At 41.0% G+C, this 576,716-nt stretch overlaps 7 protein-coding genes, 2 non-coding genes and 5 pseudogenes across 23 annotated transcripts; 6 read left to right on the plus strand and 8 right to left on the minus strand.

Moving 5' to 3' along the window:
• Window positions 1-343: 343 nt before the first annotated feature.
• On the minus strand, window positions 344-32,421 carry TMPRSS7 (transmembrane serine protease 7). Of its 2 annotated transcripts, XM_037056294.1 has the most exons (16): window positions 32,291-32,421; window positions 29,882-29,949; window positions 28,409-28,602; window positions 27,455-27,493; window positions 26,434-26,662; window positions 25,021-25,151; window positions 23,147-23,259; window positions 19,577-19,683; window positions 13,074-13,210; window positions 10,731-10,838; window positions 8,529-8,639; window positions 7,800-7,916; window positions 6,737-6,908; window positions 4,243-4,511; window positions 2,503-2,639; window positions 344-587 (listed from the first exon to the last, which is right to left on the minus strand). In XM_037056294.1, exons 1-16 carry the CDS (start codon window positions 32,381-32,383, stop codon window positions 417-419), a joined length of 2,196 nt encoding a protein of 731 aa, XP_036912189.1. In that variant the 5' UTR covers window positions 32,384-32,421; the 3' UTR covers window positions 344-416. The 2 variants fall into 2 exon arrangements, with proteins under 2 accessions (XP_036912189.1, XP_036912198.1); XM_037056303.1 differs by lacking the exon at window positions 27,455-27,493 and having other exon boundaries at window positions 28,409-28,599; window positions 32,291-32,415.
• Window positions 32,422-60,956: 28,535 nt separating this feature from the next.
• On the minus strand, window positions 60,957-74,328 carry TAGLN3 (transgelin 3). The gene is made up of 4 exons (XM_037055329.1): window positions 73,805-74,328; window positions 72,465-72,639; window positions 62,758-62,860; window positions 60,957-61,386 (listed from the first exon to the last, which is right to left on the minus strand). Exons 1-4 carry the CDS (start codon window positions 73,982-73,984, stop codon window positions 61,245-61,247), a joined length of 600 nt encoding a protein of 199 aa, XP_036911224.1. The 5' UTR covers window positions 73,985-74,328; the 3' UTR covers window positions 60,957-61,244.
• A 5,460-nt stretch (window positions 74,329-79,788) lies between these two features.
• ABHD10 (abhydrolase domain containing 10, depalmitoylase) lies at window positions 79,789-93,587 on the minus strand. 2 transcript variants are annotated; one of them, XM_037055343.1, is made up of 5 exons: window positions 93,407-93,587; window positions 90,935-91,118; window positions 85,852-85,963; window positions 85,324-85,461; window positions 79,789-81,805 (listed from the first exon to the last, which is right to left on the minus strand). In XM_037055343.1, exons 1-5 carry the CDS (start codon window positions 93,546-93,548, stop codon window positions 81,461-81,463), a joined length of 921 nt encoding a protein of 306 aa, XP_036911238.1. In that variant the 5' UTR covers window positions 93,549-93,587; the 3' UTR covers window positions 79,789-81,460. The 2 variants fall into 2 exon arrangements, with proteins under 2 accessions (XP_036911238.1, XP_036911244.1); XM_037055349.1 differs by lacking the exon at window positions 90,935-91,118 and adding an exon at window positions 91,323-91,350.
• Window positions 90,386-90,552, minus strand: LOC118994359 (U1 spliceosomal RNA). Its single transcript, XR_005068028.1, has one exon. It is a non-coding gene; the product is annotated as a U1 spliceosomal RNA (small nuclear RNA).
• A 2,657-nt stretch (window positions 93,588-96,244) lies between the features above and the next one.
• On the minus strand, window positions 96,245-337,780 carry PHLDB2 (pleckstrin homology like domain family B member 2). 11 transcript variants are annotated; one of them, XM_037055361.1, is made up of 21 exons: window positions 337,529-337,780; window positions 299,971-300,155; window positions 218,541-218,655; window positions 188,798-190,128; window positions 168,249-168,632; window positions 162,932-163,075; window positions 161,570-161,707; window positions 150,593-150,721; window positions 142,794-142,949; window positions 141,815-141,925; window positions 139,161-139,250; window positions 134,854-134,997; window positions 134,086-134,271; window positions 132,216-132,356; window positions 130,940-131,039; window positions 122,994-123,201; window positions 105,749-105,839; window positions 104,693-104,839; window positions 102,288-102,507; window positions 98,685-98,770; window positions 96,245-98,085 (listed from the first exon to the last, which is right to left on the minus strand). In XM_037055361.1, exons 3-21 carry the CDS (start codon window positions 218,605-218,607, stop codon window positions 97,945-97,947), a joined length of 4,014 nt encoding a protein of 1,337 aa, XP_036911256.1. In that variant the 5' UTR covers window positions 218,608-218,655; window positions 299,971-300,155; window positions 337,529-337,780; the 3' UTR covers window positions 96,245-97,944. The 11 variants fall into 11 exon arrangements, with proteins under 11 accessions (XP_036911256.1, XP_036911319.1, XP_036911275.1 ...); XM_037055424.1 differs by having other exon boundaries at window positions 168,471-168,632; window positions 337,529-337,779; XM_037055380.1 differs by lacking the exon at window positions 218,541-218,655.
• LOC118993846 (uncharacterized protein KIAA1143 homolog) lies at window positions 136,031-136,676 on the plus strand (annotated as a pseudogene).
• Window positions 212,433-212,621, plus strand: LOC118994420 (U2 spliceosomal RNA). The gene has a single exon (XR_005068043.1). It is a non-coding gene; the product is annotated as a U2 spliceosomal RNA (small nuclear RNA).
• Window positions 337,781-345,522: 7,742 nt separating the features above from the next.
• PLCXD2 (phosphatidylinositol specific phospholipase C X domain containing 2) lies at window positions 345,523-389,343 on the minus strand. Its single transcript, XM_037055463.1, has 4 exons — window positions 388,612-389,343; window positions 358,609-359,069; window positions 353,280-353,521; window positions 345,523-347,293 (listed from the first exon to the last, which is right to left on the minus strand). Exons 1-4 carry the CDS (start codon window positions 388,772-388,774, stop codon window positions 347,134-347,136), a joined length of 1,026 nt encoding a protein of 341 aa, XP_036911358.1. The 5' UTR covers window positions 388,775-389,343; the 3' UTR covers window positions 345,523-347,133.
• Window positions 359,247-360,084, plus strand: LOC118993856 (40S ribosomal protein S25-like; annotated as a pseudogene).
• A 25,344-nt stretch (window positions 389,344-414,687) lies between the features above and the next one.
• Window positions 414,688-500,811, minus strand: CD96 (CD96 molecule). 3 transcript variants are annotated; one of them, XM_037055483.1, is made up of 14 exons: window positions 500,592-500,810; window positions 498,337-498,684; window positions 482,131-482,255; window positions 476,695-476,902; window positions 473,428-473,474; window positions 462,568-462,658; window positions 459,305-459,493; window positions 453,020-453,112; window positions 433,410-433,481; window positions 432,807-432,878; window positions 421,857-421,919; window positions 420,924-421,010; window positions 417,484-417,607; window positions 414,688-415,476 (listed from the first exon to the last, which is right to left on the minus strand). In XM_037055483.1, exons 1-14 carry the CDS (start codon window positions 500,650-500,652, stop codon window positions 415,368-415,370), a joined length of 1,689 nt encoding a protein of 562 aa, XP_036911378.1. In that variant the 5' UTR covers window positions 500,653-500,810; the 3' UTR covers window positions 414,688-415,367. The 3 variants fall into 3 exon arrangements, with proteins under 3 accessions (XP_036911378.1, XP_036911372.1, XP_036911388.1); XM_037055477.1 differs by having other exon boundaries at window positions 421,857-421,922; window positions 500,592-500,809; XM_037055493.1 differs by lacking the exon at window positions 433,410-433,481 and having other exon boundaries at window positions 421,857-421,922; window positions 500,592-500,811.
• Window positions 423,789-427,527, minus strand: LOC118993860 (cytosolic 5'-nucleotidase 3A-like; annotated as a pseudogene).
• On the plus strand, window positions 431,692-431,762 carry LOC118994508 (uncharacterized; annotated as a pseudogene).
• On the plus strand, window positions 431,907-431,977 carry LOC118994502 (uncharacterized; annotated as a pseudogene).
• Window positions 466,938-467,880, plus strand: ZBED2 (zinc finger BED-type containing 2). The gene has a single exon (XM_037055504.1). It carries the CDS (start codon window positions 467,224-467,226, stop codon window positions 467,878-467,880), a length of 657 nt encoding a protein of 218 aa, XP_036911399.1. The 5' UTR covers window positions 466,938-467,223.
• Window positions 500,812-576,716: the final 75,905 nt, after the last annotated feature.

Consider the following 576,716-nt stretch of genomic DNA (forward strand, 5'->3'; position numbering starts at 1 on the left):
TTCATTAGAACACTGAAGATCAGGCATGTTATTTTCAAAAATTTGTTATTTCAATAAATCAGATTCATCTAAAATCTTATAAGTAACCATACCTTGAGGAAGAACATAAAGAATGAATATCTTACCATCTCACCCATTTCTGATCTTATTTTAGAGGCCTAGTGCATAACATTACCTGATATTGCTTCCATTTCTGAATCAATGGCCTTTAATACTTGAGAACAAATACAGTTATATCCTTAAGCCAATGCTTTAGGGAATAAAACACATCACTCTGCTTTCCAATAAATGTCAAAGCTATGCAATCTGAAGTTTGCTGAAGAAAAAAAGTGGGTGTCTCATTTTATTTATAATTACTGCCATGTTCTCAAAATAATTCACCACATAAATTACAGCCACAAATCCCCCTTGTACTGTTACAAAAGAGAAGGGACATATTTCTGGATCCAGGGAACAAAGTGCGACACCCTCGTGTAAACGCCAGGGAAGTTGGGTCTTCCGCATCCATGTCCCCAGCTGACAATGCCAGTCAGAATCCATTTCCCGTCACTTTTTCTTTGACAAGATAAGGGTCCGCCCGAATCTCCCTACACAAAAAGATAAGTATGAAGTATATTTGCCATTAATTTTGTCATCAATCTATGTAGTGGGTTGTGTTCAAAACTTCCATTCTGACAGGTTTTTGCTTGACTCATTACTGTGCAGTTTGGGCAAGCGTCAAGAAATAATGTGCAAAAAGAAAGAAAGAAAGAAATAATTTGAAATTTATTTTAGAATTCTTCTTTTTATAATCTAAATGCTGTATTCATCATAAGAAACTTAATTCTTTAGGCCAAGAGTAGCATTAGGCTATTCTTGCAAGGGAAAAGCTCTTACATATGCCCCCAAATTAATAAACCCCAATAGTAATAATAATGATAACTAGGTAACATTTAATGTGAGCTATGTGCTAAGCACTGTGTTGGGTCATTTAATCTTCACAGTAACCTTATGAGGCGTGGTTACCTTGGAAGGTTGGCCTCTACCTGTAGTCCATGCAACCTCAGGAGTTGGCACAGGGTCCCATGGAAGACAGCAGAGATGACCTTGTGCACTTAGCCGGGTCCAGTGAAGGATCCCTAAGGATCACTGCCACAGATGTCACAGGTGTATCACCCTCACTTGAGAGTCCCTTCTGATATCTCGACTCCACAAAGCAAAAGTGGAAGTCACTCAAAGAACAGAGTAATTCTTCTGTTGATAACCGAGCTTAGCTTTACTGGTATTTGTGAAGGAGACATTTTTGTGTATTTAAATTCATTAGAACACTGAAGATCAGGCATGTTGTTTTCACAAACTTGTTATTTCAATAAATCAGATTTGCCTAAAACCTTCATCAATTAAATTATCATATCTAGATTTTTATTTTCTCATTTTGGAAAATAAAAAACACTATAGTGTACTCAGAGGCAAAGATTTAAAAAAAAAAGCATTTGAAATTCACACTTATATCCTACCCCCACAATTGTAAACCTGATTTAGGTAAATTCTGACTAGTAGAGAAACTGGACTCTTTTTATTTCAACTGTTGCCAGCTCTACTGAAACTAATTTAACCCGTAGCCCCTGGTGGCTAGGTGAAAAAGTACTTCAATTCACTAAGCTGAGTGAAGCACCCAGGACATAGTGTCTTAGCATTAGAGAAACAAGCGTTCAAATATCCTAGGTCAGACATTTACTGAGCACTCAACTAGCTGTGTGAACTGGGGTAATTTATTTACCCTCTCTAGGTCTCGGTTTCCTCTTTTGTGAAATGAGGATAGAAGACTAATTTGAATTAATCTACATAAGGGACCTAGCACAGTGCTTGAGACAAAATGGGAGTTCAGAAGATAGAAATCTTTATTATGTGAAGGTGAGTCTCTATGCCATGATGTCTAGGGTTATGGAAAGATGTCAGAGCACCTCCCACTGTCTTCCTCATTCTATGAATCACTCGCTCGCTTTTTGTGAATCATTTAGCTATCTGCATAGAGTGGAATCTGAAGCTCAGAGCATTGTCCCCCCAAAAGTGACCTCCAGCTTTACCACTGTCAGGAGATGACAGGGGCAATGAGTGTCCTTTGTCACCTCTCTCAGTCCTCTTTCCTTTCCCTCAACCTATGTCAAAGGAGTCAGTGAATAAAACCTTGTTATTTCACAAAATAAATGGTAGCAACCCTCATACATTCATGTGTGTGTTGCTCTGTTCTTTAGTTTTGGGTTTTAAGAAAATCATAGCAGAATGATAAATGCTACCTTCATTCTCTAAATGTTGGGGGAAAATACACAAGGACTAGAAAACTAAGTTTTCTAGGCCAAAGTATGGAATCCCCTTTCTGTGATCTTAGACAATTGGATTAGAATTAACATCTGAATTTAGCAAAGCACCAACTAAGGTATTTCCAAGTGCTGTGCAGATCAATTGCGAAAGCATTTATGGAAAGTATAACATGTCAGGCAAGGGCACAGTAGGAGGACTTACTTTGCAAGCATCTCTCTTGCCTGACATGACGCCCGCGCAGAGCATCCGCGAAGTGATGATCCCATAGGTGGAAACGCAGATGGTTTGGTCAATGAGCTCGACCTCTGCTTGCTGCAAAACAGGGGAGCCCTTATTGTCTGCAAAACATATTGGAAGCAGAAATTATGGAAATGGCTATACTTATTCAGGGTCTTATGAAACAATTTACTCATATTATCTTCTTTCATCCTCAATAACAACTGTTTAGATAAATTCTATTCTGATCCCTATTTTCCTAATGAAGCCATGGAGGCTGGGGAGGCTAAAGGATTTGTCCAGTGGCACTCAGCGAGCAAGTTACAGAGCAGGATTCAAACCCAAGGCCTGACTCGATCACCTGAGCTTCTGTGCCATTCTCCTTCACCATGTCTTCTGCATTCAGTAGGACTGTGAATCAGCAACAGTTATTACCAATACTTATTCATCAAATAGAGCGGCATAACTGGTATGTGGGGGTGTCCTGGAAGCCATAAACACATAGCACTTTGGATAGAGCCCTTTCACTTGCTTGTTAACCTATGTGGCTGAGGGGCCTCAGAAAAATACACACATACACTCATGCTTGTACAGCAAGCTGGTTGAGTAGACTCTTCCCTCCTGCGACGTGTGATAATGTAATTAAAGTCCTGATAGGTTACAAATAGTCAAGCAGTTAGCCGATTTCCCCCATGAGTCTACTGAGACCTCACCAAGCCCAAACTGGTGGTGAAGATCATAACTTCAATAACTAGGTAAAGGCAGTGAGCCTGTGAGAAGCTGCCCACAGTGAGTCTTCAGTTCATTACTCGGGATGATTTTTCTGCAATGGACTTGTAATTCCAGTGTGGTCCTGGGAGGAGGAGGTTGGTGCAGCTTCCACTCACTCCCCCGCCACCTGGGTTCTCTGCCCACTCTGAGATGGCTGGGAGGTCAAGAGAAAGTATTAGCACTAACTCTTAGGGAGATATTCACCAAGTTCGGGGTTTTTCTCTTCACCCTATATTTAGAAGCAGCTATGAGTCCTAGACCATGGAAAACCTTGGCAGGGCAGGTGCAGGGCTACCTTAACAGAGACTCAGACTCTTGTCTGACTTGACTTAACGAAAAAGATGCCTCTTTTGGCTGGAGGGAATTTAGAAAGCCACCCCCTCTCAGTAGACCAATTCTAGGCTGATGGAACCCCAGGCTCGAATGCACAGCCTGGAAAGCAAAGGGTGGGCTGGATTTCGGCCCCCACTCTCAGCACCGTGGTTAGTTTTCCTATGCAAGACATACTTGTACAGTTCTCCAGACAGCTGTCTGTGAGTTGACACACTAAGGTGTGTGTGTGTGTGTGTATGTGTATTTTCCCCTCCTTTATGAAAATGAGCCCCTTGTTCGGGTGAAAAGGAAACCTAAAAATAGGAAAGAATTTCCTGCTCTTTTACGTTGGAAAACCCAGCAAATGCCTCCGAGTTTAAAAGGCAATCTATTCAGTCCTGCCTTGCTCATAGATCTCCACCTGTGAGCCTTATGAGGTGGGTTCTGCTTCTTTGGGGGGTAAAGGCAAAGCATCATAAAACAGAACTAATAACACCATCCCCCAGGCTACCACTCAGAGTTGTTAGAAGACTCCAATGAGACCATGGATGGAAACCCTGTCTATGAACGCCAAAGCACTACATCAGCGAGAGTCATTATTATCTGGAGAGGAAGAGCATGGCCCTTCAACCCCACACACACCTGCTTCGTGCCTTCGCCCCCAGCCGGTTACCCAGCACTTTTCCCCACTGCGTACTTTCTGGCCCGCGGGAGGGATGCATATTGGCTGAATGAGCTGCTTCAGAGTCTCAGGCCAGGCGATGCTGAGCTGTAGCAAGGCAATATCATAGTCAAAGGTCTGGCTGTTATAGTACTCGTGGACCACAATTCTTCTCACTGGGGAGACGAACTTGGCATTCCCCTGCACATACATCCCAAGGTGAGCGGTCCAAGGCGTGGGGTCTGACAGCCTGGTAGAGAAGGAACGAGGCATGAGGTCAGTGGCTTCATGAACCACAGGGTGAAAACAGCTCTCGCAGAGAGATGAGGAAAAGGAGGCCTGACTCTCAGTCCCTCCCTGTCGTGGTCACTTGCTCTGTCCGTGTGCATGGCAAGAACCACTTCTCTGAGCCTCCCCTGTCTCCACAGTAAAGCCAGAGACTAAGTCAGGTATAGTAAGGGCGGTGAATGATAGCTATGTACCAGGAAATTCCCTCAGTGACATCCTAAGGGAATATTTTAGATTTCCTCGCCACTGGTATTTCACAAACCACACACAGGCCAAGACTGTTAGTGCCTAGAACTAATGTTAGGGTCTTCCTATTGATGCCGGTGGCAGTACTGGTATTTGATGGAGACAGCCAGGCCCAGTAAGATAGTGGTCTGAGATGCCTTCTGCCAAATTCAAATGATAGGACTACCATGATAGATTAGAAATCAATGTGCTATAAATAGGAATTTAACGAAAGTCTTTTTTGTAAACTGTCGGAAGCTTGGAAGATCACGGGCCTAACTGTTTAGGCATGACCATTCCCGGGGGCCACACTCCCTGTTAGTCCTTCCATAACTCTACCCTGACCCCCATGGCCGTGGGGGTCACCAGGGATCTTGTAGTCCCCCTGCGAGGTTTCCATCTGCACCAGCGCAGCAGTCTCACTCTGGTGGGGTGAAGAGAGGGTGGAAAAAAAGGACAGAACCTAAAGAGTGTGGCCCCTAATTTGCTTAGCTGACATCTCATCCGTGGTCCTGAGGACCCGGAAGGGTAGGTTAACATGTTACTTGGAGCACTTTCATAGCATGAGAGGCTACCGGTCAAACAAAAGTCACATCAGCCAATACCGAGAATCCTGTCCTTTCCAGCAGAAGCAAATACTCTATTGTATAACTTTGTCGAAACCTTCCATCCACTTAAAAATCTTTTGAATAATAAATTAATGAGGGTTTTCTATCTAAGATACAGTAGGTTCCAAATAACTTTCTATTCTAAGTGAATCATTTTCTCAGCTTTCCTTGCCCCCTGAGCTTGAAGAGCCTCTGCCCCATAATAGTCCCACTGGCAGAGGCAGGCTGAGCCCTTCCAACGCCAGTCTCAGTGGCCCCTTCCATAATGCCCCTCCGGGATACTGTGATTTATGATAAGAAATATTTGTTTGGTCTTCATCTTTCCTACGTGATGAGAGGTACCAAGGTGTTTTTGTTATGTTAATGAGGTAATTTGGGGATTCCCGTTGCCGGGTTGCCAGGAGAACCAACCACTGGAAACCTTCAGTCCTACCCACCTGACCTCTGGAAGGGGAGAGGGGCTGGAGCTTGAATCAATTGCTAGTGGCCGATGATTTAATCAACCACATATATGATGAAATCTCCATAAAAACCCAAAAGGACAGGGTTCACAGAGCTTCCTGGTTAGTGAGCATGTCGAGATGTGGGGAGTGGCACTCTCAAAGAGGGCACAAAGTGTTTTTGTCCTATCCCCATACTTTGCTCCATGAATCCCTTCCATGGGGCTGTCCCTGAGTTATACCATTTTACAATAAGCTGGTAATCCAGTAGTAAACGTTTCTCTGAGTTTTGTGAGACACTCTAGCAAATAAATAGAATCCAAGGAGGAGGTGGTTTGAACTTCCACCAATCACTGGTGGTTGAGAAGTGAAGATGACAACCTGGACTTGAACTGGCATCTGAAATGGGGGGGGGGGACAGTCTTGTAGGGCTGAGCCTTTAGGCTGTGGGAATGGCATTATCTAGGCAGGGAGTGTCAGAACGGAGTTGAATTTAGGGCACCCAGACTGTGTGGGAGAATTGCTTGGTGGAAACTCCCATCAGCGCCTTGGGAATCGGGTGCAGGACTGCTACCTCCCTGCTCTACAAAGGGACCCCCACACTCCAGCCATCCCCATTCTGCTCCACACACTCCCACAGGTCGGCTCCTTCTGACTTGAAAGCCCTATCCTGTTTTCTCAGTTTAGTAAAAGTCTACTCACTCTTGATGTCCCTTTGTGTTGTTTAATACACATCAATAATTCATAGAAGAAATGTTTGGCATACAGTTGGTCCCCCCCCAAAAAAAACCCACAAACTATCAATTGGATTAAGTGAATGCCACCAACAGGAAGCTTCTTCCCACAACGTGAAGGCAGATGTATCCTGTGTGGTCAGAGTGCGCCACTTTAAAGTACAGACTGAGATGCCCTACCTGTTACCATGGAAACAGTGGGCCGCAGAGAGAAGCCACTCCCTGGAGATGACGGAGGCTCCACAGTAGGCAGATCCAATGAAGTGGAGGCTGACTTGCCACGGCCACCCGCCCTCCAGGGTGTCAGTACCCCCGATGATGCGGTGGAAGGCAGAAGAACTCCTGCTGCAGGCTTTAGGAGAGGAAGGGTCACATGAGATTTAAAGGCAGACTTGGAGCAAAAATATAATTAAGTAGGGTTTAGTGCCGAGTTTGTAACTGATTCACTCTGTAAGCAATTTGAAATCTGCTCATCTAGATGGGAGGTGATATATGGGTCTTTTGGAAACCAGCACCAGCTCCCTCTGCCTGAAAGCAGGCTGGGGCAGCGCGTTTCTGGGCGATAAGGTGAGGGCGGGAGGAGACCTGTCAGCAACCGCTGCACTGATTGGAACGGCAGCCGTGGGTTTAGGTTATTAGGTAAAAAGGCAAAGATTAGTTCCAAATGCAACAGCACTGAGAGTGTCTTTGAAGTTGTGCTGATTTGAGAAAAGCATTTGGGAAAGAATTTGTAAGTCCAAAACTAATGAAAACCTATGCAGAAAAACTGGTTACCAGAGCAATTCCAGTGTAAATAGGATTGATAAGGATGCAGAGTGACCTCAGCGCCACATTAGAGGCCACACAAGTAACAATGACACGTGGCAGGTGGCAGTTCTCAAACCACAGCTATAACAGAAACCAGCAACCAGCACTTACATTTGACCTCACATAGCACAGTTCACAGAACCGCCCACTGTGTGCCTGCACGCATTTCTTTTCTCATAGTTTTTTATTGCCTTGATTAGATTTGGGACAAAAGGAAGTTCTCATTATAAACACCTGGTACATTAATGCTTGTTTTCAAAAAAGAAGGTGGAATCTACTCTAGTGTTTCTATTCTAAGGAATGATTTCAGATTCCATTCACCAATATTCTTCTCCAGGCCTAAGGCAACCTCTGCCGGGGGAATCACACCAAGGAGGGAAAGCAAATGAAAACCTGAAGAGGGAATAGAAATCAGAAGGAATGCACCGCGACTCACTGCAGCCTTCTTCATCGCTTCCATCTGGACAATCCACAGTCCCATCGCATTTTGCATTTTGTTTCCTAAAGCATATATCATTGCCACACTTAAAAGTTCTGTTGTTGCATGGAATGCCTAAAAATGAGCAAAAGAAGACAGGGTTTTTCCTAGCCAAAACGAGATTTGAGTCAATGACACTGAACTCTGCAAAGGATGGCTTGGGCCCAGCGTTAGACCATGACCTCACTGCTGTTATCTTGTTTTCCAAAAAAAATTTTGAGCAAAAATCATCTCTGTACTCATTCCTTTTATACCATTAGTGAGAAAAAATGGACAGACTGTGGACTAAAGTACATTTGTTCACAACCCTGGCAGCATGTGTTTCTGCAGGGACTGGAAAATATACCGTGTCCCATTACAGTTTCTAGCAACTTCCTCTATACCAGGCCTCAGGGTCCTTGAGCCTTGAGCAGCATTAGAAGCAAGTAAGCAGTGAAAATCTTCCAGTATTCACACACACACACACACACACACACACACACACACACTCCACCCCCGCTAGTGACCGACTGTCCCATTCTGTGCACGACTGAGAGAATTCCCAGGCTATGGGATTTTTAGTCCTAAAACAGAATATCCTGGAAAAAAAGAGACAAGTTGATCCTCCTAATACAACAGAGGTATTTTGATTGGGATTTAAGACAATTTTGTAGGAAGAACAGCCGCGGGCAGAGGACCGTTCCTCACTCTGAGTGCAGTTCTGCTCGTCCCGGCCATCCTCACAGTCTCTGAAGCCGTCGCACACCTGAGGGCTGTGCTGCCTGGAGGAGCTGGTATTGCAGGCGGGCTTGAGGGCCGCTGGAATGAGAACAGACAGACTGCGCATGAGCCTGAGACTGGGCGGGGCTCTCGGAGGACGAGCAGCGCCCCTCTAAGGGTGCACAGGGTGAGGATGTCAAATAAAATGAAGTCCGTTTTCCTCCAAACTGACACATTCATGGAGAAAAGTAAATGCTTGCACTTTGGTGTAATTTCTAGCACTTTGAGTTTGCTGGACCCCATTTTTTTGCTTTTTTTGTCAATATGTTAAACCCTGGGGGGGCGGGGTATCTAATTACAATTAAGCGCATCATAAGACTTTATTTAAAAATAAAAACTATAAGCTGTTACTTAGATTGGAATTATCTACCTTCCTAAACAAAGTGGGAGTGTCCTGAGACTGTAGATTTTGCCTTACTCTTCTCTGCACCTCAAGCCTTTGACCAAATAGTAGGTGCTCATTAAAGGTTTGTTGAATGAATTGTAAAGGTGGAATCTGAGAGGACCACAGGCCTGCAGTCTATATATAAGGAAAACTCTCTTTAAAATGATTTTACCATGAGAGAGTCATATTCTGAATTAGGAAACACCCATGTAAGTGTATTTTTCAATACACTTACAATTTTTCAAACTTATTTTCAAAAATTACCTTTATATCAGTGTTAGGCACAGTATATTAGCAGGCACTTTTAAAAGGTATGATTTCTTAGACATTTCTGGTTTTGTGAAAGTTAGCATTTTTGTTACCTGCTTCCCTTTTTCCAGGGGCATCTCTGTGAGGGGCGGGGAGAGGACATTGCTGCCCTAAAAACGGCTCACCCAGCCTCTGGGAGCCCCTGGCTGACTCCTGGGGATAACCCTCAGATGGCATGCTGAGGAGCAGTGAGCACCAGAACACAGCCCTTACTAGAAAGTGGCAATAACTGCTCTCATTTGGCACAAGGAATAATAATTATGTAAAAACAAACAAACGAACAAAAGCAACCTCAATTACTATAATAGTCAGTATTTGCTCTCTTAATAAATAGAAGACCCCACAGATTGAAAAGGGTTTTATTCTGTTTTTGTCAATTTAAAAAAAAGGTATAGCGTCAAAGGTTATTTTTCATGAATATATATTTTCACAATTATTTTAACCACAGTATTTCTCCAAGAACATAAAAAAGAGTAAATAACCACACCACCACAATTAGCTGAGTCAAACTCTGATGGTTGGGAGAAAGTGTTACCAACAGTGTCACAGGACCCTGTGAACTGTCATCCCCACTTGGCTCCCTGAAACAGGACACAGGCTCAGAAACGAAGCACAGACAGTCATGAAAAGCCAACGTGAATTTTCTGCCCAAACTAGGAGTAGCCAATACCCCACCCTTGACTCATCACCAGTGTGATGTTGATGTGAACTCTACAGATAGAAAATATAATAACTCTTTTATTCACAACGCCTGTGCCCCCTAAATGAGCATGCTGAAAGAGTTTACTTCTCTGCAGACAGAGATTCTCTCTAGAGGAAAAAACTGTGCTTTAAAATAGGATTGTTGTGGAAAATAAGTAAATAAATAACATGGGATTGCTGTATTTAAGCTTGTGTTTAACTAAATCACTGGCCACAGACCATCACTCACTGTGGCTATGTTAGCACCTTCGCCCTCACCATGACCTCACATGGTGCAGGGTAGATCTACCCTCCCCTGACTAAGGCCTTAGCTATCTGACTTGCTTTAACTGATGGAATATGGCCCAAGGGATGGTGTGCCAATTCCACGTCCACAATGTAAGAGGAACCATGTGATTTTGTTGCATCTTCCTTTGCTTTTGGCACTGCCCTGACTAGCCCCCTAGGTCAAAGAAGAAAAGAGCCATGAGGAGCAAACTTGTCCCTAACCTGGGAAGAACCGAAGCCAGGAGGACCCACTGCTTAAAGCACAGCCACCCAATGAGTCCACCCAGACCAGTCACATCTCAGAAGACCCACGGAGGCAGGACCCAGAGCAGATGATTGCTGTAAACCACTGTGTCTGGGGTGGTCTGTGCACAGCTGCAAGGACCCAGGAGACGCACCAGGAGCAACGGTGGCCCCGGAAAGTTATTTACTGGTAAGCAAGTTGTGGTAGAAGCTTGATAACCCACCACAGAACAGCTCATCACTTTCATCAAAGCAGTCATTTACTCCATCACACCGCTGGGCCTGAGGGACACACAGGCCGGAGGAGCATCGGAAAGATCCAACCGGGCAAGCTGCAGAAAAGAAAAAACAGCAAATCCTGTGTGGGTCCCCAGAAGCCAGCAGACCACGTTAATAAAGAAATACAGAGGGTTCAGTGCTTAAGGGCTTGACAGTGTAGCCGTAGTAATTACATAATTTCTCCATCAAATCTAGGTTATAGGTGGTAACTGAAAAACACACGAACTTCAAAAAGCAAGATTTGGGAGAGCGAAGAAAGCAAACAAATTTGCCAGAGACTCTGAGTCAATGCTGCAGCCAGGTCACACGTACAGCCAAACTTCTGCTGCCTCCATCATTGACACAGCTCTGCGCCTTATCACAGACTCAAAGAAAGGGCGAGCCGTGAGGTGCCCTAGAGAGGCCCGCACCCTTAGTGTGCAATCTTCAGACACCCCAGGGAATTATAAACGGGCTCTGGTGTCTGAATCCTCCATGATCGGATGCATTATTCTGAGGAGTCTGTGTCTTTCATTTTATTTTCAAGTAATCTCTGTCTCAAAATATATGAGTAACCACAGATCTTAGAAATTTGGACCTAGAAAGTATTTGGTGACTGGCCTTAAAACTCAGGACTCCTGCCTCCAACCCAGTCCATCTTTTTTTTTTTTTTTCACTTCAATAGGCCTACAAGTTAAAGATTTCACCCCTGGCCCTGAATTGTGAAGACCGGCTTATAGCTTCATATAATAGAAATGACAAATCCTTCCTCCCTGCTATGGTCTGAATATCCGTGCCCCTTCCCCAGATTCACACGCCGAAGTCCTAATGGCGGCTGTGATAGTATTAGGAGGTGGGGTCTGTGAGAGGTGATTAGGTCCTGAGGGTGGGCCCTCTCCTGAGTGGTATCGATGCTCCCACAGACGAGGCCCCACAGAGCTCCTGGCGCCTTCCACCATGAGAGGGTGCAAGAAGACGTCAGCAACGCCGAAGAGGACCCTCACCTGACCATGCTGGCACCGTGATCTCAGACTGGCGGCCTCAGAAACTATGAGAAATAAATGTCTGTTCTTTACGAGCTGCCCATTCTGTGATATTTTCTCATAGCAGCCTGAATAGACTAAGACACTGCATGTGTGCAAAGGAGTCTGGGAGAGTGCGTGGTCAGGTCGCCACTATCTCAATGGCACTCAGTGGAAAGGATGAGTTCCTGCAAATTAATCGTGGCTTAAAGAAAAAAAAAAAACAATGAAAGTAACATGGCTTCCTATGTACCTGTGTCTTTGCTGGAAATGCCAATATTCTTATATTCAGAAGTATACAATTCTAAGTCCAGAAGCGGGTATATTGGGGATTAGTGAAAAAAAAAGGTGTGATCTAGAGGAGCTTTCTGTCAGGTTTTATCCTCATGGAGTTCTATGTGGTTAACCCTGACCTTTCCCCCATTTAAAACACATCAAGAATTTCCTGAGCAAGTCAGTATAGAATCCCTTCGGTGCTAATGACTTGCCTCAAATTTTGCTTTTTTCTACTGACTGCTTCCCGGACCTTGTTGCAGCCATTCTCAGCGTGAAGTTTGACACCCTGAGGACTGATAGCTGGGCTCTCCTTGACCAACCAGCTCTCCCTACATAGCATAGGCCAAAATGACTCATAACTGTTGCTCTCTGATCCCTCAAATGAGTTGGTGTACACATGTTTACCAAGAGCTATGGATGGCAAAAACAAATGAAGAAATGGGCTTGTTCTATATCTTAGGAGTAATGTGAGATGTTATTTTTAATTAAAAATAATTTTTATCCTCACCAGAGGAGATTTTTAAATTATTTTTAGAGAGAGAGGATGGGAGAGAGAGAAATATGGATATAAGAGAGAAACATCAATCGGTTGCCTCCTGTAAGCGCCCCAGCTGGGGATCAAACCCCCAACCTAGGCACATGCCCTAACAGAGACTCAAACCTGCAACCCTTTGGTTACAGGACAATGCTCTGAACAACTGAGCCACACCGGCCATAGGGTGAGGTCTTATTTTTCAAATATTTTTATAAAGCAATAATACACAGTTATATTATTTCTTTATAAATTATAGCAGTAATAAATATGCAACTTTGTGCATTATTTTATTATATATTTATTTTATAGTATACATGTAGTCGTGTAGTGTGCTTTATAGAAATAAAAACATAATAAAAAGCAGCAGAAATAAAGCAGCTCTCATTCCTTTAAATTCTCCAAGTTTAGAGTTAAGAGGTATTAGCCTCCTTTTACCGACTTATTATGATTTTTTAAGGCGCTGACCCCAGGCTTACGTTGACTGATGTTGTAACTGCCATATTCCACCAGGAGCGGCTTGTCGGAAAGCCTGGAACTGCACTGCAGCTGAATGTGAACCAGGGGGCTGGGCACACGGAAAACCGTCTGGTGACCCATGTAGGCACCACAGTACCTGGGGAGAGCGGAGCACACAGGAGACAAAAGACACCTGCAGTGAGGATCTTTCGACTGCACTTCTGTTGACAATGAACTCACTAACGACTTGGTCATCTGGGTTCCATAAGCATTTCTTTCTTCCTTTTAAAAAAGTCTCACCTGCCCCAGAGGACATTTTTTTCCCCATTGCTTTTAGAGAGAGAGGGAGTGAAAGAAGAAGGCAGAGAGGAACATCAGCAGGTGGCCTCCAGTACACACCCAGACCATGAATCAGACCCACAACCTAGGTACGGACCCTGGATCAGAAATCAAACCTGCAACCCTTTTGTTAGGGACCGGAGCTCCTACCAACTGAGCCACGCCAGACAGGACATAAGCATTTCTTATGGAAGAACTGATGGTTGTCATTCTAAACTAAATGACTGTGTTTGAGTAATGTCTGCCCCTTAGATGTTCTCCTCTGCGAAGTGAAACAGGAGCACCGACTGTTACCTCCCCCTTTGCTCTCCTCACCGACACAAATCGGAAGAAACACGGGTTTCATGCTCCTGGTCCCCAGTCTTTTTTCTGTGTAAGTCACTCTGTAATATTGCTTGCTTCTGCCTAGTTTTGCCTACAAACCTCTCCACAGAGCAGAGAGGAATACATGAGCTCAAGCTAAAAATATACAAAGAATCCCAGCAACACTTAAAGCAAAAGACAACAATATTATTTCAAACTAAACTGGGATTGGATGCACACTTCAGAGATTGGCCTTGGCAGAATTTCCAAGTAGTAATGTCTGTCTGCAGTATTTCTCTATCTCAGTTTTTCTTACTTGTCTTCAACTGATAGAAAATTACTCTTGTTCAGTGCCTTTTGACCCAGCAATTCCACTATTAGGAGTATATCCTAAGAACCCTGAAACACCAATCCAAAAGAACCTATTCACCCCGATGTTCATAGCAGCACAGTTTACGATAGCCAAGAGTTGGACGCAACCTCGATGCCCATCAGTAAATGACTGGATCAAAAAGCTATGGTACATTTACACAATGGAATTCTATGCTACAGAAAGGAAGAAGAAACTACTACCCTTTGCAACATCATGGATGGAACTGGAAGGCATTATGTTGAGCGAAATAAGCCAGGCAGTGAAAGACAAATACCATATGATATCACCTTTAACAGGAATCTAAACAAAACAAACAAGCAAGCAAAATATGACCAATGACACTCAAATATGGAACAGGCTGACAGGGCCCAGAGGGGAAAGGGGAGAGAATCATAGGGGAAAAGGGGATGGACTCACATGAACAAGTATAAAGGACACATGGACAATAACTAAGGGTGGGGGGCGGAGGTGGGAGGGAGGTGGGGAGCCCTGGGGGAGGCAGGGCTGGGAATATAAGACAGAAAACTGTACTTGAACAAGAATTAAATAAAAATAAAAATTAAAAAAAAGAAAATTACTCTTGTTCAAAATGCTTATTATATGAGCACTGTGGTTAGTGAAACATGAAGTCTTACTACACAGGGGCTCATGGTAAGTTGGGCCTCTGCCTGTGTTGGTAAGGCTCTTCTCAGGGTGAAATCTGCAGGGTCTCAGAAGGAAACAGGAGACTCAAGGCTGAGGAGGCATCTTCCACTGGCATCTGTGACTGTCAGTCCTTCCGAGTCCTCATAGCACTTGGGAATCAATTATGTTCCGGGATCAGACATTGGCATTCAGTGGGAGGAGCAAACAGGTATGTCAACATTTGAAGCAGAAAAGCATTCGTGTATATTTAAGAAAGCACCTTTTGCAATTGGCTGAGGTTAGGACTTGTGGACTAATAAACCAGCTCCTGGTGAGGCAGGAGACGGCATAGAAAGAACTCTGAGACTGCAGTGCTGTTCTTGGCCAGCAGGAAACGCCTTTTACCAATTAGGTAGATTAAACAGTAAACCGAGGCAGGGAGGAGGAAAAGAGGCCTGTGTCAAATGCTAACTCAGCAGTCCTGAGCCTGGTCTGATAATATTGCTAGGTGTTCCAACGTCACAAGAAACACTGTGTTAGCAAGAAAGAAGGGAAGTCCTTGAAATGCTGTGTAGCATTTCCACTATCTGGGAAAGCAAGCCTTAAACCTGTGCTTCCATCCCAAGGCCTGGAATGCAGGAGAGGGTCTATGGTGCTCAAAGATACCCATAAAACAACTTTGGTTGATTACCTACCTCTGGTCACTATCTGTTTTATGAGGTTAGGCTCTTCCTGATGCTTACAGAAAGGGCCCATAAATAACTGTGACAGACCTAGGGAGGCCTGGGAGGAATGGAAAGTCACCAGGTGGGAAACTGTACTGTGGGGCACTGCCTGCCTGGGAAACTGCCTGCTGACCCTGCCCAGGACAAACAGATAGGTCTGGGGTTGGCCTATCCGGCATAACAGGATGAGGCTTTAACTTGAGCCTGGCAAGATGTATCAAGAACAATGGTCAGAAGAAATGGCACCCAGCCGCCCGCTCTAGCCAATCAGACTCTGACATCCCAACCAGTTACCCTTTGCGGGGTTTTGTGCTTAAAAACCCTGCCCTAAGAACAACCGAGTGGGTCCCAACCGCCCTTGGTTGGCTCCCCAGCCTCCTTAGGTTGGCTCCACTTTCCCTCTTATTCCTCTAATAAACCCTGCTCCTTAGCTTGCTGCATATGCCTGGTTTCTTGAACGACTCCAACCTAACACTTTTGGAAAGCGCCCTAATTTTAATTAACTGCCTCCTCTCATGTATTTGTTTTACAAGATGAACACATGGGGTCTGGAGCAAGATAAGGATTCGGGCTAACAGACCCCCACACATACCTAAGTTTGGGTAGTCACATTCCCCCAGGAAAGCTGGCACCGCATTTACCCCTTAATTTACCCCTATGTAACTTTTTTTCTCCTATCCCACCAACTATATAAGTCCTCAGAACAAAGGACTCACTCTCTCTCTTGGGGGCTCGGGGTGATCTTGACGCCCTTGGCTCCCTGGCCACTGGGCCTCTGGCCAGCTGGCCTCAGGCTGCGTGGAGGCTTGCCACCCTGCTCTTCCGCTGCTCTTACGTTTGCCGCCCTGCTTCGCCCTGAAACTTTGTCTTTCACTCCTTGCTCTACCCAGTCCCGTTCTCCTCCATGGGAACCAGTCACTAATAAACGGATTACACGCAAATAGACTTGCCGGTCTGTAACTCTTTGCATACGTCAGCAAGAAGAACCAGGTCTCTCCCGTCCACACTGGGAAAAGAGGAAGAGATAACAGCTGCAGTGGCCGCTGACCAAGTGGAAGCCAGTGACTGAGAGGAACCTTAAAGCCATGTGAAGCTTCTGAGGCCAGAGCCCACCCTAATTGGTCATCTTGGGATCAGACTACAAACTTATACGTGGAAACTGAGGAACAACGTAAATGAACAAACAAAATGGAAACAGACTCATAGACACAGAGAACAGACTGACGGTTGCTGGAGGGGAGAGTGGTTGAGAGACTGGGTGAAAAGGGTGAAGGGACTGAGAAGTACAGGTTGGTAGTTGGACGTAAAGTACAGCATAGGAAGTAAGTCAATAATATTGTCATAATGATAATATGGTTCCATTTGGGCACTGGGAATATCAGGGGGAACACTTTGTAAAGTATGTGACTGTCTAACCAATATGGTGTACATCGGAAACTAATACAATATAATATTGAGTGTCAACTGTAATTGAAAAATTAATTTTTTAGAAAAGAGTACAAACTGTGTCCTAAAAACACTAGGATTGTAATCTGTGTTTTATAGTGACTTTATTCATGTCTCTATGAACATGTACTAGAGTTTTCTTGCAAAGAAGAGCCTCCCCTGAGTGTTCAGGGAGAGTCAGAGGGAAGGGGACCTTTGAACCCACGCTCAAGCTGAAGTTTGGAGAGGAGCATTCTGTCATGGAGTGTGTCGTTGACTAGTGGAACAAAAGTTTTTAAAAAGTGAAGGATTGGAGTAGTTCAGCAAGATTTTGTTTACACGTACAGGCATGTAACAGGTAAGAAAATTGAAATGTAAAGAGGTGAAGTAATTTGTTGAAATTCAAATAGCAAGCAAGTAGAAGAAGCAGGATTTGGACGCAACTCTGCCCGACACTAAACCCTAGCACGTTCTGGCACACCAACAGCCTTCCCCTCAGGAGCTTTGTTTTGGGAGGAAGGCCTTCCATTTTTTCAGGTTTCACAGCTGCATTCAAGCTGCCCTGAGCACACACACCCTATCCTTCTGCTCTTCAGCTCACAATCACTGGGCTTTCTGGTGTCGGCATTTCTCCTCCTCCAACCCAACACTCTCAGGCTAAACTTGTCAGCAAGGTGTCAGAAAATAGTTCAATCAGAGTCTTTCCTTTTGGGGTGAAAAGGACTAATAATGAGAAGGGCTGGTATCCCAAGGGTTCAACTAGTATCAAAAGAATCTGATGCAATTTCAGGCAGCCCATAAGACAAAGTGAAGAGCCGGCCCTCCAGGGAAAGTATTTAGAGCAGAAAGTTGTCCTGGTAGTGTTTGGAAGGAACCTCTGCTCCTACATTAGCAGCAACATCATCTGGGTCAGGCCAAGCTTACCTCTGGGTAAGGCCTTTCATTGCATTCCACAGATACGGAAATCAGGTGTGGTGGGGACTGCTACTTGGTGGGGACAGGGTGGTATTTCATTGTCAAAATAGCTCTATCTTAGGCATATGGCTTTACAAAAGACTTCCAAAAATTGGTTTTAGAGATCTCTATCTAATTAGAACACCAAAATGCAGTATTCTTAAAGCCTTGGGACACATGCTATATAGTATTTATCTATGCAATGTCATTTCCAAAGCAATCTTCTGAATTAGTGTAGGGGAACTCACTGTGATGCAAGATGTAGTTGGACTCCAAGCAGCAAAAGTGCCTGGGAAACTCTCTGTAGCTTCAGGCTTGGCTGAGAACCCAGGAAAACCAGTGCTGCCCAGAGATAAATGTCATGCCCCCAGGAAGGAGGTTAATGAATATACGGAGTGTGACAACCACCTGATGTTATCGGTTAGCTTAGGAAGGCATTGTTCTTTCTGGTGGACTACGTTGGGACCCACCATATGGTTTTACCACTCACCCCCTACAAAAAGGGACTGTCCTGGGAGGGGTGTGGCTTCTTCCCACCGGCCACCCCTGGGAGCAGCCGCTTTGCTCCAGTGTATGCAAGTTTCTCCTATTAAAGTCCTTACAGATTTGAATAAGCCTACCTGTCAGTTCTTTGGAATTGATCCTGAATTTAGTCTTTCGGGGCTTTCTCCCAACAAACATAGTAATAGGTAATTTTTTTTTGCTGTGCAATAGGCATTATTTCATTGAATGTTTACCAAAAAATGCACATTATTAACTAGAAATTATTTTCTCATTTTGCATACTGAAGATCAAAGAGGTTAACTAATGCGTCCTAGTTAATGCAGCTACTAAATGGGAGGGCTGGAATTTGAACCCAGGCCTTCTGCTTCTGATAACATAGACCTTTGATTCAAAGATACTCCCAAAGGAGTACAAGGCACATCTTCATAATGGATCCAAGAATGCCTTCACATCAGATGGAATCTATTCCAGTGAGACTGGACCAATGACTATTTAGCAAGTAATCTAAGAGTCCAAAGAAAATGAAAGGTGGTTGTTCAGGTTGTTCAAGAAAATCCTTTGGAAAGGAAAGGTTCTATTCATGGAACAACAATGAACAAAGAATTAGTAGACAAATCCCTTAGGCTAACTTCACAAGCAGACAAATCCCTTAGGCTAACTTTGGATTCTCATCTCAAAGTAAACAGAGAAGCTATTCTGTTGCCAACACAGGGCATCCTATACATATATTTTAAATATAAAACCCATTATAACTTTAGAAGCAAATGAACAATAACAAGAACTAAAGGACAAACTAGGGTTGAGAAAGAGGACCTACTCTGTTGGTTCAGAAAAGCCAGACATCTAGATTTCTATCAGCTTCTCTCTGATCAGCCTCAACCCATGCCTCAGCCTCAGGATACAACTCGGCCCAGGGGGCATCTCCAACTGAACGGAACTGCTTTATGTTTCTACCTTTTATCCCACCAGGGCTCCTACTTGCTATTTTCCTCCATGGTTTGAGACTCTATCTGCAAACTACTTCTGTGAGATGTAGTGTGCACACCCACAGCCCAGCAGCACAGAGCAAGGACTTGGGAGCCATGAAACTGGGTTTGAGTCCTGCCTTAATCACCTGTGACCTGAGTGGCCTTGAGCAAGTTATTTAACGCCTGTATTTCTCAGTTTCCCCACCTGTAAATAGTAAAGTGTAAACTTTTAGGGGACAGGAGACTCAAAGCTTTGAACCCCTGCGCAAGACCTTTCATCAGATTCCTCAGATATGGAAACCACTCACATGTGCTCATTAATTTCCCACCATCCGTGGTCACAGCCTTTCACGCTCTTCTTGGTGATTGAATAGTTATGGAATTTCAGCGCTATGCCAAGAGTTGATAGGGGAGTCTGTGAAAAGCAAAATAAGGAGGAAAAATCAATTGAAGGACATGTTTTAGGCTAAGATTTTCTTACTCTGAACCTGTTCCCTCCGCTTGCTGCTTTTTATTTCATGCCCTGTGGCTTGTGGTGCGGCAGACCACTTCCCCTGAGCAAACCCAAGAGGGAAGTGGACAGCCCGGTGCTTGGGGAGCAACTATTAGGCCCCAGTCTTTTTGTTTGTTTGTTTTTCTGTTGTTAATTTATTTAATTATTGTTCAAGTACAGTTTTCTGTCTTTTACTCCCATCCCAGCAGCCCCCTCCCCGTGTGCTCCCTTGCTCCCCACCTTCCTCCCATTTCCACCCCCCTTAGTTGTCCATGTGTTGTCCATGTGTCCTTTATTTTTAAGATTTCATTCATTTATCTTTAGAGGGGAAGGGAAGGAGAGAGGGAGAGGAACATCAATGTATGGTGGCCTCTTACGCGTCCCCTGCTGGGAACTAGCCTACAACCCACGCATGTGCCCTGACTGGGAATCAAACCGAGTTTGCAGGCCAGCACTCAATTCACTGAGCTACACCAGCCAGGACCCATGTGTCCTTTATACTAGTTCCTGTAAAGGCCCCAGTTTGCGGTAAGTGACATTAGATCATTTCTAAGTTTCACTTTCCTCCTATTAAATAAGCTTAACTTTGAAAACACCCACTTGTTAATGAGTATACACATTTTCCTCCTTCGATGGGAATGAGGTAGTTTATTCAAAGCACTATTCAGGTTCTTCAGACAAAGAGAAATGAATCAGCAGCCTTTTCGCAGGAAACCTGGTTATTTGTAAGGACGGTTGCTGAGTCACCCCCACGCCTTCTCAGAGAGAGCGCTCAGAGGGAGCTGCTGCAGGCACGTGTACGGGTGAGGCCGCGCGCGGGCACACACTCCCGGGTCTATTTATGAGCGCCATATGACGTGTACACACTTTATGTCTGATACGCAACCACTTTAGTTTTCATTTTCATTTGGAACCAAGAATTATTTGAGACTTCCTGTATTTCCGGAGAGTGGGATTTTGGGTCACCCATTTCAAGTTCTCTAGTACAACTGTAATTAGATAAAAGATTGTTTATCGCTTGTACTGCTTTACACTTTTTTAATTTATTAAGAATTGTTGTGATCGAATTTATGAATGCTCTAAGGTCATTTTAAAAAGAAGGTAATTTCTGTGTGTGCCATACCCTCATTATCTGGATGGTTTAATACCATTCCTAACCTTATTGTCTCCCACTATCCCAGTCTTGCACCAAAAGGAAGGAATTAAAACTCTTATTTCGGCATCGTTTATTTTATTTCTCTCTGTATGTTTTACAGGTTTTGACTTCGCAGTTCTAATGCCACGTCTGTCCTTTGCTGCCTAAACAGTCGCCGTAATTACGTCTTCACTGTGGACTGCCCCCTCCGCCGCTACGGAGGCCCTGCCGTTTCTGCCTCAAGGCTGTTGTAGCCCTGACGTCAGCACCACAACCCAAGCAGGGAACACAACCCTGCTTTCTTTTTGCTGGCATTTGCCTGGTATGATATTGCTCATTCATTTATTTTCAGCTTTATTAAGTAATTTCTTTTCATTTTTGTCTTTTGAAAACAACATACTGTACAGTTAAGTTTGTACAGTACAAACTTAATACTTTGCAATTCAATCCTAGTCTCTTTTTTGTCGTTATTGAGATATATTGACATAAACATTCTATGAGTTTCAGGTGTACAGTGCAATGATTTGGTATTTGTATATACTGCAAAATGCTGACCACAGTAAGTCTAGTTAAATCCATCACCATACAGTTAAAAAATTCTTATTCTGATAAGAACTTTTAAGATATTCTGTCTTGGCAACTTGTCAATATACAGTACAGTATTATTAACAATAGTTAAAAACATTAACTATAATGTTATTAACTATAGTCACCATGCTGTACATCACATCTCTATGGGCTATGTACTTTAAAATTTGAAGTTTGTACATTTTGACCACCTCCTTTCATTTTGCCCAATCTCCACCCTTAGCAACCAGCAATCTCTTTTCTGTCAGTTCAGTTTTCTCCTTTTAGATTCTCCAAATAAGGACATCATAAGGCATTTGTCTCTCTCTTTCCCTTTCCCTTTCCCAAGTCCTCCTTTCACCTTCTCTTTCCCTCACTCTCCCTCCAAACTTCAGACTTGATAGTCACTGAGGCCCTGAGATTCTGCTGCCTTGAGCCCTTAAGACTCTGGCAGAGAGCAAGAGTCCCATACCTTTATGTTTTAATTATTTTGTAAATGTTTGAGATAATGATAAAAAAATTTAAGGATGCATGCCATCAGGACACTGTCACTAAGGACAGATTTAGGCCTATTAAATGATAAGATTAATAAATATTATTAAAAACATGTAACTGACTTGTACAAATCACATGCAGCCAGGACGCCTCTGCCTCAGGGCCTTTGCTTAGCTGTTCCCTTTGCCTGCAACACTCTTATCCTGGGTGTGCACAAGGTTAGTTCCCTGTCATCTTTCAGATTTCTGTTCAAAGGTTCCCTGACCATCTTATTTAAGACAACAAATTCTTAACTTCCCACCGTTCATACACCCCACCACTCACTCAGCCACAGAGCCCCTTCCCTACTTCCATGTTCTCCACAGCACTGTACCACCATGTAACATACTACATATGTTGCAGGTGCATGTTTGTTGCCTATCTTACTGAGTGGTGAACTCCATGAGAACAGAGCTTGGGTACGTGTGTCTGATCTTAGAGTTCCCAGTGTCCAGAGCACTGCCCGGCATGCAGTTGGTGTTCAGTAATGACATGTTGAGGGCATGCAAGCTGTATACTGCTTGCTGCTTACATTTAACCGCTATGTCACGTGACAATCGTTTTAGCTGTATCCACTGAGAGAGCAAAGGTGGCATCTTGCCCTGTCTCCCTACACATGATACTACAGTTGGAGAAACAAATCTAGTTTACATGCTAAGATTAAAGAAAAAAATGCAGGAATACCGTGTCTAGTACCAGAGGTAGATGTGTATATTTCATATAAATTTGCATCCTGGTTTGCTTATGCAACTGAAATATATATTGCCTAATCCAATTTATTGTTCCTATATTATTCCTATTATAATGCTGATGATGAAGTAATTAAAAACTAATAAATGAGATCTGTGATAATAAAATAATGAAGTCTTTAATTCCGTAATAATGTCTTTGCATTTTTAATACAAACAAACAAAATAATAAATTAGAAAAACAAGACTCAGGCTGCAAAAGGCAGTTTATTTATTAGAAGGTTAAAATTGTAAAAATGTTCATGTTCTAGATAATATACTTTGAAATGTTTAAGTGTTGTAGAATTAACTAATACTTTTTTGTAATAAATTTAAAAATAAAGGCAATTAAATTAAAAAATAAATTGCTACTGAAATAGGACAATAATATTTTTGCAAGAAAGCAGTTGAACTAGGCTACCTGAAATCTCCAGGTGCACTTGCATTTCGGAGGATAGTAGCTGGGGTAATACGGACTCGAAATTTTCCCTTCGAAGCCAATGGTTTCTTTGACCAACACCGTGTTTTCACACTCTGAAAAAAATCCGGTAATGCACAATGATTTGCAGTTGAGAGATTATGGGAAATACACTGCTTCTATTTCTTTAACTACAAATGCACAGTTTCTTAATCAATAGGCTTATATATATTTTGGAATTTGAACTATTTTTTAAAAAATAGTACTATACATATGTATAGCCACAGAATATGTTCATATTCTGTATTTGTTTTCAAATAATATATTTTGGCTACAGATTACAGGGTGCTATTACTTTCTAAAAAAGGTAGTTTAAATATACTTTTAAAAGCTTCTGAGCTTATTTTGTTCAAATAAGTGTATACTTGTTGAAATATACCCAGTTTCTTTGACATGTAGATCTGTCTAAATGAGACAATCTAAAGAACTATTCTTACTGTTATGGTGATTCTCCTGCTAGAAGGTAAGCCCCTTGAGAGTACTGATTCATGTCTGTTTTGTTTAATGCCATTTCCCTAACACCAAGAGTCATTCTTGGTATATAATAGATGCTCAGTAAATATTCACTGAGTGAACAGACAAAGTCCATTACAATATTTCTGAGATAATCACAGTTTTAACTTGGGGAGTTGGAAATAATTTTCAACCCAACAATATCTCAAATCTATAGTCTAATTTTGTTCAACAGATCCATTTTACATTTGGTTCTGTAATAATTTGAAGCAGAAAAACTATCAAATAAGTCAATGCCCTAAAATGTAAATGAAACTATAGCTATCAGTATTAAGCCAAACCCCTTCCCTCTTCACATAAGTCCATTGCTTATCTCCCATGCTGATCCCTTGGCTTTATTGATGCTCATAATAAGTTACCAAAACATGACTTGCAACATCCGATCAGTTGCAACAAATATTACAAAGAGACTAGAGTTTCTTTTTGTTTTGCATTACTTCACTAACCCAAGTCAAAAAGAGAAGAATCGGGTGGGGAGGGATCATTTTTGCTGACCGTTACCTAGTAAAACCCATGAAATCCTCGAGGTGTTTGATTCACAGTACTTTCTAGGATGGCATTCGCAGGCATGACTATAAATTAAACGTCAAAAAAGACAGCCTAGTGTAGTAGTCACTGAGCTACTTGCCTATAAGCGTAGGCTGAGACCCGGCAAACCACTTCCTTTCTTTACTACTTGGTTTCCTGGTAGGCTCTGCCACCAGGGGGTGCCATCTTATTCCCAGAAGTGTCACCCCAGTGACTTTTCTTCACACTCCCAGATACACTTCATTCCTGTGCAGTCGGAGCCTTTAGCAGTTGTTCCAACGTCCACATTATTGTCCAAATATAATACCAGCCTCAACTGTCTGGCACCCCCTCCTTAGAGGTCTGGGTCAAAGGTCCAATGACCCCCAGCTCTGAACTCAGAGACACCAGCACCAGCTGAGCAGCGACCCTTCCTCAGCTTCACTCCACAGACCCCTCCTCCAAGCTCTAAACTGTACTCGTTCTGACCGATTTCCTCTGTTCCCCCAGACCTACGGGTGGGAGTTGCTTCCTACGTGTGTTACAGCCATGCCAGCTTATGGTTTTGTTTGTTTGCCTTTTGAGTTATCTGGTTAAGACCTTTGTACTGAGTGAACAGTTCTTTACACGAGATTTTTCTCTGTTAGAGTAACTAATATGAGCTCTCTCCTGAATGGACCCTGAGTCAGAGTCCCTGACCTACACAACCAGTGATGGGACGCAGCCTGGGGAGAGAGCACACAGGAATGCCACGGATTTCTGAGGGAGACCTTGTGTTGCTGTTGGGGAGGACTTACTTTGTTCTGGGATGACCTCGAAATATGCCCGGATTCCCGATAGCCTCTGTATCTGGGGAGACTTAAATGTCACCAACATGAGATTATTTGTAGAAACGAATGACATTAATGTTCTTGTGGGCTCACAAATTCTGAAACCAGATAACAAACCAAGAGTACATGAATAATAGGAGTGGACCTCTGTCCATTGCTAATTCCCACACATTTTCTGGGCCATCCACACAGCTCTTGGTCACCACTACCAGCCAGGCCATCCTCAGCTAGTGGCTACAGGGCACAGCAGATGGACAGGAGTTGGTACAAGCACAGAAAACCACCAGAGAATTCTCTGGGATGGCCGTCCCTGGGCCCTCCCTCAGAACAGACAAGGTGGAAAGGCAGAGTACTTAACGGCTAAGGGAAACCGGGTTCCCAACTCAGCTCCATCACTTAACTAACTGCTTGAAAAACTCTGGGCAATCAAGGATCTAAGCCTTCATGAATGCCAGTTTCCTTGCTATACAATGGAAGTGAGGATAATGGCATAGTGCTCACAGCATTGTGGTGAGGATTGACGGAGATAATAACTAAATGTGTCCAGAAGGGCGAAACGAAATCCGTCACGATGACTGAGCAGTGGAAGCCAGTGACAAGCTTACAGCTCAATGCACATCTTTGGATGCTGGACGAATTTTTAACATGCACTTCATCCCCCAAATATAAATAAATACAGACACTGAAAACACTGTTGCATACCGATGTAAACACTATTAAGAATAAGAGAATTCATGCCCATTTTTAGCCCAGTGACTAACAAGCAATAAATTCTTACTAAAGCCCAACTGCCATTCGATGAACAAAATATTAGCACCCATAAATCAAAATAAAAATATTAGCATATGTGTATGTACATATAAGTGTATATATATAAATGAGAAGATTTATGCAAGACTATAACAGATACATGTTCTGGATTACGGGTTTGTGAAATAGTTGATATTGTCTTCTCAGACTTCACTTTCACAATGAACATTGTGTTACTCTATAATAAGAAAAAACATTTAATTGTTTCATTAATGTTATCTAATCACCACAGACTATTTATCCTTACCCTTACTGAAACAGTATACTTCATTGTGATTGCAGTAAAAGCAAAATTAAAGGAAAAATCTGTTAGGTTTCAGAAATATTGGCTGAAGGTCCTGTTACACTGATTTTGATTCTCGTGTGCCACAAAAGGACAGAAAACGCTGTGTCCAATAGGCTAATACAGAGGGCATTACATGGGGCATAGGTCATGGGTCAGTGACCAACCTCATGCGTACACACAAAAATGGCTCACAAAGAAACCAAGGAAAACCCAGGTAATACAAAAGAGAGACATTGTTAAAGAAAAAAATCTTTTCCTCCACAACCAGAGTGCCTGCATAATACCTATACAAGATGGTGCTCCGGATTGGCAAGAGGGAGTCGTAAATGGTCAAGGCATCGGTGATGCAGTTGTCAGCTTCAATCTGGACGGACTCTATGGACAGACGAATCAGATAGCCCACGATGGCCACCAGCTTGAAGTGGCACATAAGCCTCCCTGAGGTTGCAGAAATCTCCAGAGGGTATCGAAGAGACAGGTGATCTGCATACAAGTACTGAGAGCAGCCTTTGTCTGTGGAGACAGCACTTTTGTTTTGTTTTAGGAATGACAGACATCATTATAGAAGAGTAAAGAGCAAAAGAAGTCATGAGGAGGGCATCTGCTGTCTTTGCCAGCCTGGAGTCCACTCCCCTCTCTCCTGATCACCGCACCTAGACTTTACTTTGAGAAACTATCCCTATCATGTCTATATGGTTTAGTTGGGGTTAAACTCACCCCTAGGTGCAGAGGAGAGCACATGACTCAGACTGGCCAATCAGAGTCAAAGGAGCTAGTTCAGGAGTGGGCATGTCAGCCAACCCAAGACAATGAGACATAGTCCCAGCACCTCTGCAGGAACTATTGAGAAATATACTCAAATGTGGTTATTTTTTTCCATCATGTTTACTAAACTGATAAATTATAGTTTGGATCTGCAGGTGGCCATTTATCAACTTATTCCTATTCTATTTGATGCGCATTAATTTATGCCACCACATTGGAAGATTTCACACTTGGTGAAACCTCAACAATGGAGAGAGAGTAGAGATGCAGCATCCTAATGATATTTTATCTTAAAACCTGGCCCAACCATACCCAACGTCTCCCCACCCCAGGCGTGCCCAGGTTTACGAGTCGATCAAGCTTCTTTGATGCTTAAACCAGTTTGAGTATATTTCTCTCATTGGCAACTTGAAGAGAGCACTAACAAATATCATCACTTGAAAAGGAAAACTAATAGCTCCCAAAGACACTGATTTGGAGGCAGTGGGTGGGGGAGAGTGGGGGAGGGTGGAGGAGGGAAGAAACCACATGACAGTTTACCAGATCCTATGGTTGAAGAATAATCTGACCGAAGCCCCGCTGCATTGAAAAAACACATAGAAAAAAGACCGTCGTTCTCAACTTTTCATTTGTTAAAATTTTGCCTAGAAAACAAATATTTTCAGTCCTTTAAAATCAATCCAACATATCTGGTATTTTCTAAATTAATCCAGTGAGAATAGGGTAGGTTGCTTAGGAATTTAGAGATCAAATAGAACAGGTATAAGTTGATAGTTTTTGAAGTTGAGTAAAAGGGATATCAGAGTTCATTATACTATTTTTTCCTTTTTTATGCTTAAAATTATCCATAGTAACAAATTGTAAACATTTTTAATGTAAAAAGGAAATGAAACAAATATGATAATAGTCATATTAATTAGTCATATATCTGAAATTGTATATGTGGTACAGAATTTTCGTTCATTCAACAACTACATATTAGCTACCTACTATATGCCTAGCATACACAAAATTGAAATCAAAGGATAAAGCCACTTAAATTTGGGGTTGTACAATAAGCAATTATACTGTCAAGACAAATGGTGACATTTGCATTTGACAAGGCAATGGGGCAAGTCATTTGGAACACTGGGCAATGCTACACAGAATAGGTTCAGTTCTGTCTGGATGAAGAAAGAGGCAAGATAAGCCTCAGAAAAACTGTCCTTCCACAGGACTTGTTCCCTGGAACCTTAGTTTGAATAAGCCAAATTAAATATGGGGGGTATGCTCTCACAAGTTCAAATATATATATATATATATCCCCCAACTCTACTGTTCAATCAGTGTACGTAACATTTAGCAACTTCGTCTACCAACACAGCTGCACATCTTCAACTCGTCCTGTCGCACTGGGACTGTGGAAGAGAATGCTCTGTTTCAGCAGTGACTACACTAACGACGCTGTCGGGAGAGCTGCTGGAAGGAATGTGAGGAGAATTACCCAACAATCACCATTTAGCACCACAGAGTCCATGTCCACGGCCAGACCCTGCAAGCTTCCCACCGAGGTCCGATTTATGATGCTCGTCTGGATGGAGTCCTTCAGGATGGCAGCCACGCAGTCCTCACAGAAGATATGGCCCTTGGCATGTGGCATGACAAACACGATCCAAAAGTGTACAAGGAGGCCACCTTTGTTGTTACTGCTGTGGTGAAAAGAGAGGTGTTCAGGGGCACCTCCTAGGAAGTGGACATCTGTAGGCAGCCTGTGACCCCCCCACCCGACATCTCACTGGCGAAGGCCAGTGAGCACACCTTTCAGCTACACATAACTTCTTCTTTAGGAAGTCGTCGACTCCTGTTACGGAGACTGGAGATGGGACACACCACTGTGCATGTGTTCTTATGTGGGGCTCAGAGCTAGAACCATTAGTGAATAGTTGCATCTCCATGACTATCAATCAGTACTAACTGCCATTACAATTTCTGAAACGCCCTGGTGGGCGTCCACACACAGTGCCAAATCTGCTTTATCCCATTTAATTTTACGAGAAAGGGCCTATTATTATGCCAGTTACAGATGAGAAGATTAAGGCTGACTGTAACAAGACCAGGCCAGCAACCCACCCCGTCCTGGTTTCAGTCCGACCCTGGGGCAGAGACTCCTAACTGCATAAGGATTGTCATGGCTTATGGAAAAGAAAACACCAGGGAGTGTTCTTTAGTAAATAACTTGGGGAATATACAAGTGAAGGAAAGTAAACAAATTACTTTATTCTAAGATTTTCATGCCGAAGTGGATTGTGACTCCCTGCAGACATACAGGGGTGCGGGAAGGTGGGGTACAATCCAGGGCTTATGATTTTTCCTAAAAATCACTTGACCATTATTGGATCCTTTTTTTTCTCAAAAGATCTCTAGTGATCAGTTGGGGTTTTTTAAAGAATTTTTTTATCTTCACCTGAGGACATACTTATTGATTTTTAGAGAGGAGGAGGAAGGGAGAAAGAGGGAGAGAAACATAGATGTAAGAGAGAAACATCGATTGGTTGCCTCCCATACGCATAGGTGCCCCAACCAGGGACCAAACCTGCAATCTACGCGGGTGCCCTGACTGAAATCAAACCTACAGCCTTTTGATTTATGGGATGATGCTCCAACCAGCTGAGCCACACCAGTCAGGGCTCTGGCGATCAGTTTTTTTACTGAATGCATTTTGAGAAATACTGGTCTTTGTTTTCTTTTTGCCCTCGTCCAATACAGCAGCCAGGTTAGCAGTCATTTTGCCCAGCTATGGAGTCAGGCGGGCTTTTGTAGATAAAAACTCAACATGACAGCACAGTCAGGAACTGAGTCGCTATTGTGCTAAAAGGGTGTTAACCCACAACTGCCCCCAAGAAGTGACTGGAGAGTGGTCCTTCTGCACCTTTGACAGGAATTACCAGCAGTGAGGGTCGAGATCCCAAAGCAAGGGACACACCTTACCTGACATCTGCAACGACAGACTGCTTGTAAAATTTGGAGAAGGCAGATGTTGTATAAACCAGATTTACCTAAAACAGAAAAACGCAGGTGTCTGATATCTTCCAGACGTAGCTCTCCTCGCAGTACCTAGCATGACCTGGGTCCAAGCTCTGATTCGCTATCAGCGAGGAAAACAAGCCTCAGACTAAAGGTCTCTGACTCCAAACCCAGACATTATCCCTTGAATTCAAATAAGTTTTTACTTCCTATACCAGTCTTGGTTACTTTGCTTTCACTCTGCTTTCTCTAAAGAATAATTTGTTACCTTTATTCATTTATTTCTGTTTTTATACACCCTAATCAAGCCTAACTTCTGTATTCTGCCTACTCAAAAGTTCATTTTCTCCACCGTTAATAAATCAAACTGCTTTAAGCACATTTTCAAAGTCACCAATAAAAACTTTTTTGACCCAATAAAAACTTTCTATCAGTAAATGGTGTTGAAAAATTATGTTCTTAAGGGCACATTCCTACATTAGCCACTAGGGGGCGAATGGTGCCCCCAACGGGACTACCAACCCCTTCCCAAATCACCAGTCTCTGGGGAAACACTCAACCTTTTAAAACTCCGTCATTGGATCTCAAAAGAGAGCTATTTCAATCAATTTACCTTCTTTGTCCTTGCTTACCATTTCTAAAAGCAAACTGACTCATCTGTCAAATCTTCCCTTGGATCCCCCTTTCTACGCAGCAGCAAAAAATCACCCACCTAAATGGTCCAGGAGGGGGAAATACAACCTTAGACATAATATAGCCCAGTGGAAAAACTGAGCTGTGGAGTTTTAATTCACTGTGCAACACAGAACACATTATCTATATCTGCTGGGTCTCCGTTGTGTTTTGCTCCCCCATCCCCTTTTTCTTTTCTTTTTTTTAATCTATAAAGTGGGGATGAACTAGGTGGGGAAATGATGGTGGGAGGGAGGTACAGGGCAGAGGGGAATAAAGGGGGGACAACCGTAATAGCACAATCAATAATATATATATATAGAAATGCCTACCTCTTGGGGATCATTTGAGGAATAATGGATGCGTATTAAAGGTAAAGGGTTTAGCAACACACCCAGGATGTAGAAAGCCCTCGATAAACAAGAGGCGCCGTGTCCACTTCCGGCTGCGCTTGCTCTCTCTCTCTCAGCCCTTCCTCCCTCTGCGCTGCAGTGTTCCTGCCGCGCGGGAGTGAGTCCCCACAGTGTGGCCGCCCTCGCCATTGGCTCGCACACACAACTTGGCAGGAACTGTCTAGCTGGTGACATGTATCAAGATCAATGAATCGATATTTTTTCTATTTGACCAGTAATCATTTTAGAAAATTAGCTAAGGAAGTAATTAGAGGTACACACGATTTATACCCCAATTTTGCTATAGCATTATTGATAGTAGCAAAAATTGGAAACAACTTAAGTACCCAATAAAAAGGGGGTTTTCTAAATTTGTAGCTTTGAAAATTCATTTTTTAAAACATTTTTACTTGCATAGAAATATGCAAACTAATAGTGAGAGTTAAAGCCCAGATTATAGAACTGAATATCTACTAAAATTTGAATATTACTCTACCCCCTATATGTTTGTGGTCCAGAATAAAACGGGGCTCTATCTTCGGTGATGTTAAAGATTTTAATGTTCTTCTGATGCTTTTATGGGTTTTACTCCTCACACGTTTTTTATTTATGATCATTAAATTGACATTTTTACTTACTTATTCTACACCTCTTTTATGTTTTTAGATTTTTTTAATTCTCACCCAAGGATTTTTCATCACTTTTAGAGAGAGAGGAAGGGGGAGAGAGAAACATTAAAGAAGCACTGGTCCATTGCCTCCCATACACGCCTGGACCAGGGATCAAACCCAGAACCCAGGTGTGTGCCCTGACCAGGCATGGAACCCCAAACATTTCAGTTACCTGGCGATGCTCCAACTGGGCCACACCAGCCAGAGTGACTTTCAACTAAATGTTTATGATATATATGTACCAGTTCTTTAATGAGAAAGTTTTTGTTTAAGTGAAGAGATGCCAGTGCATCAAGGTTGAAATGAATGGGTACTGATCACAGAATCAATCAGCACACTTGTAAAGTCAGTACTAAAAGGCATTTTAAAGATGACCTGATTCAATCCCTTTATTTCACGATGAGAAAAACTGAAACTGAAGCTCCAAGAGCTATTTCTTTCTACTTCCAGCAGAAAGAAAGAAAGAAATAAGCAATTCTATCAAATAAGCAATTCTATCGTATAGCCAACGCGAGCAAAATCCCACGATTCCCTGACTGCCCCCTTCACCCACCCTCCACACTGTGACAGTGACCCTTCCCCCTCCCCGCCCTCTGGCCCCACCCTGCCCAGTCTCTCTCCAAACGCCATCACCTCACCACTTGTTGTACAGTGCGTGCCACGGATAGAAATTCCCTGGACTCCTTCTCTCGGTATTCGGGAAGAAACTCAATGTTGGTGATGCGAAACATCCCAGCAAAGTAAAAAGCATCTTTACTTTCTGTCTTGCCTGTAAGACAGGAGGAAAGGCAGGTAGGTGGTATTCCCGTATGTGAGGAACTGAGGCATTGTCTGATCTATGTCATTCTCCGATTCCTAAAATGGTTTTATTTTAGGCAACTATTATTTTACTGGTTCACAGTATGCAGAGTTCTAAATGTAGTTAATAACATCTCTTCCATCATTGATAAATCACCATATCCCTTAGCATACTCTATTCTCTCTTTCAGCTTGTGAAAAATACTTAAGAATGAGATTAGAAAAGATGAAAAGGTAAAAGATCTATCTCTTAGACTATATACATGTATAGAATCATTCAGGGGCCAAAAAGAATGTATACAATTTTTTTGGAGCCCAAGTCTGTGGGAGGTAAGGAGGTAAGAAATGTCTGCTGTCAGGCTCTGAGGTGAACTGAGCACAGTACCAGAAGAGGGAAGGTCCCCGGTGGACTTCCACGGGGCCCCCAGCTGCTCATCCTCTCTCTGACTTGTGTGGCCGAGGCACAGGGTGCTGGGCCAGTCCTCAGATCCCTGCAGTGCAGGGAGAATTCATCCTTTTGATGATCCACAATGTGTGGTCCTCAGCCCAGTGTCAGGTCGCTTTTGCTCAACTGTTTTGCCTAGTGAAGGTCATGGCCACAGCCTTGGGTATCAGGCCAGCCCCCAAACATGCAAAGACACTACTGCACCTGAGTTACCTTCAGACACTGCTGATGTTGAGAATAGCTTGGGGAAATGAAGGCTCTCCTTTCTGACTTTTTTGTTGTTGTTGTTGTTACCCAGGCCTTTCTGCAATGTGGCTCCATCCCCCCAGCCCTCACAGCAGGAGTGATTTCCTTCCTGTGGCCCCTGCCCCACTGTATCATACTTTCTGTTTGGATGTCTGTCCTTCTAGAGGAATGGAGCCTTATTTTTGTCTCTCAACCTCTGACACAGAGCAGCCAGTGCCTGATTTAGCTTTGAAGCTCAATAAATGTTTGGGAGAAGGAAGTAAGAGAATAAGGGGGATGGAGGAAGAGCGCACAGAAATGCTAAATAAATGATGCTAAATTAAAAAGATGGTGCAGAGATTTCCGGCCAAGATGGAGACATAGGTAGACACACTGTGTCTCCTCATACAACCGAAATAAGGACAACAAAAATTTAGAAACAAAAGACAACCAGTACTGAGTTGTTTTTAGTACACACAACTCAGTTGTGTACTAAATTGTACACAATTTAATGTACAATTGTGTACACTAAATTTAACTGTGTGGAAGTCCAACAACCAAGGAGTTAAAGTAGACACATTCATCCAGACTGGTAGGAGGGACGGAGAAGGGTCTCGGCAAAGCGGTGGCTGGCGGACCCACAAAGTGGCAGATTGTGAAGCGGCGCTAGCGCACAGGGCAGCTGGCAGACCCGGCAGTCCCACATTCAGGCACAGATAAACCAGGCAAAACTGGGGAGCGAGACAGACCACACAATGCAGGGTCCCAGCACGAGGAATAAAGCCTCAAAACACCGATTGAAAACACCGGTGGGGGTTGAGGCCCTGGGAGAGACTCCCAGCCTCACAGTAGGGTTCATTGGAGAGACTCACAGGCTCCTAGAATGTACACAAGCCCACCCACCGGTAATCAGCACCAGAAGGGCCCAGTTTGCTTGGGAGAAGCAGTGGAAGTGACTGAAAACTGGCAGAGAGTGGAGCAAGCGCCATTGTTCCCTCTCAGGTCCCTGCCCCACATACAGCTTCACGACCCAGTGACTGGGTTGCCCCGCCCTGGTGAATACCTAGGGCTCTGCCCCTCGCTATGTAACAGGAGGGTAAAGAAAATAAAATGGCCCAAATGAAAGAACAGATCAACACTCCAGAAAAAATACAACTGAGCGACGAAGAGATAGCCAACCTATCAAATATATAGTTCAAAACACTGGTAATCAGGATGCTCACAGAATTGGTTGAATTTGGTCACAAATTAGATGAAAAAATGAAGGCTATGCTAAGTGAAATAAAGGAAAATGCACAGGGAACCAATAGTGATGAGAAGGAAACTGGGACCCAAATCAATGGAGTGGACCAGAAGGAAGAAAGAAACATCCAATCAGAAAAGAATTAAGAAACAAGAATTCAGAAAAATGAGGAGAAGCTTAGGAACCTCCAGAACATCTTTAAACATTCCAACATCCTAATTATAGGGGTACCAGAAGGGGAAGAGAAAGAGCGAGTGGAAGACTTATTTAAACAAATAATAAAGGAGAACTTTCCCAGTCTGGAAAAGGAAATAGACTTCCAGGAAGTCCAGGAAGCTCAGAGAGTCCCAAAGAAGTTGGACCCAAGAAGGAACACACCCAGGAACATCATAATTACATTCCAAGATTAAAATGAAGGAGAGAATCCTAGAAGCAGCAAGGGATAAGGAGACAGTTACCTACAAAGGAGGTCCCATAAGACTGTCAGCTGATTTCTCAAAAGAGACCTTACAGGCAAGAAGGGGCTGGAAAGAAGTATTCCAAGTCATGAAAGGCAAGGATCTACATCCAAGATTACTCTATCCAGCAAACCTATCATTTACAATGGAAGGGCAGATAAAGTGCTTCCCAGACAGAGTCAAGTTAAAGGAGTTCATCATGACCAAGCCCTTATTATAGGAAATGTTAAAGGGACTTATCTAAGAAAAAGAAGATAAAAAAACATGTACAGTAAAATGACAGCAAACTCACAATTATTAACAACCACACCTAAAACAAAAACAAAAACAAACTAATCAAATAAGTAGAACAGGAACAGAACCACAGAAATGGAGATCACATGGAGGGTTAGCAACAGAGGAGTGGGAGGAGGGGAGAGAGGGGGAAAAGGTACAGAGAATAAGTAGCATAGACGGTAGGTAGAAAACAGACAGGGAGAGGGCAAGAATAGTATGGGAAATGTAGAAGCTAAAGAACTTATATGTATGCCACATGGACATGAACTAAATAGAGGATGGGAATGTGGGTGGGAGGGGGCGCACAGGGTGGAGGGGAGTGAAGGGGGAAAATGGGACAACTGTAATAGCATAATCAATAAAATATATTTTAAGGTTTTATTTATTTCTTTTTAGAGAGAAGGGGTGGGGGGAGAGAGAGGGAGAGAAATATCAATGTGTGGTTGCTTCTTGCATGCCCCCTACTGGGGATGTGGTGCACAGCCCAGGTATGTGCCCTAGACTGGGAATGGAACCAGGACCCTTTGGTTCACAGGCCCGCCCTCAATCCACTTAGCTATGTCAGCCAGGGCAATAATAAAATATATATTTTTTAAAAAGATGGTGCAGGACTATTATGCTAAGTAAAATAACTATAAGGAAAAAGAACAAGGACCATATGATTCCACTCACAAGTGAGATATAAAACAAAAAGCAACAAATGGATAAACAAACAAACTCATAAACACAGACAACAAACAGTATGGTTGTTACCAGTGGAGAGGGGGATGGGGGAAGGATGCAAAGGGTGAAAGGGCCAAATATATGGTGATAGAAGGAGACTAGTCTTGGGTGGTGCACACAATGAAGTGTGGAGATGATAGATCATAAAATTTTACCTCTGAAACTTATGTAGTATTATTAATAAATGTTACCCCAATAAACTTAATTTTTTAAAAAGAGGGAATAAACTGTGTGAGTGACAAGAAGCAGTCTCCCTTGTACAACCCATTCAGGGTCCCATTAGTTGCAGGCAATGCAGGGAAGAGAGGAGGGGCACAGGGCCAGGGGCAAGAGGCCTCAGCTTCTGTCCTAGATTTGTTCTTTCAAGTTAAGTGGCTTTGGATGGATCACCTTGCCTCATGAAGCCTCTCACATAAAACGAAGGTTGATTTTACCAGGGAAGGGCTTCTTTGACTTTCTCCAAACTCTTTAAACTTTGAATGAGAGCTATGACTTCAATCTGGAAGCTCACACATCCTTCTGATGTCAGTAAGGACTCAAGAGGAAGCGTAACGACAATGTGAGGGAGATCGGTTTGGCCTTGAACTGATTATGTTTTACCTGACTCTTTAGCTCAGCGCAACACGCTGGATGCTGCTTGGTCTCCCCGATGAGCTGTCTACCTCATTTCTCAAGGCTGCCCCCAAGCCCAGACTTCGTGTATCAGAACTGACCTCTGCTGTTTTTTGAACAGTTCTTACTTGTCCATACCAGTTTCCCTTTGCTCATCCTGGTTTGTCATCCTGAAATGCTCTTCTCTGATGTTAGCACAGCCAACAAACTACTTCTACACAATGCTCTTCCAAAATTCTAGGGCAGTAATGCAATGGTACCCACTGAAGCCAAAAGAGAACTGATGGGAAGTAAGTTGGTTTGTTCTGGGTTGGGGTTATGTATCTTCGTGTTCGTGCCCATTGGCTTGACTTTCCCCACTAGTCTATAAGGACAGAGATTCTTCCTGTCTACCACTCAGCCTCCAAGCCCATCACAGGGCCCAGCTCACAGTGGGTACTCCAAGATATGTCAGATGAATTTTCAGAAGCCAGTTCCTGAAGCCTTCTCCGGACTCTATCCCTGGGCATGTTGGGTGCTTCTTTTTTGCAATTATAAAGTGATTGCTTATGTGAACCAACCAAATGGGAAAACATATTTGCCAATGATACCTCAGACAAGGGTTTGATCTCCAAAATATATAAAGAACTCCCACAACTCCACTCTAAAAAAGAAGACAAACAGCCCAATTAAAAATGGGCAAAGGACTTGAACAGACACTTCTCCAAGGAGGACATACAGAGGATCCAGACACATGAAAATATGCTCAATATCACTAGCTATCAGAGAGGTGCAAATTAAAACCACAATGAGATACCACTTCACACCGGTCAGAATGACCATCATAAACAAAGCAACAAACTACAAATGTTGGAGAGGATGTGGAGAAAAGGGAACCCTAGTGCACTCTTAGTGGAATTGCAGACTGATTACAGCCACTATGAAAAATAGTATGGAATTTCCTCAGAAAACTAAAATGGAACTACTTTATGACTCAGCAATTCCACTGCTAGGATTATATCCTAAGAACCCTGAAACATCAATCCAAAAGAACCTATGCGCCCCAATGTTCATTGCAACACAATCTGTGATAGCCAGGTGCTGGAAGCAACCTCAGTGTCCATCAGTAAATGAATGGATCAAGAAACAATGGTACATTTACACAATGGAGTAACAGAAAGAAACAACAAAAGAAAGAAGTTTCTTTCTGTTTCTACGCAACAGAAAGAAAGAAGGAGCTCCTACCCTTTGTGACAGCATGGATGGAACTGGAGAGCATTATACTAAGTGAAATAAACCAGGAGATGAGAGACAAATACCATATGATCTCACCTTTAACTGAAAATGAATCAACAAAACAAAGAAGCAAGCAAAATATCACCAGGGACATTGAAAATAAGAGCAAACAGGCAGTAATCAGAGGGGAGATGAGAGGGGATAATGGGGGGAGGGGGAAAGGTTTTTAGGAACAACTTTAAAGGACACATGGACAAAACCAACTGGGGGTGGGATCAGAGGAGGGAGGTGGTGATGGCTGAGGTGGGGGGAAAGGTGAGGGGAAAAGGCAGACAACCATAGTTGAACAACAATAAAGTTTAAAAAAAGTGATTGCTTAAACAAAAAAGGAAACAAACAAAAATAAACTCACACTCCCTTCCAGCACTGAACTGTGAGTTTTCTTGAAAGTAGAGAATCTATCTGTGAGCCTCCTACAGGTAGAAGGTGCCTGAAGATGCTTTTTGAAGGCCTTGGTATGCCTGATGTCTTGTGTTGTGCCACACAAATTATAGGTAACTTGAACTGCTCAAGACAATATTCATTCATTCTTTGCCTATAAATCTTACCTTCCAACCAATCTCATAAGAAACATATTAAAATGTACACAGTGGGAGGTCTAGCATGAGTCAGCAAAGGCTATGCTTGCTGAGCTGCATGGGTGTGTTATGACTCATGTCCAATCAATCAGATTGACAAAAAATAAATAAATAAATAAAACAAAATAACAGAGGAGAGAAAGGTACAAGAGTACAGTGAAGCTCAGAAAGCTAGAATATAAGGTTGCCTAGAAACAGGCAGTGGGTGGAATGAGGAAAGGAAACAGCTTAGCATTCCATTCATTTTTAAAGCTAAAAATGGATTACATTGCTGAACTAGTCAGTATTTGCTTCTGAGCACACTCCTTGGCAGTTCTCATCCTATCACCCATCTCTGCTCCTCTTGCTTACCTGTGGGAGGAAAGCAGTAGTCGGAAAAGAAGCAATGAGAGAGAGAATTCTGGTTTCTTCCTGCCTAAAACCTCAAGAGTTTCAGAAATGGCTATTAGTCTGAGAAATGAGGAAATCCTACCAGAGACACCTAGGGGCAGACTGGGTCTGCCTTTCTCCTGCCGAACTCACAGAGTGAGCCCTGACCCCAGGGCAGCGACGGTTTTTACTCACTGATGTAGAGCCACAGAAGGGTCCAGGCAATGACTGCTAGGATGGACAAAAATACCGTGAAGAGGATGATTTTATTTTGGACATTCCAAAAGCGAGCTTTCTTCGGGGGCGGCCTCTTGAGTTTGGCTTTGTTGATGGGTTTTCTCGGTGGTCGTCTCCCGGGTCTCACTGGCCGCCCCAGCCTCATTGGTCTCCCTGGCAACTTCCCTGGGGCACTGACCACCTCGACTGAGATGTTGGATATCTTCAAGGAAAAGAAAGATGTATTAGCAATTAGTAGTCTAGAGGTTAAATGGAATCGCTCAGTATAGGGAATCTTGGGGCTAAAAGGCCTAAATATGTCAGGCAAATTGTTTCCGTAAGTGTAATGAATTGACCTGTATTGAATCACGCAATTAAGATCAGGAAAAAAGAAAGACATTATATGAACTCTGGTGAAATGGTTCCCAGGCCCTCTCTCAACTCCCCAGTTCGGCTAAATAGATGCTGGATGATTGGCCTAAATTTCACAGAGCAGAGACCGAAGGACCTGAGGTCAGGAGGTCAGGGTTTTCTGTTGGGCCAGTTCCTGTGTACACAGCTGTGGGGACGTGCATGTGTTGAAAATGTTTGTATTACATAGCTTTTCTCCCACAACCAACTTCTTCTGGGCTGAAACAGGATTGAAAATAAGAATATAAGTTCCTCAGAGAAATGAATTGATTTCCCAGTCATGGCTTCAGGAGGAAGCCGTGGGAGGATCAGAGTGTGAAGGAAAGGAGGGCGCTGCAGGGTGTGTGGCGTCCAGTTCGAAGCCCTCAGGTCCCCAGTGCCTCGCATGTTTGCACTTATAAGCCAGCCACTGCACTGAACCTTCTCAATCACAAATAAAAGAATCATTAAAAAATAAAGAATAAAATAGAGGGTTCAGAGAGAATTATTGGTTTTACAGTATTCGTGTGCAACGTGTCATATGCAAGAGGAAAAAATACATTATTTAGCTGTTTCCCTTCCCCCCTTTTTTTCCTCCTCTGCCCTCTGCCATTTGATCCTGTGAATTCTTTAATAATGTAGGGGAGAATTTAGCTTCTTTGAAGGAGAGATTTATACATGTCAGGGTAACTAAACTCCAGTGATGAAATGACTTTTAACCACACATTCTCTTAAAGGCAACAACTTTGAACACCAGTTCCAAACAATAATCTCTCTTTTGAGCTCTTTTAAGAGTTCTCTGTCTCTCTCTCTGTTGCTCTCTCTTACTCTTCCCTTCAAAGTACATGTCTTTTGGTCTTTAATCCTACCAATTAATGGGATAATATGTGGCCAAGCACATTCTGAATTATTCATGGCTCCCTCATTCTTTTTTTGCCAAACACCCTTGTCAACCCCTGGAGTGAAATGCAGCTTATATCCCTCCTGGTGAACTTGAGCCAGACCAGACCTCATTTAACGTGATGTCCGGCAGGAGAGAGGAGGACATTTCCAAAGAGAAAAACATCCACGGTAGAATGAATTGATTATGGTGTCAAGCTATTTTCAAATATTGCCCCAAAGAAGTAAAAATAAGACACCCCCCAAACAAAAATGTTAGTACACGTAGAACCGACAAGGCCAAGGTTGGGTTTTTAAGTGCAGGAACACATTATAGGCAGTCTCAGTTAGCACTGATTAAATTTTAAAGTGGAATTTGTGTAGAGATCAGTACAATTTCCCTGGAGTTTCAGAAAAACAGCTGCGAATCTATTGCCAAGTACAGCACTTCAAAACAAGCCCACATTTGTAAACTCCGTTAAGTACCGTAGAGGATAAAGTATTTCATTATCAGTTCCTTTGTTTTTACAAAGTAACATTGTCTCATTTTACTAACAGGGTCAACTATGAGTGGCACTCAAGTAGCAGAGAAAGCTTCCCACACAGCACTTACATGCACATCTGCAGGTTTGGACGGAACATCGTCGTTTTCTTTGTCCATCGTTAGCTGTTCCACATGGGACCCTCCAGAGGTGTCTCAAAGCCAGTGTTCACCCCCTTACATTCGCTCTCGAGAAGAATTGTTCTCCGCATTCAAGCTAGCTTTAAGAGGAAAGGAATCAATTTACCTCCACCGGGTCCAGTTCAGAAACTGAAGCTGCCTCCTTGCTGTGTAGTGAATGTTAAAGGGACCTAGCAGGCAGTTTGCACCCAAAACTAAAGGTTTCTTAATGTAACTCTAGTTGGGGTCAGGCCTCCCCAAGCTGAGCCTTGGGGCAAGGTTGTCGCACATGGATATAGTCCAACAACCCCCGAACATTTACAAGTCATTTAAATTTTTGCAGCCTCTTATAAAGACTATTAAGAGACCTGTAACCCTCAGCTCTGCTTCCCATTGCCCTTTCTCCAGAAGCTTCACTCTCCAATTCAGGTCTCCACTCTTTAACCACCTTCTCTGGAAATCCAGATCCAAGAGCTTTTGGGTTTTGTGGGGTTTTTTTAAGATGTATTTATTTATTTATCTTTAGAGGGGAAGGGAAGAAGCGAGGGAGAGAAATATCAATGTATGGTGCCTCTCGGGTGTCCCCTGCTGGGAACTGGCCTGCAACCGAGGCATGTGCCCTGACTGGGAATCGAACAGTGGTTGTTTGGTTCACAGGCCCGTGCTCAATCCACTGAGCTACACCAGCCAGGGGTTTTTGTTTCTTTATTTTTCCTCCCCTATCCTTTTGAGATTCTCAATAAACCCAAGGCCCTCCCTGATAAAAATGGTCTGTTCACACCTCTCCCATTCTTCTCTACATCAACCTAAATTAGGTTCAGGCTGGAGAGTGGAGGGAAATGGTGAGGGGCACAGTCAGAATTTTTCTTAAGAGGCAGGAGACGGGAGGAAAAAGCTAGGAATTGCTCACATTTGTCCTTGCAACCAGAACATGTTTCGCTGTGGGCTCTAGGCATCAATGGAAAACTAATTGATCACCCTTTGAAAGGGAAACAATGCTCTGCTAATGCAGACACAAACTTCATTATCATCCAAGGCCAGGTCCTAAGAAAACAAATGGAAAACTGCCTGTTGAAAGTGGTGACAGATTAGTGAGTAAAGACAGAATGACAACAAAAAATTATGTCCCATTGTACGAATTTGCTTCTTGGCTTTTATTATTTACTAAAAGTACTGACAAAATAATTAATAATGCTTTAGGCTTTGTAAATATAAGATGGAGATATTTAAAAATGAACCCCATACTCTGGTTTCTCTCCAGATCGTATAAATCTTTGGCCTTTTACAAAAATGAACCCTCTTTATTTGCCCATCTTTTCGGTATTCCTTTCCTTATTTCTAAAAGTGCTTGTTTTACCGATGTAAGTTAACTGTGTGCCCTAGGCAGTGTGGAGAGCAGGACCAGTAAAATGGCCTTGGTTCAGTCAAGATAGCACAAAGTGCATGAAACAAAGTGGAGTCACTCGTGTCAACCAGGATGGCTGCCTGTCAGCAATGACACTTTGGTTCAAGAGGGAAGCTGCCTGCTTCAGAGCAGACAGACCAGGCAAGGAGACACATTTAAGATATTTGTCTTCCCATGTGGTCAGAACAGCCGGGTCTGCAGGGCGGGACCACTCTTAAATAGGCTCCTGGGAAAATTCCACACTTGGCATCGGGGGTGCCAAGACACTGATCGAAAAGACCCAGAAGGGTGGGGTGCACCACTTTCAAGGTATAACTGAGGCGGGCTCCAGAGCACTGCTGAGACGGCCGAGCTCCACTCACCAGAGGGCTGCTCCACGCCACATTGGTCTCCCTTGGCAACGACCGCCAGAAGCTCTGCCCAGCTTGACTGAGGACTTCGTCTCCCCTGCTGCGCGCCCCTCCCCGCCCCTCCCCCCCCCCTCCGCCTCCCAAGGTGCTTCCTGGCAAAATGCTGACGACTCCCTTACCCTCCGTGCTGTCTCCCAGGCCTGCAGACTGAGACTCTGGGACTCGGGTTTGTTATCCCCATTGATTACTCTGTGTGTGTGTGTGTGTGTGTTTTATTCCTCTCAGACTGTTAGAGTGTGAGTAGGACATTAATGTACGCTGATGTTCTCCTTGCAGTGACCCCGCACTCAGTAAAAGCTGAGTGAAGAGCGTTGTTACCGTGTGTGGCTTTCGACCACTCCTAAGTGCTGGGCTGCTCAGCAGGCAGCTAGCAGAGCAGTTGCCCGGCTGACTTATGGGAAAGACTGTATCACAAACAGGTGCTCATGACATTTGTCAGGGTCATTGGCAGAACATGAACTTATGCTCCTGACAAGTGGCCACTGACAAAGACTCTCTCCTTAGGAATCAAACAGTAGGCTCCCTTGAGCCCTCTTTTTAACTAGACTTCACTCTTGGGTTCAGAGAGAATCTCCACCTTGAAATGTGATCAAGTTCTTCATCCCTCAACTTGATATATAAATCCTTGGCCTGTCTTTAGCAAGAAACCCCCTACCCTGATGTCTCCTCTTAGTAATTTTCTGTTCACTGGCCCCTCACTCTGCTCATTGGCCATAAATCAACAGCTATCTTTACTGTGTTTGAAATGGAGCTCAGTTCTCTTTCCCGTATAGCAATAGGAGTAAAGTCCATCTGCACTGTCTTTCTCTAGGGTCTAGCCCTGTTTTTCTTTGGTACCACCAAGAATAGGAAGTAGCAGCAAATGCTAAGAGGCTGCACTCTATGTACAGAATTTGAAAGCAATCATAAAACACACTAGAGGCTTTTTTAAATTATCACCATTTTCTAATAAGTTGAAATAATGTCAGTGATAAAATACTCCTCTCTGAAAAAAAATCTGGTATAGGTTTATATATATATTTCCAGAAAGTATCCAGCCATGTACTATGAATAAAATAAACATTTACTGAAGGAGATACAAGGCACAAGAAACATTGTACACAGGACAATGACGCCTCAGTCCCCTTCAAAGTAAGCACCTTGGGACCTCGCACAGTTCTCCCAGCATCTTTTCTACTGTTCAAAACACTCTTTAAAATTCTTTTTTGAAATTACCATCAGCTGCCCTCTTGTATTTTCCTAAATCTCATCAACAGCCTAAAACCCCTTCTCCTTCAAAAGTGATTTTAGTTTCGGAAAAAGCCAGAAGTTGCAGGGCGCCAAAGCTGGAGTTGAATCACCTGGGTGATTTGATGTTTCACCAAAGAACTCGTGGAAATAAAGAACAAGCTGGCAGTAACCAGAGGGGAGGGAGAGGGGGATAATGGGAGAAAGAAGGAGAAGGCTTGCGAAGGAACACATATAATGAACCCATGGACAAAGAGAATGGGGGAGGGAGGATTGAACGTGGTAAGTGGGGATGGGTAGGGCAGGGCAGAGTAATGGGGGAAATGGGAACAACTGTAATTGAACAACAACAAAAAGAAAAGAACTCCGTGTGAAATGAGATGCCTGGGCAGGTACACAGTTGTGATGAGGCTGTCAATCACCAATTGCCCATAGCAGCAGCCATTTTCGTTGTATCACATCTCTCAACTGTCAAAGAACATCGAGGCAGTACTCCTTATTAATTGTTTGGTGTGGAGGGCCATACTCGTGATGTACAACACCTTACCAATAAAAAAATAGTTAACATTGTCTTGATGCTGCTGCGATTTTGGTGTGCCTTCTTCGGAAGTGGAGAACTAGGCAACTTCCATTGGGGCAACTGGGCCTTCATTTCCAGATCGTAGCCTTAGACCCACAATTCACCTCCAGTTATGACCGTCTTGAGGAAATCTGGTTCATGGGTAGCGGTTTGAATCAAGTCGTTAGCAACTGCACCACAATGTTCCTTCTATTCTGGTAGAAGAAGCTCTGGAACGAATTTTGTCATGACACCTTTCATGCCAAGATCCTGTGTCAAAATCTCAGGCACAGTTGTTTTTGGAATCCCCCCATCGGCTTCTAGTTCTCTTCCTGCCAGTTGCTGATCTTTGTTGGTTGCAGCCCATGTACGTTCAACATTCTCAGGCGTTCTGCTGGTTGCAGGCCCTCCAGAACCTGGATCACGTTCAGCAGATTCTCAACCACCTCTGTGGCATCTGTGCCACACTTTTATTTGCGCTGCACTGATTTCATTGTCTCCAAAAGGCTTCTGAATCATCCAAATAGTTTCCAAGGAGGAATCTTCCAGCTTAAAGCAAAACTGGATGCAGATTCATCGCTCTCCTTGCTCAGCCATTTTGAATGCTATGGCCACACAGGACACATGCCCAGTCAATCAACAGCATCTACTGCCCCTGCTGACTGACTAGCACGGTGAAGTCATCATTGTTCATGCGTGTAACCACCAGTCCACTCTCCTTGACTGCCAGGTTACATCGGTGTCAAAACAAAAAACCACGTTCTTATTATATTAACATAGCCAGATAGTTTCTGGACAGAACTTATTTGGATGCTTCAAATGAACGCATTTTTATTATTCACCTTTTATTAAGTAATGAATGTCATATAGAAGTCAATTATACAGAACATGAAATGCAAGGAATGATATCTTCATATATAATATTCTGCATGCAATATCTATTCTGTTAATTTATTTTTACCAATGTAGTTGTACCTACAAAATTGAGTAAATTGTTTACTTTTTTCTAGCCATTATCATTTATTTCATTTCATTTCATTTTATTTATCATTTATTTAATTATTACTGAAAATGTCTTCATTGTTCAGTGAGAGACACGGGTTATTAAAAATGATTGATGCTTGCTGGACGAATATATGACCAAGCAAGTGTAGCAAATGTTAGTGGTAGAATTTAGGTGTAGGTATATACATTTACACTATAGAGTTTGTTTAACTGCATTTGAGGTTTTTCTTGATAAAATGTTGGAGAGTGTGGAGTCATCATCCCCGGGAGTCAAATACTCCAGGTGAGCCACTAGATTTGACGGGCAATAGCAAAGAAAGCTGAGGCACAAGATGAAGCCATGGTAAGGGAGCTTGCACCTGTCTCCTTGTTGCTTTCTCTTGCATGAAAGCTCTGGTGCACAGCCCCTAGAGTCCCAGAATAAATGACCAAAGACATCACAATGGTCTGATGTAGGTTGGTGCTTCCCATCAAAAACAGCCTGAATGACAGCGAAGAGGTTTTTATCGCTTTTTCAGGGACAAAGGCCCCCATGCTGAGGGGACTGGGGCAGGTGTCTCCCTGCTGGCCATCTGGGCAGACAGAGTGCAGTGACCTGGACCGAGGAAGAAATACTCTCCATTGAATTCAAGCAGTGGTCACTGAGCGTACGTAACTCATCCAGTAGAATCCATTCAACACACAAAAACGTTCTAAATATTTCAACCTTCTACCCCGAAGGCAAGCCCAGTGCGCCCTTGGGACAGATGGCCTGGAGGTGGGACCAAGTCATCCATCTAACCTGAGCAAGGTTGTGAGCCCCTGACACAGATGGCACTCAGCAGCAGGGGTGACACATCCATCCTTGTTTAGCCAGAAGAGAGGCCAGCTCTCCCATAACCGATAAAGTTCATTTCTGCTGCCTAGGACCCACTTTTCTCTATTATGATAAATGGCCACGTGCAAAGGTGCCGTATGACCACCAGTCACCACTGTGCTCTCTGCAGAGGGGGCGTGAATCCTGAGGAATCACAAGCTTTCACAGGAGCCTGAGAAGCCGGCTGGCCATATCACCCTCAGAGTCCTGGAATAAAATGATGAGACAGTGATTGTGGCCTCCCTTCTCCTGCTGACTCACAGGGCACATCATCCTAACCCCCCGTAGCATCCCATCCCATGGATCTTTTCCAAAAAATGAAATGATGGTAAGACATCTTAGCGAACCCTTAGGTGGGCACTAATGTAATATCTCCTTAACTGGTTTCCCCTTTCTGGGCTCATTCCTCACCTGTGCATATCCCTGCTAGCCAAGTCTTTGTAAAACAACCCTAATGTCACCTCCGTTGTTGACAATTGCTGCCCAGTGTCCCTCCTTGACACTCAAGTCTTTCTCAGTGTGACACCAGGCTACCTCCCTTGTGTCCTCCTGCCAGGTCAACCAAATTTGCTCTTCCCAAGTGTGCCTTTTCTATCTTATTCATCCATTTATTCGCCCCTGCATCTGTTTGCTCAACATTCATTGCTTGCCTGCTATGCAACAGATGCCAAATATTCTAAAAATGAGTTAAACAAAGGAGTACCTTTAAAAAACTCTCAGTCAAGGGAGCCATCATGCAAACTACTGATTACAGTGTTACATAAGAAATGCTATCAAAGAGGTGTCAACAAAACACCGTAGAGACACAGAGGAGGCTGGCAGTAGCTGCCCTCTGCTCTGGATCTTGGACCCCGTGCAAGGTACATTATTTCAGCCCTCGAACTTTCCGCACCTCACTTGTAGCTGTCCTGCCAGCTTTTCCATGCCGTCCGCAGCACCCTCTTCTTTTCCTTAGCTTAAGTTTTATTTTATATACCGGTATATAAGAACTAAGTAATGCCATAATAATTCATTAAACACTACTTTGTAGTGTCTCTCATGGAGTGTTGGTTATTTCACTTTGTCATATGTACAACCTACCTCTAAAAGTCTTGAAGGCAAGGTCCTTGTTTAACCTACTGCCTATAATAGCCTCGAGGGGCCAGGGGCTACAGCCCCTTCAGGTGCTGGTTGCATCTGTGGTGGCTTCAGCTTACCTACAAGCTAGTAAGCTAGTCTGGTCCCTAACAGGGATGGTGGTGGAAGACACAAGACTCATATCTCAGCAAACAGCATTTGCACTGCTTCCCCTCTTCCATTAAGTCCCACAGGGGTGACACAATGTCGTTTAGATGAATGGAGTTTAGGTCGCAGCTGAGAAATGCTGACGGTGGGGCATCTACCATTTTTATAGCAAGCTGTAAGTAAGCCTGCCCACTGACTGACACATTCACTTGTCCTTCAGGTTGCTGCCTGAAAACACACCCCGAGAAACAGCCGAGATAGAGCCGTCCGGACATTGCATTCTTAGCACACACAGCACATCATTTCCTGGGGCCACCATGACAAAGTACCAGAACCTGTGGGGTTTAAAATAAGAGAAATGTATTCTCTCTCAGTTCTGGAGGCTAGTAGGCCAAGTCTGAAACATGTAAGGGAGGAATCCTGCCTTGCATCTCCCCAGCTTCTGGCGGTAGCTGGTGCTCTTTGGAGCTCCTTGGCTTTCAGCTACAACGTTTCGGTCTTACTGTCGTCAGTCGTCACATGAGTTCCTCCACTCGTGTGTGTCTGTGTCTCTTCTCCTTGGAACACCAGCCAGATTGGATTAAGGCCCCACCTGCTCTGGTATGACCTCATCTTAGCCAATTATATCTTCAATGACCCTATTCCCAAATAAGGTCATATTCTGAGGTAGTGGGAGTTAAAACTTGAACATGTTATTTTGGGAGACATCATTAAGCTTACAACACCTGGAAAAGTCTGTAAGACTGTAGTAGTGGGAGAGGCTGTTAGAGAATGTTCTCTTTCAGCAGAGTAAACCTGCTCCTAACAGCATCCCCCAGATTCTGTAGCCTGGTCACAGTCTGGGGCAGCTGCAGGTGGCACTCGAGCCACACTGTCTAGAGGTTGTTCTGAAACCACACTGTACACTCGAATGACTCTTTTCCCCTCCATGGGGACACCAGGGGCCAGCTGATCCCCCCCCTTCTGCATTACATAGGTACACAGGGAGCAAGAGGGTGAAAGCTCATGTTTCTTTTTTTTCTGGTCCAGTGAGTTCACTAAAAAGACCTTTCTCTTTTTAGGTACCTGGTACAAGACTTCTCCATTCAGTATAAATGTGCAGTCAAGCTCACGGGCACTTGGGTGAACTAGTTCAGAAGTCATTCTACAGCATCCCCAGCCAGGCAAACCCTGGAGGACCCAGGTCCACCCGGGCTGGTAAACAGTGCTCCCTCAGAACACTGTCAACATATTGAGCTTTCAGAGCATCTGGCTCACAGTGGGAGCTGAGTCGGCTCGCCGTTTGGTGAGGAAATGAATCTGCGGCACTAAAAAGTGTTGACTTTGGAAGTTATTCAAAGGTCACTAGATAACAAAAATGCTTTAAAATTTAAAAATTAGATTAATCAGATAAAAGGGGTAGGGTTGAGCAAATAACTGAATAGTGAAGAATGAGAACAATAACGATAGAATGAAATGGAAGAGACAAATCAATTGAACTTGGCACGTGGAGGCATGAAAAATAAGCAGAGTCCTGACGGGTGTGGCTCCGTTGGTTAGGTGTCATCCTGTAAAGTGAAAGGTCATTGTTTTGGTCCCCAGTCAGGGAAGATGCCTGGGTGGCGTGTATGAGAGGCAACCAAGCGATGTCTCTCTCATGCATCGATATTCCCCTCTCTTCCTCTCTCCTTTCCCCTCTCACTAAAAAATAGGTTAATGCATATGTTATTTATGTACAAAAAATTTAAAAAGCAGAAATAAAAGTAAGAGGAGGAGAAAACAAAGGGACAGCAGCAATGATGTCATTTCAAATGCGTATCCCACTGCTGAAGTGGTCCCGGTGAGCATCTCACTCCCCACGCGGCCCAGTCCTGCCCTGCTCTGCAAAGTTAGCATCCCACCAGTTTCATCTCTGCCATGCCACTCCGTGCTCTAAGCTGCATCGGGCCTTTGCTCCCCACAGGCCACACGCACATTCTGGAATCTGACATAAATACTGTTCACCTATTTGCTCATATCCTAACTCAGTCCCAGTTAGAGGTCCCAACGGCCCTGGTGTAATTTACAAAGAGCAAAGGAGAGCTGCTTCAGTAAGCATTCTGGTCATTTCTGCCAAAAGTCAGACACTTGGGAGCATGGCTAAAATCCAAATAAAAGCATCAGTGGTGTGGTAAAGCAAAAATCCTACCCTTCCCCAACCCCTCAGCACCCGTACTTCAGAAGAAAAAACTACTTCAGAATTAAATTAGACCCTTTCTCCTTGGAGTGTTTTGGCTCTCCAACATGTTCTCCCCTAATTGAGGAAAGCTACATGGTGTTGAAACAGGGTTTTGTTTTCCTTCTTTTTTTTTCAATTGCAAGCTAACTGTAGGTTCAGGTTTTGTTCCAGCCAATGCATACAATGTCTGTATGATTTCTATGGCATCAGCTACCAAACTATTTTTTATTCATTTCCACCAGCATCTCTATTTGGTCAAGGCTGCCCTAAAACTGTAGGACATCTGAATTGGGTGTTTATTTACCAGGGGTCCTGGCTGGCACACTGTTCCTGATCTCACTTGAGAATTGTAAACTACGTCTGGAAATGCCCTGGGGCCTCAGGTCAGGATGAGGGGCCTCCGGCAGAACCTCACTGCCTTTCCCAGCAGGCTCCCAGCATCTGACTTGCTGGGGGTATTTGCTGCCCTCTTCTCACGCTCTCGTCAAGCATAAAGGGCATTTGAGTGGATGTCTCTGCTGAGTTATCTATCACTCAGCACATTAACGTGCTCCAATGGACCAGAAAAAGAGTTTTATCTGAAATGGTATTTTTTTACTTCTTTCACAAGTTGGATGTCATTAGAAGTCCTTGATAGCCCCAGCTAAAAGTTACCCACAGCGGTCAAATTCTCTTTGTCAGGATTTAGGCTCTTCAGCCTCACTGATAAAATGGCATAGTGCCTTATAGCAAGCCAGCACAGGACAGAATCTGTCCCCTGGGCCAGTATCAGAATGTGAGGGCCATAGTTCTCCACAGTAATCCAGAGCCATGAGTCAGGACTACACAAGTGCGGTGGGGCAGGGGCCTGGGGGCCATGGGGGTGGCGGGTCGGGTCTGAGTTCTGACTTTCCTCAGCATAAGATTGCATCAGCAGAGGGAGTCTGCTCCTTGCAAAAATCCTGGGGGCAGCAGGAAACCTGACATATAGCAGGTGCTCAGTGTATCTTGGCTAATGTCCTAATCAAATACCAATAATAACATCTACCAATTACTGTGAATTAATGAGTACAACACTGCTAAAAGTCCTAGCTTCTCCATCCTTATTTCTTTTACCACAAATGGGAGTATTACAAACTGGTTCACTTCTCAAAATTAAGTTTTATGCCCAAGGAGAATGTCTTATTGATTTTATCTTAATCCCAGGCTTAGTTAAACAGAAAGAAAGAAAGAAAGAAAGAAAGAAAGAAAGAAAGAAAGAAAGAGATAGAGAGATAGAGAGAGAGAGAAAGAAAGAAAGAAAGAAAGAAAGAAAGAAAGAAAGAAAGAAAGATTGATTTTGTTTGTTTGGGAAAACATTCCAAGCCAAAAAAAATTTATGCAACACTGACATAATTTTGCAGGAATAATTCTGATCAGGAATTATAGGTAAAACAAGGTACCTTAAGTATTGTTTACTTACAAACACATAGTTACTTATGGCCTTCATAGCTCCGGACTCAGGAAGGAATAAGCACATCTTTGGAGCTGGGTCTGGGCATCATTCCTGTCTGTGCTGAGTTATAGACAGCTCTTCCCTCAGAGCTCCTGCCGGGGAAGGATTAAGTGCTTGCTCCGTGCAGGAAACACATCTTCCCCTGAGTGTCCCCAGAGCCCATCACTGTGTCTAGGATCTAGAAGGCAGTGTTGTATAATGGAATTCATAAAGCTTCAGAATCATAACATTCAGAGTTCAAGTTCTAGTTTCCCCTCTCACTGACTGCACAAGCTTGGCAATTCTTTTGACGTCTCTAATCCTTACTTCCCTTATCTGAAAAACTTTGCAAATACTTACTTAGCAGGATTGTTATATGCATTAGATGAGATGTTTTATATGTAGCCCCTGATGCTTAATAGGTGCTTAATAAATATCTTGCAAGTGAAATCCTCTTAGGTCATCATTTTTCCCTTCAATCGTTCTGAAGCAAGATTTCTTTCAGGCAGCCTCTCATTTTGCAGTCTATGTAAGCCAAGCTCACCCCATCTTAAGACTGATAAAATATTCTCCCAAAGAATTATTCATCCAAGAATGTGGAACCAGAATGGATCTTTAACTTTATTCAATAGAAGGCTATCCAATGTGTTTCATTAAAATAAAGGCCAGTAGGGCAGTATTCCCCCTACACTCACTGGAACCATAGAGAAATTTATCCTTGACCTTCAAAATAGCTTTACATTTTTAGCTCAAGACTATAAAAGTCAACATATTTATTTGGAGAATATATAATAGACTCTGGGGTGAGGACACATAAGGGGACTAAATGGTAATAAAAATACAATAAAGATTATTTTTTTTTAAAAAAGAATATATAATAGGCTCATAGCCATATCAGATTTAGCTGAGTGGCAAATTAACTAACCACATTTTGCTGTAGCTGTTTTGTCTACGACATTCAAGTTGAATTCTGGAAACAACAGCTCGTGTTTCGGCCCCATATTTTTCAGTGTCATTTTTACCAGTTGACACTGTTGCCCACCCTGCATGCTACAGAGTTACTAACAAGCATGAACAGTTTATGGATTTACTATGCTCCTTGGCAGAGGCGAGAAATTCAGAGATTTGGGGCAAGAACACAGCAACCGTGAAATTCTTTTGCAGCTGCCTGGGAGGAACACCAAGTTCCACGGACATCCTAGAGCAGATGGCGTCCTTCAAAATATTGACAAACTTACTTTTAAACTGATGAGAGTGTAGAGAACTGGCCATGCTTACCCTTTGCAGGTGAGACTGTAGACTGGTGTGGAGGATGGTAGTTTGAGACTGCTAGTCAAAAGTGGACATTTGGCCTCCAGGAACTTATCCTAAGAAAATTATTGTGAAGGTATAGCTATAAGAATATTTTAGAGAATTCTAAAATTCAGCAGTAAAGAATTAATTAAATAAAATGTGACACATCCATTCAATGGATTTTTAGTAAAAAGAAAAAAGAACATTTATTCCATCTTTTTCATGTAGAAGAGCTTTCCGTGTAGAAAAGACAAGTTCTTCTTTCTTTCTTTTTTTTTTTTTTTTAAAGATTTTATTTATTTATTTATCTTTAGAGGGGAAGGAGAGAGGGAGAGAAACATCAATGTATGGTTGCCTTTTTGTGCGTCCCCTGCTGGGAGTTGGCCCGCAGGGAACTGGACTACAACCCAGGCATGTGCCCTGACTGGGAATCGAACCTCGATCCTCTGGTTCGCAGGCCCGTGCTCAATCCACTGAGCTACACCAGCCAGGGCACAAGTTCTTCTTTCTACTTTGTCAGGAAACCCCCGTGAGTCACTTCCTCCTGTGATAGAATATCTGCTCATCTCCTTCCTCCCTCCCTCCCTCCCTCCCTCCCTCCCTTCCTTCCTTCCTTCCTTCCCTGCTCCTCTCCCCATTTCTATGAAGCTTCACTGGCTTCAGTGGTGGACAGGTGGCAAAGAGAAACTAATTTACTGCCAAGCAATAATATAGATGTAGACTTTCAAAAAATATTGTGCAGATTATGTGCGCCTTTTCATATTCTACAATCATATGCACTATTGTGAGCAGTGGTTGTCCTGGATGATTGGGTTAGAAAGTGCCTTGCATGCTCTTAGAATTGCCTGACTATTATACAAAGTTTTATCAAGGGGGTGGGGATCTATTTTGAGATATAAAAAGGAAAAACCATCATGCTGGCCCAATGCACAAATACCTTGAAGCTAAAATGATAGTCAATAAATTAAGTATGCTAAACCTAATAATCCACGCTATTAATAAAGCAGTAGCTAGATAATAAAATAGGCTCCCTGTGTGCTTCGAGGAGCATTGCCTCAGGCACTCAGCTGTTGTGGATCGGGTCACAACTCCTCCTTGCCATAACAGGCAATTTCGACTTAGTCGTGTAGTACAGAAAGTATAAATGTTAAAACAGATTCATTTATTTTTCTATTGTTTGTTCGGTGCCCACCCAGCGAAGGGCTGTTGTGGTGTGAAAATTCGCATTTCTGCAATTTACAGCAGGTCAGGACCCCATGGAGGAACACCAAGCACCAGAGGCCGAGGAGAACGCTGCCGAGGGCCCCCTGCTGGCAGCGTCCCTGAGGAGACTCGGGGTTTGCACAGTGACGATACAGCGATTATTCTCGCTCTGTCACTTCTGCTTATGATTAAAAAGAATACATAGCATGCTAAGTAGATCTATGATTTAAGAGAGGAAAACGTTGCTCTTTTTGCTTAAAAAATGGACTTTCCGTTGGATCTAATTAAACCATTGGATTATTTTAGGGACCCGAAGTAGGTAGAGAAATTACCGAGGACAAGCACCTGCCATTTGAAGGGGTTCTTAATGCTTAGGAGCAGAGAATTCTGTATTCCTAGGGGGTAATGGTGGCCTTAAGCTCCTCCATTATCTGCACAAGCGAGGACATCACCAAGGCCATGTGAAAGATGGCCTTAACTCTACATTATTCAAGAAGCCGACCATGGCCTATTCAAATGAGGAAATGTCGCCTGCAAAATGTGCAAAGGCACAAAGCACACAAAGCAACTTGCAGGAGTGAGGTGCACTCTGCCCCCAACAGTACTACCAAAATTTAGAATTTTATCTTCGTGCTTTATAGTTAGCATCACAGCAAAAAGATGTACAGTCAACAAGGTCATTTCAGTTTCAGTGACTGGTGAGGTTGGCCGTTTTGTGAATTTGACGTCGTGGAGATTACATTGACTATCAACAATAGTGCTGCCGTCTGCGATATCACTAGAACTTTCTGTAAATGATAACGAAAATGGCAGCAACCTGGAAAAAAAGACATTGTAAAAAAGTGAGCTTTGTGTGTCCATCTACCAGCTTCAGTCGCAGCTGTACGTGGGAGGATTGGTAGGAAAGTAGAGCGCTCTGGCCTGCTCTACCTGGAGTCACATTTTCTTAAACCATCTCTCTGGCTTTGACTTATTAGGGAATCAAAAAACGGGACATGCACTCACACTGCAGCCCAGGACCGCCCTGCCCAGGTCATGAGCCATCAGCCAATCTTTTTGCTCCTATGGTCTACAGGAGCCTTCGCCTCGGCTCCTGGGTTGAGGCAGCGCATGTGCGGAGCTGAGATCCGGTGTCTCGATCCCGAGGTGGACCTGCAGTCGTCCCGTGGAATACTTTGTGTCTTTGATCCCAAGGTGAGCTCTAACTAAGCTGACTGAATTTGGCCTTTTAAAAGGGAACTTGAAAAGCAAACAAATTTCAGCACTTTTTAAAAAATCCTGCTCCCTGGAGGTCCAAGCTGGAATAAGACTTCCAGGCATGGGAGCCATGGGTGTCTCTCCCATCCCTAGGGTCTTTGCTCAAGTCCACCCAGGAAGTATCTGTCTTAAAATCCAAGCCCCTTCTTCACTGTTTTAACTCCACAGGGTTCAGACAGGTGGGGTTCAGGGCTCCTATGATGGCACAAAGCAGAGGTTTCTAAGTTCAGTCTTCTCTAGCAAACATTCCCTCACCATCCTAGGCTAGAGAACTCTTCCTTCGGAGGGTCCAGTGAGCACGGCTCTCATTTGGCCCCCTAAACTTCAGCAAGCAACTAATGATACAAGGAACTATAGATTATCAAAATACTAAAAATGAAACTGCCTTATTACCCAGTGATTCCACTTCTGGGAATATATCCAAAGAAACCTGAAACACCGATTCAAAAGAAGTTACTCACCTCTACGTTCATAGTAGTGCTGTTTACAATAGTCGAGTACTGGGAACAGCCCAAGTGCCCATCAGTAGATGAGTGGATTAACAAACTGTGGTACATTTACACAGTGGAATACTACGCAGCTGAAAGAAAGAAGTCGTACCTTTTACGACATCATGGATGGAACTGGAGACTATTATGCTAAGTGAGATAAGCCAGTCCATGAAAGATAAGTACCACATGATCTCACTTATAAGAAAAGTCTAATGAGCAAAATGAACCCACGAGCAAAATAGAAGCAGAGGCATGGAAACATGGAAGAGACTGGCGGCTGCCAGAGGGGAGGGAAGGGGGAATAGCGGAAAGAAGGGGAAGGAAAGAATTAGTCAAAGAATATATATGAATGACCCACGGACATGGGTGTCAGTGTGGGCACTGACTGTGTGAGTGGTGGGGTGGGGCAGAGGAAGGTAGAGGGGGAAAATTGGGACAACTATAATAGAATAGATAACAATTAAAAAACGAATTCACTCTTGGGAAGGTTATCCTTTAATATAAGGGGAATTAGTGCCACTGTCCTTTTCTGTTTGCTCTACAACACCCAGATTATTGCCACTATATTACCCGAAGGAGGGAGGATGCCTCTCAGGCTAACCGAGTTTGACTCTGACCTTGTAGAACATAGTAGCCTACAGGAAACCCCTGGGAATCTTCGTGCTTGATCGTCCGCACAATTCATATAAAAGCTCAGCCCAGCACTGTCCAGGACGGAGAAAGGTTTGCGAATTTCAGATGTCTTGGTATAGGTGCCCCTAAGTTGAGTCGGGCGCTGGGTTACGGAAAATGGGCTTCTGGTGTTCTGTGCCAGTGATACAGCCATCTCTGGGGCGGGGAGGGTGGCATGTGAGTCTCTTGAAGCCAGGACTCCCCCACTTTCCCACCGCCCCTCTGACTGTAATTCGGTTCGTCCGCCTAGAGCAGGGAGTAAGCATGCTCTCTGTGTAGACATTCCTGGTACTCTCAGACCTCAGGCTGCTGTTCTACGTTAAAAAATAGTGAGTGGCACTCTGGTTTAAAAAACAAAGTAATTCGCTAAATTAATGAGTCATATCACCTTTGATCTCCAGGATTAGAAATAAAATGCAGGGCTCGGACTTGGTGGCTTTAGAAGAGGAAAAAGCAAGCAACGAAGGAATGGAGCGTGGGTTTGAGTTTCACTCCAGGCCAGTTCTGTGAGGGAGTGGGGCCCCAACGAGCCCGTCCAGGGTGTAAAAGAAAAGAGAAAGAAAGAATTCATTCTTTCTCAAAAGAATTCTCTCAAACAGAGAAAATGGATCATTCTAACAGATACTTAAAGAATACTGTTGGAGTCACATTTTATTTTATAGAATCTTTTGCATTTACAGTCCCAAGTGAAATTGCTCTGTCATTTTCTTTTTTTATTCTTTTTGGGCTTCGAATCAATGTGAAATTGGCCTCATGAAGTGAGTTGTCTTTTCCTAACAATTTCTTAAATTTATCACTATCTCTATATTTTAGCCAAACAGGACATTTTCCTTAGCACATTCTCACCTACCTTTTTTCTCTGTCTCCTCCACTCGTGCTGAACACACAATATTGGTATCGTCTAAAATTTTAGTTTTGAATTGTCAGAGATACAATTTTTATTTCTTATTTTTTAGTCCATATTTATTTAAACAAGAATAAAATTCACTTATCCACATTTCCCATATCAAATAGCACATTTCTAGTAATATATCTTTCATACTGGAATACTAATTGTTTTTAAAAGGTCATTAATATTTTTGCTTTCAGTCTTTAAAAATTAGCTATCTATATAGAAAATTATGTGTTCAATTTTTTTCTTGAATACCTTGAAAACAGTACTTTATAGACCCAGAGTTACTGTTGAGAAGTTCCATGTCAATGTAATTCTTTTTTCTTATATGTAATGCGCTTTTACTCTTTAAAAGCTTTGAGGGTTTTTTACTCATCTTCAGTAGTCATACATTTCACTATAATGTTTTCCATTGAAGGCTATTATTATTATTATTAGTAGTAGTGGTGGTAGAAACTTGTCTTTTAAAACTTAGCTCATGTCTTTTTTTTAACTCTGGAAAATACTCAAAGTTATTTCTTCAATTTTTTCTCTCCCATACATTGATTTTTTAATTTCCTTTTGAGATTCCAATTATATGGTTTTTGACCCATATCACCTAACATTTATTATGTATTTACCACATATCTGTGCCTATCTTATTTGAGGGGTGGGGAACAATGTCTTTTTAAAAAGTAAATTTTATTTTTATGTATTATAAGCATTTTAAATGCAAAATGTAGTATTCTTTTTTTAAATCTTGCCCCCCCCAAAATGTAGTATTCTTAAAGAATGCACCGAAATATAAGATATACATTTTATAAAATATTATAAAAGAAAATAGCCTAATCCACAATTCAGTTATAAAAAACACGTGCTATTCTCCTTCTACTAAATCTGTTGTTTAAACAATAGCAACACAGCCCTGGCTGGCATAACTCAGTGGATTGAGTGTGGGCCTGTGAACCAAACAACCATGGTTCGATTCCCAGTCAGGGCACATGCCTGGGTTGCAGGCCAGTTCCCAGCAGGGGACACAGGAGAGGCAACCATACATTGCTCTCCCTTTCTCCTTCTCTTCCCTTCTAAAGATAAATAAGTAAAATCTTTAAAAAAAAGACTTTAGTAATGCTAGTGAGCCTTGTGTTTGGGGGGTGGGGTGGGCTGGGATAAAGTAAAAAACAGAAAACTGTACTTGAACAATAATTTAATTTAAAAAAAGAATTAATTCAGCAGGCTTGAACTGCTCAAATCCTGCACAATCCAAAAAAAATTTAAAATAAATAAATAAAGAATAGCATCATACTAAATGCCACCTAATTGATTTGGAGGGGGTTTCTTCACTTGAACTTTCAGATTTAAATTAACACTGGTTGGTCCTCTCTTGCTTTTCTTTGTGTTGATGACCTTGAAGGCGCTTTACAGAAAGCTCTGCTTGTTGTTTGTTCTCCATCCAGGCTGCATCTCCGACTCAGGGGTGAGGGATTCTCCTTGCCCTCTCCCAGAGGCTGTTCGTTCTTTCTCCCATCTTTTCTAGTGTATTACTGACTGTCTTTGGAGTCTTTCTCCTCCCCACCACTGGAACCTAAGAATAGATATTTTCTCATGCCCAATGTGGGTACATTTGCACAAGGTAGAAATTCCACAAGGGTGGTAAAGAGGAACCATAAAAAAAGGAAAGAGCCGTTTCACTCCACGGTAAGCATTGGGTGTGCCTGTCTTTTTCGCAGAGTGCCTTGTCTTAACATTCCGATGTATTAGTTTGTTTTTCTGACCCATTCTTCTATCAATCTTTATTTTATTTATTTTAATGTTCCATATCTCCAATTGATTTTTTATTCATAATGGATTATCACTTTATGTTTCCAATATTTCCCTTATTATTTTTAGTATATTAGACTAAATTGAAATAATTCTTCTGGCCCATGAATTCTGCTCCATCTGGGAAGAGGGGTTCAGTGTGTCTTTTGATGACAGAATTTACTACACATCTCAGGGGTTGTGTAGTAAATTCTAGTTGCTGCCTGTGGACTCGTTTCCCTGAGGTTATCTGCTACCTCCGCTGCAAAGGCAAAGTTAGGAAAAGTGGAAAAAAATCTCAGGCTACAGGTTGGATCACTTCTGATGAGTTTTGGGAGCTGGAAATACAGGGTCCAGCAGAACTAACACCTGCTTGAGTGTCCTTGGTAGGATAATAATAATAAGGGTGAAATAATTCAGTTTTAATTTGAACATTTCACCTAATACGTCATATAGTGTACTTGAGTGTGACATTGTTATGTTACAGAATTACATGCTTATGTTTCATAATGAAATAGGGGTGTTATTTGTGCTAGACCCTGTATATGGAAGCAGGTAGTCTTTTGAATTACAAACTGAGCTATCTCATTCTCCGTTTCCTCCTATCTCAATTCTGACCATTCTGCCCTAGGAGCTCACATTTTTCAATAGCCTCATCTCCAGGCTGTAGTCATCCGATGGGACTGGAGGGCCGGGAGCCTGAGGAGGTGAGTGGAACATGTTGGAAGGAGGAAATGCCCAGGGGCTGGCAAGTTTACCACTGTTTTTATTACCTGCTGCTAACTCCAGCTGGGCTCTAGCACTGCCCTGCATTTGGCACGCTACTTCCTTGTAGTTCTGTGCTGACTTTGCTGTATTTCTGCTTCTCACGGTCTCTGGCATAGCAAAAGTGGAGCCTGGGCAATGTGGCAAACGGAACAGGCATAACCTGAAAGCTCTTTCCCAAACCTATCACCCCTCTGATAGAGGTTATTTCCCATGTTCCCCAACCCCCAATCCCAAACAGAGACCTAACCACCTTCCACCTCTCTCCAGGAACTTCCTCCCACGTCTATTTCCCATCAATCTCCCTCTTTTGCTTTTGAGGCAACTCCAAAGTAAGGTTTGAGGAAGGCATTCAGCAGCCACATCCCTGCGACATCTTTCCTGGAACAGTGGTTGTCAGAAGTCATCAGAGCTCTGAGAGGACACTTCAGGCCCCTTAGGTGACTCACAGGCTAATTTCCTTTAGCATAATCTTTTTCTTGTGTTTTTTTAAGTCCCTTAAAAATCTTCTGCTGAGTTTTAACGTGTAAAATAGGTGAGATCAGCGATGCCTTGACTGACACAGGACTGGGACCTGGGCAGCCTGGCCTTGCCTGCCCTGTGAATCCTATGGAAGTCTCCATGGAAACTTAGAGGTACACAGAACAGTCTGAAAAAACGACCACCCAAGCAGTGTGTGTGCCAGCATCTGCAGTTTCATTTATTTTACCTTCTCTTACTTATTAAGACTCCATTGTATGGATAAAAGACCTTCTTTTCTTATTTAAATGCATCGTTTCTTTCCCTCCACCTTTTTACTTTATATAGCAAGAATGAGATGAACTGGTGGTCCCCAGGCTTATGTGCCTTTGTGATTTTTCTGTGGAGGAGAAAGTCTTTAAAATGTATCCCATCCTTGCTAGATCTCAGTCTTAGGTAGAAGTTGAGGGGGCTAGACCCTGTAAACAATGGTGAGCAAGCAATCCACATTGCCTATCACTCCTGACTGACGAAGACCCTGTGTAAATGTCAAAATCGGACCCATGGTCTGCCCTGTAGGGAGAAGATTATTGCTAGAGGAGTGAAAACTGATCATTCCTTCAACCATTCATCACCCATCCATTCGATAAAACCAACCATCCTTCAGACACTTCCTGGGCATCTACAGAGAGTGCCTTAAGGACCAGGGCTTTGCTTGCTCCTTCCTGTGGGCCCTGTGAAGTCTAGTAAGCACAAGGTAGGTTCCCCCAAAACAGGTAGGTGTCAAAGACCTTATTCTTGAACTTGTGGCAGCTGTCAGAACAGGCACAACTATTTCTAAACTTTCTCGTACAATTGCAGAGATAAACCTTACAAGCTTGTAAGGGCTTCCTCAAAGCGAACCTGTATTTTCACAGCTAACAGCTTCATTCCATCTTGCTGGCCCTCTGAATGAAATAGAAATCAGCCCTGCCTGCAGAGCCTCTGAGACAAAGAATGAACTTTACACTTTAAGACACAAGACCAATCTGTTTATTCGGTGTGTTCTGTAAGTGGAGGAGGGAAATTGTCGGCAAATAAATAAATAAATAATCGGACGAACGGAGACGTTAGGGCCGAGAAGGAGCCGAGGGAGGGGAAGCGGAGTCTTTGCATAGTTCTAAATGAACACAAGGTGGCAGCGGTAGGCAACGCGGATTCTCAGCAGTAATGCAGCACTGGCAAACACCAGGGATGGGGAGGCTTTGAGAAAGGTCAGAAGGTGACTAACTATCTCTTTGTCTTAGAGACCGTGGTCTTACAAGATCTGTCTGGGCATCCCGTACCCGGTCATGCCCGCCTGGGAGGCGCCCTTGTTGCTGCCCATCTGCAAGCCGATCACGTTCTGTCCCTGGCGAAGCTGCTCCTCTGAAAATCCTCTTCGATTCTGCTGGGCTTTCCTGGGCAGAGAGAGTAAGATAGAATAATGTCATTCTGACAGTGTGGAAACCCTGCCCAAGATATGCAGTTATACAGGCGTTAGTGTGTGTATGTGGGGCAGGGTCGGGGGGAGGGGAGTGGGTCACCAGATAGGACAGCAGACCCTATCCTACCCTAGTGGCTGGGAATGAACTAGGCCCTACTCTGAACTGTGGCCTTACCCTGAGTCCTGGTTCTACCCTGAGCAGGGTCCCGATCCCCGAGCAATCCCTACCACGATGCATGAGCTCCTACTCCTTAGAAGTCTGGATGGTTTTCTAGACTTTCCAGCAAAGGTCAGTAGCTGCCTCTCCAGGGACTTCACGCTCAGCTTTCCTGTCTCACTCTCTCTCTCAGCTACTTCAAACTCTCATGAAAATTAAAATCAGCTCTTATTACAAAGCATGTCATTAATCCCATTCCACCCTTCCCTGTAAAGGCCAAGGGTTCATGTTCCATTTTAGAGCTGAAGGACCTAGGAGTTATAAAGGGGAAATTTCTTACTCGAGACAGGAAATCAGCAAACTTCAGTAAAGAACCAGATAGTACATAATGTTAGTTGGGGGGGTCATAGAGACCATGGTACATCATTAATAAAGTTAGGACTAAAACTGGGATTTCAACTGGTCGGCATCCAGGAGGTTTTCAGACCAGGTTCTTCTAAAAGATGCAGATTTGCACATTTCTATAACTGCCAAGGAGAAGAGGGGGTTGGTAAACGAAGAGTCAGTTATCTGGTAAAACATGCTCTTTTCTCTTCATTCCCCACTGAATTACTGGGTTGAGTTTAAGCTCCCATGCTAACCCCAACCGCCCAAAAAACAACAACACAAATCTTAGGAAAAGGCCTTTCACTGACATGAGCATGTGATTTACTAGCCAGACCAGGCCACTTCTGAGAGTGAAAGAAAGTGCTGCTAATAAATAGTCCATGACAACAAGCATTAACCACTGTCTCAGGCAACTAGGACATGTTTTCCCTCCATTATGTGGATAGATAGGTAGATAGACAGAGAGACAGACCGACAGACTGACTAAGGGCTACTTGGGTTATAATAAAACCATGTTCAGATCCAGCCACCTCGGGGAAGAGCAGTTCAGTCTCAGGAGAAACAGCCTGGGCAGAGCTGAAGGATCGAAGTTTCTGGCAGCAAAGGCCTGACCACTTTGCCCTGGGTGGGGTGTGGGTGTCAGCATCGGTCTGACCTTGCTCTGGGGGACCCAGCTGTGGGGCCAGCAGTGCTCGTCCGAGGGATTCTGTGTGGAAATAGCCCCCGGGAGCTACAAGGCTTCCGATGCTGCCTTTTGGTCAAGTCATGGTCTGCTCCGGCAGGGCTGAAGAGGGACTTTACCTGTGAAACCAGGACGGCTCTCCCCGGTAGCAGCCGTCATCCTTGGTGACCGCAACGCTGCCTAGAGCCACCAGGGTCCTCTGCACAGCCGCCATGTCCTTCCCTGGAGATCAGCGGAGAGATTAAAGGGAAACATGAGTCAGGGCCACGGAATCTGGAAAGATGGGGCTGGCCCTCCGGAAGGAAGTTCTGATGGGAGGCTGCAGGCCATCACACTCAGGGGAGAGGGCTATCAGATATTTCTCAAAGTGGCCTGAAGACAACCACAGCCAAATGTCTCAGAAAGGAGCAAAGCGTCACCTGGCTCATCTTTTTCTCTATGGGCCAGGCCAGAGACGCCCAGTTTCTAATCCGCTCAGAGTCGCCGCGTGAATAAAACCTTCCAAACGCCCAGCAGCTCAGATCTAGGTTGGTCCCTGCCCCCAGCAGAGGCCCTGGGCTCGGTGGGTTCTGCAGGTTGTAGTAAGAAGTCCTGTGGCGAGGCTGGCACCGGGCACTGCAGACAAGGATTTTGCTCAGGATGGGAAAGAGAAAAGGAGACTGGAAAGAAACTGGTTGGATGGATTAGCGGCACCAAACCCCAGGTGGCTTCTCTCTTTCATTTTATCTGGGTTAAAAGGGTCTCAAGTCACCCATGTGCATCAAATTGAGTATTCACATGGCTATTTGGGCTGGAGGCCCGGCAAATGAAGAAAACAAATCAACACAGAAAGCACTCAATGTGACACAAATGATAGGCCCTTTATTTTCTGCTGCTTGAAGGAGTTAATGGAGACAATAAATAACTGGCGGGCATGCGTGCATGAGGTGGGGTGGGGGGCAGAGAGAGGTGTGCTTATGGGAGGAGAAGCACTGTTAAGCTGAGGAGCCCAGTCACCCCTCAACCCATGGAGAAGGCAATTGGACCCTCCAGGTCAGTCAGCCTGCTTCTCTCGTCTTCTCTCCATTCCTCCCTTCCAGTTGACTGACACATCCTGGCTAAGGAAGATGCTATTGTGTGATTAGCCCTGCAGTTAAGAACTAGATCCAAGGTCAACTCAAGCCAAGTATGGAGCACGAAAGCTAAAGGTACGGCCTAAGAGAGGAAGGCAGCATCGGCCTGGTGGGGCGGGGGCTGGGAAAGTCAAAGGTAAATATTAAGATGCACTTTGTAGACTGAGTGATCTATGGATGGCCTCCCCAGACCAGCTGCTGCAGCTCGGTCACTGGGAAATACAGAATTATGGGGGAAAGGCAGATGAAAAGTGAGAATAGAGTATAACTCTAATAAAACAAGCAATTAGGGCTCACAGAGGAAGTCTGGTTCAGGATGTCCATTTATTCAAAAATGAGAGAGACAGCAGATCCTTTCTTCCCTCGCCTCTCTCCTCCACCCCATTAACCACAGGGTGATTTCCTGGACCCTGAGGCCCTGTGGGACGGGTAAATGGATACAGGGATAAAAGGCCCTCCTTCGAGAGACCCCCAGACTCGAGGGACAGGTGGGGTGGTGGAGAATGCACAATCGGGGCAGCAGATGGGAGGGGGAGGGCACGAGGAATCCTGAGAATTGAGACAGAAGAGACAGAGGTGATTATTAGAATGATTCGTCTCTACTGAAGATGAAAAACCTTTCTGTCATTGTCATTGGATAACAGAATACTTGAATACTTTTAAAAAAACGGAACTGTAGTGATGATCTCCTGAAGGATCGCTCTGGGAAGAGAGAGAGAGAGGGTTTGCTCCTAAGTTGTGAGTCGTTAAAGAGAACCGGGCAAAATGATTAAGCACCGGGAGGCTTAGGAAGGTTAAGGTATATCACTCATCTCCGCCCTAGATAAGGAGCACACCAGAGAGGTTTCTGATGGTCGGAAAGAGTGGGTCTGGTATGTCCAGGTTCTGGGAGTTTATGGAGCCTGACAGCCTAGCAACTCAGCCAGACACTCCCCTGGAGCCATGGTGCAGAAGCAAGTTCTGGGAACCATAGACCTAGCCTCCTTCCCAAGGAGCTGGCTGATGTATCTACTGCGTGAACCCATAAAGGATGGATGGAACGAAGTTATGGGCAAATGGGAGATCCAGGAACCTAGAACTATAAATATTACCCACCCTCATCCCAGAGAAAAGGAAGCAATTTCACGGCCGGGGCAAAAGGAGTTAGGGAAGGAGGCACCAGACAGGAGCAACGTGGAAAGGTTTCCCTTAAGACAGTTCCCATGTCAAGGGCTTTGATATAGAGCATAGTCCAGACACTTTATTACACGTGGCACAGACCCCACAGAACTGATGTTATTCCTTCTGATGTGGGGATAGAAAACCCGATTCAGTCTTGCCCAGAGACACCCAACAAGTGAGCCAGGGCCTGGCTCTAGCTCTGATGTCTGAAAACAAAGCCCACAAAGTCCACCTACACAGGTGCCCATCGCAGGCTGGCTGAGGCCCAGTGTTGGGGGAAGATCTGAAGGGAGGGCAGTGACTGCTTCAGGGCCAGGCCAGAGGGAACGCCGGCAGCAGGAGACTGGGCCACAGTCTCGGGCCCCATGAGATCAACGGCACCAGCCCCAAATGGTTAAGTCTTTGAGTGTTTTTGTCTGAAATATTTTCTCCAGGTCTCAACTCAAATAGGATTAAAGCAAGAAAAAGCAGTTGGAGCCTAAACTCCCCCATCCACGTGCAGCTCAAGTCCATGATTGTCAAGACTCTAAATAACATAATGAACAGAAATCTGCATCTGTACCTAGTTCACGTCTAACTTTTCTTGCCACCTTCAGTCAGTTTTCTAACAGACGCCCCTGTGAAGAACTCCAGCACTCTTGGGCGGACAGAGTGGCAAGACGGCCTCTGTCCAGCCTCCCTTCTCCTGCCAGTTCAGAAGCCCAGGTCAAGTGCATTGGTGGAAAAGGGCCATTGGTGGAGGCCATTTCCCCGCAAATGAGGGTCACAAATCTAAGTGACTAGTGGAGCAGGGAGGCGAAGGAACATCGGCGAAGTGTGCAGGGTAGAGGCAACCAGAGCTGATCCTCTGAGTCACCACCAAACGTACCATCTGCCTAGAGCAAAGCCTGCTTCTGGGCAGGGTTTTCAGAGCTTCTTGGATCGTCTATGGGATGGCACAGGGATCTCTTTAAAAATGGGAGATTGAGGCCGTTCCCCGGAGAGACTCATTTGACAGGCCTGGGGTGGGGCCTGAGGGTTTATATTTTGAATAAGTTCTGTCAGGCAAGTTTGAGAAATACGGGTTTCACCTGATGGCTTGCAAACTAGACCGATCATCAGAATTACCTGAAATCTTAAAAATTCAGCTTCCGGGACAATCTCCTGGGATGATTCGGATGCAGCCAGATGGGAGAGAAAAGCGCTGCTCCAATTCGTTGGTTTTCAGTTTCTTAAAAAATCAAAATGTCTGGCATGTGGTAACTGCTAAACAATATTTGTTAAGCAAGAACTCTTCCCTTCAGAGATATCTTCTGCAAAGTCAAGTAATAAAATCAATACTTAGAAGGGCTCTGGTCCAAGCAGTGAGCCAGCTCAGAGGCCTGGCAGTGTGGAATCTCTTTGCTCCCTAAAAGCTACTCCTAGATTCTTTGGCAAGACAGCTTGAAAACCACTGATCAAGGCTATTCTTCCAAGAAAAAAAAAAAGAGAATAGTCCTTAAAAAAAAAGCACCAACAAGGTGCTGGGAATTTTCTAGATGCTCAAGAGCAAAAATGAGACCAAGTCCTAGTGTTGATGTAAAAATGAGACCTGGCCAGGCATGGCTTGGTTGGCTGGAGTGTGGTTCCGTAAAGCAAAAGGTCACAGGTTTGATTCCCAGTCAGGGCACATGCCTGGGTTGAAGGTTTTATCCCTGGCCAAGGCATGTTCAAAAGGCAAAGAACTGATGTTTCTTTCCTTCCCTTCTCTCTCTAAAACCAGTAAGCATGTCCTTGGGTGAGGATAAATAAATAAATAAGATTTTAAAAGTACCTGAAACATGGATATTTTTTCCAAAATAAAATCATAGAGACCCCTGGCCATAAGAAGGGAAGTGACACAGGAGAGTGGAGAAGCCAAAGGCACACTAATAGCCTGGAGTCTTAATCAGGCTGCCTGGAATCTCCCAGCCCCTATCACAGGGGAGGCTGATATCAGAACTTGATGTTTCAGAGGCAATATACGGCAGCAGAGTAGCTGACCTCTCTCACCTGCAGACCTTTTCAGAGAGTCTCAGGTAGCAACAGACACTTTTACTTTGCAATAGAGTGCCCCATCCCTGCATTATCAGAAAGCAATGTTTCGCCCAAAGCAATGTTTCACCCGGTCCTACACGCCAAACGACTGAGGGGTCGTTGCTCAGTCGTTGCTCAGTCCCTGGGCAGGGACCCCACTGCAGGGGTCCCTGGCCCCACTCAGGGGTCCTCAATGCCTGTACAGCGTGAGGTCTATGGCCCTAAAGATACTAGAAGAAAGATTTTGTTCTCTTAAATTTTAAAAATACTTTCATGGCAGCTTATGCATGTCTTTGAAGAGAAAAAATAAACAGATCAGTGAAAAAGGAGGGGGAAACACCTGAGAGACATCACATTGGTGGGGACAGTCAGGCGGACACCCTGCTTCAATTCTACAAATCAGTCTCACAGTCCAACCCTGCTTCAGAGCTTCCTCCATATTATATCCGTTTTGACTCCTCCTTGCTGCTATTGGATTACTGGCTTTTTCATCTTTCTGGGACTCACAGAGAAAGCAATCCGTGGATGAGGGAACCATTTCTTATTTCCCTGAGCTATAACTTAGACAGAGCCCCCGATTTGCCATTGAAAGAACAGGAAACGTTGCTTTAGTCCGTGTCAGAGCGTAGGTTCGGCTTGCCCTGTGGGTTTTACAAGCTTTCATTGCTTGTCTGCCTGGAGAATTCTCTAGGACAGTGGTTGTCAGAGTGGGGTTTTCAGACAGCAGAAACAGCACCGCCTATGAATTGGTGAGAAGTGCAGATTCCTAGGCCCTGCCACACAGGTAATAGCTCAGAAACTCTGGGGCTTAGGCCCAGCAATCTGTGTTTCTACAAGGTGATCCGATGCACACTGGAGTGTGAGAACCCATGCTGGAGGGCAACCCAGCCAGACACAGTTGCGAGCAGCACGTGGAATAAGTGCTATGAAGGCTTTTTGGCTAGAAAAGGAAGCTTCAAACAGGAGGTGTCTGCGATGTCTCAAGTCACTACTGCTACCTCACAGTATCCCAAAATATCTCTCAGACTCTGGGTGAAGCATCTCTTTGCTTTGCTGTTGAGGAACAACACGTGCAGTGACACCTCCCCGGAGAATGTACTTGGACCTTCCAGGCACTCCGCCGGGATGTGAATCCACACCTCCTCCCCGACACCCAGTCATCGGGAGCGGGGGACAGGGAGGCGCGATGAAACCACTCGGCCAGGATCATCGTCAGTGGAATCACCAAGAAGAGAGGTGAGATTTGCCTGACTTCTGAGTCTTGCCCGCTGTGACACTCCAGAAGGCCACACGTGTCGTGCTCGTCCCAGAGTTACACGAAGAAACCCAAAAAGTTAGTTGCTGGTGGACTTACAGTAGGGGAAATAAGCCAGAATTTATTAGGTACCTCTTAGGCACTTTACACATTTAAATCTTATAAGAACCCTCTAAAGGAGGTGCTAGACCCATTTACAGAGAAGGGAGCTCTGAGAGGCTCAGTAGCTTCAACCAGGGCACACAGTAGGTACAGCTAAAGAAGAGTCTTCCTGGCTCCCAAACCCAGGCTCTTTCCACTGCGCCAAGATCTTCTGGGTCTGGAACTGGGGGGAGACAGCAAGGGGGCGATGACCGGGAGGTGGGAAAACGGTCAGTAAGGTAACCTGTAACCGCTCCGGAATGGCAGATGGAGGGGGGCAAAGGTCATGCAGGCAACCCTACCAGCTTCTGTGCGAAGCGTTAATGAAATCCATTTGTCATCAGACAGAATGGGCGCCTTTCCAGCCTTGCTCTTGTACTCTTGTTTTGCAGTTGTCTCAAAACAAAGGCCAGGCTAATTACAGCGGCAATGTTTACATTTATTATACTCTATTACTGCCAGACACTATGCTAAGCACTTCTCCTGCTTTATCTCACTCACTGCCCACATCGACCCCGTGAAAGAGATACGATTACTCCCATCTCACAGCTGAGAAAATGGAATCATAGAGAAGTTAACCGATGTGTGGTAGGACAGAGGTTTGAACCACACATTCTAATTCCTCGCGCAAGTGTCTGCAATCGACTGCATTCCAGGATGAGCGTTCTTTGGGGCTGTCTGACCAGCACACTCACTAGCTCGCATGTGTTCTCTCTCTTTTGCCCACACACACACACACACACACACACCGCCTTTTCTTGCTCCTACCTTTCTCTCCTTCCTCCTTCGCCTCCAAAGGTACTCGCATCTAACCTCCAGTTTGCTCTCTTCTGAGCCACGGACACCTGAGACAGCTCTACCCCGGCCCCAGCCCTGCCCTTTCTGGTGCCCCCAGAGCAAATCTGAAAGTTACCAGTCAGGCATTCACCTTCTCTCGTCCCAGAGGGACTTGCCCAGTCTGCTCACGTTGCTCTGAGTGCCTCAACTGCTTCCGCATCACCAGCTTCCTCCTTGCTCCCAGAGGAACTTGAGTAATCTCGTCTGTAATGCCCCTGTGTTGGGCTGTTTTCTGGACCATTCAGGCCTGGGCTCCTTTTTTGAAGCCCTGAACTTTTCATGCTGGTTGTCCCCATTCCATCCCAACACTTCACGTTGCATCTAAAAGGGTTTGGGGGACAGTAGGTACATCTGGCACCTCTCCCTGTCTAGATAACTGAAGCCTTAAAAGGAAGGCATTTGGCAAGCCTGGGCTCCTGCAGCTTTATGTGTCTGCGACACAGTGGCAGTGGAGCCACTGGGCAGCCGCGGGCAAGCAGAGCCCTCCTTGGACAGATGCCGGGCAGGAGGGAAAGCTGCCTGCGGAGAAGGAAGAGAAGTACTCGGGCAAGGAAAGCTGGGCCTGCAGGAGCCGGAGCCCCAGCTGCAAGCACAGAGTCAGGAGTGACTGTGAGTAAACCGGAAGCCACCGTCAGGGTGCAGAACTGTGGGAAGTAGGTGGCACCAAGATAAGCAAATGGCTAGTCCACTAGCTCTGTATACAAACACGTACACGCTCCTGCACACAGACCACACACTAGCCGGGCCTTGCAGCCTCTCCCGGATGCCAGCATACTCATTCCCAAACTCCGGAGGACAACCAGTTCTTGCAGAAGGGAACCAGCCTCAGTTGCTCAGTCCCTATGATGTACTGTGGGTCTCACCACTGGGCTTGCTAAGACCACCGCCCCCTACCCCCGCGTTCTCTGCTGAAAGCAACCCACCTTCCCACTTCTCACTCCACGGCATAGCAATCGGCCTGGCCTGCACTTCAGACAGTGATCCTGGGAGATGTCAAGTGTCCCCTCTGACACCTGGAATGATCTCCCTAAACTTCAGTCCTCAGTTGCCCCTCCATGGAGAGGGAATCCAGGCCCTGGGGCCTCTAGAGAACCTCTGGACACTCCCAAGCATCTGCTTGCCTGTGGCCACAGCTGTCCCTACCTAACGCATGGCTTACCCGCGGCAGATAAGCCATAGCACCCTTGGAGCGGTTTCCGCCCTTAGTTCCTTTAAGCCCCTATTCTTCTGCCCTGTGGGTGAGACCCCTCAGCATCTGCCTTGTTTATTTTTTCTAGGAGCATTAACCTGTCCTGGAGTTCACCTGTCCACTGTCCTATCTCGTGCCCCTCAACCTCCCTCTTCCCTGTGGGGGCACCAAACACACGGGGCTGGGCAGGCGCTGTGGCCCTCCACCTGCTCTGTTTATCGGGGACACAGAGCAGGTATCCCTCCACACTCGCTGTCGATACCTCCCAGGTTTTCTTTGGAAAACGGGCAAAGGTGAGCAAAACATCCTCAGTCATTGAAAGACAGAAAAGCACGATGGGGATCCACACCTCCCACACGCCTCCCAGGCTCTTCATCCTCTTGCACTTCCTGCGGTAGGGGGCGCTCGTGAGGCCCCTTCCATTTACACAAATCCCGTGATTGATGCAGGGGCTGCAGCCTTTTGTCCCACGAATCCCTGACTCATCCTCCTCCTCTTCCCCTCACCAGTCACGTCATGAATCAACAGTGTGCTCAGAGTATAGGTGAAGGCAGCAGCTTCCTGGCCAAAGTGTGCCAAGGCAGACTAGTTAAGGCGTTGCTGTTTGGCGTCGGAGAAGCTGGGTTTGAATCCTGCCTGGTTCTGCTATTGACTAGCCAGCCATTGGAGGTACACATGGAATCATGGGCAAAAGCTTCCATTTTGTCTTGGAAAAGGGCAAATTGATAACATTTCATGGAACTGTAGGAGAAGTGACCGGCAACATGCAGTAAAGCACTTGAACCCTGCCCAGCACACAGAAAAATATCAGTAAGCAGTAGCTATCTTTACTAGCTGAGGACAATCAGCGTAATTTTGATCTGCAATGAAAAGTCTCAACTGTGATATTCCACGGTGATTCGGAGGCAAGTGCCCATGAATTCAGTGACCTGGATAGATGAGTTTCTAAGGAATGGCAAACACAAGGAAAACTGATGGGCATCTCTGTGAGGGGGACAGGAAATGCCAGCTCTCTGCCTGACACAAAGTGGGGTGGAGGATTAGGAACGCAATTGTTTCTTTATAAATTGTTTGGCAGGATGGTCCTCTGTTAGAAATCTATTTCACCCGTCATCTGAATGTCCCTTAAAGTCTCACTGCCTATTGCTCATGGGAAAGTTGGCCCCATTCTCACTGTCAGCAGGACCATTTGCATCACTGCCCTGAGTATCCTATTGGTTGGGCCACTGATGATGGCCAGTGACAATGAGCTTGAGAAAGCAGAGTCAACGTGGAAGCTCTGCTTGGACTGGCCCGCACCTCCCTGGGCATGGGCAGGTGCAGTGTGAGCTGTCAGGGGTGTGCACCTCCATCTGGGCTCAGGGACACAGTAAGGACTGTGATCACAGGTCCCAAAGTCTCTGGCAGTGTCCCATTCATGTCATTTCTCCTAGTAATGGTGGGTTGTTAACTGTGTCCAGAAATGTGATTTGATTTTTATGCCTCTTAAGATTTCTCCATCACGTCCTTTTGCAAATGTAAAAGAAGAAATCATCTGTCATACTCTCTGAGAAAATACATATCTGGAAGGTGTCGTCACCGAGCTCTCGGATAATAGTTCAATAAATGGCTGAGGTGCTATTTATTTCTCAGACTGAATGACAAAATGGCACCAGGTGGCTTTATCCAGGAGCCCCACTGCTAGTGAGTCAGAAACACCGCCCCCACCCCCACCCCTGTCTTTCAGTCGCTGTCATTTGTTCAGAAGGAGTGAGAGGTGGGAGAGATGGCAGGAATGAAAGGCAGCTGCATAAGCATTCTAGCTTCCTCTCTGTTGACTCCTTAGTTCACTGAGCTTCCTGCTGTGTCCTGGGCTGGGCATTCCCTTGGAGGAGGAGACACCTTTCAACAGAGCATCATAAAGGGGCAGCTAACGGCACCCCGGGGTGACAGCTCGTAACCACTGCCCCGCCCCAACACACACACATGCACACGCACACACACACGCACAATATGAACTCACTGGCCCAGGGAAGAATGTCATGAGCAGGTTTCACAAACAGATAGGCAAAGGGAGGGGAAGGGGAAAACAATCCCCAAAGGAACAGGGCTGTTTACCTTCCCATAAATCCACTGTCTGAAAAATGTCAGTGGTCCTGACACCATAGGTCTCCGCAGCTTTCAGGAACTGGGAGATTTGCTCCATCTGCTTAAAAGCCATCTTGGACTCTGAGATCTTGGGAATGGGCTCTTGTCCAGGCGGGTATAGACTGTTTATCAGCTTGCACAGGACCTAAAGGGAGAAAAGAAGGGACACCATCAGTTTTCCCTTCATATTTACCTGTCACTAATGCAAAGTGAATTCTAGCCCCCACAGGACACAGCTGCCGGGTTTGGGCAAAGCAAGTCTCAGGCCCAGGAAGGCATGGGCTCTGGACTGGGTGGCCAGGCTCCCACACCAAACCCCAAAGACCCAGGCAATCTTATTCCCGGGGCCACTGCTGACCTCAGGGAGTCCAGGAGCCCAGGAATCCCCTTCCGTCCTTTCTCCTCCCCTCCTTTTTCTGGGTGAGGGTGAGAATGTTTACAGACAGGGAATGATGTGTGGGGATGGGGCCACGAGTCCAGACTTCAGTGCAGGGATGAGGTACTGGTGGTGCCTGGGGTGGTCAGATGATCCAGTCTCATATTATTTCCTCTATCAAAAGGCAGATCTGAGTCAGGCGTCAGTAATTCATCCCATATGTGGGAATGATGTGCGCACCAACGGCACTGGGCACTGTCCTCCCAGGTACCTATAACCCAAGGGCTCGGCACCCCAGCAGAAGCCTGGGAAAACAGTTATGTAACTAACAACAGTCAATCGCTCCCTGCAGGAAAAAGCTGGGCTTGTCTGAATCAGCGGAGCCCGTGCTCCCCAATTCCCCAAACACACAGGAGCATCTGATGAGGAAAGCAGTTATCAAATAAGGATTCCCTTCAGTTTCTGGAGAACGCGTTTCTGGAGAACGCGTCCATTCAACAGACAGACACGGAGCACTCCCAGGGAGCTTGGCTCTGGGAAGGAAAAGTGGTTAGTCCCGGCCCCCCTTGCTTTGTTTTACTGTGTAACCAACCCATTCCCCTGAGAAAAGAATGGCTCCAGATGCGCTGATGCACCAAAAAGCCTGAAGAGATCTCAAGGAAATACGTATCTCTATTCTCACTGGGAAGAGCAAAAGGGCTGAGGGTTTGCCAGTAACTCAGAAGGAAGCTGCGATGTTGGATGGGTGGAGAATCCTCTGAGCTAGCTAGGGAATTGTGCGGGGAGCTCAGATCTTCCAACCCCGGAGAAACAGAGGCTTTTCCTTTCCCTCCCCAGGGGACACACGGTGGGCAGCAGCAGCTCCTCTGGCGGGCTCATCTGAAAAGAGAAGGCCCTGGGGGTTTTCCCTGCCCACCGATTCCCCAGTCCTTACCGTCCCATCCATTAACCACTGCTGAAAATGGGCCCGGCCGGGAGGCGGGTGCTCTATGTCTTCAGCGCACTGCAGGATGATCCAGTCCACCAGCTTGTTCTCCAGGTCAGCGTCATACTTCTGCTCAATCTTCTCCTGCACCTCTCGGCTTAAGCCGTAGCTCGGGCCCCTGTTAGCCATCTCTGCAAGAGAAGCGAGGACTCGCGCGGCATCCACACAATAGCAGCCAGGACTCCCAGCGCACGGGGCTAGGATGTGGCTGGGCCGCCTGGCCCAGCAGCAGCAAAGCGGGCAGAAAGCCGGGCGTGGTTTAAATCAAGGAGCCAATGAAGCCACTGGGGTTTCACCTACAAACAGAAAAGAACAGCGCAGCCACGCACCAGTGACTCTAGAATAAAGCCCCTGCGGGTCTGGGGGGTGAGGGTGGGGAGTGTCTGAAATCCGCCTCTTAGTCCCGCCTATCCACCAGATGAGATGATGCACAAGGACTCACAATCACAAAGGAGGTTTCACCCGGGGGAAGCAAGGGGGCTGGGTGGTCGTTGCTTACCCCCTCTAGCAGCACTTTGCAAAGGCAGGAACCCTGAGATGCAAAAGAGCCGGCAATTAACAGGCAGAGGGGAAGGCTGCCTTGACGTTCAGCCGCTGATGCTGCATGGCGTTTGAAAGAATAGTGCACTGATTCGATTTTCTCCTGGCTCAGGAGGGTCACACCAGGGTCGTTGCTAAGAGCCCTCCAAAAAGCCAACCCTCTCACGTGTCAGTCAAGCCTGCCGCCTCCCTCCCACTGAGAGCTCCTTTCTCAGCTGCACAATTCTCTCCCCTCCTCTGGGGGAGGCAGCGCACGTTGCACAGGGCCTGGGGCCTGGGGCTTGGGGCCTGGGAGAGGGTCCACTCAGTCAGCTGTCCATCTGTCAGGAGTTGCCAAGCCACTCCCCATCCCTGCCCTGAGGGAACAGCTGTCTGGCAGGACAGGACAGGAGGAACTGAGAGCTGCAACCATTAACTTCTCCTGCTGCCAGCCAGATTTCATTTAGAAACTTCCATCCTGGTGGGAAACTCATGCCTCAGTTTGACTTATTCAAGGACTGTGGCTTTTTAATGATGTTTTTAATAGAAAGACAGTGAGAGGATGTTTCATAAATTTAAAAAGAGCTCAGTATGTTAAGAACTCTTGGAATAAAAGATTTGGATACAGTGTAAAGATTTCATTTATTTCAGTTAAGGAACAGTAAAGGGCAGCTGATATACTATCAGTGGTGACTGAGTATTTGATATTAGTAAACAAGACCTCAGGAGAAATCAGATTTATGTTGGCCTGAAGTTTTTATAACAAAGGGTTTGGCTGTTTGTCTTCTTACACGGAGGGTGAGGATTGAGTCTCACTGGCTTTGTCTGTCTCTGGGTACTACTGACCACGAGAGAAACCCTAAAAACCTGTTCTCTGGTTCATTCAGCAAATAGTTTTTGCAGACTAAACTGCGTGTCAAGGACTGTGCTCCAGAGGAACAAAGCATAATTCTTGCCTCTGAAACAATTGATCAATTGTTTCAAAAAAGCAATTCTAGAACATGGCATGGAGATCTTTGTTTCTGTGGGAAATTGATAAGACGCTATGCGGGAAATGACTCCTCAAATAATACAAGTATTAAGAAAAATCCACTGCGACCTGGGGCCTGGACTAGTGAAAATATGATTACTTAGCCCATATGTGGGCCTGAAAAAAGACTTAGTGGTTAATAGTCAAAGGCCTAGGAGAGAGGACTCTCAAATAAGAAGGGCTGTGGGAACAGCCAGCTTAGAAAACCTCTCAGAAGGCCTGACTCGTGCATGTCTGGGTGCCGCATGGAACCCTCAGCTGAAGAAGCTCTATAGACAACAGAGCTGTCTCCAGAGACTTGGAGCTCAGAGAAAGGGCAGGACAGTTGTCAGCAGACTCTTAAAAGTCACTCAGTTGCATCATGGGTGGCAGCAACAAGGTCAATTCCAACCCAAGGCTAAGGAAAGGGAGGCCCAGAGAGAAGGCATGTCACTTTCTCTGTGGCTGGACTTGCTCTAAGGTAGAAGTTGGCTTCTTAATAAAGAAAGGAACAATTTTAAAAGATGTGCATTTGCTCTCTCCTTACATATTTTTTCACACTGTGCTTTGCAGATCTTTTGTACCCAAAGATTTCTTCCCAATGTAAACAAAATAACTGGGTGCTTTAAGTGAGCGCTTGAGCTCAAAGTTCTGGAGGGGGTACAGTGGCAAAGAAGGGGGCAGTCTTTGCCAGTAAGGAATAGGTTAGAGGTGTTCGCAAATCCACAGAAAGTCTTTGAAGAACAAAGTGTGATCCGTCCCCTGGAGGAGTGACCGTGGAAACTGGCTCAGCCCTGTATTTACTGAGCGCCCACTAGCAGTATCATTTTTCAGCAATGTTTTTAAGGGCCTACCTAGCTGAGGGTTGTTGTTGTTTGTTTGTTTGTTAATGAATAAGACATGGCAACATGGTTTAGTAACAAAGTTAAACTTGTAAACAATAAATGCCAGGCAGGTATCGTGCTAAAACTATGCACAAGGTACAAAGGTACAATGATACCTCGAGGAAGGTGGTAGGGGGCTAGGGAAAAGGTGTATAAATGAGATGACTCTAAGTCTTAAAAGATGAGCATGTGGGCCATGTTAATGGACCAAAGTATTTGCCAGGTGGATGGATGAGGTAAGAGGGATAGGAAATGTTTGTGGCAAAGGCAGCTTGTTTAGGGAGAAAGTGTTCTAATATCAACAAAGCATAGGGTTACAGAGAAGACACACAGTAAGAAAACTAGGCCAGAACGGCAGGCAGCTTCCAGGTCACAAATTGGTGTGGTCGCAAGTGCCCATGGTTACATTGTCAGCAATTTTCAGGGCCAGTTGTTACATTCAGCCATTATAAGTAATTAAATTATGGAAACTTATACTTAAATAAATTATGTTACAAACCAAAGTAAAAAACTCAAAACAGACCACTTTCTAATTTATTTTGCTACATTTTAATATTACCTATGTTTTTTAGGATATTTATGTTTATTGTCTGTATATAGTTATTGAAGAAAGAATGTCCAGCCTATGAAAAAGTCTCATAAGAGTTCATTAATCCCAACTGACAAAAATTACCAGGAGGCAAAATCTCAGCAGATTGAGAAACAGGTCTGGAGAATGGCAGTTTTGCAGCTTATTTGGTACATTACAATCAGAGGAGAAAACAGGCAGGATTCCACGAAACCCACTGGTGGTAGATTAGGAGGGTGGGAGAAAGCAAAGCAGGAAAACCTGGGTCTGGACATGAGTATAACTCTGATATTTCAGAGGTATGTCATCCTAGATGCACAAAGACAATACACAATGTCAAAGGTAAAGGTGGACCTTCATCAAGGAAGCTACAGGCGTAGGACACGACTATCCCGCAAGCCCCACTTTTAGTTAAAAATGTTTGTGTTCAGACCACCCTGTCTCTGAGGTTGTGAGGCCTGTCAGGCAGGCTTCCCAAGCTTGTTAGATTTAGTCCACGTGATGTATATCCTATGTAGCGACATGCTGCTGGCCACTTCTTCCCAGTCTCCTTGTGTTTCGTGACGCCACAGTGGTAGCTGGAAGAGTATGTATGCCTTGCACGTTGGTTGTTAAACTCTGTGAATCAGGGTTCCCTCCTTCCCTGGAAATCCAGACTTATGTATCATGGAAAAGATTTTATTCCTGGTAGGGAAAGAGAACTGTGAGTTCTGATTTGGGTGAAGGAAAGGAAGAAGGTCAGATGACTCACAAGTGTGACTTGTATACAAGGGTAATGGTGATACCATTTATTGTACAGGGACTCATGGTGAGGGAGGTGCATTAAGGGGGAAGAATAGCAAAGTTTGTGCCGACTGCATTTGGGAGGCCCAGCATTCATCCCAGTTCATTAGGCAATGGTTTTATGTATTTGGAACTCAGGAGAAAAGTCTGGGATGGAGGAATGTACTTGAATCATCTGCATGCAGGTAGCTCTTAAAACCCAGAACATGAGTATGTTCACTTGACATGCGTAGTAAATACCACAGTCAGAATGGAAAGGAAATATTGATATTACATGGTGGGTAAGGAGGAAAAGCCAGCAAAATGGGTTGACGTAGCATAGTCAGAGAATCCTGGGGGTAAGCAACGCCAAAGCCTCTGCAGAGGGAGGCTGGCATATAACCTGAGCATCTTGAAGTAATAAGTTCTATCAGAAAGGCATGAACAGAGTGCTTGCTTTTTATGAGAGAGCACAGAGGACTCACCAATGAACCTTTCTGGAAAGAGAGAGGAAGAGGAAGGCAGGAAAGGCTTCACTGAGCAGCTGATATTTGAGCTTCTTTTTAGTAAAAAGAAAGTGTATCTGTCAGCAAAACCCTGGAAGCCCAAGGAAAGAGAGAGCCCGAAGGGGAGAGTCATTTCCACTGCAGACACATTTGGTTAAAAAACACTGCCTGCCTTTTTCTAGGTATATTCTCTAAATATAGCCCATTGTCACAGGTTTTCATCAAACTGAGTTGTGCACACAATTATGTTCTAAACTAAGAAGTTACTGTAGATTTGTATCTCAAGGGGATCTTAAAAATGTTTATCCAAATTCCATCTATGTTCCTCCAGAAAATAAGTCCTTTAGTTTTTTTTCTTTTGTAAACAGTCCTGAATTTAACGGACAGTTGACATGACCCTTTTGGGCACTGCCCTGGAAATGGTTATGTGGTGGGTAACGTTCCCCTTGCTATCTCCATCCTTCATAAAACTTGGCCTTCCCTAAAGCCCCTTTCAGCCTCTTCTCCACACAGGCCTTTCCATTGGCTCCTCAGACAACGGCATAGTTTAGATTTGTCTGGAAATGCCTCTGAGCTCAGCAGATGCAGCAAAAGCAAGTACAGTATATTATGGGGCCTTAGCCTTTTTTCCACTGGCACTTGCCTGATCCCTTTCCATTGCACATACGGAGACTGTTTAGAGGGGCTGTGTCGCTTTTAAAGGAGTTCCACAGGGTAAGGCACTCAGAGGCTGCTGGCTGTTCCGCCTTCTCCATGTCACTGAACATGGGGGACTGAGTGGTTTTAGCAAAACAAACAAAAAGCTTTGGGGCAGAATGAAGAACACTGAAGTAATTAATAATGCACTAGAATACACTAAATCTGATTCAAATTCATGTGGAATTTGTGATGCTACCGTCTACAAAGCTAAATGTTAAAACAACCTTTTCTCTCTCTTTAGAGAGTGAAGATTGTCCCCTCCCCCCTCTCTCACCATTGAACATTTGAAAGGATACCACTCAACACTACAATTTGGGGTCATGAGGTTAAGGTCCAATCCAGGTCAACTTTAGAAGCCCAGTGTACTTTGCCTTCACTTTTCTTTCTAAACCCCGATGGCTTGTGTTCATCACTTTTGCACTAGACTGTGCTATCTGTGCATAGTAGAAACAAAAAGGCAGTGACTCCTGTGTGTCATTGTGTTGTGCTTAGTTAATTCTTACGTTTTATTAGGCAGGTTTATGTTGCCATTTTACAGATGAGGGAACCTCAGGAAGGGTAAATGCATTGCTGTCGCAGGGCTAGTAAGTGGTGAGCCAAGCCTTAAACATAAGCGTTATGCTATACTCCCGCTGCAGATATACTAGGAATCTGAGTTCATATTGACTACACTTTATTACAGCTATATTTAACCCTAGAAAACGCTCATGGACGAGCACCCTTCCCCTCTAATCATTGCAACCCTCAGGCCTAGCAATGGCTGGGGAGAGAAGACCCTGAAATAGCCTCCTCACCATCCACCACCAAGTCCTGCAGCACCAGGAACTGTGGCACACACACAGTTCATGTATTTTTATCTGTAATTTATTTGGTATAAAGGAGGCCATAGTTTTATTGCCTTGTGGGCATTAACCTGTTTCGTACCTGTGTCAGGCATCCCCAAGATCACCCCCAGGCTTGATTTTCAGGACTCACAGAGCGCAGTCGTACTCATAGCTGTAATTTATTACAGTGAAAGGATACAAAGCAAAGTCCACCCAGGGAAAAGGAACTGGGGCAAAATCCAGAAAACCCAGGCACAAGTTCTGAAGAATTCTCTCCCAGTGGAGTCACCCAGGCTGAGCTGAACCCCCGCAGTGTTGAGACAGCGTGTGGGAAAGGCTGTCCACCCGGGAAACTTGTTCGGACTCAGGGCGTTTTCCTCGGGAGCCGGTCACTCAGGCAGCCTCTGCCTGGCACCTACCAAAATTCCAGACTCCCAGAAGGAAAGCAGGTGTTCAGCACAAACCACATTGTTTACACAGACAATCTGCACAGTGAGCCACTTTTATCAGTCCTGGGAACCCTCCTAAAATTCAAGTTCCTGGATGCCAGCCAAGGGCCAATCTTGTAAGCATGTCTCCAAGAATAAGTGGTCAGGCTTTGTTAACTCTTTGGCACAAAAAGTTTTTTCCCAACACTATTTTTCAGTGCTGTCAACTTAAGCGTTACTTTGACAGACATAACCCAAGCAAGCTAAATAAAGTCCAGGCAAACTTAAAAGCTAAAAAAACACCAACTCAATAATACCAAGACTGTCTACTGCACAGTTATTTTAAAAAGAAAAACCTTTATATTTCCTATATTCTTACTATATTTGCGCTTCTAAAAGTCCTCTAATTTAGATGGCTACCATTTGGCTATTTAAACTTAAGGCACATATTAACAAAAAAGAAATGTTTCTGCAGGTAGGCAAATAATATATAAAGATGAAATCCCCCCATTTCAATACACACAAGACAAAACTGAGAACATATCCCCTTTATAGCACTGTAGTTTTGAGCCTTTATACAAAAAAACTCCTTAGTTTTAAGCTCAAATATAACATGCAAAATATATAAAGTACTATCTTTATTTTTCAAGCTTTATTATGCTTTAAACATTTCCTTAATCACTTCAGATTTTCCCATATTTTGTGAACTGCATTTTACAATAAGAAATCTCCACATACAATGATACCAAACAAAATACAAAAATTTTAAGCTTTATTAATAATTCTAAAGAGGAAAGAACACAATTAAAAGCCGGCAGTTAACTAAAGCACTAGAAGTTAAACATCTCTTGAATAAAAAAATAGGAAACATATTAATGGAAAAAAGCAATCAGAGAAGGAAGAGGAGGGTGTTCCAAGTCTCCAGCAGCTGGTACAGCCTTTGTGGCTGCAGGTTCCACGTTCCTGGACTTAACTAACCACAGGTCAAAAATAAAAGAAAAAAGGATCCAGAATGTTGATCCTTAAACAATACTGCATAACAACTATTTACACAGCATTTACATTGTATTAGGTATTATAAATAATCCAGAGATGATTTAAAGCATACAGGAGCATGTGTGTGGGTTATACGCACATACTATTTTCTACAACAGACGTGAGCATCTTCGCACCCTGGTATCCGAGAGCTGGGGGTGTCCTGGAACCAATCCCTGGAACATTCAGAAGGATAACTGTATTTTCTTCACAATTTGTACCACTTATGTGCAGACATCATTAAATAAAACCTCATGTGATATTTACAAAATAGTGGTAAGTGGAAAAAACCTAAGTGTCAAGGCCTTCCATGTGTTATCCCTCTCTCAATTTCTGGGTCCATTGGTTTACACAGAACTAACGATATGATTCTAGTTAACTACAGTTGAAAGCTTGTCAATTAAGTCATCAATAGTGTACACAAGAAGTTGAAGGTCCGCCTTTTCCTTCATGCAGTGATCACTGTGTTTTCGAAGGATGACGTCTACATCTGTGCTGACTACTCGGTCAGCAACCTGAATGGACGTATGCCAAGGCACAACGTCGTCCTCCATGCCGTGCAGCAATCGCACAGGGCAGTTCACAGGAATGGGGCTATGTAAAAGGCAGTGGTGCTCAGCTTCTTTAATGAAACTGTACTGAATATGATAAGCTCCCTCTTGACTGTATTTTGAAGGCATGCTCCAGATGCCTTTCGTCTCTATTTCCTTTTTTACCTATTGGGAAAAAGTAGAAAAATGAAAGTATTTATTAAACATTAAGACATGCAATAATATTAAACCATCTAAGAATTTAAAGAGTAAAATAAATACAATAAATATACATGTATGTATTTAGGCATTTTAATGTATTTTTTAATTCCAAAAAGATTTGATTCAGTGAAATTGAATGGCTGCAATCAACTGATTTCAGTAAAAAAGCCATACATCTGAAAGCTATACTTTGAAATATCTGTCTCAAATGATTTGAAATTAATGAAATTTAAAAAAACTATAAAATGTATGAATCTAAAAGCAGAAATGATAATAGGGTATCTTCAAAGTACTTGTGATTACTCCTGAACTTTCAATTTCAGTAATTAGAATTTTGTGTCAGTAGTTATTTGATAAAGTGGAAATTATGCTAATTACTGAGACACAACAACAGTTGCACTTTAAGTATCCTTGCCCACATAGCTATTACCCCTCAATTAATATTGCCCCTCAATTAATACTGTTTGTATGAAGAACAAACTTTACAGAACGTTATATATCCTGAATTTTTTTTAAAAAGTTCCCGCTGGGAACTAGCCTACAACCCAGGCTCAGCCCTGGCTGGTGTAACTTAGTGGATTGAGTGTGGGCCTGCAAACCAGAAGATTGCGGTTCGATTCCCAGCCAGGGCACATGCCTGGGTTGTAGGCTAGTTCCCAGCGGGGGACGCATGAGAGGCAACCATACATTGATATTTCTCTCCCTCTCTCCTTCCCTTTCCCTCTAAAGATAAATAAACAAAATCTTTTTAAAAGGGGGGCTCAAAAATAGCAAAGGCAGGATTAATCAAAGAAAATGTACAATATGCATAAATTCTACTCCAAGGAGAAACTATCACGGTAATGTGGTTGAGAAGCTTGGATTCCAAACAGCTGTCTGACGCCCTCTGGTGTCCAATGAAGGAGACAATGATTAGAGGTAGTTAAGAGGCAAGTTGAGCTCCTACACAATGAGAAGTGCTGGTGTTAACATCCCTCTTCTGCTCCCTGGACACTGTTAGGCTAGCTGTTTGGGTGGAGAAGAAAGGACGGTGGTCCCTGCGTCCCTGCTCTTCCCTTACACATGCTTTTAAGTTAACAAGGTCCCACATGTTTCCATTAACAACTGGTCTAATTCAGGATTAGCAAAGATACTCTCTGATTTTCAGAATATAAATCTTCTCAGTCACTCAGGCAGTAGCTACTATATCCCCTCTTTGGGCGTGGTGAACACATGCCTGTAAATACAAATGTACATCTACAGATCTTGTTATCTGCCAATAACCAAAAGAAAACAAAACCTTAAATCCATTACAATCTGCCATATTTGTGAAATAATTTCTTACCATGAGAAGCACTATATTAGTAAGTTAGAGTAGGGGTCCCCAGCCTCCAGGCTGTGGACCTCCACATGTCCATGGCCTGTTAGGAACCAGGGCACACGGCAGGAGGAGAGCTTGGATGTGTGAGCTTGAATCCCTGTACCGGGCCCCCATCCAGTCTCTGGAAAAATTATGTTCCACAAAACCAGTCCCCAGTGCCAAAAAGGTTGGGGACCACTGAATTAAAGGATGGAGTCAAGAGGTCCAAGGTTTATACACAAAAAGGCACAATGGTAGGAAAATTTAGCAGCATCAAGGTACTGAGCAACTATGAGAAACCACCAAGAAAGTTGGGGGCGGAGGGTGGGGTGTGGAGAAGGTAAGTCCAAGGAAAACCAGCCTCACAATTTCAGCCTTGATAGGAAATCGTAACAAACCTGGATGTGCAGACAATGAATACCATTTCTTAAGGAGCTGGGAAGAACAGTGTAAGCCAAGAATTAACATAGAGCAGATAATACATGGCACTGGCTTTAAAGCAGAATTTGAGACCAAAGTTAATGACATTCTATGACTCAACACTTTTTTTTTCTTCTTTTTTTACTTTTCTCTTCCCGCTCCTTTACTCTCTAGAACAGTGGTTCTCAAACTTCACCTGAGGGACTTGTTCAAATAGCTTGCTGGGCCACCTCCCAGTCTCTGATTTAGTAGATCTGTGTGAAGCTCGATAGGGCTTTTGCTTTTTATTGAATTAAATTTAATGTGGTGATATTGATCAATGCTTTATATAAGTTTCAAGTATACAACTCTGTAATACATCACCTGTATATTGTGCTGTATGCTCATCACTCAAAGTCTAGCCTCCTTCTGTCACCATATATTCCTCCCCCTTTACTCTCTTCATTGTCCCTCCCCTTGTTCTTTTGGTAACCACCATACTGTTGTTTGTGCCTGAGCTTAACTTTGTTGCTTTCTGTTTTATACCCTACATATGAGTGAAGTCGCATGGTACCCCTATAGTCACTGTTCACTGCAGCATTATTCACAGGAGCCAAGACATGGGAACAACCAAGTGTCCTTCAAGGGATGAATGTACAAAGATGTGGCATTCATATGCAATGGAACACTGCTCAGCCGTAAGGAAAGATAAAATCCTGCCATTTGCAATATGAATGAACTTTCAGAATATCATGGTAAGTGAAATATTAATAAATTCAAACAAAAAAGGACAAGAATCATTAAGAATCTGCCTTTTTAACAACTGCAGATGCTGCTGCTGCCGGCCTGGGCACCATGCTTTGTAAGTCCCTGCTCTAAACTGCTTTCCTTCCCTTACTTTTCTCCGCCACAGGCCTGCCAGGATCTTAGTTCCACAGTTAAAACTGAGATCCCTAAGAAGAGATGCCCAAGGAAAACTCAATGATTGCAATAAATAAATAAATAAATAAATAAATAACACAAAAATAAACAGCTATTACTCACTACTTCTTTATCCTTGCAGGCAACTGAAGTGCTTAAACATATATCCAATAAGAAAGTAAAATAAATTAATTACCTTCTCAGTCATTTCAGAAACATCATTTCTACCATAATTTGCTGAAGACCATGCTAATAATATAAACCATTTTTTAAAGGTGAGAATTTGGAGTAAAAAAAGAATGTCAACCAAGTGTCTAAGCCAGAAACAGCCTATCTCAGCCCCTGTGAGAGGATCCTGACAGATCGACAGTGCGCACTTGGAGAGCTCTGCTGAGAGGATCGGAGGCTAAGAACAGTTTCACAATCGAGAAGTCGAGTTTAATATGGTCATAAGAATAGGTACTATTTCCCACTTGCCTTAAAATAAGAAGAGGTATAAGAAGAGATCATGATGTATGATCCAAAAAAGTAAATGTGATTAATAAAGCAAATGTTGCTCAAAAAAAAGAAAAGAAACATAAAGTGTTATTTCATTGATATGGCTCAAATATTTGCCAGAATGAGTTGAAGGGACTGAAGAAAATGAAACCTTACACAAGAGACCAAATAGTAAAGAAAGCGAAGAAATTTTACATAAAAAAGCAGCTAAGACAAAAGACAGGTCAATGTAAGTCAAAGGAAAGATGACACATGAGCACATACTTAAGGAAAGAAGAAGCAGGAGAAGGGTGGGAGGTATACACCGAGGTTGTCTGTGACTCACCTCAACAGGGAGCTGATTAAACTTTGTCACCAGGCCATCTACAGCTGCGGCTATCCCAATAAGAGCCACAACCTTTTGTGGCCGTGCGATTGCAGCATGAAGCATAAGCCACCCACCGAGGCTAGATCCAACTAGTATCTAAAAATAAAAATATGTATAGTTTTAAGGAGGAATTTCTTCCCCGCCCTGTAAGTAGAGTGAGTAATTTCCTAGTATGTATGCACTTTTTTCTTTTATACCCTTTGGCTCCCAGACTTTTAATATTTGGCACAAAGTAGAATTAAAAATATGTTTACTTCTTGTTAAAGTATTCGGTCTATAATAAAGAATTATAAAATTAAAATAAAATTTGTAAAATAAGTAAAATGATACTTGCATTTTATGATAAAGTGAAAATGACAGAAAATGTTAAATCAAATTATCAAAATTGGTTGTTGAACATTTAAATGAATTTTCATAACTAGAGAAGAGCAAAAATATCATGAGGTTATCATGAACAATTACATCATATTTAACAAAAATAGTCACCTGTGGTCCTTCAGCTAATTCATCAATTATAGAAAGAACATCTTTTCTCCATCTTCCCACTGTACATTCTTGTAAGTTACCATCTGAATTCCCAACTCCTGAGTAATCAAACCTGAAAAACGGGAAAACACAAATCTGTATCTGGGTATCTATGTGTTTGCTTCTCTGATTGTTAAGGAATATAGCACATATATCACTATACAATAGTATATATTTCAGCAAATCCTACTGGTATAACCATCAAATACCTCCTAGAGCCACCCACTTTCTGATCTCCACTGCGGCAGCCTGGTCCATGTCACTATCCTCTCCTGACCAGACTAAGATTTTCCCTTTCCAATTGTCACAGGTTATTCCCCATATTGTAGTCAGTGATCCTTTGAAGGCAAAAATCATGTCTTACACAAACCATCCAAAGGCTTTCTATAATCTTTAAATAAAACCTAGAGTCCTTAACATAGTCTGGCCCCTGACATTGACTTTCTGATCACCTTCCTCACTGCTCTCTCTCCCTCCCAACCACATTCTCACTTTCCTCCTTGAGTTCATGGGAAACACCACCCATATTCCCGCATGGGAGTTTTACATCAGCCTTTCTCTCCACATGGAATATTCTACCTCCAAATATTCACTCGGACCGCTCTCTCACTTGATTCAGGTCTTTGTTCCATCCTTAGAGAAGTCTTCTCTGATCATGCAATCTAAAATTGTGCTTCTTTCATCATTCTCTATTTCCTTATCCGCTTTATTTCCTTCACAGAAAATAGTGCTACCTGACATTATATATGACCTTTGCTTATTCATTTGTGATGTCTCCCACACAAGTGTGGAAACTCCATATGAGCACAGGCTCTGTTTCGTTCACCACTGCTTTCCCAGTGGCTAGATCAGCACATTGCACTGGTAAATGCTTACTCCCTATCTACTGAATTAGTGGGTGGGAAAGAGATCAGAATCAAATTAATCACCAGTCCCTCTACTTAGTTTGCTTCTCCTTCCAACTTCCTAGTTTCAGGCTTCAAGTCTGCCTGATCTGTGAATTTCACCTCTCCTCAAGGTCTCAAGTCAATAAATCATGAAGTATCAACAATGCCACTCCTGTAGATTTCCATAAACCCTAGTCATACTGAACTACTCCCAATTCCTGAACGCACCCATTCATAACTTTGAGCCTTTGCCCCACTGCCTGGAAGACGTTCCTTCCCACCAAACTCCTAGTCATATCACCTCCTTGGAGGAACTTTCTTTGACATATATGCCATATATACCCTGTTTAGTACCAGTCACTTCCTTTTGTGTGTACTCAATTAACTTTTCATACTGTGTGCTGTAATCGAGTTTTACACCTGTCTCTCCCTGACCAGAATGTCAGCTTGAGCGGCAGACTGTTATACTCAAGCTTGTTTTTCCAGGATACAGAACACTGTCTGCCCTGGACCATTCTCTCTCACTCTCCTTTTCCCCTCACATTCACTCCTTTCTCCGCAATTTGGTGAACCAGTATCTTGGAGCAGGTCTTTGTCATCTTAAACCAGCCCATCACAGCAGCCTTCTAACTGTGCCTCTGTAACTATTTTCACTCTTTAAATAAATCCATTCTGTAACTGTCACATTTTTCCTAAAAGATGGTCATCAATATGGCATTAACTTCAATGGTTCCCAGTAACACACAGCATAGAAATTTAGTACTTCAGTATGTTTTTGACCATCACAGTCTAGTCATTGCAGACTGACCTATATCATTTCATCAAAGGGAACTACTGCTTTAAACAAATTGATCAACTTTCTGTTCCTAAAACAGGCTCCATGTTTTCTGTCTCTGCTTCATTCGTCATACTATTTCCTTCATCTGAATTATCTTCTCCTGTAACTTTCACTACTATATCCTCTCTCAGAGCTTAATACAATGAAACTTCTGTTGCTGAGAAGGCTGCCCAAATTGAAAAACAAATCTCCAACCAATGAAACTTACAAAGAATTCATTTTTATCAGTCACATTAAATTATTACATCCTGCTTTTCTGTGCATATGTGTGTCTCATCATTCCTCTGAAGTTTAAGATCTTGGATGAAAAAATAAAAACACCATCTTACTTGTCTTTGCATTCTCCAGAGTGGTTAGGTATGTAAACTTCATACACCGAGTATTAGTATTCATTTATAAATGAATAGGAATGGAAGGTAAAAGTAAAAAAAAATTACTTTATTCAAATTTAAAGCTTTCACATTTTTCTTATTCTTAAAATCTGAAGAAAACTAATAAAATCCTTGTATGTTTAGTATACACATAAGAGTATATATGTGATATACAGTGTATACTTATTTATTTATAGGTGATGGAGGAATAAAAAGAAATTTAAAAAAATTTTAGGTATATAGTGAAATGATTTTAGATTCTTGGGAAATAGCGTAGCAAAATGACTACTGAAGTCTAAATCTCAGTCCAGTGTACGTGGGAGACAGGCACGGGAGAAAAAGAGGAGAAAGGCACTAACTAGTCCTCCTTTCCCCTCCTTGAAAGATGTTCAGATATTTCTCCTTGCACCTTTCACAGTTCCCTCTAAATATACGATGAAGATGAAAAATGTGCAAAAGGCCCTTCATAAAGGAAAGTATAACCACTGAATAAGACTAGCAGGTTACAAGAGCACCAACCAAAAGACAAAGACAATTCAAACACATTTAACAGTTTTAGGACGTTTAAACAGAGTAACCAGTCTGTTCTAGCAGCCTCAATACTCTAGGACATATTCCCTAACCTAGAATTAAATAGTTTGTTAGAAATAATGACAACAGAATACTAGCCCTAAAATGGTATGTTCCACTCCTTAGTGCTGACTCACTTTCCCTTATGCAAGGTGACAATTGGATATTAAGAAAACGTTTTCATACAGCCATATGTACTACTTGTTGCATAATACCTAAAATTAACCATTTCCTTATTCAAGATATAAATTTTATAGCCAAAAATCACAACAAAAGTAAACTGGGAAACTAGAATATAAATAGAAGATAAAATCTCTCATAATAGGTCATATGCAATCAATAGTTAATAGTGATTAGGTTGTAAGTTTTGATAAAAGCAAAAAAAACCAACTTGATCAAATAAAAAATTTATAGTGAAGGGCTGTATTTTATAAAGGTTTATAAAGCTATACATATGCTGTATTTTAACACTGTACCACTTAATAGTCAATATACATTATAATTTCATCATGACTATTTAATATACCTTTAAAGAGACAATGTATTTCACATGTATCCAAAGTGCAGAAAACCCATGTATGTCTTACAGGGAGACAGGCACTGATTATGGCTCTCACGGCCTCAATTTAAATTTAAGAACTGGCAAAAAGGTGATTTCTTGATTCAAACTCTTTTAGGGACAAAAAGGGAGAATGATGGTAATATTTCTTTTATCATGCGTTACTCAGGCTACTCCTTCGTAGACAGCACTTCCTTCTTGCCCCAATCCTAACTGCTCTTCAGGGTTCTTTCAAAAAGACTTCTTCATCCACTCCAATCTCGCTTTCTTCCCCTCACCTGATACAATTAAGTGTACTGCTCGTTTGCCACTACCACACTGATAATTTTGCCAAGCTTCTTGTCTATATTTTATCCTGTTTCCTCATCCCAATAAAAAAGTCCTTTAAGGGCATGACCATGCTTTATATTTGAGGTGCTAGAAAGTCTACTTGCAAAAGATACACCAGCCTGCCGAATCGCCGTTGAGCCAGAACAGATGTTCTGAGAGTTCTGAGCATGGGAACAAAGCAATTCAGGTAATCTGATAAAAAGGAATGAAACTAAATCCATATAATTGACATAATCTCTGCTAACATAGTAAACAGATTAAGTCTGCAAGTTTTTTGTGTTCATTATTTTATTTCTAAAATCTCTACTTTCTATTGAGCAAATGTTAGTGGAACTACTCTTTTAGGCTGTTAGTGTTGGAAAAGAATTGAGAAATTACCTTAATCCAACCTCCTCTTTTTTTCATGATGAGAACAGGCCCAGTGTTTACAAACTGATTCATCCTGCCATAGTTATTACTAGAACTGATTCCAGAACCCAAGTTTCTTGAATTCTAGGCCAGCGCTCCTTCTATTAAACCATACTATCCTTGCAAATTAGGCACTAAATGATTGTTACAGGTAAACAAACCTAATAACAACAATATAAACACGTTATTTTACTAATTGTTAGCATATTATGAATTGTGAAATCAAGTTTTAGGTAACCAACACATACCCCTATTTATGTTTATACATATTCAGAGTACAGGTGTGAGGAGAAAGAGAACTCAGAAGGAATGTGAATTATACAATACTAATTTTACAATGCAGGTCCTCCAATGTTTTGTTCATAGCTGTTTCATTATAACACTGATGAGATGTCATAGGAATTTAACTTTTGTTTGTATCAATTAGTCTATGGTGAAACTGGTTTGATTATATGTCAATTTACTTCAAGTCGCAGAACTTATCGATGATGTAAGGACTTACTGTACTTTGAAATACATATATTATTTTTTCCAGGGGAGAGTGTGAACGCAGTACCCCACTACCACAAATTATATACAGTCGAGTTTCCCACACTTGGGGAAATCAGAGGAGTCAGCACATCTGGAGTGCAATGCATAAGCCTCACCCTGGGAAAACCACCTTCGTGATCACGGTATCTCCTCTGCCAGGTTAAGTATAAAATACATATATTATTTAATACATATTTTTAAAACGTAATAAACAGTAGTCAAATAGAAGTTGTTAAGTCCCTAATGGAAAACCTCAATATAATTACAAGAGATTACAAGAAAGCCAACTAGTAGATTGGTTTGTCATCATATTATTGTATATAAAGATCTTAGCACTTCCTGCCAGCATCTGAGTGTGGCACAAAGACATATAAAAAAGGTCTTTTAAAGGCTGCATTGACAAGCATCCTAAGTCACAAGGAAGCTTACAGACCGTTAAAACCAATTAGTCTGTGAAAATGCTGGCATTTGCTTCAATTGGTTAGAGCAGAAGTAATTCTCTGCTGCCATGCTAAATGGTAATATTTTCTCTGTAATGTGTTATTCCTACCTTATATAGGCGTGACCTAGAGATTTGCAAAACTCCTCAATCGCCAATGCCTTTGTACCATTCATATTAGAAATATAGCCAGGGATGAAGATAATTCCTGGACTTTTGCCTTTTAGTCTCTTATAAGCCAGGTTTGGAAGATCTGGTCGACTAAGGAAAGAGATTGATGTCTTTTGTCTGCAAGCTAAACAAAGTACATAAAACATAAACCATAGTTTGCAAATACAGCTTTTGTAAAACTATATTTGTATATATTTTCAATCTTAACTTTCTTATTGAACTGATGTCGAATACTATTTCAACTTAACATAAAAAATAAATAACAGACTTAAGAGTATTAAAGTCAAGAGTCTGTGCATATCCTTTAACATCATTTTAAAATCAGTACCTTTTTTGAGCAAGGTCCATTCTTGATGCTTCCAAAATACACGGTGAGGTGGAAATTTCAAGGCAACAAGACAGAGAGTCATCAAAAATGTTTTCCTATTGCTGCTATGGCATCTGTCCGAAACAGTATCAATCAACATTTAGACTCACTTACACTAACCTAGCACTCTGGTGGAATTTTTGTCTTTTTAAATTTTTTAAATGTTTACATCCTCTACTTTCTGGTGGGGAGAGGGAAAAACAAGCTTGGTAGGCCCTTGGGGGAAATACTTCCAAAGGGGAAGGTGCTTTGCCCCCTTTATTATTGACTCCCTCTCCACCCACTAAATGAGTCATAGCCAATCATAATTCTCTATCAGGTGAGGTGCATTCAATGAGCAGTTTCTTTACAAGTAGCCTCAAAAAATGTATCATAGTATTACTTTTGGAAAAAGATTTCTAAAACTCTGCAGTTACTGTATTTTATTTGTTGGTCAGGGTTTCTGTGATTGGTACACACAGATGTTAATGTAATTTAAGTCCAACAGCACAAATGGTAAACCTTACAAGGTTACACCATTTCGTTGTTTTTAAGTTCTTTCCCTATTATAAAGTCAATACTTTATCTTCAAAAAGTGTGGAAAGCTATTTTTAAAATAACAAGAAGTCTTACATAAATCTACCTCCTTCCTGCAAAGAAACAGAGTTTGTGCATTTCCTTAGTCTTTTTCTGGACCAACAAAACCTATTATTTCATATTATATGAAACCCCCCTCCACTTTATTGGGGCAACAAAAACTTCCCAGTCTCTTCTATGTGAGTTGATAAAGTTTACCTCATTCTGGATTTAAGAAGTAGATTTTAAAAAAATTAAATTTGAGACCTTAAGGCTATTCCTTTTATGCATAGTGAAATATTCCAAATTTAAAACTTTTAATGAAAAACAGGGCTAGTAGCCAATTATGTTGGTTGGCAGATTATAAAAGGAAAAATCTTCATTTCCCATTTCCTTAGCTCAGCACTCAAAAATCCTTCCTATCCTCTTAATACTACTCCCCAACACAAGAACGTCTCCGTGAGACCATGATAATTTATTCCACCTTGGTAAATTGTGAGTGCACAGGTGAACATCGTATCTACAAATGCTCTTTGCACAATAAAGATGAGCTCAAAGCCTGGTGCCTAAGTGCTCAACGACTAAATAAATGGAAGAGTTGTTATACTCTTAAATAAAATGACATACTATACTCCATTAGAGACACATATATCACTTCTTTTGGTTGTGCACAATTAAATGTAAGTTAAACTGATTATACACATTTAAATTTTTTTAACTCAAAACAAAGAGCATCTGCAACAATTCCCAATCCAAGCAATCACGCATCTGAGTGGCCAAGTTGTGAACACAACACCGACAACTAAAAAGGCATAATTTACAAAGACAGACTATATATATATATATATATATGGGAGGGTGTGACTGGAGATGGGGTAGGAATGGGGAGGAACCAACCACAAGATAAAGAAAATATTCAAGGGCTCTGATTTTTGGTTTAAGTTCCAGTTTCCTTTGCCAAACAATGATTATAGTTTTCACTGAGCGGGAGCATCGAGAAGACAAAACTAGAAATCAGGCTTGATCTTTATACACTTTTACAAATGAAATGTTCAAATTGTAAATCGCCTCAAGTCAAAGGAGGGCAGGTCTAACTTAGCACTTCACAGAATTACAATTTGGAATCCCCCCCCCCCCTTAAAACCTGCAGAGAAAAGAAACAAAAGACAACTAATAATGAAACGCATTGCATGCACATGTTACTTTTCTCTACTTTGCACTTAGTGCAGAGAAAGCAGGCAGAGAGCAGTATCTTTAAACTAAAGAGCGTAGAGGGCTAGGAAGGGTAGGGGCTGTCCAGGGTGCCCCCGGGCCGCCCCGGAGCTCTCTTCCCAGCCTTCACCAGAAGGATCGCAGACGCCTACAGCTAGGGTGCCGAGAATGGTGGGAAGAACATTTTTAAACAGGGCGCCAAAACTGCACAGAACAAGAACTGACGAAAGTGGGATGTTCGAAAGAACTCGTTCTACTCCCGCCTTTCGGGCACTAACCTGGGAGCCTCCGTGGCACCCTGTCCGACCTCCGCGCTAGTACAGCGCTGAGGCCTCGGTGGAAGCCGAAGGAGACGGCCGTCAAGCCCCACCTCTTACACAGATCCCGAGTACCCGTAGCCACCATTCCAACTCCAGCCATCTTCCCAGCGGCCCCTGCGCCCTGCACCGCCCAACCTAGACGCCGCAGGGCGCACAGGAACCGGAGCTGCGCATGCGCCGCCGGCTGGACCAAGGTGTTTGCCGAAGAGCGCTCGGTGGACTCGCGTCACCGAGAAGTGCGCCAGGGCAGAGCGTCGTCGCTCCCGTCAGACTTTCCCCCTTAGGCTTTTGGTGCTCGTATAGTTTTTGCAGGTTAGAGTTGTGAATGCGCGAGTGCTCTCTCGGTAGGCTACTTATTCAAGGAGAAGATAGTGCAGGGCTGGAAGCCCTGCGGAGAGGAACGTATTCAAGATTCCTAGGTTGAAAACCTTCGCATCAACTCCAGGATATCAGGCAGTGGAAGCATAAAATGCCAAGTTGGCTGCAGTGCAGGCCACTCTCATTTTTAGCCTGTGCCGAAAATGCTTCCAAGACATGATCTTAAACCTACTCGTATAAATAGCAAGAATAGAATGAAATAGTCATCGCTTCCTTGCCCCTTTTAAATTAGTTTTTCTAGCTCTTCGTCTGCCTGGCTACTGAATTATTCATGGTAAATGCAAAAATAAGCCCCAGTAGATTAAAAAATGCCAAAGAAAGAATAAAATCTAGAGGATTAAATACATTTAGGAGGATATTTTATAGTCTTGGGATAAAAGGAATTTAAGATTTGAAACCCCAAATCATCAAGAATAAAAATATTAGACTATATACAGATTTAAACATTCTGAATGGAAAAGGTATCTCCAATAAGTATAGAGAAATTCATTTTACAGCACAGCAGAGCATTAATACTTCCATTTAGTCTGCTTTTAGAAATGAAAAAATAGGTAATTCCAATAAAATTGGTCAATAGCAAGGAATAGGCAGTTCATATGCATAGACATGGTGTTCAATGTCACTAACTGAAAAAATGTTAAATATATAACAAGCCATTTCCTCCCACCCATTAGATTGGTAAAGTTAAAAACTGCAACTATTGCCCTGGCTGGTGTAGCTCAGTGGATTGAGTGTGGGCCTGTGAAGCAAAGGGTCACTGGTTCCATGGCCAAGTCAGGGCACATGTCTGGGTTGCTGGCCGGTTCCCCAGAAAGGGGGGTGAGAGGCAATGACACATTGATGTTTCTCTCCCGGTCTCCCTTCCTCTAAAAATATATAAATAAAATCTTTTTTTAAAAAAATAGCAACTATTGCCAAGAATGCTGGGAAATTGGCACTTATCTATGGTTGCTAGGACTGTAACTCGCTAAACTCTTGTCAACTAACCTCACTACATCTTTACAATTTAAAATATGCATCACTTTTAATGCCCTTGATCCAGTGGTCCCATTTTGTCACTATGTTTTAGAAAACAACATTAACACATAGGGTGCCTATTATCACTACAGCACCATTTTTTGAGCAGCAAACTAAAGAAAAAATGGAATGGTCAATAATAAAAAATGGTTTACTAAATTGTACAAGAGTTTCTGAATTCCAGCTCTGACAGCCTTCAATGTAATTCAGGAAGGTCTGAAGCAAGGTCAACAAGCAAGGACTTATCTAGTTTTTTACTGCTTAGAAGTTGTTGTGGTTAGTATGGTACTTTGAGTAAAGCCACATTTACTGTCTTGATCATAAATATTGGATAAGGGGTTGGGCTTAGAGTCAAAGGCCAAGGCTAATATAAATGAGCCTGTCTTTGGAGTCCTGAGAACCTGTCCTATTGGAACATACTGGAAAAGTTAGATAAATAAAAACTGAATGGGTATATTTCTTAAGAGGTGTAAAACCAGAAACAGCAAGCACAGCCACTTTATTTCAAGACACACTTTGAAAGTTGCTGAGTTATTTCGATAGTTTTCCACCAGGCATGTTGCAGCTGCTGAAGGGACTAAATCAATATGGTGATGCCCAATGCATGCCACTTCATCCTTTTTATCGGAATGGTAAATACTAATCCTCAAGGTTTTTTGATAATTGCAAACATTTTCAATCATTCCTGTACCTATTTTCTTTATTTTTGCACGTATTAAAACACTACACACAAAAAGCACGAAACCTGCCCTGGCCAGGTAACTCAGTGGGCTAGGGCATCATCCTAATAAGCCAAGGTTTCAGGTTCACTCCGGGTCAGGGCACACACAGGATTTAACCATGAATGAATAAATAAATGAGACAGAAAACCGATGTGCCTATCTCTCTTTCTCTAAAATCAATAAAAAATATTAAAATTAAAAGGCTGGGAAACCCATTGATTATTGCCTCTTGTGTCAGTCTAACAAATCAGAAAAAAATTGTGACTACTGTCAAATGAAGACACTTTTACTGACCGAGGGGCTTGAAGTAGGCAAACTTGTTTCCACTCACCTGCTGTATACGTTGTCTTCACTGGCGTGGGGTGGTGGGGAGGCATGTTGTTGAGGGGCAGTTTCTCTCTCTGAAATCTGCTGCTTTAGCTCAGGGAGACAAATGAGGTCCCCACAGAGTAAAGGCCTAGAGCTTTACTTCACACCTGCATGATTTATTCCTTGTCAGAAGAACAAGTAAACACCGTCCTTGTAATCCTCAGTCCTAACTGCAAACTACAAGCCATATTGTTAGCACACACAATCCTTTATATAAATTCTACAATGGCCTTTGGTTGATGAATCCACCCCCTCATGCCCCATCATGTTACCAATCAGTTACGTCCTAATGAGAGATGAGTTTATTTTCAAATGTGAAATCTGGTCAACATTTTAATCCAAACTCAACATATTTTAACACACATATTTCAAAGGTTTACTACATCATGCAAGATATCAAATTAATTAGAATATGTTTACAATCCTATGGCAAAAGTACAGTACAGAAAAGTTATATTTTTACATCAACCGAGAAAATTTTAGCAGTGGCATTTCACTCTTTTAGATCATTACAGAATTTAACGGTGATGTCTGAAAAAACATAATAAAAATGTCTTCTGCAATCCTGATTTTGTCCTCCAATGTTCAAGTAGAATCATGTGTCATCCAGTTGCAAAATCTTATGACTGGCAATGTGTATGCACGCACATAAAGCAGACTGCAAGTGTAAAAAAATTGTACCCAGTCAGGCCTGACAAACATTTTATAGACACTTCCAATGTAACCATTTTACCTTGTACTAGTAAGTAATGTCATTATTTTCTACTTCTATTCATTTGCCAAGTTTGAGGAAAGTATACATTCATACTTACAAACACATAACATAACAAACCATGATAAATGGCACTTAAAAAACCATTATGAAAAAGACTTGCCTGAAGTCATTTAATTCAACAAAAATTAATTTAACTCTAAAAAACAAAGGCTAATTATAAGGAAATATATAACAAAATAGTACATTACAGAGAACATTGTTGAACTTCATTTGACTTTTTTACAAAACCACAGCACTTCTGTAAATAAGTATTTCAATTGGTCTGTTCTTTGGTTAAAAAAAAAAAACAGCTCTGATTTCATAGTTACATCACACGAGGCTGCAGTTAACAGGCGCGCTCCACAAGAAAGAAAGATCAGACAATCTCAGGAAACTGGCTAGTGGTTATCTTTACTCTCGGCAGTGGGAATGGAGAACTCTTCAGGAAAATAAGCACCTAACACTGAGTACTCCGTTTTATAAACTGCCCAGCGTGACAGAGTATCTGTCTAAAGCTGCTTCGTTCTAAACCACACAACTTCTAGTTCTTTCTCCTTTTACAAAAAGTGGTTTGCTGTACACGGAGAGGAACTTGCACTGGTAAGCTAGTGGTGACTCTTCCATGTCAACTTCCTGGGCACTTGATGTCATCGAAGTGTCATTTTAAAGTCTACAGTAACACTAGTGAAGCTCATCCCTTGAAACTACTACCATGAAACAGAAGTCACATCAAGTCTTTGGTTTTGGTGTAATACTTTAAAAATTAGGGCAAAAGCTCCTCCTACAATATATTCTTCTCCAAGCCCTTGTTTGCTTATATTTATAAAATAATCTTCAGCAAAATGTTCCTAGTTTTAAAAAGCCAGTTGACTACAATAATGTCAGCGCCAATGATTTGGGTGCTAAAATAATTTCATATTTCCAAATATATATATTTTGTAAACTGTTTAGTTCGCCAAAATCAACAATGAATAAAAATAGTTTATTAAAAATGCTCTTATAAGTGATGTTATTTACCAAAATAGTGTTTTCTTTCTCAGAGGTGCTTCAATTCTTTTGCTATTTTTGACCAAGTCTTGCATTAAAACCTCTTATTTCTCATTCACAAATGACTTCCTGTGAATACAAAAGGAGTTCTGAGTATACACAGTTAAAGGGATGGGTCTGTTGGGTCTTTCCCTCTGGGATAAATTATGGCTTCATTCTTGTAAGAGGTTATTGCAGGACGCCCTGAAGGGGACTGTTGCTTCAGCGTACTACAACAGGAAGTGCGTGTAACCTTCTGCCCCAGTCACTATAACATCCATCCAGATCCGCATGGCTTCCGGCGATGGGGCGACCATGTAGTAGATTCTGTCATGTGTCTTGACACTAAAGGTGAGTAATGGATTTGGGCTCTAAAATTCAAAACAGGAAAAAAAATGTAACACAAGCATTTTAAAATTGTAACACGAAATAACACAAGTCCTATATCAGGGCTTCTTCCTCTTTAAAAGTTCCGATTTATGCAACTCTACACGGGCATTACTGTTGCTCTAGTATAACCCATACCCAGTCCTCAAACTGACCATATTTCTAACCTTTTTGCAGAAGAAATTTCACAGAGAGCTCACCAATCCCCTTAGCAGCTGCTTTGTAAAGCTCTACGAGTATACCTAGTTGATTGTGGGTGCTTGTTAATAAATAATAACTATTATTCTTAGCCTTATTAAGATCCTTCCTCATACGCAGGCAGTATCTTCTAAGAATCCTAGCAAAGACTCATTTGGTGGGGTCTCTCCCAAACCAGGATGTCCAAAATATTTCCTCATTTTACCATGACTTTTTTCCACAAAAAGATCAGCTATATTAATTACTTATATGTTGACTTTTCCAGTGTCATTCAGTCGTAAATGTCCGTTACGTCAGAATAACAAATATAAATTGCTTCATGTCAAAAGAATTTTCCCAACTTCATTATGCATTCAAATTGTAGGAATCTGAAGACCACGTTTACCTTATTAGCATTCTTGAGGTGATCATAGTACACTTCTTCAATGGCTTGAAAGTATATTACTCCTTTTAATTTAGTTTCGTGCTTGTCTGTAAGGATAGATGAGTGTTAAATACTTTATCACCACCAATGGACAGGAAAAATTATAATTCCTTATAATCATTATTAAAACATTTATCTAGTATATAATGATTTAAGTTTAAGTTTAATTGAGATATTTAGGTTAGTGCCTTAGCCTGACTCTCTATTGGGAAAAGGGGAAAAAAAGATAAAGTTATCAACCCAAATTGAAGGGACGAAGTGACTTTGCCCAAGGCTATCCAGCAAATTAGCAGTCAAATAATAACCCGGAACTTCTGACTGTTAGGTTAACACATAAAGTATATACACCATTATTACTCTGTATTCTCCAAGATGTTCAAATGGAAATATTAATAGGCAGGGAAGGGCTGTAATGAAGAGTGTAAGAACTGTGTTTTTCGACTTATAGTTTAAACGAATATTCTATTTATATATGTTTTCTATCAATTTCCAGTCCACCATACTGATTTACTTTCCTGTTCCCAACAGAGCTTCACGTCAATCATGCCCTTTCAAAGCAGCATTCTCAAACCGTTTCAAAGGTTCCATCAGATCTGCCACAAACACCAAGCAAAACATTAAAAAAAAAACCCCAATAACCAAACCACCAACCAAATAAATCACATCAGGTCTGTGCTCTAGTAAGCTCCTGAAATATTGTATAATTTAAATTCCTCAAGAATCGTAATACATGTGAGCATACTGAAACCTGTTTAAAGCATGGATGGGGGCACAGAGAAAGACTCCGTCATACCACGTCTGTGGAAGCGCAGATACAAAAGCCTCTTTGGGAAGGCAATGTGATCAATCAAACACAGTTAAAAATGACAAAAATCCTCTTGCTTAGCAATTCTTCTAAAACTTATCTGCATAAAAGCTCCTCCTACACATGCACACGGGTTTGCATTTGTTACAGCAGAAGGCTGCAGAAGAGCTGCTTGAACTGATTCCATCATAACACAGGCACAAAGTGGGATCTGCCAGTCCCTGCATAGACCACTGTGAAACACTGTTATGTGAAAAATCTGAAATGTGAAGAGTGAGTAATTTGGTCCCAACTGTATTAAAGAAGAAGAACACATGTACATACTGAAATGTATATGCAAACAAACAGAGGAAATCTAAAAGGATATATCAGGTACAACAGTGGGAAAATGTTAGAACTTTTGTGCTGGGAAAGAGGCAATTTCTTTATAGAGACATTGGTTGAATTTTTTAAATTTATTTATTTACTAGTGAAAGTCCCCCCTTTTTTCCCCAACAACAGTAAAAAGCTAGTCTGAAAAACAGCAGCCCTAAGAAGTTCAGCAGAAAATAAAGTTGTCTAATTGCATTTAACCCGTGTGTCTCTCACACATTTGCTAGAAAGAATGCTGCAATATTCATGGGATACAATGAACTTTGTTTTCTGAAAACAGACACAAAACAACATCCTGAGGTAAAAGTAAATCTTGTCAGCATTTAAAACAAGCAGAAAACTGGGGACCGAAACTGGTTTCTAAGGCACTTCATATATGAGAAAAGACTCTGAAAAATAAAGGCCTCACAAGGACACTGTGAATTAAGAGAATCAATAACGTTATTGTAAGTTGAAGAAGTAATGCTATTCATTCTGTTTCAATAGCATTATGTTATCAATTTACATCTATATTTTCTGTGCCTCAGTGTTTTAGAGACATTTCTAAAGTTACCCAGTTAATATGTAGGAGGCCATGTACAGAGCCCGGGGTCAAGGTCAACAGAGAGACCTAAGACTAGCTTTCAGCACTCTCGTTCACAGGTCCTTCACACATACCACAGTCATCTACCTCACTGACAAGCTGAAGGGGCATGGTGAATATGGGATCAAGTCCAGCCTGAACTGCAATCTGTATGACATCCCGAGGACTGATCTATTCTTGAACTTGGTGTTGTTTTTGGAAAGAGTGGGGGTGGACGTGGCTGGAGCAAACGAAGCCGATGATGGTTGTGAACAGCCAAATGGCTAGTGTTTGCCAAACTAGGTCTCACCAGTTAGCTATATAATATGAAATACACATTAAAAAGCTGAATTAAATATTATTTTGTCTGTTTTATGCACTAGAATTCTGAGTAATCTTTCATACACCAAAAAGGTTTTGGTAACTTAGAAAATGTTGAAGACCAGTTACTAAGAAGTTTAAATCTCAAAAACTCACTTATATGGGTCAGAAGGAAGGAGTCTTTAATATGGGTCCATTAAAAAGAACAAAATAAGGATTCCAGAGAAGAGAAGAATAAAACTGTTTAGTCTTAAGTTATTTCAAAACTTTACTTTCAGAAAATTCTGGGCGAAATTACCTGTGGAGACTAGCACACAGCAAAGTTTCATTTATGTATTTTGCAGGCACTAAATTGGTATTTCTTATTTAAAAGGCATTTTTTCTATTGTACAAACTAAAGATAGTATCTCTGAATTCTTATAAAACCCAAGGTCAGAAAGCCCTCGAGAAGCCGAGCAGGGGGCCTGTAGGGGTTAGGCCATTCGCTTCAGTTACCACCAGCCCCCGAGGTAACTGGAACCCCACCCATCCGCTCCTAACGGGAGGGGGGGGGGGCATGGGTTGTACTCCCACCCTCTACTTACCCCAGTTCTGGGGCTCCATGGCCAGCGTTTCATTTCTCTCACACATTGCTTGGCTTCTCACACCTCTCTTCATAAGTATATCCTCGCCTCACATTATAGATTAAATGACCGGACTGTTCTTTTTTACTTATCACATAGATATGCTTTTTAACAATTCCTGATATTCAGCATTCCTTATAAATGCTGACACAGTCACCCCAAAGCAGAGTCTCCTCATAACCTCTGGGCTGACACCACCCTTCTCCAGCTGCTGAAAAGAAGGCGGAACTATGCTTGTGGTAATAATGGACATGTTTCATATGTGATCGAGAGTAAGTAAGAGGGTTATTGATAAGTATATCAGTTACACCGATATTCCTGTGTTTATGGAAGACTAGGTAAAGGTATTTCTCACAATCCATCAAGCGCCCAAAGATATTTCAGTCACTTAATGCTTATTCACTAGTTCACTGACTAGCTGTTCTCTCTGTGCTTAAAAGACCATTTCAGTTTATAAACTACAGTTGAATGACTGTCAGCTAAGGCTGCCTAATTGTGTGTTACTTAAATAGGGCATATGACAATAAATAAAGAATAAAGAAATAAATAAGTACCTTTTTTTCCTGGCCTTATGGTTTTAAAAGACAGTATTTGGGTCTCAAAAATATATTCCATTTAACATTTACTTGGGCTTGAGCTTATTTCAGAACTAGAATAGACTAGTTCACACTTTTTATATAATTTAACTTTTATTATTTCTAAGAGGAAATTCATATAATGTGGACCATATAATCTGAACATAATATACATTTACAAAATTAATATCATCATTATTTCTATTACTTACCAATCTCCCTATTTATAGCAAATTATACTATCTATTCTCTTTGATGGAGGGCTCCTAATTTGAATACATCACTTAGATGTCTCTCATCACTCACCTGCATAATAAGAGAATGTACGCTTGTTCCGATCAAAAACAAACCAGCGTTTCTTCCAAGTTTTAATTTTCCCTCCCATTTTGATGAGAAACCCTCGGCAGGTCTTCTCCGTGATGGACACGTGGTAGCAGGTGTCAATGCTGTGGCCCGCAGTCTCCACGTGGCTCCTCAAATCAAAGTCCTCCTTCCGGACAGGCAGATAGCGTGTCAAAGGTCGAGACTGGAAAAAGGCAAACCCATGGCATCTGTAACTAATTATGCTTTCGTTTTGGGTCACAGATATGTAGAAGCAGGAGGAAAAATACCTGAAAAGCTTAAGTGTTAAAATGCCTGTGTGGTTGTGAGCCTTTAAGATAAACATTGTCAGAGCCCTGGCTGGTGTAGCTCAGTGGATTGAGCACGGGCCTGCGAACCACATGATCATGGTTTGATTCCCAGTCAGGGCACATGCCTGGGTTGCAGGCCAGTTCCCAGCGGGGGACTCACGAGAGGCAACCATACATTGATACTTCTCTCCTTCTCTCCTTCCCTTCCCCTCTAAAGATAAATAAATAAAATCTTTAAAAAAAAGATAAACATTGTCAGGTGGGGTCTAAATGGTGATGGCATTTAAAGAAAGATGCTACAGTATTGGGGGTGGGGGGTGGATACACCCAGGCCAATGGATTCTATTTCTTGGAATGGACAGATGAGAAAATAGAATTAGCTTAGCTTTCAAAAAGGTACATAGTACTTAAAAACAGTGAAATGCAGCATGAAGTTACCTGGGCTGCTTTCTGCAATAAGGACTCCTCCACTCACAAGTTCCCAGGGGTTCTCCCCACCACAACCTTACCATAGTTCTTAAATAGCCCCAGACATGATTGATGGGACAATCTTTAGTAAGTGCAAACGTGACAAAATCTCCCAAAGCTGCACAAATCAGCTTCCATATACTCTCTAATACACAGGTGACAAACATAAGGCCCGCAGGCTGAATCCGGCCCTCCACCTTGTTTTATCTGGCCCCACACCTTGTTTTTACCTGGCGGTAGTGCCAAACTCTTGCTTAACTTTTAAGTAGTAGTTATATTTACACAGACCTAAAATTACATTGGGCCCTCTGAAGGCAACTGTGAGGCTGATGCGGCCCCCAGTAAAAATGAGTTTGACACCCCTGCTCTAAAAGAAACGGAAGGCAGAGCTGTATGTTTTGCAAAGCAAGGCCAAAATAAGGTAAGAAGTGGAATCAAAACACGGTCCAGGACCAGACACTGAAGAAAGGAACCTAGATTCTTTTATTTTATTTTATCGCGGCTAGAATGGAGATTCGTCTAATCTAGGAAACACAGATTACTACGGGTAATGTTTCTAAAATAATGTTTCATTTTATGCTGTTAAATTATTCAACCTCTTTACCCTGGGGAAACTGACCTCATCATATACTCGGAGGCAAAACATGTAATTAGGATTAAAACAGAATGGTGCTTTTTGGTTTGGCTTCAGATACCTTCACAGTGAGTCAAAATTTGGCAGAGGTTTGGCATAATAAGAGAAAATGAACACGTTTTACTTTGTAGCTTCCCCGTCAATAATTTGCCTTTGACTCTGACTGTAGACAGATGTCACAGGCTTATGACACATCAAAGCCTGAAAGAAAGTCTCTCACTGCTGCACTGCCAACTGCCAGCACCTGCAAAGAACTAGGGAAACAGTACCTTTTACCTTTGCATTTAGTAATCTTTGGTAAAACTAATTTGAACTTAAATTACATGGACTTAAAATTTTATTTGAGTTTCTCAGAAAACATAGATTATGTAAGCAGCTCTAGTGACAGAAACTCAAACTCCCTGATGACCAAGACAGGAAGTTGAATAGAATGGGTGGTTTTCCCAAGTTCTGCTCAAGTTCAGTAATCTGGTGCACACCTGTGTGGACTGGTGTAGCACAGGGGACACATGTGACAGTACAGTGGTTAGAGGGAAAAAACAACAGCAAACAAATACTAACACCACCACCAAGAAACAGGGCTGGTAAAACTGTCTGGTTCTGGAAAGCCCATTTGCAAATCATGGCTTAATAGAACCTGTTCTCTTCACCAACCAAAGGATGCTGAATTTGGTTTTAGGAGCAAAGCCAGCTGCCTCTCTCAAACCTGCTCAAAACACATTCTCCTTTTAAATACATTCCAAAAAATAGGTACAAGAAAAAGTGTCTTTCCCAGTAAATGTTCCATGCATGTACATAGAAAAGTGTCATCTGAATTTTTTTTTTTTGGCCTACTAACGCATATCTTTCCCTTAGCCATTACATGTCAAGAACTTAGTAATTTGTGGAAAGCATCTGGACACAGTATTTCCAGCCTCTACAACAGAACAGCCACTAGGGGGCAACATACTCTTATCTATCCAGATTGACCCACCAACCTGTGCCCTCTGTTTCTCCCTTATTTTCACTTCCTTTTCAATTAACTTCTGCCGCTGGCTAGTTTCCTCCTGCAATCGCTTTTCCAGGAGTTCTCGGCGTCGTTTCTCTTCTTCCAGAGCTCGTTTTTTGGCTTCCATTTCCCGTTCCTAAATATCATTAGACAATAAATTTTAAGACAGAGTGGTTGTGCTTAAATGACTCCAATTATATCATCAAAAAAGAAATTCTTGCTAGAAATTTGGCCATATAAGCTAGTCCCTTACGGTATAAAACTTCGACTAAAATGCCTGCAATCACCCCTCACGTAGCTTTCAAAATCATGCTACGCAGAAGAGCAACCACTAACTTGAGTTAACAATAGAGTGTACGTGGAAATCCATCTTGTGATTGCATTCAGTCATTTCATGTTGATAACCACAACAGCCTCATTTTAAATAAAAATCCCCACAAATGGTCAGCCAACCATTTAGCCTTTCTTTCAACTGCTGTCTTCCAACTGAAGGTCATGCGTGGGTCCTTCCAATTCCTGTTGTTGCTCTGCAGCTTCCTGGCCGCAGGTCACTGCGGAAGCACACGGGGAAGTCACAAGAGGAAAGGAGGTGCCCTCAGGGCAGGATGCAAAGGCATTCTGGGGGATTCCTAAGGAAGCCCAGATTTTGGCTTGAAATACAGTCTCAATAATAAGGGATTTTTAATGTTACAATAGCATAGTTAATGCAAGCTGGCAAGGAACAAGAATGCACACAGACGTGACCTTCATTCTCATTCTTTGGCAGGCAAACAAACTAGCCATCAAAGGGAAACATAATACAAAGCATCTATTTCCATCTATATCAACACTATATATTCTGTTAAATTATGAAAAAATGTAGTGTAGTAAAAAGCCTTAGAAATCATCTAACACCCTTAGTTTTCAGATTAAGAAAATGAGGCCAAGAAAGGCTGAATGACTACTCCACGGTCATACCGCCTTGTGCGGCCCAATGACAGCTTCCTGATGTCAAGTGCAGGGCACACTGAGCCACCTCATCACTGACCTCTGGCATGAAACCTACCCTGGATTCAAGCAGCCGTGTCTTCTCTGCGTGGGCCTGCTTCAAAAGCCTCTCCATTTCTTCTATTCTGGCAATATTTGAAGTGCTGGCACTGAATAAAACACAAAAAGCCTTTCAAGAATATTGTTTCAGATTGAGGTCTCTTCAAACACACGCACGCATGAGCATCCAGATTCACGAAAATGTATAACAAAATCCAGTACAATTTAAAGGACTAAGAGAGTCACTAGCCTGAAAAGACAAGTCAGTCCAACTCTGAAAACTGTGGGTGATACCGACTTACCTCAGTGTAGGAGGCAAAACATAGGCAAGCGAAATAACACCAAAGTAAAGTGCTTTCCTCATAAATAAAACCAAAACTAAATTTCACAAAGAGTGTTCTCAAAAACGTTTCCAGTGAAGTCTAAGAATGAGGGCCTATGGGAGCTGAATGAGGGCCTCCCGTTAGCTGAATCATTCAGGGATGACAGACCAACACGAATATCACCGAAGTTTTATTAGGTAGACAACACCTAAGGTTTGAAGTCACTTTATCTGGTTTGAGAATGTGTCCTTAGCTGCTTTTTGGTTGTGCGTTCACATACGTGGGCATTTTACTTCTAAAATGATAATGCCAACTTAAAAACGACTTCTCTTATAGGTGCAATGGGAGGGTGGAGGCCAGTTTTGTCAATAAATGCACACTCACCAATACCAAAGAGCAAACTGCACAAAGGGATCCAAGAGCTTCAAAAGAAATGCATCTTGGGAAACATATCACACAAATGAGTAGAGGAAAAAAAGAAAGAGCAATTGAATGCTGCAAGAACAGTTAGGGATAACTAAACAAGAAACAGAAGAACTTGGAAATCTTTAACTTAAACAAAAATTTATATTTTTCACTTGCTTACCTTTTATTTGCCTAGTTTGGAAAAGAGAGACCGTAACCTAGGTCAGAACATTTACTCTGATGTTCCAGCCATGGAGAACCAGTTGTTTTATGCACATTCACTTGTGTAATCATTTACGCGTCTCCTTTTCTAGGCTGTCTTGAGAACAGAAAAACCTTCATACCTCCATCCCCCAGAGCATACAGCACGGCACCAGTAGGAACTTGTGTTTGTAAGGCATTCCAATAAAAATAAATACACATAAAATGCATAATTATTAATATGATCTCCCAAAATCACATTTCGGATAATCTCAAACCTAGGTTGTCTTGAAGAGATAAATGACCACAGCAACATAGGACATATGGTTTATCTTCAACTCAGTACTGTGAACACAAATGTTTTTGGCAGCTTTATTCATATTTGCCAAAAATTGGAAGCAACCAAGATGTACTTCAATAATAAATGAATAAATGAACTGTGGTTCATCCAGATGATGGAATATTATTCAGTACTAAAAATTAGCTAGCAAGGAATGAAAAGACATGGAAAAACCTTAAATACATATTACTAAGTGAAACAAGCAAATCTGGAAAGACTAAAGACTATGTGGTGGGGGGTGGGACAGGATTTTTAGGGGAGTGAAAATATTCTGTATGTTACTATAATGAATACATGTCCTTGTACATTTGCCTAAATCCACTGAATGCACAACACGAAGAGTGAACCTTAGTGGAAACTATGGACTTTGGGTGATAATGGTGTGTCAGTGTAGGTTCCTTGTTAGCAAAGGTGCCACTCTGGTGGGGGGGTGAGGGCAATGGGGGAGCACAGTGCATGTGTGGGGCAGGGGGTAAGTGGGAATTCTGTACCTTCCTCTCAGATTTGCTGTGAACCTAAAACTGATCCAATTGTGTTTTAAATCTTTAAAAAACAAGTATCAGTACTGCCATCCCCAGTACAAAATGCATCTATCAAGGAGAGAGGCCTTAAGGATGCTGGAGCCTTACGAACTTAATAATTAGGCTGTCCATCACAGGGTTACCTTAGGCCAGTCTTTAGCCAGGTGTTTTCTCCTGAGAAAGAGAAGAACATGGCAATTTCTTTTCCTTATTTCCATGAGCTGTTGAGGGAGGTACAAATGGGTAAGTTCTGTTCTTTTCAGCCGGCAAAACTTTTTAAAAAAATGATTAATGTCTGTGCAGAAATTAATGTTCCCCTTTGTTGCGAATACCCAACTTCAAGAACTGGAAAGGGACAAACTTCATTGACTCAATGGCGAAGGCCTGACAAACATGCAGGCCATGTCATGGCACAAACTTATGTTCAGGTTCCACAGATTGTCAACCCTTCTCATCCCATGGGACGCGTGCACGAACCACCACATTTCTGTGGCACACCAAAAAATAAATGTATTACCAATCTGACAAAAAAAGTATAATTTTGATTTATTCACACCAGACAGCTCTTGTTGTGTTGGCTGCTGTCATTTTTTTTTTTTTTTTTGGAGAATCTAAGGGAAAAGAAGTCAGTGCCCCTGACTATATAGTCAGGAACTGCATATTTAAAAATTTTTGTGGCACAACAGTTGACAATTGCTGTTTCATTGTGTTGCCTGTGATATATATGTACAACTAATTTGGAAATGCATAATCTGAGTTTCACTAAGTCTCAGGTTTTAAGAACTCACCCATTAAAGGCAAAAGACACTCACCCATAGTCTGACCCTTATCTGTCCCTTAATTCCTTCTACAACATTCCCATTTTTCACCTAGCTTGTGTCCTGAACACTGTTAGCGGAAACTCAATGTGTCCACTCCTTCGCTGTTTGCAAAGCATTGTTAGAATGTTGATTCTTACATTGAGTCAAAATCTACCCTGCACTTCCACTCACTGGCATAAGCATAACTCTGAAGCCACATGAAACCGATCCAGATGAACTGGTTACAAATAACTTGGTCGGAAACAAATATTTTCAGGCCATGGTTTTTCATATATTTGTAATTTGGGCACATCCTAGACGTTAAATTTTCAAACATTTATCCAACTTTAAATATTTCTGTTCATTTTAAAAGAAATTTGCAGGGTATTTTCTATTATTTTATAATATTTCTAAGTAATGTTCTGCCTATTATATTCAATTTATTTATTTGGCAATGTTTTCACAGATGTCTTAATTTTTGCTCCAAATGAACTGAATTTGCTGAAAACAGTTGATAGAAAGTTCATGGCAATATTAATCACTGCATGTCTTCATCAGTTTTAGGTACATAAAGATAAATGTGTGTACACATGTGTCTCTGTGTATGTGCACATGTATATGTACATATATACATGTATATATGTGTACATACATATATACTGTATACACTCTAAAAGGTACTTAGTTATGTTATTTTAAAAAATAATTTTTATCCATAGACACTTATTCTCCATAGCCACACTCCTGCTATTGTTGAGTTTTAATATTTCCTTCGCATTTAAGCCTCTTTTATCCAGCAAAATCTTGATGCTTTCTGATATTATGTTGCCACCACTTGATAAGAGAGTCACCTAAAAAAAGAGTCGGGAGGCTACTGAGGAGGTGGGGCCTGTACACATCTGCCTCGGTTCTCAAAGCTGCTATTCAGTTGCTAGTATGTTGTTGCACTCAGGTCAAGCCTAAGTCATAACCATTCTGGAACTACTGTGGAATGGACACCTACGGACTTTTCTTCCTCCTCAAAATTTCTGACTCCCTTATTTGCATATGGGAACTACCCAATCCCCGCACTTAGCCAGATTCCTTCATTTGCAGGGAGGACTGAAATGGGAACCACACTTGTAAATTTAACCCCTACAAAGCCCTGCTTTTCTTTGTTCTCTTTGGAGCTCATTTAAGTTGCTGCCTGAACTCGTGCCCCCCTCAGGTGTGCACCTTCGTTTGATAAGTACTTTCTCTTTTTGACTGCAGCCGGAATCTCTTCTCTAGTTAACACTATCCAGGGGAGAAAGCCGAAGATAAACCTGAACCCCAAATGAAGGGATTAGAAACATTTAAAATTCTGTTTAAAATGTGTTTTAAAACCAAGTTCACCCACGGATTGAGTTCAGGCCCACTCACTTCTCCCTCCTTCCACACAGTGCTGGGTGGTGTGCAAGCTCTCACGAGCGACCAGCTTCCTCAACGTTTTCTCAACACATGAGCACAGGGTCAGGACTAGAAACTTAACAATGGCAATAGCAGTAATAGTGTCATTGTAGGTGCTATTTAAAATACTACATTCTATATGCAAACTCAGTAATTTCAGCAGAATAGAGGTTTTGTGCAGAACAGACTCTGCTCCTGTTTTTTAAGACCCAAGACTTGTTTTCTTAACTCTATGTTGGTTTACAGGGTAGGTAATAATGCTGAAAAGGCAAAAACATTGTCTGACTCAAGTAACTTTGTAGTAGACACAAAAATGATGTCTCAACAAAAACTGAAGGACAAATGCACCCACAACTCTGAGTAATTCTACAATATAATTCTACAAATCCCTTTTTCTGACATAATATACCACAAGACTAAGTTTGTCACTAGAATTTCAGCATGGAATTACCTCTTTAAAATATGTATAGTTTCAGGATATCTTAATATATAATTACTTAAAAATCTTAAAAAGAGAAAAAATTAATCCTTTATTTCTTTCTACCGATCTCCCCAAAGTTCCCATTAAGAATGTGCTGTCATTAGGATTAAAGATGGCAGAAGAGTAAGTAGAAGCTGCGCTAACCTCCTCCCAGGACCCAACTGGAATTACAACTAAATTGTAGAGAAAGCATCCTGAATAAACCAATTGAACACTAGCTGGAGAGAAGCCTTCTAACCACAGACAGGCAGGAAAAACCACTTCACCAAAACTAGACTGGTAGGGAGGGTGAAGGAGATGTGAAGGAATGGTGGGGGTCCCACTGGAGTTGCCAAAGTTCCAGAGGGACACTTCAGCAGCTGAGGGGTTCCACCTGAGAAGTGTGGGGTCTAAACCCCAAGCTGGGCTCCGCAGCAGACAGCACCAGAGCTGGGAAAAGAACCCACATAACATCCAGCTGTGAAAAGCAGAGCGGTTTCTGTCCACCAAGTAGATATGGCTATGGATGCAGAGAGCCTCTCAAAGGGCTAACACACAAAAATTCCTCTTGCAGCCACTTACCTTAGGCTCCAGCAGACAGAGCACAGACACATAAGGAAAGTCTGGGGCTTGTGGCTCAGGGGAGAGAATTGAAAAAACAGCCACCAGGATCCCTGTGCTGAGTCATCCCCCCATACTGCAGAAGCCATCTCTCTCAGGCAGAGCACTCCCTCCAAGTGGCATCAGCCTGAAGGGAAGCTATAGCCCCACCAGGAGGAATTACTCTGCCCAACTCTGTGGAGCTCAAGCTGGGATGCTGAGGAGTATACTTGAAGGTTATTTCAATGATTAAATTTAACAATTAGGGTGGATCTCTAGGAGACATTAGGTGACATTCCCCTGGGCCTGGTGCTGGTAAAAGATGCCTTAGTGGACAGCCTGGTTCTTTCTACACATACCCAGGACAAACAGAGGGAGCCACAAGCTGTGGATCACTGATAGCTCCAAACAGGCTGACCAGGGCCAGGCACAAGCAGTGACTGATACAGGACTGCACCAGAGTCTTGCAGGTCTACCCAATACAGAGAAACAAACACAAAGAGGCAGCCAAAATGGGAAGACAGAGAAACAGACTCCAAATGAAAGAACAAGAGAATCCTCCAGAAGAACAACTAAATGAAAGGGAGGCAAGTGATTTATCTGATAGAGAGCTTAGAGTAATCATTATAAGGATACTCAACATCATGAAAAAAGGCACAGAAACCATAAAAAAGGATGAGTCAGAAATAAAGAACATGATATCTGAAATAAATAATACACTGAAAAGAATAAGCAGTAGGTTAGATGAAACAGAGGACTGAATCAGAGATTTGGAAGACAAGGTAGCAAAAATCACCCAAGTAGAGCATCAAAAAAAAAAAAAGGAATTAAAAAGAATGAGAAATGTTTAAGAAACATTTTGGACAACATGGAGTGTAACAATAGCTGCAGAATGGGAATATCAGAGAGAGAAGAGAGTAAGCAATGTACCAAGAACCTATTTGAAGAAATAATGACCAAAAACTTTCTTAGTCTGGTAAAAGAAAAAGACACACAAGTCCAACAAGCACAGAGAGTCACTAACAAGATGGACCCCAAGAGGCCTACACCAAGACACATCATAATTAAAATGGCAAAGCTTAAAGACAAGGAGAAAATCCTAAAAGCCACAAGAGAAAAGCAGGTAGTTACCTTCAATTAGACAGTCATCTGATTTTTCAATAGAAACATTTTAAGCCAGATAGGATTAGCATGACATATTCAAGGTGATGAATACCAAAGACCTATAAGCAAAACTACTTTACCCAGCAAGGAAAGCATTTAAAATTGAAGAAGAGATAAAGAGCTTCCTAGATAAGGAAAAAGCTAAAGGACGCTATTAACACCAAACTAATACTGCAACAAATATTAAAGTGAGAAGGAGAAGAAGAAGGAGGAAGAGAAATAAGAAGAAAAAGAAGAACAAAAACAAGAACAAGAAGAAACAAAGAAGAAGAAGAAGAAGAAGAAGAAGAAGAAGAAGAAGAAGAAGGAGAAGAAGAAGGAGAAGGATAAGGATAAGATGAAAGGGGAGAGGAGGAAGAGGGGAAGAAGAAAAAGAAAAACAGAGGACAACAATATACAAATAAAATGGCAATAAATACATACCTGTCAATAATCACCTTAAATGTAAATGGCTTAATTCTCCAATCGAAACACATAGGGTAACTAAATGGATGAGAAACAAAACATATATATACACATATGTGTGTGTGTGTGTCTGTGTGTGTGTGTGTGTTTATTGGTCTATTGGCCTCCAATAGGCCAAAAGACCCATCTCTGGTCAAAAGATACACACAGATTAAAAGGGATGGAAAATATATTTCACGTAAATGAAAAGGGAAGAAAAGTTGGGGTAGCAGTACTTGTATCCAACAAAATAGACTTTAAAACTAGGGTTATAAGTGCTGGAAACAGCCTAAGTGTCCATCATTAAAGAGTGGAACAAAAAACTATGGTACATTTAAACAACAGAATACTACACAGCAGAAGGAAAGAAAAACTTCTACCCTTTGCGACAGCATAGATGGAACTGGAAAGTATTATGCTAAGTGAAATAAGCCAGGCAGTAAAAGACAAATACCATATGATCTCACCTATAAGTGGAACCTAATCAACAAAACAAACAAGCAAGCAAAATATAATCAGAGACATGGAACTAAAGAACAAACTGAAGTGACCAGAGTGGGGAGAAGAGATAATGGGGGAAGGAGGGGAAAGGGTCAAGTCAAGGAACATGTATAAAAGACCCATGGATGGGGGGTATTGAATGTGGGGGTAGGCAGGGCAGGGGAGAGTAATGGGGAAAAAGGGGGGATAACTGTAATTGAACAACAATAAAAATATTAGAAAAAACCTCAGGGCTATATAGTAAGAGACAAAGAAAGGCACTATATAATGATAAAGGGAACAATCCAACAAGAGGATATAACCCTAGTAAACATTAAAATACGCTATATAGGAGCTCCTAAATATGCAAAGCAAATCTTGATGGACATAAAGGGAAGATTCACAGAAATACAGTCATAATTGGGGATTTTAACACCTTATTGTCTTGTATGGATAGGTTTTCCAGACAGAAAACTCAACAAGGAATCAATAACCCTAAACAACATAATAGATAAAATAAATTTAATTCATATCTTCAGAGTGTTTCACCCTAAAGCAGCAGAATATACATACATTTCAAGTACACATGGAATGTTTTCTAGGACAGACCACATGTTATGACACAAAACAAGTCTCAATAAATTTAAGAAAACTGAAATCATATCAAGCATCCTCTCTGACCATAATGCTATTAAACTAGAAATCAATCACAAGGACTCTGAAAAATGTGAAAAGAAATAGAAGCTAAATAACATGTTATTAAACAATGAATGAGTTAACAATGAGATCAAGGAAGAAATAAAAAAATACCTTGAAACAAATGAAAATGAGGACACAATAATCCAAAATGTGTGGGACACTGGGGAAAAAAAATCCTAACAGAATATTATAGCATTACAGGCTTAATAAACAAGAAAAAGCTCAAATCAACAATATAACTTCACACTTAAAGGAACTGGGAAAAGAACAACAAACAAAGCTCAAAGTAAGTAGAAGGAATAAAATAATAAAGATCAGAGCAGAAATAAATGACAGTCTATAAAAATGATATGAAAGATCAATGAATTCCCTGGCTGGCATAGCTCAGTGGATTGAGCACAGGCCTGAGAACCACACGATCGAGGTTCGATCCCCAGTCAGGGCACATGCCTGGGTTGCAGACCAGTTCCCAGTAGGGGACACATGAGAGGCAACCACACATTGATGTTTCTCTCCTTCTCTCTCCCTCCCTTCCCCTCTAAAGATAAATAAATTAAAAAATCTTAAAAAAAAGATCAATGAATCCAAAAACTGATTCTTTTAAAAGATAAACAAGATTGACAAACTTTTAACCTCATTCATCATGAAAAAAAAAACCAAATAAATAAAATAAGAAATGAAGGAGGAGAAATAACAACTGACACCAAAGAAATACAAAGGATTGTAAGAAAATATTATGAGCAACTACATGCCAACCCATTGGACAACCTGGACATAATAGATACACTCCTAGAAACATACAATTTTTTTTAATCTAATCAAGAAGAATCAGAGAATCTAAATAGACAGACCACAACTACTGAAATAGAAGTGGTAGTCAAAATACTCCCAACAAACAAAAGCCCTGGACCAGAATGGCTTCACAGTTAAGTTTTACCAAACATTCTGGGAAGAACTAACACCTCTCCTTCTAAAACAATTTATTTTTAAGTATATTTTATCGATTATGCTATTAAAGTTTCCCTTTTTTTCTCCCTTTTATTCCCCCTCTATCCTACATACCCGCCCCCTCCAGCATTCCCCCCTAAGTTCAGGTCCATGGATTGTACATATAAATTTTTTGGCTTTTCTATTTCATATATTATTCTAACCTGCCCCTTTTCTATTTTATGTCTACCAATTATGTTTCTTATTCCCTGTACTTCCCCCCCATTTCCCCCTCCCCACTGATAATCCTACATGGATCTCCATTTCTGTGATTCTGTTCCTGTTCTAGTTTTTTGCTTAGTCTTTGCTTTTCTGCTTTAGGTTCAGCTGTTGATAGTTATGAGTTTGTTGTCATTTTACTGTTAATAGTTTTTGATCTATTTCTCAGATAAATTGCTTTAACATTTCAAATAATAAGGGCTTAGCATTCCTTTAACTTTACTTTATTTGGGAAGCACTTTGTGTGCCCGTCCATTCTAAATGATAGCTTTGCTGGAGAAAGTAATCTTGGGTGTAGATCCTGGCCTTTCATAACTTCAAATACTTCTTTCTACCCCCTTCTTTCCTGAAGGTTTCTTTTGAGAAATCAGCTGATAGTCTTATAGGTACTCCTTTGTAGGTAACTGTCTCCCTTCCTCTTGCTGCTTTTAAGATTCTCTCCTTATCTTTAACCCTGGGTAACTTGATTAAGATGTGCCTTGGTGTGTGCTTACTTGGGTCCAATTTTTGGGGGACTCCCTGGGCTTCCTGGATTTCCTGCAAGTTTATTTCATTTGCCACATTGGGGAAGTTTTTTTCATTATTTGTTCAAATAAATTTTTGATTCCTTATTGTTGTTGTTATTCTGGCATCCCTATGATTCAGATGTTGGAATGCTTAAAGTTGTCCCAGAGGTTCCTAAGCCTCTCCTCATTTTTCTGAATACTTGTTTATTCATTCTGTTTTGGTTGGATGTTTATTTCTTCATTTTATTCTAAATGGTTGATTTGAGTCCCAGTTTCCTTCCCTTCATTGTTGGTTCCCTGTATATTTTGCTTTATTTCACCTTGTGTAGCCTTCATTTCTTCCTTCATTTTGCAACTGAGCTCAATCAATTCTGTGAGCATCCTGATTAGCAGTGTTTTGAACTCTGCATCTGATAGGTTGTCTATCTCCTTGTTGCTTAGCTCTTTTCCTAGAGTTTTGAACTGTTCTTTCATTTGGGCCACATTTCTTTGTCTCGGGGCACCAGTCTGGATGAATATTTCTTTAACTCCCTGGTTGTCAGAGTTCCATGAAGTTTTCTATTCTAGCAGTTCTGGCTGTTTATTGTTTTTAAATTGGTTATTATCCTCCTCTTGGTTGTGCATGGAAGCGAAGTATTTCTGCTTATGCCTCCATCTTGGCTGGAATTTCTCCTAAGACAATTTCTAAACATTCACGTGGTGGTAAAGCTCCCAAGCTCTTTCATGAGACCAGCATTATCCTAATTCCAAAACCAGATAAAGATACTATAAACAAAGAAAATTACAGGCCAATATCCCTGATGAACATATATGTGAAAATCTTGAAAAAAATTAACAAACCAAATACAGCAATGCAAGAAAAAGATCATACACCATGACCAAGTGGGATTTATTCCAGGAATGCAAGGTTGGTATAAGATTCACAAATCAATAAATGTGATTCACTACATTAAAAAAATGAAGGATTAAAACTACATGATCATATTTATAGGTGCAGAAAAAGCACTGGATAAAATCTAGCACCCATTCATGATAAAAACTCAGGAAACTGAGAACAGAAGGAACCTACGTAAACATAATAAAGTCCATATAAAACAAACCCACTGCCAGCATCATACTTAATAGGCAAAAACTAAAAGCTTTCCCCTTAAGATTGGGAACAAGGCAGGGTTTTCTGCTTTAACCTCTCTTATTCAACATAATACTGGAAACCCTTGCCACAGAAATACAAGAAGAAGAAGAAATAAAAGGCATCCAAATGGGAAAGAAAGAAGTAAAACTGTCTTTATTTGCATGTGACATGATGTTATACATAGAGAACCCCTAAGATTCTACCAAGAAACTACTACAGATGATAAATAAATTCAGCAAAGTAGAAGAATACAAAATTAATATCCAAAATCAGCTGCATTTTTATATGCCAATAATTAACTAAATTAAATGGATATTATGAAAACAATCCCACTCACAAATGCTTCAAAAAGAATAAAATGCTTAGGAATAAACCTAAAAAAGATATAAAAGACTGTGCTTGGGAAATTATAAGACACTGAAGAAAGAAACTGAGGAAGATACAAATAAGTGGGAGCACACACCCTGTTCATGGTTAGGAAGAATTAACATCATTAAAATGTCCACACTACCCAAAGCAATGGGTAGTATGGGCAATTGAGTATAGATTCAATGTAATTTCTCTGAAGGTTCCAATGATGTATTTCATAGAACTAAAACAAATACTTCAAAAATTTATATGGAACCAAAAATGGTCCCATATGGCAACAGTAATACTGAGAAACAAGCACAATGTTGGAGGAATCACACTAGCTGATATCAAACTATACTGTATGGCCATAGTAATCAAAACAGCATGCTACTGCATAAAAACAGACAATTAGATCAATGCAATAGTATAAAGAACCCAGAAGGCCCTGGCTGGCATAGCTCAGTGGATTGAGCACAAGCCTGCGAACCAGACGATCGCGGTTCGATTCCCAGTCAGGGCACATGCCTGGGTTGCAGGCCGGTTCCTTGCAGGCTAACTACCAGCAGGGGATGCACAAAAGGGAACCAAGCATTGATGTTTCTCTCCCTCTCTCCTTCCCCTCTAAAAATAAATAAATAAATAAAAATCTTTTAAAAAAAAGAACCCAGAAATAAACCCATACTTTTATAGTCAATTAACATTTGACAGAGGAAGGAAACACATACAATGGGCTAAAGACAGTTTATTCAATAAATGCTGTTGGGAAAACTAGACAGACATAGGCAGACACGTGCAGAACAATGAAACTATACTACCTTTTTATACCACACACAAGAATAAATTCAAAATGAATTAAAGACTTAAATGTTAGAGCTTAAACCATAAAATCCTAGAAGAAAACATAGGCAGCAAAATTTTGGACACTGCTTATAGTAATATTTTATCAGATATATCTCCCCAAGCAAGGGAAACAAAAAAAATAAAATAAAACAAATGCGACTACATCAAACTAAAAAGTTTTTGCACAGCAAAGAAAATCATCAACAAAATAAAAAGACAACCCACAGAATGGGAGACCATATTCACCAGTACATCTGATAAGGGATTAGTGTCAAAAATTTAGAAAGTACTTAGAAAACTCAACACACAAAAAATAAACAAACCTATTAAAAAATGGGCAAAGGACCTGAACAGAGACTTCTCCAAAGAGGACATACAGATGGCCAGTAGACATATGAAAAGATGCTCAATGTCACTAATCATTAGAGAAATGAAATTAAAACCACAATGAGATACTACGTAACACTAGCCAGAATGACTATCATCAATAAATCAACAAACAGCAAGGATGTGGAGAAAGGGAAACCCTTTTGCACTGTTCTTGGGAATGTAGACTGGTGCAGCCACTGTGGAAAGCAGTATGGAGATACCTCATTAAATTAAAAATGGATCTGCCTCTTGACCCAATGATACCACTTTTGGGAATACATCTGAAGAAACCCAAAACATGAATTCAAAAGAACATAAGCACCTATGTTCATGAGGAGGAAGGTATAAGGAAGCTAAATGGTGATGGAAAAAAATACAATAAAAAATAATAATAATGTGCTGTCCAAATGAACATTCCAAACATTAGTTCCTATTAGTCTACTTATCTGATGTTTACCATTTATTTTCCATCACAATTATGGATGTAAGTTTATTTTAGGATAGCATGAAATTTTTAAAATGTACATGGTGGCACAGAGGAGAAATGTTTATTTTCCTCTTTTCCTTTTTTTATACTAGACCACTAACAGGCATCTTTTTCACTTTGGCTTCAAGTTTTTGACCTTAGGATCTGAGAGCAAAATTAAATAAACGCTGTTAGTCATTTCTGACTGTGGTGATTGGTTACCCACAATTGCTAGCACCACCAGGTCAGCTCTGCAAGGGTAAAGCCAGCCCCGTCTGCTATGGCGGCACCCGTTGCTGAGCAGGCACAGTGGCCATTTTACTCCTCTGAGCTTGTCCCCAGGACTGGAAATCACTGAAAAGCAAGAACCTAAGGTGACTAACCGCACCCTACAGCCACAGGCAGAAGATAACATTGGAACAAACTGCAGCCTTCTATTATGATGCCCCCAACAGCCTGGGGCCTCACAACAGCAACCCCCCACCCCCACCCTTTTATAATCCAATCACAATTCAATAAATGCTCAAAGACCCCACCCCTCAATGTTGGTGTATCTCTCCACATCATGCCCCTCTCCTTTCTTGGAGAGTGAATAAAGTCTTTACTCTCTACACTTTATTCTCTGTGAATTCTTTCACAGCCCACATCGCTGACCATCTTAACAAGTTCTGTGTGAAATAACTGGAAAATGACTGTGGCCATAAATAACTATCACACCTGCCAAGAATGATTATCCCAATAATGCTGCTTTCTAAACGTAGCATGTTCAGTGGAAACATTCTCATTTTCTACCCTCAGACACCATTCTAAGAAAAAGCAACCGAATGAGCAAATAAAAATAAATTAAATTGTTGCTGGTCGCTGTGATTAAGTGTTCAAATCTGAACTTCTAATGCTTGGTAAATATAATCAAAGTGGTCCCTTTCTAGGTCATTTCCAGTACTCACTGCTGCACTGTTTTTGTTTACCACCATTAAATATGAGAGATGGAGTGTGAGGAGTGAGAATTTGGGAAGATGCACATGAATTTCTAACTTTGGAGGGGGAAAAGAAGTGGGGAGCAAGAAACAAAAGAAAAGCCATTAAGATAGGAAAAACATTAGAGTGTATTTATTTGTTAAAGGTGGCTCAAAAACTGCCCTGGCTGGTGTAGCTCCGTGGATTGAGCGTGGGCCTTTGAACCAAAGGATGGCGGTTCGATTCCCAGTCAGGGCACATGCCTGGGTTGTGGGCCAGTTCCCAGCAGGGGACGCACGAGAGACAGCCATGCATTGATATTTCTCTCCCTCGCTCCTTCCTTTCCCCATTTAAAGACAAAGAAATAAAATCTTAAAAAAAAAGATGGCTCAAAAATAAAAAGGAATTAAAAAGGTCAAGCTATCAAGAGTTCACCACAGGAATATTGTTATAACATATTCACCATTATTAGGAAAGACGGGAGAGTAGTTTGATGTTTCCAAAATAAGAACTAAGTACAAAGTGCCAAAGAAATGTGGGAGGTCCCTCTGAGATGACTACGCTGGAAAACTAAATTGCTGCATTTTGCAGTCTCTCTGTTAGCATCCAACTTTTATTCCCCCATCATCATTATGTAACAGTTGCTGAGTTTCTGACTTTTGTTTGTGTCCTGTTATTCAAAAACACCACACCAAATTGGTCAGTTTACATTGGACACTGATCATTTATGAATAACTGCTCAAAGTTCTAGTATTTCTGTCCCGAGAACCTTAGCTCCAGGCTGGCGTGGCCCCAGCAGCCTCGGCGGGACAGCAGGCGCCCCCTGAGCACCTGGTGGGCAACAGATGGTTGGGCGCCCAACTGTTCCACACGCCCAGGTGTCTTCCCCAATCGGTCATGTTACATTTTTTATTCGCGAGATGCTGCATCTTCTAATATTGAATAAAGTGAAATACTAACCCTTCTAACATTGACTAATAATGGCAGCAAAAATAGCATCTTTATTCGTTATTATTATTATTATATAATTCCCTCCTTAAATTTTGGTCATTTCCATGTGACAAGCAAAACTACAGGTGTATGGTTGCTTTTGTGGTTTTTCCAGGAACTCCTGATGGAATATATCCAGTAATATTAATACCACCCATTAATGCCAGAATTAAAATACACTGTACTGTACTTAGCACAGAATGTAGTGTCTATCCTTTTTTTCTTCCCCTCCTCCCAGATTTCCTGGCTCTAATGTCTGGTTACACTGGAGTCTCTCATATTCTTTTCATTAATGAAATACTAACTAAAACTAACCCAAAAGCTAAGTATAACTTGCTAACGTTACTTTCCTTCTGCCTCTGTCACTCTTTTTAATTTAATTTTTTTTGCAGGGTGGGGGGAGAATTATTGAAACCTTTGTAAGAAAAGAAGTTATATTTAGATAATAGAAATTTTCTATCAAAATATTTAAAAATCCAACATCCCTTTATTTTTTAAAAATAATCCCTCCATTTAGGTGGGAGATCTGCATTGAGTAGTACAGGTATTCCTGTTTCTAGCCGGAGACCTCATTCCAACATAGGGAAATTTGATGGCAATTAATGTCCAACCAGACATTTTCTTTTGAGACATACAAGTGGCCAACTGACATTGAATGAATATTGGATATTTTAGAGGGTTTAAAATTAAAATGCTTCTCAGCCAATTAAATAATTCAAACTGATAAATATCAAAATTAAAAATCCATTCATTTTACTATATCCTGAGGCACTTATTTATTTATTTTAAACCTCAGAACTTAAAAAAAATATTTATTTATTTTTAGACAGAGGTGGTGGGAGCAAGAAAAAGAGGGAGAGAAACATCAATGTATGGTTGCCTCTTGCACACCCACAATGGGGACCTGGCCCACAACCCTGGCATGTGCTGTGACTGGGAATCGAACCAGTGACCCTTTGGTTCCCAGGCTGGCACTCAATCCACTGAGCCACACCAGCCAGGGCAAGTCAACACTTATTGAATACCTTCTCTCTGCCAATATCTCTACTGGGTGTGGAAATTGAAAGATGATTAGACATCTCGCTTGACATTGAGAAATTCACAAATTAATTACTGAAGAAAACAACTTATACTGTAATGAGATCAGTGATATAATGGTAAAAAAATTATCTAGTGCAATGAAAACACAGAAGAGAAAGCCATGAAGGAAAAAGTTTTCATGAGTTTACAACTTAAGTTCGAACTTGAAGGATGAGGAGAATTTCTCCAGGTTTAGATGGGATGGGGCAACGGGAATGGAGTAGATATTCTGCAATGCCAGGCAAGATCTGTGCTCAGTAAGTACAGGCTGAATGAACAAACACATGAAAGCATGAACCAATTATAGACAGTGATGTTCTGGCAAACCAGTTCTCTGGAGAAAAACAAAAACCCGATGTATGGCAATTGTTGATTTATGGGTAATAATATACTCTCACCATGGCCAGTCTCACTCTACTGACATGACATCGCTGACCACAGAGTTAGGAGAGAAAGTGCACATTGCACACGTGCCAGCCAGTGTGAGCCGACTCCAGCCCTCCACTGACTGTGCAGCAGTCTGTGTGTGTCTGCGGAATGAAGGAGTCTATAAATGAATGAATAAACAAACTATACAATTCCAGGACAAGGACCAATATGGTCAAAGGCATGAAAACCTGAGAAGCCTTCACCTTGCCAATTAAGAAGTTCTGCGAGAGGTACCAGGAGGAGAGAATGACCGGGGAGTTTGGCTGAATCTAGACCGCCACATTCTGGGGTCTGACTTTATTCAAATGTCATCACAGCTTTTGAAGAGAAGCGGGTACCACAACTAGATTTATGTTTTAGATGTGCGTTTAGCCATAATTCCATAAACATCTTTGCTTGTGTTAAAGTATGAAAACAAATGTCAATGGTTAAATGCTTACAAAAATTTTAATATGCAGAACAGCTGCAGCCTCCCTTTTAATAAAATACAAGAGTAAGAAATCCTTCAAAGTTCTTACTCTGTTGTTGGAAATTTTTAAAAAAATTATTTTATTTATTTTTAGAAAGGAGCAGGGGAGTGAGAGAAGCATTGATGTGAGAGGGAAACATTGATCGGTTGCTTCTCAGGGACTGAACCCACAACCCAGACATGGACCTTGTGCCCTGAACAAGAATCGAACCCATGACCTTTCACTTTGCAGGTGACACCCAGCCAACTGAGCCACACTAGTCAGGGCAGAAGTTATTTTTCATTTAATCAAAATTGATCCTAATGAAGCTGGGAGTCAACTGACAGAAGCAAAATGATTTTGAAGCACAGCATACATGCACACTCTAATGCAATAGAGAAGAAAGGTGAATTATATGACGCCTGACTGACTAAGTCACACAGGGTACAAAGAAATTATTTTAAAGGCCACCATCACACCCAGTCTTCTTCTGCATTACAAACTCTATGTCACAGAAATTTGGGCTTTTACATATAATATACATTACCAAAACGGATGTCCTTACTTTTTGAAACCAGCAGGTACTTCTCAAAACCAGAAGCCTTCCCTACAAATAAATCTTACCTAGAAATATTGTCAGGTGAGCAAGCAGAGATGCTGGTCTCCATGCTATCAGAGCTGTCTAGGCTCAGATTATCGAAGGCCTGGTCCTTGTAGCCGTGATCTGGGTAGTGGAAACTGTTCAAGTAGACATTTGATTCCGATGCTGTGCGGTTGTAAAATTCGGAAGATTTCTGCCTTTGTCCTTCACTCATCTGTTGGTGATTATACCCTAAGGAAAGAGCCATAAATATGTTACTGTGCCTCATTTTTCAGTGTTAGATTTTATAAGACTCAAACCAGCAACCCAAAACATCTGCCTATGAAACTTGGCCCCTGGTCTAGTTTGTTTCGAAGCCAAGAAGATCAAAGACACAGCATCATGCTTGGTGCAAGCAGGAATTTCAAAGTGCTCTCGAGAGTGATCTTCTTTTGCCAGCAGATCACTTGACACTTTCCTGTGCCAGGCCCACATCTCTGCACAACTCAGAGCGGTACAGCAGCACACACAGAGACGAAAGAAACCCAAAACAGAAACACAACTGCAGGCCCTAATTCCTCCCAAAATCACTGGGTTCAAGTCAAGGCAAAAGGCCTCCTAGGGATAAGCAACACCGGGGTCTCCGGGCAGCCACCTCCTCAATGATATTCCTGTTTCAGGGATCCTGGATCAGGCCGAAAGGAGCAAATGGATCACCTCGGGGTAGAATTTGAGGAACTTGTCACTCACTCATCATCACTAACACTTGTGATCCGGGTAAGAGCCAAACTGCACATTTTTCTCATTCTTTTTTTTTTTCAATTTCCTTGTCTGCCAAATACTTATTTAAAACATCCAAAGTCAATCATTCTTTCAATGACCGTACTCTTAGTTACCGTATACACAGTAAGTCCCAACATCATTGGCAGGTTCTTGGAACTGTGGTGAAACGAGCATAAGAAAACCAGTTTTTACCAAAGGCTAATTGATGCAAACGAGTTGAATTTCTACGGCATCTCACCAATGTCATAACAACGCGCCACTACCTGAGGACCTGCTCATACAGCTGTCTTCTTTTTCCACGTAACTGTCAGCTCTCTGCTAGGTGATGATATCAACTGCATGACAATGTAGGAACTGTTAAAATACAATGGCAGCAAAAGTGCCATCACTAAGGGGTGTTTCTCTTACCCTGGTACTCGGTCTGCTGCACATTAGGTCAGTGGTTGTTGCTAAGGCTTTCTCTCTGGTAGCTGATTTTGGGCATCGTGAGTCAAGCTATTTTTTCCCTTTCAGTTCTTTGTGTTTCATATACTCAGGAAGCAGGGGGCATACTGATAAACAAATTATTCACTTCATTTCAAAGATTTGCTCTAGCCAGTACTGCAGTTTGCATCATCTCTTTCTCCCTGAGTAAACTGACTGTCAGACCAACGAAAAGTTTACAATTGGGCCATTTGCATTTTGCTTCTTTTCTTGTGCTCTGCCCATCTTTCAATGAGGCTTTTAACTGGCCATGAAATGGCCAAAAAGCAGGCAAGGCGGGGAGAGAAGGTGAGTGATTCCAGACAGCTTCCTTTGCTGTGAATTAAACATTTCCGATTCAAACCAGAAGCCACATCCATGACACAAAGCATCACACACCCAAAGTTACTGTGAAGTGATTTTAGTTCTATGAGCAGTTTTCATGCACTAGTGTTTGAAGCAGTTTTAGCTCAGTGAAAATATGTTAGTTCAGATTAAGGCATTCTTGGGGAAAGTACGATTCCTTAATATAAAGTGTAATTATAAATACCAACACAGACACACACATATGTAAAAGCTATATAACACTTAGCTAAGGGAAGATGCTCACCAGGAGACATTAAGCAGATTATCATTAATTGCAGTGATCAATGCATAAAGCACTAAATGAAGCCAGTATAGTCATATGCGTGGATCATGTGCCTTTATTAAGGAAAACAAAGGCAAAATAATTCTTTATTCAATTATTTACCTTTGATATTTGAACTTTTGGAATTACTGACTGCTCCTTTTAAATTATTTCCCATTGTTCATAATGGAAAGGAGGGGGACAAAAAGCCCACCAGAAATTATTCGAAAGGTCATAAATGTTATCTTGCCTTATGCTTTCAAAACAGGTTTATTAGCAAAGAAAACTTCCACATTGTCACCAACTGCATGAATGGCATTTCTCTGTGTTAGTATAAAAACCAAATCCCGAAAAGACAACCATGTCATGTAAAACATACAGGCGTCATCTGCTCAGCAATGACATGGGCCCTGCCACAACCTCCCCTTTGTCTTCAGTTTTCCATAATGGGGAAAAGTCACCCCCTACAAGGCAATTGATGCTTCCTTAGAAAAGCAGGAAAGAAGGTAAGTCTATTTCTTCTTAAAACAATGCATGCCGTGCTCCTCAGATCTTCCAGGATTTCCTCCCCCTCACCTCTAAGTATCACAGAATAAGAAAATGAACTTACCACCTTCAGGTGAGCAGACAGTAAATTAAAATGACTCAAAATGCTCAAATGCAGGCATGAGAAAGAGCTGTGTGACCAGTGTGCTGTACTAAGGAGTGTGCACACAGATGCCCCATAGCCCCTCACTATCTGTTGCCGTTTGGCTGTATGTCTCAGAGACTCTTCCATCATTTCAGTGGTAAAATAAGCCTTATGCTTTTATGGCACCTTAAATGAACAAGCCTGCTGCTAATAAGCAAACATTTCACAATGCAGGATTTTTATTTCCTATGGATCCAATGTGATATGGAAATGTTCTACCTTATGGAGCTTCGCATTTCTCCCAACTGGCAACACTTTACTTTACCTGAGTACAATGAACTCAACTGTCACCTGGCTTAACCTCCTCTCTCCTGAACAATCCCCCCCAAAACAAGCTGTCCCTACAGTTAGTTACAAATAAGGGCATGGAGCTCTCCTCTGGAATTGTACAAGTGGGATTCCAAAGGGCTGGGCTTGGGGATCCAGCCCCTGGCCTGGCCATTCAAAAGTCTAGGTGTTTTTGATGGAGGGCACAGCACAGGAGAGCAGAAGAAGGAGGGTACCTGGTAGGAGGCCCAAGGAGAAGCTCTGAAGCAGTGAAGGAGCACAGAACAGGTGTGCTTTATCAAGGCACACCTGTGCTGTCCATCACAGAATCCCCATTTATTTAGAATATGGAGGTCATGAAATGAAGAGTTGCTTGATGAATTCATTTCTCATCTACAAATGGCAAACGAATTAGTGGCTAAATAAGAAAGTGGGAGGCATTTACTGTTGGGGTGGGATAAAGTCAGTGGATTGGGAAAAATGAAATTTTCCCAGCCTTAGAGATTGCTTGTGTTGCTTTTAAGTTATGCAGCAAGAATAACATTCAGCAACTGAAAAGTACAATAACAAGGGCCTTGTACATGCTTCAAATCCTCCCTATCCAGACAGAAACAGCTCATTGAAAGGGTATCTTATAAGGTTTATACAGGGAGACCTGATAACACCTGAGGCTAGTTCCTAAGCACAACACATACAAGGAACCCAAACAAACCAAGTCTCTTCGCTGCCCAAGAAGAGCTAGTATTTTGCACGTGCCAGGTCCACTTACTGTTATTCTCTTCAACGCCAGTCTCTGTGAATTCTGGCTAACAGGACCTGAGAAGTGCTGTGTGAGGTGGCCTTTGTGAGATACGCATCTTCCAAATGTGTGGCATACACTGTAAACTACTATCTAGACCTTAGTATAGAAAATGAAATGACTTAAAAGTATAAGCTGGGCTTAAGAGGATAAAATCAGTCAGCATCTCTCGCAATTCAACCTTTCATAGCTCACCTGCTGGGAAATTCATTCTTCCTAACCGTGTTCCACAGCCGGAAGGTGAAGGACAGGACAAGTCAGAAGTGAAGAGAATCACAGGAAATGGGAAGAGACAAGATCAAAAAGAATGATCAGGGGGACGGGAAAAATATACGGTCCCAACATGCAGTCATTGGCATTGTTAGTAATGATAGATACCAGGCTGACAAGGCAAGATGTACACATTTTTAGATTAAATCTGAGTTTATAGAGAAGAATTCCAGAAGTTAAAAAAATGAGCTTATGATACATGCACACAGTCAAAAAAGATTTGTTAAGGGAAAAAAATCTTTCACACACATTGGTCAACCAGAAAACAGGGAGAAGAAAAACAAGATTACATCTATAAAACAGTTCTTTTTTTTTCATGCAGACAATAACAAACTGTTTTTAAGAGCTAAGGTTTGTAAAATACCATTCAATTATTTGAAGCAGCATCCATCAAATTTTATAACAGTTCTCTAACAGCTTACATCTTTACCAGCTAGCTGCAGTAATAACATTTTATTTTTTCAGGCCAGGCATTTCAACTGTTCTTCACTCTCCATCCAGTCTTTCATATATATAGTTTTCAATGGCATGATTAAGTAGGAACCTTTTAAGTCCTCCCATCCTCCCATGTAGCCTGCTTTCTTGTACCTGGCTTTTTATAAAGGAGTAACTTCCTGTTTTACACTTGCCCTATTTACACCACAAGGCCCACTCTTTTCTTTATCTAGATTCTGAGTCTTACAACACAATGCTTCCCAAGCATTCAGGTTTCCTGCATGGTCTGACCTCGTCATAAAAAAAAGCAAAACAAAGAGGGTCAGGCAGCTGCCTGTGAATGAACAGCACAGCAGCTGCACTCAGTAAACGTGCAACATTGTTTCTCCATTGCGTAAAAGGAATATAATCACTACACTAAAAGTCTGCCATTGTACAGCTTTAAAGCTGATCATTTCTTAAAGATGCCTTAACAATGACCTTTCACTACTTGCTGGAAACAAAGACACCACACAAGGAGGTTGTCATACCTTTCTTGGACTTTCCTGCATTAAACGGAAGACAAAAGGACAAAGATTTCATTCATTCTAAAGCTTTCAAAGCAACAGTTCAAAGTTGTACAAAAACCAATAACCATTACAACTTTAAGAGCTCAGTTCCTGGGCTCTGTTTTCAACTCCACTCTCTGGGATCCTCTGCGCGATTCACGTTGTCGATTCCACGAAAGCAATGCCGACTGAAGGAAAGCTTATACTTACACCATGGTCCTTGACGTGTCCATTATGAATAAGCAGCAAAAAAATAGTTCATTTAAGTTAATTGTGTAAGTCAACAAAAATGGTATGATTATTAAATTTGAGTTAATGAACATGTATATGCTCGATCCATTTTTTTTTGAAACCATGGAATTTTACTTGTGCTTGCTGTTTTAATGAAGGCAACAGGTGAAACAATTCTAAATGAAATTATGACTCAACCCTCTGGGTCATACATGGTGGGCCACCAGTAGGGGCCAATTACACGGTCTGCGGCGGCCCTAAGAACTGCAGCCCCAACCCCTCCCCCTCTGGGTGGGGGGGCCCAGGGAGGCAGGCTGGCCTCACAAGACACATCACATCCAGTTGGACACACATGGCAGTTCTCTACTCCTTCAGAAGCTGTCTCTCCAGCACCACAGAAACTCTTTAAGGAACACCACTTTAGAGCTGCCGCCTTCTCAGGCACACAGAAGGCCTACCAAGGGAGAACCAGAGCAAAATGATCCAAGACAACAGATTTTACAGAGGGCACATCCCTAATGTGATCTCAGAGGATCAGCTCGGTGTGTGCATCTAGCATGCGAATTCCCGTTCTTTGAGGGGAAAACAGATTAAACTATAAAACTACAGATCAAACATCCGTTCAATTTTACCATATTCTCACAAGAGTCATCTTACACAATGATATTAACAGCTCTTGATTTTCACAAATCTACCCAGTTAGTATAAAGGTCTATTTTTTCTTACTCTCTAGTTTAAGAAAATATTTTCAACATCAAGTATGGTACTGGGGTCAGTCCACGCTTTGATGTCTTCTGCCAGTGGGAAAAACACATTTAAAAAGAAGTCTATAAATATTGCAGAAAAATGCTTCAATAAAAAATAGACTTGACCCACAAATGAACAGTGATAAATGACAGCCAAAATATACTCATTTATGTTTATTATTTATAAGACATAAGATCTATTTTAGCTCATTAAGAAATTATGGTAAAGAAAATGAGAGAGAAGTTCAATCAAATGTATTTAAATGTTAACATAAACATACCACACATCACCAACCTCTCTTATAACTACTATAGTTTCTGTTAACTCTTTTTTGCCTCTAGTAACTCTTAAATCACTTCTAATAAACACTGAAAACCTCATTCAAGTGATATATGTATATATAGAAAAGTTACATACATATATACGTACCTATAAATACACATGAGAATTTATATATATACATTAGGGTTTTTTCCTGGTAGAAGAATCAGTGATTATCCCGACACCGTCGGCAGAGAGGCCGACCAATCAGTACTGAATGGCAGCCTCCTCGGAGGGAAGGCTTTCCGTCCCACTAGTGCACAAACGCATCCGAGGGCCGAATGCCCGTCACTCTGCCCGCCTCCGCGTTTACATCCTAGCATGCCTCCATCCCTGCATTTCCCGCACTGTATTAAAATCACCTGTATGTGTCTTTCTCCCTCACTAGACTAGAAGCATTTCAAAGGAAAGGGTCACACCATAATGTGCATCCCTGGTCTCTGGCACCACACCTGTTCAGAAGTGAGGGCCAATACAAGTTGTTGACCTAAACAATGTGTTAACACAATAAATCTATATTTTCAACAAGAATCTCACAGTGGGAACTGCATTGCAGTGCTTTCTTCTAGCCCCACAAAGACTATTTGAGAACCTCATTACAAATGCATGCAATGCACTTTTACAAAGAAATGAAATATGCTGAGAATCAAAATCCACCTGAAACCTAACCACCACAAAGAATAAAGGTTCAAACTACACTAAAAGTCCCCAGGGCTTTCAGTCCTGGGCCATTAGTGCTCTATCTACTGTGTCAGCCCAATGAATCGGTAGCACGTAGGTGCTCACACAATGGCACCTGCCCAGTGGCATCANCTGCCCGCCTCCGCGTTTACATTCTAGCATGCCTCCATCCCTGCATTTACCGCATTGTATTAAAATCACCTGTATGTGTCTTTCTCCTTTACTAGACTAGAAGCATTTTAAAGGAAAGGGTCACACCATAATGTGCATCCCTGGTCTCTGGCACCACACCTGTTCAGAAGTGAGGGCCAATATAAGTTGTTGACCTAAACAATATGTTAACACAATAAATCTATATTTTCAACAAGAATCTCACAGTGGGAACTGCATTGCAGTGCTTTCTTCTAGCCCCACAAAGACTATTTGAGAACCTCATTACAAATGCATGCAATGCACTTTTATAAAGAAATGAAATATGCTGAGAATCAAAATCCACCTGAAACCCAACCACCACAAAGAATAAAGGTTCAAACTACACTAAAAGTCCCCAGGGCTTTCAGTCCTGGGCCATTAGTGCTCTATCTACTGTGTCAGTCCAATGAATCGGTAGCACGTAGGTGCTCACACAATGGCACCTGCCCAGTGGCATCAACACAGCGGCACAGCCACCAGCTGGGTGAGTGACTTGGGATCTTAGCGGTCATTCTTTTCTTTTTTCTATCAAGTGCAGAAGTTAGTACTTCTCTAGAGGCCTTTCTGGTTTGAGAATACTATTAAACTTATGCACACGAGTCATCTGCATATATAGGAAAAGTTACCTTTGTTCCACTTTAACAATATATGTATATGCACAGGGTAGGGGCAACAACAGGTTTACAGTTGTTCATATGGGAAATAATAATTACTAAATAATAATACAAGGATGAACTCTGTGTTTTGCGTGCTCAGAACCACAAACCTATGTTTGTCCCAACCAGTACACCCCTCTCACAAAGGGGACATGCTAAAACTGAGGACCTTGCTTGATGCCCTTTCCAACGAGCCTCAACCTTGTTCTCCTTCCCTCTGTCTCTGAAAAATTCTAAGGCTTAACCAAAGACGTCACACTTGCTTTTTAAGCTACCTACCTCTCAGCATCCTCCGAGACTCCGAGTCTTTGGTCACGGTCGCCAGCGAGGGAGGGAGCACGCTGCCACAGCTGTTGCTCTGTCCCAGGGGCACGTGGGCCTGTGAGAATGGGGGGCGGGGCAGAAACACTTTAAGTGACCTGAAGCTCAAACGGTCTTTCAGGACACAACAACATCCCTGATTCCGCAGCTCTTATCTAAGTGCAGGGGGAAGGGGAGGGAGGTCTTCCATCCCGTTTATGGACGCTCCACGGTAAAGGACAGTCACTGTTCCTCCCAAGGAGCTCCACGGAAGTCTCCACCTCACAGAGATTCTGCCAGCAGCAGCAATTCCAAAAGATGAAGAAAACACCTGTCTCCAAAACCCCCTTTGAAAACAACTCAAAGCTCTTCATGCATAAGGAGCAGAGGGCAGATGCAGGGCAGAATACATGCACAGCATGCACCAGAACATAGAAGACCTACCCTGTACCAAGCACACCAATTCCCATCCACCCCCAGCTATCTAGTAGCCTGAATGCTGGAGAAGACTATGAACTCCCCTAGTGGTTTCGGCATTCTCTTTAATAGCAAAATCCTTTATGTAAAATATACTTGGAACACCAATTTAGAAAATGGATTAACGTCACTCTGATAAAGGTCAAAGGGAGGGCCCCAAAGCCTGTCCCCCTCAGAACCTCCTTCTCACGTGCCTTCCTCCTCTTCCTGCAATGACCCCTCAGGCATGTCAGCAGAACATGAATGAGGTTTCAGGCGTCGGACCACATGGGTTCACATTCCAGCTTCGTGGCTGACCAGCTGAGGGCATTTGGCTAGTCACTTAGCTTCTTTATACCTCAGTTTATCCATATGTACGGCAGGGAGAACAATTAGTACTGAATAGTGTTGCTGGTTTTTAAAATGAGACAATCCACATAAAGTGCTTAGCCCAGTGTCAGGTTCGGAAATGGTGCTATTACTCCTGTAATCTAGAGCTTATATCTTCCGATTTCCAGACCTGGGACGCAGCCATGGGAGTCTGCCACATGAATGCCACCTGCCACTTGTGTGGTGATGGTAAAAAATTACCCCGGACCAGGTTCTTGGTCCCAGAGTGTACAATTCCAAATGTCTTCTGAATAAGAAAGAAAATGCAATTTTAGTCATAATGTCTGCCCAACAAGCAAACTCAAGGGTTTATTATCTAGCATTTTCTTTAAAGACCTTTGCACATCAATGAACACAATGACAAGAAGACTCCCTGAACGTGGAGCCCGTGGTTCTCCCCATGTCCTACCTTTGGGGCGGTGCTTCTCCCCAGAGTAGCATTGCTGAAATGTGGGGATACAGAAGGTGTGGTTTTCTTTCGAGGCAAAGTGTCACTCAGATAGAGTCCTTCTTTTTGCTGTTTTTTCCTCTCTTCCAGACTTCTAAAGTGCTTTAAATGCAAATGTAAAGCATTTGACTAATTGAAACAGGTCACAGAGGAAATTAAGAAGTATGCATTCACAAAGAAGTTTGGGAACTTCAACAGATTTTTTCCTTTAAATTCAACTTATGCTTGTGTTCTCTGAGAGACTTGGGCTAGCTCGCAGTTGGTAAGATACATGGGCACTGGGAGAATGTATTACTAAGCCCAGAAACAAAAGAAAATGATCTACCTTTCACTCCCATAATGAGTGCCTGCTGCCTTGGGGCCTCAGGACAACTTACAAATTATTATGATGGTCGCCACGTGGATGGCGGAACAGCCAGTAGACAAATCAAGTAAGCAGTGTCTCCCCTTGTATGGTCTGGACAGTGCTGTGTGGTGGCACAGAGCCCAGTGTGAGGAGGACAGGAAAAGGGAGGAGGATGAAGGTGAAGAGAAAGAGCGAGTAAACAGGGGAATTATTTCAACGTTGGAAGCATGTTTCAGACACATAAACACACTCCAAATGGACATAACGTTTGCACATAAGGCATTCTTCTAGGCTCCTCTTTTATTTTAAAAAGATCTTGGCCAAGAAGCCCCCATAGTCATTCTGAACATCAAAAAGTCCTCCTGTTGACTATTTCTTTTTTTTCAGACTCCCAAGGCAAAATTTTTGCCAACTCAAAATTTATGCAAATGTTTCTTGGCCTCTCAAAAGAAAAAATGCCTTCCATAGTAAAGTTATTTCCTAACTCAAGTTTCTTTAAGTTTGGTTATTTCCATACTAAGGTAGGGCTTTTGAAATAGGTAAAAATTAACGCAAATTTGAGTTACCAAAGTTTTTATTATCCTTCACACATGCCAATCGTGGAAAACATCTGCATTTTGACTTTAACATTATCGACTTATATTAGCTAATATTTATTAACCTGAAAATAGTGGGTATATATAGTCCTTTAACAAAAGGTAAGAGTTGTAAAGGCACCTTCAGAAGCATAAGGGCTGGGCATAGCACAGCAAGAGCTGCCTACTCTGGGGACTACTGTCTCCAGCTCCTTAGGATCTTCTGGAGCCAAATTCACATAGGGATTGAATGATCATTGAGAGGATGCTCAAAACAGATTTTTTTGAATACCCAAGCATGAATATGCACTAACTGTAGTAAAAGGAGGGCAACATCAAGAATAATAAACCATTTTTAAAAAACCTGGTCAGTATAAACTGCTGTTCTAGGGACTGAAAGCATGACTTTCGGGGTGACCATGGACAAGCTACCTGCACTGAGCCTCAGTTCCCTAAATGGCAACGTGGAGTGAAGTTCACTTCACAGGATTGTCAGAAGGCAGGAGATTTTATCTGTAAAATGTTGAGCAAATTTTGACACATGGCAAGGGAAGGATGTCTATTATCATGATTTAAATAATGTGTAAAAAATTTGTGTTGACACAAATTTTTATACCATGGATTTTGTGGCAGTAATTATTACTATCTTGAAAAATATCTGAGATAAGTTGTAGTATTTTGATGGAATGGAAACTGAAGTACAAGCATGTAAAACTAGCTCAAACATATCAAGTTAGGAGCAGACAGCTAAGCTCTCACACTTTCTATCACCCCCAGTACCCTTAGAACCTGCTAAGTGTCCTTTAACGAGGAAATCAGCAAAGGAGGATGCATCTTGCCTTTTTTAAAGAACTTCTTTGGAAAAGCTGAAGAAAAGATCCCCAGACTCAGAACATCAGTTGCTAATTACCTGTTGCTCCTGCTGTGGCTGCCTTCTGTGTTTCTTAGCTGGTAGAGGAGGAGGAGTGTCATTTAAAGGGAAAGGATGGACAGATGGAGTCGAGGCTTCAGGCCAAGGGGCTGATGGAGGTTGAGTGACAGGATGAGGAGAAAGGGTAGAAGGAAACATAAATCCGGGACAGACAGGTGATCTTTGCTTTATAGGAAAAAGAAAAAGTATACAGGTGTCCATATAAAATGAAAGGATAATGACAAAGAAATGAAATCAATAATCTGATTTTTCTCTTTTCTTCTATTTTAATCAAGAAATCACAAATGACGGGCTGTCTCTTTCCACTCAGCATCTTGTTAAAACCCCAACCTACAAGCAACTTAGATCAGTAGAAGGTATTTTCATTTACTATTACTTGCCCTTTTCCAGCTATTTTAAAAAGGTCCATACTGCAAAACATAATAGGAAAAAAAATCAAACCGGAAAGGTGACTCAATCCAACAATTTCAGAAAGACTTGATTTTTAAGAAAACTATCATGTAGAGTACTTAGACGTAGAGTTTATTTTTTTAACTTATTTCAGTAGTCCACTCTGTACCATGTATTTCATGGTTTCTAGGACTAGAATTGGGAGAGCAGCGCCCCCAATTTTTCAAACGCAACATCACTTTGACCCTCTGATCAACCAGACAATATATTTGTAACAAATGGCCTCATTTCCGGTTACCCGGGGTTAATTCCCGACATGAAGAAAGCAGTGGATGATGGAATGTCATGCCAACACACCTCTTTATTTTGTGGCTGGCTCACCAGGACAGCGGTGGCAGGCCCAGCGGCAGCAGCAGCAGCGTCAGCAGGGAACTGAGTGGAAGGGGATAGATTCGTGGAATTGCCACATGGCTCATTAATTTCATTTACACTGATATAGCCCTGAAAGGAGGAATTTAGAAGTCAAACACAAAGGAAGCAAAAGCTGAGGCATGCGAGAGTATTAATGCTCTAATAAAATGGAGTTAGCGTAGAGCGGCAGGGCCAGATATCTGTGGTACGATCAAGTGTTTCATCAGGCAACCATCAGCAATCAAAATGGGTTTACAGTGCCTAGTCATTAAAAATGGTATTCGAAACATTAAAAATAATTTTTTCCTGGTGAAATCAAGAAGACTATATCAGAAATAACCTAACACCTTCAATTTTAAAATATCGAGAAGTATCAGCATTCATTCTGTTGACTGAACGAGGTTGTCACTACACAGCATTAAAATAATCAAAATAATCACACACACAAATCTGAGACATAAAATTGACAATGTAATCACTCTTTCTCTAATTCAAGAGCCTTTTCCACAAATCTCTCTTTTTAGATTTTTTGTTTTTCTGCTTCCCAACATTTTAATTAAAGTGTGAGTGAAAGGGGCTGAGGACAATTGGTCTTGGCTCTAAGATATTTATAAAGCAGTAATTTATTTGTAATGGAATCCAGCTTTTAGGCATCTGAATTAAATGAGAATAAAAACGACAGTGTCCTCCAATGAGCTTTCCGGAGCGAGACAAATGAAGGCACACACACACACACACACACACACACACCCTCCCCCCCCTCCCTAAAGTGGAGCTGAAACTTGAGGGTGCTCCAATTCAGGGCAGCTTCCCCAATGCCCAACGCTAACTCCGGGAGAGAGAATTTCCAGTTACTTTAAATTCGATGATTCAGTTTTGGGTTCAGCATAGAGAAAATATCCATGAATCAAAATGCATCATCTTCAAAACTCCTGAATTTATGTTTGAGGAAATGGCATTTGTAAATTTTCATGAAAAGCAATTGTACAAACCAATGATTTTACCACATCAATAAAACAGCATGAAAAAAGAATAAAGAGTATAAAATAATATCTCTTTCAAAAGCAAAACTGTTAAATTTAACAAGTAGGGTCTTCCATTAGCCCATCAATCCTTCCTAAAAATGGCTCTGAGAAAGGCAAGATGTCATTATGCTGATGAGACAAAAATTCCAGGCTGGAAAGTAAGGCTTTTACTTAGAATAATTTATAATTATGACAAAGTGGAGAAAGCTGGAATTGATTGTTTATAAATTGGAGGTACCAGAGTGCAACGAGGAGCAAACAGAACCAGGTGTCTTAAGTGCGGCCAGCCCAGCCGGCATTGCTGGCCCGCTTCAAGGAATGGGTCGGCTACAGAGAGAGGCCCACCATGGAGACCAAGAGAATCCAGCCTCGGCTCCCAGACACAGATGGTGGTGACCACAGTGACAAAGAAGATGAACAGCCTCACGTGGTGGTTTTAAAAAGGGGAGACCTGTCAGCTCAGGAAGTCATGAAAATGAAAGCAGAAATAAAGGCCACCAAAGCAGTTGAAGAACGAGCTTCAGTTGATGGAAGAATCATGCATTAAAACCAGTCAAGTGTTCCCCAGATGAAAGATACTCAGGTTCAACAGCAGGCTCAAAAGAGAAAAACACAAATGAAGATGAAATAAATAAGCAGAACTCAGTTAAAAAGAACTCACCAAAGCAAATAAAAAATGGTAGCCTCCCCTGTTTTGATAGTGAAGATGACAATAAGTGTAAACATTTTGGACTTAGTCTTTAGGAGCATATGGGTTGTTTTTAAAAATAATATTATTTTCTTATAAAGGTAATACAAGTGCATTAAATGCAGCCCTGGCTGGTGTAGCTCAGTGGATTGAGTATGGGCCTGTGAACCAAAGGATCTTGGTTCGATTCCCAGTCAGGGCACATGCCTGGGTTGCAGGCCAGTTCCCAGCAGGGGACACACGAGAGGCAACCATACATTGATATTTCTCTCCCTCTCTCCTTCCCTTCCCCTCTAAAGATAAATAAAAATCTTTAAAAATTTTTTTAAAAAATTTAGAAAATGCAAAGAATATTTAAGAAGATAAAAACTGTCTATCAATACTCCTTTGACTTGAAATGCTAACTCTGTAGACATTAACTAGTACAGTATAATACTTTGTTAATTCCCATCTGGGGTGTATATATATACAAAGAATGCAATGGATACTATGTAAAGATTTATAAGATTAAATTGAAGAAAGGGAGCAAACAACTGGGTTATCAAACTTCATTTCTTCTTTGATAACAACAAATCAGAATGAAGAGTAGCAACTCTGGGTGATTCTTTTACTCAGTTGATTGTAGAATGTTTCAAAATCAAGATTTCATTCCTTATATGAGTCACAGACCATACAACCCAATTAATTACTGCAAAAATGTATGCTGTTTATCAAAAGTGGCACTTGTTTAAAAGAGGTAGAAATTTATCACTCCTTAAAAAAACAAAGAAAGAAAAAATAAGAGAGAGAGAGAGAGAGTCAGAAAGAAAGAAATACAGAAAGGAAGAGAGACAATCAAACATCTTGTGAGCCAAGGCAGTTTGGCCCATGAAAGAGAACACACAGAGACTCAACAAACAGGAGAGCCATGGACACGCAAAAATAATCAAAAAGCCAAATGGCCTTTTCACACCAGGAAGTCTGCAGAGAAAAAGAAGAACTCATTAATTGAAATTTAGTAGAAGAATTTTATTCTTCTACTAAACCCTGATGCCTGTTTAACTCATTTAGATGCCATAAGCCCCTCAAACTCAATGCGTCCAGAGTCAAACGCTCTTAAACCAATTCTTACCCCAGTGCCCCCAGTCTCAGGGAAAGGTATTCACTATCCACCTCATTATCTGAGCCAGGATAATGGCATCACCCCTGACGCCTGTAATTTACTTCATCTCCACCCATTCTATCAACAAGAACTGTCAACTCTGGTTCCAAGATATAGCTTCACCCTTGCGAATCCTCTCCGTCTCCATGCCACTGCTCGGATGCCAGCCACCAGCAGCTCTAGCCAACACTATTGCAGTCACTGCCACACTGGTTTCCTGGCAACTCCTCCTCCTTTTCATAATCCCAGTAGAGCTGCCCAGAGTGATCTTTAACAAATGGACCTCAAATAACGTCACCTCCAAGCTTAAACCCACTCCAGGGCTTCACATCCACATAAAGTAAACCATGTGTCTCGAACATGACTCAAAGCCAGACCTCTGCCCACCTGACTGACATTATCTTATCCCGCTACACTGCATTCACTGCCACCTGTGGTCCACAGAATCCGCCAGTTCCGTTTTCTCAGTAATGGGAGATAAACCATTAAACCTAATGTTCTGATAAAGCTTTTATAGAAATATTTCACAAAATGCCTCTGAGGTACACAGTAGCACAGTTACTATGTGATGAACACTGACTTTACATGCCTACACGCACAAAAAAATTATTTCTGTGTAGGAATCTTTAACTCTGATGTTTTTTCAAAGCAGTTTATAAATAAAGGGGTTGTTATTATACCAATTTTTATGCAGAACAAGTTTTTCTTTAGCTTTTTGAAAAAAATAAATATAAAGGAAATATTTCCCAGTCAAGGTCATAGTCTTCCAAATTTGTTAAAATAGTCTACCATTGTAGTATAGCTCTAGAAAAAGATACTAGGGAGAGAGGGGTGACGGTGGCTGGGGGAAAATGCATGTTTGGGATAAAGAGTGTGTATAGCTTAATGTCAATAGGATTTCCCAATGTAGATGGGAAAATAGAAGAAATGACATTGTGAGAAAAGAAAGAAACCAGACTACCTTCTCAAATGTAAAGGGACATATTAATGTTTTAGAAGATGTAGAAGAAACGGTGAAACTGGGTGAAAGTAAAGTAAAACAAAGGTGAAACTGGGAAAAGAAAATGCAGGGAGAAAAGAGACTCACTGAGAATTGAAGACTAATCTTGGTATGGGTCCTAAATTCCTTGAAACTCCAAGTGAACCCACCATATCACTGTAAAGCAAAGTACACACCACACACACACACGCACACACACAGGGCCTTCACATTAGACACAAAGATAATCCTTTAATCCCCAAAGCCTAAATAATGACAGGCAGGAGAGCCATCCACACAAGGAGTGCTTTCCAGAGTAATTTAGGTTAATGTTTTGTCTAGTCAGCTAATCGTGTAAAACTGAGGCACATCTGTTGATGTCTGAGGTGGTCTGAGCAGACATGTACAATCACAACTTACCTCTTTCAGCACATTTGCATTGACAGGAAACCCTTTCCCCCCAGAGAGGCTGGAGTATTTCTTTTCCAAATTACAAAGATTTTCCTTTTCCTGAAGGAACACAAAATCCATTAAATTTAGTCAACTTTGGATTTCCCTGATGACTAACGATGTTGAATACTTTTTCATGTGACTTAATAACTCCTTATATATATATTTTGTGAAATGTTTGTATTCAAATCTTTTGCCTGCTTTTATAAATATTTATTGAATGTTTATATAATATTACTGAGTCATAGACATTTTTAATTATTCTGGATAAAAGCTGTTTGTCATTTCCTTTAAAAAATGTTTCCCTACCCCAAGGCTGTGAAGGAGGACCCGCACTCCTATAATTTCTTCTGGAAACTTCCTCACTTCAATTGTTAAGTTTAGGTCTATGATTTCTCTCAAGTTAGCTTACATATATGGTGTGAGAATGGATGGTGTTAAGGTTCTGCTCTTTTCTTGCTTGCCCAGCTGATCAAGTTGACCATTAGTTGGAGAGACTTTTCTCTCTCCACTAGACTGACAGTCTTGGAGCCTTTGTCAAAAATTAATAGACAGTGTATGTGCAGGCTACTTATAGACTCCCTGTGTGCTTCCATCGATCTCTATGTCTAACACCCTTTGCATTTTCGTACACAGATAATTCTCATTTTCTGTGTACTTAACATTCTATTATGTTGCCATGAACCCTGAATTAGTGAACATTGACCCTTGTTCCTAGAGGAATGACAGCATTGGGTGTCTGCGAGCTTCTGGTCATATTTTCAGCAACTGATTAGTCAGTACATAACTTTATGTGTGTCTCTGTTTAAAGATAGCTTATTCTAATATATATTGTAGACTCATTAACTTGGAACCCACAGCCAGCAGCACAACAACTGATGTCTGAACGAAGCCTACCTAACACACGTATTTTCTCCATGAAGGACATCATAGCCTTTTTGTACTTAGGAACGTTAGATAGATCTTTAGCATCATGCTTGCAAGCCATTCCCCATGGCAAAAACACCACCAAAAACCCACAAAACTGTGAAAGCATGGCACTAAATAGTCCACCAAAAGGACACTTGTTTATAGTATGAGAGCTGAGCAAGAAGGCAGAAGGTTGCCTTGCTCAACCTCAGCAAGGAATGTGCTTGTCCAGTGACTCAAAATTTTCCCTGCTCTGTGCATGTCCATGAATGACTGAGTGACAGCTTTTACTTTGGGGGTTACAAATAAATTTTAGTGAGGCAGTAAATTCACGAATACAGATTCCACAATTGCTGAGGAGCAGCTAGGTTTTAGCAACAACCTGTCAGTCTCAACAGAATGTCTGTTGGGATTTTTATTGAGATTGAGATGCATCTATAGATCAATTAGAGAAAATTAAAATCTTAATACTTATGGACCACAGTTTTTACAATAGAATTACATTTTATATATTTTAATAGGAAAACGGTATTTCTGTGACGGTGCTTACCCATTTTAAAAAAATTTATTCCTAAGAAACTTTTTTCTTTTTGCTAAAATTTCAGAAACTGCTTAAATACTACACAGTACACTACATAATTCAATCTGTACCTCTGACTACCATGTGGAAGGGTAACATGGTGGTGGGGAGGCTAATGGCACTAAAGCAGGGTTCTTTCCTGGAGCAAGAGACGGGAGTGGAGAACTCGGCTCCATTCACAGGTTTGTAGGTACCACAGGAGCGAGAGGAGAGGAGCTGCTGTTGATCGGTGTGGGCTACAGAGGCACCTTGACTGAACTCCTAATTCTATATAAAAGACCAATTTTTCTCTCTTCTCACACCAAAAATTGATAAAATGGGAAGACTCCTGTTATACTTCTTCTCGGGGGGATCATGGTACAGCCTCATACTTTAATGCATCATTGTGGATTTGTATTTTTTTTTCTGCACACCAGTCTGAGTCCAACTCATATTATGATCTCAAGTGTCACGTTCGTAGGCCTGGCCTGCATGCAAGGCTCTGTCGGGAGACTAGTCCCACCACCTTTAACTTTGGTGCCTTATTCCTGAAAGTAGACCACGGCCATTTCAGGAGATTCCTGCGGTTTGGGCAGAGGAATTCCTTTCCATGTATGTAGTTGCTTTAGGTGCTAGGATGTGAAGACGGTCTCTTTGTGAGAATGACCTTGCCACCCACATGCGGGTGTCTACCTCACTGATTAAATTAAACCAAATCCAAGGTGGCATTTGCTAGGAAGACCTCCACAGAAGGAATTGGAGTTCAAAACACCAGAGCAGCTGAGTCAAAATGTTTGACAGCCATAAAAGCAGAACATGTTCTACTTATTTTAAAAAATATGATTTCTTTAAAAATCATAAAATCAGAAAACAGATTTTGATACTGTGAAAACAGATTTTCACAGTATCAGGATTTTGATACTGTGAAAAAAACAGAAAGAAACTATCATTGCTTATTTTCTGAATTATAGTTAGTCATTCTCAGAACATCAGTACCTATTAATGTGGAGGATTAAATAAAAACATATATTAAAAAGTCTTCTTTAAATTATAATCTACTGTGCACTGTTAAAAGGTACTTGATTTGAACAAAATGACTTTCCCCAAATTAAAACCTGTGTTTTATTGCAGCCAGCTCTGAAAAGGAAATACTTACTCTTTGCAGCATCATTATTAAATTATTCTTTTCTTTCACAAAGTGGTCTTGTTCTCTCTGAGCCTGCTGGACAATGTGATTGGCTTGTTTTTTCAACGCAGAAATTTTTTCCTGTAGGAAAAAAAGATAATCATAGAAAAGATACATGTAAGATAGTTAAAGGTTTGCCAGTCTGTTCTGGAAGCGGGAGAAAAGGTGTTCACAGCTGGAACAACAGTGAACATGTCTTCACTGCTGGCTGGCAGTGATTACCACTCAGAGACAGTTTCTTTGACCTGCCAAGCTCATGGATTTTCCTTACCCAAGGCCAACACAGTTCAAGTGATTTAAAACCTATTTTTAGAACCCAGAAGTCAACAGGAAATCTTGTTTTAGTCTTTAAATGAATTTTTGACATCGTCTGGGGAGACGCCTCATTGGAAAAACAAGAGAATTTTCTTATTTAAACTGAGAGCTTAAGAAGACACCTTCTCCATCTTTCTTTCCCTCAGTTTTATGGGATTAGGTCCAGAGCACTGGGGTGTGATTCTAAATTCTGGGCTGGGCAGAGACAGCAGTGTGCATGGCATTCCACGGGGCTCTTTCTAAGGGTGACACGCTGTCAGCCAGCTTCGAGAACTATTGAGCAACGGGCAGAGACAATTTCCAAACAGAATTTGGTCATACATTTATTCTGTATTTAGTGACGATGATTGCAAAAGGAAGTAATTTAGAAAAAATATCTAAATTTCTCGTTTTTCACTGCCTTGGTTTTGACATAAAAGAAAAAATTAGATGACTGTGACATGTATATTTATCTAGTTTGAAGCATTTAAGGCATTTGGCATATAAATGGCAAGCTCCATAATTGTCACATGTGATATGTAATTAAATATACGAAAATATTCAGATGTAAAGATGGGTACATTGACAAAGATTATTGTCACATGGTGAGGGGCATATTATGATTTTTGCATTGAATGACGCCTGGCAAAAATACCTTTCTAGTAACAATGTTCCGTTGATATTCAGCCACTTCACGCAAGAGCTGTTGGGTCAGGTTCTCCTTTTCCTCGTCTAGACGGCTCTCGTGCTCAAGCTGCTGGAACTCCAGGTCCTCAAAGTGTTTGCTCTCAACATCCAACAGGTCAGCATCCTTTGGAGAAAAGCAAATGAAAACACGACATACCAGAATGGCTGCGGCCTTTCTAATGTGGACAAGAATTATTAAAAGCAAATACTCCAAAATGCTTTTTGAATTACAACATTGAACAGGGTAAGAATATGGTGATCAACTCCTTTGGAATTAACCTCCAGTGCAGGGATTGTTATTTGAATTGAAAGGGACTGGAGTGCAGGAGGTGGGGGACGCATTTGTTTCACCATTGATCTCAGACTGCTCTGTGGATATGAAAATTCTTGTTTTAAAGTCTACTAGGTGACTTTAAAATGGATCACAAAGCATACAAAGAATTCAGTAAATAACCTAAACATTATCTGCAGACCAAAGGTGGGACATAGTCTTTCGAGAAAATTATTATTTTCCCACAAATTTTCAAATAAAATGAGAGTTTAGTATAAAAGCTGTTGACTGTAAGAAAGAAGTTGGCATTCATAACAGATCAGAGGTGCCTTGGAGGGAAAGATGTGCCCCAAGGGCAAGCAACACGATCCACTAAGATGTGAAAATATTAGAGCTTCTTTACATTTCATTTTAGTTTTCTCTTTCTTCCATAACTTATTCTTTATTGATCATTATATTACAGTTGTCCCAATTTTTCACCCTTCGTCCCCCTTCACGAAGAACACACTTCCTCTGGCAATCCCCCTCCTTTGTTCATGGCCATGAGTCATGCAAACAAGTTCTTTGGCTTTTCTATTTCTTATACTTGCTCTTAACACCCCCCTGCCTAGTCTGTAACTACCAGTTTGTATTGCTTTATCCCTTCACCTTTTCCCCCATTCTCCCAGAGCTCCCCTCCAATGCGTGACCATCCCAATGTTCTCCATACGTATGATTCTATTTCTGTTCCACTTGTTTGCTTAGTTTGTTTTTAAATTCAGTTGTTGATAACTGTGTATTTACTGTCATTTTAGTTTTCATTTGCTTTAGTTAATAGTTTTGATCTTTTTCTTAAATAAGTTCCTTTAACATTTCATATAATAATGGTATGGCGATGATGAATTCCTTTAGCTTTACCTTTTCTTGGGAAGCACGTTATCTACGCTTACATTCTAAATGATAGCTTTGCTGGGTAGAGTGATGTATAGGTTGTAGGTCTTGCTTTTCATCACTTTGAATACTTCTTGCCAGTCCTTTCTAGCCTGCAAAGTTTCTTTTGAGAAATCAACTTACAGTCTTATGGGCACTCCTTTTTAGGTAACTCTCTGCTTTCTCTTACAGCTTTAAAGATTCTCTTTATCTTTAACCTTTGGCATTTTCATTATGATGTGTCTTAGTGTAGATCTCTTTACATACATCTTGTTTGAGCCTCTCTGTGCTTCCTGGACTTGGATGTTTATTTCCTTCACCAAATTAGGGAAGTTTTCTTTATTTTTTTTTCAAATAGGTTTCCAATTTCTTGCTCTTTCTCATCTTTGCTGGTACCCCTATGATGCAAATGTTGGAATATTTGAAGTTGTACCAGGGAATTCTTATCCTCAAGTTTTGGGGTTCTTTTTTCTTCTTGCTGTGCTAAATGGATGTCTTTTTCTTCCTGATGTTTCAAATCATTGATTTAATTCTTGGCTTCATCCACTCTACTGTTGATTCCTGTACATTTTCCTTATTTCAATTAGTGTAACCTTCATTTGTGCCCACGTCTTTTTTATGCTGTTGAAGTACCCACTGAGTTCCCTGAGCATCCTTATAACCAGTGTTTCTAAGGATGAACACTGAACTCCGCATCAGATAAGATTGCTTATCTCCATTTTGTTTAGTTCTTTTTCTGGAGTTTTGATCTCTTCTTTTATTTGGTCCATATTTTTTGTTTCCTTATTTTGACAACCTCACTGTGGGTTTTTTTCTATATATTAGGCGGGGTTTCTTTGACTCCGTGCCTTGGTAGCATAGCCTATTGTAGCAGGTTTCCTGTAGGGTCCAGTGGCTTGGCTTCCTCTATCCCCCAAGATGGGTGTGCCCTCCATATGGGCTGAGGACTGCCTCCTCTTGTAGATGAGTCTTGATTGCTCTCAACAGGTCAATGGGAGGGATTGACCCAGGCCAGAGAGCTGGTAGGACTTTCTGTGACCCCTGTATAGCCCTACTGTGGCTTATGGAGGTGGTTGGGTGGTGCTTTGCCATGGTTTATAACTGTCCACTGGGTGTGCAGGCTCTGGGGTTTCCTGGGTGGTGCAGGAAACCCCAGAGCCTTGGAGCTGACCAAGGTCAGCCTCCACCTGTGTTCTGTCATGGGTTCCTTGGCATGAGCTATAAAATGATCTACAGATAGCTGCTGCTAATGCTGGGCCTGGGGCCACTCAGAGAGAGGTAGGGGGGCTGCGCTCAGCTATTGCGTGTTTGAGCAGATTAAGGAAGGCCTGAAGCCTGTGCCTAGCCCAGCGCTTCCTATGGAAAAGCCACTGTTACCAGCTCAGGTGTGCCCATAAGTTGGATGGGACAGACCCTTATGTAACAGTCAGGGCAGGGCTTACCGTGTGAGCCAGGTTGACGGGGATTCAGATATGGTGCTGCCACACTGTAGCTGTGTGGTGGGGAGGGCTCAGAAAAGGTTTAGCAGCCACTGTCTGCAGTTCCATGTGGCAGGAAGCTGTCCCCCAGCTCTTGCCCTGATGCCAGATGATTCACTTCCTCCTGCTATGCCACCATTCCCTTTCAAGGTGCCTCCCCAGTGCTGGAGCTCAGAGGGAGTCAGTCTGAGTAAGTCCACATGTGGTGTGAGGCCCTTTAAGAGGAGCCACCTGCGAGTCCTGTAGTTTCTTCCACTGACCCACCCCCTACAGATTTTTATAGCCAGAAGTTATGGGGAGTTATCTTCCTGGCACTAGAATCCTGGGTTGGGTGGTCTGATGTGGGTCTGGGACCGCTCACTCCTGAGGTATCCCTCTGTTTTATATCCATCACATGTGGGGTTGGGACCAGACTGTTCTGTGTCTCCATGTCTCTGACCCTTTGTCACTTCTACACATCTGGATGAATGTGGTTTGTTTAATTCCTCAGTTGTCAGACTTTCATATAGCTTAATTTTCTGATGGTTCCAAGTGATATTTCTTCTGTAGTTTAGCTATAATTTTGCTGTGGTTGTGTGAGGAGGTAGGTGAGCAACATTTACCTACACCTCCATTTTTCCCAGAAGTCTTCTTCCATAATTTCTAAACAAATGTATTGCAATGGACATCTGTAGAATAGTACATGTACATTATTTAAAATAAATATACATTTTTGAGTATGCATTAATATATATGCTCTATATAATACATATAGAGATGCGTGCTTGCATAATTTTATTGAAGGTAAATGTAATAGAAATATTTGGAGACTGGGGTTCTTAAACCAGGTTTCTGTAAATCCCTTAAAATTGATTAAAAACCTTTTTAGTGGAAAGAACAGAACAACAGTTTTCATCAAGCACAAAGAGTGACTCAAAATATTACATATCACTACTTTGTGGATAATGCTAGGGCAGTTAAGAAAGATTAAAATCATAAAAATCAGATGGTCTAGAACAGGCATTCTCCAATGTATGAAATGTTTCAGGAAAAGGATGATCTGTGCAAAGCTGGTTCATGTTGTGTGAATTATTCTCCAATCTGCTTTATTAAAAAAACACCTGCCCTCTTACTTTTGGAAACTTTGACAGAGCTCTAATTGTGGTATACATAGATTTTTAAAAAATATATAATTTATAAATAAGCTGTGGCCAAAAGGAAGAGCTAGCTGAACTACATGGCTTGCAATTCTACATGAGTAGAAGAGGCAGGACATATATTTTCAATCAAAACATCAAGCAGATTTAGAAAAATAAACATATGATAAATTAGATCTGTATCAGCATTTAGCTCCATTCACCTGGTTTTTATGTAAGTGATGAAAAATTAAAATTTTTAATCAAATAGAATGTATTTGTCGTATGAAATGAATGTTATTCTGGGAATGACTCATGGAAGAGATATTAGCAACCATTTAACCATGTAGTTAAAACCAACACTATAGCAACGAGGTTATTACATCAACACAGACCATGCGTTCTCAAAGCTTGAGAGCAGGAAAAACAATTTGAAAAATTTATCATTTAAAACTTTTTTACATTTTAATTGGCCAAACAAAATGTGGTTTTGATTTCAAGTTATTGTCTGACATTTCAAATTTCTCAGACATTTATTTCATGCTTACAATTTCTAAAAAAACTAAAAAATTCAGACCAAATCTAGTCCCTACCAAAGGAGTTAAGAGATAACTCAAGTATTATCTCTCAAAAACAAAATACCTGCAGTCTTGAAGCAGTGTTAGATGATATATTTATTCCTACAGGCATGTACACTCATTTTTAAGCTCTCGCCATTAAGCTTGGTTTGTGTCTCGAAGTTATTGAGATAAATTGAATAAACTCCCTTTTTTAGTTTATAAAAAATCTACATTCAAAGTGATAGATGGCTCATAATACATACACTACACTAGTCAGCCCCCCACTCCACATCTGGTTAACATGCAACATGTTATTTTAACCACATGAAGGTCACAGAGTCACTTATTTGTAATAAATGTTTAAGCTACTGCATGAAAATAATAGCACACTAGGAAGGAAATTTGAAAACTAAAGCTAAACTCAATACTCGGATTCCACAAGTGTAATCAACTGATCAAGTTATCTAAACTATTGAATTGTATGTACGTAAACTTAAACTGTGAAAGAAAAACAACTTGGGGGAGACTTTGGAAAGATATTAGATAATAAGAATTCAGGAGATGGAATTTGGGGGCCGGAGGTTTCACTGAGCACAGAGTAATATATGCAGGTAGCTCAAAGTCAAGTGTATGATAAGCAGAATGAAAATTTGAGCCCCACGTCATTACTAAAGGAACATTACAAACCTCTATCAGCTGGCAAGCTTAAAGACCAGGTGTGAAAAGCTATAAAACAGCTCAGTAAAGAAAATTTAATGCAAATTCCTTTTTTCTTTCCCATAACTTTTTTGAGAATTTATATAGCAGAGTTTACACGCAAATCTTGATGTTTCTATGCTTACAGAAATAAGAGAACAGATGTGTAATGCCAGGAGGAATCAGAGCACTGATCTAACAGCTCCAGACCAACTCTGAAAACACATTTTAATGGGCCTCGGGGTTTGTTAACATCCTCCATCTTGTGCTACAGTCAAACGCTTCAACCGCACACTTTTGCAGTTTGGGAAGATGATGGTACAAGGGTCCATTCAGTAGAAATTCCTCATTTTATATATGAGGATGTTGAGGCCCACGGAGGCTGAATGAGTTGTGTGAGATTAAATTATAAGCTGATTGTATCGTCAGTGAGAACAAAGGTTTCCTAATCATAGATATCACTGAATAATTTTTTTTAAATCAAGAGACTGAAATCAACCAGAAAGCTGAGTAAAAATATCAAAAGCACAAGAAGAATGTTTTTGCCAGGTGTTGCCTGCATTTAATAGTGGAGCTTATCCTGGCAAATGAGGGACTCATTTAACTTCAGCTTTCCTTTCCATGCTACTCCTACCCCAGAGAACAATTTGATGAAACAACATGAGATGTAAACTGTATTGTGACTCTTAAAGCAATGATTTAGAGGTAGAAGCCCAGTCATTAACCCACAGTGCTGACACACCAAGTCATTTTACAATTTCACCTTAAGTGTCTGAGACAATCTACAGTTTAGGAAAACAATGTTCTCCCTACCCCTTTATTTTGTGTAACTTGCCTCATAATAAAGTTTGTTGTAGTAAAACCAACTTCACTGAATCGAGTTAAAATAAATGCCTTGGGGAAACTTTGTAGCAAAGTGGTATTCTGAAGTGTCTTAATCTGAGGGGAAATAAGTTGTGATAACATAGGAAGTTCCTAGTATGAATGGGATTCCAATGAAATAAGTGAACTTTTTACCGATTAAACCAAGGGATTGGAGAAGAGTTACTCTGGTCATCATTCCTGAAAAATAAAATTAGTAGACTTCATAATATCAAGTGAACAGAAGCTACCACAAGGCAGTTTCTGTCTCCTAAGAAAAGGGGTTTTATGCTGAGAAGATTACCCTTGGAGAGGAAGAGATAGAAGTCTTTGCCTTCAGTTAGTGGAACAGACTGTCTGCATCATTTTCTTTCCTCCTTTATAGTCAAATCCTTAGAACATATACAAATTTATGAGTCATATCTTCTAGAAGCTAGATAAAGCAAACAGCAATTACATCGGCCTGAGTTCAGGTTATTAACAGAACCTACCGATTTTTACTTGAAGCAATGTTTATAAAGAATACAAAAATTGACTGCGTAACTAAAGAAAGGAAAGAAAACATATACCTATGCTGCTGACTCAAAATAAAGGATTGCAACTGTGTAAAACTTTAGTAATCAGGAGAGCGAATGACATTAAACAACTATAAATGCCAGTTTCCCAATCTCTTTTGTGAACTGGCATAAACACAAACGAATGAGAAACTAAAATAATTTTACAAACACTATTCTTTTCCTAGTCATTTTGCCACAAGATTTTCAGAGAACAGTGACACTGAGGAATGAGAAGTTTCCTCTTCCCACAGCAAATGTAGCTTTGGTCGTCTTTATTAAGATGCTCTCAACCTCTGTAATATATTGAAAAGTTTTAACTAATTTTTCATAACCTACTGATACTCAAGGCATCAAATATTTTTGTATTAAAGGTCATCTGAAACACTTTCACGGGTGGGCTATCTTAACTTATTTTTCCACTTGGCACAAACATAATGACATGAGTGAAACTAGCCTTCTTTCCTACCCATGTGGAATCATAAACGGTCAGTCACTCAGGACCAACTACTATTATGTGACTCCTTTAAAAGTCTAAGAGTGTCTCCCAGGGTCACAATTTATTTGGGCTGCTATTCAGAGGAGGCAGAGCTGTTGTCTATGAAACCATGAGTGGCCTCGCCAGGAACTGTGAAACCACCCATGTAGGAAGTCTTAGTTTCAGAACGTGTGCATGTTAGACACTGCCAGCATCAGGATCAGCAAACAACCTGACAAAGTTCAACCAGAAGGTCTTCACTGCTCTAAGCTCTTAAAAGTCGTGAACATCCTATGAGAAGATGTTGAGGGCATTGGCACTGCCCTGCATCTTGGATGTCTGACTGTTGTGTTTGCACTAGTAAGTTCAATGTCACTAAGAAGCAGAAAGAAAAAGAAACACAATACAATACAATAAGCAGGGGTGGGGAACAAATCAGAGAATAGGACAGTTTTTGGACAAGAGTATAACATCAAGCTAAAAAGAAAACATTCAAGGGCAAACAGTACTCACGATGCAGCAGAGAGTGGGGCGAAGATGTCAGCTGATGGAATGCTACAGTCTTGGTGACTGTTACATGTCAGGGATCGCTCTCTGATTACAAAGGATGACTCCAGAAATGTTTTTGCATTTATCAGTGAGGAGAGAGATTCTAACAAGGAATTCTTTAACTGATTAGCATGAAATAATACACACTGTCAGCATGCATATTCTATTTACAAAGTATCTAATGATCAGAACTTAAGCAAATTTATGGTATGTGAAGAAGGAAGTCAGAGGTAAGTGGAATTTAATTGAAAAAAAAAAGCAAAAAAACAACTGACACATTCCTGTTTGCTACTGACCCTCTTCAGTTGTTGCTGTAACTGTTCTCTCATGGACTCAGGACAATTGTCCAGCTGCGTCTTCTGCTCGGAGTAAAGCTCCTGAAGCCTCTCTAGTTTTTCCCTTTCAGCATCAAGCTTTACCTTCTCCTGAAGTTCAGAAATCAGAAAATAGAAGAATAGAAATTACCTTCATACCTAAGCAGACATTAGTGCACATTTCCCGGGGACCACACAAACAAGTATACACAAACACTCGATATCCTATGAACATAGAAACATAGGTTAGTGACTAGGATAAGGGGTGTAAATGGAAGCGAAGACAAGGGACCGAGTTTCTGTATTCTCAAAACACAACCTACTTCCTTGAGCACTGGCGTTGACCTCCACCCCGCCTTCCTTCCTTCCCTATTTCCTGCCACTGTGTTTCAAAAGCCAGGGAAGCAATGGTAGTTGGTTGATGGTCAACCAAGAACAAAAGAAATGCCAACCACATCCCTATGGTGGCCCTGCAGAGTCACTGGGCAGAGAACCAGATAATGAAAAGCAGACATGTGCCTCAAGTACCGTGGCAGTCCCATTTGCTCAAGGCATTTGTCAGGCAAGCTTGGGAAATTACTGAAATTTTGTTCCCATGTCGGAGGCACATTAAGCGCTTGAGCTGATACCCTGGTCATCTGAAACATTCTAGCTATCTGGTAAACTTCAGAGCTTCAGCAATTAGAGAATCTGATTCCAAGGAGAGAATCTAAATCAGAGGCTGAGTGAGATAGTAAAAACACAAGACTGAGCAAGCAGCAAGAGGAGGGTATATCAGGCAGCTCAGAGACACCGAAGTGCAACTTGTACTGCAGAGATAAGAACTCCCCTACAATGACTGACTTAAAAAGTAATTGAAACCTCGGCTGTGAATAAAGAGGAGAGGAAAACACCCAGGAGTCAGAGAATAGAAGCAAAAGTAGAAGGTAACACTGAATTCCTCCTAAGTCACACACTCCAAAGTGACCCTAGACATTTTCTGGAGTGTAAGGCAAATACTGCAATACAGTGATTATGAGGCCTTACAATGCCACCTTGTCAATAGAGATACAAAACTTCTATGTGTTTAGTGCTGGTCTTCCCAGTCTGTGTTCCCTTTATGATACTCTGAACCCCTGAAGTAAATTTGAGACCTGATTCTCTGCTTGCATATCCCTCTGAGACTAAACGGAAGCACTCTACAAAGCGTTACCACAACTGCACTCTCAGTAAGCAAATCACCACACCCTTGCTTTCCTTACTGCATTCTATGTGAATCAGCAGAAAGAAAACTGGCTTCTAAGTCTATCACAGAAGGATATATTTTGTTTGAGGATGAAGCTCTGAAATAGCTGTACAAAATTATACTTACTATAACTTCTTTATCCACATGGCCATGGTTTCCTGTGTAAACATATAGTCAGATTCTTTATAAAAGATGTTATGGTTTAGGTCTGAAACTACACGACAGTAATGCCTATAGCAGTTCACTTGAGTCTCCATTTTTGGCTTAAATTTTAAAATTTCAAGGGCATTTTAGGAATGTATATTTTGATTTAGAAATGTATTCTTTTCCCAAAATGATTAGACCCAGAAGTCATAAAACTGAGAACCCTACTTCATCTATCAACCTCAAAATGAATCTACAACTTAAGCCTTAGCAGACTATAAAGACAGTACCCCTGTCTTCAATGGTAAGTTTGCCCATTGGGCACATCGGCTGTGCAGGAATTGGACAAAGCAATGTCATTGTTGGCAGAAAAAAGGAGTCTCAAGTGTTAATTCATAGTAAAACTGAACATACTCGTATAGCACCAGTTAGATTTAGTCTTTACTTTCAGAATTAATAATGTTTCCCCTTAATAAAACCAGCAGTACAGAATGCCTTGTCTTCTGGCTGAGAAAATGCGTTTCCCCTGTGTGTGGATCAAAGACGGCCCTATTTACAAAGCAAGAGAATTTTATCCCCAAAAGAGTTCTAGTTCTAAATACTGTATCACCAGATTTTGCAGCAAATCTAATTCCAAACAGAAAGTTAAGCGAATAAGAAAAAAACATTCATTCCATTAAATACCATAGGTTCAAAGCCCTAAAATTTAAAGTTTTATCTTGTAGAAAACACTGATGCAATATTTGACAATATGAAAAGACACTGGCCTAAAACACAGGTCTCAGTCCGAAGAAATAATCAAACCATTGCTCTGATCCTCCCATTTTTAAATATTGTTAATAATCATCACACATAAACAACTAAGAAAAAAATACCTTATGTTTGCATAGTGCCTTCCTCCTGAGGTGTTCAAAACCTTTTGCAATTCTATACAAGGGGGCCATTAGAAGAACTATGCAGGCAGGCACCATCAGGACGTCTGCAGCTTCTCTGAGACTTATCAGTAAGGCTGTGATCACCACCCAAGTCTCGGAGCAAAAGCTCTCTGGGGCCAAAGCTCAGGCAAAGGAAGTCAAGGGGAAGGATGCAAGAAGGACTGGTGGCAGGTGGGCCTGGCCATAAATCACAGAGGCCCACAGAGGTGACGCTACTCCTGCGAGAGCCAGGAGCACACCAATTCTGAGCCAGAAGGAAATGAATATTCCTGTCTTCTATTTACTGCCCAGGAAGTTTTCAAAGGAAGGTTAGCTCTGGACAAGCAGTTAATTAGGGCTGAAAGTACCCCCTTCTACAGTGAAGGTAAAACAGATGGACAAATCAGATGGCATTCCAGGGTTCAGGGGTTCCTCCTTTCACAGGGACAATATTAAAACTGGGTGTTATTCTCTTCCCCCAGATTTAAAGTGGTAAACAGATTCACCTATTCTAACTAGTCCAGGCACAGTGCTATTTTCANAGGTTAGCTCTGGACAAGCAGTTAATTAGGGCTGAAAGTACCCCCTTCTACAGTGAAGGTAAAACAGATGGACAAATCAGATGGCATTCTAGGGTTCAGGGGTTCCTCCTTTCACAGGGACAATATTAAAACTGGGTGTTATTCTCTTCCCCCAGATTTAAAGTGGTAAACAGATTCACCTATTCTAACTAGTCCAGGCACAGTGCTATTTTCAAACACCAAAGTGTGAAAGATACAGTATTTTTTAAAGACTCCTAAATCTATATTCAGGAAATAAATAAAGGTAAATTGTCAATATTTTAACAAATTTAACTTTGTTGAAAAAAATTTAGATTTCAAGAAATTGGAAACCTGAGGAAAACCCAGATGTACAGGGGACACTTCTAACACCAGGAACAGAATGAGACTTTCCAGCGATAGCGGCTTCCATGCTCCGACTGACTTGTCCTCTCCTGATGTACTGGCAAAGCCGGGGTAGGGCCCAAATTCATTGCCAGATTCTGCCTATTTTGGACATTTAAGACTAAGGTGTATTTACAGCCAAAGGTAAATTATTCACAGGCAAATGAAAGTAGAAATCAGTACAGAATATTGGGCTTATATTTGTTCACTCATGGGCTCAATAAATATTTATAAGGGACTGGAGGTAGAGGAAAGAGGGAAGCTGATCAGTTTCCTCATGAAGTACAGGCTATTTAGCTTTGTGGTTCTTAGCCCTGACTGCTTGTTAGAATAATTTTGGTGAGCTTTTAAATATACTCTTTCCAGGCCTCCACTTAGGGAGAAAGGCTAAGGAATGAGTATTTTAAACATCTCCCCACCTTTTCTAATTTGCAGCCAGGCTGAGACCCACTGATTCACCCACCCAGGGTGGTGTGGGAAGCAAAGGCAATCAATTCCAATTTGATTTTTCTAATGAAGACACCAGGTTCTACCACGGGATCCACCAGACATTGTTCTTAAAGCATTTGGCCTTAGCACCTTTGCTTCACAGTATAAAAGGCCTCTGTTACAGATAACACCCCAGTTGTTTTTGTCCAAAATTTTGACATCCAGTTCAAACACCTCAAGTAAACTAAATAAAAAGTAAACTGTGAGAGATTCCAGGATCAAATATACATTCAGAGAGAAATGATGCATTTCAACTTCAGATGCAAAATGATCGTCTTCTAATAGACAAATGGTCAAGGTATTTATAAATTTACCATAAATAACCTGAACTTGTACACAAGAGTCGCCTATTATCTTGAATGAACATAATAATAAAAGGTTCATTTTGCTGTATCTGTGGTTAGAAGACAGTAACACAAGTTTTCTCTCTTTAAGTTGTATTGGTGAACTGCAATTTAATTCACCGGCTCTATTTGAATTCCAATACCACACAGGAATTCTTGAATATCAGTGAAAAAAATCATTTTACCATATCTAAGAGCACAATACTTGTTAAGCAGCCGGTTCAAGGTTACCCTGAAAAGATGCTACTTTATTAGCTTGTCTGACTGCTAGATAAAATAGAGGATACCCAGTTAAATCTTAATTTCAGGTGAACAGCAAATTATCTTTCAATGTACCTATGTCCCAAATAATGCATGGGACATAATTACACACAAAAAATCCTTATTATTACTTTTTAACAGTTCAGAGGTCTTTTATTTTCTTACACTGCTCATGCCGGGAATTCACAGGGAAAGGGCCCCAGCAGCTCAGGCTCCTTTCCATTGGTTCTCACACTGTGGGCTGCTCTGGGCAGCGCAGGCTGGAGCTCCAGCCGACTCAGGTACTGTTCTCTTTGGCTTCCTCCTGTTTCTGATCACTTCCTTCCCATGTTTTAGGAAGCTATCTCGGCTCTTAGAGTGCTTAGTATATTAAAAGGATGCCCACCACATGCTGGGTGACACTGTAGACCCTTCCGGTTCTGCCACACGAACATGGGAGGGGCATTCCTTCTTGGACACCACCCACTACCTTGACGTCCACAATATCACCTTGTAGGTTCGCACGCATGTGGCCAAAGGCGCAACTCTGTTTTCTAAAAGGCACAGAGCACATACCACAGGTGCCTCTCCTCTTTCTCTTTGAGTTTGTCATTTTGGCAAATTACTGGGAGATGGCAGATATGGCCAAAAGGAAAAAAAATTATTTTCTGTTTATCTGAAATTCAAATTTAACTGAGCATGCTACACACACACACAAACACACACACACACATACATACACACACCCACGCATATATATGGAAAGGGAAAAATCTGGCAACCTTATTAACTTGAAAAGGTTTTCTTGAAAATTAAGATTCATCTTTTAACTTCCAAACTGTTCAGCACAGAATCCAGCAATGCTGGGTAATCAGGCCATGTTTCATAAAACACTGGCTCAGGTTTTGAATTGATACAATGATGAGTTACAATCCATAGTCCCTAAGCCAACCAAAACCCTCTTCGTACCAGAGAATCCCTTTCCTTCCACTTCCTAAATGCTGTGGGGGTGTTTACAAGGCAGGCATCCTCCTAAATTCATGGGTTAGGCAACTGTTTTAAGCCTCAAATTCCTAAGGCCACATGCATTCCAGATTTCAGAATACTCTGAATTTTTGAGGGGTAACACAGTACACACAACATATTATATGAAGAAGTACCCTTTCCCCAAACACATTACTACTTCTATAGCTACTTAAAAATATTCACACCACATGTGACTATTAGCCAAAGTCAGATTTTGCAACCATCTAAACTGGGGTGCCAGCCTTACAAAAGGTTGTTTTCTTCTCCACCAAACGTTTCAGATTTTGGAATGGCGGAGGAAATAAACGTGTGTCGACAAACAGTGATTGTCGAGAACCCATTCCCTGCCTGCTGTAAGGAGGCACATCCCTGTATTTCTCTTTAGGACTTTTTCTCTTTGGCTTTGACATTTTAATTACATAATGAATGGGTGTTTAGTGTAGAAAGGTTGGAAAATCAAAACCCTAAGATTTATGTAATCAAACAACTACCAGAAAAAAAAATACCCTAATCTGGAATCCTGTTGATTTAATCCCCAAATCCTATGATATATTTCTACTTCCTCTAACCAGGGAGCTACCTTTGAAATGTAAGACAGAGGTACGGGAGGGGCTGGGTCCCTCTGAACACGGACTGTGACTTGGCCAACGCTGTGAACTCAAGAGGCATTAACACTTTGCTGAGGAATTCTGGGCCTGGCTCACTGTCATCCCCTGGCTCTGAAGGAAGGATGGGGAGGAAGTAACAGGTACTTTGGCAAGGAAATAATAGGGGATAAAATCTAACCATTTAAAATATGGTGATATACGCTTACTGTAGAACAATTCATCCAATAACTTAAAATTTCACTCAGGAACATGTTGTATGTCATAGAATGATGAAAAGTGTGCAGCTCAAGATGACTATAAAATACCATAACTTATCTGAGTGAGGACCATTAAAAATGCAGAAGATGAGGGAAGTGGAAGGAAGGGAGGCCGTTCCACACCAGGCCTTCTCCCAAACTAAGCTTTACAGCCCTGGTAGCTTCCCCACTCTCCGCCACCCAGCCCAGGAAACCGAAGCCGTCTACTGGGCAGAAGTGAACAATCCTCTCTCCTTTCACTCACCCCAGGACACGGTGGCCTCTCTGCTTACTCCTTCATCAAGTAAACATCTCCTCTGGGGAGATTTTTGAATCAGATACTTATATCAGTTCGGGGGTTATCCATACGCATAGAGACTCTATTGGTGATGGGACAGCTGTCTGAGAACACACAGGCCAGGCCTGGGCTCAGGGTGACATGGAAACAGCTTACTGGTGTCCGTGGCAGTGAAGGGTCCGTCCAGGGAGCCACTGCGACAATGTTCAATAAATACATAATACATTGTCTATAGTTTATGTTGTATATATAACTATGCCTATAGTTTATATTTTATGTGCTAACATAGAATAAATAATAATCATCTCTAATATATATTAACTTACGCTAAATATATCAAATTGAATGATAGTTCCCAACTCAGTTAAAGGAAACAACACTAAAGACTGGTCTTCAGAGCCAAGGAACGACGTCAATGATTTCACACCAGGATTTGAACTCTGAGGTGTTACCAAACCTTCTTCCTATGGAGGCCCTGCCTCCAAACAAACTAGAGCTGGGCCTACAGGATGTGCTATCGGCATCTGAATCAGAACTTGCCCAACAGGGATATCTTTTCAGGTGTTGGTTTTCTCATTCCCCAGTTTATATCTGACAGCAGCAACAGGTGTTTGGAAAAGGAAACGAGAGTCCCAAAGAGCAAAGGCTACTTCCTCCTTCTGTCTTACGCTCTGGCTCTACTGGCAGCGTGTTACGAGCTCACTGGCATGTGCAGTTGAGCAGACCGGCCCAGCTGTCCAGACACTTGGCTGCTTAGCGGTTGGGCAGGTGTTTGGCTCAGTGTTTGTGGTAAGGCCCAGCCTAGACTTGTTGTTAGCAGGAGATCCGCGCTCAGTTCTCAAAGAATACCGGGTGGTATGCTGGCACCCACGGCAAGCTCAGAAAACAGTGGATAATGCTACCTCCCTCTATTTCACAGGCTACAGAAGGATATAAATATCTAACACGCCTAGAGAAAATGTAAATTATCATATATGATTCATAAAAGGACTAAAAGAACAATAGGGAAAACATAATGTGAACTAGAAAGGTTTGGAAGGACTTTTCGGAAAAACGAATGCTGACCCTGAGGCCTGAACGGTAGAAAACAATGGGCTGGGACTACGAGGAAGGGCATTCCAGGCAGAGCAAACCGACCCACAAGGGGGCCTTCAGTGGCGGAGGGGCGGGAGAACAGATCTTTGAACAAATGGATAGAACAGAATACCACCATGAGAGAGGTGTGAGGAAGGGGGAGTATGTAAAATATAGAAGCATCATATTTATATAAAATACAGTTTTATGTAAATCTGGAACATGAGCCAGAGTGATGTGATCTGATTTACATCTTTTAAACAAAATCACGCTGGCTGCTGTGAGAAGAATGGCCTGAAAGGAAGCAGCTGGAAATGGGACCAAAGATGATACTATGAAGATCAGAAGAAAGTACTGTTGGTGGAAATGAGAGAAGCTGAAGTAACGGAGAAACGTTTTCACAGTCAACTGGCCGTGGAGTGATGAAGAAAGAAGTGTCGAGGATCTAGGGGGACACGGTGCCATCTCCCGGACTGGGAAACCTGGAGGAAGAGCAGGACTGGAAGGGGCAGGATGTGGAAGGCAAGGGGAAGGATAAGAGGGAGAGGGCAGTGATGGGGCGTTTGGTTGGCAATACCTGTGAACTATCTGAGCAGAGATGTCAGGTAGACCACAGGATATGAGTCAGAGTTCAGGAAGGGCGGTAGGCTAAAGACTAACATGAGACAGTCACCAGTATTGGGAAGCACGGCCATAAAAGAATGTGAGGGTACAAGAAGAAAGGGTTCAGAGCAGAGACAAACACTCTTAATAACTGGTTAGATAGAGATGGAGGAACAAGCAAAGAGGACTGAGGCAGAGAACTTAGAAAAACAGGTAAGAGAGAAAAAAGGAAAACCAGAGGAGTGTGGTATGTGGAGGCAAAGGGGTGCAGGGCGGGGGAGGTGCTGAGGGAAAGCTGTCCCCTGTCTCAAATGCTCCTCAGGAATCTAACCATGAGAGGACTGAGAAGCACCCACACGCTGGGAAACACCCGGGTCTCTAGCAGTTGTAACAGGAACAAATCCGACGTATGGGAGCCCAGCCAACTGGAATGAGGGGAACGGTTAAGTGGGAGCGGAGAAGGGGAACACACAGAGTGCTAAGAAAACTGAAAAGTTTAGCTATGATGAAGAGAAGTGAAATAAGGGAGCAGCTGGTAGAAAGTTTGTTTTTCAGTAATGACCTTTTAAAATAATAACGACGGCATCCTGACAGTAAAGATCCAGTAAAGAGGAAGAAGGTGGGGGAAGAGGGACAAAGAACTGAAGATGGCGAGATAGCGAATGGCGAGAGGCCCAGGGCATGTCCACAGGCCTTGGTCTTTGAGGGGAAAAGAGAAGCTTCCTTAGCTCTGAAAAGATAGGATGCTTCTAACTTCTCAGTGAAGTGGGCAGTGAGAGCATCTCAAAGCTGGTGGGAGGAACAGGGACCAAGGGTTTGAACAAAGCGAAGGTATAAAATCGCCATGCCATAAAATGGTAGAATGAGTTTATTTGAGAAACGCAGTCACACCACCAAGCAACGCTTGAGTCTCTATTTGAGTCCGGTTGTCAAGAATGTGCAGTAACATCATCTGGCCCAGTCAGTCTCCACTTCTCTCAACCTCCTTGGCATCTCTCACCCAAAGCCAGTTTCTGCCATTCTTCACATCACGTGATGACAGAAAATAATCCCATCATCCAAGACCAACTCATCCCCTCACAGCTGCATGAGCTGATCCTATACTTCAGGCCCCCGGTGTCTCCTCTTCTACGCATAGCCTCTCTCCAGCCACCAAAACAATCACAGAAAGGATGGAGATGCCCTTCTTGCTCGTTCCTGCCCATCTTCCTAGTATTCCACATTACTTTAGGTCTGGAGCACATAACACAACCCTCCCTGGGAAGTGGGATTCAGCGTTGACTTGACCTGCTTCACTTTTGTGTAGAATCTGATGCTAAGGACAGCCAAATAGAACTTGTCAGCCATGCCATGTGTGAGGTATACAAAGATAAATAATCACATAAATGGAGAAGGCAGAAAGGTTCCCTGGGGACATGGTACCCGTTCCTACGTCCCACAAGTTCTCTGGAATGACATAAACCATAAAATGCTAGTAATCCCAAAACAAAGACATCTGATGCCTCCCACGAAAGTTTCTTGCTGTCTCAGTACAGAACCTTTGAAAAGCCTAACCTTCCCATACTGCAGAACGAGACAATCCATGCTTTGACTTGGTTTTGAGCTGTTAAAGAAAAATATACCTATTACCCAAATGGGCTCTTTGTTAATTCAAAGTCTGGGGCTAGACAGAACATACATAAAATTTAATATGAAAAAGCTGTGCAGTTTAATCTTGACAAGCAGGAAGCCAAGATATTGATGTGTAGCTTTTAATCTGACTTCAATTTCTGACAATATCTTTTTGAGCTCATTTTCTGGCACCAAGATCAAATGCCCTTATTTATTGGTCTCAAACAAAGAAGGACCTATAAAAAGGAAGCCACATTCAGCAGAAATCCTTCCACATATTACCAGTAGAACTTACTCAAACTGAACGTTGTTTTTCTTTTTCTCTACTTAGTGGAGAACATGGAGAGCAAGAAAAATGTGTTAAAGTTCACTTTGCGTTTTCTTCCCCAAACTGGAATTTTAATTTTTGGTGAAGGTTTACTTCAGCTGTAACTAATTCAGAATGTGAGAAGAGAGTAATCAAAATACTTCCCAGAGAAAATAAACAAAAACAGACAAACAGAAAACACAACTACCACCTCAGATTTTAAAAACTACAAGTAATTTTTCATACTTTCCCTAGTAGATATCAGCTACCTTTCAGGTCACGGCCTCAAATGCATAAACAAGACATCTTCCAAGATGAGAGTCAACTGTGTTTCAGAGACAGAGTTTACTGGGCAGAGTGGGAGGATCTCGGGAAAACGGCAATGGGTTTTCCAAAGAGCGGTGCACTTGCATTGAAGACCGTGGCAAGACAAGGCAGGTGAGATGAACGTCTCTCACTCATCTTTTTTAACAAACAGAAAAAAATGAAAAGAAATGATGCAACCATATCCGCATATGCTTAAGCCATTTCTCCAGGGCCCCATTGGTAGAGAAGTCCGGTAAGCTAAAGTTAATTCTTTCCAAAAAAACACAGTAGAATTAGAAGAGCAGAAAGGCTGATGAAAAACAGTTGACTCATCTCAAGTAGAAAAAGCTGCCACGAATATCAGCTTGGAATTACACAGGCTGTACTCTCTCAGCGTCAACTACTCAGTACCTGACAGTTCTTAGTTGGTGACGACTTACCTCCTCTTGAGATTTTCCTCTAGTGCCACCATCTCCAGGGGCAGGACACCGAAATCCAAAACCATGGCAGTTCATACAACATTTAGATCCAACGAAATGGGACCACCCTTTTGCCCATAACAATTGCGTTCAAACAGAATTTTCTTTTACCTTGGTCTTTTCACCAACAATGTTCTTTTCCAGTTCTGCTATCTTCCGGTTTAGATGGTCCAAAATCTCCTTCTCTTTCATCAGTTCGGTTGTTTCAGATTTCTGCTCTCCATCCAGAAGAGCACATTCCATATCCAACTGAGGACATAAAACAAAGCCCAGAGGTGTTTCGCGTTCAGGTCAGTTCTTCGCTACTTACTTTACAGGTCCATTTTTAACAGCTACAGATTTCAGAAAGTAACTACTGAATCAGCCAGACTGTGGGGCCTACAGAGCATTTCAGAGAGCCAGTGTGAGGCTCAGGAGTCCTACAGAAAAGAAAGCTGGAGAGTCTAGAATATAAGAGAACTAGTTATTTAATTTTTCTATGATGATTCCCTTTCTGCTTATTTCTCAAGAATATTTTGCCTATTTGCTTAGACTGAGGCTCAAGCATGAACCATCTGGGGAACCACCACGTCTTTCTTTGTTTGTCCCTAGAGCATGGGAAGTAAAAATTACACTCAGCCCAGCATGCAAGCACTGCATTCCTTAGCGACGCCAGCAGGAGGGGCTTGCAGGGTTTCTGCACAAGCTGACAGATGAGCAGCCCCCTGTCACATATGGTGCTGTCTGCATCATCTGTGAGTACAGACATGCAGATCCTGCCCGGGCAGAATTATTTGCTTTTTGTCATTCCATGGAGGTAATGTAAAAGTTGCCCCTCCCTTCAGTTATGGTGATTAATTCGGTGCCCAGAATTATAGTCTGTCTGTGTCTGTCTCCTCCCTGGTTTGCAAACCTCCAGAAAGCTAGGTCTATGTTCAATTCATATGTAAATCCATTATAGTACCAACATGACATCCAATTCATAGTAAGCAGGCTCAGAAAATATTTGTTGGATTTCTACCTGGACACCTAAATTCACGTTACCTCAGCTCAGATTTCTTAGCAAGTCAGAAAGCATATACGGCAAGTCCTTGCTTAACATCACCAATAGGTTCTTAGAATTGTGGTGAAATGATGTTTAATGAAACCCAGTTTACCACAGGCTAGTTGATATAAGCAAAAGTTCCTACGGTATCTCATTAACATTAGAATGAAATGAAGTTGAACAAAATGTTATTTGACAACCTGCTGTACTAGTTACAACAAAGTCAGTTTATACATAAAGTACATGAGAATGGCTGAATATGTCTCTCTCTTCTTATTAAAAAAAGGAAAATGAGAGGTAAAAAGAAGGCAGTTTATCCTACATATGTACCCACTGAACAAACAATGTATTCTGTTTCCAGTGCCTAGGCCCTAATGGGCAGCAATATTTTTAAGCTAAAAAACAAAACAAAACAGGGAGATGGTAAAAAGTGAACTTGTGGTTTATACCTCTCGGGAAGATTCATCCATCTGGTCATTTATATCTTTGATTTTTTGTTCAAGTTCCTCGAGGTTGTTCAGGATTGCTATCCGGGCCTCTTCCATGGCAGCCAACTCCTGAATCCTCTGTTCCTCATTTACACCCTCTGGTGTCTGTAGTTAATCAAGGCAGAAAAGAGATACTCACTCTTCAATCCCGGAATTTCCCAATTTACAAACCAGCCCCAGGTCTAATGTTTCCATCTCCAGGCTTATTTGGATTCTAGAAGCATCCTTGACGGTTTAGTAGGGACACTGCGTTTCCCTACAGAAACACTCAGCTCATAGTATACAACTTAAATTTATGAATTCACATCTTTTTCAAGCTGAAATGACTAAGACCTTATATGGATGAGGAAACTGTGGTCCACAGAGATTGCAGTGACTTCTCTAAGGGTACACACACAGCCGGGCACAGCAGAGATGCAGAATCCAGACGAGACTGGGACATAGTCCTCAGGTATCTCTTGGGCATGCCTGGCCTTTCACTGCAAACTCCACATCCCTCCCATCTCCAGGTCAGTACACCTGCAACAGTCTCCAGAATCTCCACCACACTATCGCGCTAAGGTTATCCGCATATGGGCTTTCACGATTATTGACTTTCTTTCCAACACAAGGTGGGGAAAGGCAAGAACACATCACACCTGGCCCAGGCTCACGGAAATGTTCCACAAAGTTAATAATCAGGACAAAACAGGCTTAATTCCTTCTGTGACCCCCTCTCCAAATGATTTAAAACTAGACTCAATATTAAGTCAATTCACGTTTCACTTTTTGTGTTAGCACACTACTTATAACCTATAGGACTTTCTTCCTACATGATGTTTAAGGCATTAACTAGGCCAGTGGCCTTTAGTGACATGACACAGGACATTGGCCATCATTCATAAAATGATTTCATGAAAAATTGAGTTCCTTAGTGAGAAATGAGAAAGTCAAGAAAGAAATTAAGTGAAAGAGGGCATATTTTTACTTCTGGACAGTTATGACAGATGCCCAGGGTAAAAAAGGAATACTGATCACACACACAGCCAAAATACAAAAGCTTGTTATTTTAAGAAGAGAATATGGTGAATTGCAAATAGCCTCTTCTTTCAAGAATTTCAGGTTAATTATCTTGTACATCACCAGGTAGACACCAGTCTTTCTGTATGTCAAGGAATGCTGGTACTTTCAAGTTGTATTCCTCTTTAAAAAAAAAAAACAAAAAACTTTTTTTTTTGTATCAGTAAAGTCAATGGTTCCACAATTTCATAATTAGAAATTAAAAGCAGCAGCTCAGATAAGTAAATTATTGAAGATAATTCACTAATCATTAAAAGAAATATTCAAATGAATCAGAGAAACCATTCAAATGTATTGTACCTCACTAAGTTCACTTACTTTAACAATCCTGAAAATAGCTTTAAGAAGACAGGCATCGTGTTGCATTCTTTATTCTTTACCTACTGAAGGAGACTACATGACTCAGAAGTCACAAGTATCTCAGGTTGATTAGAACAAGGGTATGTAGACCTTGCAAACTTGGACATTTGGCTTCATACTTGCCACCTAAAATCTGTACCTTATTGACTAATAAAACATCCGTGACCTTTTGATCACAATGAAGCTCATTGTCCTAATACTAAGGTGCCTGCTTTGGGGCCCGAGGAATGCCTGTGACAGTGACTGACATTCCGAAATCACCGACGAGTAATCCTAGCAGGAAAGCCTCAAGAAGGCCAGTATCCTGTTGGGTCAATGATTCATATTAGATTTCAACTTCCAACATGTTTTAAAAATATCTCTCCCACAGGTGGAAGGCATGTGGTAAGAGCAAACAAAAACTGAACAACCTGAAAAGCTATAAAAATAGGTAATAGCAGTGATTAAAAATATCTATATAACTCAAAGTTTCAAGAAAATTTATCACAATAGGTATACTTCATAAAAAACTTGAGAGGTTGTTTATAGGAATAAATGTCATCTAGGAAATGACTGGTTTTTAGTGTTATTTATAAAAAACAATGTCTCCAAAACAGTATTCTAAAAGTCTGGTTTGTAATACGATGCGGTGAGGATATTGGTATCTCATTTATATCCAAATTAAGAAAATCAATAGAGAGCCATGGTGTGGTGTCCACTGAGTATCTTCAGTTTTACGGTGAAAGAGAAAGCTTTCAATTTAATCCCTCTGGGATTTTAAAAAATTGTACTGGATAGGATTCCACTGAGAGTGACATGTTTTAATAAGCTATTACACATGGCTATGCACCCCAAATATGCCATTTGGAGGTAACTTGATACACACAGAGAAAGGGGAGAGAGAGGAGGAATGGGCACTCTGCATCAGCCCCCTTTTTTGTAGACCTCTTCTTAGAAACCTCTGCAGCCAGCAGAGGCTTCAAGTGTGAGGGCCGTCCACTGTCAGAACAATGATTGCTCAGAAGAATGAAAAATTCTCGTAACAAAGAAAAAAATTTTTAGTAACTAGATGAGGTGATGAACATTTATAAAATGTACTGTGGTCATCCTTTTGCAACATATATAAGTGAGGTCATTTGCTGCACACCTTAAACTTAAGTGGTGTGGTGCGTTAATTATATCTCAATAAAAGTGCAAAAGAAATGGAGAAGAGTGAGCTACTCCTAACTTTCACCTCAGGTGGTGGTAGCTATGTTGACAAAAGCAAATGAAAGGTAGCATATTTGGAAGGTCATCTGTATCTTGAAGTATTCCGTAAAGCAAGTTCCAGAATGGTAGATCTATAGTCTCCTAAATATCATTAAAATCTTTGTTTGATCAAAATCAGATTAGAATGTTTTTCACATTCCTCTCTTCACTGAACCTTAGCCTGATGACTAATAACTGCTGTACTTTGTTAATAATTCAGTGAGCAGATTACTCAAAGAGGAAGGGCATCTAAAACTAATGGCCAGGGCTTTTTAAAAAGATTCTTCTACCTCCTGGCTTGAGGTAATATATGTCTGTCTTCAAAGAGTAATAAGCAAGCCCAGGATGGGTGGTTCAGGTGGTTGGGGCATTGTCTCATACACTATGGGGTTGTGGGTTCAATTCCCAAAAGGCAACATTAGCGTGTGTTAATAGGAAAATACATCCCCTGGCTCCCACGACTGTCTCACTTGCACTCTGTTAAACGGCTGTGTGGCAAGCAGAGGGGCTCCTGATGTTTCCTGTCTCTCAAGGAGGCAGTCTTCCTTCTCTTGCATAGGGATGCTGCACCAAGCTGCAGAGGCCTGCTACTCTACAAAAGCCTATTTGAGCAGTGAAAAACATCTGTCATGATCTGCTCATTTCCATACCAGCAGCTTTCTTGTCATAGCCCTCTTCAGGAGGAAACCTGTCTTCAAAAAGACAGTCCTTGGAGAGAGCACACAGCTTACCACCATGACAAAACTAGCAGCTGTCCATGAAGGAAGAAATGTGAAAGGATTTAAGATAAAAAGGGGGCAAAGGATTTCTGAGAAACCCAACATCTGATTGTCAAATGCTGGCTCATTTACTCTGCCTGAATACCGACAACTCGATTTTCCTCCCAGACCCTAGTTTCTAACACTTGCATCGTTTTGGCAGTAGAGACAGCTGTTCTCTGCAGAGTTCCCCTGCACTGAGATAACTCCACTGAGTAAGGCAAATGTGGTCATTAGAAGAAAGAAGGGATGAACAGTCCAGAGTGTCAATGGTCTTGGTGTATGCAACTGGAGAACTCAAGGTGGGTAAGGACTTCTGACCAGGAACATTCAAACTTTTTTAACGAGAAAAATCATGTTGCAGCCAATCAAACAAAAATAAAAACAAACACATGAACTTTCCTGAACAGTACTCCATGTGATAAATTACTTTCGGAATTCAGCGTGCCTTTCTCTTAAACAATCAGTGTGTATTCTTCTCTTATAACAAAAATACAACTGATGTATCTGTTTATTTTTGGTTCTTGGGCCATGACCACCAAGAATCTCAGAGTTGCACTTAATGGTCAGAGTTACTTAAATACATTAATTAATTAGTCTTATTTATCTTTAAATAAATAAGTTCTTGTGATTATGGTATTGGCTTTTCCAGGATCTGCTTTTCCTTGTTATTTACTATTTTGGTGTTCTAATTTTATTGCAATAAAATATTTATCTTTTAATATCTTTTATTATAAGCATTCTTAAATCTTTTCTCAAAAACAGGTAAGGAAAAATTTTTTTTTAATCTTACAGGGAAAAAAATTTTAACCTGTGTGGAAAAAAAAACACCGAAAGATTTTCTTTGAACTCCATTTTAAAAATCCTTAAACTTGGGAGATATTTTTAAGTCAGCAACAACCAGAAGACTAAATAATAATTATGATAACATACTAAACTTTTTTACTTCAAAAAATGTCACAAAGAAAGTCAAAAGTCAAAGTTACTACTCATAACAGAAGACTAATTTCACTACCATAAGTAGTTATAACTCAATAAAAACAAGACATTTTCAAAAAATGGATGAAGACCATGAATAATTGTGTCAAAATACAAATTAACAACTAAAATATGAAAAGATGCCTACTTTCATGTGTATTAAAACAAGCTAATTAAAACCCCTATTAACTAAGCAAATTGAAAGTTTTCGAAACTTCACAGCCTTAGCAAGTGTATGAAGAATAAGATGTTCTCATGAAATAAACTTTAGTGAAAGTGTAACTCTTTTGACAGTATAATTTAGAAGTATTCATTCAAATAAATAATATACACTCTATAATAATAATTCCACTCTTAGTGAGTTATTCTACAGATAATATTTGCATATATCCTAGAATACTTACTGTGTGTAGATTTTATTAACCAAAAACTGGGAACAACTTAAATAGTTATTTCAAAACAGAACACTAGTTGGCCATTGAAATGACTGAGGTAAAGCTGTGTATACTAATGTGCAAAGATGCTCAGGACATTTAGGGAAGGAAAGAATGAAGACCATTATGCGTGTGTCCATGCCTATGATTTGGCTGTATATCACAGAAATATTAGGAAAGCATGTAAAATACTTTAACTGTGTTTATCTCTTAGGAGACAACTAAGAAAGGACAAAATGAAGAGAAAACTTTCTTTCTATTTTCTCAAACTGCTACATTTTTTTGCAGTGCAAATTTATTACTTTATAGTAAACACTACACCTTGCTGATTACCTCTTCAATGGAAGCTTCACTGAAACCATTTTGGAAAGCAAGCATCATAAAGTGTCTACAGTCTCTAGGCCAATGCTGATGCATTATCCTAGGCCCTCAATCCCAGTCTTTGTGCTCTGCCTCCTTTACCTTTGGTAGGATACTTAAGTAAGTGGATTCGTTGGAAGCTTTCAGAAAAGCAGAGGGGGGCAGTGGGGGAGTCCCGGTGAGGTCCCTGAGCAGCTCCTCGTTCACGGCGCTCCTGGGGGAAAGGAAGCTGGCACTGCTCTGACTGAGGCTCCCGAAGGCTGCCAAGTCTACGTCATGGCCAGAGCCTTTCTGGTGGCACCTGTATCTGACATCGGGGCTCACCAGGGCTTCTTCAAACACAGACTCCTCATCGGAGAGCTGCAGCTTCTCAAGCTCCTTGTTGATTTTCTGTACGTCCGCCACGGTGGTGCCAGTGGACAAGCAACTGTCAGGCTTTGAGTATTCAGCACAAAGGCTGAGGATGGTCTCCAGACGCTGTCTCTCCTAGAACACAAGGGGAGGGGAGGTTGGTGAGAACAGAGACAACTCCAAATAGAAAGACTGAAGAGGCCAGGACCACTGGTGATTTCATCCCACACATAACCCCACAGTGTCTAATGGATGCATTTAAGGATCCAGATGACACATGGGCTAATAATGTCTGATTTCCCCCCCAAACTCACTTCTGGGCTGCCCTCTTTATCTGTATATCCCAGTGCTGATCCTAGCACGGAGCAGCACTCAGTAAGACTTTTCTTGCTTTATCAATTCTCTAAACACTTGTAAGGTTTTTTTTTTTAATCTCCATTTTTTAAGCTCTTCACTCCTGCTTCTCTCCCTGTATCTATCTACCTTCAACCTAACTCTTCCATTACTGTGGATTTAACATTTGCCCTTAAAAACAATTCTCTAACTTCTCATAGCATTATCGTTCTCCTGTTAGACATACAAAAAGAAAAATGTGACTTGAAGAATTTTTTAATTTAAAAGGCATTAAGTAGGTCTTCATTTATTTTCTTGAAATGCTCCAAAATTTTCAAAACTTTTCAATGTCTTTTCACCATGTACAGGTATTTTCCACCAATTTCTCACATAATTCAAATGATAAGGTTTAAAGTGTTGCATACAAATGAAGAAAATTGTACATCATCACAGAAAGACATCAGTGTGTTTCCCATTCTGAGATTATCAAACCTTTGATTTATTTATCTGGAAAATAAGGTGCTAATTCATTTGTTTTAAAAATAATATATAGGCCAGTAACGTCTATAATGGTAGCACTAACTGCCACTCACCAAACTCCCCATGCAAAACAAACAGATAAATATGATTCCTGACTCTAAGTAAATTTACTGTATATTTGTGAACAACAGGATATAACTGATGAAATGCTTATCAGAAGCCTAGATAATACTGTTTGGGTTGGGGAATCTCAACATCTTTACCTTAATTCTAATGCCTAAGTGGAAAGAAGAAAATAAAATAACAAAAGCCATCTATTATGATTTCATCTACCACACTTATAAGAGAATTCAAAAGCCTTCTTAAAAAAAAAGCATTTTCCAAACTGGCTATCAGTAACAAAATAGAAAAATTTTAAACAGCCCTGGGCTTCTGTTTTCCATTTCTAATTGCAGCAAATCTGCAGAGATAAAATTCTGAAGGCAGTTCACTTTTGAATAGTCAAAGGAGTATCAAATGGAAAAGTCAAATAAGCATAGACCAACATAAGTTCCGGTTGCCATTAGATATACTCATTAAATGATGAGATAGAAGTCATTTAAATTGTACCCAACTTTCATCTGTCCTCTAAGGCACTCCTTCAACCGCGCCCCGACAAACACAACAGCTCCACAAAAGGACGGCTGGACCGGTTGCTATAAGCCCCCACCTCCCTCTCGCTGTCTGAACTCCTGGGCTCCAGCTGCAGCTCCGTCCTCATGGCCTCTTCCCACCGCAGGCACTCAGAGCCACGCGGCCTCATCCCAGGCACTGAGGCACCCTGTTCATCCAGGAGCCCTGGTGCTTATGTATCTCCACAGCTGCCACCAGTTGCCAAGCCCGACCCACCTCAGCTTTATGGGGAGGGACTGAAGGAAGGGGTGGACTCAGCATTCATGGTCTTATTTTAAACTTCTCCAACAATCCAGAAAAGTCCACACAGGAATGTGCACAAACAACCTGCAAGGGCACGTATGTGGAAGGGGACAGGAACGAGATGTTATATTTTACACCCTTTCTCAGCAGCATCAGCATTAAAGGCTGATCTCCAAAGACAAGTGTTCTTTCTACCCTGTAGGTAAATTAAGTTGAAGCATCTACACGCAGTCGTTAGAGGTCATGGTGTGTATACATTAGTCTGGACATTAATTCCATTTGGGATTTTCTCAAAGTTGTCAATCTCCATTTACCAGGGGTCCAAAGAAGTGTGGTCTTCAAAAGCATAAAACGTACTTCTGCCCAGCCTGTAACACACAGCAAAATTCCTCGCACATCTACTTCCCAAAATAGTTTCTTTTGCTGCCAATGCTATTGCTTAATTCCAGAGGGAATAAATGATCCCAGCCTTAAGATGAATTCTATTTCAGAGAGTGAAACGCAGCATTCAAAGGCTTGTGCACAGGAAGTTTGGTATCCTGGTATGTGCTTCTCTCTATTCTTATCACCCCATTCACAAGCCAAACTGTCCAGGGTTGAATCTCTCTCTCTTTCACACACACACACACACACACACACAGAGCCCTGCTGCCCACGAGTCTGTAAGAAATCCAGGCCATGCTGAGACACACAAGCCCCATGAAAGCAGCAGCAAAGAAAAATGGTGAAAAGTGCATCAGGAAAAAGTCTTCAAGACATTTCAGAAAGCACTATAAGAAGCCTTTTAAGGAAAACCCTGAGCAGAATTTACCCTCAGACAATAATTCTCCCTTAGGCCTTCTTCACTGCAGAAGTTCCCATTCATCTCACCAATATTCTCAGCTCTGCATGACCTAAAACCAGAGCAACCACGCCAGACCAGGAAACTGGGAAACAAACAGGACACTAGTGATAATTATGCTGGAACATCAAGTGCAACTGGGATTGAAAAACTTTGGCGTTTCACCTGGCAATGTGCTGAGCTGGGAGGCTACCCTCCTGGAGATCTGTAATTCCCACCACCTCTCCAAACCAGCATTCTACTGTGCATCCTCCCGAAGAGCCACCGGAAGCGAACCTAGCCATCCAACGGTCCGAAGCACGGCTGCTAAGGGTTGAGAAAGTAGGTCACGGGGAGTCAAATTATTTCAAACACACTTTAACTTTTTCCCTCTCCATTTTCTCTTTCCTCCATCACTGCGCACCACGTATATCCAAGCAAGCTTTGAAAAGAACACAAGATCTTACGAAATACAGCTTCAGAAAATGGTGGGCAATTCTTGCCCTCGGGTTTAAAAAAAAGTGGTGGGCTGAGTGTACATCTTATGAGCTCAGAGCTTTCTTTCCTGTTCAGAGGCATGTGTCTGGCTTTGCCTCTCTACAGTACACAGCCTTCATCCAACTCCCCAAACCACCGAGTTTCCTTGTACACAATTACAGCCAGTCTAGGCCATAGCACTGTACATATAATGCAGAAGTAAATCATGCAGAAGACCAATTGTTGATACTTATGCACAGGTGAAATCTTTTTAAAAATCCTCCCCTCGTAATTAACTATATTGTGTCATTTCTTACATAAAACACAGGGTCGCTCTTTAATGGTTAGATACAATTTAGCTGAAAGGGAAAAATATAAAAATTGTTTTTTTATAACATTAAGAGGACTATTGTAACTGATAAGAATGACTTTACTTCTCTCTACTGTTAACCCTGGAGATTCAGTATCTCCATAATCTTCAATTTAACAAAGATATTTTTTTAAGTAATTTGATGCCCCATGTGCTAGGGATACAAAGATGAAAAAAGACAGCATTTCTACCCTCAAAACTTTAACAGAAGGCACAAATGAGTAATGACTTAAACAAAACAGTGATAACAAAGGTTTACAGAAAATGTATGGGTTCACGTATGAGGAAATACACAAAAATTACCGAACCAATTTGGGTTGAGTCCTGAAGAAAAAATGAATCCCTGTGGCCCGTCGAACAGTAGGGTGGCCAGGGCATTTCTGTGAAGGAACATCAGCAAACACACAGGCTCATGGAATAGCACCATGTCGCCCAGTGACCAGCAACTACATACATGTCCAGAGAGATGGGGTTCTTCATAGGAAAAGAAATGAGGTACCTGAAGAGAAACAGGCCAACTTCCTTCCTATTTGTATCAGGACTTAAGTGATCCCAATAGCCCCACACAAACTTCTGGAATAAATTCGTAGGGTATACCAGCGCGAGTCAGAGACTGGTCTGAAAGTGGATGGCAAATGAGAAGAGCTGGGCTGACAGCAAGTAAGCAAAATTCCCAGGATTCCATGAACGCATTCTCGAGTTTTAAATTAAGTAGCTAAAGGCCTTTTATACGAATCTGCTTGTTTTAAGAGATAAATCCCTTGGGATAGTTACTGGGGCTCCTAAGATCAGTTCTCTTCCTAGGCACAGTATAACAGTTCTTCTCTTCCCTGCCCCCAAATTAGATGTGACTGTCAAACTTTCACTGGCCAATGAAATGTGAGAAGCAATGTGTGTGGCTTCTGCCTGAACAGTGGTGCCTGACTCATTACATGCCTGTCTTTGCCATGGCAGAGTGACCAGAGTGACAGAGTGCTGTGTCCACCTGCCTGTACCCTGAGTCAGGAAATGTGGAGTGCAAGCGTCATTCAACCCATGTTGGCCATGGGGTGTGAGGGAGACATAGGCATATGTTGCTTTAAGCCTCTGAGGTGAACGGTCTTTTTTTTAACATTTTATTTATTTATCCTTAGAGGGGAAGGGAAGGAGAGAGGGAGAGAAATATCAATGTATGGTTGCCTCCCATGCATTCCCTGCTGGGAACTGGCCTGCAACCCAGGAAAGTGCCCTGACTGGGAATCGAACCGCGATCTTTTTGTTTGCAGGCCCACGCTCAATCCACTGAGCTACACTGGCCAGTCTTGTCTTCTTTTTAACCCCACAAAAGTCCATTATACCTGACAAGTCTTTCCTAATTTCAGGCAGGTAACTGCCCAAAACTTAGAGATGAGGGACTTGGGGATTCTCCTAAAGGAAGCTGAGTTATTTGCTATGTAATAAAGTACTTGGCTTCACCCAAAGAGTGGTCTGGCCCTTGCTGTTGGCTTCGGGAAGGTAATCTATGTCATACCCAATGACAGATTTTTGTTTAGGGCAAAGTCGGCTGCACCTGATAATCTCAGGGTAGAGGCTGGAGGCTGTCCAGAAAGACCAACCAGGTGAGTCAGTGTAGAAGACTTGCTTCACGTGGTCTCAGTAATCCTGGAGATGGACACTAACCCCATGGCCAATCCGTCCATCATGTTTACCTGATGAAGCCCCAGTAAAGGCTTTGGACAGTAACGCTCAAGAAAGCTTCCTTGGCTGACAGTAATTCAGTGCATTGTCGCACACCTGTGTGGGCAGAGTTATGAGCTGACTCCACAGGGAGAGGCAGGTGGCAGCTTCACGGGGAACCTCCCGATTCCGCCTCACACGGTTTTTTCCTTTGGCTGATCCGTATCTGTAGCCTTCCCTTGTAACAAACAATAATTGTGACTATAACCTCTTTCAGAGGGTTCTGTAAGTCTTTCTAGCAAATTATTAAGTCTGAAGGAGGTTTTTTGGCAACTCCCTGAACTTGCAGTTGGTGTCACAGGAAGGTGGTCATGTGTGGAGACAGTGACCTTTTAATTGCCTTCACACTTGCCTAAATAGTGCCTTGATATTTTTTTTTTACAATTTTTGAACAAATGACCTAACTAACGAATTGTATATATAAGTAAAGAGTTTTTATGGTTTGGTTTTACTAAGTATCTTCATGCAAGTCAGCTTAATATCTAAGAATAATTTATTTTATAGTCTGTCCGGGAAGTCCATGTTCCAGCTTATTGTCAGAAAGCACTTTATTCTCCCACCTTTTATTTAAATAGATGTGCGTGTGTGCCTCATTAGAAAGACTGAGCTGAAAAGAGGCCCGATGGACACATGAAAGAGTAATGGTTTTGTATGATTCTACCTGTTCCGGAAGTGACTGCAGGTTATTTGGAAATGTACTAAAAATATGTCAGCTACTGATCGCTACACATTTGTTATGTGCAGATTACTACTAGGGTATGGCATCATACAGCCACTCTCCACCCACAGTGATGGAAAACTATGTACCGAAGGAGAGTAAGACATGTACAAGTAACTAAGACGGCACTTTCCCTCCAGTGATTTTTCCCACTCCTAGAATACACTCGATGCACCGATGTATGCGAACACACTGCCTAAGGAGATCAAGGCCAACCTGCTTCAACCCCCTGAGGTTTCCTCCCGTATCTGTCTCTATCTGGTCCTCCTGCTTCATCGTTTCATAGTGGTTCAGAGCATGAACTCTGGAGCCAGACTGCCTGCGTGTGTTTTGTGTGTGTGTGTTTGCTTATTTGACATTTTTATTACATATCAAGTTATCCTTCGAGCAAATTATAGAGAATGATTTTAATGATTCTAGAATTAAAAATAGGATTCAGTCTGATGACTGGGATTCTAGACTTCGTGCTTTTGTTTGGCCATTTAGATGATATGGTATAAACTGATTTTATAATACTCTTTTAGTATGAGATTGTGTTTGCCTTTTTAAAATTTTATTTTATTTTTCCTGGTTCTGTTGCTACTTGTGTGGCCCTGGGCAAGTCATTCAGCTTCTACATGTCTTAGTGCCTCATGTAAAAAACAGGGTTACTGAGGTGTCTAGCTTATACGGTGGCTGAAAGGATCAAAATACACAATGAATGTAACATATGGCTGACACTTAGAATGGTGTCTGAGACAAAGTAAACACAATACATTATCTAGCAGAGTCCCTCAGGCTAAACCTTCTGCCTGTGACATTGCACCCATATGCCCTCGCGCTGTTTTTGTGGGATGCCCCAATTATCCATTCTCCTACACTTTTATTTCTTCACTATTGACTGCTGCCCCTCTGTCTGAAAGTGTCCTCGACTCCCCTAAAAATAATGAATGCATTGTCTGTATCGGATTACTCAGTACATCTACTCTTCTACTTCCTTCCTTTCCTTCACACACCCACCACCTCCACACCCCCAATCACAAAGAAGTTGCTAATGCTTAAACCTCACTCCCCATCACTCCCAGCTGTTTGCAGTCTGGAACTGTGTGTCTTGCTGGTGTGCAGATGAGAAACCCTGTAAGAGATGGGGCACCTCCCATTTTTTTCAGGAAAATTAGGAGTAAAGTGACCAGAAATAGAATAAGCGCTTTGTAATAAATAGATCAGAACTTTTTATGAAGGAAGCTCAGTGCTACTCTTGGAACTCTCCTCCCTACAGATTGAAAAAACACTAGCTATAAAGAAAAGAAATTCATGTGATCACTATAATCATAATTTCTACTTGGTGTCTGAGGAGACGATTTCAGACACTGTTCATCTTAAATGAACAGTACTTCAGAAGAGCAATCTATAAGGTGTCTGAGCCCCTTCTGTTAAAACTAATGAGGCTCTTGTTCCTCACAAGTAAAGAAACAGGACAGGCTCTTCTGGTCAAGATGCAGAGTAGGCAGGCATGGCTTACCTCCTTGTACAACCACATCAAGATTACAACCAAATACAAATGAACCATCACTCAGAACCATCAGAAATCTAGTTGAATGGAAGTCCAACAAATACGGAATGAAAGAAACCACATCCATCCAGACTGGTAGGAGGGGTGGAGACAGGGAATGGGCTGGTCCCGCATCCATGTGTGGTTGGTAAAAATTAGGGAGGGATATCTCAAGAAGAGGAGTCCCAGCTCCAATCCAGGCTCCCAGCCCAGGGATCCAGAGCCAGGAAGATAACTCCCCACAACTTCTGGCTGTTAAAACCACTGGGGATTGACTTGGTAGAAGAAACTTCTAGAATCCCAAGCAGTTCCTCTTAAAGAACCAACACAAAAATGTATTCAGACTTACTCCTTCTGAGCTCCAGCACTGGAGTAACAGCTTGAAAAGCATCAGTGACTGACAAGGAGGAATTAAAGTGTCTGGCTTCAAGGCAAACAGACCATTGTCCCCTCACAGAGCCACAGAGCCAGCAGGCAGGTACCATATCCGAGACTTATCAGCTTAGCTAACACTGTGTGCCCCACCCTGGAGATCCCCAGAGACTCCGTCCCACCCAATTTACAGGCCCAACCAAGCTGCTTTTCCACATGAATGGCTGGTCTTGGCTCATGCTTCACAACTTACTGAATTTTCCCAAGCAGCAACAGCTGGCCTCAGTGGGTCTTCAGCCCTTGCACTCCTTGCTAAGTGGCCCCAGGCCCAGCACAAGTAGCAGCCATCTCAGATTGCTTTATAGCTCAGAAAGGGTGCCCCAAGCAAAACACAGGTGGGGGCTGACCCTGGTCTGTACCACCTGGGAAACCTCAGAATCTGCACACCCAGTGGGCAGCTACAGACCATGTTGGAGCACCACCTCTGTACCCCTGCACAGCTGATCCTCCACAGTGGGCCAAGGTTAGTATCAGTGGTCATAGTCAGTCCTTACAGCCGACTGACCTGGGTAAATCCCTCCCAATAACCTGCCAACAGCAACCAAGGCTCAACTACAAGAGGAGGGTGTACTCAGCCCACATAAAAGGCGCACCCTGAGTACCTAGCTAGGGGATAGGGGAGGCTGTGCCACTGGACCATACAGGAAACCTACTACCTTAGGCCACAATACCAACACAGGGAGTCATAGCAGCTCTACCTAATATATAAAAAGAAACAAGGAGGCTGCCAAAATGTGGAGACCAAGAAACATGGCCCAAATTTTTTTTAAAAAGATCAAAATTCTGGAAAAAGAACTAAATAAAATGGATATAAGCAATCTATCAGATGCAGATTCAAAACACTGGTTATAAGGATGTTCAAGGAACTTGAGTAGTGAGGACCCCAACAGCATAAAACAGATAATCAGAAACAAAGGATATACTAATTGAAATAAAGAACAAATTACAGGGAAATAACAGTAGAGTGGATGAAGCCAAGAATCAAATCAATGATTTCGAACATGAAGGACCAAAAAACAACCAATCAGAACAAGAAGAAAACAGAATCCCAAAAAATCTAGGATAGTGCAAGCCACTATAGGACAACTTCAAATGTTCCAACATTCGCATCATAGGGGTACCAGAAGGAGAAGAGAAAGAAGAGGAAATTCGAAATCTACTTAAAAAATAATTAATGAAAACTGCCCAAATTTGGTGAAGGAAATAGACATGCAAGTCCAGGAAGCACAGAGTGCCAAATGAGATGGGTACAATGAGACCCACTCCAACACACATCATAATGAAAATGCCAAAGGTTAAAGACAAAGAGAATCTTAAAAGCAGTACGAGAAAAGTGGAGAGTTACCAACAAAGGCGTTCCCATAAGACTGTCAGCTGATTTCTCAAAAGAAACTTTGCAGGAGAGAAGGGGTTGACAAGAAATTTTCAAAGTCATGAAGAGCAGGGACCAAGATTTATCTGCCCAGCAAAACTATCATTTAGAATCAAAGTGCAGGACGGCGCCGTGGCTTAGTTGGTTAAAGGGCCTGTCTAGTAGAATCAAAGTGCAGATAAAGAGCTTCCCAGACAAGAGAAAACAAAAGGAGTTCATAATCATCAAGCCATTATTATATGAAATGTTAGAGACTCACCATATTTTGCTGGGTATAATGCACAAATTTTTGCCCAAATTTTTGAGAGAAAAATAAGAATATGCATTATACATGGGTATAATGATTACATACCATGGGTATAATATTCCCATGTGTAATGCACACAAAAATATGGGTGCACATTCTACATGGCAAAACACACTATTTAAGAAAAAGATCAAAACTATGAACAATAAAATGGCAATAAGTATATATCTATCAACAATTGAATCTGAAAAACAAAGGAAACAAGAAGAAGTGAAACAGAATCACAGATACAGGGAACATTTTGATGGTTGCCACATGGGAACGGGGTACGCAGGAATGGGTGAAGAGGTGAGGGGATTAAGAAGCACAAACAGGTAGTTACAGAACAGCCAGGGGGATGTAAAGTACAGCACAGGACATGGAGTAGCCAAAGAACCTATACGCATGACCCATGGACATGAGCAAGAAGGTGTGGGGATGGCCTGAGGAAGTGGGGGATGCCGGGTGCAGAGGGACAAGGGGGAAAATTCAGACTACTCTAATAGCATAATCAACAAAATACAATACAAATAAATAAATAAAATAGAGAAATGGGAGAAATGTCCAACAGTACTGTCATTTGTTGACATTTTCACCTTGGCTTACGTTTCAAAGAATCCTTTTGTTTGTTTCCCCTGAACAGCCAGTTTTTAAAACACAATCCATTTATATAACTTTAGAATATTATCTAATATTTTACTTTGTTAAGGAAAAACCGATGCATAAGAGGTACCAAGACCTTAAGCTAAATCGTCCACATTTAAAAAATAAATCTATCCTAAAAAGTATAAGGAACTCTTCACACATAAAGAGGCTGGTCATATAAAAAAGTAGGACGGTCTATCTGTATTTTAAAAAAGATGTGCAATGTAACTATTTTTGAGAGATTATTGCATGGGTAATATTATGTGTTAAAATTTAAACAGCATGCTGCAGTACTTTATGTATAGAAACTCAGAATAAGCAATAACATGCCTTCCTTCTATATTTGAGATACTAGGAAAGTAACATTTTCCTTTCTCCTAGGACAAGTTTGTGGTATGATAGAAAAGACAGACTTTCAAAGTTCCAGCTCTGTTACTCTACAATGAAAATGATTAATAATTGTCTGAGAATCTTGTTCCTTTTTTTCTACTTAGCATTTTTTCGAAATTGTCTTTTCTTGAAATCTAAATTACAACCCCAGATCTGGGGCATGGTTTTAGCAATTTTGAGTAAGACACATCAATTTTTCCAAACCCAAATTCTTCAACAGACCATGTCCCCACAGAAAGGTTTGCCCTGCAGCCACTTAGAAGTCACAGAGCAAAATCCTTGAATGCTTTGAATTTGGGAATACTAATCTCACTGACCTCTGCTTCTGAGAAGAAACACTAAGTACAACTAAGAGCCCTGGACATTTTATAATGTATAAGACAAACATAAAAGGCTCTGAAACGTGGAGAAAAGGCAGCAAGCAAATAAGCTAGGAAGTAGGTCCCAAGGAAAAAACACAGAACCAAGCTTCTTGGGATTTCCTTTTAGCATACATCCCAGACTTGGACCCAGGCAACACCATGCAACACCCTGCGTCAATCTGCAGAGAATTATGCAGAGTGAATAAAGCCAAACTCAAAAGGTTACGTAGTATAACATTATATTCTAGTCTTGAAATGAAGAACTGATGAATGATGCCAGGGGTGAAGGAGATGAGGGTAGGAAGAAAGGGGGAGTGAGTGGCTATGAAAGGGCAACAGGATAAACTCCTGTGGTGTTAGAAGTCTTCTGTTATCTCTCCCATATTAAGTTCAACGTCCCGGCTGTGAAATGACACTGTAACTTGCAATATGTTACTACAGGAGGAAACTGGGTGTAGGGTATACAAATTTTCCACGTTATTTCTCATAAGTGTACGTAAATCTACAGTTTCCTCAAAATAAAGAGATGAACATTTTTAAGTGCCTTCTAATAGGTCTTAACCTGCAATTTGAGACAGCTGAATCAAAATTTTTCTGTTGAAAAAAATGATGTGTTTGTATTATTGTATAATACTTGTTTTGGACTTGAAAAAAAAGCTCAAACTTTTAAAAACATTCTTCATAGCAAATAGTCCCATAAATTTTTCTAGAACCGGGGAAGAAAAATTCTCATGGTCAGAATTAGCCAGCACAGTTATAAACTTATTATGTGATGAGAAATTTTTAAAAGGTAGATCATAAATGGCTTTTAATTTAGAGATACTAAGTAATCTGACAACAAACATGGGAATCACTTTTCCCTGAAAGTATCAACAGTCCTCCCTCACTGCTCCACTTATATGTACCTGTTGGCATAGTTACACTACAATTTGAATGCTCATCTAGTTTGTACAATTTTCTATGAATTTTATTAATGTCCTTTATTTCTTATGTAATGATGAGTCTTCATAAATATTGATTTATCATTTCTAAAAATAACGAGGCTTTTCCAATAGCCCATATGGTGGCATACAGGGCCGCCTTTTAGTCTAAATTACCTTTTATATTTCAGTATTTAGCCCCAGAATGCTACAGCACACTGAGATTCACAGTACAGGTCCCTCCATTCTGAGCAGGAATTTTTAAATGTGTGGCACCATCAAGAGGCAACAGCTTATACTGCTACTGTAACAAGAACCTAGGGTTTGCCTTCAAATGCAGAAGCACCTGCTTTTAATAATAACTGTCACAGACCACATGTAACACAGAATTACTCTAAGACTAGCTCCATGTTTCCCCAATGTGGAGTTACTAGATTATTGCTGAACACTACTTTTTACTTTTTCAGCCCCCTCTTGGCCCTATAATTGAAGAAGAAGAATAATGCGATAACTGTTCTTATTCTAGGTTAACTGGGGACTGTTGACAATCCTAATTTGCTAACGATTAGCTGTTTCAATATTTACTGAGCATCTACACCTACGCCAGCAATTTGCTTTTTAAAAGATAACGTCTTTACTCTCTAGTGACTCAAGGTGATCCGACAACAGAAAACAGTCCTTTTTATATTACCACTAGTTACAGACTTACTTGTATTTTATTAGAAGTGAAAGAAGTCGGCTTAGAGAATGGGTAACTTGTTTAGGCGGTAAATAGCATCGCCATTCAATCCTGTGCTGTCCGCTATATTTTAACTAATTTCACTTGTTTTCTCATTTTCTTAACATAAGAAAAATTTTAATTACGTGGTTCACCTTTATGGCTCACATTGTATTTCTGAGCTAGACTCTATAAACCTTACAAACAAGGCATAAAAGTGAAAGCAGACAGGGATTGGCAAGGAACTGGCTGTCTGCTTTAAATATCAAAGCTAAGTAAACCAAGGCTCCACAGAACCACGTCAGACTATGCTAAATCTGAAGACTAAATCAATTAATGTAATAATGCACATTCTGACTCGGCACATAGGAAGAAATTTGTGATTTCTTACTCTCCCTTTAGAATGTTGGAGCCACCAGGTTTATTTGGTTAGAAAAACCGACCTTCACCCCATTTGCAGTTGAGCTCACTTCCCACTCGTGCAATCATTTTTTAAAAATTAAAACTACAGTCAGGATGTAGCAAGGGGAAGGGCCACATCAGGAAGGAGATGCCTTTCAAGGCAGATTACAGGACAAAATAGTTTTCAATACTGAAGCTTGCCATCACATTCCAAACACATTCTTCTTAAAAAAATTAATACTATGGCTAAGGAACAATAGTCATTCTCTTAACATTATCCATTCTGCACCACCAAGAAATGATGTCAAATTTACAAAATAAAAATGCGTGAACGGCTTAATTTCTTTTGGGGGGGTAGAAGCCACTGAAGTGGACACAGGGAGAAGCAGGGGGACGAGCAACACACAAGCTGCAGGTGGCGGCGTGACTTTGACCTGGCAATCCTCACTCTGCTGGGGTTTGCTCGCAGTTTCTCCTAGTTCTAAACCCTGTTTCCTCTCAGGTCTTTAAAACAGTATCTGCTACCTGCGTGGTATCACCATAAAATTAGAGCACATATATATCTATATTATAGAATTCCATAATTCCTTAAATATGCTCAATTATACTTTTAGTTACTTTTAGATACATTAGAGGTCTATGGTCTACTCAAAAGTATGCAAGCCTTGGTTTTCATTTGACCCTAGAGAGCACCAATTTTTACAAAGAATGCTACAAAATTTCCAAAATAAAAAAATAACTCATTTTCACCTTAATTGAAAATTGGGAGTAAATTTCTCCATTCCTAGGAGTAAAAAGAATGCATTATGCTGAGACATTTGTACTTTTGTTCAGAGCTTCACTGTTACCTGGAACAAAGTGCATACACTTTGTTTCAACTTAAGGTTCGAATGTCTGGGAATGAGGGGTACACAGCCTATACAGCACAGAGTGAAGAAAGCCTCAATGAATGCCATAAATAGGTGTCAAAAACATCCATTTACTGTGCTCACAAACTAACATGTATGCATTTCTTCCCATCACTCCTGTCATCTGACTAGGGGGTTGGATGGGCGTCGATGGGCAACACAGACACAGTCCCAGACTCTTACAATTTAAAATCCTTTAGTTACAAACTGCTTCCACAGGAGCTGTTGCAAAATACCTTCCAAACAGTGGAGAATCTTTGATCCAGACATTTCACCTATTCAAATAATAACTACCATGGGAACATTAATATATGCCTTGAAAGAAAGCCAACCTTTATCTTCAATATGCATGTAAAAAGTTAGAAAGCTGTCTTCCATGATGCCTGATGAGAGCTGGCATCATATCACATGTTTGAGAAACGAACGCCAAGTTTGGCCCGACATAGTTCTAAATGGCGACAATGTTGTTTATCAGGGCACCGCAGATGACTGTCGTCAACCAGAAAGTAAATACTGGACTGCTACAAAGCAATTTGTGGGAGCGCATTGGTTCTCCACAGAAGCACAGATGCTTTTGGTAATGGAACCAAATGAATACTCTTAACAGCAGCAGGGTTTGCTTTAACATTGTTTTCCCCTTGCCTTTCTAAAATGACTTCAACTGCCCTCAACCATAAGAAGAGTAAGATGGCGATCGCTACCTCTCTATCACTGGGAGGGTATCAAATGAGGTATCGGGTATCAAATGAAATGAACAAGAGTATTTTGGCTACTTTGTAAAGATTTCTGTAGCCTCTGGAACATCCGTGTGTCAAACAATCAGCATTACCCCTACACGGAAAACAGCTCAGAACCGGGAAGTTTAAAGGCCCGCCGACCAACCCTAATGATGTCATGAGGTCTATGAACTGAAGGGCACACACTTCATGCACACACGACCCTCTCAAGACCTCACTTACACCTAGTAACTGTTAGTTTTGGAACATTTTAAAACAAGGCTTGATATCTGATTTCCAAAATCATAAAAAAAGAGAAGAGGCTGGCACAATGACAAAACCAAGGTTTGGCAGCTAAGAGCAAGAAAGAAGGAAGAAAATTTATTTTAAAAAACTAAACAGTTTTTTTTAGTTCAACTAGCACAGCAGTTGGAAGCTATTTAATGTAGACTCCAAGAAAATTATTTTGCCTCATTAATAGGTCCTTGGAGATTCATAATTAGGGTTCAGCCTTTAAGACTCAATATAATTACCTTGAGTTTTCAAATAAAGATTGAACAAGTAAAAAGAAAAACAGATGAAACACTGCTATAATTAAAGCTAAGCTAAAAAACACCACAGAAATTATGCTTTGTGAACCATCTTTATGCCTGCTTGGTGTCCTCATTAATGAATTCAATAAATCTTTGGCATCTCTTCATTCTGTATTTGTGTAAGAGTTGTGTGTTTTTTTTTTTTTAAATCGGGCTCTGACAATTTGGAGGTCCCAGTGAAATGTCCAAATGGACTGCATCACACATGAAGCATGTATCTCACGGGCTGGAAGCCCAGGCAGAGCTTTTCTTGGCTCCGGGAGCAAATCCCAAGTGGCACTAGAACTTCACCTTCACGGACTCGGTATTCTCTGAAGGTTTTGTTTTCCTACCCTATGCTCTTGTTTTTGTTTCTGAATCCCGGCCAAGTTCGATCCGGGTTTTGGTCTGCACACAGCCAATCGTTACAACCCCTCTTGGTGGCAGCAGTGACTGGGAAGCGGGTTTTACGGTCCGACCACTTGGTGGTCTGTCTGGTAGACCTGGAATCTACTCTTGCCCAGGTGAAAGCTGACTGGACATTTGTTAGCTCTTGGTTTTAATTTGTTGGTTGTCTTTACTACTTGTGAGTTCAAATCAGGACAGCATTTGGTGCCCAGCGAATAAGCCACTGGTCTGTTGAGATCTGGAAGAGTGAGATTTCGTGTTCCAGTGTTTACTCTTCACCTGCAGCTAAAGCAGCAGAACTCACACTATAAGTTCTGTGTCCATCTGTGTCTCTGTGCCCGAGGGGGGAGATCACAGTGTCGGGGGGGTTGGGAGATATTTTCCTACGTCCTAAGATAATAACAAATTAAAATAAAGGACCTCTGCTTCTGATTAATTTATAGAGACTAATAGCATTTAAATAAATCTAACATTTCCCAAGTTCTAGAAAACAAAATGATTCTAATAATTTTACTGTGTTCCTCTTTTAGAAAACGACCTTTCTCGTCCTAGCTTCCTGACTTTATGAGCATTTTCCCCTAGAAAATAAGTTTACATGATCAAAGTGAATATTTATATAAGTCAGACTGATTTGATAATTCTTATTTTCAAAACAGCTATATATCTTTGCCTTATCTCATCAGTGTATATAGTATAATACAAGTATAATTTCATTTTAAACAGGTTAGATTTGGTTTATCATAGATTAATTTATCTGGGTGTCTTAAAGGTCATGTATTAGTTTACTGGAGAGATAAGCTAAGATTACTTCCATATGATGCTTAAGATTATGAAAAATATAAAACTTGTACTCAACTAAATAAAATTATAATCATAACCAACCTTTTTATATCAATAGTAATTATGTTCTATGATGCAACAGCTTAAACACAATTTCTAGTCTCTTTAAGTACCTCTGTCTTAAAGTGTCTGGTTGTCCCAATATGTGAAAGAAAACCATGAAGAACAAAAGTTGATGAAGATTTAAAAAGTATAGGTTTGCAGAAATGGAGCTTTATTTGACTTGTTTTATAATACCTGCAAAGAGTTACGTCTATAAAGACACAACAAAATGTTAAAATTTTGGCAAAGTTTATAAAGCTTTGGTAATTATTTATGAACTAATTATTTCTTAAAAAAATGACACGCACCACAAGGGCCCAATTAATGCAAAACTAAAACGCAGTTATCTCTATGGAAATGACACACTGATCTTGGAGAAATCAGCCTATGCTTACAAAAGGCAGTAAAAGTGTATTTTTTGTGTGTAATCTTCCCAGAAATGCAAACTTTCAGAATCTCACAAGGGTAACTTTGGTGTGTGCATTATGCTAACTGGGATGTATCCGTGCATATTTAAAATGACAAAAAAGTTTCTCATTTCTAGATGACTTAAGATTTCTTGTTTTTTTTATAAAATAACTTACTGCCACTTAATTATGAGGTAACCAAACTGCACAGACAACTGGTTAAGATTTGATTCTGCCTTCCCAAGATCAAACCTTAAATTTAGAAAAAAAAATTTCCCCAGATACCTTTCATATCTGAATTATCTTTAAATTTTCCCAGAGGACCCTTGGGCAGTCACAAAGATTTATTCCTTAATCTAACCCCCCAAAATGCCAGAGATAATTAGGTTTGCTTGCTATGCCCCTTATTTACAAATAGGTCAACATTGTCAGGAATTGCATAGGAAGACTGCTCAAATCAAATGAGATGGTCAACCTTTCCCAGGCTAATTTCGTACAGGTAAAATGCTGTTATACATGCCCTGGCTGGGTGGCTCGGTTGGTTGGACTTTAGTCCAGGACACCAAGAGGTTGCAGGTTCCATCCTGGTCAGGGCACATACCTAGGTTGCAGGTTCGATCACTGATTGGGCTGCATACGGGAGGCAACTGATCAATGTTTCTCTCTATATTGATGTTTCCTCTTTCTCTTTCTCACTCCCCACTCCTCTCTCTCTAAAATCAATAAGCATAGTCTTGGGTGAGGACTTAAAAATATAATACAAATAAGCTCAGAGATCACATACTTATAGAAAGATCTTGGATATTTGCCAATGTCCTCATCCTCTGGTTTTTACCCTCAGGGGAAACACTGACTAAAAAAGATCAACATCTTATGCCCTGATAGAAGATTTTTAACTCTCCTTCTTGCTGATATTTGTTAAATCTGCCAAGGATGAACCATGGCCACGTATTCTAAACCTCACCAGTAGTCTCTGCTGTTCTCTCATGCTTCCCTAAAGGCTCTGCTTAAGCTATAGACTAAAATGCTCCTCAAACAAAGACAGTCTCAGAGCCTCATGGATAGAACTTTATCAGGTACTCTTCATTCTTAATAGTTCAAAGAACAGACTTACAGGTAGAAGCTCTTGAGCTTCTAGTAAAGACAAGTAAAGGATGAGACAGTTTCAGTAACAGAAACAGCTAAATCAGATTTTCAGGGCTTCTCTTAGTCCAGAAATAGAGGCTTTCACATAATTAAATTAATGCCCCAAGATGCAGAGGAATAAGAATTAACTACACAGAACCAGTGGAACTGACATAGGAAATCTAATTTCTAAATGTAAATATGTGTTTTGGAAAATTATGGGTATTATTTTCAATGTTCTGTTTTCTGATGGGAAAACCCTTGAGCACTCATTTCGATCTACCTCTAACCTTCAATTTAGTTGACTATGATTTTGCAAACTAAATGAAACATTCTTTTAATGGTAGCTGGTCCTTCTTGTTCCCTCAGATTTCAGGGAGAAATATTTTCCCTAAAACACTGTACTTTTTAATGGCAGTAACATTCCTTGCAGAGGCTCAAGAATAATCTGTCCTCGGTTTTACTGGGATGTAATCAGACAAACACACCACGCAGCAGAGGCCAACCCTAGAGTGTCATCCTTAAAAATAGCCTCATTTCATCAGCCATGACAAGCCCATTATTAAGGAAAATAACTGGAACCAGTACCCATAATGCTCTTCCAAGAAGCTGCATTAAGACCTATAGGCAGCTGACAAGACACCAGCTCTAGGGGCAGTAAGGAAAGTCACTTCTCCACTGCGAGGAACCTTAGCAGATGTGGGGACACCAGAGGAAAGAGAAATTCACCAACACTTATAAATGCTAAAGGTGAAACCCAGCTGCAAGGAATTTTGGGATTGGTTTCATAGCCCTGGAATAAAAGTGTAAAGAAGAGCATTTAAGGAAGATTTCTGGAGTGATGGACACCACTGAAATGCTCTCCTAGGTTCTTTAATAAATGATTAGATAGAGAAGTTAATTCTCTGGCTTCATAAATAATAGTTGTTCAGCACAGTATAGAGCTAGGTTTGCTGTCCATATACAATATGGCTTTCATATGTTAATCAAAACTTCCCTCTGATTGAGCAAAAAGGAAAAGGGCTCCTGGGCATGGACAACAGCGTGGTGACTGCTTGGGGGAGGGGGGTGTAAGGGGACTCAATGGTAATGGAAAAATACAATGATGATTACATTTAAAAAACTCTTCTAGACTTATGCCAATGACTCAAGCCCAAATCCAATGCCTTTTGTGACCATGAAAAATCTCTGGAGATTATGATAACGAAGGAAACTGTATATCTGAGCATCATCTAACAGACCCACCCAAGGAATGGCTCTCTAAGGAGATACACGCATTTGTTTTTATTCACTATCACATACTAAGATATTTGGAAATTCTATAAGAACAGACATTAACATATCACATCTAAGTAATGCAAATGGTTCTTTTGCTAAAATGTGAAACAAATGTTTCCTGTATAGATGCCAATAGTTTTTGTTCACTATAATTAATCCAAAGGTTACAACTGAACTGCCCTGTAGGGCATTATAACTAGTCTGATATATGATTCCAAAATCTTATTCCAGCATATTTTCTTTTAGTAACTAAAATATTTTTGATACTTCTATACCTTTGTAAACCAGTTCTACCATCCTGCCTCTTCCCTCATTAAAGAGATACGTAATTCATCATTAATGAATCAAAATAACCTCTGACAGCTATTCACCCTATAAATAATAAAAAAAAAACCCTTTATGTTTTAAAGAAAAGAGAGCAAAAAGATGTAGTAGTTTCTCTCCATCCATTATGAAACTCTCAAGGAATGTTCCTTCCTTTACCATTATTTTCAGTATTTTCCACAACAAGAGTAAATCCATTGGACTCAGAGAAAGCGAGTCAAACAATTTGAGTGTGTGCAGTTGGGAGTCACCGTGGGTACTGAGAGCCACGGCTGCAGGGCGCCAGAGGCACGTGTGGGGTGTACAGTGCAGAAAAGAGGTTGGGCACCATGTAGGCAAACTTTCCCTTTTCCAGACACCTTCCTACAGAGTCCTGCCTAGATCTCGATGCACTGTAGTGTCACCAACCATTTCTATCACACCGTGTACACGCAAGTGTGATGATATGCATAATATAGGCTGGCGTTTCCTCACAGCCTTTAAAGAAGAAGTTCGTAAGACCTAAGAAATTCAGTAAAATTCACAACTACCTTTGTTAGGTTTCTCAAGAATTTATGCCTGCGAGAATTCTAAAGAGCAACTTAACGTAACTTAGGGCAAATGTAGCCTATCTACCAAATATCCACAGGTAACTAAAAACAGTGATCTGGGAAGAGGAGAGACAGCAGTGAAATTCTAGGAAGGGACAGCAGTGGCTGGTGCCCAAGGAAATTCTACGTGCCCACATAAATCCTTGGAGTTTGTCTCCCAAGAATCTGTTCAAGGAAACAGTGAGGTCAAGTAGGCTGATTACCAATCGCTCCATCTCCTGCTCCCTGAGTCTCTCCTCCCTTTGCCGCCGGTGATAATCCATCAGGTCGTCGCGTCCTGAAATGGAACTAATGCTGCTTTTCCGTTCCCGAAGGACGGGCTGGGGAGTTCCTGAGGCCTGTCTGAGGCTCTCCATTTCTGCATCATCCAGCTCCACAGATCCACAAGAGAAGTTCCTCCTGGCCGTAAACACTCTGTCCGGCTCTATGGGAGGAAATGAGTGGCTTGAGCTGGTTCCCGAGTAGGAAGCCTTATCAAGGTCATCAGAGGTACCGGAGGAAGTGGAGGCCAGAAGCATCTTCCGAGCCATGCGCGGACTGCCAGGGACACTGAGTGTGGAACTTACATAAGGACTGCCCTCGGACACAGAGGTTTTGTAGGGTAAAGCCCCTGAGCTCAAAGAAGAAAAATTCAGGTAATTGTCATTGTCTATTACGCTACGAGGTAGATCTTTTTCCCCCAATTTTGTCCGTTTGGAATTGCCCAGAGAGTTTCTTGGGGGCAAACTGAGAGGCTTCAGCTGGCTCTCCGCGGCCTTGTGCAACCTGGGGAGCGATCGGCTGTAGGCTCCCATGTGACTCAGGCTGCTGCCCGAATACTTCCTAGTTCTTGAACTGACGTTTTCAGGCTCCCTGTGTCTGGTCGACTTGGGCGGAAGCACCAGGTAGTCCTGGATGCTCATTTTTCTGGCTTGCTTTGGACTTGAAGGCATGCTCGCTGCCCCTGATCTGCTGATGGGGGAGGGGCCCGTGTCACCGGGGGAGCTTCCATTCCACATGGCCAGAAGCGAGCCGGACGCCTTTCGGCTTTCCGGGCCCCCGAGAAAGTACACATTGTCGTGTGATTTATTCCTTGAGCTATGTTTGGAATAGGGAGGCTTCTCGGATAGCCTCAAGGACCTCTCACTGTCCCGGCCAGAGTAATGATCGAAGTCCGCTTTCCCACGGGCATAGCCGCCGAGGGAGGGCGAAGGGCTGCGTAAAGGAGCGGGAGGCTTCACGGCGATGTTTTTGTCACTTCCATCACAAGAGAATGGCTTGCTTCCCTGGATTTTGGCCAAGGAGGGGCTACTTCTGACACTGGTTCCCAAAGGGGAAGGGCTTCTCTTCGCAGGCACAGGCTGTGAGAGGGTTAAATAGGAACCAGAATAGTCTCCGTTGGCTTTAAATCTCAGGCTGGAAGAATATTTCTTTGAGCTCAGGCTCTCCATCCTGTTTTGGGAATCGTTCTCCAGGGAATTTGACGCAAAGCTTGCCTCTAAACTGCCATGCTGTTGTTGCACGTGGCTATGCTCGGCCATAATGTTGCTGGAATCTGTAAAGGAAAAAAAGGGAAAGTTTGACTTAAAGGAGATTTAGAAAGACCCAGCACTGGTCAGTCCACATCGGAACAAACAGCCTTGCAGCCCGCCTTAATGTCATCAGCAAACGCGGTCTCTTTTGATAATGAACCTGAGGAAAGTGTACTGCAAAACGAGGGACCAGGAAGGCCACGGATGTGGAATATTTTTGTTCAAAAGAAAAAATAATTCAAGAGAACACCAGTGATATTCGAGAGGAACAAATCCCTAACCATGGGTGAGAGGTTGGGCTGGCACATAAAAAAAGAACATTTCCCCATAGTGTCCTAGTCCTGGGCGGACCACCCGCTTCCTGAGCACCTCGCAAACACCCATGCGATGGGCCTTCCTTTAGACGTCTCTGCTAGAACCATCAACTGCGCAAAAGCCAAGTCCTGAGGAAACAAAGTTCACACTCTGGCAGAGAAGGAACATGTTATGTGAGGCTCTGACCAAAAACATCAAGGTTAGAAGAGGGCTCTTTAAGAAAGGTTGCAACGAACCTTCTCCACAAAAAAGACTCCTTACAGCTCCTGCAACCACCAGGCAAAGGTGGGTAATAGAGAAAAGAGTGTTCCCCAAATTACTGCCCTATCAGCGATAGGGTGGATTGGGGTCTTTTAAACCTGAAACTGACATATCCTTCGAGTTCCTGGGTACCCCAAGTGCATGCACCACGCTCATCCTTGATTCTAACTCCCTTCTCTCTCAGAAGCACCTTCTCCATCTTTTGCACCTGTTCGAACCCACCCATTCCTCAAGACTCAGATTAGGATTCTATCTTCCACGATTACAATTTCTCTGAAAATGTATGCATCCATACAAATATTTTTGGGCTCTAGCTTGAACAACATTAACTGAAGAAACTAAAGGTTTACTCTAGTCTATGAAACTATATTTGAATTACAAAGTATCACTGCAAATGAGGAGGCTTAGGAGTCTCACTGAGAAAAAGATTTCCTTTAGATCATCATCAGAGTGAAAGCAGACATTCCCATGGAACTCAGGCACGGTGAGGACGCTCCTCCGACTCCTCAAGCCCCTCAGACACTAGTTATCACATCTCTGGTCTCCACCTAAACAGTGTCCCTTATGGCTGGTAATCAATTTCAGAATGTGCTTGTTTCTGTAGCCTGGCCACAAGATGAAGGAAGAGGGTAATGTCTCACAGTTCTCTCTTATCTCCACCCTCACCTGGCTCCCCCTGTCCCATAGGTGAGACACTCAAAAGCCAAGGTTTCAATTTCAATCACAGCCTTTCCCACTCCCTCCCAGGCCCAGATCAAGGAACTTCGTCTTGCCTGCTCAGACTCATAGACTTCGCAGGCAAATTCAGGACAGCCTAATAAGGAACTGCTTTTTGTCCACAGAGTGGGACTAAGAAGCAGCCTGGCTGCTTAAATCCTGGCAACAGATGCAGTATTATATACAGCACCCTATAAAGCTGCAGCTTCCCCCCAACAAGCTCCGCCTTGGGTTCCTTATCTCCCAACCGAAAGCCCTGCCCCAATGGATAAAAGCATAATTATCTTTTGAAATGTCCTCAAAAAAGGAATTCTCCTTTAGAATTGCCTCCCACTTCAAATTCCAGCTGTAATCTGGCCCTGCACTGGGCTCTCGCCAGGCCTTTCATTCCTCAGGAGCAGCACCATCTCTGCCCCAGAGACAAACGCCCCTCTCCTGTCCACTACTCCCGTTCAGACCTAGAGAGCAAGAGCCGCCTCCTGTGAGACTTGTCTCACCACCGCCCCCTGGACGGAAACCTAAATGACCTCTAGGCTCGGTCCCTTCTACTCCCAACTATCTTCATCTCTGGTGGGTTTGCAGTCCCAGCAAACTTTGGCCAATTCCCTGAAGCTACATATCTTTGAACGGAGGAAACAAGAAAATAGGTGGTGCATAATGAGGATATTACAGCCTTATTTATTAGGAGGGAGTTCAGGAATTCCCTCCTTCAGTAACTCTTCTATCCTCTATCATGTCCTTCCTCATTTCATTTATCAACAAATCCTATCCACACTGTCCTTAAGACATATTCTCATCGGATCCTTTCTTACCATTTGCACTGCTGCCTCCCTACACAGGCCAGTATCTTCTACTGCCTTGTCTACATGCCTCTTCTCCTACAACAGGAATAACCATGGACTGGAAGCATGCCAAAAAGGTAGCAGTGGTTTTATCTAGGTGGTGATTTTTAATTCACCTTTCTCCTAGCAGTTTCTATTTTCCACAGTTTAAACAATGCATTTGGGTTACTTTAACAATCAGAAAAAATAATCTGCTTATTGTAAAATAGGAAAATACAACCTACAGCCATACTTCACTTTCAGGTTAATTAGACGTATTTTACCTAAGCTCCTAACCAATTTTTGAGCCAAGTATTAGCTCTTCCAAAAAAAGTTTATTTTAAAGAACTTTTGACTAGACTAACTTAATATGCAAATATTTGAAGACTTTGACAAATCTTCTGAACTCTTCTAAATGGCTCAGACAAAAACGTTAATTATTACAATTTATCCTTTTTATATTTTACACATCTGAAAAACCACAAAATCAAATACAACACCATTCCCAATAGGAATAGTATAAACACAGTGTTTATTTTTAAGTCTCCAGATGTTCGCTGAACATTCCTTAGACAATAATATTGGTATCCTCATTTTTAAAAAATGTACTTACCAGGGTATTTTATGATTTCATATCATTCTGCTTATTGTATAGAAAAAAATTAATCTCAACAGGTAGTTTTAGGCACTTCATCAAGTAGGTGTTTAGTACCTACCACATATCAGATACTGGTATGCAGGCATGAACGTTGCCCACTAATATCCCTGCTCTCCTCCTTCCAGAAGCACAGCCGTGTTGCTCTTCCTCAGCCCCATGCATTAGATGTGGCTGTGTCCCTTGCTTTGAGCAATCAAATATGAAAGTGACATGTCGGTTCCAAGCTGAACTGTCAAGAACTGGAGCATGAGTCGCCATTTCCACCCTCCTGCACACATCCACGTCTGTGAAGGCTTGCTGAGGCCACACTCTCCAAGGAGGACGGGGCCCTTGCCAACCCTCGATTGCTGTAAGCCCCAGAGACTTGGGAGTCCTTAGTGAGAAGGTGTTAATCCTCATTAAGTGCCTGCACACACCAGGCCGTGAGCCAGGCACTGGAAAGGATGTGGTCAAAGATGCCCTGTTCTGCCTTTACAGTCCAAAGGGGAAGACACGCGTCTGAACAAATGCTCTAACAGTGTGGTCCACACATACCTCAGTGGAGGACTGAACTGACAAACTAGTGAAGAGGCATGAAGGGAGGCTAACCCTGTCAGAGTGGTAGTCTGGGGGAAAGAAATGACAATGAACTTAAGTCCTACTGAAAGAACAGGAGTCTGATGGCTATTATCCAATGGTAGCATAAAGCCACGTCCACACTTGAAATGTTACGGTTTTAAGGCTACAAACTAAATCCCAAGCACATTTCAGGCCAAATTACTGGTGCATCCAGCAAATCTCCTGTCTCTGATGAAAAACTCTGTAGCAAAAAAAAGTCAGTTATTCTCCATATCACGCTCCTTAAAAATCAAAGATGTAACTCTCTTGGGATAAACTGTATTTAATAATCATGTATTTCCCTCCCATAGTTACCCCTTCCCCTCCTCTGCCACTGCATAAGACCTGCTGTCCGGGCTTCAAGGCAGACACCTGCCCTCAGAGTGACTCAAATCGGACAGCATCCTCCAACAATTTAGAATATTTTAGACAAGGATACAAAAGGAAACCCATAAGGAAGGTGTTAGAATAAACAAAAAGAGAATTGAGGCCAGTGGGGAAGACTTTGGTTTTAAGGTAATGTATAAAAAATGAGAAACAGAACTAAGATAGAAAAGTTATTCCCACAATGTACAGACACAGCAATCCAGAAAGCAAGGCAGAGCAGATGTTACTAAATGGAAGTCAAAGCTAAGCAGAAGCCCAAACTTTGTGTGTTAAATTTTTACCCTCACAGGACAGAGTTGAAGGGTTTCACACCTCATGTCCAAACGGATACTTGAAAGTTTAATTTTTGACTCAGAAATATAAGGTACTGATGTCATTTTGGGTAAAATGCATTAATATATTTCAACCTGTTTGCCGTTGCTAATGATACTTAATCAACCTAAATGAAATATTACCCAACTATTCCCTTTTTATCGGGGCCAATAAACTGCAGAGTACCTCACTACCCTGCAGGAGGCAACCCTTGGTTCGCCCTCCACCTCACAAACAGTCTTATAAAAATAGAAATTAATTACTAAAGAAGTTTTGTTGGCCAGTCAAAATATAATACCAAAATATTCAAAATGACATTGGCTGGAAGATCTGGTCTGTATCCTCCAGGGAGAGAGTAGCGGGACATTTGCAAACAATAAGCCACATCTGAGAAGCAGCCCCGCAAACACTGCTCCACCACACATGTTTGTAGGAAAAAGTTACAGATGATTTGGATGGAAGGACATTCCAGAAAATATTTAAAGGCATAGTCACGTTTGACACCCCAGGTTTTCAGTTCAACCTTATGGGGTCTGTTAAAGCTATATAAAAATTTATACATTTAAAGACTCATCATTAAGTACACATGTGGCACTCATTCCTTTTCCTATAGTTTAGTTGACCCGCCATAGCTGAGTGCTTATGTGTACTCATCTTGGCCTGCCATCTCTCACTCCCATAAATCAGCGCAACTCGGAAGGTGGACAATCTGCCACACAGGTGGCATTTCTGACCCAAGGAGTGACAAGAATGGCTGTTGATACCTCTCTCCATCCCCATTTCTGGAGTACTCTTTTTGTTGCCTGTGAGACCACCTGAGTAGAGGTCTAGAAATGGGGAGAGGATAAGAGAATATAGAACAGTCTGGACTGAAAGGGGGTTCTATGGAAACGAACCCCACAGGGTGATCTGATCATAAATTCCTAGCTGGGCAGGTCATGGTGCATGGTCATGCTCACGCTCCAAGCATGTAATCTCTTTAGTAAAAGGTTCATCTTTGCCTTAAGCAAGCCCTGTCCAATGCTCCTATGCATTTAGGTTAACACACTTTTGAAATGCAAACTGCCATTCTAGGAAGCATTGTTGTTGTTTTTTCAGTATGCTGAGGTCTTGTTTCCCAGCAAATCCTGTTTGGCTCAAGTAACTTTTTATAAATATTCTCTACAAGTTTGGACATTCTTATGTGTGAAACAGTAACCAGTAACCTGCCCTGAATGAGGGTGAAGGTGTGGACAAGAAGAGAGGCAGGAGGGTAGAGAACATGATGGAAGAGTTTGGGTTTAACTCTCCAGCGAGGAGGGAGCGCTGCAGACAGACACCAGCCATCAGAGACTGCAGTGGGCGGTTAGGAAGCGAAGGAAGAAGCGAGGTGGAGGGTGAGAAGAACACCACAGGTGTTGCCCAAGTGACAAACAAGAGCCACCCACCCCGCCGTGCAGGGGAGGTCTGTGTTCACATGTGTAAGAGAGGAGGCGAGGAGGACTCCCAGGTTTCTACACTCTTGTGTTTATTTTGGGTTCCACGTATATTTTATGTAAACAAAGAAGTCTCCGGGAAATTATAAAACCACTGCATCATGTTACTGTGGAAGCATAACAGTCCCATGGGCTGCAATGGCTGCACATGCATAGCCACGGAAAGGGCCTGGAGAAGGCATCTGGTGCCCACGTGAGAGAAAAGACAACACTGGGGAGTCTAAACAGGAAAGAAGCTGAAGTGCTGAAACGTTTGGACTTACTTTCCAAGCCATAAATTTAATCCCCTCAGACCTCTCGTTATTCTGTCACCTGAAACGCACATTACCTCCTGGTCAACTAGAACGTGGCAGGAATCAAGAAGAGACCTCAGTGAGACACCACAGACAGTCCACTACTTTTTTCCTAGAGAAGAAAAAGATCACTTGATAACTTAATCTCAAGGATCATGTTCAAAAGTGTCTTGGTAGATTCCTTTCTCTTTGGCTCAATTCTGGCATTCTTTTTTAAATATATAGTCCTCCAGCTCTGTTTGTATCAAATAACATCTCAGTGAAGCTGATCCCCTTCAAACTGTGTTGCCAACAGTGAAGTTACCGCACTGTGAGTGCTACAGCGGTAGTGATGTGGTCTCAAGGCTGTGAGACCATGCCCAGGAGCCAAGTTTTAAAAAAATTAAAGAAGTGTTTGCTGTGTTGTGTTGTGTTGTGCTGTGCTGTGTTGTGTTGTGTTGTGTTGCGCTGGAGGCGAGAGACTTAGTCTGGCCTATATAAATGCAGTTTTCCAGGTAATTTATACTAGGACAGTTTGGAGAGTCCTGAATCACACAAGTTACTTGTCATTTTACGTCACAGTGCACAGACACTTCTCAGATCACCTAAAAGAGCAGGAATTAATGAAAGGAAAACTGCAAAAACAAGTGATTGGAAAATGGAAATCATTTTATATTTCTGGGGGAAAGCAGGGATATAGATGAGAAGTAAGTTCAGGAAAAAGTAACCTCAAACAAAAAATCAGGAAGCATTAGGTTAAAAATGTTTTATAACAAAGTTTGCTTCTCCACCTTTGTCCTACACAAAGGGCCCCGGGAGCCGAGGTGCTGGCTCTGGGGGAGTATTTGTCACAGACAGTGACTGCTGCCTGCTGTTCAAAGCTCTCCCAGAACACTGGTGGTCCACAGGCTGGTCTCTTTCAGCACCGATGTTTATGCTCAGCGATGTTATAAATAAAGCACGTACTGATGACATGTAATTGAATTCAGAAACCAGCTTAGAACAGCTCCTCTGAAGCAGTGTCATTCTTTACATAAACGCGGCAGGTATTCCTGTGGAGACCAACGGCAACAGATGGGGGCTGAAAGAAAGCTTTTAGAGGACTAAAAGGTAATAACCAAAAAGTCTATTTCAGCCCCTCACTTCAAACTTAAGCATGGAGAGCGACTAACCTAAAGAAACCTCCCTCTTTTCTCACTAATCCCCACACGAAAACATGGTGAAGAAGGGGGCGAATTGGAAACTCCAGGAAGAACCACTTGCTTCTCTAGCAATGTTCTCATTTCAGAAACCCAAACGCAGCCTATTTTCCCTACCCTGCATTATCCAGGCACCACCGGGAGTGAAACCCCGTCCTTCCAACTGTCCCTTTGCAAACTTACTTTCCTTCTTCACAAATATTTCCTTTTACCACTAAATCCTTCTCAGCCTCCCCCATCTCTGCAAACAAGCCTCACCCCTCCACAAAGCCCCACACCCACTGGCAAACACTACCTCCCCACAGATGTTTCCAGATCCTCTCTCCTTCCTTTCACATATCACCTCCCCACAGTTTCTGCAAGCATCCCTACACCGGCATCTTCCATCATCCCCATGTTCCTCTCCACAGAACTTCATCCTCTCCCACTCACTCATCGGCAATTCCTAAACTCTGTTCCTTTAACGCTTCCTCCACACTCAAGATTTTATATCCCAGGGCAGGGAAAAAAAAGCTGTTAGTCAGTATAGTACTCTTACTATTCTTTTTGCAACTAAACATAGCTGCAAATTAAATCCACTCCTTTCCCTTTGTACCAACTTCTTTCTCATTTAAAGACCTGCCCATTTGAACAAAATACTTATTATCCACTAGAGACTCATAGGTAGGTTGATTATCTCCAAGGAAGCCATTTTCATGTCTCAAAAAGCAGTTCTACAGAAATGATGTATTTTAATAGCAGGATAATAAGTTGTTCTATGCTTGTAGGTTGAGCCTATTACAACAGGAGGCTGCAAATCTTACTGTGTGTAGTAGACATACACACACACTGCCCACACGCCCACAGCAATCTAAAACACACACAGGCTTTTTGCGACTGCCAGAGACAGCTCTTCAGGACCTAGGCAATGTGAGGCATCCTCAGAGCTCGCCAGGATTGTCCAGTGATGACGCACAGCAGAGCAGGGATGGAGTGGGGACATGGGGACCACAATAACCATAAAATGAGTCTCAGGAGACTGGATTACACAAGTTTCTTCATTTTCTTTGGTGTTTGCTTTTGAACCTCTGCTTTATTACATTCTGAAAACATGTAAAAGAAGAGGTAAGGCAAACCATTAAGAAAGGCACAGTATCCGATGATGCTACCAGGATGACAGGAGCACAAAAGGAAGCAGTGAGTGACGGGGAATAAGGAGAACATTAATGCAGAGGGAAGAAGTGAGGGAAAAAAGGGAAAAAAAAGTTTCAGTTTGTTCCTATCACAATAAAGGAGTCCAACCACACACTACCATGCTCTTCTTTCATCTCTACCTGTACTGAAGTCTAAGCTTTGTCAAAAAGAAAAATCATTCCAGGTGGTATTCAAAGGTTCCTAAAAGTAATCATAACCAACAGTAATATTTCAAATGAGGATCTTTTTTTCAGTTTTATAATTTACTTTAAAAATGAATTAACATTCCTTGAACTTTGTACATTTTTATATTTTGTGACCTTTTATAATTTTTTTTATTTTTCAATTACAGTTGACATTCAACACTATTTTATATTAGTTTCTGGTGTACAGAAACTAATATCAAATGAGGATCTTTACCTCCAGTTATCAGAGGCTACTATTAAATAAGTCTAGACGGTTTCATATTAAGAATTCTTAAGAATCTTAGAGAACTCTCAGTGAAGAGGGTAAAACATCAACTACAGGGATTTTTGAAAGTTCTGCTTGTCCCTTGAATACATCATGTTTGTATAAACTTTAAAGTATTCTTTGCAGGGATGACCAACCTGTGGCCCACGGGCCACAAGCAGGCCATCATGGTTGTGAATTCGGCCCAACACAAAATTGTAAATGTACTTAAAACACCATGAGATTTTTTTGTTATTACGTGTCACACGCATCTAATGCATGGCCGAAGACAACTTTTCTTCTTCCAGTGTGGCCCACAGACTCCAAAAGGCTGGACAGCCCTGCTATACCCTCCAAAAAATGTGGGTGCATGCTTCCTGTACTAACGCTCTTTAGTCAGTGAGCAAGACTGGGGAGGGAGGGCAGAAAGCAGGAGCAACTCAAAAAACATCTGGGTCATTCAAATTCCCTTCCCACTTGCAAAATTCCTGCCACTCACCTAAATAATTAAGACAAGACTTTTACCGATTAGAGTCACATTTGTGTTTCTATGATCATTAAAGCAGCTAGTAATACTTCAAGAGTAGACGGTATTAATTCAATAAGTATTTACATATACATTATAAATTAAGTTCAACACAATGAAATGGTTGGAAAATTCTCAAATTAAGTATGCTGTCTACTATAACATAAAATACAAGGGACAGAAAAATGGATTAAACAACTTCACAAAGATGCTTGGAATCTACACTCTGGACAAGTCTATAGAAAAATGTCTCCACCAGCAAATGACAGGAAAAACATCAAAAACAAGGGGAAAAAGGGACTGTTCTAGATTAAAAGAGACTCTGAAGATGTACCAATTAAATGCAATATATAGGCCTTGTTTGGATCCTGTTTTGGACAATCCACTGATTTCAAAAAATGTATGAGATGATCAGATAATCTATGCACTAACTAGAAAATAGATGTCATTGTTGATGACTGGTTTTTAAGGTGTGATAATGATATAGTTTTATTTTTTTTAAATCATAATCTCTTAGATTTACACTGTAAATTACTTACAAATGAAATCCTATGGTGTTTGGAATTTTCTGGATAACAATCCATGTTTTGGGGAGAAGTAAAACAAGATAATTGTTGAAGCTGAATGATGGGCAAATTGGATTTCACTGTATCATTCTTTTAACTTCTGTGTATGTTGAAAGTATTCCCTAATAAAATACTTAAAAGTAAACGGTGTATGCATTCTGAAAATCAAAATGAATAAAAAGACATGGAAACTGGCTTAAAAATTATAGCAGCTCACTTGACGAAGGACGGGGTCTTATCAGTGACTCCTTGCTGATTTTTTTTTAAGTATGAAACACTGACCCTCTTGAATTAAGTTCCAAAAAACTGATTATTTTTTAAGTACCTGGGAGAAATTTGAAAGAAATGCATAGTCCAGATTACAAGTATCAAGCCATTCATTATATTTAGGACACTTAAAAGGAAGTGCTAGGTGAGTAACTAAATTTCACCACGTACATGTGCCCAAATAAAAACCATCTCTTCAGAAAGTTAACATGTAAAACAGTATTCACAAAAACCACCAAACCTGCCATATCTTGAAGAATGTCAGCCTCAAAAAGCATTAAAACATATGCACACTTCTTACAAATTTGTGTTAAGACAGAGACTGACATATTTTTTAGATTCCTAAATTATGTTAGTGCTTCTCTCAAAGTGGGAAAATTCTATAGGGTGGAAATTACAGACCCCTATCTTCAGGGTTCTTTACACAATCCTAAAACAACTGTAGTTCAAGATAAAGATTTCTAAAATGTTCCCAAATAAACCTAACGTTTCCAGACATTTCTTATTCCTCATTACTGGTACACTTCATCCCCGGGTGAAGGTGATTCTGAGAGCAGACCAGGAAGACACCCTCTATTACGGGATCACCACTGCAAGGCTGAAGCCCATGGAGTGGCGAGTCCTGAAGTAACTGCACTGGAGGTCTTAGTATCTGTGCACCCGGCACTTCAGATTCACTTCTGAAGCAGAGGAGTCCTCCCGGAAAAAGCAACCTTCAAGCTCAAAGTCAATTGCAAGAAAGAAAAGAACTGAGCCCTGGGTCACATGGGAATAGAGATGTTCTCTCCTGACCCTGAGGCCACCACCACCGGCTTGAATTGGAAGCTGAGTCTGTGGGAGCAAATTCTCTTTCCACCTCCTGTCCCCATGTCACACTACTGATCAAAATACACTCTCAAGAGTCACCTTTTATTAAGGGAACATTCCCCGAACCCAAACAGGCTGCATTCCCCATTCCCTCACCCAATCTTTGTGAACTGGAAATAGGGCACGAGTGGGCTCAGGAGCAATGAAACAAACACCATCTGGCCATGTCTTCAGGGTCATGCCCTTCCCCTTCAACTCAAAAACTAACTGAATGGATTTCAAAAATACTATAAAGTAAACAAACAAAAAAACCCCAAAACAATAAGGATACTATCTCTCCATTACTTAATAGTTGGATATGCAAGGTGGGTGTTACAAGACACTTAATTTTTTCTTTTCCTGCCACCTACCTTTGAACTATTTATTTTGCTTAGGAAAAAAAGGGGAAGGGCTTGAACCAGCAGAGATCAATAAACAACTGACTAAATTAAATTTAATCGATGCTTTGTCTTTTTATGTCCGGTCTGAAGACCTAAGACAGGAAATGGTTATATCGGGATGTTATTTTTATTGTAATGGACATTCTAGCACAAAGGACACTGGACAGGCTGCCTGGAACATGAGTCGGGTGACCCATCCTGGTCCTGGTTCTGCCAAAATGACCAACAGACACTAAAGCAGGAGCTGTCACCTCACCCGTCTTCACCTTGTTTTAGCAGAAGTTGGCACGTATTTTAAAAGGTAAGAATGAACTAGATGTTCCTTCTGCGCCAACTTTCTAGACTCCCATCCATACTGGTTAAACAACAGAGAGTGCCAGTTACACAAGGCAGGAAATGGAAATGACCGCAGCACAGAAACATGTTTTAGTGATAAGGCGGCAGCTCCCTAACTGGGAAAAGATTTCACAGTTGACGCGGTTGCCCGTGGCACTCCAAGGGCATGGTAAATTGTTTCAGCATATCAGAGTGGGAAAAGGCCTGGTCAGGGTTATGATAATGCAACACAGCACGGGCATTTGACTGAGCAGGATGTATGAGAAATATTTTGCCTGGATCCCCATGGCTTGCGATTTCCTTAATAAATCTTAAGCTGTTTTGAAACCTACTTCTGCCATGACGTAAGCAGTGTGGCAGCCAGACATCATTTTCTAGTCCCCTCCGAGTACCTGCTTGCTCTGAAGCGTTATTCAGGCTGAGCGGGAGCGGGTCAACAGGACACGGGAGCTGGCTTTCCTTCGCTTTTACCTGCCCTCGTCTGGGCAATACAGTGGTCAAGAAACATATCTAGGAAAAATCTTGTAACCTTTAGCTTTGTTGCTATTCCAGATGCTAATAATTCCATAAGCACACTGCCATCTAGAGAAGTCGTGTGCAACGTGCCAATAAAATATTCTGAGATAACTCCAATTTCTAACGAACTCTAGAGTTAGCACAGTCTTAGGAAAAAGGCCGACATTGCTTGAAGTTAACAATATTACATATTAACACAAAGAAACTTCTTTTCCCCCTTAATTTGTAAAGAAAGGGGAAGCAGTTCCTATGGTAAATCAACCTTCACACACTAAACCAAAAAATTATCTCTTGTAAAAACCTCTCAAAAACTTCTCCATATAACTTAGCCTGTTACTCTCTAGCTTATTTATCTGTTTCTCTGTATACAAGTATGTCCAACCCCTAGTTTCCCCCCTGCCCCTCAACAGAGTTTTATAGTTGGGTTTCTCTTACTGACCACCAGCTACGATCTCTAACAATCTTGCCTTGAAAGCACATAATGCACAAAGGTGTTTATGAGCACCTAAGAAATACCCCTAAAAATCATGAAAACAACTGTGTGCAAATTAACCCCAGAAGATTGGAATTCCTTGGTGACAGGGACACACTCTGTCTGACTTAGAAATATTTATTTTTTTAAAGATTTTATTTATTTATCTTTAGAGAGGAAGGAAAGGAGAGAGGGAGAGAAATATCAATGTGTGGTTGCTCCTTGTGCGTCCCCTGCTGGGAACCGGCCTGCAACCCAGACATGTGCCCTGACTGGGAATGGAACCTCACTCCCTTGGTTCGCAGGCCCATGCTCAATCCACTGAGCTACACCAGCCAGGGACAAATATTTATTTTTAAGGGATTTGAAAATCTCAGCTCTTTTTTATTTTATTCACTTTCATAAACGTCACATTCATCAAATGCCAATAAATATTTTCATCCAACAATTTTTTCCTTTAAAAATCAACTCATGTCTTCTATCATTTGGGGAAAAAAAGGTAACAAGACCTCTTTAAAGAGTCACCACTTGATAATCATTTCTAAATATACCGCTGTGCACTTGGCTTTGAGGTGCACCCACTGGCTAGTTGTCAAAACGATAAGAACCTACCTCAGCACAGTTCAGAGCTATGACCTCTTCCAAGAAAGGCATACTAAAAAATTCTCCCATATTGCTGGAACCTCCCAGACCTGAGGATTCTAACGACTGTGGCGGGACCACTTAGCACGCTGAACTGAAATCCACAACCACAGGCCCCGTGGTTCCCTGCAGTCCTGTAAACAGGGGGGGCACACATGTTCGCAAGTCCTTAGGCCGCGTGTGCGTGCACAGCGCAACTTTTCTGATCATCAGAAACTCGTGATGATCAGAGTTTCTGATCATCATAAACAGAGCCATGCACAGTTACTGTGCTTTTTAAACTATCCTAAGAAATTAAGGAAAACTTTATAGAACCGCCACTTTCTTCCCCGTGCAGCCAATGGAAGGAACGGTGCTATGGCGGGGTAAGACCAAGTGCAGCGGAACCGCAGCCAGAAGAGCGGGCCTGCAGGTGCTGCCCTCTGCAGCCAGCTGCGGGGATCGTGGGCAAAGCATTCCAACGAGAGAACTGGTGAGGTTCCTTTTACCCCAAGAATTGTTTTGTCCTACTTACCCAAAGAATAGCTGAGCTTGAACCGTCTTCAGATTCCTGACCCAAGTTCTGTGCATCCACACTTATCCTAGATATCCACTCAGCCACTTATAAATTTCCCCTACAATGGCCCCAATGCACATTACTTTCTCCGAAAGAAAAATGTTTATTTTACTTTTATATTGTGATCTACTTGCAATACTATTCTGTATTAGTTTCAGGTGTACAGCATAGTGGCTACACAATCACATACTTTACGAAGTGCTCCCCCACCCCCACCCTGATATTTCAAGCACCCACATCAGGTGTCTTTTTAAACTCCACACTCCGGAGGCCCTTCTCATTCCCCCTTCTGTCTAAGACAGCCCTGTCCATTCACACACTCTACTCTTAGCCCACAAGGCAGGGAGGGACAGAAAATCTACAATGTCCTGCTTTGTACCTGGATTCAAAAGCAGCATCTGCCACGTCTGTGGCACCATCTGTCGCCCCCTTTGCCACGGGAAGGATGGTGCAGGCATCAGATGTGGAGTGTCACAGGTCACACAGCGGAACTGTCCCCTTCCTGGGGCTGACAGACCCACAGCCACAACAGCTAATACCACTCTTCCCTTCCCAGAGCGTTTCTTTCCTCACGGAGAACGGTACCTCTAAACTCTCACCAAGGGCCAGGGCCAGTTTTTTTTCAAACCACATCTACCTGAATATCATTTTCTAAATTCTCTAACCCTGGGCTCTGCCTACGATGATGTCTACCACTAACTCACTTGAGATCTACGAGTCATTAATCTCTGAGCAACTCAGCCATTACACCTACAAAATGAAGAAGTGGAACTCAGTGAGCTCTGGAGCTCTTGTGTAGTAACACTCCAAAATTCTGTTATTTTAAGTGCATTAAAAGACCTCAGTGAACACAAGAGGTCCCTTCAACTCTATGGTATATTAATAAGCCTCTTAATGCCGAGGGCAAAAGAAATCTGCTGCAGACAAAAATGCTCTATGACATGATCTCTTTGTTGAGCAGGGACACAATTGGTTTCTTGGGGAATCCCAATTAGATTAAAATCCCTAATCTTGTTAACAAAGGCCCGTGAGGTAATACTCCAGTGAAGAGTCGGGGCTGGATAATTCTGTGTGTTCTGTGCACTGTAGGACAGTACACAGCCTCTGAGGCCTTGTCCTACTAGAAGCCAGTTGTCAGGTGCGGCTGTTCCCTACCCCCCTGTTGGGAGAACCAAAAATGTCTCCAGATATTGGCCAATACCCTGGGTGGGGGGCGGTGAAATCATTCCCCCTCTCCATTGAGAACTGCTATAATGTATACCAGGGCTTTATTAAAATAAAGCACATCACTTAGTTTTTTATTGTTGTTTGTTTGTTTCAAGTGGGTGACATTTACACAGTTAATAAGTAAAGTACAGCAAGACCTAACAGTCATCAGATTTATAAAGCTTGTGCATTCCTCTTGGAAGATGTACAAAACCACAGTCTTCCCAAGTCATTCAGAGCACAGCCTCTCTGCAAATAACTCAGAATTAACACCCAAACTTGTAACTTCAACTGCTCTTTTATTTGAAGTATTTAAAAGGAATCACGATTTTCACAGTAACTTCTCTAGTGCACTCCAGAATCAACCCTTGCTTACAGACCTCAAAACAGGGCTTTGAAGAAAATAACGAGTACCAGTGGTTGGTTTAATTACTTGGCTTTTTTCCTTCTCTCTCTCTCTCTCTCTCCCCCTCTCCCTCTCTCTCTCCCTCTCTCTCTCTCAAAAGCCGGCAACTAAAATGATTGCTAAAGAGTTCCAGCTTTGTCTGGACTCCTTAAGACAGGAGTCAGCAAGCTCTTAGCCCCTTCTCCGGGAGTATCTTCTCTTCCCCCACTTCAAACAGGCACCCAAGAGACACCCCCTACAGCCTGTCCACAGCCAAAAGAGCAGCAGCTGCCAGCTGCCTGAAAGACTGAAGCCTGCAAATTGAATGAAATGACGGCTACTCTTAACCAAACATCTCATTTTTCCATTTGTGAGAAAGGCTAGGATGTGCAAACCTCTGGGTCCCGGGAGGTGAAGGCTACGCCAGTTAACCAAGAGCAAAAACTCAACCCTCCTTTGCTGTTAAAGGAAACTCCAGTCATAAATGTTTTTGGAGACTTCAGAGTTTCTTAATTGCATGTTTAAGTTTCTGATTAAATATGTAAGGCAAAAAAACCCCCAATTTTTAAAAAATAACTAAGCCTAGGAAAAGAGAATCATGAACAGACACAACTGTTACTTTTCAAAGAACCTTAGCTCTTTATTCAAACATTTACACAATCGAGGGGAACAGTATCAGTGATGCAGCCATTCTGTTAAAATTGTGGGCAATTCCAAAGGTTTATTTATCCCGAATTCAACTGCTCTGTTGCTATCCTACCAGAAACCAAGAATTCAAGTGCTCTCCGGGCAAAACTTTAACCCTTTAAAACTGTGACCTTAATTTAGACCTCCCCAGCTGAATCCAGATGTCTGGATCTCAGAGAAATATCTCAAACGCCTACGTTAAGGTAAACAAAGTAAGAAGTCCTATAGTTGAAAATAAGTATCTTTACCTTATCCACTCATACAAGGAAGGGAAATTAGCTAACAAATATTTACACTAAAAGGACTCCGCGTTTTTCTGCCTCGACTCCTGGTTCCACTTCCAGCTGCGTCTGGCTAACACTAGCTGTGCGTTGTAGAACTCTAGAGAGCTAATTCGGAGCTGCAGGGACTTCTAGGGATGAGGGCAGGGCCAGCCGCGAGGATCCCAGTCTCAGGGAAGTCTACCAACTTAAAAGGCTACGGGCGCAGCTCTCTCTCTCTCTCTAGAGGCGAAAGGTGGATGGGGGAGGCGCGGAAAGTAAGTTCGACTTCCGAAACTCTTTCAAACGGGAAACCCCAGCCCAGGAAGGGACAGCTTGTCAGTCTTTTAATTTCCTGGCAGTGGCCGGAGTTAGCCAGGTCGTGGGCGCTTTAATAAATGACGACTGCTAGAGTTAAGTTATTAAATGTACCAGCCAACCTTTAAAGCAGCGCGTCCGCGTGCCGAGCGCGGGTGAAACGGGTTCAAAAATTCCCCATCGCGTCCAGCCGCTATCTTTAGGAGTGTGAAGATAGCCCTCCCATAAACTTTCGGGGGCATCCAAGGCCAAATCAGAATCGGAGGCTTTGCGCGGCTCGAACTCGTGAGCCCCACTCTTGAAACAAAGTGGAACCAGAAGCGTAGTTAGCCGCGTATTTTGGGGAGTTGGGGGTGGACCTTCTCTGAATCCCGCGCCCCACACAGCAGCGGACCTTCTTCCTCTGCCCACAGGGACAAAGCAGCTATATCCCAACGATCCCCATGCCTCTCTCGGGTATCCCAAAGTTCTCGGCAAAAGTTGCCCCGGGTCGCCCCAAATTCCGCCTCTACCCTACAGTCATTCTGGGAGGGTCTCCTTTACCCCGACAGTACCTTCCCAGGATCCTCGCAACCGGAGGTCCCCCGGGTTCGGGCCCCTCCAAAGCAGCACGGGCCGGCCTCCGCTAACCCACAGCCTGGGCTTTTGTCCCTACGGTCTACAAGAGAAGCAAAGAAACTCCATCCCGGCGCCCACTCACCGCCTCATCTTTCCTGCGAGCCGCCTCTCTCCAAGGGCCCCGCCACCCGCTCGCCTGGCCCCAGTCCCCGCCCGCCCGCCCTCCTCCCTCCCTCCCTCTCCTCGGCCCTGGGATCCCGCCCCGCTGAAGCCCCAGCCGCAGCCCCAGCCGCAGCCGCGCAGCTACTCCGAACTCGCGGTGCGCAGTCAGCGCGCCCCTCCCCGGCCCAGGCGGCCACTGCCTCCTCTCCACTCCCAGCCCTCGGCCGCGCAACCGGCGGCAACCAACTCGGCGGCGGGGGAAGCAACGCCCTACCGAAGCGGCCGGACGCGCGGAGCACCCGCGGCCACCTTTTCCCAGCTGGCCGCCGCCCCCTCCTTACCTGGTGCGGGGGCGCTGCTGGATGCAGGCACCAAAGGACGCAACGCGACCTCCGCGCTCCAAGCCACTTAGTGCGGTCCCCCTCAGGCCGCAATGGTGGGCTCCGCACCCCTTGCGCCTCCAGTCTCTTCGTTACAGCGGCACCGGAGGAACTTGGAGCAAGGAAACTCCTGGGAAGTTTGCGGTTGGGACCCTACTGCTGCTGACTGCGTCTGGCTGTGCGCCCCATCAACAGGCTGCACAAAGCCTCGTTTACCGCAGCGCACTACGGATTTTGTGGCAATCTTTTTTTTTTTTTTTTCCAAATGAGCTGGAAGAAGGGCGGGAAGGTACTCATCCCTGGTAATGATTTCCTCAGCGGACCTCGGGGTTTCTACAGGGAAACTCCAGGTGGCCACACCTCCTCTCGGCAGTTCGCCCGCGGGCAGGTACCTGCTGCGTCAGAAAAGCAGCTTTGCCAAGTCCCTCTGCTAAGGGCTAAGGATTTTTATTATGCAAATTTTTTCAGTTATTTCTCTTGAAAGTTTCTATATTTTTTCCAATGTATTTTCCTGAATCGCTGTAACCAACAAAAACAACGTTGATGTGAATATCTTTCAATGGGTGCTTCTAAGGAAGGCAACCCATTGGACCCAGGGTGGTCCTCAGACCATGGTTTGTGGGAATGTGAACCTCTGCCAAGTTATGCGCAAGCCTTGCGGGGTTATAAAGATAAAGGCCATTGGCCCTTCATGGAACTCACAAGAGCCAGAAAGAGCACAATGAACTGCACACTGACTTAAGACCCGCATGGCTTTGGGCAACTTGTTTTAGCTCCTATGACAATTTCCTTCTGTAATGATCTTGATGCTGCAGGGTGGCTAATAAACTTGCAGCATGCAACGTACCTGGCACCGTGAGTGGCACTCGTAGGTACTCCACAAATAGCTTATTTAATGCACTTTTCATTTCTGCAAGTAATAGTCTGACTTCTAATTCGCAGGAGAGGTTCTCCTATAGATAGCTCGGTGTGTATAGGACTTCCCCCGCCTCCCTCCCCAGGCTCTGGCCCACAGAACAGGCTGGGATCATTCCAACGCTGAGGTAGGTGCTCCAGCAGTTCTCCCTGCTCTCCCACACCATCAGTTTCCCCATTTACTGCATCATCACCATCATCATGAAATCCTGTTATTTTTCCCATTAAAAAAAAAAACTCTCTCAACTCCACTTCCTTTTTCTTGCTCGTTCACAGCAATCTTTTAAAGTGTCATTAAGAAAAACTGATTCCAAGTTTTCTCCCTTTTCATTTACTCTGGTCAGGCTTTTGCTTCTACTGTGTCCCTAGAAATCATCTTACGGAGATCAAACTACTCAATTTGAAGGTTTCTCAGTCCTCCCCTCACTTGAGGTTAATTGCTATTTGTAGCAATTAACACACCTTTTTCTCTCAAAAACGATTTTATTTGACTCCCACGACACTACATTTTCATGGTTTTCATCCTACCCCACTGTCCCCTTTGCTGGTCCCTTCTCTTCCCCCAGACTCTGAGAAGCAGAGTCCCAAAGTTCAGACTCTGGACGCCTGTGTTGTCTGCCTACACTCACTCCTGTAGTGACCTCATCCTGTTCCATGGCACTAAATACCACCTATGTGATGATGACTTTCATATTTACCTCCAGCCTGGTCACCTCCCCTGAACTGTAGGCTCCAGGCAGCTGCCGGTTCAGGTGTCTGCTAGTCCTCTCCCATTCAGCATTTTCAAAACTGAGATCCTGAAAGTCCTCCCTCCATTCCCCAAACACCCAGTTGTAACTGAAGCCTTTCTCTTATTGGGCCTACAACCTTGGTGTCATCCTTGACTTTTCTATCTCTCTTACCATTCAAATCCATTCCATCAGAAAATCCTTTTGGCTCTACTTTTAAAATACTGTAAACTTGACACTGAAACACTTACTACTTCCACTGTTACTACCACCCAGGTCTAACCTGTATGTCTTGACTTTGATTACCCCTGCTCTGTTAATACTTTGCCCCCCATGCAGGCTGTTCCCAACACTGCAGTCAGAGAGATTCTTTCAAAACATTGAAGGCATCTCACTACTCCCTGCTCAAAACATTGCAAGGGTCCCCATCTCAATCAGAGCAAAAGCCGAAGTACATAGAATGGCTCGGACCACACGTGATCTGACCTCAACTTCAGTTTCCCTCACTTCACTCAGCTAGCTCCTGACACTTTTTCAAATAGATTCCACTATCAATTAGTTTCACCCTTCTAGCAACCCTGTAAGGTACACACTCTTATTGTCCCCATTTTCTAAGTAAAAAATTGAGGCCAGATAAGTCAATGATGACTCAGCTCCTGAAGCAGTACTGTAAAGGCAGAATTTGAACACAGGCAGCAGGATTCCAAAATGCATGCTCTTATATGCTCCCCTCCAACTCTTCCCTAAGTAGGAATGGTATCAGGGGAAATGTCTGTGTTATGAATAATTCCCAATCACTGGACAAAAAAAAATTGATTCTCATTGGCCTCCTCTCACTGCCTTTTTAAAAAATCTGTTGACTATTATAAATAGCCAAGCTCCTTGAAAGCTTGGCTTCCTGTAGGGATCTTTTTTTTTTCATTTTTATGTGAACCACACTCCAAGACTTGATAGATAAACGGAAAAAACTCAAAGAGTATTAATTTACTATAACTTTTTTAAATGACTAAATCCAGTGAACCGTCTCACTCCTGATGAGTTTAGTTATGGTTTCCACCAGCTTTCATAAGTAAGGCCATGCTGACCCGATGTGGAAGACGTCAACAAGGTGCCAGAGTGAAGTGTGACGGGCAGACCCCAGCATCCTAAAATGTATAGAAGGCACTCAAAATTTAACACCTGTTATTATTGTAATAGTCATTATTACCAGACTTCCTCTTAGTTACGATGTTTTAAAAAATAGGAAGAGCCCTGACTGGTGTGGCTGGGTGGGTGGGTGAGTGAATACATCAGGATTTTGCAGTCGGGTGGACCTGGATTTGAACCCTGACCTCAGTCCCTTTACTAGCCAAGGAATTTAAATGTTATTTACCTTCACGAAGAAACAAACTTCTGTTCTGAAAAGTGGGACGAATAACATCAAACTCGTATTTTTACGGATCACTTTGCTAATATAGGCATGCACTTTGTTCAGGGGCTGGACAGCTCTCCAAGTGCAGTTCCTTTTTTTCAACCTGCAAACTGAAGGGTCACCAGTTTGATTCCTGGTCAGGCAGGGCATGTGCCTGGGTTGCAGGCCAGGTCCTGAGCTGGGGGTGCGTGAAAGGCAACGGATCCCTTTCTTTCTCCCTCCCTTCCCCTCTCTCTAAATAAATAAAATCTTTAAAAATAAATTAATTAATTTAACTAAATAAAAAGTAGAAAGAAAAAAGAAATGAGCTCTTGCTTTCTACATTTTCCATTTCCTGGGTTTTTCTTTTTTAAACAAGGCCCTGTTTCACCACAGACCAGAGCCACACCCTCTTCTGCCATTCTCTCTTGTCCACTGGAGGAGATTGCGTGGTAAACTACACAGGAGCAGTGCATTTCCTGTTTCTTTCTCCAGGATCCATGATGGTAAGCGTACCAGATCTCGCTTTTCTGTATCCTTCACCCTCTCAGTTGGGAAAAGTGAAGCGTCAACCACAGTGATATATGAATTATTTCACTTGGCATTAATTTCGCTGCTGTGTCCCTTCATTAGCAAAGACAAGCTGGACTTCACTCGTGTCCGGAATCTGCACATTTTGTCCTGTGTGTGCAGCGATAGCGGAGCAGAGAATTAAGAGGTTTCTATTTACAGGGTGCAGTGAATACATCAGGATTTTGCAGTCGGGTGGACCTGGATTTGAACCCTGACCTCAGTCCCTTTACTAGCCAAGGAATTTAAATGTTATTTACCTTCACGAAGAAACAAACTTCTGTTCTGAAAAGTGGGATGAATAACATCAAACTCGTATTTTTACGGATCACTTTGCTAATATAGGCATGCACTTTGTTCAGGGGCTGGACAGCTCTCCAAGTGTAGTTCCTTTTTTCATTAAAAAATTACAACAGCATATACTTAGGGTATAAAGCACGATGATTTGATGATGGGCAAACATCTAGGGAAATGATGACAACAGTCAAACTAGTGAACATGTCTTCTCACATATTACCTTGGTGCGTGTGTGTGATGAGAACACCTGATTGTACCCTTATGCCGCCTCCAGTATCCCCCACCGCAGCGTAGACTCCAGTCACCGTGCTGTGCCGCTGATCTCGGACTTCCTCCTCCCACCTACCGGAACTCCGTCCCCTTGGACCAGCATCTCCCCATTTCCCTCACCCCTGCGCATCTGCTAAGCAACTTTCTTCTCTTCTCTTGTACGTATTTGATTTGTTTTAGATTCCACATATAAGTGAGATCTTTTGGGGCTTTTCTCCGTGTGTGGCTTATGCCACTAGGCATTGTGTCGCATCAAAAAGCAGTTTCCAACTGCACTGGTCCTTTGTGTGGGGCTGTTGACAGTGGTGGCAATCACTCTGTTACACTGGCCTCTGGGAGTTGAATTCCTCCTCATGAACTCTTTTTAGAATTTGGGACTGGGATAAATTTTCTCTCTTACAGAATCAGTGTATTTTTATTAATTAGAAAAGGTCTCATCACTTCTCGGCCTTTTGGCTAAGATCAAGTGTAGAAAAGGTCTCTTCATCGCTTTCATGCTAGGTTGCAATAATTGTTTAGAAGAACTTTGTAAATCAATGTTTTACTTTGGATCCTAGTTGCCAGGAAGCTCAGCTTCAAATTACTGTTAAATTATTTTACTATGGTAATAAAGATTTTGCTTTCTACTCTTTTTTTGTTTATGTCTTCTATATATTTTTATTTTAATAACATTATTATATATTTGGATTTTACTCTATGTTCTTACATACGTATTTAAAAATATGAAGTATAAGTAACACAGTAGCTCTTCACATTAACACCTGACAATTAACCAAAATTAAAGTGAAAATTTATCACTATAAGCTGAGTTTTGTTCAAACTATTTAAAGATTGGTTCTCTAGTCAATCATGAGAATAATCTAAATACATTTGGACATCTGAATACATTAATCTCTGTATAAAATGTTTCTTTTTGCCCCACTCCCAGTCTTTTTTGTTGGATTTTGTGCGTATTGGAATGAGACAGAAACAGGATTCGGGGAATGCGTGTGTGTGTGTGTGTGCATGTGTGTGTGTCCCCTTTAGACAGACCTATCCCAGCTGTGTTTGTCTGGCCCGCTTTTCTAATCACTTGAGGCCCTTGAACTGGTCTACATTTCTTGCATGGCGGACTTCAAACAAGGAGTTTTCTTTGTGGCTTATCTGACTGTCACAGAAATAGTGCTCTATCGCAGTACTCCTTAATTTTGTAAGAAACTCAGCCTCTCTTCCCTGTTGCTTTTCATTATTTTTTCTTTCACCTGACTTCCTCCTCCTTCTCGTATCTCAAACCTTGATTTCAAACTCTCCATTAGTACAATGTATGTATATATTTTTTGAGTCATGTTGGGAGGAGTAAGTGTTCCAACGGGTGTGTCAGATATAAGCAGACCTCCTTGCACTAGAGATGTCTGACACCTCAGAGCAGGGAACAGGATTCAGAACGTGAGGATGTTAAACACAAAGGCAAATTCACTAAGCATCTACTGTGTTCCACATGGTATGCCGAGATGGGTGGGAGGCGCAGATGAGCTATCTGTAATGTGTCTCTAATAAGGTGTGTACTATAACTGCAATGCGATAATGTAGTATTAAAAATACTGTACAAATGAAAAGGCATCTCTGCCCAATCAGTCCTTTAAGGAAATATATGAGACCTTCATATTGAAAGACAAGGCCTTCTAGGCAGAGGTGATGACATGAAAAGGCAGCGGCACGGTGAGGCCCAGGCAGGTCAGGGAAGTGGTGACCACGAGGCTTGCCTGCCTGCATCCACAGTACATGGCGGGGCATGGGAGAAAAGACCCAGGGAGATGGGAGGAGGGGACAGATCTGGGGGAGGAGGAAGGGGCTCTGAATTTTAGGCTTTATATCCAATACCATTTTAATTATGTAATTTCCTTGTTCTAAACTTGCACTGGCTCCTCCTCGCCTGACAAATACAGGAGTAGCCAGTGGCCATGTAGGAAGTGGAACCATTATGTGAGGCTAGGAAGAGAGAGAAAGATGAGCTCCAGCCACAGAACAAAGAGTCCAGTAAAGCACCACAGATTCTGTTCCCTGAGTGTAAACCAAAGTATCCAGCCAAGTCAAGGCGCTCAGTGGAATATCCCTAAGGGCCCAGTTAAGATCCTGAATCTCTCTGCCCTCTCTTGACTGCTCTCCTTTTTTTCATCCTATGATGACTCTGTAGTCACAGATCCTAATATCCTCACAGAAATAAGCATGAATCAGGTACCTTTATTTTGGCTGTTGGATCAAGTGTTGGGCTGGAAACTCAATGACTTAAAATTCCAATGTACTGGCCGTGGCACCGAGGCTTAGGGCTACTTGCTTGAACTTTTTGATGTTTCACATTATGGGGATATTAATTGCATTGTTTCTCTCAGGGCAGTTGTTAAGAGGGCTAATAAAAACATTATTATATAGTACCCAGCTATGACTAGCGATTCATCAGAGCTCACAAAGTTCTAAATGATTGTTTGAACCATTTAGTTCTGAGCTACAGAGAATGGTGTTTATAACTAGTACAGTTCTTTTAGCCTCATTGGGATTTCTGGCTATTCTCTGGGACCAGGACAGTTTCTCTGGATTACAAATACGCCTAAAGAAGATGATTGATGTTCATTTACTGTGTTTCTCCAATAGGAATAAAAATAAGGTCTATTTTATTTATTTATTTATTTTAAAGATTTTATTTATGTATCTTTAGAGGGGAAGGGAAGGAGAGAGGGAGAGAAATATCAATATATGGTTGCCTCTCGTGTGTCCCCTGCTGGGAACTGGCCTACAACCTAGGCATGTGCCCTGGCTGGAAATCGAACCGTGATCGTGGGGTTCACAGGCCCATGCTCAATCCACTGAGCTACACCAGCCAGGGCAAAATAAGGTCTATTTTAAAGTCCTTCTCTTATTCATCTCAAGAGGTTGCTGCCCAAGGCATTTATTTGTAGTATATCTATATGATTGACATAAGAACTTCTAGAATTTCAACATGGGTAGATGGAGAGTCCATACCTTTAATGTTACTACTAAAGTTAGTGCTACAAAAGGCTTAGGGATCCAACAATGCACGAGGGGGGAGTTAAATATATTGACCGGATTTGCTAGATAAGAAGGCAAATATAGACATGGTTAAAAGGTTGTTTTTCTCTCTCTCCCCATGCCTGCCAGCAGAGTTTTCTGCGGCTCTTCCTGTTTCCTCTCCAAAAAGCCCAGGTGAGGTCTGAGGACCCCCAACAATGAGCATGCTGGAGGGGGCGGACCACTTCATTACTCTTTCTTCCTCTGGTCTGGTGAGCACTGACAGACAATGCAATCAAGACAAGCACTGGTGTGGTTGATTACGTTTCTGTTGCTCGGGCTTGTTTTGTCCTTCCATCCAGTTTCTGAAGTTTATCAAAGTGACCATGCAGGTGGAAAATTTCTTACACAGGCAGTTTTGAAGGATCCAAATGGGTGGAAAGCAGCAGTATCCCTAATGAATAATTCACTGGTAATTTGTCCTCAAAAGAAAGTTTTACCTCTCATGGGTTATTAGCATTTCATGTTAAACTCTCAGTGACTTTGTAAATAGTTGAATGCTTTGATCCTGTTGAAAATATCCATCCCTTGTCTTTCAATCCAACTATGACAACCCTGTCATTATAACAATGAAGGAGCGTTGAGGGATGCAATTGGCAGAAGGTGGTGATAATATGTCGTGCATCTTTACAAGGATGTCTCCTAGGCACTGCCAATCACGCATGTCCAAATCTTTATTACCTTTCCCCATTGCCACTTCTTAATCCTCCTTCTTTGTTATATTCTATAACTAAATAAAGGTCACCTTCTTATAATAGTAGTTCATCCAATCCCCCAATTTGGAAAGTGTCCTCAATCACTTACTTTTTCTCAATACTAAGTCATATCATTTTTTACCTCTTAAATACCTGTCAATAGTACCATTCTCTCCATTCCCTTTGCCTTTATTTATCACCTGATAGTATTCTTAACCCCGACTCCTATGAGGGCCAGGAACAAGCTCGAGTGTCAGGGGAGAAGTTTCACTGGGCCAGAGGCTAGAGGAACCCTGGGTGTGTGGTAGGCAAGGTGCGTCCAAGGCGATAGAAGATGGAAGGGCCTAAAGGGAAAGCCAAGATTTACACTTTCAAGAAAGAGAGTCAGTAGGCATCAAATCCAAGTGTTTGGCTCAGAGAGGGGATGGGGCATGGGGTGGTAGCTGAGTGATTACTCAGCATTTTAAGCTTGTACTTATGGTAGGGATGTGATGGCTGGTGTGAAAAGCAATAGGCAGATGCTGAAATTATAAAGTTTCTACATGAAGTCTGTCTCAATAGCACTAATTTAAATTTGTATTATATTTGTTTTTTTCCTCATTTCCCCACTAAATTCTCAGCTTTGTGAGGTCAGGGACCATTATACCCTAGAGCCTGCCACAGTACTTCATACACAACAGACACTATCAAATATTTGTTGAATATGTGAATTAGTCCCAAATACTAAAAATCTAATCTCAGCACTTCAATCCTAAGAATTCTTCAGCAACTCCTCCAAGCCTTTAAAACAAGCCCAGAATCCTCAGTTTAGCTTTAACAATTAAACAACAACAACAACAACAACAACAAAAAGTTGTTTGGTTTCTCCAGGTTATGTTTCCACCCAGTGGCTTGCCATTCCCTCCCTCCTCTTCCTGCAAGGCGGGAAGTGTCCACTGTGATGCGCTTCTTACAGTTATTCCCCAGTATCCTGTCAGTCCAGAGATCCTGCTCTCCAGAAAGCTTTCCCAGCTCCCTCCCCAGTCTCAGTTAGGTGCCAATGTACTTCACATCACTGGCTTGCAATTTTACCTGTTTTCTCTTTCACCTTTGCTCAAGAGATAAACTCCCTAAGGTTGGAGGACTGTGATGCTTAATTTTGTGTCAACTTGGCCAGGCTGTGGTGCCCAGTTGTTTGGTCAAACACCAATCTAGATGTGTGGCCGTGAAGATGTGTCTTAGAAACAATGAACATCTAAATCAGTATATTTTGAGAAACGCAAATGAGCTTTTATCATGTGAGTTGTTCTCGTCCAACAGGCAGACCTTAAAAACAAAGACTGAGGTTTCACAAACAAGGAATCCTCCTCAAGACTGCACATAGAAGTGCTGCATGAAGTCCCAGCCTGCAGGCCTACCCGACAAATCCCAGACTTCCCAGCCCCCACAACCCACAACCCACAACCACATGAGACAGTGTTTCAATGCCTTAGACAAAATCTCCACCTCTTCTCTCTCTCTCTCTCTCTGTCTCCCCTTTTCTTTCTCTTTCTCCAGGGTGGGGCAAAGTACGTTTATAGTTATGAGTACACGAACAAAGTTTATTCTTGTATTATTATTTATTAACAATTGTATTATTTCCCATATGAACAACTGTAAACCCACGTTTGCCCACTCTGTGTGTGTGTGTGTATATATACATCCAGTGTGTGGATGTGTATATATGTATACACACACATATATGTATGAATGTATATTCTACTGATTGTGATTCTCTGGGCAACCCTTACTAACGCTAACACCGGAGATTTCTATGTTAACTTCTGCATCTAGAACTTAGCACAGCAATTAAATGAAAAAGTTAATCTAGCTTGAAGTCACTGTTAATAAAGAGGACTTTGCAGCACAGAGAAAACGAGCTGGTTTCAGGGAAATACCGACGAGGTCACCTGACACCAGGTTCCCAGCATATCCTCCAGCACCTCCTCCCTTATCCTCCGTTACTTGACATTTTGAAGCATAATAAAAAATAATGAGGAAAATACACATTTTATGAGTTCATTTATGCAGTTTCAAATGCCAGGGACATATTAAAGACTCAATCAGCAGCACAAGCCCTGTGAATTGGGAGTGTCTGGGTTGCAGCCTCGTCCCTTCTGGAAGGTGACAACAGGGTCAGCCCCTCTTCTGGAGACCCGAAGAACACGGTGCCTTTCTCCATGGGTCCCATCCACCTCTTTCTGTGTGCGCTTTGATGTTGGAATGTCTGGGGCAATCACTGGCAGAAACCTTGGCATGCCAGCTGCTTGGCCCTGCCGGCCATCCTGTATCTGGTCCAAGTTCAATGTGTCTTCCTGGCAGTAAGAAAGCCCATGACCAAAGCTCTAGACAAGGGTCACCAGCCTGAGACTATCTTCCTGCTGCTTGCTGAACTCAATGCGTGTCCTTCCGTATGTATGGCGGAGAGTCGGTACCTGTAAGTATGTACTGAANCCATGGGTCCCATCCACCTCTTTCTGTGTGTGCTTTGATGTTGGAATGTCTGGGTCAATCACTGGCAGAAACCTTGGCATGCCAGCTGCTTTGCCCTGCCGGCCATCCTGTATCTGGTCCAAGTTCAATGTGTCTTCCTGGCAGTAAGAAAGCCCATGACCAAAGCTCTAGACAAGGGTCACCAGCCTGAGACTATCTTCCTGCTGCTTGCTGAACTCAATGCGTGTCCTTCCGTATGTATGGCGGAGAGTCGGTACCTGTAAGTATGTACTGAAAATCTCTGAGAATGCAGTGCACACCCAGAGAGTTCTCACCTAAGTGCCGCACATCGCTGGCTCCATTCTCCTGGGGCTCCTCTTTGTAGGCGTTACCCTCCTCCATCGGGATCTTCAGGGGAATCTCAGAGGAGAAACTGGGGTTGATGGCAGCCTGTACACAGCAAGGACAGAGAAGTGCCATGATCGAGAAGCTGAAAGCTGAGGTGACCTCTGACAACTGACAGTTGACCAAGTTAACATCTTGGAAACACTAAGTGCTTTGAATCTGTAAAACAGACATCCTGGATCATCCTCTAACCCCACTGCTAACTAGCCTTTAGAATGACAAAACTCAGTCACCACCAATCAGGATCCATGGAAGCACACTTTTGGATAGAATAATTATAGATTAAAAAACATGTCAGCGAACAAGTAATGGGCAATAAATACTTAAACAGTAAGAAGAATCAGCTTCTCAGCATAGTTGTTTCTGCTTGGAGTTTGTTTTTGTTTATTTTCTATTTTTTCAGCCCATGCTTATTATTTGCCAGCTATCCTGTTAGATACTTTGTCTTTATTATTTATTTTAATATTTACATCATCTCATATTGTAGGAAATGAAACCAGTATCTTTGTTCTTGAGAGCTCTCTCCAAGGAGCTCTTGAATTTCTCAGGCTTCTCACAGCTCTCATAGGACCAGTTTTGGTTTTCTGCAGACTCAGGGACGCACTGGGAGATGGTGTGGTGTCACTACCATGGACGGGCTCCCATCTGCTATGTTCCTGCTGTCACTGCCGTTTCACAGATAGGAAACCTGTGTGTGGCCCAGGAAAAATGAAAGAGTCATCACAAATCACAGAACCAGTATGCACACTACCTTGTGAAGTGACAGTTCCCATTCCTTATTCAGTTTTTAAATTGCTCTTGATGTATTAAGGAGGGTGGACTTTAATGGTGGCAGAACTATGGCCACAAAGACCAGTTAGAGACTTTTACAATATTTCTGGGGAGAGATGCTGAGAAACTAATCTAAAATGTAAGGTAGCAAGATTCAGACTGTGGTACATAAGGGAGATGGAAGTTATCAGGCCAATACGATTTATTGGTACTGGGAGGTGGGTGCGGGGGAGAGTCTGGTACAAATTCAGGTAGTGGTAGTTGCTGATGCTATTATCTAAGAATGCAAATACAGGGTCAGAGTCTGAAGGAAGATAGAGAGGGAAATGGTAAATGTCTAGGAGAAAGGTGGGCCAAATGATGGAGTAGGGTCCTGAGAGAAGAAGGAGAGGATAGGATCAAGAACGTAGTTGGAGGGTCAGCCTTGACTATATGAAGTGCTCCTCATTCCAAGAGAACAGATGGAGAAAAGCAGATGAGAGCAGATGTCATGTAGATCAATAGCTGTGTGTGAGGAAAGGTTGAGAGTACAGCAATTTCATACTGAGGGTCTCACTTTTGTCAGCAAAGTACAAGGCAACACTTCCATTGAAAGTACCAATGTGAATATTACTTTAGAAGAAAATGCTGAAATACAGATTTCTTTGGTTATATTAAATAGGAACTTGAAAAACTTTTATGTGCCAATAATACTATCAAGAAAGTGAAAAGACAACCCACAGAATGTGTGCAAACAATTGCAAATCAAGTAGCTGATAAGGGAGTTGTATCTAAATCATAAAAAGAACTCTTAAAACTGAAAATGGGGCTTCTCTGGAGTGGTGATGCAACTGTTTTCTCTAGATATACAACATATTTTGAAAAGAAGAACATCAGGAGCTTAATGTTCTATTTAAACCTGTGGTTGCTGCTCAGGAAAAAACAATGACAAAGTTAGTGGTTTGTGTGTTCTTCATGCAAAAGTAATGTACTAAAGGAGAGAATTGAGCTGTGTTGGTCAATGACTTAGGTGAAGGCTGAGAAAGTTGAAACCAATTTGCAGGTGACACACGACTTCTAAGGATCCAAGATGATGGAGTAGGTAGAAGTTGCACTCGCCTCCTCCCATGAACACATTAAAATTACAACTAAATTGTAGAACAATCGGCCTGAATAACCATCTGAAGACTAGCTGAACAGAAGTCCTAAAACTGAGCCTATACAGAAGAAGCAATGCTGAGACCAGTAGGAGAGGCGGAGACCTGAAACTGGCTGGCTCTACACCCATAAACTACCATAGAGAGTCTGGAGGGTTATCTCAGTTGCAGAGGATCAATGGGTCCTAACCCCAAGCTGGGCTCCCCAGCCCACAGCATCAGTGCTAGAAAGAAGAGCCCGCATAACATCTAGCTGTGAGTGAGACAGAAGACTGCTAGAAACCCAGGCATCTCCTTACAAGGGCTGTGCACGCAATTTTACTCACATGCACTCACTCTGGGTGGCAGAAGAGTGGCTCAGAAGTTTCTAGAGTCATACACGGAGAGACTGAGTTGTGTGGCTTCAGAGAGAGCTGGAGAGACAGCCACCAATGTCTCTGCGTTTAGTCCCTCTCCTGTACCACCACTAATGTTACCGTTGCTGGGTCAACTACTCCCCCAAAATGACATTGGTCTAGGAACCTGCAATAGATCTGCCCTGTAGTCTCCTTGAGGCCCTGCCATACCCAGGTTGTTCATGGCCGTGGGCTCTCCTGGCAGTGGCAACCCAAGCCCGCATTGCAATCTTTCTTTAAAAACTCTTAAAGAATTCAGGCAAGCTTGGAGTGCTGGAGATACACAGGGGAAAACTGAGCTGTGTGGCTTTAGGGAAAAGGCTGTTTCCCCAAACACCCAACAGGCATCACTGATCCAGTGTGGGGCCTTCCTCCCACACACATTAACCTTGAGAAACACACTTGCTCCCTGAGTCCCTGTCCTACCCAGCTCTCCCACAGCTGTGGGCTTGGCCGGCAGCAACAAGCCCACATCAGCACTGCAGCCTTTTAAAGAAAACTCTTAGAGAATTTCAGGTGGGCTCAGGGTAGTGCTGGAGAAATACAGGGAGAGGCTGAGTTTTCTGGCTATAAAAAAGGGTCATCTTCTGGCCTGCTCTACGAGTGCCACCATTCCTATACAGAACCCTCCTTCCACATGACCAATACTTAATTTGCTCTAGTTTGATGAACTCGATTGGCTCTAACCTGATGATTCCCAGACACCCTGTCCCAACACAAAGGTCCAAAGACCACAGGTAGGTTGTGGGTGACTTCCGTGTACCCTGAGACATTTACTCAGTGGTCTAGGATCAGCAGTGGCACCAAGCTTGAATCTGTACTAACCCAGTGAACATCACTTGCCATGTGGCTCTCGAAGAACCCAACTCATGAAACTTGTGTACCACCTGAGGTTTGTTCAGTGGCTGCACCTAACAGGCAGTAGAAGATGGCGGTGGCTCTCATGGTGCCTTGGGCCGTTGGCTGACCTGCCTCAGGACAGTACTGATGACAGCTGGCCTTGGAATGCAGCTTGACTGCTTTCACGCACATCCAAGCCCAGCACAGACAGCTATCAAATGTGGACCATGTTGTGTCTCCCATCAGACACTGCCCAGGACCAGTCACAGGCAGTGTCTGATATTATCTGCATCAGAGTTTCTCCCTCTTAGAGGCCCCAGACCCAATAGACCTGGTGGCTGGCTTTAGATCACATCACAGCATGACCTGATTAGTTCCACAAGCAGCACACTCAAAGGCAGCTCTTGGCAGGCACCAGAACTTGCTGGGGCTAAATCCACTTTGAAGGGTTATCACCAACATGTATATATTGTGGTAGTGGCCAATTCTTAGAGTCAGGCAACCTGAGGGTCAACTCCATCCACAGACATACCAACAGCAATTAAGACTCACTTTCAACAGGAGGGCTCATGTGATCTTCAGAAGGGACACTCCTGGAACACCTAATCCAAATAAAAAGGGAGATTGAGCCACTGGACCCTATGTAACATGTATTATATGAAGCCATCCTATCAAGACTGAGAGGCATAGCAGATCTTGAAATACACAGAAAAAAACACAGAGAGACAGAAAAAAATGGTGAGACAAAGAAACATACCCCAAATGAAAGAACAGGATAAATTTTCAGAAAAAAAATGAAAGAAGGCAAGCAATTAGCGAGATAGGGAGTTCAAAACAATAGTTATAAGGATGCTCAGGAAACTTAGTGAGGACTTCAACAGTACAACAATGGACATAGAAACCATAGATAAGAATGAGTCAGAAATGCTAAATACAATAATGAAATGAAGAACACACAGGAAGGAATCAACAGAAGATTAAATGAAGCATAGGATCAAACCACAGATTTGGAAGACAAAGTAGCAGAAAAAACCCAATCAGAGCAGCAAAAAGAAAAAAAGAAGGACAGTTTAAAGTACCCCTAGGACAACATCAAGTTTAACAACATCACATCACAGGGGAGCCAGAGGAAGAGAGAGAGAGTAAGGCCTTGGGGACCTATTTGAAGAAATAATGACTGAAACTTTCCTAATCTGGTGATGAAAAAAGACACACAAGTCCAGGAAGTTTAGAGGCCCAAACAGATGAACCCAAAGAGGTCCATATCAAGACACATCATAATCAAAATGACAGAGGTTAAGGACAAAGAGTCTCAAAAGCAGCAAGAGAAAAGAAGAGAGCGACTTTCAAAGGAATTCCCATAAGACAGTCAGGCCTCCCCAGCATGGAGCTACAGATTGGTGACGCCATATCTGAGACTCCATCGACCTGTTTCACGTGGGCTGCCCTGCCCAGGCAATTGTGTAAGTCTCTGCCCCTTCCACCTTAGTGTACTTTTTTACATTAGGCCACGCTTCTAAGACAGGGAGTCAAAGCAGTTCTACCTGATAAATAAAAACAAACACAGCGAGGCTGCCAATATGAGGAGACAAAGAAATATGGCCCAAATAAAAGGACAGAACAAAACTTCACAAAAAGAACTAAACAAAGTGGAGATAAGCAATTATCAGATGCAGAGTTCAAAACACTGGTTATTAGGCCCTTGCTGGTATAACTCAGTGGATTGAGTGCGGGCCTGTGAACCAGAGGATTGCAGTTTGATTCCCAATCGGAGCAAATGTGTGGGTTGCAGGCCAGTTCCCAGAAGGGGACGCATGAAAGGCAACCATACATTGATATTTCTCTCTCTTTCCCTTCCCCACTAAAGATAAATAAATAAAATCTTTAAAAAAATAAAAAAACACTGGTTATTAGGATGCTCAAAGAACTCTTTGGGTACTTCAATAGCATAAAAAAGACCCAGGCAGACATGCAAATTACTGTATGTGAAATAAAAATTTACAGGGAATCAACAGTGGAGTGGAAAAAGCCAAAAGTCAAACCAATGATTAGGAACACAAAAGGAAAAAAAATCAAGCAGAACAGCAAGAAAAAAAAACAATGCAAAAAAAAAAAAAAACAAGGATAGGGTAAGGAGCCTCTGGGACAACTTCAAAGGTATCAAATTTGCTTTATAGGGGTGCTGGAAGGAGAAGAGAAAGAGCAAGAAATCAAAAACTTATTTGAAAAAATAATGAAAGAAAATTTCCCTACTGTGGTGAAGGAATAGACAGACATACAAGTCCAGGAAGCACAGAGAGGCCCAAACAAGAAATACATAAAGAGGCCCACACCAAGACACATCGTAATTAAAACGCCAAAGGTTAAAGGTAAAAAGAGAATCTGAAAAGCAGCAAGAGAAAAGCAGAGTTTCCAACAAAGGAGTTCCCATAAGACTCTCAGCTGATTTCTCAAAAGAAACTTTGCCGGCTACAAGGGACTGGCAAGAAGTATTCAAACTGATGAAAAGCAAGGACCTACGACCTAGATTACTTTATTCAGCAAAGCTATCATTTAGAATGGAAAGGCAGATACAGTGCTTCCCAGACAAGGTAAAGCTAAAAGAGTTCATCATCACCACACCATTATTACAAGAAATGTTAAAGGGACTTAATTAAGAAAAAGAAGATCAAAACAATTAAAGAATATTAAAATGGCAATAAATTCACAACAATCAACAATTGAATCTAAGATACAAACTAAGCAAACAAGCAGAACAGAAACAGAATCCTAGGTATGGGGACCATTTGGAGGGTTATCAGTTGAAAGGGGAAGGGGAAGATTGGTGGATAAGATGCAGAGATTAAGAAGTACAAATTGGTAGGTACAGAATAGACAAGAGGTATTTAGAACAGTATAGGAAATGGAGTAGCCAAAGAACTTACATGCATGACCCATGGGCATAGATTAAGGTAAGAGATTGCTAAAGGAAATGGGGGATACTGGGTTGAAAAAGGTATAAGGGAGAAAAATTGGGACAACTGTAATAGCAAAATCAATAAAATATATTTTAAAAAATCTGAAAAATACACAAACACATGGAGGCTAAATGACATGTTATGAGACAGGTAATTTATTAACAATGAGATCAAGGGAAAAAAATCAAAAAATACTTGGAGACAAATGAAAATGAAAACATAGCAGCCCAAAATTTATGAGACACAGGAAAAGCAGTCCTCACAGGAAACTTATAGTAAGTTTCCTTTACAGCCCTACTTCAAACAGCAAGGAAAATCTCTAATAAACAATATTATCTTACACCTAAAGAAACTAGAAAAAAACAACAAACAAACCCAAAGTGAGTAGAAGGAAGAAAATAGTAAAGATCAGAGAGGAAACAAATAAAATAGAGTCTAAAAAATACAAAAGATAAATAAAACAAGAGCTAGTTCTTTGAAAAAATAAACAAGAAATAGACTGATAAACTTTTAACCAGACTCATCAAGAAAAAAAGAGGACCTGTCCGGCCAAGATGGAGGCGTAAGTGGAAACACCATGCCTCCTTGCACAACCAAAATTAGGGACAACAAAGATTTAGAAACAAGACACAATCAGAACAGACAGAAAACTGAACTGTACAGAAGTCTGACAACCATTCAACCAGACTGGTAAGAGGGACGGAATTGACTGCCAGTGGAGAGGGAGCGGCAGAAAAAGACAGTGGCTTCCAGACCCAGGAACACAAGTGGTGCAGGGCTGCCTGAAGTCACACATTTGCCGGCAGATAAACTAGGCAAAACTGGGCAGTGAGACAGATCGCACAACCCAGGGCCCCAGTGACAGGAAATGAAACCTAAAAGCACCAATTGTAAAGGTGCTAGGAGAGACTCCCAGCCTCACAGGAGAATTTGTTGGGGAGACCCACAGGGTCCTAGAATGTACACAAGCCCACCCACCTGGGAACCAGCACCAGTAGGATCCAATTTGCTTGCAACAAGCAGCAGAGGGGACTGAAATCCAAGAGAGAGTGAAACAAGCGCAATTGTTTCCTCTCTGACCCCGACCCCACATACATCGTCACAACCCAGCAACTGGGTTGCCCCACCCTGGTGAACACCTAAGGGTCTGCCTCTCATATGTAACAGACTGGACCAGACCAAAACATTATGGCTCAAGCAGAAGAACAGCTCAAAGCCCCAGAGTCTATACTTCTAAGCGACCAAGAGATAGCTAACCTATCAGATGCACAGTTCAAAATACTGATGATCAGGATGCTCACAGAACTGGTTGATTTTCATTGCAAATTAGATGGAAAAAATGGAGGCTATACTAAATGAAATGAAGGGAAATGGACAGGGATCCAATAGTGATGGAAAGAAAACTGGGACTCAAATCAGTGGAGTAGACCAGAAGGAAGAAAGAAGCAGCCAAACAAAAAAGAAGGAAGAAACAAGAATTCAAAAAAAAAAAAAAAGAGGAGAGGCTTAGGAACCCCCAGGACATCTTTAAACATTCCAACATCCGAATTATAGGGGTACCAGAAGAGGAAGAGGAACAGCCACAAGTAGAAAACTTGTTGGAACAAATAATAAAGGAGAGCTTCCCCAATCTGGCAAAGGAAATAGACTTCCAGGAAGTCCAGGAAGCTCAGAGATTCACAAAGAAGGTGGACCCAAGAAGGAACACACCAAGGCACATCATAATTACATTACCCAAGATAAAAGTGAAGGAGAGAGTTCTAGAAGCAGCCAGAGATAAGGGGACAGTCACCTACATAGGAGTTTCCAGCAGACTGTCTGCTGATTTCACAAAAGAGACCTTAGAGGCAAGAAGGGGCTGGAAAGAAGTATTCCAAGTTATGAAATCCAAAGATCTATATCCAAGATTGCTCTATCCAGCAAAGCTTTCATTTAGAATGGAAGGACAGATAAAGTGCTTCTTAGATAAGGCCAAGTTCAAGTTCATCATCACCAAGCCCTTATTATACGAAATGTTAAAGGGACTTATCTAAGAAAAAGAAGATAAAAAATAAGAACATTGAAAGGACAGCAAACTCACAGTTATTAACAACCACACCTAAAACAAAAGCCAACTAAGTGGACAGCTAGATCAGGAGTGGAACCATAGAAATGGAGATCACATGGAGAGTTAGCAATAGGGGAGTGGGAGAAGGAGAAGGGGGGGAAAGATACAGAGAATAAGTAGCATAGATGGTGAGTAGAAAATAGACAGGGCGGGAAGGGCTAGGATAGTATGGAAAATGTAGAAACTGAAGAACTTATGACACATGGACATGAACTAAAGGAGGGGAATGTGGGTGGGAGGGGTGTGCAGGGTGGAGGGTAATGAAGCAGGGGAAATGGGACAACTGTAATGGCATAATCATTATGCCATTTAATATATTTAATAAAATGTATTAAAAATTTAAACATAAATAAAAATAGAACTGTAGAACCCAAAGAACCAGAAAAAAAAGAAAAAAGAGGACCCAAATAAATAAAATCAGAACTGAATGAGAGAAGTAACAACTGATACCTCAGAAGTACAAAAGATTATAATAAAATGTTACAAGCAATTATATGCCAATAAGTTGGACAACCTAAGAGAGAGATGATTTCCTATTAACATACAATCTTCCAAGACTGAATCAAAAATAAACAGAAAAGCTGAAACAATCAATTACAACCACCAAAATCAAGGCAGTAATAAAAAAATTCCAACAATAAAAATCATGGACTGGATGGCTTCATAGATAAATTTCACCAAGTATTCAAAGAATTAACACCTATTCTTTTCACACTATTCCAAAAAATTCAAGAGGAGGGAAGACTCCTGATCTTATTTTAGAAGGTCAACCTTACCCTGATTCTAAAAACAGATAAAGACACTACAAAGAAAGATCAATATTCAAGATAAACTTAGACACAAATATTCTCAACAAAATATTAGCCAGCAGAATTCAGCAATACTTTAAAAAAATCATACTCCATGATCAAATGGAATTTTTTCCTGGCATACAAGTTTAGTTCAATATCTGCAAGTCAATTAACATGATATACCACATGAAGATGAAGAATAAAAATCATATGATTATATCAATAGATGTACAAAAAGCAGTTGACAAAATGTAGAACTCATTTATGATAGAAACTCCCAGCAAAGTGGGAAAATAGGAAACACATCTAAACTAATAGAGACCATATGACAAACTCACACATAACAAATACAAGTGTCTCCCTTAAGATTAGAAACAAGATAGGGGTGTGTACTTTTACCATTCTTATTCAGCATAGAATTGGAAGTCTTAGCCATAGCAATCAGGCAAGAAAAAGAAATAAAAGGCATTCATTATTGGTAAGGAAGAAATAATACTGTCATTATTACAGATGACATGATATTATATATACAGGACTCTAAAGCTACCACCAAAAAAGCTACTAGAACTGATAAATGAATTCAGTAAAGTAGCAAAATACAAAATAAGTATTCAAAAGTGGGTTGTCTTTTATACACTAATAATGAACTATCAGAAAGGGAAACAAAGCAAACAATCCTATTTACAGTTGCACTGAAAAAAATCCTAGGAATAAATTTAACCAAAGAGGTAAAAGTCTTATACTCAATAATTTATGAGGCACTGAAAAAAAATACAGATAAGTGGAAGGATAAACTGTACTCATGAATTGGAAGAATTAATATTGTTAAAATGTGCATATTATCTAAAGCAATGTATAGATTTGACATAATTCCTATTAAAATATTAATAGCATTTTCACAGAAGTTGAACAAAGAATCCAAAAAATTTATATAGAACCACAAAAGGTCCTGAATAGCCAAAGCAGCCTTGAGAAAGAAGAAAAGAGTTGGAGGTATTACACTACCTGATATCAAACTGTACTACAAGGCTATAGAAATGAAAACATCTTGGTACTGGCATAAAAAACAGGCACATAGATCAACAGAACAGAATAGAAAGCCCAGAAATAAATCCACACCTATATGGTCAGTTAATATTTGATAAAGGATGCAAGAACATGAAATAGAGTAGAGACAGTTTACTCAATAAATGATGTTGGGAAAATTTGACAAATACATGCAAAAGAAATAAAACTATACCACTTTTTTTCACCTTCTACAAGAATAAACACAAAATAGATGAAAAACTTAAATGTAAGACCTGAAACCAATAAAATTCCTAGATGAAAACATAGGCAGTATATTCTCTAACATTTTTTCCCTTAGCAATATTTTTTTGATGTATCTTCTTGGACAAGTGAAACAAACAGACAAACAAAAGAACTAGAATTACATCAAACCAAAAAGTTTTTGCACAACAAGGGAAACCATCAAGAAACTGAAAAGATAACGTAATAAATGGAAGAAGGAGATATTCACCACTGATACATCAAATTGGTAAATTAATATCTCAAATTTATAAAGAACACATACAACTCAACATTAATAAAAACAAACAATCCAATTAAAAAATGGGCAGAGGACCTGAATAGACACTTGTCCAAAGAGGGCATACTGATGGGCAGTTGACATATGAAAAGATGCTCAGTCACTAATCATCAGAGAAATACAAATTAAGACCACAATGAGATATCACCTCACACCTGTCAGAATGTCTATCATCAATAAATCAATACACAAGTGTTAATAAGGATGTGGAGAAAAGGGAAACCTTGTACACTGCTGGTGGGAATGCAGACTGGTGGAGTCACAATGGAAAAAAGTGCTGGAGTTCCTCAGAAAACTTAAAAATGGAACTGCTTTCTGACTAAGTGATTCCACTTCTGGTTATATATTTTTTAAAAATGCAAACATTAATTTGAAAGGATATATGTATCCCTATGTTCATTGCAGCATTATTTTCCATAGTCGAGGTATAGCAGCCACGGAAGTGCCCAACAACAGATGAATAGAAAAAGAAGCGGTGGTATATATACACAGTGGAATATCACTGGGCCACAGAAATCTTACCATTTGCAACAGCATGGGTGGGACTAGAAAGTATGCTAAGTGAAGTAAATCAGGCAGAAAAAATAGCACATGATTTTACTTATATGAGGAATCTAAAGAACCAAATAAACTAATAAACAAAATAGAAACAAACTCATAGATACAGAGATCAGACTGACAATTTCGAGAGGGGAGGGAGATTGAAGGCCTGGGTGATAAAGGTGAGGGGATTAACAAGTACAAATTGGTGGGTACAAAGTAATCACAAGGATGTAGAGCTCAGATGTCCTTGAAAGGGGAAAAGGATAAATAAAATGTGGGATACATATTCAATGAAATACTACTTGGCCTGAAAAAGAAAGGAAGTACTAACACATCCTCCAACGTAAATAAACTTCGAAAACATCATGCCAGGTAAAATAAGCCAGTAACAAAAACTTATATATTGCCTCATTCCATTTATACGAAATGCCTAAAACAAGCAAGTGCAATGAGAGAGAAAGTAGACTAGCCACTTAGGGTTATGGGTCAGTGGTGGAGGAGGCCTAGTTGGCAACTGCATTGGGTGTGGGGTTTCTTTTTGGAGTTGATAAAAATGTTGTAAAATAAGATTGCAAAGAACTCTGTGGCTATATTGACCATTGAGCTCTGTGCCTTACATGAATGAATGGTGTGGTATTGAAATAACATCTCAGTAAGCTGTTTTAAAAAAAGAAGCTTGACGACTGAGGTTGAGGTTATTGACAGAGGCGAGAAGTAAAGAACACTGTTGAAGGCCAGAAAATAACAATGCCAGCCATTGAGGGTGAACCTCAGCATGTGAGCCCTTATCTTTGAGGGTTCACATGCTGAGCACTGTGCTAAATATTTTATCTACATTTCTCCTGTAATCTTCAAACCACAAACTCACATGTATTAGGTACTTTTTTCTCCAATAATCTTCACCATAAAAACATATATATTAGGTACTTTTTCCTTATTTCATAGACAATCAACTAAAGCACACAGTATATAAAGAACTTGTTCAAATTCAACAGCAAGAAAGAGACAGACTTACATATACAGATTTAGGTCAGTGTCAGTCTGGAGCCTGTTTCTTAATACCTGCGCTGTGCTGTCTACTGTGAGTTTTGCTTTTCTATTTAGCTCCAGCTCTAGGTTCAGCACCAATGCCAACTTCAGGTCAATCTCTTTCAGTGGCACTCCTACAATGTTGTGCGTCTGCCACTCTTGGAGCAGTAGATGGCATTTTTGTCTCTGCAGTTCTAATAAGGGCTGTAGAATGAATGTATCAGTAATATAGAGTTGCAGAGTAAGTTCACAATATAGGAGCACTCTCCTTACCTCCACCACACGCAGGAGTCCCTAGCTGCAGGGCTGCTGTGCACAGAGGGACTTCCCCGAGGTCAGACACCGACTAAGAGATAAAGCAGCCGACACCTCAACCCAGAGACAACGCATCTCTCTACTCTCCTCTATTGGAGGAGACCCATCTCCTCTATTGTTATGGGTGAGGACAAAAGAACAAAAGCTAATCTCACCTTTTAGATAGAAAAACACGCTCATATCCCCTTTCAAGATGTTTCTAATAACTGAAGATATAACTACCATATTTTTTCGGACTATAAGACGCACCCTCCAAATTTGGGAGGAAAGGGTGTGCGTCTTATACTCCAAATGTAGCTTACCTGGCTTGCCGTGGGCAGGGGGTGGTGGTGGAGTGGGGTCACTGGTTATTAAATATTTTACCACATTTTTTGCTTTAGTTTTATTTTTCTATTTTCCTCCTCTAAAACCTAGGTGTGTCTTATGGTCCGGTACATTAGTCCCTGGCTTGTAGTAAGGATCAAGACATTTTATCTTTCTTTCCCATTTCTTTCAAAGTGGCACCCATCAGAGCTTACTCTTTGCATTGAAACCTCTAAAAGAAGGGCCAAAACGCAAACATGACTCACTAAACACATCTGCTGGGGACCATTTCAGCTGAGACACTAAGTGCGTCTTGGGGAGACTATATGTGTCCATATATCCTAAGACCATGTATTTTAAAAAAAATAAAGTGAGACACATCAGAGGAAACATTATACTCCTTAATAATGACATGTCTCAAATGTTTATGTGCCAGACATTGTACTGAAGAATTCATAGAAATCTTAACGTTTAATCCTTATACAACCTGTTGCGGTAGGTTTTCTTATCTGACAGATGAGAAAATAGAGGGTAGAAGAGTGGGGGAAACATCACTGAGGTCACCCAGTCAGTAAAGAAAGGGATGAGCAACCTCCACAAGGTCTGTGTGACTCTAAAGTCATGTCTCTCCATCTCCCCATTACACTGATTCCCACAGCCGTTCCATGATTACAAAACTCTTTTTGGAGATTGTTCTAAAAAGCGTACAGTCAAACCTTGGTTCTCAAATGTCTTGGTTCCTGAATGATTCAGTTCTCAGCCACGTTGCTCAGGGAAAAAATGTCTTGGCCGTCTAACAAAGCTTTGGGTCTCGGTCCCCTACACAACAGCACTTCCATGCTGGTGCCTGCATGGCCAGTCAGGTGTTTCTCAGGCAACAGACAAGGGAGATTTGTTTTTTTGAACAAGCTCCTTCTTGAACAGTTTTCTGGAATGAATTAAATTTGAGAATCAAGGTTTAACTCCATAGGGGAACCTGATTCTAACATGCAACTATATTATCAGCAATCATCCAATGTCACTGCAAAAATATTGGATTAAACATTAAAAAAACAGAACCCAACACTATATTAAGAAAATATACCATGACCAAGTTGGATTCATTTCTGAAATGCAAGGATAATTCAGTATTAGGGATTCAGTACTAGGGAATCTGTTAATATAAACACCATGTTTGTAGATATAAGAGAAATAATCTGGTGATTAACCTCCTAGGTGAAAAAAAAAACAAGCCTTTTGACAAAAGCATCCTAGTTAAAACACTAAAAAAAAAAAGGAATTGATATATATTTCCTAAACAGAATACCTCAGTCCCAAAGCCAGCACTGTGCCTAGTGGAGAAAATTAGAGATATTTCTAGTAAGATTAGGAAAGAGAAGAATGCGCACTAGCTCGGCTGCCTTTGAACCTTGTTCTAGAGTTATTGACCAGCACCATTTGAAAAGAGAAAACAGTAAGAGACCCTGGAATTGAAAAAAAGTAAAGCTATTTTTAGATGACATGAAAATTTACCTAGAGAACCTGAGAAAATCAACACTAAACTAACACAAACAATAACATAAATATCCATTTTTAAGTGCTTAAAGATAATGTTAATTTTAAAAATGATTTCAAATTTCAGAAAAGCTGCATGAATAACACAAAGAATATTTTTATGGAACCATTTAAGAGTAAGTTTTGAACATGGCATCCAGCAGCCCTGAATAGTTTAGTGTGTAACTGTCCCAACAATGGCATTCTCTAGATAACCAAAATTGAAGGATCCAAATCCGGAAATTATCATGGACACTTACTAACATTGAATTCATTATCTCCATTAAAGTTTAATCAACTGTCCCAATAACATTTTTATAGGATCAAAGCTAGGATCACATGTCGCAGTCAGTGGCCACGACTCGTGGTCCTTTGTGGGTCTGGAAGACTGCAGTGTGGGTAGCATCTCAAAGACTGATTTATCCTCACTCCCACCCCCACTGCACCAGGGGTAGTAGAAAAGTCAGAGATTGACCTCAGCCAAACCCCATTCTGCCAGACATCTAAAATGAATAATCGCTTGAGTGTGTAGAGAGAAGCCTGGAAGTGATGTCATGCTTTTATCTCCTTTTATTTTTACCATGAAAGTTTTAAAGCAGCCTGTAAAAATAGAAATATGTTAAGCCATTCACTCTTTACTAAGTTCTTCCTAGATAGAACATTCACAAGAAAAACTGTCTTGTTTCCAAGAAGGTTTTTTAAAAAATTATTTCATAAATTATTGTTGTTCAATTACAGTTGTCTGCATTTTCTTCCCACCCCTCCCCCCACACCCTCCAAACCCTCCTCCCTCCCTTGCTTCCACCCTCCCCCTTGGTTTTATCCATGTGTCTTTATAGTAGTTCCTTAAAACCCTTCTCCCCACTGTCTCCTCCCCCTCCCCTCTGGCTATTGATAGATTGTTCTTAATTTCAATGTCTCTGGTTATATTTTGTTTGCTTTTTTCTTTTTTTGATTATGTTCCAGTTAAAGGTGAGATCATATGGTATTTGTTCCTCACTGCCTGGCTTATAAAACAGTCTCTCTTAGATTTATCAGTACATCCGTTAGATCAGAGTGTTATCAGGTCTGATAGTTTCTAAGTAGTTAAGGAACCTGATCTCAGGTTAAAATTTAAGTGGTCACACAGGGAGCCCAACTATTCCTATTGTGTTGGATATAAGTTCTAAATAAGTTAAATAAACATTCTTTCTCATTTGACTGCCTCAGAGTTCTGTTGGGAATTTTTGGAAATCTGTAAGATTACCACTAATTCCATGGGCAGTACGAATTTTTTGCATGTAGACTCTACAACTACTTTTCCCTAATTATATTTTTATGGTAATCAAATAATTAGTTTTCACCCATGTTGAATATCCAAAGGATTTTGAAAGCATAACAGGTACACAGGTAACTCATGCTATGCTTGTCTGATGGTAAATATTGGTCCTCATTACGTTTTCTGGATAACGTATCTGGACACATTACTGAATATTCCTTATTCCTAGAGTCCAGACAACTTCCTTAAGCCAGTTTAAATGATCACATCAAGACTTCCCAGTTTTTTAACACCAAATCCTGGGTTCCCTTCAGCGCCCAGGATCCATGTCTCTTGTAGCTGACTTGGTGGAAAAGTGGTTACTAATGTTGACATTCTATTTTCTAGTCCTCTCATGGGTGGCGGAATGATCACTGTTCCCGCCCTCCACCACCACCTCCTGTTTTGCTCCTTTTCTCTGCAGAAGCCATTTTTCTCCGAGCAGGTTGGAAAGAAAGAGAGAGAGAGGGGAATTATGGGAAGGGTCAAATTCTTCTCAGTTGCTTAGAGACAAGGCACCAGGAGGGAGCTCTTTGAAAATACAAAAACAGATTCCTTGACCTCACTCCAGACTTTCTAATCAGAATCTGGAGGTGGATCCAGTAACATGTATTTTTAAGAAGTTTCCCAAGAGATTCTTCCTCGACCAGCACTGAGAAGTTGTGGTCCACACGTACGTTTAGCAGCATGATCCCTAAAAATAGCCGAGAAGAGTCTGGGAAAGGATGCTGTCCATGTCCTCTTCTTTGCCTGCTGATTTATATTAGCGTATCCTTTAAGGAAACATCTACTTAATTCTGTTTAATCCAGCATTTTCCAAATTTATTTGTGTACAGAACACACTAACCTTTGACAAAACACGTGTGGCTATTGCACACCCAGAAACCCAGACTTTGTGAAGTACTGGTGTAGGAAACATAAGTTACCCTGTGGCCCCCTCTTTATTAAGGGAGTCAGCAACGCTTTGATGCTTGGCAACTCAGTAATGAACGTAACCGCAGCCATCCATCAGGGCCATTGTACAAGTTTTCATAAAGCCTTCGTGCCCAAATTATTCTTTGGCTCTTCTGCTTATTCCTAAATGTAGATGTTAAAAAAAATCTGACAATAGTTATGATAATTTGTATGCACCAATTACTTACTATAGGCCAGGCTATCTTCCAAATAAATCCATAGTCCTCTAAGTAGGTTTTATTATTACAATAATGTTATAACAGGATATTATATCTGAGGAACAGATATTAAGTAGATAAATCTTAAAAAACACACAGTTGTTACAAACATTAAACTCAGGTGTTTAGATTCAGAGCCTATAGCAGTGATTTTTCAACTTGTGTGCAGCAAGAATTTTTAAAACATGCAGTACTTGACTACTTTAGTCCTGGGTAGTGACCTCTTTTACCTTAGATTGTCAAATAAAAAAATGACAACAACTGATACAACAGTAGCCATCTGGAGTGAATGCTCTGTCTTAAACCATAGATATATAGGTCATATGATTGAGTTGCATCACATTGGACATGTTGCATAATGAGGTTTCATCTGATTGGCTAATTCTTGGTACCAGAAATGCTTATGTACAAGTACACGCACCTGATTTTTTTTCAAAGTCACTGTGGAACAAAAAAGGTAGGTCATTCCTATTTGTAAATTTGATTTATTTGTAAATCAATCAAAATTATACCTATTTTAGTCAGAGCCGCAAAACTATATTTTTTTGATATGCCACAGAAGATCATGGCCTGTGGTATTAACGACTCATTATTTTACTTGAGCAGAAGTCATTGGACCTTCTTTACATGCTCCTCCTTGGCAGTCTTCTCCAGCCAAAGCTTCCCCTTGTTCATGGCTCCCTAAGCCCTTTTCCTAACTCTTGGTCTCTTCTGAGCCACAGATCCACCTCACTAGCAGCTTATTAGGTATATCAATGGAGAGCTATAACAGGAATGTCAAATACAACATAATTCTTTCTTTCCTTCATTCTCTTTCTTTCTCTCTCTCTCTCTCTCTTTCTTCCTTCCTTTCTTTCTTTTCTTTGTGTGTGTAGAGAGAAATTCATCTTCTTTATACTCAAGGAATTAACAGGCATGAGTTGTGTTCTATGTTCATCTGCCCTCCTGGAATCTTATCCCTCCTTTTCTGTTCCTGCATTGCACTTGTCCATGCATTTCTTTGTATGACATGTATGAGCACCTACTGTGTGTTTGACACTGTTCTCTTTTCAGGTTATATATTAAAGTGAACACAACTTGGAGTTCTTGTAGTTTTCACTGCCTCATAACTTCAGCAAGCACAGGCATCAGCATGCCCTCCTCCTCTGTCTCCATTCTGCCCTTCCAGATTCGTCTCCAGCAGCTATTTTCTTCTCTAGATTGTGTGTAAGTTATATTCACTTGAAAGGGAATTAGGTTGTCCTGGATTCTCTTCCTGGGCCAATCACTGGCACATCTGTAGGTGCTGTGGTAGGTTGCATTCGATGGAGGGCAGTGCCACCCCCACCTGTTCTTCTTGCAGTATGACATGGACAGCCCTTTGTCACGAGGCGGGGTCTACATTTCCTGCCCTTGGACCTGGGTGAGCCTGTAACTGCAGTGGAAATAATACCATATACTTTCCAAGGCCAGGTTCTACTAGGCAGATCAGCTTCTGCCTGGCCTTTTGGGGATACCAGGCCCCAAGCTGCGAGGAAGGGGGAGACTACATGGAAGGTATGCCAGGTGACAGTCCACACTGAGAACACAGCTAACAGCCGGCACTGACCTCCAGACTAGCGAGTGAGCAAGATTTCAGATGATTCCCAGTCCTGGTCTTCACCCGATGCTGAGGGGAGCAGAGAAAAAGTGTCCTCTTTACCTCGTTGCAGATTTGTGAGCAACACAGTGTTGCCATTGTTTTGAACCACTGAATTTTGGCCTGGCTTTTAGATAGAAACAGATAACTACAAAAGGTCCCTACCTCTGTTTTAACCAGCTACACCCAGGGGCAAGGTCACATGGTACAAAGTATGCTTCTTACAAGAAATTGCTGCCAGAAAGACAGGCACTGTGATTAAAGATCAATCATGTGCCATTCTTTTAACATTTTTAATCTTCTGTACCATGTAATAAAGTACTTTGTGTGAAATATATTTCAAATAAACTCTTTTTTAAAAAGATATAATTTATTTCTTTCTAGAGAGAAGGGAAGGGCGGAAGAGAAAAAGGGAGAGGTGTGTGAAACATCAATGTATGTGAAAGAAACATGATCGTCTCTTGCATGCACCCCGACTGGGGACTGAACATGCTACCCAGGCATGTTCCCGGACTGGGAATCGAACTGGCAACCTTTTGCTTTGCATAGCGACACCCAACCAACTTAGCCACACTGGTTGTGGTAAATACATCTTAATTGAATTGAAATACAGTATGATAGTAAGTACATACATTTTGCTGTCAAATATACTAAATTTCAAATGACAAGTATAGATACTATGGTGCTGTGATAAAGAGTAAATTTCCTCCCAATTAATCAGTTCCCCTCTCCTGAAACTGATGTGAGAATTAAAATATCTACAGCATGTGAAAACACTTGAGTGTGTGACCTGTGACAGATCTCTCCCCATCCTTACTCTCTCTAAAATTTTCAAATTGGAGAAATAAGGATAAAATGAGAAAGACTGAATCTTTCTGGTAAAAGATTTTGAATACATGGTTATGGCTGATTTTTTAGGCAATAGGGATGCATGGAATATGGTAGACATGTGACATGTGCAAGGCAGTTTTTGAGATTACAACATGGCTGTAATATGTAGAATGAGACAAGATATAAAAATAAAGTTCAGAAGCTAAAGCCAGTGTCCAGACATATTAGGATCTAAAAAATGTAGCCAAGGAGGATGTCAGGTTGGGATTAAGCGGTAGGGAGATATTACAAAGAAATTTTTCATAGATTTTTGAGTTGAAGTTGACAAAGGAGAAGGTTGGTAAAGATAGAAAGAGAAGTCCAAAAATTGTTCAACATGAATGATGTTTAATAAATGCTGTCAAATTTTTGGGATACTGTATGATCTGGCAATCTCACCTCTAAAAATATGTCTTATAATGAAATGGTAGCAAAAGTTATATGTGCAGCCTTGGTTGTGACAGTGCCATGTACAAGAGGAAAAGCCATCAGCCAGGTGGTGGAAATGCCAACCACGTGTGTCTATGCAATGGAGCAACGTGGGAATGCGGTAAATGCGCATACACTCACCCAAGTAAGTTTTAAGTGGGAAGAGCAAGTTGTAAACCAACGTATGTAATGTCATTTCATTTTTGTTAAAAGCAGAAAGAAAAGCTTCAGTGTCACAAAGGAAACACTAAAATTAATGTTTTCTTCTGATGACTGGGAATGAGAGGGTGTGGGCATGAAATGGTCTTAAAACATTTACTTTGAATAATTTGTATAAATGACATTTTGGTGTTTTGTGTTTTTTCTTTAATAAAAACATTGCAAATCTGAGACCATTACAAGCAAACAGTACCATTAACAGAAACAGTCTAAAAAGATTCAGGGAAAAAATGATGCTTAGGGAAAAAATGATGCTTTGATGTAGATTAACCTGTGCTCGGTTAAAGGGCTGACTTGTGGATGTCACGTGGTTGCCGCTGACAGCGGTGGAGTCTGTGTCTGGAAGGCTTTCCAGCTTCTGGTCTGGTGGGGCTCAGAAGATGCAGGGCCCCTCTGGGGAGAACTCGCAGCGAAGACTGCAGGGTCAAAGGCCAGAGTCCTGGGTCAGCATCCGGAGAAGCACCACAGACCTTTCTACTTCTCCTTGGTCCCAGGATTGGAGGAAATAACTCTGACATAGTCTGTTTATCCTTAAAAATAGCTCATGCCATCAGTGTGGTTTCCTAATAATTCTGGGCCTTCCAACCTATACAACCATCGGTAGGTAGTACGACACGCTATCGGTGAAACTAGTCTTCATAACTTTATCTATTTACACCTTAAACTTATTTATAGTTTTAACCTCAGATATATATATATATATGCATATATATATACTTATATTTATATTCATAGCATCTATGTAATCTATATGTTCATCTAGATGCATGGACAGATAGATATCCCTATTTGCATAATCTCATATAAAACAGCATTTATTCACACTGATCCTTGAACAATGCTGAGTATTGGGGCATATTAAACATAGAGTAAGCACACTATAAAAATGAATTTCACATGGGGTATTATAGTAGCATGTTATAGAGCCAGGGTTTTATTGTGGGATTACTGATTGCTCCTCCAGATGGATTTAAATTGATGGCTCTAAGACAATTTTTGCAAAAGGGCTCCTAACTTATCGACCCTAAAAATGTGTTTATCATAGCTCCTGGGAAGATCCCTTTTCCCTTCCTGGCTTCAAAATGTTTGGGGCAAAAGCAACACTTTGTGTTTTATTAAGTGGATTATACATTTTTTAATACATGAGAAGCCTCTTTTAAAATTTATTCAATACTCAATGCACATTGCATTGGATAAATATTAAGTAATACATGTAAAATGTTAAAAAGTGTACACGGCCCTGCCGTGTAACAGCGGCCCGGCCACTCATGTGGCTCAGTTGGCTGGGCCTTGTCCCACAAGGCGAAAGGTTGCTGGCTTGATTCCCAGTCAGGGCACATGCCTAGGTTGTGGGTCTAGTTTCTGGATATTTCTCTCACTTGCACTAATGTTTCTCTCCCTCTTTCCCTCCCTCCCTTTCCTTCTCTCTCTCTAAAAGACAAAAAAAAAGCAAGCATATGAAAAGTGATTTGCAGAAGCCCTCCCTCCCAATATTTGTAATTCTGCTGTCTTTAGTTTTCTTTTATTTAATCTATCTCCTGTAGATTCTGAACAAATATAGGGGTAACAGAAATCATGCTATGATGCCCTTCTTTTCTTTTCCTTTTTTCTTTATAAACCTCGGAAAAAGCCATGGGTGTATCATTTGTTGCCTAAGATCCCACAGCCCTTCATGCTGGCAATGATATTCTTAGACTCTGGGATAAGTTGCCTCATTTTGCCATTTTCCTTCTTAAGGATACCTGCCCAAGAAGTTATATGTATTTATCGTTATCACTGCTGTGGATCCATATGCTATCTCATAATTTAACATAGGAAATGTTGCATTTCAAATAAAGACTTTCAGATTGCTTCAACTGTCTCCTACCCCCCAGCCCCCTGCCCCCAAACAGATACACCAGCCCTAGTTTCCCAGCTTGTGCTCATGTAGGGTATGTACCGAACTGTGCCGGAGTGAAGCCACTTCATGCTTTTGCTGTGAAGCTGGTAGAAGTATGGAAATGGGAGGGAGAAGAGAAGCCGCTTCTCTGGCAACCAGGAACAATGCTGAGAATGGGGACACCTGTCCAAATACTAGCAGTAACTGGTACATCATTTAGTATATCACTTAGCATCGCTGGGGGAAACAAAAATTACAATTTTTTATAATAGTTTGGCTCACAAGTTGAAGTTGGGAGTAGACCCTGAATCTAAATCTCTTAGAATCTAGAATCATATCTAATCTGTTTCTGTTGAATAATTCTGTCAGTTTCATAAAGAGAAAATGTAAGACAAAATGAAGTAGAAACAAACAAACAAAAAAAGTATTGTGAGTTTAGGACCTACTGAAATAATGTGGGTAGTCTTCCAGAGTCTTGTTAAATAATAAACAAATAGAATTCTTAGAAATGGAAAGAATGTTGCAGTTTCTTTTTCTACTAGAGAATGATGAAAGGTCCAGGAATCCAGGAGAGGAGAGGGGTGAGTGAGGCGCCTTCCTGAAGGGAGGTGAAATCATCTGTCTGTCAGTCTGAGTTGTTTTTCAGTGTGGTGATGGATTTGAACAGGCGTCCAAACCCTTTCACCCAGTTTCTCTCTGTACTCATTGCAGGCCTTGGTGAAATGGGGCAATACGGGCGAGAAGAGAAAGACGAATAATTCTCCTGTGGTTTCCATGACCTTTATCATTAGTATCTTGGCTCTGATGGATGCTGGTGATGGGAGAAAAGAAATGTCTTAAATTTGGGGTGAGCTGTCACTTCACTACCCAGAAAAACACTTAAAAATTTTAAAAAACTTGTAAATATTAGTCTGTTCTTTTTGGCCTCACAGATGGCCTTGTTTCTTTGCTATGTCTAAGAAAAAACAATCCAGGAGAATGCTGACTGGGTTCTAAGTGCCTGAGGATCAATCACTAAGTTGTATTCATCTTTATGTCCTATGGTGCTTGACCCTTGGCTGAGTCGTGATAATATCAGCTAGGTTTCACTGAATTAATTGAATAAAAAGGGAGATATAGGCTTCTTCTAGAAGCCACAATAATTTAAAAACCTTGATACGTTTATTGAAGTATGTTATGGCTCAACTGAAAAGAAGGAATTGGAGAGGGAAAGCCAAAAGATAATTCGTTGATGTATATAAAATTTAGGGGTATATCTGTGATTCATTTTTCCTGCCACTTGTGGCAAATATCATCAGCACCGCAACCAGTCAGCATGCGTGAGGATATTGGGGTAGGGGAGCAAAGCACCTTCCTCTGGCCCCATTCTTACAAGCCCAAGGTACAGCAGTTGCTGTAATCCCCTTGGCCTCTCTCCCCAGCTTGAGTCGGTTTGCCCTAGAGGAGAAGGGGCAACTCTTCCACGGGTGGGAAATAAGCTGCTCTGTGTAGGTGGGAGCTAGCTGACCTCAGGTACTACACATGCCAGTCTGCTCCTTCATGCCCTGAGTTCTGCAGAAGCCAGTCCCATCATGTGGAGCAGTGCAGTGACTGGTGCACAAGTCTGCCCCATTCTGAAGTACAGGTTTAGGAAGTCCTCTGTGGCCCCATACACCTAAGCCAGGTCCCCCGTTAGCAGCTTTATCAGTAGCAAGGACGGCATTTTTATCTTCTGCCAGGCTTCCCTATCTATTTTTTTTCTGTCTGCCTCAAGCACTATGGGAGTACTGGGCTCCAGCAACTCTGTATGATAGTTGCATCTGATAATCTTAACATTCCTTTACTCATGTAGCAATCTGCAAATAATTATCGAGTCCCTAAAATATGCCAAACTCTAGGGGAAACCCTGGCCCTCTACCCATAAAAAGTGCACAGCGTAGCGTGTTTATAAAGCAATTTGACAAGTGAGTGAGCACGTAGCTTCCCAGGAGGTAACAGTCTGAGCGGAGATGTTCAGTTTTATTAACTGAGTCATGACCTAGAAGGATTTGGCCAGGAGGTAGCCAGGTCCACCTAATCTACCTGATCTAATCCGGCTTTCCTAACTGAGCTGAGGCTGAAGGGGCAGGCCAGGGCTCAATCCTGAAAGACCCCACCTAAAAGCCAGACTACAGGCCCCAGCCTCTGTCTGGTAGGTAACAAGCGCCTGTGTAAGAGGTTAGAGGAATGGCCAGGTGTCTGTCCTAAGCAGGTCCTTTTGGTAGCTTGGAGGACAGACTCAGTAGGACAAGACTGAGGAGGCCAGTCTGCTGATTGTTGTAGGTGACAGACTACAAAAATGTGATTTAGCAGCATCCCTGCTTATTTTTGGTTTTCCTTTTCTTTTTTCCTCTTAATAATGCTGACATTTTGTGAAGGAGATATTGCCACCTGTGGTGATGATGATGAAAAAAGACGGGCTAACACTTACTGAGTTCTTGCTGTGAACTGCCACTAGGCTAAAATGTTTTTGTGCATGAGGGAGATAGTATTACTCTTTTCTCATTTTATATGTGAGCAAACGAAGGCTTGCTGGGGTGAAATAACTTGCTCAAGGGTGTGGAGCCAACAAGCAGCAGACCTACAACTCAAACTCCAGCCTGTTTGGTTTCAGCTTCTGTCCTGCTAACTCGAACAACGGGGGACATTCCCACAATGGGATACTACTTGGTCATAAAAAAAGAAGAAAAGTTTACACTTTGTGACAGTTTGGATGGACCTGGAGAAAATTACGCTAAGTGAAATACGCCAGTCAGAGAAAGACAAATACCATATGATTTCACTCATAAATGGAATCTAATAAACAAACTGAACTAACAGGCAAAATAGAGACAGACTCATAGGTAGAGAGCAGACAACTAGTGTGGGGGAGGGGTTGTGGGGGAGTTAGGGGTTGGAGGGTATGAGCAAAAAGGAGAAAGTACTCATGGAGATGGACAACAGTGTGGTGATTATGGTGGAGGAGTGGTGGATAGAAGGGGACTATATGGTAATGGGAAAAATTGCAATAAAAAGTATGCCATAAAAAAAGCTTCATAGCTCTTTACAAAGCACTTTCTCATACAATGTCTCACTAGAGCATTAACAGGATCCTTAGGTCAACATTAAATTCATTCCAAACAGAGTTGCTTGCTTTCATTTAATAGAATCATGCGGTCATAAAAATAGGTTTTGGTGCATTTTGAAATTACAAAATATATTGCTCATTTTCTGTGCATAGATGATCAGTTTAGTGCCCTCTTCGCCGAATTTTAACAGTCAAATGTCTTCACCTTGTCTCTGAACAGAGGCATACAGAATGAATTTTTTAAAAAATATTTTATTTATTTATCTTTAGAGCCGAAGGGAAGGAGAGAGGGAGAGAAATATCAATGTATGGTTACCTCTGGTGTGTCTGCTGCCGGGAACTGGCCTGCAACCCAGGCATGTGCCCTGACTGGGAATCGAACCAAGATTGTCTGGTTTGCAGGCCCATGCTCAATCCACTGAGCTACACCAGCCAGCGCAGAATGAATTTTAATGTTAATTGAAAAAAAACTAAGTAAATACTCTGTAAAGTACAATAAAATATAACAAGAGAAGTGGTTTTCGGTGTTTCTTTTGCGGTGGATTATTTATTCGACACTCAACAAATACGGAATATGCACCCAGAGTGTGTTCTGCACCTTTTCCTTCAAGGATAAGAAAGATGACAACTAGTAAGTTGTATACATTTGCCATACACTGGGAGCCTTGCTCAGTTCCATCACCCAGAGGTCCTCAGTCTGGGCTGTCAGAACAGGTAATGCCAGTGGAAGAAAGCAAAGGGAGTACGTATAGGCCTGAGCATCAGATTAATTAAATTCATTAATTAAAATCATTGTACTACCTTAAATTTGCTAGTTTTATTCTTTGCAAATCTCTAGATTACCCCCCTCCCCCCACGTTACTGAAGTAGAGGTGACTGTGCTGCTTTACATGCACTCAGCATCAGTTTAGACAGATAAGACAGCTTTCCATTTATCCAGCATTGTGACTGCTTCAGCATTGGCATTGGCATCACTCATTCCAAGCCTCCCAGTTTTAAATAGAAACCCCAAAGTGCTATAAGACACCAGTTGTCATTCTCAGTGCATTGACCTGTGCCTGTTTCAAGTAAAGGAATTAATGATGAAGGGTGATTCCAAACCATACAGCAAGTCCTGGGGGTATCAGGGCTACAGTGAAAAATTACAGATGTGCACCCCTGCTTTGCCCCCAGAAACGGGCTGTCTCTCCCAGGAGGCTCTGTTCCCTCTGATATTCGCTTTCTGCCCCACTTGCACCCCTCACCACATGGACACTCCTTCCCCGGCAGAATTGCTGAAGGAGTGGGGGAGGGTGGGCAGTTCCTGCAGGCCTTCTTGGGCTACAGAACGTCACCACATTACTGTTGGGTTTAAGGATTTTCCCTTTGTTCTACTGTCATTGTGTCCTTTTGTGTCCTGACTCTACTTATTAGAGAGTAACTGCAGGGTTTAATTCTTGTTTTAGCTTCCAAGATTCCCCAGTGCTTAGACAAAGGAACACTAAAAATGGCAAAGTGTTTAATATTCATATGCCTCTGAAACTACACTCTCTAGACATGAAGAAATAGTATGCAGTTTAACTTATTCCTGATGTGCTAGGTTTATTTTTGTGAATAATTGGATAATTCTAGCAAGTACCATATTAAAAATTTTACCTGTCTGACACATTTTTAAGGCTTCATTTAAACAACTATTGGATAAGACAATCAAATATATAGTCTTATATTATATTAATATTAATAATAGTAAATGAACTAGGGAGAGATGACAGAGATGAATTTAAAGAAAAACCCAGAAAACTCTTTCCTAAATGAAGTTTCTTAAAACAATCAAAGAGAAACTAATTGATTGTATTTCAGCTTTCATTTCCTTTTCCAGCTCTCTTACAAACTAAGAATTTAAATGAGGCAAAATTAAGAATATTCACGAAAAAACCTTCATAATAATGTAGCACTTAAGGAGTCATTTAAAAGGAAATGTGGTTTGTGTGTCCTGCCAATGGAAACGCCTGCTCACCTTCCAGTACTACAAGCATTTCCCACTATACTTGGCTTCATTAAGAGTTTAAAAAGATGAGAGTCTTTTGACACAAATAGGTTAACGTCTCCCTACAGACCTTTTCTTTTGATGGTATAAAAATCTTTATATATCACCAAAGTAGACCTGTCCTGAGTTAAAAACCTGGATCTAGCTTGTCAGAGAAAATATCAGCCTTTCGTATGTTTGTTGAATTGTTCTACACTGATCTGTTTGTGACGATTACCTAGATTATGGACATTTGTGGGCTTAGGTAAGTCTTTTCCTATGCATTATTAATAATGTCAAAAAACTGACAAAACAAAACCTTACTTCTTGGGAGTATAGTGTGGAATAGTCATTCTTTGCAGTTACAGATTAAATAAATTTCTAATGTTCTTAGTATGAGTAGATAAAGCTATCAAGAGATAGAAAAAGAAGGTAAGAAGTCTAGAAGTAGGACTACAAAAAAGAACACCCCAGCAGAATAAATTTTTTATGCGTCTATCACTAAAGAAGCTAACTAGATCGGCAGCATTTTTTCAACATCCTACATACTCGAAAATGGCCAATAAAGTTTGCATCTGTGAGGATACTCCCAATTACAAGTCCATTCAGTCAGTTTAAACTGCACAGAGAGTCTCTGACTCATAAAATGGGTGTCATGGATTCGCTGGGCCTCAGTTCATGCTCCAGATGGGTTTTGTCTCTGAGCTTTGCGGAACCCAAGCTTCAGCCTAAGGATAGTTTTCCTCACAATTGCAAGGTAGCTGCCAGCTACAGTTAGGTCTACTAACCTTTTTCTTCCACTTCTAAGGTAAAAGAGACTTGCATTCCACGTGGACAAGAAAATGTTTTTCCCTGGAAATATCTAGCAGAAGCTCTTGAGTCTGATTTGGGTCCATGCCTGCTCCAGAACCAATCACAGGAAAAAATTATGGGAAACCCCTTCGACTCCCAGGCCATTGAAGGACACGGCCTGTGTCAGAAAAAGCTGGATACCTAAATAAGAAAGCAGATCTGTGCAAACAAGGACAAAGGACAAGGGATGCTGTAGGCCACCAGTGATGTCCACTCCAGAGTTCCTGGGAGGAATATGGCTCTACTGTAAGTACAAAAACCATAATGACCATCAATGCACAGTAAGACTGGACAGTGGAAGCTACAAAATGAGCCAGAAAGAAGATCTGTTTATAAGGAGAAGTATTGGCTCTGGTTCTGTGGGGCCCCCCGTGGCTGCCAGAGTGCGTGTCAGGCTGTTTCTGACTCAGAGTGCCAGACAGAAACTCCCGGTGCGGGGGGGGGGGGGGGGGGGGNCAGAAACTCCCGGGGGGGGGGGGGCACTGGAGACTGAGAGCGTATGGCTAAGGATTTCTTTACTTGTCAGGAAGAGGAGAGAGTATGGTTACACGTTGTCTGCAAATGGGGAAGTAACGGCAATGATTCTGTGACTGACCACTCTGCTCTCGAGTCTTCTTCATGTCCGAGCTTTTTGCATCATACTTGCATGTGATGATCCTTCCATGTGTGTAAGACCTAGAATTGTCAACACAATGGGACGCCCCAATCGCCAGCTTCTGGCATCCTAAATGAGATACTTGACTCCTCAGCAAAGCAAGAGACAAAAGTCAGATTTTTTTTTTAAAGAGAAAAGTACTTCTAAATTTCTTTCTTTTTTTGATCCTTTAATACACAAGAGGTAAGGCCTGGTGGATTTGATCATGGTTTTAGAAGAAGTGTGTCTGAGTGAGAGAGGAAAATGAGGCTAAGAAAGCCTGACCCTTTAGGTCTTGCTGGGTTGCTGGAAGAAGAGGGAAACAGACATATGGAAAGCCCACAGCCAGCGTTGTGCCCTGAACTCCATGAGCTGCAAGGGATGCAGGTAGGGTTGGGGCAAGGCAGACTTAGCTGGAGGAGAAGCCAGAGGGTCTGTCTGGTTTCCTGCTTGTGATGCTGGAAGGAGGTCCCCTCATAGAACCTGGGTTGGTGTATCAACTTCTGGGGCTACTATACCGAAGCATTACAAAGTGGGTGGCTTAAAACAACAGAAACTTCTTGTGGTATTCTGGAGGCTGTAAGTCCAAAGTCAAGATGAGAGCCGGGTCATGCTCCCTCTGAGACCTGCAACTAAGTATCCTTCCTTGCCTCTTCCAGCTTCTGGTGGCTTGCAGCTGACTCTTTGTTTCCCAGCCACAGCATTTCAACCTCTGCCTCTGTCGTCACATGGCATTCTCCCCTCCTGCATCTCTGTGTCTGCGTCTCTTCTTCTGATAAGGGAAACAGTCACATTGGGTTTAGGGCCTACTCCAGCTCTGTATGACCTCATCTTAATTTAACTAATTACATCTGAGGTCACATTCTGAGGTCTGGGAGGTTTGGAATTCAACTATCTTCTATAGGAACACAATTCAACCCCTAGTGGGTGGTCACATGAAAGTAAAAGTGGTGTGGATTAGAGACAGACCTGGAATTTAGCTCTGGTCCCAAGTGGCATAGACAGACTTGCCATGGGAGGAGTGATGAAAATTTGCTGCAGGTCACCAAGTAAGGGCCAAGTGGCTCTGGAACTAGGGGTTGCAGAACCAGATCTCCACTGTCAGGGAAGAACAGTCAGACCTCAGGTGGGATGCACAGCACCACTGAGGGCCGTGGAAGGATTGCGTCATCAGGAGAAATTCCTGGGCCCAGACGTGCTGAGAGAACAGACCATAAATTTCAAATTATTCCAGCTGCGGCCTTTGGCAACCGATGCCAACAGACTCGTCAGTCCAGGGAGACCAGCTGCTCTGCAGAAAGGACCAGCGGAGATCCAGGCAGCCCAGGATGGATCCCAGAGCAATGCCTCCTCTCAGCCGTACATCTGCACTCAGGTGCTGTCCTGGAGGTTAACGGGGGCACGAAACGGGGCTCTGAAAGACTGAGTGTTTCTGTGAGTGATCCCAGCTGAGAACAGGTCACCTGAAGAGACAGATAAGATCATTGGGTTGAACCAAATCTCCACCCCCTTTAACCACTCTCATATTCTGTTCCCCACCCCCAACTCTGATGCAAAGTAAAAAAGAAATAGAGAAAAACACCACAAGAGAAACTATTACCTAACTTTACTACTTAAGGCTCTGGCTTCAAGAAGTTGACTGGGAAGGTAATCAGTATAGTTATAAGTAACCTGGCCCATTCTTATTTATGGGATTTTATGTACCATCAACAATTGCCAAATACAGGATTTCGTGACAACCGAAATTCAAACTCTTGTAGAAACCTGGTTATGCCTGGTAAAGCTGTTACCTCACTCACATTATACGTCTTTTCAGCACTCTCATTTCTGCCCACTAGCAGTCTGGAACGGAAATAAAATCTAGAGTTTCTGACCCTTAGACAGCCTGCTGCCCGACCCTCACCTCCCCCACCCCCCCACCCCCACCCCCGCCGGCACTGATGTTTTCCTAGGTGGAGTAGTAAGAGGGACACAATCAAATACAACTTAAAAAATGCGATAGCACTTGGCCAACGAGATCTTATTTTTAGTATCATTATTGCTGTTGTACTTATGAAAACAAATTAGCTGCCTTGGAGCCTGTGACGGTTAATTCTGTGTCAACTTTAGGCCACAGTATTCAGATATTTGGTCAAACACTAGACTGGATGTTGATATGAATGATGAAAGTAATTTTTAGGGGAGAGGAATGTTTAAATGAATGAACTTTGGGAAANGGGACACAATCAAATACAACTTAAAAAATGCTATAGCACTTGGCCAACGAGATCTTATTTTTAGTATCATTATTGCTGTTGTACTTATGAAAACAAATTAGCTGCCATGGAGCCTGTGACGGTTAATTCTGTGTCAACTTTAGGCCACAGTATTCAGATATTTGGTCAAACACTAGACTGGATGTTGATATGAATGATGAAAGTAATTTTTAGGGGAGAGGAATGTTTAAATGAATGAACTTTGGGAAAACAGCTCACCATCCATAATCTGCATGGGCCTCTTCTGATCAGTTGGCGATCTTAAGAAAAGAAAAAAAAAGACAGACCTCCACCCAAGAAGAGGGAATTTTGCCAGCAGACTGCCTTTGAACTTGAGCTGCAACATCAATTCTTCCCTGGGTTTTCTACTTGCTGGCTTACCCCACAGATTTTGAACTTGCCAGCTTCTATAATCATGTGAGATAATTTTAAAAAGTAAGTTACATAATTTATTTATTTAGTGATCAAATAAATCATGGATATTTACACGGAACCCCTTCTCGAGGATCCATCAGCCAGCTTTGAGCTGGAGGCCTGGCCGCTGCTCCCTCGAGGCCAGTGGCTGCTCCTTTGTTGTGTTTTGCCCTCCTTGCTGGTGACGTGAGGTTGGTCACACAGGTGCTCAACTCTAACTCTTGCCCGCAGGGCCCCTCCCTGGGCGTATGCCATCCCTCACTCTGGAACTCTTCCTAGTACATGTTTCCTGAGAGGGCCTTGAAGTGGGTGCTTTTCCCCAGGGGATCCCCACACCAGCTGTTCTGGGAGACAGGGTGGGGAGAGGGCCACGGTCCATATAAACTTGAGTATAAAATCCCCAAATGTTCTATTTCTCTGGAGACCCCTAATACAGAGCCTTTATACATCATCCCCTTGAGCCATGAGAGATCCAGTCTCTTCTGGATCTCTCATGGCCCAGTGTCTTGGCTTATGGAAGAACTGAGTCTAGCCGAGAAAAAGTGTGTGAAAAACCCATCAAGGTGATAAGATATCTGTTTCTTTGGATCCTGTCATTAAAACATTGCTGAAGGCAGCAGAATGACTCAGCTGACTCATACTGGAAACTCAGAATCATTTGGATCCTGAAAAGGGACCCATGTAAGACCTGAAAGAAAACTTTCCCTGAAGTCTCCAGAGAAGGACAACTTCAGTGCTTATCTTGCAATTAACTCTGGTTCCAGAAGTGTATTCTTCCACATTTTGGCTGCTGAGGTCTCAAACCAGCATCTTGCCTGACTCTGGAATTTTAGGTACCATCAACATTATGCTGCTATCTTAATTCTGAAGTGAGCTAAGATTCTTGACAACTCATGGTGCTGGTAAACTGCTGTGCCACTCACACACTTCGGCACAGAGGCACCTGTCCTGGGCTCAGTGCCGCAGAGAGCCCCACTCCGCTCTCAGTCTTCTAGCTTTCCCCCTCCGGATTTACTCTTTTTCCTCCTTCCCCTTCTTGACAGCACAGTGGGTACTGGAGATCTTGGAATTCAATGCCCAAATTCTTTGTCCATGACCTGTAAGATTTGTTCTCTCCAAGGTACATGCACCCAGGGCTGAGAGGTGGCCATGGGGCAACTGTTTGTGGGTAACATTGATTAATTTACAGGTTTGGGCTGGTATGCGGCACAACACAGGGCTGAGTGGATCCGGGATTGAAGAGACCAGGGTCTGACACGGTACCAGGAGCAGTTCCCGTGCATTGCTACGTTCTAGAATGGAAATCTAAGAGGTCTGAGAACTCTAACTGGAACCTCACTTTTGGGGTAGTTATAAAGATATTTTAGATAGTTTATCAATGTTGGAAGACAGAACCTATTTACTTGACCATTTGAGCTTTGTTTTCAAATTTTAAATATTTAGACATAGGGTATTTTTACTCTTAACCATCTGTGTCAATCACTGTAATATTGAAGAAATTTCTGACTCAAATGAAGGTTTAGACTAACTGACTGTTGAGTCCCCTGCCAACCTTGCGATTCCATGTGTGGTAGCTAGAGAGAGGAGAATACGGTCAGACTCTCTCTAGAGAGCTCAAGAAAAACAAAGAGTAACAACCTCAAGCCACCAGGGCACGGAGGGCTGGATAGTCCAAGTTTCCTTTTGGTTAGACTTTCTACTTGGGCACTAGTTTCCTTCAAATTTTCATGACCACTAATGCCTAAGAGACGGTATTCCATGCCAGATGTGGTTGCTAAATGAGGTCTGACAGCCCTCACCAACTTGCTGGGTTTCCAGCTCAATAATTTATTTGATAAATGTGGATGCTTCTTGAGAAATACATTTTCAGACCCCATTGAGTTTTGTTTATCCTTGGGGCACACAGATAAAAAAAAAAGTCAGAATGAGCCAGGGTCTGGTATCTGTCTTCTGAAGGATAAACAGCATTAGGGTTGAGAAAACACTAGGTCTGCTTCCTGCGAGGAAGTACAGTGTATCCATAGAGAATGTACTAATTATATCTCCAGACACCCACTTCGGTTTTTGGACATTTTAGGCAGCTTCTCAAAATTCCCTGGTCTATGAATTCTCTAAAAAAGAGCAAACAAACAAACTAGAATCTAAAATGAGGCTTTCTTCGACGCAGTGTCTCTCAGGTGAGAGGCAGGCACCGCTGTGGGACAGCCCCGGTCACACCGTGCATTAATCACGTTGCGTATTAAAGATGCAGACAGCGATCCCTGCGGGGGTTTGGTGTGAAAGAGACTAAGCAGCATCGAATTCATCTGGGTTATCTACCTTAAAAAAAACCAAACAAGCAGATTCTCATGCAGAACATTGCTAGAATCCTACATCTCTAAAGTTAAGAAAATTTATCTCTGTGAGCTAGGATAGATCTGAACATAGATAGAAGGGAAAATCAGTAGGATCTGTGAAATAAAACTAACTTTGAGCAGAAGAAGCATCTGGTATAATGACCAGAGTTCAGCATGTGTAGGAAATGATTGTGCCATAGCATGTAGCTGATGCCAAAATTTGCTCAGGATTTGTCTAGTCTGGACTGGTGTCAGCCTTGTGGAAAATGACGTGAGAGAGCTACAACATTGGAACCTTGTTAGTGGACGTCATAGTGGTAATAGTGCAGTTCCAGCTAGAAAACCCATTGCTACAGAGAGATGTCAGACTTTGGAGGGCCCATCTTTGACAGTGACAGTGTGTGATGTTGAGAACACATGGCCATCATGATTCAATCTGACTCTGACCTTAGAGAGTGGAAGCAGAATTAGTCCACTTGAGATAATGTCAGTTCCTAGAGTTCTGGGGTAATGGGGTTAAGTAGGAGACTTGAGAGTAGATATCAATGGGAAAAACTGGACTCAGTACTAATAATAGCTCATTGGGGAAAGGGTACATTGAGTAACACACAAAAAACCCCAACAACTATGTAACCAGATCTTGTGAACGTATTTGAACTGAGTTGAGGAAGTAGATTGTATCATTCATCCTGCATGTTGCCACCAAGAGGATCTCCCTCTCCTTGTCTCAGACAGGGGCCAGCATATCTCCACCTGCAAGGCCACTACATTTCCCTCTGATACTTGGCTGAATAGAACACAAACACACACACACAGTTAATTTTTGCTATTTCTTTTCAAGTGAGACTGACTTTCCAAAATCCATTTCTGTGAGTCAGCTTATATTTAACAGACACCACAAGTTTCTGTCAAAGGCTTTTACACAAGAGATTAATCTTAGAAATAAGCATTGGTATATAAAAAAGAGACAAACATTACTGAATGAAAATAAAGCACTACAACTTATCCAAGAAGAAATAAAGGATAATCTATAAAATTTAGTTTGTCTTGTACTTAATTAACTCAAATAATCTATTACCAACCTATCTTCTCTCTCAAGAGATATATTATTAATAAAGTAGACAAAATTCACTATCTTTTCTGCTCATTCTGAATCAATTCCTATAACTCAGTCAGCTAAGCAGTGTTATTATTGGCATGTCTGTAAAATCCGAGAAGCCTTGTCCCTCACAGTCCAGACATCCTCAACCTATTTTCATAGGCTGGACTACCTCCACTGGAGAATCATGGTCCTCATACCCTTTGGCATGGCCTAAGAGTTTGCAAAGATACAGCATAAATGTTAGCAAATATGGGAAAATAAGTTTGGTAGGGAGACAAATCATTCTTCAGCCTAAGTTGTAGAGTAAAGAATTAAAAGCTAGGGGTTTTAGAGGGTTTAGACGTGGCATTCTGAAAAAGGGAACTGATGACCTACTTCTATTACTATGAAGTGATAAAAGCAGCCACTGTGTTAATATAAAATGACAATGAAATACCAAGCCTGCATTACATGATTTCTACGTTTTGTGCACTGTGCATAGTTTACAAATATATATAGGGTGAGGCAAAAGTACATTTACAGTTGTTCATATGGAAAATAATACAATAATTAATACATGATAATACAAGAATAACTGTTTTATGTACTTATAAGTGTAAACCTACTTTTGCCCCACTCTGTATGTATATACATGCATGTATATCTGTGTGTATGTATTGTATACATAATTGTCCCAAACTAATAGGTAGTAACACCAGCCATGCCCTTAACCAATAAACAACTCTTGGGTTCACAATTTTGCATAGAAAGAGGAAGAGGGTTCTGCACCCTGAGCCCTTATACTTAGAAGATGGATGATGAGAAACCTTGTTCATATCTTGTATCCAAGAAAGGTAAGTAAACTGCTCCTCTTGTGCATAAAATAACATACGATACCAATGTACAAAACTCAACATCATGCGGTACGGTACAAAAATCTGTTTTCTAACCTTATTTTGACCAATGCTCTAACAAGCTCATGGTTCTTCATTTACTACATAGTTTTTCCAAAAGTTTAGTCATTCGCTTGTACTCTTCCTGACTTTTACCATACCATTCATTACCTGGGCCATTGATTTTTATTTAAATAATCTCATAGTTTAATATTTGAATTAATAAAGGTAAATTCTGTATCACTACTATGAAATAAATATATAAGAAAACAGTAAAAGTAAATATATAGAAAATCACACTATTTATTCCATTCTAAGTAAAAATTGTTCATTGGGAAAATTGTAGCCTGAAACCTACTCTCTTTATATATATATAAATATATATATAGATATATATAGATATATAGATATATATAGATATAGATATAGATATATAGATATAGATATAGCTGTGGTATGTAGATAAAAATATTACTCAGTCATAAAAAGGAAGGAACCTTGAGCGTTATGGCTCAGTTGGGCATCTTTCCACAAGTCAAAAGGCCTGCCGGTCCTTTCCTGGCCAGGACGTGTGCCTTAGCTGCGGGCCAGGCCCCAGTTGGGGCTCAAGCAAGAGGCAACTGATGGGTGATTCTCTCTCACATTGATGTTTCTCTCTCTCTTTCTCCCTCCTTTCCCCTCTCTCCAAAAATAAATAAATACTTTAAAAAGAAATGAAATCTTACCATTTGTAACAGAATGGAATTATGCTAACTAAAAGAAGTTGGTTGGAAAAAGACACATTCCATATGATTTTACTTACATGTGGAATCTAAAGGGTAAAATAAGCAAAGAACACAACTGAAATAGACACAGAAACTGAGAACAGACTCTGGTGGTTGCCAGAGAGGGGGAGGTTGGGGGACTGGGTGGAAAGGTAAAGGGATTAAGAAGTATAAACTGGCTGTTAAAAAATAGTCATGGGGAAATAAAAGCACAGCACAGCACAATATTAAAAATTAATATTGCAATAACTATGTATGGCACCAGGTGGGTACTTGAAATTTGGGGGGACACTTTGTAAAGTATATGATTGTCTAAACACTATGCTGTACACCTTAAACTAATATAATAATATTGAACTTAAACTGTAATTGAAAAATAAAATGAAAAAAAAGATCTAAAACAAAGGCAGATGGGGGAGTGTTCGTGAGGTGGTAGAAGACACATAGATCCCTTCTGTGACTTACTTGTTGAAGTCATAAGAAAGATAGAAAGACAATTGAAGAGGACCTCACTTTGTGACTCATTGTTATTTCATTTCGCACAAATGTACTTTCAAAAATCATCTCACACTCAATAGTACCTTTCCTTTTGAGAATCATTAATGTGAGCCTTTTAACCTATTACCTTGGAGTATTAGTTACTTAAGCTATAAACTCATCACAGATTTCTGTACTTACACTTGGCTAGGTACCAATTTCTACACTTGGTTTTGCAAAGTTCAAAGCAGGTTTAAAGCAGATCCAGTTAGTGTATTTTCCAGGCAACGGGAAAAGAGGCATATGCACTCCAGTGGGACTTGACAGGTGGTGAGAGAAGAAACCTGCTCTTAAGGTCCCAGGCACTTGTCCCTGCTCAGGTAAATGCTAACCCTGGTCTACAGCCAGGATTCTCAGGCAGGTGTGTGCAAAGAGCCACCCAAGGAGCATGTGAAAAGGTGAATTCCCAACTTCTCTCCCACAGAGTCTGATTTGGAAGGTCTGTAGTGAGTCACCTGATAATTCTGCTGTAAAATGTATGACACCCAGAAAAACCCAGGGGAATGGGGAAAGTAGGGTCCAGTTTGGGAGTGGGTGGAGCAGGGAGTCTGATGCAGATGGAGCTGGTGCTCTGAGTGCAGGACAAGGCGACGGCTCAGGGGAAGAAAGAAACAGGGTGTGGGAGGTAGAACCCTACACAAATATGGCCTTGCCCCCAGGTGGGCTTCAAAAGCGCTCTCCTCCTAGAGTGAGAAGAAAGAAGGCTAAAAAGAAGTGTCTGAACAAAAAAAGTGTCTCTTGGGACTTGTGTTCCAATGTATACCAATCCGTAAGGCTTGTAGAACTTAAAAAAATATTCAGGTTATATTCCACTGAGATCTGAAGGGAAACACAATTTTGATTGATGCCTGGAATAAATGAGTTAGTGTTCAGTGACAGGATTATCACCTTAAGGAAGTACTTGTATTTCCTTAAAATGTATTATAAGTTGCTATAAACAATGACAGCCTTTGTATTTGGTACTTTATGTACCTGAGCCTCACTCACATCCTTCCTGAAAGGTGAGTACTGCAATTCCAGTTTGAAGAAACTGGGATTCACAGAGGTTAGGTAACCCAGGTTACAAACATAGCTGTCTCTCTTTCTGAATATCTTAGAAAATGCTTTCTTAGTGATTAATTGGTATTTAGGGAGCTATTTGAACAAATTGTTCCATTTTTAAGAGAAGGAATATAACTGGGCAGGGGAAGTAGGCTTAGCGGAGCTTCCTCCCCTATCAGTTACATAGGCTGGACCCCTTTCCACCCAGGGGGTTGTGGCTCAACAACTCCCTCCAGGGGCAGATGCTCCTGGAACAGGGGATGAAGAAGAACAAGAGATGAAGGAGGATGGTTCGTCAGATAACTCTCACAAACGAGATGAGCAGACAGCCCAGTGCTGTCCTATTCAGCAACAGTGTGTCCAAACTTGGGGCTTGTCTCACTCACTTTCTACTCCAGTTATGTCCAAGCCCAACTCATATTAAGGGCCCCTTCGGAGAGACGAATTGAACTTCACCTCCTTCTCCGTGTTCTCTGAGGCACTCAGTCCTGTTGTGCTTTCCTCCTGGTCTGAGTCGCAGCTGATTTGACCTTCTCGCTAGTTTTTACCTCTTCTCTCACCTGTCCAAAGGCCAGCTCAGTGTGCTTCTCATCATTACTTATTCACATACTCATTCACCAGGCTCTTCCCTTTTCATTTAGGGACCGTGAAACTACCCTTTCTTAAGTTATGATTTTGGCTTTCAGAAAAAAATAACCCTATATATGAGTGAATCTTGTACCCCCGCCCTGCTGGATTCCTTGGATCAGGAATGAACATGCGTTTGGCCAGAACTCCCAAGTCTTACATCATTTTGGCTAGTGTTTTTGCCTGAAAGATCTTTTTAAGGATTTCTTTTGTTCCTATCAACATATCACCTGTATTGGTTCTTTGTTATACTTAAATTCATTTGAAAAATAACATTATTATAAATTAAAAAACTAGTATCACGATAAATAGATAATTTAAAAATGAACACAATAAAAACAAAGCAATGCTATTAATTTACCTAGGTGCCCATCAGTAAATGAATGGATCCAAAAACTATGGTACATTTACACAATGGAATTCTATGCAGCAGAAAGAAAGAAAGAGTTCCTACCCTTTGCAACAGCATGGATGGAACTGGAAAACATTTTGCTGAGTGAAATAAGCCAGGCAGTGAAAGACAAATACCATATAATCTCACCTTTAACAGGAACCTAGACAACAAAACAAGCAAGCAAGCAGGATATAACCAAAGACACTGAAATAGAGAACAGGCTGACAAGGACCAGAGAGGAAAGGGGAGGGAATTCCAGGGTGAAAGGGGAAGGATGTACAGGAACTAGTATGGTATGAGGGACACATGGACAAAAACTAGGGGGGTGAAAATGGACTGGAGGTGGGGAGCATGGTGGGGGTGGGGGTGGGCTGGGATGGGAGTAAAAAACAGAAAACTGTACTTGAACAATAATTAAATAAATAAAATTTAAAAAAATTTCAGTTACATTAAAACCTGACTGTGAGCTGGGGGTCTATTGTGTGTTATGATCAGAGATTAATAACTGTTAGAGAGATGATAAAGATAACCCAACATCTAAATACAACTTTCTTTTGGCTGTGATGAGATATTATTTTGTGGTATGTCGTTTGTCCTTTGCGACCCCAAGTCAGCCCTGGTCTGGGCCATGTCCTCACAGCTGGGCTGCAGCTTGGTAATTGGGTGTGTCGGAAGCAATTATGTTCATTTTTAGGCTGGCAAACTGTGAAGGTCTAACTAACATCTCCCTTTGAGAAAAATATGGAACATTTTGAACAAATATATGAAATAAAAAGGAGCCCCTTGAGTGGGTGGAGAGTGGAGCAGACCTGTGGGTTGGGCTGCCTGAGACTGGCCTGGCTTAGTGCCCCCTTTCACTTGCCGCAGTGACCCAGTTTGGATGATAAATTATATATTTACCCTAATTAAGTGGCTTAAATATCTCACTTACTTAGTGGATCATAGACTTCAGTATACATTACTTCTTTATTCAGTTGAGAAGCTGAGGGCAAAGAAGAGAAAGTACAAACCAGGTTGGGACCTCAAATATGCTTTATAGTTTTTCAATTAGTTTATTGTTATAAATAATTTTTGTCACTCTTTTACCTTCCCTTCCTTTAGCGGTTCTTTCCTCATCTTTGTATAATTTCCCAAATATACTGAATATGGTACTTTCTTTCCCTCTTTTCAAAAATTTCTGAGCAACTAAAACACCAAAGAAAGTATTTCATTCTTTTTTTTAATACTTGGACAGTCTCCCTTCAGCAGACGTTCTTTCACTCAAATCTGCTACAAACTACCATATACACTAACACATCCTGCTAGATTCAAGATGATTGAAGCCTAGGCCTCGCCTGTAGAGAAGCTAACAGTCTTGTGAGTGGTAGTTATGTAAGCAAGCACCACAAAGCAGCGCGATAAGGCTAACGGAAAAGCATCCTGCCAGTTTTTATAATGTCTCTCTCCCCATTGATTTTTTTTATAGTCACATTATTTTCCCTCTGGACTATGGCTCTGAAGGTTGCCCAATAGTTCTTCCTCTGTCTTGGCTTTCAAAACAAATTTAAAAATAAACAAGAAAAATGTAAAAAATGAATTTGTCTAACTCCAAGCTACCTTCATTAACTTTCCTCCCAGGAAGTCAAAGGAAAGTGGTATGTGATGGAGCCCCAACCTAAATCCCTTCTCTCAGGGACCTGACTTCAGGAAGTTGCTTGGAACAGTGGGGTGAAACCAGGCAGCAAGTGACTGTCTTAGAATGACCCATAGTGAGTGAATTCCTACCCTAAGCCTGAAGATGACTTCATAGATTTGAAGAGGTGAATTGAGAATGTCCTAATCAAGTCATTATTCTTCCCTCTTTCATTGATTCCTTCCAAAGTTGAGCAGTTCCACTACTAAACCTTGGCTTATGAACAATAGTCTGTTCCCTGTTCCTTCCCCTGGATTGTTGAATACATTTGGACTTCATAAACAACTCTGACCCCGTGCGTTTATTCTGTCCTCTTGCATTCCCCTTCAGAGCATTGTTCTCACAAAGTACCAGCTGTCGTGTTTGTTCACTGTTACTTTTCATAAAGGCACAATACATGTACAGAATCCCCCACCCTGTTTCTTAAACTGTCTTCATTTGTATCGAGTAAAAACAACGAGTGATTGCAGAAAGATGGCCTGTCCCTAAAGATGAGACTCTCATTGAGGACAAGGAACATCCTTGATGAGGATATGGTGTGAAAAACAAAAAACCCAAGACCCCATCTACTTGACCTGAAACACATTAGTGACCTTGGAAATGGAATTGGATATAACAGACAGCAAGAAAGTGGCAGTGTGAGAAGGCAGAAAATGACATACTAAAGGAATATTTCAAGGTGTCTCACTTTAGGACGCCATCTTCAACGGCAAACTGGAAATGGAAAACCACCAGGCCACACAGGAAGAAGGTTGCAAAAATGAATATTTCTCAGGCACCCTATGCCCTCTCCGCTGGACTTCATCATAGTGGCACGGTCCAATGGGCTGAGAGTGAGCAAAGCATGCTTGTTTTTAATAACTCTGGTCAGCATGTAGGCCGAATATCATGCTTTACTTGGCTGAACCTGAGAAACAGATGGATAAAATCTTGAAGGCAGAGAGACTTTAAAGATCATCGAAGTTTTTTAATGTGTATGTGGGGTAGGGTGGGGTGGGGGGCAGTATCTGTTTACTGCCTGTAAACATCACCGGTAGATACGGAAAATTCCTGTGTCCTGCTACAGAGCAACTTAGAATGTCAGGAAGCTACAGGTCAGAAAACCTACATTTTAAATGAGCTGCCGAACTGATTCTTACGAACATTAAATTCTGAGACTCACTAGCCTTGTTTTACCCTTTACTGACTGATGAGGAGACTGGGCCACTTCTCCACAAGGCAAACTGGTGGCAAAATGGGTGTGACCCAGACCAACACAATTTCTTTGGGATTTGATGAGGCCTTGTACCCTGCATAGGGGTTATTAACTCCTGTTTGAAAAGCTTCCAGTTTTACAGATATTTTGATTTTATCGGTAAAATTCAAAAGGGTGTACATTCTTTCAAGCAGCTTTAACTTGCAAAACCAGTTGCTTCAATTCCCCTGAGAAATGCCCTGATGAGTCAGGGTGAGACACCCTTTGGTTGAGCCTCTTCATGCAGCCGGGATCCTGAAGAGTTTGGCTGAGTTTGGCTCCAGTCTGCTCCATGGTAACCATGAGGCGCAGCTGCTCTTATGAGTTTCCTGTTGGTAGCAAAGATGTTTCCTCTGAAGGCTTTTATGGAGGAAACATAAAATCCTCCACTTTCATGGAGCATGTCCGTGAGCCATTTGCCCAGGACGGCAGCCCCTGGTAATCCGCTGTTTTCTCATAGACTCAGTTAGGTGAACTAGTCTACTGCCACGCACAGGCTAACACATTTTCCAGCTTCACCTCCAAGTTCATTTATTTAGTCTCTCATTTATTTTTATACCATGTACTGGATATCTTTGTAGAATCTATTTTGGACTAAGGGTTCTGTAGTCAGAAACAAGGCATTTGTAAAATGTTTTCTAAAGAGTAAAACTCACCTCTGCATTTGGAGATTTTCTGTGTGGGTTGTTGGGTCATTGTTATGGACTCAATTTTGTTCCCCCCAAATCCATATGTTGAAAGTTTATCCTCTAATGTGACTGTATTGGGAGACAGGGCTTTCAGAGGGAATAAAGGTTAAATGAGGTCATATTGGTAGCATCCTAATCTGATAGGATTGGTGGTTTTACAAGAAGAGGAAGAGGCACTGGCTGGTGTGGCTCAGTAGACTGAGCACCGGCCTGAGAACCAAAAGGTCTCTGGTTCAATTCCCAGTCAGGGCACATTCCTGGGTTGTGGGCCAGGTCCCTAATTGGGGGCGTGCGAGAGGCAACTGATTGATATATCTCTCGCACACTGATGTTTCTCTCCCTCTCCTTCTTCCTCTCTTCCCCTCCCTTCTCTTTAAAACTAACTAAATAAAATCTTTTAAAAAATGAAAGAAGAGGAAGAAAGCTAACACAAGTGCCTGTCTCCCCTCCCCCGCCCCGCCCCCACTCCATGTGCAGACACTTGGGAATGGCAGTAGGAGCACGCAGCATGAAGGCGAGCTGTGTGCAAGGCCGGAAGAGGGCTCTCACCATACACTGACCATACCGACACCCTGCTATCAAACACCTCGGCCTCCAGAACTGTGAGAAGTTAACATCTGCTGTGTAAGCTGCCCAGTCCGTGGTGTTTTGTTATGGCAGCCCAGGCTGAGTAAGGGAGTCATGAAGAGACAGCCTAGTTTCAGAAATGTCCACGCAAACGCACAGTCACCCTGCCCCAGAAAGATGCCTTCTTGGAGCACGTATTTCCCATCTCAGTCGCTCTGTCTGGCTGGTGTGCATGGTGTCCGTGTGAGGAATCTTTCATTTGGCCTGTTCACCTCCAGCTTCTCTCAGATGATTTCACATGACAGTGTTCCTTGGGGCAGGATGCTGTGAGTTCTGCCTTATTATATGAATATTTTTTAAAAAGCCTTTCTTTCAACCTTAACATCACCAGAAAGGAGAGCTTCTATATAACTGGTAGACCTGCCAGGCTGTGCTTTAGAAACGAGAAAGGGGAAATTGGCGTTAAAAAAAAGTATTTACCTTACGAAATGGGAGAGCTGGTGAGTCTTTAGGTTATTGTGGGAAAAAAGAGGAGGACATCAGGCTTGTGTGACTAGGAAGTGGCCCACGGCCAGGCCGGAGAGAAGCCCTCAGGAATTACTGACATGCCACAAAACCACAGGCTGGGAGATGGCATTCTCACAGGGAGGAGGTTGAGCATAAGGTCACCCAGAGGCAGAGGAAAATATTTATTTTGCTATTTGGGGTTGTTTTCCTTTCTTTAAACAAACTCTCCTTCAACTCCAGATCAGGAGCTTTCTCGTGGCACTTCTGATTTTCGTGGATTTATTAGTGATTTTCCCAAGAAGCTTCAGCATCACACTGACTCCTGACCCCTTCACCAGGAATGTCACATCACAACTTGGCAACGCCATGGTCGAACAATCAGTATACTAGTTAGAGTTTGGTCATTGCCATGTCTGTTCAGGATTATAATTTATTAATATAAATTTTCCTCGATGACAGTTGTTAGTTCCTTCTGGAAGTTATAGTCTCAGCCATTGACTTTCTTGGGAAATGTGATTAAATATACTGCCCAGTGATCAAATATATCACTTATGTGTATGTGTTAATGGTTTTAACAGAGATCTAAACTCTCTTTTTTGGACTCACTGAGTACCAGCAATAGAGTCGTCAATGGGACCCAAATGAAGAATTTGCTCATTATTGTATTAGTCACGAGAATTACAACCTTCAAATCACTGTAACTGGAAAATACCTTAGAGTTCATAAAATGAACTCCATTAATTTTATGAATAAAATCTTTGAAGACCAGGGTTGTTCAGGCCTCCTGGGTCTCTGAGAGCTTTAAAGTTAAAGCAACAGTCCATGCAGATTTTATTTGTCTCCTGGAAATTGTTATTCACGTGGAATGCACTTATGGCTTAAGAATATGGCTTACGCACCCGGGTCTGACTGAAGAGAGAACAGTGGCCGTGGAGGATGTGCAGGTAGAAGACAGTCTATTCTTTCTGAGCAGAAGTAGGTGATGTCATTCATCCAAAGCCCTCACACCCGACTGCATAAACATTCAACACTAAGAAAACTGAGAAAAGATCCTCCGTGCGTGAGTCATTTGGGTGGAGACAGGTGGGCTCTGAGGTTTGCCGCTTCCTAAAGTGACCCAAGTGGTGTATGTATTCTCAAAGCAGGTTAATCTGCAATTTGGACCCATTTCCTAAAACCCAGGAAACACAGGGAGTTTTTAGTTTGGCCACACCTTTTTCACAAGGGTTACACATTGACATCGCCAGGGGGACTTTTGAAATCCCCAATACCCAGGATTGTGAAATTAGAGATTCTGGGCTGGGGCCCAGGTACTGGTGATTTTTAATTCTCCCAAGGTATGTAGCCAAGATGGAGAACTACTGAGTTAGGCATAAAATCAGGGAAAAACTATTATTCCTAAAATGTTCTTCCTACCAAGGAAATAAAACAATGTGTCAGTCACCACATTTAGCAAATTATTCCCAATTTTGCTGGCCTACCTTTGGGATTTTTTTTTACAATTTAAGTAAGTCAATGTTTAAACACTTAGTCATCAATTATTAACATTCATTACTTTCCCTCCCTATGTCCTTTGTCTCAAGATGGAATGCGCTTTAAGTGACTTTCCATCAACAGCAACTGTCATTTATCAAATTCCTGATACTTGCCTAGCCCTCTTATGCATTTTGTACACATAATTTATTCCTCACAACAGAACTATGCATTAGATATTGCTATCCTCATTTTATGGAAGGGCAAATTTAGCCTCGGGGACGCTGATTCAGTTGCCCAGACTCCACAGCTAGGGACGGCAACAGCAGACCTGATGCCCAGATCACGTGTTCTCTGGCCTGTGATCTGGGTCCGGCAGGCCTCTGGCAAGAGCAAGGTGCTGTGGACAAGGCCTGGACTGAGCACAGGCTCTTGTGCTCTCGTCCTGGGTTGGCCATCCCCATGTGACCTCAGACAAGTTCCACAGCCAAGTGGACTCGGACATCATCTTAAGAAAAAAAGGAGAAAAAGAAACCAACGGAAAGAACTGGTAAAGAAAGCCAGTCTCAGACAACTACATTTTGTATTATGTAAAATTCTGTTTATATACAATTTCCAGAAAGGACAAAAACATAGAGACAGAAAGTGGTGTAGTGGTTGCCTGAGGCTGAGGCTTGGAGAGGGGGTGGACTGGGCAGGGGGCACAAGGGGACTTTTCGGGCGATGGGAGCGTTCTTAACTGGACTGTGGTGACAGCGGCGTAACTGCACACACTCACCCAAAGTCATGGAACTACACACTTGAAATGGGAGAACCTTACGTTATGTAAACTACATCTCACCGAGCTGTAAGAAATGGTGCTGGGACTTGTAGTGTAAGATTAATGGTGTGTTGGCCATACAAATGCTACTTGTGACATTTTCACTGTAAATAACTTTCATTGCTACATCTTTAACAACATTTGGACCTGCCTTTTTATGTGCACATTTTAAGTTGGTAACTATTGACAATGTATGTATCTAGGTTACCATCACTCCAATCAAGATAAAGAACCCTTTCGTCACCCCAAAAGTCCCCTGTGTCCTGCCCAGTCAGCCCCCTACCCAGCATTCCTCGCCCCAGGCACAGCAGACCCGCTTTCTGCGACTATACATCACATTTCTCTTTACCTGAGTTCCATAAAAATGGAATCAGATAATATGCATTCTTTGATTCTTTGNTTGTGACATTTTCACTGTAAATAACTTTCATTGCTACATCTTTAACAACATTTGGACCTGCCTTTTTATGTGCACATTTTAAGTTGGTAACTATTGACAATGTATATATCTAGGTTACCATCACTCCAATCAAGATAAAGAACCCTTTCGTCACCCCAAAAGTCCCCTGTGTCCTGCCCAGTCAGCCCCCTACCCAGCATCCCTCGCCCCAGGCACAGCAGACCCGCTTTCTGCGACTATACATCACATTTCTCTTTACCTGAGTTCCATAAAAATGGAATCAGATAATATGCATTCTTTGATTCTTTGGGTCTGGCTTCTTTTTCTAAGAAGGTTTTTTTCCTGAGATTCATCTATGTTGTTGCATTTAACAGTAATTGGTTCTTTTTGTTGCTGAGTAGGATTAGATTGTGTGGCTATATCACACACCGTTCTGGGCTATTGTGAATAAAGCTGCTATAAACATTTGTGTACAAATATTTCATGAGCTTATGTTTTTATTTCTCTTGAGCCTAAGAATGCGTTTTCTGGATAACATGGTAAGTATATATTTAACTTGTTAAGAAAATGCCAAACTTTTACAAAGTGGTTGTATCATTTCAATTTCTCCCGGGAATGTATGAGAGTTTCAGTTGCTCCACAACCTCCCCAATGACTTGGTATTATTACTTAGTATTATTCTATTTATATTTTTATGTTATTAATAAAATCTGACCCAAAGTTGATGTTGTTTAATCATTTATATCAATAAGTGATATAAATCTTTTTTCTCAATGAAATTTATCATTGCAAAATTTTGAGGTTTTCTCAAAATAATAAAAATGTGGTTGGCTTTTAAGAAACTCATTGTGAAATTGAAGTCCTACTGATTGTCTTTGGAGTTATTGAAAAATTCAGGTAAATTCTGCAGTTTAGCAAAATTCTCCTCAAAAGTTTCAATTATATGCACTAAGACGAAAGAGGCACCAGCTGTAATTTTAAGCAAGGAATGAAAGTTTAATTGGGCCAAATCTAGACATCTTTACAGAGGAAGGCAGAAACCAGTTAGTCAGTTGACCTGGAACTACTTGTAGAAGGCTTAGCCCCATTTGTTATTGCTGCGGCCATGATCTCATACTGTCCCAAGGTGGGAAAGACACATCAGAGGTTTGGAGCCTAGAGTCATTTAATTTCTTGCACCCTAAGCTTTTTCCTTTATTTCGGACATGTTTGACTTGGACCTTAGGGAAAACAATAGTTAAAACTTGGCTAACTCTCTCCTACCTCTAATAGTAATGAGATGATGACAGGAAGAAGGTTCTGAAACAGAGCCAACAATGTCTTCCTCTGCAGGCTTTGAGACCCATCTCCTCAGAAATTCTAACACCTACAGATCAGACCATGCATTCTCAATGGAAGCGAGATCACCACCAGAGTGGTGAAATTTGCTTCTTGGGGGAGGGGGCGAAAAATGTTGCTCTTTTTTTTATTTTTAATGTAGAAGCAGAGATATACATATAGTATATAATCACTTGTAATAGTATATCTGTGGTATTAAATTTCATGAGGGAGAGGGCAATCAGAAAAAATGTCTATAAATCCTCTTTAGGAGTGTGATGGTGAATGAAAAATCTGGAAACACTAGAACAGACAGAAGACAAGAAAGGCCATGTAGAATTTCAGGGGACGGACTAAGTGAAGTGTCTTCTAATTACTACATGCATGTGGCGTGGGCTGACTCCATGGGACCCCCTCACTCTCAAGATACCACCTGGCCTGAGGTGATTAACTTTGGAAAACGAAGGAAGAAATCTAAGATTTGTTAAGAAATATTTGTAAGTTGAAGTGTTCATTCTTCATCCCACTTTCTTTTAAAAGAAAACTGCAAAGAAACATCTCTACTTTTTGTGAATGAGGACACAGAGGCTCCATGGGATTAACAATGTTAAATTCTACAGAGGATATAAAGTAGAACTGACAGAAGATTCTAGGTTTGTTTGATTTCACAGCCCATGATTCCCTCCACCTCATAGGACAGCCCTGTTCGCTGGTTGGTGGGATGGTGTCCCATTCAATTACCCTCAGATCACTGGAGCGTGATTCAAGTGCCTGAGTCAGGAACTGATGCGTTCTCAGAGTTCAAATTCCAGGAATGACTAGCTGGTGGGGGTGGGGCTGTCACTGAGATATCCCAGGAGTTGGGGTGGGGGTGCAGTGGGGTGGGGGAGGTCCTCAGAGAGGCTCAACGGACTGAAGCTAACAGAACACTAGGAAGTTTGGCTGGAAGGGCACCAGTCTCGGGATTGCAGTGTCCATTAGTCACACGCTTACATTCCATTCCATATTGGTCAGTTGAGGGAGAGGCACGCTGATCCCGACCGAAAGTTGGAGAGTTGGCGAGTTGCCTATTTACTCTGCCTCCCAGCAAACGGTGGACCTTTTGTTCTCTGTGATCTCCCATATTTCACTCCCAAGTAATGCTTCAGGAATGAACGGCTGCTGATTTCAAAATTAAAGGACAAAAATGAACATGTAGACAACGTTTCCGTTTTTTGTTTTATACCTGGAGATCAGTGTAAAACTCTTTGTGAAAAATCTCCTACACACATTTAGAGTTAAATATTTAATCCCTTTGGTGCTACCTGGTATTACGTATCTGCTTTACTTTATATTTCTGCCTTTCCTTTCCTTTTCCAGGGACAGGTTGCCATTTTCAGCGCGATTGACAACCTATCTTTGGAAGTAAGGCCCTAAGCTTTAACTTCTCCTTCGAGGACAAAACACCACGTGTTTTCATCACCTACACCACTTCCACTTCATGCGAATCTCTGTGGGGAAAACGTGCAAGGAAGGCTGTTGGTCTCTTGGCAGGGAAGAAGAGAGGATACCAAACTCAAGATTAGAAGAAGGAAGTTTGAATGCCATGTTCGTTTTTCTTTTTCTTTTTTTGTAGAAGAGACATAATGCATGATGCTTGCCCCACTCTGCTGTAACAAATGACGCATGTACAAAATGAGACGCCCCAGGAAACATCCACATATCACCCATAAGTAAGGACATGCTGTGATGGCTGTTATTTTATTTTTAGTAATATTAATAAGCCCAACATCTATTCTGAAGGACAAATACCAGGCATTTCACAAGAGGTTATGGGTCAGCTTGCTCCATGCTAGCCTGGAAATAAATTAGACATAGAAAACAGGAAATAAATATTCTAAGGTACCATGTCATACAACAGAGGGCCAGTGGGGATAGTGCTAGTTATTTTGGGTTCTCAAGCAAGACCTGAGATATAAAGTCCATTTGGGTGGAATCTAGGACAACAAAGAGAAAGTGAGGAACCTCTTGGAAGGCGCCCTGCCCTTGCTCTCTCCTCTGCTTTCTACACACGTCCTGCAGGCCAGAACCTCGGCAGTCAGAGAGGTCCAGAGCCCCTGGGTTAACACTTCAGACCAGGTGGTTTCCTGCGCAAAGTGCAGAGCTCTTGGAGCCTTAGAGAGAGCTGGTGGTGCTCCGCAGATTGCTGGACAGTAGCCTGAGAGATAGGGAAAAGCTGGAGCCAGAAGCCATATTTGGTGTTATTCTCAAAATTCCACTTCTTAGACATTTGATCTTTTGCAAGTTCCTTAAGTCCCTCAAACGCGGTTTATTTATTTTAAAAAGGTTTTCACATTGAGGTATAATTCACATACTGTAATATTCACCCTCCTTAGAGTATATAATTCAGTGGTTTTTAGTATATTCATTCACAAGTCAAAAACTGTGAACACTTTCTAATTCAAGAACCTTTTAATCACCCAAATAAAACCCAAACTCTCATACCCGCTAGCCGTCACTCCCCATTCCTTCCTCCTCTCAGGCCCAGGCAACCACTAATTTCCTTTCTGCCTCTGCAGACTTGTCTGTTCTGGACATTCCAGATATATGGGACCATACAATGTGTGGCTTTTTGTTTCTGGCTTCTATCACTTAGCACAATGTGTTGAAAGTCATCCACGTTGTAATATGAAGCAAAATTTCATTACACTTAATAGAAAAATAATGTTTTAATTGCAGTTCTGTATTTAATCACCCATCCATCAACACTCATTTTCTACTGAACACCTGTTATGAATCAGTCTTGTCCCAGGCCCTTGGGACACACAGATTCCTATTTATTACATGAATAGAGGCACTCATTTATTAATTAATATGTCCAAATAATTTTGAGACCTTCCAGTCCACTCAGTTAAGAAATCAGGTTAGTGAATTATTTATGATTTTTTTTAATATTGAAAGTCTTTGCATAGATAAAAGAAGAGCTGTGTATAACACTGGCTTTGTTTGAAGCATGCTTTTCTGTATTCTGTGGGGCTTTTAAAATTGTAATCATTTTTTAAAAATGGCATTATAAATTCATTTATTTTTCATAATATGCAAAAATGAAAAAGAGAAAGGCAGAATTCATGAACTACCCTATTGCTTAAAGGTCTGGGTTATTTAGCTATTCAAGCAAATGGCATAATGTGATTTTGTACGTATTTCCTAACACAATTGTACAATTGTGTGCAGAAAAAAATTTTACAGTTTAGCTTCTATACATGGTTTTGGCATTCCCAATTATTGTTGGTTATTAGGTCTAAAACTGAATAGTGCAGGAATGAAACAGGGCCTCAGGAGACCTGGGTTCTTGTTCAGATTCTGCCTCTTGGAACCTCTAAAAACTTAGATAAAAGGCATGAGGTAGGCCTGCTTTAAGGGCCTGAGAACAGGGCCCCCTGCTCAGGAGGCCGGTGCTTGGTTTAATGTTTTGCTCTAGCTGTCTTGGAATTCTTCGTGGTTTTTGAACAAGGGGACTTGTAAATTATGTAGCTGGTCCTGGAGAAAATAAACATTTGCTAAGTGTTTATCTTTACTCACCACTTAATTTGATTCCCACAGCCCTTACTGTCCTAAAAAGTAATATTTCTTATTTTTAAAATAGGAAGATTAGACTTTATATTCTTTAAGGTTGTTCACAAGTCTAAAATTCTCTAATTCTAGGTCATGTAAACTGTTCTTGTGAAGGCATATTGTACCAATTATTTCTTCTTTTTCAAGATTCATTTTAAAAAATATTTTATTTGTTTAATTTTAGAGAGAGAAGGAGGGAGGGAGAAAGACAGGGAGAGAAACATTGATGTGCGAGAGAAACAGAGAAACTTCGATTGATGGCCTCCTGTGCCCACCCTGACCTGAGATGGAACAGGCAACCCAGGCCCTGACGGGTAATTGAAAATACGACTTTTTCCTTTGTGGGGCAACACACAACCAACTGAGCCACACTGATCAGGGCTCAAGATTCACTGAACCCTTAATCGTTGTATTTTCCTGGAAATCTTCCCTCCTTGATCCAGTCTAACTCTGTAAACTTTCTTCTGTGCCCCCATGTTCCTTTGTGTTGTAAGAGCTTTTTTTTCGGAACTGGGTTATGTAGAGTAAAACTAGTTTAGTCGTTTCTGTCTCTCTGACTGCATCTTATGTTTATGTTCTTTAAAATTAAGTATTTTGTAACTTTCAGAATGATAGTTTAATTTAGCAGGAACTTTAAACTGCACTATTTTAACAGATATCTGTGAAGAAACTGGGAAGTGCTTCTTAAAATAAGCAGGATTAGAGCTCAGTAGCAGACATGAAAATTCGGATTTGCCAGTGTTTAATGTTATTAAAGATGGGACGGGCTGAGGCAAATGCATCGCCCACAACAGAGTCCCTGGGATACAGATATGGAAAGCATGCAATAAGAAAAGAAGTTAGGACATTTTCCCAAGTACGGTAACTTCAATTAAAAGCACCATAGCTTTAAAATGATACAGGTATGAGAGTATAGAAATCTAGTAAAAATAGTAATACCTATTCACTATGGAAAAATAGTCAAAAGGTACATAAAGATATAAAATTAAAAAGTAAAATTTCTCTTTACCCCAAGCCACACTCTCATTTCCCAAAGATATACCCCAATAAGAGTTTCTTGAGTACCCTTCCAGAATGCTTTCTGAATAGTATATTCATAGAGTCTTGTTTTGTAAAAATAGGATTCTATGTATACATAGTTTGTTCTTTACCTTTTTAAAAAAATATTTATTTATTTATTTTTTTAGAAAGAGGGGAAGGGAAGGAGAAAGAGTGGGAGAGAAACATCAATGTGTGGTTGCCTCTCATGTGTCCCCTACTGGGGACCTGGCCTGCAACCTAGGCATGTGCCCTGACTGGGAATCGAACCAGTGACCCTTTGCTTCATAGGCCCATGCTCAATCTACTGAGCTACACTAGTCAGGGCTCTTTACCTTTTAATTTAATATTTCTTAGACTTTCTCCCTTGTTGGACCTGTAGATCCTCTTATTCTTTTTCAGAAATGTATGATACTCTACCACACAGGCTGAGCATTGTTAATTAGATCAACTGTTTCTGATAAATGTTTATGCTGTCTTCAATTTTGAAAAGTTATATAAAAACACAGTGAAGATTTTTATAAGGGAATATATCCACTGGAAAAATTCCCAGCAGTGAAGCGGCTTGAAGTCTCTATAATTTGGTATGAAGGAAAAAACTAATTCAGTACTTAACTTAATGACCTAAATATAACCTCAAATACATTTGTTTATTCTTGTACGAAAACTGCTTTTAGAAAGATTTTACAATTGGTGTGACATTATTTTTCAAAGTAATTGCTAGTTTCCAAAAAAATAAAATTCTAAGCAATCAAGACCAACAAAAAATTTCTGCTTCAACAATGTGAAGAATTGAAATAGGATTAATTTTCCTTTTTAATATTTTTTCCAGAGATAAAATCAGAGACTGCTATTACTCATTTTTATACAAGTTCTTTTTCAAGTTGTGCTTGTCAGTTTTCCCCATGTGAGTTATCTCCCACGATAAGAGAGTGTGAGTTCCTTCAGGCCTGACTCAACTCCTTCCTGACCTTCTCAGGGCCCAGTAAGCTCTCCTTTTCATGAAAGTAATTGAGTACATGCTTTATAATTATTTATTTATATTGGGAACATCAGAAATATCATATCATAGAATTATTAAGAGTAAAAATAATATAATATTTTAAATAAAGCATTTAACAATTTCATTGCAGAATTGTGGTCCAGGTAATTTTCATTTATTCTTACGTGATTATAGAAAGCAATACAAAAAATAAATACAAACGAGCCGAGAGCATCTGAAGATTCCACCGCACAGAATGAGTTGATTTTTAAGTGTTTTTAGGCCTTCTTTCCTTGCTTTCTTTATCTCAATAGTGACAATTAACTTAACAATCCTTTAAAATATCAGAATAGTCTCAGAATGTTCCTTGCTCCTTTTCTTAAATAGAAAATGTGAGAGCCAATTACTGGGACCATGCTTTTAAAAGGGCGGGCTGTTACCTTGTTTCCATTCCTCTGTAATTGTGTAATCACAGTTGAGTGGCCTTGGGCAAATCACTTCATCTTGCTGAGTCTTGCTTCTGTCGTCTGTAAAGCTGAAAGGACCTTGAATGTCCATTTCAGCTCTAACATGGTTTGACTCCAAGGTCGAGTGAGGGTAAAGCGGGTTAGCAGTGTTTTAAAGGAGACACCGATGGAAGAGAGAAGACTATGGGATATGCATCAGGAGTTGATTTTCCCTAAAGTTCATTAAATAAAAAAGCAAATATTTCTCAGTTTATGCTTGGATAGAAATATATATTTATTCCTGACATATATTCCTTTTGTTTCAGCTTGTAAACTTTGCCAGATTATAGAGGTCTCCCAAACATCATAAAATGCCACATATCAAATGGATATAAAAATGCACAGATGTAGCAACGATAGAACCAAGACATTTTTGCCTTTTCTCAAGTAGCACGGTCTCACGGAACCCTCAAACATGGAGGGAATTGTTTTCAGGTGTGACAGTCAACAATGATATGAAACAGAAACGCTGGGACAATGGCATAATGCTATAACTCTCTGCCCAGAGTCTGAGCAGAGAATTAGGGAAGAGTGGGGCTATTCAATAATGCTGAAGGTGTGTTTGTGTGTATCTACTTCAATAAAATGTAAGCTATGCAAGATTCCATATCTACGTCTTTTATTCATTAATTCCTCAAATGTCTAGTTTGTCAGGCACTGATGGTAAGTGGTCGGTAGAAGAAACAGCATCGACCAAATAATGGTACCAACACAACGATGAATTGTGATCATGCAAAGAAGGATGATAAAGTGTAAAAGAGGAATAAAAACAGGATCACATTTTGATGATGGAACCAACAGAAGACATCTCTGAGGGAGGAGGCTGAGCTCACACTGGAGGCAGGAGCAGGAAGAGGTAGTCAGGGAAAGATCTTAGGCAGAGGACTAGGCTAACCCTGAGGAAGTGGCAAAACTGGTTGTGTCGGCACCTGGGGAAGGGCAGCAGAGAATAAGGCTGGGAGGAGTGTGGGCCGTGTGGACCTCGGTAAGGGTTTTTAATTGGATTGCGTGATTTTTCACACTGTTTTGTATCTTATCAATTAGAGATGTAAACCACTCAGGTTTGTGTTTATAAAATATCCCACTGGAGGTTCTGTGGAGAATCCTTTAGAAGTGAGCAATTGTGGATTTGGGGAGATTTGTTCATATTTGCTATGTTGTCATAGTCCACATAAGGATGATGGTACAATGAATTAAGGACAGCAAAGATGCTGGAGAGGAGTGATTCAATTTCTAAACATATCTTGTGGGTAGAATCACCAGAACCATGTCTGAACATGTCTGGAATTTTAAAAAGATATTACTTTACTTTGTCTACTACTTTAGAAGACTCTGGAAAGATGCAGAGGTATTTTTACATTTCACCTCATGGTAATGGGTCTTTATGAAAGTAGGGCAAACTGAGGCATGCCAAAGGATCCCTGAAGACAGGGTGGGGAGGAGCTCCTAGGGTTCGAGGAGGCCATGTGGATGGAAAGAAAGTGCAATTTCCCAAGACTTGAAGATTGTAAGGGTCGAGGAGCTATTCCTATTTATATACCTACCTGATATTTACGGCACTTTAAACAAAAAGCAGACATGAGTTGTTACTCTGAATGATGATAATGGTGGACAGCGGGCAGTTGGATAGCACTGGCAAAGAACTTTTGAGAAAATGTTACTGATTTTTCAGAAGGCTGTGGCTGGGGTAAACATGGAAACAGCTGGAGACCATGTGCTTGCCTTCCCACCTGGGAGCCATGAAATGCAGTGCTCATAGAGGCATTCCATAGGGTTCCACCCCTCAGCCCAATGCTGTTGTAGCTCTGCTTCCCATGCCCTCTTCCAACTGCAGCCCAGAACAGGCAGGCCTTCAGCAAAGACGAACATGGCTTATCATTCAAGAATCAGGAACAAAAGTTCCAGTTTCATCTTGTATTTCACGGCTCAAGTAAATCAAATCACTTTACAGAATAATTCAGGATGTTGTGAATTAGGTACTCATGTTGCTTCATTTTTCTTGAGGTCAGATTTGTTTCTCTCTATAAATTACCTTAAAATGTGCATTTCCTCCTCTCTCCTCATAGGAAATAAATTAATCATAGTCTAGATTTATTGCACATACATAGTTTTCTTTCTCTCTTTGTTGACCTGGTTCCTTATTTATTTGTGATAAATCCTTAGAATGCACCCCCCCCCCAAATGCTCAGATCTTGATGATAACTGACACCTAACTACAATATCCCTGAATTTCATCCTTCTTATTCCCTCCTAGCTGAGGTAACTAACCTGACTCTTGTATTTATTACACCATGGTTTCTATTTTATATAGATTTTTTGTAGCATGTGTATTTCTAAAATTTCATTTTTGTTTATATATACCTATACACAAATGTGTATAGGTGTGTGTTTTAATCTTGATGGATTTAGGTTTTTATTTAATCATATTTTGTTAAGATATCTATAGTGTAGCATGTTCTTTGATTCACTCATTTTGGTTTCTGGTTTGCAGGCCAGCGCTCAATCCACTGAGCCAGCCATTGGTTTCTGAATAATATTACATTTTATACAGCACATCTCATTTATGCCCTTTTCTTTTTTTCACATTTCAAAAGTGGCAATGCATTATTTTTATTGTTGTTCAATTATAGTTGTTCCTGTTTTCCCCCCATTACTCTCTCTTGCCGTACCCAACCCCCACCTCCCACATTCAGTCCTTCCCCCACTCCCCATTGTCTTTGTCCCATTGTCTTTGTCCATGGGTCTTTTTCTTTTTTTTTTAAAGATTTTATTTATTTATCTTAGAGCGGAAGGGAAGGAGAGAGAGAGGGAGAGAGAAATATCAATGTATGGTTGCCTCTTGTGTGTCCCCCACCAGGAACCGGGAACTGGCCTGCAACCCAGGCATGTGCCCTGACTGGGAATCGAACCGCGATCGTGTGGTTTGCAGGCCCACGCTCAATCCACTGAGCCACACCAGCCAGGGCTGTCCATGGGTCTTTTATACACATTTCTTGACTTGACCCTTCCCCTTCTGCCTTCTCTTTTTGATAGGCTTTTGGGCCGTGTTCAGTTTTTACTGGGCTTAAACCAAACATACCAATAAAAAAAGTCAAAGTGTATGAACAAGCATTATTTCAAAGGAGAGAAAATATATATGGCTTACAAGAATATGAAATGATATTTAACAACAACAGAGATAAAAAAGTAAATTATGTTTATAATTATAATAGCATTTTATAGCCATTTTTGGTTGATAAACATAAAAAAAACCTGACAATACCAGGCGCCAGAGGGACTGTAGATCCATAGCCTCACTTACACACTATGGGAGGCTTTGGAAAACTTTTCCATTGTCTCTTAGAGGATGGTGTTCATCTACCTTATGACTAGGATGACAATACGTTGCCTAAGTCAAGACATGACTGATAATAGAAAGTAGCACTAATAAGGTGAGCTCCTGGGCCAGTAGAAATTACTGGGACTTCTCAGGAAAAATAAGTCTTATGGTCATTTATCCAAAAGTCGGAAAGTCCACTCCCAGGATACAAACCATTGCTCCTGCTCAACAGGAGTCCTGTACAGAGCAGACATCTTCACATGAATGACTAGGAACTTACTGTAAGGAAATGACAGTAGCTAAGTAAACATTTACCTATAATGTTATTCATCAAAGTATTTTTATAAAACTGAAAATCTGGAAGCTATCCAAATATTGACAATTCAGGCTTAGTTAAATGGTTGTGGCAGTCATAAAACAGATCATTAGGCCATCAGTTAAGATGCTATCACAGAGTAACATTTATGGGAAATGTTCACAATATATTGAGAAAAAGCAGATTATAAATCAGTATGCTCATTATAGAACTGTTTTAAAAATGAATATTCCCATTAAAAAGAGACTAGGAGAATGCATTTTATAGCACTATTAGTAGATATTGGTGGATTTCTGGGATACATTTAATTTTTAATTTGTTTCCCTATGTTATTATGCTTTCCTACAATAATTATGCACTTTTTTTACAAGTAAAAAGAACCAAACCAAATGAGAAGCAAATGCTATTACACATTTGGGCTAGAAGCTGTTATGTTATTATTGTCTTCATAACAAGTCAATTTATGTGTAGTGTGCCCTGGGTGGTAGCTTTCCTTATACTATGTTCACCTCACCAAACCACATTTCTACTGTACTCCTGTAGAAATGATCATCTCCCATGTCAAAACACTACCTAGGTGGCCACAAACAAAAGTTAGCTCTGTGTCATAGTCTGGCTTCTTAACTGAAGTCACTGAGCAGCTTACTGAGAGAGTCCTGAGGCCTTAAGTGCTGTGAAGAGAGTGTGAAGGGACTGCTAATTACATGGATTGGAAACTTCCTGATGGCGTATACTAAAGTTTAAGACTTTGGAGGTTGGTTTCTTATCAGAGGAGAGACATTGATCAAGGAGTTTGAGTAAATCTGCTTTATGGGTTAGAAAGGCGGCATTAGGAGCCTGAAAGTCACAGGGTAGCAGAATGAGTCTGCATGTTGCTACATTAGCAGGAGTTTTTCTCCGCTAGGACCTAATATTCGGGGCTATGCTGTGAGGACTTCAGAATCATGAAACCGAGGCCATGGCCTACTTATGAGTAGGAACATCAGAGGGTAGGCTTCCTTCCACCGCCTGGTGGCTGGCTCAGCTGAAACTCCTCCAAGATGATGGGAAGCTCCAGGCCAGTTTGAGGCCTCCAGACCCATGCACCTCCGCCCCGTTAATCTCCTCAAACTCGTGGAAACACTATAGGCAACTATTCTGGTGTTGGAACTTCATTCCAAAGTCCCAAGGTAGCTTTGTCTGGATAGACTCTGATTCACCAGATCATGGTGGTGGTGAGAATCAAGGGGGTTGCTGTGTACAAGATTTTTTAGAAGCTCCATCTCATGTTGTTCAGTTGGCTGGGGATAAGGGTCAAAAATGCTCCGGACACATAGCCTTAGTGATGGTAGTTTGGTCAAACCTGGCACAGTTAGTAGACAATACCACTATATGAACCACCGTTTACTGATCCATCCCCTATAGGGTCAGACACTGTATGAACTAAGTGCATAATGCACACCTCATGTAATTATTAACAACCCTACAAGGTAAGATATTACAATGACCATTTTTACAGATGAAAAAAACTACATCTCAGAAAAGCTAAATAATTTACCCAAGTCCAGAGACCTAGTAAGGAAATTTGAATTCAGGACCATCTGAGCCCAAAGCAATACTTTCACTCACAGTACCTGGCTTCCCATATATTTGACTCTTTATCCTTTTTAATGGAAAATATAATTATATGTACTTACACAAAACTATTTTGTTCTTATAACCTCTACTACCATCCAGACAGGAAGATATACACTAATTGTGTAACCAAATATGAATGGCGTTTCTTTAATTGTTGGTTGACAGAAGGAGTACTTAGTTCCCATAGAAAGTATGTTATTACACCTTCTAAGAAAAGGGCTAATAAGAAGTTCTACTGAAGACAACAATCTTTTTTCAAAGGAACTCCTAATCTGGTGCCAGGAATAATAGAACCTTGAACTACATGTATAATTTGTTGCTTAGCCAGACCCTCTTTGGCTACGAGGAGGGTCCGAAACCTACAGTGATAATTGGGAAGAATAAAGTTCAGTCTGAAAGAGTCACAAAGGGACTTGATGTGTGAATGTTGCTGTTCCTTTTTCACCAATTTGACTCCAACAAGGTAAGGGACCTAATGCAGCTCTCATAATGACACTTCTCTGCCCACGGCCTCACAACGCCGTCCCTCTGCCAGTAACGGAGGAGGGAGGAGTTATTTCCTCATTGAGCATCTTCCCTGTGTTTGCTGGTGCTTTCCCATAAGCCACCCTTTTAATCTTTAAAGCATGTCTATCGGTAGGTTTTATCCATTCCAATTTTCCCACCTTACCTTGGTCTTTTTCCAGAGAGAAAGAAGAATAGGTATATAGATTGGAGATGTAGATAAAAGTCAAAGAAATATTCAGAGGGGCCTTTTGATCTAGGGAGTATCCAATGAATGTCGAATATTCACATATCCATTCTCTTCCTGGAATTTTCTACCTTTGGAGGATGAAGATCTTGACACTAAATATGAGGACTGATACCCACGAGTTCTAGATTCTACTTTTGACCTGTACCGAGTCCATCACTGTACCAGCCTTAGTTTTCTGTCAGAGGAGGGTGACCGTGCAGGTCTACCGTTGGCATTTATGAGACATAAAATGACATCTTTCCAAGTTACCACCTTGAAATGACATTAAAAAGAAAAAAGCATAACGATTCTTTCGGTCTGCTTGTTCCTTTGCCTGAGTTCCTTTCTCTTGTTCTTTAACCATATTTATGGCTGAAATAGCCCATCAGTTTTCTCCCTTGAACCTTGCGGCCTTCTCAAGTCAGAATGAATAAGGTGATTGATCATACTGAATAAAGTGAGAAGCTGTTTTTGACCAGGAGTCTTGGCTCTTTTCCCATTCATGTATCCATTTCAGTCTTTGCCAGATTAACAGATTCCTATCATGTATTTCTAATACATTTACTAAAAAATGTACTGCTTAATTCTTGAACATTTATTTTGGGGGTCCTACAAAGTCTATGTTTGTTTAAACACTGCAGAAAATAGAACTTGGTGTGTGTTCAACCTGATGTTTTATTTTAGAGAAATATGCAATAGGGTTGGATCTGTCCCAGAAAAACCTGGGTGGGCTGCCAGCAGCTGTACCCTGGGGTGGTCCTTTTATTCTTGGCTATGGCTATGGAATGTCTCCCCTTTCTCCCGTGGGGGCCAATGTATTCTTTGACATGGGGTGGACTAGAAAGGAAATGGCACAGTCAGAGGCAGAGCCCCAAAGAACAAGCTAGAGAAAGCCCAGAGTCAGCTGGGGCCACCAGCCATGGTTTTGGATATGGACAGAAGCAAATGGAGCACTATGGTTCCCGCTTGAAAGGCTCTAATCTGTAGCAGGTGCATGGCCAACGTCATACCTCAGAAAGCATCGTGAGAAAGGTCTGTGGGTGACACAATGGCAGGAACCCTGGCTTTCAGCCTTGGACACTCAAGTGCAGAAAAGTATCCAAAGAGGAAGAAGGACCTTTTATTTAGGATAACTTGCTTTTAAATTAACCATTCTCTAAAGAAATTCTGATAGCATTAGCTCACTATAGAGACTACAATAAATGCCCCCCACAATAGTGAATTATCGAAATGCTGACGTAGAGAACACATTCACCTTGAGTAACTTGAAGTCATGAGGATAAGCATGATAAGCTGGATTTTCTGTTTCTATAGGGAGCCCCCAAAGGCCAAGTGGCTCAGCTCTATTTGATATCAGAAATACCAAGGAAACAGAAGAACTGGGATATTCCTGAGGCATGGGAGAAACACCATAGTCAGAAGTATGATGCTCTGAGGGATGGTGTTGAATTCCAACACTGATTCACAATAATAGGTCCCTGGTTCCACCTACTATGGGCGCTATCCATCAAAGGTCATTGTTCTATTTCTATTATTTCTCCTGGTCTCAGTGAACTGTTAATGACATTTACTTACATTTTTCTTTATGTCATGTATTTTATTTTATTTTTAACTTCATTTTTATCATACTGATTCCATTTCTGAGAGAACTCTCTGGGGAGACCATTAGTAGATATAAAAGTCTGGCTTGGCTCGGGAAGTTCTTGGAGAGGTATACACATTTATTAGGTATCAACTTACTGTCCTTTAGGACAGTGTTTTTCAGAGTTTGGTCCCCATACCAGCAGCAATAGCATCAGAGACAATTTTGTAGGTACCACTCCAGACCTACACGAAGCAGAAACTCCGAGATGTGGGTCAGCACTCCATGTTTCAACAGGCCCCCCAGTGATTCTGAGACCACTGTTCTTGGACATGTTTTTCTCCCTTGGGCTGCTGCATACCTGGGGATAGGTTTTTATTTGAAATCTAGTAGTGAGAGAAACAATCATATGTGTCAAGGTCCTCTGGAAATGTTCCGTTCTGGCAGTTAATGTATTTTCTTTTCCTCTTGATCAGGTACTGATCTGCCAGGTTATTCTTGATGAAACAAAAGCTGGAATTTCATGAGAGTATGAGGGCTTACTGCTATATAAAATATAATGTGAGAAGCCTTCTCCAAATAGTTCACAGGCTCTACAAGGCAGAGCATATAGCTAATACTACAAAGTCCGACTCTGGATGCTAGATGAGTCATCACCCAGTCATCACTGGAATCAGTGCCCCATTACACTCACACCTAAATCACAGTGTCTTGTCAATAGTACAGATGTGTCATTGGATCCTTACCTAAAACAGAACATGCCTTTTTTGAGCAGGTCACTAAAGCATAAGAAGGCTGTCTCTGCCGATTTTATTTATACCATACACTAGGAAATCTTGGATGAGTCAGCACCATGGAAAATGTCCTTAGAAGGTAATTGTCAGGAGGAATTTGTGGAGGTTATTTGTGGTTTGCTTGATTGGGACTCTAGGGGTGTCTTTAATTTTAAACAAACAGTTGTGATCAAGTCTCTGACTTGAGCCTTGGGGGCACTGCTCACCATCTGTCTTTATGTTACTACTGGTTACCCCTGGTGTCGTGGGGATGCTGGGCTGGTTTCCTCAACTCAGAAGCATGTGCAAGATGTAGAGATGCAGAGTCTTTAGATATCACCTGACCTACTATTTAGAGACTTGGATAGAGACGAATGCCTCTGAACCTGTAGCAGTTACAAATACTTATTACAATGATCACACGACACTGTAATTGTTAGTCTGCTAGGCTGTCATCTCTACTGAACTGGAAGATCTCTGAGAGCACAGACTTCGTTTTAATCATTGTAGACTCTCTGGTGCTTAGCATAGTATCTGGTACGACAGAGGTTCTTAAATTTGGGGGGGGGTGAATATCAAATGTATAAACCTTTAATTTAAGCTCTGGATTTGCTTCTAGAGGCATTAATAAGATAAAGCATTGAAATGACCAGGGTTTATTGAAGAGACATATGGTTTGGTATTTGGAATCCTGCTTATGTAGTTCATTCTGCTTATTTATTAGACATAGAAAAAGAGTGTCTAACACTTCGATGGGACCTGTAGATCATTTATAATAGTGATATTTTAGTTTACTTCTCTCATTTTAGAATAACAAACAATAGCCCAGGCAAGATAAGTGAGTTGCCTGAGGTGTTACCCCTTGTTACTGGGTGGTAGAGCCTGGACTACTGTACCGGTGTCCTAGGTTAGTGCTGCTGCCTCAGGCCCTGTCTTATCCTCTCACCTGAAAGCATTTTTGGAACTCAGATCTAAATGCTGGAAAGAAATGAAGGTTATTTATTAAGCCATTTGCTTCAGGCAGGTTGAACATAGTCCAGAATCGTAAAAATCCAGACTTTGGAAAAGGCCTTAGAGATCGTTGGTCCAACATTCCAATGCAGACAAGGATCTCCTCTCCAACTTCCTGACAGAATGGCATTTAGTCATTGTTTGAACTTCTCCGGCACTGGGAGTGTCAACATGTTTTTAAATGGCTCTAGTTGACACAAAGTTCTTCCCTTTATTTAAAGCAAGCACTACTATATATTTTAATGCACCAAATGCTGACATCTAGAACTCTATGGAATGAATTTAATACTTTGTCATGGCAGTCGTTCCTAAATCTAAACAAAGTTTTCATCATGAACGTTCATCTCTTCTCCAAGCAAGACATTCCCTGAATCGTTGTCCAAAAGATAGGTGTTCCAGCACCACCGCCGACCTGGCCGCCCTTCCCCGACTCTCCTTCAGTCAAAATGTAAACACAAAACCACATATTTTGCATGCAGTCTAATGGACCAGATGGCAATAGACTTTACTTCCTTTTGTGTGTGTCCCAGATTTGTGTTAAGAACACTGAACATTTCATTAATACGTTTGCCTGCCTCACTGCTGCTGCTTCTTGTACCTTAGGTCAGTTAAATGAGCTAGGTCTTTTTTTTTGTGAGGGGGATGAAAATATTCTTATTATATTAAATACTCATAAATAAATTCCAGGTGAATTAAAATGTGTGTGTAAAACAATGAATACTAGAGAAAAACTGACATTTTATTTGGAGATTGAGAGGCTGCTCTAAGCATGATGTCTGAAAATGTAAGTCACACAGGAGTGACTGACATGTGTTGTTAGTTGAAATGTAAAACTTCAATATGGAAGAAAATCATAAATATTATTAAAGAATAGAAAACTGAGAAGCGTGTGTGCAAAATATATGATACAGGTTAATGGACTTCATATCTCAAGATCCGTTGTGAATTAACTAAAATAAACAAAAGAAAAACATCCTGAATGATTAGCAAAGAAAGAAGTAAAACAGCCCACAGACATGTGATGAAATGTTCAAACAAAGTAGCTTCCAAAGTGCTGGCAAGATTAGATCGGTAAAAATAAATATAGCTAATACATTGTGTGGCAAAGTATCTGATAAAACAGGGCTTCTCACACACATCTAATGGGATTATATATTCCTATTATGTATTTTAGGATAATTTGGAAATATATGAGAAAAGCCCAGAAGAGCAATAGACTTTCTTTCTACAATACCACTTTTCTAAATTTATCCTAAGTTAAAATATTAAACACGTATGCAAAAATTGTCATAGAATTAATTATAATATAATAGGAACAATAAAGTTTCAATGATAGGGGACTGGTTGAGTAATAAATGCAATGTACTAATGACAAACTGTTATTAGGCATTTATAAAATTCAAGCATTTATATAAATTGAAGCATTTATATATTGTGAAATATACTTATTTCACAATATAACGACGTTAACCCTATGTTACAAAATAGAGTGGTGATATTTTTATAAATGATGTGCCTATGATACATATGTACTAAAAGTCTGGGAGTTAACACTATACAAACACATTTCTTACGATATACTAAATTAGTATTCAGAAATACTAGTTTAATCATCAAAACAGGTGAGGTTTTGCCACAACAACAAATAATCCACAAATCTCAGGGACTTAATACAGCAAAAGATTGGTTCTTGCCTATGCTCCAACAGACTGTGAGAGAGGAGCCTGCTCCACACACTCACTCGGACACACAGTCAGATGGAGGCCTCCATCATTACTGAGGCAGGAAAAAGTTGGGGGAGCTTACATACATACACTGCTTGGCACTTCTTTACTTTGTCGTTAAAAGAAAAATCGCAAGGCCAAGTCTCAGTTCACAGGGAGTAAGAAAGTACAATCCCACAATGAGCTCAAAGGAAAACTGCTATTTCCATAGACATTTCTAATGATTACCTCACTGACAGTTTTTTTCTCCCATTTGCTTGTTTGTATTTTCTGCTTTTTCTAAATCAACATATGGAACACTTGATTAACAAAAATTACTGTTTAGACATGTGTCCTTAATAGTAAGCTTGCAGAATGTTGGCTATTATATTTACTGTTGGTTAAAATATTTCTCAATCCTGATCTTGATTTTATTAACATATTGTTCATCTTAGTTTGGCGCTTTGGACAGGTTTGAAAAATGTCACCTAAATTATCAACGACATGAGAGCAGGTAGGGTGAACACTATGCCACGCCAGAAACATTAGTCCTTGCAAAGGACATTGATCCACTAAACAATCCCTTTAATATGTTTGTTTAATTGACTTGGAATCCATCCCCCCTGTTTTCTACCTGGAAATAGTCCACCAGGACTATATTGGTATAGTCCTGTTTACCACCTGGTTCTTAATGATGTTACAACAAACCTTCTTTTGTTGCAAATATCATGACAACAACAAAAAAGGAGCTCTAGGAACTTCCTTCTGAACAGAAAGGGTTTTCTTATTACCTTGAGGCTGAAGCCACAGACCTCAGAACTCCTGCAAGCACAGTTTCTAGAATAAACGTGTAAAACAAGAATTGTCAAAATTTTGTGCTTTTGCCACCTTTGTTGAATGGTACAGCCACTATGGAAAACAGCATGGAATTTTTTCAAAAAATTAAAAATGGAACTGCCTTTTGACCTGGAAATTCCACTGCTGGGATTATATCCCAAGAACCCTGAAACACCAATCCAAAAGAACAACCAATCCTATGTTCACAGCAGCACAATTTACAATAGCCAAGTGCTGGGAGTCACCAAAGTGCCCATCAATAAATGAATGGATCAAAAACCTATGGTACATTTACACAGTGGAATTCTATGCAGCAGAAGAAAGAAGGAGCTCCTGCCCTTCATGACAGAATGGATGGAACTGGGAAGCATTATGCTAAGTAAAATAAGCCAGGCGGTGAAAGACAAGTGCCATGTGATCTCACCTATAAGTGGGACCTAATCATCAAAACAAACAAGCAAGCAAAATATAACCACAGATACTCAAATAAAGAACAAACTGACAGTAACCAGAGGGGAGGAGGAAGGGCATAATGGGGGAAAATAGGGGAAGGGTCATCAGGAGCGTGTATAAAGGACCCATGGACAAAGCCAAAGAGGGGTAGGGTTGAGGGTGGAAAGTGGGGGTGGGGAGGTGGGGGGAAATAGTGGCAGAAAATTGGAGACAGCTGTACTTGAACAACAATAAAAAAAGAAAGAAAAAGAATTCTCAAAATTTGAAGTGCACAGGGCTTTGGAATTTTAGAAAGAGCTGTCTTGGAATAGTCACTAGGGACAGAGGAATGGAAAACAGATAGGGATGAAGAAGAGATAAAATAAAACTGGAAGACAAAATAATATGTTATATAAAGTTAGTATGTAAAGACTAAACTCTACAATAATGTGTAAATATAAATTTGTGCCCTAAAAAGAGACACAGTGTATAGAAATATTTCAAAATTTCTGTTCTTTCTGAGTAGGCTTGGAGAAAAACAAGCCTACTGTGTGCTAAGCACTTGTTCAGAACAGAGCAGAAAGTAGAGAGGGCCGTTGTCTCCACAGAATTTACCATCGGTCAGAAAGGCAGAGAGTTACAAAGCCGGGACAGAAAGAAATTCAATAAACAGTCTGCCGGGGTCGGTACTTGGTGCTACAGAAGTTGTAGCAGGAGTTCATCTAAGTTAAAGAGGGTGGGGGGGATGGTCAGGGAAGGCTGTCTGGCATGATGATGACTAGCTTACCCAGCTGAAACCGAAAAGGTAAGCAAGAATTTGACACAGCGAAGAGGAGGGTGGAGAGCATTCCCGATTGCAGAATAATAAGAAAAAAATTTAAATCAGTGAACTATAAAAGCCTAAACTTGAGCTCAAAGAGTGGTCAACATTTCTGGGAGTCCTTCAGGCACAGAAATGCCTGAAGGAGAATCTCTCCTTTTTCCCACACTCACTTTACATTTTTCAACTGGGGAGCATGAGCTATGAGACGGGCTGGAAGTTTGATGTAGTGGTTGGGAACGTGATGTCCCTTCGAAGACTGACCATTCAGCTTGGAATAGGAAGTCCCATATATACCTAAGACCATTTTCAGTAGAAATCTGGACATTGGCTATGAACTCAAGAGCAGTCATGGCCTGTCTCCACATTCTATCATTACTGTCATTTCCATGCAAACCGTGACTGTCGGCCTCATAGTTTGTCTCTCTCCTTCAACTCCTCTCCTCATGTGTTGGCTCTCACCCTTGGATCCTCTCCCATTCCTGAGACACTACGTGAGTAAACAGGATTTTTGCCTGAGGGAAATCAAGCTCAGTCATTCTTTCCTTGCTTGATAAATTCAAAGTAGGCAGGCCACCTGGGGTACTTGGGGGCTAGAACCAGTGCTGCTGCTCCACCCACAGCTGCCATCTCATACTCCAAATACCAAGGACTGTGTTTTGTCTGCACTAAGGGGAGTATTTGAACCACTTGAGAAAAACTTGCAAAGTTCTCTGGATTCTTTTCTGGATTTAAAAACTTCTGCGCTTAGGAACTTAAGAGTTGAGAGTGTGGGGAGAAAGGAATGCATCTGCATAGCAGAAGGCCGAAGAAAATTTTTGCTTTAAAATGGAACCATATTTGGATAACTAACGATCATTTCTGCCATTCAGTTGAGCCCAATCTTTTTTGTGAATCACACAAAGTAGAGATGATTTGATTGTTATTTCATAAGAATGGTTAGAAAGTAGAAGCAAAGAATGCTAGAAGAAATGACTCCTGGGATGAGACCATTATTCCCGGGGAGATCCTGAACCCCACCCAAAGTAAGCTTAGTACGGAGGTACAGCATGAGTATTCCAGATGGCCCTAAAAACCCTGTTTTGGGAGGTCCGTTGATACTGAATTTGTTACAAAATTTAGAGAAAGGGAGAAAAATAGAGAAGGATGAGAGTCATGTGGGCTAGACCTATGTGAAAAGAGGCTTTTAAAAGTGTCAAAGTAGGTTTGGATATGAGAAAATTAGGTTCAGAGAGAAGAACATGTTAAAGATATGATGTTTTTTTTAAGATTTTATTTATTTATCTTTAGAGAGGAAGGGAAGGAGAGAGGGAGAGTAGTATCAATGTATGGTTGCCTCTCATGTGTCCCCTGCTGGGAATTGGCCTGCAACCCAGGCATGTGCCCTGACTGGGAATTGAACTGTGAATGTCTGGTTCACAGGCCCATGCTCAATCCACTGAGCTACACCAGCCAGGGCTAAGATATGATCTTTATGGTTAATATATCTCTTTTGTAGTTTTTCAGAAGAAAGCAAAGAAGTTATATTTTGAAAAAAATTGATCAATTAAACTTTTATTTGTAGTATGACTCTGTCACTAGACCACAAGGATATCAACGTCAATCACAAAAGTTGGAAAATGACTTCAGAGGAAATTCCATACATTATGATGATGACAGAGATAGTGCCAGTGAAAATATTCTAACTACACAAATGTGAAGGATGATGCCCACTTATTCGTTGATCAAATACTTCCTTTGCATCTAATATGTGTATAGCTCTATGTTTGGCCCAGGGGGAAAACCAAGATTCAGTATGCTCTAGCGGAGCAGGCAATGTACTTGTGAAGAACACAGGTAATTCTTGGCTAATACTCTATACATATACCCAAATATAGAAACACCTGTCAATATCCCTGTCAGATTTGTCTTTGCTTCTCATGCTATTGCTATAGCTGGTCCATTCCCTTGCCATCAAAGCTCCAAGCCTGCCAGGGCCTGTCATGAGTTTATTTAAAGAATCTCTATGAGATGAGAGTTCTGCACAACCTGAGTCACAACTGTAAGTGTGCTTCCCATTAGCATGACACCATTTAACGTGATTCTTAGATGCTATACTTTCCCCCCATGGTTTTATATATTTATTGGCAGAGAGAGGAGAAGGGAGGGAGAAAGAGAGGGAGAGCAACACTGATGTGAGAGAGAAACATTGATTAGTTGCCTTTAGTGCATGCCCTGACGAGGGACCAAACCTGCAGCCCAGGTCCGTGCCCTGACAGGGAATTGAACTAGTGACCTTTCTGTTCATGGTACAATGCCCAACCAACTGAACCAAACTGGTCAGGGCAGATGCTATCCTTTTAAATAATATGTAGTACGAGGTTAACATTTGAGAACTCACTGTAACAAATATCTGACTTACAATCTTTTGACCCACATTTTGTGAACTAGACACATGTCTGAGTCCTGACTCATGGCTCCACCTATAAAACCTACAGACGACATCACTGGTGAGTGGCTAAATGTGGGGGGCCACATAACCCAATTCTTCATTGGCCACAGCCAATTGAGCTACTGCCCGAGACTTACATAGCTAAGGCAAAAAGAAGAAGGGTCACAGACCTTTTAAGAATATAAATTTTTGGCCCCAGCTGGTGTAGCTCAGTGGATTGAGCATGGGCCTGTGAAGCAAAGAGTTGCTGGTTCAATTCCCAGTCAGGGCACATGCCTGGGTTGCAGGCCAGGTTCCCAGTAGGGGACATGTGAGAGGCAACCATACATTGATGTTTCTCTCCCACTCTTTCTCCTTCCCTTTCCCTCTCTCTAAATAAATAAACAGCATATTTTTTTAAAAAGAATATAAATTTTTGGAATCCGAAAGGTTGTAGACTGGTAATCTATGAAAACTGAAGCAGAAATATCATATTCTAGAAGAGTAGTTCTCAAAATGTGGTCCCCGGATGAACAGCATCAGCATCACCTAGAAACTTGCCTCCTGAACTGGCAACTCTGGGTGTCGGCATCAGCAATGAGTTTTCACAAGCCCTTCAGGTGATTCTGATGAAGCTGAAGTTTGAAAATCAGTCTTGTAAGAGTAGCTAGAGAGACTGCATGTGCGGCCAAAGGACAATTTGAAAGCCAAAGTGAGCAAACTCTGTGTGAACAAGAGCAAATTTTAGGTAGAGAAGAATGGATCAGAAGACAGAAGATACCTGGAGAGCAAACAGGATCTCCATAGATCCCCCAGTTCCACGTTTTACCCAGGTATGTCTTCATAACAACTGTCATGTTTTCTTCACAGATTCAGAATGGATCTTGGGTTTCTTAGGACCAGATTGGCCTTCCTGAGCCGTAGGGAATAAGTAGAGATGTTTTGTAAGAGGTATTCTAAGGCAATCAACCCTATAATGAGAGTTGAAGCACATTTCACATGACGGTAGAAGTTGTCTTCCAATTTTACTAAAACTGGTCAAGTGCAGTGTTCTAGGAAGGGCAGTTTCATCCCTTAAACTGGGTTGGATCTATGATAGTACTTGTATTATTTTACTGGAGCTGCCACAACAAAGTAGCAAAAAATGGCTGGCTTAAACAATAGACATGTATTCTCTCGCAGTTCTGGAGGCTACCAGTATAAAAATCCAGGTGTTGGAAAAGTTGCTTCCTTTTTAGGGTGGTGAGGGAAGGGTCTGTTCCATCTTCCTTGGCTTGTAGGTGTCTATCTTCATGTTCACATGGTGTTTTCTCTATATCTCAATCTCCCCATTCTTTAAGGTACAGGTGGCAAACACCAGGCTCACGGGCCAAATCTGGCCCTCCACCTTGTGTTATCCATCCCGGCACCTTGTTTTTACCCAGGGGTAGCGTGGAGCTCCTAGCTCCTAGTTAAGGAGTAGTTACAGTTACATAGTCCTGAGGTAAATTTGGCCCTTTGAAGGCAACCTTGAGGCTGATGTGGCCCCCAGTGAACATGAGTTTGACAGCCCTGCTTTAAGGATCTCAGTCATACTGACCTCATTTTAATTTGGTTACCTTTGTTAAGATCCTACCTTAAAATAAGGTCACATTCAGAGGTATTAGGAGTTATGACTTCAACATATGAGTTTGGTGAGTGCATAATTCAGCCCATAACAGTATACGTATTTTCAAACTGAGAGTTTATGTGGCTTCCTTAGGCACATACTTCCTTAAGAAGTAGATTGGTTGTGCAATAGCAGGCAAACCCAGAGCTCTCCACAAGATTCTGTTGACGCCTATGTTTATAAAATATATTTTTCTAGGGCTTTTCAAGTGGTCTGGATTTGCCAGAAGCCAGTCCATTTAGCAGGAAAAGGGAGGGCAATGCTGTAAAAGAACATGTGATATCTATACTAGGATAAAACACATGTTTCAAATCTAAAACTAGTTGAAGATTTAGCACCCACGATTTTTGCCCAGTACAATAGGGCCATATATTTTTCTGGAGGGGGATCAGATGAATTCAGCTAATGTGATAAGAATTGCTAATTCTTTTCTATTATTTTTAAAACAATAGTTTTAAACAGGTGGCATTAAACAACAAGTTGAGAACATGATGAACACAAGGATTATGAGAAGCCAGCTTCCTTTTGAAGAAAAAAAAATGTGGCACATAATTGAAGGAAATCACATAAAGATGAATGGAGAATGAAAGAGTTGTTTCTAGTAATCTGGAACCAAAGTGCCTTTGGCCTTTTTGTTCTTGTAAGTATTCACATTTGAGAGAGGACTGGTCTGATTTACGATGACACACTAAATGTCCCTTTGTTAGAAAACAAGAGAAAAGACATCATAAATTCTGAGCCTAAATTTTAGAGCTGGACATTAACTTCAAATTATGTTGTGCATGTTTTGTACCGTGGAAGACAGAATGAGAGAGGAGACGGGGTGGGGGAGAGAAAGGAAGGAAGGAGGCAAAGAGAAAGAAAAGAAAGCATAAATGCTCATTTAGGAAATCTCAATGGTTCAGTTTTAATAATCTATCCCTTATTACTGTTGTATTGTGGGACTTTTGTTTACTAGTGAACTACTATCTTCAGAGAAAACAATTTTCTCAGAACGTTCTGTGGCAAATCATACTGCCTTCTCATTAGAGCCCTTTTGTTTGGCTTTCTGTGTCATTGTATGTATGTGACTGCCTCTTGGCTTATGTTCCTGCCTTTTTTTAATGTTGTTTGGTGGCTTTTCTTCTTTTGGCTCCTAATCTGTACACACTTCCCAAATCTGTGTACGTTAACCATAAGCTCTTTAAGGCTAGAACCTACCTTCTATTTTCTTAGCAATATACTTGAATGTCTTCAGTCTAAGGATCTTTGGACAGAATGTGTTTCTATCATCTCTGCCTGAGAGAGATTAGAATGGAGCAAACATAATAATTACCATTGACTCTGGGGTCAATTGTTAAATCTCAAGGAAATGCATATTGTTAGACTTCCTCTGGCTAAGGGAAGGGAAAGTTATAAGCAACATCAAGAGTGAACTGTGACTACTTTGTACTTTTTCTTATATTGACCTATATTCTTGAATTCTACCTCCAGATATATAAATCATTACTAATCCCTTCCTCCACGTTTTCCAGTTTTCTAAGGCAGGGTACCTTTGATTCGGTATTTTGGCAGGGGAAGATTTACCCTCAGGACTTTCCAGGATGCAGATGGGACATCCCAAAATGATAAACTTGAAGGGTGAGGCATAACTGTAGGAATGTGTGCTCAGATAGTAAATTAATATTTGGTTTATAAAATAGATATCAAAACCCATAAATCATAAATAATTTGGAAATATATTATAAGCATAGAAAGAGACTTTCTGTAAATTGAAATGTTAACCTATGTACCATACTAAAGGAAGGCTTTGTTAGTCCCACTTAATTGACAGAGATGAAATAAAATTCAGGAGAGTTCATATAATAAATGGAATTCTTGCCCAGACCCACTTAACCTCCAATTATATAGGTCATTCCCCAGTTCACATTTAAACAAGATCTGTTTTCAAGAGTGCCTTCTCAAACAGCAGTTATCAGTGTTTCTCATTCTAGTTATTTAAAAGCATTGGATCAGAAGCTTGCTCTGTGCTCTTGCACTGTTTTAAAGAATCCACTGCCTTTGGCATTGCTGTGGGGGAGTTTAATATCTCTGAAAAAGAGCTAAATACATTCCAAAGCTTGCACTGGCAGCTCTGAGGCTTCTCCAGGGCTAATTTTACAGCAAAGCGATGAGGCACACTTAAACACCTTACCTGAGAAATGAGTCCCCATTTCCATTAACTTAGTGACAATTCAGGGATCTTATTAATTTAGAAATAAGTTATAAATTGGGTGTTTAAACATGCAATTGTAGAAAAATTTGCTAAAATTAGCAAAATATAAGAATTTTGCTAATTCACTTACTAAAGAACTTATCTCAAATAATTATTCTCTGGGCCAAATTTCAAGCCAAAACTTCATTATATCAAGTTTTATAATTATATATTTTTGATCATTCGACTCTACTTTTCTTTTTATCTAACCTTCAGAGTAAACTGGAGTCCATGAACATAAATTGGATGATGTTAAAAAATGTATAATTAGGAGACAGTGTGAGAAATGCTGCCCCAAATCTGGATTCGCTGTCATTTTAAGAGCTGCCAAGATGCGTTTATAACACCTTTTCTGCAATCAGAGTGCTTTGGGCCATATCAAATTCACATCCCATCTTCAGCACCCATACTCTGCATCTTCCCACTCCTACTTCTTGACTCACTAGTCTTTCTAAGCTATCATCTGCATACTCTTCCATGTTATTTTCTTCCCTGGTTACTCAACATTTTAATCTATGTGGTAGGGGAGGAGATGGGGGGGAACATCTTGACTGAATAGATTAGAACTGGATTCTTGAGGTTTGTTTTCTAAGGGTGTGGACCCACCATGAATCTGGCAAAATGATAGGCCAAGTTATCTCCCTTTGATCTGTCTGCTCTTCTGTTTCATTTATAAATCATGATAATAATAATAATAATAATAATAGTTATGGGGAGGGTTAATAGTGTTAGATACGATACCCATTTTTGTTTGCCCCCCTATTTCTGCACCTCCTTCCCTGTGGGGTGTCTCTCACATCTGATGTAGGCAGACGCTGCTGCACCAGGAGGAGGTTCACATTCCCTGGTCATTGTGTTGGTTTCTAGCAGCACCGAGGGATGTTGAACTGGGGAGTGAACCAAACCCAGCTGCGGGGTTGATAAAAGAGCTGGATCATCAAAATATTTCTTTTGGGGCTAGGTTTGGCAAACTCCTCTGTTTAAATGAAAAACACCATGAAGTTTGGGCCTAGTAAATTGACATTGTTCTTTGAAATAAAAAGAAGTGAACCTGACAGAGGATGTGCCAGAGTTAGGATATACAAATGACTGAAATCATTTCAAGTCAGCTTTATTTCAGCTTTTCAAAAACAGAAAGAAAAAAAAAACCCATGAAAACCACACCACACCCTGGCAGCAGCGCCCTTTCCCAGGACCTGGCATTTCTTCTCACAGGCTTCGTCCTGGCACTTCCCCAGTCAGCCCATCTTAAAGCAGACGGGCCTTGCCACTCAACACTTTCATCTTGGCTTTTTCCTTTCTGATCTCCTTCAATTTCCTGGAGATAGTGTTCATAGGCCCCAGGACTTGTGACTGAATTTATTTCTCCCCGAGTATATGAATATCCTAAACCAATAAAACATCCCTGAAGTGTCATGTGTCAAAGGGTAACTCTGCAGCCTAAGAGCCTAGTTCTGAGAAATACCGGCTGTGAAATGCATCCCTGCAGCACATCTTCCAGAGTCCACTCAGCCTCTCAGAGCCTTTCACAGACCTAACCTGAGGGCCTCCTGAGGGCTCAGCAAGCAGTGCAGTCAACAAGGAAGCAACCTAGGTGTCCATCAGCAGATGGATGGATAGAGAAGATGTTGTGTATACATATCACGCACATGCGCACACACCCAATGGAGTATTATTGCTCAGCCATAAAAGATAAAATCCTGCCACTTCATCCCTCATGGATGACCTAGAGGCTATTATGCTAAGTGAAATAAGTCAGACAGAGAAAAACAAATACTACATGATTTCATTTGTATACACGTGACTAAAAACAAGGATAAACAGAAGAAAACAGGAAGAAACTGTGGATCCAAAGAAAAAACTGATGGTTGCCAGAGGATGGAGGAAGAAGGACATAAAAGGTGAAGGGGATTAAGAAGTACAACTTCCATGTATAAGATTAGTCATGAGACCATAATGCACAGCATAGGAAATGTAGTCAATAATACCCTAATAATTATGTGTGGTGACTGACAGGTACTAGACTAATTCTGGCGATCACTTTGTAAGGCATACACATGTCTAATCATTATGTTGCACACCTGAAATTGACATAATACTGCATGTCAACTATAATTAAAAACAATAAAAACAATGACGACAAACCAACGAAGGCCTTCCCAGGCCCTGGCTTTCTCTTCTCTGCTGTCGGTAGTTCCTGTGCACACAGAGCAGTAATATGCAAAGGGTCGAAGCCTCATTGTGCTTCTGATAAGTGCTCCTAGACTTTGGCTAAATGGAGAGGTCACTTCAGTGCTGAATATATGAGGGGGGACCCCCAAGTGGGATTATTTATAAAAAATTTTGTGTTTATTCTTACACATTTAAAATTCAGTCACCTTCAAAGTACTCTCCATTTGATGCAATACACCTATCGAGACATTTTTTCCACTGCTCAAAACAGTTTTTGAACTCATCAATTTTGATGCCTTTTCGTACTTCTGCTCTTTTTTACTTTCACCTCTTTCGCATCAGCAAAACGTTTCCCTTTGAGGACTTTTTTCATCCAGGGAAATAAATGAAAAAAAGTCACTCCGGGTGAGATCAGGTGAATATGGAGGGTGGGGCATGGGGGTCACGCCATTTTGGGTCAAAAACTGCTGAACACTCAGAACGACGTGGGCAGGTGCGCTTGTAAATCACCCATCATGAAATGGGCAAATGTGCTGAGTCTTCAAAAAAAATTCACTGAAGCCAAGGCAGCCTCTCACAACACCACCAGCTGGTACACTGATACAGATGGGTTCCTAGAACACTCACCAAGTAGGGGGAGCCTGCACTACAAGGGCTCCCCACCTCCAGAAAATAATTCTGTTTTTTTCAGTTCCCCTCTCATATTATCAACCAAACAGCATTTACAACTTCCTCTCTGATTAGGCCAGATTGGCTCCTTCCTGTTCCCAGTACAACTTTTCCGAGGAGGAGAAAAGAGAGCTGAAACAAGTTTCTAACTCAAGAGATGATGTGGCAGGATTTGTGATGAGACTCTACTGTTTGGGGGATATTGTAATAAAGGTAAAGCTCCAACCAGTGTTGCAATGACAACCTGTGTTGTAATAAGTCTCAATAGTTTACTGAGAACAAGCATAAACTCTTTGCTAAGTTCCTGATGGGTAAAGCAGCTGTGTTTATTTATTTAATCAACAAAGGTTTATTAAGCAGGCATTCTGCCAGACAAGGGGTGTACAAAGACATAAAGATAATAAGCCATTGTCTCTGCCTGTGAGACAAATTCAAGTCAATTGATCATAATAATCCAGTGAGCATGGATGATACACAGTTCTGGAGAGATCACAAACATGTAGAAACTGAATTTATCTGTCCTCAAGGGACCCCCAAGTACATGCTGGGATCCACATTCACGTAAACCTTTGGTCATCCTACATGCATTTTGGTCAAGCAGTGACTCTCATCTCTTAAAACGCACTGAAGGCATCTGGGAAACTTAATAAAAATGGGATTCCTGAGTCCCCACTCTAAGAATTTTTGATGATGTTAGTTTGGAGCAGAGCCTGTGAAACCCTTGTTAATTTTTATTAAGTTTTTCATGCAATTCTCCTAAAAGTGGTTCTCAGACAGATCATTGAATTTCCTGCTTCTCTCCTTCAACAGAGACTCCTCCCAGACCTTTACAAATTCAACCCTAGAGGCAAAAACATAGCTGCCGATCTACTTACTGGGGTTTGTTTCTATGCTATGCCCAGGAAAAGTAGGCTGGGAATCAGAGTGTTTGATTGGCATGTGAGTGGCAGTGGATAGAGGAGGGGTTCTTGGCCTGACTACCAGTCCCCATCTCTCTGCGGAGAGATCCCAGACTGCATTCCTGTTACCACAGCCCTGCTCAGGTGTGCAGACCTGGGGGCACTCTGTTGAGGTGTTGTCTTCATGAAGTTGTCTTTCACTGAGGCATGGGGTCACCTAAGGCAAACAGATAAGCTCTGGGGGATGTTCTTTTGTGGTTACTTTTACCCATGAATTTGAACTAACAAAAATGCTAAGGCAAAATTAGAGTTTACAGTTGGCTGGGTCCCTGACACACACTGCTTTATAAAAAGCACGTCATTCCCAGGGTCTCCCTAGAACAGGATGAATCTAGGCATGAATCTACCTAGAACAGGATGGTTCAGATGGTGGATGGAGCATTTTTTTTAAAGGATTGTATTAATTTTTAGAGAGAGGGGAGGGCAGGAAGAAAGAGAGGGAAAGAAACATCAATGTGTGGTTGCCTCTCGCATGGCCCCCACTGGGGACCTGGCCTGCAACCCAGGCATGTGCCCTGACTGGGAATTGAACTAGCAGCCCTTTGGTTCACAGCCAGTACACTGCGCTACACCAGCCAGGGCTGGATGGAACTTTTAAAAGCTCTCTCCAGCTTTGGGGTGAACCTACTGTCACAGAAACCTGTTGCCTTACTCACTTATATGCTACACCCTTTCACAGGTTTACTCTTCTTCCTTGGTTTTATCCCTTTCTTGTTCCCTGTTGTCAACAATTTTAAATATTTCTCTTACTAGAAAAAGCATAAAAATAATTTATTAAAAAACCCAGAAATAGAAAATCAAATTCTTTTGAACATACAATTTGTAAAACGTTTCCAGTATCATTTTGGAAAATATTTTTCTCTGAACAGGGTATCCTTTCAATAATAATAATAATAATAATAATATAATATATTTTGAGCCATTTTAACTATATTCCTTATGCTTGGTAATGTGAATGTATACAAGTTGATAGTTCAAGCAAGAGAGTAGTGCATTCTCATAATGATGATGGCCTTCTATTTTAATAGAAGTCTGGGTGGGAATATTCTGTGCTAAATTCAAAGGGTCTTTTGTCAAAATACAGAAATCAATAAAAACCTAATGGGAAACAATTGGCTTTGATTCAAAAGATGAGGATTTTTACCACTGCCCCACTCTGCTCGCCTTCTGAGAGGAGCTTAGAGCACACACTGGCAAGTTCCTGGGTTGAGAAGTCAGATTCTTACCTTTGGTCTCTATTCCATTTTTTTTGGTGTGATCTAACATTGGCAAGTTACTCCATATCTCTGAATAAGTTTTTCCATTTGTGAAATGGGTACAGTAATAGGAGCCCTCTCTTAGTATTCCTGTAATAACTTAAGTTAAAGTGTTTATGCACTGTCAAGAATTTTCTCAAGTGCGTTTCTGTACTCTTATAACCTTATACATGAGTGTGTGCTTGTGTGTGTGTAACAGCCAAGAGGGTTGTTGTCCTGGAATAAAAAAATACCATGAAAGTCATGGATCTTCAGAGGACAACATTGAACATTTGCATTAAAAATAGTAACAAAGTAATTAAATGTTAAACCAAATTCACAAAGTCTTTTGTGCATTAGTAATCTCTAAGGAAAAGGGTATACACACACGTATAGGGTGGGGCAAACGTAGGGTTATAATTGGGAATACATGAAACACAGAGTTTATTCTTGCATTATTAATTATCCTATTATTTTCTATATGAGCAACTATAAACCTACTTATGTCCCACCTTGTATATGCACACACCGGGAAAATAGGAGAAAAAGTAATGAGCAAACAAAGATCTAATACGCGCTGAGGGATGGTAAATGTTTTCCCAGACGGAGTTGTTGTATCCCGGGGACCCTGGTGTCTGGAAAAATACACTGATGATGTAATGAGAACGTTTCCCAGAGGAAGCACCTTCTGCTGAGGAAAACACAGGCCTCTGGATGCCGCCAACGGTTTTCAGCTGTGTGGCTCTGGCCTGTCTTTCTCATTACCTCAGTTTTCCATTTACGAATTGATGATTCTGTTCCTTTCTCTAAAATGCTATATAAGAATCTTGGAAAGCACATTTTGGGAGTTATATAAGAAGCTAAAATATACAGTAACTAAAACTCGGCAATAGATTCTGTAGGCTAAATGAGTTTTATCTTCTAAACTACCAAGAGGCTTGTGGCATTCACTAATCAAACATACCCAATGCAGCAGGGTTGTTCATGTGTAACTGAACCATATGTGTTTCATCGGTTTGCATCCATCTGCCCAAATACTTACTGAGCAGAGAAGCTGAAGATCATACAGTTTAAAGATGGAACAAAACGCAGGGAACTGACAGAATAAAAAAACCCTGGAGATGAGGAAACCCATTTCTTTTACCCCTCTCCCTTGAGGTTGATTAAGTATGCTGCCAGCACCTTGGTCTGATGCTCTATTTTTTTTTAGAATATATCGATGAGACTCCAACAAAAGCTTGATCTAGAGCCACAAAATGTTTAGATTTGGGAAAGACAGATGACGAATACTTGGTTGGCAGAGGCTGGTGAAATAAAAGAGCCTGTCTTTATAATCTCCGGGATATCAGAGTATGGGGAGAGGATGGTGCCTGACAGCACTACTGAGCAAGGGTTTGGAACTAAGTGAACATGTTTATTTGGGCATTGGACCCCCAAATAATTATCAGGCCCTAACAATTTGGACTGGCTTCCCCATCCTCCTTTCAGCTCGGGCACCTGGTTCCTGGTGAAGAAACTTGGAGGGGACAACTTTTTCTCTCTTCCATAGTCCAAGTCTCATCCAAACTCAGGGTTTCACGTTTCACACACACAACTGAGGTCACTTATGTATGTATTAAACACAGCTCAAGCCCACAGGATAACTGATGAGTGCTTCTCTTAGGTCATAAATAAAAGTCCTGTTAAATGTAGATATTCACTAACAATTTCCATCTGGCAACCCTCACAGTCACGTGTCGACCACGGGTCAGAGGTGAAAGGGAGGCAGAAGTTCACTCAAGGTATTATTTTCATTGGCTCATTTTAAAGATTCAAGAAACTACTTATCTGTGGCCAGAGGGCTCCTCGGGCATTTGTGAATCGCTTCCTCAGGCAAAAATGAGAGTGGGAGTTGGCTCCATGGTATGTTAAAGCATTCCAGACATGTATCTAAGTCTTGTCTCAGAAGACCTCTGCAAGTAGGCCCAGCTAGACAACACAAAATAAGCTGGAGAAGCAGAGCAAACTCTAAGAATGTAGATGGTTTGGGGAAATGAGAGTGCCCAGAAGACAATGAAATGCCTGGCAGTTGCATGGACTTTTCTTCGGCATGGGTCCGTTATTAACATTGCCATGGTGGTGATTCACATATGTGTGGCCAAAGCAGAGGGTGTGGGTGAAGGACTGACTGGCTAGCTGATGGGTGGACATACCACTCTCCAGAGCTCCCCCAACAGTCCCTGAATTCTTGTGGCTGACCACTTCCATTGTTTTCATTCAGGGTTTAGGGCTTGGTGTAGGAGAGAAAAGGGTTCTCTTTAGGTTGTAGTTATAGCTCCATAGCTCTCACCAACTGTCCTCTTACATCCTCTTCCTCTACAAATGCACCTTAACCTTGGTCTGCTGTTTACAGAAAATAATAACCTTAACACAGAGTGAAAAACATTTGTTACAAATCATACAAGTAGGTAACTCAGCCGTAAATTCCAGTTGAATCAATAAGATTTTCTATTAAATTCTCTTAGTTTTTCTCAACATACATCACTATTTTCTAATATTGCCCCATGCAGAAGTTTTGTTTTATTCCTGCAATTCGGTTTCTAGTAAAAATCAACTGAATCTAAATGTGATTATTTGCCTGAACATTACTCAGATTATTAACGCAATTCATTTCCCTAATAGGGGAAAGTACACCCATTTGCTGTTCTCTACTCTTGCCTATTCCTAATTTTCCTTTGGGCATGCCCAGTCAAGATTGATCACCTGTCTTTTCGATTCTTCTCTAGTTTATTTCTAAGTCTCACCTGTAGGACATATCACTACTCCTCTCAAATTCCCACTGCTTCCCTTTCTTTTTTTATACAACCAATATACACACTGCTCAATCAGAACTTTGAAAATCAAGCCTAAATCATTACAACCATTAACATCTCTACAGACAAATTTAATAGCAATTTTAAATGATAGTTTGGAGAATAGCAACTACAGCAAAATGTATTTCTCATTTCTAGTAAAATCAGTAGGTTTCTGACAATGGCTAAGGATATAACTGTTGAGAATGGGATCAGTGATGATCATAACCGTTACCATTTTTTGAGCTTTCACTAAGTGCCCAGCACAGTTCTAAGCACTTTATATGAAATATCTTATTTAATCTCACAGCAACTAAATGCCCACATCATGATTATTACTTTCATTTTCAGATAAGGAAATATGTGGTTTTTTTTTAATGCTTTCTCAGGCTAGAAAGTGAAATAGAGATTTAAACAGTGAATTGTAGAAATTAAAAAACATATAAAAGCCTCTGCTCCTTTTTATATGCACTTCACTAGTGCATATAAAAGCACTAGTGAAAGTGTTTTCATTCCAGTTCTGATTTATGTAACCAGAAATGTTTGATTACCTCGTTTGGCAGCAACAGTCTTCAAGATCTTCTCTGTGGAATGAGGAAGAGTGGCAGACGGCCTTTCACTGGCACAAGGACTTCTTACCGGGACAACTCAGGCCTGTGAGGAGTTGTGCTTCACTCAAAGCTGAATGCAACTTCCCTTTGCTTGTCTGCACCCAAATCCTTCAGTGTATCAAGCCCTGGGGGAAAGAATACCTTTATAGACCTGGAAAAAAATCTCTTGACTTTTGTACACATTTTCTGCCTCAAATCAGAGGTGACCACATGGCCATCTACCTGATCAGAGTAACCAGACAGAAAACTTGGAGGCCACATGCCACAGGGAGGTGACCTTCTTACCTGAGAAATCCATGTGAAGGGACTCCCTTGCTTTAAAACTCCAAGGATGTTTGCACCCCTGTAGCTCCCAGTACCTAGTAAGGGTCCAGTAAGGGTTTATCACAGAAATGAATGCCTCACCCTAATGTATGCTCAGTTGGGAAAATTCTGCATTTGTCCAGGCTGGAATATTTCACATTCAGTAAGGACTTTTAGAGCTGGTGACGAGTTGAGGTGTTCAGAAGGTCTGTGAACCCTCTGAAATTATGTGAGAAACCTGTATCTACATGTGGGACATTTGGGGAGGATCATCAGCATTCATCAAATTGTTAAGGTTGCCAAACCAAATTATTTAAGAATCACTGCTTTGTGGTTTACAAAGCAGTTACACTTCATTATTTTGTTGAAGTGTATACAACAAATGCTATGTAAAAGACATTATAATGATCCCTAATTTACAAAAGGAGAAACTATGAAATTGAGAAAGATTACATAGTTATTACATAAAAAATCTGGTGGTCAAAATGACTACTAAATTATAGAATAACCACACCTGATAATCACCTAAAGACTAGCAGAACTTTTATAGCCAAATATATAAAGAAGTCACCTGGAGACCAGTAGGAGGTGTTGAGACACAAAAGGGGTTGACCCACACCCATGTATGGTAGTTAAGAATTAGGAGGGATATCTTGGCTTTAGATGTCTTCCCTGAGCAGCTATCCCCCATATTGGGCTCCTCCCAACCCATCTGTGCCATGAGGAGAAGTCTTCATAACATCTGGCTGTGAAAATCAGCAGGGATTTGGTCCAGGTGCGATGAAAGAATGCGGGAGTCCTAGACTTTCCTTTTAAAGGGCCTGGGTGCAGACTTACTTGCTAAGAGACACATTCACTCTGAGCTCCAGTGCAGGGCCAGCATCTCAAAAGGTGCCAGGGACATAAAGAAAGGAAGCAAATCACTGGCTTTCGGGCAAGGGCTGGAGGGGACTCTCTCTGCCATTTTGTTGAGTCCCCACAGTAGATATAATAAGTATAGGCTGGCACCACACTGAGTCCCTATTCACCTGGCTAATACCAGTCAGACAAGGAAAAGGAATACAAGGTATCCAAATTGGAAAAAAAGAAGTAAAACAGTCATTATTTGCAGATGACATGATACTATATAGAGAGAATCTTGGAGTCCACCAGAGACTTCCAGCCAATTTGGAGGCATAGGTAAATGCAGCTCGCCTCCTCACACAACCACAGCAAAAAAACACAACTAAACTACAAAACAACCATCACCCTGAATGGTCAGAAAATTGAGCTGTGTGGAAGTCCAACAACCAAGGAATTAAAGAAGTCATATTCATTCAGACAGGAGGGGCAGAAATGCAGAGATGCAAAATAGGCACTCCAACAACTACATGTACTGGATAAAATTTGGGAGGGATATTTTGGAAGACAAGGATTAGAGCTCCACACCAGACCACACAGTCCAGGGTTCCAGTGTAAGGAAAATAAGTCCCCATAACTTCTGGCTATAAAAACCAGTGGGGGTTGGGGTGGCAGAAGACACTGTAGGATTCTCAGGTATCTCCTCTTAAAGGGTCTGCGATAGACTTAGGACTTAAACAGATTCATTCCCTCTGCCCCATAGGGTCAGCAGCCTGAGGGACACCGGTAGCATATGGGGAGATACTAAATTGTCTAGTAAGAGGGCAAATGCTGAGAGACAGCTTCCTTTTGGACAAAACTCCAGAGGCCAGGCACTGGCATTGTCCCTTTTCTGAGCCTTCCCCCACACAGAGCCACAGAATGGTGACACCATATCTGAGACTCCATCAACCTGGTTCACACAGGTTGTCCCACTTAGGCGATTACATAAGGCTCCACTACATCCAACATACAGATGTACTTTTCTACATTGGGCCACACTACTAAGCCATGGGTGCAAAGCACCTCTGCTTAATAAATAGAAAAAAGCCCAGGGAGGCTGTCAAAATGAGAAGACAAAGAACTATGGCCCAAACAAACCAACAGAACAAAACTCCAGAAGAAGAACTAAACAAAATGGAGATAAGCAAGCTATCAGATGCAGAGTTCAAAACACTGCTTATTAGGATACTCAAGGAAATAATTGGGTACTTCAACAGCATAAAAAAGACTCAAGCAAAAATAAAGGTTACATTAAATAAAATAAAAGAATTCATAGGGAATCAATGGTGGAATGGATGAAACAGAAATCAAATCAATGATCTGGAACACAAGGAAGAAAAAAATCAAATCAGAACAGCAAGAAGAAAAAAGAATCCAAAAAGTGATGCCAGGGTAAGGAGCTTCTAGGACAACTTCAAACGTACCCACAGTTGAATCATAGGGGTTCTGGAAGGAGAAGAAAAAGAGCAATAAATAAAAAAATTATTTAAAAAAATAATGAAAGAAAAATCCCTAATTTGGTGAAGGCAACAAACATACAAGTCCAGGAAGCACAGGGAGTCCCAACAAGATGGACCTAAAGAGGACCACACCAAGGCACATTATAGTTAAAATGCCAATGGTTAAAGATAAAGAGGTAATCGTAAAAGCAGCAAGAGAAAAGTAGAGATTGAGCGACAAAGGAATTCCATAAGACTGTCAGCTGATTTTTCAAACAAAACTTTGCAGGCTAAAAGGGACTGGTAAGAAGTATTAAAAGTGATAAAAGCAAGGATCTACAACCTAGATTACTCTATCTAGCAAAACTGTCATTCAGAATCAAAGGGGAGATAAAGTGCTTCCCAGACAAGGTAAAGCTAAAGGAGTTCATCACCACCAAGGCATTCTTATATGAAATGTTAAAGGGGCTTATTTAATAAAAAGAATATCAAAACTATGAACATTGAAAATGATAACAAATCAACTATCAACAATTGAACCTAAAAACAAACTAAGCAAACAAGTAGAACAGAAACAGAATCATAGACAGGGAGATCATTTGGATGGCTACCAGTTGGGAAGGGGAAGGGAGAGAATGAGGGAAAAGATATAGGGAATAAGAAGTACAAATTTGTATGTATACCATAGTTGGGAAGATGTTAAGAACAGTATAGAAAGTGGAGTAGTCAGAGAACTTATATGCATGACCCATGGACATAACTAAGGTAGGATGGAATATAGGGGGTACTGGTGCAGGGGGGCAAAGGGGGAAAATTGGGACCATTGTAATAGCATAATCAATTAAATGTCTTTAAAAAAAGAATCCACAAAAAACTATTAGAATTAGTAAAATATCAGGGTACAAAATTCATAATTAGAAATTGGTTGCATTTTATGCACCAATAATGAACCATCGGGAAGAGAAATTAAGAAAACAATCCCACCCTGGCTGGTATGCCTCAGTGGATTGAGCTCGGGCCTGCGAACCACACGATCGCAGTTTGATTCCCAGTCAGGGCACATGCCTGGGTTGCAGGCCAGTTCCCAGCAGGGGACTCAAGGGAGGCAACCATACATTGATCCTTCTCTCCTTCCCTTCCCCTCTAAAGATAAATAAATAAAATCTTTAAAAAAAAGCATTTGATTAAATTCGGTGCTAGTTTTTAAAAAAAGAAAACAATCCCATTTATAATTGCATTAAAAAAACTGAATTTAACTAAGGAGGTAAAAGACCTGTGCTAGGTAAATTATAAAACATTGAAGAGAGAAACTGAAGATACTAATGAATGGCAGCATATACTGTGTTCATAGAGAGGAAGAATTAACAGTGTTAAAATATCCATGCTACTCAAAGCAATCTATACATTCCATGGTATCCCTATCAAAATATCAATGGCATTTTTCACAGATCTAGAAGAAATAATCCAAAAACGTGTATGGAACCACAAAAGGACACAGAATAGTCAAAGCTAATATTAAATTATACTACAAGGCTATATTAATCAACACAATAGGGTACTGGTATAAAAACAGACACATAGAACAGAATAGAGAAAAGAGAAATAAACCCATGCTTATGTTTAATTGATCTCTGACAAAGGAAGCAAGAACATATAATAAGGTAAAGACAGTCTAGTCTATAAGTAGTGTTGGGGAAACCAGTAAGATATATGCAAAAAAATAACTAGACCAATTTCTTATATCATACACAAGAATAAACTCAAAATGTATTAAAGACTTAAATATAAAGCCTGTAAACATAAAACTCCTAGAAGAAAATGTAGGTAGTAAATGCTCGGAGACTACTCTCAGCAATGTATTTTTGGATCTGTCTCCTCAGGCAAGCAAAACAAAATAAAAATAAACAAATGGATCTATATTAAACTAAAAAGTGTTTGCATAGCAAAGGAAAACATCAGCAAAATGAAAAGACACCTTCTGAATGGGAGAAGATATTTGAGAATGATACATCTGATAAGGGGTTAATATCCAATATATATAAGAAACTCAAGTAGGAATTCTGGCCAAGATGGAAGTGTGGGCAGAAACCCTTCACTTCCTTGTACAACCAAACGGAGGTTAACAACCAATCTATAAAATCGATAAACAACCAGAAGTGCCAGAAAATCAAACTGCATGAAGTCCTGCAACCATGGAATTAAACAAACAGTCAAACAGAACAACCAGATGGGTAAAGCGGCAGATGGAGAGAAAACATGGGGAGGCAGTGAAGCTGAGTAGGGGGAAACTGAGACTCAGAGCTGACTGTGGACTATGGCAGTTGTCACGGTGGGAGAAACCCCTAGTCTCACGTGAGAGTGCATTGAAAAGTGGGCTAGAGACAAGCAGGGGAGCTGCATTGTTCCTTCTTTGGCCCAACCCCCACAGGCAATGCTGCAGGGAGGGTTGCCCTGTCCGGGTGAATACCTAATGCCCTGCCCCTTCACAGCTTACTGGACATGCCAGTTAAAAAAATGTGGCCCAAATGAAAGAACAGAGCAAAACTTCAGAAAGAGCTAAGCGATGAGGAGATAGCCAACCTACCTGTTGGAGAATTTAAAAAAAATTTTTTTTAAGATTTTATTCATTTATCTTAGAGGGGAAGGGAAGGAGAGAGAGAGAGAGAAAAACATCAATGTATGGTTGCCTCTTGTGCGTCCCCTGCCAGGAACTGGGAACTGGACTGCAACCCAGGCATGTGCCCCAACTGGGAATCAACAGTGATCGTGTGGTTCGCAGGCCTGCGCTCAATCCACTGAGCTACACCAGCCAGGGCCCTGTTGGAAAATTTAAAGCCCTGGTAATCAAAATGCTCACAGAACTGATTGAGCTTTGTCAAAAAATAAAAGAACAAATAAAAGATACCCAAAACAAAATAAAGCAAAATATTCAGGGAACGAACAATGACGGGAAGGAAACCAGGATTCAAATCAATGATTTGGAACAAAAGGAAGAAATAATCATCCAACTGGAACAGAATGAAGAAACAAGAATTCAAAAAAATGAAGAGAGTCTTATAAGCCACTGGGACAACTTGAAACGTTCCAATATCCAAATTATAGGGGTCCCAGAAGGAGAAGAACAACAGCAAGGAATTGAAAACTTATTTGAGCAAATAATGAACAAAAACTTCCCCAATCTGGTGAAGGAAATAGAGTTCCCAGAAGTCCTGGAAGCTCAGAGAGTTCCAAAGAAGTTGGACCCAAGGAGAAACACACCAAGGCACATCATCATTAAGTTACCCAAGATTAAAAATAAGGAGAGAACCTTAAAAGCAGCAAGAGAAAAGGAGATGCTTACCTACAAAGGAGTACCCGTTAGACTATCAGCAGATTTCTCAAAACAAACCTTATAGGCAAGAAGGGGCTGGAAAGAAGTATTTGAAGTCATGAAGGGCAAGGACTTACATCCAAGAATATTGCATTCAGCAAAGATATTATTTAAATGGAGGGGCAGATAAAGTGCTTCCCAGATAAGGTCAAGTTAAAAGAGTTCATCATCACCAAGCCATTATTATATGAAATGTTAAAGGGACTTATCTAAGAAAAAGAAGATCAAAACTATGAACAATAAAATGACAACAAACTCCCAACTATCAACAAATGAACCTAAAAAAAAAAGAAAGAAAAACAACAAAATCTAAGCAAACAACTAGAACAGGAACAGAATCAGAGAAATGGACATCACAAGGAAGATTTTCAGTGGAGAGGGGGAAGGGAGGAATGGGGGGGAAGGTACAGGGAAGAAGCATAATTGCACAAAAAGGAGAGAGATAAAAAATGGTATAGAAAACAGAGAACTCAAAGAACTTACATGCACAACCCATGGACATGAACTAAATGGGGGGATGCTGGAGGGTTGGGGGGTGCAGGGTGAAGGGCGGATACAGGTGGAAAATTGGGAAAACTGTAATAGCATAATCAAAAAATATACTTTAAAAAAGAAACTCAAACAATTTAACACCAAAAAGACAATTTTTTTCCAAAAAGGCAGAACACGGGAATAGTCATTTCTCCAAAGAGGACATACAGATGGTCAATAGACAGATGAAAAGATGTTCAATGTCCGTAATCATCAGAGAAACGCAACTTAAAATCATAATGAGTCCCTGGCCCGGTAGCTCAGTTGGTTTGAGCATCATCATGATAGGCCAAGGTTGTGGGTTTGATCTCCAGTCAGCGCACACACAAGAAGCAACCAATGAGTACATAAATAAGGAACAACAAGTCGACCTCTCTCTCTGTTGGTCTCTCTGTCTCTTTCTCTCTCTAAAATGGCTATCATCAAAATTCAACAGTTAACAAGCACTGATGAGATTGTGGAGAAAAGGTAACTCTATGGGACTGGAAATTGGTGCAGTTTCTATAGAAACAATATGGAGGTTCCTTAAAAAATTAAAATAGAACTATCATATGACTCAGTAATCACACTTTTGGGTATTAATCCAAAGAAAGCCCAAAACACTAATTTGAAAAGGTATATTCACCCCTCCATTCATTGCAGCCTTATTTATAGTAGCAAAGATATGGAAGCCACCCAAGTGTCTATCATAAGATGACTGGATAAAAAAAAGTGGAGATGCATATATACAAGGAACTATTACTTGGTCATAAAACAGAGTAAAATTTTATCGTTTAAAAGAACAAGGATGGACCTAGAGGGTATTACGCTAAGTAAAACAAGTCAGTCAGAGAAAGACAAATACCATATGATTTCACTTATTTGTCAGGTCTCAGAGATAAAATAAACAAATAAAACAGCAATAACTCCCAAACAAAGAGAACAAACTGATGGTTACCAGGTGGGAAGGGGGTTGGGATACTAGGGGAAAATGATGAATGGGTGAAGAAGTAAAACGTGGTAGTTACAAAACAGTCAGGGGGGAGTAAAGTACAGTATAGGGAATATAGTCATTGCTATTGTAAAAAATATGTACAGTGTCAGGAGGTATTAGACTAATTGGGAGATAACTTTGTAAGTTATATAAATGTCTAATTATTATGACATATACCTGAAATTAATACAATATTGAATGTTAACTGTAACTGAATAATAAAACCCCCCCTGGTGTTCTGATCTTCCCATTGTGTGTTTGTGTTTTCAGAGGATGAAATGATAACAATGAATTGTCAAAGAGGAGTCTACAGGACTGATGATTGGCTTTTTATCCACCTCAAGATTCAAAGAACGGGACCATGTCTTTTCATCTACCCATGAGCTTCAGTTCTCAGGGAGCTGCTTCATATGCGCTGGCTCTGGCCCTCAGCTCTGACCGGGATCCCTCCATATATTTTCCAGCCTAGCAGAGTAGTTTAAGCACCAGGAAGAAGATACATTACCTTTTGCTTTTAACTTTATTTTTTGTCTATATAACAGAATTAAAAATACCACTCACTCTGACCTAAATACATTTCTCTGTCCTTTTCAAGTCAGTTGAAAGCATAAATAACTTCTGGATTGGTCATTTTTCCTTGATGCTTGGTACTGCCTGACACCAGGGACCCATTTCCTCATCTGAAAACTGAGGGCCTTATGACAAGATAATTTTGTGGATGACTTTTAGCTGTAACGTGCTCTTTGTATTGTGGAAAAAGTGGGTGGCGTGGGGCAGGGCAGGGGCAGGGAAAGTATAAAAGCAGAACAGCCACCAGGCTGTGGTTCCTGGAGTCATTACTTCCTATTATCTTCCTCCACTGGTGTTTGGGTTTATCCATTTTTTGGATAAACCCACTACACCTGAGTGCCAACATCACTCCTTTCTCCCGCCTTATCAGGAAATCAATTAGTCACACTGAAGTGCTTAGAACCCAGGTGTTGTTGGAATGAGCTGAGTAATGGGTTCTTCACCTCTGCCTGTTTTCCCCACCCTTCTATGAGAATGACAGATTGGCGAAGTTGAACACTCCTTGGAAGTAGTTGCCCGAGGCTATCTTTTTCTTCTCAATTGATAAAAGACAAACCTCAACAAACCATGGCTCAGACATGTTCCTCATGGGGCACTGGGGAGGGTTGACCAGATGACCCGTGTAGGTCTTCCAACTGTCAGACGCCGTGACTCCGCAGTTCCTTTTCCCGATTATGTCATGGGGGGATTAGCACTCCTCACTCAGCAAGTACAAATTAAGGCTTGGAAGAGAGTCTGACTCATGAAAAAGAAGGGAGGTTGGAGTCCAAGCCTGAGTAAGTGGGCCTTGTTTCCTGTGCTGTGGCATCGGAGCCACTCTGTTACACAACTCCAAGAGGCAGTCGCTCTGCTACACTCCCTGTTAAAGACAATGGGGGCACAGTTTTTACCTGATTCGTCAGAAACTGTGCCCCTGAAACTGAGCACTGCTGCTGCCTTCCTTTCCTCACACAAAACTTTGTATCTTCTGGAGGTTGAAATCTGAAGGTCCGGGGAGTACTCTCTCCGTAGCTGCCTTGTGAGACCTGGCAAAACTCCGTATCAGCAAGCACATGCTGGGAACAAAATGTGAGTGATAAAGAAGGGAGGCTCCCGTCGGGGTAGGGTGTTGAGTACCTTATAATCCAGGCAGCAAACCAAATTGAACTCGCAAGACAGAAAAATATGTGAAAGACTACATGATTTTACCCATCATGCTATGTGTGCGTGTGTATGAAGTGCTTTCAGGAGTTAATGGGTTTCTCTGTTCATGTGATCACTTTACCATTTAATAGCTGCCATTCCCTGGCTACTATCAAGGGCCAAGTACTTCCCCAACATTACTTCATTGGATCCTCCCAGTAACCCTATGAGGTAGGTGTTATTATCTCTATAAACAGAAAACTGGATTTCAGAGAGGTTCATAATTTGTCCAAGATCACACAAGTTAAGGAACAGTGTCAAGGGTCAAACTCAGATCTGTCTGATTCCAAGGCTGTGACTTTACCAGAACAGCAAACTGCTTCCTCTCTACTATGGCATTATATTGTTTCAAGCTAATATAGCCCCATCCCTAACCCTAACCCACATTAGGGTAATGAACTGGTAATAATGATAATAGCAACACTTGTGGAGCTTAGTATGTGCTGGAAACTGCCCTAAACACTTTATAATGTATTCAACAACTTATTCCATGTAAAATCTTACACCAAAGGGTCAAGACCCATTTCTGGGTGAGGAAACTAAGACATGTGAAGTTGAGAAACTGGCCTACAGTCACCCAACTAGCCAGGACAGGGTAGAATTGGGAATCAACTCCAGACAATTGGCTCCCGAGCCTGTGCCAGCCACCTCCAGACTGAAGTAGGTCATCAGAAAGATAAATCACTCAGTGAAAACCCTGTGTATTGTTCAGACTGGTCCAAGCCCACATTAGACACAGCTTGTAAAGCATTCATACTCTAGGGGAGAAGAATCCTGGTGAGTCAATGAGTTGAACCTCTAAGTCCTTGGTTTCCATTGCCCGACTGGCCAAACACCCAGGTGCGGGCAGGGTCATAGAGCTGAGGGCAGCCTGGCTTTCCTGTCTTTCCTTGGGGGAACCTGTGGCAGCGGTAAGGTGCTTGGGAGAAGTAGATATATGTCCTCCATCAAAAAGGAAGGTAGTTTTCATTTTTCTGTTTCTCTTCTTGCTTCTTAGTCACTGCTCTCCTTTTTCAGGAAAGTGAAATCAATTCTTTGGAATTCTTAGGAACCCAAGGGTTGGTAATCTGTAGCATTTACAAACTTGTTAAGAGCACTGGGAAATGAGGTGTCATTTTGCACATGAAGTCATATTTTAACCCAAACCAGAGAGAGAGAGAGAGACAGAGAAAGAGAGAGAGAGAGACTTGAGTCTGTGGGGATCAGAGCTGGGTATTGTGTTACAGAAATTTTCCATTTCAGACACAAAATACATACAGCAGTATGCGAGCCAAGAAAGGCCGAGAGAGACTCCAGGAGGGCCTGAAGAAATAATACCTCCTCCTTTAATCCCGCGGAGAACAGCCAGGTTCTCGGGGAGAGCTGTCCAGAGGTCTGGATCAGATCCCTCAGCCCTCTGGGACTGCTATGATGATAACAGCAGCATCACCAAGGAAAACTTCAGAGAGTTCCCTGCAGTGCCCTTGGGGCAAGAACCTTAACTTCTTAGTCCTTGTTTCCTATATCTGATGATGAGACAAGCACCTCAAAATTCACTGAGAGTAGTAAAAATCTTATACATGTGACTGTGTGTGATAAAATGGTATCTTAATGCTAGTTAGATTATTATTAAACTACACTTACAGCTAGTATTCATTTAAACCTTTCTATTCATCAGGCACTGTCTTACAGCTTTCTCAACGTTACCTCACTTAATCCTCACAACAGCTTGAGAGATTGGTGGTATTCTATTTATGATTTTATATGTGCGAAAACTGCCATTTAGAAAAGCTAAGCGTCCTGGTTGGTGTAGCTTAGTGGATTGAGTGTGGGCTGCAAACCAAGAGTCGCTGGTTCGATTCCCAATCAGGGTACATGCCAGGGTTGCAGGCCAGGTTCCCCCAGTAGGGGGTGCTTGAGAGGCAACCACACATTGATGTTTCTCTTCCTCTCTTTCTTCCTCCCTTCCCCTTTCTAAAAATAAATAACCAAAATCTTAAAAAAAAAAAAAAGGGAAAGAAAGAAAAGAAAAGCTAAGGGACTGGCACAAGTTCATAACCTCAAGTGGCAGAGTTGGTCTAAGACTGAAGTCTGGTCTGGTACCCATGAACTCATACCTCACCCTGCCTCCGCAAGGGCAAACCAGCCTCGGCCCATACTGCTCTGGTCCTGGGCTGAAGCTGGTGGACAGGATAGGGGACATCATTTGTTTGCAAATGTGTTTCTTTGGCCTCTCACCCTATCTGGTAGCAGTGCCCCATTCCAGTTAGCATAGAAGCATCTATCTTGAAGAAAAGTTGGGCTGGTTTTCCAGGTAAATAAATTGGTCTTTTCCCCTCAGGCTCAATTCCGAAACCTGTATCACCTAGAGCAGTGGTTCCTGCAGCTCAGGATCTCTGACAAGCAGCCTCAGCCTCCCCAGGAAACTTGGGAGAAATGCAAATTCTCTGGCTCCATCCAGATCCACTGAATCAGAAACTCTGAGGGGAGCGTGCAGCCATCTGTGTTTTAAGCCAACCCTGGAGCCGATTCTGATGCAGCTAAAGCTTGAGAAACTTAGGCCTCTGAGGTGGATTTAGGAGAGAGTTAAATCAGGAATCGAGGTCTATGATTCGTAACAGCTGCTAGTGACTCATTTCCCCACCAGTCATTCCCGTCTGGGTTTCTCTCCTTTTTAGGATGAAGGATCTGCTCTGGACCCATTCTGTGTGATAAATACCATCAACAGTGTCGTTCCTTTTTGAATCGATGTGCACGAGGAGACTTTGAGCTTCATCCACTCCCATGTGGATGCAGAGCCCACTTCTGTTTTTGGAACCACAGGCTCATTTGCCAGTCTGGATGACTAGCTTCAAGTTATCCTTCATGCCAGAAAGGAAAAATAAGGTTTAATGAAACTGTGGTTCTAGGTTGAACAACTGCAGAAATGGAGTAAACTCTCCAACTGTGCTCAGTTTTAAAGGTTCTGAACAGAGTTATGTATGAGCCCCATCTCCATCCTCCCCATCCGCCCCTATGTAGAATTCATGGCCGAGGCCAAAGCAATTAAAGCTGAAAATGGGAGAAATTATTGCCTCACTATTTTAAGGTAAGCTGTGACTCACGCTTTGTCTGTTCTCAGGCTGGGGGGTCCCACCAGTCTCTCAAAAGGAAAACAAAAACTAAATGCACATTTTCTTCTGTCCAGAGGCTGGTGTAAAATGGGTTCCCTGTTCAACAAAAACCTGCCTTTTAATAACTGTGTAAATGTAAATTTCAACAACATTTACTCCAGGTTTGCTAGTTTGGTCACAAAAGCCTTTTCTGTCTTCTGAGATGCTGCTTTTCCTAGTTAAAAAATAGTGGGAAATTTTATTCAGCTTTGCCAGAAAATGGTTACTGATGTGGGTTGTATTTAACATCCTTAGGGTAGAAGGACATTTTCTTTTGTTTCAACAAAGACTCACTGAGTTCTGGTTTGAGGGGTCCCCGAAGTGTGTCTGACATCTCCAAATAAGGTAAAATGAGAATTTAAAAAATGTAAACATGGTTTCTGTTGCTGGAAACTCTATTGGAGTTTCAAAAGAGTTTTGCTGAGCACTTTGTGTTGTTATCTGGTCTTACTTTAATTCACTGCAGGCATACTGAAAGAACACCAGTCATGAGCATGACTGAGCAACACGAAAATGAAGGCAAGATGTGCTATGGGTATTAAAGCCTGACCTAGTGGAGGGAAGACTGCCCAGCAATGTCTTTCCTGAGATGCTTTTAGAGAAATATTGTGGCTACAACCGAAATCCAATAAGGGAGAAGGAAGAAAGTGGGATTTCACGTGGCCTTCCCTATCTGACAGATAGAGCAAGTTCTCTGCCCCTAAAGACCCCTTCCTTATGAATTGTGGCTATTAGGAGACTTCTGGCCAAGATGAAGGTGTAGGTGGAAATACTGAACCTCCTTCCACAACCAAATTTAAGGACAACAAAGATTTAGAAACAAAAACACAACCAAAACAGACAGAAAATTGAACTGTACCAAAGTCAGACAACAGTGAACCATTTATCCAGACTGATAAGAGGGGTGAAGTCAGCGGCTCGGGGAGAGGGGTCCCAGCAGGAAAGGGCGGTGGTTAGAGGACCTCGGTGAGTGCGGGAGGAAAACCCAGTAAGCTAGCAAGGCAGCTGGCTGACCACAGACACACATTCATGCGCAGATTAACCAGGAAGGTTTAAAAACAATCAGTGAGACAGACCCAGCAACCCAGGGCCCCAGCGATGGGAAATAAAGCCTAAACGCAGCGATTGAAAAAACTTTTGGGGGTTGAGGTGCCAGGAGAGGCTCCCAGCCTCACAGGAGAGTTCGTTGGGGAGACCCACAGGGTCCTAGAATGTACACAAGCACACACACCCAGAAACCAGCGCCAAAAGGGCCCAATTTGCTTTTGGAAAGTGGCAGAGGAGACTGAAATCAGAGGGAGAGAGGAACAAGTGCCATCACTCCCTCTCTGACCCCACCCCCACATACAGCATCACAACCCAGGGACTTCAGTTGTCCCACCCTGGTGAACACCTAAGGCTCTGCCTCTCATAGGTAACAGATTCCATCAGACCAAAACATGGCTCAAGCAGAAGAACAGCTCAAAGCCCCAGAGCCAATACTTCTAAGCAACCAAGAGATAGCCAACCTATCAGATGCACTGTTCAAAATACTGGTGATCAGGATGCTCACAGAACTGGTTGATTTTAGTCACAAATTAGATGAAAAAAATAAGGTTACACTAAGTGAAATGAAACAAAATGCACAGGGAACCAATAGTGATGGAAAGAAAACTCAGACTAAAATTGATGGAGTGGACCAGAAGGAAAAAGAACCAAACAGAACCAAAGAGAAAAGAATGAAGAAACAAGAATTCAAACAATGAGGAGAGGCTTAGGAACCTCCAGGACATCTTTAAATGTTCCAACATCTGAATTATAGGGGTACCAGAATCAGAAGAGGAAGAGCAACAAGTAGAAAACTTATTTGAACAAATAATAAAGGAGAACTTCCCCAATCTGGCAAAGGAAATAGACTTCCAGGAAGTCCAGGAAGCTCAGAGAGTCCCAAAGAAGGTGGACCCAAGAAGGAACACACAAAGGCACATCGTAATTACATTACCCAAGATAAAAGTGAAGGAGAGAATTCTAGAAGCAGCCAGAGATAAGGGGACAGTCACCTACAAAGGAGTTCCCATCAGACTGTCAGCTAATTTGCCAAAGGAGAACTTACAGGCAAGAAGGGGCTGGAAAGAAGTATTCCAAGTCATGAAATCCAAAGATCTATATCCAAGATTGCTCTAACCAGCAAAGCTTTCATTTAGAATGGAAGGGCATATAAAGTGCCAAATTCAAGGAGTTCATCATCACCAAGCCCTTATTATACGAAATGTTAGAGACTTCTCTAAGAAAAAGAAAATGAAAAATATGAACAGTGAAAGGACAGCAAACTCATAGTTATCAACAACCACGCCTAAAACAAAAGCAAACCAAGAGGTAGATCAGGAGTGGAACCATAGAAATGGAGATCACATGGAGGGTTAGCAACAGTGGAGTGGGAGGAGGAGAAGGGGGGAGAAGGTACAGAGAACAAGTAGCATAGATGGTAGGTAGAAAATAGACAGGGGGAGGGCAAAAATAGTATGGGAAATGTAGAAACTCAAGAACTTGAGACACATGGATGTGAACTAAAGGGGAGGAACATGGGTGGGAGGGGGTGTGCAGGGTGGAGGGGAATGAAGAGGGGGAAATGGAACAACTGTAATGGCATAATCAATAAAATATATTTAAAAAATTAATTGTGGCTATTAGGAACCAACAATAAATATTTTATCTCAACATAAAAGTTTGAATAGAAATGGAGAGAAACAAACTTGAGCCTAAAATTTGACCTTATCTCTTACTAGCTGTGTACCCTTGGGCCAGTTATTTATTGAGACCTGTCTTCTCACCTACAAATCAGGGGGGGTGGGGAAACCCAAGTCATAGGGTTCCTGTAAAGACTGATTTGGATAACATCCAATTCTGGCACTTAGTAGCTGTTACTACTGTGTTTTTTTGGCCATGTTAAACTCAGTTGGTAAAAACAGAAAATTCACATGCTAAAGCAAATATTCTCCACTGCCTATACTAAGGATAGTTTATATATATATAAAGATATACATGTAAAATTACTTTTTTTTTTACTTTAATCAACTCTGAAAAGCAGTGAATTTTCTCTTGTCGTCCCTTAAACTTCACAGTGAACTCTACAGACTTATTCCTGGCATTCTGAGTGATGCTCACAAGCTGAAGAGGGCCTCGACTCCCCATTAATAGGACTCGTTAGTAAAGTATAGCTTGTGACATCTTTCTGTCCTCTGTCTACTACATTATAAAGCCACTGTCGTGGTTTCACCATGGTGGTTGACTGACCTCTCCCATGGAGTCAACCCTATGAAAAGTGTAAAGCCATGGATTCTTCAAAGAATACACACATACACACACACACTCACACACACACACATATTCATTTGAAATATTTTGATAGAAAAGAATTTAATGACAATTTGATGTTTCTAGTAAACTCTGATTTTGGAATTAAAAATAGATATACTCAAAAAGGCAAGAAATAAACTATTACTGTCAAATGACTTTTTCCTGTTTTGTAAATCAGTTTATTATTAGAGTGGTTCACAAATTCAAAATTTAAAAAGTGGGGAGTCTCTGAGGAAAGAGGGTGGTAGAACTTCAGAATGTATTGGAACAAGTACAGGCATTTCTTTCATAAAAATGCTCGCACACACATTTTGAAACCCCCACTGGCTGGAGGAATGCAGAGAGAACCAGAGCGCAAATGGTGGGGGCTGGCGCGGAAATGCGTGAGCTCATGGGCCCCGCCCGGCCACAGTGAGATTATCCCCCATGTGGCAGTTCATGTTTCTGTGGTTTGCTGACGGCTTGGGCTAGTTTTAAGTAATTTTCTTTCTGGTCCTCCAAGCCCGTTTAAAGTTATTTTGTGAACTACTCATTCTATCACTTGCTTTAACAAGATCTACCACAATCTATTAAGCATCTGGGTGTGTTCTCTCTGAGAAGCAGCTTAGAGTCCCCTTTTCTTAAATTTCAACTTTCTACCTCATTGCAGCAAAATCTGTTTATCTCCTTGGTGTTTACATTTTTCCCAAGCACTGAGTTTTTTGACTCAGTCTTGCTACATAGTCCACAAGACAGTCTAAGATTCATGGTCTGCGTCTCTAACTAGAGGTTTTACAAAATGAATGGAACATTAGCTGGTAATAAATAGGTCATCAAATGCTTGAGGGCTACTGCTTGTTTTGTTCTTTGGCACATTTCTAACTCAGTCAGCACTAGGTATTTCTGGAGGGTCCATTCACTGTGTGAAGGACCCTGGGCCATAGCTCTTTGGCCCTGGACCTTGCACAAGTTTTCTCTCCTTGCTCTTTCTCCAGGTAATTACTATCTATCATACACGCACACACACTCACTCACATACACATCTTTGTCTTCATCTGCTTTACTTATTCCTTATTTTTTATACTTGGTACTTGTTTAATGTTTTATTTTCTGAAATCTCAGGATTGATTTAGAACAGGTTTCTTCAGACTTCCCAGCTGAGAAATAGTCACCTGGTATGTTAAAAATATATAGTTTTTTGGGCCATCTAAGCTGGTTTAAAATTGTTTAAATATAAATAAAAAGGGAACCATATATTCTCTGGCACATATAACTCAACAGGGCTGAGGGAGGAATCAGGAATTTTATTATTTAGGGCCCAGGTGGTAATCCAGCCCTCCCCCTTGTTTTATCCGGTCCGGCACCTTGTTTCTACCCGGTGGCAGTGCTGAACTCTCAATTAACAGTTAAGGAGCAGTTAGTTACATTTACACAGTCCTAAATTACCTTCAGCCCTTTGAAGGCAACCTTGAGGCTGATGTGGCCCCTTCTGGAAATGAGTTTGACGCCCCTGATTTAGGGGTTGCTCATATGATTCTTTTCAACGGAGAACTTTACAAAATGTGGGAATAGGAGATGACCTCCCAGGTCACTTCGTTATTAACACATTACACTTATGATACACTTAATGTGTTATACTTACAGTAATGAGGCAGTGTAAAGTCTGATCCAATAAAACATAATAATCATGCTTACAAATATAATTTAGTGCAAAGAATATTAAAGGTATTAATCTTTTTAAATATGTACCTACATCATCTTTCATACAGATGTCTTTCATACAGATGAAATATTTTGATGACTTTTCTCAAAGGCCTTAATTGATAAATTACAAGAATTCTCTTCTTCGACTTTTGGCCCTGAGGTGCTCTTGCCTCCTGAACTTCCAGCACAGCTATCTCTGTTATTCAGCAGTTACTCATGCACTAATTGGCAGAATTTTTTCAGTGCCTTAGATTTTTATTTAAATCTTTAATTTTATTTAATATTTTGAACATTTTTATAATGCCCACTGAGGCTATGGTAGATGCCTTAAGAGAAGGGACAAAGTTTTATAGATTTCTTTTGATTCCTTCATTTGTGTTCACACAATGCCTTTCACTCAAATGAATGAGGTTTTGTTTCTGATTTAATTTTCCCTTTAAATATTCATATCTTTCTGCATTAATAGGGAATATATTATTTCATCCCTTATACCAAGGGACATATGATTTGGGAAACCTAGTTTTATTCTAGCTGGTGCAGCTGTTAGGTACTCAAATAACACCCTAATCCTTTATAAAAACTTAATCGAACAGCTGCCTTGATAATATGCAGTTTCAATAGCAGCCTTTGTTGAGGAAAATAATATCCCATTGTAATAAGTCTCACAGATTGATGACGTTTCTCTGGAAAGACATGTCTAATGGGCAGAGATTCCCCAAACTGGAAATTGAGATACACGCTGAAAAAAATCACCTGTAATTTCTGCCATGAGATGGAAATATATTCTTTGGACTTAGCAACTGTTGGTATCTTTGCTATATTCGTGGTTTAATTAGACCGTCTCAATGCAGTGGAACAGCTCTTTAAAGTACTTGTAACAAGGATACTATTGTTAAAGAAAAATAGCTCTTTCACTTGAGCCATTAAAATTATAGAAGAGAAAAATGAAAAAAAAAATACCCCTGGCAACATATTTTCTCATTTGGCTGTGACTTCTCAAGCTTAATCACCAAAAAGCCTCTGCAAAGCCATTCTTGTTTACACAGCAGTGTGATCTGGATTCTTGTAAAATTAAACGTAGTTTGACGAATTAAATTTAACCCCACCGCCCTCCAGGATGTTGTAAATGTAAAGGAGACTAAAACAAACATGGGAATGTTATAGTATTAAGGCAGTGTAAAGTCCAATCCAATAAAACATAATAATCATGCTTACAAACACAATTTAGTGCAAAGAATATTAACAGTTGGTATTAATTTTTAAAAATATGTACCTACATCATCATTCATACAGATGTCTTTGTTTCCCTACAGATTTTTTTAAACCAGAATTTACCAGAGACATTTATTTGAATAATGAGTTAAGCAGTTTGGTGGTTTTGCACTGTTGCGGTTTAAAATCTCTATTGAGAATTCGTGAAATAGTCATCTTACATTATTGATGGTTAATTACATTAGAATGTGCAGTCTCTTTGAACTTATCTTCAAAATGGATTTTTTTAAATCAAAAAGGCTCACAGGTAATCTGAAAGTTATGTCCCAGTAGAATTGAACAGGAAAGACTCCCCAGCCCTGTTCAAAGTTATTTAGAAGTGTTTCACTCTGGCCTTTGCAGCTTTCCAATAAGTTCCCATTCTGCTAAAAGATTCAGAGTCAGTGTTTGTTTGTGATGGACAACAACACGGAGGTTCAGTGCCAGACCTTTAGGACCAGAAACTACAGTGTGTCCCAGTGCCCACGGGGGATCGGGCTTGGGGGCTGCGCACCTCACAAGAAGCTGATGTTAGTGTCACTAACATCATTTAGGTAAAGTCCTCAGTCCAAATAAGATTTGAGATTGTACAGAAAGACACAATCCTCCAAGATGAAAAAATAAAAGAGGAAAATAGGAGGAGGCAAAAATAAAAGTAGTGGTGCATAAGTCAGATTGCTAAATGTATTACTTCATAATGAGAAATGGAACTCGTAGGCAAGTGAGAGCACTCGGTTCAAGGGGTCCTCACACTCTCTTCCCTGCAGGAGAGGCTTCCTGGGAAGCCAAAAACTCGAGGCTGCTGTTGGGAGTGGGTAGGGGGAGTGATGACTATGGAGTCTAAACAAAGGAAACTCTGCTACCCTCAGAGGTGGGTCACCAAACAAGTGAAGGTCCCTGGGCTCCTCTGCCCCGGCACTGCTGTGGCTGGTGAGTTCCTGCTTTCCGGCCTGCACTGTCCTTTAAGTCTCTTTGGAATGGAACACACATAAAATCACTCACTTTTGCAAAGTATTTCCCAAACTTCAGTCATTTGTATACTATCTTTACAATCTTGCATATTCAGACACTCTCTGTTCTATTGCTTTTTTATACCTAAATACCTCCAAAACCTTTGTTCTAAATAATATACATTAATGTAACAGCTTACTATGCTACATATATAGTTTTAATCCTCACCAGATAATGTATTTACTGATTTTAGAGAGAGATGATGGGAGGGAGGGTGAGGAATGGAGAGAGAGAGAAAGAGAGATTGATGGGAGAAACATTAATTGGTTGACCTCCAGTACATGCCTCTACCAGGAATGAACCTGTAACCTAGGTGACTTTCCTGACCAGGAATCAAACCCACAATATTCTGGTGCATGGGTTGTTTTTCCAACCAACTGAGCCACCCGGCCAGGGCTATGCTACATATTTTTAATGATTATGGAAATAAAACTCATAGTATTAAAATTATTATATATCATCACCTTGCATTCTGCTGAAAGTTTACCAATTGAACTACAATTTTGTTCTTGTTTAAAAAATCATGCATACACGTTAATATTTTTGGAGTTCTTACCTACCACAAGATGTCTATGTTTTGCTAATCCTTAATTTATAGTTTGGCTGGGTATAGAATTCTCCATTGAAGTCATGTCTCCTCCAATCTTTGAAGGCATTCTCCCAGTATCTTCTAACATCATACAGTGATGTTCATGAGAAGTCAGAAGCCAGTTTAATTTACATTCTTTGTAGATTCCTTTTTCCTCTCTGAAAGTTCTTATGTTCTTTTAATCTCTGGCATTCTAATTTATTGTAAGGTTACCTAGTTGTTTTCTTTTTAATTTAATTGGCTAGAAATGATCTCTTTTGATCTAAACATTATGACTTTTATATGCTAACATTCTTTTTGATAATTTCTTCCTTTCAATTTTCTGTGCTGTTTCTGAGACATCTGTTGGTTAAATATGGTACTTCTTGAATTGGGTCTCGATGTTTGAAGCCTGTATCAATCTGAGTTGGTGAGAAAAATAAAAGCCTTTCTGTGTATTCCCAGTAGGAAGTGTTTTAATACACAGAATGAACACTGGAAGGGGTGGAGGAGTGAAAGTTTCTTGAACTGTCACTGACTAGCTCAGTCTGCCATCTCAATGTGCATGCCTCTCTAGATGTTCACCTGGAAGCTGCTTCTGACCTTGGGTCCCCTCTGCTAATGCGTCTGCCTGAAACTTTTCCCATTACTCTAGAGAAAAATGACCTCTTTGCTTCTACCTTCTAAATTAGATATCCAGGCTCTAACATGTGGGACTGGAAAATGCATTTCCTGAGATTGGCAAAAATAAGTAACAGCAGGTATTGGCTTGAATGTGGAGGACAGGCACTTTCACACACTGTGATGATAGAAGCGTGAATTACTACAACCTCTTTTCTCAGGGAAGTTTGTAAAACTATATTAAAATGTTTTATTGTGGATAGATTTTGACTTAGAAAACTCACTTCTAAGATATAAAAGACCTGTACCAGAAAATTATATGATACTGAAGAAAGATATGAAAAAAGATACAAATAAATGGAAGCATTCACTGTGTTCATGAATAGGAAGAATTAACATCATTAAAATGGTCATACCATCCAAAGCAATCTATAGAGTCAATGGAGTTTCTATCAAAATACCAATGACATTTTTCACAGAATTAGAACAAATAATCCTAAAAGTCCCAAAATAGCCACAGCAATCTTGAGGAAGTGTGAGAAACCATCCCGCATGCCGTGGAAATGTAGCTCAGCCCTCACATGAAAAACCAGTGGGGTGTATGTGGGCACACAGGACCACGCCCACCGATAGGTTTTCCCATGGGGAATCAGGCCTGCATTGTACCTAGGCTGCAATGGGGCTTGCTTTTGCTAAAACTCCTTCACCCTGAATTGAGGCAGAAAGGGCTTATTGCAGCTTCCTAAAATCTGAGCTAAACCTGCCAAGTATGGAGTGTTAACAATCCAAACACTTTCCCTTTACATTTGCAAATATCCTTCCTCTTTGATGTGATTAGCAGCATCATCTCCTTTGGTGTCTATAAAAGGTAACCACCTAATGTGAACCTGTGTATAGTAAATGGGGACTACCCTCCTTGTAATGTATCCAGGAAAACAATAAAAGCCTGTCCAGGTGAGGGTCCGGACTCTCTCTCTCTGACTTAGAAAGTGGTTGTGCCATCCCTTTTTCCCCACAGGATTCCTGTAATCCATGTGTATTTGCTCACAAGCAGCCACAACATACATGAATTCTGCTGGCCAGGATTCACCACAGGAAAGAACAACAAAGTTGGCGGTATCATGCTACCTGATATCAAACTATACTACAAAGCTATAGTAATCAAAATAGATTTTTTTAAATCAAAAAGTCTCACAGGTAATCTGAAAGTTATGTCCCAGTAGAATTGAACAGGAAAGACTCCCCAGCCATGTTCAAATTTATTTAGAAGTGTTTCTTTCTGGCCTTTGCAGCTTTCCAATAAGTTCCCTTTCTGCTAAAAGATTCAGAGTCAGTGTTTGTTTGTGATGGACTACAACACGGAGGTTCAATGCCAGATCCCTTGGTACTGGGATAAAAGCAGACATGTAGATAAATGGAACAGAATAGAGAGCCTAGAAATAAACCCATACCTGTATGGTTAATTAATATATGACAAATAGGCCAGCACATACAAAGGGGTAAAGACAGTTTCTTCAACAAATGGTGGTGGGAAAATTGGGCAGATACATGTGAAAAAATTAAGAAGGAAAGAAAGAAAGAAAGAAACTGACACTAGTCCACCTTCTTACACCATATACTAGAATAAACTCAAAGTGGACTAAAGGCTTAAATGTAAGACTTGAAACCATAAAACTCCTAGAAGAAAACATAGACAGTATATATATGTTTCCTTTGCCAAAAACATATATATATATATATATATACATATGTGTGTGTGTATATATATGTGTGTGTATATATGTATGTTTTTGGCAAAGGAAACCAATGGAAAAATATAGAAATTAGGCCACATAGTGCTATTTTTTCCCCATAGGAAAAGCAACTATCAACAAAATGAAAAGGCAACCTGTTGAATGGGAAAACATATTTGCCAATGATATATCTAATAAGGGGTTAATGTCCAAAATTTATAAAGAACTCATACAACTCAACATAAAAAAATTAAAAAATTCACTTGAAAAATGGACAGAGGACCTGTATCGACCCTTATCTAAAGAGAGCATACAGATGACTAATACATGTATAAAAAGATGCTCAATGTCACTAATCATTAGAGAAATGCAAATTAAAACCGCAATGAGATATTACCTTATACCAGTTGAAACGGCTGTTGTCAATAAATGAAACAAATGCTGGTGAGGATGTGGAGAAAAGGGAGCCCTCATGCACTACTGGTGGGAATGCAGATTGGTGCAGCCACTATGAAAAACTGTATGGAGGTCCCTCAAAAAATTAAAATGGAACTGCCTTATGACTCAGTGAGTCCACTTCTGGTTCTATATTTGAAGAAACTCCAAACACTATTTCAAAAGTATGTATGCACCTCTATGTTCATTGCAGCATTATTTACAAGAGCTGAGCAATGGAAGCAATCCAAGTGCCCATCAATAGATGAGTGGATAAAGAAGAGGCAGCACACATATACAATGCAATATTGCTCAGTCATAAAAAAGAATGAAAGCTTGCCATTTGAGGCAGTATGAATGGACCTAGAGGGTACTTTGTGAAGTAAAGTAAGTCAGACAGAAAAAGGCAAATGTCATATGATTTCACTTATGTATGGAATCTAAAGATCAAAACAAACAAACAAAATAAAAATACGTTCATCTCTACAGAGATCAGACTGATGGATGCCAGAGAGGTGTGGAGTTGAACAGCTGGGTGAAAGCGTTGAGAAGTACAAATTGGTAGTTAAGTTACAAAATAGTGATGGGGTGCCCTGGCTGGTGTAGCTCAGTGGATTGAGCGTGGGCCTGTGAACCACATGATCGCGGTTCGATTCCCAGTCAGGGCACATGCCTGGGTTGCAGGCCAGTTCCTGGTTCCTGGCAGGGGACGCACGAGAGGCAACCATACATTGATACTTCTCTCTCTCTCTCCCTCTCCTTCCCTTTCTCTCTAAGATAAATAAAATAAAATCTTAAAAAAAATAGTGATGGGGGTGTAGAGTGCAGCAAAGAGAATGTAACCAATAATATTGTAATGACTATGTGTGGTGCCGATGGGTACTGGGAATGTGGGGGGAAAGTATCTGATTATCTAACCCTATGCTGTGTACCTGAGACTAGTGCAAAATAATATTGAATGTAAATTGTAATTAAAATATGGTCTCACCTTTAACAGTAAGCTAAACAACAAAACAAACAAGCAAGCAAAATATAACCAAAGACACTGAAATAGAGAACAGGCTGACAGTGACCAGGGGGGAGAGGGCAGGGAATTTCAGGGGAAATAGGGGAGGGATTTAGAGGAACATATATAAAGGACACATGGACAACAACTGAGAAGGGTGGAAATGGGAGGGAGGGGGGAGCACAGGGGGGTGGGATGGGATGGGAGTAATAGACAGAAAACTGTACTTGAAAAATAATTAAATAAAATAATTGGAAAAAAATAAAAATGAAGTATTATCTCAATGTTTAAACCTGCTTTTATTTTATTTGTACTGTGGCTAAACAGATTTTCATTTGATTATAGGTCATTTGATTTTCTTCTTTTGTGAATTCTCAGTTCAGTTTCTGCCCAACTTTCTCCTGGGATATTGCCATTAGCTGGTATGAATTTGAAAATATTCTTTATAAATAGTAATATTTTCCATGTTATTTATGTTGCAAATATGCTTTCCAGGATCACTATTTCTATTTTTACCTTTGCTCATAATATTGGTAAAAGAAGTTTGAAATATTCATACAGTCAAATCTATTCTAGCTTACTTCTACATATTTTTTTCCAGTGGATAAAAAAATGAAACCAGGATAAAAGTTAGTCCATTATGCATCCAATAATCTTTTAGGTCAAACTTCAGGAAACAGGAACTGTTTAAGAGGTGAAAATTTTCAGTTGCATGTGAAATATTTACTAAGCTAACTTAAGAGGGATTTCCAGCCATGCTAGTTTGAATGCTACTATGCTTGCCCTTCTGGCTTGTATCCTGCTTAAAATGTGTGGCATTAAAGTCAGTGTTGGATTTGGAGGTTGATGGAGGCTGTTGGGATGAGAGTTGAGTAGGTCAGCTCTATTCTTCAGCCCTGAGCTTTCTAATTGCTATCAGCTGCTGACATCAGAAGAGAGTACTGTAATTTCTCCAGTGTTTTGTTCTTTGTTCTTCATGTCTGTTTAAAGTTGTTCTCAGGATAACTGTAATTCAAATCATACCTGAGTAGTGATCAGATTTATAACAAGACTGTCCCCCGGGCAAAAGTCACCAGAGTTTGCGAGAGCACATGAGACGTGCAGAGAATGGTTCTAAATGAAGGCCCACATTTCAAGGGCTGTGAATTAGGCATGGGCTCTGATTCAGGGTAAAGTCTTAACTCTTTCTGTTTCCACCAGTTAATGAGAAGGATCTGTCTGGCCCCTTCTATGACTTGCCTTCTGCAGGCAATCAAAACTTCCTCAGTCATACCTACCACTACTGCCTTTACGGTACCTTCGCCTCCTTAGGACATTCAGACGCATCCCTAAAAAGAAGCAAGTTTGTCTTCAAAATCTGAATTCTTAGAAAAGGAGGGATGCAAATGTTAATTTTTCTTTTAATAACACCACTTGGACCTGAGCCTCTCTGAAAGTCTTCCTGAGCACCCATCTACGACTTTTCTGGGCTCTGTTTAGTCGCCGTCACCCTTGCAGCCTCACGCAACGCTGCCTTGGCTCCTCACTCGTCCCTCTGTTCTGAGAGATGTTGGTCTTCCTTTGGGCGGAACAGTGAGATCTCATCTTTGTAGCACTTAGCACAGTGTCAAACATGTATTAGGCACTCTATAAATGTCTTTGTGTTGGCCCTCTGTTAGAACAATGGAAAATATTTCATTCCAACATGCTATTATGAACTTGGCTTGGGGAAAGTGGAAATTAACCACTTCTGATGTAAATGCATGTGAAAAATACTAGTATTTCAGTTGGAGGCATATTAGACAGGGGTTCAAAGAGGAAAATGGTGACTCTTAGATAATCCCCTTAGGAGGATAGCAAAAGGTTCAGCATAGCTACTATGGCCAGAGGGGTTATTTGCAGAACAGAAGAAAAAAGTATGTTTGGAGACTGGGATAAAATCATAATGTAACCAAATAATGCCTAGGCCACTGTATCCATTGATAAGTTTACTTTAAGTTTATGGGCTAATCTTACCTATGATATCATGTAAAATAAAGTAGTAATGGGATAAAAACTTAGCTTGTCAAGAGTTACTTGAAGAGCACTGGCTGGTGTGGCTCAATGGATTGAGTGCTGGCCTGTGAACCAAACAGTTGCTGGTTCGATTCCCAGCCAGGGCACATGCCTGGGTTGCAGGCCAGGTCCACTGTTGGGGGTGCACAAGAAGCAACCACACATTGCTATTTCTCTCCCTCTCTTTCTCCCTCCCTTCCCCTCTCTCTAAAAATAAATAAATAAAATCTTTTAACAAAAGAGTTACTTGAAGACACCTGAAATGTAATATAATTGACCAACTGTGACATTTATTTTGGCATATCTAAAGAATTTTTTACATGCCAAAGATTCTTTTGCATGCCAAAAGGTAGTTTGCCTTTTCTAAAAACAATCAAAACGTGTTGTGGTGATTTTAGAGAAAGGTGTCAATAGATGTCTTTAAGGCCCATAATTTGGACAGTTATTTGCTAAAATAATTCTAGAAATTAAACAAGTGCCGAAGGTTTGTGTAACTCATATTCAGAAATAGTCCAGAAGAGATTTTTTTAAAGCAAAATTGATCAAATGTCTTTCTCATATAAAAATTATTTCTGTGCATTATACACACACACACACACACAACCTATAAATTATTTTTGTTCCATGGCAATTCCAGCAAAACACTCGGTGCCCCAAAGTGCCTGAAGATTCATGGCACGAAAGCACCGGTTCAAAATGCTGCCTACCGACCTTTGGCTTAGTGAAAAACGGATTGTCAGGGACAGTCCTGCGTCTTCTGAGAAGCCTCTACTGGATATGTTTCTCCCTGGCTTTACTGTCTGGCAGAGTCTTGGGTGCAGATGGCACACCTATGGGCTCCTCCTCATGGGCCAAGGAAGACTGTGGGTAGGTGTACGTGCGGCCAGACAGCTATAGAAAGCTACATAGAAAAACAGAGTTCCATATTGCCTCATGCTCTGAATTGCTCTTTTTCCAGCTAGAAAACTGGCAAGCTAGAGGATCCAGTCCAATATTAGAAATTCAGTTTAATTTAAGAAACAAGGGTGTGCTCACTCTCCCTTTAGAAGTCTGAAGGGTGCCATCTGGCGCTTGGTCATTTGGTCCTTAGCATTTGAGTACCTATGAGATTGTGCCGTGTTTCAGCACCTTACCTGTTTTTTTTTAAAACTTTATGGGTGTACATTAAGATCTGTATCTGAGTTAAGTTTGACATTGATAACGATTGTTGGAATCATGGGCCATTTTAGTTCTCTGGTCTCATGAAGAGGCACTGCATCGTTGAAGCCCACCCTCTTCTTTTCCCACCTTAACTGAATATATATGATGGGTAATTCAAGAGTGACTTTTAGTGGTTGTTTTTGTGACTAGGAAGTGAGTATAGCCAATATCGTTGTGTACAGTACCAAGGAAACATTATATATTGGGTTGTTCATCTCTCAAGAGACTAGTAAGCTGATTAGGTGTTAGGAATAAAGTGAATACTGAGAAGTGCAAAAACTCAGTAACTTTTTTTTTTAGTACAACAGAAAGNTTTTAGTTCTCTGGTCTCATGAAGAGGCACTGCATGGTTGAAGCCCACCCTCTTCTTTTCCCACCTTAACTGAATATATATGATGGGTAATTCAAGGGTGACTTTTAGTGGTTGCTTTTGTGACCAGGAAGTGAGTATAGCCAATATCGTTGTGTACAGTACCATGGAAACATTATATATTGGGTTGTTCATCTCTCAAGAGACTAGTAAGCTGATTAGGTGTTAGGAATAAAGTGAATACTGAGAAGTGCAAAAACTCAGTAACTTTTTTTTTTAGTACAACAGAAAGTCATCTGAGGACCCTGCCAGGAAACCAGACTCTTCTTAAAGAATTCATGACATTCCTCCATCACCTGGAAAATTACCAGTACCTCCTGGTGATAAAATTAATATTGTGTTTCTCTGTCTCATATCTAAAAAGGGACAAAAATAGACAGTGAGGTGAAGCAGCCTCTGTATGTAACTGAGACATAAGACCGTTTATGCTCAATGTCTTTCCGTGTTTTTTTGGTTGGGTCAGAGGTTCTTTGCAGTTACTTGTGAGAGTTGTTCTTCACGGCCTGAGAGCTCCCTGGGAGCAGGTTTGGGGTGATAAGGACACGGGGAGGGCCTTCATGCTACACTTTTTACTAAAACTTTCAGTCATGCCTTGGTTCTTGGTGCGATGAGTTGTTTCCTTTGAGCAGTATTGCCCTAGGCTGCTGTCTTTCACACACAGTGACTGAGCATTATTCTTTCCTCTGTATAAGAACACAGCAGAAAGTAGTGAAATAACCCCAGAGGTCAACAACAACAACAAAAAAATCAATGCGTGGAATGGAATGTCGTCATTCTGTCAGCCGTTCTGATGACCATTCATTTCTGTAGTATATAAGGGGGAAGTCAGGGGAATCGGGGCCTCAGGGAAGATCCTTGATGCATTCTTCCTCCTCCTTGTGCCTTCATTGCAAATAGCCTTTCATGGAGCTTACAAGAAGGGACATGAGAACGGGCAACCAATTACCAGCAACCTGGGTGAGTAACCTTGGGTGGGGCAGCTGAGGGGGTTTGGGGGTGGGCAGGAGGACAGGGATGCTCTCAGGGTCCAAAGCAAACTTAAAGCCCCTCTGCGGTCCTTGACCAATGGTGTGTGAACTTCAGAGGAAGCACGGATCTGCCCCTCATTCTTCTACCTTTTGTTTATGTCACTGAAACCGCCTCCCCGAGCCCCCGCCCTGCAACACTCCCTCCTGCCCTGCCAAGCTCACGCTGTTCCATCTGACTCACTGCCATGTTTCTGTAACCCTGGGCAAGTCATATCGCCTCTAAGGGCCTCTGTTTATTTATAAGGGAGGATAATAGTCGTGACTGCCTGCCGGCTGGAGCTTGAACTAGTGAAACGCAGGTGTGGCAAAGCTGGGTGTCAGTGCCAGCCTCGCAGCTGGATGAGGCAGCTCAGATGTGGTTCCCCGAGTTTTCCCAGCTGAGTGAGCTCCTTCTCTAGAACAGACTGAGGTCCAGGAGTTCCAGTGTGTAACAACCTCAAGGTTATGTTTCGGAGATCTCTTCAGCGGTGTTTTATTCCCCCAAGGCCATTTACCTAAGAGATAGGGACGATGGCTCTAAAGATAAAAAGCATTTCTGTGTTTAATTTTAAAAAGAACTTTCCCATCTTAACTTTTCTAGTTTTTTCAGAGAAGACAGATTATTAAAACGAGAGGAGAACTTAAAAACAATGAAGCCACCTAGTCTCTATTTTGAAAAAGAGAAAATCGAGGCCGGGGTAGCTGACATGACTTGCTCAGTGCTGCTCCGTGGCTGGCTGCATGGGACAACACGGCATGGCACGGTGAACATGGCACGTGGCCAACAGAGCCATGATGTCTTCTCCGCCACACCACCGTTACCGACGGCAGAAGGATAAGGGACCCTCACACACGGTTCCTCCTGCATCACAGGTTAAGGCTTCTAGTTTTTCAGTCACCCCTGGCAATTTTAAAAATCACTTTGTATACTAAATTTACAGTCAATGATCAATTTATTACCACACATGAATAGTTACTGAGAGCTTGTTATCTTCAGGGTATTGTGTAAATAATTATAAGTACATACACACACAGGGAACTCTAAAGATACTGGTTAGTTCGCCTGGTAAATGTAAAACCTTCAAGATTATTTAATCTTGTTTCAAAAATAGTGTCTAACATGTTTTGGGGGAAGAGTAGGTGACTATTGCAGAACTGAGGATCATTCATCAAGAAATGTTTGTGATTATTCACAGTGAGGTTACATCCTCTCCTGAAACCGCGTCACCGCCGTGAATTTTAAAAATTGGTACCAACTCACGGACCAAGGCCAGGGCAGAGTCAGGACAAGGATGTCTATTTTGGGCTGTGCTTTATGTTCTATCTGGTGGACAGCACGTTACCCACATTCTATAATAACACTTCTTATCAGGGGCATTTCCACTTTGCACAGAGAAACAAATTGAGATGAATTTTGATAGACAACAGTCAGGTTTGGGGAAGTCTAGCCTTTGGATCTTGCCTTTTTAAGATTCCTATCCGGAATCTAAGTTTTGTGGAGTAAATATATTTGAACTTGAAGGTTACATATCCTTAGAACTGGTAGAATCTGATAGAGGTACCAGTTTTCCCTGAGTCATAGAGAAGCATGCTACCTCCTCATTCACTGCGACATCTCCGGTTGGCCCCTGGGTTTTCTCTTCTTTTGCAATCTGCTTACATACTCTATACAAGTTTTCAGCCTCTTATCTTGTAAAATCTACTAAGATCATGATAGGCTTCATGGATGGAATCCGTCATTACACAGAAATACAGAAGTGTTCCTGCTGGGTGCACTATATGAGACTTATCTTAAGAAATGAAACCTTGGACTTCTGGCCAAGATGGAGGTGTAAGTAGACACACTGTTCCTCCTCACACAACCAAAAGAAGGACAACAACAATTTGAAAACAAAAACCAACCAGAACTGACAGAAAATTGAACTATGGAAGTCCTACAATCAAGGAGTTAAAGAAGACACATTCATCCAAATCTATCAGATGTGCAGTTCAAAATACTGGGAATCAGGATGCTCACAGAATTGGTTGAATTTGGTCACAAATTAGATGAAAAAATGAAGGCTATGCTAAGTGAAATAAAGGAAAATGTACAGGGAGCCATAGTGATGGGAAGGAAATTGGGACTCAAATCAATGGAATGGACCAGAAGGAAGAAAGAAACATCCAACCAGAACAGAATGAAGAAACAAGAATTCAAAAAAATGAGGACAGGCTTAGGAACCTTCAGGGCATCTTTAAATGTTCCAACACCCGAATTATAGGGGTATCTAAAGGAGAAGAAGAAGAACAAGAGGAAAACTCATTTGAACAAATAATAAAGGAGAACTTCCCCAATCTGGCAAAGGTAATAGACTTCCAGGAAATCCAGGAGCTCAGAGAGTCCCAAATAAGGTGGACCCAAGGAGGAACACACCAAGGCATACCATAATTACATTAGCCAAGATTAAAATGAAGGAGAGAATCCTAGAAGCAGCAGGAGATAAGGAGACAGTCACCTACAAAGGAGTTTCCATCAGACTGTCAGCTGATTTCTCAAAAGAGACCTTACAGGCAAGAAGGGGCTGGAAAGAAATATTTCAGGTCATGAAAGTCAAGGACCTACATCCAAGATTGCTCTATCCAGCAAAGCTTTCATTTAGAATGGAAGGGCAGATAAAGCGCTTCTCAGATAAAGTCAAATGAAAGATGTTTATCATCACCAAGCCCTTATTATATGAATGTGAAAGGGATTTATCTAAAAAAAAGAAGATACAAGATATGTACAGTGAAAGGACAGCAAACTCACAGTTATTAACAACCACACCTAAAACAAAAAACAAAAACAAACTAAGCAAACAGCTAGAACAGAAATAGAAACACAGAAATGGAGATCACATGGAGGGTTAGCAACAGGGGAATGGGAGGGGGAGAGAGGCCAAAAAGGTACAGAGAATAAGTAGCACAGATAGTAGGTAGAAAATAGACAGGGGGAGGGTAAAAATAGTATAGAAAATGTAGAAGTCAAAGAACTTACATGTACGACCCATGGACATGAACCAGAGTGGGGGAATGTGGGTGGGAGAGGGTGTGCAGGGTAGGGGGGGAGTGAAGGGGGTAATGGGACAACTGTAATAGCATAATAAGTAAAATACATTTTTTAAAAAAGAAATGAAACCTTGAGCCCTAGCTGGTGTGTCTCAGTGGATTAAGTGCTGGCCTGCAAAGCAAAGGGTCACCGGTTCGATTCCCAGTCAGGGTACATGCCTGGGTTGTGGGCCCGGTCCCTGGTAGGTGGCATGCAAGAGGCAACCACACATTGATGTTTCTCTCCCTCTTTCTCTCTCTCTCTTCCTCTCTCTAATTTTTTTTTAAATGACACCTTGAAAACAATCCAGCAATGAAAAAAAAAAGAGTTCTGTCTAGAATTCTCTTCAGGAAGTATTTTTATATTGTTTTGGCTTTACAAAGAAATTACTAAGCTTTGGGTGGGGGGGTTACCTAAAGTGCACAGTGAAACTGCAAATTCAGACTGTTTGAATCCTACCCTCCACATTCAGAGGTCTTATGTAAAAACATTTTCATTTTCATTTTGCTTTCTGGGACCCCCTTCAAGAGACAGTGAATTGCCAGTTTTCTGTGACCTTCAGTTTTTTAACTGCTCTCATGGGAAACTTGACCTTGAAACTGTAGAGAGAAGGTGAACGATTTTCAGTTTGGTGAGGGACAGGAGCACAAGTTCCTTTCTCTCTGTGTGCTCCTAGCCCAGAGTCTATGGGTTCTCCTGTACCTCCGAGTTCACAGAAATGGGGACCAAACATGAAACGAAGGTGCACACTAACCCCAAAGTAAGGATGCAAACAACAAGGATGTCACATGGGATGGAGATTGAGGCAGCCAGCCAGGAGCAGCTCCCAGGGAAGCATTAGGAATGAGAAATGCTTAGTGCCCTCTAGGTGCAGAGCTGATGCAGGGCTCAGTGCTCCTCACAGCATGTTAGGACTGAGACGGACTTCACAGGTACCAGAATTACCCCTGTACCCTCAGTCAGTTTCTATAAGGATGGGGCCCGCACCCATGATGGATTCCTAATCTGTGAGGGGACTTCCTTAGGTGCCCTACAGTTTGGTGACTGCTTGGCCCACGAGATCTGTGTTTGGTTATCGAGTTAGCCAAGAGAGTGTTTGTGTCTATCAAGGTGCCCCAGGGGTCTCTTTAATGCCAACCCATGCCTCCTGTCCCACAGGCATGCGACATGGTAGAGAATAGTGGTTTCTTACTTTTCTCCCAGCAGGAATTCCTTCAATATCTTACTTAGCTCATGGGAATGTGGGCTTGAAAGACTTTTATCTTTAAAGCAGATTTTATTGAGTAACAATTAGTGTCTTCATTTTCATCACTCAGTGAAAATGGTTGGAGTAACAACATCACCCACGTTACCCTCAAATCCCATTACCTATGGGACTTGCTGGCTGAGTGTTGTTGAGAAGGGTGTTTATCTCGATGGCATCTCAGGTTCCTTACCTGAAAAGATACCATCTGAAAATGACACTCCCCGTACAGGGTTGCTAGAAAGGTTAAATAAAACCACACGGGAACTTTCGGGCATTGTTAGCTTTCTCAAAGGCAGAAATTTGACAGCAAAATAAACTGGTAAAAATCCTGGCAAAATATATATATATTTGTTTCTATGTTACATTCGAATCAAATAAACAAACAAAACAATGTCTGTAAACCAGAAGATAAGAATAATTTTCCCTCACAGTTTCAGAAAGGGATCAAAGTGCTGACCTATGGGTAATTGTTAGTGCATGCATGTGTGTGTGTGGTATGCTTGTGTGTATGTGTGTTTTGTGGAAACTTTCCTGGATGAGACAAAAATTACTGTGAAGCTAAGTTTTATGTTTGTACGGGATCAAGAACACCTGCAGAGGAGGTAATGAATATATACTTTAGGATCCACTCAAATAATTTAGAAAGCACTCCTGCCCTGGCTGGTGTAGCTCAGTGGATTGAGCGCGGGCCTGCAAACCAAACAACCTTGGTTTGATTCCCAGTCAGGGCACATGCCTGGGTTGCAGGCCAGTTCCCAGCAGGGGACGCACGAGAGGCAACCATACATGGATATTTCTCTCTCTCGCTCTCCTTCCCTTCCCCTCCAAAGATAAATAAATAAAATCTTAAAAAAAAGAAAGCACTCCTTACCCTTTTTTATTTAGAACATAAACAGCATGGATAGTGTGGATTGGTAATTTTTCCCAGAACAGAGTGCTAAAGAATGTGGGTTTTGGAGTCCAACAGACTCCAAGTAGAATTTCACCTCATCTTACCAGCGCTGTGGTTTGGATGGTGGCATAAAGTTGAGCTAGGAGTTAAATGAAAAAATGTAGGTAAAAAGGCAGTAGTTCCTTTCCTGGTCATAACGAGCACTGGGTGAAGGCAAAAATGTTGTTGTGAGCCCTGGTATTTCAGCTTCATTTTTTTCCTGTTTATTCTAAAAAGGACAGCATGTGCGTGAAGTTCAGGCAGGGTCAGCAGCTTAGAGAAAAGGACTCAGTGCCCTTGGTGGTGATGCAATCCCTGTTCGTAATGCCTTCGCTATCACACTCTTAGGTACGTGTGAGGCAGGGCAGTGAAAAAAAAAAGAAACCATTTGTTCAGAAATCTTTAGCCAACTACCTTTCACAGGGTATTTCTTTATTTTGATTTTGTAAATGCTCGGGAATTGTGACTGCTTTGAAATTTCTGCCAGGCAGCTAACGGGGTTGGATCAAGAGCGAAACTGGGGGTGGGCAGCGGAGGAAGGCTTGTTTCTGCACACAACTCATTTACCTCTTAGATGACACCAACAAGCTGTTTGGACTTTAAGTTAACATGGGTCTTGCTGGGTTTCGGGCACTGGAAACTATGATACAATAGTATGTTGATGGCTCCTCTTGCCTTTAGCTCTCTTCTGCCCAAGTCCCTTGGATTTGGGGGAGTGGATATTGGCTGAGGTGAAAGGAAATAGCAATTAAATCCTGGAGTTCCCAGGTAAGGCCTGGGATGGTGTGATTTCCTTCCCTGGAAGCAGTTCAGATGTTCATTGTACTTTAGTTGGGCTCAGAGATTTGAGTCTCTGGAATATAAGGAGGCAGAGATCTAGTCCGAAAGCTGCCTGGGTTTACTTAGAAAATATGCCCAATTATTAGGAAGACTCCAGTGACCGCCACCCCTAGGAACACTTCCTGTTGTTCCCCGCCTGTTCCTGCCCCTGCCTGCTCTCACAGAAGGTCAAGTCTAGTGCAATGCTGGTATTTTTGTGATAGTGGTACCCAGCTGGCCTGGGCATGACACATCCAAGGGTATGGCACATACCTAAGAGTGTGATAGCGAAGGCATTACGAACAGGGATTGCATCACCAAGTGCACTGAGTCACCTTTTTCTAAGCTGTTGACCCTGCCTGAACTTCATGCACATGCTGTCCTTTTTAGAATAAAGAGGGGAAAAAAAAATGAAGCTGAAATACAAGGGCTCATAACAACATTTTACCTTTACCCAGTGCTTGGGTACAGCACATCCAAGGACCAAGATAAGAACCTCTGACTTTGTTAGTCAGCCTTGCTTTCCTCAGTGAACCCCCATCCCAATTTACGCTTCTCCGTGCGCTTAACTCCAAGACTGCGTGGGAACAGCACCGTACAGTCTCAGTAGACTGAGAGTGAGGCAGGGCTGAGGAGAATCCTAGTGCAGCCTCTGACTAACTGCAAACTTGAGCAAATTAATTAACTTCTGGTTTCTCACTTCCCAGTATGTAAAAGGAATAACATCTATCCAGTCTAGTCAAACTCAGGTATAATCTTCCTCTTCTCTCACTTAATATCCAATGTTCATGAAATGGGAAGAAAGACTGAATACACTCTCAGGGGTCACCAGTGTTTTGGTCTTGAGCCAGATGCTGCCCAGAAAGAACTGGTAAGACCCAAGTGTCTGTCCCCAAGGGGCCTGAAATATTGGGTGAAACTCTGGCCATTGTATTTGAATGCCTTGACACCCCTTCCCTTATTCAACACCACCTCCATCACTTGCGTTATCTACAGACATTCTCTGGAAACTGGCCAGACAGGACTTCATGTCTTCACAGAAATCTACCAGTTTTCTGTAATTCTCCATCACATTCCTGGGAGTTAGCTGCAACCTCACTCAAAATCCCCCACGGGGTTCGTTCCTTTGCCCCACTGAGTGGTGGCCTCAGTTCTGCCTCTAGTTAACTGCCTGAGCCGCACCAAAATTCCAGCCACAAACCTCACCACAGGGGATTCACTTCAGTTTTATAAATAATTGACAAAATTAGTGCCAATCATTACCTTGTCTAATGCATGGGCCAAGCCCTTCCCTAAAGAGAATTCAGAAAAATAGGGCTTCCCTTTCACCAGGCTCCTAATAATTAAAAGAGCCAGAAACGATCACACAGACCTGAGAAGCGTATGTGGTGACAATATGACAACATTTCTAGAGGAGTTATATTCAGACCTAAAGAAGAGAGGGTAATGTTCATTAAAAATAATGTATTTCCAGACTGCGTAGGCTGGAAGGAAAAACCCATGTTTTTTGATGATTACTTAATAATCTTTTCCTCCTCAAAAATCACGTAGTAGCTTTTCCTATAGTTAGTTTATTCCTTTTTTATAGCCCTCCGCTGGTAGAGAAAGCTCCTCCAAAGCCACAGGCTCTTATGTCCCAGGTGATATTAGGTCTCCAGTTGTTTGTTGCGGAGATGGGGAGGATTCCTGTGGCATTCACTACTCCTCAGATAAAACTTCACTCCGCTCAGAAAAGAACATGGGCCAGAGCGTCAGAGAAGGGTGTCTGCTGTGTTGCCTCCTGTCTGTTCTATAGAGAGACTCAGCCAGGCAAGGGCTTCAGTGGTCCCGAATCAAGGGGAGGGAAACAGCCCCCAGTCAGTAAATGATTGACCTGCTGCCCGGACTGATAAGCTTAGGTAAACAGGCTTGATTCTGCTCCAGCAGTTTCAAGACTTTTAACTCCCTAGGTTCCAAAGCAGAAAAATGCATAGGCCTGCCTGAGAGATCCTATCATTTTAGGCTGACAGCCCTCTGCGGGAGCAGACTGTCCCTCAGAAATATATGTAATCTGTCCTCTTTGGTATATCTTGAGAGAGAAAAGAATTCATACAAGCAAAATTCTGGAACAAAGCCACGTCCTGCAGNGGTGTCTGCTGTGTGGCCTCCTGTTTGTTCTATAGAGAGACTCAGCCAGGCAAGGGCTTCAGTGGTCCCGAATCAAGGGGAGGGAAACAGCCCCCAGTCAGTAAATGATTGACCTGCTGCCTGGACTGATAAGCTTAGGTAAACAGGCTTGATTCTGCTCCAGCAGTTTCAAGACTTTTAACTCCCTAGGTTCCAAAGCAGAAAAATGCATAGGCCTGCCTGAGAGATCCTATCATTTTAGGCTGACAGCCCTCTGCGGGAGCAGACTGTCCCTCAGAAATATATGTAATCTGTCCTCTTTGGTATATCTTGAGAGAGAAAAGAATTCATACAAGCAAAATTCTGGAACAAAGCCACGTCCTGCAGAACCCAGATAACATAAAAATTTAAATAAATCACAAATATAATTTTTTATAATGAAAGATAAAATACTTTGCGAACATTCGAACGGTTTTGTAGAAGAACAACACTTTTCGAAGATGAGACGTGGAAGAAAAATAGAGCCCACTTCCAGGACGTGCTGTTGCACAAATGACCGAATTCTCCCGACACAGCCACATCTAACACATTTGATTCCCTCGGTAGACAGTCATTGGACACTCTGGCTGCAAGGCCAGGAAAAATGCTGGTTTTGTGATCTTGGGAGAAGGGCCTGTGACCAGACAGATCGCCTACCTTGATTGCTGAATTCAACTGAAAGTCTTTTCTCAGCTTTCTTCTTGACTGAGCGGAGTGATACCCCACGGCTATTCCAGTCCTTGCCAAAGAGTCTGGGACGTTGGGAAGAAGCATCTACATGGGGCTTCTACTTTTCTCCAAAATTTTCCACAAAACTGAGGTGTTCTCCTCTGTTCTCTTTCTTGCTTCCTCTGGCTCCTGCAGACAGTGGTCACGGGCAGTGACTTGCTTGCAGCCAGGTATGTTGACAGATGTGAAGGAGGGAGCCTGCGCTGGTCTCAGCTGCCTGGCCTGGCCAATCACCGCGCAGCAGGCCAGGCTCTCAGTCCTGCTCGAATCTGACCAGAGAGCTTGGTGACAAAAATAGAGAGCAGAACCGGGGTCTCTTAGCTACTGCCTATCCAGAAAAGAAATTTCCTTGCAGTTGGGTCTGTGATGTAGGTAAGTGTATACAGGAATAAACTCCCTTCCATTTCATTCCTTTCGACTTTAGCACTCTCAGAAGGGCATTTGGAGGCCACTTTATCAAACCACACACTTTGTAACAAAGTTTCTTCTATTGGATTTCTGTCTGGTGAGAATCACCTGGAAGTTCCTCGAACAAGTATGGCTGCCATTTTTTGTGAGTGTGTTATATATATTAGGCATTTTATTTGTATGATCACAAATCTTCATAATAACATCCATTTTATGGATGAGGGAGCAGAGGCTTAAAGGAATAATGGTCATGTAACTAGGTGCTAAATCTAGGATTTAAGCTCAAGTCTGCTTGAAAATCAGTACCAGTATGGGATGCTTTTTCCATGATTTACTCTGTGGTAGGCTGAAAAAAAGCCCCCAAAGATGTCCATGTCCTAATCCCCAGAACATGAGAATATGTTACCTTACATGGTAAAAGGGACTTTGCAGATGTGATGGAGTGAAGGATTTTGAGATGGGAGACTACCCTGAACTGTCCAGGTGGGCCCAGTGGATCCTAGATGTCCCCTTAAGAGATCAGAATCAAAGAAGATGTAATGGAAGAGGCCGAGTCGGAGGGAGATGGGAGGTGCTACACGGTTGGCTTTAAGGATGGAGGAAAGGGCTGCAAGCCAGGGAAGGTGGCTTCTGGAAGCTGAAAATGCATGGAAATGATCTTCCTCTAGAGGTTCCAGAAGAAACCCAGCTCTGCAGGCCCAGTTTAGACTTCTGACTGCTAATTGAAAGGTAATGCATTTGTGTTATTTATTGTAAGCCACAGAATTTGTGATAATTTGTCGTACCTGCAATAGCAAACTGATAAATACACACCCACTCATAGACACACTCTTCATGGTGAGCTCACTCTCTCACATCTCTTTTATGTAGGAACACACTTTATTCAGCTAAGCTCTCCCTTCTTATAATGGCAGCTCATGGGTTCCAGTTCTGCCCTGCCCATTGGGTACTCAGGCATCCGGAAATGATGGGGAAGGATGCTGGGAAGGGACTCAGAGCCCAGACTCTAGTCCCAGCTCTGCATTAGGCCAGTCAGTCTGGCTTTCAGTTTTCTCTCCCGTGATGTTAGTGCCTGGACAAATGTACTTTGGCCCCTACCTCCTCTAAAATCATAAGAATCTAAGACCTCAGTTACGTAACAATTTGAAAACATTTGAAGATATTCCTGCCACTTTGCTCTCTTTCTTTTCCAGGCTCAATTTCCCAAGTTTCTCATGTGATGTAACTTCAGGACCCTTCACTCTCCTAATTGCCCTTCCATAAGAGGGCGCCGTGCACCCACTTCCTCTGAGGCGTGTGCTCAGATCTGTGTGTAGGGCCCAGCCATCTGTCCCCATCTGCCAGGTGCCTGGTTTCTCGGGCTCTGCCACCACCCTCTCCTGTTTGAGCCCTCCTCATGATCCCTTAGGACTTGGCTTAGGTAGTTCCTTTTTATCTTATTCTATCCAACCTTGCTTCTTAAATAAGAGCATCTATAGTCAATAAATAAACATCTTAATTTAATTATTGTTTTTGACAGGAAGGACCGCAGCTCTCTAGTGCTGATCAGCCCTCTCTGCTCACTTACTAACACGCACATGATCATTCTCACAGGCACTTGAAAAGCAGTGGTTTACAACTTTTTAAGATCACAGGTTTCTTTAAGAGTCTGATGAAAGTTATGAAGCCTCTACCAGAAAAAAAAGTGCACATGTATCTAAAATTTTGTGTGTCATTTCAGGGCATTCTGGCTTCCTAAAGTTGTCCACTAACCCCTTTGATGTGTGGCCAATTAGTTCTATGCCCACAAGTTTGTTGGTGAGAGCAGCCTTGGCAAAAGGCAAGCCAACATCTTCTTTCAGATCTCCTTGTAGTTCATGGAAGCCTGTGGATGTGACTTCCTGAGCCCGGATTGGGCTAATTCCCCCTGAGGGTCAGGGCAGGAAAGTCTTTAGGCCAAAAAGCAGAGAAGTTCTCAGGTTCAACAAAGAATAGCTTTCAGTGGCCTCCTCTTGCCATAAGAGCTCTGCTGCTTAGAGCTTTTCTCCATGGAATAAATCCTGTGCTTTGGATACTAGGACCCTTTAGATTAAAGCCATCTGCTTGCCTAGGGCTTCTCAAAATCACGTGATGCGACCAGACAGAGGCTGACACTTGTGTCCTCCTTCCCCACCCATGCTGCCCCAAACACTGCCCAGCTGTGCAAACACCCTGGTCTGACCAGCACTTTTATTTTACCGGTGCTTGTCCAGGCCATCCTGGGCGAGGCCTGAGGCACTTGGGCTTTGGCCACGGTCCCTCCCTATACCCTCCCATCCTCTCTGAGAAGGAAAGTTTTTAAGTCTTAAACATAATAACACTCCTCTGGTCATAGTGAGCAGATTTGCAGAGGTGTAAACAAAGAAGCATACTGCTGAGTAAGAGGAATTCCTTTGGGGAAAAAAAAAACACCAAGACAAAAATCTGTGATGTTCAGGCACCTTCACCTCAGGGATTCATAGGAAAGCAATTGCTTTCCAAGCTGAAGAAATGGGGTTTGCTCTCTGCATTCCACGTGGCCCGGGTGAGCGGTCTGTGCGACTGAGGGGTGCCACAGCTCTCCCCCGCTGCGCTGTTTAAGCTGCAGCTCAGGACAAGGTCGAGAGAGGATGATCTGAGTGTGGACTTCCACAGGAAATGTGAAGAAAGTTCCATTAGGAAAAAATACACAAAGTGATAATAAATGTTAGCTGGATACTATTGTCTTTTCTGTATTTGCTAGACAAACAAGGGCTAGAGAGGTTTCATCACTGGGCGAAGACTTGCCTTTTGCGTAATCAGAATGGGTGAGTGGGTAATGATATCAACGTTATTCGAGGATCTGGCCATCTTCCGCCCCACACTACCGTGCCTACCACCTGTGGCGTGAGTTGCACTCTCTGAGCAGTGTGTACCTGGTCCAGTGGTTTTTGCAACTTTCCCTTTCACTGTCTGAATTTATCTGCTTTCTTACATTATTGTAATTAATGTTTGCTAACCACAGTCAGCCGTGTGGAAGGGGTTGTGCTGGGTGCTGTTTGGAGAGGGAGGGCGCAAAATTCCCACCCCTACTATTAAGATGAATAGTTACTCTTGAATATCTATATGGCCAATAATAAAATGTGCAGACAAACCAAGGAGAAGTGTCTGCTCAAGTTTCATATTTATTATTAGATTTAAGCTTATTTAGGTAGTTCAAATCAAATGCAAGAGAAGACATCATATCATCATATCTGTTGAACTTTTTTCACAGTTAAAATGAGGTAATCTGGCATTATTACGCTTCAGTTTGAATTAAGCAGTAAGACTCAGGTCACAAGACAGAAATAGAGAGATATATTTGAATCATTATTTCCTAGAGGAAGAAAGCCAAGTGAAATGTACATGAATAAGATAATTATGCCACCAAATACATTTCAGCGTATCAAGCAGCATATATGTAAAAATTGAATTCTAACCTTAAAATTGGTATAATTTACTATTATTTTACTTAATTTAGCAAACAGCATGCACTGTAATAGAAAACAAGCAAAGAGGACAAAATATAATATCTAATGGAGCGTTTTCAGATTCACACACCCTCCAAATTTACCAAGACATATTTTCACTATGACAATCTGTATGCAGTAGTCCAACCTCATTCAAGGTTTTGCTTTTCATGGTTTCAGTCATCCACGGTCAACAACAGTAGAAAAAAATGTCAGATTCCAGAAGTAAACAATTCATAAGTTTGAAATTGTGCAGTTCTGAGTAGCATGATGAAATCTCGAGCCGCACTGCTCCATCCCGCCCAGGATGACTCATCCCTTTGCCCAGGGTCTCCGAGCTGCATACGAGCTGCCTGCCCAGGACTCACTTAGTAGCTTTCCAGGTTCTCAGATTGACTGTCGCAGCACCACAGTGCTTGTGTTCGGGTCACCCTTATTTTACTAAATAATGGCCCCAAAGTGCAAGAGTAGTCATGCTGGCAATTCAGATATGCCAAAGAGAAGCCATAAAGTGCTTTCTTTAAGTGGAAAGGTATGTGCATATAGGAAAAAACATAGCATATATAGGGTTCATTATTGTTACTATCCACAGTTTGAAGCATCCACTGGGGATCTTGCCACATATCCTCTGCAGATGAGAGGGGACTACTGTATTTTTAAGATGCTAATCAGTGAAGTATTACAGTTGGCATGTACACTATATTTATGCATTCACAATACAACAATGCATACACAATCTGTATGCAATACTAATTAACTCGGGTATAAATTAGTAAGTATAATAGCAGCAAAGTACCACTGCCTCTAGAGTATGACTAAGATTTATCATGTTGCTATTATAGATTCATGACTAAGTGTTATTAGCACTATAAACTAATAACAAATGTAAAACTGCAAATGTCCAAAGTTACCAAAGGCCTATTTGACTTTTCAAAGTGCTGTGCTTCTGGTTGGGCTCAAAGGTTGTGCCAAGCCCCTGATATATGACTGAAGTACTGGCCCCAAGTTCTGGGCTCCAATCAGGTATAGTTCTAGTGGTCGGGTGGGGGTGGGGAGGGGTGCCGAATCATGAGAAGAGTAAGAAGAGTAAGGAGCAAAGACCACTCTGAAAAGAGCGTGTTTGGCCATCAATGAATGTTTGTGCCTTTTACTGGAATTTCTGTCAGCGTCCTGTAATTAACAGTCCTCAGCAGATGACAAAGGATGGCCAGGAGACAAGAGGAGAAAGTGGTTTTCTCTGAAGGAGATGAGAAGGAACGGGATGGAGAATATCTCTAGACTCCTGATGAGTTGCCTCGACTACGGGATTGAATTGACAACGTCTAACAGGGGCGCCTTTGAGAAATGTAGCTAAGCAGCATTTCTCTCCGCATGCCACACGAGGAAGAATCACAGCTGTGCAACCCCATGAATATATGGGATTTAACCTCACTCTTGGGGGGCCTGATATTTGGGGGAGCTACTCGACCAAGGTTTGCAAAACAGCCCTAAAGTAGCAGATGGAATCTTTATTCCAGATGAACGAACCACGGCAGATCGAGCCCAGGACCACTCCGTTGCCCAGCCAGGGGAGAGGGTCCGCGGCTGTGCCTCACGTGTTAGCCGGTTTCATTTCACAAAACCTCAGGGTAAACATCCGCGCTCAGCCAATAAAGGACACGACAGAACTTCCTCTGTGCTGGCAACGGATTCTGTCAGACGGTCTGGATTTGTGCAGCCCTTTTCCTCCCCAGGAAAACAGGTGGTTTCATTTCAGTCTTCAGTCCTTCAGTATTTAATGCTTTGCACTAAACCTTCTGGCTGGGTTGCAATAATGGCTCGATGGGGAGTACTTTCTTACAGTGAGATTCGGAAGAACAAAAACAGAAAATCCTGACTCACCACAAAGCCACATTTAATTCCAGAATGTTCCACTACATTCCTCTTGAACAAAAACTTAAACTTTGTGATGTGAATCTGAGGTCATAAAAGAAGAACTAGGACTCTGAAGACTGATCCTTATTTCCTGGGCCCAGGTCTTGTGCTTTTCTTAAAATTTATACAAAATCCTGCCTTTAAACTGTGACAGTGATTCTAAAAAATGTAGGGGTCTGGACTCAGGACTAATGGAAGTAATTAAATGTAATTACTAGAGAGTCTGACACAGAAGAAATATATTTTGTTTGGTGTGACCCTTTTAGACCTGCCATTATTTTAAAATTTTAATCCTCAATAATTTATCATTTTACCCATTCTTGACTTCTCTCTCCATTCCTAAGAATATCTTCTGTACCATGAAACTGCAGTGGTAGCCCAATGGGCTCCAAGTTCCAGCCTTCCAACACTGCTTCAATCTGACTGAAGCCTGTAATGGTCCCCTTTGCCATGATGCCACGGACACATCGGAGTGCATAAGAAACTCAGTCCGCTTTTTCGAATAGCTGTGGCCCTGAATACTATGGCCTTATTTTGGATCAATCAAGTAGCTTTTCAGCTGATCTTGAAGTTAAGTCTGAGCACACATGATAACACCGTTTGATTTCAAAGGCGCCCAGAACTTTTGAGGATCAGCGCGATGGCTGGGTCACCACTTTCACCACTGGCAGCTGCAGAGCGAGTCGCAGAACCAGAGCCCGTTTCCCTCCATCCCATCACTGAGTCTCTCTGCTTGGCCTTATACCAAGGGGCAGAATGCACACATCCCTTCTAATATGTTGAGTAACTCTTTGGGGGGCAGAAATCTTGCTAATTCAAGGGTGTTTATCAGGGGGAACTGTGAATAACCCTCCTCCTATCTCCCAGAACTCCTGCACAGAATTTCAGAATGCAAGCCAGGCTGGCCATCCAGAGCGGCAGGAAGGAGCGAGCGCCTGCACTCACCACGCACAACAGGACTCTGTGCATGTGACCTTGGTACCACTGTCTGTGCTTTTTGTGTCATGTTCAATGACTTTTATCAGGCAGACACTGAGGTCCACTTAAATGGTACAACCCAAGTGCAACTATATATTTCAAAACTAAAGGGAAAAATCAAGTAAACATTTCACTGAACAGTCAGCAGCCCTTGAGTGTCACTGGTATCCTGTATAGATACCGGTCACACACCTGGCCTCGTAGCACCAAGCACCTGGACAAAGCTGAGGCTCAAATAAAACAGAGAAGAAGAATTCTCCTCTTGCCTCCTTATCTCTTTGCCAAGTAACACAGGTTAAAGAAGGGAAGTGGTCTAGTCCTTCATAATTGACTATGAACTAAAAACAAGGCCAAAATAAAGCAATAACAACAAATAAAACCCTGAGGGTAGGCCAGGGATTTCAGAGCTTGTCATTGGAGTTTAATACCAGGAGTGAAGGAAAATTGAGAAGTGAGGGCACTCACTTCCTTACTCCTTTTCATAGAAGGCCCTAAAGAACTTGATGATAAAATCCCAGAAACCTCTTTGAAGAGGGGTTCAAATGCAAGAAAAGGAAAAGTTACACCAGGTTTTCCCAGAGGCATTTGTGTTGTGACCTCCTCAAGCTGCGGAAGCTAAAGGGCAGGGCTTAGATTACTTCACAGGGAGTAAAGGCTGGAAGACCAGTAGCTGGGGCTGTGCACATGCTTCTAGTAGCTCCTCTAGCGCCCACCCCCAGCAACGAGCATCAAAAAACGGAAATGGGGAAGTGCTGGGAGGAGGTCCAACGACCTTTAGACATGCACGCACCCACCAGGATGCTATGTTTACCTTTCCTCCTAAGAATCCAGAAGCTAAGTCCTGCTTATGGATTCTTTGACAGTTCTTAGGAGCACTGAAGAGCACGCATTCCCATGCCCAGTTTTGTTTCTGGCCGCTTCCTTTTCGATCCTCTTTTGGAGGATCTTTCTCAAGAACTGAGAGTTTTTTTTGACCCAGTTCATCCTCTGCCCCGGGGCATGGCTTGGGAGTGGCTTCTCAGATCTGGGCCACACTCACACAAGAACACTGCCCACCCTCCTGACTGAGGGAGCGGGACATCCACAGCGGAGTCACAGGTCACTCACGGTCCTGAGCGGCATGGTCCTGNCGCTTCCTTTTCGATCCTCTTTTGGAGGATCTTTCTCAAGAACTGAGAGTTTTTTTTGACCCAGTTCATCCTCTGCCCCGGGGCATAGCTTGGGAGTGGCTTCTCAGATCTGGGCCACACTCACACAAGAACACTGCCCACCCTCCTGACTGAGGGAGCGGGACATCCACAGCGGAGTCACAGGTCACTCACGGTCCTGAGCGGCATGGTCCTGTTAAGGGATGAAGACCATAGCAGCATCGGGCCTGGGTAAGAAAGTCCCGGAAGCTCCTTTGTGAGTGCTCTGGAGGTAAAAAGCACTGAAGATACTTAATCTATAAATAAATAAATTAATAAATAAATAAAACACCAGAGGGCCCTTTATAGATAAGCACCTCTATCAATAAAAAAAAAAACCCTCTCGAGTTCCAAAGCCCTCATGCAGTGGATCAGTAAGCTTTACACAACCTGCAGAAAGTAGCACGATCAGGACATGAACTGGAAATGTTCCAACACCGGGTATTTCTCGCTTGATGACACACAAGTCACCGACACTGTCCCCGAGGTAGTCTTGTTTTCAAGGAGTTACAGAACAGCTCCGCAGCCCCTGGGAGCACCCTCCTGATGCCCATTGCACTTCCCCACGCCTCTTGTGTCTGTGTCCACGGTGTCACAGACCCTTAGGCGTTCTGCCCCGCAGAGCAGACTTGAGTCCAAGGCAGACAACAAAGAAATGCAATTCCAAGACCTGGCTTGAAGATTGCACTCCAAAGAAGACTTTGCCAAAATGATTTGCAGGTGCTTACCTGGCAGCCATTTTGGGAAAAGCTACAGAATTAAATAAATAACAAAACTTGACATCCAACAAACATGCATGTCTCTCTGTTGTTGGGCCCCACGCTCCTCATCCTTGCTCCTTTCATTTTTAAGAAAGGGCCAAGAAAAGAGAAAGGAATCAATGCTTTAAAACTGGGGAACACATTTCTGACACTGAGGACACTATACAGTATTTATCTAAAGAATGAGTTGACCAGTTTCCAAGCACAAGCTATGCAAGAACAACTTGTGGCTGAAATACCTCGGTGATAAATGTCTAACTCTCTGAGGAAAGAAGTGGTGACCTTCAACATGTCTAGAGAGAACTGATGCCTGGCCCTTTCTACCCTCGAAGGCCCAGCTTGACGTTAGAGCCGCCCACGGGGGCGGTCTACACCCGCAAGGAGCCACTCTTGACCAGGAATGTTTTTCTTGTACAGTTTCCTCACTGACTCAAACAGAACACCCTGGAAGACGACAGGGAACTAGGCCTATTAGGGCACAGACATTCAACACCCCAATGGTTCTTGGAGACTCCATTTCCACATTACATTCGACATCATAAGCCATCGAGGAGATCCTGGCCTTGAGCTCATGAAGCATGCTTTCTTCCCACAGACTTAAGTTTTTCAAAAGTCTCATTGGGAAAAATGCAATTAAACGAACTGTAATTTTATCCAAATGGCCGTGTGAAGAGGAGGCAGAACACCCTCCTTCTCTTATTCACTTCACCATCACTGCCCAGGGGTCATCCTAACAAAAAACCCTTCAGACCTCCAGCCTGGATCAACAAATTAAACGTTAAGATAAATAAAAAGTTAAATCAGCATTTAGCGAAAGCTCTATCCTCCTGTAGGAGGTCATTCAATTCAATGACAGTCGTGGCAAAGTCCACCAGGTCCACGAAGTCAGACGTGATGATGTTGACACCTGTGGCCCCAGGCTTCTGAGCTTTCACCCAGTCCAGGATGGCAGGAAGATTCCTACACAGGGGAGTGTTGGGGGAGAGAGAACAGAGAGCAGAGGTTAGCCAGAAATGGAAAGAAAACGTTTCCCTTCACGTAACAAAAGTATGCCAATAACAGCGTGAACACCCCGAAGTTTGTCCATGGGAAGGCTCTGGCCTTCCTACGTCTTTCCGGGACAAAGCACTGTCTACCCCACAGAGGATGGTACTTCAGGGTTGCTCTGTTGGCAGACGAGATTATTTGCCTCAAGCCCCAAAGAGATGCATGTGAACAGGATCTTAGAACTAATATCAAAAGCCCAGTGATTAATAGGTTCTTTATTTTTTATCATAAAAATTTCAGGAACATTGCAATACTGAAATTTATAGTAAGTGTATCCACCATCTAAGTTTCACCAGTAATGTCTTACTGTACGTATTCACTCACCATATCTATCAGTCAATCTGTCACTCTATCCTTCCATCAATTTATCTTACATTTTTGACAAATTCTAACTGCAAATATCCCCCCAAACATCCCCCAAACACCTCAGTATGCATACCATTAACTAGGGTTCTCGACATGTTTTCAAGTTTTCCTTTGCCGTAATGCCGATACCCACTGACGTGCACCCACCAGCTGAGTTTTGACAAATGTACACGCGTGACCCACACCCATATCAAGGTAGAGAACCTTATCAGCGCCCCAGGAAGTTCCTGCACACACCTTCCCCTTCAATCCCCCCCCATCTTCTCAGAGGCAACAGTTAGATTTTTTTCTACCACAGAGTAAATTTGCCTGTTCCAGAACTTCATGTAAGTCATGCAATATGTGTTCTTGGGTACGAGGTTCTTTCTTTCAGCGAGCGGGTTTGAAACTCACCCATGTCGTGGCCTGCATCCACATTCTGTTCTTTTGTTACAATAACTGCCTCGTGTTCCATTGTATGAATATACTGTAGCCTGTTTGTCCATTTTGCTGGTGATGGGTAAAAAGGCTATGTCCAGTTTTTCAATATTATGAATAACACTGCTACGGGCATTCTTCCACACGTCTTTTAGTGGACATTGATGCACATTTCTCGGGGTAAATAACAAGGAGTGAAATTGGTCTATTACATGGTAGGTTTACACTTCGTTTTATCAGAAACTTCCAAATCTTTTCCCAAAGATGTCAGCCCATGGTACATTGCCATCAACAAAGTATGAGAGGTCTGGTCGCCTCACATCTTCTCCAGAATTGGTGTTCTCAGTCTTCCTAATTTTTGCCGTGTCAGTGGAGAGTGACAATACCTCCCGGTGTTTTACTCTGCAATTTCCCATGACCATGGTGCTGAGCCGTCTGTCCTGTACTTATTGGCGGTTTGTGTGTCTTCTTTGGGAAGCATCTGCTCAATGTTTTTACTCTTTCTTTTGGCTATTAAGTTGTGGAAGTTACTTGTATATTCTGGAACTAGTTGTTTGTCAGATATAATTTTTGATATTATACCCCTGCCTAAGCTTGCCTATTAATTTTTTCACTGGCATATTTTGGTGAGCTGAATTCCTTAATTTTGATGGAGTCTAAATTATCATTTTTTTTGTGGTTTCTGTGACTGACTTAAGAAAATTCTGCTGGCGCCCAAGTCACAAAGGTATTTTCCCATTTTCTTCTAAAAACTTTGTGGTTCTAGCTTTTATGTTTAGACCTAAGATACATCTCGACTTAATTTTCATAATATGGTGTTATAAGGTTCGAGGTTTACCTTTTCCATATTCATATGCAGTTATTCTGTAGTATGTATGGTTTCTTAATAGAATAATGCTCACTCAGTTGCTCACATTTTATAATTTGAGGACTCTCCATGTGATACAATGTTTTGCCAAAGAAGCTCATAGTTTATTGACATAAACAATGATGACAATTTAGTGTGATACTTTCTATATTAGTAGTGAATGTAAAGTACCACGGTGGGTAGAGAGGAGGGCGCTATGAAGTGTCCACATAGTTTTGCATCAAGGTCAAAACTCCTCGAGCAGGAGGCAACTGACGGATGTTTCTCCCTCATCCTCATCTCTCTCTCTCTCTCTCTCCACCCTGTCTTCCTCTCTATCTAAAATCAATAGACATATCTTTCGCTGAGGATTAAAAACTAACAAACAAACTTTCCTAAAGTGGTCAGTCACATCCTGCTGCCCAGGTGGGAAAATGTTGTGGCCCAAGAACGAAGGGCCCAAATACAGCCTCGTCTTGGAGACAGGGACCTGGCATTCGGCTGTTCACCGGAAGGTCACAGCAGTACTGATACATTTGAGACTTTTAAAAAAAACCGTTTCTTGGTGTTTTACTATGAAATGCAGGCGCCATCTTCTGGTGATGGCGAGGAAATGAGACATTAAAGGCTCCGTGGCAACTCCTGCTGACTGCAGCAGAGGCAAACCTCAGGGGATCCCTGGAGCTTGTGCAGAGAAATGTGGGAAAGGGGAGCATCTGCAGTCTCAGGTGACAATGAGCTCTCTGTCAGCTTGGGTTGCAGGTGTCAACCAAGGCAAGGATCAAATAACCAGGATTATGTACAAGGAAAGGGAACTGTAGAGCCTGTGAGGAGGAGCCACTTTATTTTCTTAACTCCTGACATTTACCAAGATGAGGGATCAGTGGAGAAGACTGAGCCAGGTATTGCTGACAGACCGTGGGGCGACAAACCCCACGGGCTGCAGAGCAGCAGGTTAGGAATGTCCCTTTGACTGGGAGGCCCACTGCATTGTTTCTGCGTTTCCTCGGACAGGGATGGCATACTTATTTTGTGCCAGGTACTGCAGTGGGCAGTTTCATGTAAAGACTCTAAGGTTTTATGTGGTAATATTGACCCCATTTAACTGGTGAGAAAACTGTAGCAAACTTGTTAAAGGCCACTCTGTTGTTAAGGGACTGCATTAATTTGGTAGGGCTGACATAAGAAAATGCCAAAAGCCACAGACTGCGTGGCTTAAACAACAGAAATTTATTTTCTCACTGTCTGAAGGCTGGAAGTCCCAGATCAAGGTGTTGGCAGGTTTGGGTTCCTCTGAGGCCTCCCTCCTGGCCATGTATATGGCCACCTTCGTGCTGTCTCCTCACATGGTCTTTTCTCTGTGCACACATGTCCCTGATGTCTCTCTGGGTACCCAGATGTCCTCTTCTTGTAAGAGCAGCAATCAGATTGCATCAGGTCCCACCCTAACTGGCCTCATTTTAACTTCATCACCTCTTTAAAGGTCTCTCTCTAAATAACATACTAGCTACTGAGGGTTAGGACTTCGGCATGGGAATTTTCAGGGAACTAGGTCCCTAGCCATGCAGGGACCTAGTCGGGCTACATCTCATCCTCTGATTTCAGTCTGTGTCCCCTCCTACAGCCCCATGGCTACTCTGTCCTCAGGCTTGGGCAAAACTTCCTTTCATTTGATTTTAGTAGGAGTGCAGTTTCTAATAATCTAGGGGAAATGATCACAGAAATTCAGTCAGAATTCTATCCATATTCCTTTTAGAGTAATGAGCCAATAAAACAAGATCTCAGGTCTGCAATTCACTTAAGAGTTGGGGTGAGGCGGGGTTAACTCTCTGCTGAGAACCCCCCCCCCCCATTTTAGGAAAATACACGTTGTCTTTTTCCTCTTGGTTAAGCTGATAACCAGTGCCCAAAGGCAGTTTGACAGTGCCCCTGTGTGCCTCAGATAGGACAGACCTCCTGGGTGTTGACACTCTGGGGAAGGCCCTGTGACAACTGCTTGTTTCCTATGTTTGTTCAATAGCCCAGAGGAAATGACAGGCTGTGCTGGCGTTAGGGAATGAAGTCTGGACCACAGACTTAGGGACCACAGCTGAATTTCTTCCTTCAGCTGATGTGGAGGCCTGGGAATGCAGGATGCATCCCTGTAACATGCTTGTGATCAGAGGGAGTGGAGATGCCCACGTGTCTTTCAGCCCTGGAGACATCTATTTGCCTGCTGCCCTGGGCCAGGGCTCCAGCATGCCAGGACACCTTGGCTTTGGACACAGACTGCCATCGTCACCACTAAGTCCTAGAGCCTGGTGCTTCATCTGCAGCCAGATCACAGCTCTGGGAACTTACATGTACAGAAAGCATTGAGACTTCACAGTTGTAATCAGGAAGATCTGACCAGATTTAGGTGCTAATAAGGCAACTGCAGGTCAGTGGAGCCGAAAGAACAGGACTCTGAAATGTCTATATCAAGTCATTGCTGAACACTGAAAAGGGCAACAGTCCAGCAATCAGAAGTCCACAGTTGAGACATATTATTGACTCTTACCAGCTATACAGGTCTGGGTCACTGAACCTTACTGAGCCCCATCTGAAATGGGGACAATAACGTGTTCTAGACCAGGAGTCCCCAATATCCAGGCTGTAGACTGGTACCAGTCTGGGCCTGTTAGGAACCGGGCTGCACAGCAGGAGGTGAGCTTGAATGTAATGCACTTGGATTATCCTGAAACCATTCCCTGCAACCCCTGGTCCATGGAAAAATGGTCTCCCATGAAACTGGTCCCTTGTGCCAAAAAGGTTGCGGACTGCTGCCCTAGACAATGTCCCCTCCCGGCAGCTGGCTTACTTTACGGGTGAAATGAAATCGTCTACAAGAGGGTACTGTCTATTCACAATACAATATATAAATATAACTTATCCTTACTTTAAAATATGCCCTCTTCTTCATTAGTCTGGTTATCTGGATGGACTTTTGTAACAATGATTCTCACACTGTTTTTACTAATCTGTATGTTTATTTTTCCTGACAGACTCTAAGTTCCATGAGGGCAGAGACTGCATTATTCACTGGGTATCCATGGACCCAGCTGCTCCTAGGCACTCAGTCTGTATTGAATGAATGAATGAATAAATAAATGTTAATCTACAAATGTACCAAAGGCAGGAGGAAAAGGGCAGGGATATGCCCTTTGAACGTACATTATAGAAAAAGAAAGTTCATAATTCTGGAACTCTCAGAGACATATCACTGGGTTATGAATATGCTCCTTTTCAAGTTCAGCACAGATGATTCAGGCAAGACTTAGTAGAGTCACAAAAAAGGGGTTTGCTTATGGCCATGGCATCAAGAGCTGTCACCGAGAAAGAAAAGTTCATTCATTCCTTGCTATCCACACTCCTGCCAGGGGAGCCCCAGCTATCCGAAGTCACGCTGCTCAAACTCAGAGCCAGATATGCGCAGACAGGAACATGCCTTTCGGTGCAGCTTTCACTGTCTGAGTTCTGGTGCTCCCCACCTGGAACTCAAGAACCAAAGCGATGCTTGCAAATATCCCTGGTTCCCCAGGCATGTTAGCTTCCTCAGATTGGGTTGCACAGAGTGCCCTCTATTCAAATATATTTATAACAGTCCCTTTATCCATACACGTGTACACAGATGCAGATATTATACACATGTACATATATACGAGGCATCCTTTTTCTGGACAACACGTATCATCTATTGGTGTCCAGCATAAAGAACACCATCCAGTACAGAGTTTCTGGAGCTGCTCTTGCCTAATGGTACAGTCAGGGTCAGTTTTGCTCTGGGGAAGTATTTAAAGCTATGGCACAGTGTGTGGCATCCTATGCCGCTTCTTGGGACTCATTGTCACTGTGGAAGGGAGGACACCCCGAATCTTTGAAGAGTTATCTCTGAATCGCTAGCACCCAGCACGTGGCCACATTTGCTACTTCTTCTTAAGGGAGTGTATGCTTGGGACAGCTACGAGGGTAGGAGGGCAGGGTGTTAGCTAAAAGTGCTGTGCTTTAGTATCAAATGTGGAGGGTATTTATGGTATAATGTGTACATGTTCATGAAGAATGTAGAGAGCCTTTGGCCACAGTTAATGAAGCCACTTCAAATGTACAGCTTTTTCAAACAGAAGGCAGTTTGTGCCGCTGTATTTTAAATCTTCATACTACATGGTTTTACTGCTGTTTATTTTGAAAAGACTAAGGAAAATTTAAAAAAACAACAATAACCTTATTTTGGGGATGGAAGTAAATTCTCACCTGTGAACCAGAGTGTTCTTAAGGCCACCAACCAGGCCTCGGGCGATGGTCTTCGCTCTGGGGGTGAGAATCGCTTGAGAGACATGGAAGGCTCCGCGTGGGGCTCGCTCACCCAGAGTAGTTTCCAAGAAGAGGATGAGTTTGCGCACACTTGTGGTATTTGCCCAGGGCGCTGGGATCTTCTTTCCGGGCCACAGGAAGGGGTATTGCTTGTAGAAGGGGCAGTGGTAGAAAATAAGAACCTGAAACATTCAGAACAGAAAAAGGAGAGCAATTCATGAACGAACTGAATATCAACTCCTTGGCTTTTATGCTGATTGCCAGGAGGAAAGGCAAACAAATATAAACACATGGAAATACAAATTATGACATATATTTTTAGGAAAATCAATAAGCAAGGACTAAAGCACTTGCATTTGTCTGACTTGAAGAATCTTCACTTTATTTTTGTCAGCATTTTGAAATATGGTAAAATCCTGAATCCTTGCTCAGACTATGATTTAAAGGAATGTCTAAAATATAACAGACAGGATTACAAAGGGAATCAATGAGAAGGAAACAGAGCTATTAATCTATTAATTGAATTTGTAATAAATTAATGTGTTTCATAATAAATACATTAAAGTATTTTGTAGTAAGTATAAGGTCTATAATTCTGAATTAATGAGTATAAATGATATTTCAAGATATGTGCAGTAACTGACGTGATACGGAAATATATGTGATTTCTACAGGGACAAATCACAAGTGGGGGCCAAACTCATATACCTGCCTGCACTCATAATCCATGAGCACCTAATTTTCAGTTAAAGGCTAGTAGGAATAAATACGTAGCTTTTTTCCATCAAAATCCATGGACTTCTTATACTCTTCAGAACCCAAGTGGAGAACCCCTGAGGCTACAAGTATGGCTCAGATGCTCACAGAATTGACACTGAGCCTTGCAGTGGGGATGAGCACACTGAACTGATTGGCAGGACGCAGATTTCCAGTGGTGCATGCCGACTGTGAATGAAACAGTCTTTCCCAGGGGAGAGCAGGAGAAGGCTCAAGGCCGGGAGGGCTTCCAGGAGGCGATGAGTCTCCCACAGGACTTCTCAGGATGCTGGTGATTTTGAAAATAATTAGCCAGCCGCATCCATAGCATTAATTAGTCTCTGAGAGGCAGCCGAGGGACAGGGAATTGCTATTTTGGCTGTCCCAATTCAGAGCCCTGCTGCTTAGGTTTCTAGAAGTAATGTATGTTTCCCCCTTGGGGCACCAGTGAGCTCTACCTGCAGGAATGTCTGTGTGCTATTTACACTCCCTGGAATGCAGTCCATGGACGGCTGCCCTGAGAGCATGGTCTCCAGGCACCTAAGGTGGACTCCTGGTGTGTGTTTCATTTCCAGTGCCTGCTTAGCTCCTAACCAAGGTGCCTAACTGCTCCTGAAGGCCTAGAAAAGAGGAGTGCCAGGTGTGAAGCACCGAACGGGCTAAGAGTTGTTCTTGTTTTTAATGGTTTTGAGTAATGTCTGACTGACTCTTAATGATGTCTGTGGTAAACAGTGTGTTAATGAGGTTAATCACAGGCTCCTTGTAAGCAGATTGTCCGGGAGATTGAGGAGGATTTCCTGCTGGCGTTGTAATTGGCTGGTTGGGAAGGCTGGCATCTCCAGAGTCTGTGAGTGAGGAAAGCTGGACTGTGAACTGGGCTGTGGGAGAGACAGGGGCTGTGTGATCCTTGGAAGGGGCCGTCCACCCACTGCCCGAGCTGCCTGCCCCTGGGCAGTGTCAGGGCAGGAGAGGACAGTGCTCCCCTTTACTTAGCCTTGGAAAATATGCAAAAAGTACAAATTATGCAAAAGGAATTTTATGCCTTTCCTCAAGAGCCTTCTTGAGGAATCTGATCCTAAAGGTTCCAGGGAGAATTTCTATTTATGGTAGGAGAATGGCCTAGCAAACCAACCCTCGTTCTGCAGAATTCGAGGGCCAGTGCTCCTTGCCTAGGGCTCCTTGCCTGTGTTTTGCATCTTCTTCTTCGCCAGCTCACTCTGCTGTGTTTTTCTCTGAGATACCTTCTCTTCCAGCTCAGCAATTTATGTTCAGTTTTTCTCTTGAGACTATGATTTAAAATTTCATTTCATTTGAGAAATATTCCTTCATTGACTTCCTCTTATTCAGATTGGTCCTTTCCTGGAGGCCTCTGGGATGTAGATTTAGACTATGCACCATTTTTCAATTGATTGAGCACAAAGCCCCTTTTAACCCCTTTTCTTCATATAGTACATTTGAGGCAGCTTTATTTTGCAACTGTGTATTGGCTGTTTTGTATTCTACCAGTGTTATGTATTCTTACCGTCTCAGTAAGATTCTAAATACTGCCAATTTGTAGATTAAATTTTCTAATTCATTGTACCCTGGAAACCCACAGCCACTAATTTACAAATGCATATCTGTGAGCTATGATGTAATTGCATGCTAACTAAAGGAAATGTAACGGGACGGGGATACACTTCTTGCTATTAAATTGTACTAATACAAAATTGTATTTTGCTCAGGGGCTTACATGCAATGCATCTCATTACATAATGAATAACGTTCAGCCACCAGTCTGGTCCTGCCCCAGTGCCGGGAGATGGCTGAGGACTCTGCTCTCTCTTTGTTTTGTTTTTAAGAAAAGAACTGCCAGGGAAAGGTTTGGGAAAGGAAGAACAGGGAGAGCCTAGAATTCAGATTGATGACATTCTCCCTTTTCCTAGTATGTTGTCACAGTATCTTTCTTTATAATTTCAGCCTTATTTATAGTTGGATGATACAGATTAGCCCATACTTAAAAACTATGCTACATTGTCACTGTGCTGTGAGAAAGTCACCATCCATGCTATCCATTATTCCTGAAGACACCTGTTACTCCCACAGATTTCTAAGCAATTCAGTATGCAGTATGGCAGCCCGTCCAGAATACTGCCTGTGGGTGCAATTATAAAGCTATATTTATAACAGATACCTGTTCATAAACTTAGCTGCACTCAAACTTAACCGTGCTTGAATCCCAGGACTCTGAAGCCCTCTTGCTGGTCTCCCTCCTTTCCCCCATTCTGATAGCCCTGTAGAGGCCCTGACGGGAGGGGCTCATAAAAAAAAGAGTTTTCATTAGCATGATCTATGACACTAGTTTTGGAAATCGCCAAGCCATGTGGACAGCCCTCAGAGCACGAGGACCTGTGGGAGCACTGCGAGCCCAGCAGCCTGGGGCGGCCTCCTGGCTCTTCTCTCTCACTAACGGTGCTCTCCCAGGCAACTTGCTCAATCTCTCTACGCCTCGGTCTGCTCATCTGCAAAGAAAGAATAACGACAAAATACCTGTCTCATAGTGTGGCTGAAAGGATGAAATGAGTTAATCCTTATACTGAGCACATGGTGAAGGCTGGGTCAATGTTAGCTGTTATTGTTGCTGCTATTATCATTATTTAGTGTTGTAAGAGAGAGACTCCACTGGGGGGAAAAGTCTCCCCACATGAGACCTGTGAGTCTAGATGTATATAGACTCATGTTTGGAGGAAGAGGTGCGATAAATATTTGGCAAACCATCACTTACAAACTCTTCTGTGAGAAATAGCTTAGATAAATTTTTAACAGATACTAAGAGTTGACTCATTAGCCGCTGGAGTCTCTGGCCTTAATCACTGTCATGAGTGTGCAAAGCAAGCTGGTATTTCCAATTATTCAGGCCAAACCTGGGAGTTAGCCTGAGTCCTCTCTTCCTTTCACACCCTCAGTCCCAACCACTAGGCAACCCTGTTGGCTCTCCTTTCAGACAGATTCACAAGCTCACCTCTTCCGCCAACAGTCTTCTCCCTGGTTGTCCCATTCCGCCTATACCAGGTGACCTCCTGGTAACCAGAGGGACAGCCTTACAACCTAAGTCAGGTCCCAGCACCCTGTGCTCAGAATCCTCCTCACCCAGAGAGAAAGCCCAGTCCTTGCAGCACCTTGAGGCCCACACAATTACCCCTTCTCTCTCTGCCCTCCTCTGCTGCCCTGCTGTCCAGCCCTGCTCCCTGCTTGTCCTCAGAGATGTCAGGCACACTCTTGCTGAGGCCTCCCCACTGCCTTGCTCCTCGCTGGGAAAGCTCTTCCCCAATACCCATGTGATTGACTCCTTCGAATGTCATCTTGTGGGAGGGCTGTGTTGATCAATCTGTTTAAAATTGTGACCAACTCTCCAACCCGCAGAAGTCTGGCTCTCCCTGACCATGCTTGACTCTCTTTTTCATGGCTCTTAATACCTTCTGTCATTATATATAATGTATTTATTATGTTTATTATGTAGGAGCTGTCTCCCTCCACATGAACCTTGACCATTAGGTCAAGGAGCTTTGTTTTATTTACTAATTTATTCCAAGTGCTTAGAATGTTACTTCCTTAGCACATATTTGGTGTTCAAAAAGTATTTGCAAGTGCATAATCTTTAATTGATTTCTAATTAAAAGCTCTTCTCTAAGTTCAAAAATAACTGTCTCCTGAAGATGCTTTGGTTAATGCATCTATGAGCAAGTGAGCAACTATGAATGAAACATACTGTCTTTTTTTAAAGAGAGTCTAAATTGGAAGCTGACATTTTCTGGAGCTCCTTTCTCCCACTGTGTACCATCCTGTGGGATTAGAGCAGAATATTTCCAAGGCCCACTTTCCTTTTCTTGAATAGGTCCCTCCTGGGCCTAGGTTTAGGGGCTCCTCTCAGCAGAAGCAATCTGGGGGTTCATCTCCTAGCTCGAACCCCCCCCATGGGTTCTTCCTTCCTCAACTCTCTCCAACTATGACCCAAATTCTGTAATGATGGCCTTTAAAAATATTAACACACCTGAAATGATAACTTCACATGCCTTTGTCAGCTAATGCTTTTACTTAGCAAGCGATACTTTGTCAGGGATTATCTGACATTGAGTTGAAGGCAAGATTAAACAGTCTGTCCCTGAGAGAAAGCAGGAGGGTGAAAATGAAATTTTACGGGAGAGAGGAAAACAGTAGAACCAACTGGTCCAATTTCATAACGTTGCCTTGGGTTGGTTCTGATCAGGCCCCTTGAAGTCAATTTAGATGCCAAACAGGTTGCCAAAAACGTTTTAAATACTTGGCAGGTGTTCACCCCCATTCAAGGGCATCCAGGGAGCCCTTGGAGCTACCCTAGAGCCCAGGAACCTGCATCAGTATATTAAATATTCCCCCCCAAACTATGCCTTCTAGACGGAGGGCCTGGAACAGAGCCGTCTGATAGCTGGCGATATGGAAAAGGCAGAAATAGTTCTGTTCTCACCCTGGGAAGCTCATCTCAGTTTCCTCCTACCTGGCACTTCTTCTCCCACAGGATCTGCAGGGTCAGACTCTCCACACTGCAGGCTGAGCAGAGCTTGTTTCCAAAGGCCTCCTGGATCCGGTGAACCAGATGTTTGTGGTGGGCCTCGTCCATGGCATAGAAATGGTTGAAATCCAGGAAGACAATCTCTTGGGGGTGCTGTGTAAGAAACGTGTCAATCTCCATCAGCCCATCCCAGACCTTGATGCCGAAAAGCCCATGGATAAAGTAGATTTCCTGGTCAGCATCCCCTGGCTTGGAGGACACACGCAGGTCAAAGTAGCGGATCCCAGCCTCCAGTTGTTCTCGGAAGGTCAGGTTCTGAGTCACAGACCATTTCTTCATTAGCTTCTTCACTAAGGAGATCCTGGCGAGGCGTATGATAGCTGGGGTTTGGTCAGGTCCCACGGGGGACTTCTCATCCACCCAGTAGCTGAATGAATCATGGGAGCCTACACAAAGGAATAAAGGTGAGTAATGCAGTTGAGACTAGACCTGGCCAAAAAAAAAAAAAAAGCTAATCAACAGCAAAACAAAAATTAGGAGCCAAATACACACCAAAGAATTGTAAACAAATATTTGCAAAAATTTTCAGCTTGCTAGGAATGGAAAAAACACAAATAAAAGCAATGGTATCTTTTTATCAGCTTGTTAAGCCTGGGGTAAACTATAATCCTTATATATTGCTAGTGTAAGCTAACTTAATAAATACCCTTTTGGAAAGCTATTTAGAAATATGCTTGGAAAAAGGAGCTTGAAAATATTCATGCCACTTCATCTAATTTCATTTCAGGAAAGCCATTTTGAGGAAATAAACTAGTTTTGGAAAAACAAAGGTTTGCTGAGGAATAACCAAAATAGAGACAAACTGGAGGTTGCTTGAGTACCCCTCACAGAACCGTCATTGGAACAAAGGCTACAAAAGACCTGTGCCACCTTGGTAATGCTGGGATGGCATCTTAGGAAAGGCAGAATTTGAAAACAAAACCCCGACTTATTTTTATGCTTCTGTAACTACTATTTTGCTATTGTATGAATGAGTCCGCAGGGCACATTGTGCCAAGGTAGCACTGGTAGCAGCTGCTCTCCAAGTTCACTGTGCCGCCCAAGGATGACAAGAAGAAAAAGGATGCCGGAAAGGTGGCCAAGAAAGTCAGAGACCCAGTGACTAAGTCTGGGGGCAAGCCAAAAAGAGAAGTAGTTCAAAGGCAAAGTTTGGGAAAAGCTCAATAACCTAGTCTTTTTTGGCAAAGCAACATATGACAAACTCTGTAAGGAAGTTCCCAACTATAAGCTTCTAACTCCAGTTGTTGTCTCTGAGAGACTGAGAATTGTGGTTCCTTGGCCAGGATGGCCCTTTAAGAGCTCCTTAGTGAAGGGCCTGCCACTCAACTGGTTTCAAAGCACAGAGCTCAAGTAATTTACACCGAGGGTGGGGATGCCCTGGACGCTGGTGAAGACAGATGAACAGGTCTCTGCAGTTGTACATTTTGGAAAATAAAAATTCATTAAATTAAAAAAAATGAGTACATAGGAATGACTTCTTGACAGATCAGATAAACATCTGGAGGAGTTCAATACAGGTTAGTATTATGGTCTTTTTTTCAATTCATCTCTTAATGAGGTGAATCTGCTATTAAATAAATCACATGTTTCCTTCCTCTGCCTTAAACCACAGGAGGGTAGGCTTCCTCCTAGACCCTGAGATGATCTTATTGTTGTAAAGTATTAGAGGCCACAATAGACACAGTTCTAACTATAGTGCGAAAATATTTCCAAGGTGAACACTACCTTTAACAAGTACCTTTCAGCTTGTCACTGGTTTCCACTGAGGGTCAGCCATCATTACCAGGTTAGCTCTGTGACTTTTTGACTAACAAGAAATATTTTCATATTGGCTCTGATACTGGGGACTCCGCACAGATGGCTGTGCTTTGCAGGCAAAATCAAGGAGGAAAACGCCCTCGTTCTGACACCACTAGCAGTGTTCCCAACCACTACCACACACGTTCGAACTTAAACGTTTAATCATACTAGTTTGTTGTTTCACCAGTCGCCTGCGTTACTAAATCTTAAGAGTGTGCATTTCATGCACACTACAGAACTTTACAGAACTCTACTGCTTTATGCTTTATTATTCCCATTTCCTTGCAAATATGTCATTCTGGGATGGCTTTACTATTTTATCTTCTCAGAAATAAAGTGGAAAAGGGAAAAAAGGTGACGAGCAATGCATTCTTTTTATGTAGTCTCTAGAACATGGAGAACATTCAGTAACTATGAAGAAAAAAGATATTTACCAATCATTAGGCGAAGCCAATTTGCAAGCAAGAAAATTACTAGCATATTTCAGGTAAAAAAATTGCTGTTACTTCTAGAAATGTGGAGCAAGTCTCCCTGGACTTTTCATATTGGTTGTTTCTGTTAACGAGACTCATTGGATACTTGCCTAATGCTCTGCTTCCTTTGGCTGTACAGAAATAGGAAATCTTTATACCTCCTCATTGAGAGATTTATTATGAATACATTACATATAGATGGTGAAAAGCCAGTTCTCTCCTCTCTTTAACTCCTATTAGCAGCCCAGCTGTTCAGGATTGAGTGTGAGTGCGCAGTACAGCGTGAGGCGCACATTGAACTTCATTCTTCCCTGGGTATCAGGGAACAGCCATTATCCAAGCAGGGGAAGGAAGGCAAATCCCCTCTGGAATTGTCTTCTTGCTGCTGAGCCCAGTCTCATCTCCAGAGGGAGATGTGCTAACAACCTCTAATGCTTTTCTCCAAGTCTGAGGGCTGTGCAGCGATGTGACAGTGACGGGGGAGCCCCAGGGACCACTTCTGCATACCCAGGGACACACGCGGTACCCAGCTCAGCCCACAGAAGAGGGAGGGCCGGCACAGTCCCTGGGAACAGAGTCTCTCTTTATCTCTTTGCTCCCTTTCCCGTTGCCCCGCCCCCCCTTCCTCTCTGACATCCTGTGTCCAGAGCCGCCCCCTCCCTCCCCTTGACAGGAAAGGACAGGACAATGGAGCAGATTGTTTGCTGAATGCTTTACCGAGGTTGCCCTACCTAGGCTGACAGCAGTCAACACCAGCCTTCACTCTAACTATTAGCGATGTTTTTGCCTTTCTACTTATTTTTTCCCCAGGAAGCTTTTGCCTCATATAAAGTGAGGGAAATAAAATTGGTACTTTAGCCATTCTTTTTTTTAACAAGATAAAATGCCCTCCTCTATCCTGCATATAGAATACTTAACAGATATGCAACCTGCAAATAGTACTGATTAAAAAATCCTAATATTTCACACCCAAGTGCATTATCAAAGCTTCTCCTTCTTCCTACACCCGATAGAAGTTATTTCACTCTTTAAAGAATGTCTATAGCGAGGGCTCCTTTTCTCTATGCCGGGGATGTATGGATTAAATTCAGGCACTCCTCCTGAAGAGGAAAAGAAAAAAACCTGCTCTGTGGGTCCTTCCTTTCTTCTCCAAGAGAATGGCTGTGTGGGAGTCGCTAGAAAGAGCAGCTCTGTGATTTCTGGTTTGTTTTATGATAGGGTTAGAAGTTTAGGCCCTCTTCCTGCTGTGAGTTCTGCCACAGAAAGTATTTTTGCTGCTACTGTCCCCTAGTACCTATGCATCTTCACTCACCCCTCTCCATGGCTTTTAGAGAGATAAATCTCTCTCTAAAATAGATGTAAGTGGTACTCTGTACCTGAAGAACAAAACAGAGCACTTTCCCTCACACGCCTTACCCTTTCAAGTCTTCTTTTCCCTTCTCTTGCCCTGTCTTCTCTTCCTTGCTGTCAAATCCTTGCAGACCAGTCCCACTGCTTGGTCTCCGATGAGCTACTCCCTTCTTTCCATCCACGGCCACTTCCCCTCCTTCCCCCTGCTACTTTTGATCCTTAGAACCTTCGAATCAACAGCTCCAAACAGCTTTCTTTTTCCCAGCTTCTCTGAGGGTTTGCTAAGTTGGCTCTTTTCTGGAACTTTCCATTCCCTTGTCTTCCAAGAAGGTTAGGAACAGACTTCAAGGTTTTCCCAACCTTCTGTTAACACTCCCTTTCTGCCTTCTTTGCTGGTTCCTCATCTTCCTTCTTGTTCCAGATTTAAATGTTTTTCAAGGATCTCTATTCTCTGCCTTTTCCCACCTTTTCTATTGCTCCCTGAGTTCAACACAGTGTCATCATACAAATGACCCCAAAATCTTCACTTTTAGCTCAGATTCTTCTAAAAGTTCCAAGGTTGTTCCCAACTTCCTGCTGCGGTTTTCCACCTAATGGCCTGCTCACACAACAAAGCACACATTTTGAAAGCCCTGCCACCCATAGCTGCCCACACCCTAAAGTACCTCTCTCAAATTTCTGCTACTCGTTCACTCAGTCATTCAAATTGAAAACTTAGATTCAATTTAGATTCTTCCTTCTTCCTCGCCCTTTGCATCCAACCAGTTACCCAAACTTTGCATTTGACTGTTGCAACATATATCAAACCTGTCTCTTCCTCTAATCTTCAACTGCCCCTACCTGGCTCATATATTCATTCCCCGTCATGTAAGCAGGACTGAAAGAACCTTGACTTTTCTTCTTTCACCCCAGCCAAAAGTTATCATTTCAGGATATTGTGACTGTAACTTTCTTTCTCTCCGCTCTCTCCCAAACCGGTTCAAACTCTGAGTGCTGCTGTTTAGGACTCCCTTCAGTGTGGCCCCAGCGCATTGTTCCAGGCTCTGCCAGGCCCCCACGCCAAGCCTGGTGCCTACTGATGTGCCATACTCATTGATAGGCAGGCTTCTTCTTGCACTCTGTTCACTTTCTTTGGCTGATACCATCCATAAAATATTCTCCCAGCCCAACCCTGTCCACACCTCTCCAGCACTTATAACCCCAGGCAGGAGGTCTGACAGGTTGTGCAGCCCTGTCTCAGTTTTCTCATCTGTGAAATGAGCACGATGGTACCTACCATCACACAAGTTGTGACTGTTAGAATGTATGCAAAGTGCTTGGACAATCCTGACACATGGTGATGGCTGGCCTATTGTTATTATTATTATTAGTCATCATTGTTAGTTAGAAACTAGAGGTGGCAAGGGCGATTAACTGAAACTCTTTATCTTAAATACTTGGGGTCTGGAGGACTTTCTTTCCTGAAGGTTTTCTTTCCTCTCCATCTTACTGGCTGGCGTGACGTTGACTGGAGGCGAGCCTCTACCCTGTCGGCTGTAGCTTCCACTCACTCTCTTGGCCACAGCTGAAGCTTCATCACCAGCCACTTCTACAATCTCAAAATCAGTATTCCACTTTCTGACCACAACTTACTTTTCTTCTGCCTCACTGTGCCTTGACTCCTGCTTCCCTGAACTGAGAGCCCAGGTGGCTGTTACTTGCCACTTTCACCTACAGAATTGTAAATTACAACTTTCTGTTAGGGTCTCCATCAGGGTCTGTTGTCTATCCCCACAGGCAGGCATGTGCACGGCCCCAAAATGTCTTTGGAAATAGTAACACAATGTCTAACAAATTTTTTGACTAACAAGAAATATTTTCTCTTCTTCTCCATTATTTCTCATGTATAGAGTAGACTCAACAGAGTTTTAGAAAATAATAGGCACTAAATATCAGATGGCTGTCTTCAGACTCCTCCGTGTAGGGAGTTTTGTTGTTATCTCAAGATTATTCCATATAGAGCAGGAAATACGGATACACAACCTCTTCCTTTCTACACTCCACGGATTGATAGCAACCCTACTTCTGGCTCTGCCAAGATGAGGTGTTTTTTTTCTCCAACATTTGGAAAGTTATTTCTCTGCATTCCTTTCATCTTTACAATCACTACTCCTGTCCCTTCCTGTTTCCTTAAACATTCAACAGGCATTACAAATGTCTCCTTTTTTCCTCTTTTCATGTACACAAAACCCTGCATAGTGTATGTAAAAGCACTTTATAGTCTAGAGAAGTAATTCTTAACTTCAAACACATATCAGAATCCTCTTCGGGGAGCGTCTAAAAACCACCAGTGACCAAGACTCCACTCCAGGTGTGCTGAGTCAGAATCTCTCTGGGCTGAGAGTGGAGAACGAAAAACTTGAAAAGCTCCTGGGTGATTCGGGCACTGAGATTGGACACCACTTGCCATTGGTGTAATATTATCCTCTCCCAACAAGTTCTCTGATTTCTGGGATTGTCTTCTTTGGTTGGTCTTCTAGAACTTTCAAACCTTCAGATAACAATCTGGTGGACTGGCTCACCCATATCTTGGTAGAAGAAGCTTTCTTCATCACTCCTTTTGTTTCCGGGATGTGTTGTGCTTTTGGAACAGTTGAGAAACCAGTGCTTGTATGCGGAGAAAAACAATGCAGGGGGGGTTTTCTCTCCTTATTATGCCTTCTAGTAAGTGATTATGTAGGTGAGTTAGGTTAATTAGAACCTTTCAGATGTGCATGAAGTTAGAGGAAAAAAATTTGAATGGGGAAGGCTAGCAAGATATTTCTCCAATGGTATAGTTATTTCCTCCTAGAAAGCACTGGATGACAAGTTAATCCAAGAGACCAGGTAGAAGAAAGTAAGTGGGCCTTGTGAGAACTGGAGAAAACCCATTTGCTGTTTATCTGGAACACCAATTGCTACTTGATTCTTTCCAAGGTTTGTTATTTGAGGAAAAGGAGCTATCAAGTGAACACACTGTGATTTTTAGTTACAGCGCTTTCATTACCCACTTCTTGAAAATCAGAGTAGTAGCTATTTTCCTGAACTCATTTAATTTAAAAGAATTTAAAGCAAGCTTCTTGGGAACGTGGTCTTTAAATAAAACAAAAAGAATTCAAACCACACATCCTGAAATGACAGCTTTCATTGCAATACAATAGCATTTCAGATTACATGGTAACCATACAGCTATGGAGGGAAAAATGAAACAAAAGTATAGTGAGGAACAAATATGAGAAAGTAAGAGAAACTTGTCCATCACACCTCTCGGTGGCTGGGATGACGACCCAGGTCAAAGAACACTTGACCTCACATATTTAAGAAAATCTCTCCTCCCCACCTCCCTTAGGTACTACTCTGCCTTTGGGGAACCCTTTCAGCTTTGAAGCTCATTATCACCCTCCAAGTCCACTCACTTAAGTCCACCTCCCACCCTGTGTTTACCCCACCACTCAAAATTCAAAATTATCAGTGCATCTAGGCTATGCATTCTCAATGAGATGACAAAATTGGTTCTTGGAGGATGAGAAAAAAAATCTCACTCTTTTAATATATAAAGCACAGACATATATATACACACAAAGGGTGGGACAAAAGTAGTTTACAGCTGTGAGTACGTGAAACTCTGTTTATTCTTGTATTATTATTGATCAATTATTGTATTATTTTCTATATGAACCACTGTAACCCCACTTCCGCCCTGCCCTGTGCACACACACTACAAATACACATAGTACCTAAACAGATATACAGTACACCTGTGGTATTAAAATCTCACTGCTGTGGTGGTAAGCAGGATAAAAATGGCTAAAAAGAGTCCTTAGTGAAGTGATAGAGAACAAAAGGCTGACAATATTTCTCTAGACTGAGCATCCTGGTAGGCAAATGGGCATCTGACTTGTTTGGGCTGGACTGCAGACCCCGCCCATCTTTTTAGCCTTAACAGGCATGTCTCTCAGGGCCTCTGGCAACTGTTCTCCACTGGATAGCCGTCCATCCAGTGACCCAGTACTACGCTGCTGGTCCCATCCCCTGCTGCCAGAGCACTAATGAGTTGGAAACCAACTCAATTCCTTCTTGTTCAGTTATATTTTAAATATTTCCAATGGGCATCTCCAGGCAGAGAAATCTGCCCATTTAGCCCAAAGGACCCAAACTTGCAGTTTACAAGATGTCAGTTTAGCAAGAAGAAATTGACAAACAGTGAGTCCTGAGACCTAACTTTATGAACTATTACAGTTCTGAACAAGCTGAAAGGAGACGTCCCAGAGTGCTGAAGAGCGTGGAGTTGGTGCCAGGCTGCTAAGTTCATAATGCTGGATTTACTGCTTACTAGCTCTGTGATTGAAATGCTGAGCCTCGGTTTCTCCTTGTGTGAAATGGGGATAACAACAGTACCAACCCTCAATAATGGGTGTCGAAGACAAATTGATTAACTCAGGTAAGCACTTGGAAAAGGCCCTGGCAAACAAAATGAGCTCAAATATATGATATCATTATTAAGAAATTTGTGTCATCTGCTTGGATGATACTATCTGAGAGACAAATAATTCTGGTTTTTAAATAATGCTGTGAAACCTCAAATACTTATATTCAGGTATCTGCCATGGCTGTTCACTGGGAAAATGAAGCCTGCAATTTAAATGACTTATTTTAAGTTATACCCAGAATCAACATCAAAAGGAGTAAATTTAAAAAAAAGGAGTAAATTCAGACCATAGTACTATACAGCTTAAGTATAAACTGGCACTAAAAGGAAAATTATAAATTACCTCTAGTCTGCTTCTATATCAATAACTTAGTAAATAAATATAATCACTACATGATTTGAATGTATAGTAGAAAAAGTTCTAAGAATGTTCTTTTTTTAAAAAGGTTTTATTTATTTTATTTTTAGAGAGAGGGTGAAGAAACACTAATGTGCTCTGGCTGGTGTAGCTCAGTGGATTGAGCATGGGCCTGTGAAGCAAAGGGTTGCTGGTTCGATTCCCAGTCAGGGCACATGCCTGGGTTGCAGGCCAGGTCCCCAGTAGGGGACACATGAGAGGCAACCACACATTGATGTTTCTCTCCCACTCTCTCCTTCCCTTCCCCTCTCTCTAAAAATAAATAAAATAGTTTTTAAAAACTTTTAAAAAAAGAAACATTAATATGTGGTTTCCTCTTGCACGTCCCCTACTGAGGACCAGGCCTGCAACCCAGGTATGTGCCCTGACAGGGAACTGAACCAGTGACCCTTTGCTTGGTAGGTCCATCCTCAATCCGCTGAGCTACACTAGCCAGGCCAAGGATGTTCTTAATTTTTTTTAACCTTAAAAAATAAGACATCTTCGAGTGATTTATAAGAAAATCAAATATACAAAAATAAATCCAATCTATTGCTAAAAGCATGTTGGAGAGCAGATTTATGGCGAGAGAAAACCTATAATCCATTATTTCAAATGAAAAAAAATTCCCAATTTACAAAAAAAACCTATCAATTTTCATAAATATCACTAAATCACTCAAACACCCACAAAGAAACTTCCCCAAATAAAATATGTTGAACACCAAAACCCAGAATCAACAATATTTTCAGAATTTTTTCTGTGTTTTCTTATACATTAAAAATATTAGTGCATGTTCTGGCTGGTGTGGCTTGTTTGGAGTGTTATACCATAAACCAAAAGGTTGCAGGTTCAATCACCAGCCAGAGCACATGCCTAGGTTGCAGGTTTTGTATATGGTCAGGACAAATATGAGGCAACCAATTGATGTTTCCATCACCCTGATGTTTTTTCCCCTCTTTTCCTTTTTTCCTTCCTATCTCTCTAAAGGCAACTATCATGTCCTTGGATGAGGATACAAACAAATACATTAATGCATAGTTCTTAGGGATATAAACATGGCCAAGTTTACATGTTTGGCTCTCTCAACTTTCTTTATCACCACTTGTTTTTCTTTGCATGAGTGAACTTGTCATTCATGGGTTTACCTATTTGATTTGCAGGCTTTCTGCTTTTTAGAAGACAGTTTTACTCAATAGTGTGGTAAGTTGAGAGCATTGTGCACACCACAAGCCTATTGGGAGAGCAGCTCCACTATACAGATACAACACGGTCTCCACCTTCTTGCCTTGGATGTACCTGCAACCCACCGTGCAAAGGTGCTGTCATGAGATTTTTGATTCACGTAATGAATTCCAGGTAAAACAAATCTTACATTTTGCTTAGATGACAAGATTTCATTTAATAAAAAAACTCTTGATATTTTTCTAAGGTTGGAGAGACCACAACTTAATTTTAGAAATGACAAAAATATGTGTCTAAATATGCATGGGGGCTTGTCAGCAAGCCCAAATTTCCTGAAGAAGAGCCATTTAGGACATGCTTATTCCACCCACTCTCAGACTCAGCCAGTAACAAGGGATATTTAGGGGCACCTCCCTGGTCCTTCAGGGAACAATGGACTTTAGACCCACTAGTGGTCAGCTCTCACTTCCTCTGGAGGGCATCAGTGGCTCACCTCCCTGGCTTCCTGGCTCATGGCAGGCAGCGCTGGCAGGACTGAGGGCTCCTGGGGACAGCATGCTGAGGGCCCACCAGCACTGCAGCAGCTGCGGGACCAGTCTACAAGAGATTATTACACTGTTGTTGGGCTAGACAGCAAATTTGGTGCCAGTTGATGCTGGCTTTCACCAGTGATTCCTTACAAAATGGGCAGGATAGAAAAAAGAACAATTCTCTTTAACAGACATAGTCAACTCTTTATCCTGAATATAAACACATGATAAGAAAAAGAAACAATTTTTAGTTCACTATCCTCTAAGAAGAGCGAATCCTGGTAACTGTGGTATCTTTTGTTTGTACCACACAACTGAAATATTCATGTTTGGCATTAATGGCTTTCGATGTACTTGAAGCAGTATTAAGCAGTAGCTGGGGGTGGGGGAAGAAAGCTTGGAGAGAGAAGTTTGGAAAGACCCAGATTGCTCTGCTGAGGAAAGGGAAAGAGTGGAGAATTGGAAGGGGAACAAACGAGGGGCTCACAGGGACTGCAGGGCCGAGGAGAGACCTGGAAGAGGAGACAAACCAAATGGGGATTTTTTTCAAAGGTGCGGTCCAATTCCACTTCTGTAACTCTCCCTAAATCAGGCGTAAGTATTTTTAAAGTGAGAGCTCGAAGGGATGCCATAATAATCACTTGTCCGAGGCAAATGTGTGTCTGGGTCCAACCCTGTTTTTAGGCCCCACTACCCCAGGGGCTCTCTCCTACTGGACTCCCCAGCTCCTCGTCTCCCCTCACCCAGGACCAGAGCAGAGTTTGAAGGCTGGGGCAGGCCTTGCTGGGAGTGGTGCGGTACCACACAAAGGAGGAGGAGGTGGAAGTGTACAACAGAAGCCTTCTTCCTGGTGGACACACACTTAGAAAAGATCCCTTTATGAAAAATCTTTCACTTAGTGTATTGGAATTTACACTTGACCACAGGGGCTAGGTAATATACAAGTTCTGTTCAGAAGGCACCCAGCCATGTGATATGAAAAAGAGACATTTGTTGAACAAGATATAAGCAACACTGTACATAGGACAATGACACCTCAGTACCCTTCAAAGTAGGTACCTTGGGACCTCACGCAGTTCACTCAATTGCCATCAGCTGCTCTGTAGTATTTCCCTGAATCTCATGGATGGTTTGAAATCTCTTTCGTTTCAAAGGTGATTTTAGTTTTGGGAAAAGCCAGAAGTTGCAGTGTGCCAAATCTGGGCTGTAGCAGGGCTGAGTCACCTGGCTGATCTGCTGTTTCACCAAAAACTCTGCACAAGACATGAGGCATGAGTGGACCCTTTGTCTGATGAAGCTGCCAATCACGAGTTGCCCATAGCTCTGGCCTCCTGAGTCATCCAAATAGTTTCCGCAGAGGAATGTTCAAGATTAATGCAAAATTTGATGCAGGTTTGTTGCTCTACATGCTTAGTCATTTTGAATGTGGTGACCACACAGTATGCATTCTCATTCAGTAGCGTCTACTGCCCCCACCGACTAGTATGGTGAAGTCATCACTGTTCACACATGCTCATTCTAGTACCCTCTACTTGGTTGCCAGGTTACATCAATGTCATGCAAACTGTTCTCATTATAGTAACAATAGCTGGACTTTTTTTGGACAGACCTAGTGTGTGTGTGTGTGTGTGTGTGTGTGTGCATGTATCAATAAACAAGATACATAGGCTTTGTGGGGGCAGTCTAAGGAGAAAAAAGATGAATAGAGGAACAAAAGCATAAAGTATAAATTAAACAAACATGAGAAATAGTGTTTCACAACACCATAGAGGTAACTACAGCAGTCAGAAAATGTATTATCAGTTAATCTGAACAAACAGAAAACGTCTGTGGATCAGGCTGGGAATGTTTTCATTAGTTGACTGAAGACTTATGGCCACTGGGAGAGTCCAGCTCAGGCTCGATGCTGACCAGGACGCCTTGCAGCGGTCGAATGCAGCATTCCACAGCTGGTCTGTCGCTGCTGCCAGTGCAGCATGGTGTGGCCGTGCTGCGGCTCAGACGCTCCAACTCTGTGCCTCCACAACCCTAGAGGGGCCTGATGCTCAACTTCCACGGATAATAAATGCCTGGGCCTCACGCGCTGCATGTGGCTTATTTAAAGATAACAGAGATTCCAAAAAAGGGAGAGCGACCCCAGGAGCGAGGCTTGCAAACCGGGCAGCTTTTTCTCTGCTCTTGCAATTTGATAATCTACACAAACCTCCCAGGGACTGTGGTGTCTAGAATAAGTACATGTTTACACAACAGAATCCAGCTCAATCTTTCCTTTTCTTTCCCCTGGTTATGTAAAAATGAAAAGAAAAAGGAATAGGTGACGTGTACCTCTCACCCCACCCCCTTCCCCAGCTTTACACTGTTGGGCTATTTCCCTCCATCCTGCAATAAGCTAGTGGAAGACACAGACAGAATCGCCAGACTCTACACTTCCACTGACATTTAAAGGTCAAGTCTCCTTGTGTTGCACATAATGATATCTCCCTCCCCATGTGTCTGGAAAGGACGGCTGTGAGGATTACTGGGGGAGGAGGGCACCTTTGAAAGTTCACTGGGGCAAATGGACTTGATTGACTGCAATTCTGCTCAACACTTAAATTGAGTGAGCTTGTTTCATAAAATAAATGAAGAGTTAAAGAAAATTAAAATCAAAGAATGAATTCATCCAGGTTTTGTTTTCCACCTCTGTTCTTTATTGATTTTAATATGGTTACCCTTTCAATAAATAAAGACTACCAAAAGAACTGGATCAATGCCTTAAATAGGATCCAGTTCTCAAACATTTTCTTTCCTGGTAGAGGCTTCGCCCTTGACTGCCGGACCCTCGGTGACAGAGAGCAGCTGCTACCTCTGAAAGAGGCTCCATCTGTGGGAAAGCCATTCACCCTAGGGCCATTTCAATTTCCCCACCTCAAGGAAGAATCTGAAAGAATCACATATTCAGTGCATACTTCTTTAAAAATTTTCTCATTTCTCTCTGCCCCCAGAACTCATGGAAACCTCCTCAGCTAAGAGTTAAGAGCATCCCAAATACACACTGCTTACAACCCCATCCTCTGCACCCAGCTCCTTCATCACCAACTCCCTGGTGAGCCCTGGTGGGGGCTTCTTGTCTGACAATAACCAGTAACAACTTCAGTTTATTGACGGTGTATTATGTACCAAATGCCAGGCTGGGCACTTTACTTATAGGATCTCATTGGCTGTCTGCCACAATCCTGCAGGACAGAGATTACCTGCATTTTTACAGATGAGGAAACTGAGCTTCAGGCTGGTTTTGCAAATACTTTAGGTTATAAAGATTGCAAGTGGAGAAACCTCGTGGAGAAACCCAGGTCTGAATTCACACAAACCTATACTTGGAATACTACTGATGAAACAAGGCAAATGCATCATGAATTTATTTCCAATTACACAGTCATCACAGGGTTTAGTTTTAGAGCTACATGCCTAAAAACACCCAATGCAGTCAAGCTGATGAAGAAAATCATTTCAATTTTGTAAAGACCTGAAGAATTCCCGTGTAGGGACACACGAGGGCACTCTAATCTTCTCTCAATTGAGGGAAACATTATCTTTAGCATTTCCTCGGCTCGGAGCCTTGACTTCCAGCCCTACTTCTGCTCTGATGACTTGTATGAGCTTATACATTTATTTGCAGGTGAGTGAAATGAGCCTTAAAAGCTCGTCCATCTTAAGAATCAATGATTCGAACTTACTAACAGCTACTTAAAGGAATTTACAACCCTATTTTAACAAGGGTTATTAACTACTACAAAGAAATAAGATGTTTCTCTCATACTTACTATACTTGTGCAAAAAATATGCTTACAGATTTAACTCATCATATTTGCAAATAGGAAATCATCCCCCGGACTGAGGATGTTGTTTGTTTATTTTTGACTCAGCTGTGAGTTTTACCAAACTGCTGGAGAGATGCTTTCCCCTGCTGCAGGTTCAGGTTCTCGCATTCCTGTGGGCCATCTGCTGGTTGGCTAGCACTGGGTGTGCGCAGGGATCAACCCAGGCGCCAGCAGGTCACTTGTTGCTTAGTCAACTGTGGCAGCCCCCTTCACTCCAAAGGCTGGCCTTTCTGTGCTTTGTGGGACAGTTTTATGAAATTTATTGTTGGGACCTTGGGAAAAAAAAAACACCTTGAGAGTCACCTAGCTTGGACGAAATTTTTCATGGGGCAGGGAGGGTTATTTGAAGATTCACCTGACGAACAGCAGAATGGCAGGGATCCAGGGGAGGGATCCATGGCTAAATCCCCTCAAGGACAAGAAGGGTTTTTTTCCTCTTTCCTATAAATGAAGAACTAAGCCAGGAGCTGCAACAGAGGAAAGGGATAAAGGAGGAGGGGAAATCCAAGTGGCAGACTAAATTACACAAAATGATGGGTTTAAAGGTAATTTGTACATTATACCCAGTGGGGAAAGGGAGTGAAAACACACCCCACCCTGGACGGTGAGTGTTCTGAGAAGCTTGCACACCTGCTAAAAGCCCCTGCTGCGTTTTCCCTGCAGAGGCGAAAAGATGTTTCCTCTGTTGGAGCCTTGCTGGGTGATTGCCACGGAGACCACTTAAACCACTGGGCTGCTTTTGTTCTGAGTCAATAAAAAGCCTCCTAGATGTCTGGTCTTGGGAAATAAAAAGTGACTTGTTCAGTCAGAACAGGGTAGCAGGCAGTCCTTGCAACACTGCTATCTGCTGGTGTCCAGGCACTTCATCCCTGGCATGCAGACAAATGCCCGGGATGAAAGGGAAACTGCTCTTTATTACAACTCACAAAAGGAATTAATCTTCAACTCTATATATGTCTTTTATTTAAATGTAATTAAATAAATTTGGCAAGAGCTGGGTTTTACAATTCTAGTATTATTATAAGGCTTTTTGTTGCAATTTGCTTCACTTTCCTGTATCTGCATTTCTTCATCTGTAAAATACAGATAATAATAGCACTTGAATCCCTGAGTTGGAAAGATTAACTGGGTTTACATAAATCAAGTAGAGCAATATCAGGCACATATGACTAAGTGCTTTAATTATTATTTTTTATCCTCATTCAAGGACAGTTTTTCACTGCTTTTTAGAGAGAGATGATGGGAAAGAGAGAAAGAGAGAGAGAAACATCGATTGGTTGCCTTCTGGTATGCATCCCAACTGGGGATTTAAACTGCAACCTAGGTATATACCCTGACTGGGAATCAAACCGGAGACCTTTTGGTCTGTGGAACAAATTCTCCAACCAACTGAGCCACACCAGCCAGGGGCTAGTAAGTGTTTTATAAGTACTATATAAGTAAGCTCTTCCTTTTCTGTCACAATCACCATTATTTTTGTATTTTTAAAGCCTTAGGACACCTTGAAAAGACCTTGTAATGCAGTTACAAGATTCTATCTCACCTTAGGCACTATTACTTTCTCTTTGTGCGTCCCAGTTTCTTTTTAAATTAATAGAAATGTCAGCTCTTTGGGCTTAAAGTCTTTGTAGATATTTCAGGTCTCTCTCTTTTGCTCCCTCTCTTTTTCCATAAGGTATTGATTCTGAACCAGTATACAGACACCAGTGACAGAGACAACAAACATAGCTGTGCATCAGAAAAACAGGCGAACAGACCCAATGGCATACAGTGTGCCCCACACTGGAGGTGTGCACAGAAGCAGTCCCTGAGCTGTTTCTCGCAGCTTGAGCTGTCATTGGCTGAGGGAAGGGTGGGACACTGGGGGATGGGAGGTCTGGTAGAGGAAGGAGCATGTTTATGAACTGGAGTTATGAAAACAAACAGTGTGCTTTCTTTCAGGGTTTTCTTTGGGCCCTAAATTGTCCCTGGCTCCCCAAGTCTACAAGACAAAGCACAGAGTGCTCAGCACCACACTGAAAATCTCTCTGAATCCGGCTGAAGTCTGTCTGTCCAGTCCTCTTCCATTTCTTTCTCCTGTCACTTCTACCGTGAGCCACGCAGCCCTGCTCTGTTTGCTAAAGGTGCCCTTGCTTTCTTATGTAGAATTTTACTTGTTTGGTTCCCTTTGTCTGAAATGCCCTTCCTCCCTGTATGGAAGCCTTGCCCATCCTTTCCAGTTCTGCTCCCAGGTGCTCTCTCAGTGCAGCTGTTTCTTAACCCCTACCCCTTTTCAGGTTCCTAAACAGTTTTCTCTCTCTCTTTTTTAACTGTGACACTACATTCTGCTTTTATTGGCTTTAGTTGAACTATAGTATATAGTCTCTTTCCTACAAGACTACAAACTACACCTTGTTAATTTTCAAAAGATTCCCTACAGTACCCAGTATGAGACTAGGAACATACTAGGGTGATCAAAAAGAACTGTGAATAATAGCTGCTTATCCAAAATGTATGCTTGTTTTGTGCCAGGCAATGTGGACCCTGAGAAGAAAGATTCATTCGATGTGAACCCTGAGAAAGAATTTATCTGCTGAGATGGACTCTCCATAGTCAACCAAGGGCCCCCATCCTGTGAACACTAAGAGCCCAGCAGGCCTTTGCTGACTGGGGCTCCCCTGCTCTCTGTGTACTGGGAAGAACCTCAGGCTGAACCCTGGCTGTCTTTGAGTCAACCACTGTGGGGAAACCCTGGTGTCCTCTTTCTCCTGAGACCTGCCCCGTCCAATCAGAACTATACAATTTGGACCCCTCATTTACATAAAATGGACCCAACTGAGAGAACCTGGGTAGGAAATTTCTTTGTAACAGGTGGCTCCCCTTTGTCTCAGTTGAACACAATTTAGTTGCTACCTGAATCCATGTCTCCTGGGCTGCAGCCCCTTTTTGCTCAGATAAATGTTTTTTATTTTTTATTACAGTCTAAAATTAACTCTGGTTTACAGCAATATTCTAAGCACATGATGTGTATTCTTTAGGTAGTTCTTAAACAACTTTGCTGTGTAACGAAGATTTTAACCTCGCCGCAGAGAGTCCTGGTCTTTGTCCTTGGCTCTGGGAAAGAGGTAACCTCTTAGGGCCTTGAAATGTCCTGCCTGATAAGAGAATCTTTTTTTATCTGGTGGGCTCTGGGGCCACACCCAAAAGTCTAAGGATATAACTTATGGTGGTGGCTTTAGTTCCATGGGTACAGGCTTGCCCTCTGGAGGGCTGGATACTCTGGATACTCAGGTTGGCCATGTGGTGCCTCAGTAAAGACTCTGGACACTGAGGCTTGGGTGAGCTTCCCTGGTCAGCAGCACTCGGTGCGTAGTTCAACATCAATGCCAGGAGAGTAGCTCTGCCCATGAGTCCAAAGGGAAGGACAAACGGAAGCACCAAGTTTGGTGCTTTGCTGGACTTTGCCCTATGTACCTTTTCACTTGGCTGATTTTAATCTGCGCTTTTCTCTGTAGTACATGGTGACAGCTTTCAGTGAGTTCTGTCAGTCCTTCTGGCATATTACTGAAGAGAGCTTGAGGACCCTCAAACTGGCAATTGATGTCAGAGTGAGGGTAGTTTTGTGGATTGTGCTTCTTCTAACCTTGCACTTGGGAAGTAGATATTAAAATTATCTCCATTTTACAGATGAGAAACCTAAGGGACAGAATAGTTCAACTTTTATTCAAGGCCACTTGAACTTAGGTATGCTAGAACAAAGCCCACACTCTGAACTGCTTGTCTATACTGCCTCCAATGTGAGTAAAAATTACAGATAGATATAAGATAAAAATATTAAGAACAGACATAAAAATGAGCACATGTCCTTAAATGCTGAGATGTTTAACGTACGTAGCTTTTGTAGAAAAACATGTTGTGTTACAATGCAGGTAGTCATCTCTATGAATATTGCAATAAAGTTGATATGAATAGACTATAATTTTCCATGTTAAAATATTTCTGTGGCCTCAGCTAAGAACATACTTATTTGCAAAGTTATGTATGAGAACTGGGACTTACGGTTCTTGAATACAGCAACAAATTCAACAAGAAGTGTTTTATAGACCTTGGGAACAATCTCATTGTCCCTTGCCTTCCATTTTAATTACTTGGATGTGACCCAGTCAGTTCCTGTGAGTTCCCCTGACTCCGCTGAGGATATTGAACAGGTCTTCGCCCTGTGCTCCCCTGACATTCAGTACCCACTTGATGAACTTGGGCTGCTGTGCGCTAGGAATCTCCACGTCTGCCACTGACACAGCACAGGGAGCTTTGAAGGTCAGATCACGTCTAACTCATGCCCATATTTCTTTCTATAGTTTCTAAGTCTCTGGCACATGGCAGGTACTGAGTACATGTATATAGAACAAATGCAGGCATGGTTACTCGAATAAACAGCTATTTAGAGAGTGTTTCCCTAGGACAGGTGAGCCTGGGTCTCTTGATCTTTTCCTAAAATTCTCTTTGGTCCACCCATCACCTTTATTTATTTACTTATTTTAAAAGATTTTATTTATTTATTTTTAGAGAGGGGAAAGGAGGGACAAAGAGAGAGTGAGAAATATCAGTGTGTGGTTGCCTCTCACATGGCCCCCACTGAGGACGTGGCCTGCCACCTAGGCATGTGCCCTGACTGGGAATTGAACCAGCAACCCTTTGGTTTGCACCCTGTACTCAATCCACTGAGCTATGCCAGCCAGGGCCCAACCATGTCCTTTAAAGAGGCAGAGTTTTGGCTGTGCCTGCTCACCACCAGCACTGGTACACCCCAGCTCCATTTATCTCCATTTGACCTTCTAGCTTGAGTTATCTGGGTCAATGAAGAAGAAAGTGTCAGAAAACTCATGTCAAAAATAAACCAGAAAGGATGACTAAAGGAGCAGCCATAATAAAATACAAAATTCAACAATTTGAAAGGAAAAGACCCAGAGAGTTTCTTACAAGTTACGCCTTCTAATAAGATCTCCCTGGGGCCTCCTATCTCACACACATGATTTAGGTCCTTGGGGAAAATGCAGCATCTGTAGAGAACTGGACTGCACAGTGACAGATGCAGAAAGGCTGGCAGCTTTGGGACATATAAAATACAGCCAACATGAGTCCAAGGCCCACAATCAGGGGACAATTCAGTAATTTCCCAAACCGAAGGATACTACCCTTAAACTTGGCCAATCCAAAGGGATAATAAACTTCACCTATCAGACCTGATTAGGTTTCTACGGAGCATGTGAAAGAGTGGAGAGTGTTAATAATACCCATGGAACTGCCAGCAAAATCTGAGAGGGCCATGTGGCTAAGTTAATTTCAGTCGTGTGCCTACTGAATTCATCGTCATTCTCAATGCAACAAAGCAACTGCGTAAGGCAGAACACTTGCAAGCAGAGGACGCTGATCGAGGTAGTTTTCAATGGGCTGAAAAGCCAAAAGGCATCCCACTGTCCGAGCACAGATATCAGCATGGGAATCCACAGAGCCGGTCCTGATCTACTCCCAAGTAGCTGGATGAGCTAGAGAGTTGGAATAAATCTGAGGTTTTTCAGGGTCTTTCACACCTGGAGCACTGTTACACACAGCATCCACATGTAAAAACGAACGTGATCAGAGCTTCTCTGGTTACAGGCCTACGGGGGCAGTCCCCTCGCCTAACCTTTCTGTGACCTGGGGCACCTAGGAGACACCAAGCCTCCTTAGCACTCTGCAGGGCACCACGGGAATTCCAGTGCCCTAGGTAGTCTCCAAATCAGCACAACCTCCTGTGGTTTGTGTGGGTGAAAGCATTTTTAATTCCGTGTATGGAATGCATTTTAAAGCCTTCCACGTATGTCTGGGTATCTATTTTCCTTTGAAAGACCTTCTCTTCTTCAAATGTCTAAGAGACCCCAATCCCCACCCCACAATACGGTACAGTACAGTACAGATAATTCATTAATAAGAAATCTTCCTCTATTTTGCTAATTAGTGCCCTTTCTGCCTCAGAACAGATGGCATTGTCCTGGTGAAGTAATGCCTCACAAAAGGGCACTTGCTCATCCTCCACGGAGCCTTCTCGGTTCTGAGATAATCACATTTTCTTTAATAACCTTTCAGTTTTTAACACAAAAGAAAAAATAATATGAAAGTTTAGGGAAAAACAGGATAATGTTATGGAAGCTAGGAGAAAAAGTTAAATGAAATATTCTACCACAACCATTACCCTGCTGTTATTCAGCCTCTTGGTGTCACCCTGGAAGTCAGTTTGTGAAATAAACAGTATCTGATGCTGGGGTAAGGCAGGTGGAAGTTACCATTTCATCCCTGGGGGTGGTGCGGTGTGACAAACACCCACGGCTCACCCTCCAGCTGCCACGTGGTAGGGAAGCAGTTAAACAAGTAATGACAGAATTCATGCAGAGCAAGCAGAATACCAGAGGAAATTTAGAGGATGGTTTATCTGAGACTGAAAGTTCAAGATAGAGTTGAGAAAGAAGTCAAATTTCAGTTAAAGTCTAAACAAACATGTAAAAATAAAAACACTAATTTAAACTCAAATATCTTACATTGACTATAATAGCAGCTGTAAGGGTTAGGGAGGTGGGCACATTGTGAAAAGTAGGATTTGGCTCTAAAGTCATTTCCCCTGGGTGTTGGTTATGTCTTTCTCCCAATTCTGAAATGCCCCAAGGGTACTTCAGACCCAGCGTATCTGCCGCAGACTAAGCCTATCTCCTTCCCTCCACCACTCCGAAACCTGCTCCTTCTCCTGTGTCCCCATCTCTGGGAAGGCCATCACCTTCCTCTCAGTTACCCAAGACAGTTTTGCCTTCTCTCATCCCCTCCAATTAATTGCCAAGTCCTGCTGACACTTCTTCCTACCTGTCTCCTGTGCCTCCCTTTATGTCTCCCTTTTCCTCCTTTCACACTGCCACCCTCCTTCTCCGGCCAGCACCACCGCCCGCTTGGATGACCTGATCACCAACCAAAGTGGCTTCTTCCCTGGGTTCATCACTTCCCTACTCCAGTACATTTTGTAAACTGCAGCCAGCATGATCCGTCCAAAACACAAAGCTGACCTTGTCGTTAACCTCCTAAACACCTTTCCCGTGCCCATTAAGTCAAAGCTAAATCACGTTAACATGGCTTATTAGACCTCTCAGTGTGTCGCCACGCTCCTCCCTGCAACCCATGGCACGCTGCAATGAACCATTTGTTTGCTACATGGGCCATTTTCTTTCCTGAAGGTCTTTGGAAAACAAGCTCACTCTTGTCCCTCTTATCCTGGGGCTAATTCCTCTGTATCCATCAGGTTGCAGTTTATTCACCACCTCCTCTAGGAGACCTCCCTGGACTCCCATCCTATCTCTTTAAGATACCCCTGCTACAGGCCTCCTCCAGCAGTAATCTCTACGTCTGCAATCATCCCAAGTAGCAAATTGCGCTATAACTGCCTAAGTAAATGTCCATTTCTTCAGCTTGACTGTAAGCTCTTTGAAGGCAGGAACCATGTCTGTAATTATCATCAGTGAATCACCAGTGCCTAGGAGAGGGCCTGGCATATGAAAGAGATCAACATACAGGAATCAAATAGAATGAAGAAAATAATAAATTTTTCACCTTCCCCTCAGCATCCCTGAAAACTGGGGAGTCATTTTGTTTCTCTTCAGCCTTATGCAGTTATTTCAGGGCTTTTCATCCATTCCTGAACAAGCCTTTCAAATGGTTGTTTTTGCCTTTGAGATCAGTTTAACATTTAATCTTGGCATGCTACATAAGACTCATTAGCCTACTTTCTCAGCCTCATCTCCATTCCTTTTTTGAAATGAAATCTATGCTTGGGTTTTCTCAAGGTCACCCTAACCTCTTGTTTCTTGGTACCGCTACATTGGTACCGCTTTCTTGGTACCGCTACTCATCTCTCTACCTGCAATACCCGGATATTTACTACTTGCTCTTTATGACTCAACCCAAGGGCCATCTCCTTGGGTTGAGTCCCATCTCCTCTCAGAAGCCTAATCTACCATGCCTTCCTCCCACTACCAGCAACAGCACTGGGTATTGGTTTTCTGCGTGTTTTAGTCCCCTATGCATTGTTCTCCATAGTGTTTGCATTTTGGCTTTCTTCTCTTATAAAATCATAACTCCTTGAAGGGCAAAGAGAAGAATCTTATTCATCTGCATATTCACCTCATCTAATATAGTACCTGGTACAAAAGGCACTCAATATCCTCTGAATAAATCATTTTCCTTTAAATGAATACATTTAAAATACATAGACAATGAGGACCAAAAGAAACAAAAGAAAAAAAGCAAGAACCAATAATTATTTTAGCCAAATTGACGCAAAGGGCTCCTATAGTTCTTATGATGATCTATATGGGCACCTCCTGCCAGGGGGCTGCCCTGAACCCAAACCCAGGGAGGAGGGCGGGGCGCTCTCTTCACCTTTTCTGTGTAGCATTTTCCCATCTGCTTTCAATTGTACTTTAAGAATATTGCTTTCAGTATATAAGCCTTCAAATCATACATGTTCATAAAATATTCATCTCAGCTTGACAGAGCCTAGAAATGTTTCAGTTCTACCATTACCGCAGACTGAGGCTGCACAGCAAGACATTTGCACGACAGGCTACAAATGCTTCCTATTTTTTTCTTTAGTTTGGTTATTTTCAGGTCTGTGCAGAGAAAAAATATCGATAGAATATTATCAGGAAAGATATTATACCTTACAGACAATAATTCTAGAATAATCAGAAAATTTAAAAAATACTTGTGTTTCTTTTAGAAAATGTCAGCTTCTTCGTAGACAATCAAAGAAAGACTGCCCGTGCTTTGTAGGTAACAAGCCGGACATCCCCCTCAGAGCAGTGCAGGCCTCTGTGGCCAAGCCTATTTCATGCGGGAGCAATCAGAGGTCTACTAACAGAATCCACCTCGGTACCTGCTGATCCTACCGGGTGTTTAGCAATGTAATCCAAATTCCTATGGGCGTGAAAAAGTGGAAGGGATCCTGCTCAACCATGTGTATAGATATTTGAACAGATTTTGTTATAATTCTCCTCCACCTATATGCAATTCTTGACATGTATTCAGATTCTTTTCACACACACACAAACACACCCATCCATTACATCGTCTGCATCTAATCCCTCCCCCAGCAGCCTGGTTTGAAAGTCTAATTAGGGTTAGCTGGCATCTGCACTTTTCCCAAAGGCAAAGTTACAGGACACTAAAGCATCTATTTCACCCACATTGCCTCCAGTGTGCCTGTTCTGATAAGCTCTTAGAGGCCGAGGGGAGATGTGGAACCAACCTGTCCCATCGAGTGGAGGTCAGGTCAGATCACATCCTAGCAACCGAAACCTCTGCCTCAGAAGCACAGCTGTCTAAAACAGCAGTGTGCTGTGGGTGGGTGCACTCTGCAGGATCTTTATAAAGGGTCAACAATGACAGGCGTTAGAACTGGGGTTCTTTTGAGGGTGAGGCTAAGGTTGTGGCTCAGTGTGCATGCATGTGTGAGTGTTGGGCATGATGCATATATTGAAAGAGATCATAAAGCTATTCTGTTGGCTGGGGAAGGACATGTAAAATCTGTATAAAGATGTGTTCAAAGGAAAGCATTTTGTAATGTTGTTAGTCTTGAGATGGGAAGAAAATGACTGCATTAGGAGGGCAAATGATAGAGAAAGGAGGAGAGCAGAAGCAAAGTTAACAACACTGTCCCGTTGCAGAGGATCCTGTTGCAAAGGCTTTGGATGCCTGGAGATGATGAAGTTTGACAGCTGAACTTGGAGTGGGAGGACAAAGTAGCTAAAGAAGGTTTTCTGGCTCTCTTGATCAGTTGCCCTCATGTTACATTTAAGATTCCCTTGGTACTTATACCCTGGACAACCCTCTACATCGTATTCTTCCCTTAACTGTACGTCTCCTTGAGGGGATGACATTCAAGATGGTCGATCTAATCAGACAGAGAACTCTGAGCCACACAGCTTAATTAGAAGGTCAGCTCCTTAACTCGATTGTAAATTACCTGAGGGTATGGAGTGCATCTTACACCTCTTTTTTGTTGACCATTCCAGGTGCAGGCTTTCAACAAAAGAATGTTGTGATTAATATTTTAAAAAGCCAGATTATATAACAATTATTCTATTATTATGTAGTGCTCATTTTGTGACAGAAACTGTTCTACGTGTGCTGTTTGAATTAATTAATTCTCACAGTGACCGAGTGATGTAGTGCTATTATTATCTTTGATTTACAGAGGCTGCTGGGGCACAGAGAGGTTAAGTAACTTGTCCAAGGTCAAAGAGTCACAACAGGCAGAATTGGGGTTCAAATCCACAGTGTGGGTCTAGCATTAATACTTTTAAGTAACCCATGATTCAGCTTCTTAACAGGCATGTGTGATTCCCCAATTCCTTGTAGCTTTTCTGTGACTCAAGGTAAGAACAGGAAAATCTAGGGAAGTGAAGAAACTTCTTAGGAGGGAAATTTACTAATTGGGAACAACAAAGCCATAGCCTCTTTTTATTCCTTTCCATGACCACCCAGAGGGAAAAAAAAAAGAAAAAGGAAATCAAACAACAAAAGACTATTCCCACTGAAGAAACCATTTTGGTTCCACATGACTTTTTTTGTTGTTGTTTTTTTCTTTGATTGGGTCAGCCCTGATAGTCTCCATTTGGTGCCTGGCTTCCGATGGCCTTAAACACAGTAGGAGGATGGGTTTGTTTCAGGGCCAACTCATGGATCATATCATCCTCAAAGGGAAGCCAACCTAAACTTCTTGTTCCATCATGTATTTCATACCCTTCTGAGTCCCCAAATCTCTTTTAGAAGCACCAGACCTGATTCAACTTCCAGAAGCAGAGTTTGAGTAATGAGCCCTTCATCCTGCCCCCCTGGTGGGGAGTGAGTATGGGATCACAGAAAAACAGCTAGAGAAATCACCAGTGGCCAAAGGCAGAACTGCACTGGAAAGATAGGATTTCAGGAGGGCATTTTCATCAGCAAGATGAGAACAGAAAGGCATCTGGGAATTGGAGAGCAGCGAGGAGCGTCTGAGCAAGGGTTCACACTGGCAAGGGCATGGCCTTGGACAAGCCAGGTCAGTGGAAGGAAGGTGAAAGCAGGGACAAGAAATGAGAGCAGGCTGGGGCTGCAGCCACACAGGAAACACGAGAAGCTCACCTTTGACAAGGGATGAAGGAAGGCAGCAATGATATAGGGCCAAAGAATTGTTCCTAGGATAGAAATTACACCAGAGTACTGCTTCTAACTTCCGGCCACCTCACTCTGCCTCAGAATTCTCATTTCTAATGGGGCTCAGTGATAAGCCTTATCATGAAGTACAGGAATATTATGCCAAATAACAAGAAATGGATTGGAAAGTGTTCAGGTTGCTTCACAAGACTATTTACACAAGGTGAACCTGACCAGTCTACTCAGTTTAGCTTTAGTTACAACTCAAAATGATGGTGGCTGCAAGTTCTTTTTCCAACATTTTCATTCTCTGGTTCATGTATTAAATTATTTACTCAACAGTCACCAATGACCACACCGCTACCCTGTACTAAGATTTAGGATTATAAACAGAAATAAATCACATTCTCTTTGTGAAACTTGCTCAAAGACGATGTGGAAGACATACCTAAAAATAACGAGTTAAGAAGTGCTATGATAAAGATATTAACAAAGCATTTCTGAGGGGTAGGAGAAGGAGTCCTCTGGCCACTTCCCAAATATACCCCCACCCCACAGCTTAATTAGTTTATTTCAACTGGAAAGCCCCCTTCAAAACCTTGATCCTCAAGCCACATCCCTTGAAATTTTGACCATTCTTCAAATCCAAGGTCAAATGCCATTTTTTTTAACAAAGTAGTTTTTAATCTTAAAATTTGGAATTAATCTTTCCATTCTCTGTGCTTCTATAACCCTTTATTTACATTTCTGTTTACCCCAATTAGTTTTTTTTAAAGTATATATAATGTAGAAATATATATAATTAGATTGTAAGCTCCTGTGACAGCCAGATTGAGGCCCAATTCATCCTTGGGTCTCCCACAGGCCTGAGCTTGGAGGCTTCTTAAATTGTTCTCAGGGCCTGTTCATTCAGAACAACTAATCTACAGTCCATTTTAGGACACTAACGTGAGGCTACACTGCTTCATTCTGGCAATTGTGAGTCCTTGTTTGCACATGCCAAAACTAATTGCTTGTTTTGCAGATGCATAAAAGAAATGGCCCTTAGACTTAAAATAATCCAATCATTTTCCCCATCTCTTCCTACATATGGACAAAGAACAGGCAAAAAACAAACCAACAACAACAACAAAAAGAAAACCCTCTTAAATCAATCAAAATTTTTTCCATTTGAAAAGGACTTTACATTTCACTTAATTCAACATTTTAATTACAAATGAGGAAACTATGTCACCAGAGATTCGAATACCTTTTTGATATCACATAGGCAGAATCATCAATATCAAATTTTGAGATCCTTAAGTTCAAGACTCTTTAACAGATCAAATAGTTTACCTTCGATAAAAAGAAAAGGACATGAATGATAAAAATAGCACTAAATATACAAAGACATTTATTGAAAAGCTATGTGCATGATAGAAAAAAAGTCCCTATCAGTCCATTTGTCCGTTGAGAAGATCACGCTTTCACTAACATTACCAAAATGTTTGTAGAGTTTGAAGCTTTAATTTAAAATCCTGACTGTTGCAATTTCCAGATCCTTCACTCTTAGAGTCTCTAATCATTCTATGCAGTTGGCAATGAAATATGTTTGGGTGATACTGGTCATTAACAGGTGTTCTCAGCAGTTGTGGAAGTAAAATAATACATCAAGGCTTTGTGGCGAGGTGCACGCTCACACATGTTCTCTCTCATCATGACTTGGGCAAATGGAGCAGATGCACTCAAATCTGACATAGTTTATTTGGATCCAGGGCTGCTGTTACAGCCAGAATGCCTGCCCTTGCCTGGTCCATTCCCAAGTCCCTGCTTCCTCAGCCCCATTCTGGCAGATGAGACACTATCTCACAGACGCCCCAGGGTAGCACATGTGAACATACACTCGTGTGCAAAACAGGTCTAAGCATTGAATTTGAAACTTACTGGGTTTATATTCTAAAACTCTATTTAGTATTCTAATTGTAAACAAGGAAGTATATATGTATATTTAAGGATAGACAAAAGTAGGTTTACAGTTATAATACAAATAAATAATACCATATAATAATACAAGATCACACTGTTTCACATACTCACAACTGTAAATCTACTTTTTTGAAGATATGTCATATGTACACATATGAAGATATCTATCTGTCTACCTCATCACAGTGATATTTAACCTCTCAGATAAAGATCACTTAGTTTTGGGGGTTGGGGGAGGTAGGAGAGGATATAGGGAGAATAAATGGTGATGGAAGGAGACTTGACTTGGGGTGGTGAACACACAGTACAATACACAGATGATGTTTTATAGAATTGTACACCTGAATCTATATAATTTTATTTACCAGTGTCACCCCAATAAATTCAATAAAAATGTAAAAAAAAGAGACCAATTCGTTAAAAAAATGCTTTGACTTGCTGCAGAGGACGGTCTGTGGAGACTGGTTGTCAGTTGCAGACTACCTCCCACCCCACCAGGCACCACTGTTCTGCACTTCCCAAGGTCCCTTTAAGGGCACAAGGACAGTGCACGGGTTTCGGAGCTAGCGACACAGAAGCTTAAATATTAGTTCTGCTATTTACTATTTAAAAATTACTTAACCTCACTGAACAATAATTTTCTTATTTCCAAAATGAGGATATTAATACCTATCTTGGAGGTGCCAGGATTTGAGCTAATGTAAGCCAGTGGGTGCTGTGTGGCTGTGCTCAGTAATAACAGCTATAATAAAGGTGGTGATGAGGGGGAAGAAGAAGACAGGAAGGGGTAGGAAAATGGCAGCCTCTACTACTTGAATATCTTCTGTATTTCTCAGCAAGGCTTGGCAGAACTCAGTTGAGCTAGCATTTAGCCAGGGAATCTAAAGCTTGAGGTGGGGGAAAGGGAACTACTGATGAGGCAGGGGTGTGAGAGGGGCGACTAGCACTTAACCTGTGATTTTCCCATCTTCAGCTTATATATACATATACTTCCACTGCTGGGAAAAGGGTATTTACAGTAGTGAATTCAGCATCTTTTGAAGACTCAAGTCCTTTTTTTAATAAGCAGGGTGAACAAATCCCTGTGCCCTGCCTGGTGGCTAATCATCAAGTTTCCAGTTAGAGCAGTAGGTCCTGGGTGTTTGGAACCCCTAGCAATTGTAGTTACTGTGAGATACCCTACAGACTGCAGAACAAATGCCCAGCTCCCTTCTGGAGTCCTGGCCCAGCCACAGGCAGAGCTGCTGCTGTGGTCACTACTGTCCAAAATACAACAGGAAGGAGGAAGTCCCAACCTAGTTTGGACATGACAGAGCCATTTAGGGCCTGCCTAAGATGCCACTCTGCTTGCAAACACACACACTCCTTACCTGTCAGACCACTTGACAAAACAATCCATCAGAATGTCTGATGACAAATGACATATTAAAAGAGGCCTGCGTGTCATTCCAGCGATGACTCCACAGGAGTCAATTAAACAAGGAAAAGACCTGTTCTAAGCATGATCACCCAGCATCTCCCAAGGAGCTGTAGTCAATGGCTGATACAGCACAAGTGATCACAACTATGAAGATTTAGCGGCCCTCTCCTTGCTCAAAAGCAGCAAGAGCTCATGAGGACAATGAACCTGGAAGACCTCCAAAATTAGAGGTAAGGAAAAGGCTGCATCTGAAGCCAGCACTGCTCTTCCTCATGCATAGAAAGCAAAGATTTGGGGTTGCATGAGGTCATCTTTTAGCCACTGCAAAGGCAGACTGTTCCCAGGAATGCTTAGGAGTTTGTCTGGCAGTCTAGGGCTGAAGTCAGTTGTTATGTCTCCAGGTGAGAGAAAGGATTGGCAGTAGTCCATCCTCTGCTTCTAGGAGTGCTTTCCAAGTACCAGCATCTAGGATTTTGTCCAGCAGACGTGGCCAAGATCACTGTAGTGCAAGTGTCCTTCCCTAGAAACCATGTTTTTACTAGGTTTGAGTGGATGGAAGAGGATCACTTAACAAATCTAATGAGAGTGATGTCAAGTTATAAAACCTCCAGGAGAGAGAGAGTAGCTGGAAGCAGAAGTGCTTTTCAAGGTTGCAGTTCAAGACCAGCCAGGCAGACACCTGTATATATAGAAAAAGCTTCAAACACCACCACCTCATCACACCTAATGACTGCCTGTGACAAGCACTTGCATTCTCTATTTCTGGCTTTTCCAACAACAAAAATATGTGTTTTTATACTCAGTCCTGGTTCTGAACCTATTCTTTAGTGCTAATCTGTTTTTTTTCCCTTCAATAATCAAGGTCAGATAAGTTGGAAAGGAAACACTTTTCAGTTTTACTTTTGATCCAGATCTAAAATTGTTAATGAGTTTTTATTCCTTACCTTTTTTCTGTAAGTGATTCAAGTAAATGCACCCCTCACATACCCTGACCCCAGCATTCAGAGGGAAATATTCTTAGACTAAAGCTATCAAGTAAAACGCAAACCAAACAAAAAAACCACAAACAATTAAAAAATGGTGCTTCCATTCTCCTGAGTTCCCCTTTCCAACCATGCAGTGTACTTAAATCCCTTTACAGCAGCTGCTCCAATGTTAAATAAAGTTTTTGGTTTGGAAATAAAAAGAGGTTTAGTTCAGGTCGCTGACAATTATTTTCTAAGCACAATAGAAAAGGAACCCAACCCATTAACAACACTATAATGGCACAAGCAAACACAGTGGGAACAAATAGGAACAGAAGAATACCTGGGATTGCCAGATGGGAAAGGGGGACGTTGTGGAGGTGAGGGGGCAGCGAGGCCATCCAGTCGGCATTGCAGACCTCCGATGATGTCTTTGTCCCGCTGGGGTTGGGGGAACAGATGCTCCCCATCCTGAGTTTCCTCCTTACCTTCCTAACTGCTAGCATCCCTCTCTGTCAGTCAACAAACTGCCCAGGCTCAGTCCAGGGCCACTCACTCAGTGATCATCATTGCTCGGGCTCTCTAGACATTTCGGGGCCACCTTTTGTCACGCCAGTCTTGCCAAAAGGCCTTTCTTCCTGGGAAGACGGGAAAATAGGTGGTTTCCTGTCCCCACTCCCCCAGCACCCGCAGTCCCCACCCTCTCCGGCCCAGCCGCTGTTCCGCTCCCTTAAGCTGCTCAGTCCCGGCTCCGTTAAACTTCTTATGTTCCCGTCTGGAGCTCGGAGAAGGTAGGCCCTGGAGATAAATCTCAGGGTGACTGAACGTCCGAAGACCAGCCACGCCCAGAGCTACTCAGAAGACAGGTGCCTACACAGCATACAGACAGACCGGTGGGTTTATACACACGTGAGCGCCAGGACGCACCATCATCAGCCTGATGTAGGCTTCTAGGTATGTCACTGGGCTGGCACATAAGCTGGGCCTGCCTCCTCCCCTTCCCTGGCTTCTCGCCTCACACTCCCCCAGCCCCGTGCTTCCTGAAGGCTCTCAGAAGTGTAACCCACGGCGCTGGACTGCCGGCAGCCCCGCCCCGCACTGCCGGGCAGATTTGCCGGGCAAGGAGGCCCGTGATTGGCCGCCGGCGGAACGCGCTCGGATTGGTCTGCGACTTCCCCGCCCCTCCCCTCCACTGCCTCAGTCCCCTCCCTCCGTTACTCCAGCTTTCCAGCACGCAGGAGGAGGCAGCTGCAGGAGGAAGCTTGCAACCTGGCATGAGCTGGATCTCAGACGGTCTTCTTTCTTCGGGCCTTTGTGCAGCTCACACTAGCTGTTAAATGTGACCATAAATGTTTATGTGGCCTCCACTCACGCACACATACACACACGCAATGACAAGTACACAGAAAGTATTACATGTACAGTAAACCACAATGGCAGCAGAAATACAAGAGGTGAAGAGGTTGAGAAAGGTACTATGTATTGTAGCTGGGTGACAACGTGAAGAATTGGTTGTGTTTCAACCATTGCATAATTAAGATTCACCTACACACCACTTATCGCATTTTACAGAGGAGGAAATAGTGGTTCTTTATATTTGTATTCCCTGTTTTTTTGAAACTTCTTCCAAATTCTTTACCCCATTTGCTCTTCACAGTACCCCATGAGGCAGGGAGAGTTTCTGGTATGATCCTCTTTTCATAGATGAAATGGAAGTCTGGGGTCATTCACGGAGCACTGTTTTGAAATCTCATTTTGGAATGAGGGTGGTAGGCACTTAAACTCATTTCCCTGCCTTCTGCAAAGTTCCTTGCTCCTTCAAATGGTACTTTTTTTTTATGGTGGTAAACTATAGAATCTCTCATGATATGAGAACGTAGCACACCGGTAATCTTGGCAAACTGGCAAATCAGGAAAACACACTGGCCCTGAGAGTAGTAGGGTCATGGAGGGCTTCAGGCCTCCGGGCTGGTAGGTGACTCAGCAGGGGCTTATCGGAGGAAGAAACAGCAGCTATTGCTAAGACCGAAGGTTCATATAGAGATCTGTGGGTCAGCTGACATTTAATTACCAAGTGGCCCCACCTCATCTCCAAGGTAGCTCCACAGCAGGCCCCAGCCACCTTTCCCTAGGAATAACTGCACATTGCTCCCTTTGGACATCCTTATTAAAATTTTCTTTTCCAGGCTATCCTTGACGTTCAGGGAAACCTGCTTTTCAGCCTTTTGAGCTGCATACTATTACCAACAGTTTGGGGTTTTTTTTTCCTTTTCTGGATGAGTATCACTTGGTTAATAAAAAGTGTACACTATTCATCATGTGTCTCCTGATGTTTAAAGGGTGCTTCTACAGAGCGCTCTTTTTTAAAGTATATGACAGGATATTGTGAGTACGTCATTTAGTTGTTTGAGTTGACCAAATCCGCCACCCCCCCGAAAATTACTCTGAAGGAATATCCCAAGATTTACCTATGAAACTTTCTGGGCTTACCTTGAACTTAAATTTTTTGATTCCCAAACATAAAACTTTATAGAAGCTGCCCAAGGCAAAGAAAATGTGTTCTTTAAGTGCTACTGTGGAATGTCTATATCAATGCTTTTGTTCCTCCCCTCCTTGTTTTTCAGCTTTTAATGGAAGAAGTGAGCATATCAAGAAAGTATTAAACTTTACACTTAGAAACATCACTGTATGAGAACTTGAAAAGAAGAAGAATGGAACTACTTCAGAATGAGATGTTGTGTACCTCTCACAGCTTTTTAAATAAAAACTGCTATATTTGCCCAAGAAAACAATTCAAAAGGAGGTAACACTCTCTCCATATATTCTTGTATGAGTCCTGGAAGAAATCTTGCAAATGGAGCTAATTAAGACTTCCAGCCAGGATGGAGGCAAAGGTAGATACATTGTGTCTCCTTGCACAGTCAAAAGAAGAACAAGAACAAATTTAAAAACAAAAAACAACCAGAACCTACAGAAAATCAAACCAAATGGAAGTCCAATAACCAAGAAGTTAAAGAAGAAATATTCATCCAGACCGGTAGGAGGGGCAGAGACAGGCAGCTGGGTGGAGAGGACTTGCAGCATGGCTGCGGCTGGTGGACCGGTGAGGCAGCACATTGAAGACTGGGCAGTCCCACATTCTCATACAGGTAAACCTGGAGGAACAATTGGGGAATGAGATGGATCATACATCCCAGGGTTCCAGTGTGGGGAAAATAAAGCCTCAAACCTCTGATTGAAAACACCTGTGGAGGTTGAAGTGGCAGTGGGAGAAACTCCCAGCCTCACAGGAGAGTTTGTTGGAGAGATCATCAGCGTCCTAGAATGTACACAAACCTACCCACCTAGGAATCAGCACCAGAAGGGCCCAATTTGCTTGTGGGTAGTGGGAGAAGTGACTGAAAGCTGCAGAGAGCAGAGTAAGCACCATTGTTCCCTCTCAGACCCCTCCCCCACATACAGTGTCACAATGCAGCACGGGGGTTGCCCTGCTCTGGTATACAACTAAGTCTCCACCCCTTACTATGTAACAGGTGCTCCAAGACAAAAAAAATAACCTAAATGAAAGAACAGGTCAAAGCTCCAGACAAAATACAACTAAGTGACAATGAGATAGTCAACCTCTCAGATGCACAGTTCAAAATACTGTAATCAGGATGCTCACAAAATTGGTTGAATATGGTCACAAATTAGATGGAAAAATGGAGGCTATGCTAAGTGAAAAAAAGAAAAATGTACCGGGAACCAACAGTGATGAGAAGGAAACTGGGACTCAAATCAGTGGTATGGACCAGGAGAAAGAAAGAAACATCCAATTGGAAAAGAATGAAGAAACAAAAACTCAAAAAAGTGAGGAGAGGCTTAGGAACTTGCAGGATATCTTTAAACATTCCAACATCCAAACCATAGGAATTTCTTCTCAGGAAAAGAAGAGGAAGAACAAGAAATTGAAAACTTATATGAACAAATAATGAAGGAGAACTTCCCCAATCTGGCAAAGAAAATAGACTTCCAGGGAATCCAGGAAGCCCAGAGAGTCTTAAAGTAGTTGGACCCAAGGAAGCACACACCAAGGCACATCATCATTACATTAGCCAAGATTAAAGATAAGGAGAGGATCTTAAAAGCAGCAAAAGAAAAGGAGACAAACGAGTGTCCATAAGACTACTAGCTGATTTCTCAAAAGAAAACTTGCAGGCAAGAAGGAGCTGGATAGAAGTATTCCAAATCATTAAAGGCAAGGACATACGTCCAAGATTGCTTTATCCAGCAAAGCTATCATTTAGAATGTAAAGGCAGATAAAGTGCTTCCCAGATAAGATGTTCATCATCACCAAGCCCTTATAATATGAAATGTTAAAGGGACTTATCTAAGAAAAAAGAAGATAAAAAATATAGACAGTAAAATGACAACAAACGCACAGTTATTAACAACCAAACCCAAACCAAAAACAAACTAAGCAAACAAACAGAAGCACAGAAACGGAGATCACATGGAGTGGTTGGAGAGAGAGGGGGAAAAGGTGCAGAGAATAAGTAGCATAAATGGTAGGTAGAAGATAGATACGAGGAGGTTAAGAACAGTCTAGGAAATGTAGATGCCAAAGAACTTATATGTATAACCCATGGGCATGAACTAAAGAGGGTGGGAGGGGATGTGCAGGGTGGAGGAGAATAAAGAGGGGAAAATGGGATAACTGTGAAAGCGTAATCAATAAAATATATTTTAAAAAAGAAATCTTACAAATGGAACCACAAAATCTAGTACAGTACATGACTTGGAGCAGGTGCTCAATAAGTATTTGTTAGAAGGAGGGAGGTGCTTGGTAAACGTGCTCTGCTGGGTTCTAGGCAGTACATTATAACAGTGCTTTCCACACCTTAAGTGCAAATCTATCGAATCAGTTGTGACTGAGTTGGACCGAGACAGCACAAGAGCCTGTGTTTCTAGCAAGCTTCTGGCCTTGCTAGATGCTGGTTCAGACCACACCTTGAGTACAGGGCCTTAGAAGGCAGCCTCATGTTTGAAGGGTTGGACTCTGTGTTGCTTTCTCTCTCTCTTTTCCAAGATTGTATAATATTTTATGTCACTTTAATAATTTAAAAAATTTTCATTAAAAACAGTAGCAAACAATCTCCAAATATTAGGAAATAATTTTTTCTGTCATAAAAGGTAATAGAAACTAAATCATCAGTGGGATTTTTATACTATGTCATAGATATTTAGGGAATAAATAATTCTAAAATAAAAATCAGTATTTAGAATTTGATAGTTAATATTGTCTTACGTACTGTATTATGACTTATCATAGGAAGACAGGATTAAATAGGAGTGTTGAAATCTTAAAGCAAGTCATTTGTAATTAATAATTACAACCAAATAGAGTACTTATTATTTAAAGATCATTCGATGAGTACTAGAAATAGAAGAAAGGTTAAATAAAACTTGCTATTTAATGAAGCTTAGATAATATATAATCCAGAAAAAAGTAAAAAATGTGAAATTACAAATTGTACTGGGAAGCTGAGTGATGGGATAATAGAGGTACATGTGGAGGCCAATGAAGTTTTGGTGGGGGAAGGGCCAAGAATGTGTTATTAGGGGAGCTGGCATTCAAGGCAGGTCTGGAAAACCTTCTGCAAAAGGAAGATGAGTGCAGGGTTCTGGAGTGGGAAAGAGATTCGTAGCTGAGAAAACGTAAGCAAAGCTATGACAATGAATGGGAGATGTGTAAAAAGGCACATGGAATAAGTGGGAAATATGACTCATTTATTCTCTTTGAACCTTCATAGGAGCCCAGTGAGTGAGTTAGGTACTATTCCTAACACCGTTTTACAAAGGACACCGAAGCTTCGAGTCTCTGTAATTGTGCCCAAGATTCCACAGCTAGTTAGTGGCAGAGATGTGACCACAAATCTCTTGATCACTGTGCCAGTGGCTTCCCGTTATATGTTATACAGTATTATTGTAAACTTTGTAAGGCTGTTGGTGACTGAAGTATATAAAGAGTTCAATTTTTTTTTTCCTGTAGATGAGGATGGGTCATTGTAGGTTTTCAAGAAGGGGAATAAAATGATCTACATTGTACTTTAGGATGATAACTCTGTATGCTGAAGAATGGCTGGAGAAATACTGTCTTTCAGGTAAGTCACTGAAACAAAGTTATTCAAGCAAGGGAGAAGTGACAAGGCCAGCCAGAAACCAAATGCACGGCCTTTCTTACCTGGGGAGCTTGCCTCCTCATTCCCACTTGTCAACTCCAAGGACCCATAATTCTATAGCCTTGGTGGACAGCCTAGCTGCCTCTGAAATTATTTTCTATCACTTGAAAGTCTCATCAACTTAGTCATTCATTTAGTTACATAGAACCCGATACATTTATATAAATAGGCCTACAACTTTTGTTTCTTTTTCTGTAATTTTTTTCTGCCTTATTTGATCAAGGGCCCCACTAACCTGTTAAAGAGTTTACTGCAAGCTTTGCTCTCTCTCGAAGGCTACATTATATTTTGAAAGTGCCTCAGATGGTTCATTTTACTCTGGACTCTTGTTGTAAATGAATAGTGACAGTTCCACAGTAAGCACCTAAACAGCTTGCTGTTTGGTCATGTCTGGTTGGCAGGGCAAGATGACCTGGATTTTACCTGATTGAAGGAAACCTAAAAGTCTCAGAGGAAATATATTGACCTAATGAGACTGTGGCTGGGGCTGTCTAATACCCTGTACTGCATTACCTCCCAGTCTCTCTGCTAGAGGGGAAAGAAATAGACCTCAAAGAGAATCAGAACCCAGGCATGTTTGGTCTGGAAACATTGCCTAGAGGTGAGTGTGGTTCAGTGATGCTTGAGGTTCCACAGTGATGTGTTATTCACATTTTTTTTTCATAGCTAGAGGGTATAGGGAGGGTCAGGGACTGAAATTAGGAGCCAGGTAAATTAAAATCAGGCTGGAGTATAAGGCCATTTTGTTTTGTGCCTCATATGAGCAGTTTATTTATCCCGCCATCCCCAACCTCATTTCTGCAGTTCAAGTAAAAAAAACCAAACAACTATGAGATAAGGATCAGAGTAGAATGAAGAAATGTCACCAGCAGGGGTGGTGCTAGGGACACAATGACAGCGGCAACAATTACCTCCAGGAAGAGTGACATCATTGCAGCAACTGGGACATTCAGGAGCCTCCAAGGAAAGGGAGGTAGGGAAGCACACTGACTCATGCTTCAGACATTCCTCAGACATTCCAGACCTCGAGCCAGAGTCAGGAGCCGGGAATCCAGTCATTGTGTTAAATGGAGCCAGAGCTAAGGGATTGTGACCCATTCCCTGATTATACTGAGGTTAGTGTCTTTGAGAAATTGTAAGCGAGCAGCAGCAACTTAAGCAGGAGTCATCATGTGGGTGTCACCGCCCACCCACCTGGGTGTCCCACAACTAGGATTCTGTAGGGAGACAAGTAAATGGCAGCAGTAACTGGCCATGAAATGGTCTCTCCCAGATTTGAAAGCTTGATGTTTCAGAAGATCTTGAGAATCGCTCTACCTTTTATATTTATTGAGCATTAGTTTTTTTCTAGTACATTTTAAGAAATATTTCCTTTAACAACAGCAACATAATGTTCCTATAACACTTTTGAGAGGAACTATGATGAGTGATGACTGTAAAGTTAGTTTAATGGACATTTACAGTCGTATGCCACTTAATGACTGAATAGTCCTGAGATGGGCAATTTTGTCGTTGTGTGAACACCAGACAATGCACTTGCACAAGACTAGATGGTTTAGACTACTACACACCTAGGCTATATGCTATAGCCTTTTGCTTCCAGGTTACAAACCTGTGCAGCCTACTATTGGGCTAAGTACTGTAGGCCATTGTAACACCATGGTGAAGTATTTATGTAGTTGAGCATAGTGAAGCTGCAGTAAAAAAAAAAAAAAAGGTAAAAATGATACACCTGTATAGGGCACTTACCATGAGTGGAGCTCGCAAGACTAGAAGTGGGCTCTGGGTGAATCAGTGAATGAGTGCTGAGTGAATGTGAGGGTCAAGGACATTACTATACACTGCTGTAGGCTTTATAAATACTTTACACTTAGGCTACACTTAATTTCTGAAGCAGTACAAGATTAAATCAATTGCCAGACAAAAAGATGCAATCAAAAGACAAGATAAATATATGTATGAGGCTGCTGCTGGCATAACAGCATACTGTTTTACAGCAAACATTTTTATATAACTAGAAAGAGCATATTCTATTGTATAATATCAATAAAATATAGTATAGTAAATGCATACATCAATAACATAGTTATTTATTATCTTTATTAAGTATGATGTGCTGTGCCTGATTGTATGTGCTATACTTTCATGTGACTAGCAGCTCAGTTGGTTTGTTTACACCAGCACAAACACGTGAGTAATGCATTTGCACTATGAGGTTATGATGGCTGTGATGTCACTAAGTGATAGGGATTTTTCAGCTCCATTGTGATCTTATGGGACCACCGTCTCTCACGTCCGTGGTCTGTCATTGACCCAAATGCCGTTATGCAGCACAGGACTGTATTACTTTACCACACAACATATCTGTACCCTCTTCCACTCCCCTTACCCATCCACCCCTATTGCCAAAATAAGTAATTAAGAGAATATAAAGGCCTTAAAGCTTTTATTTTTCAGCTAGTTAGCTAGTTACTTGCAATGTGCCTGATTTAATATGTTATGGAGCCACCTTCTGGTACTAAAGGCACACTTCATGCACATGGTAAATTTCCTTTCAATTTCAGTCATCCTAAAACTCTCCACATCAGGGGCACCAGCAGGAACAACTGGGAGTTTATGCAAAAACACAGTTTCTGCTGAATAAGATCCTCTGAGGGTGACACCCTTTTTCCTTCCTTTTAAATAAGTTCCTGGAAAGTTTTTGTGCCCTAAATTCTTTAGATCAAGACTTTGAAAATAGGCAGAGTAACTGATTTTTATCCACATTGCGTATAATCTTACAAAATCAGAGAAAAGTATCTTGGTTCAACTGGAAGGAAAACCAACTGTTCTCCCTACTTATCCCACCTCAAGTTTCCTGGGATTATGAGAATGACTTCAGCTATTGGGTGAACTTGGCCATAACCACTTGACCCTCAGTCACAATCAGAATGCCCTCTGTACATTTGTTATTCATTTACCAAATTCAATCTTAAAATACATTCTTTTTAATAACCTGATTTTACGTTTAGGGTTGCTGACATCAGTTGAAAATAGCATGCTTCACATCACCAAAGGTGTAAATATCAGGGAAACTGAGCGCAGATGTTATGATTTTCCCCAACCTTATTGCAAAATTGTGCAACAGCTTTCACCAACAAATATAATTCTTTTTAAAAAACAAAGTAAGCAAATTTTAATGTAAATAATTAAAATAATAAAGTGTTCTTTCCTTATCAACTCTCTCTGAATGTTATTTTATAGTAAAAAAACATTAGTATATATCTTGACCTTTAAAAAATTAATCTTTATTGCATTTTTTAAAAGATTTTAGGTATTTGTTTTTAGAGAGAGGGGAAGGGAGGGAGAAAAAGAGGGAGCGAAACATCAATGTGCGGTTGCCTCTCACATGCTCCCCAACCAGAGACCAGGCTTGAAACACAGGCATGGGCCCTGACTGGTAATCAAACTGGTAACCCTCTGATTCACAGGCCTGTGCTCAACCCACTAAGCTCAATCCACCAGCCATGGCTAATCTTTATTGTATTTTTTTCCACTACAATGTAGTCTCCTTATACCTCCCTCCCCCCAGCAATCACCATACTGTTGTCCATGTCCATGAGTCCTTGTTCCTTTTTTGCTCAAATTTTCCACCCTTCTACCTCCTCTCATACCAGCTGTCTTCCTACTTTTTAGTCTATGAGTCTGTGCCCATTTTCCCTGTTAGTTCAGTTTGTTCATTAGATTCCACATATGAGTGAAATCATATGGTATTTGTCTTTCTTTGATTGGCTTATTTCACTTAGCACAATGTTCTCCAGGTCCATCCATATTGTTACAAAGGGTAAAATCTTTTTCTTTTTTATGGCCAAATACTATTCCATCATGCAAATGTCCCATAGTTGTTGTGTCCAGTCATCTACTTATGGACACTTGGGTTGCTTCCATATCTTAGTGACTGTAAATAACACTGCAATGAACGTGGGAGTGCTTGTGTTCTTTCAAATTAGTGTTTTGGGTTCCTTTAGATATATTACCAGAAGTGGAATCACTGGGTCAAAAGGCAGATTCATTTTTAATTTCTTGAGGTATATTTTCATACTACTTTCCACAGTGGTGGCCCCAGTCTGAACTCCCACAAACAATGCAGAAGTGTCCCCTTTTCTCCACATCCTTGACAGCACTTGTTGCTTGTTGATTTATTGATGGTAGGCATTCTGACTTATTGATGATGGGCATGAGGTGTTATTTCATTGTGGTTTCACTTTGCATTCCTTTGATGATTAGTGATGTTGAGCATCTTTTCATATGTCTATTGGCCCTCTGTATGTCCTCCTTGGAGAAGTGTTTATTCAGGTCCATTGCCCATTTTTAATGGGTTGCATGTTTTTTAGTGCTGAGTCTGTAAGTTCTTTATAAATTTTCAATATTAACCCCTTATTAGATGTATCAGAAAATATGTTCTCCCATTCTGTGGGTTGTCTTTTTATTTTGTTGATGATTTCTTTTGCTGTGTAAAAACTTTTTAGTTTGATGTAGTCCAATTTGTTAATTTTTTCTTATCTTTCCCTTGCTTGGGGAGATATATCCCATAAAATATTGCTTCAAGAAATGTCCAAAATTTTGCTACATATGTTTTCTTCTATAATTTTATGGTTTTAGGTCTAACATTTAAGTCTTTGATCCATTTTGAATTTATTCTTGTGTGCAGTGTAAGAAGGTGGTATAGTTTTATTTTTCTGCACATGTCTGTCCAATTTTTCCCAACAGCATTTATTGAATAAACTATCTTTAGCACATTGTATGTGCCTACTTCTTCTGTCAAATGTTAATTGACTCTAAAGGTGTGGGTTTATTTTTGGGATCTCTATTTTATTCCATTGATCTGTATCTCTGTTTTTATGTCAGTACCATGCTATTTTGATTACCATAGCCTTATAGTATAGTTTGATATTAGGTAGTGTGATTCTTCCAACATCGTTCTTGTTTCTCAGTTTTGGTTTTGGTGTGCCTTTTTGGTTCCATATAAATTTTTGAAATATTTGTTCTAGTTCTACAAAATACATAATTGGAATCTTGAGAGAAATTGCATTGAATCTACAAATTGATTTGGGTAGTATGGACATTTTAATGTGGTTAATTCTTCCTATCCATGAACATGATATATGTTTCCACTTATTTGTATCTTCAGTTTCTTTCTTCAGTGTTTTATAATTTTTCAAGTATGGTCTTTTATATCCTTTTTTAGGTTGTTTTCTAAGCATTTCATTCATTCTGAAGCAATTGTGAATGGGATTATTTTCTTAATTTCCCTTTCTATTAGTTTATAATTGGCATGTAAAAATGCAACTAATTTTGGATATTAATTTTGTATCTCACTACTTTGTTTATCAGTTCATTTATCAGTTCTAGTGGTTTATTGGTGGAATCTTTGAGGTTTTCTACATACAATATAATGTCATCTGCAAATAACGACAGTTTTACTTCTTCCTTTCCAATTTGGATGCCCTTTATTTCTTCTTCTTGTTTGATTGCTATGGCTAAGGCTTCCAGTACTATGTTGAATAAGAGTAAGCAGATGTCCCTGTCTTGCTCCTGCTTTTAAGGGGAATGCTTGTAGTTTTTGCCCATTGAGTATGATGTTGGCAGTGAGTTTGTCATATTAGGTATCTTTCTGTAATCACACTTTCCTGAGATTTTTGTCATAAATGGGTGCTGGATTTTATCAAATGCTTTTTCTGCATCTATTGATATGATCATGTGATTTTATTCTTCATTTTGTTTATGTGGTGAATCACATTTATTCATTTGTAAATGTTCTACTGACCTTGCACTCCTGTAATAAATCCCTTTTGATCACGGTGTACAATATTTTGATGCATTGCTGTATTCAGTTTGCTAATATTTTGTTGAGAATTTTGGTATCTATGTTCATCAGGGATATTAGCCTGTAATTTTTTTCTTTGCAGTATCTTTATCTGGTTTTAGAGTTAGGATAATGCTTGCCTTGTTAAATGAGTTTGGGAGACTTCCCTCCTCTTGAATATTTTGAAATAGTTGGAGAGGTGTTAGTTTGTTTTGGCATGTTTGTTAAAATTTACATGCGAAGCTATCTGGTCAGGGCTTTTCTTTGTTGTTGTTGGTTTTTTTTATTATTACTGCTTCATTTCACTAGGCATAATCAATCTATTCAGTTTCTCTGAGTCCCGTGATTTAGTTTGGGAGATTGCATGTTTCTTGGAATTTATCCATTTCATCCAGGTTGTCCAGTTTGATGGCATATAGTTGTTCATAATAGTTTCTTACAATCCTTTGTATTTCTTTGGTATCAGCTGTTATGTTTCCTCTTTCATTTCTGATTTTATTAATTTGGGTCTTTTCTCTTTTTTTCTCAATGAGTGTGGGTAAAGCTTTGTCAATCTTATTTATCTTCTCAAAGAAATAGCTCTTGAATTCATTGATTTTTTAATCATTTTTGAGAGTCTATTTCATTTATTTCTGCTCTGATTTTTATTATTTTATTCCTTCTACTCACTTTGGGCTTTGTTTTTCTTTTTTCTTTTTAAATATTTTATTTATTTATCTTCAGAGGGGAAGGGAAGGAGAGAGGGAGAGAAGTGTCAATGTACGGTTGCCTCTCGTGCGTCCCCTGCTGGGACCTGGCCTGCAACCCAGGCATGTGCCCTGACTGGGAATCGAACCGCAATCTTTTTGTTTGCAGGCCCACACTCAATCCACTGAGCTACACCAGCCAGGGCCTTGTTTTTCTTTTTGAAGTTCCTTTAAGTGTGAGTTAGGTTGTTCATTTGAGCCTTTTCTTTTCTTCTCTCGCTTACTTACTTTTTTTTTTTAAATTTTTTTTTAAATATTTTTTGAGGCAGACGTGTAATACTATGAATTTACCTCTTAGGTTTGCTTTCCAAGTATCCCACAGAGTTTGGATTGTTGTGTCCTCATTTTAATTTGTTTCAAGGTATCTTTTGATTTCTTCCTTCATCTTGTTGTTGACACATTCATTGTTTAATAACACGTTATTTAGCTTGCATGTCTTTTTGCATGGCTTTTAGAATTCTCTGTTTCTCCTTAGGCCTTGACATTTTAATTATGTTGTGTCTTAGTGTAGGCCTCTTTGGGTCCAACTTTTTGGGATTCTCTGTGCTTCCTGGACTTGTGTGTCTTTCCTTCACCAGATCAGGGAAGTTTTCAGTCATCATTTCTTTAAGTAGGTTCTCAATCCTTTGCTTGCTTGCATCTCCCTCTGGTATTCCCATGATGCAGATGTTATTTTACTTCATGTTGTCCAAAATGTTTCTTAAGCTCTCCTCATTTTTTAAAATTATTTTTTCTTTTTGCTGCTCTGCTAAGGTTTTTTTTCTACCTTGTCTTCCAATCACTGATTTGATACTCTGCTTCATGTAACCTCTTGTTTACTCCTTCCAGGGTACCATTTCTTTGAGATATTGCATTCTTTATTTCTGACTGGTCCTGTTTTTTATGTCTTTTTCATGCTGTCGAGTATCCTTATAATCATTACTCTAAACTATCTGATAAGTTGCTTGCCTCCAATTCTTCATTGTTCTCAAGAGAATTCTATTGTTCTTTCATTTGGGGTCTGTTTATTTGTCTTGCCATTTTGGCTGCTTCTTTGTATTTTCCCTACCTTAGTTGTTAAACTAATCAGCAGCCAGGCTTAGATACAAGCATGGAGGGCAGAGTAGTTTCTGCAGGCAAAGTTATTACTTCTCCTCTGGCTGATACCACTTGGAGACCAGTGCTCTGCTTGAGAAAGATGGCTTCTGCAATATGGGGAACGACTCAGCATAGGGATCTTGGTGGCTGTTCCTGCAGTTCTTTCTCCAGAACCACCAACCTCAGACTCTCCTCAAGTGTGTCTAGTCCACTCTGCCCTCCTTCTGCCAGAGTCCAGGGTAAATGGCTGCAAATGAAATTTTGTGTCTCAGCCCTTTAAGAGGCTCTTTGTATCTCCAGGTGTCTCTCCCTGGCAGACAGAAACCACACTGTTTTTCTCAGCTGAATGTTATTCTGGTTCCTTTCCTGGCTCTGGTGCTACAGCCTGGGCAGCCCAGCTTGGGGCTTAGAGCCCGCATTTCTCTGGGGGAACATATCAGTCATGGAATATCCCACCACTGAAATATCCCTCTGGAACTTCAGCTGCTGCCCATGGGAGCCCAGGCAGCTCTCCTCCCTTCCTACCAGTCATGTTGCAGTGAAGTGGTTTCTTCTGTCTGTTCCTGGTCATAAGGCTTCTCCCCAGCTAGTGTTCAGTTGGTTATTCAGGATGATTTCTCTACAATTTAGTTGTAATTACAGATTGGTCCTGGGAGGTGGTTAGCGTAGCTGCCACTTACTTCTCCACTTTCATGGCTCTCCCTGTATTTTGGCCTTTTAATGATTTAGTTTCAAATGATTCTGGTCTGCTTAAGTCTCTGCAGCTAATCCCTCAACTCAACACTTCTTGCTCCAGCCCTCCCGAACTGCTGAAATGGTCATGGAGGAAGTCATACTTTATCTTAACAATCTATCTGCGCCTACAGCTTCTGCTTCCTGTTAGTAGCAGAAGTAAAAGAGAAAGTAAAGTTTATCCCACATACCTTTCTCTTTCAGATGAGAGTAAAGAAGTATGTTTTAGAAGTCAGTTTGTTATATAAATATCATATAACAAAAGTTTAATATGTATATTGTATACACATATACATATATACACACACACATACACAGTGGGAGAAGAAAACAAAAACAAAATTTGAATGAATTTGTAATACATATGATTTCACTTGAATGAAATTGAGTTTCTAGATGTACTTTGTCTATTCTGTGGCTGTAAGTCCTTCTTGGGCACATCCTTATCCCTGGGTAGTCATACACCCTAATATGTAAGTTTCAGGTGTGAGGAAAAGGCATCAAGAATCCAGTTAGACACCGTTAACCTCCCTTGGTTTACTCATTCTCTGATCCAGTTCAGCAAGGAGGAAGACTACAGGTGATTTTGGGTTTGAACGTCAGAACTGTGTCTTTTTGTCTAAACCTTAGGCAACATGGGGAAATAGCAGGTTGAGAATCATGGATATGGGCTAAATTTCTCTTGCCATCACAGGCATGTCTATATTCTTAAAGAGAGTAGAAAACCAAAGACTGTCTATCTAAGACTTACTCTTTTCCCTTGACTTTATCAGGACAAACTTCACTTGTGCCTGCCTTACTGCCAAATCTAAAAGAGCATAGCCTGGCCAGTTTTCAAGAAGGAGGCAGAAGACAGAGGCCTCTGTCGTACGTAGGTCCAGAACAGCCATGGCAGTCCTTTGACCTACTGATACTTGCTCTTACTCTCAGTTTTGGACCACAGTTCCTCACCTGGCTGACTAGTGTTTTTTTCTCTCCAGCTTTATTAAGATATAATTGACATATACTATTGTATAAGTTAAAGGTATATAATAGGATGATTTGATACACATATATCAGGAAATGTTTACCACAATAAGGTTAATCAACACACCTTGCACTTCACATCATTATTATTTTTGTTGTTGTTATGGTGCCAACACCTTAAGCTCTATTCTTTCAGCAACTTCCAAGTACACAACACAGTGCTGTTTACTACAGTCATAACGCTGTGAGACCCCAGATTGTATTCCTCTTATAACTAGAAGTTTGCACCCTTTCGCCAACATCTCCCCACTCCCCCACTCCCCAGGGTGTTTGTATTGACTTCTCTTATTCTTCACACTGATTCTCTGGATCTGGTTTTTACTTTGCACCAGTGGGGACTGCCTGATTCTACCAATCTGAGGGAAATGTTAAACCTGAGTGGGAGGCCTGTTCAATCTGAGGCATCTGCCAAACCACCCCAATTTAGGTCCCAATCTCTCCTAGCTTGACTGACCTAATAAGAATAATATGAAGAATATAGATGTGAAATGGATAGATCGGTCTGTGCCATGGACTAAGTCAAAAAAAGCTCAGTTTGTCATATTGGGTGAGAGACCATCACCCATTTTTAGCTAAATTCTCTTCTTCACAAGGCATTTTTCTTTCTCTATTCACTCATTCACCATCATTTGTCATTGCTGACACCTGTTACCCAATACTTAAATGAGCACTAACTTGTCCCAGGACTCACTCTCCCTCTAGGGGTGCTGACATGTGCAGAGCAACCTCATGCTCTTGAGGAAATTCTAGTCCAACAGAGGCCTGAATGTGCTTAACTGGCCATGACACTGTAAGTTTTCATTCAAACATTATACCAAAGCAACAAGAGCAAACTAAGAAGTTTGGTTTCACTACAGTAGGGTGTACCTTCAAATTAAGGATTTGTTGAACAAATACATATTGGTCATCCTTCACCAATAATTTGAAGAGTGCTGCGTAAAGTCTGTAGGAGGAGAAAGTGCAGTGACTGAGCCTTTTGCCTCCAGGTAGGGAAGATTTCAGTAGGAATTTGGAAGGGAGCTGCACCCACAACTGCCCTCCTCTCACCCACCATGGGAGATCTGGCTGCAGGGACTGCTCTCAACCTCACGCTGTTTCTGTAGTTTCTAATACTGTGGTGTAGAACAGAAAACACTGCCCAAGGGCATGAGGAAGAACTGAGGTTTTCTCATGGGTGAGTCTGGAGAGACACAGCTTAGTTTCCTTTGATATGAAATGGTTTAATGGTAGAGGAAAAGCTTGCCCTGGAGTCCTGGGAATATCAAAGGGCCCTATTCATTTCCTTAAGAAAGAAACATTGATTGCAGTTTTGGTGGCTCCCAGCCAGTACCTAAGGCAGAATAAGACCCAGAATTGAAACAAAGATAGAACACTTGCAGGATGAATTATCATTTATTTTGTTCTGAACTTTTAGATTAAGTAACATCCAGAATCTAGAGACAGAAAATGCCCTTAAATAAACAGATTGGTGCAACCTGTTATACTGTTTAAGTGTTGCAATATTTTAAAAAATAGGTTGGTTTTGAGTCAAATTTGGTGTTATTTACTAGTGTTTTACTTAAGTACTTATTAAACGTTCTATTTGGAAATAATTTCAAACTTTAAAGAAGGTTGCAAAAATAAAATCAGTAAAAAAACCCTCCACACATTCCCTTTACCTAGATTCAACTAGTGTTAGCATCTTTATCATCTGCTTTTCTGTCTTTCTCTGTATTTATGAACTCATGCATGTCTGCACTCATGCATGCATACATTCTGTTACCGAACAAAGGGTCCGTCCGAGGGGGGGGCAATACTTGGCCCACCAAGGGATGCCAAAAACTGCTACAGAAAACAGGGGCCCCTCCCAAGGATGATACACTAATATCTATAGGGCTCTTCTGTCCGCCGCCAATTGGAAAGACATCTCTCAATGCCAGAGATTTGTGAAAAGGAAACAAAATGTTTATTTAATGCTATTCAGGCCTAATGCCTTCCTTAAAATATTAAAGTCTTTAAGGGTATACACCTACACACACACGCACAGCGCTCCCTTCTTCCACTGTCCCAACTCCGGTACCGTAAATGAGGAAAAGAGCACACATCCGTTTTTCAGGTCGCTGGCATGTGAGCTGTGTTGCCTGCCTGTCCAGGCAGGATCTCCAAGTAATCCAAAGTCATGCGGCACCTTTCACCAGCAAGAGTTCTTTGCACCAAGTCCTAGTCAAAGTCTCTCCTGCTTTCCAGGCCACTCGGCCAAAGGGAGCACGCCAGCCAAAGCTGCGTGGGCCTCTTCTACCAAAGCCGCACTCCACCAAAAGCGCGTCTTTCTTCTTCACCTGGCCGCAGGGATCTTCATTCTGGCAAAGCTGCGTGGTTTTCCCTTTCACCTGGCCAAGAGGGGGTCTGCACTCTGCTGAAACCTCGTGCCTCTCTTAATGGCTACAGGGGGTCCTAACTCTGATGAAACCTCCTGGCTCTCCCTCCTAATGGCTACAGGGGTCTACATCTTTCCAAAACAGCGTGGCTCTCCCCCTCCCCTGGCCAAGGGGGGGGGGTCCTCACTCTGCTAAAGCCACACGCGTCTCTCGCAGGCACTCTCTCCGAGAAGCAGCTTTCAATTCCAGCCAGGTTAGCCCCCACTCTGCTAAAGCCACATGGCTCTCAAACAGGCCCTCTCTCCGAGAAGCAGCTCCCAATTCTAGCCTGGCTAGCCGCCACTCACTTCTCCCTGGCCCAAAACTTGGCCACAGCTATTTAACATATCTATGAAACCAGTTAAAGGTTATAGATATGTTAAATACCATTCCAGAGGTTAGCTGCAAAACAGCTCTCAATGGCCCTGCTCCATTCCTCCCTTCTCCCAACTGACACCTGGGGGGGGGGGGTGAGGACATCCTAATATTTCCTCCAATATTTCTGTACACTTTGAGTTCTGGACACCATTCCAAATCTTTTCTGGGCCCCCCCTTGGCTGCACCCTGTATCAATTCCACATGCATGCACACATACCCATTTGAGGGTAAGTTACATACATTGTGGCCATTTACCACTAAAAACTTCAGTGTGTGTTATGTAAGAATAGAAATATTTTCTTACATAAATACAGCAGAGGTACTAATAAATTTTATCTAGTACCTGATCTGACAGGTATTATCTAGTACCTGATTTGTTAGCTGATCTGACGAATGTTAGACATGGCTTGTTGGATTTCCTTTATAGCGTTTTTTTCCCTCTTGCAATAAAGGATCCAATCTGGAATTAAATATTGTAATTAATTGTCATGTCTTTTTAGCTTCCTTTAATCTGAGGAATATTTTTAGAACTTCTTTGCCCTTTAGACATTTCTTATTTTGTGGGTTTTTAATGTTATTTTGTGATTGGATTCAGTTTATTCATTCTAAGCCTTAATGTTACACAAGTGATATTGTTACCTTCCTAAGGTGTCACATCCAGAGGAGCATGATGTCCATCTGTCCCTCACTGGTGATGTCAATTTTGATCAGGTCATCAAGTTGTCTAATTTCTCCACTGCACAATTTCTATTCTTTTTTTCTCTCTTATGACTAATAAGTATACTTCAGGGTGACTTTTAAAGACCATGTAAGTATCCTGATTGTCATCAAAATTTCCTCTTTGACTTCATATCTATTCATGAATCTAGCTTGATTCAATCTTTACTATAATGACTACAAAATAATAACTTTCTAACTCAAGCACTTATTCCATATTTACCAGTTGGATCTACTGTAGGCAAGAGCCCTCTCTTTTTGTTGTCACTTCCTTCCTTCCTTCCTTCCTTCCTTCCTTCCTTCCTTCCTTCCTTCCCTTTTTCTTTCCTTCCTTCCCCCTCTCTCTCCACCTACTGTATATTATCTCACGAATTCCTGCTTTTGTTCAATGGTTTGTAATTCATCAGTATATTTAATTTTATTGGTGTTTTAATTGTCTTAGATTTACCCATAGGAGTCTCTCAAGATAGCTCCTGAGTTGTTTTGACATACCCCTAGCATTTTGGGGGGAATTTGTTCTTTTTTGTTATAAGAAGATGCTCCAATCTTACAGCTACTTTGCCCTTAATCAAACATTTGTTGAAAACCTCTGATTTCTTTCAGCAGGAAATGATATTAGAGTCCAAGATCTGAGTGCCAGTGTTGCTTATTGCTACTGGAATATCTTTGCTTCTCGGTCCTTTCAAGAGATAGATAAAGGAAAGACAGGCATATATATGAGGAACCCCCCCAAATAAAACAAAATTTATTTATGAAAACTTGTGTATTTATTTTTACCTGTTTAAAGTTCAGTCATGATCAAAGTGCTCACCATTTGACGCACTACACCTATTGAGACTTTTATTTCCCACTGCTCAAATCAGTTTCTGAACTTGTCAATTTTAATGCTTTTTAGTGCTTCTGCTGTTTTTTTATTTCACCTCTTCTACATTGGCAAAACATTTTCCTCTGAGGATATTTTTTTTATTCAGGGAAACAAAAAAACAAAAAAGTTGCCCTGGGTGAGATCAATTGAGTAGGGAGGGTGGGGCATGGGGTCATGCTGTTTTTGGTCAAAAACTGCTGACCACTCAGTGCGGTGTGGGCGGGTGAGCTTGTAAATCACCATTATGAAATGGGCAAACACATTGTATGAGTCTCCAAAAACTTCACTGAAGCAAATTAATAAATTCAAAAAATATGATTGGGCAGCTGATGGTGATTGGAGAACTGTGTGAGGTCCCGAGGTGCCTAATTTGAAGGGGACTGAAGAGTCATTGCCCTATATACAATGCTGCTTGTATCTTGTATCTTTTCAATAAATATCTCTATTTTTCATAGCGTATGGCTGGATATCTTCTGAGCAGACATACATATGGTTATGTATAGTTATATACACATATAGCTACATAGTTATAATATCTATACACTAAATAATAGTATATTATTATTAGTACATATATTATTATTAGTACATAATAGTACATATGGAGGTATAACTATTTAAATAGAGATAGATATCGATATGTACACACACACATATATATGCATACATATACACATATAAAGAAATATTCCATTTTCTCAAGAGGTTCTGTTAGGAATGGATGTTGAATTTTACCAAGCGCTTTCAACGTATCTATGGGAACTAATCTTACATTTTTCCTCTTGACCACTATTTATATAGCACATTATATTCACATACGTTCTATTCTGGAGCCCTCCTTGTGTTCCTAGTATAATGCTTAGGTGAGGTTTTCAAGTCCTATCACTGTGTCCCAGATGTTAGGGTGTCTATTGCATTGCCTCTACCTCTACTGATGATTTCCTCTTCGAAACCATTTAAAACTATTTCTCACTCTCTGTCCCAAGAATAATGCCCTCTTCTTTATTCTTTTCTCTTTTTTGTACATGCTTTTATTTTCATATGTTTTGGCCTGTTCTGTGTTCAAATGTCTGCCCCTCCCATCACACTCTATGGTCACTGAGGGCCTGCAGTGGTTCTTAGATACTTTTTATATCAGTTTCTTGTAGCTCTGTTATTGGTAAATGGAGGTCAGAGGTTTGAGGACTGAGGGTGTGTAGCTGGTCAAAGAATGCCTTTGGGAACCACCGGATGTCATGGCGAGGACATCAAGTTTTTCAGCACAGTGTCAGGCTGCACTTCTGTGATGCGTGAGTCTGTGTTGCCTGGGGTAATAGCATGCGAATTGTGGACACTCTGCCCCCAGCAGGGAGCTGACAGAACACCAGAGGCACACTTCATGTCCCCAAGACAGCATGGAGAGGTTCTTATACTGAACATGCCCAAGGCTAGCAAGATAAGTGGTTAGAGGAAAAAAAAAGCCCTCCTTCCCCCTTCCAGTACCAGACTGGGGGTGGGTCCAGGGATGGCAGGCACATGCACCATAGAAGTCAAAGTGGTACAGGGAGAGGTGCTACACTGAAGAGATCTGCCAGTCTAGCCCGGGGAAAGAAGGGATTGGTTGGGAGGTGGACCCACCTGAAGTGTATGAAAGTTTGATCGGTCATTTTGCGCAAGCACCTGGTCTGTCCCACACCCAAGCTAATATAAACTGAGGGGAAGAAAGAAATGCACTCTCGTTTGGCCCTCCTGTTTGGGACCTGCACGTGCACGGTGTTTTCACCTGTTCTCTTCATGGGCCACAGTGGCCTTAGCAGCCACATGGCCCATGGCTTCCAGGAGGGAATTTTATTTCTCTCTCTCTTGCCAACCTGGTGAAGAATACGCCAGTGCATTCGTGGGCTCTCTCCTCAGAGCATGCGGCCTTGTGGACTTTGCACCTGCATGGCCCACAGCCTCCAGGGGGGATCTGGAAATGGGCCAACCAAAGCTACCTGGCTGACCATTTAGCAGCTGCCCGTGGGACCCAAAGGATGTTACTGTAAAATGGAGCAGGAGCACAGGGCACCTGCTTCTGTTTTGGTCCTACTAAGTACCGTTGGACTTTGTCTGGGTCTTGTGTAAGAAATGAGCCTTCAGACAGAGAGTCTGCCATCCTCCCAGATTGGGCAGCAGCTGAATAAAACTTTCCTTTTCACCACCAACTGCCTCACAAGGTTGGCTTTTTCGGTTGGGTAACAGTTTTACTACAAATGGAATGCTCAAATCTCCATTTCTCTTCTTGTTTAACATTACCATATATTTCTGTCTTGAAGAGAGAAAGTGCCGGATAGAGAGGGTAACTCTCATATACGGTTCTTGGGTTTTCAGTTCCATGATCAAATTTCTCTTCATGGTTTCATGTAACTGTTGTTTCACCCCCTCCACTTTGCCTTCTCAGCAGTTTTGAGTATTTTCTGACAATGGCTGAATGGCATAATACTGTACTCAGTTTTATTTGATGGTGTGACTTTTTTTTAGACAAATTGGAGCACCCTCTGACAGATCTCAGGGCAAATGTGCACATGTTCCTGGCACTCACCGAGGGTAGCTGGATGCGGCTCTGCCCTCGTTTCCTCCTTTATGTTGTGATCCTGGATTTGTTACTTTTCCCCTTTATTGTCCTCAGTGTCCCGCCATACAGTCGTAACCTTACGGAGTCTTTGAGCAAACATGAGGAATCTGAGTGAGCAGACCAGGCAAAGACTATAAAAGTAGTTAGAAGGGTACAAAGATGCTGGTTGGGGAGAAAAGTTCAGATTCTCTTGTTCTCATTCAAATGTTGATTTGTACCCAGCCAAGGTCAAGGCCCATTACAGAAGCACTGAACAGGGTTTAAGAGTGATTTCAAAAGTATTCCCTGGCTCTGACCTTGTCTAATGTCATATTGTCTTGCTCTCTGCTCTCTGGTTACGTCTTCCTGGTTGCAGTGTGGAGACCTAGTAGTAATCACAGAATCCGGGGAAAAAAGCCCCATTTGCAGGAGCTGGGAAATAAAATGCTCTGTTCCCACCATCTCACCATGTGTTTCTGGCTGGAACATGAGTCCATTTCTGCCAGTTGATGTCTTTTTCTCCAATAGTGGAAACTTTCATTCACCACTTCAGCTGTCTCTCTGCTGGATACCCAAGCTTCAGCTAGTTGACACAGCAAATACTGCTGTTGTCAGAAATTCAAGCTATGTATCTCAGCCCTTGGAGAATAAGGTTTCTGTATTTCTGCAGATTCAACCTTCAAGTTCAAGCCAAAGTCACACTCCGAAGTCGGAGTTCCAAGAGGGCTGACTTCCCGAACCTCTTCTGCTCAGAGCCTCTGAGGCAAAGTCAATTTCATTATCTCTGCCCTGAATCAGTTTCTCTAAACTTTCTTTCTGGCTTCTGACCTTGATTATTTCCTTTTCTCTTTTCTTTTTATAATCATTTTTTCCCACACTTTCTTGACCATCCTACCCCTAGGGCTCAATTATTTCTACTTTTTCTTTTATTTTTTGTCAACAGTTTTGGGAATATACAACCTGTGCATGAAAAAAATCAATATTTACTTAAATTTGCACAAAACAGCTCTGATTTGTAGTAGGATGAGATACAAAAGCAATTGAATATCATGCTATAATGAGGATTTATCACACTCTGGACTGGAAATCGGAGAGCCGCATCATCACTTTAGCTCTATCAATTCTAATTACGTGACCCTGGGCAAATCAGTTTCACAGAGACCCTAACTCCTTATTTGTAATGTAACCTGTAATGCATGCACATCCTGGTTAAATGTCTTATAATTTTAAAGATCTATATTGTAAAGTGAATTTGATTAGGCCAACCATATGCTCTTTAGTTGAAACAAAATTTATGCTGAACCAAGGAAAACATTATTTTTGACTAAGGCACACACCTATTTAATAATTTACCCTAGGCATTTTCACCTGAGCAAAAATATGCCTACCTCTGGACTTGGGTGTATAGGTTAGCTATTGCTACAACAATGCTGTGTAATGATCTCACAATTTCAGTGGCATGCAACAATATTTAGTATGTGCATTTTTGAAGTAAACTGGATGTTGGTTGATTTAAATTGAGCATGGCTTGTGTAGTCCTGCTCTTCTCCATGAGTCTCTCATCTTCCTGGAGTTAGCAGGCTAGTCTGAAAATATTCTTAGGGTAATGGCAGAGAATGAGAGTATGTTCAATCAAAGGAACACTGTCCAAACAGTGAGTAGATCATATGCATGATATTCCATTGTCCAAAGCAAATCACATGGCCAAGCCCAAAGTCAAGGGATGCTCATGAGGTGGGTGGATAAGAAAGTGAATAGTTATGAACAGTCTAACACTTTGTGCTTTGAAAATGAGTGATGGAAATACTTATATATGTCTTCTTTTCAATGAAAATAAAGGCGGTGATGAAGACATGCAAAACCTTAAGGATTACAGTCTACTGTTAACTATTTTTCCTGCTGTGGACCTAACTGAATGCATTTCTAGAGAGGAGTTGCTGGTTTGAGACAGACATTATGAACTTACTTGCACACAATTTTAAGTTGCAGGTAAAAATGTCATTGCAGACAAATGAGGGAGGTCAAGATCATAGCACTGCCTGAAAAGCATTGAGAGCTCCTCTAATTTGCAAGTTTGTAAAAAATTCCTCTGAACCACTGACTGAGTATTCCTCCGTGGGTATGCACCTGCTCACTCCAATCAAGTTGGAGATGATTTTGCAAATGCTGACGAGGACTTATTTATAAAAGCAAAAGAATGTTGCTTCAAAAAGGAGCTAACGCAAAAACATTGCGAGGCACCTGTTATATGATAGATTAAAAAATCACATGACTTATGTTGTACTTCTGCATGTAAAAGTGTCTATCCCTTTACTGAAATAATCTAAACATCCTTCAGCTCTGCCACTTTTTACTCCAATATGTCCACAATGATTACACAAGCTCCAGATGATTAAGTTGTGTTCAATAAAACTAACTACTCATGAAACAATAGTCATGTATTAAAAAGTGAGTCTATTCATTTCTTGAGAACTGATAAGAAATTGAGGGTAGTTAAGGCAGGCTGGCAAGCAGTAGTTTATTTTTTCCATTTATTGGGCTGTATCAGAACTATTCATGATCTCACATAGTGTCTGCGGGTCAGGAACCAGAGAAGGCTGAGCCTGGTGGTTCTGGATCCCATGAGGTCCCAGTTGAAAGATCAAATGCGGGTATAGTTGGCTGAAGACTTGAGTGGGGCCTGGGGGAGCTGCTTCCAAGATGCCTCACATGGCCGGCTAGATGATGCTTGCTGTTAGCAAGAGACCTCAGTTCTTTGAGAGGTGGGCTTCTCAATAGGGCTTCTTAGGTGTCCTTACAGGACAGCAACTGGCTGGTTCCAGAACAAGTGGTCAAAAAGAGATCAAAGCAGAAGCTACAATATTTTATGACTTAGTCTTGGAAATCACACTCTGGTCATTTCTGCAATATTTTATTGGTTATACCAGGCCTAGGAATTGTACTCGCTCAGAAGGCTGTGTAAGTGCATGACCCTGAGTGTAAATATGTCCTTAAAGTTTACACCTTTGCTGCCTTGTTTGCCTTAATCTAGTTCTGACCAGCTGTACATGTCAGCTTTACTCAGAGTCAGAGGGGACTACATAAAAAGCAAGAATCATAGAGGACATCTTGGAGGCAGGCCACCACAAGAGCTAAGCACTTAACTGAGATTTTAATTGATGAGAAGGGACTACCTCTCATTCAGCAGTTTCCAACTTTGACTGAATACCTGACTCTGTGAGTGCATGTGTCTGGGCCTAGCCTGTTGGAGATTCTGATTAAGTTGATCAGGAGGGACAGACATGATATCCAAAAAGTTCTCCATGTTATTCTCATGTGTAGTCAGGGATAAGTACACTGAAAATTAAGTAAAGGTTCCTCATGAGACTAAAGTTCACACAGAATTTGGTGTCAGCAACCTCTTTTCTTCACTCCTGGGGCAGGGGTGTGTGGAAAGGTTTAGAGGAACAAGAGGCATCAGTAATTTATTCACTCACAAACTTTTGCTGAATACAGAGCTGGTCAGGCTGACAAGACTTCTTTCTCTGCCACCTATATGCTCTGTTTGAAATGTTTTATAAAAGATTGGTAGGAGCAGGTTTTACTCATCAATACTAATCTGATTTGAGGCTCTTTATTTGTTTCAAGACAAATTAGAATAGGAACACTGAATGAACAGGAAAGCCCCCAATGGAAAAGAATAAAGAGAATTAAGTGAGTTAGATTAGCGTTGGGCTGTCCATTTACTTATATAACAGTTTGCCAGTGGTTCCTCTCTCTCTCTCTCTCTCTCACACACACACACACACACACACACACACACGCAGAGGTAAAACTGAGAATGAGATCACTCCTAGCTTATGCAATTTTAGAAGCCAGTTAAAGGTTATATCTATTAGGCTACTTGGTTATTGCTAGTTATCTCTTCGATCCTTCCCCATCCCATGGGGCAGGATCCTGGGCTGAACATAATGGGAGGAGGATTGGAACTGGGGTTCTTGCGAAGGATATTCTGTTTCCCTCCAGTGAAAATAAACAGTCGGATTTCAATATAAAGACAAATGGCACTTTCCCATTATTTGGAGCTCTTGCTAGAACTTTATGTTCCTAGGGAATGTGACAAACCTCAGAGATTATCATGTGTTTGGCAAGTAGTTTAGAAAGTTGGCAGATGTCCACAGAGAAAAAGGTCTGGTACAAACATATGCTTGAAACCATTATTGTCACTGCAATCAGATAATTAAAATGAAGAATAAAAACACTGCAAGTATTTTTAATGGCAGCAGCCTACATTGCACTTATTACATAAGCAAGAACATCCCTACAGATTGCACTGGGTGTCAGCAAACATACCCTCTCACTCTTTCTTAAAGGCACATGCAGCTGAAAGGGGACAAGTTGCTGGGAAAACATGTCATTCTCCTCTGACTTCCATTTCAGCTGCAGGAGAGGCTTGGTTAGGGGCAAATATTTAATAAAGCAAAATATCGACCTTCTCAAGAGGATTCTAGCAGAGTTTCATTATATGGAAAAGTCTCAAAGAACTAGAGTGTTTCCATCTCGTGACAGGGCAGATCACTTCCAGTGGACTCCTGAATGCAAGTGTACTTGATGGGAGGTGGCGGCGGCTTGAAAGGTGGGGGTCTCTCCATGCTAGGGGGAAAACATCGTTTGTTCAGCACTAAGAATGTGAGGGGGTGATATAGTTATACACACATGTCATATATATATATATATATATATATATATATATATATATATAAAACATACATAATACAGCATGCACATCACATATGATATGTATGTTCTTTTACAGTAGGGCACAGAGACAGAAGAAGAGACGTGCCTCACTAGCTCCTTCAGAATTTCCTTGGTCTAACCTTCTGCTGGTTAGTTTTATCATGATAATATCTTCAATTAATATTTATATGGTGATTTTATATAGTTTTCAAAGCATTTTTATAATAACATTACTTAATTTGTAGTACAGACCGAATATCACCGTCACCGTTCCACAAAATGAGGCACAAAGGTTTTAAGCAACTTGCCCTACAGAACCAGACAACAATTCGAGTCTTTTAACTAAAGCCTGTACTCTCCATGGCAACTGCTTCTTAGTAGAAGTGTTTCTCTCATGTGGGTTAAAACATTCCTCCAGACTAGGCTGTAAAATTCTGGGGCCAAAGACAGAGACTTTTCCTTTGCCAACTGTACCCCCAGACTTCACCCACACACTCATTGTGTGCTGTGGGGATTTGCTTGCGGTGGGAAGTGAGCTCTTCTGAATCCTCGAGCTGGTTGGTACTGGATAGATAATTCCAGAACCTCTTCTCTCGAAGCCAGAGAACATTCTTAATACCATCTTTGCATAAAGTACTGTTCCCTGGTACCTAACTCATCTCTTGTCTGAAAGGCCTCAAGCATAGAGGTGAGTGTGGGATTCAGATACACAAATGCTCCAGTCCTCTTGATATTAGAAAACAGAAATATACCCGTGAGCAGATTTGTGTCCACAATTCAAACACCTCCACATCTTCCGTATCAATCCATAGCACCTTACCTTCTCCAGATCTCTCTCTCACATGCACTTATGGAGAGATTGTTTCTCATCTCTATATAATACAGACATTTGGCTACAGAATAACCACAAAAAATCACTTCAGATGATCAGAATCCCATCTTCTCATTCTAATATATAAATTCCTAATGCCTATTATCTGGTTTTCTGATGCTTTAGTGGAAACAGTGTTTATCAGAAAGTAGATAATATTCTAAAAAATTTGCACTTCCATTTTTTTCAGGTAAATTATGAATTTCTCAAAATCGTATGGCGGCCAAAGCAGACCACTTGGATAAAAATCCACAATCTCTGACCACTGGTTTAGTTCTTTACTTACCATGAAAAAGAGTACATGATTAGAGTCTTCAAGGATACTCTCAGACAAATAGGGGAAGGTACTGAGTAACGGTCAGCGTTATCTTCAGCAGTAGTCATAAGATACATGGAAGATCAGCCCTAAATATTACGAGGTCCCCTCTAATCGTGGCCTAATCTGGGCTGATCCAAAATAACCAAGTCAGAAAAGTGAAGTGTGACCTAACATGTCATTTCAGATTGTTGATGGGAGGGCGAATAGTTCTGGAAAATGTTTCAATAAGACAAAGAAGGGGAAACCGACTGCTTACTTTCTGTTCCTCTTGGGGGAAAGGACAAGGGCAGTAAAAACTCATTCTGCTGCAAAGCAGCTGGAAATTTCTTTAAATTACCTTTCTCACTCAATTTCACACTTGAGCATCTAGGCCTGGCTAGGCCTAGGCAGTTCAGAGATGCATGAAAATGAAAAAATAATGAAGATTAAAAGAAAAATCATTTTCAATTTTGAGGTAAGGTGGGGCTTGGTTTTTGTTTCCTGCCCAGTGACTTGTTCCACCTGCTGAGTGGAGTGTTCCAGCCGGAGTGGGCAGAGGGGGGTACCAAGTCAGAAGCTGTGCATCTAATCCCAGCTGTGTGGTGCTGGGAAAGCTGCCCAGACTCTCTGAGACTTATTTCCTGGGTTAAATATGAGAGGGACTCAATCGATGTAGGAATATTTGTGCTGCTGAGTGAACAATGCACATTGAAAAAGTGTCTGTTTCTGCATGCCTTAGCATCATACTTACATTTCCCGTTGGTATTGACACCATTTTCTCATTCCCAGACCAAACAGTACCAGGCAGAAAAAGAGCAAAGCCGCTACAATCACTGGCCAGGACATTCCACCTTTGGGCTTATTAGCCACAGCACCTGAAAAGGGCATAAAGAGAGAGGAATGTTAATGCCAAACTTGGGCCACTGGAAACCAGAATTAATTGAACTATTTCTCCTACCCAGCACAGATTTTATGCGAGGGCCATAGAATAGTCCTTGACCACAGTCGTGCTTTGGGATCATATCTCTGCCTTGTTTTAATTTCTGGTCCAGCATTTACACTATCACATTTTACATGAATGTCTTTCTTGTTCGAATGTTCTACAACCGATATTTTCCCAGACAACTCCTGACATACAGTGCCTGATGAAATGTTATTTGCAGGAATGAATAAATGAAAATGATAACCTATAAATTTGTTCTCCAAATTTGCTCCAGTGAAGAAAGCTTTACTTGTAAAACAATGGTCTGGCATTGGATTTTCTTATTCTTGAAGGACTCACTAAAGACCTTATGGAAGCATGTGTGGCAGGAGGAGAAAAAAGCATCATAACATTCCAAAGCCCTAAAGAGCCAAAGCTGGAGAGGCCTGGCCAATCCCTACGGAGTTACAGGGCTGAAAAGGCTGTGTTCCAGGACTTTCCATTTGTCACTCAAGGAATCGTATCCAGGGTAGAGAGTCTCCTATCCTTTTCTCTCAACTTTCCTCTTTTTCTTTCCTTCTCCCCATATTCATTTCAGGAATAGAAAGGGGAGAAGGGACAAAAGGGGTAGAATGGAAACCAGTGGGTTTTGCTGTTTCTATGATCTGAAAAGGGAGAAAGTTGAAGAAAGTAAGAGACTGGCTAAAATTATATCTGTGAAGAGCCAATGGGCTGATTTTTCTTATCTGTGCTGACTACACCCATACTCAACTAATTTATTACATTTTTAACATTTGAGGACTAAGTCAAACTGCATGAAGCAAAGACTTTCAAATACTGTGGATTTTAGATCAGCAGCAAAATAAATATCATACTTTGGATGGTTTTACTTTTTAGTAAATGAGGGTGCCTGATTCTACCTAGCAGTAAATAAAAGCATTTCCTTTTCAAAAAGTATATTATGATGATCATGTTAAAAATTCAAAAAGCACCCAAATATAAAATTACAATGAAAAGGAAGTGTTCTTCCCTGGCTGGTGTGGCTCAGTGGACTGAGTGCTGTCCTGCGGACCAAAGGGTCACCAGTGCGATTCCTAGTCAGGGCACCTGACTGGGGTGTGGGCCAGGTCCCCAGTGGAGGACACATGAGTGGCAACCACACACTGATGTTTTCTCCCACTCTTTCTCCCTCCTTTTCTCTGAAAATAAATAAATAAAAATCTTTTAAAAGAAGGAAGTGCTCTTAATACTTCAGGTGCCAGTCACCCACACTAAGGCAATAACATTCAATAGTTAATTACATATCCTGCCAGAAATTTTCTATGCATACATAAACATGTATATTACAAATGGGGGCATACTAGATATACTATTCTGTCTGTCCCCTGTTTTTTTCTTTTAAAAAACATTCTTGGAATAGTTTCCAAAAAAAGTACATAGAAATTTACCACATTCAATTAAAATCCTGGCTAGTTCCCCAATGTATGGCTCTACCGTAGTGTATTTAATTGGTCTCTTAATGTTAGATGGTTGAATTGTTTCCAGGCTTCTGTTATTTCTAACAGCACTCCAGTGAAATTCCTTATACATTACAGATACATCTCTAGCTCTCTAGCTCATTAGCTTGCATAGATCATTTGGGCAAATAGTGCATATTATATCAGAATTATCTGGATTGATTTTCTTTTATTATTTAGAGTATAAACTGCTTGCAGGTGGAGACTAGGTTTTTAATTTCTTTTATTGCCTCGATTTATGTTTAAACTTTTTTTTCAATATATGGTTGCCTCTCGTGCGTCCCCTGCCAGGAACTGGCCTGCAACACAGGCATGTGCCCTGACTGGGAATTGAACCGCAATCCTTTATTTTGCAGGCCTGCGCTCAACCCACTGAGCTACACCAGCCAAGGCGATTGCCTAGATTTATTATACTGCTTTTCACACAGCAAAGTCTCAAAAAAAAAAAAGACACAGGCAAAAAAGCCAGATTTAAAAATATTAGGTACCAAGTCTGTTCTATGTTTTATATAGTTTGGACTGCAGCCACATATGTTGCCGTGTTAACACTGCTTATCAGTGTGGAAGACTTTTCTTTTTATAACAGACATCCAAAGGTTTGAGGTTTTCCTGATGCTCACCCTACCCCAGCCCTGTTCAAAGACATTGATGGAAGCTTGCGCAATCCTACAAAACCACGTGGCACTGGCTATGGACAGATGGCTAGAGAGAGTTCAGAGTAGTTCAAACCACTAGAGTCTCGTGATCACAAAGGAAACAATCATACAGATGACTGACTCAGGACTGCACAAAATTGTGTTTTAATGAAATCGATATTGACTAGGCCCTACGGTAGTATTATGGTGGGATGTAACATTTTACCTCCCAATGTTTTGGAAAAATAAAAGTACAAAAGATTTTAAATCAGTGTTTACACTGATTTGCAAACATCTGTGTTTACAAATTTTCTTCAAACCAAATATAGAAAATGAGGCCACTGAGTTCAGGCATGTCTCCGGGCAGAAGCAGAGCTCCAGTCCCGGCCCAGGTCTAAAGCAGGCAGCTCCTGAAGACAACAGCGTCTCAAAGGCATAGGTGGGACCTCGGTTTGCAACCTGTTGCCATGCTGTATGAAGGATGGTGCTCTAATGATCTGAGGACTGCATGTGGAATGAGCTGAGCACCCAGGCAAAGAGTTCACCAGTCAAGTGAATACCTCCTGAAGTGAAAAAGTTGATTATACCTCTGAATTTACAATCAAGACCTGCATTGGGTGGGGGCTGGGGAGCCCTAACTTTATAGAATCCCTTGTCCTCTTATGTAAAATAAAGGATTATATTTAGCATTGACAAAATTGTGTTAGGTGAATGTAGGAATTCTCTTTTTCCCAACTATCTCTTTTTGACTCAGACTATATTTTCACAAGACTGAATGTTTCTCACTACTTTCCACCTGGCTAATTCTTGTTCATTTTTCAGATTTTAATTAAAATATGTTCTCAGTGAGTCCTTTCCTGTTCTCCAATTAAAATCAGACCTTTCCATTAGACTCTGACAATACCTTGTGCTACATCACAGCATGTCACAAATAAATGTTATTGTATGATTACTTATTTAGTATAGATCATCTCTAACAGATATTCATTTCTGGAGGTCAGTGTTTTTACTGTCTGTCCAACAATTGGTACAGCATCTGGCAAATAGTAGATACTCAACAAATGTTTGTTGAGTGAATAAAACACAACATCCAAACATCAAGTGGGAAATGACTCACCAGTGATATGGACGTGATTATTTTTAGTAGATCTATTGGCAGTTGTGGGGACTTCCGAAAGTGCTTTGCTTGTGCTGGTGATGTCTCCTAGGGAGACAAAGGGGATTATCTGCAAGGGTTCAGACTGAATGGCTTAAATGCTCCAAAAATTTTATGTGTAAAGTTCACTAAGGACAATTTACAGCAAGGCTAGAGTCCTAGGATCTAATGGCCACAAAGTAGTGAAACTTCCTGTTGGTTTAAAGGAAAAAAGAGAAGCTACACAAACAAACCAATATCTGCTGAACAGTCGCCAGGAGAACTTTCAGTAATTATGGAAAAACATCATAAGTTGGGATCATAGAAAAATGAGGGCTATGCCTATTCTCTCAGGATGTCAAAGAGGACAAAATACTGATCCTTCCTACTCTAACCTGTGTGAAAAGGTCAACAACAAAAAGGAAAAAGCACTTGTGGACATGGACAACAGTGTGGTAGTTACAGAGGAGTGGGGGTGGGTGGAGGTGGGAAAGGGTGAAAGCAGGATAATTGGTAATGGAAAAATACAATAAAAATAAATTTTAAAAATTCCTTTGCAACATTCAAATAGACAAATCCATACTCAAAGATCATTCCATTTTCTGATAGAAAATTGAAAAAAATAAATGTTTAATGGATTTAATTGGTTCAAAAAAGTTATTATATAAATTTCACCTTGAAATACAATAGAGAAACAAAATAGAAGACTTGGTCTCTGACTATGTTTTTTCAGTGCCTGGTAAGAATTTTAGTTCCATTTCCTATCATTGTCACAATTGCCGTCATTTTCATTATCAAGATGCGCTTTCAAATGCCTAGCTGAGATTGGGTTCTTATCCGTCCTTGTTTTTCACTGTCCACCCAGAAGAAGCAGACCATTACCTTCCTTGACCCCAAATCCTCCCCAGTACTCACCATGAGGTGTTGAGCCTGCTCCTGAGGGGAATGAACTGTGTGTTTCACTGGGCATCCATGAAGCTGCCGAAGGAGGAATATATTGGAAGAATTATCTGTATAAGAGTATTTATTTTCTCTTCTTGACCTTTACTTAAATATAATGATGATGAAAAGGGGTATTGATTCACATTTAAAGTGACATAATTGAACTATTCTGCAGCACACACTGGAATGTCCTACAATAAAGAGGGAGTTGAGGGAACGCTCATAGTCTTGATGTCTCTAATAGGGAAGGCTTAGATTTTAGCCACTTAGGAGAAGGAAGAAGGAATGAAAGGAAAACACCAGGAAAGGTTCTTCCAGCCACAGCGAGTTTGTTGTGATTGTTCTTATGTCCATCCATAGACAAGCTAAAGGAATAGGAGAGCACGAAAGCCCAGGTGTGTTATGGTGGACTTTAGTCCAGGAAAGGTGCCAGTTGGACTTGGACTTGGAAGACCTTGGTAGAACACATGAGGGAACAAAATAGTTTGTGGGTAAGTAGACATTTGTATTCAACTGTGCCATTGAACTGTGTCAACAGTGAACTATCAGACCCCTATGGTCATGGGCCTGTTAGCTGCTAGACATGTCCTTTTGATGCTTTCAGAGCCAAATCTCCCCCTTGAGTGGTGGCAGCAGACTCAGACAGCACATATGGCTTTTGAAATAGATCCATCGACTCATTTTGCTTAGTTCCCCACCTCTGGCAAGAAAAATGCACTTCTTGGCAAACTGCACATATCTGCATTTGATAATAGGCCAACAATGAAACAGATGTAGAGTAAAATAACTATTGTGGTGCATGAGTAGTATGCTTATATATTCAACCCATTAGCATAAGTGATTTTAGAAGCTGTTTACTTGTGTGTCCAGATCAAAACAAATGAGCAAAAACAAAACAAAACAAACATGGAGAAACTCCTTAGCTTCTTTTTCTTGGTTTCTCCGTGAGCATCAATAGCATTTGCAGCTGTAGACAAAGATATGTTATCAGATCATTCAGAAGAGATATAGGTCAGTATTTTCTAGGGATGACTCACCAGACAATCTGTCATAGCAACTTCCACATGCAGTCACCCTACAGGTCAGGGTGGTTTTATACACAGCTAGTTCAAGTGTGACTGGGCCAGAGAGATGATCTTATACTTTATATAATTCTCTGATCTGAATCTATGGCCTTGACTCTTTTTCTCTCCCAGATAGAACATGAAGGTCTACAGATGATGGACTGACCATTTTTTAATGCCCATTTTTAATAGTTAAGCCATTAAGCCAGAAACTTGATTGACAAAGAACAACTATAAAAAGAAATGGGGACCAGGACTGGATTTAGGTGCAATGATGATAAAACAGTTTGTTCAGTTTTTCTCCACCCCCACCAATGTTGTGTGTTTGATTTAGAGCTTGATTTAGAGATCAGATGACTTTATATCTGATCTCTTCAAATTCAGCTTGTAAGAAAGTATATAACAAATTAATTTACGCTAAGATATAAATGGTTGATCAAGGGCTATCCCTTTGGGAAAAACAGGTATTTAAAAAAAGTTATTATTTCGCATTTATTAGTAGTAGGTAAATAGAGAACATTTTGTAATAATCAGATACATGTGGACACCAAATTTTTTTGTTTAGTTTTTGTTTTGTTTTTGCCATATATACAGTGCTGTTTTTCTTTTTTTTCTGGTCAGTACAGATTCTCTCTAATTGCAATAACCAAGCATAATGTAATTTCAGGGGCTGGTGATATCATCAGCAGGATCTATTCAAATGACAACAATGGCAATACTTCAAATCATGCCAATTATTTGACCATTTCATAAAGCTTTTTTTAGACTTCTAGAAAATTTTCAAGTGTAAAAAGACATAAAAATGTGTGATAGCATTAACAACAAAACTCACTTTGGAAAAGTAGGGAATTATTTTAATTTTGGCTTTAAGATTTTTTTATCTTTGTTTGAAAAACAGAGCAGGGAGTGTACTGAGAGAGGTGAAGATAAAGGAGCTTCCAGTTGACAGATTCAATGTCTGAAAATACTTAAGTAATGTAAAGAAAAAACTTCAAGAGCAAGAAATAAAAGTCTTTCAGGAAGATGAAGAGATGAACAATTCTTGCATCAATTGCTCCCATAGGACAGAGGTCTTCCTAAATAGTGCTTGTTTATAGCATCCTCAGTAAGGCAGAGTTAGCTACCTCCAGTGATTCATCTTTCATCCATGCAGTACTTTTCTAAAAGCCCCAACACTCTATCATTTCAATATCCAGTATTTAGAATGTGCTCCACATTGACTACTCCATCTGCCATTTTTAAGGCTCCTTGAGAGTCTCAGCAGAACAGTGTTGCTATTGTCTTTTAACTGACTGAACTATCCTGTATTCTTCAAGTCATCATCATGTTTGTCAAACACAAAAGTGAAATCTCTTTAAAACCCTTTGAGCACCCATTTCCATCAAAATCCAAAAATGATTGTGACTCTGATGTTTGGATGGTAAACACCAGCTTGATGGATAATCTCCTTTAGCACATCACCATGATCAGTTAAAACAGGAACACAGGGATACTGTGTTGATGGTGTTTCTCAAATACATTTTTATACCCTCCCTTCAGCAAACCCTTCATTTCTTCCATAATTTATTTAAGTTTTATTTTTGGTAAAGCTTGTTCAACAAGGAGACTATGTGACACCATTCATTCTACCATAAAAGTGTCCTTCTCAGTGTGGTACTTTTCATTTAGTTGCAATAGCTTTCATGGATATCTGTCTGTAACCAGTTTAGAGTTGTCAATAATATTATGACCTGTTAGGCATCGTTCCCTTTTGTAGGAAAACCTTCTCAGTGTCATCGCAGGGTGTGGGTTGTCTGAAGTCTGGCAGCACTTCACTTGGCGAAACCACAGATGACGTCTTTTACTCTCGTACGGTTCTTGTGGCAAAATGAACTTCTCTGAAATTCTGGAATCATTTTACATGTCCAGATTTTTTTCTCGGTTATCCAGTCTTCCTAAAGTCACTCTGAGTTCTTTTGTCCTTAAATGTGTCCTAGAACTATGGCATAGGCGGCAAACAATAGCCAGAGATGAAGAGATGAACAATTCTTCAATGGCCTCGGTCTTCTGTTCTATCTCCCTCCTCAGGGTGAATGTGTGCTCAGCCAGCACCTCCTCTTCCACCAGAACATACATGGTGGCACTAACGACAGTGTCTACTTTTGCTCTGATCTCTTAGTCCAAAGATGAGACCACCACACTCTTCCCAACCACAGAAAAAAAAAAGATGACGTTCATGAGTTGGTGATTTAACAAACAATAAAATTTTAAGTCAGAGAAATACATCTTTAATTTGAAACTGACATAATCATAAACTAGATGACAGAGTGGGAGAATGGCAATTTAGAAAAGAGGAAAATGGAATGAGATGTGATCTGAGGTGCATAAGATTTTAGAAATTGAGGGTAAGAATGGTGATTTTAGAGAATCAGAAATTGAGGGCAAGGGTGATGATTATAGAGAATCAGCATCCCAGCCAGCAGGAAACTGAGGGATTGAAGATTATCACGGAGACTGAAATACGAACAGGACCCAGCGTTGCTATAGGCTCTCTCGTTACCACGTCCCTGCCCCTCCCCTCAAACCCTCAGCGTTAGCCTCTCCATCACCCTCTGCCAGTGGAAAGTAAAAATACTTGTTATGAAATTACCAGCCACAGCTACCAAAGCCTGAGAAGAACCAGACAGAATTATGGACAGGATAAGTGACACATCTTTAAGATTTAAGAAGAATACAGAAATTTGAAGGTAAGGAAAGTGAGGTCAGTAAAAGGTACTCTGAGGCTCAGGTACGTGTGTGTGTTGACAGTGAGACTGCTGATTTTCGTAATGGGGCAAGCTGGGGCTCATGAAGAGTCATATAATTTTTCTGCTTGTATAACTTAGACAGACTGACTGATTTAAATGTGGGTTTTATCTCCAGTGGACCAGATACCTGACAGGAAAAACCAAAAAGAAAAGAGAAATTAGGCTTCAATTTTCTGCTCCATGGCCTGATCCCCTGAGAGTCAGGATGAAAATATGCACTTGGACATTACTAACCCTACCAGTTTGGGACATTGAGCTGATTAGAACCAGTAGCTCCGTTTCATAGCTGTTTTAGACTCAGGAAACTTGGACACTGGACTAAGATTGGACTCTAATATTGTTGTTTTTAAAAATAGGTTATTTATTTATTTTTATTTATGTATTTTCTTTCTTGACATAGTATATTTAATTTTAAGTATGACTAATATATTTCAAAGTACCACTTTTCATTTAGCTTGTTATTGTCAGTTATCATAAAAATGAAACTCTGTAAATGATGTTTACAAAGAATTACAGAGCATTTGGGAAAAGGCCTAAGATATTCAATGTCTGAGGGAAAAAAGTGGAACACAGATGCATATAAAGTGTTAGTTTTAAATTTCTCTGTTTTTCTAATTTTGTACAGTGAGCAGATATTATTTTTATAGTTGGGAAACATATTTGTTTAGTGGAACCTCAGTCAACTCCCACAATTAAGGTAGAACAACTATAACACCCACATACTTTGTTTACCTTATGACCCTATGGATGTATAATTTATTATTTTAGCATTTTAGATCATGGAACTCAGCTTAGGAAACACATTTATGATCTACCCTTTCATATTAATGATAATAATCAAGGCAAAACCCTTTTATAAAACAATTTTTAGCCTTAGCCCAGTGGGTTAAACAGAAGCAAGCTTTTCTGCTTGTTAGGGTTACCAGCTGAAACCATGAACTGCATTTTGTTGTTGGGCAAATGAGCAAGCGTAAGTTAGTACCATAACCATTTTGTCAAAATCCTTGTGAACTCTGATATTTTTTCACATATGAAACATTAAATCCTGACTGAGAAAGAAACACAATTTGCAGAGATACTCCTTAAACAATCTGCTCTTCATTGACTAAAATATCTTCATTTCATTCTAATTTTATGATTTCTTAAAAATCCACTTTGTCAATTTTTTTCTTACATTATAATACTCAGCTATAAATTTTCCTTACATTGTAATAATTCCTATTTTGTCTGAGATATTATAGTATTTATTTATTTTTAGACAGAGGGGAAGGGAGGAAGAAACGGAGAGAAGCACCAATGTGTGGTTGCCTCTTGCACGGCCCCTGGTGGAGGCCTGGTCCACAACCCAGGCATGTGCCCTGACTGGGAACTGAACTGATAACCCTTTGGTTCACAGGCTGGCACTCAATCCACTGAGCCACACCAGCCAGTGCTAGACTCTAAAATTCTTGAGTCCCAGCTTAGATTCCTTCAAGTTGATAAACAAAATGACAAACAAAGAATACATTAAAACTTATCTTTGTGAATTTAGTGTAAATGTAATGAACTCAGAACTGTCTAGTGACATCCAAATAAATATGAGCTACGAGTACTGCGTGTATAAGCAAATATCCCATAGCACATGTTGACAAATAGCAAGGGCCTTAGAAACGTTGCTGTGGGTTTATTTCTCCAGAAATCCATCCATTATCATTCTTTGCCTGCCTTTGAACATTTCATAAATCTGCTGAAATAAACATGCCGGGAGAAAAAAATCCCATTACCAGTGCCTGTGCTGAGTCTTGCCAAATGCATCATCTAATACTAGATGTCACATTATGGTACAATCCAATGAGTAGAAACATGTTTCAAAAACAGTTTGAAAGTAAGCAATCAATATTCACTTTTTGGATCCTAATGTATTTTTGTCAATGACTACACATAAAACTACTCACTGCAGGGGATTTTTCTATAAGTCTATGAATTAAAAAGTGGCAATTAGTTAACAAAAACATTATTTCTGCATAAGTGAAAATATAGGTTTTCACTGACAGGACAAAAATTGTTGGGTTCTAAAGTTCCTTTCTGGATTTTATAATTTCTAAGGCTATTTTGTGGTAAGAATGATAAAAAGGTGTGAGGATAAATGAAGTTTTCAACTGATAAAAGACAGAAGATGAGAAGGATTACAATAGTTCGTTTAAGTGTGAAACCTATTAAAAAGACCAAGAATACACTTGTGTAGATGATGAAGTACTTGCAGTGAGACTCTTTCAGTTTCACAGTTTCTGAGGAAGGAAGACCCTTGGGGGCCTGTGTGCTTCATAGTGATGTGATGTCTGCCACGAAAAGGATTTCCTTTCAATTACTGGCACATGCGGTATTCTACTGACAATTTAAATAGGACAAATAAATAAAAAGTTTAAATATTCCACTTTAGTGGATCATTCTTTTCACTGTGTTTATGTGTTTTCTTTCTCATCCTTGCCCATATGTTACATGTATTCTTTCAATCACTCAGGAAATACGTGCTAAGCACCTATTATGCCCACTGCTGCCGCAAGCATCAGGAAAGCATAGTGAACAAGACAGAAAGAGATTTAGGAACCTGTTCTTGTGACATTCTAGTATAATTTCAATAGACAATCAAATAAAGACCAACATCAGACAGTCAGTTATAATTAGAATAAATTCATGGAATTTTATGTATATGTACACATACACACACACATACACACACATATCTATCTATCTATCTATCTATCTATAGATACATATAGATATCATAAATTTAAGCTGGAGCTCAGCTTTTTGGTGTAACATTGTCCAATAAACTCTTTTGCCCACTACTACATAATTTCGCCCTTATAACCAAGAAGTATGATTTGATTTATCTGTTCATCAATATTTGTGGAGCACTAATAATATGCCAAGCCTTGTCTTAGACATGGGGGATACAGGTAAGCCGACAAAACAAATATCTCATGGAACTTCCTTGTGTTACAGCACCATGAATAAAGGATGGCAGATTAGCACAGGTAGAGTTTCAGCATAGTTTATTAGAAACAACTCAATTTTATGTTAACACCATATAAAGATAAATGTTAATCTATGAAGTATAGACTTTTATCCCCAGACTAATACTTTTATTCTCAATTTATAACTGATGGGCAAATATTTTTCAGCTCCTAGCCTTGTCTACATCATAAGATATTCTGGCTGGCTTAGTACATTAGGGCTATGGTTTTAATGAGCTTCATAATAATATTTCATTGAGTTATTATCTCACCTATTCCACATTCTCTTATTATTGGACAAATTCTTCCTAAACACCCCGTAATTCTCACTCATACACACAGATATTTTGGTTTTTAGTCATATATTATGACTATATTATATAATGTTATTTAATCCTAACCTATCCTGCTATGCCCATTCAAAAGCAAACCCTGTTTTGAATGTTGTGTCCATTAGTCACATGTAATTTTTCAAAAAAAAAAGATCACATATTATGCTTAAATTGTATGGTGGTTAGTTGTACTTACTTTTAAATTTTATTGAAAAATATTATTCCATATATTGTCACCTGGCACTTACTTTTTTGACTCCACACAATGTTATAAAGATACATTCATGCTGCCGTATGTGACTATCACTTACTCATTTTTTATTGCTCTGTGATATTTTATTATACGACTATGCTATAATTTATCTATTCTCTTGGCTATGACCATTTATATTGTTCATAATTTTTGCTGTTATGAACAGTATACATACCTCCTGGGTAGATGTACTAGTATGTTTGCATGTGTAGTGGGATATCTATCTGGGAGAAAAAAATTGTTAGATTGCAGGGTATGAAAATGTTCATTTTTAAAATGTAATGTCAAAGTGGTGGAAAGTGATGGTACCAATTTTTACTCTCACCAGCAATATATAAATCCTTACTTTACAGTCCATATAACACTTGGTAATTATGGACCTCTTAATTGCTGCTGATCAATTAGGTATACAATAGTTATCTGATTCTAGTCTTCATTTGCATTTCCTAATTTCTAGAGAGGCTGAGAATCTCTTTTTCTAGCTACTTGTTTCATGATTTGTAATACGCCTGTTTGCTCATTTCTATAGTTTTCTATTTTTTTTTTTACTGGTTTGTTCTTATATGTTCTTATATAAAGTTTAGATCCTTTGTGAAGTATGCATTCTTGATTCTTTTTCAATTACATGTGTGACAAGTATCTACTCCTGGATTATAGCTTTCATTAATTTTACACTTTAAGGTGTCTGTTTTATTTATTTAATAAATTTTTATTATTTATTTAACTTTTTTTTATTTAACTATTGTTCAAGTACAGTTTTCTGTCTTTTACTCCCATCCAAGCCCACCCTGCTAGTGATCCCCACCTCCCTCCCATTTCCACCCCCCTTAGTTTTTGTCCATGTGTCCTTTATACTTGTTCCTGTAAATTCCCTTTCTTCTCTCCTCTGGTCCCTGTCAGCCTGTTCTGTATTTCAGTGTCTTTGGTTATATTTTGTTTGCTTGTTTCTTTTGTTGTTTAGTTTCCTGTTAAAAGTGAGATCATACGATATTTGTCTTTCACCTCCTGGCTTATTTCACTCAGCAAAATGCTTTCCAGTTCCATCCATGCTGTTGCAAAGGGTAGGAGCTCCTTCTTTCTCTCTGCTGCATAGAATTCCATTGTGTAAATGTACCATAGTTTTTTGATCCATTCATTTACTGATGGGCACCTAGGTTGCTTCCAACTCTTGGCTACAATAAATTGTGCTGCTATGAACATTGGGGTGCATATGTTCTTTGGGATTGGTGTTTTAGGATTCTTAGGATATAATCCTAGCAGTGGAATTGCTGGGTCAAAAGGCAGATTCATTTTCAGTTTTCTTAGAAAATCCCATACTGTTTTCCATAGTGGTTGTACCAGTCTGCAATCCCACCAACAGTGACCTAGGGTCCCCTTATTTAATTCTATTTTTACTTGTTTTAATGGTTAGTGCTTGATGTCTCTTCTTTAAGCCCTTCCCTACCTCACAGCTTGGGAAAATATCACCTTTATTTTATTACATGTTAATGCTTTGTTGATATAAAGAACTTCATCTATAAAATTTTTTTGTGTGTAATGCATATGACAGAAGTATGTTTTAGTGCTTTTTTTTCTTATAAATAATCAATGTTCCTAGGTCCATTTGCTGAATAGTCTCTTTTCTTCACAGTAATCTGTCATGCTACCTTGACATACCTCTATGTTCCACTTATCTGTGAATCTCTTTGTGTGCCCTCTCTTTTTAAAATGCCTTTTCAGTCATATTTACCTGAGCAGTGAGTTTGCAGGTGTGCATTACAGTTGACACTTGAACACCACCAGATTTAAGGGCCCTGACCCCTGTGAGCTGGAAATCCACACATAATGTTTGCTTCCTCCAAGATAATTGTCACTAACCTACTGTTAACTAGAGGCCTTACTAATGATACACTCGATTAATGCATATTTTGTGTTATCTGTATTACATACTGTATTCTTACAACAAATTAAGCTAGAGAAAAGAAAATGTTTTTAAGGAAATCATAAAGAAGAGAGTACATTTATAATGCTATATGTATTTATTGAAAATGTTTCAAAGCCCTGGCTGGCGTAGCTCAGTGGATTGAGCGCGGGCCTCCGAACCAGACGATCGCGGTTTGATTCCCAGTCAGGGCACATGCCTGGGTTGCAGGCTGGTTCCTTGCAGGCCAACTCCCAGCAAGGGACACATGAAAGGCAACCATACATTGATGTTTCTCTCCCTCTCTCCTTCCCCTCTAAAGATAAATAAATAAAATCTTAAAAAAAAAAAAAGAAAATGTTTCACATATAAGTAGGTCTGTGCAGTTCAAACCTGTTTTGTTCTTGTTCGATGGTCAGTGTGCACCGTTAACATTTATTAGAAGAAATATGATACACTAAAATATAGATCTATACATAGAAAAATGATGAAAGTGTCTCATGAATTAAAAATTATGATTAATATAAATCTGTGAAACTGATGTCCATAAAAGAGAGGAAGGAAATAAATCAATCGTGCTATAAAAAGCAATATTATACATGTTTCTCTTTTATGTATTTCCTAAGGATGAGTTCCCAGCAGAGAGATNTTTATTAGAAGAAATATGATACACTAAAATATAGATCTATACATAGAAAAATGATGAAAGTGTCTCATGAATTAAAAATTATGATTAATACAAATCTGTGAAACTGATGTCCATAAAAGAGAGGAAGGAAATAAATCAATCGTGCTATAAAAAGCAATATTATACATGTTTCTCTTTTATGTATTTCCTAAGGATGAGTTCCCAGCAGAGAGATAACTGAGCCAAAAGATCTCAAGAAGTTTTAAATACACGATTTAAATGCTTTCCAAAGTGAACATACATATACTCTGTTGTTGGCAAAGGGCCTAGCAGTTTAATTCACAGTGTTTGGCCTTCAGAGTCTTCTGTTCTGCCACATCCTTTGCTGTGTCACCACAGTGCTGATCTTTGTCTTAATACCACTAGGAGACAGTGTGTTTCCTCTTCACATCCTGTCGACATCTACTAAAGCAGCAGACACTGCCGCTGCTAATTGGCCAGGCCAGAAGTAACAGACCACTTCTGTGCCTCACCCTGGCTCCGTTTTTCATTTTTATTAGTGGCATGTATATTCTGCTAGGATGCTCTTTCCCTAAGCACACTCGAAACTTGCATTTTTACTTCCATTACTTACATCTTCACTCAGATGTCACCTTAAATTTAGGTCTTGAAAGGCCTTTATTTAAAATGGCAACCCACTCTCACATTTTATTCTTCCTTTCTCCCTTCCCTGTTTTATTTGTTCTATCTCACCATTTGTCTGTCTTCCTTCCACCAGTGTCTGGAACTTAGATCTGCTGTTTATTCACAGATGCCTGCCCAGCTCCAACATCAGTGCTTTAAACATGGGAGATGCTTTGTAAATATTTGTTAACTTCATTATGAGTAAAATGCATAGGAGTTACTCATTATACATGTTGGATGAGTGATGAGGCCCAGGGGACTGAAAGGGACTCATACTTACAGGTTTCAACGTCTCTCCTACTGGAGGTCCAGGAGGAGTTGAAGCCTTGGGCAGTCACATGGGAATTGCTAGCTGTAAGACAAAATTTCCAGAATATAAACTTTTTATAAAGCTATAACTTAATTTTGCTTTGATGTGCTGAATTTTTAATATATGTGACTTTGGGGAAGTCTGAAAATTGAAAATACTCTTGTCTATGCAGGAATGCTAGCTGGCATACTGAGCAACATACGTTCTGCAGCTTACGTTTAATGCCAACTTCTTAAGATTTGCTCTCTTTTTCTGTTCTTGTTACCAACTCAGATCACTGGGACTACTGTCAAAACTGCTTGATAGTACTTAAATATTACCTTAAAATCCCATGACAAATAAAAAGTACAGTATAATAACAAATCACCAACCCTTATTTTTAAGAGTACAGTGATTGTCACATCAATATATAGTAATCAGATTATAAATTACAAGTAACTCAAACCCAAAATATCAACATCAAATGAGAAATCCAGCCTTCTGCCCCAACCTCAACACTATTCGTGCCTGTAGTAAAACTTGTGAGCCTGTTGTCTCCTCTGAATTATTTTGGGAAAGCCCTGTTGTACTCACTTTGAGGCTTGTTGTTTGCAGTCGATGATGCACTCACATCTACGAGGGCATTTGAAGATGTGGCTGGATACCCTATTTTGAAAACAAATTTTCCAAATGCTGTAGATATTCACATACATGTTTAACTCTGCCACTACTATTAACAAGGGTGGCACGCAGTGCATGGGATACTCAGCTGGAAAGAATCTTAGTGCCTACATGATATTCACTTTATCTCATTAGTTATGAAGCTGAGTCCAAAAGGTACATGCTTATGAGCACATACTGAATATGCAACATCATTTACTTGATACTCACCCAGTTTTTCCTAACTAAAGCCAAGGCGTTATTTCATACTTTCCAAACACATTCTTATAGTGTCTACTGTGTGCCAGACTCTAGTTTCCAGGCAAATAACGATAAAGACAAGGTTCTCACCCCTATGAAATTCATCTTATAGTGAATTTCACAACTGTCTATAATATTTTAAATACTACATATGGTTTTGTATTTACATCAATTCTTAGCTTTTGGATTAGCTCAGTTTAGCTGCTGTTGTAATTCAGCATTTCTCATTCTCCTGCTCCCTCTCTTCCTTTTAAAATAAGAGACTAATTTATATTCATTTGAAAACATCTCTAAGGATGAAGCAAATTAAAGAAGAAAAATACCCAATCACACTCCACTGGAAACATATTATGTCTCTTGGGAAGATGCATTTTCAATATATTATATTTATGTGTATTTCTTCTCTGTTCCAAAATGTACTTTAGGTGGTTTTTATAAATATGCAATGCAAGAAGATAAAAGAAGTGAAGAGAGCCCTGGCTGGTGTAGCTCAGTGGATTGAGCGTGGACCTGCGAACCACACGATCACGGTTCGATTCCCAGTCAGGGCACATGCCTGGGTCGCAGGCCAGTTCCCAGTAGGGGACCCACGAGAGGCAACCATACATTGATATTTCTCTCCTTCTTCCCTTCCCCTCTAAAGATCTTTAAAAAAATAAATGAAGAGAAAGGAAAAACATGGACAAGGGAAACACAGTTATTAAAGCATGTTTAGTTCCCATGAAGCCTGAGTGGGGTAGCATACAAAGTGTACTCTTAGTAGCCGTATGCCCCACATTTAGTCAGAACTTTCTAGTAACAATGCTAAGAAATAAAAAGTACATGTTATGCTTGATGGACATCATAAGATAAAAACAGTCAATTTTCAAGAGAAACAAAGCTATTTCTTTTTTTGTAATTAAAAATAAATTTCTCCCCAGGCTTTATAAAAAGGATACTAAACAGGGTATACAGTTCTCAACAATATCACTACATTCTGACAGTCAGCATGCTCATCTACCCTCAAGCTTTCAATGGTAGTGAAAGCATCTTGGCTTCCCAGGTACCTCAATTCTGAGAAAAGGGATGCCTTAAATAGAAAATATAGATGATCGAATCTCTGAATAAAATATGTGTGGTAAATAAAGAAATGGGCACTGTGGTTTATGCATCTATTAAGGAGTTCACATATAGAGATGATCAACCACTTTTTTTTGCAATGCAGCTTATTAATGAATAAGATGTGCGCGTGTGTGTGTACTATATCTCAGCTCTATGAACATTGTTACATATAGAGAGAAGTGTTAGAAGCCTCAGCTCAGATACCATGTTATATCAGAAACTAAAATGGGTAGAAAAAATTTTACAGATAGGATAAAAACAGATTTATGTATCTAACAAATACTGAATGCATAGGGGATGAAGTAAAAGGAAAAACAATTTCCTCTGCCCTCATGGAACATAATTTAGTGAGAATAAAAGTCAATGTGGCAGACTACTGACTGATCACCAAGGCCAGTCCTCTTCTCCCTGGCACAGGTGAAGTTCAAGTCCTAGTCTCCTGTGTGGCTAGGTGTGGACATGTATTGAGCCCTAGTCAATGGATTATGAGTGAGAATGATGACTGTCATTTCAAGGCCTGACCTATAATGCCTCCGACATATGATCCTCCATGACCTTCCCTCATGTACCATCCAGATTTTATGATGCAGGGAGACTTAGAAGTCACAACTGAAAGGTGACAGAGCTGCCAGCAGCCTGGGTTCTTGAATGACTGTGGAACAGGGCACCCAGCCACTGGCTTGACCCTTCATTGGCTCTTTCCTTAACTTATACTATAGCACTACAAGATCAAGTGTAAACAAACAAAACAAAAATTTTGAATTTGTTGTTACTGTGGTTTATATCCCTTTGCAAACAGTAAAACCATTATTGCCATTTGAGGTGGCGAGTACAGTCTGTGGTAGAGAAAATACGGCATACGTTGGGCTTCCAGAGATGGGAAACTTACCCTGAAAGTGGGAGCTCAAGGAAGGTTTTCTCAAAACATGACATAGCAACTAGGCCTGAAGGATGACAGAAATTAGTAAGACAAGTTGGGAGATGGGGGGAGAAAGAGGAGAAGCAAGGAGAAGAATGTTCTAAGCAGTGTGAACAGAAAAGGTAAGAGAGAACTGAAGTCGACTAAAACTATTGGGAACACTGTGCACAATGATGAGATGCAGGTGGAGAAGTAAGCAGGAGCTATACAGCAACGGCTCCACCAGAGAAATGGCATTCAGCTGGAACTTACAAGTTGCTCTCACCTTGTGAGAGCTATCTAGTTCTCTATCTCTATCTAGTTCAGGCCACCTAGTGCAAGCCAATGGTGGCCTGAACTAGATAGTGAAGGCTGTAGGGATGAAGAGAAAGGAACAGGTTTAAAATGTGGGCTCAGCATGGCTTGGTTAATCATTGGGTATAGGAAATAAAAGAGAGAGAGAGAAGTCAAAATAACCCCGAGGTTTCTGTCTCAAGCAGCTATTTGGATCATGCTATTATTAGCTGAGAAAATCAACAGAGAAGGAGTTTTAGAAGTGGCCAGAAGCATGAAGATGAAGTAAATGTTGGGCTGATTGATTCTGAGTACCTATGAGACATTGAATTCCAGCAGAGGGTTGAGCATGTGAGTTTGAATCTTAGCTATGAAACTGGGATGTGAACAGATGTTTGTGAGACACCAACATGTACACAAAAACTGGAGTAGCTGTGAACACCAGGGAGGGTGAGTCCAGTGAGAAAAGTGGACCTAAGAAGACAATGAAGAATGCTTTCATATAGTGGACTGGCAGGAAAAAAGAAGATTGAAAAGGAGGAGCCAGAAAGGCAGGATGAGAGTATATGGTGTTACAGAATCCAAGGGGACTGGGGACTTCCAGAAGCAGGGCAAGTCAGTACAACTCAGCAAATATTTATTAGTGAACCCTGTGTGTCGTGTCAATTGCTGGGTCAGTGTTAGCAAACACTGCTGAAAAGATAGATTTCCATACAGCTCTTGTCTGCTAGGAAGCCATTGCATTAGACCCATTGACTTGTATCCAGAATCTAGGAAACAGAATTGCAAAGCACTTGAAGACTTGTGAAAATACTGTAGATTATCTATTAAAAGCTTGAGTTCCAGAGCAAGACTCCTTGGGGTAAATTCTGGCTTAGTTCTAAGTTAGACGTATGATTTGGGGAAAGTCTATTGATTTTTCTCTTCTCCTCTAATTCCTCATTTGTAAAATAGTACTTTTTAGTAGGGTGATTGCAAAACTTGAGTCATTCCTATCAAGTTATTAGAAGAGTGACTGGCATAAAGTAAGTGTTAAAAAGTGATCTTAGAAGCTATAAAATAGGGTATCTACAGCGGTGCAGGTGTTGAAAATACAAGTACCTTACCAATGGAGACTTGAGTCTCCTGATGAGTTTTACAATTGCCTGACTTCCCTTGGTCTTTCCTTTATCTTGATTCCAGGTAACTAATCTCTCCTTCCCCAGGCTAACTCAAGTTAAGAACTGCATTCCAAAAGGCAGCACCAGAAAGGGGTAATTGTTAGGGGTGAAGAGAGTGGCAGCTTCCTGGGGCATTAGCTTTATGACCAGGAAGCAATTTCTACTGGCAGGGTCACCTACATCGCCTTCTCTTTCACTTCTCTGAGCCACCAGTAGTTCAGAGTCTTGTGTAGTAATTGTGACTTCGAGCTCACTGCCTCCCAGCACTCATCAAAGAGGAGGGCCCAGGCAGTCCCTGCATCAGAAGCAGCTATGCTTCTCTTTGGGCAACTGGGTAGTTGTTACTTTGTGAACCTATGTGTCACAGAGTCAATCTGAATTTTATTTCTTTTATTGAGATGGCTTTAACTTTGTCCCTCTGTAGCAATTTCTTCAGTTACCTATTTAAAATTTTTTACATTGTTATGTATTTTAAAAGTTATCTCATATCCTTTTTGGAATAAGGCAAGGTAAAAAATGCATAGCAGCAAAGCATAACTAGCCATAAATAATAATCAGATACTGCCCTGGCTGGTGTAGCTCAGTGGATTGAGCGTGGGCCTGCGAACCATACGATCGTGGTTCGATTCCCAGTCACATGCCTAGGTTGCAGGCCAGTTCCCGGTTCCTGGCGGGGGACGCACGAGAGGCAACCACACATTGATATTTCTCTCTCTCTCTCTCTTTCTCTCTCTCTCCCCTTCCCTTCCCCTCTAAGATAAATAAATAAAAATCTTAAAAAAAACCTAGGACATTTGAAAAAAAATAATCAGATACTGTGAATTACTGGGAGATATGGTATAGGCCTCCTAACTGATAGAGGAAGAAAGCCTGAAACAGAGAGGGGAGAGGAAAGGGGACACAGACTGTATTCACGTTTTTCAGAAGGATGAAGAAAATGATCTCTTTCGTCTAGCACCGTATTCCTCATGTTAGGCTTTCACTGACAGTCCATAGTCTCCTCTCCCCTGCCATGGACCAGCATCATTCATTCATTCATTCATTCATTCCTCCCTGTCCTCCTCCCTCTTATTCTGAGAACTGACCTCCACAGAAGTCTCTGAGTGACTTGTAAGAGAGAACAGAAAGGAATTGTTTTAACAGTGGTGATGCAGTACTAATGGTGATAATAATGGCGATAATAATGGCAAAGAAATAGAACTAGGAAGTAATCATCAGAGAACATTGTATTTATTTATAAGCTATTCTAGTATTACCTAGAAATCTCAGATTACTAAGCAATTGCCAGACACCTTTTAAGTACCTCTTACTTAAGAGCAACAGACATTTTTCTTAGCAAGTTCGACTGCCCACACAGGCTGGCACTGATTAGGTCCATATAATTTAATTCTAGCCATATCACTGGAATCTTGATGAAGTATGATAACTTCACAGGGAATTTCATTTGTATTAAAATGGCTAATTATTTTTGACAGTGGGGTGCAACCTAGGTGCCCGTCAGTAAATGAATGGATCAAAAAATTATGGTACATACACACAATGGAATTCTATGCAGCAGAAAGAAAGAAGGAGCTACTACCCTTTGCAACAGCATGGATGGAACTGGAAAGCATTATGCTGAGTGAAATAAGCCAGGAGTTGAAGGACAAATACCATATTATCTCACCTTTAACAGGAAGCTAGCAACAAAACGAACAAGCAAGCAAAATAAAAACAGAGACACTGAAATAGAGAACAGGGGGACAGTGACCAGAGGGGAGAGGGGAGGAAATTTCAGGGGAAAAGGGAAAGAGTTTGCAGGAACTAGTATAAAGGACACGTGGACAAAAACTAAGGGGGGTGGAAATGGGAGGGAGGTGGGGAGCACTGGGGTGGGGGGTGGGCTGGGATGGGAGTAAAAGACAGAAAACTGTACTTGAACAATAATTAAATTAAAAACTACTTGAAAATAAAATAAAATGGCTAATTAAATATTCTTTTTTGGAGGTCAGAAAATAATGTGGAAAAACTGTGGGTTTACTACAAAAGAAGGAGACTTCATTGGATTCCGTGCACGTGCTGCTTGGCGACAATGTGGGAACATGTGTGTGCTGCTGTGACCTTCCTGTCACTGCTCTCTTGCCTGGCTTAGACATCAGTGCTGCTCTTTGCTTCCTCCACACGCAGCAGCCCTGTGGGGCTTCTTGAGGGCTGAATGGTGCCAGTGAGCTTCTGGGAACAAAAGCATCAATGACGCTCTGTCACTGTCCTGAGAAAGTGGAAGGTCATTTCAGTCTTACTGGTCTCCAGCTGAATTTTGTTTGGATCTTGTCCTGAGGGTCTGAACCAGGTTGCACAGGTTATTGAAAGGGCGATCCCTTTACTATGGAACTTCGTTCATCAGGCAGAGCTGAGGCCATTCAGAGAACTCTCTGGGTTCCTAGATAAATTAAACCTCACCTACTCCCCTCGGCTCTACACCATAGTTTAAGGTTAAGGCCACTTGCCCTGATATGAGCAGACCTCTAACAATGTCCACATTGTTACCTTTCTCTGGTCACTTCATGCATTCTTTCTTCTATTCACCTGGCATTTGGGAAACTATCTTTCAAGCATTGTGCTTCACACAGCAGGTACAATGATCAGCTTCCCTGGAGTTTCAGTTTATGGAGGATATGTTCATCAACCAGACAATTAACGAATCAATTCAAATATTAAAACACACGAAAGACGAAAGGCTGAGTCTGAGTCCCAGAAAAGCTCTCCTGGGGGAGTAGCGGAAGAACTGGGACAGGAGAGGGAGGTGGTGAGGGTTTCCAGGCAGAGGATACATGTGTGGCACCTGTCCATTCCTGGCCGGCCAGTACAAGTCCTCAAGGAGTGTTTGTTCTGAGTGTTAAGCTGACGTGTGTGTGAAACTGTGACACACTACATGTCTCAATACACACTTACAGCCTCAGTAGGACACAGCTCTAACCATGGCACACGGGTGCTGGGACACTGTTCACTCCACAATGCTTTGTGGTTGCTGCTGTTGTCTTAAACACAGCTCCTTCCTAGAGCATGACCAGGAGCTCCTGGACCAATTAGAGGACATTTCTGACAGTCTCTTGACACCAAGTACCACATTTTTTAAAAATCGTATTTGTATTCCTTCTAGCCGAGTCTTAAAAGATTTATATTGATTAAGATGAAAGAGATAATCTTGGAAGTTGGAGAACATAGATATGATTTTTTTTTAAAGAGCAACTGACAAAGAGTTTTAGAAGCAAAATCTGAAGGTATAATAGAAGAAAATAGTGATGAGCTAAAGACTTATAATTTTATATAAATTTAAAATGTTAGCAAATTTATAGAAAGAAAGTAGTCACTTATATGTAAAGGCAACACAATACCATCCTCATATAAATGAGAAATCAGAAGATATACTTTTGTGTAAAAATTCACCTAATTAAATATTCCAGTCAAAAGAAAACCACCAGGTATGGAATTATCATAAAGAGACCAGCAGTAAATACTGAAATAGATAAAAATAAATTCATATTGATCACAGTATCAAGGTTACATTTATTCTTCACAAGGCAGAAAAGCCCCTTCAATATTCAGTAGTTGGTTCTATATCATAACTTAGCATGTGCATAAGTAATGTGCTAAACTTGGTGACAGGGTTGTTGCTAGTTATTTCTTCTTCAGTTTGAATGTTTATTATTATTATTATTATTAAATCTTACTGGTGTCCAGAGATACAGTAAAATAAGTTGTTTCCAGGAAAGAAGTTTGGAAGAAAATACTTTGTACAAAATGTCTTGTTTGTATTATTTCATAAACTACTATGAGATTAGATGAGAAGGCTTAAAAACTTCCTAGCCCATTTCTATGTCTGTACTCCTTAAAAATATTCTCACTATAATTAAAAATTAACCATTCATATTACCACTGGAAATTCGACTAAGTCAAAAGACACCTCTCGTCGGTTCTGGGTTGAACAGAGAAGACAGAAACATGTTCTGCAGAACTAATTCTAGTTGGCTCCTCAGGATGTCGTGAAACAAAACCAAATCTCTTAACCCAGACTTCCGTCACCTTCCCAGTGGCTGTTCCTCTCACTGCTGGAGAAGAGAAAGGCAGGAAAATGCATGGTGGGTTATTTTGGGGGAAATATTAAAATACTTTCCAAGCAATTTAAATTTTAAAGATCATTCATTAAAGACCTACTACATGCCAAATAAAAGAGACAGATGAAGCAAGTGTGATGTAAGGTAGGTGGAGAATGAAGAATAAATGCTAACAAAAATAAAAGAAATGTTGATTGGTCATTATTTCCTCCTTCATGAAATTCAAAAAGCACAAATTACAGGTCTATTTATTTGAGATAAACATTGTTTGCTAGGCTCCTCTTTTGGTCAGGGCATGCCTTCTCACATGGGTCTTTGCTTTGAAGTTGCTTTTTTTGCATTTTCACATTCAATGCTCACAACAACTGTATTAACTAGATAAAATATTATTCCTGTTTTTTAAGATAAGAAAGCAGTATTACAGAGGTAAAATGACTTGCCCCAAGTTACAGAGCCAGTAGGTGACCGAGAATTGAAGCCAAGAACTGAACCCAAGGCTGTCTGACACCAAAGACTGTATTCATCCTACGCTGGTAGCCCTGTAGAGTGTTGTTAGCTTTAGTACAGCCTGTACCAGCACAACCGGGGCTGAGTCATGAAAGAGCTCAGTCATGGTCCCTAGCACACAGCCGCCCATAAGAGAAGGCCTTTGACAGCCACTGCCTCTGCCTCTCCCACCATCACCTCTCAGCTTCCTGTCATAAGATTACCCAACCTTCATGCTTTGAGCTGGTGCTTTTTGGGGGAGGGGCTTCCTCTGCTGGCCCTGAAACCCTTCCTTTGTTAATATCTTCCTCCCTTGTACTTTGCAAAATATCCTTCAGTCTTCCCTCCAAATTTATTGAGTTGTTAATATGCATTGATAATCAGGAGTAGTCACAGTTTTAAGTGTTAAAAATACTTCAGCATGCAGATCACACACACACACACACACACACACACACACAGCCTTGCCCGCATGGGATTTACTTTCTTCTGGGGACAAACCAGATATGAAATGATACAAGATGTTAAAAAGATGCTGTAGAAAGGGGACAAGAAGTGAGATAGAGGCAGCTGTAGATTTAAATAGAATTACGTGGGACTCAGATCAAGAACATGCCATTCGAACAGTAATTAGAAGAAGATGAAGTACGGGACATCTGGACTTTTGGGAAAGACTTTTCCAAGTGGAGGGAATTGGTTAAAAGCCCTGAGGTAGGAGAAACCTCAGCATGTCAGAGGAACAGTAAGGAGGCCAATCTGGGTGAAGTGAAAAGAGAAAAGGGGGAGAATAGTGCAGTGGGGTTATAAGATATTAATTGGATATGACATGTGGCCTTTCATGCTAACTTTGTAGATATGCACCCTCTTCACCACCCACCTGCCTTCTCTACCCATGTGACCAAGATTCTGGTGGGTTTTATTTACACCAGAATCCATCTCAAATAGATACATACTTCTAGGACTAGATCGTTTTTATTAAAACACACATATAGACAGACGTGGTAGTTAGTCAACCACTCTAACTTCCTACCCCAAATTCCAAAAGGGATTGAAGGGCATTGATAATAAAGTGCAACATTTGACATTTATTGTAAACCAGGTACTATATTAGGTGGTTTGCATGTCTAGTCTCTTTTGTTGATTTTAATAACCCATTGAGAAAGGAACTACCCATACAAACATGCTTCCTTTTCTTCTTGCTTTTGTCTTCCCCGCTTCCTTCAAACAACCCCACTTTCAGCCATGCTTTAAAACTATGTTTATTATTTGCCAATCCATCATACTGCTGCCCCAAATTTCAGCTTTCTGTGGACATTTCAATGAGTAAAATATCACCTCATCACATTTACTTAATTTTCACTACATTTATTTTATTGACTAATTTTATTATATTTTAAAATAAAATTGTATATATTTAGGTATACAACATGACAATTTGAGGTACATATATGTAGTAATGACTACTATGTGCTAATTAACATAGCATCTCTCCTCACATAGTTATCACTTATGTGTGCATGTGATGATGGCTCCTGAAATACTTTCTTAGCAAATTTCCAATATTCAGTATAGTATTAACTGTAGTTAATATGCACACATTTGGTCTCCAGACTTATTGATCCTGCATGACCCAACTTTGCACCCTTTGACCAACACCTCCCCATTTCTCCCACCTCCTGATCCCTGGTAACTACCGTTCCACTCTGTTTCCATGCATTTGACTTTCGGTTTAGATTCCACCTATAAGTGAGAGGACGCCCCTTTTTCTTCTCTGTGTGCCCCAGGTTCATCCATGCTGTTGCAAATGGCAGAATCTCCTTTTTAAAGAATGAATAATATTCTAATGATTTGTTTATATGTATGTGTGTATATTTATGTATATCACAGAAAAACACAGATGGATAAAGAAATCATATGTATATGATATGGAAGCAGATGGTGTTCCTATCTTGGCTGCTGTGAATAATGCTGCAATGAACATCAGAACATGAATATCTCTTAGGGGTGACTAATATCATTCCCTTGTGTATGTACCCGGAAGAAGGATGGCTGAATCTTTACGAGTTTTACATTTAGTTTTTTGAGAAACCTGAAAAACTATTTTTTATTATGCTTTTCATACTGCTTTGCATAGTGTCTGCACCAATTTACCTTCCTACCAATGGTGTACAAGGATGCCCTTTTTTTCCATATCCTTGTCAACACTTGTTATGTTCTGCTTTTTTTTATCATAGCTACTCTAACAGGTGTGAGGTAATATCTCATTGTGGTTTTGGTTTGCACTTCCCTGATGATTAGTAATGTTGAGCATCTTTCTATATACCTGCTGGCCATTTGTGTGTCTTCTTTGGAAAAACATCTATTCATATCCTTTGCCCATATTTTAACAGGTTGTTTTTCATTTTGCTATGGGTTCCATGATTTCTTTATACCTTTTGGATATTATCTCATTATCAGATATATGACCTGCAAATGTTTTCTCCCAATCCATAGATTACCTTACATTTTGTTTATTGTTTCCTTTGCTGTGCATTTTTTTTGTTTTGACATAGTATACTTTTTTCTGCTATTACCTGGGCTTTTGGAGTCATATCTAAGAAACCATTGCCTAGGCCAATGTCAAGGAATTTTTCCCTATGCTTTCTTGCAGGAGTTTTACAGTTTCAGGTCTGTGTTTAAGTCTTTAATCTATTTTGAGGGGTTTTGTTTTGTGTGTGTGCCTGAGTGTCTATATGGTATAAGATAAGGGTGCAATCTCATTTATTTAGATGTGAATGTCCAGTTTTCCAAGCACCATTTATTGAAGAAACTATCCTTTCCCATTGTGTACTCTTGGCACTCTTGTTGAAAATTAGTTGACCATATACACTAGAGTTTATTTCTGGCCTCTCTATTCCTCTCCATTGGCCTATGTGTCTGTTTTTATGACAGTCTCGCACTGTTTTGATTACTACGGCTTGGTGGTATGGTGAGAACCTAGGAAGTGCGCTGCCTCCAATACTGTTCTTCTCAGGGCTCCTGGCCTATGTGCCCTGAAGTTCGGGGAAAAGGGGACCAATACTGACTCAGGTTGAAGAGGATATGCTGGGAGCCCATTCTTGGCTGGCAGTGCTACGTGGGCCTAGAGAGGACAGATATGGCCATAATGAGGAAAAGAAGCACTTTTCTTAAGTAAGAGGCCAAAGTGCCTATTTTCCCAACAAAACTAAAGGCCATGCAAAGAATTCTCATCCAGGGAGAATGCCCAAGAGAAATTAAGAAGCCCCCATGTACGATGGGCCCCCAGAAGCTCAAGGGCTGGAGGAAGGAAGAAGCAGAAAACTGGAGGAGAGGTGTAACCTGCACCAGAGAGACAGTGGCCACAGGCCAGTCACAGATTTCTGAGGAATGTGCCAAAGTGCCATAGGAGGTGGAGATGACTATTTTTATTCTCCCCATCCAGAAAGCACTTAAAACTAAACTAAAAAGACTTTACCTTCTAAATCAGATTATGGAGAGCATGACAAAAAAGGTCTTTCCCCACCTGCCTCTCCTGGTTTTCCTCTACCCTGTGACCCTCCCAAATACGTTCAAGCTGATAACTAGGAGTGGAAGAGAGGAAGAAGCCAGGAAATCACGAAGACATCTCCCACGTCTCTCCCCTGACCCCCACAGACACACAGCACATGACCTCACACAAACCTCATGTCCAGGCTTCCACAGCTGACACAGACCCAGGCTGTGGATGGGAGGAAGGGCAGAAGTTCTGGACCAAATTAACTTTTGCAAGTTTTGACATTATGTTTGAAAAGGCTTTTAAATTATTGACAGGGGTCTGGTCTTGTTACTGAGAGAGGCCAGACAAAATGTATTATGTGCAAATCACCAAAAAAGAAAAAAAAAGCAAAGGAGTCTGCCTGAAATTTTTCTAGAAACTAAAAGAAGACTTTTTTTGCCAGGCAATGCTGGGAAACAATTAGTTTTTGCTAACTTACCCAAACCAGCTTATTTATTAACTAACTACAAAGGTAGTTATTTATAAATTTAGGCTATGATTGCTTGAGGGATCTTATCAGTCAAACTAAATTATTCAAGACTTTACCTTCTTCCTGTGTAAGATTAAACCTGAAACTTACTTTTTCAAATAATATTTTCATTGGCCTTCCATTCCATCAACACAGCATCTACTGGCATAACCACCTAATCTCTCCAACAAATGTGTAATTGTACTTTATCAGTTATAGCACCTCCATCAATATATCACCTGCAGCACAAAGAGCCTTTACACCTGGGCCCACATTCACTGGAGAGGTGTGCTTAAGCGAGCACAGGCTTTCAACTGTGTCCACATATCTGAGTCAGCCCCATCAACCCTGGACATCGGGATGAGGTGGGTAGTGACCTTCAGGCCCACACGAAGGACACACCTGGTGTGCGATCCTAACCTCTGCACATGACCCTGTTTCCATATTGGAGGCAGACTGTTTGGGGAAACACCTGCTTCTGGATGACCAAAGACAATGTGTTTAGCTGGCTCACTGGTCTAGACAGGGTTTGCAGGACTCTCTTGAGGGAAGAGGATAGGAAGAAGGATAGAGCTCATCACACATCATGCGATGCATTTGTAGACACTCAATAATTATGAAATGAACTGAAAGATAGGTCATGCGATAAATTTTTCCCAGAGACATCTTACTCCAAGGGGGGAAACGGGATAAACAAATATCCAAGCTAAACCAGTCATCAAGAAGGCTGCCCCTGACTGATGGGTGACAGGTATGGGAAAATAAAGAAATAAATTCTTTAACAACTTGTAACACGTGCCCCAGGTGAAATGTGGTGAGGAGGAGGGTAGAATGACCAGGTTCCCTAGAATTCACGGGAGAGCACCGGACTTTTGTATGGATTCTGCACCCATCTCTGGGCAATAAGAATTATAATGACGTTGAGAAAAGAAGGAGTAACAAAAAGAGGGGCGTCTTTTTCCCTGATGTAATTCCAACTGCAGAAGCGAGCCTCACTTTCAGAGGCCGCACTTCTCAGACAACGCTGGTCCAGAGGAGGGGAGCGTTAAAGAGGCCCAGCTGTCACATCGGCCTTTCCAGAGCAGCTCTTCCAGCTTCACACTAGAAGGGACCTAGTCGGTGTCTACAGACAATTGTTGGGCAGTCATCAGGAGCTCTGAGGCAGCAGGACGCAGTCTCTGAATTCTGACTGTCTGGGTTCCATCCTGGCTCTTCTACTTTCTGTATGATGTTGGGTAAGTTATTCAACCTCTGTGCCTCAGTACCTTCATCTGTAAAATGGGGATAATGACAGTACCTATAGTGTCATTGTGAGAATTAAATGAGGTGATCCACTTGCCAGTTTCGAATGGTGCCAGACACACTAGAGGCACTCAGATACCAACAAATACTGTTAATATTACTGCTTGCTACTATCGATACAATCATGGAAGTGGGTAAAATACCTCACATAATTACTAGGAAGGAAACTGGGAGCCCTTTGTAGGGCAGTCTTCTACAAACCATGTGTTTGTCCCCTGTGATTAGGCAGACAACCCTGCGGAGTCTCCTATTGCAGTCTCTCATTGCTACATGTGCCCATTCTAATTCAGACCATCACCACTTTAAATCACTTAAAATCGACATCATTTGGCCTTCGTGCTCCCTGTTCTTACTGCTACTACTTACCATACACACAGCTTCTGTTTTACTCACCCACAGTGGCTGTCCGGTGATGCTGAGATCACAGCCCGAGTCCGTAGTTCACTAAGTTTAAGTTCACCCTCACCTAGTTCCACCGCACCCAAGCCACCTTACAGCCGCCCCCCAAACAAACACTGCCAGCACTCACCCTGCTTGTCTTCTCAGGTCCTGCATTCAGTTTATTTTGTTTTTGATCAAAAGTATTGTCTGACTGTTTGTTGCTCATCTTCCTTCCATTTGGGGCTATATTTTCTCCACATGCCTCCCTAATGTCCTACCTGTGCAGACCTCCCTGATTCTGTTCCCCTCACCATTAGCACTTACTTATTTTCTTACTTTTCCATCCCTGCATACATAATATGTAACAATGGTGGAAGATATCAGACAGCAGTGGAGGCATCTGGACACTTCAAAGTAGGCATGACATGACCAGCAAAGGTGTCAGAGGCCGCTGTCACAAGAACGTCACCAGAGTCTTCTCACTGCCTTGCAGACTCTCTCTGGAAATCCCTCTTAGCTATAGAGCTCAGTATTGAGACCTACAACTGATCCTCTCTGCTTCCCCTGTGATTTGTATTGGACTACTTTTACACAATGGCATAGTTTCCAGTTCAATCCCCCACCCTTTCTGACATGCCTGCTCATAAATGAGTAGTTTGTTGCATCCCCTGGGCAACTGCTTCTTTCAGCGTCTGACCTCCCACTTGCCCAGGATCTGGCATATTTACCTGGGGAGCCCGCCAATGGTTACTCAAGGTGTCCAGGAAATATCCAGACTGTGGGGACCAGCTAAGTCTTGAGAGAGGGCTTAATATTAAAAACAATATCCTCAGGTCCAAGGGTTGTGCAAAGCCACAAAGATAGGAGGGTCTGTGGGCTGGTGGGCTGGTGGGCAGTGAAATGGGAGGCTGGGCAGCAGGCCCTGTTAGAACACAAACTCTGTGTATGTGGGACCCTGCCTGTTGGGTTTATCACCATATCCCAGCACCTCAAAAATTCCTGGCATGTTGTTGAATAGAAAACTTGCAGATGGCACAGGGAGCTCCTTGGGGCAGCAGAAAGCCCTGAGTTATGCCAGTATCGTCCCACCCTACACGGGTCAGGTGTCTCTGACTGTTCCATGGGGGCTTGTTTCATTTCACCACCTAGCTTGCCAGCCCTCCTGTCTCTTCCAAGGATGGAAAAAGCAACTGGGACTCAGCAAACACCAATTAGTTCAGGTTGAATTGAATTGGGTTTCCCTGGGTAACTCATGGAGTTTGTTATGAGTTACAAGGACTTCCTCCAGTTAAAGAATGTTGTTTCCATTTTTGTCAACATTTGTTTAAAACCTACCCTTTTATTGAGGGAAAAATACAAATTGGACATTTGTAGGAAAATAAGTAGCTTAATGGTTACAACTGAATAATGCAGTTCATTACATCTTAGAATTTGAAATAAAACCATCATCTTTTGAAATGAGCTCCCAAGACATGTTCCATCTTGCTCATTTCCTTTCTTAAAAGAACACCCAAGGGTGAATCCTACCAGCTTCCGAGGTAGCCAGTGATCATCGCCCTCCAGCTTGCCGAGGCAAAATTTGGACTTTTCTGTTGTCATTCACTGATTATTCTAAGAAAATAATGTTTACTTATATGTACTCAACCACTTGTTTCACATGTTTTTGGCATAGAAATCAGACTGAAAATTGTTCCAAACATAATCTAGTATTATTATCTTGATAGACATTGAAATTTTCTAAAGCAAAACATAGCTCCTCTTAAATCAGAGCCTGATTTAAACCAGGGTTTCCCAACCTCAGCACTATTGACTGTTGGACCAGCTGGTTCTTTGTTGTGCAGGCTGTCCTGTCCTGTGTTGTATGGCATTCAGCAGCATCCTTGGTCTCTACATATTACAAGTTAGTAGCACCTCCCAACTCCCCATTGTGGCAATCAAAGTGTCTCCAAGGCCTTGGCTGGGTTGCTCAGTTGGTTGGAGCATCATCCTGTACAACGAAAGGTTGCAAGTTTGATTCCTAGTCAGGGCACATACCTAGGTCGCAGGTTCGATCCCTGGTAAGGGCACATAAGAGAGGCAAACAATTGGTGTTTCTTTCTCATATAAATATTTTCTCTCTCTCTCTTTCTCTCCTTTCCTCTCCCTCTAAAATCAATAAACATGTTTTGGGTGAGAACTTTTTAATGCCTCCATACACTACCAAATGTCCCCAGGAGGTTGGGGGGCAAAGTTACCCTGGAGAGAACCACTAATCTAAAACAGTCCTGAAGTCCAACCTGGTGGGCGGGTCCTTATTTTAAGGAAGTCTTTCAATTCTTCAGAAATTTCCCAACTATGTCACTATAGTGTGACAGTAGATCAGGTAGTGTTTTTCTGTTTTTTAATAAATATATCTACTTGTGCTCTCTTTCCCTCCCTAATACGAAAACTCTAATACATTATGGAGTCCCTAAGGATAACATTGTCCTTTTCCTTTCCTGGAATTTCTTCACAGACGTAAGAATAGTGCTTGGTCTGATGACAACATGTAATAGAAGAAATTCATTTCTGCTCACAGCTGGAAGAAGGGGTAACATGGCATGATTCTTCCTCTTTTGTTCACTGTTGCATTTCCAGCATTTAGAAGAGTATCTGGTACATACTAAGTGTACAGTAAATACGTCATAAATGGGTTACATCATTTCCTTTAAAATAATTTTAATGGGGTCCCTGACCCATTTTTTAAAGAAAAACATTCCTTAAGACTTAAAGTTCTTTTTCTTCTGCGTTTTCCAATATTCATCTGTGCTTCTTTGCCACACAGTGCCACCTCTCTGACCCAAGCTTAGCAACTAATAGTTTCTCGAATACTCATCAACATCTTTGCCAATGAACAACTGCTCAGTTTGTTCTCTTTAAAAACTAAGAGAGGTTATAAAAGAGAGGTTATTGAGGTTATAAAACTCTCAATGGAGTCAAATAAATATAACACACACTTCAAGAATCATCTTATTTCATCTCTCCTAGGTAACACCTGACTGAGTTCATAAACTCATGGAGATCTTTCTTTGCTCAAAGTCTAAGACTAACTGGTCTGTACCTTTCCTTGTACATTTAGGAAATCCCTTTGAGAGGAAGGGAGAAAAAGCAAGAGAGAGAGAGGGAGAGAGATAGACAGAGAGATAGATAGAGATATTGATGTGAGAGAGAAATATTGATCAGTTGTCCTACATATGTGCCCCAACCAGGGATCAAACCCATAACCTTTTGGTGCACAGGATGGTCAACTGAGCCACATCAGCAGGGGCTCCCTGTGCATTGTAATTCTGTGAGAGGCCTCACCTTTCCCCTTACGATTTTGAACCATCGTTTCCATGCGTGCATGTCCTCTGCAACCTTTCTGAAGGCAGGAACAAATTATCATTTTTTAACACCATAGAGTGTATTAAAGGATATCCCTATAGTGAAGGAATGTTCTTCTCATGAATTATTTTATTTATTCATTTATTCAACTAATATTTTTTACTGGCCTGTTCTGTGCAAGGTGGCAAAACAAATACGTTTCTGTTTTTATGCAGTGTTTAGATCAAACAGAGAAAACATGGTATCTCATATAGTGAGAACCAGATTTAGCATCAGAAGACTTTGGTGTGAATACAAGCTTGTCTACTTACTATCATGTGACCATTTATTCTGTCAGCATCTCAGTGTTTCCACCTGGAAAATGGGAATAATAATGCTTGTTCTCTCTATCTGTTATAATAAAGAAGATCAAGCCACATTACATTTTTTTGTGCCAATATTTTCTAAGTGACTGTGATGGTGTTAATTTGTTCACAAATTCTTTGATATGCTCCCCTGTGGGAAGTAGAGCCTAATTCTCCTCTTGTTGAGTATGAGCTGGACTTAGTGACTTGCTTCTAACAACAAACAGAATAAAGCAAAAGTAATGGTGCGCAATTCTGGACACTAGATCCTAAAAAGGCAGCGTGGCTTTTGTCTTGCTAACCCTATTTCTTGAATTACTTGGTCCAGGGGAAGCCAGCTGCCACTCTGTGACAGCCCCATGGGAAGGCCATGCATGTGGTGAGGAGCTGAGGCCTCCTGCCAACATGCTCTAGTTTAAAAATTGAACCCTCCACCCTGTGAAGACTTCACATAACTGAAGCCCTAACCAACAGCTTGACTACTACCTCATTGGAGAATCTGAGCCATGCCATCCAGTTTGCTGACCTTGATTTCTGACCCCTAGAAACCATTTTTTAAAAAAATATATTTTATTTATTTTTAGAGAGGGGAAGGGAGGGAAAAGAGAGGGAGAGAAACATCAACATGTGGTTGCCTCTCATGCGCCCCCTACTGGGGACCTGACTCACAGCCCAGGCATGTGACCTGACTGGGAATTGAACTGGCAACCCTTTGGTTCATAGCCTGGGCTCAATCCACTGAGGTATGCTAGTCAGGGCTCTAGAAACCATTTGAGACAATATATGTTTTACAAGTTGCTAAGTTTTGAGGTAATTTGCTATAGAACAACAAATAAGTAATTCATAGAGTGATGTAGACATGCAAGGTTTTATTCTTGAATATGCTAATATTTGTTAAATGAAGAATATTATAATCTACTATGGTTTATTGCTGAGTGATAAATTAGAAGTGAAAGAAAAAGAAACTTGAAAAGAAAATGATAAAATCCTAAGAACTAGGAAAACTCAGATAAATGTACGATTTCTAACGGGAGATTCGCAGGCATTTCTCACTGTGCCACACTCTTTATTTCTGAGCTCTGTCAGCCTGCGACAACGGCTGCAGAGGATATGCCAAAGGGTACAGGCTGCAGGAGCCCTTCATCTCCACCGACCGCTTCCGTTTTACTCCACTTCCTGTTCTCATTTTGAGTTAAATTAATAGTTTTAATTAACTAAGGATGAAAACTTTATTTCTACTCTACAGAAAACATATATTTTGTGTGTGTGTGTGTGTGTGTGTGTGTGTATCAGACAAAGTTACCATGGTTCTTGGTCAAACACAAAGGCTTAAAAATAAACAATTTGTTTGCATCGATGTCAACTTCTGAAAGTCAGTGTCATCTCTTTGCCACAGCAACACTGCCCCAGCCTGACCTCCACTGTTAATACCACCATCGGGAGGCTGAGTTCACAGTCCTCACCAGTCAACTTGCTCGAAATTAATGTGAAGCAAAAAAAATTAAATTTAAAACTATTTACCTCCATCTGGTCTACAGGCTCTCCATTTACAATCAATTCCCGAAACACTCTACTGAGAACACAGCTGTGGAGGAGGACTGTCAATTTATTAACCTATTTAATAATAAATACAAAATTTAATTTCTCACTGAGTACTTATTGACCCTGATTTTGCCAGGGCTTCAAGTGAAGGGCTTTGGAAGTTGTGCTAACTCTCAGAAACCATGAGAATAGTACTTAATACGTTTATCTAAAATGTTAGAAGTAAGAAATGGTTATAGATAATTTCTAAAAAAATTTTAGAAATTTTTTGTCAATATACTTCATTAAAGGATTAATAGTTCATGGAAATTAAAAGAGTATGAAAAGCTTCTTACCTGTAGGAGACATGCTGGTGGCTGGAGAGGGCTGGGTGTGGAGGGCAGATTCTGTAACACTGTATACAGGGTCTGTTGGAGGGTTCACTGAGCCTGAAAGGATGAAGCAGACACTTAACAATGAATAAAGTATTGTAATAGAAAGATCAACTATTGACTTAGTCTCCCTCCCCAAAAAACTTTTGTTTTTCTTTCACTTAACAAAGCATGATTGAAGGCCCTTTAATAGGTGAGGCATTGTGCTGTAGTGGTGGATAGCAAGGATGTGGCCATGTTTAAGGAGCCTGCAGCCTAGATGATAGGTGGACAGCCAGGCACTGTGCTGAGTGCTGTGGCCAGAAGAGTAGAAACAATGATACAACTATGAGATTTAAAGTAACACCAATGAACCTGAAATTGTTGGTATTATGCTCTTTCTAAACTGTCTGTTTTTTTCATAAAACTTTCACTTGGGCTACATTTCTCTCTCTGTGTGATAAGCGGCCTAGGAGTGAAAGAGAGGCTGAAATACGTTATTTGGCTTACCGCATATCCATGCCAGTTCCTTAAAATTTCCACTATTTTACTGCAAAATATTCCTATTAACAATATGGGACAATCCACAAATACCAAAACGGATCTAATGACTTGAGGAACACGTGGGTTAAGTACGGGGAGCAGATACTGGGGCTGGGGTGTTTGTGGCTTTCCACACAAAATGGCATTGGGAATAGCGTCACATATCTGATGTCAATTACTCTTTGCACATTTAATGACGAATTACACTATTGGTCTGATTCTGTAATTTACTTTAAGGGCAAACGATATGGTATTTAAGTTATGTCACTTGATATCCCATAGCACACTGGAAGGAACTTCTTGTGATCTAGGTTCATCTGTGTTTGATTCTCGTTGTTGGAAATGTGGTCATTGCTGTTGGCTGCAGATGCAGGGACAGCTGGCTCTGACGCCTGTCGTACAACGATTCCTTGTTATTAATCTCTGAGGAGGTGGGGGAGGACAGTTCTATGGAGAGCATATGAATAGGCTGGCAAAATAACCATCTTCTCCTTCCCATGCCATCCAAACAAAATGGACCTCTTAGCACGACACGCACATTTGATCATGATTTGTCCCCTACCACATCCCCCACCTTCATTTCCTGATGCTGCCTGTTACACTTTACATCTCTCTCAAATCACATTATTTGTCCAGCAGGTGAGAGTTCCACCCAGTTTCCCTAACACAATTTGCTCTCTGTGACTTCTCGATCTCGTGCCTGCCATTTCTAACACTTTCCCACCCCACACCTCCTAGGTGCACTTGCTCAAACTTAAAAAGCCTAAGGATCTTTTTGATGTGATCAGAGTTTGCCCTAGCAAAGGCCTTATTACTCATTGGTTATGCCCGGGAAAAGTAATTGTTTTATTCACTTTGCATTTTTGTATTTTATGCAAGAGGATAATGATTGGGAGCCTATAAATTCCTTCTTGACATTGGAAGAAAGACCCGCTTAAGTTAGAGCTGACTACTGGTGCATCATAAGCATCATCTTCCAAAGTAAGAACCTTAATCAGGAGGATCATGGACCTGGAAAAACAATGCACAGGCGTTTTTCTCTGTAGATTGTTTAGAGCAGGGGTTGGCAAACTATGGCTCACAGGTCAAATGCAACCATTTACCTATGTTTGTAAATAAAGTTTTACTGGAACACAGTCATGCCCACTTGTTTATATATTGTCTATATAAGAAAAGTGTGTTGCTTCTGAGTGCTAAAGCAGAGAAATTCTGGGAATACTCCAGAGCAGAAAAGAGCTTTAGTGAGAGAAGAACAGTGTTTGCTGCCTTTTGTTCCAGAGAAGAGTAATAATGTTGAAAGGCTGCAACATAACCACACTCTGAGGCGCTTCCATCCCTGCCTCTCCCCAGTCTCCCAGGAACTCTTTGCCCTTTGACAAAAACGATACAGAGCTTTTAAAATGAAACTTAAGGCCAAAACTTATCCTTCTGGTTTCAGATTGTCCTGCACAGTAGAAACTCTGCTTTGGTTCAAACAAAACTCAGAGGGTGTCAAAGGAGCAGCTAAAAAAACCTAATGGGAGAAAATTATTTTCCAAAACTCAAATACAGAGTTTAGCCAAAACACATGAGCAAGTTTCAGACTATTACATTGACTACCTGTCAGGGGCTGAGTGAGCAGCTGGCTTCATGCAGCAACACTTTTCCTGAGTGTGTGTGCTCTGCAGCAGGCCCTGCAGGCCCTCAGGACCAGCAGTGGACAGCATAGGGCAGAGGGGCCAACTTTAGGGCTTCTTCAGAGCTTGACTCAGCCCTTAGCTGGTCTACCTGGAAATGAACTCCAGGACACTCTAGGTCCCTGCTACTCGAGATGTGGCTCGTGGCTTTTCTTAGGAACTTAATAGAAACTCAGATTCTCAGGTCCTCCCCCACCCGCCTTGATTTATTGAATCAGAATCTGCATTTTATCAAGATCCTTGGGTGATCTGTATTTACATTAAAGTCCCTTACGGATACACTCAGGATACCCAGGATCAGTCATGAGTATGGGAGACATCACAAGAAGTATTTGTCTGGCACATCCCACTCCAATATTCAATGGTTCTTTTTAATTCTTTCTCGTCACCCAAAAGACATATGCACACTCACACAACTTGTTTGCCCTTACCTTTCTTTTTATTCCCAAGGTCTTGACCTTAACAGTTACAGTTGGAAATCCATTTAATAAACAAATCTCTGTCGAAGCTGATGCAGCCAGGATATTCCCCATCCCAGGGGGTATTCACACTCAACTTTTAGATTAAAACAGAAGAAAATATCCCCTATACCTCAAGAAAACAAAACATGCTTGGTATATGCCAAAAACTTGACTGCAGTGCTCCAAATTAAGACATTCTGATTAGCTAGGACAGCAGGACAGGATATTTTTAAAAAATTAACTGTTGAACCATAGAAATCTGCAAGCCTTGGTAACTCAAATAACTGCCTATTGAGCTACTGATGACCCCCCACCCTGACCCCTTTCACTTCTGAGTTTTCTAGAGAAAAAAATCATTGAGCCTTTGAACTTCCTGGGAGACTGGGGATAGCTGGGGAAGGGAGCACCTCAGGGCACTGTTATCTTGCAGCATTCCAACATTGTTACTCTCCTTCGAGAACAAAAGGCAGCAAAACCTGCTCTCCACTCCCTGAATCTATTTTCTGCTCTGTAATATTTCCAGATTTTCTCTGCTTTAGCACTTAGAGACAACAGAATTTTCTTCTGTATCCTCATCTTGATATCTGTCAGCAACAATAGCTTGACAAGGCGATGATTCTTGGACAAATCATTAGATGTTTACTCCAGTGTTCATCCAGCATCCAGCAGTACTAACACAGGCAGAGAAAGCATGTTTGGAAGTGTTTAAGAAGTATAACAAATAGGGTAATATGACGCAGGGATGTATCATGTCACTTTACAGAGTCTCAACTGCATCTTCTAAATCTCTCACAAAGATACATGTCACATGGTGACTAGAATGTAAGCTATAATTTTGGGAAACTGGACTCTTCAAGATTTATTGTCTTTCATATTGTATCATAAAGGGTAAAAACTCATCATAAAAATTTAAAAATAACCTCTGTTCAGAGCCTAAAATGATACCAGATCCAGGGTTATCCTGTAATACTGGAATTATTGTTGCTTTAGGTGTCAGAATCAGTGCTCCTTCTTATTACCCTAAAAATATTCATCAGTTTCTAATCATAAAACTAAAAGTAGTTTAAGAGAATGAGAAGACAAACCACAGAATGAGAGGGAAATATTTCCAAAGGACACATCTGATAGAGTACTGTTATCTAAAATATTAGGTAACTGAAACCATGAAGACATGCAAAGAACTCTTAACACTCAACAAGAAAAACTCTCTGATTGAAAGATGGGCCCAAACTTTAACAGACCCCACACCAAAGCAGATATGCCAATGTCAAAGAAGCTTATGAAATATGCTTTACATCACATGTCACCAGAGAAATGCAAATTAAAACAGCAATGAGATACCACTACACACCTATCAGAATGACCAAAATCCAGAGCACTGACCACACCAAATGCAGGTGAGGAGGCGGAGCAACAGGGACCCTCATTCACTGCTGGTGGGACTGCACGTGACGCAACTAGCCTTGGAAGACAGTTTGGTGGTTTCTTACAAAACTAATCACACCATTACCATACAATCCAGCAACCGTGCTCTGTGGCATGCACGGAAGTCGTCTAACGCTCACGCCCACACAAAAATCTGCACATGAATGTTTACAGCAGCTTTATGCATAATTGTCAAAACTTAGACTCAACCAAGATGTCCTTTAGTAGGTGAGTGTGGTACATGGATACAATAGAATATTATTCAGTGCTAAAAATAAAAATTGAGCTATCAACCGTGAAAAGACAAGGAGGAACTCTAAGTGCATACTACTAAATGAAAGAAGCCAATCTGAAAATGCTACACACATACTGTATCATTCCCATATAACATTCCTAAAAGACAAATCTATAGAGATGGCAAGAAAAAAAACAACAACTCAGTGTTTGCCAGGGGCTGGGTGTTAGAGGAAAGGGATTAATAGGCAGAGCACAGAGGACTTTCAGTGCAGTGAAATAATTCTGTATGACACTATAATGATGGACATGTGTCATCATACATTTGTTGAAGTCCCTCATATGTACAACACCAGAGATGAACCCTAAGGTAAGCTATGGACTTCAGATAATGATGATGCATCAAGGTAAGTTTCTCAATGGTAACAAACGCACCATTCTGGAGTGTGATGTTGATAATGTGGGAGAAAATGCATGTGTGGGGGGGAGGTATGAGGGAAATCTTTGTACATTTCTTTTACTTTTGCTGTGAATCTAAAACTGCTCTAGAAAAATAAAGTCTTTAAACAACAAGGCAAGTATAGTTTTAAAATAATAAAATAACAGTTTTTAAAACATAGTTCTGTCTATGATGGAAATAGGGTTCTCTTTGGAGTTTGAGGTTGTTTGGTGCTTAGCTTGTGTCTTTCAGTTCTGCCAAAGCTACTGACAACCCTGTGTGAGAACCGGTTACCTTCACTGTTCCAAGACAGCAGCCCTAACTGCACCCACACTTCAGAAAAAAAAGGTGTATTTGTTTTTTAGGGAATTAGACAAAGTTGCATATGGATCTTTCATTGTAAACCCATGACCATTTCTGAATAATTTAATTGTTCAGTTCATGTGACAATTTGTTTATATACACATACACAGAGAGAGCTACAGGGATGGTGCTACAGCCGCAGTATCCGATTAGCACTGTGTCTGAAGAGTGGGGAATGGCCTTGCCTGGGCCACCCACACGCCCTTCTCCCCCCAGTGATCCCAGGAACCAACTCCCTGTGTTTGGACAGGGCTAGGAAGGAGCCAAGATGCAGACCACAGCCTTGAATCAAAGAGAAACCCTTTTCCTCATCCATTTTTCTGGTTTTCATGAGTATGTTCTAGAATACGTCTCTGAAAATAGGAAGGTGGAAATGGATGTTAAGTTCTGCAGAGTTTTTTTATTAATGACTTTCAAATCTATTTAACTGTCATAGGTATTGCTTTACTATTACATATGCATGGTGGACAGTTGTCATTATAAACTTCCATTTTTTATAGGCAATCTGTTGTCACAGTGTTAAAACATTTGTTCACATATTTTATGTAGTAAAATATCCATTGTTTGATCTGGTTAATCAAATGTTGTAATAAGTAGAATGATACCACATATCAATTTTCAGGTCATAAAAATCGTCTGTGTGCCAGATTCTGTGCTTCCAAGTAGCAGGACCGAAGCCATTAAGACATAGTCTCTATCACTGAAATATCTATATGTCATACATAGTGTACCCATTATCCTGGGTCTCACTGAGTGTTTTTGGTGACTCAGAAGGAATTTTAAGATAAAAAAATTCTAAATGATGATCTCTCTTGATCATCAATATGTTTGTGTTACTTTTCATTATATGGTAGAGAAACAAAATGCTAGTTAGGAGTTATTATTAATGGAATTTGGAAAAAAAGCTGTATTCACATGAAATTCCTGAAAATAAGAGTTAGCTACTTTTTATTTTCAGTAGTGTCCAATTTGTCAAAAATACTTGCTCCTTTGAAATTTAATAATTTTAAGTAGTATAGTGAGAGTTTTCTGAGATTAAAATATGGAAATGATGAGTATTCTAAGTGTTCCAATCAGACATGTTCTGAGCTTATAGCATCGTGGCCACCTTATGCATTAGACAACTCACCCAGGGAAAAAGTGATCTTTTCAGATGAGATATTCCGCACTTTATTTCCAGGCACTGGAATCAGAGCCATACACCAGATGGTCAGGTTTTTGGCCTGGGCTGGGTTATTGCCATACCCCGATGTGAAAACAGACTTCATGTTCAAAAACCCACTTTTGTCTTTTCTCTCTTCATTAGGAATGTATGTTTCTACAAGACAAATTAAAAAAAAGGTTAGTCACTAACATTTCTTGTATAAGCCTGCAAGGTATGGCTGGCGACAGTTAGGTTTATAGTAATGGAGAGCCTAAAGGGGTCCAACCATAGCTTCTGAGCTGTGAGTGTCTGTGCCAGCAGGCCTGGAATTGACCAGAACTGCTTTGCTCAAGTTCCCACCTGGTATCCGTCCAGGGTCGAGGTGTGAGATGTACTGATTAAGAGTGTTGCCTTGTTTGTAACCATGGTTCCAGGGGGTTTGGGGACAGGACAATTACACCCGCCCTGGAGAGAACTTGGGAGGGCTCTGCTGTGAAGCCTGGGTGCACGTCAGGGATATATCTGAGTGACCAGGAAAATACAAAATGACCTCAGCTGAGCCTCCATGTTGGGGTCCCCACTTGTGAGGTGTTCTGTGCCCTATTGGTGGTTCCCCAAGTCCCCCTTCTGGCGAGAGGACAAAGAACCAGACCTGGCATCAACAGACCCCTTGCTATACATGCACATGTGATGCATATTCTTATTTGAGTGGCACTGCTGTATTGTACCCTTTTCCTGCAATAAGCTTTAGATTTACAACCATTGTCATTTTGGGTCCCAGGAGTCTTTTTTAGAAATAGGAACCTATTTAACTGCCACTGCTAGTACAACCTCCAAACAGCTTCCATGGCAGCAAGAATTTAATGTAAAACCATCTGTCACCATAGGCCAGGACTTTCTGAATTCTCACAGCTTCCTTACATTAAAGGTCCTAAATGCTCATTCTGAAGTTGTTACTTGCCAACTCAGCACTAACTGGAGTTGCACACTGGTAGATATCTGACCTCACTCTCTGGCCTTATGGTTGGGAGCACGATTGTTACTGCCCAGGAACTTCAGTGCCTTAATACAATTTTCTCCTGCATTCACACTAGCTCTGTCCAGCCTCACAGAGCTATGACTCACTTGCCTCCTTCCCCAGCCCCTTCCACCTTTGCACACACTGCACATCCATTCCTTTAATCATGAAGCATCATCACCAAGCCCTTATTATATGAAATGTTAAAGGGATTTATCTAAGAAAAAGAAGATACAAAATACGAGCAGTGAAAGGACAGCAAACTCACAGTTATTAACAACCACACCTAAAACAAAAGCAAACTAAGCAGACAGCTAGATCAGGAGCAGAACCATAGAAATGGAGATCACATGGAGGGTTAGCAACAGGGGAGTGGGAGGAGGAGAAGGGGGGAGAAGGTACAGAGAATAAGTAGCATAGACGGTAGGTAGAAAATAGAACGGGGGGGGGCAAGAATAGTATGGGAAATGTAGAAGCTAAAGAACTTGTGACACATGGACATGAACGAAAGGGGGCGAATGGTGGGGAGGGGTGTGCAGGGTGGAGGGGAATGAAGGAGGGAAATGGGACAACAGTAATGGCACAATCAATAAAATATATTAAAAATAAAATAAAAAATCGTTAAGCCCTTGGGACATTAGGCTCTGGTCAGCATCAAACTGTCTTAAGAAGAAAGCCTCAGGTCTGTTAACCACGATAACAGAGTTTCTGCCAAACTAAAGATAACAGTCTCACTCTCAGTTGTGTTTAGCCTCAGGCCTGTGAAATCAGAACATCCCTACCAACCACATGCTCATGAAATCAGACTGGACACTGCCGTGGCTGACACCAGACCCGAAGCAATGATCAACTACGCGCTGCTCTAGCTCAGATGACTCAGCAGAGCCCATGACCCCAACTCCCTTAGCTACCACTACTAATGATTTTCCCCCTATATAATCTATCACCTAGAGGCCATTGGAGAACTGCCTGTTACAGTACTGCCTCATCCGTGCCTCTGGTCTTGGTGCTCACTCCCTAAATAAACCTTTACTTTTCTTTGCTGCAAACTCCTGTTTGAGTCTTATTGGGCTTTGACATGCATAAGCAAACTAACCCCTTTGGTTCAGTAATATAATGGGCACATCAGATCAGGGATTATTTAACAGGAGAACAAATCTATAATGACATTTAACAGATATTATTAGGCCCTGACTCATGTGGCTCAGTTGACTGGGCAAAGTCCTACAAAGCAAAAGGTCACTGGTTTGGTTCCCAGTCAGGGCACATGCCTGGGATGTGGGTCTGGTCCCTGGCTAAGGTATGTGAGAGAGGCAACGCTTACATCGACGTTTCTCTCCTTCTCTTTTTCCTCGCCCCCTTTCCCTCTCTGTAAATAAATAAATAAATAAATAAATAAATAAATAAATAAAAATTTAAAGACCAGATATGATCCTGATCATATTTTATCATCATGTTTTATCATCATTGTGGGTGAACTGCTTTTAAAGAACTAATAACAAAAACCAGTAATAGTCTCAAAATGAATCAAGTAGATAAACACAATCATTCAGAAACATAAAACTTTAATTTTTCAAATTAAAAGTAATGCAGTAAGAGCTACGCCATGCAGTTACTGTTGAAAATACATTGTACTTTGAGAAAAAATGACTCAGGAGAAAGGAGCAGAGCTGATGCCCAGGCAGGGACTGGCTGGGATCGTTCTGGCAGAGGCTGTCTGGTTCCCCACCTACAAAAACTACGGCTTTGTGCAGTCGCGCCTGAGCTTGTTTCAGTGTGTTCCTGCTCCAGGAACTTTTAATCCCACTGGTGAACAGGGCCAAGTCCTCCCTGGGCACGTCCTCCACTTCCCCTAACTCCCACTCCACCCAGGTCCTTAATGGAAAATGCAGAAATCATGTTTATTGATTTCAACAGTGGTGCTGTATTAATTATTAAATATATAAGTATTAATAAATTTATGTTGAGTTAAACATTTGCTCTCATATAACAGATCTGCTTTTACCAACTGAAATAAAACATTAGTGTTTATGTGTAAGTTGATGAAGTCAACTGTATTTCTTACATGCTGGGAAATGTTACCCCCGTCTTCCTGGAGGGGCCAGAAAGTGGTACCAGGTAGGCAAGGTGATGTTTGTCTTGGAAGGAGATAATCTTAGGCAACTTTGATTTTTATCGTTCTTTGTTTTCTTTCTTTGCCCACCCCATTTCCACCGAACAATCTCCTTACCTTTTCTTTCACCTGGAGGAAAGCCACTGTCTGTAAACCATGTGAGATTTGCTGTAGGAAATACATTCCTCAATGAGCAGGTAAATGTTCTCTAGGGCAAAGACAGGACACAAAATCATTTGCAAATTTAGAAGAAACAAATGACTCCTATATCCTTGCTGAGCCTCACAAGAGGCAAATCAGCAGAAAATACTTTCTCCACTTTCAACAATGCAGTGTTTACATTTTAGAGGTTGTATGAAAATTTTCTCTTATGCTATGAATTAATGACTAGAATTCAGGATAATACTAATATTGCAAATTTGGATTCTTGGCTTTGAAAGAAGAAAATCACAACTACACATGCAGAATAAAATAGTACTAAATGGAAATGAAAGGACAGACGGAAGAAGCTATAATAGAGGTCAGAGAAGAATATTTTGTTAGATTAAATGCCACACTTTGGTTGTTTCCATTCCCCAAATAATGTAAAGTACTATTTGTAGCAATAACCACAGTAACACCTTAATATAAATGTCTCACTTTTGACTTGTAGAGACTTTTCCTAATTCATTTTTCATTTTATTATCTTAATACTATAGGGTAAGTGGGTCATACCTTATTATTGCCACTTGACAGGTGGAGAAACCAAGGCACAGACTCACAGAATGGCTAAAGGGGAATATAGTTGATGGCACAATTGGGAACTCTGTTACCTAATTCCAGTCCAAAATATTCCCTGATAAAACACATTGTATTGAAATAAAGAGAAAGAAACCTAGGTAGTTTATGTTGCAGCACTAGGAAGTTTAGAGGTAAGGTTGTGTTTTCAACACTTTTCTTTATGAGATGGTGGTTTCTTCAATAGCTTGGTGAAAATATCCAATAAGACTTTATTGGATCCTCATTATTTTATCTGAGATACTGCAAAATTATAATTCCACTTATGATTACATGTTTTCTCATCAAGAGATAGGTATAGTTTTACCTATTACCAGTTCTTGCTCTTAGTTCTCAAATATGCTCCAACTGATGACTATAAAGAACTAGTAGTTAACTAACAGAGAACAGTTAACTGTACATCATTCTTGGTGGGCCAGCTTCCCCACAGACTAGTTACCCGCAAAGTGTCTGCACCGATGGAGCTGAGAAACCAAATTTAAACATACTGAGTTACACTCCTCTGGTGAGACCCTACTGAGGTATAGTGTAACATCTCTCAGTGTGTGATTATAAAAATCTCGAGGAAATAATGCAACTTCCTAAGGAAGCTATCTGTTGTGTATCCAAGATGGTTAGCAGCAAAGAGTGCGGCTCCCAGTTTTCCCACTGGGAAAACCTTCTCCCCAGTGGGAAAAGCTCTCAGTTTTTCCACTCACTCAGCCCTTGAGAGTGGGAATGGATGCAGTGACGGGAATGCAGATCTATGAAGTTATTTCACTTTCTGCCCTAACAAATCAAAAGTAAAATCAGGTCACGTAAAATACATTATTATTTATTGAAGAAAAAAGAATTCAGTTCATTTAATCCAATAAAATGCCAAAGACTGATGATTATCTAAAGGTGGTGCAGGAAGGTACATAAGAGTCATAGGATATGAAGTGTTATGCCAACCTTTAACCACCTTTATGATTCATTTCTTCTGTGGTCAGTTAACCCACCCAAAGATGATGCTGTGGTAATATCAGTAACCAGTGCAGGTTCCATCATTTCACAAAGATGCTGTCTCACTGAAAAACATCTCTCATCAACTTCATAAACATGTTTAAAAGATTTAGCTCTTATGGATCCTCTGAACTCAGGTTTTATGGAAGTCAGATTTCAAATATTGTATCCCATCTCTAGACTATGTCCCAAGATTTTCTTTAGGAATATGGTTTTTGTCCTGAAACTCCTCCCGGTCTCTCTAAAATGGAAAAACTGTAGACTATCTTAGTTCAAGTTGCAGTCAAACGTCTCAGGAAACATCGAGCATGTATGGGTTTGCTGAACAAATGGAGATGTCTTTATTTGCAAACTTCTACTTGGCCCAAATGCGTAAGAAGAAATCATGTTAAATTTTTAATAAAAGTAACTATGCATGAACATCTGTGTGCACACATGCAAGCATACCCAGTGACATGTTCCTCTGCTCTAAAGTAAAATCATTCACTTACTCATCGTGTGCCTGTTGCCTCGGTGAGATAAGCAAAATCATGGATTTCTGCAACATGTTATCCTAAATCCACCTGGAATAAGTGAGCAATAAATAGTACAAAGAATTATGTAATAAGTGCCAGAAAGTGTTTGGACATTTTTTAGGAGTTCAGAGAAGAGTGAAATCTGAAAATAACGTAAGGAACAGAGTTGCACGTTGTGGGCAGGGAAGCGGTGAGCCCAGTCTCTATGGTGGGCTTTGTGGGCGGTAGTGAGGAATCCGAAAAGATGCACAAAGGAAACGGGTTCTTCGACCGGGTGTGAGCTGGGAATGCTGTCCTGCCAGCCAGTAGATGTTTGGAGCACCAGGAGATGGAGGAGTGGGGAAAAGTGGATCCAAATACGTCTGTAAAACTAATCGTTTCTTCATTTCCACGGATGAAATACTGAAATGGGGACCATGTATCAGTTAACCCATATTTAGTTTCCCTAACTTTGCACAGAACTTTTTCTAAAGGGCTTTGCAAAGACGCATTTTGAAAACATTTAGCTTTTTAGTTTAGAAAGAGAAATCTTAAACAAAGTTTCCCCAGGTCTTTACTAACTCTTCACTCCTATTTGCAGTCTTTCCTCCTCCTCTACCCCTTTTCTTTTCATTTGAAATTTTACTTTGTCTCCACAAGTTTTCTACTTTGCCTTTTCTATCTTTTCTCGTATAATGCAAGGTTTTTTTCTTCAAAGTACACCTTCTTTAAAATGTTTCTGTCTCCTCTTAGCAGGTTTTTCTTCTTCAATTAACATAATATGTATATTCACTTATTTATAATGTGTATGTATACATCTTTTTGCTTAAGTTGTGATTATCCCTTTATTTTATTCCAACTCAAAGTAGAAGCCAATAAGATTTCAGCTTTTCCAACTCTATTTACGTAATATAATAAAAAGCAATTCCAAATCTGTTTCTCAATTTGCCATGCTTCTTTGAATTTGTGTTTTTTAAAAATTTAATCTTCTCTTCCCTGCAAGCTCTTTGTCTTTTTACTTACTGTATTTACAACACCTGTATTTTCTAAACGAAATTGAGACTCTTGGTCTGACAATTGGACAAAATACTTGAAACCACAGATGCCCTTGAGGTACGTGGTTTCCCTGCCCAGATTCACCCTTTTCCTCTTAAATCTCATTTGCTTGAAAGCCAAATAATCTAGTCACCTGGAAACAAAACTGAGACATGTAGGTGCTGGATTTGCTGTTTTACTACATGGCATTTGCCAGGAACATCCTTTTAGTGCTGGAGGGGGTGGAAAAAAATGTGCATTTGTGTCTCTTGTTGCAGAAAGACCCACAGGCAGGGACACATCCACTTGGAAACAAGGCTCCTCTGAAACTAGGAGGGGACAGGAACTGAAGGTACCCTCCTCCTGGGGCAGGAGCCGGCTAATAGCTATTCATGGTGCACGGAGTGTTCACCCTTCACCCAAGCCATCAGAGACAGGACCAGAGCCTCCCGTGACTGTAAGTACCCACTAGTGGCTGGCAGGTGTTTTCCAATTGTTTGGAGTTGCAAATCTTGATGAATAAGGCTCTCATTCACTTAAGAAACAGTCCACATAAGGAGTCAGAGGTCAGGCTACTTTTTAAATGTAATATAACATTCCATTAAAAAACTCTTAAAATAGGGTAAATGAGCCAAACATCTGGAGTAGGCTGCTGTCCAGAAGGTCTTATCAGCTATTGGCTTTGCAGGTAATGGTGCCAGGGAAGGCGGAGTGTGCTGAGCTTCTTCCCAGGACCACCGGGTGACATTGAGCCTGTGGAGATATGTCCCACCTCTTTCTCCTCCGTGCATGCCAGCTCCTCCTGCTGAAAACAGCTCAGCCTGCTGTTTGGATTTCTTAGAATTCCAGCCCCAGAGGACTTCTCTAGGGATAGACTGACCTCACGTTAGGAACTTTGCTACCTGGACCCTGGCAGGCTTTTCAGCCTCTGACTGCTTGTTGCAACAGTTCTGAGGAAGCAGTAGTCTCTCTCACATGAGCATCTGTCTGTGCTTGCTGCTACCTACATTGAGAAAGACCTGGTAAAGCTCCAGCCTTGGACATCCTGAACAGCCTGAACCCTGAGGCTGCCCATCCTGCCTCCAAACACGTTTCACAGGTATCCGGAAGCACAGAGACAGTGGAAGCAGCCTGGAGAAAACCTAAAATTTTCAACATTTAAAAACACCAGAGTGGTGTTTGATGTACATAGAACACTGAGTTCACTGAAGAGCTTTGTAATTATTGCAATAATTTGTTTTCACTTTCTGGCCCAGCCAAGGAGGAATCCGTACGTATCTTTGACACACAGGGAATACGCAGGAGAACATTGGAGAGCATTTTGCTTGCCTCTGACTCACCCCAACTCTCCAGTGAAGCAGAAAGGAGAAAACATCATATTACTCTGAGGTGGCCACACAGTTCATTCTAAATACACAGTTAGCCATAGGAGTGGTTCAACTAAGACTTTTAGCTCAAGGAAAGCTGTAGAAAAGGAGACAGTATGAGGCGGGAAGAGGAGGAAGAGGACAGAACCAGGGCAAATGCACAAGGGGACTTGCAGGTAAAGGAGGAAGAGGAGGAGATCCACGAGACGGGAGAACTGGTTGGCCCCTTTGTGAGTGCCATGTCCACCCCAGGTCCCCACAACAAGGGGGCCCGGTTTTCTGAGGCCTGGGAGTATTTCCACCTGGCCCCTGCTCATGCTGGGCACCACCCTAACCAATACGCCACTTGCCGCCTGTGTGGAAGGCAGGTGAGCCGTGGCCCCGGGGTGAATGTGGACACCACCACCCTGTGGAAGCATCTGAAGAGCATGCACAGAGAGGAACTGGAGACAAGTGGCCACGGTCAGGCAGGGCAGTGCCAGGACCCAAGGGCTCCAGGGCCCCAGCTCCCCATGGGCATTGAAGGCGACTGGGCCAGGCTCCTAGAGCAGGTGGGGACTCTGGCTTTGTGGGGCAGCCAAAGAGAAAAGGACCTTCTCAGGAGGGAGAGGGCAGTGGAGTGGCGGGAGCGGGCTGTGGAAAGGAGAGAGCGAGCTGTGGAGGAGGTGGAAAGGGCCATCCTGGAGATGAAATGGAAGGTGAGGGCTGAGAGGGAGGCCTGCCGGAGGGACACAGAGCAGCCCGCAGCAGCTCACCCCTTCCATTTTGTCTAAGCAGGGCTTGGGGAGATCTATTCTGAAAACAGTGACTTTAGACTCATAGCAAAAAGCCATTTTTGTCCCAGCTTAAATATATAGCAAAGCAATTTAGTGGAATTTTGTTTTTAAGGGAAAGAGTGCATACTGTGGGTTAATCCCAGCAGGTCTGAATTAACCAAATGCCTATCTACAGGATTCCTAGAGCTGCACTAATCAAAAACATTAAAATATACTAACTAAATGTGGATTTTTTTTTTGCCACCGTGGGTCTGTGGCTTGTTTGTGGTAGAATGTACCAGCCAGTCATCGTTGTTTGGTGAAAAGAATGGGAGTTATGCCTAGCAGTTGATTTTGGCAAAGTGGAAAGTTTTGATAGTTGAAGCCAGTCTGGAATGCACCTGCATGACCAGCGTCCTCTGAGCAGCCCCCAGCATGAGCAGAGCTTAGGCTTCCTGGGACCACGGTGTTCGTATGCATACGGTGGTGATTTGAGAACTGGATACAAAGCTTTCTGTGGAATTCTGCAGTGGAGGGACAAAGAAGCTTGGGCCTGAGATCTCCAGACCTTTGCAATAGGTACCTTTCTCCCATTGGTGTAGTGCTGTCCCATCCGCTTTTATTAAAGCTGTTTCGCCCTGGCTGGTGTAGCTCAGTGGATTGAGCGTGGGCCTGCGAACCAGAGGATCGCGGTTTGATTCCCAGTCAGGGCACATGCCTGGGTTGCAGACGGGTTCCCTGCAGGCCAACTCCCAGCAGGGGACGCATGAAAGGCAACCATACATTGATGTTTCTCTCCCTCTCTCCTCCCCCTCTAAAGATAAGTAAATAAATAAAATTTTAAAATACATATATATATATTTTAAAAAAAAGCTGTTTCATCACTATTACCTGTCTGAATCTTGCAAGTTTTTCCAACAACTTCATACATAAGTAATTAATGCATAATTAGCACAGAGAGAAGTAGAGTTTACAACACCTTTGAATTAAACATTAAGAATAGAGGACATAAATTTTTTGTATAAATAGTTAAAATATAATCTACTTTCATATTAAGGTCTATTAAAGGAGAAAGGGTTAGTGAAGAAGACATGAAAGAAACTCAAAACAAATGTAAAAAGATGGAGAGGTGTTGTAAATAGGAGAAATATAGACCAGAGGCACAAAAGTTAAAAAAGAAAGAAAAAAGGATAGAGAAGAATGTGACTATAGAAAAGAGACAGCTCTCGTGAAAAAATTCATGACTGAATAATAAAAGAAACTACGACTGCCTGGGAAAGAGGAGGACAGAGAGCATTTTCTCAGATTCTGAAGTCCATTTTAGTGAGTTGGGTTGTTTTGTTTTGTTTCCAGAGGACACACTTGTCTATCTGAGCAGTCATTTTTGGATTATTTTTACTGCCTCTGAAATGCTAACTGCATATCCATCCATTATTCTCAGATTAAAAAAATAACAATTCCTCATTAAATTTCCAGAGATTTCTTTTTTAAAGGGAGATTAACAGTGCATAGAAGAGATAAATTCCCTGGGTTCTGAAGAAACACCTAAAATGTTAACTCAGGAATGGAATAAAATCAAAGTGGAAACTACTCCGGCCTTTGCGCTAGAGCTGACTTTTGTTTTGGATGATTCCTCTAGAATCTATTAAAAAAACTGAGTTGGGAATAAGGAAAAGGGAATGATAAAAGCTGGGAGAGACAAGAAGAGATAAAGTCAGTGTTATCTCATTATCTTGTAGAAGCCTCAGTACTTCTACAACTACTTCTACAAGAAGCCTTCAGCACTGTCGTCCCTGAAAGTGGACAAGATCCCAGAGCACTAATGGTGTCTTCCCTCCTTCAGTCCTCACCTAAGTGGCTCTCTGACTGCTTGTTCTTAGAGCCTGGCAGCTGCTCTGACAAAACAGATCTGTCTTCCCTGTGAGCCGTTCGTGGAACAGATGGAAGTTCAAACACCAGGCTTGTGAAAAACCCAGGCTATACTGCACTCCTGTAATCCCTGTTTTTCCCTGGAAATGTGACCGGTATTAAAAATGTCACCTCCCATGTGGTTTCTCCACTGAGATGTGGTTCCCCCCCGAGGTCTTTCTCCAGCTGTGGGGAAAGCTCAGGCCCGAACCACTGCAAAGGTGATGGTGGCTGGCAGACAGGTGGCCAAGCACTTGGACTTGAGCCTTATTGTGCCACAGTATGCTAGGGAAAGAGGAAAGAGGCCACAGTACGTATACGTGATCTTACACACAGACACACACAGAGACACACACACACACGGAATGTTGTTTAAAAAGGTCAAGGAATCAACAAAGATTCAGGCTTTTACAAGACCAAAATTAAATAAACAGAATACCAAATACTGTAAATAACCACTAGAGCTATCTTGCTAATTGTGATGTGTGCTTTTTAGCTTATGGTGTCTGTCTTACACGGTTCTTATTATCCCCTTCTTTCTTAGGCATTAAACACTAACTGCTTCTGTTCTCTATATTTCACGTTAGGTCATTTTCCTTATATTTTTCCCTAAATTTTGTCAAACATAATAAGGATTAGGAGTGACAAGGAGAGGAGCGAAGGAAATGATGGAGTTAAAGGGTAAAGCACAGGTGTAAAAGAGACGCTTGTGGCTTGTGCAGAGACTGAACTGCTGAGTCACTTCTGGAATTTTCATGCATCTCTCTGTGCCTTCTTTTGCTGCGTCGTCGGAGCCGGGTGTAGAGGGCCAGGGGCTCTGGGCTAAGGGGCTCGTTCTCAGCACCTTTTGCTCTAAAGTAAAAATCCGCTCTGTGGTAGGCCCCTGAGGTTTAAGTTGAAGGTCCCTTTTCCATCTCAGCTATGAAGACAGGCTACGTGCCATGTTGGAACCTTGGTGAAGCTTCAGTCTCAGGAACACATAAGAACATAACATCCATAGGTGTGACACTTGGACATTCTTGGCCTCTCCAAGCCTGAGAGGCATCATTGTTAGAATAATCTGGGGACTTTTCCATTTTACAGGATAACTAAGTTAACTATAAACTTTAAAACTTTAACTAGTAATGCAAGAAAACACTACTCATGGCTGACCAAATCCCTTTTGTTCTAACAATGATGAGCTCTGCTGGGGTGGTGAATATGTAGCACATAGTAGGCATTTAACACCTGCATGTTGACTTAGTAATTCTGGGGAATGAAGGGAGGGGGTAGAAAGTTCCCACTGCCCAACACTATGGTAGCCAGGTGGTAGCTTCTTTGCATATGTTCTCTCATTGGATCCTTACAACACCCTTGTGATGTTGGGATTGCTGTCCCTGCTCACTGACAAGAAAGCTAGAGAACTGGGATTCCAGGGGCCAGAGTTAGTAAGCGATGGGTAAGAATTCAACCCAAGTCTATCAGACTCCAACATCTATGTCTGTTTTTTCATTATCCTATACTGTCTCCTAGAATCAATCACATAGTAGATTTATGAATATAAATGCAGAGGAAGGAATGAGCGAGAGAGAGTGAGTGAATGATAAATAGTGGGGAGGAAAGAAATATGCCTGAGACATTTACTCTGTGTCATGTACTTCATTACTGTGCATAAATTTAATTCACCTAAGAATTCTGTGAAATATTTATTATGACCCCAATTTTAGAGATGAGTTAGCTGAGACTCATGGGGGTTAACTACTTGGTGAGGGTATGTAGCTTGTAAGTGGTTAAAGTAGGATTTGACATTAGCCCTACCTGCCCCTGAAGCTGACTCCTTTTATTATGCTCCTTGGCCTGAATATACATGCTAAAGTTCTATCCCAGCTGGGCCCTTTATTAGTGACTCAGCCAGTGGTTCAGACTCTCCAAGTCCCGATTTCTCATGTATAAAATGCCAGGTACCCTACCTATTTTGGAGGCTCATTGGGAGCATCTCAGAATAAAAGTATGTAAAAAGGATCTAAGGAGTTCATAAGTTATTAAAATACAATGGGGATTATAAGAATACTAGCATGAGGAATCTATAATGTTCGGCAGGATGTTAAAAGATCCAAAGACAAGCTGTGTCCTGTAGCTGGTTATGCGGATTTGGTGAGAGAGTGTTCATTAATTCCCCAGGAAGGATTGGCCTATGGTTTTCCCTCTCAGCCCCAAGGCAAAGTACCCCATGGGTACAGAAGAGGAAATCTGATAACATGGAAGACCAAGTCCTTCCTTTTGAAACTAGAATTCTTGGGTTGAATTTTATGGTTACATACCTGATTGAGTACATATTACCCAAAAGCATTGACACCAAGATCCTACAAAAAATCCTCAGAACAAAAACACTTACCAAATATTGTACCATTAGATTGTTTTTGTTTTATTTAACTTATTAAAATAAATCCCACTGTTAAAATTAGAAATTATTTGTAGCAGAACAATTTAAAATCTTTTTCTATATGCTCAGAACTACAATGGTAATTATCTTAAAGACTAATACATAAAATCAACAAAAGACACAAATACTTGGATAATGCATAAATAAACTCATTTGACACCAGTCCACAGAGTCTGAGCTATTTAAAGAGTTCATACGTTATTAAAAATACAATGGGGATTTGTATTCCACTGTCAAATTAAATTACTGATAGTCAGCAGGGCTAGGAATCATAAGTTATTTAACATTCTTGGGACTAGAAATGAAACAGAATGTGAGTATAATTTTCTCTCATCCCATGTGATAGAAAATGTTTGAGAGTTAGTGTGGATATTTCTTCTACTTGAAGTTTTGAAAAGCTAGAATGAAATTATAATGCCACAAGACAGCTGATTAACACACACAATAGTGATAGCAACAAAACAATAAAATAACGTTTATTGAGCAATTAATATACACTGCACTATATACTAAGAACTTTTCACACATTGTTTTAAAAACCGCAACAATACTTGTGCAACTACTTGTCTTATCCCCTTCATATAAGTGGGAAAGCTGACTACAAAGATATGAAATAATTTGCCCGTGGTCACAGCCAGCAAGAGGAAGAGCTGGCAAGAGAGCTCAGATTCCAGTGATTAGAGCCTGGGAACTATCTACTATAAACTGAAGTCAGGGGGCCTACTTCACTTTCCCTTTTCTCTTGCCTGGTCTCCTACTGCCTAAGAAATAGCCCAGGTTCTGAAGGGGTATATAAGGACAGGGTTCTTCTGGTTAACTTCAAAATAAAAACAATGGGAAAGCTGGTACAGGAAATGGCTTTGAACAAATTAAATGTCTGCCGAGCATAAAACTCATTCTTTCACCAGGATTCACGCTGCTCTCTGCCCTACTTTTCCTTCACTATCTGCTTCAATCTTTATAAAAAATAGAAATTTAAGCTATTGAGACTATTTTTTCCAGAAATTTTAAGGACTTGGGATCACAGATCACATGCTCTGAGAGTCTAAAGTCAGACAATAAGAATTCCCCTTAGGTTTCTAGAAGCAATTCAGCTTCCCTTCTTCCTCACCAGGAATTAATTGGCTGAGGGCCAAGGAGAAAGATCTTTTGAAAAAACATTCTGAGCAACAATGTGACCTGACACACCTTGGCATGTTATACTGCAGATTTTCAAAGGCTTTAATGTGACTCACCTTTCCCATGGAGTTATTTTCCATAATCATGGAGATCTCTGGCTTAGCTTAAAGGCAAAGAAAACACAGTTAGTGACAGGGAACTCCATGTTACCTGGCCACATGTGTGCACATGTGTGCATGGGTGCACGTGTGTGCAAGATTCATGTTTGTCAGATGTTAAACACCTGTTGTTTTAGATTCCTAGGAAACAAAGGTGGGCAAATCATCTTCACTGTCTCCAAGAAATTTATATTCTCATGAAAAATACAGACAAACTAGAAATTAGAACACACAGATAAGTACCATAATTGAGGACATGTGGGATTTGAAAAAATGCTTTTAAGAGAAGCTGCTAACCCAACCTCAGGGAATAAGAGGAAGCTTTTGAAAGATGAAAAATCTGATACTTGAATGATGATTATCTGTGAGTCGGGTGAAATGGGGACAGTGGAGGAGGGGAGGGGAAGGGGGTCGGGAGGAAGTAAAAAGGGGTAGCCCACATGTTCAAAGGCCTGTAAATACAGTGTAATTTACATGCCTCTGAAAAGAATGTGAAAAACACTTGATGTTTTAGTTGTTTGGCACTAGAAAATATTCAGGGACTCTTTCAGTGATTTTGTTGCCCTGCTAGTTTGTAGGTGCCTCAAAGCCAGGCTGTTTTATTCATCTCTTCCTCTCAAGCACTTAACAAAGCCCAGAACAAAGTAGACAATGAGTACATCATGTTGAACTTAAATTGTTTTAAGTAAGTTCTGGAGTGCAGCAGACAAAGCCACCTATGAAGCAATGGAGGAAACAGTAAGACGGCGCCGCAGGTGCTGTTACTGCCTGCCAACCCACTTGTCATTTACCTCTACTTGCTGAGGCCTCTTGCTAGGCACACCTGTGATTCTCCCCTAAGGATTTATTGGGGTTAGGAGAGAACACTGAGTCCACAAGTAGGGCCAACTAGAAGTCCCAGAGAGTTTACAGCGATAAAAGATGGGGAGTTGGTGGCTAATAGCCCCGCTTCCTGGTCTTCCTTTGGGATAGCTCTGGTGCATGTTCTCCCAGAGTTCCCCAGGGACTGAGCTCTAAGCTCACAGCTTGATCACGTTCATTCTCTTAGCTTCCCTTCTGCTATTCCTTTTCTTCTTATTATTATATTTCCCAGGATTATTTCTCAAATGAATAAATTCAACTCACGTCCTTGCCTCACTGTTTTCTTTCAGGGGAACCAAAACCAAGATATAATCATAGAACACCAATGAAAGGTGTATTTCTGACCTCCCATTAGCAACAAATACCAGTAGAAGGAAGGATGTGAAAGGAAGAACAATTACTAAGTCATAGGATTGTTGGAGATTCTTTTTGAGGGTCAGGACAATCAGGTGCAGAGCCAAGGATTGGGGAAGAGCAAATTTGTAATGGTACGTGACTTCCCACTAAGAAAAGTAAAGGGAGAATAATAAGGGAGATGCAGGAAGCAACAGGGAAGCTGGGCAAGCTCCTGATCCCTAGTCTGTTGGGGAGTGAAGGCATGTATGTTAGAGAATGAAGGCATTGTCCAGGAAGAGGAAATAAGCTGGATCCAGGGCATGTAGAATGGGTCTGTGGTACACTTGGATATTTAAGGTTTTCGTATTCTCATTCTTGACTCATTCTACTTGAGGAATCACCAAGGGATGCAGAATGAGTTCCGAATAAGACATGTACTGTCCTTCTGTGCCCGGGCCACTATAATATATGTTCAGGTGGCACCCAATACATTCAAGACTAGACGAGACTATCCTGACACAACCTAGCCAGCCCATTCACTAAAGGAGAAAGCCCAGGAAGCAGGGAAAATCTAATTCAATCAACAAGCAGACAGGGTTTTGTATTTTTAAGCATCTACTGAAAGGAGTTCAAAGAAGAAACAACAACGTTAAGATAGATGAATAGACTGGCAGGTTGATAATAGTAATATGTGAGAGTCAAAAGCACTTAAGACCAAGAAATACTGACACAATTTCACTGTTGACAAGGCAATTAGATCAAATTATGGTGCAAAAACCCTTAGTCAAATGGAATATGGTTTGCCTTACTTAGAACTGATATTTCCCTGCACATCCCAGATAGCTGCCTTCATTGATTTGCTAACAGTCAGGCTAGATGAACCAGTTTGATGTTTGTGCTAAGACAGTCATGCCTTGGTGAGAGAGCTGAGGTAATAATCGATAAATGAGATGAACAGTCTTTTACAAGTTTCCATAGGACACTGTTTAGGCTCCTAAGGAACCTGACCATTAGAGGCAAGGGGTCATTTCCCAGCCTATCCATGGGGAGAGTTGGAGACCAAGGGAAGTGGGGGCGGGAGGAGGGCAGGAAGAAGAGGATGAGAGCCAGAGAGAGAAATATAGGAAAAGCTATAAGCCAGAGGCTTCACACTGCACTAATTTTTGCTGTAGCTGCTCTATTTTTATGAGCTACAGGGCTGGCATTTCCTTTAAAATACTGAATTGTCTGACATCTAATAATAATGCAATAAGATTCTAAGTAACAGTAAAAGCAAAGATTTTCCTAACTTGTTCTGCCATTCATGACTTATGTTTTTTAAAGTTAATTTCTTTTTGTTTACAGCATTTCCAAAAATGATTAATTGCTCATCGACATATTGCTCTTCTCTTTGCCTCAATTGAAAAATGCTGTTTTAAAAAACACAGTTCTTGGTCACAGAGATGAAAAAATATTCAAAGCTAGAGGATTCTGTTGACTCATATTTCCTTGCATCACTGAGCAAACTAGAATTTTCACATTTCCCCCCCAAATCTGGACGCCACAGGCTCCTTGCTGGAGGACCAGCACAGGCAGCCGCAGCATGAGGGTGAGGGTGTGCAGAGCTTCTCTGGCCCTGTGTTTATCATCTTCCTTTCTTCACACTGGCCTTATTCTGTCCGGCTCTGGCAAGCAACTTGGACACTTAGACAATTAAGCAATTACACTTCAGCAGTTATAGTTAAAGAGATTTCTAGTATTATTGGGAAACATTACAATTGTAAATAAGGGAGTGGTTACCAGGAAACTGACCAACGTACAGCTTTCTGTGTGATTTCAGTCTATAAACTGAATCATCATTGTTTTACTTCTTACCCTCATCCCCACCCCCAACACAAAGGACGAATATCAAGATAAACAGGCCTTTGGAATAGCTACCCTCTCACGGCTACTCCAGGTGAAACAGGCTGCTTCCTCTCCAGGGAAGGAAGGCAGGCAGGCAACATTGCCAGGAGGGTGGCGGGGCATGCAGAGTACAAAAACTCTTACCAAAAACCTTGACCGTGGTAGAGCTCCTCAAGGTTTTGCCAGGCCTGATTGTAACGTGGCAAGAGAACTTCCGGTCGTTATCATGGATTTGGACTGGAGAGAGGTAGAGTCCATAGTCTGCCCCTAGCTTGACTCGGTCTTTAAATGACGTAGAATTGCTGACAGGCTGACCTTGGGTGATGAGCGTTTCCTGGGTTCCATTACCCTCCTGTGAGAAAAACAGTTACCAGTTATTGACACTCAACTGTGCCAGCGCGGAGTCAGGTATTCCACAAGCATTAACTCATTTATATCTTGTAAAAATAGAGATTATGAATAAAGAATTGAAATTATGAGGTATTTAGTATGTTACTAGACAAAATATCATTATACTTGACTTCCAGTTAAAAACTTCTGTCACCTCCTCCTAATATAAATAAAAACTTTCTGCTCTTCTGATTAAGCCGTCCCCTTTGTAACCCTGTGTAAGCTGCACGTCTGAGGTGAGATTTGAAGGACACAGCACTGGGGGCTATGGCAGATCATCATTCTCCTTTCAGGTTCACAAATCTTAGTGCTAAAATATGCTGAGAAGGCTTTATAAGCTTTGTTTTTAAATTTTTCAGCTGAACAGGATGATTATAGTTTGCCCTCTCTTCCCAGCATTACTTTAGAAAAGGTCTCACGTTAGGGCCAAGACTAGGATGAGGTAAGGAGACTCCTAAGTCACATAATTTAAGGAGACACTCACTCTCAGTGTTGTAAATGCAGGCTAAGCACCTGAGGGTGAGTGCCCCCTTAAATTTTGCCCTGTAGGTATCTCCTTTCCTCCTTACCTCAGTCATGGTCCTGCCCCTTCTGCCCTTATTTCTGTGTTGGAGCTACCTTCAAAGAAGACACACGAACAGCAGGCTGTAAATATTCATCTGAACTTTGGAGATCAGAGTTCATTTGGGGTGTGTGGCTTCTCTATTTCATATGCTTTCTTGGGTCTGTGAAGAAAAGCCCTCGAAGAAGCTCTCAGAAGAAGCCTGCAGATTTTCCTGATGCCTATATGTCTGTGGCCCTTGACATAAAATGGGAAAGATTTCACTTGTCCTTTCTCTACCATCTGCATCCCATCTAAGCAGACATGTATCCTGTGATGTCTTATCCATCACTCCACCATTCACACAGACCCTCAGTGTCCACTGAAAGATTAACTCTTTGTGTCTCCTTAGTTCCCTCTCATTCTAGGCCAGTGTTGGATATCCTGTCGATTTGTGCCTGACACTTGCCTACGTCAGAGTAGTCACAGTTCTGGAAAGTGCCAAGAAGCCACTCTATGAACTCATTTAGTCCAGCCTTAGTATGGGATCAGATACATACACCAAATAGTAATTTTCTAATGATAACAGAATCCCAATAATAACTTTCTCCAGGAGGGTCATAACTGGCTTGATGAGATTCTATAAAACTCCCCATCTAGGAAGACATTACTTTTATTTTCCAGTGACCGAGATTAAAATAATTTTAGTTCATAAAATAGTTTCCAGGATTTAATGCAGACTTGAAGTGGGAGTGTGTGCAGCTTCCTGGAGATACTGAGTTCAGTATCGCAGGTTTCTGCCCTCCAGAGCTCATCTTTGCGCCTCTACATTTTCATCTTTCTCTAACAGTCTCATTATATGATGTTTGGGAGACCAACTGGCTTATCATTATGATTGCTACAGCTAGTTTAACACGAGATTAAAGAACTAAAATATAGTTGGAGAGGATATTTATGTCCTCTGCAGGCGTGTAAGTCATGACATAAAAAAGCTGCAGTTTATTTCTTAATACGAGGAAATTAGATAATTTCATATCAGACTCGTTGAATCCTGCAGCTGTCGACAGCAAGGAGCACGGATGTAAATCAGAGGAGCAAAGAGATTTTGGCATTTAAAAATGGAATGCACAGTAGGAATTTAATCAGCACATTTGCCAATATAATATTCCCTTTGAAGGGAGGTTTCTTTCAGAAGGATACCTCCAGTTGTCTGGATCACGATGCAGTAGTTAAAGTGACCGCATGGTTTGGGGTTCCAGCAGAAGTTTAGAATTCAGCCTCTCTGTGTGTGACCTTAGGGCACACTCTGCCCCTCATTTATCTTAACTGCTCTCGCAGGATCCAAAGATGATGTCTATTTAGGCTTCTTAGTTTCTTTAAAGAAAAGTACCAGATAAGGATGTCTTTTCAGTTATCTGGTCACTGATACTTAATGAGCTCCTAATCACTAACTGATCAAATACCCAGCATCAATTTAGTGACCATCAATTTATTATGAGGACAAGAATAGAGCTGCAGGGGCAGGAGACAAAGAGAAAGCGATCCATTCAATTATGCATTGAGTGTCTGGGTTCTAGCCCTGTGCCAACTGCCAGGAATTTTTGAAGTGAGTGACAGGTTTTTTGTTCTGGAGATGCTCAGAGGCACACAGCTGATAGCTTTACGTTTACTTGGAAAAATAGATTCCATGCCCTAAAGTTAAGGTAAGGCGCACTAGCCACCAAAGAATCTCTACAGTGAACATTTATTAAACTTCATTATTATTAAACTTTCTTATTCTTATTGATAGTTGAATTTATGATAATTAGGGTGGAAACTCTTTGTCTGTTGGTGGAAAATATTAAAAATGTAAGCAAGGTATAGAAAGTGCATTTCCATTACTGTCCTGTTTGGTGTGGTTTCTGCCCTTCTGAGGTCCTTTCGCCTTTACAGTCTTTTCCTAAGAACCACATGGTACCCGTTTGTCAAGAACAACGGACTTGTACTAACCACAGGCATAAGGCCCAGGAAGTCTAATATTTCAGAAAACAAACCCCGTGTAAGAAAAATGTCTTCTGATAGATGACAAAGAGACATCGTACAATTTGGCACAGTTTGAGAAAGTTACTTTAGAATTTGTTTTCTTTTCCTCTTACTGACTACTCAACAAATACCTAGAGAGTGAAAAACGATCTGCAGGTTCTATTTTAAAGCCTATTTGCAGGTCAGTTTTATTGGATTTGCCACATTACCACAGAAATCTTTTTCTATGAAGGATTTAGTTTCCAAGACAGTTACATAAAATCTAGGTAACTTGAGATACAAATGAAAAATCCCACAAATACAGTCTTTTGGAAACTGTATCAGTTGCTATATTCATGAAAGTCTATGAGTTCTGTGAGAATTTAAAAATTTTGTGTTTTTATTGTGATGACAATCTAAAAAGTATAGTCATATTCTGGGATATCTAAATGAACACTCATGTAATTCTAAAAAATATTTATAATTATCTTCTTATAACTGATTTTTTAATATAGTTCATTGATTATGCTATTACAGTTGTCTGATTTTTCCCCCTTCACTCCCCCCACCCTGCACACGCCCTCCCACCCACATTCCCTCCCTTTAGTTCATGTCCATGTGTCATAATTATAAGTTCTTGAGCTTGTACATTTCCCATACTATTCTTACCCTTCCCTGTCTATTTTCTACCTACCATCTATGCTACTTATTTTCTGTACCTTTTCCCCCTCTTTCCTCCCACTCCCCCATTGCTAACCCTCCATGTGATTTCCATTTCTGTTGCTCTGCCCTGGTAAACATCTAAGGTTCCACCCCCCACTATGTAACAGATGTGCTGAGCCAAAAAAAAAAATGGCCCAAACAAAAGGACAGATCAAAGCTCCAGAAATAATACAACTAAGTGTCAAAGGGATAGCCAACCTATCAGATGCACAGTTCAAAGCACTGGTGATCAGGATGCTCACAGAATTGGTTGAATTTGGTTGCAAATTAGATGAACAAATGAAAGCTATGCCCAGTGAAATAAAAGAAAATATACAAGGAACCAATAGTGATGGGAAGGAAAGCGGGACTCTGATCAATGCCCTGGACCAGAAGAAAGAAAGAAACAACCAAATAGAAAAGAAGGAAGACACAAAAATTCAAAAAAATGGAGAGAGGCTTAGGAGCCTCCAGGGTATCTTTAAATGTCTCAACATCTGAATTATAGTGGTACCAGAAGGAGAAGAGGAGGAGAGACAAGTGGAAAAGTTATTTGAACAAATAATAAAGGAGAACTTCCCCAATCTGGCAAAGGAAATAGACTTCCAGGAAGTCCAGGAAGCTCAGAGAGTCCCAAAGAAGTATTTATAATTATCTTTATAATACTTAGGTCTTATGTTATTGTAAGCATGCAGAAATCTTATTTTCTTTAATCTGCCCTTTATTTTGACTTTTTTCCATTGATTCAAACTGGTCTCATCCAGCATCCTGACTCACCCACCTTGCTCAAGCATTAAGCCTTCAGGACAAGGAGGTTCTGGTCAGCATCCTGTAGTCGTAGGAACGAGGTCCTGGGTCTACTGACTACAGAGACAGAGTTTTCAATCAAACTAAACATAATATCTTGGCCTCAGTTGTGTTTTAGCTCCAGACCCAGGGAAGCAGAATGATCCCACAGGACAAGTCTTTGCAAAGTTAGACAGAACAACTCCAGATACAATTGTCAGCGACCCTCTACCCTAGCACCAACCTAGCAGACAGATCACAGCCCTAACTGTTTTAGTCACAGTGATTAATGACTTTTCTCCTTTATAATTCATCCCCTGGAAGCCACTGGGGAGCCTGGTCTTTGGGCATGAGCTACCTGTGACTCCAGGCATGCTCCGTCTTAATAAATCCTTATTTTCATGGATGCAAACTCCTGTTCATGTGTTATTGGGCTTTGACATGCACAGGCAAAGGGACCCCTTTAGTCCAGTAACATTATCCTCTGATATAACAACAGTATTAGAAGTCTAATGTGTATATTGGCTAATAGCTGGCTGCCATTTGATTGGCTTGCCTTGGAAAATTTCTCATAACAAATCCAGATATCTGGATTTTTTTTTGAAGTCAGAAAACATGGTTTTTATGGGTCTGCTGGTCTCTGTGGCAGTACTAGAGCTGAGGAGTGGCTGTTTGTCACAGAGGGCCTGCCTCTACCAGGTACAGTTTCCAGCTGTATTTTATAAGCATTAGACTTTGTGTTTCCCAATCTAAAGCAATGGCATGTACTTCCCAGGATGTGATGGGAAGTATTCTGAAAAAAGAGGATCTATCCCTTGGCATATGCTGCTTGTAAAACAAACATTTATGAGTAGGGGCTCCCACTGGATGTGGCTGCTCTCCCGGGCAGCATCATACTCTTTTCTGTAATCAGAGCTTGGTGCATAGCTTGAAACAGAAACAGGAACTAACCTTTAGAAACTCATTTCCAAATCAGTGCATGCATAGACCTAGAGGCTTGCTGAGTGTTCCCCTCCCCTGCCACAGCCATTCCCCAACCTAACACATCACGCCTGTCTCTCATCCAGTATGTTTCCTTCCCTATTATTATTTTTATTCATTTTTACTTTATTAATATTTAAATATCATTGCAGTTATCTACTGAAAAGGGCAATGCTTACCACCAACCATGCAAAGGCAAACTCAGCGGAAATTTCTGAGGTGATATTTTGAAAGCATGGTATTTCCAGAGTCTGATTCAGCTCTACTTCTTTTGTATTATTGCTTCTCCATTCATCCTGTGTAACTGTAACAAAACACAAGGTGAAAAAGACATGGATCTGTGATTGGTTTACAAAGCCCTTTTTATCAAAGGAATGAGAACCATTTTAGTAAAAGATTCATACACCCTCCTCAGGGTGTATCTATGGAGTAACAAGGCAAAATCCCATTATAGTCCTTACTATATAAATGGCAAAGCAGAGCCGCTGGAAAGTTATTGATAATAACTTTTATTGATAATCTGTCCTAAAAGAATCCAGCTCATAATTTGACATGTTCTGCTTTACTTGCAAATTCATGCTTTAGTCTTCAGATCACATTTACTTAATCAGGTAGAATATAAAACATTGAAACTTAGCCTCTAACTCTCTTTTTAAATGTTAATAAACAATATTTCTAAGTCTGTGAAACTAAAACAGCAAAATGAGTGGAAAGTACAGAGAGTTCCCATGTGACCCTTGGCCCATTGCCTGCACGACCTCCCCCACTGTTAACATTCCTCACAACAGCCCACATTTGTTACCATCGGTGAACATACCCTGGCACGTCATCATCACCCAAAGTGTGTAGTTTATTTACATTAGGATTCATCCTTGGTGTTGTACAGTCTATGGGTTTGGACACATGCATAATGATGTGTTCACTGTCATGTTATTATACAGAATAACTTCACAGCTTTCAAAATTTTCTATGCTTTGTATATTCATCCTCCCTCCCACCAAACTACTATCAACTCCTCATCTTTTCCCTGTATTCATAGTTATATTTATAAAGCCTATGAACATTTCTTCAAAGAAGGAATAATACAGAAAAATATATAAAAGAAGTCGGGGGAGGCATCATTAATAAATTAGGTAGTTGTATTTTTAAAGTGATGTGAGATAAATATCTGTCTATAGTCTTTTGAGGGGGGAAATTTTTTATACACATATATATCCATTTTTGATTAAACTCTAATGACATCAAAGAATAAATTATAATGAAAACAACTCTATCATTCTAAAATCCTGAAAATCTTTTTATATTTATACAACCTTCTTTGTATATGTATGTTTTTCATACTTTGCAATCCTATGAACCAACAAATATTACCTGTCATTTTTATTAAAAAATGTTTTGCATGATTCTTAAACTATTTGTGGTTGGGATTTTTAGAGGCTTTATGTCATTCCATCATAGATACCCGTCATCATTTGTTTAGTCACTTTCAACTATTGAGTAAGTAACCATGCTCTTTCATTTTGGGTTTTTGCTTTACTTAGACTATTACAATCTATTAATATGTAGCAAAGATCATTCTTATACTAATAGCTTTCTCCTGACCATTCAGCTACTTCAGAAAAATTCCCAGAAGCACAATTAATGAATCATGGAGTATGAACATTCTCATTATTAACAGTATACCAGTATATCTCAGTTTGAGAATGTTACGTCTAGCCTTTAGAACTTCATTATATTTTAATCTCTCATAAGTTACAGTTATTCTTTTTACTCTTTTCTCTTCCTATCCCTAATTAAAACCAGGCTTTCTCATGAGGGAACATCTCCCCCACCTCATTCTCAAACAGTGCTTGTTTATTTCCTTGTACTTTTGTTTCCTCAAGATCAGGAGGTGGGGTCAGTGCCTTCCCTGCTATCCACAGCTACTTCCAAGTATCACTCCAACCACTTCACTTAAAAAAAGTCTTTCCATTATGGTTAAAGATGTTTAGCTATAACAATACTTCCAAGTAAAATTATTAATATACCACCATCACAATTTTCGCCATATTTGCATACTGCCTTTTTTATTTTATTCTTGTAATTGTTTTACTTACATACACTTATTTTATTTTTTTAAAAAGATTTTATTTATTTAATTTTAGGCAGAGTAGAAAGGAGAAAGAAAGAGAGGGAGGGAAACATCAAAGTGTGGTTGCCTCTCATGTGCCCCATACTGGGGGCCTGGCCCGCAACCCAGGCATGTACCCTGACTGGGAATCGAACCAGCAACCCTTTGATTCACAGTACTTACATGCATTTATTTTAAACAGAGACTTAGCTAGGCATTAGTATTTGTGATCTACTTTATATGTTAAGTATATTTTGATATGTATTATCCAAATATGTTAGTATTACATTTTTATAAATTTTGTTATACCCTGAGGTTGTCACTGAGGAATTAAAAATCTGTCACCATGCACCAAAATAAATTCAAAGTGGATAAAAGACTTAAATATAAGCCATGACCCCATTAAAGTCCTATAGGAGAGCATTGGCAAGAAAATCTCAGATATTTCAGGAAGCAGCATTTTTACTAATATGTCCCCTAGAGCAAGGGACATAAAGGAAAGAATAAACAAATGGGATCTCATCAAAATTAAAAGCTTCTGCATGGCTATAGAAAACAGTATTAAAATAAAAAGAGAACCACTGCATGGGAAAACATATTTGCCAATGATACCTCAGACAAGGGTTTAATCTCCAAAATATGCAAAGAACTTACATGACTCCACTCTAAAAAGACAAGCAACCCAATTAAAAAGTGGGCAAAGGACTTGAACAGACATTTTTTCCAAAGAGGACATACAGAAGATCCAGAGACACGTGAAAAGATTCTCAGTATTGCTAGCTATCAGAGAGATGCAAATTAAAACCACAATGAGATACCACTCTACACCAGTCAGAATGGCCATCATAAACAAAGAAACAAACAACAAGTGTTGGAGAGGTTGTGGAGAAAAGGGGACCCTAGTTCAATGTTCATGGGATTGCAGACTGGTACAACCACTATGGAAAACAGTATGGAATTTTCTCAGAAAACTAAAAGTGGATCTGCCTTTTGGCCCAGGAATCCCACTGCTAGGATTATATCCTAAGATATAAACTGTATGATACTGTACATAGAGTATGATAGAGTATGATCAGATATAACTGCATGATATCATGAAATTGTGAATGCAACTTAAATTTTTTTTCTGTCAGTTTGTTATTGGTATATAAAATACCAACTGATCTTTGGATCAGTTCCATTAATCTCTGAATTTATTTTATATTCTGCTACTTTGCTGAATTTATTTATCAGTTCTAGTAGTTTTTTGGTGGAATCTTTAGGGTTCTCTATGTACAGTATCATGCAGTTATATCTGATCATACTCTATGCAGTTATATCATAGAGTCATGTTTCAGATATACCCTGAAACACCAATCCAAAAGAACCTATGCACCCCAATGTTCATAGCAGCACAATTTACGATAGCCAAGAGTTGGAAACAACCTAGGTGCCCATCAGTAAATGAATGGATCAAATAACTATGGTACATTTACACAATGGAATTCTATGCAGCAGAAAGAAAGAAGGAGTTACTACCCTTTGCAACAGCATGGATGGAACCAGAAAGCATTATGCTGAGTGATATAAACTAGGCAGTGAAAGACAAATACCATATGATCTCACCTTTAACAGGAACCTAAACTACAAATCAAGCAAGCAAGCAAAATACAACCAAAGACACTGAAATAGAGAACAGGCTGACAGGGACCAGAGGGGAGAGGGGAGAGAATTTCAGGGGAAAAGGGGTAGGATTTACAGGAACTAGTATAAAGGACACATGGACAACAACTAAGGGGGTGGAAATGGAAGGGAGGTGGGGAGCACTGGGGAAGTGGGCTGAGATGGGAGTAAAAGACAGAAAACTGTGTTTGAACAATAATTAAATGCAAAAATAAAATAAAAATAAAAATCTAAATAATATTTTTAAAAAATCTGTCAAAAACAATAACCTAAAATATAATATCAAACATCAGGAAGCAATTTGATAGAATTTAAATTTATTGGAAATCACAAAAGATGGGCTCATGAGTTGAAAAATAGGTCAACAGAGAACTTCTAAAGACAATCACAGAAAAGAAAAAATTAGCAAATATAGAAAAAGCCATTAGGGATGTATATAAAACTAGGTACTTTTTTTTATGCTTGAAACTTGATATTACAAATTTAAATGTTAATTAAAAAAACAATGCAATTGTTAGAAATAACATGACTGAATTTCTATATAATCTGGAAAAAGGGAAACTTTTTCTATGATTCATAACAAGCCCAAACAAGAAGAAGAAGTGATAGATTTTATTTCATAAAAGTACATTTTATTCTGCACTGAAAACTTTATCTTAAGAAAGTAAGGATAGATGAAAAACAGAAAGTCTTTGTAACTTTTATCATGAAGGGTTAAAGCTTTTATATATGGGACAGTTTCAGCATAATAAACATAATAACTCTAGTGAATCAAAACTCATTAATGTGTTTAAATTCATGTGAATTCATGACATTTAGCACAAAATACTGTCATTTAAGAGTGCTAGTGAATCCATTTATTTTTACAATTGGTAAATGGAAAGAATCAAGTAAGTATCTATTTTGCTTTTCACATTCAAATTGTACTATTTATTCAGATAAATAACTGGTGGATGAGAGGAGCTTACTCTTTATAGAAATAATCCAGCTAATAAATGAAGGAATGATAGAATTAGAACATCTATTTGGCAATCCATAATGAATTAATAGATCCAGGCAATATTCCTCAGTGGCTGCTTATATTATTCAGCCAAACATTATGTGCCTCTGATGAAATTATACAATATTATATATGATATACTCTTGCCAAAAAACACTATAAAAACAAAAACCTTAATGTGATCAAATCTCTGAATCTAACAAAAAGCTGAAAGAGGAAAATGTACATACTGTGGGGATAATCAGTCTGTAGATAATCAAATTTACTCAAAATAACACATTACAAAAAAATGTAAAATGGTCTTCAGATTAAAAAAATTTATTAAATAATTGCAATACTTTGACCTTATTTGGCTCTTAATTTAAACAAGATATAAAAATAAAAATTATGAGGCCAACTGGATATTTGATAACATTAAAGACCCAACTGGGTTTTCTTTTTTAAATTCTGGTAGTGGTATTATGGCTATTTTTTCTTTATCTTTTAAAGACTTATTCTTTTTTAAATTCTTTTTTAAATTTTAATTGTTTAAGTACAGTTTTCTGTCTTTTTAAAGACTTATTCTTTAAATGATAAGAAAACATCCTTATCTTTTAAAGACTTATTCTGAAATGAATTGGATATCTCTGATTTTCTTTAAAGCAATCTGTGAGGGGGCAGTTGATGAGAGTTTTAATGAAATAAGATGGTCTGTGAGTTGATACTTGTTGAAGTTGTATGGTTACTACCTGAGATCTCATGATACTGTTTTATATAATTTTACATATGCTTGAAATTTTCCACAACTAAGAGTTTTTAAGTTTTTTCATTACCCACTTAAAATCATTTCAGGTAGTACTTCCAGCTATATGTACTACCTGAGAAAAACTAAACAATTCCCCTTTCCCCCAATTCATTCCTATTATCCAAGGGTTGTAAAACTATGGTCTGTGTGTCAAATTTCACTTGCTGCCTGATTGTTTAAATAAAGTTTTATTGTAACACATATTGTTCAGAGGTTCTGTCATTTCAGTGACAATCACCTGGGTGATTTCAGTGACCATGTAGGTGACCTCTCCAACACCTGGCCTCTAAGGTCTTTCCACTATAATCTCCACTAACTGTCTCCACTGCATTTCAGCCATGTACTCTCACAATCACATCTTGGACCCATTACTGATGAAACTGCTTCACTGACAAAATCACTAATTCATATCTACAAACACACCTTCTTCCAGTTTGCTTGTGCAACTGGTCCCATCTCATCTGTTCTCTGACCTTATTGAGTCTTTTAATGAGTTGATCTCTTTACTTTTTCCCAAACCATAAGCTTTCTTCTTTTCTTTTTTTCTTTTCTCATTATATACATAAAGTTTCATATTTTCCATCATTTTAAGAATGTTCTTGTTAATATCCCAAATCCCTTGCCTTTTGGGGGAGGGTGGGGTTGGTTCTTGTTTAAAGAGAATCCAGCTGTGGATTCTCAGACCCAACCAACCAAAAACTACTGGAGAGAGCCATAGTACAATCGTTTCCACTACATTTTCATATCACAGTCCAGTGGATGCTCAACACTAATCAAAAATGCAAATATATCTACCTAGTGCACTTGATTTCTTTCTGTCTTTAGAAGGTGCTTTGAACCTCTTGAAATGCTTTTTCTGTAGCCTCCTTACTTACCTGAAGAGGATTTTGTTTTCTGTTTCAGAGAAAAGAATATGGGATTGCACATGCCTAATGGTATGTGCTCATCCTAGTTTCTTTCTCTCCTGGTACAATAAAGAAGTGCTTTTTTAAAAATTTCAAGATAGTACTACTAATAATGTTATGGATCTCATTGTCCCATCTTCTCAGAAAATTTAATTTATTTATTTTACTTTTTTTTATTGTGCATTTAACTACTCCCAACTGTATTCTGCCCATTGTCTTTGAAGCATAGCCAACGTTTTGCATTAGTTAAAACCATCACCAGCACTGCCACCACCATGATCACATCAATGAAAACCCTAACTGGAGCACTCATATTCTTCACATTACCCCTGACACATTTCTTAGAGGTTGTGTCAACATTTGCTTTTTCCATTTCTTTGACTCTTACTCATACCTCTTCTCCCTCCAGTCTGACTTCCAACTCCAATGCTGCCACAAAACAGCTCCTGTTAAGGTGATTAATAACTCACGTGTCTCTAAATATAATCCAATAGCCATTTTGTTTCAGAAACATCAGAATCATTGACTATTCCTTTTGTTAAATATTATTGTCATTGTAGGTTTTTGTAACCCAGCTCTCTCCAGATTTTACTCCTAACTCTTTGGTTACTATTCTATACCCCTTGGATATTTATTTTTCTCCATCCTAGACCATAGACACTGTTGAAGGGCCACATTGCCTTTCCTTGTTGATTTTTTACTACTAGATAATTTCTTTCACTTCCAGAACTTCAGTTAGCACCCATACTCAGATGGTTCACCAATTTGTGTCTTCAGCTTACACGTCTATCATAGATCAGGCATTATATATCCAGCTGTTCACCTGACATCTCCTGTAGGTTTCAACTTCATGTTTAACTCAGCCTGGATGAAGTCAATCTCAAAATAATCTCTATGTAATCTGATTATTTATTAGTGTTTCCTAACACAATGAGTAATTTCCCAATTTTTTTTCTGTTCTACATATTTGAAACCAAAGCATCAACCTTGATGCTTCTTTTTATTCCTCACTCTACACATGCAATCTGCCACCAAATTCTGTAGGTGGAATCTCCTAAACATGTTTCTTACATGAACATTACTCTTATCTACCTCTCTACCACTTTCCTCAGTTTTACTAGCATTTCTCACCTACATTTCTGCCATTGCCTTCTAGCTGACCTACACTAACTATCTTTTCTATTCGTTTCTAATCCATTCCTACACATTGACCACAACTATCTTTTTGACATGCAAAATAAAACAATACAAATATTAAAAAACCACCTTTTGAATAGTTTTGTATTTTTCCTCTAGCCTTAATTTTCAACTGCTTTCTTTTCAATTCTTCTACTTTTTTGAAAAGCCCTAATATCTTTTAAAATTCTCCACAGTTGCTAGATCTTCTTTCTACCATAGAACTTTTGCACATTCTGTTCTCTGTAAAGCTATATTCCCCACTATTACCTGGTTAATTCCTGACCAAGTGTCACTTCTCCAGGAAACTTTTCTTGATCTTTCTATTATGCCCTCTTATAATACTGTCTATTTGCTTACTGAAGACACTTCTCACTATTGCAGTGTCACATTTGTTTGTTTTTTGATTAATGTCTGTCTCCTCCCATTAGACTTCCTGATTTCTGAGGGCAGTCGTGTTTAATGCATACCACTGTACCCCTCATGCCTAGCACTATAATATTTTTCTTAGAAATATTTGTTAGATAAAGACTAAATACAAAAATTTAATTAAAATCAGTATTCAAGTTCAAGAAAAAGCTATGCTATAAAAACAAATACATAGATCAATGGGATAGAATAGAGAGCCTAGAAATAAACTCACACATATGTAGTCAACTAACTTATTACAAAGGAGCCAAGGGTGTTCAATGGGCAAAGGCCAATTTCTTTAATAAATGGTGCTGGAAAAACTGAACAGCCACATGGGAAAGAATAAAACTGGATCTCTATCTTTACCATACATAAAATTCAATTCAAGATGGATTAAAAATTAAATGTAAAATCTAAAGCCATAAAACTCCTAGAAGAAAACATAAGGGATAAACTCCTTGACATTTGTCTGGGAAAATATATATTTTTGGATTAAACACCAAAACCAAAGGCAACAAAAGGAAAAATGAAGTGGTACTACATAAGATGAAAAAGCCTTTGTACATCAAAGGAAATCTTCAAATGAAAAGGTAACCTACTGAATGGGAGAAAATATTGGCAAATAATATTTTTATAAGGGGTTAATATCCAAAATATATAAAGAACCAATGGAACTCAAACAAAAAAACAAAGAACCTGATTGAAAAGTGGGGAAAGTTTCCCTTTTTATTTCGATGATGGTTTCTTTATCCATGTAGAACCTTTTTAATTTGATGTAATCCCATTTATGTATATATTTATTTCCCTTGCCCTAGAAGATATATTGACAAAAACATTGCTACATGAAATATCTGAAATTTTACTCCCTATGTTTTCCTCTAGGACTTTTATGGTGTCAAAACTTATATTTACGTCTGTTATCCATTTTGAAAAAACTGTGGTACATTACACAATGGAATACTACACAGCAGAAATAAAGAAGGAACTCCTACCTTTTGTGACAGCATGAATGGAATTAGATAATATTATGCTAAGTGAAATAAGCCAGTCCATGAAAGACAAATACCACATGATCTCACCTATAAGAGGAATCTAATGAACAAAATGAACTAATAAATAAAATAGAACCACAGCCATGAAAACATGGAACAGACTGATAGAGACCAAAGGGGATGGGGAGAGTAGAATAATGGTGGAAAAAATGAAAAGGGACTAGTTAAAGAGCATGTAGGAATGATCCATGGACATGGACAACATTGTAGGAATTGACTATGGGAGTAGGGGGTGGGATGGTCAGAGAAGAGCAAAGGGGGAAAAATTGGGACAACTGTAATAGAATAAAAATTAAAAATCTTAAAAAATAAAAATAAAAATGGACAAAGGAACTAAATTGATATTTTTCTGAGAAGACAAAAGAGATGCCCAACAGGTATATGAAAAGGTGCTCAACATCACTAACTTTCAGGGAAATGCAACTTAAAACCATAACGAGGTATCACCTCACAAGTAACAGAATAGCTAATATCAAAAGAACAAGAGATGGTAAGTTGGTGAGGATGGGGGAAAAAAGGTAAGCCTTACACACTGTTAATGAGAATGTCAATCGGCAAATATGTTCTCCCATTCTGAGAGTTGTCTTTTTATTTTGTTGATGATTTCCTTTGCTGATATCCTTTCCTTTTTAGTTTGATGTAGTCTTGTTTGTTTATTTTTTACTTTTGTTCCCCTTGCTTGGGGAGATATACTAGATAAAATATTGCTATAAGCTATGTCTAAGATTTTTGTTGGCTATATTTTCTTCTTTGATTTTTATGGTGGGTCTAACATTTAAGTCCTTAATTCATTTTGAATTTATTCTTGTGTGTGACGTAAGAAGGTGGTCTAGTTTCATTTTTCTTCACATATCTATCTAATTTTCCCAACACAACTTACTGAATAAACTATCTTTAGCCAATTGTATATACTTGCTTCTTCTGTCAAATATTAATCGACTATAAAGTTGTGGGTTTATTTCTGATCTCCCCATTCTATTCCACTGCTCTGTATCTCTTTTTATGCCAGTACCATGCTGTTTTGATTACTATGGCTTTATAGTATAGTTTGATATCAGGTAGCATTTGTCCTCCAACTTCAATCTGTTTTCTCAGGATCACTATTGCTATGTGGGGCTTCTTGTGGTTTCACGTAAAATTTTAAAATATTTGTTCTAATTCTGTAAAATACATCATTGGGATATGGATAGGCATTGCATTGAATCTGCAGATTGCTTTAGGTAGTATGGACATTTTAATGATATTAATACTTCCTATCCATGAACATGGTATGTGCTTCCACTTATTTGTAACTTCTTCAATTTCTTCAGTGTCTTATAATTTTCTGAGTATAGGTCTTTTACATCCTGGGTTAGGTTTATTCCTAGGTATTTTATTCTTTTTTGAAAAAATTGTGAATGCAATTTAAATTTTTTTCTGTCAGTTTGTTATTGGTATATAAAATACCAACTGATCTTTGGATCAGTTGCATTAATCTCTGAATTTATTTTATATTCTGCTACATTGTTGAATTTATTTATCAGTTCTAGTAGTTTTTTGGTGGAATCTTTAGGGTTCTCTATGTACAGTATCATGTCATCTTCGAATAAAGACAGTTTTACTTCTCCCTTTCCAATTTGGATGTCTTTTATTTTTTCTTTTTGTCTAATTGCTATGTCTAGGGCTTTCAGTACTATGTTGAATAAGAGAGGTAAAAGTGGACATCCCTTTCTTGTTCCCAACCTTAAGGAAAATGGTTGTAATTTTTGCCCATTGAGTAAGATGCTGGCAGTGGGTGTGTCATATGTGGCCTTTATTATGTTTAGGTATGTTCCCTCTATTCTCACTTTGCTGAGAGTTTTTATTGTAAATGGGTGCTGGATTTATCAAATGTTCTTTCTTCATCTATTGGTATGATTATGAGGTTTTAATTTTTAATTTTGTTCATGTGGTGAATCACATTTATTCATTTGCTAGTGTTTTACTAACCTCACATTCCTGAAATGAATCTCACTTGTTCATGGTGTATGATCATTTTGATGTACTGATGTATTTGATTTGCTAATATTTTGTGGAGGATTTTAAAGTCTATATTCATTAGGGATATTGGCCTATAATTTTTTCCTTGTAGTGTCTTTATCTGGTTTTGAAATTAGAATAATGCTGACCTCATAAAATAAATTTGAGAGACTTCCTTCCTCTTGAATTTTTAAAAATAGTTTGAGAAGGAGAGGTATTAGTTCTGAGAATGTTTGGTAAAATTCATCCGTGAACCCATCTGGTCCAGGGCTTTTAACTGTTTGAAATTTTTGGATTACTATTTCAATTGCACTAGGTGTAATCTGTCTATTCAGATTCTTTGATTCTTCTTGATTAGTTTTAGAAGATTGTATGTTATATCTGGTAACTTTGGCTTAATATCCAAAGTTTTTAAGGAACTTACAAAACCCAACACCAAAAAAAAAAACAACCCATTAAAAAATGGGCAAAGGACCTGAATAGACACTTCTCCAAGAAGGACATACAGAGGGCCAATAGACATATGAAAAGATGCTCAACATCACTAACATCAGAGAAATGCAAATTAAAATCAAAATAAGATATTGTCTCATACTTGTCACCATGGCTATCCTCAATAAATCAACAAACAACAATTGCTGGTGAGGATGGGGAGAAAGGGGAACTGTTTTGCACTGTTGGTGGGGACACAAATTGGTGCAGGTACTGTGGAAATTAAAAATGGATCTGCCTTTTGATTTAGCAATCCCACTTCTAGGAGTATATTTGAAGGGACCCAAAACACTAATTCCAAAAAAACCATAAGCACCCCTATGTTCATTGTAGCAGTTTTTACAGCCACCAAGATATGGAAGCAGCTCCAAGTTTCCATCAGTAAATGAGTGGATAAAACAACTATGGGATGCTTATACAATGGAATACAACTCACCCATAAAAAAGAAGAAAATTTTACCCTTTGCAACAGTATGGATGAACCTGGAGAACATTATGTAAGTGAAATAAGTCAGTCAGGGAAAGACAAATAGCATATGATTTCACTTATATAAGCTGAACTAACAAGGAAAATAGGGGTGGAGGGATTGAGCAAAAAGAAAAAAAAGATTCATGGACTTTGACAACAGTGTGGTGACTGTAGGGAACGTGTATAAGGGGACTAAAGGGTAATGAAAAATACAATAAAAATTTTTAAAAAACAGAATGTAAATTGGTACAGCCACTATAGAAAACAGCATGGAGATTTCTCAAAAATTAAAAATAAAACTACCATGTGATTAAGCAATTCCATTTCTGGATATAGTTCTAAAGGATATGAAACTATTATCTCAAAAAATATCTGCATCCACATATTAATTTCAGCATTATTTATAATTGCCAAGAGCCCTGGCTGGTATAGCTCAGTGGATTGAGTGTGGGCCTGTGAACCACACGATCGTGGTTCGATTCCCAGTCAGGGCACATGCCTGGTTGCAGGCCAGTTCCCAGCAGGGGACTCACGAGAGGCAACCATACATTGATACTTCTCTCCTTCTCTCCTTGCCTTCCCCTCTAAAGATAAATAAATAAAATCGTTTAAAAAATTGCCAATATATTGAAACAATGATGGATAAAGAGTAAAAAAATGTTCTAATATGCAATTGAATATTATTCAACCATAAAAAGGAAATTTTGCTATTAGAGACATTATGGATGGAATTTGACAGCATTATGCTAAGAAAAATAAATAAGACACACAGAGAGAAGTCTTGCATGATCTCACCCAAATGTGGGATCTAAAAAATAAAATAAAACTGAACTTATAGATACAGAGAACAAATTGGTGTTTGCCAGAGGCAGGGATTGGGGGATTGGGAAAATGAGTAAAGGTGATTGAAAAATCCAAACTTCCAGTTATAAGATAAATAAGTTTGGGGACCTAATGAATTGCATGATGACTAAAGGTGGGAGTGCCTGGAGGCTTTCATTGTAATCTAGGAAATTAAAGCCCCATTGTAATCTTATACTGAGTCCCTAATAGCTACAAATTATAAAGTGCATGGAAATCTTATAATCTGAAGCACTGTGAGATTCAGTAACATTAAAATTAAGGAAATCTAGATTACAATAACCCAAGGCTCAACCTAGAGAACTTTCTTGCAATAACTTGAAAACTCCTAACATAAGAGGAAACCCTGTCAAGTAAAAATGGGTAAGAAGCAAACAGCAAACTGTTTATTATATTTCTGCCCTCACCCCCAGTTTCAGAGCACTAACTCACACACAGGAACAAAATACTGTGAAAAGAAAAGCAAAAACCTTCTCAGCTGGGCCCTCAGGGAACAGGACACAGGAGTCAGACACACCCTGTTGTGTGAGTAGACTAGGGGAGAGAATAGCTCAGATGACCACAGAAAGGAAACAGGAAGAGATCTCAACTGCCTCTGGTCTCTCAGCATTTTCTGATTTAGATTCCTATATGTTACTTCAATTTGCATTTGTTTTTGTACATCACAAAGGTTTGTGCTTTGAATGTGCTTTGCTTACCCAACTTACTTGCAAATGTGAAGATCTCACAGGGATGTAAAATGGCACGGGTAAGAGGAGAAGTGAGAGAAGATTGAAAGGATAAAGAGGTAAAGATGTATCATCATCACGTGGAGACTTGAGAGGACTTTTGAAAGCCCTTCACCTCACCTCCTCTGAGTGAAGTGTCTATTTCTCAGCTCTGCGGCAGGCTTACAGTTTTGGTCAATCCATGGTGAAGGATTTTCTCTCCTTTCTGTTTTGCTTTTTTCTTTTCTGCAACCCTTGTACCCAAATACATGATACCAAAACTGTTTCCTTCACACTAAGGCCATTGCTTTTCATCGGATCCAGCTGACCAGCAGCAACATGATCCTCAGAAGACTGGGAATTGTGCAACCGCACAGCATGTAGATCTGGCTCTGTCTCTCCATTGATTTGCAGATTTTTAGTAGCTACAACTAGGTCCTTGAGTTGTCCTTTGTTTTAAGAAACTTTTTTTGGGTAACATACTACTTCTGCTTCATTTTGGTCTCATGATGAAGACAGCCTACTTCATATAGAATATGTGTCCTATTTTCTATAGAGCACATCAGCCCAAGTTGCCAGTCTCAGTGAAGTGCACATCAGGTCCTCAGATATGTAACAGTATAGTTCACAGATCTGGAAGAAGGTACACAATCTGTGTCTAAGCCAAGGTCAATGGGTACGTGTGCTAATGTAAAAAGAATGTCCTGCTGGGTTCCAAATTCGGCAAGTATAAAAAGGAGAAAGAGGAGGACTCACTTTTAATAAGAACTGAAAAATAGTTCACTCAGTACTGTATAACCACCCTAATGAGAACTACCATTTACCACATACTTCTCCTTTGTTAGGAACTGTGCTAAGTGCTTTACATAGATTATCTCATTTAGTCATCAAAATAATGGTATCTATGAAGAAGGTACTATAACTATGTATCATGTTTGTTACACAGGGAAACGGAAGTTTGGAGACTTGAAATAACGTGGCAAAGATGATATGTATGGAAATGACAGAGCCAACAATAAAGCCTGAGCTACCTGACTCCAATATTGTGCAGCTAAACGATGCTCTACACAGCTCTCCTTCTGTTACTCAACCATCCCCTACCTCCTCCACCAACTCCATCCCTAACTGAACTCAAGTTTGTTTTCTGGAAAACAAACTAATAGGACTAGAGCATTGTAAGGTGGATTATTCCAATATGATGGTATTTATTTATTTGTTTGTTTATTTAGAATCCTCACCTGAGCATATGGTTATTGCTTTCAGAGAGGAAGAGAGGGAGAGAGAGAGAGAATATGAGAGAACTATCCGTTAGTTGCCTTCCACATGTGCCCCAACCAGGGATCAAACATGCAACCTAGGTATGTGCTCTAACCAGGAATTGAACTGGCAACCTTTGTGATGCAAGGGATGACATTCTAACCAATTGAGCCACCTGGTCAGGGCCATGGTCTTATCTCTTAATAAGAAATGAAGAGGAGGTAATCAATCCACACCTGCTTGCACTGGGCAGCCTTCTGGCTCCCTTAGCATAACTTTCATGAGTTATTTGTTGTTTTTCTTATATTACCAGGCCACTTTGCCTTGAGTTAAAAACATTCCATTTCCAGTGCATTTTCCATTTTTTGGCTAATGTTTTTATTATTTTGTTATTAGTAGAAATGGAAGTCATTTATTTTAGGACCAAGTACTTTAGGGTGGGAGTTATTATGGTCATTTTTCAAATGGGCCCAGGGAACTGACATGACAGACCCGAGGAGAAATTTACTTCTGGCCAAAAAGGAGCTAGAACTTACACCTAGGATTCATGCCTGCAAATGTGGGTGTCTAAAGCATGTTTTTATGAATGCTACATGTCCAGTAGCTTCTTTGGTACACTTAGATACTCTGTACTAAATATCTCCAAAGCCATTTTCATGAATTCTCTCATGAACTTGCTCTATCTCCTTCACCTCCTGTCTCAGCCAATGGTACTATCATTCCAGTGTGCATGCCAGACACCTGGATATCAACTCCAATTTTCTCTCTCCTTCACTCATACTGCCATTGTCCTATACTAAAGAGTCATATCTCTTTTATGCCCAACACACAACATTTATCTTTTTCTTTCCACATCTACCCAAATAATACTATGTCCTCTGGGCTACTGGGACTGTCTTTAATTTGCCTCCATTTTTCCCTCTTTTTCCACCTTGGCTTTGTTCTCATACTAAATCTAGGTAGATTTTTTATAGCACAAATACAATGAAGCTTTAAATGTCATCCCATCATTTTGTTGAAAATATTTCAATGTCTTCCAATGGCACTTAAATAAAATAAAAACATCAGATGTGGCTGAGAAGGTCTTGCATAATCTGGCCCTTACCATATCTGACATTGCATCCCTCAATCTCTGCACCGCAGTCCCGCCCACATTTTCCCATTTCCTTAAACACTACGAAGCCCTTCATAGAAGCTCTTGCCTCTCCCTGGATCCCTCACTAACCTCCCATCTCTGAAATGGCCTTACTGCTGACTTTTTCCTCAGACCTCAGCTCAGATACAGCTTTCTCAGAGACAATTTCTCTGACTTCTGCTATAGGCTCTCTCACAAGACCCTTGCACTTATCACTTATCACTGTTGCAATTTTACATTTATTGGTGGAATTTTGTGATCAGTTTCTGTATCCCTCACAAGCAATACCTCTTTTTGTTCTACTTTGTGGACTTAGCATTATGCCTAGCACAGGGCTGGCACATGGCACATATTTGTTATGCTTACCATTTTTCGGAATGAGAAGGTTGTAGATTTTAGTCTGAATGCCCTCTGGGTACAGAATAAAGCTGCACTCATACTTCCCACTGAGGGAAGAGTTCATGTTCCTTAAGTGCAGAGTCCATTTTATCACATTCCCAGGAATTTCTTTGAAAGTCACCAGTGACTTGCAGGGAACCCCACTTTGACAGTGGAAGCCATGTTGGGGATGATAAAGAGCAATGAGGTCCAGCTCCTTGGACCACTGCGTTTGTATCAAGAAGCTTTTCTTCTGTGTTTGGCAGGTCAGGTTGACATCAGAGCCAGGTAAAGCATAAACGTCTCCTCCTGCATTGAATTTTCCTTCCCATACTCCTGAAAAGGAAGAACATTAGTTTGCATGATTCACATGGAGTGACTCTTAATTATAAACTTTGATGACTTGGATGAAGTGAGTGGGCAGCAGGGGACTTTTGTCCCTGGCTGCCTTAGGGGTTGGGGAGAGCTTATGTGTGACCCCGAGAGAGAAGCATGAGTTTCACAACACATGAGGAGGCATTTACTTAAGGACACTAGAGGAACAGACTGGTTTCTGCATATTTCCTTCTTTGTCAGTTGATCTATTTAAAAAAATAACTTAAGATCTCTGACTACCAGTGAAAAAAATTAAGACTTTGAAATTGAAACTCACCATCAAATTTGTTATGGCAACGATTCTTACATTTAATACAATTGGCTTTTTTTGGTTATGGATCCACACTCATGTATTAGCACTCAAGTGGTATTTTTTAAAACTTCAAAAAAACTACAAACTATTAGGTATAGAAAATTTTTAAAATATGTGTTTATAAGGGGCTTTTACATATACCGTCTCATTTAATCTTTCTCTGATACCAAAGAGTAAAGTTGTTAACAGTCTTTTTCAAGGAGGAAACTGAGGCACAGATTAAATGATTTTTTCAGAGTCACATCTCAGTAAAAGAATGTGAATATGACTGACTAGAATCTGTACTCTGTCTATAAACTCATAACCTCCAAATTGGCTAAGACAGGTAGGACACTTGATAGTCAGTACATGTGAACTTGAGAGGGCCTTGACTCCCATGTAGTTAGTGTTCATAAGGGAAGAGAGAATACCTCAGTGAAAGATAAATCATTGGTTAGCATCATCTACAATCAATGCTTTGAAGTAGGGAAGCTTCACTCCCATGAGTGTTCCAACAAAATGGTACAGGCATTTAAAAAATGTTAAGTATTGAGTCTTTGACATACCCTCAACGGTACAGACCTCAGTTTTAGAATGAATGGAATACTTTTACAGAAATGATATATTATTGTGACAAGTACCACAGAAACTAACAAAGGCAAAGATAAAAAGGTGACAAGCAACTGAGAGGAAACAAGCCTTTTAAAGGTACTTGACACACAGGAACTATTACACTTTCATGAATGCAAAAGTATGGGTAGGCAGAGGTTAGTACAGTTTAATGTAGCTCCCTGTGAGCTCCCCTTTGCTGGATAATATGTTTCTAATCCTATCTACAGCATTATATTCCCAAGTCACCTTTGATTTAGAAATTCTCCTTAAAATCTTAGTGGCTCTATCTGAAAAGCACGGTTAATTCTTAATACGCTCAGGGCCACTATAATACCGTCATGCTGTGGGACCCAGCACTAATCATTCTTCTCACTATTTTTAAACAGACCCTTTAGATACTGGTTCCCACGGTCGTCCTTACGACCGGCATGCCTCCCAGGTCTATACCTACATGTGCCTCATTAAAATTCAACATATGTTCAACTCCCAAAGACAGCATTTGGAGGAGAAATGTTCGTTACACACAAAAGAAAAAGGAGAGCTGAGAGAGAGAAAAAGTTGAGCAAGGATCTCTGAGCATCGGGGGCTTTGGGATGTATTTATTTATTTGTATTTAGTATTCCAGAGTTGTTCTGACTATCGCTTGGAAAGCATTTCATTTCCAAGACACAACATTTTCCCGTTACCCCAGAGATCCTCTCGGGAAGGAAATGGGTAAAAATGCCTCTGAGCAGTGGCACAAGCCGCCGGTTCCCTTCTTGGTTTTAGCGTTTGTTAGTAATCACTTCGAGACTCTTAACAGCTCTCCCATAGCTGCCACTTAAACACATAACTGAAAGCGTTAGTAACGATCTGCCTTTGGTGCTGGATTTCAGCATCAGTCACAGGCATTTTAAACGAACAGAGGCCTCATTTGCCCCCTAAAGTGGCTGATTTGACAAGAAAGGACAACTGGAAGCCTTACCCCTGACAAAGTGTATCTGGATGATGGAATAGACAGCACAGTACGTCCATCTTTTCTCCATCGTCTCCTGAAGGCCTTACACCAGCATTTTCATTGTGATCACAGAAGTCAATTAATGCCTTTCAGCAAACTCCAGCCACCCTATTTGTGCTGAAAAACCCCAAATCTACCACACGCCCAGGTCTGTTTATCACTTGGTAAGACCCCAGGAAATGAAACGTAGACAGGAAAGTAATGTGGTTCAGAGCTGAGTATAACCTTCAACGGAACAATGTTGAAATTGTTCTCTGAAGCCTTGTGCTTCACCTTTGTTAAAAGACTTTTCAGCATCCAACGAGTTTTCCCATCAGGATCTCTGTGTCAGTCAAGCTGCTTCTGAAATCCAAAGGCAGTGACACAGAGAAGTTCATAATGTGCTTTTCACATACTTCTTTTCAAGAGCACAAAGTCATTTAGCAATTTTGAGCTATGTGTCTTTGATAATAGTTCTTCTGTTAAATTTAAAAAATATATTTTCTTTACAGAATTACTCTGGAGTGAGAAAACAAAAATTTACATATTTAATTTTAATAAAATCTGAAAAAGAACTGAGGGGAGCATCAGCTATCAAACCAACTTTTATTGTCTCCTCTCTTGCAGGGAGACCCTCACTTTCTGGGGAGTGGAGAAGTGAAGGCTCCTTTTCTACTCAGTGTCTGGGACTGACTAGAAGTTAGGCAGGGGAGTCTCTCACCCTGCTGGCCGGAGCCTATTGTGCTGATGGCAGAAAAGCCTGTGCCTCAGCCCAAAACCGTATAGAGAAAGGCTGCATCATTCAGAATCCAAAGGCAGAGAATCTGTTTTCTCCAAGCCTGTTACACCTGCCCAGTCACTTCTGTTTGCAGAGAATGGAGACTGGAGACCAGGGACAGTGACTCCTGGGACAGGATGACTGTACCCCTGACAGATGCGACTGTATGTTTTTCCAACATCAAGTAAACAAGCATTAGTCTTAAGACTCAGTGCAATTTCAATGAACAAAGAAAAACCATAAGTAAATATATGTGCAATTGGGGACACATTCTGTGACCTCAGTCTCACTGTTTCACTGCCACCTTTGGCAGCACTCAGCAAGCCTGAAGACAAAGAAGCAGGCTGAGCTTCATTCCTGAGGCGATCATTTTTTAGAGGTAATTTTTACCAGATTGTCATCATATTCATGTCATCATGTATCATGACATCATATCATGTCATTAAGTATATACTGACCTGTTCGGTTCAAGGTCATGTTGGTAGGGAGGAATACAGATGACCCTGAGGCATAAGGCATCATCCTCATCACTGAGGGGATTAGAATTTCGCTGGGAGAAGAGAGATTAGCACATGGCAAAACCGGGCTTCTGCCTTCCTGGATATCCAGGCTGCCCTGTACACTATCACTGCAAATACTTGCCATGACAACTGTCAGACTTACTCATTACTTCTCAGCTAATGATATTTTCTGCAAAGGCCAGAAAATGGAGTCACCTATTTCCTAATTTAGGGCTCTCCCAACCTTTGCTCTGGCTCCCCTCCCCACAACCTCCCCACTGAGGCTCAGGTGACTGGTGATGACCAGGATATTTCAGAGAGGGTCGTGGAGTTCAGTCTTTGATTGAAAGGAGGAGGAGAAAGCATTGCTCTTGGTGCCTTTATCTCCCTTCTTAATTTCTCCTAGAAATCCCAGTAAATTACAATGATGGACTGTGGAGCCAGAAAGAGTCCAAGAGATACAAGTGAGAAGATCCCCTGGTCTGTAGTTTGGTGTCCCTGTTAGATTGGGAGATGTTATAAGCCTGGGGAAAAAACTTAGCTCACTCCACTTGTCATATTAAGAGGAATTTACCTAGATGGAAAACAATAAAAATCTGAATTTATTGAATTCTCTAAAAACAACACCCTCCTGCTCTTGATATACTCACACATCTCCTATTTTTATTGCTTTAAAGTAAAGCAACTCTTCAAAAAAATTAAAAATAAAATAAAACACCCTAAATTCAGAAAAAAAAAAGAAAATCATCATCGCCGCCCCCCTCCCCCAGAGTTACTGACTCGATTTTAATGGAATCCTTACCTCTCATCGAGTTGAACGACCCAAAGCACTTGTTCCATAGTCTCTGGGCAAACTGTCCCTCTTTGGGTATTTTCAGGGCCTGGTTCATGGTTTGTATACTTAGAAACCCCCGCAGCCTGGAACTATCAGGTTTGACCAGTTTTCCTTTGGGACCCACCTAGGCTCCTGGAGAGGAAAAAATTCAGATGCCCACAGAATCTTAACTGAATGCACCTGTGCCCTGCAGCTGCGAGACCAGGTGACAGCCTCTCCATGGCTGTTTGTGTGCAGCAGGTGGCAGCAACACCCTGCGGACCAACCAGCACCGCTCTCCCTCATGACGGAAATTTTTGCTTCCACTGCCTTTCAATCCCAATAGTATTTTCTAAAGGCCCTTTCAGCATGGGGATAGGCATTCTCTAAGCTTAAAAATAGCTCTTCTATGGACGTCATGTCAATCTCTCCTATTATCCTCCTGCTCACCAAATCCCGACTGCACAGCGTTTCTTCTGTCTTAGAGTATCGCCTGCTGCACGTGAAAACAGAAACAGTCAGTTTCACACACACAAAGAAATCTTGACCCTTTTGCACTTCGGAGGCAAATTCAATTATTTACAAAGAGAAGCAGGAACACACATTATTTCTGCTACTGGCAAGCCATAACTGTGTTTTGGACAAACTTTTTATATGCTCCATCAAAACACTTAGCCTCAATGAGAAAAAGACATTTGCAGAAATAGGAAGTTGAGCAAAATGGTAAACTCACTTTAGTGGTCTTCATTGTAGTTATCTCAAACATGTACTAACCTGTCTTTTATTCTATTCTTTATTTATAAAACAATGTGGAGTGTTAAGTTTCTCTTCTAAAATGTTTAGAATCCATGATGTTTAATATTTTTGCAAATCAAAAATTTTTATTGAGTGTCAACTCTTAAAAGATTATGAAAAATAACATGTCTAGGTGATTTGAAAATGTAAATGCTAATACACACCTCTTGTCCGTTAGGCACTTATCATTTTGCTAGAGAAAAAGCATTCTCATGCACCAACATAGCTGAGTATCATAATGCACAGAAATGAAAGGGTAAGTAGGACAGTCCTTGAGAAAGGGCAGATCTCCAAGGACCAAGTGGGGCAGGAATATCTGAAGTGTGGAGCCTAAATCTGCCTTTATTTTATAAAAGCGAGTCTGGTGGAATCCATGAGGTAAGTCACCTGAGGCAGAGAAAACAGTCAGAACCGACACTTGGTAGTATTGAAGCAAGAGGTTAATTCAGTGATTTGTCTGCTATCATGGAGCAGAGACTTCCCTGGGGGCTTGGGGCAGATAAAACTGTCCAACCAGTGAGCTTAGAATATGGAGAGCTTTAAATTTCAGCTGATAGACCTTTTTCTTATACTAGACATAATTATAGAATTTTCAACAAAAGATAAATATATTTAAAGGTAACACTCGAGAAAGAAGAATGAATTGAATGGACATGTGCAGATTGAATGAAAGAACGGAGGAAAGGGAGGCAGAGCATCTGTTGGGAATTTTACATTTCTTGGGGCCCCAGAGGACGAGAGTGTGACTATTGGCAGTGATTACAGTGAAGAGTGATGAGGGGGGTGGCGAGGACTTTGCAAGAAAAGGGAGGTGAGGCTTGTTGTCCAATGGGACATGGAATAAAAGTCTTCTGTGAAGTTTTTATGCATCAGAATTAGGAATGAAAGGAAAACTGAAGTAGAGCTGGATTTCTGCTGGAAGAACCACCCCACCCAAGGAGCAATTGTCAGTGGACTTTGGATGGGAAGTGAGGAATCCCCGGTTAGGGTCCAGCATAGACAGAGCCACACTCCTCCTTTTGGTTTTTACTCAAATTGTGTGAGTTTTAGGAATTACCATCTTATGAAAGAGAAAGAATTTTGTGAGACTTTCAGAATAGCAATCTGTTTTATCACCATCATTTCCACCATGCTTGAGTCTGTCTATTGAAGACTGATTTTGATCCAATACATTTTCCCAAAGACAACATCAATATCTGCTCATTGCCAGAAGCCATTTTAAAAGATTAACAAAGAAAATAAAAATCAGCTGGCATCCTAACCATCCAAAGACAACCAGTACTTATTTTTGTCTTATATCTTTCTACAGTTTTACATAAATACATATACATGAAGAAAACTGGTATGTACTGTTTTTCCCATGTGCACTCCAACTTGGGCTTTTTTCTCTTCACAAAGATTGTAGACATTCACGCAACAAAGATAAACTTCTTCCTTTTTAAATGATGGTATAAAATATATTGGATGGATGTACAGAAAATAATTTTAAGTAAAATAATTATAAAAGTTCCACCTAATGTTTTACTTTGAGAAATACAATGATAAAGTTTAACGGAATAATTATAGTTAGTAATCTTTGATTACATCTTGTTAGTGGTAAATTGAAATATGGGGGCAGAGGGAACTTGATTTTTGCCAAAATGCCGGGAAGCTAATTTTGTCATCAATAACTCAATAACTCAATACTAAAATGTATTTTGCAGAAATACATTTTAGAAATCACCAATAGAGATTTCTAGAGTTGACATAGTCACAATTAGAAGAAATATTTTAAATTCTACAATCTATCTGGTTTCAAAACTTGAAAATTTATTTAAAATGCCTCCTCACATTCAATGCATTACTGAGAAGTATTGAAACCAGTTTAAGAAAGATAGTATAAAGCTAAATCATATACTGAGATCCTTTTGTAGACAGCTACAAAAATATTCTTAATGATATTGCATTTTTACAACTGTAGAATTCCCATAGATATATTATGTTTCTGTACTTGGTGAAATCAATAGGCTAGGTAAAATCAACCAAGGACTGGATCGACCTTTCGCTAGTAAAACCCCCACCCTCTATCCTGCATTTTTTTCAATAATTTCCTTTTAAATGTAGTTCTGAATGTGAGAACAAGAAGGAAGGTGGGAGGGAGGGAAAGAAGGAAGGAGGGAAAGAGAGAAGGAGAAAAGAAGAGAGAGAGACAGAACCCACATGTTGGTATTCATTACTTTTGGCAATGGTGTAGCTCAATGCAACCTCAATTAAGTAATGGTATCAGGAAATATATTGTGATTAATAGCATTTCCTTGGTAACTGAGAACTAAACCGAATTCTTGGGGGAGGAAGAATTGTGATGGGGAAGGGAAATGAATAAGAGGGAAAGTTCTTGTTACTGAATATCTTTTAAAGAATGTTATTTCACATTACTGCCTCCGTACAAACCTTGTAATGGCATTGTTTTATTTCGTTTGGTGATTGAGATTCTCACAAAGACCTGGAATGCTGTTCTGAACCTCAAACCCCACAGAGGACCATAAGAATATAGGGGATAGTTGTGAATAAAACCATCCTTCTCTCCTCCCCCCAAAAAAGTCTAACTGTTGAAAACTTTGCCTCTGTTGCGGAAGAGTTAAAAACAGAGGCATGAGCATGCTCTCACACGAAGGATACCTATTTTCTGTCTGTAGAGCTAGAAGGAACTGCACCAGTCAGCTAGTAAAGAAACAGCCCTTATTTTCACAGATGAAGAAACTGAGCTCTGAAACAGTGTGTCATCCAAGGTTAAAGAACTTGCACTCATGATGTTGTCATCCACCACCTGCATCTACTTCCAAAACATTTTCACCAAAAAAGCCCCAGTCCCTGTTCATCCTCAACCCCTCCAGCCCCTGGCAACCACCAACCTATGTTTTGTGTTGATGGATTTACCTGTTTTAGATGTTTTACATAGATGAAACAATACAGTAATTGAAAAAAAGAATTCTATGCTACTTGTTACATTGACGCTTGTATTACACTATTAAGTTACTTAGCTGAACATGATCAACGTCTAAAACCAACCCTTCTTTAAATGAAAATGCGGACTGCCTCTAATATCTGGACCAAGAAGATCCAATTATAAAAAAAAAAACACAATTTCCATGACATTTCTTTTATTAACTTGCACCTATACATTATGGGGGAAACACTAGTAATTTATCTATATTTTATATATATTCAAGAAGCTTCCGTTTGTGTGTTTTATGCACTTGCTTGCTCTTCAATTCGATTTCCTGGAGGAACTCTGACCAACTCTCTGAGTAAAACAAGGCACACTATGTTTTATTGAAGGTATCGAGTTAACCACATACTGATGTTATATATAACTCAGCATCAATTTGCTTAATTTTCCCAGGTCTTTAGCCATTTACTATGGATTTCCCCCATTGGTTTTGCTCAGAAAAGTCAGTACAGGTCTCCTATTTACACCCCCAAACAATTCTCTTTCTTTTTATAGCCTCTCTTCCACCCTCAGTCCACACAACGCCTGGGCGAGTGGGGAAGCTGCTCCCATTTCCCCACACAGAGCTGGGAAGGCTACATTTCTAGGAGAACTAGATGATGACGCAGACAAATGAGCAAAGAAAAAACTGTGTGGAGAGTCCTCTTAAGCAAGCAGATGATCCTCAAAGTTCTTCTACTCTACAACAAAATCATGCCTTTTTGCCTTTGAGAATGCTAGAATCTCCTCAGAATTAGGAATATGTGTATCAGTTTCACACTCTAACTATAGTTATGAAACTACAGAACTTCAGAAGAATCAACCCTCTTATTTTATAAATGAGGAATCTGGTGCCCAGTGAAGAGAAATGACAAACCTGAAGCTACAGAGTTACTTATGCCATAAACATGAACTCAAGGGTTCAGCTTTACCCTGGGCCATTTCTTTCCCCATACAGATTAACCATGTCACAGATGTTGCTGTGTACATGATCAGGAATAAAGGAAGCAGGCTGAAATGTGGGTGCTAAATTTCCAGGACCACTTCCCAGCAAAGTGAGTCACCCCCATACAATAGGTTCAGAGCGCCCGTAACTCAAATGTGTGCTTCCGTGACAGAAAATTGCACAACAAAAATTGCACAGTCATCAGAGACCCTGATAGTTCCTCATGAGAGGTGTGAACCTCAAATGTCAGCTCTGCAAATGTCCAGGTTTCTCTTTTTGCACATCTGTAAATCATACACACATTGGAGAGGAACCCGACATTTCACCACAGCTCGCCAGACTCTGTATGACCCTGCTCCCTCTCCTCCCACCTCAGTCCCCCACACACTGCCTCAACCACCAGTCCTGCCAGTCTTTCCTTTCAACCCCCTTAGGCGCTCCATGTTCATTAAACCCCAGGTTCTCTATGTTTGACGATTTCTCTGCTTGAAAAACTCCTCCACAGACTTGTTGTGTGTCTGGATTCTCTCATTCTGAGGGCGTTCAAATGCCTCCTCCTCTGCAAGGACTTTCCTGACTTCCCCTACCCCATGGATCTCTGTCACATCCAGAGTTGTAGCTGTATCTTATTCATGCTGCTTGTCACTCTGGGGCTTTAGGTAGTTTATTTTCTTGTTGGTACACTGTCACTTTATTATAATGTAAACTCTGTGAAAATAGGAATTTTGTGTATTAATCATTGTTTCTGCCTCACGAAACTGCCTTTTTACTCCAGCTGCTGAAGAGGCAACCAGCTGTTCACATGCTCAACTTGAAAGTACCTCTCCTCAGCTGCCCCAAATACCTCTCACTTTCTGAGGTGGCATCTTTGGGGCAGAGACATAGTGCCTCATCCATTCTGACACACGCACAACGCTGGAAGTGCAAGGAAATCAACACCCCACAGGGAAACACATGACCAACGGGAGCAAGAGTTGGTGCATAAATCCTTCCTCTTCTCATGTTCAGGTAAATGACTCTAAGGTGCATTTTACATTGCTCCTTGGAGGATACCCAGGGGTATCCAGACATATTTGTCCGTGGTGGAAGCTGTTTAATAATGCACCTGGGAATTGGCTTTCCTTTTTCCCCTGCTTTATATTTTCAGTTTCCCATTCCTGTTCCAGGGAATAATATCTCAAACTAATTGTAAACAGGCCCTTCTCTTGGGCTGTGCTTTTGGGCAGAGTTCAAGCTAAGGCTGCCTGCTTACCCACTGCTCTATTTCCAGCCCCCAAAATGTTGCTGAGAACATCACAGATCCTATATAAATGTTTTTGGTGGGCAATACTTTCTTGACTAAGTACTGCCATTTCCTATCAAGGGGAACAATGCAGCACACCCATTTCACAATGTTCACAAAATTAAAATAAAATAATGAAATAGTCCTAAAAATAAGATATATTCTTCATTCCACTGAGTGTCTCAACAAACATTGGGCTCCATCTACATCTCAGGAACGAGGATGGATCTCGGAGACAAAGAACCTCTCCTCTCTGTCAATGTCTTTTCAGCATTATCAAGAAAAAGGATGACCTCTATGAGAATTTCAAGGACCCCTGTTGGATCTACCACCAATTATGACCTTTAGGTCACCTGTGAAGAATATAAGACTAAAGAAATTAGGAGCCAATAAAACTGCAGACAATATGTACCCGGGGAAAAGTCTGTACTTCTCTTAGGGTACATAGAGGTAGATATGTACCTGGCAAAAGTGAATATAAAATTTAAGACGTTTCACGACTGACTTTTCAAATGCTCAAATCAGCTGTAGAAAAGAAAGAAATCTTGTCACATGACACTTGAAATTCAATAGCAGTACTTAAGATAGAGGTAAGGGCGACAAATCTACCTCTACCAATGTCTATCAGACAAGATTTATTTTTCCTTGGATAGCCAGAGACTTAAAGGATGTAATGCTATAACTATGGGGAAATGAATATGATAAAATCTAGGTCTCTTACATATAGCCACATAATACTTAAAAATATCAGAAAACCACAATGCAACTTTTGCTGTTTCTATGGCTTAGTATTCACTGAAGTTATTGTTCCCTGGGAGCTGCATTGCTCCAGACTTTGTCAGCCAATTTTATCTCAGCAGAAAACAGAAGGCACATTGAAAAGTGATAACGGTACAGAGTTTAATATAGTTTATTCATAAAGTCGTGGTTGGGTGTAGGGAAAACAAGGGTTGACATAGTTCTTCAGACTACCGACACTGGGAAGCCATTTTCTTCTCCAGAACTGGGGGGAAATAGAAGACAGTGGTAGTGGGTAGGGGCTTCCGAACAGGAAAGTGACCTCAGTACAGAAGTGCATACAAACAGGCACACGGTCATGCAGGAAGCTGAGGATGTAAATATCCTGACCCTACCATCATTCTTAGAGGGAAGAAGGAGGGTGAGGTCTGATATTTACTTGCACTAATTTGTTGAAGCAAGAGGTCAAGGGATCTCATTCATAAAGTCCACGCAAACTAGTGTTCCAGGGATCTAGAGGGACAAACGAATACTGTGCATACAGCACACCAACTATGTGGTCTTCAGTAATTGCAACAGGAGAGGCTGCAGGTTTTCTTTGCAGGTCGACCTGTACCAGGGCAGCGCTCACCCTTGAGTGTCCAGCCTACTAGTGAGGAGGCACCTCAGAAATCACCAATCAAAGAATGTGCAGCAAGGTAATAGATGAGTATCCTTTTCTTCCTTAGAGAAAGGCTTAAAAAATGTTATTTCATGCAATAGGAGGTATGCCTTGGAGGAAAGCGCTCCCCCTACTGGCAATGCCTGTAAGAGCCTCTCGTAAAAGATTTCACAGAAGAAAATGAAATCCTAAATTGTTTTATTTTGTTCTGCGTGTGGAGCGACGAAGACATTTTTTGAGTTGCTAATCATTGTAGAACAGCACTTAGTTCTTGCTTTTAAAAACAGGCAAAGGATCAGCACCCCTAACTTCCTTCATGTCTCTCACCTCCTTATAGATACAGAGCATTCCCTGGGGAGAACAAGTGTTAACCACTTAATAAACCCCCTCCTTTCATTTTGTCTCCAAGTTATAGGTCGGATAGAGGTTTTCCTGACAGGTTTCAGGAAAAGAGTAGGCACAGGCATCAACCTGAAATCCTTATTTGGGAAAACCTTGGATTTTTCCTACTAATTTTTTACTTCTATAATGTGGGAAAGAAACCTGATATGGGGCACAGATTATCAGAGACCAGGAAAATAATTCCATGGCCTGTTAAGAAGGGACATGAATCCTTAAAAAATTGACTGGTTTCAAAGGAGAAAGCAGACCCAACTACAAACAATGTACAAAGACGCTTTTCTGACTGTCTACCCAGACATTCTACCACATCATGTGGTGGTTAATGGTGGGTGTCCACATGGCCCCCGGTCCCTACATTTGCTGTCATGGTTTGCACTCAGTCTGTTGGCCAGAAATATCGGTGACCATGGGTTTGAAAAATGTCTTACGTAGGGACTACTTGTTATAACATATTATATTACTTTCCAGGGCTGCTGTAACAAATTACCACAAACTTGATGCTTTAAAATAAGAGAAATGTATTCTCTCACAATTCTGGAGGCAAGGAGTTCAAAATCAAGGTGCTGGCAGGGCTGCTCTCCCTTCAGAGGCTCAAGAGGATAATCTGTTTGTTGTCTCTTTAGCTTCTGGGGTCTGACAGCATCACTCCAATCTCTGGTTCAGTCTTCACAGGGCCTTCTCCTCCTCTCCCTGTGTTGTCTATTCTATTTCTAAGGATGTTAGTTATTGGATTTAGGACCCACCCACTTAATCCAGGATATTTTCATCTTGGGATGTGTCACTTAATGACATTGGCAACGATTCTTTTATCAATTTAGTTCACGTTTACAGGTACTGAGGGTTAGGACTTACACGTCTATTTTGGGGGGCCACCATACAAGGTACTACAGGCATCATAAAGCAATATCATCTCAGAGAATTAAGCATACTATCAGCACTCAGGAAATTGGAGTCTTGTAGTAGATTCTGTGGTGTGCTGACCAACTTCCCCGTTAAGGACGAAAGCACTCATTTCCTCTGTTGCTGGGAGTGTTGCCTGCTAGTGGCTCATAGCAGAGTCATTATCCAGGAATTTCCTTCATCTGAAGATGGCTGCCTCCCCATATTTTTGCTTTCTCCCTGGAAAAGGCCACGTATAATGAGAAGAGAATGAGGGGAGAGGTACAAAATCCTGGCCCCCTGCCTCAACTCTGGACAATTCTGAAGGGTCATCCTATTAGGCAGAAGTTAGAAATGAGTGAAGGGAAGGAGGAAGGGGCTGACTGCCCTTGCTGACCCAACGCAAATAGCTGAAATAGTTTTGGTTAACCACCCTTGTTACTAAAACTTCCATTACAGTTTTACAGCCCTCCCCAATCTGCAGTCAAGGAGAGTTATGGGAAAGGGCATGTGCAAAAAAGACTAAAGTTATATGACCAAAGTATCTGCCAATCAGTATGGAAACCCTCCCACATACTAATACAATCACACCTGTACTTAAGGTAGCAGATTCAGGAGACTTGCATCTTTCTCACCACTCTCATTCCCTCCCTTGAGGACATATAATGAAACTGTTACTTCTTACTCATCCACTTACATCTTGCTGATCTGTAATTCTTTGCTGCATTGGTGAGAAGAACCGCGTTCCAGTCACAATCCCAGCTCCAGCGCTTCCCTGTGGAGTGGGGTGAGGCCTTTGTGACAACTTTATGATAAACCAACTTCTTCTGCTCCATCTTGCTTCCCTCACTCCCTCGTAGGTATGGTTCCCAAGAGCAGTCCCCAGTAAACCCAGGACAGAAAAATCCCACCACAGTGTCTGTTTCCCAAGGACCCTGACCTAGGACACATCCTAACACGAGCTAAACCATAGGTAATCTAGGTAGCTCAGACAGTCAATAGAGAACCATTTTCCCAGCTGGCTGGGAGAGTCATTTGGATTATCAAAGGAGACCTTGAGTGAAAGAAGTCTTTCCCTTCACTATGTGAGCCCCCTGTTTATCATCCATTTGGTTAGAAATGTGGGATACAAAGTTTAACACACAAACTTGAGAGGGATGAAATAATTTTAAAAATAGAAGCAATGTTTTTCAAAAATTAGACATAAGCAAAGTAGATTATGAGCAGGTATTTGAGTACTAGTAAGAGACATTAAGCCCAAATGTTACCATTTTTAAAAAGATTGGAGAATATGTTTTTAAATAGAAAATGAACATAAAAGGTCCTGGATGTTGAGAATGAAGAATAATAAAAAAAATCTATAAGTGTAGAAATAGAAAAAAATGAGCTGAAAGTTAAAAAATAATCAGGTTCCATAATAATCTCTGGAGGAAATAAAGGTCCCACAGTGTTGGGTTCTCTGCTGTGACCATGGAGACCTTCAGGGTACAGTCTTCCTCCCAGTGGTTCACACCACCAACAACCAACCGTTCAAAAGATGTGGTTTCTTAACACTAACCACTGTGGGAGAGACTAAGTAGCATCCAGCTGTGCCTCCAGAAACTTCTCTACATTCCCAGTGGAAACCTTTCCACTGGGGATTAGTTTGTCATGTTAAAGTCTAAAACCTTGTAAGAAAACCACACTTAAACCTGTGCACAGATCTAAAGAAAATATCTGTATTAATTTGGAGCAACACGTGTAGAACATGAGCTTTGTGGTGAGAGCTGATCAATTCTTGGCTCTGCCATTTCCTAGCATTGTGACCAAAACAAGATGCTCAGCCTCTCTGAGCTGCCCTGTCCTATCACCTGTAAAGCAGACGGGTGTGAAGACTGATGACACAGAGAGTGCCCAGCACCAAAGTGAACCCACTGGAAAACTACCTATTAGTAACACGAAATACACAGCACAGCTTTTTATTGATATTCTAATGATAACAATAATCTTTTGTCAAATGTTAATTTGCACTTATTGTCTAATTAAATGCAAGTTCAATCGTCTTTGAAAACAATTTGAACTTGTTTTTCTCTGCTTGTGTCAAAAGCAGATGCAAAAGAGCTGGAGAAACATGGTCTGTACCCTGGTTAGTGCCATTCATCACTGACTGAAGTCCCCAGCTATGCTCTGAATCCCTAACACAGGCAGCAAAAGCTGGTCAAAAAGAGTGACTCTTCAGACAAGGATTTGACCTCAAAGGATGAACAATTTAGGAAATCACATTGTGCTTTAAGAGAGAGGTCAGGAAAATGAGACAACTGAGAGAGAACATTATAATCTCATCTTTCTCAGTAATGTTGTGTATACGGTATGGTCAGGAACTTAGGGTCTGGACTGAAACAAGCTTCAATTTAAAATCTGAGATTCACCACTTACTAGTTTAACAACCTTGGTCGAGTTACAACTTCTTTGAGCCTCAGTTTTCTTACATATAGAATGACAATAGTAACGATACCTATCCTCCAAGGTCATTATGAGGACTCAGTAAGGCTGCATGTGTGAAGGCCACCTGGTCTCGGTCTGGCTCGCAGCACAGCCAGTGAAGCCACAGTAAAGTTGAAAATGTAAGACACAGAGGAGGGGAGATAAGAGAGGGAAGACTTGAGAGACAAAGCTTTTCCCCAACTCTTGATGCTGGAGAGATACGCCATTTAGTTTTTCTGGACTTGCATTTTCTCACTAGTGAAATAGTAAACTGCTAAATGTTACATAGATGAAAACAACCTCTAGTTCACTGATTCAAGATGAGTTTAATGATTGTCCGTAATGACTCTTAGAGATCTCCACAGTATGCAGTCGGCTTGGCCTGCCATTAAGTCATAAAGCATAAGATATCCATGAAATATACAGAAAATAATAGGCCATATAAAACAGAAAATTATAATAAATTATATAAATGAATATGTTGATTCTGGCAGGCCCTATAATCCCCGTATGTACCCCATAATCCTTATATGTACCCTATAATCCCTTAGTGTACCCTGCCCCAACTACGGAGGCTTTTTCTCTGATCCTTAAAAATCAGTGCTACAGTGAATGAATCATAGCTTGCTCTAGTGACTGGCTTCTTAGGAAGATCTTGCCAGGACTTACATACACATCTGAAGTAAACAGCCACCCAATATACAGATGTACTGGTTGGGGCACACAGACACTATGAAAGGCACGGACCTGGAGAATATTGTGCTAAGTGAAATAAGCCAGTCAGTGAAAGAAAAATACCACGTGATCTCACTTATATGGGGAATTTAAGGCGTACAATAAACTAACAAACAAAATAGAAACAGAAGCACAGAGAACAGACTGACAGCTGCTGGAGCGGTGGTGGAAACGGGATGAAAGGTGGTGAAGGGATTAACCAAAGAACATGCATTCACCACCCTGGACAGGACAATGGTATGTGAATTGACTGAGGGAGAGGAAGGGTCGGGCTGGGCGGAGGTGGGCAAAGGGAGAAGAAGTAAGGACAACTGTGATAGTAGAAACAATATGAAAATATTTAAAAAATAAAATGTAATTAATAAATCTACTTAAAAGCTAGTAAGCTCGAGGATCTCAGATTTTCTATCACTTCAACTCCATAGCAATTTTGTACAAACTAAATTTAAGTTTTATTAAAACTGAGTTCTGTAGAAGTCACAGGCAAGTTAGCCAATGCACCTGCTCCAGTGACTTCCTGGCATGGTGTTGTTTCTATGTTATTTAATCTAGATCAGATGAATGTCTACATTTCCATTAAGTTCATTTGTGACTTTAAATTAGCACAGATCATTCAACAACAGCCTTTTAAACTAACTCTGGGGAAGTCTTACAAGCTTCTTCAGCAGAAGTTTGTAAGACCTTGATAGAAAGGAGGAGATAGCTAAAAAACTCAGTCCCCACAAATTCATATGGTTCAGAACATTAGGCATAAAGGTTCCGAGAATGGTGAGTCAATGTGAACTCAGAGATGGCTAGAATATCCTGGTTTATCATGTTTTACTTTCCCTACAAAGCTGGCGACAAAGTGGGAATAAAGCAAAATGAATCTATTCTTATTAGATTGGGGCCACAATCTCATTTTGGGTTCAGTTATTGGATTTCCGGACAGTGTCCTGTATTGTCTGCTCATTGCTTTCCAGGGGGCCAGCAATGGCCTGGGATAACAGTGTGTCTAGGATGTGAGACATCTTAAGTGGAAGACACAATTTTCCTGGGCTCTGCTGCCAGTGGAGGTCCCTAAGTGAGTTAGTGTTTATGCGTCAGTGGTATTTGCAGCATCAATGGATACCAGACAGAAATACTCCTTGCCTGGAATAATGATACCACAAAAGAAAGCAGGAACACAGAGCTGAACACTCTTACTGATGACATCTACTCGTGGTCAGTATGGCCTCCCTGAGTGAGGAGCTTTGTTTCTCATGATTGAGGAAAACTCTGGGGTTCTTCCTGTGTCAGTTTCCTTTCCTTTTACATTTTTATTGACTATCCTTGCCTCCGACAGTTCCCTTATCCCAGTCATGAGCTATCTGCTCTTTGTTATATCGAATATGATGTATGCCCCCAAGTCCACATGTCACAGAATTGGTTCTTTAATGCTCTCTGACGTAAACTTGATTTGCCTGGCTCAAGGCTTCAGTGTGATAAAATAATAAAGCACTCTCTTCTCTTTGAGTTACACTTGAGCCTTAGTCTTGCTTTTCTTCTTAAAAATATAAGTTTGATGATAGGTCCTGAAGTTTTCTGATAAGTCAAAGACCAGAGCATTTTCCATTAATTAAAAAAGGACAGACATCATCCGATGCAGGCAATGAGAAAAAAGGTAGACAACCTTAAATCGAAACAAAACCTGGAAATTACTAGTGCTTCGTTAAAATGGAACTACTAGGGTTGGAAAGTGTGGGTGGATGGGCAGGGAGGGAGAGGTGAGGGGCACCACACCACTAATCACCCTCTAGTAGCTCCATCCAGGACTGCAGGACCCCCTGGCAACTGACTGATTCCTCTGCCCGGCTGTGCCTGGTGGGAGGACCAAAGTTAGTCCTGTACCTGCTGCACTGGGGTGCACTCTCTGTCTTCTTAGCAACACACCCATGAATTGACTGGGTTAAGGGTTCACCTGGCTGGAAAGAAACTTTGCCTCTTTCCTATCCTGACTCCCCTTGCTCAGAGGGTGGGGTTCCTGTGAAACTTGTTCTGGCTTCTGTGGGCAAGTCTGGAGCAGTACTTTTCTGCTCCCATCCCCCACCATCCTGCACACTTGTGTGGCCAGTTCTCATTCTTCTTTGTAGGCCATTCAACCTTCCACTCCACAATATTCTTCTACCTGAAGTTCAATTTTCTTTCTCCTTTTCTTCTCTGTCTATCCTTCCTGCTCTGTTCCTCACTGGCAAGTTCAGATGGGCAGTAGCCAAGGAATAGGGTGCGCAGAGAAGAAACTTCGAGTTGAGAGTCAGAAAAAGTAGAGAATTCTTCTGGAAATAAAAATCAGAGTTGGAGGTAGCAGTTAACTACTTTTAGGAGAGGATTTTGGTAATGTAACATTTATTTTAGGCTGAGGAGAAGCAGAGAATGAAGAGGAAGAGGCTAATAATTCAAGAAAGAAGGGAAAATATGCAGGACAGTGTCTGGAAGAAGATTTAAGGACCTGAGCTGCAGAGCACAGATGGAGTCATCAGACTTAAAAGGAAAAGCAAGGTGCTTCTGTTTTGACAGGGAAAAAAATATTAAAGTAAAAAATTATGCTAAAATTGGGTTGTGGAGAGTAATAAAGGTGAAAAATATTCAGATGTGCATATTTGTCCTCAATTTTTGATATAAATAAAAGAGAAGTTGGGCCATTTGTTGAAAACTGGTGAGAAGAGCCCTAAGGGGAATGAAGCAGGAAGTTCTGGACTGTGAACTGGGAGGATGGTGACGGGAGGTCAAAAGAAATAAATAAAAGGATTCCTGGGCAGAAATGAGGATGTAGTTTAAGATGACAGGTTGACTTTGGACTGAAATCAATAGTGCTTGGTGTCAGGGAGCAGGAGAGGAGAATGTGTGACAGGCAGCTGCAGCCTGGCAAGGTGGTGATCTCTGAAGGTCGAGAGGCCCTGCTACAAAGGGAAGAGGGGAAACAATTACATTTGCTGGCTATGGGGCATGTGGTAGACACAGAAAGTGAAGAGGTGGCTGAAGAACAGGGAAAACAGGAGGGTTAATGGGGAGGAGAGAGGGAAGGGAGGAGAAGGTCAAGTTTCCGTCAATGCTTATTCATTGTTCCCCATTCTCAGTGGTTCATAATGTTGGCTTTAATTCTACTAGTAGCTTAAGAAAAAAGGATTTGAATAATATCCAGTTTAAAATTTAGCTACTTCTTCTTCTACCAATAGCTCATTGTTGTGCCAGCTAACATCAATCTGGATGAGAAATTTGCTTTGTCAGAGGGAAGCTACATTCTGTAGTCTTTTGGAGTGAGGTAAGAACAAAAAGTATGGTGCCTTTAGCCTAAGATCAGAAATTTAGAAGCAGACACCTTGGACTTGGAGGCCAGGGAGTGAGCAAATGACCTTTAGACCCTTTGGTATGCAGCATCGTCTAAGGACGCTGCATACCAAAGAATAAACAGCTTATACCATTTTTGCCATTTTGTGTATTATGATTACCTGGCATTGAGGTAAAGAAATGCTCATGAATTCTGTCTAACCATTGACCTGGGGTCATGCTAATGCTCAGTTAGGAACCAAGAGCTAGGATTCTGTGGAGAAGTGGGAGGGAAATTTCCGGATTAAATCAAGACAGTTCTCCACATTCAAACACAAATGGTGCCAGACTTTGATTGTCCTTCAGGCAGCTGCCGACTTTCTTCCCATGAGGTCTTTATTTCTTTCAAGAGACCAAAATCCATCGCTTAATTCTTGGTGAGGTTAAGGTGGAAGATTAGGGGGGATTAGAGTCAATTATAAACACAGTCCCTTCTGCCATGCTTCCCGGGGACCAACAGAAGCTTGTCAGACCCCTCATTAAAGCAATTACTCTCACAAACTGGTAACACTGTGCCTACTTTGTCTGTTGGCCATATCTGAGTCTGTATTGAAACAAAACCAGACAAGTTAAGGAAAAAAAAGGAAATAAAATACTTGAAAATTCTCACAGGCCCAGACTGGAAGGATCCTGCTTATGGTCAAGAGAGATAGGTAGGTAGATAGACAGACAGACAGATATTTATCTTAGATCAGCACTGGTGAGAACTATTAGCTTTTGAAATTGATCAATCTAGAACAAAACTTGCAAAATTCTGGTAGATCCACTTCTGATCTGGAGCGAAGAAATGGAAATGATGGTGGCAATGATAGGAGGTGAGAGGAGACTGAATGCCAAGTGAGTTATAGAACGGCAGGGGCCAAGGAGCCAGCTTAGTCGGGCAAGGAGCAGTGGTGCCTCCTCCACACCCAGGAAAGTGCTCCTCCTCAGAGATGTGAGGAACGGCGTGTCTGCCCAGCTGGCTTGTCTGCCAGAATAGATTCCACCTGAGGCATTTTTGTCACTCAGAAAAATAGTGATTCATAGACGCATCGTCTAAATGTTTGCCAGGTGTCAAGTATGAACTGGAGTTTGACAACCTGAAGTCCTTGTTGTGTGACCTCATAGTTATTTCAAGCAGTTTCCTCATCTTTCATGAATGTTAATTCAGCTAATAACACATTTATATATTTCTTTTTAATATTTGAAGTCTTTCTAGTGGTTTCATTGAAAAAAGTGTTAATAAAATCAGACAGAATTATGGTTAAAATTAATGCAGTGTCAACATCTGTGTATTTTAGTTGCAAAGGAAGGAAGCAAATGCAAAGTTCCAACTCCCTGTGCTACTATAATCCAACATGCTAGCAAATGCTGGTAATTCTTCATTAGCAAGTATGGCATTAATTTCTCCCTGTGCTGGTACAAAGGGCTCAACCATGTTTGCCTTGGGATTTTAAACTTGAGATTTTTGCTGGCATTTACGTGAATAAAAAGCCAACATTAATTTTACCTTAATACTTAGCTATGCTTTATTTTTATTTTTGCTCTTTAAGAAAGAAGAGTTAGTGAAAGCAGGCAGGGGACTGGGACATTGATTTGGTAATTCAGTCAGAGAATGAGCTGCTAATGTAAGCCTCATGAAGGACTGTGAAGGAAAGTATGAAATGAAGGGCAAATAGCAGTGCTTACAATGTTGTAATCCACCGTCATTCTCTGCTGAAGTGGATTGGCTGGTTCACTTACAGGGGAAGGCATCGTCTAGGATTCTGATAGAATTTAGGCTATCTACAGCACTGGGTTTGGAATCACAAACCCTGAACTTGAGTCTATTTCTGTCATTTACTAACGCAGGCAGTAAACTTAGGCAAATTATTTTACTACTGAGTCTGTTTTTGTTTAAATCTGTAATGAGATTAAAAAAAATGGTCTTCTAACTAGAACAGGAATTTTCCTGGATTTTTAGAGGGTTTGGATGAACTCACAAAAGAAGCGACACCCAAGACAATGCCTGGTGCATGATGGACATTGAATGAAGATTTGCCTATTTTCTTCCTTTCCATTTTAATTAATAAAGAATGGTTTTTGGACTTCCAGCCAAGATGGAGGTGTAGGTGGAAATACTGTGCCTCCTCACACAACCAAAATAAAGGACAACAGAGATTTACAAAACAAAAACACAACCAGAACAGAAAGCAAATTGAACTGTATGGAAGTCTGACAACCATTCAACCAGACCAGTAAGAGGGGCGCAGTTGGCAGCCAGCAGAGAGGAACTGTGGCAGGAAAAGACAGTGGCTGCCAGACTCAGGAGTGCAGGCAGTGCGGGGCTAGCAGACCCTGGGCATGGGAAGGAAACAAGCAGACTCAGTGAGGCGAGCAAGGTGGTTGGCTGACTGTGGTCACATATTTGCCCACAGATAAACCAGGCAAAAATGGGGAGTGAGACAGACTGCACAACCCAGGGCCCCAGTGCCGGAAAATATAGCCTAAAAGCACCAATTGAAAAGGTGCCAGGCGAGACTCCCAGCATCACAAGAGAGTTTGATGGAGAGACCCACAGGGTCCTAGAATGTACACATGCCCACCCACCTGGGGAACCAGCACCAGAATGGCCCCCTTTGCTTGTGGAAAGCAGCAGAGGAGACTGAAATCCAAGAGAGAGTGGAACAAGCACCATTGCTTCCTCTCTGACCCTGCCCCCACATACAGTGTCACAACCCAACAACCAGGTTGCCTTGCCCTGGTGGACATCTGAGGCTCCACCACTCATACATAACAGGTGCTACCTGACCAAAAAATTATTACTCAAACAGAAGAACAAATCAAAGCCCCAGAGCCAATACTTTTAAGTGACCAAGAGATAGCCAACCTATCAGATGCACAGTTCAAAGCACTGGTGATTAGGATGCTCAGAATTGGTTGAACTTGGTCACAAATTAGATGAAAAAGTGAAGGCTATGCTAAGTGAAATAAAGGAAAATGCACAGGGAACCAATAGTGATGGAAAGAAAACTGGGACTCACTCAAATCAATGGAGTGGACCAGAAGGAAGAAAGAAACAACCAAAAAGAAAAGAATGAAGAAGCAAGAATTCAAAAAAATGAGGAGAGGCTTAGGAACCTCCAGGACATTTTCAAACGTTCCAACATCCAAATTATAGGGATACCAGAAGGGGAAGAGGAAGAGCAACAAGTGGAAAACTTATTTGAACAAATAATAAAGGAGAACTTCCCCAGTCTGGCAAAGGAAATAGACTTCCAGGAAGTCCAGGAAGCTCAGAGAGTCCCAAAGAAATTGGACCCAAAGAGGAACACACCAAGGCACATCATAATTGCTTAGCCAAGATTAAAATGATGGAGAGAATCCCAGAAGCAGCAAGAGATGAGGGAACAGTCACCTACAAAGGAGTTCCCATCAGACTGTCAACTGATTTCTCAAAAGAGACCTTACAGGCAAGAAGAGACTGAAAAGAAGTATTTGAAGTCATGAAAGGCAAAGTCCTATATCCAAGATTGCTCTATCCAGCAAAGCTTTCATTTAGAATGGAAGGGCAGATAAAGCACTTCTCAGATAAGATCAAGTTGAAGGAGTTCACAACACCAAGCCCTTATTATATGAAATGTTAAAGAGACTTATCTAAGAAAAAGAAGATAAAAAAACATGTATAATAAAATGACAGCAAACACAATTATTAACAACCGCACTTAAAGCAAAACAATCTAAACAATCTAAGCAAACAACTAGAACAGGAATAGAAATGGAGATCACATGGAGGGTTAGCAACAGGGGAGTGGTAGAAGGAGAGAGGGGGAGAAGGTACAGAAAATAAGTAGGAGAATAAGTAGCACAGACAGTGGGGAGAAAATAGAGGGAGGGCAAGGATAGTGTGGGAAATGTAGAAGCTAAAGAATTTATGACACATGGATATGAACTAAAGGGGAGGAATGTGGGTGGGAGGGGGTGTGCAGGGTGGAGAGGAATGAAGGGGAAGAAATGGGACAACAGTAATGGCATAATCAATAAAATATATTATAATAAAATAAAATGTAAAAAAAAGAATGGTTTTTGAGAAACTGTTTCTTTTTTTTTTAAAGATTTTATTTATTTATTTATCTTTAGAAGGGAAGGAGAGAGGGAGAGAAACATCAATGTATGGTTGCCTTTTGTGCATTCCCTGCTGGGAGTTGTTGGCCTGCAGGGAACTGGCCTGCAACCCAGGCATGTGCCCTGACTGGGAATTGAACCACGATCCTCTGGTTCGCAGACCTGTGCTCAATCCACTGCGCTATGCCAGCCACGGCCGAGAAACTGTTTCTTGAAGTCACATTTCTTACCACTTAGAGCAGTGGCAGGAACAATGTCTATATAAATTGCTCCATAACCATTTTCAAAGCACCTTCAGTCACACACTACGTGAATGAAAAGGGTTCTGATCTTGACAATCTTCTATTCCAATACCGTCATTTTTTGAACAAGAAAATTGACCCAGAGTAGTTAAGTGAGGCATCCAAGGTACACGGTAGCACAGTCAGGACTTAAAACCAGGTCTTGTGCCCTGTTACCATGTTGATACTGGATGAGAGAAGTGGATGTGGTCAGGGTGCCTCTGACAGGTGAGTTTCAGGGATGCTCGTACATTTTTCGTCAGCTCACTGATCAAAGCAAGTGGTTTAACCTGGCATGTTCTCAAATCACAAAAGAAATAGTAGAACTCAATGTGACCAACAAATAAATGCTTTCAGGAATGTATACCAGGACTGAGAACTAACCTTGAAGCTCACCCAGAGCTGGCCTTTTACATTTGCCCCATGACCCACAGTGGCCTGGTTGCCTGTGTCCTAAATAGACTTACCTGATGGTGCAAATGATGGATGGGATGAAAATAGGCTTGGGGGATTTCCAAGATTAGCCTACACCATCTTTTCCCCAGACATCTCTTCAGATCAAGCTTGCATCTGAAGCTTAAGGGCAGATAATGTCATATGGCACACTTCAGGGAGAACCCACCCAGTATGGGACTTTGATTGAGGTCATTTGGAGAGAACTTTTAGAGCAATAGTTTTTAGAAGCCAGTCTAAAGACATGTACCAGACTGTCTGGCTGCAACTTCAGGGAATCCTCTGCAGAAATAGAGATTTCCATACCCCAACTCCAACCCAAGATCCAGTTTCACTCAGTCTGTGGTGGGGTTTGGGCATCTCTCATTTCAAAAGTGCCTTCAGTGCATTGATATGCACCCACCACACTAACTTGGGAATGGGGGTATTTTAGGGAAGGTAGTAGAGACTTGTACCAAGGGCAGGTAGGTGTAAGGGCTTCAAAGTCAAGTGCCGCCCCTCATGAAATGATATAAAAGATAATGGCTAAGTACCCTCACCTCACTCTGCTCTTCCACAATCTAATCCTCCCTCCAAGCCAAACCTAATCACCCATCCACCAGAATGCAGGCGCACACCTTGAGTACACCTCTACTTAATATTTCACTTTGCCTTGTGGGGGTACCTGTCTGCTCCTTTAGTAGAAGTAGTGAGCTCCTTGAGTTGACAATCAAGACTACGAGTGTCCTTCAGTGATCTCTGTACCTAGAGCTGGCACATGGTTGGAATGCAGTAAACATTTAAAACATAAATACAAACATCCTTGCTATCAGAAAATGGGATCATCACAGCCTTGGCTTTAGGAGGAAAGGATATTGACATTCCTGGGAAAACCTCAAGTCATTGAGAATTCTGAGATTTATTTTTCCCGGGAATGGGTCAGCTCAGTCCTTGAGTTCAATCAGTTTCCATGAGATAAATCTTAACCTTACAAGTGATATAAATACTCACAGGGTCACTTCAACATATGGGCCATGTGGTCCCTGGGCCTTCCACACAGCTTCTGTGATTCTAAGAGTGATTCAGCCAGTGTTTGTTTGAGTGATTCATTTTGCTTTGAGGGAAGCAAAATGAGGTTAAAAGCTGGCGAGTCCACAGTCTACAATAAATCAGCCCTTAAGTCCACGGGGATACTTTGGGAAGCATGTCCTCTTCAGAAGCAGACATATCTTTAGCTGCTCTGAATTAATTTGGGGATTTATAAAGGTGGAGTGTAGGAACCAGAAAAAAACAAAAATGTCAACGTACACTGGCGCCCAAAGAACCTGTGTGTGAGCAAGTGTTATTTGCCATGATCCAAAAGACAATCCTGCTTTTTAATTGAAGGTGAGAGTATTGGGAGTCACAGTGAGTCTCAGCTCTGTTCCTTTTGGCAGTGGCTCAGGCAAGGCTGTCCAACTTGGCCAATTCCAAAGTGGATCTACCAGAACTTTACAAGACTAAGAATAGTCTTGTTGAGAATTCATCCTGGGGCAGGAGATAGACACTCAGGCTTGGCTTTGCTGTGAAGCCCTAGGCTCAAGAGGCAGTCTCCACATATACAAGATATACAAATCTTGTATATAAAAACTGTTACAGAACAGACCTGGGGGGTTACAAATGATATAGTATTACTGCATGGACCCACCCTTGTGCTCTGGGGGCCCCCCAACCCCATATTAGGTTCCCCTTGCTGCCACCAGGGAAAGACATCTCTCAATACCAGAGATTGGTGAAAATGAAAGGAATTATTTATTTAAAGAGTTATACAAACCTAACAGCAATGACTTAATATCTTCACCGAGACCCCAAAGTCCTTTAGAATACACACAAAAGCACAGCCCTTCCTTTCCCACTCTGCCCAGTCTGGGGTACCATACCTCAGAAAAAGAAGTAGAAATCCGTGGTTCTTCTCTGCTCAAGCTGTGTGGTCCCCAAAAGTCATGTGGTCCCAAAAAGATGCAGTGTGGTCCCAAAAGGACCCATGGTCCCCAAAAGATGTATAAATCTTGTATATAAGGAGACTTTTGTATACATCTTGGTGTCTCTATTTCACATTTGTCTCCTGACTTAGTCTTTATGAACTGATATCTTATTCTATGGAGCGGAAAGGAAGAGGGTGGAGATAGGGTGTTGTGTGATACAGAACTACATAAATGACTATACAGTGTGTATAAAGCTGCACCTAGTCTGGGCTAAAATTGAATAATTCTTTATCTTTCCAGCTTCATGTGAGTCCATAAACTTAGTTCACAGCTACTGTAATGTAAACCTCCCGTGCTCTACAAATTTTTGAAAATCCCCAAATTCCTGAAGTCTCTCATTCTTGTATCTTAACAGAATTCTATCATCTGTATGTTCTTGTCCCCTTCACCCTGGACGATCAGAATTGCTTCTCCTCCGCATGCAACATTCTCAATATACAACTGATAAGGCATATCTTTCTACTACATGCCCCCTCCCCACCATCCACCTGGAGATGTGTTTTTCCCCTTTTTGAGTGCTTTTCTCGAACAATCCACTTAGATTTTGTTCTTTATCTTTTCATAGAGGAGGGATGCAAGGAAGCTAAATGGAAATGAAGAGAGGAGAAAAAACTGTGAACATCTGTATGCTAATTTTATCTCATCACAGCTATTTCGATAAAAACTCTGTAGAGCTTGCAAGCCATACAGCCATTTTTTGATAACTCACTAAAGGGAGGAACACAAGGTAGACATAAGGGGTCTTTACAGTTTTCCACAGAGCCCCATACAGCTTTCCCCAGCCTTCCTATGCAAGAGGGATAGCAGCCAGAGTAAGAGGGGATGGTGTATTGAGATGAGAGTGGCATATTGTGGCAGTGGTTCCTAACAGCACTTTGCAAGAAGCAGTGCCCGGGTGAGGTTGGGGCCATGCCCAGTGGCAACATCAGTACCTGGTAGAGGAGATGCCGATACCATGAACATAGTAGGTCCCTGTGAGAGAGATAATCAGTGTGGGCTCTGCCAGCTGTTGCAGGGCACCTTCACATGAGTCCACATGCACTGCGGGCTTTGGGGCCAGACATCTCTGAGTGAGTCCAGAGCAGAACAAGAAAGGGACACATGCTCTTTTGTCCCGGAAGGAATTATAGGAAGCATATGTGAGAAACCACTTACAAGCTGGATATTTGGTATAGGAGCTGGAGATGCTATAATAGCAGATAGCAGTAAAAGCCAGTGAAAAACAGGTTGTTAATGTCTCTGTCATTGCCTTGCTTTATGCTCTTTGAAAGAATAATACAAGTCCAGGCGGGAGGATGAATGACTTAGAGACACCTGGATTACTATGACAAACACTGACATCAGTATGTGACTCAACCTGATATATTGATATCCAGATTTTTGTAGAAAAATCTAGGCAGGAAGTTCCTCTTTTTAACATGAATTATTTCTGAAAGTACCTTGGAATTTGTGATCAGAAGCCTTATATTATACATGCGTCCATTATCCTGTTTGCTCTTCTCTTAAGTGCAGGATCTAGAATATACGCTCTCTCTGTGAGATCCTGGAAGACATGCTTTCGGTTTTTAGACTGAGTGCTTGGGAAATGGATGGATTGATTATACTGTTGGATTGTAAAAAAATATAATCAGGAGTTGATTTCCAGTATTAACCTACATTTCCTTTGCTAAAGATGGATGGATGGGTAGCTGTATTGATGGCTGGCTGTTCTAATGGGGACCAATTTCGTTTTAATACTTCTCGGATGGACCTTTAATGTATCTAACAATAGCATGATGTTTATCTGGTCATTGGAAAGCTATTTCCTCACTTTTCATCCTCTAAGCATCATTGACTTCACATAGCGAACCAAGAATTTTGAACTAGAATCACCATGGGCCCAGGCGTGTCCCTTTACTTACCCCATCCTAATTTTCCCATTCATAGAATCAGAGACCTGGATTAAGTCGTCACCTAAATTCCTCTCGCTCTCAACTGCTATAATTCTGTCTTAATTCTGTTGTTTTAAATCCAGTAAAGTCACGATTTTTCAATTGTTCAAACTAGTGGTGCCTACCATCAATATGGTACATGGAGTGACTTTAACATACACAACAAATAAGGGCAGATGTTCTGTGGATGGATGGTGGGTGGGAGGCAGGTTTTAGAATTCTTTGGTCTCCTCCTCAGCTTTCACGTTGGCCCCTCAAGTATTCCATAGACACCAATTTATATGTTATTGGGCCAGGGAAGTGAGCATTAAAGTACTGGAAACTCACTGGGTGTATCTGAAGTAATGAATGAAAGGCCACGTCCTGAATACAGCCAGAGACTCACCAGCAGTTCTGGTTAGTTCGGGAGTTATCCAGAAGGAACATCAGGGTGCAGAGTCCGCAAAACAGCAATTTTTGGCCCTCTGTGACTTCAAGGCCAAATTATGTAAAAGTTTCATGAAAAAGCCACACTCCTTGAAAAATGAAGACACAAAAAGGGGCTCATCCCTGGAGGAGTTTGGAGCAGACAACCTTAAATCCGAGTCAGGGAAAAAAAAAACGGCATTTTAAATTTTATCAAGTAGCGTGGTGCAATGACACATCAATAACAAGTGCCTGCGGCCACATTTTTAAATGATGGCTTGAAGTTCATCCCATGGCCCTCCCCCCTCCCTTTCAAAATAAATGTCAAATAAGGTTGAATGAGAAATGTCTCCTATGCTTTTCCCATTCCTCTCCCCTCTGATTCAGAAATGAAAGTGATGTTGATGTTTCATTCGATCATCTTTTGTTAGGATCCTAGCGGTAATCCATCATGTTCTCTAAAAATATTAGCAATTTCTTTTGACCTAGTAAAAGACAGTTTCAAATTGACTCACTGACAGGGTTAAGTGATAGACTAGGGTATTTTTCAGCTATTTTAGGTAAAGTCTGTTCTTGACATAAATCTGATGGATGGTAGTGAGACACACAATAGGCAAGAGGAAAAGGGAGGCAATGAGAAAAAGTAATCATGGTACTTCCCCACCTTCCTCTCTCATCTACCTCCTCACGAGAGAACAGGATGTAGAGGGACCTACACTAAGAAATTTATAATTGTTCCTCTATTTAGTACAGCTCAAGGCTGTAACTGACTGTATTATCAAGGACTCTGTGGGAAAACTTGATGAAATAGTCATTGAAAGTAAAGGGTAGGGAGTAGAAAAACAAAACTTCTTCAGAATGATGTCACTTCCTGCAAACTAGAGTTGCCATCTCTTTATTCTTATATCTATCCTTAATTTATTTTATCTCATCTTTAGCTTTGTTCAGATAGAGTAAGACAGTATTAATTTAGATTTTAGGCATACATTTCTCCTTAGTGAAAAATAAAAATCAAAGATTTCTCTGCATATTTTTTCAAAATATAATTTTCTATTTATCCAAAATTAAGAATTTATAGAGTTTCTATAAGCTAAATGCTGGAGAGAAAGAAACAAGTAGTAAAGGATATTTCCTTTAAATGCTGGAGAGAAAAAAACAAGTAGTAAAGGATAGTTCCCTTCAAGAAACCCATGGTTTAATTTTTTTACATTGAAATCATAGCCTAGAAATAGATAGAGAAGTCTTTAAACAGCATATGCGGTCCTTAACAGGAAGCTTAAAGTGAAACCAAGATAAGTCGAGACTACTAGCAAGAATGCAGGGAGAAAAACATCAGGTAATTCTTAGTGTCCGATTATAGCTGAGTTACTTATCATTATACTGTATCTTTCAACTTATTATTTATATATCTGAAGGCTCTTTGTATTTATTAATTTTATATCTTTATACATTAAATCATTTTATTATTTGTTTCAGTTTTATCATTTACTACTTTGAGTTTTATACATATTTTATCACAGTCAACAAAACATGTAGTTTTCTAATTTTCATGTTTTGAAAAACATCTTATCTAATCTTATCAGTTAATACCCGTAATATATTATTAAACAATAGAAGAGATAGTGGGCATCCCTACCTTAGTCCTAACCCTAGTGGGGCTACCTCTAGTTTCTCTGTTAAATAAGAACATGACTTTACAGTGAGTTATGCATGTTTAGTGTTAAAAATAATTAATTTTTTTTATTGAGCATGTATTTAAAAATCAAGAATTGGTGCTGAATTTTTTCTTTTTTAAAAAAGATTTTATTTATGTATTTTAGAGGTGGGGGAGGGAGGGAGAAAGTGAGAGATAGAAACATCCATGTGTGGTGGCCTCTCCCGTACCCTCCCTCCCCCACTGGGGACCTGGCCTGCAACCCAGGCACATGCTCTGGTGAGGATCGAACCAGTGACTTTGGTTCATAGGCCGGCACTCAATCCACTAAGCCACACCAGCCCAGGGCTCTGGTGCTGAATTTCTTAAAGGCTTTTTTAGTTTATTATTTCCCCTTAGCTATTCTCATTAGTGAACGATACTAATAAATTTTCTAATAGTAAAACATCTTGGGCTAATAGTAAAACATAAGTCACTTGATTGTGGTATACTTTATTAATACACCATTAGAATGTGTTTGCTGGTGCTTTGTCCAGTATTTTGGCATCAATATTTAAAAAATGGAACTGTTTTTTAAGTTTTCATATTTTATGTGCTTTAGGCATCGATGTTATACTTCCTTCATTAAAGAAATTTGAAAGTCTCCCTTCTTTTTTTGTGCTTCAGAGGAAGGATGTACCCTTGAGTGCTGGCCGGGTGACTCAGTTGGTTAGAGCATCTTCCCGATGCACACAGGTGGTGGGTTCGATCCCTGGTCAGGGCACATGCGGAAGTCAATGAGTGCATGGGTGTGTGGAGCAGCAGGTCCAGGTTTCTCCCTCTCCCTTATTCTCTTTTTCTAAAATTAATGAATAAAATAAAATGTATAGTACCCTTGATAACATGTCTGGGCCTGGTACTTCTTGTGTAATTCTTTCATATCTCATGGACTCCTCCCGTGAAAAACTGTCTGCTTAAGCCTTTTATCTCAACTGAGGTTATTTTTAGTTCATACTGCATTTTCTTTGGAAGCTGTCTATTTCACTTAATTTTTCAAATATTCTTTCACAGAGATATACAGAACAGTCTTCTAGCACTTTTAAATTTTGCTCTGTTTTAAAAGTTATTTACGGCATATCATTTCTTATTTCATGATTCTGTGCTGTCTTCTCTTTTTCTGGGTTAAATTAGCTGGTGGCACGTCTGTTTTGTTAATTGTCTCCAAACCAGCATTTTGATTTATTTATAGTTTTACTACTTTTCTGCTTCTTATTTTATCAATTTCTATATTTAATTTTTTTCTTCTCTTTTCCCCAATGACCGTTCTGAGTTGGAAATTAATTTCATTTATTTTCCACTTAAAATTTTTATTTATGTGTTATCTGTATTCTGCTGTGCTGTTTTCTCATTTATATTCTACTATGCATCCTCTGTTATGACATAGCTCTAGAGCTGGCTTTGGAATATTTTGAAGTATTTACCCCTACCCCCTATTTCATTTATACAGGCAATTTAATGCATTATACGCTGTCTCCTAGTTGTGCCATAAGAATGAGTGGTGGGTGGTGGTATTTCCTCTCCATGTGCATCTGTATGCTATTTTAGGACAATGTATGGAGAGATTTTGGTGAGGAAACTGCAATTGACTACAGGAACCAAAGATCTATAATTTTATCTTTAGTTTCCTCTTTGATCCGGTGGTTTTATAGATTTTTTCCATTTCCAGTTGTAGGAGATATTTCTTTATTTAGTACCATAAGATATTAAAAATGAATTCATGGGTGAACATTTGGTATCAAGCTTAAATTATGTCACTATTATTTAAAACACATACATATTTACATGTTATAGTGTTAATGATAATCTTATACCAGACTTTCCCCACTCCTTAATTCTTTATTTCATTTCCCCCAGTCAGATAATGTTGTAGACCACTCTGCCTGGTTCTAGGAATTGTAACTCTACCCCTTGTGGCTAAGGATGGACGAGTGACCTCTGGGATGCAAGCCACAGGAGACAAAGCTTGTCTCTGGTAGCAAATGCTGCTTCCGTTTCCTCCCTGCCCCCAAAGCATGACTGGAAATCCTTGACGGGTAAGACCCCTCACAGTGGGGGGCAACCTAAGCCAGACTTGATCACTTGGGAGGCCATCATGGAAGGACTTGGGAGGCTGCAACAAAGAGCAATGGACTCTCGCCCCCAGGCTTTGACAAAACCTGAGTCCCAGTGTCCTCTGGGAGAAGTGCTTCCAGACTCTAATCCCCTTAAGCTTGAATACCTGATGGGGAGGGGTGCAGCTCCTTGCCTTGCTAGAGTGTGTCCTGGGGGGAAATCTGGCATCATAAAGACTTCCTGATAAACCTGTGAAGTCTGCTCTGCTAAGAGTGCTTTCATTCATATGTTAAGGGTTCAAGCAGGAAACCCTAAAACTGTTTCTGACAGACTCTGACTCATAGTAAACCCTCAGATTTCTTTGAAATGTTATCTACTATTTGATCTTTGCCGCCCTGTATTCCTGTGTATTAGAACCCATAAAAGGCTATGGATGAGGGGGCTCAATGCCTTTTTCCCCTAAGAAACTGGCCACTGCTCAAGGCCTTTTTCCTCTGGGAAACTGGCCACCTATCCTCCTTAAGCAGATCACATCATGTCTCTGCCATGTTTACTCTCATTCGTGGCACACGGGGGGACTTGCAAGGAAAGTTGCCCCCACAAGATAAAATATCTCCACATAGATTTCTCAGGCACAGAGTATGTGGCACATTTTCTGAGCTACCGTGTATCTAGATGTCTGTTGTTCTGTTGCCTTCACACCTAATGACAACGTTTCTGACTCAAGTGTCTGGGTCACACAATTTTGCACTGTTGTTTGGTGTTCAGTATCAAAGAAGTTTAAGGTTCATCTGGTAATTTTTCTTTGTAAATGACTTGTTTTTTTGTTTTCATTTTGTTGCCTGGGGTTTAGGAATCAATGTTGTACTTCCTTTGTAAAATGAATTTAGATATTCTTTTTGTTCTATTTTAGTAAACATTTTAAGCAGTGTTGAAGTTATCCTTTCCTTGTGCTACCATCTAGGGACTAGGACATTTTTCAAAGATTAGCTCTTTAATATTGTTTTCTATTTCCTTTATGATAATGGATCTGTTCATGTTTTCTCTTTTTGGAGGTCAATGCTAAGTATTTATGACAGCCAAGAAAATCACCCATTTCATCAACATCCTAAAATATAGTTTTCTAAAGGTGATGAAATTGTCCTTTTAGTTATAATTATTTTGTAAATCTCTATTTTACTTAATTTAGTTTTCTATCAGTCTATTTTATTATAGTTTTTGTTATTATCAAATAATCATCTCTTAGACTTATTTGTTCCACAAATTTCTGATTTCTAACTAATTAATCCCTACTCACTTACTTAGGGTTCCTATTATTATTTGCATTTTCTTTTTCTGATTTATTAATTATACTCAATTTCTACATTGGCCGGGCTTACAAGCTCTACACAGTTGTGCATCACTTAACGACAAGGATATGTTCTGTGTGGTACAGCCTATTGCTCCTGAGCTACAAACCAGTACAGCCTGTTACTGTACTGAATACTGTAGGAGATTGTAATATAATAGTATTTGTATAGCTACACATATATAAACATAAAAGAGGTACAGTAAAAGTACAGTATAAAAGATAGAAATGGTATACCTATATAACTCATATACGATGAATGGAGCTTGTAGAACTGGAGGCCGATGTGGGTGAGTACTGATGTGCATGCCTGAGACATTACTGTGCACCACTAAAGATCTATAAACCTGTACACTAAGGCTGCACTAAATTAAAAAAAACATTTTTCTTCAATAGTAGGTCAACAGCTTACTGTAAACTTTTTACCTTATAAACTTATTTATTTTATTTTAATTTTTGACTCTTTTGTAATAACATTTACCCAAAACCACAAACACATTGTGCAGCTGTACAAAAATATTATCTTTCTATCCTCATTCTATAATGATTTTTCCTATTTAAAAAAATTTAATATACATTTTTTTACTTTTCACTTTTTTGTTAAAACTGAGGCACAAACACACATTAGCCTACACCTACACAGGGTCAGGATCATAATACTGTTTTACACCTCCACTTTTGTCCCACTGGAAGGTCTTCTGGGGCAATAACATGCACAGAGATGTCATCTCTGATCGTAACAGTGCTTCCTTTTGTAACTCCTCCTGAAGTATCTGCTGAGGCTCTTCTTGTGTTACTCCTTTTAGAAATATGTTTATGGATGTTTGTTTGGTTTCTTTTTTTAATCATAAGTTTACTTGTAAGCAAATAATGCACCATGAACAACCCAGCTCTGTTCATCCAAACTTTTCAGTGTTGGAAGTCTGCATTCTCAAAATTTTTAGGGAGCTTCTTGAGATCTGCAAAAGATTCTACGAAATATTAAAATGGGAATTATCTTTAGAGGTTCTTCTTTTTCTTCCCATGTAGTTTTTTTCCAATTCTGTTGACTCTTCTTCAGCAATGGATTCCTATCCCAGATCCAACCATTCCTCATTAGTCAATTCTTCAGGAAGCACCTCTAGGAACTCCTCAATGTCATCCTCATTCACATCAGATTAAAGCTGTTTGCCATCACAGTCACAGCCTCACTGATTTTTGCAACCTCCTCAACCTTGTACATCCTTTGAAGGATGAACATCTTGAGGTACCTCTTGAGTGTCTTCTTTCAGATGCCATAAAGACACTCCTTGGTGACATCACTCTAAGCCCAAGCAAGATCACAGTGCTATTGATGGTGATAATAATTATTATCTTGCAGTTTTATTGTTCATAGTTTTGCTCTTCTTTTCTTAAACAAATCCCTTTAATATTTCACATAATGATGGTTTGGTGATGATGAACCTGTTTAGTTTTACTTTGTCTGCTCTTCGATTCTAAATAATAGCTTGGCTGGGTAGAACAATCTTGGCTGTAGCTCCCTGCTTTACATGACTTTGAACATTTCTTGCCAACCCCATTTAGCCTGCAAAGTTTCTTTTGGGAAATCAGCTGACTGTTATATGGGGGACTCCCCTGTAGGTAACTAACTTCTTGTCTTGATGCTTTTAAGATTTTCTCTTTCTTTTTAACCTTTTGACATTTTAATTATGATGTGTCTAGGAGTGGGCCCCTGGGCGTCCATCTTGTTTTGGACTCTCTGTGTTTACTGGATTTGCATGTCTAATCCCTTCACCAAATTAGGGAAGTTTTCTTTCATTCACCTTTCAAATAGATTTCCAATTTCTTTTTCTTTTTCTTCTCCTTCTCGCACCCATATAATGTGAATGTTGGAGCTCTTGAAGTTGTCCCAGAAGCTGCTTATACTATTTTAATTTCTTTGGATTCTTTTTCTTCTTGTTCTGATTGATTTTTTTTGTTTTTGTTTTTGTTTTTTTTTTTGCTTCCTTATGTTCCAAATCATTTATTTGATTCTTGGATTTATCCATTCTACTGTTGTTTCCTGTAAATTGTTCATCATTTTGATCAGTGTATCCTTAGTTTTGGACTGGATCTTTTTTATGCTGTTGAGGTGCTCAGTAATTTCCTCAATTGAGCATCCTGTAACCAGTGTTTTGAACTCTGCATCTGATAGATTTCATACCTCCATTTTGTTTAGCTCTTTATCCGGAGTTTTGATATGTTCTTCATTTTGGGCCATGTTGCTTTGTCTCCTCATTTTGGCAGCCTCCCTGTGTTTTATTTCAATGTATTAGGTAGAGCTGTTTTGACTCCGTGTCTTGGTAGTGTGGCCTAATGTAGTATGTGTCCTGCAGGGCCCAGTGGCACAGTTTCTCCTATCACCCAAGCTGTATACTAAAGTGCACCCTTTGTGTGGGCTGAGTACACCCTCTTCTTATAGTTGAGCCTTGGTTTCTATTGACAGATCAATGAGAGGGATTTACCCAGCCCAGTCAGCTGCAAGGACTGGCTGTGACCACTTACCATCAACATCTGCTCTCTGTGGAGGACCAGCTGTGCAGGGGCAGGGTTGTGGTGTTCTGATGTGGCCTGTAGTTGTTCACTGGGTGTGATGGCCCTGGGGTTTCCCAGATGGTGCAGGCCAAGGTCAGGTCCCACCTGTGTTTTGACCAGGGCCATCCTGCCTCTGCAATAAAGCAATCTGAGATGGCTGCTACTTGTGCCAGTCTTGGAGATTTCCCAGGCAGAGCCAAGCTATGAATCTAGGGTGGCTGTTGCTAGTGCTGGACCTTGGGCTCACTGAGGCCAGCTGTTGCCTATTTGATAGGATTTAAGAAGTTGTGAAATATGAGCCAAGACTGGCCTCTCATATGGGAAAGCAGCTTGGGTGGGTTTGAATGCTGGGTGGGGTGGAGTCTCTGGGGATCTCCAAGGCGGGTCAGTGTTAGCGAGGCTGATGGAGTCTCCGATATGGCACTAGCTTACTGACTCTGTGGTGGGGGGGAGACTTTAGAAAAGGGCCAATGGCCTCTGCTCGCCTTGATGCCAGACGCTTCAGCTCCTCCCTGTATACCACTGGTGCCTTTCAAGCAGCTACCCCAGTGATGGAACTCAGAGGGAGTGAGTATGAATAGATGAGTTTATGTGTGGGTTTTTAAAGAGGAACTGCTTGGGGCTTCAGAAGTTTCTTCCATTGACTCAATCCCTGTCTGTTTTTGTAGCCAGAAGTTGTGGGGACTTATATTCCTGGCGTTGGAACCCTGGGCTTGGTGGTCCGATGCAGGGGTAGGATTCCTCACTCCCAAGATATCCTTCCAAAATTTTTATCCACCATATGGTGAGTGAGGGACCAGCCCATTCCATATGGGCAACCCTCCTACCAGTTTGGATAGAGGTTGTTTTTTAACTCTGTAGTTGTCAGACTTCCACTCAACTTGATTTCTGATAGTTCTGAGTGATGGTTGTTCTATATTTTAGTTATAATTTTGACGTGGTTGTGTGAGGAGATCAGCCATGTCTGCTTATGCCACTCTCTTGACTGAAAGTCTTTCTCCAAGCCTAAGCAAAATTATTGATTCTGTAATGCTTCCAGAATTGAATTCATATTTTCTCAGTTGCAACAATATCCTGGGGAAATGTCCTTCTCAGGTAGTAGACCTTAAAAACAGCTATAACTTCTTGATCCACTGGTTAGATTGAAGAGGTAGTATTTGGAGGGAGAAATACCACTTTAATATTGGGAACAAGATCACCAATATTAAATCCAATATCCTAAAAGAAGGATGCCTGAGAGCATTATCAACACTAAGAAAATCTTGAAAGGTATGTTATTCTCCAAACAGTACTTCTCCTTTGGGCACAGCAATTCAGGAGGGCATCTTGGAAGAGGAGCTGCGTCATTCATGACTTCTTACTGCTCCTGCAGTGCACTGGCAGTGTGTGCTTACTGATGAGCCTGAAGGCCCCGGGGTTCTCACTACGCCACATCAGAAAGGGGTTTCATTCAATACGTTGCCTGCGACATCACCCCCAAGAGAGATTGTTATTTTGTCCTTAAAGGCTTTGAAATTTGATATTGAGTTGGCTTTCTTATGGAAAAAAAGTCACTTCAGGTATTTGTTTACAGATTTAGGAGATTTTACCTATACTGAATATTCCGTCTGGCAAGAAATTTTTCTTTCACAATCATTTATTTGGAGTTTTCAAAAATTCTTCAGTCTCTTTCATAGTAGCACTCACAGATTCACCACTCACTTTCACATTATGTAATAAGTAATGATTCTTGAATTATTTAAATGACCCAGAGCTAGCAGTGAATTCCAGGGTCATAGTAAGGTCAAGCCTTTTCTTTCAACACCACAATCAAACCTTTTGCTTCAGCTGTGATCCTTACATTGCTAAGAGGGATGTGCATAGTGTTCAGTCCAGGCCATTAAAAGTTTCTCCATGTCTCAATAGGCCCTTCTTTAATTTTTGTTACTCTGGTTGCCTTCAATGAAGCAAATGCTTTAACAGCCTCCTCCACCTTGCTCTTGTTCTTCAAGATCATAGCTATGGTGCCTGATTGGCAAGCAATAACCACCAATGATTTTCCACCTTTGTAGTCTTTAATCACTTTCCATTTTGTTTGCAGTTTAGTCACTCAACCAGCAACATCAGCAGTGGATTCTATATGCTTAGGGGACACAATGAACAAAAAAACAACAACATGAGATTAAATCGAGCACAAGCGAAAGTGATGCAATTAAGAGACACAGTAAGTAGATGTCTGAGGTTGCTGCCAGCATAACGTGACACACTATTTCACAGTGGAAAGAATCTGCTCTTAAATAATGAAAAGTATAGTATAGTAAATTCACAAACCAGTAACATAGTGATTTATTACTGTTACCAAGTACTATATACTGTACATGATTATATGTGCTATACTTTTATGCGTCATCATCACAGTTAACACCAGCATCATCACAAACACTCAGGTAAATGCATTGCACTATGACATGACTGCTACAATGTCACTAGGTGACAGGAATTTTTCCACTCAATTATGACATTATGGGACCACTGTTTCATATGTAAAATGCCATTTTTCAGTGTATGACTGTATTATGGCCTATTAGCATTATTCCCATAATTGCATTAGTTTCAGATTTCTAGTTAGATGAATTAAATGCTCACTGACAGAACTCTTTCTGTGGAGTCTGCATTTGTATACTGGATAGCTAAAGTTTTCACTGTGTCCTCAAGACAGACTCAAGGAATCCTAGACTTACTGTGTTCCAAACTATTTGTCTGGAATACAATCTTTGTCTGGAACCCTTATATCTTTCAATTTTTTTTATAATTCTCACCCAAAGACATTTTTAATTGCTTTTGAGAGAGAGAGAAAGAGAAACATCAGTGCATGAGAGAAGCATCTATTGGTTGCCTCCTGTACGCACCCAGAGAAGGGGTTATAAGCACCAGGGCCAGGAACTAAATTTGCAACCTAGGTATGTGCAGTGACCAGGAATTGAACCCACAATCTATTGGTTATGGGACAAGGCTCCAAGCAACTGAGCCACACTGGCCAGGACTGGTACCCCTATATCTTAATGACAGATTAGTTAGGTATAAAATCCTTGGATCAGAATTTCTCCTCTTAAGAAATTTATAGCATTTTTAAGCACTGGCTGGTGTAGCTCAGTGGATTGAGCGCATGCCTGAGAACCACAAGAAATTTATAGCATTTTTAAAGTTAAAAGTAGCTGTGGAAAAGTGTAAAATAAATTCTTATTTTTCTCCTGTAACATGACTAACTTCTAGCTTTTAGTGATTGATGTCTTCCCCTCTTCTCTTTGAAGATTATAGTTTTATCAGAATGTATGTCCTTATTTTGATGATTATGAAAATATTTTTTCCATGTCATGGTATACCATTACAGTTTATGGATTAAAGTTTTTAAAAATTTTGGCAATATTACAAAAATCTTTAGATATTTCTGTCCCACTGTTTCAGATTCCTTTTTTATGAGACGGGGCCACAGAAGGAGATACAAATTACACTTATGTTGGATTGCCTTGTCCCTCTGCCGTGTAGATAATGTTCTTTCTAGTACTCTTTTATTTTATTTGTTTTTGTTTTATTTTGCTACTTTTCCTCAGGTCTATCATTTTTCTCCTTTACTGTGTGGTTTCTAATCTTCTGTTTCTAATGTGTCCTTTACTTCTGTTATGGTTCTAAATATTTTTGTTTACCTTTTGCCAGCTGAAAGCTCAAGTCTTATCTCCTTCTGTTGCTATCTTTTCCTAGCTTTCCACTTATTTTATAGAAATTATTTAAAGGCAATTAACTTTCTGATTTTTAATTTTTATTACAATACATTAGCCCACAATAGTTATTTGCTCCATCAAACATTTTTTAGAATGAGTACATTTTATGTGTACGTCTTTTTCCATAGTTCTTTCATTTGTTTAGTATTTGTACTGGCTTTATAATACCTTGTATTAGTTCTCCCATCCAAGTACTAACCAGGCCCGACCCTGCTTAGCTTCCAAGATCAGACAAGATTGGGCGCTTTCAGGGTGGTATGGCTGTACACGCTTGTGTTAGTTCTTTTGATTTTATTTCTATTCATATTTGAGTGAGTTAGAATGTCCTAGACCTGCTATTCACGCTGAAGCTTTCTATGGGTTAAGGACCAGGACTGTACTCAAGTTTGTAGAAATTCTCCTTATGACAGGAATCAGGAGTGTGTGTATATGTGACTCCTTTCCCCTTTACTTTTCCTAACCCACTAGGACCGTCCTGGAAGGTGGTTCACATTATGCATGGCCTCGCATCCCTTGCCTCACTGACAGCCATCTTCCGGCAAATATGGCTTCACTGTGTGATTTCTTGCTTACACTTGACTTACCTGTTCCTTGAGATATTGTGGCAAAATAAGTTCAGAGAAGTGACTGCTACCAGACATGATTCCCACTTTCACTATTCTAAACTAGAGCTCACTGGTTTGGAGCTCCAAAAATTACTTTGGAGATTTGTGCTCTGATATCTCTGTCGGATATGTCCGGATAGAAGCATAGGTCCTGGACTTCTTCTGTAATGCTGTTAGACCTTTATTCAATCATTCTTTTGCAGAAATTTTGGTAATAGCTGTTTCCTGGTTTTGTTGCATATGGAGATAGTATTCTTGTTGCTCTTTTTCTTTTTTCTTTTTTTTTTAGTTTTATGTGGCATCTAAGAGTGAAAAGGAGAAACTACTACTTTTTACTGCCATTTTAAAATGGAAAGTACTCTCCTTTCACAATATTTTGAGAATTCAAAGTAAGAGCTTCTAGAACTTTCATGGTTTTATTATAGAAAATCATATTAAGAATTTTTTCTTGTGAATATTCACAATAGTGCTCTCTTTTCTGCTGCCTTATGTTGGTCTTCCACCCCCCACCCCCTACTTTGTCAACAGCAAACACATATATGCAGTGTTAGGATTTGTTACTAGAAATAATTGGTAGTATGTTTGTGGTCTCTACCACTATATCCTGGGGATGGAGAAATTGTTTCTCTTAAGTATAAAGTGTAAGTTTCATTTCTTCTCAATTTATCATTTTTAGAAGGTAGGAATTTAGTGCAAGTTTCTTGGATCTTTTCTTGTTCTGTCAGATTCTCTCATTAAACAATGGGGTATAATGCAATTTATAATATTTTGAACAGTGGAATTACATGAAAGATCACAGTTTGCAGCCTGCGTTCCTAACATTCTTCCTGTCTCAGCAGAGGTTTAAGGAACAAAAATCCTATATTTTATCAAGTGTCTTCTCAGCCCTATGTACTTAGCTTCTGTGCTGTATTCTAGTAATTACCATTTTGAAATTATGGTAATAAAAAGAATATAATAGGAATAAATGTGGAGGAGGTCTTAACCTATACAATTACAAAATAAATTTCTCTGGTGTTGGATAATGGCCACTTGTTTTTCTAGTCAGTATCTTCACAGTTTCACAATTAAGCGCTTTCAGAGAAGGTGAATCAGTCTTTTCTAACCTTACTAGGTTCCTGTGGCCTGTTCTGATTCAGAGACTAGAGAAGGGGTTACACAGTTCAAAATGTACTTATCACATTTATCCATACTTATTAAATTTATCCTTACAGCTAATGCATTTAGTTGAGATTCCACCCATATTTCACATACAGTCATCTCTTATCTTGAGTTTACGGGGATATTGCCAGGTTTTTAAAAATATTTTTTTATATTCCTGGGTATTTTAATGGGAAGTTGGGAGATATGTTGTAAACATGTCAAGGCTACCACCAAATTAGCTTCCATAGTCACATAACGATGCCACAACTTAAGTGCTTTAATAGCAGACTCATATATCATCCTCAGGGGTCATTATTGAATAAGTACCCAATAAACATGCTTTGATTTAGAACTGAATAGAATGAATGTTAAATTATCCTGGTTTTTACTTCATTATATTAATTGTGAAGTTTTTGTTATCCTAGTACTGGATACTATGAGCACACAAAATTGATAAAATTCACATGTACAAAATACATCTTGTTGTAGACCTCTCTGCCTAGTTTTAGGAATTGTATCTAGACCCCTTGTGGCTAAGGGTGAGGAACGACCTCTGGAATTCGAGCCACAGGAGACAAAGCCTGTCTCTGGTAGCAAACACTGCCTCAGTTTCCTTTCCCTGCCCCCAAAGCTTGGTCGGAAGTCAATGATGGGTAACACCCCTCACAGCGGGGGCAACCTAAGCCAGACTCGATCACTTGGGAGGCCTTCATGGAAGGACTCAGGGGGACTGGAACAAAGACTCTCACCCTCCCAGCTTTGTCAAAGCCTGAGTCCCCATGTTCTCTGGGAGAAGTGCTTCCTGGCTCTAATTCCTTTAAGCCTGAATACCCGATGGGGAGAGGTGCAGCTCCTTGCCTTGCTAGAGCATGTCCTGGGGAAAAATCTGGCATCACAAAGACTTGCTGATAAACCTGTGAAATCTGCTCTGCTAAGAGTGCCTTCATTCATATGTTAAGGGTTCAAGCAGGAAACCCTAAAACTCTGCTCCTGACAGGCTGACTCATAGTATGCCCTCAGATTTCTTTGAAATGTTATCTACTGTTTGATCCTTGCTGCCTTGTATTCCTGTGTATTAGAACCCAATAAAAGGCTATGGATGAGGGGGCTCAAGGCCTGTTTCTCCTCGGAGAAACTGGGCCAGCTCACTTTTCCTCCCCAAGCAGATCATGTCATATGTCTGTCATATTCATTCTCATCTGTGGCACTCGGGGGGACTTACGGAAGTCACCCCCACAACATCTATAATTCGGATTTTTGTTACCTTGTACAATCTTCCCCCGTTTAGAAAAAAACAACAACAACTTGACTTGTAAATAAATGAAATTTTGGAAAAGTCTTGGAAATTGTGTTCTTGTTAACCACAAATAAAGTTTCTTTAACTTCACTCTACTAAATTGTTCATGACATATGGTGAAAGATTCAGCCTGGTCATATTATAAGGCAATCAGCTAATTACAAAATTCCCCCTGTTGTCAAGAGACAGAGAGAGGTTAATGGAGCCTCCAAATTTCATAATTTACTCTAGGAATTATTTACTGTACCTACCAGTATTTTCGCTTCTTAGAGTCATGATGACAATCAGTATCAGAGGGTCTATTTTAGACCACCATACACATTCTCAATTATCATCAGATGACATACCTAGATTGTAAGCCCTCCTTCACTTATATTTTAACACTTTTTTTTTTGCAGTGGCTGCTAGGCACAAGGGTTGTAAGGCACAATCTAGAAGCATGCTTTCTTTACAAGATAGATTATGAATTTAGAGTCAGAGGGCCGCATTTAAGTATAGCTGCCATTTATGATCTGCATGACTATGGACTTTGGATATGCCATTTACTCTCTTGTATGCTCACAGGGGTGTGTAAGTGAAGAAATGTATTTAAATAAGCTTAATAAACTGTAAATATGCCATGAAGCAATAAATTGCATTTACTATGTCCAGTTGCTTTTCAGATGGATGACATGGAACTACGATCAGAGCCAGGTCAGCTGAACAGTTGATGGCAACATTAAAATGTTATGTAGAATTTTAAAAAGAAAGAGAAAGCTTTATTTACAAGAACTCCTAGATGGGAAGAGAAGAGAGTGTGTTTTCATATGTTCTGGGAGGAATATTTGGAGAAGCCACTTAGGGTGAAGGAGCGCACCCCTGTGGGATATGTATCAGCAGATGGTACCTAACCTGCTTTCTAAGGAGGATCGAGCATATTAACCCCAGCCTTCTGGTTTGACAAGTGGAGTACAGAATTTGGGGCTGCTAATGGAGCCATCTTTCTCTTTTTTCCCCTCTCACACCTGAGCCATCCCTATAAATAAATGTTGAATCATGAGTGAGAAAAATGCCATTTTCAAGGGTAAGCACATGCACAGCTTGTTTGGTACATGCACAGGATGTTACCAGGTCTCCAGTGTGATAATATTCACTGCATAGTATACCATGGGAGCTGCAGTAAATAGGAGGCAAGTAATTCTCAGTATTAAAATTCTCTAAGATCTCTGTTTCCTGGCATTACTTGTTCTGGCTTAGATCTCTGTGGTTTAGCTTCTAGCATGACAAAAATCAAAACATGTCCTTCCGGTTTCTTATAAAGTTACAGCTCTCGAAATATCTAATGGTGGCTTCCTGCTTTATTAATCATTAATAAGGTTTTCGCAGCCCCTCTGCACCAGGGCCAACTGTCTATGCAAGTAGGCCTGAAAACTCCTAGGAATCACTCATCTGCTATTCAGGAAGTAGTTGCCTGGCATGTTGGTTATTTTGCTTTATGGGTCACCCCTGGTACTTGTAGGTAGAAGTATAGGCCACAGTACATGCCAGGGTCTAAGCATTGCTCCTTTATTATGATGACCCAAGAGATAATTTACACAGGCTGACAGTATTATTTTAGTTTTCTTGAAAGTTGTTTTGATTCTCTGGCCCTCAGAGCAAGCCCTTTTTAGAACAGAAACTGTTTATACAGTCAGGCTTTGAAGATGATTTATTACATATTCATCTGAGAAAACTGCAACTCAGGCAATTCAGGACTTTTAACTTTATTTTTTTTTTAACTTCCGACAGCAATGGGATGTGTTTCCAGACAAAAGCAATGTCACTTGATGCACAAACCACTTGTTATTTATCTTTCTGCTTTGGGGAGACAATGCTAGGTCAGCCAAGGACATCTCCAAAAAGGCACTACTATTAATTGAAATTAAATGCTGTACAACACAGAATATGTTTTCTTCAATTATATTCTGAATTGAGATAGAAAATGGTTTAATAACCCTAAAACTGATATCTGATCTTAAGTGTTTTTTCTATACATACTTTAATTTAATCACTGTTTTATATGAAATTTATACATTATCAGAAGATATAAATATAGATTCTAAAATTAATTTGCTTGAGGAAGGACTTTTTTTTTACTTTCTTATGGGTCAAGAAGCTCCTCAGGACTTTTACATCTTTTTGTCCATATCTTTAAGCCAGTTGGGAGTATGTATATATGGAATATGCAGAAGGGTAAATCTATAAAATATAAACAATATAAATATGATTCTATTACTCTCTTGCTTAAAATCATTTGAAGTTTCTTTCACCTCTTCGAGGACAAATATAAATTCCTTAATATGGCATACAGAACCTCTAAGATGAGACCCTTGATGATGCGTGCACCAGCCCGCAGTGCCCGAGGCATCATGGATTAGATATGAGACAAAGTCACATAGATTACTGAGTCCTGGGGAGGAAAAGGGACAGCACGGCTACTCCCTCAAGGGAGGAAGGGACAGCATGGCTACTCCCTCAGAGTAGCCTGGCAACTTTCTCAAGGGGAGAGTGCGTTGACCCTTGCCTAGACAGGCTTTTATTGGGTTTAATTTGCACAGGAATACAGGTATAGCTCATTAATCATTGTCAGGCAGTAAGGATCAAACAGTAGATAGCATACAAAGAACTATTAGGGCTTCTGAGTCAGGGTCTATCAGCTAAAAGGCTACAAAACTTTGGGAAACAAACTCATTTCCTGCTCAGGCCTTTATCATTTAACTAAGAGCATTCTTAGCAAAGCAGGCTTCACAGGGTTTTACACATCCTTTCTCAGGTCTTATCACCCAGGGAGCCGGCCATTCCCAGCACAAGGCTGCACCACCCTCAGTCATTGTTTTCAGGCTTAAGTCAGGCAGAGGAGGCAGATAGCCAAGGAATTCTTGGAGACTCCTTGGGTTCAGTCAGAATGAGGACTCAGGCTTCTTCAAAGCTGAGGGGCAAGGGTCTATCGCCCCCTTTTTCCATACCCCCCCAAGTCCTTTCCTGGGGCCTCCACATGATCATGCCTGTCTTAGGTTGTTCCCCCCCCCCCTTGGGGAATCTTACCCATCATTGGCTAACTGATCAAGCATTGGGGGCCAGTTATGAAAAAAGGAGCAGAAGCAGTGCTCCTGCCAGGGAGATGAGCTTTGTCTCCTTAGTGATTATGGTCCAAAGGTCTCTCACTCAGCCTTAGCCATGGGGGGGTTACATCTTCTGAAACCAGGCAGGGCAGCTCCCAACACCTTGATCCCTCCCTTAACTTGATTACTGACCCTTCCAACTTCCGCTCCAATACATAGGTCTATGCACACATGAGCACACACATGTCCCTGATTGTAGTAATAGTTTTAGTTTGTAATTCTACTGGATCTTTACATTACTTACATGAAGCCAAAGCAACCTAGCCCGTGCACACACAGGAGGTTGTTCCAGTGTTGCAATCCTTGGAGGGGAGACAATTCATTTACAGTGAAATAGCATTTGCTATTAATCGTTATATAAAGAAGAGTAAAACTTGAATGGTTAATATATATTCTACTGAAGATTAGAGATAGCTTAAATTTGGGTTGCAAATCAAGCATTTATGAGTTACATGATCTTGGCTAGTATAACGTCTTCCAGCTTCAATTTCCTTGCCTAAAAAAAAAAAAAAAAGCCCAGCTAGAATGTTGGGTAATCAGGGAGGTATCAGGGATTATTATCCATTGACTAGATGAGCTAAGGAAAGATTTAACTGGGTGGAAGGTAGGGGTGGGGAGGGTAGGGATGGTAGTGAAAAGCATAAAGAACTGGATGAGCAACTTCAAGTGTTTGTAGGACTTGGAGTCCAGCTGTACATCAATAAACATTTTTAAAAAGTTGAAAGAGCAAAGACAGGTCGGAAAATGGAAATCAGAGCCAAGAGTTGGAAACCAAGTCAGACCTTAATAGGGAATGAGCTCAAGATCACAGGGAAGTGAGTTGGCTAGGGAAAAAGTAGAAGGGATTGTGACTTGCCACAGATCAGCCTAGACAAAAAAAAAAAAAAAATCCATTAACTAACAGGGTGATTGTGAGCATAGGCTATTAAAAGTCATGTAATTTGAAGAATTTAAAAAAATGTAAAGCCATAACAGATATTACTATTTTTATCTTGTGGTAACATAAAGATGAAACAACTGCAAAAATGTTTGTCAAGATTAACCCAATCAAGGAGCAATCCAACAGCTGTCCTCCTTCTTACACAAGGGAACATGCACTTGGCATTCACAGAAAACTTGCCTTTGCTTCTCCTCATGTGTCTGACATTCTAACAGACTCAGGACATTCACCTTCTGCTTTGATCTCAGGGTGCTTTTAGTGAATCCTCCAGTTCCCAGTCATAAAGGCTGATGTGCTAGCAGGACTTCAGGCATTTTTCATCAAGAAATCTTTCAACTTCTGCTGCCTAAAGAGAAAAAAATGTATTTGTGAGGGGCAAAGCTATTTTTTTCCACCTGTCCTGTTTGTTGAGTGTTTTGTCCTGGTGGGCTGATGTGCTTACATTCCATTACCATAAGTTCAATTGCTGGAGAATTTGTTCTCTCTCTCTCTCTTTTTTTTTTGCCCTCTGGATACAACGCTACATTTAGAATGGGCTGTCTTTAGCAAGTTGCTTGCTTCTCTTTTGTTGATGACTTCTCTCAACTTTTCACTGCCAGTTATTTTATTGTTTTTTAATAGCTTTTCATTTTCTCAAACATTACTGGTTGTGTTACTGTTCAGTGGCTATTTTTCTACCAACAGGTAGACATTTAACTGTCAGCCATAGAGAAACTGGTAGCCTGCCGATTCTTTCTTTCTTTATTAATTCAAATATCAATTTGTCATTGTCTTTCTTATTCAATGGCCCAGTCCTCATTGGCCCTTGTTTCTTCCCCCTCATTCTTCAAAGCTGCACATATTACTGAGCAGGCAGATTATGCTGCCTCTTTTGGATAACATTAATCTAACATTCAGACTGCTCCATTAAGGTGTCTCAGTTCAGAAACACAAAGTGAAATGCTCATCTCAACCTCATTTTTAGAGCAGTTCCTTCTCTGTGCACTGCAATAATATATGGAGATTGAGCAGCCAACCAAATGCATCTTCTCTGTACAGAATGTTAAAGTCACAATTTAATGAGGCCACAACCCCAGTGCTAAAGATGGCCTTGGATTAGATGAAGAAACCTGAGTCATACTTTCTGTTCTACATCAAAAAGTCTTTATTCATTGGTCCTCTTAGCATTCCTGTATTTCTTAGATCTTTTGCCCTATAAAATTAGAACTTTGATTAATTGATCTCTACAGTTGCTGACAACTTTAGAGCTCAGTTTTCACAACTGTTGTTTCTTCCTCTACAAATACAGCTTTTCTGCAGTGGGGAAGGTATAGAGTGACCAGAGATGTCTCAACAGGGTGAATGTTTGAGCTGAGCCTTGAAAGATGAGTGCAACGCTTCCAGATAGTTGGAGAAAAATGCTCTCAATGGAAGACATAGCTGGTGCACAGTCGCAGAGAGATAAATCAGCACAGAGTATGTGAACTGGGTTAAATAGCTGGTTTGGGATTCAAGGGGAATTCAAGCCCAACACGACAGCACAGGACTAGTGAACTTTGTACTATCACATCACATCCCTAACTTTGAATAGACATGATTTTTCTTTTAGTTTAAAAACCAACATTAAGTCACTCCTATACAGAGGATAACAGGGGCCAGTCAGGTAAACGAGTTTTCCCAGCTGTTGGGGAGAAGGGGCTCCACAGTGGAGGCCCTAGTTCCAGGGACAGTAGCTATTATCTCCAGGATGTACCTGTACCATTCCATCTGATCTGGAAGCCAGACCAAAGAAGGGTTTCTGAAGTTTCAGTAAACACAGAATTAAGGGAGACTGGTCCTTCATCTGACTGTCCAGGGCACAGCCAGAAACTGAAGAGCCAAACTCAGACCTATTGCTGCACAAAGTGGCAGAATCTAGATATGAAGGTAAATTCCCTAAGAGAAAGTTGGGTGCATAGCCTGAGCATAGCAGAAAAGATGCTATCTTCTGTGCAGAAATTTTGCGGTAATTGAACTGAATAAGGCAGTTAAAGATTTTAACATAGTTTCTGAGCCACAGCAGGCATTCAAGAAAAGGTAGGGTTTTTGTTATTGTTTAAAGCACTGAAATTTAAACATTGAAGGCCTCAATGGAGGTTGGATTGGCTTCTAATATAAAGAGATGAGACTTAAAAACAATAAGTTGGTTGTTTCCCAAACCCTAGAGATTTTCCTATTCTTCCCCAACCCAGCACCATGGGATCTCCTAGGCAGCCCTCCCTAGTGCTTTTGCACTCATTCATTATGAGACCCATGTTCTACCCCACCTCTTTTCAGTGTTTGAGTTTACAACCCATTGAGATTTGCAAGGTGTTACCGTAACTTTCAACTAGAAGTTTCCCCCACCTCCCACTTAGGGATTGAGGGGTAGTTTTATGTTCTATACTCACATCTACTGCATACTACTAGGATGACAGACAGGAGACTTCTTTGAAGTGCTGTCATTAAAGAACTGAATGTTCTGAGCAAGGAACTCAATCTGTCTTGATCTGAGTTTCTCGTCTGAAAAAGGGATGGTTTAACTGGATGACATGCCAGGACTTTCTCAACTCCAGCAGTATGAAAACATGGCATCGCCTAGGGAGGGTGCACTCATTATACAGTTGATAAAAAGGCTCAACACATCATCTTAGACATCAAATTAGGATCAGCTGCACAATGCCAGTTAATGAGCTATCATTGGAACGAAATGACAAAGAGCAAACTAATATCCACAATGTTACAAAGTCATTCTTTTTAGCCAGCAAGATGCTGTTCTCCATAGCCATGAATCTGGATAAAAAGGCATTCAAGAAGTTAAGTGGCCACTCTTGGATACCTCAATAATTTGGGAAATGCAGGCTAAATGATTTTCCTTATTATAAGTCAACTTGACAACACACCTTAACTGAATGCTTTGTGTAAGTGCACTGGGCAAATTCCCTCTGCACTGTGTGTGTTAATGCTTAATAAGTACATAATATCTTTAAAACATGCTATAACTGCTCTGGCTCGGTGGGTCAGTTGATTAAAACATAATGCCATGCACCAAATCTTGCAGGTTCAATTCCTGGTCAGGGTACATACCTACGTTGTGGGTTCGATCCCTAGTCAGGGTATATATGGGAGGCAACCAATGAATGTTTCTCTCATATTGATGTTTCTTTCTCTCTTTCTCTGTATTCCTCTCTTGCTAAAATCAATAAATATATCTTCAGGTGAGAATTAAAAAATTCTGTAGCTTGGCAGAATCCCTCTAGAGTGAAAGAAAACTTCCTACTTCCATTCTAAAAAACATATGGTCAAATGTGTGAACTAATATGTGGACCCATTAGTTTATACACTGTTATTAAGGAAAATTTAACTTAGGTAACCAAGGCTTTGCATAACCATTGCATTTAATTTTTATCCACAAATAAATTTTTGCCAAGCATTTTCTCTGCTAATGTAAGTTTCAAGAAGAAATTTTCAAGGTAATTTTTTATTGTAGTTTTTAGTTTTCATTCTTGTCTGAAGTTAATGTTATCATTGTATAAAGCAATAATCAGCAAAGATATAAAAATTAGGTGTTTTTTGAAATGTTTAACATAGATTAGATTATCAAAAGTCTGCATAAATGAAGTCATTCATATTAAATATTTAAAGACAAAGCTATTATTCCAGTAGAACAGTCTATTTGTAAAAAGTAATGTTTCAACTTCAATAAAGAAGGAACTTTCTTGAAAAAAAAGAATAAGTGGCATGTGGATCAGAACATTTTTTTTTGGTCAGTTCTAAAAACAGATTCTCCCAAATCATTTCTCCTTAAGTTGAACAGGAAGATGCAAAACCAAGAATATATGTATTTTTAAAATCTTATTTCTTAAGGGAAAGGGTATAAACTAAAAGATGAATGATTTGAGCTAGGCTTTAGAAGTATCATAATAGTTAACATAAACCCAACTCTGGAAGGGTTTATCAAAGGAAACGATTCCCTTATCATGCTGTGGAGGTTTTAAAAGTAGGAGAGACCATCTGTCTAAGTGAGGTTGGACAGTTAGTAATTTTCAATTTCATTTCATCATTTGAAAATTGGAGTAATCTGTGAGGTTATTTCTAACGTTGAAAACTCATACTTCAGTCATATTAAAGTGTATCTTTAACTAAAGTCAGTGCTCTTGGCATGGGGTAGTTCAGGTGAATGCAGGTATTTCATGAGATCTCTGCCAGCGCAGCACTTCCCATGTTCTTATCTATAGTATCTCTCCTGAGGCTGTTCACTTAAAAAAAAAAAGACCTGGAAACAATAGCAACAACTAAGACTTCTATGTTTAGACCATTTGTTTTTTCAGTGCTTCAATGCAATTGGTATCAACACACCAGTCCTCCCTACTGTAACTGTGTACCCTTTGTTCTCTGGTATCAATGAGTAAATGCACGTTATGGGCTTCTGGGTCCAGAGAGAACTGTCTTCCTTGGAAATCCTCAGGTGTCTTGGATGTGTCAAGAAGACCTGGAGATTCATTTACTTGCTGCTGTAGTCATGCTGTTAGTGAAAGCCCTTAGGTGTTTGAAATGACATTCAAAAAGCTCTGCCTGAGCCACTGTCTGGATATAATTGATACGAGTATTAAAAGAAATGGAATATAAAAGAGCATTTTGTAATAGTATAAAACCTGGTGATATAGTTATTGGATCTACTTTTTTCTTCTCTGTTTTGCTTGTTTGTCTCCATGCAGCTAAACATATTAGCTCCATGATGAGACATGCAAATGATGGGACAGAATGGAAAGTTGACCAGTGTGGCCCAGTCAGATTTTGTAGGACATGAGATGATCAGGAACTTCTTTCAGTAATGCAAGAACAGAAATGTTGAAGCAAAGATTTTGATTCACTCATTTTCAAGGCCACACTAGTTCTCTGTGTTCAAGCACATGCATGACTTAGTTCCTTTGGCGACATATATATATATATATATATATATATATATATATATATATATATTCTTTGCTAGCAGTATATAGGCCTTTAAAATTAAGAAATGTGACAATAAAACTGCTGGGTTTTGACCATCACCAAAGCAGCTTGTCATAAAAAAGAACACACTAGAACACTAAATCAAATAAACATTGCATCATGGAGACTATAAGGTCATTTAAAAATATTTCCCTAATTTTTCAATATTATGATGTTGTGCTGTGAGATATTTTGATGTGGGAGTTAGAGAAGCAAGTTCAACTTATCTAGGAAGGTTGCAATAATATTTTAAAGAAATAGATTAAACAGAACTGGTGAAAGCAGACATCCTTGTCTCATTCCTGATCTTAGTAAGAAAGCTTTTAGTTTTTGCCAGTTGAATGATATTGGCTGTAGGTTTCTCATATATGGCCTTTATTATGTTGAGGTATGCTCCCTCTACTCCCACTCTGTGGGGTGTTTTTTATCATACATGGGTACTGTACCTTACTAAATGCTTTTTCCACATTTATTTATATGATCATGTAATTTTTGTCTTTCCTTTTGTTTATGTGATGTATTATGTTTATTGATTTGTGAATATTGTACCATCCTTGCATCCCTGGGATGAATCCCACTTGATCATGGTGTATGATTCTTGGAAGTCCTAGCTACAGCTATTAGACAAGAAAAAGGAATAAAAGCCATCCAAATTGGAAAGGAGGAAGCAAAACTGTCATTGTTTGGAGATGATATGATAACATACATAGAAAGCTCTATAAACATCACCAATAAACTACTTGACCTAATAAGTGAATCTGGCAAAACAGCAGGATACAAAGTCAATATTGAGAAATTGAAGGTATTTTTGTACATCAATAACAAAATGTCAGAAACAGAAATCCGGAAAAAAATCCCATTTGCTATAGCAACAAGAAAAAATGAAGTACCTAGGAATAATCCTAACCAAGAAGGTAAAATACCTGTACTCAGAAAACTACCCAACACTGAAGAAAGAAAGTCAGGAAGCATATACACTGTCCATGGATTGGAAGAATTAACATCATCAAAATGTCCATACTATCCAAGCAATTTATAGATTCAATACAATCCCTATTAAACAGCAATGACATTTCACAGATATAGAACACACATTTCAAAAATTTACATAGAACAATACATGACTCAGAAGAGCTGCAACAATTTTGAGAAAGAACAACAAAGTAGGAGGGATCATAATACCTGATATCAAACTATATTACAAGACCACTATAATCAAAACAGTCTGGTACTATCATAAGAATAGACATAGAAATCAATGGAACAGGATAGAGAGCCCAGAAAAAATGTGTCCCTATGGTCAATTAATACTGGACAAAGGGTGCAGGAGCATAAAATGGAATAAAAATAGCCTCTTCAACAAGTGGTATTGGAGATCTGGACAGCTACATGCAAAAAATAAAACTCTACCACCAATTTGCAGCACACACAAAAATAAACTTAAAATGGATAAGAGACTTAAATATAAATCACAATATCATAAAAGTCCTAGAGGAGAACATAGACAGGAAAATCTCAGATATTCCATATGGCAATATTTTCACTGATATGTCCAAGGGACATAAAGGAAAGAATAAACAAATTAAACTTTATCAAAATAAAAAGCATCTGCATAACTAAAGAAAACATCAACAAAATTAAGAGAGAAGCAACCATATGGGAAAATATATTTGCCAATGACACCTCAGACAAGGGTTTGATCTCCAAAATATATAAATAACTCATATGACTCTACTCCAGGAAGACAAACAATCCAAGAAAAAAATGGGCAAAGAACATAAACAGATACTTCTTTAAGGAGGACATACAGAAGGCCCAGAAACATATGAAAAGATGCTCAGCATCACTAACCATCAGAAAAATGCAAATTAAAACCACAATGAGACAGCACCTCACTGTAAGAATGGCCAGTATAGGCCCTGGCTGGTGTAGCTCAGTAGATTGAGCACAGGCCTGAGAAACAGAGGATCATGGTTCGGTTTCCAGTCAGGGCACATGCCTGGGTTGCAGGCCTGCAGGCCAACTCCCAGAAGGGGATGCACCAAAGGCAACCATACATTGTTGTTTCTCTCCCTCTCTCCTTTCCCCTCTAAAGATAAATAAATAAATAAAATATTTTAAAACATTTAAAAAAAAGAATGGCCAGCATAAACAAGTCAGCAAACAAGAGCTGGTGAGGCTGTGGAGAAAAGGGAACCATAGTACATTGTTGGTGTGAACACGACTGTTACAGTGACTATGAAAAATAGTATGAAGCTCCCTCAAAAAACTAAAAATGAAACTGTCTTTTGACCCAGCAATTCCACTGCTGTGATTATACCCCAAGAATCCTGAAACACCAATTCAAAAAAACTCTTGACCACAATGTTTATAGCAGCACAATTTACAATAGCCAAGTGCTAGAAGCAGCCTAACTGCCCATCACTAAATGAATGGATCAAAAAACCCTGGTACATTTACACAATGGAATACTACACAGCGGGAAAAAGGGAAGGAACTCCTACCCTTCATGACAGCATGGATGGAATTGGAGAGCATTTTGCTAAGTGGAATAAGGCAAAAGACAAATACTGTATGATCTTACTTATAAGTGAAACATAATCAGCAAAACAAACAAGCAAGCAAAATATAACCAGAGACATTTAAATAAAGAATGAACTGACAGTAACTGGAGGACAGGGCAGAGGGTGGTTTGAAGGAAAAAAGGGAAGGGGTTGTCAAAGAGCATGTGTAAAGGACCCATGGACAAAGCCATTGAGGGGTTGGGATTGAGTGTGGGAGGTGAGAGGAAATGGAGACAACTATAGTTGAACAACAATACAAAATAGATGAAACAAAGGAACATTTCAGAAAAAATGTGGTTTCCTGAAAACACAACTATAGTCTGATTTTTCTGATGTTGACAATTCACTTTATATTCCTTTTGTGTTCAGCAGACCAGAGAAGTGGCAATGACTATCGCTTTCCCTGGTTATGCCTGGATTATATATAGTATATTTTAGAAACACACCTACCTTCCTTCTGATCACAGCAAAAGGTTATAAATCTATCAGCAGAGTGATTCCCAGAACATATGGCACATAGAGGGAAACAGCTTGCTTTTAGGTCTGGCCAGCTGTCCAGGGCTCTACAATGCTGGTAACATATTTCAGGACAGATAAACTAGAAAATATATTTAGAAAGAGCAAGCTAAGATATTTATGCCTATCTTCTTCACTAGATTCAAAACCAGAAATTGTTGATTGCCCTGCTTCTGAGAGCAGTGTTTAATTAAATCACTTCTGGTTGCCAAAGATATGATTGAATAGGAATTAATATGCACCATTTCAGAGATGGGATTTATCTGGTTAAAACTATAACAATACACTTTCTGATAACTTACCAAGTAATTTCTGACATTGAAAAAGTTAACAGGGCAATGGAAGATTTATATGCATAAAATGAACAATCTACAAATTTTCCCCAGCCATCAGACATTAAAGTGAAAATAAATCTCATTTTAAGATTCTGAGTTTATGAGTCAAAAAGCAGTTAACAGGACTTCTTGCAGATTTGTTGATTCTCTGGCTGGGGCAAGAAAATAAGATGACCCAGAAAGAAAGTGCTTCAAAAGTGAAAGAACAAAAGAAAAGGAAATATTGGACACATACAAAAAGGACACAGGACCCAAACTGACGGAGTTCCCAATGGCCAAAACTGGAACAATTTGAGCAACAAAATAAATTACTATAGCACTGGATTAAAGCCCAATGAATCAGGCAAACATCCATATCTCCATACTAATGTAAACAAATGACTGAAACGAAATAAATGATGGAGAAGGGACAAATCTTCCTTACACAAAAATTCTAGAGAATATATGTAGATACTTCTTCCTCCAGGAACCAGAGCGTGATTCCCTTCCCCTTAGGTGTAGGCTCACTTCCATAGAACAGAGTACGAAAAGGAAAAATAGTAACGTCCAAGTGGAGAGCCATGACAGACACCATCTTAACCAAGTGATTAAGATTAACATCACCAATGATAGATCATGTTGGTGACATGTATATGATATGATATCATATAATATAATGAAAAGGCCATTTCATCTTGGTATGCTTTTCTCACACCTCTAACCCCAGTTTAATCATGAGATAACAGCACACAAACCTAAACTGAGGGACATTCTACAAAGTGTCTGACCAGTACTCTTTGATATTCTCAGTACGTAAAAAAGCAAGGAAAGGCTGAGCAACTGTCACAGACCAGAGGAAACTAAGGTGAAATGATGACTGAATGCAAGGTGATGTCCTGGATCAAATCTTCGACAGAAAAATGACATTACCAGAAAACTGGTGAAATACAGATACGTCTGTAGTTTAGTTAATAGTGTTATAATGAGATTAATTGCTTAGTTTTGACCAATGCACTGAAAGTATTTGAAATGTTAACATTAGGGAAGCTGGATGGAAGTATAGTATCAAGTTTGAATTTTTGAATTTTTGAATTTTTGAATTTTTCAAAAACATATTTCAGCTCAGCTTTAAACTTTGCACATACAAAATAAAGTTAAGCCCCCATTTAAGGGTATAAAATTCGAGATCACTTTTTAAGGAGAGCACTGGTTCTCTCCACAGGTGTTCTTTCTGACAACTTCTAGGAGAGATGGGATAGCCATCTACTTCCTATGTAACTGTTCTGGATAAGATTATTGCATTTTTAAAATTAAATTTATTTGGGTGACATTGGTTAATAAGATTAATTGGTTTTCAAGTGTGTATTTCTATGATACATGATCTTCATATTCCATTTTTGTAAAAGAGTATTCATCCTCCCACTACCTCAATTTACTAAAGAAGACATCAGCTAATCTCACTAGATTATAACATTCTCAAGGCTTAACAGAAAGGATAATAAATTCATGATTATTTATTTATTAAAAGCTTTTTATTATTCTGATCTAGTGATCCCCCTGCTGGGATTATATCCTAAGAGTTCTAAAATATCCGTTCTAGGCCCTGGCTGGTGTAGCTCAGTGGATTGAGCCCAGGCCTGTGAACCAGAGGATCGCGGTTCGATTACCAGTCAGGGCACATGCCTGGGTTGTAGTCCAGTTCCCTGCAGGCCAACTTCTAGCAGGGGATGCACAAAAGGCAACCATACACTGATGTTTCTCTCCCTCTCTCCTTCCTCTCTAAAGATAAATAAATAAATAAAATCTTAAAAAAAAGAATTTATTAAAATATCCCTTCCAAAGAACCTATTTATTTAAAGTTTTAATAAAGAATCAATATTTTTATAGGATTGCCTGAAGGATATGTAGTATATTTTTCCTTTAGGTACTCTGAAATCTAGGTCTCAAATGAGCCGCGTCATATCTCTCGAATACGTTATGGGCATCCTGCCAACCACCCAGACAATTGCTTTACACTGAATAACCCTTTGGTAAAATGTCATTAGTTGGAATTGAGAGAAATACAAAGAATATGTCATAAAACTCATCTCTGGGATTTCTAGAGAAATGCCATTGGAAATATTATTTCTCATATTATAGAGCATAGTCGAGGTATAGGGTATTTATCTCTTAAGTGTCAACAACAAGAATACATATGCTTCTCTTGAGAAAAGAATTTCTTTTTAAACCTCATGCACCTTCTGGATTGTAGAATTAATTGTTTCACTTTTTCATTAGATGCTAGAAAAATTCAGATTTAAACTTGTGGCTGGCATCTCACAAGCATATATAACATCAGAACATGAATTCCAAACATCAATTCACTGTTGATTGAATTTTAAGTTATTAGTTTTTCATTTTTAACTCTTATGTGTATTACTCATGTAATACTGATATATGTTCATTGTTGAGAAATTAGAGAATGTAGAGAGTATTTTTTAAAGAAAATTAAAGATTATCCCATCACTTAAAATAATAATTGTTAACATGTTGCAATATGAACATATGAATACCTAGACTTATTTTATCATGCTGTATTTTATTACCTTTATTAGGTTGTTTTGAGGGCTTTTTAGGGAGAGGGGAGACAAATAACATAAGTTATAAATAAATTAAAACAAAATTAAAGAAATATTTTTAAGTCCTTGATCTTGATTTGACTGGGTTAGACCTTCCTTACTATTTTCTAGGTGAATTAAATTCTATGTCTTGAGTCTTCATATGTGCATTAAGAATCTCTACTTTTAGGTGCATTCAGGAAAACAGTGGTAGTCACCCATTTCAGTAACAATAAAGATAAGGAACATATTTTGCCTAAAGCATTATAATAAAGTGACCACTCAATCATTAGTTCCTTAACTAATAAACAACTGGAACAAAAGAATTATATTTCTCTAATTAATTATTTTTAATTAAATTTATCAGGGTGACATTGATTAAAAAATTGTACCAGTTTCAGGTGTACAATTCTATAATACACCTTCAGTATATATGTATTGTGTATTTACCACCCCAAGTCAAGTCTCCTTTCATCATCCTTTATCCCCCTATATTTAATTGGAACTTGGAACCAATATATCTTTTCTCTCTTGACTGAAGCATGGCAACACTCAGTGGGCGACTCTTGTACTTCAGCTTTTACTTAAATTTAACTCAGGAGCCTCTTTCAAGTTCTACTAATTTCTCTAGCAGGAATATAACTAAATAAGATATTAGAAATAGTCATTTTTATGTATAAGGCATTGTACCAGCATTAATGCTATAATAATAACAATTCTGGTAATAAAATAATAGTTTTATCTTTTAAAAATGTTTAAGAAATAGCTAATAAGACACAGAAACCATAGAAGAGAATAAGAAGTAGGTGGTATGAGTCATTTCTTTTAGAGAAATAATGGTCTTAATCTTTTAAAGCATGTGTTGTTAAAAAGCAAGCTCAAGAAAAAGGAGGAGGAGGAAGGGGAGAATATTTTTAAATAAAGAAGAAAATGATTGGAGACAAGCTGAGTAATTTTTACGGTGAAGAGTTAAAAAAGAAGAGAAGAATCTTGTTCAGAAAGGTTGTTAAAGATGCCCTAAGGTTATAGTAAATGCTCATTGGTTTATGGATATGGCTGTTAGAACTGGGAGGACACCTTTTGAGCAATCTACTTTAATATTTCTCCCTCTATCCTTCCCTTTCATTCTCTCTTCCTTTCTTTCTTTTCGCCTTTCTCCCGGCCTTTCCTTTTCTCCTCATTCTCTCTCTTTAACAAAATGGATTGCGATGCAAGAAGGTGATACCATCTGCCCCAAATTACACAGCTGTGTGGCAGAAACAAGGTTAAAAATCTAGACTTAATGATTTCTAATTCAATTTCCCTTTCACTTCACCGGTCAAGGGCAAAAATATTATATATATATATAGCAATGCCATGATCAAGCCAACTTAAAGATAAACTGTGATTAACTCAATTCACATTGCTAAAATTAGGTAGCTCAAGGGCCAGCTTTTTCGATGTGTGTTTAAATTGGGACTACACAGTTAAAAATTTTAACAATCATGTCTATTTACTTCTTGTTAATTTGCCTATAATGAATTCAGAATAAATATAATTTATAAGAATCTGTTACATTATTGCTGAATCTCTACCCGGTGTTGATGTTTTGGTTAGTTTTTCGATGGTGGAGTCACTGTGACATCCAATTACTTTGCCCCCTTGTAGACCTTTCCCATTCCCCAGGCCAGTCCTCAATCCTAGATCACCTCATGCCCCAGAAACAGCTAGAAAAGGTCACATGCTGAGTGAACTTCATTCTCTAGCTGAATAACCCCTGATAAATTCAGACGTTTGCTCCTAATTAATGTTTAGAATTTCTTTCTCCCCTAATTAATTCTCTGAAAAATTCCACATTGTAGTTGTTACATTGCTTTGCTTCTATGCTCATGTCTAGTTCTGTCTTCTGAGACAGCACCTCATCTATTTTTTTTACTGAGAAGCTTGAGGCCAGTTTTCTTTTTCTCTCCCAAGAAAATATCTACGTACATCCTTTGGGCACACTGCTGTGTACTTCTACACACTCATTTTACTTCCCAAATTAACTCCTACATTTGCCTGCTAGTCCTATTTTCTCTATTTTCAAACTTCCCACCTTCACTGCCATTTTAGATTTCATTCTGTCAATAATTTCTTACATCTGGTTTGCTGAATTGTTTTTTATTGGCTCTTGCTATCTCAAAAATATTCAGGTCCTCACCTTCTTGAGGAAGGTGTCCATGAGCTTATTGTTAATTTAACTGGCCTCTGTTCTTGGAAAGAACATTAACTTTCAATAGTTGAGCTAATGCTATTGTTCACATCCTTTGCAGACCTGTATCTCCAGCTTGTACCTTTCTCCTAAGCCACAAAACAACTTCAATTCAATTCTGCTCATGAGCACTTCAGTTTCATTCAATCAATAAAAGAAATTTGATTTCACATTTGTTATCATGTTTTATTTTTCTATTTTAGACTTTGTTTTTATTTTCATTGGTTTTATGAACTCCTTTACATTTAAAACCCTGCTACACTCCCCTCATCATATACTAGTGTGGCTCAACGGGGCATTTCCTAATACCAGATACTACTATTCTCCTTCTGCTTGGGCACCACATACGAGGCATTTAATCCCACACCTCATGCTATGGAATTAATTGACTGTTATCTTACTCAGACTCTTCTTCAGAAGCTGGTGGTTGGGTAGCCTATCCAGTCTCTCATTGTATTACACCCCTATGTTATAACAGCCTTAACACAAGATTCCCAAACAGAAGATCCTGAACAAAGACTAAGCATTCCCAAAATTCATTGCTTGTTCACAACATCCCTCTTCCTAAAGTTATTTACTGTCTTCCCACAATGTATTCTACAAAGTAAAGCCCAGGTGCCTCAGCACTCAAGTCTGTATCTGTAATCTCTTTGTATCTGTCATCAGCATGAAGCCACCTCTTCAACCAAATCTGTCTACTCAGACATGCCATGTGCGTTTCCACGCAGCACTTTTGCTCATGCCTTTCCCCCTCTACTTTAAGTCAGACAACTCTATCCTATATACATCTTACCCATCCAATGCCAAAACATTTGATAAAATTCAATATCCATTACTGGTTAAAAACCTTACTTACCTAGAACCAGGTGAACATTTCCCTAACCTGATGAAAGACTGCCATCTTAAACTAATAGTTAAGATTTTTAATAGTGCAGTTCGAATATACTTCTATTAAAATTCAAAATAAGATGAAGACACAAGCTATTACCAATGTCATTTAATGCTCTAGTGAAGTTTAAGAGATATCTATTTTGGAAAAAAGGAGCCAAATGTATTTTAATTTACAGATGATATGATAGTTGCCTACTCAGACAACCTAAGAGAATCAAATGAAAAAGTAGTAGAATGAATAAGAGAGCTGCAACCAAGGTTGTAGATTACAAAATATCCAAAAATCAATACGTACCAGCAATTACCAGTTAGAAAAAAATGACATCATTTACAATAACTCAAGAGTACATAACAATACAAATAAATTTAACAAGAAATGTACAGATTTATATAAATAGATCTGTAAAACTTTAATGAAGACTACATGCCACATCCACTGTTCAATATGAGCTGTGAGCTCACCTCAATTCTGCACCTCCAAAACGCTTTCCAAAACCAAGATCGAAATATTCTCATATGAACTCCTGTTGTTCTTGTTACTATAGATAATAGTCATCTGATTCCTAACCACATAGCTCTTCAAACATAGACTGTGAGATTCTAAAGAATAGAAGTTGTGCTGTTTGAATAGTGGCTATGATGTAAGAAGTCACATCACCAGGTTACTATATAAATTACATAAATAATTTATAACTAACAATTTATTTATAAATAGTATTTAATAATTATTAAAAGAGTTTATAAAATAATTAAATTACTATTATATAATTAATAATTTAAATTTGTAATAGTCTCATATACTATTTGGCATATAGTAAGTCCTCAGTAAGCGGTAGCCATTATTGTACCTCTTGATAAGAGGTTACACATAGTAGGCCACAGGGTTGACAAATGTTAAAAAATGAATGGTCCCTTTAATTCTATGGATGGCTACACAGGAAGAAATACACACAAACATGGCTACTGTAAGTCAGAACTAAAGGAAGATAAAACATCGTCAAGGTCTGGAAATCAGGAGAACATTGTACAAATAGGAGAAGCTTGGTATTGTTTTAGGGTTTAGTTACTGGGGTAGGGGCAATGGAGCTACTCGGTATTTCAGGGACCAGAAACTATGTAGTTATTGAAAGCCCTGCATTTGGTTTTAAAATAACACTGCACTTATGCTGGTAGGACTATGAATGTATACAGAGAGGTGATGGTTTGGTTATAGAAAGATTAAAGATAGCTTTTATTCAATGGGAAGATGAGTATGGTAGCACCCACCAAACAATATCATTAAAACACCACACCTTTGCCTATGGTAGATGCATAGTAAATGTATTTTGAATAAATGCTATGCACTTTCAGAATAATTGAGGCCACTTAGAGTGATCTTGATTTAAACTATTATGAAACAGTTGCTTGTTATCAACTGGTTCAAAAGCCAAGTTACAATTAGAGAATATTCATTCCACATGAGCTACAAAAAGCCAAAAACTATCCTGAATCAGGTTTGTGATAGCTAGTGTGACTTCAAGAGAAATTAAGTTTCAAGTTATTATTTACACATCTTGCTTCCAGAAGCATCAAAAGAAGTAGAAATCCATACTGTCATTCTAATCCTGGTTGGTGTTATTAAGCCCTATTGTAAGAACACATTAGAACCCTCATAGAATTTATGTTATATATTATTTTTATTTTACTAATTGTGCTTCAGTCATTAGTAAATTGCCTTTTGAAAATATATTTTATGGATTATGTTATTACAGTTGTCCTAATTTTCCCCCTTTGACCTCTTCCACCCAATATCCCCCTTCCCTCCAGCAATCTGTCCCCTTAGTTCATGTCCATGGGTCATGCATATAAGTGCTTTGACTTTTCCATTTCCTATAATATTCTTAATATCCCCTTGTCTATTCTGAACCTATCATTTATGCTTCATATTCTCTGCATCTTTCCCCCCATTATCCCCCTCCCCCTCCCAGCTGATAAGCCTCCAAATGATCTTAATATCTATGATTCTGTTCCTGTTATGGTTGTTTGCTTACTTTGCTTTCTTAGATTTAGTTGTTGATTATAGGGGACTGTTCTGCATGGCAGTGGGAAATGTAGCCCAGACCCCACTTGGAAAGGCCAGTAGGGAGCGAGGTCCAGCACAGAGAACCCATGCCTACATTTCTCCTGGGTACATTTCTCCTGTGGGGAACCAGGCCTGAATTGTACCTGTGCTGTTTATGAGACTTGCTTTTGCTAAAACTCCCTCACCTTGAATTGAGGCAGTAAATGTTTACTGCATTTCTTTAACGTAACTTCCTAAAATCTATGCTAAACCTCCCAAGGACAAGTAACTAGTTCAACCATTATTCCCTTTGCATTTTCAAATATCCTTCTTCTTTGATGTAATTAGCAACATCTTCTCCTTTGTTTTCTATAAAAGGTAACCACCTAAAGTGAACCTGTGCATAGTAAATGAGGACCATCCTCCATGTAATGTGCCCAGAAAAGCAATAAAAGCTTGTGCAGGCAGGGGTTTGGAGGGCCCCAGACAGGGGCCCTCTCTCACTTAGAGAGTGGCCATGCCATCCCTTTTTCTCTACAGGGCTTCTGCAGTCCATGTGAATTTGTTCATCACAGTCATAACACATGGACCCCATGGGCCAGAGTCAGTATCAGTTGATACTTGGGAATTTGTTGCCCCTTTAATGTTCATAGTTTTTATCTTCTTTTTCTTAAATAAGTCACTTTACCATTTCATATAATAATGGCTTGGTGATGATGAACTCCTTTGGCTTTAACTTGTTTGGGAAGCACTTTATCTGACCTTCAGTTCTAAATGATTGCTTTGCTGGATAGAGTAGTCTAGGTCATAGGCCATTGCTTTTCATCATTTTGAATACTTTTTACCAGTCCCTCTACCCTGCAGTTTCTTTTGAGAGATCAGCTGATAGTCTTATGGGAACTCCTTGTAGCTAACTCTATGCTTTTCTCTTGCTGCTTTTAAGTTTCTCTCTTTATCTTTAACCTTTGTCATTTTAATTATGATGTATCTTGGTGTGGTCCTGTTTGGATCCAACTTGTTTTGGACTCTGTGCTTCCTAGAGTTGTATGTCTACTGCATTTACCAAATTAGGGAAATTTTCTTTCATTATTTTTTCAAATGAGTTTTCAACTTCTTGCTCTTCTTCTTCTCCTTCTGGCATTCCTATGATTTGGATGTTGATATGTTTGGAGATGTCCCAGGGGCTTATACTATCCTCATGTTTTTGAATTCATGTTTCTTCTTGCTGTTCTGGTTGAATGCTTATTTATTCCTTTTGTTTCAAATCATTTATTTGAAACCTAGCTTCCTTCTCTCCACTGTTGTTTCCCTGTAGATTTTTCTTTATTTCACTTAGTGTAATCTTCATTTCTTCCCTTATGTTGTTGCTGTACTTAATGAGTTCTTTGAGCATCCTGGTCACCAGTTTTTTGAACTCTGCATCTGATAGGGTGGTTATCTCCATTTTGTTTAGTTCTTTTCCTGGGGTTTTGTTCTATTCTTTCATTTGGGCCATATTTCTTTGTCTCCTCAATTTGGCAGCCTCCTTGTGTTTGTTTTTCTGTATCAGGTAGAGCTTCATTGACTCCCTGTCATAGTGGTGTGACCTATTGTAGGAAAGGCACCTATAAACTATGTGGGGTGGAACCTTAAGTAATTGCCAGGGCAGGGCAGCCCACTTCACTGCTTTGTGGCTCTGTGTGTGGGGAGGGCTCAGAGAGAAGAGAGTGCTACTACCTTACTTCTGGAGATTTGCCCAGCCCTTGCCCCATCTCCAGTAACTTTACCCACTCTTTCTATGCATCCATTCTCTCTCTCTCTAAGGCCCCCTTTCAACTGTTGCCCTGGTGCTGAATCCCAGAGTGGGTGGGTGTGCATACACAGTCTAAGACTGTGTAGGCCCTTTAAGTGGAATCTCCTGAAAATCTGGCCATTTTTTACAATGCCCTAACTCCCTCTGTTTTTTTTTACAGTGAAGAGTTATGGGTATTTAGCTTCCTGGGGTTGGAACCCTGGGCTGTGCAGTCTGCCCTGGGGCTTGGATCACTCACTCCCAAGGTATCCCTCTCAATTTGTACCCACCACTTGTGAATGCAGGATTTCCTACTCCATAGCTGTGCCTATCTGTGCCACACCACATCTTGCCTCCACCTGTCTCTGTGTCTCCACCCTTCCTACCCATCTGGATGAAAGTGTCTTCTTTAAATCCTTGGTTGTCAGGTTTCCACACAGTTTGATTTTCTGACAGTTCTGGGTGTTATTTGTTTTGAGGGTTAGTTGTAATTCTCTCTGTGGTTACACGAGGAGGTGAAGCATGTCTACCTATGCCCCATCTTGACTGGAAGTCCCAATCATTAATAAATTTTCAAAAACACTTGTATTATTATTTTACCAAAGCTCTTGTGATGTTAACACAGTCTCTAGAATGGTGTGTTCTAGACATAGTCAAGTTAGAAAGACTGAGGATAACATTCACAATGTTCATAAATTTCATGCATCAATCTATTTTCTCCTCCTGCCTGTATACTGCATAGAGCTCAAGTGAAAATATTGTTTTCTCTCAGATCGTATAAAGGCTTCTCTTGTTGGACTAGTCTAATATCATTTTTTAAATGACTCAATGGTAAATAAGCCCACCACCTGTATCACACTGTTAAGTTCACCCTCAGTTGTATAATTTTGTTATACAACTACATCCAATGAACAAATTTCAACACAGGTTTAAACCTTTTCCATAGGCAATTGTAACTATCATCCAAAAAGTCCTAGAAGACTTTGACGGATCACAAAGAAGTCCTGTGATGAGTTACAGTGAGTGTTTTTGGAATGGAAAAGAGCATAATCCAACCAGCTACAAGTTTCAGCTGAGTCTCTCCAGTATTGTGTCAATAATTATGCATAAGAAATCTATCAACAGACAATATGGAGAAAGGAGATGAAAAGATTTTAAAAGTCACATAAAAAAGTAAATACCAATTCAAAGCAACACTCAAGTGATTTCACTACAGGATTAAAAAGAACAGTGGACTCTTCTGTTAAAGACATGGGTTAAAATCTCTGTTGCTTACCAGCTCTGTTATGTGGGTGAGTTACTTATCCCTAAAACCTCATTTTCCTCACCTCTGCATTGTCTGACAATAATCTCTACCTCCTGCACTGTTTTAAGAATTAAGCGAAATGCTTTATGTAAGAAAACCTTAGTAAATTTTACTAACACTGTAAAAACAATATAAAGACCATAAACTATTTTGTGTGTGCATGTGTGTTCAGTGCAATAAGAAGGAAGACTTACACAGTCTCTTTTGTTGCCTCATGTCTTTTTACCAGGACAATATCAATTCAAGGAACATAGAGACAGATACCAACATCTGCATAGTATAAAGTAAACACCCTACCATTCAGCTGATGAACACTTAGAGCGAAGAGTAAGCAAGATGGCATAGATCATAGCCTGGCATACTTGCTCTCAGAGAAACTCTTCACGTCATCTTTTCTGTTTCTTAGTAACCTCATTGCTCTCTGAGTTAGTTGTGCAAATCTGTTACACACTTATCAGGAAGATTCAAAGGCAGACTGAGAAACTACATACTCAGTGAAAACCTAATCACATACCTTTGAAGATCTCTAAGATTTCTCCATGTGAGAAGGTTTGCCCAGAAAAATCAGTAGGACCAAAGAAATTTGACTAATAAATACAACTACCTTTTCCCATCTTGGATAACAAAGTTTCTTAGAAGTTACCCATACTTTTTTTTCTGTGTAGATTGCTTTGTACGGGACCATACAGGAAAGTGAAAAGAGAAAGTGAGGTTTCAAGATACTTACTATCTAATGAAGACAAATATGAATGAGAAATACATAAATCCTTTACAAAAATTAAAGACAATATGGCATAGATATTAAGAGCACAAACTTCAGAGTCAGATCTGTCAGAGCTAGAATGTTGGCTCCATCATTTACTAACAAAGTAACCAAATTGAAATAACTGGATTTCTGTGCCTCAGTTGCCTCGGGGGTGATGATACCTCACAGGGTGACATGAGTGTCACATGCAACAACACGTCGTCCACTTGGTAAAAGCATTCAGTTAAGGGAAATGATCTCAGTCTTGGAAACAGAAGCACTCATTCCTTTGCATCAAAACCAATTGATGATGATTTCGCCTTCCTCTAATTTTCAAAGGCCTGAACACTGAGAGTTGAAGTGCAGCTATTTGGAAATATAGATGAACCAGAGAAAAAAGAGACACTGACGGGCCATTGCTGGGCTAAAAAGAGCTATTTTTTCATTTTATGACTAAGCTTCACTGAAGGTGACTGAGTACCTCAGTGTTAACTAACTCTCAAGGTGAATTCGGAGTCATACAACCAGGGTTCTATTGCCATCCTGCCCTTCCCTAGCTTTGTTACCCTGGGCGAGTTCTTTACCTCCCAAGTTTCAGTGTCCAGTAAAGAAAGAATGGTAATACAGCCTAATACAGAGAATTGTTGGGTTATTAAGCAAAATTAGTATGCAAAATGCTTAGCATAATGGCTGGAAACCTAAGCATTCTACCTAACTTAGATAATGATAACGATGATGATAATGATAATAATAGTAGTAAGTAGGTCACCTTGAATCTCAAAGTCTAATGTTACTGCAGAATTCCTTTTAAGGAGATTGAATAGTGAATTCTAACTAAAATGAGGTATTATTGGCACTAAGTGGTTATAACTAGGGTAAAAATTCATACTAATTTGGGCAAAGGTTTTTGGCAATCTGGGATATACAGTAAGCTCCTATTTGATATCTTATTTTCTCCAAACATCTCTATTATTTTCCTTAAGCCCTAGTTAGCTTTTGGTTATTTCCTCTTTTATCATAAGATATTTGTTCAATACTTTATATTTAACTAAGTTTTAGCACATAAAATATTTTTTACCTCCAAGTAACTTCCAGTTACAATCTGAAACCAAATGGGAACCCTCTGGGAAGCCTGGGATGTCTAGTATTGTTATGTCAAGCGACAAGGACACTGGCAGCACAAACCTTAAGCTGCAATTGAAAAGAAGCTCAGTGAACACATTGAACACCTTCCAGTATCAGGTAATACATTAGGCTCTTCACGTGTTTAATTGCATCCTCATAACAACCTTAAAAGGAAAATGCTTGTATGCTTATACCTAAAAAGCAAACCTTGAGGTGCTAGACAGTCCGCTTAAGATCAAAGAGCTGAGAAACTGGCAGAGTCAGGGCTAGACTCTAAGTCTGTCTGACTTCAAAGCTGTTCCTCTTTCTCAAGCCTCATTGCCTCTCCCCAGGAAACTGGGAACACACCCAAGCCTGTCAGCAGGGACCACAGCAACCTGCTGGTGACACAGGGTCCAGGCACCTATGTGGACAGCACCATGGAGTCTAAGGCCCATCAAAGGGTGGTGCTGAGGTAGCTGAGAAGCTCCCTGCTCCAGGCAGGGTTGGCGATGACCCACGCAGGCCTGGCCTGCAGGGGAGAGGCACAGAAGATCTAGATTCATAGAGATGGAAAGAATAAGGCAGAGCCTGACACAGGGGGCTTTACAATGAACCTAGTTGGTCCAGTGACTTTCAAATGTTGTTACTGCTTACTGCAGTGTTTTGTTTCATTTTGTTTTGCTGCTAAAAGTGGCACTCTAAAGCCCTGGCTGGTGTAGCTTAGTGGACTGAGCGCAGGCCTGCGAACCACATGATTGCGGTTCGATTCCCAGTCAGGGCACCTGCCTGGGTTGCAGGCCAGTTCCCAGCAGGGGACTCTTGAGAGGCAACCATACATTGATATTTCTCTCCTTCCCTCCCCCTCTAAAGATAAATAAATAAAGTATTTTTTAAAAGTGGCACTCTTCTTTATCCCTTTATAAATAAATATATAAATAAAAAGCTCAGATGTTCTGAGGCAGGATCAAGGTACAGAAAACCATGGCCTCTAGGTTCTTTGCTGGCTTCTGGGAGGGCTCTACAGGCACTTCTGTGGGTCCAGAGCTCCCAGAACCAGTTTGAAAATCACTACCCTACTTATTAACTGGGTGCTTAAAAAGCTGAACATTGCAGAGCCATGTCACATAAGGACCTTTACTTGAGCAGTGTTTTCCAGAGTGTGCACAAGAGTCAAATGAGCCATTTGTTCCTGAGCACCAGCCCAGACCTGCTGCTCTTTTGGGGGATTCTTAGCCAAAGACCTGGAAGGTTCCCATATTTGCCACACCCCAAATAATTCATAGGCTGTCTTCATAAAGTTGTAGCTTGAAAATTTGAGAGCTCAAAGAGTTACAACACTCACATGATGTTTTTCAATAAATTTCACAGCTTGGTTATAACCCGTCTCTGCTGAGATGACCTGCTTCCTGTACTTGATCTAAACATGATTGACACTGATGCCATTCAATGACAACTTTTCCTTGCTTATTTGAATTACAGGATTTCTCTAAGATCTAATAAAAATATTAAAAGCTACAAGCATGAAAAGATTGTCACAATATCGAGTAAGGTAAAAAGACTTGGAAGAGTTTAACATGCTTTTTTTCCCTCCTTCATTATAACTTTCATAGGAATAAAAAATGTCAAGCTTTGCATTTTCAGACTCTCCTAGAAAGTGTTTATGAGACCCTCTGGGAGTGGAAATTAGAAATCTGCATTTTTATTAGCTCCCCAGGTGATTTCTCGACACACTCAAACTTGAGAACTAGCAGTCCAAGACTCAGCTGCTTAAAGAGTGGCCTGCAGAACAGCAACATGGGCAATACCCTCGGAAACTTGAAGGAAATACAGAGTCTCAGGCTCCGCCTCTGACCTACTGAACCAGAATCTGTATTCTAACAACATCCCCACATGATTTATAGCACATTAAAGTTCAGGAAGCGTGTGGCTGGAAGAGGCCAGGCAGACCACTCGGTCTGCAGCTGGAAGGTAGAGAAAGGGGAACCCAGAGGCACATGCTCAGTAGCAGACCCGGCAAGAGCAGGCTCAGGTACATGACTGCGCAAAAGCTGCCTTTGCACAGAGAAGTGGCCACTTTCCTTGCCCTGGTCTCTCATCCCAGCATGGCCTGGGCAGGAGGCGGGTGCAGGAAAATTCTTCCTTTGGATGTGTGAGTCAGAATGTTCACATTCAGCCCTGGAAAGATGGCTCGTTCGGTTGGAGCATCCTCCCGGACACCAAAGGGTTATGGGTTTGATCCCTAGTTAGGGTACATATGGGAGACAACTAGTTAATGTTTCTCTCTCTTTCTCTGTACCTGTTTCAAAGCAATATCCTCAGGTAGGGATTGAAAACAAGAATGTTAACATTCATTACTGATTAAAAACTATTTAATAATTGCCTGTGTATTCCAGGTAGTGGAAGGAAGACATTATCCAGGCTTCACCCATTCCTATGTCCATAGACCTGGGTGTTCCCCTCACTTGCCTCCGGCTCCCTCTCCTGCTCCTAGAGCCCATTTTGAATGTAGGTAATGAGCCTATCGTGGCCACTTGAGTGAAGTTTTTTCCAGTTAGCCGAAGCTTGGCTGTCACCTGTGGCTGACTCCAGCCAGCAGAGTCCGCCTGTTGTGGCTGACAACAAGAATCAATGCACAGGTGACAACAAATCCTGTGGAGAAACAGGGGACAGCATGGCTACTCTCTCAAAGGGAGAGTGTCTATTGATGCCTCAGCCACTCCCTCAAGAGGGGAGTGCGTCTACCCTTGCTGAAACAGGCTTTTATTGTTTTCCTTGGGTCTTACACCAGAGAAAGATTTATTATCTATTACATAGAATATTATTGTCTACATTTTAGGTGCAAGCAAGGAAAGGAAAATAACATGCAGAGGGGAACGGCGATAAGCCGATTAGTTTTGTCCTTAGGAAAATTCACATAAGCTTTGGATGCTACCTTGAAGATAGACAATACATATTTGTTGTTTTAGACCAGGCTGAGGGAGTTTTAGCAAGAGCAAGGTAGAACAATCTGTATGCATTTTCTAGGCCTGATTCCCACGGGAAAACTTGGTTTGAAGGTCTGTCTACTGCCCACCACTTCGCATCTGTAGGTTTTCCATACAGAGCTGAGTCACATTTGCCAGGCCAAGACAAATGGGTCCCCTACAGTCACCCATCTCACAGTGCCCTGAAGGCTATGTCACCTATCAATCTTCCACATTTCTTCATACCTGGCATTGGGATCTGCTCAGTGGCCACTTCCTGGGTGCAACCTGCAGCTCCCACAGTGAAGGAGCAGCAGGACCTGACTGCTGGTGTCCCCTGACTGCTCATGTTCCCCCAACAGACCCTCTGAACCACTCTGATATCTGTGTCCTTCAGAAAACAGCTTCCAGCATCTGCACTGCCTTGGGATTAAAAGGGATGGTGGGTCCCCCAGACTCTTGGCAGATTTTCAATAATCCTGCTTAGGAAGATCTCAGTTTCACACTGTATTTGCCACTCTGTGGTGCTGTCAGCCTGACTTCACACTGCTTGGCTCCCCTCAGGACATGCTTCTTCTATTTGTGATTCAGTCAGGTGGAGAAATGTGTGTTTTATTCCCACTACACGTGTGTGTTCATGGCAGGGTGGGGCTGAAGGTGTCTTTGGATCGTTCGGAACTCATGTTCCCAGCCATCCTGTGGAACCCCAACACTACTGGGAGGAGCTTCTCCAGAGAGCTTTCCATCGCCACAGTACTGAAATCACTAATCAGAAGCCATGCTTTGCATTATGTGTAGTTTAACTTACTTTGCTGAAGCAATGAAGTTGGAGTTACAACGCATTGTGGTGTTTCTACTGTTATAACTAGAAGAGAGAATTTGAAGTACTGTATATATGATCCAACTCTAAACTAACAGGGAACTATCTAATTATACTTTAGGAAGAGTCTAAACTGGTTTGTTTTTGTGTTTTTTTCTTAGTTTTTTAAAGATTTTATTTATTTTTAGAGAGAGGGGGAAAGAGGGAGAAAGAGAGGGAGAGAAACATCAATGTGTAGTTACTCCCCATGCGTCCCCTATGGGGGACCTGGCCTGCAACCCAGGCATGTGCCCTGACTGGGAATCAAACCAGTGACCCTTTGGTTCACAGGCCATCACTCACTCCACTGAGCCACACCAGCCAGGGCTAAACTGGTTTATTTTTGAAACAGATGCAACCATTTTCTGTAGATAATCACGACTTTGAACTTCAGAAAGGTTACCAAACCCCTGTAGATTCCGCATCTATAAATGCAAACATCTCTGTATGAGGACTAGAGGCTATGCAAGGTGATCTTCTCAACTCATCTTTAGCACCAAAACCTATGAATTTGTGAATGTCTTCCCTTTTTCATGAAATCACCCGCTTTTCAGCAAGGTCTTCCATGAAGACTCCCCATTCTCAGAGGAATATGGGCGCTGTAGTGGCCCATCCTGTGCTTTTACTGTGAAGTTGCTCACAGTCAGGTTGGAAGACCAGACACCAAGGCTCTGCAGCTGGAATGTTACCTGCTCTCAGTGAAGGAGATTTTGGTTTCTCTCTGCCTGCATATTCTGCTTCCTGTCATTCCCATCTTTTACTGATTGGTTCTTCTCATCCAGCTTTTGAAATGTGACTTCATTCCCTTTTTGTTATTTTGTTCATTTACACACTTATTCTTTCTACAAAGGTTCATGGAATGCCTTCGCATGCCCGGTACTGCGCTATGTACTACAGATTCAAAGGCAAGTTAGGCTCATGGAGCGAACAGTGTAGAGTGGTAGTTAAGCATTCATAAAACCCTCATACAAAGCATAATCACAGACTGAAATAAGAGCCCTGAAGAAAAGGAACACAGTGCCAGTTGAGTCTATACCCACAGAGCCTGACTGTGCCAGTCTGCTGTCAAACTACCTGAAAAAAGTAGAGCTCTAAGACATTCATTGGCACAATTGGACAAGCCAGACAAAACTTCTCATCAAAACTGTGTGTGGAGGCCCGTGTATTCTGTCACAATGTAGAGCGCCCTCCAAACAGAAGAGTTAATTACTGCTTGGTGAAGACAGGAGAACTCGTGTGCTAAGAAGCAGCCAACTTTTTTGCAAGCAAATTAATTAGTTGTGTTGTCACTGTATCAAGTCTTGATTGACAGCTGTCAAGATTAAGTGAACTATAGGGACAATGTTATGTGACAGCTTAAAAACATTACAGAAGAAAGTCCTGAAGTAGAATAATCTTACACAAATACAATTCCCGTACCACTCCTCACTTGAGGTGGCTTGGGCAGGTCTCAAAATTACTCAATCAGCCATAGCACAGTTTTAGAATGGATTTCAAAGAGAGCCTTTTCCAAACTAAATTCCTCTTTAGTACCTTAGTAATGATGTTAAAAGCAAGGAAACATATTAAAGGGAAATAGTATAGATGACAAGGGCAGAAATGATAGATGATAAGGGGAAGAGCTGTAGACGTGTAGAGCTGCCTCTTCCTTCCCACTGATGCATTTGGCTAAGTGGCTATGTGTATTCATCTTGCATCTTTCCTTTGTCAAAACAGAAGCCCAATTCAAATTTGCCATATCAAAATAGTAGTTTATTGACTCATGCATTAAAAAAAGTCCTGTTAGAGGCTAAGAAGATGTAAGCTAGTTTCTAGTTTTTTTCTCTAGCTTCCTCCGTGTTGGCCTTACTAACACAATTTATCCACATAGTGATATCCAGAATAAACAGTTTCTCTTCCTCAATAATTCCAGAAAATCCCAGGGAGGGGTTCTCATTGACTCGGTTGGTCATATTCCCATTCCTGAACTTACCAAAATGAATAAGGCTTTATCTAGGTTGGCTTAGGTTATACGGTCTTTGCTGGAGCCTGCAATTGGTGTCAGACTCACTATACTCCATGGCGCAGAGTGGTGTGAAGAGATTCTCAAAAGGAAAACCTGAGAGTTGCTAAAAGAATAAGAAATGGAGCTGCATAAGCAAAAACCTCCTATGCCTTCTATTATGTCCTAATGTTATTTATAGCTTATAGTAAAATAGAGGTTTTGCGGGTAGGAAAAGGAAGATTGTCCAAGTGGGTGAAAAAAAATCAATCTGCTGATCTGGAAAAACTGTTTTCTGGCAAAATTTGCAAATTAGGATATGATACTGAAAATTTTATCAGATAATTTCCTGGAAGAAATATTGGATTAGACAAATAATATTATTCTCAAATGGAGGACAAAGATGATAACCTCGTTGGATTTTTCTAATACTCATTTCACAATAACAAGCCCTCAGTAGGTAATACATACTTTTATTTGATTCCAATGATTTTATACTCAAAGTGAAAGTTAATCTTCATGTAATTATATGAGAACTAAATAAGGCAATAGTTATTGATAATATACCTAATCAATAAAACATACAGGTGTCCTTTCAAGTAGATTAGGAAGTAAATGAGTACACACTTTCCCCTCAATTTTCTGTGCCAACATGTTTCTTCCAGGCTTTATATTATTTTGTTTTCATGGAAAGAAAAGATTACTGATACTTGAAGGTCTTACCAGGATGTATCCCGTGTTTCTAAGTAGGCACTTATCGAAAACCATCTGTAAAACACGCTTATGACCAGAAATGGATGACATACATAAGCAAATTTTCCAAGGTCACATTTTCTACCCCACAAAATTAACTACTTAAGCTGATGTGTGCACTGGCTCGTGGTGCCCAAGGTGTCATGGATGAGACATGAGACAAATTCACACGGACTACCTAGTCCTGTGGAGGAAAAGGGACGGCATGGCTACTCCCTCAAGGTGGGTAGGGGGAGTGCCTCAGAATGGCCTGGCAACTCTCTCAAGGGGAGAGTGCGCTGACCCTTGCCTAGACAGGCTTTTGTTTATTTATTTATTTATTTTCAGGAGTTCAGGTACAACTTATTAATCATTGTCAGGCAGTAAACAGTAGATAGCATACAAAGAACTATTGGGGCTTCTTCTAAGTCAGGGTCTATCAGAAAAGGCTACAAAACTTTGGGAAAACAAACTCATTTTCTGCCTTGGCCTTTATCATTTAAATGAGAGCATTCTTAGCAAAGCAGGCTTCACAGGATTTTACATATCCTTTCTCAGGCCTGATCACCCAGGAAGCCTGCTCTTTCTAGCACAGGGCTGCACTGCCCTCTGTCATTGTTTCAGGCTTAAGTCAGGCAGAGGAGGCAGATAGCCAAGGAATTCTCGGAGACTTCCCACAGACAGACTGAGGACTCAGGCTTTGTCAAAGCCGGGGGGTGAGGGTCCATCACCCCCTCTTTGCTGCAGCCCCCTGAGTCCTTCCTTGAGGGCCTCCCAAGTGATCGTGCATGGCTTAGGTTGCCCCCCCTCTGAGAGGTCATACCCGTCATTGACTAACCAACCAAGCATTGGGGGCCAGAGATGGATGAAGCAGAAGCAGTGCTCCTGCCAGGGAGATGAGTTTTGTCTCCTTAGTGGCTCAAAGTCCGAAGGTCACTCACTCAGCCTTATCCATGGGGGGCAGTTACAACTCCTAAAACCAGGCAGGTCGGTTCCCAACATTTAAGCAAACATGCAGAGTCAATTGGCTGAGCCATTCTGGATTCTACCCCAGGGAGGGGTTCTTACTGACTCAGTTGGAATCTGAGTGGAGCCAGGAGTGCAGATTCTGAAGTAAAGCAACAAATAACAGGAAGTTGTCACTTTACCTTTGGTGTTCTGAATTTGGGTCTTACTACCCTAGACTCAGAAAAAAAGAAGATGGAAAAGGGGGCTAAGTACAGAGAAAATAGGAGCTGGCAGTTGTATGATAGGAGAGAGGTGGCCGGTCAAAGTGTCCTGTAGTAGACACTAGGATGCTCCCCAAGAACCTCTTTTAGGAATCAAGGACTTACTTTCCCAGCTGCGAGGAGAGTTGTCAACAGAAAGCACTCAGTGGTCAGCCCTCTCTAAAAATATCCTAGACTAAATAACAGCACCACCTCATCCAATGGCATGCCCTGGCCCTTTTCTGGAGCAACACTCTTCCAATGGCACAGCAACATGAAAGCCTGCCCTTTTTGCCCCAGTTGGAAACAACTCCGAAGGGCCATTCCAGGTCCAGAGTTCTCCAGTCATCTGAAGGCTTCAGTAAGATGCATCACAGCCTGACTTCTGTCTATGCCTAATCCTGCCTCTTTGTCTACCCTTCCACAGGTTCCAAGCCCAAGAGCACCACCAATCAGCATGCTAATCTTTGTCTTAGATTCTGCTTCTGAGAATCCCCATCTGCAACACCACCCTGTGGTGGGGTTACATGAGTAATTTCAAGAATAGTGATAGTGATTTTTCATTTTAAATGATCTCTTTCTCTGGGCTATAATTTCCATCTATTGTTCCTAATTCTTTAGTGAAAGCATTACACAGGGGAGCTCTGTTATTTTCTCATACCTTGGAGGGTAAAGAACAAAAGTTCCTTCCCCTATTTAAGCCAAAAAGATGTATCTGTCGGTGACCTGAAACTTGGGCTGGGAGAAGTTCAGAGAAAAAAGGTGACAGGCTGTTGACCACTGGTAGAAGCATCCTACATTGCCCTCCTGGGGAAAATCCCTAAACTTCCCACAGTTAGGAAGGATGGAGGGTTGAATTACTCCATGTAGATATAGAAGAAAACAAGGCCTTGGGGGAATATAAAGAAGATATTCTTTATAAATGAAGGTGACAAGGTATTGATCCTTATAGGTGGGCATATGCCAAGTTGATTTTCCAGCCATTCTTCTTTTTAAACTTTTTTATTATTGTTCACGTGCAGCTGTCTCCATTTCCCTCCCCACTGCCTCCCACCCCAGCCATCCCTACTTCCCACCCTTGGTCCTACCCCACTTTGGTGTTGTCCATGTGTCCTTTATATGTGTTTGTATTGTCATTCTAACCTTGCTCAGGAACATAACTTGAGGGCATTATGTGAACATTTTTCATTTTAATAAAACCCAAAATTAGGATTCCATTAACATTAAACACTAACCAAGTTGAATAATAACATTTTGCTCATTTCTAAAAATAATCCGGAAAAAATAATCCCCTAACTGCATGTTTAGGCTTTAGCGTAGGCTGAAAGCCTTCCTATGTCATGCTTACCTCAAATTCTTCTTTCATTAAAAAAAAAAAGTGCTTCTAGACTCAAGATATTGGGAATATTAGCTCCAGAGAAGCCCCAGGCCTAAACTTGTTTCCATCAGCTTTCTCTCCTTTTTTTTTTTTTTTAGTTTCAATGTCTTTTTCAGAGTATTTTATTTATTTTTTTTGGAGGGGGAGGGACACAAACATCATTCTGTAGCACAGACTATAATCTTTTGTTTTGGTTTGGTTTTTTATTATTGTTCAAGTACAGTTTTCTCCATGTTTCCCCCACCACTCTACCCCACCCCAGCCATTCCACCCCCTACCCTCGATCCTACCCCCTTTGGCTTTGTCCATGGGTCCTTTATACATGTTCCTTGATGAGTGTCCCCCCACCCCGTAAGTGGAACCTATTCTACAAAACAAACAAGCAAGCAAAATATAACCAGAGACATTGAAACAAAGAACAAACTCCTCTTCTTTTGACAGAAATTGAAGATTGGTTTGCTTTGAACTGTGTCTACCATTATTCACATCTTCGAATCATAAAAATTTGGAAAAATAGGATCGATATCAAGAATTTCAGTGAATGCTTGTGTTGAAATATTCTAAGCTCTATTTAAAACCAAATTTGCTCATTTTTGTTTCCTCAAACTTGGCAAAAAGTAAATTCTGGTGGATATAGGCAGTTCTGTCTTTTTAACTCGGATAAATCCAGGGCTCTTACCCGGTAATTGTGTACATGAAGTCATCATCAAAACTGACTTTGAATGTATTGCAGGATAACAAAAATATTGCTTAAAATTTTTGTAAGGGAGGCTAGTATAGGGGTGTTATATAGTGTACCATACAAAAGTATTCCCAGAAATTAAATTTAAGTTATACAGTTTTAGCTACTGTTAAAAGTCTCTCCCATTCTGAATTCTCTCTCCCTCTATCCGTGCTTTTCTCTCTTCTCTGTTTATTCTTCCATGT

The sequence above is a fragment of the Sturnira hondurensis genome, unplaced genomic scaffold (assembly GCF_014824575.4).
Source record: "Sturnira hondurensis isolate 20B ecotype Veracruz unplaced genomic scaffold, ASM1482457v3 Scaffold0000880, whole genome shotgun sequence".
Lineage (NCBI taxonomy): Eukaryota > Metazoa > Chordata > Mammalia > Chiroptera > Phyllostomidae > Sturnira > Sturnira hondurensis.

Excerpts from the sequence above, each read along its gene's own strand:
- TMPRSS7 (XM_037056294.1), bottom strand. The coding sequence starts at position 32,383 with ATGTTTCGCATCACCAACATTGAGTTTCTTCCCGAATACCGAGAGAAG. Across the intron at positions 8,640-10,730 it reads AAGTGATGAGCTGTTCTGTG|CGGCCCTCAAGCCCGCCTGC; the intron begins GTGGGTTATCAA and ends TTCTCATTCCAG. Across the intron at positions 4,512-6,736 it reads CACTGTTTCCATGGTAACAG|GCTGTCAGACCCCACGCCTT; the intron begins GTAGGGCATCTC and ends CTTCTCTACCAG.
- TAGLN3 (XM_037055329.1), bottom strand. The coding sequence starts at position 73,984 with ATGGCTAACAGGGGCCCGAGCTACGGCTTAAGCCGAGAGGTGCAGGAG. Across the intron at positions 72,640-73,804 it reads AGTGGTTAATGGATGGGACG|GTCCTGTGCAAGCTGATAAA; the intron begins GTAAGGACTGGG and ends TTCTCCCTTTAG. Across the intron at positions 61,387-62,757 it reads GAGCCGTCCTGGTTTCACAG|GAAAGCCCAGCAGAATCGAA; the intron begins GTAAAGTCCCTC and ends CTCTCTGCCCAG.
- ABHD10 (XM_037055343.1), bottom strand. The coding sequence starts at position 93,548 with ATGGCTGGAGTTGGAATGGTGGCTACGGGTACTCGGGATCTGTGTAAG. Across the intron at positions 91,119-93,406 it reads GGTGCCACGGAGGCTCCCAG|CTTGCAGACAAAAGACATCA; the intron begins GTTAGTGCCCGA and ends TACTTTGTTTAG. Across the intron at positions 85,964-90,934 it reads CTAGGTCACGCCTATATAAG|GTTTGATTACTCAGGAGTTG; the intron begins GTAGGAATAACA and ends CCCGTTTTTCAG.
- PHLDB2 (XM_037055361.1), bottom strand. The coding sequence starts at position 218,607 with ATGGAGGAGGGTAACGCCTACAAAGAGGAGCCCCAGGAGAATGGAGCC. Across the intron at positions 150,722-161,569 it reads TTGTTGGTGAAAAGACCAAG|GAGAAGGTAAAGCTTGATGC; the intron begins GTAAAAGAAAAT and ends TCTGAACTTCAG. Across the intron at positions 98,771-102,287 it reads TACATTCTCTTATTATGCAG|ACAAGCACGAAACTAAATTA; the intron begins GTGAGTGATGAG and ends CTATCCTTACAG.
- PLCXD2 (XM_037055463.1), bottom strand. The coding sequence starts at position 388,774 with ATGCTAGCAGTTAGGAAGGTAAGGAGGAAACTCAGGATGGGGAGCATC. Across the intron at positions 353,522-358,608 it reads TGTGGGAGAAGAAGTGCCAG|GTTCTTATTTTCTACCACTG; the intron begins GTAGGAGGAAAC and ends TGAATGTTTCAG. Across the intron at positions 347,294-353,279 it reads AAGAACACTCTGGTTCACAG|GAATCTTCCTGCCATCCTGG; the intron begins GTGAGAATTTAC and ends TCCCCTGTGTAG.
- ZBED2 (XM_037055504.1), top strand. The coding sequence starts at position 467,224 with ATGAGGCGGGAAGAGGAGGAAGAGGACAGAACCAGGGCAAATGCACAA.
- CD96 (XM_037055477.1), bottom strand. The coding sequence starts at position 500,652 with ATGGAGAAAAGATGGACGTACTGTGCTGTCTATTCCATCATCCAGATA. Across the intron at positions 433,482-453,019 it reads CACCAGCATGTCTCCTACAG|GGTATCCAGCCACATCTTCA; the intron begins GTAAGAAGCTTT and ends TTTTCAAAATAG. Across the intron at positions 417,608-420,923 it reads TAATCACGTCCATATCACTG|GTGCTGTGGCTAATAAGCCC; the intron begins GTGAGTCATTTC and ends TGCCCTTTTCAG.